The sequence below is a fragment of the Thalassophryne amazonica genome, chromosome 2 (assembly GCF_902500255.1).
Source record: "Thalassophryne amazonica chromosome 2, fThaAma1.1, whole genome shotgun sequence".
Taxonomy (NCBI): domain Eukaryota; kingdom Metazoa; phylum Chordata; class Actinopteri; order Batrachoidiformes; family Batrachoididae; genus Thalassophryne; species Thalassophryne amazonica.
Window position 1 is genome coordinate 5,833,330 of NC_047104.1, and position 453,854 is coordinate 6,287,183.

General features: G+C 42.5%; 5 protein-coding genes and 1 pseudogene across 6 annotated transcripts; 4 read left to right on the forward strand and 2 right to left on the reverse strand.

Moving 5' to 3' along the window:
* Positions 1–1,626: 1,626 nt before the first annotated feature.
* dapk2a (death-associated protein kinase 2a) lies at positions 1,627–59,298 on the reverse strand. 2 transcript variants are annotated; one of them, XM_034183270.1, is made up of 9 exons: positions 57,344–57,487; positions 39,423–39,529; positions 19,926–20,147; positions 17,785–17,923; positions 15,863–15,992; positions 14,571–14,646; positions 14,335–14,487; positions 14,206–14,251; positions 1,627–2,315 (listed from the first exon to the last, which is right to left on the reverse strand). In XM_034183270.1, exons 2-9 carry the CDS (start codon positions 39,482–39,484, stop codon positions 1,668–1,670), a joined length of 1,476 nt encoding a protein of 491 aa, XP_034039161.1. In that variant the 5' UTR covers positions 39,485–39,529; positions 57,344–57,487; the 3' UTR covers positions 1,627–1,667. The 2 variants fall into 2 exon arrangements, with proteins under 2 accessions (XP_034039161.1, XP_034039152.1); XM_034183261.1 differs by lacking the exon at positions 57,344–57,487 and adding an exon at positions 59,171–59,298 and having other exon boundaries at positions 1,628–2,315.
* A 4,542-nt stretch (positions 59,299–63,840) lies between these two features.
* LOC117501506 lies at positions 63,841–74,411 on the forward strand. The gene is made up of 5 exons (XM_034160401.1): positions 63,841–63,992; positions 65,147–65,237; positions 65,285–65,449; positions 72,016–72,258; positions 73,590–74,411. The coding sequence occupies exons 1-5, from the start codon at positions 63,841–63,843 to the stop codon at positions 74,409–74,411; spliced, it is 1,473 nt and encodes a 490-aa protein (XP_034016292.1).
* Positions 74,412–78,051: 3,640 nt separating this feature from the next.
* Positions 78,052–78,858, forward strand: LOC117501517 (spore wall protein 2-like). The gene is given in 3 exon segments (XM_034160411.1): positions 78,052–78,197; positions 78,199–78,379; positions 78,412–78,858. Coding segments are annotated over 3 exon segments (774 nt in total).
* A 58-nt stretch (positions 78,859–78,916) lies between these two features.
* Positions 78,917–82,186, forward strand: LOC117501528 (annotated as a pseudogene).
* A 4,690-nt stretch (positions 82,187–86,876) lies between these two features.
* Positions 86,877–105,941, forward strand: LOC117521912 (ras-related protein Rab-11A). Its single transcript, XM_034183282.1, has 5 exons — positions 86,877–87,047; positions 94,522–94,717; positions 100,981–101,174; positions 101,351–101,431; positions 102,177–105,941. The coding sequence occupies exons 1-5, from the start codon at positions 87,008–87,010 to the stop codon at positions 102,311–102,313; spliced, it is 648 nt and encodes a 215-aa protein (XP_034039173.1). The 5' UTR covers positions 86,877–87,007; the 3' UTR covers positions 102,314–105,941.
* Positions 105,942–125,630: 19,689 nt separating this feature from the next.
* Positions 125,631–378,702, reverse strand: LOC117521924 (multiple epidermal growth factor-like domains protein 11). Its single transcript, XM_034183290.1, has 21 exons — positions 378,575–378,702; positions 375,757–375,858; positions 371,254–371,354; positions 332,596–332,688; positions 214,850–215,096; positions 211,370–211,490; positions 210,793–210,929; positions 207,291–207,503; positions 205,637–205,811; positions 193,885–194,005; positions 181,305–181,468; positions 181,063–181,165; positions 172,964–173,110; positions 171,186–171,320; positions 159,902–160,030; positions 155,684–155,812; positions 151,507–151,635; positions 148,419–148,547; positions 148,027–148,260; positions 127,827–128,054; positions 125,631–126,106 (listed from the first exon to the last, which is right to left on the reverse strand). The coding sequence occupies exons 1-21, from the start codon at positions 378,688–378,690 to the stop codon at positions 125,928–125,930; spliced, it is 3,132 nt and encodes a 1,043-aa protein (XP_034039181.1). The 5' UTR covers positions 378,691–378,702; the 3' UTR covers positions 125,631–125,927.
* Between the last annotated feature and the right edge of the window lie 75,152 nt (positions 378,703–453,854).

The following is a 453,854-nucleotide window of genomic DNA, read 5'->3' on the forward strand; positions in this document are numbered from 1 at the left end:
ATTATAGGCTGTTCATCTACAATGAACTCCAATGCTTTAAAATGGACCAAAAAAAACAGAGACGTGTGGAAGAAAACGGAAAACAACCATCAAAATGGATAGAAGAATAACCAGAATGGCAAAAGCTCACCCATTGATCAGCTCCAGGATGATCAAAGACAGTCTGGAGTTACCTGTAAGTGCTGTGACAGTTAGAAAACGCCTGTGTGAAGCTAATTTATTTGCAAGAATCCCCCCCAAAGTCCCTCTGTTAAATAAAAGACATGTGCAGAAGAGGTTACAATTTGCCAAAGAACACATCAACTGGCCTAAAGAGAAATGGAGGAATATTTTGTGGACTGATGAGAGTAAAATTGTTCTTTTTGGGTCCAAGGGCCGCAGACAGTTTGTGAGACGACCCCCCAAACTCTGAATTCAAGCCACAGTTCACAGTGAAGACAGTGAAGCATGGTGGTGCAAGCATCATGATATGGGCATGTTTCTCCTACTATGGTGTTGGGCCTATATATCACATACCAGGTATCATGGATCAGTTTGGATATGTCAAAATACTTGAAGAGGTCATGTTGTCTTATGCTGAAGAGGACATGCCCTTGAAATGGGTGTTTCAACAAGACAGTGACCCCAAGCACACTAGTAAACGAGCAAAATCTTGGTTCCAAACCAACAAAATTAATGCCTCGCAGATGTGAAGAAATCATGAAAAACTGTGGTTATACAACTAAATACTAGTTTAGTGATTCACAGGATTGCTAAAAAAGCAGTTTGAACATAACAGTTTTGTTTGTAGCATCAACAGCAGATGCTACTATTATTGTGAACACCCCCTTTTCTACTTTTTTTTTACTAATAGCCCAATTTCATAGCCTTAAGAGTGTGCATATCATGAATGCTTGGTCTTGTTGGATTTGTGAGAATCTACTGAATCTACTGGTACCTTGTTTCCCATGTAACAATAAGAAATATACTCAAAACCTGGATTAATCTTTTTAGTCACATAGCACTACTGTACATAAGACTTGAGTATGGTTGCCTCAGAGTATGTCTACATATCAGAAATCCCATTTAAAAATATATTAAATAAATAATACGGAAAAGAAAATAAATGCTTATCAATAAGGCACCTGTAGAAGAGGTTCAAAACGAACTAAAACAGAACAGTACAGTTCATCTTGTTATTAACATGTTCTTGCATTTTATGACTTAACAACGTATTTCTGGTGATATTGTTCATTAACAAAGTAACTATTTGCCATGTCAGCGTGACGCAAAGTGACCAGAAAAAGTTGGTCATCATCCACTAAAGGTGGCACCCATGTCTGTCCAATACCATATAAGCAAAACAAAGATAGTTTTTTTGGTTGATCTGATGTATCAAAGTTTTCCAGATTTTATGTGTTTGTGCTCATGGTCTGCCCATTTAATTTTGGTGAGTTAGAAGTCGACAGCGTTTCCTGTTTTTGAGTTATTGTATGGACAGGATGGACTCGCTCACTGCATTTTACAGGGAGCGTGTCTCGGGTTTCAAAAGCCCAGCAGCAGTTAATATTGTATAACCACACACCAAACAGGACTTGTGATTTAAAACTTTATTTCTCTTGCAGGTTCTCAAATGGGACAGAACTGGTCGGTGTTTTAAAGCATTTGTTAAAAATCATGTGTTTTGGTTATCTTTGCTGTCCGCTCTCAGGGTTAGGGTTAGGGTTAGGCTCTCCGCCGCAGGAACGATTCAGCAGCTCTTTCAGCGCCTCGTTCACATCATTGTTAAACACGGTGGTGAAGTTGCAGTTGGGGTATCCGCCACTGCCTCCGTCTGCGGGAAATGAACCCACCACCTCCTGCAGCCACTTCAGCTCATTGCTGAGCTCCAGACACAGTGCATCAAAGTGGTTCTGTCTCTCGTGGTAGCGGTTGCTGATGGCGCCGAGGTTGGCGCTGAACGCTTGCATGTCATCCTGCAGGCTCCTCTTCAAGGCCTCCACCTTCCGGAAGTCATAGCGGATTTGCGAGAGCTCGTGGCGCACGCTTTCACTTTCTTCCTTGTACCAGGCCTCCTTTTCGTTGTATATGGACACCATGGCGTCGATGTCCTCCTGAAGAGAGTCATGGGCTGCTGCCAGACTGACAAAGGAGCCCTCCATCTGTTCGATGTCCTCCACCACCTGAGCGAAGCGCTCAAAGTTTATGTAGGTGTTGTTGGGGGGCATGCTTGAGTGGGACTTGATGGTGTACTCTCTCAGACGCGTGGTCTTCAGCTGGCGCCGCTCCCGTTTGTTGGACTCCGGGGTTTTATTTTCCTCCTTGTGTTCATTGGACTTCAAGGTGAGAAAAAAGGAAAGTCAGTAACTATTTAAATGTCCACTACAAACCACAAAGACATTATTTCATCACCCTTGATGAACGTAGAATAATGATGACTTTCTTTATTTGTGAGTCTGTTCATTTTAACAGTTAATCAGTTGAAAAAAATGTTGCGCTGAGAGAGACTGAAGGAAGAAGTGTCTCCTTCAGCTACAGTCAGAGAAAATCCTCCCTGTGGGGTTTTGTGGAGGAACAACAGTTGAGTTTTATTATCAATAAATAACAGTCTTTTGATTTAGTATGTTTCTGTCCTGAAATGCTCTTAATCCATCATCAACCCAGCGTCCACTAACTGTGCATCAGGTGGCAGCCATGCCGACGGGACGTTACGTAGGCAAAACCAAGTTACTTTTTCAGTTGATCTGGTCACATTTCACCAAAAACTTGAACAACTTTGTCTTGAACTACTTGAAACTTGAACTACTATGTCATGAATAAGCTACTATGCCGTTGTTTGAGGCTCTATCGAAATTTCGTTATTTATAACTGTTGTTACTATGACAATGACAATAAAGTATAAGTAAGTAAGTAACTTTCTCATCGCTGTCTGGCCTTTAATCTGACGAGTTACAAGATGACAATGTTTATTGTTTTCGACAAACACGTGGGGTCATACTCATCCAGGTAGCTCGCTAGGTGCATTCCAAGGCACTCATAAGTTTTCTTTTAAAAACAACAACAAATAGATGCTTCAGAATTCAAAGATATTGAACTGTTTCTGCCCATCAGTCCAATTCTAAATCACCAGTTCAAATTTACAGCTAGTGAAATATCAGTTACAGCCAGATTCTACAATTTGTAGAGAAATTATTAAAAGAAATATTTTTTTTTTTTCTCTGTGTTTTTTCTTAAAAATTCTATACAGGCCCTGTGGTCCATCAGACTGATGCATATGTGATGAAGGCCAGCAGGAGTCGCTGTGCATGTGGTAGTCAGTAACCTTACTCTGCAACAGCTAATAGGTCTCTGGCCACAGGGCCAGAGGCCCAGTGTCGTGGTCTGGTCATTCCCCCCGTCTGATCATCACCCCCGTGTGATCAGTTCCGCCCATCTGATCGTCCCTTCTTTTGATCAGCCCCCCTCTCTGATTGTCCCTTCGTCTGATTGGTCACCCCATCTGATCATCCCTTCTTTTGATCAGTCCCCCTCTCTGATTGTCCCTTCGTCTGATTGGTCACCCCGTCTGATCATCCCTTGATTCTGATCAGTCCCTGCATCTGATCATCCCTTCTTTTGAACCATTCCCCCACTCTTATTGTCCCTTCAGATCTTAGAAACATGGTGTCTAACCAGATCCTTACTCTGGATGGCATTACCCTGACCTCCAGTAATACTGTGAGAAATCTTGGAGTCATTTTTGATCAGGATATGTCCTTCAATGCGCATATTAAGCAAATATGTAGGACTGCTTTTTAACATTTGCACAATATCTCTAAAATTAGAAAGGTCTTGTCTCAGAATGATGCTGAAAAACTAATTCATGCATTTATTTCCTCTAGGCTGGACTATTGTAATTCATTATTATCAGGTTGTCCTAAAAGTTCCCTGAAAAGCCTTCAGTTAATTCAAAATGCTGCAGCTAGAGTACTGACGGGGACTAGAAGGAGAGAGCATATCTCACCCATATTGGCCTCTCTTCATTGGCTTCCTGTTAATTCTAGAATAGAATTTAAAATTCTTCTTCTTACTTATAAGGTTTTGAATAATCAGGTCCCATCTTATCTTAGGGACCTCGTAGTACCATATCACCCCAATAGAGCGCTTCGCTCTCAGACTGCAGGCTTACTTGTAGTTCGTAGGGTTTGTAAGAGTAGAATGGGAGGCAGAGCCTTCAGCTTTCAGGCTCCTCTCCTGTGGAACCAGCTCCCAATTCAGATCAGGGAGACAGACACCCTCTCTACTTTTAAGATTAGGCTTAAAACTTTCCTTTTTGCTAAAGCTTATAGTTAGGGCTGGATCAGGTGACCCTGAACCATCCCTTAGTTATGCTGCTATAGACTTAGACTGCTGGGGGGTTCCCATGATGCACTGAGTGTTTCTTTCTCTTTTTGCTCTGTATGCACCACTCTGCATTTAATCATTAGTGATTGATCTCTGCTCCCCTCCACAGCATGTCTTTTTCCTGATTCTCTCCCCTCAGCCCCAACCAGTCCCAGCAGAAGACTGCCCCTCCCTGAGCCTGGTTCTGCTGGAGGTTTCTTCCTGTTAAAAGGGAGTTTTTCCTTCCCACTGTTGCCAAGTGCTTGCTCACAGGGGGTCGTTTTGACCGTTGGGGTTTTTCTGTAATTATTGTATGGCCTTGCCTTACAATATAAAGCGCCTTGGGGCAACTGTTTGTTGTGATTGGGTGCTATATAAATAAAATTGATTTTGATTTTTTTTTTCTTTCTTTTGATCGGTCCCCTGTCTGATCGTCCCTTTGTCTGATCAGTCCCCCTTCTTCTTCTTCTTCTTCTCGTGTGTGCGTTCCCAGGTCTCCTGGGGGCTCCCCTACCATTCTGAGGGGGGAGCAGCACATTAGTGTTTTAGCTTTTCCTCGATCCGTGTAAGAGCTTTTGCAGTTTCTCTTAATTTGGTTGTATCTTCTTCAAAGATATCCTCCGTTGTTATTTTCGGGCATTCTTGCCTATTGACTTGCTGGCATTCCTCTAGTATATGTTTTTGAGTTTCCTCCTCAGCATTGCAGAACCTACAGGATACATTAGCATATTTATTCCTTTAGTTGCATTTTACTGCCAGCATTCTTGTTCTTGCCATCATGATGCTATGTGCTTCCATCCTGTTTAGTTTGTCCAGGTAGGGTTTCCTTTTTCCTACTTCCAACGTTTTTACATTTTCAATGTAATGTTTTACCTTTGATTTGATCTCTCCTTGTTCTTTGATATTCTTCTTTAGCTGTTCGCCTATTTTCCTTTTTATATCTCCTTTGCTTGTTTGATCCGTTATCTGCAGTTTTTCCTTAATCCTGTTGACTTCCCTTTTCCATGGTTTACTATTGTTGTATTATTCTTTTCATTAGGTCTGATCCTACTGTATTTATCCTTTTTTGGAAGTTGATCTTGTTTTTTTGTATTATATGGTCTATATCCCAGAGCCCTGTTTCCGCATACATGATTTCTCTCGGTGTTGTTGTTGGTAGTATTAGGAGCCGTTTTAATATATTGTCCAAGATTTGGTTCCTCATTTTCCCCTCCTTTTTTGTTGTTACCACTGACTCTCCTGCATACACAATTATTGGGATTATGCATGATTCCACTAGTTGCCAGATAACTCTCATCTCTATTCCTCTTAGGTCCGGGCTTCCTGCTATTTGTAGGATGGTTTGTAAGGCTCCTTCTGCTTTTTTTTTTTTGCTTCTTCTATTTGGTCGGCCTGGTTGTAGTTATTGTTGATTATTTTCCCTAGGTATTTGTAATTTACACATTTTTCCAGTTTTTTGGGTCCTATAGAAATTTGTATCATCTTTTGGTTTCCCTATCATCATAACTTCACTTTTTTCTTCCCCAAATTCTATGTGGTACCTATTTGCCAGATCATTTGTTATATTTAGCATTATTTGCATTTCCTTGGCCGTCTCTGCTATGAGGGCTATGTCGTCCATCCATAGTAGGCATCCTATTTTTTTCCCTGTACCTGTCTCTATTCCAAGGTTGCTATTCAGGATCTCTTTGCCTATTTCGTCTATTAGTAGTGCGTACATTATGACTGACAGGACTCCTCCTTGTCTAATGCTGTCTTTGATCTGTATTTGTCTTGTAAGTCCATATCTGGTCATTATTGAGGCTTTCAGGTTTTCGTTGAGCTCCTTTATTTTTACCCATATTTTATCTCTTAGTCCATTTTTGTAGAGCGTGTACATCAGAGCATCTGCCCAGGCTTTATCATATGCTTTGGTCACATCCAGGAACGTTATGTATCTTGGTTTTTTGTTGTCAATCAGGTGGTTTAATAGTAAGATATGGTCTGCAGTTCCTATGTTTTCCTTACCACCTCCCTGTAGTTCACTAATTTGTATCAGGGGTTTTATTCTATGATGTAGGATTCTTTCATAAAATTTCCCTATGTTGCTGCTGAGGGTAATTCCCCATTCACTGGCACATTTGTCTTTTTTTCCTTTACCTTTGTATATACTTACAATGTGGCCGTTCCTCCATTCATCAGGGATTTTGTTTGTATGTGCCGTTTGATTAAACATTGTACAATATATTTTCATAGTGCCATTTGTTGCATTTATGAATATTTTGTTTGGTATGTTGTCTGGTCCCGTTGCCTTTTTCCGTTTTAGTTTCCTCTTTACCCGCAGCATCTCTTTGAGGTCTTAGTTGGTTTGTAACTCTCTCAACCTCTGCCGATATTCTATTGGTCCATGCCTCATACTCCGGTTTACCTTCTCTTGTTCGGTATAGGTCCTCATAGTAGTTTGCTATGTAGGATTTGATTTCTTCCTCATCAGTGATTTCTCTATTGTCCTGTGTGATGTAGTTGTATTCTGCCTGTCCCTTCTTGGCTAACTTTTTCCTCATTTTCCATATCTCATTTCTTGGGTCTCTGCTGGTAATAATTTTGTTCAGGTTCTCTTGAATTTCTTTTTTATATTTTTCATCCGTTGCCTTTCTTAATTTCCTTTGTGCCTCGTAGTAGCTCTCTAGAGCTTCCTTTTTTCCTCTTTGCCGGCCTTCTGGAAAATTTTCCTTTTCTCTCTCACTTTCTCCCGCAGGCCTTTTGTTTCTGGGTCTTTTCTTCTTTTCTGTTGGTTTATGCTTATTGTTCTCTGTCCTATTGTCTCTTTTAGGGCTTCCTTTATTACTGTTTCATATTCTTTGTATTCACTAGGTTTTTTATTTGTAATTTTTTTGGACAGTACTTTGTTGTATTCCTTCCAACCTTCTTCATTTTCTAGGTTCCATCTTTTAATTATTTTTGTTCTTCTGCTGGTCTCTGGTATTTGGATGCAAGCTGCTATCGTGTTGTGATCTGACTCCCCATGTTTACTTTTGGGTCTGAGGGTTCCTGCTTCATCAACCTCTACTCTTGTTATTCTTTGTTCCATTTCTTCACATGCTATTATGTAGTCTATTACAGATTTTTCATCGTTGTGTCTGTTCTCTCTTGTCCACAGGCCTGTTTCAGATTTGAGGTTAATTGCCTTGCAGTCTGCTTCTTTTAGTAGGTTTTTTTAGGATTCTCCCATTTCTACTTTCTTTTTGTTGGTATTGTCCTGCTCTAATTTCCAGTTTTGCATTGAAGTCTCCTGCTAGTAGTACATTTCCTTCCTGTTTGTAGCATTGGATTTGTGTTCTGATTATGGCGTACTGCCTTTCCACCTCATCCTTATAGCATGTCTCTTGTGGTCCGTAGTAGCATCCTATGAAGTCTGGTTTATGTTTTGGGTTTTCTATTTTTAGCCAGAGTATTTCCATTGTGCTGTCTTCTAGGTTTTCTTGGGCTGTTGTGTGCTTTGCTATTTCATTCGTTATAGCAATTGCTATGCCTCCTCCCGTTCTGTTTAGTCTTTGCTTGGAGTACCATGTGTAGTTGGGTATTATTGGTGGCTCTCCTTTTGTTTCTGTTACTATTACTATATATGTGTTGTTAGTTCGTATTATCTCAGATAAGCTGTGTATTTTCCCTCTAATGCCGTTGATGTTTGTGTATATGATGTTTACCTTCCCTTGGTTATGCTTTTTTTTTCCCCTCTTTTGTGTTTGGTTCTTTTCTCTGTTATTGTTCCTATCCATGGTATCGTATATTTTTGTACTTCATTATTGAATGTTACTTTCTTTTCGTATTTCTTTCTCCAAGTCTTTTTATTCTTTTTTCAGGGCTCTGGATGTTGTCCTATTTAATTTTTTTCGATGTTTATCCTGTTTGGTGTCCTTTCATTTTCCTCATATCTTGATGTGCCTCGTTGTCTGGTCATTTTCCTTGTCCATGTTTGTTCTTCTCTGTTTGGTGTTTGGTCTTGGACGTGTTTGTAGAAACATCTAGTGCCTTTGTTGCATATACCTTTTATGTAGTAGCGGCATACCACATCCTTTGCTTGCTCTCTTCTGTCTCTGTTTCTCTCCGTCGATTCATTTTTTTCTTCAATTATTGCCCTCAACTCTTTTTCTGCCTTTTCAGTGCTCCTTTGTTCTCCTCGGATTTTGTTTTTTCGTGATCTGCTATGATTTTGACTTTGTGTTTCTTTTCCATGTCTTGTATCCTCCATCCATTTTTCCCAATTATTTGCAGTACATCCTCGCTTTGGTTGGTTGTCAGCCTAATTGTACGTTCGCAATCCTCTCTTTTCTGCAGCTTCCTTCCTTGAGCAGCCTCTACACATTTGACTATGTGATTGGCGTATTCAGCTGCAACTTCTTTGGTCAGGTGGAGGTCATCGTCGAGTAGGTCCTCTGTAGGCGTTCTGCTTACCACCGCTGGTGTCCTTATTATATTCATGTCGCTTGGTATGTATCTTGTCAAGTGGGAATTGAACTTCTCTCGTTCAGATTTACCTGTCCTTCTCCCTATCGGGAGAATTTCTACAACATAAACGCAACACTTTTGTTTTTGCTCCCATTTTGTATGAGGTGAACTCAAAGATCTAAAACTTTTTCCATATACACAATATCACCATTTCCCTCAAATATTGTTCACAAACCAGTCTAAATCTGTGATAGTGAGCACTTCTCCTTTGCTGAGATAATCCATCCCACCTCACAGGTGTGCCATATCAAGATGCTGATTAGACACCATGATTAGTGCACAGGTGTGCCTTAGACTGCCCACAATAAAAGGCCACTCTGAAAGGTGCAGTTTTATCACACAGCACAATGCCACAGATGTTGCAAGATTTGAGGGAGCGTGCAATTGGCATGCTGACAGCAGGAATGTCAACCAGAGCTGTTGCTCGTGTATTGAATGTTCATTTTTCTACCATAAGCCGTCTCCAAAGGCGTTTCAGAGAATTTGGCAGTACATCCAACCAGCCTCACAACTGCAGACCACGTGTAACCACACCAGCCCAGGACCTCCACATCCAGCATGTTCACCTCCAAGACTGTCTGAGACCAGCCACTCGGACAGCTGCTGAAACAATCGGTTTGCATAACCAAAGAATTTCTGCACAAACTGTCAGAAACCGTCTCAGGGAAGCTCATCTGCATGCTCGTCGTCCTCATCGGGGTCTCGACCTGACTCCAGTTCGTCGTCGCAACTTCGCACAGCCATTGAAGAGGAGTGGACCAACATTCCACAGGCCACAATTGACAACCTGATCAACTCTATGCGAAGGAGATGTGTTGCACTGCATGAGGCATATGGTGGTCACACCAGATACTGACTGGTATCCCCCCACCAATAACACAAAACTGCACCTTTCAGAGTGGCCTTTTATTGTGGGCAGTCTAAGGCACACCTGTGCACTATTCATGGTGTCTAATCAGCATCTTGATATGGCACACCTGTGAGGTGGGATGGATTATCTCAGCAAAGGAGAAGTGCTCACTATCACAGATTTAGACTGGTTTGTGAACAATATTTGAGGGAAATGGTGATATTGTGTATGTGGAAAAAGTTTTAGATCTTTGAGTTCATCTCATACAAAATGGGAGCAAAACCAAAAGCGTTGCGTTTATGTTTTTGTTGAGTATATAATGCAGTTTCTTGGTTTGTCTTTCCTTTTAGTTCTTCCAGTAGGTGTATGTATTCTGTTGCTTCTCTTTTTCCATACAGTCCGTCCTTTATGTTGTTTGTTCCCAGGAGGACGACCAGTTTATCAAATTCCTCTATCTTTTCTCTGTATCCTCCTCAGATCCTCCGTTTTGTAAATGGTGGTTTCAGCATGCCATTCTTTGCAGTCTGCTTCTAACAGGTGCTGGACTATGTGCCTTCTGTTAGAGTCCGCTATCAAAAGTTTTTTTTTCCAGTTTCTTTGATGTTGTCTCTTGATCTGATGTTATTGCCGATTTCTTGTTAAATTGTTTTAACAGGTCTTTGTTAACTTCCTCAAGCTCATCGCAGTATTTTTCTAATCTCACTTTTTCCTTTTTATTCTCTTTTAGGTCTTTTTCTACCTGGTGGATGGTCCTCTCATTTTCTCTCAATTTATCTTTGAGGGTGGTGTTTTCTTACTGAGTAACGCGTTACTCTAATCTAACCACTTTTTTTGTAACGAGTAATCTAACGCGTTAATCTTTCCAAATGAGTAATCAGATTAAAGTTACTTCTCCAAGTCACTGTGCGTTACTATTATTTTTGCTTTGTGGGTCGACAGCAGCATTGAACTTGGTCCGTGGGCAGGAGGTCGGGGTTCGACTGAACTGCCCACTTTAAGCGAGCTGTGAGCTTTTCATCAGCTACGACTCGTCCTCACCTCTTAAAGTGCGGTGAAAACAGCACACCTGCACTGAGCTTTACAAAGTCATTTTTATACTTTTTTTTCCTCCTTTATTTAGAATTCTGAGCTGAGCCGCTCTGTATCGTCTCGTTAAAAACAGCTGATCCTCTGCGACGTGTCAACAACTAACACTATTTTCCACTCAAATGCACCTAAACTCTCTTTCTGAGGACCACATGATGTGAAAACACAATAAAACTTTCTGACCTGTAAATCTGGTCATGTTTTCTGCATAAATAAATGTTATCCATTCTTTGTGCTCAAACGCCAAAGCAGGGGCGAATCCAGATGGAATGGGGGCGTGGGGCAAGGATGTGCCCCCACAACACCCCTAGATTAAAGGTCCAGTTTTGAAGCCTTTTTTTACAACAACTACTAATACTACTTATAATAATAATAATTTTGACAAAGTAAAATGTTTAGAGAGAATTTAAATGTTAGAAAAATGATAGAAAGAATTTAGTAGTTACATTTATAAACAATGTAGGTTAGAAGTTTTACTGTTACAGTGCTGTCAACAGTTAAATATGAGGTCAAGAAAGAGGTCTTTATTTTACTTTTTATAAAATAAGTATTTATTTTCATTGAAGTCAAGAAAGGGTGACTATAAAGTGAGTTTTGGCAAAACAAGTATCATTGTCATGTTGAGGTGGCAGAGGGTTGTTGTTGGCAGCTGGGGAAAGTAACTAAAAAAGTAACTAGTAATCTAACTTAGTTACTTTTACAATTGAGTAATCAGTAAAGTAACTAAGTTACTTTTTCAAGGAGTAATCAGTAATCAGTAATTGGATTACATTTTCAAAGTAACTGTGGCAACACTGATCATTTCTTCTTGCTGTTTAAGTTGGTGTTCTTTGTCGCTTAACCTATTTTCCCACTCTATAAGTTTTGTTTCTTTGTGTAGCAGTGTTTCCATATTAGCCTGGGCTAGGTGTTGCCGCTGGTCTGTGTTTTTCCCTATCTTTTTTGCTTCCCTTTTTCTACCATCTTGTGTACTTCTCTCTTCTTTTTTCCTTCACTAAATGCTTTGTAGTCGAGGGTATGGTGTCTCCTTAGTTCTCTCCTGTTGAGGGAGGTTGTTGTTCCTATTTCTTCCTTGCTTATTCCCTCAGTGTCTACATCAGTGGTTTCTGTTGGCCCACTGTCATTGGCTATCTCGTCCTGGCTAAGCCCAGCCTCTTCATAATCCAAGTCTGTGTCTTCAAGTTCAGGTTCCGTATTTAGTTTGACTTTTTTGGCTGGTTGTTTGTCATTGTCTATATCCACGCTGTCCTCGTTTGATTTTTCCTGCATCAGATCTTCATATTTTTTTTTACTTGCTGCCATATTTGTTTGGAGGTCGCCGAGTCGTCTCCGTTCTTTGCCTTGTTTATCCGTTTTCTGTTCGTTGTCGGGGGGCTGTTCGTGGTCAGAATGGTCCAGTGGCTCTTGGTTTGTGTTGTATGATGGGTCTATGGTTGAAAAAGTTGGCTTGTCTGCTGTTTTTGGTGTTTTTCCGCAGTTGTCGTGAAGAATGCGTCATGTAACACCAGGGTCGTCTCCCAACCAGAGTTAGCATGCTACTGTTTCCTTTAATGCTGGTCAGCTGCAGTATCCGCTGCTAGTTGCAATTTGTAAGCACAGTCACCAAAAGCCAACAAAGAAAGCAAGCTGGCTGCTGGGCTCTTTCGAGCTAAATAAACACACAGTTTAGTAGTTAGGATCACTATCTTCCCTAACATTGCTAGCAATTTTTTTTTTTTTTTTACCCGAGTTAAGCTAACTAGCTCGAAGTGATAGCTGCTTGGCCTCACGCTGCTTCCAGCAGCACCCTGTAGAGGCAGCAGAAGGATTACCGATATCACTAAACAGCTGGATCATCCCTTCTTTTGACCGGTCCCCCCGTCTGATCATCCCTTCTTTTGACCGGTCCCCCCGTCTGATCATCCCTTCTTTTGACCGGTCCCCCCCGTCTGATCGTCCCTTCTTTTGATCGGTCCCCCCATCTGATCGTCCCTTCTTTTGATTGGTCCCCCGTCTGATTGGTCCCCCCATCTGATCATCCCTTCTTTTGATCGGTCCCCCATCTGATCGGTCCCCCATCTGATCATCCCTTCTTTTGATTGGTCACCCGTCTGATGAGTCCCCCGTCTGATGGGTCCCCTGTCTGAACATCCCTTCTTTTGATCGGTCCCCCGTCTGATCGTCCCTTCTTTTGATTGGTCCCCCGTCTGATCGGTCCCCCATCTGATTGTCCCTTCTTTTGATCGGTCCCCCATCTGATTGTCCCTTCTTTTGATCGGTCCCCCGTCTGATCGGCCCTTCTTTTGATCGGTCCCCCGTCTGATCGGTCCCCCATCTGATCGTGACTTCTTTTGATCGGTCCCCTGTCTGATCGTCCCTTCTTTTGGTCGGTCCCCGTCTGATCGTCCCTTCTTTTGATTGATCCCCCGTCTGATCTGTCCCCCGTCTGATCATCCCTTCTTTTCATTGGTCCCCCGTCTGATCTGTCCCCCGTCTGATCATCCCTTCTTTTCATTGGTCCCCCGTCTGATGGGTCCCCCGTCTGATCGTCCCTTCTTTTGATCGGTCCCCCCGTCTGATCGTCCCTTCTTTTGATTGGTCCCCCCGTCTGATCATCCCTTCTTTTCATTGATCCCCCGTCTGATCATCCCTTCTTTTGATTGGTCCCCCGTCTGATGGGTCCCCCGTCTGATCGTCCCCCCGTCTGATCGTCCCTTCTTTTGATCCGTCCCCCCGTCTGATCGTCCCTTCTTTTGATCGGCCCCCCCTGTCTGATCATCCCTTCTTTTGATTGGTCCCCCGTCTGATGGGTCCCCCATCTGATCATCCCTTCTTTTTATTGATCCCCCGTCTGATCATCCCTTCTTTTGATCGGCCCCCCGTCTGATCATCCCTTCGTTTGATCGGTCCCCCCGTCTGATTGTCCCTTCGTTTGATCAGTCCCCCGTCTGATTGTCCCTTCTTTTGATCGGTCCCCCCGTCTGATCGTCTCTTCTTTTGATTGGTCCCCCGTCTGATCGATCCCCTGTCTGATCATCCCTTCGTCTGATCAGTCCCCCTGTGTGATCGGTCCCCCTCTCTGATTGTTCCTTCGTCTGATCAGTCCCCCGTGTGATCGGTCCCCCTCTCTGATTGTCCCTTCGTCTGATCAGTCCCCCGTGTGATCGGTCCCCCTCTCTGATTGTCCCTTCGTCTGATCAGTCCCCCGTCTGATCAGTCCCCCTCTCTGATTGTCCCTTCGTCTGATCAGTCATTCTTTTGATCAGTCCCCGTGTCTGATTGTCCCTTCGTCTGATCAGTCATTCTTTTGATCAGTCCCCGTGTCTGATTGTCCCTTTGTCTGATCAGTCATTCTTTTGATCAGTCCCTGTGTCTGATTGTCCCCCCGTCTGATCATCCCTGTCTCGGGTCAACGTGTTCAGGCTTTATAAAAATTATGTTTGTTTGTTTTTTAACTATACCTTGATCCACGGATGATTAAGAGCATCTTGGATTGTTAATCTTTTCCTGTCAAAGAAAAAAGAAGAACAAATATGTTCTCATTAAAACAGACATGAATGTTGTTGTGAGGAACACGGCTGAGATCTTACTGCTTGTCCTTCTCCAGCAACTGGCGGATGAACTTCTTGGCCAGCTCGCTGGTATGACAAAAGAACTCCTCATCAAACTCATAATTTACAGCTGAAATGTTGGCCAGAGTGTCTTGCTTTGTCTCCCCCAAGAACGGCGAAGCACCACTGAGCCTGAAACACATCATGAAAGAAAAAGGCAGTTGGTCATCACCGTGTGAAGGGACGTAGCACAGCCGACAACCTGATTCACTTGCAGGATGTAGGTGATAACACCGATGCTCCACATGTCCGCTTCCAATCCCAGCGGCTCATAGTTAACAATCTCTGGAGCTAAAAAAAAAAGGCAAAGTACAAAAATTAAAGCAGATCTGAAAATATGTGTTTATGATGTCAAGCAGTACATTGGTTCTACAACGTCGTCTCAACCTCAACTCAGTGTAATCAACGTTTTTTCTACTGTTAGATGGATTTTAAAAGTTTTTCTGTTGACCGATATTTAAACTTCCTTTATACCTCATTTTTATCTTGTTACTGCTGGCATAAACACTTAAAGTGACGATCTCCGGTAAATGAAATCCCAAAATGAGCTGACTATTCTGAATAACTAAAGAATATTTATGTAATGTTTTTTTTTTTTTTTTGTTCCATATGTTCTGAGATATTAAATTTTAAACATGGGGAAATTAGCTTGATTTCACTTGCCGCTAATAAACCCTCAGAAATGTTCGCCTGTGAGAAACGTTGATTTTGGTGATGTCATCTTTGGGACCGCCCCCACAGAGCCATTTGTCATTTTCATTGAAACAAATGGGCTAAACTGAATTTTTTCAGCTTGAAATCTGTGATTTTTATGTTCTGCCTCTCCCAAAATGGTAGAACGGGATGTGGGTTTATTTTATTTATTTTTTTACCACTCTCACAGAGATGAAACGTCTCTCCCATGCTCCACAGAGAGACGGTGAGTCATGGAGAAAAAATAATTTTACCTGTGTGTTTATAAGTGTGACCATGAAGATTCTGAGAGAAAGTGGCGAGAGTGATGATGACTGTTGTAATCTCTTTTCAAACACTTATTATATTGTGCTTTTCTGGTGTCCCAACTCACTTTTTCAGGCCTGCTTTTGCAGACGGCTTGTTTTTCTTGTTCAATTTGGCAACACTGCTTGATACACAGTGTCACTGTGGGTTTTTTTTACATCACGTTATGTTTTATATCTGATTGTATCTGCATCTTAAAGCTGAGTGGCATCTCTGCAAACACCCACTGTTTAAAAAAAATCTAATGTGACGCAGAAATCAGAATACAGCAAACTGTCGAGATATTTAGACTTTTTGCTGGTGCACAAGTTGTGTTGTAATTGACTCTAGGAACTAAAACGGAGTCGGTCAGCTTTGTAGAGTTCACCTTTTTTTTTTTGTTTTAAAGGAGAGTGAATGCAATACGCTTCCGTAGAGAAGACATTTTTTTAAAGCTCATTTCAATGAGACTTCCACGATTAAAAAAAAATATAGTCAAAGCAGCTGAAAACTGTTAAAGTCATCTTACCTACAAACTCAGGAGTCCCAAAGATGTTTTTGAACTCAACCCCAGATTCAATCTTGTGAGCGAGACCGAAATCAATGAGTTTGATTCTGGGCAGCGGCACGTTCTTGTCCAGTAACATGATGTTTTCAGGCTGCAACAGGACACAAACATTTAATGACAACTGATTCATCCACGGGATGGAAAACGATGTCCCGTCTCATCTCATGAAATAATAATAATAATAAACCATTAAAAACACAATTTATCTGACATTAAAATAAGAGAAACCCACTGGGGTTTTTTTTACTATACAGTTATTGTCCCAGAGAACTGTATTTGAGAGCAGATATTATTTGAACTAAACATAGGCGCTGATCTTATCATGTTTGGGGAACAGCTCCCTAGAGACCAACCCCCCCCCAAAAAATAAAAACCCACACAGGCACAAACATTTCTGTATCGCTTTCCAAATTTTAGCCATTTAATCACTTATTTGACAAAGTGAAGGACAAGCAACAGAGAGGTCAGGGACACGCCACAAAGGTCGATCGGGTCAGACGCACAACAGACTCGTGAAATAAATAACAGACACTTTGGCTCTTCTAACAGCATGCTGAGGTGTTTGTCATTTCTGCCACAGGCACAAAAAAGAACATTATCATGTTGTGTGCACGTGTGTGTTTATGTTCATGAGAAGATCCGCCATCTTCAGACACTCAGGCATTTTAAGAGTCAAAAAGTACACGATGGCTTGTGCAACAACTCATAAGGAGGTGGATGATGCTGATGGGATGTTGTGCAGCACCTTCTGTGGGAAAGCCTGCCGAGCTAACATCGGACGCATCTGCCACGAGAGTCGCTGCTCAGCCAGGACCTGCCAGAGTAACTGACGAAAACTGCCAGACTACGAGACCACTGCTGTAGGACTGTCTCAAAGACCAAAAAAGCCAGAAGGAGACGAGGAAGGTGTACGAGTGTGACAGTTCAGGAAGGTTGATGATCGATCCTGAATTCAATGATGTAATGGATTCAGGATGATGGAGTTAAATGTAGTTAGTTTTAATTTAATTTTCTCCTTTTGCCATATTGATTTGTCTTTGTTTTTATTCTTTTCATACGTCAAGGTTGGCAGGCTTATTGGGTGATATAGATTTGGGTCCATAAGTATTCGGACATCCCCTGGCCCATCCTTGTATTCATAATGAATTGGCTGCAGTGGTTACTGTTTCTAAGCAACAGGCCAGTCACCTTTTGAGACAAGTGGACATGCATACCCACAAACAGGACACCTCATACATACATCGTCATTCTTCAACAGTTTATGTGGGATCGGGTCACGGGGCAGCACTTCATGAATCAAAAAACATTCCCACTATGCCAACATTTCTATTTAAATGAACAATTGCAAAGTATGGTGCTAAAAGATGCTAACACAGAGCCTGCTAAACCACTGCTTCTCACAAATTTCAAAACTGAATATACAGTAGTTTTTACAAAGCTACTGACAGATATTTTGCAGATCCACTCAGTGACTCAATTATGCCGAAAAGCAGGTAAAAAGATAAATGATGACATTATTTCAGTGCTGCAAATATGTTCACCACCATATCTATAAGAAATGACTTTTTTAGTTATAATTAATAGACTAAAACAATCACTTATTAATGGTTGGCTGCTGACCTCAGGTCCTATGTTCATTTATTTGCTATTTTTCATTGTTATCTCATGTCATTGAATGTTTGTTGGATGTGCAATAAAATACACAAAATTGCCAAATCTGGTGTCATTCATTGTTTTGTTGCATGATATTTTTTAAGAAAAAAAATACAATAGTTCTGCAGAATGACATGAGAGGAACAAAACGTGTGACTAAATCCGTACAGATTTACAATAAAAAAAAAACAAAAACAATACATGGAATATCGCATTTTGTGGGGGTTTACCTTGAGGTCAAAGTGGGCTATCTTTCTGGAGTGGAGGTAGTTCACCCCTTCAAGGATTTGTTTGATGAACTGAGTCGCCTCTTCTTCACTCAAAGACTCTTTTTGGGCCAGAAAATCAAACAGCTCACCCCCAGAAACCCTGTAACACAGAAACATATCAACCAGCTTCTTAATAATAATAAAAACTGAAGCCGTAAACTGGAAAATCCCCCAATGAGCTCAGAAATCCTGCACCACATGACCTCACGACCTAAACAGTGGCGTCATCCATTACCATGAGGACACTTGGAATCAGCTGGAGGTGGAATAAAACTTTTTTTAGGTGCCTTGTTCAAGTAACAGTCTCTGTGAGCCGAAATGTGGTTTTACACGTGCTGACCCCACAACGTAAATTAATATGCAAACAGGTTGCTGTTGCTATGGTGATTGTTACCCTCAATGGGAGTGTTGGCCAAAGGACCTTTGAGATATAGTGGCACAGGTTTGGATGGATGGACGGCACACTCGTCTATACTTTGGTCGGGTGGGAGATAAGAATCAGAGAAGCAGCCTGACATCAAAATGAGCCTTTACAGGTCATTAAACAAATATTTGCTTGAACTGTCAGAAATTCAGTTACAGTTGAATCAGATCTGATGTATGTTCCAAACTGGGCACCTCCAACAACCAGGAAGGGCTGCTAAAAGTCATGTGTGCAAAAATCCAGTAGAGGGCACCAAATGTCCACATCAAAATTTGTGCGATGAAATTTACATGTTTTATCGTATTAAATTGGCAGCGTGCTCATATTCAAAATAGCTATATTATGATGCTGATGTCAGCAGGGGCACCTTTGCTGCAGCTTAAGACAAGACAGTCTTTTTTAATGCCAGTTGGAATGAATTTAAGATTTTTAAAAAATGGCTGAGGGTTACTGACAAATTTGCCCAAGTATTTACTGTAACGTAGAATATGGTGGCTGGTTTAAGCCACGCTGCAAAAATCTTCCATGAAAAGCCAATTTTCTTGACATTCATACTTCCCCGTGTCATCACACGCCAAGCGAGATGAGAGGGTCTGTGCTCTCAGCGAAGCCGGAAAGAAACAAAGGAGGGTCGGTGCTTCTGCTGTCTTGTTTTGCAGTTTTATGAGCTGCTTTTACTGAATGATTTCCAAAAAAAAAAGATACTGCCATTCACCTTGATATTTTTAAGTGTAATGTCAGAAGAAAACGTGAATAACTACACTCTATGTCTTGGCATTTTTAAGACTGATTTTAGACATTTTAATTCCAATCAATCAATCAACTTTCAATCAACTTTTTTCTTATATAGCGCCAAATCACAACAAACAGTTGCCCCAAGGCGCTAATCAACCAATCAAGACCTTATTTTTACATGAACAAATTCAATGTCTTTTAAGACTTTGAAGAACTGGCAGGAACAATATTTTAACATCATAACAACTATGAAGGAAACCAAACAAACGCTCGCTCAAGAATTTGCTGCACAGCTGAAAAACATTCACTGTTTATCTGTAAAAAGCAGAATTCTATATCTCTCAACATTCTGCCAAACTCTCAGCACGAAGAAAGAACCGTGTGTGTTTTCTCACTTTCACAACAGACAAAAAGATCATTATTTACAGAAATAAAAGTTTTCTGGCCAGGATCTGATGACCTCTGTGTCATTTTGGGGAATTGTGCCTGCAACCACTCTGTTTTATCTGCGATCGTGTTCTGAAAGATGTCAAATAAAAATGTGTCCAAATTGAAGGACAGAGATCACGAGTCAAATTATGTCAAGACACCAGTAAAATTAATTTATATTACATTTTTTTTTCTTTATTATTGTTGTGAGTTTGCAGCCTGATCACCAATAAACAGTTGAAGTGAGTGAGTGAGTGAATGAGTGAATGAGTGAGTGAGTGAATGAGTGAGTGAGTGAGCGAGTGAATGAGTTGTTTTCATGATTTGTGACCTCTGGCTTGGGTGGCATCTCTGTAAGGAATTCCTCCTTTGTGAACACAAAGACTTGCATAGGAGAGCAGTTGGACCTTTGTGATGTCACAAGGCCAGATTGCTCACTGGCAAAGTGGCTTTGGCTGCGTTTTTACTCCGCCTACGTGTTTGAAGCGACAGCTGGTTCTCCAGCAGCACTCACAGCTCCAGGATGAGCACCACGTCCGTGCGGTTCTCGAAGACGTCGTGCAGCGTGACGATGTTCGGGTGCTGAACCTGCTGCAGGATGTTCACCTCCCGCTCGATCTCCTCGCGACGCACTCCACGGGAGCTGGCCATGCTCTGGCGCTTCTTGATGAATTTGGCAGCAAACTCCTGAGCTGTACTTTTCTCTCTGCACTGTTTGACGATGGCGAACTGCCCACTGCAGCAGAGAGGAGGAAGCACGTTTGAAGGAGGAGGTACGAGCGGTGCACCTTTACGTTAGGAACCAACACAACAAATACAAAAATATGGACGAGTTTCTGAAGATACAGAAAGAAGAACTTCATTTATATCTCACTTTCAATTCAAAGCACTTTATAATGATGTCTCACATTCATCCATTCCCCAACCCAGTCTCACAAGGTTTTTCGTGCTCCCGTCACGAAATGAGTTAAATTTTCATGATGGGTTTTTTTTAATTATTATCTTACGATTACTAACGCTAAAGCCCCCCCAGCACCTTTAATTTCCTGCACCCCTCACGGACATGCCGTGAGATATGGTAGACACTCACTCACACGCTGATGTTAACATGTTGTCATCTAAGGCGCACACCGGGAGCAACTCTGGGACGAAGGACCTTCCCCAAAGGACTTCAATGGTTTCCAATCTGGCGTGGATTCTAAGTCTGCTGGTCTAAGAGCCTTCTCTTATCGTGCACTGGCTCTATGGAACAGTCTCCCTGAGGCAGTCAGATTCCGTGCACATTTTTAAGTCAAGACTAAAAACGTATTTTTAGTCCCTTTCTTATGAATAGCTTTTATTTTTTATTTTTTAATCTGTTTTATTCTTTTACTTGTGTCTTTTAATCCAGGGGCGTAGCACAAAATTCTGGGCCCTAGGTACTAGGACCTCCCCCCCCCCCCCCCACACACACACACACTGTTATGTTCTTTTTTATTAACGCAAACACCAAATTTCTAATGCGTAGTCAAACCAGGTCTAAATCATGTATACGAGGTCTGTTAGAAAAGTATCAGACCTTTTTATTTTTTGCAAAAACCATATGGATTTGAATCACGTGTGATTGCATCAGCCAAGCTTGAACCTTCGTGCGCATGCATGAGTTTTTTCACGCCTGTCGGTTGCGTCATTCGCCTGTGAGCAGGCTTTGTGTGAGCACTGGTCCACCCCTCTCGTCAGATTTTTATTGCGAATAAATGTCTGAAGGATTTGGAGCTTTGCTGCATCAAATTTTTCCAGAAACTGTGAGAGACCTCCAGGTGGACACCATTCGGAAAATTTAGATGACTTTCAGCGACGATTTTATTGGGATTACACAGATTAAGGAGTGCTCCAGCCGGTTTAAAGACCGCCCACAGCGTCTCCGCTCCTCTTTCCTTGAAAAAACTCCTGTAACAGTGGAATGTGCCGTTCATTTCTAAACTGGACGCTGTGTTGATCCGGGACGTCGTCTGACTAGCACAGAAATTGCGGAAGACGTGGACATCAGCACTTTTTCGGCACATTGAGACAGACATGCGGAGGAATTCCGCGCGTCGGGACGTTTCCGCATGGCGCAAAGCAACGCCGTGATGAAGCCTCACAGGACATGTTCTGGCATGTCCAGCTCATGCACAATTTCTCGGATAGTCACACAACTGTCAACACACAAAGCCACCGAAAACCATCTGAGCCATCTGAAAGCCGTCCTGTGAGACCAACACAGAGGTGGTGTTGTGCCGCGCCATGAGCGGCATGGTGGTTCATCCCTCCCCTCCTCTTTCCATGAAAAAAACTCCTGTAACAGTGGAATGTGCCGAAAAAGTGCTGATGTCCACACCTTCTGCCTTTTTTTTGTGAAAGTCAGATGACGTCCCGGATCAACAAAGCCTTCACATTGGAAATGATCTGGTTGTTTGAGCGCAGTTTCAGCCTGTCAATCGGCGCTCGGAGTTCGCCACGCTCTCAGACGCTGTGGGCGGTCTTTAAACCGGCTGGAGCACTCCTTAATCTGTGTAATCCCCATAAAATCGTCGCTGAAAGTCATATGAATTTTCCGAATGGTGTCCACCTGGAGGTCTCTCACAGTTTCTGGAAAAATGGAAAAAAAATTTGATGCAGCAAAGCTCCAAATCGTTCAGACATTTATTCGCAATAAAAATCCGACGAGAGGGGTGGACCACTGCTCACACAAACCCTGCTCACAGGCGAATGACGCAACCGACAGGTGTGAAAAAACTCACGTATGCGCACGAAGGTTCAAGCTTGTCTGATGCAATCACACGTGATTCAAATCCATATGGTTTTTGCAAAAAATAAAAAGGTCCCATACTTTTCTAACAGACCTCGTATCTTAGATCACACCTGGGAGTCAGAACCCTTTTTAAAGTTGGGGGAGCAATATTGAGTTGGGGGGTCTGGGGGACCAAATTGCACCATTTTTCTAGAAAAATGGTGCAATTTGGTGCATTCCCGTCTGTTAAAATGCACAGGATCTGTGAATCACTGTTTCGATTGGTTCAAGGTTCAAAGCAAAGCCGCGATGCAGAAACGGTTGATTTATATGGAAGAAACGAAATATCTGCGGTAAAACAAAGTTAGTTGTCAACTAATTTAGTCATCAATTAGTTGTTAAATATTTTAATAATCGATTAGTTGTTTCAGCACTACTAAACACCTCCTCTTTCTGTCAGATCCCGTTTGAGATGTGTGTGTGTGTGGCATCGTGCAGGCCTGGACTAAACCATTGTACAACTGTACAGGGGTGGAAGGGCCCTCAGAGATCTTTCAATATTATTGTTAGAGCAGAATTATGTTTCGCAGCATTCATACATTCATTCTAATTATATTCTTTTAAACATGAATTGTATGGACATTAATAAAATGCAACACAAAAATGTATTTAATGCCATTTTTGTGCCCCCCCCCCCCCATGCTCTGGGTCCTGGGTACATGTGTGAGGTGGATTGAGGCAACTTTTGTTGTGATTTGACGTGTTATAAATTGAATAAATTGAAACTGAATGGCACAAGAGCAAGGACACAGTCTCCGGGACTAAACTCACAACTCAGCATGTCTGTCATATATCTGCTTCATTTTCTTCTGGGACAATTCCAATTTTTCCCTATGGCCATCTCACCAGCTCTGTACAACTTCAGCCTACCGTATTTTCCGGACTATAAGCCGTTACTTTTTTCCCACACTTTGAAACATGTGGCTTATATTGAGGTGAGGCTTTTCTGTGGTTTTTTCTTCACCAGCCAGGGGGCGCTTTAGCAGAAAGTAAAAAAAAACAAGAGGTGGGAAGTCAAAGTTGGAAATCAAAGAAGAAAGCGCTAATTTTCATTTAGCACATGCAAGCAGCAGGCACGACGAAGGTTTTTTTTTTCAAACCCACACTCCCTCATCATGGAAACCACATGAAGAAGTTCATATGATGCCGCATTTAAGCTGAAGGCCATCGATCTGGCAGTAAAGGAAAGAAATAGAGCTGCTGCACGTAAGCTTGGCGTGAATGAATTCATGGTTCGGCGCTGGAGACGGTAGCGGGAAGAACTCATTCAATGCCAAAAGACTAGAAAGGCTTTCAGAGGACATAAAAGCAGGTGGCCTGAACTTGAAAATGTTCTTGAGGACTGGGCTAACACTCAGAGAGCAGGTGGCCGAGGTGTATCCACTGTGCAAATCCGGCTGAAAGCCAAATCAATCGCCCGCGAAATGAATATTGATGATTTTAACGGAGAACCGTCCTGGTGTTTCAGATTCATGAGAAGAAAGAGCCTGTCCATCAGGGCGCGGACAACTCTCTGTCAGCAACTCCCCCCGGACTACCAGGAAAAAGTTGCAAATTTCCGACAGTTTGTTGAAGCAAAGATCGCGGAAAACGCCATAGGACCAGACAACATTAGAAATATGGATGAAGTGCCATTGACATTTGATCTGCCTCTGACCAGGACTGTAAACAAGACAGGTGCATCATCCATTATGGTGAAAACCACCGGACACGAGAGGAAATATTTCACCTGTCTCCTGGGCTGCACCGCATCTGGAAAGAAGCTTCCCCCAATGGTAATTTTTAAGTGCAAAACTCTGCCGAAAGACCAACTCCCGAAGGACATTGTGGTTAAAGTCAACCAGAAAGGATGGATGCTAGAAAGTCTAATGAAGGACTGGTTAACGGAGTGCTACGGAAAGCGCCCAGGAGGATTTTTTCACTGGAAAAAAGCGCTGCTTGTTTTGGACAGTATGAGGGCCCACATCACCGATTCAGTGAAAGCAGTCATCAAGAGAACCAACTCGATTCCTGCTGTGATTCCTGGAGGTACAACAAAGTTTTTGCAACCCCTGGACATCAGTGTGAATCGAGCATTTAAAGCAGCACTCCGTGGTGAACGGGAGGCTTGGATGACTTGCGGCGATAAATCCTTCACAAAAACTGGCCGCATGCGAAGGGCATCATTTTCTGATGTCTGTCAGTGGATCCTAACAGCGTGGAGCAGCGTGAAGGAATCTACCATCACCAATGGGTTCCGAAAGGCTGGACTGCTGCGTGAAGATGGCACCACAGCTTCAGAGCCAGCTTCACCCCGGGATGACAGTGACGCGGAGAGCAACACTGACATCGACACAGAAAAGGTGTGACGAAGCTCTTCTGAGGCTGTTCAACTCCGACACTGAAGAAGATGACTTCAGTGGTTTCAGTGCGGAGGAGGACGATGAATAAACCAATCAGTCATTTTTCTGTTTTGTTTGATCAGCACTTTTATGCTACAATCACCGTTTGGACAGTAATCAGTTCAGTTATGTTCAGTTAAACTACGTAATCAGTTCAGTAGATATCAGCGGCTTTTAGCCCGGTGCGGCTTATATATGTACATTTCCATTTTTTTTAAAAAACTATGTGGGTGCGGCTTATACTGAGGTGCGCTCTATAGTCCGGAAAATACGGTAAATCCATTCAGATAGTCAAGAATATTCTGGGGTGGTTCATCAGGTAAACAACCATCCTGTAACATTGCAAGTGGCCATCGGACTGTGACCAAACACTAAATCATTTGGGCTAAATCCTGTGCTTTCCTGCACGACCTCACTCCTCCCAACCTGCTGACAACTCCGTACAATATGCACGAAGCGAAACCTTTCAAGTGTGATGAAAACATTCCAAAGCTCCTCAGCTCTGGGCATGGAACACAGTAGATTTGTCATCTTTAAGCTGTTTCAGGACTTGAGCAAATTAGAACCCTGATCCAACTGGATAATTTTTGGAATACCAAATGTTGAAATAAATTGAGTCAATGCTTTTACAACTGATTTTGACGTTATCGTGTGAAGTGGAAACGCTGCAGGATATCTAGTTGTTTGGCACATTACAATCAATAGGTAACTATGACCTGATTTAGAGCGCGGCAAAGGTCCAACATAATCAATAATTAGATGCTCAAAAGACCTTCCTATAAATGGGATTGGCCACAAAGGTGCTGGGTTCACAATCTGGTCTGGCTTACTGGTGAGCTGACAAGTTCAACAAGTCCTAATAAACTGAGCTACACTTTTTTTAAGATGCAGCCAGAAATAATGACAGAGGACGTGATCATAAGTTTTATGAACCCCCAAATGATCTGCCACGCCACCGTGCACGTTCTACAAAACTTTATCTCACAGCGAAGTTGCCACAACAATTTGGAAAACTGGATTCCCCAGACCCTGGTCGCTCTATGGAACCCACTTCCTAACAAGAATTCCATCAAACAGGAAATAACAGAGAGCACCATCTGTCACCACTGACTCAGGCACAACTGTTATGTGGGCCGCTGAAGAGGAGGTACTGCTGGCCCACCACCAGATGGCGCCCTACCACACTGGCACTTTTTGGCCCTTAGAAGGCGCCCGGGCCGGTTGGCCTCTCTGACTTCACCAGGTGCGCTCATTGGCTGTCAGCTGATTGTTATCATTCATCACCACCATCCATAAAAGCCTGGGAGAGACACCATAACTCTGCCGAGTTATCAGCTTACCACACAGGTAAACCTACTCAGCCGTTTTGTGCCGTACACACATCCATTGTTACTAAAGTCTTTGCAGTTGTGACTTATACTTGCAGCTTGTAGCCGAGTTTGTGGGAAGTTTGGAGGAGTTGGCGTCTCCACTCCTCACTTCTGACTTACTGAGTATAACCATTGACACTGCACGTTCTCCAGTTTTCCTCTGCACTGTGGGAGTATCTGGATTTATTCCTTCAGGAGGATTTCTGTGATTTGCTGACTGTTTGCTGGGTGTACACACACCCACCTTAACCTGTTTTTGCTCCTGCCAGCAGTACGGGTCCGACAGCCTCGAGCGGTGGCCACCTGGGGGTACCAGGACTTGGCGGCTCTGGTGTACTGCAGGCCTCCAGCTGGCGGTGGGACTTCATGGGTTCCGGCTCTTCTCTGGCTAGGCATCTCCTACCCTCCGTCCTGCCCACGTGTCACCATTTTGTTATTAATTGGACTCAGCATATTCATAATCTGTTTGCACTTTTGCATAATAAATTGTTATTTATTGGAATTCCTATTGACCGCTCATTTACACCCCCTAACGTGGGTCCGTGCATTCACTTTCCCAACAACAACTCCACCAAACAAATCAGACAAAGTTATATCAGCGTTTTGCTCAACTACTAACACGTCTTTAGAGACTGACAACTGTTCTATATGAAGTTTGTCTGGCAGCTGAAGATCTTCCTGCTTAAGTTCACTCTCTCTAACTCCAGAAGCAGCACGGGTCACAACACCAACTGGAAACACATCAGAAGGGACACTGCTGCAGTCTGCAGACAGACCTGCAGGACCACCAAAGACTTTTTCAGAAAGATATTAGGTTCACTATCTGCTCACACTTTACTCCCCACAAGATCATTTCCTAAGATCATGTGTACCCCCTCTACTGTCCACCGGGGTCGCACACCCAGAGCTACATCACCTTTCACCAGGCCACAATCCAAAGTCACTTTGTGTAAAGGAGAAGAAAATGGAACTAAACCCATCCCTTGTCCCATACCACAAGCACGTGTGTCAGAAAGTTTAGAAAATGACAACACAGACTCCAAAATAAGAGAATCTAATGCTCCCGTATCTCTCAAAATTCTGACTGGAACCTGCTCGCCATCGCCAACTAAACACACCACACCATCAGAAATGAAAGCTGAAAAATCAGGAGGAGATTGAGAATCAACCTCAACTTGTACAAACTCACCCTGAATTTCAGAAACTGTCGTGGGCGCTGCCGTTACAGTAGGTCTAACTTTCTCTGACTAAAGGACACGCCCTCTTCCAATGACCCTCAACAAAACAGTAACGGCAGGTATTACTCTTAACACGTCCTTTAGACCCTCAATGACCAAATTCCTGCTGGGGCTTGTGATTGGAAGCTCCAGACAAAGACAAATGACCCCGTTTATAGTCAGATTCATCACGACTGCCAGTGTTTTCCTCAAAGTAACTTTTGTGTGTTGGCACACACTCATCTGCAAGAGCTGTTGCTTCAGACGGAGATGTAACCCCGCGCTCAGTAATATACCACCGCTTCAGGCACTGAATTTTTAAACTGCTCTAACACAATTAAGTCACAAAGACCCTCTGAAGCTGTAGACCAACGCGTAAACACAGATGTTAAATCACAAACAAACTCTGAATAAGTCTGTGAATTAAGCTTTTTCTTGAACCGGAAACAGTGGCAATACGCCTCAGGCACGAGCTCACACACTTTCAGTACTGTGGACTGAACTGTAGCAAACACTTTACCCTCAGCGCTGAAAGAGCTTCACGTGTTCTACCCATGAGAACACACTGCAACAACGTTGTTCTATCCAAATCCAACCAACCTCTTGAATCTGCAATTCGTTCAAACAGACTAAAATAAGTATCAACATCTGACTCCTCAAATTTAGGTAACGAACAAAGATTCTGAGAAACAACAAATTGTGGTGTGGGATCTGCTCCCGGTCTATCAGCACATTTCAACCATTCTAGCTCTCTAACTCCATCTATAACAGCTCCCCCTGCTGTTCAAACATCAGTGCAGTTGGACTACAGCAGTCGTGGGCAATCATGTGCCATGAAGGGCCGAGACACTGCAGGTTTTCCTTGCTACCAATCATCTCAGCAGGTGATTTCATTGATCATCAGGTGTTTATGTTCAGGGGAGAAGCTCATCATCAACCCAGTTGCTGAGGTGATTGGTTGCAAGGAAAACCTACAGTGTCTTCTTGGCCCTCGTTGCCCACCCCTGGACTAGACCGACCGCTAGCTCCCTGACCACCAAGAGCTCCAGCATCCACAAGCCCTTGTTTTAAACCAACCTTAACAGTCTCTTTTAGCTTCGTATCAAGTATGTCAGTGTCGTAGTGCTCAGCTATTTCCATTAACTGCTTCTCAGTACAAAGCTCTAAAGCTAAATCTGAAGGAGAACCAACAAAACTCTGCAAGATTGACATTTTAACAACCACGTACAAAAAAGTAGCTCACCTGCTGCTAATCTGGGTTTCGGACAGGAGACACTCCCCACTATTCTCAAAAACAGCTAACTGCTCCCTAGTCTTGGTGCAGTCACATAATGGGGTGGGGGGTGGGGTGGTGTTAGGCACACAAAACCAGTGGAGTGAAAAAGCACGCAAAACGTGTCCACCTTCAACAGCCACGGAGGTGCGTCCGAGTCGATGTTGGGGAAAAGCGACGGGGAAGCTCCACCCACAATCACTGCCTCCTAAAACAAAAACACCACGAGTCTCATATAGAAACTTGCTGATGAGCCTCAAAAGGGGACGAGTCCCACCTGGACACAAACTCAGGAAAAGGCGAGTCAAACAAAATGAGCAAAAAGCTAAACAAAAAAAGGAACAAATACTCTACTGCTGCTCACTGAAAACAACGGCCTATAACCAAACATCCCCTCAAAACAAAATTAGCAAACTCAACCAAACTTATCAACTAAACCAAAGAGACAACTTAAATTTAACAAGCCAATTAGGACGAGCCCCCATTTGTCACAGGTCGGCTCATAGCCCACAACAAAAACGAGGGGAGACAAGGTTTAGGCCAATCAAAAAGGATTTTATTGAAAATAATAATTTTAAACAAAAATAAGAACAATGAGGTGTGAAGTGTCACGTGTATGCAATCCATGGATGTATGGACATGTACGAGGGCTGTCAATAAAGTAACGGTCCTTTTTATTTTTTCAAAAACTATATGGATTTCATTCATATGTTTTTACGTCAGACATGCTTGAACCCTCGTGCGCATGCGTGAGTTTTTCCACGCCTGTCGGTGATGTCATTCGCCTGTGAGCACTCCTTGTGGGAGGAGTCGTCCAGCCCCTCGTCGGAATTCCTTTGTCTGAGAAGTTGCTGAGAGACTGGCGCTTTGTTTGATCAAAATTTTTTCTAAACCTGTGAGACACATCGAAGTGGACACGGTTCGAAAAATTAAGCTGGTTTTCGGTGAAAATTTTAACGGCTGATGAGAGAGTTTGAGGTGATACTGTCGCTTTAAGGACTTCCCACGGTGCGAGACGTCGTGCAGCGCTCCCAGGCGCCGTCGTCAGCCTGTTTCAAGCTGAAAACCTCCACATTTCAGGGCAAAGGCTCTCCAGGAACAGGGTTGGTGACCCCTGCTGGACTTTACCAGTAGAGGCTTGCCTCTACTGGTGGTTGGCTCTCACTGCAGTATTGTATCACTTCCTGTTCCGGAGCACAGCGGTGTTTTGCTGTATCTGTTAGCTGTTTAATCTGCGCAGTTAGATTGATCTAGTTAACTAGATAACGATTTGTTTCACAGTGTAATCTTCACGTGCCTTAACTAAAGCACTCCCTCTGCAGAATCACCTCTAAATTATTTACACATTATTCACTTTGTGTGTTTTTACGAATCCGCTAGCTTAGCGCAGCTAATAGCTCTTAGCCGATTTAGCATGGCGGCTTCTCCTGTCTCTCCTGCACTTTTCTGCTCTGGGTGTGAAATGTTTAGTTATTCCTCGGCCTCCTTTAGCAGTAATGGTACTTGTAATAAGTGTAGCTTATTCGTAGCTTTGGAGGCCAGGCTGGGCGAATTGGAGACTCGGCTCCGCACCGTGGAAAATTCTACAGCTAGCCAGGCCCCTGTAGTCGGTGCGGACCAAGGTAGCTTAGCCGCCGTTAGTTCCCTTCCAGCAGATCCCGAGCAGCCGGGAAAGCAGGCCGACTGGGTGACTGTGAGGAAGAAGCGTAGTTCTAAACAGAAGCCCCGTGTATACCGCCAACCCGTTCACATTTCTAACCGTTTTTCCCCACTCGACGACACACCCGCCGAGGATCAAACTCTGGTTATTGGCGACTCTGTTTTGAGAAATGTGAAGTTAGCGACACCAGCAACCATAGTCAATTGTCTTCCGGGGGCCAGAGCAGGCGACATTGAAGGAAATTTGAAACTGCTGGCTAAGGCTAAGCGTAAATTTGGTAAGATTGTAATTCACGTCGGCAGTAATGACACCCGGTTACGCCAATCGGAGGTCACTAAAATTAACATTGAATCGGTGTGTAACTTTGCAAAAACAATGTCGGACTCTGTAGTTTTCTCTGAGCCCCTCCCCAATCGGACCGGGAGTGACATGTTTAGCCGCATGTTCTTGAATTGCTGGCTGTCTGAGTGGTGTCCAAAAAATGAGGTGGGCTTCATAGATAATTGGCAAAGCTTCTGGGGAAAACCTGGTCTTGTTAGGAGAGACGGCATCCATCCCACTTTGGATGGAGCAGCTCTCATTTCTAGAAATCTGGCCAATTTTCTTAAATCCTCCAAACCGTGACTATCCAGGGTTGGGACCAGGAAGCAGAGTTGTAGTCTTACACACCTCTCTGCAGCTTCTCTCCCCCTGCCATCCCCTCATTACCCCATCCCCGTAGAGACGGTGCCTGCTCCCAGACCACCAACAACCAGTAAAAATCTATTTAAGCATAAAAATTCAAAAAGAAAAAATAATATAGCACCTTCAACTGCACCACAGACTAAAACAGTTAAATGTGGTCTATTAAACATTAGATCTCTCTCTTCTAAGTCCCTGTTAGTAAATGATATAATAATTGATCAACATATTGATTTATTCTGCCTTACAGAAACCTGGTTACAGCAGGATGAATATGTTAGTTTAAATGAGTCAACTCCACCGAGTCACACTAACTGCCAGAATGCTCGTAGCACGGGCCGAGGCGGAGGATTAGCAGCAATCTTCCATTCCAGCTTATTAATTAATCAAAAACCCAGACAGAGCTTTAATTCATTTGAAAGCTTGTCTCTTAGTCTTGTCCATCCAAATTGGAAGTCCCAAAAACCAGTTTTATTTGTTATTATCTATCGTCCACCTGGTCATTACTGTGAGTTTCTCTGTGAATTTTCAGACCTTTTGTCTGACTTAGTGCTTAGCTCAGATAAGATAATTATAGTGGGCGATTTTAACATCCACACAGATGCTGAGAATGACAGCCTCAACACTGCATTTAATCTATTATTAGACTCAATTGGCTTTGCTCAAAATGTAAATGAGTCCACCCACCACTTTAATCATATCTTAGATCTTGTTCTGACTTATGGTATGGAAATTGAAGACTTAACAGTATTCCCTGAAAACTCCCTTCTGTCTGATAATTTCTTAATAACATTTACATTTACTCTGATGGACTACCCAGCAGTGGGGAATAAGTTTCATTACACTAGAAGTCTTTCAGAAAGCGCTGTAACTAGGTTTAAGGATATGATTCCTTCTTTATGTTCTCTAATGCCATATACCAACACAGCGCAGAGTAGCTACCTAAACTCTGTAAGTGAGATAGAGTATCTCGTCAATAGTTTTACATCCTCATTGAAGACAACTTTGGATGCTGTAGCTCCTCTGAAAAAGAGAGCTTTAAATCAGAAGTGCCTGACTCCGTGGTATAACTCACAAACTCGCAGCTTAAAGCAGATAACCCGTAAGTTGGAGAGGAAATGGCGTCTCACTAATTTAGAAGATCTTCACTTAGCCTGGAAAAAGAGTCTGTTGCTCTATAAAAAAGCCCTCCGTAAAGCTAGGACATCTTACTACTCATCACTAATTGAAGAAAATAAGAACAACCCCAGGTTTCTTTTCAGCACTGTAGTCAGGCTGACAAAGAGTCAGAGCTCTATTGAGCCGAGTATTCCTTTAACTTTAACTAGTAATGACTTCATGACTTTCTTTGCTAATAAAATTTTAACTATTAGAGAAAAAATTACTCATAACCATCCCAAAGACGTATCGTTCTCTTTGGCTGCTTTCAGTAATGCTGGTATTTGGTTAGACTCTTTCTCTCCGATTGTTCTGTCTGAGTTATTTTCATTAGTTACTTCCTCCAAACCATCAACATGTCTATTAGACCCCATTCCTAACAGGCTGCTCAAGGAAGCCCTACCATTAATTAATGCTTCGATCTTAAATATGATCAATCTATCTTTATTAGTTGGCTATGTACCACAGGCTTTTAAGGTGGCAGTAATTAAACCATTACTTAATAAGCCATCACTTGACCCAGCTATCTTAGCTAATTATAGGCCAATCTCCAACCTTCTTCTTATGGCCTCGGACAGTGGACTCATCTCTGTGCAGTTTAAGTCAGGTTTTAGAATTCATCATAGTACAGAAACAGCATTAGTGAAGGTTACAAATGATCTTCTTATGGCCTCAGACAGTGGACTCATCTCTGTGCTTGTTCTGTTAGACCTCAGTGCTGCTTTTGATACTGTTGACCATAAAATTTTATTACAGAGATTAGAGTATGCCATAGGTATTAAAGGCACTGCGCTGCGGTGGTTTGAATCATATTTATCTAATAGATTACAATTTGTTCATGTAAATGGGGAATCTTCTTCACAGACTAAGGTTAATTATGGAGTTCCACAAGGTTCTGTGCTAGGACCAATTTTATTCACTTTATACATGCTTCCCTTAGGCAGTATTATTAGACGGCATTGCTTAAATTTTCATTGTTACGCAGATGATACCCAGCTTTATCTGCCCATGAAGCCAGAGGACACACACCAAATAGCTAAACTGCAGGATTGTCTTACAGACATAAAGACATGGATGACCTCTAATTTCCTGCTTTTAAACTCAGATAAAACTGAAGTTATTGTACTTGGCCCCACAAATCTTAGAAACATGGTGTCTAACCAGATCCTTACTCTGGATGGCATTACCCTGACCTCTAGTAATACTGTGAGAAATCTTGGAGTCATTTTTGATCAGGATATGTCATTCAATTAAACAAATATGTAGGACTGCTTTTTTGCATTTGCGCAATATCTCTAAAATTAGAAAGGTCTTGTCTCAGAGTGATGCTGAAAAACTAATTCATGCATTTATTTCCTCTAGGCTGGACTATTGTAATTCATTATTATCAGGTTGTCCTAAAAGTTCCCTGAAAAGCCTTCAGTTAATTCAAAATGCTGCAGCTAGAGTACTGACAGGGACTAGAAGGAGAGAGCATATCTCACCCATATTGGCCTCTCTTCATTGGCTTCCTGTTAATTCTAGAATAGAATTTAAAATTCTTCTTCTTACTTATAAGGTTTTGAATAATCAGGTCCCATCTTATCTTAGGGACCTCATAGTACCATATCACCCCAATAGAGGGCTTCACTCTCAGACTGCAGGCTTACTTGTAGTTCCTAGGGTTTGTAAGAGTAGAATGGGAGGCAGAGCCTTCAGCTTTCAGGCTCCTCTCCTGTGGAACCAGCTCCCAATTCAGATCAGGGAGACAGACACCCTCTCTGCTTTTAAGATTAGCCTTAAAACTTTCCTTTTTGCTAAAGCTTATAGTTAGGGCTGGATCAGGTGACCCTGAGCCATCCCTTAGTTATGCTGCTATAGACTTAGACTGCTGGGGGGTTCTTTCTCTTTTTGCTCTGTATGCACCACTCTGCATTTAATCATTAGTGATTGATCTCTGCTCCCCTCCACAGCATGTCTTTTTCCTGGTTCTCTCCCTCAGCCCCAACCAGTCCCAGCAGAGAACTACCCCTCCCTGAGCCTGGTTCTGCTGGAGGTTTCTTCCTGTTAAAAGGGAGTTTTTCCTTCCCACTGTTGCCAAGTGCTTGCTCACAGGGGGTCGTTTTGACCGTTGGGGTTTTTCCGTAATTATTGTATGGCCTTGCCTTACAATATAAGGCACCTTGGGGCAACTGTTTGTTGTGATTTGGCGCTATATAAATAAAATTGATTTGATTTGATATATATTTTGTGTTCTCCTAGCACAGGTGTCACAAGACAGTAGTGAGACCAGCTTTTGTTGTACTGCTTAGAGACAGTGGCACTAACAAAAAGACAGGAGGTAGAGCTGGAGGTGGCAGAGCTGAAGATGTTGTGATTCTCTTTGGGAGTGACGAGAATGGACAAGATTAGGAATGAACATATCAGAGAGACCGAGAGTCAGAGAGGTGAGATTGAGATGGTTTGGACATGTGCAGAGGACGGATGTATGTAGGGAAACCAATGTTGAGGATGGAGCCACCAAGCAGTAGGAGAAGAGGGAGGCCAAAGAGGAGGCTTATGGATGTGCTGAGGGAGGACATGCAGGTCATTGGTGAGACAGAGGAAGATACAGAGGACAGGGTGAGATGGAAACCACTGATCTGCTGTAGCACCTCGTAACGGGAGCAGCAGAAAGAAGAAGAAGTAACATACCGAAATTCGGGGTGTGTTAGTGCAGCTTAAGGCTAGCGGCCGGCAATCACCTTTTATTTTCTCTGCTTTCTTGTCGATTTACTGCTGATAAAGGTTACCTTAGGTGTGGTTTTACCGGCCAACTGATTCTGCTCTTTTTATCTCTGTCTGAGGTGTGGATAGCATTGTATGGGATTGGCGTCAGTGGACAACAGGATGTGGAACTGATGGCAAGATGCCATGCTTGAAGCTGATGCAGCAGATGTTTTGATTTCCTGTTTCTTGTTTCTTCAGCTTTGTAAAACTTTGTGAAAACCTTGTAACTGTTAGAATGACCGAAGCACTGGGTCACCCCTCTGAGTCTGGTCTACTTGAGATTTCTTCCTCAGTATCATCAGAGGGAGTTTTTCCTTACCACTGTCTCCTGTGTGCTTGCTCTGGGGGTTGCTAAGGTTAGACCTGACTCGTGTGACACGCCTTGAGGCAGCTTTGTTCTGATTTGGCGCTATATGAATGAAATAAATTGAAATTTGTAACTCTACTACATTTATATAGCACTTTTCTATCTGCATCAGAACCTCAAAGTGCTTTACCCAATCATACAGACACACAGACACACCCCAAGGGCCCTTAGTGATTTTCCCGTCAGGCTGGGCTTTGAACCGAAGATCCTCTGGTCTGAAGCCCAACACTTAACCACCACCATTGTCGTGATTGTTGTCGTGGTTGCTGCTGTGGTTATTGTAGTAGCTGTTGTGATTGTTGTCATGGTTGTTGTGGTTCTTGTAATGATTGTTGTCACGGTTGTTGTGGTTCTTGTTGTGATTGTTGTGATTGTTGTCATGGATGTTGTGGTTCTTGTCATGATTGTTGTGATTGTTGTCATGGTTGTTGTGGTTCTTGTCGTGATTGTTGTCATGGTTGATGTGGTTCTTGTTGTGATTGTTGTGATTGTTGTCATGGTTGTTGTGATTGTTGTCATGGTTGTTGTGGTTCTTGTCATGATTGTTGTCATGGTTGTTCTGGTTCTTGTCATGATTGTTGTGATTGTTGTCATGGTTGTTCTGGTTCTTGTCATGGTTGTTGTGATTGTTGTCATGGTTGTTGTGGTTCTTGTCATGGTTGTTGTGGTTCTTGTCATGGTTGTTGTGGTTCTTGTCGTGATTGTTGTCATGGTTGTTGTGGTTCTTGTCATGGTTGTTGTGATTGTTGTCATGGTTGTTGTGATTGTTGTCATGGTTGTTGTGGTTCTTGTCGTGATTGTTGTGATTGTTGTCATGGTTGTTGTGGTTCTTGTCATGATTGTTGTTATTGTTGTCATGGTTGTTGTGATTGTTGTTATTGTTGTCATGGTTGTTGTGATTGTTGTCATGGTTGTTGTGGTTCTTGTCATGGTTGTTGTGGTTCTTGTCATGATTGTTGTGATTGTTGTCATGGTTGTTGTCATGGTTGTTGTTCTTGTCGTGATTGTTATGATTGTTGTCATGGTTGTTGTGGTTCTTGTCATGATTGTTGTGATTGTTGTCATGGTTGTTGTGGTTCTTGTCATGATTGTTATGGTTGTTGTGATTGTTGTCATGGTTGTTGTGGTTCTTGTTGTGATTATTGTGATTGTTGTCATGGTTGTTGTGATTGTTGTCATGGTTGTTGTGGTTCTTGTCATCATTGTTGTGATTGTTGTCATGGTTGTTGTGGTTCTTGTCGTGATTGTTGTGATTGTTGTCATGGTTGTTGTGGTTCTTGTCATGATTGTTGTGATTGTTGTCATGGTTGTTGTGATTGTTGTCATGGTTGTTGTGGTTCTTGTCGTGATTGTTGTGATTGTTGTCATGGTTGCTGCTGTGGTTCTTGTCATAGATGTTGTGATTGTTGTCATGGTTGTTGTGATTGTTGTCATGGTTGTTGTGGTTCTTGTCGTGATTGTTGTCATGGTTGTTGTGGTTCTTGTCATGATTGTTGTGATTGTTGTCATGGTTGTTGTGGTTCTTGTCATGATTGTTGTGATTGTTGTCATGGTTGTTGTGGTTCTTGTCATGATTGTTGTGATTGTTGTCATGGTTGTTGTGGTTCTTGTCATGATTGTTGTGATTGTTGTCATGGTTGTGATTGTTGTCATGGTTGTTGTGGTTCTTGTTGTGATTGTTGTCATGGTTGTTGTGGTTCTTGTCGTGATTGTTGTCATGGTTGTTGTGATTGTTGTCATGGTTGTTGTCATGGTTCTTGTGGTTCTTGTCATGATTGTTGTGAATGTTATCATGGTACTTGTGATTGTTGTCATGGTTGCTGTGGTTCTTGTCGTGATTGTTGTGATTGTTGTCATGGTTGTTGTGATTGTTGTCATGGTTGTTGTGATTGTTGTTGTGATTGTTGTCATGGTTGTTGTGGTTCTTGTCATGATTGTGATTGTTGTCATGGTTGTTGTGGTTCTTGTCATGATTGTGTGATTGTTGTCATGGTTGTTGTGATTGTTGTCATGGTTGTTGTGGTTCTTGTGGTGATTGTTGTCATGGTTGTTGTGGTTCTTGTCATGATTGTTGTGATTGTTGTCATGGTTGTTGTGATTGTTGTCATGGTTGTTGTGGTTCTTGTCATGGTTGTTGTGATTGTTGTCATGGTTGTTGTGGTTCTTGTCATGATTGTTGTGATTGTTGTCATGGTTGTTGTGATTGTTGTCATGGTTGTTGTGGTTCTTGTCGTGATTGTTGTGATTGTTGTCATGGTTGTTGTGGTTCTTGTGATTGTTGTGATTGTTGTCATGGTTGCTGCTGTGGTTCTTGTCATGATTGTTGTGATTGTTGTCATGGTTGTTGTGATTGTTGTCATGGTTGTTGTGATTCTTGTCGTGATTGTTGTGATTGTTGTCATGGTTGCTGCTGTGGTTCTTGTCATAGATGTTGTGATTGTTGTCATGGGTGTTGTGATTGTTGTCATGGTTGTTGTGGTTCTTGTCGTGATTGTTGTGATTGTTGTCATGGTTGTTGTGGTTCTTGTCATGATTGTTGTGATTGTTGTCATGGTTGCTGTGATTGTTGTCATGGTTGTTGTGATTGTTGTCATGGTTGTTGTGGTTCTTGTTGTGATTGTTGTCATGGTTGTTGTGGTTCTTGTGATTGTCGTGATTGTTGTCATGGTTGTTGTGATTGTTGTCATGGTTGTTGTGGTTCTTGTCGTGATTGTTGTGATTGTTGTCATGGTTGTTGTGGTTCTTGTTGTGATTGTTGTCATGGTTGTTGTGGTTCTTGTCGTGATTGTTGTCATGGTTGTTGTGATTGTTGTTGTGATTGTTGTCATGGTTGTCATGGTTGTTGTGGTTCTTGTCATGATTGTGTGATTGTTGTCATGGTTGTTGTGATTGTTGTCATGGTTGTTGTGGTTCTTGTTGTGATTGTTGTCATGGTTGTTGTGGTTCTTGTCATGATTGTTGTCATGATTGTTGTGGTTCTTGTGATTGTTGTGATTGTTGTCATGGTTGCTGCTGTGGTTCTTGTCATAGATGTTGTGATTGTTGTCATGGTTGTTGTGGTTCTTGTCGTGATTGTTGTGATTGTTGTCATGGTTGCTGCGGTGGTTCTTGTCATAGATGTTGTGATTGTTGTCATGGTTGTTGTGGTTCTTGTCGTGATTGCTGTGATTGTTGTCATGGTTGTTGTGGTTCTTGTCATGATTGTTGTGATTGTTGTCATGGTTGTTGTGATTGTTGTCATGTTTGTTGTGGTTCTTGTCGTGATTGTTGTGATTGTTGTCATGGTTGTTGTGGTTCTTGTCGTGATTGTTGTGATTGTTGTCATGGTTGTTGTGGTGCTTGTCGTGATTGTTGTGATTGTTGTCATGGTTGTTGTGAATGTTGTCATGTTTGTTGTGGTTCTTGTCGTGATTGTTGTGATTGTTGTCATGGTTGTTGTGGTTCTTGTCATGATTGTTGTGATTGTTGTCATGGTTGTTGTGATTGTTGTCATGTTTGTTGTGGTGCTTGTCGTGATTGTGATTGTTGTCATGGTTGTTGTGGTGCTTGTCGTGATTGTTGTGATTGTTGTCATGGTTGTTGTGGTGCTTGTCGTGATTGTTGTGATTGTTGTCATGGTTGTTGTGGTTCTTGTCGTGATTGTTGTGATTGCTGTCATGGTTGCTGCTGTGGTTCTTGTCATAGATGTTGTTGCAGTTGTTGTCGTGGTTGTAGTGTGTCAGCGGCTGTGTGAAGCAGCATTCTATCTTTAGTGCGGCTCTGTCCGTTCACACAGGAGGATGGTGCAGCGTCGGTTTACTGACTGCGATGAACTTTAAATAGTTGTGATTTAAATACTCGTCCCTGTTATTTTTGCTCGTCACGTCCATATCAGACGTGTGAAGGCGTCGGTCTTATCGTGCAAACTGCCTCCTGTACATTATGCACCACACTATTAATAGACGGTGACAGCCAGCGGGGGGATATTTTAGTGACAAGCTTGAATTACAACGTGAGTTAGTGTCAGACTCACAAACACAACAATAAGACAGTAAATAAGTAAGCAGAAGGGCACTCGTGAGAACATGCAACGGCTCTGAAGAGCCTCATCTGACAGCGTCAAGTCTTTTAAATTATTTCTCAATCAAAAAATAATTTGAAAACAACATTGCTGCTGATTAACCAACCAGTCAGTTGAATAATAGTTTCAGCTCTTCCACAGTAACCTTTATGACATCAGGCATTCACTAAATTATGTGAAATACTCAAATGAAGTACAAATGTAGGTTATCTGGACTGTGATTTTTCAGTAGTTAACTGGACTGATGATGAAGATGAGAACCAACAAAACATTCATGTCTGTACCTTCCTAGTTCTTCACCAATGTCATAGAAATCCTCCACATTCTGTTGTTTGAATAAATCCATGGCTGCTGTTCACATTCTCTTCTCACCGTGTCCTTTTCCTCCCACCTGCAGTTAAAGAACACACACTAATTAATGATTTGCTGTCTTATAAGTACATTCAGAGCAGGTAGCTGAGTGGATAAGGAGTTGAAGCGGGTTTGTATCCTGCTCACGCTGCCTGTCTGTGCTCTTGGGCAAGACACTTAATCTGCATTGTCTCAGTCCACACAGCTGTCAATGGGCCCCGGCCTCAGCTGGGGAAGTAACCTGTGCCGGACTGGCGTCCCCTCTCAGGGGTGTCGCAGACTCTCAACCGCTTCATGCTGTGGAATCTGGACATAAGCACCAACAGGCCTCAGGGCCTATTTAGGACTTATAAATCCTGAATTTTACAAGTTATAAGGTTTGATTCAGGCAAAGATACAGATAGAAAATACAACATTTAAATGATGAAATAACGAAGATGTTTGTGCAGCTAACAGGGACCCCCCCCCCCCCCCCCCCCCCCACTGTTATGTTCTTTTTTATTAACGCAAACACCAAATTTCTAATGCATAGTCAAACCAGGTCTAAATCATGTATACCTTAGGTCACACCTGGGAGTCGAACCCTTTTTAAAGTTGGGGGAGCAATATTGAGTTGGGGGTCTGGGGGACCAAATTGCAAAATGCACAGGAATGCACCAAATTGCACCATTTTTTCTAGAAAATGGTGCAATTTGGTCCCCTAGACCCCCAACTCAATATAGCTCGCTTTCAAGCTCACCTCTCTTTTCAAATAATTTGGTTAGCAGCTGCTTTCCTTCATTTAGTTTTCTTTCCCTGTCCTTTTTTCTCTTCTTTTTTGAAATCCGGACTCTGATTTTTTTAGGAAAGACATATTTTATTTCAGCCTAAACACTGGGGCTGCAACTAACGATTATTTTACTAATCAGTTCATCGGTCGATTATTTTTTAATTAATTGTTTGTTTGTTTTTTACTTACATGGGACTTTGGCCATTATTTCTTTAAGTGAGTTATTATTAAAAGGCCTTTATCACGCAACATCAACGTTTGAACTTGTAACAAAGTTATTGTTGTGTGGGCCGCCAGAAGAGGAGGTACTGCTGGCCCACCACCAGAGGGCGCCCTGTCTGGAGTGCGGGCTCCAGGCACCAGAGGGCGCAGCCGCCTCACAGGAGCAGCCAGGGTGACAGCTGTCACGCATCACCTGCGACAGCTGTTACCAATCATCCGATCAGCAGGGATACATCAGCAGGACAACGTCTCCACCTCTTTGCCGACATATCGTTCTACCTGGAAGGTAACGTACTCAGCTGACTGTGTGACAGTAATCGTTTGTGACTTTTGTGAGTTGTTTAGCTGACTCCTTTTCCAACGAGAGGTGGAGGTAGTTTTCCTGCCGTGCGGATTGCTGGGTGCAAACGCGCCCACATTTAATTGTTTTTTGTTCCTCGCCAGCAGTACCAGGTCCGACACGCGGAGGCAGTGGCCACCTGGGAGTTCGGGACTTGGCGGCTCCAGTATTCCCGGGGTCTGGTGGCGGAGGAAATCGTGTGGTTCCGGTTCTGCTTTGGACAGACGTCTCCTATCTTCGAGCCTGCCCACACGACACCTTTTGTGATTTGGCTTTTTGTCTATTGTTGTAATCTGTTGTATTTGTTGTGCCCATTCACAACAGTAAAGTGTTGTTATTTGACCTCCTCCATTGTCCGTTCATTTGCGCCCCCTGTTGTGGGTCCGTGTACCTAAACTTTCCCAACAGGATATCTCAGCCAACGTCATGGACCCCGAGGGGCGTCAACCGGCTGTTGAACGGCCAATGGAAGAGCAGGGTGCACAGGCGTCTGCAGGAGGAATGGTCGGTGAGTTGCAGCGAATCCTCACCGCTTTTACGGCTCGGCTGGATCTGATGACCGAGCAGAACGTCCTCCTTAACCGCAGGGTGGAGGCTCTCGCCGCGCAGGTGGAGGTGCGCCCTCAGGGCGCTGCTGCGGCTCCCCCTCCTGTCGATCCTGTGCGCAACAGTGACGTTCCACAGGTCGGTCAACGACCCCTCCCACCTTCCCCTGAAGCATACATAAGCCCTCCGGAGCCGTACGGGGGTTGTGTGGAGACATGCGCGGACTTTCTTATGCAGTGTTCGCTCGTCTTCGCACAACGTCCCGTCATGTACGCGACTGATGCTAGTAAGATAGCTTATGTGATTAATCTGCTTCGTGGCAAGGCACGCGCTTGGGCTACAGCGCTCTGGGAGCAAAATTCACGGCTCCTTCTGACATATGATGGGTTTGTGAGGGAGTTCAGAACAGTGTTTGATCACCCAAATAGAGGAGAGACCGCTTCAGCCGTGCTGCTGTCAATGAGACAGGGGCGCCGGAGCGCAGCTGCTTATGCAGTCAACTTCCGCATCGCGGCTGCGAGGTCCGGCTGGAATAACACTGCCCTCCGCGCCGCCTTCGTAAACGGACTGTCGTTGGTCCTGAAGGAGCTCCTGGTGGCCAAGGATGAACCGTGGGATTTAGACGGGCTTATTGATCTCGTTATACGATTAGACAATCGGTTAGAAGAACGCCGTCGGGAACGAGACGAAGGGCGTGGCCGGGCACGCGCCGTCCCTCTCCCTTCTGGTTCCGACCAAGTTCCACCCTCCCCACGCTCCACGGCCTCTACGCTCCGTGTGGTGACAGCTCCCCCTGTTGACGAAGCTATGGACATGAGCAGGGCCACATTTAGGGCACCAGATAGACAGAGGAGGCTGGCCCGCGGAGCGTGCTTTGTTTGTGGCTCAATAGAGCATCAAGTAAGGGACTGCCCCGAGCGGTTAAAACACCAACGCCCGCCCCTAGACACTGGGTTAGGGGTGGGCCAAAACATTCACGTGGGACATACCCATATTGCCACACGACTCCCAGTGACAATCCTTTATGAGGATTTAACCCTGAAGGCCCCAGCACTGGTGGACACGTGCTCTGAAGGGAATCTGTTAGACAGCAGATGGGCCAGGGAGGTAGGGCTCCCTCTGGTGGCGCTTACCTCGCCTGTGCAGGTGCGGGCACTAGATGGCTCCCTACTCCCTCTAATCACACATAAGACACCACCAGTAACTCTGGTGGTGTCAGGAAATCACCGGAAGGAGATCGAGTTTTTTGTGACTCCTGCCACCTCCCGCATGATTCTAGGGTTCCCCTGGATGTTAAAACACAATCCCCGGATCGATTGGCCGTCCGGGGTAGTGGTTCAGTGGAGCGAGACCTGCCATCGGGTATGTTTAGGTTCCTCGGTTCCTCCCGGTTCCCAGGCTAAGGAGGAGGTCAGAGTCCCGCCCAATCTGGGGACGGTGCCGGTGGAGTACCATGACCTTGTGGATGTGTTCAGTAAGGATCTGGCGCTCACCCTTCCCCCCCACCGTCCGTACGATTGTGCCATTGATTTGGTTCCAGGCGTTGAGTTTCCGTCCAGCAGGCTGTACAACCTCTCACGACCTGAGTGTGAATCAATGGAGACCTACATCCGGGACTCTTTAGCCGCCGGGTTGATCCGGAATTCCACCTCCCCGATGGGTGCAGGTTTCTTTTTTGTGGGTAAAAAAGACGGCGGACTTCGTCCATGCATTGATTATAGGGGGCTGAACGAAATCACGGTTCGTAATCGATACCCGTTGCCCTTGTTGGATTCAGTGTTCACGCCCCTGCATGGAGCCCAAATATTCACGAAGCTAGATCTTAGAAATGCGTATCACCTGGTTCGGATCCGGAAGGGAGACGAGTGGAAGACGGCATTTAACACCCCCTTAGGTCACTTTGAGTACCTGGTCATGCCGTTCGGCCTCACAAACGCCCCCGCGACGTTCCAAGCATTGGTTAATGATGTCTTGCGGGATTTCCTGCACCGATTCGTCTTCGTATATCTAGACGATATACTCATCTTTTCTCCGGATCCTGAGACTCATGTCCGGCATGTACGTCAGGTCCTGCAGCGGTTGTTGGAGAACCGGCTGTTTGTGAAGGGCGAGAAGTGCGAGTTTCACCGCACTTCTTTGTCCTTCCTGGGGTTTATCATCTCCCCCAACTCCGTCGCTCCTGATGCGGCCAAGGTTGCGGCGGTGAGAGACTGGCCCCAACCCACTAGCCGTAGGAAGCTGCAACAGTTCCTCGGCTTTGCAAATTTCTACAGGAGGTTCATTAAGGGCTACAGTCAGGTAGTTAGCCCCCTGACAGCCCTGACCTCACCAAAAGTCCCCTTCACCTGGTCGGATCGTTGCGATGCCGCGTTCAAGGAGTTGAAACGACGCTTCTCGTCTGCACCTGTTCTGGTGCAGCCCGATCCTAGTCGCCAGTTAGTGGTTGAAGTGGACGCCTCGGACTCAGGGATAGGAGCTGTGCTTTCCCAGAGCGGGAGGACCGATAAGGTCCTTCACCCGTGTGCCTATTTTTCCCGCAGGTTGACCCCGGCCGAACGGAACTATGACGTCGGCAATCGAGAACTCCTTTCGGTGAAAGAGGCTCTTGAAGAGTGGAGACATCTGTTGGAGGGAACATCCGTGCCATTCACGGTTTTCACTGACCACCGGAACCTGGAGTATATCAGGACCGCCAAGCGGCTGAACCCCAGGCAAGCCCGCTGGTCACTGTTCTTCGGCCGTTTTGACTTCCGGATCACCTACCGTCCCGGGACCAAAAACCAGAGATCGGATGCCTTGTCCCGGGTACATGAAGATGAAGTCAAAGCGGAGTTGTCTGATCCACCGGAACCCATCATCCCGGAGTCCACTATCGTGGCCACCCTCACCTGGGACGTAGAGAGAACCGTCCGGGAGGCCCTGGCACGAAGCCCGGACCCCGGAACTGGGCCGAAGAACAAACTATACGTCCCACCAGAAGCTAGGGCTGCAGTCCTGGACTTCTGTCACGGCTCCAAGCTCTCCTGTCATCCAAGGGTGCGAAGAACCGTGGCAGTTGTCCGGCAGCGCTTCTGGTGGGCGTCCCTAGAGGCCGACGTCCGGGATTATATCCAGGCCTGCACCACCTGCGCCAGGGGCAAGGCTGACCATCGCAGGGCATCAGGACTACTCCAGCCGCTGCCTGTGCCTCATCGCCCCTGGTCCCACATCGGCCTGGATTTTGTCACGGGCCTCCCGCCGTCCCAGGGTAACACCACCATCCTCACGATAGTGGACCGATTCTCCAAGGCGGCCCACTTCGTGGCCCTCCCGAAGCTCCCAACAGCCCAGGAGACAGCGGACCTCCTGGTCCACCACGTCGTCCGGCTGCATGGGATTCCAACAGACATCGTCTCCGATCGCGGTCCCCAGTTCTCCTCGCAAGTCTGGAGGAGCTTCTGCCGGGAACTGGGGGCCACGGTGAGTCTCTCGTCCGGGTACCACCCTCAGACCAACGGGCAAGCAGAACGGGTAAACCAGGAGGTGGAACAGGCCTTGCGCTGCGTGACTGCCGTGCACCCGGCGGCCTGGAGTACCCATTTGGCCTGGATCGAGTATGCCCATAACAGCCAGGTGTCTTCAGCCACCGGCCTCTCCCCTTTTGAGGTGTGTCTGGGGTATCAGCCCCCGTTGTTTCCGGTGGTTGAGGGAGAGGTCGGTGTGCCCTCGATCCAGGCCCACCTACGGAAGTGCCGTCGGGTGTGGCGTGCCGCCCGTTCTGCTTTGCTAAAGGCCCGGACGAGGGCAAAAGCCCATGCAGACCGTCGGCGGACCCCGGCCCCTGCGTATCGGCCAGGGCAGGAGGTGTGGTTATCCACAAAGGACATTCCCCTCAAAGTGGACTCCCCCAAGCTACAGGACCGTTACATCGGCCCTTTCAAGATCCTTAAGGTCATCAGTCCAGCCGCAATGAGGCTTCAGCTTCCGACCTCACTGCGGATCCATCCTGTGTTTCATGTGTCCTGAATCAAACCGCATCACACCTCACCCCTCTGTACTCCGGGTCCGGCGCCGCCTCCTGCCCGGATCATCGATGGCGAGCCGGCTTGGACTGTACGCCGGCTCTTGGATGTCCGTAGGATGGGCCGGAGCTTCCAGTATTTGGTGGACTGGGAGGGGTACGGTCCCGAAGAACGCTCCTGGGTGAAGAGGAGCTTCATCCTGGACCCGGCCCTCCTGGCCGATTTCTACCGCCGCCACCCGGACAAGCCTGGTCGGGCGCCAGGAGGCGCCCGTTGAGGGGGGGGTCCTGTTGTGTGGGCCGCCAGAAGAGGAGGCACTGCTGGCCCACCACCAGAGGGCGCCCTGTCTGGAGTGCGGGCTCCAGGCACCAGAGGGCGCAGCCGCCTCACAGGAGCAGCCAGGGTGACAGCTGTCACGCATCACCTGCAACAGCTGTTACCAATCATCCGATCAGCAGGGGTACATCAGCAGGACGACGTCTCCACCTCTTTGCCGAGATATCGTTCTACCTGGAAGGTAACGTACTCAGCTGACTGTGTGACAGTAATCGTTTGTGACTTTTGTGAGTTGTTTAGCTGACTCCTTTTCCAACGAGAGGTGGAGGTAGATTTCCTCCTGTGCGGATTGCTGGGTGCAAACGCGCCCACATTTAATTGTTTTTTGTTCCTCGCCAGCAGTACCAGGTCCGACACGCGGAGGCAGTGGCCACCTGGGAGTTCGGGACTTGGCGGCTCCAGTATTCCCGGGGTCTGGTGGCGGAGGAAATCGTGTGGTTCCGGTTCTGCTTTGGACAGACGTCTCCTATCTTCGAGCCTGCCCACACGACACCTTTTGTGATTTGGCTTTTTGTCTATTGTTGTAATCTGTTGTATTTGTTGTGCCCATTCACAACAGTAAAGTGTTATTTGACCTCCTCCATTGTCCGTTCATTTGCGCCCCCTGTTGTGGGTCCGTGTACCTACACTTTCCCAACAGTTATGTTATATTCTCATCAAAAACATACCTGGAGTAGTGTTTTGTCTTATTTTGCACATACACTCTGCATTTAATCATTAGTGATTGATCTCTGCTCCCCTCCACAGCATGTCTTTTTCCTGGTTCTCTCCCTCAGCCCCAACCAGTCCCAGCAGAAGACTGCCCCTCCCTGAGCCTGGTTCTGCTGGAGGTTTCTTCCTGTTAAAAGGGAGTTTTTCCTTCCCACTGTTGCCAAGTGCTTGCTCACAGGGGGTCGTTTTGACCGTTGGGGTTTTTTCGTAATTATTGTATGGCCTTGCCTTACAATATAAGGCGCCTTGGGGCAACTGTTTGTTGTGATTTGGCGCTATATAAATAAAATTCATTTGATTTGATTTGATACATACATCACCGACACACCACAGAGAGATTTCTATCAGGTTTAGATGCCTACAGCAACTATCTCAACCACTGACAACATATTACAGCAAGAGTCCACAAAAGTATTTTAAAGGCCTGACTAAAGTGTAATATGTGATCTTTAAAAACATATTTTCATGAAAAAAGACACAAATGTGCAGTTTACTGCATTTTAATTTTTTCTTGTGTAAAAACACAGCCTAGATGTGGTTTGACCGAAACAAATTGTCATTAAACGTAATAAAACAGGGATGAAGTGGAGGATTCAGAGTCACTAGGTGTTCACAGGAAACAGTTATTTCTATATTTATTTATCAATCAATCAATCAATCAACTTTTTTCTTGTATAGCGCCAAATCACAACAAACAGTTGCCCCAAGGCGCTCCACATTGCAAGGCAAGGCCATACAATAATTATGAAACACAGTCTACGTCTAAAGCAACATAACCAAGGGATGGTCCAGGGTCACCCGATCCAGCCCTAACTATAAGCCTTAGCGAAAAGGAAAGTTTTAAGCCTAATCTTAAAAGTAGAGAGGGTATCTGTCTCCCTGATCTGAATTGGGAGCTGGTTCCACAGGAGAGGAGCCTGAAAGCTGAAGGCTCTGCCTCCCATTCTACTCTTACAAACCCTAGGAACTACAAGTAAGCCCGCAGTCTGAGAGCGAAGCGCTCTAATGGGGTAATATGGTACTACGAGGTCCCTAAGATAAGATGGGACCTGATTATTCAAAACCTTATAAGTAAGAAGAAGAATTTTAAATTCTATTCTAGCATTAACAGGAAGCCAATGAAGGGAGGCCAACACGGGTGAGATATGCTCTCTCCTGCTAGTCCCCGTCAGTACTCTAGCTGCAGCATTCTGAACCAACTGAAGGCTTTTTAGGGAACTTTTAGGACAACCTGATAATAATGAATTACAATAGTCCAGCCTAGAGGAAACAAATGCATGAATTAGTTTTTCAGCATCACTCTGAGACAAGACCTTTCTGATTTTAGAGATATTGCGTAAATGCAAAAAGGCAGTCCTACATATTTGTTTAATATGCGCTTTGAATGACATATCCTGATCAAAAATAACTCCAAGATTTCTCACAGTATTACTAGAGATCAGGGAAATGCCATCCAGAGTAACGATCTGGTTAGACACCATGCTTCTAAGATTTGTGGGGCCAAGTACAATAACTTCAGTTTTATCTGAGTTTAAAAGCAGGAAATTAGAGGTCATCCATGTCTTTATGTCTGTAAGACAATCCTGCAGTTTAGCTAATTGGTGCGTATCCTCTGGCTTCATGGATAGATAAAGCTGGGTATCATCTGCGTAACAATGAAAATTTAAGCAATACCGTCTAATAATACTGCCCAAGGGAAGCATGTATAAAGTGAATAAAATTGGTCCTAGCACAGAACCTTGTGGAACTCCATAATTAACTTTAGTCTGTGAAGAAGATTCCCCATTTACATGAACAAACTGTAATCTATTAGACAGATATGATTCAAACCACCGCAGCGCAATGCCTTTAATACCTATGACATGCTCTAATCTCTGTAATAAAATTTTATGGTCAACAGTATCAAAAGCAGCACTGAGGTCCAACAGAACAAGCACAGAGATAAGTCCACTGTCCGAAGCCATAAGAAGATCATTTGTAACCTTCACTAATGCTGTTTCTGTACTATGATGAATTCTAAAACCTGACTGAAACTCTTCAAATAGACCATTCCTCTGCAGGTGATCAGTTAGCTGTTTTACAACTACCCTCTCAAGAATCTTTGAGAGAAAAGGAAGGTTGGAGATTGGCCTATAATTAGCTAAGATAGCTGGGTCAAGTGATGGCTTTTTAAGTAATGGTTTAATTACTGCCACCTTAAAGGCCTGTGGTACATAACCAACTAACAAAGATAGATTGATCATATTTAAGATTGAAGCATTAAATAATGGTAGGACTTCCTTGAGCAGCCTGGCAGGAATGGGGTCTAATAAGCATGTTGATGGTTTGGATGAAGTAACTAATGAAAATAACTCAGACAGAACAATCGGAGAGAAAGAGTCTAACAAAATACCGGCATCACTGAAAGCAGCCAAAGATAACGATACATCTTTGGGATGGTTATGAGTAATTTTTTCTCTAATAGTCAAAATTTTGTTAGCAAAGAAAGTCATGAAGTCATTACTAGTTAAAGTTAATGGAATACTCAGCTCAATAGAGCTCTGACTCTTTGTCAGCCTGGCTACAGTGCTGAAAAGAAACCTGGGGTTGTTCTTATTTTCTTCAATTAGTGATGAGTAGAAAGATGTCCTAGCTTCACGAAGGGCTTTCTTATAGAGCAACAAACTCTTTTTCCAGGCTAAGTGAAGATCTTCTAAATTAGTGAGACGCCATTTCCTCTCCAACTTACGGGTTATCTGCTTTAAGCTACGAGTTTGTGAGTTATACCACGGAGTCAGACACTTCTGATTTAAAGCTCTCTTTTTCAGAGGAGCTACAGCATCCAAAGTTGTCTTCAATGAGGATGTAAAACTATTGACAAGATACTCTAACTCCCTTACAGAGTTTAGGTAGCTACTCTGCTCTGTGTTGGTATATGACATTAGAGAACATAAAGAAGGAATCATATCCTTAAACCTAGTTACAGCGCTTTCTGAAAGACTTCTAGTGTAATGAAACTTATTCCCCACTGCAGGGTAGTCCATCAGGGTAAATGTAAATGTTATTAAAAAATGATCAGACAGAAGGGAGTTTTCAGGGAATACTGTTAAGTCTTCTATTTCCATACCATAAGTCAGAACAAGATCTAAAATATGATTAAAGTGGTGGGTGGACTCATTTACTTTTTGAGCAAAGCCGATAGAGTCTAATAATAGATTAAATGCAGTGTTGAGGCTGTCATTCTCAGCATCTGTGTGGATGTTAAAATCGCCCACTATAATTATCTTATCTGAGCTAAGCACTAAGTCAGACAAAAGGTCTGAAAATTCACAGAGAAACTCACAGTAACGACCAGGTGGACGATAGATAATAACAAATAAAACTGGTTTTTGGGACTTCCAATTTGGATGGACAAGACTAAGAGACAAGCTTTCAAATGAATTAAAGCTCTGTCTAGGTTTTTGATTAATTAATAAGCTGGAATGGAAGATTGCTGACAATCCTCCGCCCCGGCCCGTGCTACGAGCATTCTGACAGTTAGTGTGACTCGGGGGTGTTGACTCATTTAAACTAACATATTCATCCTGCTGTAACCAAGTTTCTGTTAGGCAGAATAAATCAATATGTTGATCAATTATTATATCATTTACCAACAGGGACTTAGAAGAAAGAGACCTAATGTTTAATAGACCACATTTAACTGTTTTAGTCTGTGGTGCAATTGAAGGTGCTATATTATTTTTTCTTTTTGAATTTTTATGCTTAAATAGATTTTTGCTAGTTATTGGTGGTCTGGGAGCAGGCACCGTCTCTACGGGGATGGGGTAATAGGGGGATGGCAGGGGGAGAGAAGCTGCAGAGAGGTGTATAAGACCACAACTCTGCCTCCTGGTCCCAACGCTAGACAGTCACAGTTTGGAGGATCCAAGAAAATTGGCCAGATTTCTAGAAATGAGAGCTGCTCCCTCTAAAGTGGGATGGATGCCGTCTCTCCTAACAAGACCAGGTTTTCCCCAGAAGCTTTGCCAATTATCAATGAAGCCCACCTCATTTTTTGGACACCACTCAGACAGCCAGCAATTCAAGGAGAACATGCGGCTAAACATGTCACTCCCGGTCTGATTGGGGAGGGGCCCAGAGAAAACTACAGAGTCCGACATTGTTTTTGCAAAGTTACACACCGATTCAATGTTAATTTTAGTGACCTCCGATTGGCGTAACCGAGTGTCATTACTGCCGACGTGAATTACAATCTTACCAAATTTACGCTTAGCCTTAGCCAGCAATTTCAAATGTCCTTCGATGTCGCCTGCTCTGGCCCCCGGAAGACAATTGACAATGGTTGCTGGTGTCGCTAACTTCACATTTCTCAAAACAGAGTCGCCATGTTCATTGTTAGTTGGTTTAATCTTTTCTGTTTTGTTTTATCAGATTCTTTTTGTCTGTTTCTCTAAAATTGTATTGTGGCAGTATTAGTTATTATTACTATTATTGTTGTTTCTATTATTATTATTATTGCTATATAAATAAAAATAAATGAAATATTACAATATGTAATACATTTGACTCTTTTCCGACAACAAACGCTGAGCCATGAATTATTATACAGAAAACAAATGTGCTGACAGCTGCAACAGCTTAATGCTAACTTCAACATTGAAAACGCCATAGACATGCTAACGCGTTAGCATCTGTCCTGTTTTTAAGTTATAAAATACATCTATCAACTGTTTCAGAAGACCATAACAGGTCAGATTAACAAAAAAAAAAGGTAAATATTACTCACAGACATATGCTCTTTGGGGTTTTAGTGGGGAAAATTAAGATTAAGTGAAATAAATCACTGAATCAACAAAGCACCAGATCGATGATCTGTGAATCACTGCTTCGATTGGTTCAAGGTTCAAAGCAAAGCCGCGCTACAGAAATGGTTGATTTATATGGAAGAAACGAAACATGTGCAGTAAAACAAAGTTATTTAACAACTAATTGATGACTAAATTCGTTAACTATTTTAATAATCGATTAGTTGTTTCAGCACTACTAAACACCTCTTTCTGTGAGATCCCCTTTGGGATATGTGTGTGTGTGTGTGTGTGTGTGTGTGTGTGTGTGTGTGTGTGTGTGTGTGTGTGTGTGTGTGTGTGTGTGTGTGTGTGTGTGTGTGTGTGTGTGGCAGCGTGCGGGCCTGGACTAAACCATTGTACAACTGTGCAGGGGTGGAAGGGCCCTCAGAAATCTTTCAATTTTATTGTTAGAGCAGAATTATGTTTTGCAACATTTCTACATTCATTCTAATTATATTCTTTTAATCAAATCAAATCAATTTTATTTATATAGCGCCAAATCACAACAAACAGTTGCCCCAAGGCACTTTATATTGTAAGGCAAGGCCATACAATAATTACGTAAAAACCCCAACGGTCAAAATGACCCCCTGTGAGCAAGCACTTGGCTACAGTGGGAAGGAAAAACTCCCTTTTAACAGGAAGAAACCTCCAGCAGAACCAGGCTCAGGGAGGGGCAGTCTTCTGTTGGGACTGGTTGGGACTGAGGGAGAGAACCAGGAAAAAGACATGCTGTGGAGGGGAGCAGAGATCGATCACTAATGATTAAATGCAGAGTGGTGCATACAGAGCAAAAAGAGAAAGAAACACTCAGTGCATCATGGGAACCCCCCAGCAGTCTAAGTCTATAGCAGCATAACTAAGGGATGGTTCAGGGTCACCTGATCCAGCCCTAACTATAAGCTTTAGCAAAAAGGAAAGTTTTAAGCCTAATCTTAAAAATGGAGAGGGTGTCTGTCTCCCTGATCCAAATTGGGAGCTGGTTCCACAGGAGAGGAGCCTGAAAGCTGAAGGCTCTGCCTCCCATTCTACTCTTACAAACCCTAGGAACTACAAGTAGTAGTCTTGCTTGCCTCTACTGGTGGTTGGCTCTCACTGCGGTATTGTATCACTTCCTGTTCCGGAGCACAGCGGTGTTTTTCTGTATCTGTTAGCTGTTTAATCTGCGCAGTTAGATTGATCTAGTTAACTAGATAACGATTTGTTTCACAATGTAATCTTCACGTGCCTTAACTAAAGCACTCCCTCTGCTGAATCACCTCTAAATTATTTACACATTATTCACTTTGTGTGTTTTTAGGAATCCGCTAGCTTAGCGCAGCTACTAGCTCTTAGCCGGTTTAGCATGGCGGCTTCTCCTGTCTCTCCCGCACTTTTCTGCTCTGGGTGTGAAATGTTTAGTTATTCCTCGGCCTCCTTTAGCAGTAATGGTACTTGTAATAAGTGTAGCTTATTCGTAGCTTTGGAGGCCAGGCTGGGCGAATTGGAGACTCGGCTCCGCACCGTGGAAAATTCTACAGCTAGCCAGGCCCCTGTAGTCGGTGCGGACCAAGGTAGCTTAGCCGCCGTTAGTTTCCCTCTGGCAGATCCCGAGCAGCCGGGAAAGCAGGCTGACTGGGTGACTGTGAGGAGGAAGCGTAGCCCTAAACAGAAGCCCAGTGTACACCGCCAACCCGTTCACATTTCTAACTGTTTTTCCCACTCGGCGACACACCCGCCGAGGATCAAACTCTGGTTATTGGCGACTCTGTTCTGAGAAATGTGAAGTTAGCGACACCAGCAACCATAGTCAATTGTCTTCTGGGGGCCAGAGCAGGCGACATTGAAGGAAATTTGAAACTGCTGGCTAAGGCTAAGCATAAATTTGGTAAGATTGTAATTCACGTCGGCAGTAATGACACCCGGTTACGCCAATCGGAGGTCACTAAAATTAACATTGAATCGGTGTGTAACTTTGCAAAAACAATGTCGGACTCTGTAGTTTTCTCTGGGCCCCTCCCCAATCGGACCGGGAGTGACATGTTTAGCCGCATGTTCTCCTTGAATTGCTGGCTGTCTGAGTGGTGTCCAAAAAATGAGGTGGGCTTCATAGATAATTGGCAAAGCTTCTGGGGAAAACCTGGTCTTGTTAGGAGAGACGGCATCCATCCCACTTTGGATGGAGCAGCTCTCATTTCTAGAAATCTGGCCAATTTTCTTAAATCCTCCAAACCGTGACTATCCAGGGTTGGGACCAGGAAGCAGAGTTGTAGTCTTACACACCTCTCTGCAGCTTCTCTCCCCCTGCCATCCCTCATTACCCCATCCCCGTAGAGACGGTGCCTGCTCCCAGACCACCAATAACCAGTAAAAATCTATTTAAGCATAAAAATTCAAAAAGAAAAAATAATATAGCACCTTCAACTGCACCACAGACTAAAACAGTTAAATGTGGTCTATTAAACATTAGGTCTCTCTCTTCTAAGTCCCTGTTAGTAAATGATATAATAATTGATCAACATATTGATTTATTCTGCCTTACAGAAACCTGGTTACAGCAGGATGAATATGTTAGTTTAAATGAGTCAACACCCCCGAGTCACACTAACTGCCAGAATGCTCGTAGCATGGGCCGAGGCGGAGGATTAGCAGCAATCTTCCATTCCAGTTTATTAATTAATCAAAAACCCAGACAATTCATTTGAAAGCTTGTCTCTTAGTCTTGTCCATCCAAATTGGAAGTCCCAAAAACCAGTTTTATTTGTTATTATCTATCGTCCACCTGGTCGTTACTGTGAGTTTCTCTGTGAATTTTCAGACCTTTTGTCTGACTTAGTGCTTAGCTCAGATAAGATAATTATAGTGGGCGATTTTAACATCCACACAGATGCTGAGAATGACAGCCTCAACACTGCATTTAATCTATTATTAGACTCAATTGGCTTTGCTCAAAATGTAAATGAGTCCACCCACCACTTTAATCATATCTTAGATCTTGTTCTGACTTATGGGATGGAAAATGAAGACTTAACAGTATTCCCTGAAAACTCCCTTCTGTCTGATAATTTCTTAATAACATTTACATTTACTCTGATGGACTACCCAGCAGTGGGGAATAAGTTTCATTACACTAGAAGTCTTTCAGAAAGCGCTGTAACTAGGTTTAAGGATATGATTCCTTCTTTATGTTCTCTAATGCCATATAACAACACAGTGCAGAGTAGCTACCTAAACTCTGTAAGTGAGATAGAGTATCTCGTCAATAGTTTTACATCCTCATTGAAGACAACTTTGGATGCTGTAGCTCCTCTGAAAAAGAGAGCTTTAAATCAGAAGTGCCTGACTCCGTGGTATAACTCACAAACTCGCAGCTTAAAGCAGAAAACCCGTAAGTTGGAGGAAATGGCGTCTCACTAATTTAGAAGATCTTCACTTAGCCTGGAAAAAGAGTCTGTTGCTCTATAAAAAAAGCCCTCCGTAAAGCTAGGACATCTTACTACTCATCACTAATTGAAGAAAATAAGAACAACCCCAGGTTTCTTTTCAGCACTGTAGCCAGGCTGACAAAGAGTCAGAGCTCTATTGAGCCGAGTAGTCCTTTAACTTTAACTAGTAATGACTTCATGACTTTCTTTGCTAATAAAATTTTAACTATTAGAGAAAAAATTACTCATAACCATCCCAAAGACGTATCGTTATCTTTGGCTGCTTTCTGTGATGCCAGTATTTGGTTAGACTCTTTCTCTCCGATTGTTCTGTCTGAGTTATTTTCATTAGTTACTTCATCCAAACCATCAACATGTCTATTAGACCCCATTCCTACCAGGCTGCTCAAGGAAGCCCTACCATTATTTAATGCTTCGATCTTAAATATGATCAATCTATCGTTATTAGTTGCCTATGTACCACAGGCTTTTAAGGTGGCAGTAATTAAACCATTACTTAAAAAGCCATCACTTGACCCAGCTATCTTAGCTAATTATAGGCCAATCTCCAACCTTCCTTTTCTCTCAAAAAGTCTTGAAAGGGTAGTTGTAAAACAGCTAACTGATCATCTGCAGAGGAATGGTCTATTTGAAGAGTTTCAATCAGGTTTTAGAATTCATCATAGTACAGAAACAGCATTAGTGAAGGTTACAAATGATCTTCTTATGGCCTCAGACAGTGGACTCATCTCTGTGCTTGTTCTGTTAGACCTCAGTGCTGCTTTTGATACTGTTGACCATAAAATTTTATTACAGAGATTAGAGCATGCCATAGGTATTAAAGGCACTGCGCTGCGGTGGTTTGAATCATATTTATCTAATAGATTACAATTTGTTCATGTAAATGGGGAATCTTCTTCACAGACTAAGGTTAATTATGCAGTTCCACAAGGTTCTGTGCTAGGACCAGTTTTATTCACTTTATACATGCTTCCCTTAGGCAGTATTATTAGACGTCATTGCTTAAATTTTCATTGTTACATATGTCATTCAATGCGCATATTAAACAAATATGTAGGACTGCTTTTTTGCATTTACGCAATATCTCTAAAATTAGAAAGGTCTTGTCTCAGAGTGATGCTGAAAAACTAATTCATGCATTTATTTCCTCTAGGCTGGACTATTGTAATTCATTATTATCAGGTTGTCCTAAAAGTTCCCTGAAAAGCCTTCAGTTAATTCAAAATGCTGCAGCTAGAGTACTGACGGGGACTAGAAGGAGAGAGCATATCTCACCCATATTGGCCTCTCTTCATTGGCTTCCTGTTAATTCTAGAATAGAATTTAAAATTCTTCTTCTTACTTATAAGGTTTTGAATAATCAGGTCCCATCTTATCTTAGGGACCTCATAGTACCATATCACCCCAATAGAGCGCTTCGCTCTCAGACTGCAGGCTTACTTGTAGTTCCTAGGGTTTGTAAGAGTAGAATGGGAGGAGGAGCCTTCAGCTTTCAGGCTCCTCTCCTGTGGAACCAGCTCCCAATTCAGATCAGGGAGACAGACACCCTCTCTACTTTTAAGATTAGGCTTAAAACTTTCCTTTTTGCTAAAGCTTATAGTTAGGGCTGGATCAGGTGACCCTGAACCATCCCTTAGTAATGCTGCTATAGACGTAGACTGCTGGGGGGTTCCCATGATGCACTGAGTGTTTCTTTCTCTTTTTGCTCTGTATGCACCACTCTGCATTTAATCATTAGTGATTGATCTCTGCTCCCCTCCACAGCATGTCTTTTTCCTGATTCTCTCCCTCAGCCCCAACCAGTCCCAGCAGAAGACTGCCCCTCCCTGAGCCTGGTTCTGCTGGAGGTTTCTTCCTGTTAAAAGGGAGTTTTTCCTTCCCACTGTCGCCAAGTGCTTGCTCACAGGGGGTCGTTTTGACCGTTGGGGTTTTTACGTAATTATTGTATGGCCTTGCCTTACAATATAAAGCGCCTTGGGGCAACTGTTTGTTGTGATTTGGCGCTATATAAATAAAATTGATTGATTGATTGAAGATCAGGAAACCGCCTAAGCAAGAACGGGACAACACCCCACCCCACAGAAACTGCGGCCCCTAAACCCACAGCAGCTGTCCGCCCCCTGTGCCAGACTCCCGCGCCCCACTGCCACCACCCACCCCCCCAATGAACCGCAGGACCCCGGGACCCACGAGTTCCAGAGCAGGGCCCCGAGACCACGGCTGAACCGGTGAGGCAGACCCCCCCATCCCAGGCCCCAGACATCCACAGCCATCCAGGGCCAACCACACATGCCACAATCACCCTACCTACCAAGCCCACCATAATTATTACGGTTAACTCCCCCTAAGTGAGATAGTAAAAATAGTGTTGCATTAAAAGCAGGGCAGGAGATGGCCGGTGGCGGACCACCGTGGGAGGCTGCGGTACACTGCTGGTGATTACTGATTTTTCATTCAGAGTTCAATAACTGACAAATTCATAAAATGATTACTTGTGTGTTCTACAGCACAGAGTAGCACATGTTGAAGTATGGACAGGAATTACTTGAATAAATATTAAATCGAGTTTAAACAAAAGTGTGGCACATGACAATAACATTCAAAATTCATTGAAACTGTATTGTAATTTTGAAGCCACGTTGCTGCTCTGAACATCGTGTTGGTCAATTCATACTCACAGGATCCTCTTCTGGCCTCAGGCCTCTACTCTTGTACGCTGCTCAGAGATTTGTGTTCAATCTCTATAGTTGTACTTCCTTGGGTGGTTTCCCCAGAATTTGTTGAGACGTTCTTCAAATGCTTTTGTTGCCTCTGCATTAGTAACTTCCTCCGGCAAATTGTTCATCTGTGGTTTGTAAGAAGAAGGAGGTTTTTTTTTTCTCAAATTAATTCTTGGTCTTTCCTTAAAGATTTGGTGTCCTCTGGTGTGGGAACTGCTCCTGAAGTTTAATCCTTCCTCACTGACTTCCTCACGACTCAGTCTTCTGTATGTGAGAGACGGTAGTACCAAATTCTTTAATCACGCTCCGTAACTTAATCATCCTGGTAAAACGACGCTGTACATTTTCAATGGACATTGACAAGATAGGGAGCCCATACTTGGTTAGCATGTTCTAGGTGCGGTCTTATTATTGATTTATATAGAGATATCAAAGTATTCCTGTCTTTATATGTAAAAGATCTATGCACAAATCCACACAGCATGTTTGCTTTATTGACTTTCTGTGCTACATGTTTTTCAAAGTAAAGTTTCCTTCAGTTATCACTGCTTTGTCTTTCTCATCCTGGGACTTAACTTGTGGGATTCCAGTTTCTCCCAAACTATATGTCCATTCTGGTGCTTCATGCATGGACTTACACTTGTCTGGATGGAAGTACAGTAAGTTTTCTTCAGACCACTTGTAGACTCGTTAGCAGACTTTTAATGAGCCTTTCATTGGATTCAGGTGTGTTAGAGCAGGGAGACAACTAAGAGTGTCAGGAATGTGGCTCTCGAGTACCAAACTTGGCCACCCCTGCATTGTATACATAAAAATTAAATAATTTTGATACATTTTTATCATAGTGCTTTTTTTGATAAAATGGGCAAAATTCTTTGTAATCCTTTGGTCTTTTTTATTTTTTTGTCTTATAGATCTACTCATGGAAAAAAAGTTTCTAAAAAAATCTGCACTGAACAAAATACTGCGCATAATTCACATTCTCTATGTAACAAAAATGTGTTTAGCACTGTCTCAAAAAAAATAATAATTACAATTTGCAATGATAAAAACCCCCTTTAAAACATGAAAACTTCCAATGGTGTGAACATTTTTTGAAGGCACTTCAAAAACATTAAAATATCTAATATTGTTTGTAACAATAGTAATTTTTCATACAATTCTTATACACACACACACACATATATGTGTGTGTGTGTGTGTGTGTATAAGAATTGTATGAAAATGACTATTACTATTATTACAAACAATATATATATGTATATATGTGTGTGTAATAGTGTGTATTATAATAATAATAATTTTTCATACAATTCTTATATATACATACACACACGTGTATATATAAGAATTGTATGAAAAATTATTACTATTATTGCAAGCAATATTAGATATTTTAACATTTTAGTGCTTAATAATTACGTAGTTGCAAATAAGTGTTAAAGGAACATATGAAGTATTTCTGAAAACAACAATTATTAGGGTGCCCATGATTAAAGCCTCCCCCAAACAAACACAAAATAATTACGCCCTTGAAAAGTAATGAAATATTTGTGTACATTTTATTTGTTCGTCAATATTTACGAGGCCTGCATTATTTCCCAGTGGGACTCATTATTTAAATAAAAGGCTTCGTTTTGAACAGAGACTTTTTTGGAATAAGCCGTAAAGTCACTCGTTGACGGACTAAAATGATCATCGGCCGCACGTGGTTTCAAACTTGAGTTCTAAATGTCGCCGCCTTGACACTGTATATGTCGATAATAGGTACAGAAGCGGTCTTACCGCGTTAAATCATCGTTTTCCTCCCGTGTCCTCCTCACGGAGACTTTTCTTGTCCAGATTTTGTCCGCAGCAGCAGCTGACAGAACTCCATTCAAAAAACAACAACTTTAACGTGACGCTGCTCGTCGCTAAACGTTTAATAAAAATATAACCGCGGCGCACGATGGCTAATTAATGAACTAGATACAGCACAGAGTACTTCGTTTTAAATCATATGTCACCTTTTGTACAGATATATGGTTCTTTGCATGTGAAATTAGGCAAAACGCGGCATTTTATTTTGTTTAAAGGCAGCATCCAGATTCTAAGTGCGCCGAATAAAACGCAAGACATATTAATTCACAAAGTTATTCAAACATTATGTCTCTATCTGTTGTTTTGTTGAAAAGCGAGGCAGATTTTACTCTGACATTTTCTCAACGAGGTTCTCCACAGAAGGTCGTTTTCACTGCGCGTGCTGTGACACCTGTCATCACGTTGCCATGCCCCCACCCCCACCCCCCCCCCCCCCCCCCCCCCCCCCCCCCCCCCCCCCCCCCCCCCCCCCACACACACACACACACACACACACACACACACACACACACACACACACACACAATACAAGGGCGGGGCTGAGGCTCCCCCACCCCAGCCCTTTTTTCTAACTCCGCCCTCTTTGGATTGTAGCAGTGAAGAGTTCAATAGTTTCTTATGTACATCGGCTGCTGATTCCTGACAACTCCAGCGTCACAGTCGTGACAGATGTTGCAAAGCCGGACAACATTGGACATGAAAATTATAAGTAAGACTCCATCACCAAGTATGATACAATTTAACGCAAAAAACAACTTGAATAGTTATAGTCATGCAATAACTGTGTCACTATTTCCACAGCGCCCTCTAATGGTCAGAATCCAAAGGCACAGTTGTGTCTTGCAGATTAGGGGTACGGTCTAGAAAGACACTGCAAAGGGGCTACCTAGCTGAACACTGCAGTTCTTCCTTTCTGTCCTCCGGCATTGCAACATTACCTACAAGAGCTTTGATCCTGATTGCTGGACTTTGATGTTCATTGCTGACCTTTGATCCTAATCATTGAACACTGAATCTGATAATAAATCCTGCAGAAAATACCTCAACCAAAACCCTGGGGAAACTGTGATGTAAGGGCCAAGCTACAGTACGTGCACACTCCGCTGTATTTGTCTCAGGCACTCCTGAGGACGACAAAAAGGCCAGATATGACCTGAGCTGAGCCGACAGAGAGGCCAAGAGACAATACAGACTGAAGTTGGAGGGTCACGACTCCACTTCTGACCCTAGACGCACGTGGGAAGGACTCCAACACATCACAGACTTCCGTCAGAGGAGCAGCGCAGTCACATCCAACCAAGCCACACTGCCAGATGAGCTGAACGAGTTCCACGCCCGCTTTGAGGCCGAAGACACTGATCAGCAGGGAAGGATGTTGGGCAAGAAGAGCTGACAGGACTCATCACTCATAGTGACATCAGCAGACATGTGCAGTGTTCAGAGCAAAACAAATCCACAGAAACAGCTGGCCCAGATAACATCCCCAGCCACACACTTGGGGTTTGCTCATCAGAACTAGCTGATGCGTTTGCTGACATATTCAATCTGTCCCTTGCACAAACCTCTGTACCCTCCTGATTGAGGTCCACCACCATAGAGCCCATCCCCAGGAGAAACACTGTCACCTGCCTAAATGACTATTGTCCCATAGCACTCACTCCAACCGTAATGAAGGATAGTCATGACCCACATTAAAAGACCATCCCAGACACCGTAGACCCCCTACAGTTTGCATATCACCGCAACTGATCCACTAATGATGCAGTTAACACTGCTAGCCACACAGTCTGTCAGAATGCTGTTCATCAACCACAGCTCAGCATTCAAAACAGTCACAGATAAGCTCCTCCCACTCAGACTGACACCCTCCCTCTGTAACTGGGTGCTGATTTTTCTAACAGGCAGATCCCAGTCAGTTAGAGTTCACAACTGCAGATCCAGCATAACAACTGTGAGCACAGGGACACCCCAGGGCTGTGTGCTGAGCCCCCTGCTCTACACACTCTTCATGTATGACTGTGTAGCCTCCTGGAACAACACCAGCATCAGTAAATTGTCTGATGACTGAGCGGATGAGACAGCATACAGAAGAGAGGTGGCAGATCTGGTAGAATGGTGTCACAACAACAATCTTTACCTCAACGCAGACAAGACCAAAGAGATGGTTATTGATCCAAGAAGGAGTGGGGCGCTGCACACACCACTATACACTGATGAGACAGAGATGGAGAGGGTGAAAACCTTTAAATTCCTCAGTGATGATCTCACCTGGTCTTACAACACCTGACAGATCATAGACCTCCCAGCAGAGAATGGACTTTCTGAGAAGATTAAGAAAATTTGGTATGTCAGCCAAAATTCACAGCAGCTTTTACAGGTGTATGATTAAGAGGGTCCTCACCACTGTCATCACAGTCTGGTACGGTAACTGCACAGTCCAAGACAGGAAGGCTCTCCGACGTGTGATTAAGACCTCACAGTACATCTCTGGGGCAGCCTTCCCCTCACTGCAGGACATTTACCAAACCAGAGTCCGGGACAGTACAAACCCCCAACACTCACTCTTCACACTCTGACCATCAGGCAGACGCTACAGGAGTCTGAAGTCCAGGACTACTAGGCTGGGGAACAGGTTCTACCCACAGGCCATCAGGCTTCTCAGTAACTCTCTGACACACTGACCCCTCCACCACCTGACTCACTCTTATTTCACTGTCATTCTTCTCCTCATCATTATTACTATCATCCTCTAAGTATTTATTATAACAGCTCTGTTCACCGTTTATGCTCCTTACGACTCCTGCACACCAGGAATGCTGCTTAAAACTACACAACACTGCACAAAATTACCAATACTGCATAAACTGCACATCTACACATCCTCTAAACTGCACATCCTTTAAATAGTCTATATAATACATTCTTCAGTCTAATAATGTCTCTTTTATAATGTGTTTTCTTTTTTAAATCATCTGACGTGAACTTTCTACACGCAGATTTTCTTGGGAGAATGAACAGAGTAAGAATTTCATTTTGAAGTATAACTGCCTGTTTTTACTGTGAACATGACAATGAAAAAACTCAACTCTTAAATCATCTTTGATCTCGCTCCAGGTCTTTGGTTCTGGTCACTGAACTTAGAATCTGATTGATCCTCTGCTTTGATTCTGGGGACTCGGTGACTCTGTCTGTGAGGAACAGTTTACTGACCTTGTCTTCACTGACGATGTAGATCTTTGCAGTATCAAGAATCAGACCCAGGTTTTCTTTGTCTGTATGCAGTGAAAGCGTCAAACTGGCCAAGAGACTCACTTGTCTCAGCACTGACGCTCATAGAGTCACGAGGTCCCTGGATAGAGACATTTAATGATCATTGCAGGAGCATGAATATCCAGGTCTTTAGGATCCGGGGGCTACCTGTCTTCCTGTAAGGTTGTGAGACTTGGACTCTGACCAGTGACTGAAGCTAACAGTTGAATGTCTCTGGTACGAGGTCTTTTCTGAGGATGGTTGCGTACTGCAGGAGTGACTTTGTTTTAAAGGAACTGTTGCATGGGGAGACTCAGATGAGGCATATTATAATGTCAGCTACAACATCTTGGCCATGTGGTGTGTTTCTCTGACCTTCACCCAGCGCTCAAGTGTTTCAGTGTTGAGGAACCCTGGAACTGGAAAAGGCCTAGAGGATATCCATGTTTCACCTGGCTGTACATTTTTGAGAGGTGGGGATGGATTGACCATCTGCCTGACTGGTTTTTGTTCAGGATCCAAGGCAGTTCCATAGCAATGCACTGATGCGCCACACCAGACCTGAGACCCGCTTATCTGTGATCCTGAACTGTAATCCTGATCATTTATCTTTGGTAATGCCCCTGACTTTTGATCCTCCTCACTGAGCTTGGATCCTTATTACAGAGCTTTGATCTTGAGCACTGAGCTTTGATCCTGATTGTAGAGCTATGATCCTGATTGTGGAGCTTTAATCTGAGCACTGAGTTTTGATCTTAAGCACTGAGCTTTGATCCTGAACACTGAGCATTGATAATGAGCACTGAGCTTTGATCTTGAGCACTGAGCTTTGATTCTGATTTCAGAGCTCTGATCCTGAGCACAGAGCTTTGATCTTAATTGCTGAACTTTGGTCCTGAACACTGTGTTTTGATCATGATCACTGAGGTTTGATCTTGAGGACTGACCTTTGATATTGAACACTGAGCTTTGAACCTAATTATGGAGCTTTGATCCTGAGCACTGAGCTTTGATCTTGAGCATGTTCTTAGGGTTAGGGTTAGGGTTAGGGTCTGTGAGCTTTGATCCTTATTTGTGAAACACTTGAGTTTTTAAATTCTGTTGGTCTTGTGCTATGCCCTCCAGAGTTACCAAAACGTTCTGCAGGAGTAACTTTTTATGTTTAGGAGTGCAACAATGCAAACAAACCTATGAGATAGTAAAATCAGAGGGAGATAAAGCAACACAAAGGCTCCCATTCACACGAGAGACATACCGGCCAGAAACAGTCAAATGAGGCACCTCATTATATCTCAAAGTTCACATGCTCCTCTACCATTTCACCAGCTGGTGTTAAAAGTGTGAGGATGGAGACGACATCGATCTTTGACGTGCAGACGGAGGTTTCAGAAGGAGGCCTGAAGGAACTGGTGCTGAGATGGTTCAATGAAACTCAAGCTCAGTTCCTCCTGGACAATGGAATCTTCCCCAGCTGGTTTCAAGGTTTTGCTACAAGAAAGTAAGGATGGTAGAAAATTATGCATCAAGAACTGTGAAGGACTGCTTGGATATTTAAATGGTCTTTTGAAAGCAAAATGCAAAGAGCAATTTTAATCAAACTTGATGGACAAAGTCGGTGGACTATCCTCTTACAACACAGGTCATTTCAAGATCAGAGGTCAAAGGCTGAGATCAAATCAGAGGTCACTGGCTTACAATAAAAAACATATCTCAGGAAATATATATTGATATATCGGGTTTTCTGCTCTCCTGGAGTCAACCGACATATCAGAGCTCTGAAGTCAGTAACACCACAAACTGACGTCAAGAAAATTAGAAAAAATGAGCTTTTAGCTGTGAGACGCTGCAGTTGTGTGGATGTCTTGTCTTCAGCTGGAATTCTATTTTTGCATCTCATTGCAACATATTGTGTATTTTGATCGTAGGATATTTAAAACTGGATTTGGGAACATAGCAACTGTAAACAAAAGATCCAGATAGCATCCGCACCTGCTTGGACTTTGGTTGACGTCATTACATGACATCATTGATGACAGACGGGAGCAGACGTCTATGCAGAAAACTGCCTTTTAATATCTCATCTAGTTCCTGGGATATAGTTATGTATTTGGTTATGTATGGTTATCTACGTATTTTAGAGATTGACCTCTACTTTGACCTTGACCTTAGGTCCATGACCTTGATATGATCTGTGTAATGATGGGATGGAGCACTGAGTTTATCAACTGAGTTTTAATGAAATTGCTCTTTGTGCTTTGAAGATACAGTTGCAGATGGTAGATGATGACCTCTGATTTGACCTTGAATTTTAAACAAATGACTTTGACATGACATGGTGCAAGAGAACATTCCACTAGGAGTTTATCTACCACATTTGACTGAAACTGTTCTTTACATTTTAATGGTATCAGCACAGACAGACAGACAGATGTGGTCATTGCCACAGCTCCTCTCCAGTTTGCAGCGAGTCCAACTCGGGTAAACACTTGAAAATCTCATGAATTCTGAGGTCTCAGATTTCCAAAATAAATATTTATAAATTTGCATTATAATGAAATGAAGCTGACATCAAGTTGACAGACGTGTCGAACACGCTGTCGTATTGTTTTTTAAATTCTAATGAGCCTTTAACTGATTCTGGTTGTGTTTTAGGGACGTGGAGGACCTGCTGAGAAATGAAGCTCTGGGCAGTTTTCTCGTCCGCCTCAGTGAGAAAGCTGTCGGCTACATCCTGTCCTACAAGTGAGGCTAATCGATTCCACTGTCAGTCATTTCTTTGCTGTTTATTGCTCGTCTGACAGATGTCGACACTTTGTCATTACCCAGAACCGAGCCGGACTGTTCAGCCTATCAGGAGACAGTCAGACTTACTCCAGTCTCACACAGCTGATTGAACACTATAAGGTCCGGCCCATCCTGCCCTTTGGAGAGTACCTGACCTCCAGCTGCCACCAGGTGGGTAAAGACAGAACGAATAATATCAAAACCTTTGATATGTGACTGATAGTATCAATAAAATACACGTGGAATAGACATGAGCGCACCATAACGTGGTCCTGTTCCTTCACCAAGGCTTCTGTTATGTGTCGACGCGGGTTGAGGAGCGGACCTGCGTCTGACGGAACCCAGCGCTAAAATAACCAGAAAGCGGTTCCAATAACAAAACAATTTATTTTTTCCACCCTTTGGTGCATAACAACGTGTACAAACTAAAACAGCGTCAGTCTGGTGGAGTGAAGGCTGGCACGCTCTCCAGCGCCTTAAAGGATCGAAGCCCGGCGCTTCTGGACCCACATTTACCGCCAAACACCCCCCAGGTGGACACGACAAACCGACTCTCTGCGAAGGATAGAAAAGGTGAGATAAGTCAGCAGCTACAATCAATATCCTTCAAAAGGCACACACTATCAGCAACACATTCAGGTCTGTATTTAAGCTTTATGTAAATGAGCAGCTTCTCACAACAGGTGGAGGATCACCAGTCCGCACGCCACGGCAGTGAGAAGCGAGCTGCACAATTCTCATCACAATTCAAATATACTGCGTAACAAAATACCAAGTTACTATCAACAATTAGTCAAACAATTAATCACCTCTGATGTGTGCTGACAGCATGTGTCCCTCACCCTTCCTCCTTCACAGGCACGATGTGTCAAACCCAGACGCGGTCCTCAGCATCTCACAAACGAACATCACAAGGTCGAGTTCCCGGCAATTCTGCTTGAATCACACATGGCTTAAATGCAGAACGCCATCTCATTATCTGCTTCAGCTGAAAGTCTTTAAGGTTGCACGTGAGCACCATCCACAGGTGCTGCACATAACGTTGATGAGGGTGAAGGACTCTTCTGTCAGCACCTTATCCACAGACAATAAATCAGTTTGCATACCACCTGGAGAGCAAAGAAAAGAAAAGAACACCAAAATGTCCAGCCACACCCCCCCAACACACAACAGCTTCAAATGAATCCTGTCCAGTGTTAGTCAACCTCATGAGATTTTAGATCAAGTAGTAAATACATGTATTGTTGGAAAGGTTATTCCATGGGGAATGTGAATATCAATGTATCAGTATGCATGTAGACAATAAGGGCAACAGCAATCTGATCATTACTTATAATGACCTTGACCTTCATTCAAATGATTGGCCTCTGGCTGACCTTTCCAGGGCAATTCTGGAATCCACCTGACAGTGGGACACATTTCGTCCACACCGTGTTGAAAAAAACAAATTCCTTGAACTTGACCTTTGCCAAAATCGATTCTTCAAGGTGAGTTTTGAGGTCAGCCAAGTTTGGTAGAAATCAGCTTTGTACAAACTCATCTCTTCAGCCACACCTGCTCCTAATTTCTGTCAGGCATCTGATGATAAGATTACTCTCAGTGTAACAGTGTCCATCTGGACGCTGCGCAGCGTGAAGGTCTCTCACCAACATGACAAAAAGAAGCTCCAGCAGCAGGTACCAGAGCCAAACATCTTAGAGTTTTCCTCTCCTGTGCCAGAGATGAAGTCCTCCAAGGTTACTCCTGCAACAATTCCACACATGTCCAGCAGATGACGGTGTTCAGCATGTGGATTTAAATGTTATGTGTGATGACCAGACTAAAAACATTGACTAAATCTCATCAGATCCTGGTCAAGCATTTTAAATGAATTCAATCCTTCATATTCCATAACCTTTTACTGTATATTGGCCCTGCTACAGACTGGCGTCCTGTCCTGGGTGTACCCCGCCTCACGCTCTATGACTGCTGGGATAGGCTCCTTGATTGGACTAAGCGGTTCAAGATGAGTGTGTGTGTGTGTGTGTGTGTGTGTGTGTGTGTGTGTGTGTGTGTGTGTGTGTGTGTGTGTGTGTGTATACGAGGTCTATTAGAAAAGTATCCGACCTTATTATTTTTTTCAAAAACCATATGGATTTGAATCACGTGTGATTACATCAGACATGCTTGAACCCTCGTGGGCATGCGAGAGTTTTTTCACGCCTGTCGGTTACGTCATTCGCCTGTGGGCAGTCTTTGAGTGAGGAGTCGCCCACCCTCTCGTCGATTTTTTCATTGTTTAGGAATGGCTCAGAGACTGCTGCTTTGTTTGATCAAAATTTTTTCAAAACTGTAAGGCACAACTGAGTGGACACCATTCAATAAATTCAGCTGGTTTTCGGTAAAAATTTTAACGGCTGATGAGAGATTTTGGTCTGTAAGTGTCGCTTTAAGGACGGCCCACGGCGCCTGACGGCGATCTGCGCTCCGAGGCAGCGTCGTCTCGCTGTTTCAAGCTGAAAACTTCCACATTTTAGGCTCTGTTCACCCAGGTCGTCGTCAGAGAACAGAGAAGTTTCAGAAGAAGTCGGCATGAGGAGTTTATGCGGACATTCCACTGTTAAAGGAGATTTTGTAATGAAAGAACATGCGGGCAGATTCGCATGTCAGGCCGGACCCGACCGCGGGGGGTTGCGACAGGAAAAACACCCCCATTGGAAACCTTAACGGACAAGTTGGAACATGCCCAGCTGTTAAACAATTTCTCAGATACTCACTTGTTGAAAGCCATCAAAAACTGCCTGAATTTTACAAATGGTTTTCAACACGGAGGTGTTTTTCCTGTCGCGGCGCAGACGGATTTGCGTCGTCGTCACAGAACCGACTCGGTGAATTTGCCCGCACGTTCTTTCATTACAAAATCTCCTTTAACAGTGGAATGTCCGCATAAACTCCTCATGCCGACTTCTTCTGAAACTTCTCTGTTCTCTGACGACGTCCTGGGTGAACAGAGCCTTAAATTAGGATGTTTCAGCTCGCAACAGCCAGACGGACGCCACCTCCGACCGCGCTGCGCCGATCCACTTTGTGAGCTGTCCTTAAAGCGAAAGAAACTCCACAATCTCTCATCAGCCGTTAAACTTTTCACCGAGAACCAGAAGAATTTCTTGAATAGTGTCCACTTGGATATCCTTCACAGGTCCTGAAAAAATTTTGATTTAGCAATGTGCGCCGTCTCCAGCAGCGTCGCAGACAAAGGATTTCAGCCGAGAGGGCTGGACCAGTGCTCACTCAAAGCCTGCCCACAGGCGGATGACGTCACCGACACGCATGAAAAAACTCACGCATGCGCACGAGGGTTCAAGCATGTCTGGTGTAATCGCACGTGATTCAAATCCATATAGTTTTTTTTTTTATAAAACTGCCGGTTAGTTTTCTAATAAACCTCGTACGAGGGCTGTCAATAAAGTAACGGTCCTTTTTATTTTTTTCAAAAACTATATGGATTTCATTCATATGTTTCTACGTCAGACATGCTTGAACCCTCGTGCGCATGCGTGAGTTTTTCCACGCCTGTCGGTGACGTCATTCGCCTGTGAGCACTCCTTGTGGGAGGAGTCGTCCAGCCCTTCATCGGAATTCCTTTGTCTGAGAAGTTGCTGAGAGACTGGCGCTTTGTTTGATCAAAATTTTTTCTAAACCTGTGAGACACATCGAAGTGGACACGGTTCGAAAATTAAGCTGGTTTTCAGTGAAAATTTTAACGGCTGATGAGAGATTTTGAGGTGATTCTGTCGCTTTACGGACTTCCCACGGTGTGAGACGTCGCTCAGCGCTCTCAGCCGCCGTCGTCAGCCTGTTCAAGCTGAAAACCTCCACATTTCAGGTTCTATTGATCCAGGACGTCGTGAGAGAACAGAGAAGTTTCAGAAGAAGTTGGTTTCAGCATTTTATCCGGATATTCCACTGTTAAAGGAGATTTTTTTAATGAAAGAGGTGCGGACGGGTCCGCGCGTCGGGACGCAGCCGCCGCGACGCTCCGCCACAGGAAAAACACCTCTGTTGAAAGCCTTAAGGACAAGTTTGAACAGGTCCTGCCTGTTAAACAATTTCTCATATACTCACTCCACTGAAAGCCATCAAAAGCCGCCTGGATTTTACAAATGGTTATCAACACGGAGGTGTTTTTCCTGTGCCGCCGCACCGCGTCGGCTGCGTCCCGACGCGCGGATCCGTCCGCACGTCTTCCATTAAAAAAAATCTCCTTTAACAGTGGAATATCCGGATAAAATGCTGAAACCGACTTCTTCTGAAACTTCTCTGTTCTCTCACGACGTCCTGGATCAATAGAACCTGAAATGTGGAGGTTTTCAGCTTGAACAGGCTGACGACGGCGGCTGAGAGCGCTGAGCGACGTCTCGCACCGTGGGAAGTCCTTAAAGCGACAGAATCACCTCAAAATCTCTCATCAGCCGTTAAAATTTTCACTGAAAACCAGCTTAATTTTTCGAACCGTGTCCACTTCGATGTGTCTCACAGGTTTAGAAAAAATTTTGATCAAACAACGCGCCAGTCTCTCAGCAACTTCTCAGACAAAGGAATTCCGACGAGGGGCTGGACGACTCCTCCCCCAAGGAGTGCTCACAGGCGAATGACGTCACCGACAGGCGTGGAAAAACTCACGCATGCGCACGAGGGTTCAAGCATGTCTGACGTAAAAACATATGAATGAAATCCATATAGTTTTTGAAAAAAATAAAAAGGACCCTTACTTTATTGACAGCCCTCGTATATATATATATATATACGTAAAGGGCTACGTCTGTCTGTCTGTCCAGGATAAACTCCCAAACTATAATATGTAGCCCTAAAAACTATATATATTCTGAATCCTCATGACATGGGGAACAAACTGGTACCATTTTTTTAAAAAGTTGAACTGAAAATTACCCCCAAAATAGCCGGCTGTGGGTATGACCAGGCAGATTCAAATTTCCAGCCCTGTATATGTGTTGGCCATCTCTGTTTATTTAATCCCTTTCCACAGCACACTCAGCACAGCAGAGCCACAGCACACTCAGCAAAACAACAACATGCTTAGGCTGAGGCTGTGGGTATGACCAGGCAGGTTCAAATTTCCAGCCCTGTATATGTGTTGGCCATCTCTGTCTATTTAATCCCTTTCTTCAGCTACTTTATGTTCTCAGCTGTTAAGCACCTGACTGTCCTGTACAACCCAGTTTGCCTTGCTGTCTGAATATATTCATTTTATGTTTGTAAAAAAATTGTAAAAACAGTGAAATACACCACTACCTCAATTTTGATCATTGACATTTACATTTACTGTTACCTACCTTATGTGTGTAATTTTGTTATAAATTTGATTGCAAAACAAAATCTGCATGAAGGACTTCAAATGTGTTTGTCTTTTAACCAAGTATTTCCACTTAGTTTGGGGAGTCCACCTCTTATAGTTCTGCTGGACAAACTTCAGCCCATTAACTATTAGATTTATAAGACATCAGCATTACAAAAACAAATGTTGGGCAATTGTTTTGATTAAAATGATTGGCATTTTGCTTATGTCTAAAACAGGTTAACCTGGGGAGCGCCGGGTACCCCAGCTAGTATATACTGTGTGTGTGTATATATATATATATAGGGTTTGTAAGAGTAGAATGGGAGGCAGAGCCTTCAGCTTTCAGGCTCCTCTCCTGTGGAACCAGCTCCCACTTCAGATCAGGGAGACAGACACCCTCTCTACTTTTAAGATTAGGCTTAAAACTTTCCTTTTTGCTAAAGCTTATAGTTAGGGCTGGATCAGGTGACCCTGAACCATTCCTTAGTTATGCTGCTATAGGCGTAGACTGTTGGGGGGTTCCCATGATGCACTGAGTGTTTCTTTCTCTTTTTGCTCTGTATGCACCACTCTGCATTTAATCATTAGTGATCGATCTCTGCTCCCCTCCACAGCATGTCTTTTTCCTGGTTCTCTCCCCTCAGCCCCAACCAGTCCCAGCAGAAGACTGCCCCTCCCTGTGCCTGGTTCTGCTGGAGGTTTCTTCCTGTTAAAAGGGAGTTTTTCCTTCCCACTGTAGCCAAGTGCTTGCTCACAGGGGGTCGTTTTGACCGTTGGGGTTTTTCCGTAATTATTGTATAGCTTTTGCCTTACAATATAAAGCGCCTTGGGCCAACTGTTTGTTGTGATTTGACGCTATATAAATAAAATTGATTTGATTTGATATATGTATATATATATATATATATATATATATATATATATATATATATATATATATATATATATATATATATATATATATATATACACACACACACATATAGATACAAAAAGAAAGATCAAATCAAATCTTCACAAAATGTTTCAGACTGACTGAAGAGTTTAACACTAAAACTTCACTCAAATTAAATGAGTCACATCACATTTAAATGTAAAACAAATCATGCTGACGTGAACGCGTCTGGTGGCGTAGGTGTCTGGTAGGGGAGGTGATTGTCTAGTGGTTAAGGTGTTGGGCTTTAGTCCAGAAGATCATGGGTTCAAATCCCCGCCTGACTGGAAAATCACTAAGGGCCCTTGGGCAAGGTCTTTAATCCCCTATTGCTCCCGGTGTGTAGTGAGCGCCTTGTATGGCAGCACCCTGACATCGGGGTGAATGTGAGGCATAATTGTAGATGGAGATGCAGATAGAAAAGTGCTATATAAATGCAGTCCATTTACCATTTGTCATTTTTAGGAAAACGCTGGTGATTTCTATGATGCGGTCAACTTCGAGGCTGAAGGGAAATCAGGGGTGAGTGTTAAAGCTCTGCAGGCTCTGTGGGACCAGAGGAGCAAAAATCCCCATCTCCCAGGCAACAGCCCCAGGATGCAGCAGCAGAGTGACAACCCCACAGCCTCATCACCGGCACTGCCAACCAAATCCAAAACCTGGAGACTGACAGGAACCTTGTCTGCAGATGCAGTGACATACTCACAGGTAAAGTCTCCAGATTCTGACCGGACAATATTTATTTCAGGGTTTTTTTTAACATAACTTTTTTTGCAGAACAGCGCCCCCTACCTGTTCTTCACCTTAGTTTGGGCACACACACACAAACACACACACTCGACTGAGTGCAACTCTCACATATACAGTCTGTCAGTGACAGAATACAGCAGATCACAGTTTTATGTCACTTTCAGGACTCATAATGAAATTAATATAATAAATTAAAGAAGAACAATTAACATGAATTAATAAGGACAAACAGCAGAATAATAGAGCAGATTAAATAAAGTGGAGCTGTTGACTGGCTGGTTTCATTTGCATGGATCTGGACGCGATGTTCAACCATCACAGGTTAATCCCATTTCTAATCATCAGAGCTGAAGACAATCCAGATACGGAGTCTTGGCTAAACGAGGGACGGGAAAAGTAGGGTATGTGCAGCCCACGACTTTTGCCAGAAGCAACTTTATAACGGCAGTTCTGAGGTTGCCGTTCAAATTTGGTAGAAATAGACCAAAGGGTCTGGTAGAACCAACAAACCAACATGACTTGGACTCAAAAATAATTGACCTCTGGCAAATTTGTCCTTTACTGGGAAACTCAGAGTGTATGTGTCATGTTTGATCCAAATTGTAGTGAAAAATGTCAAATTCTACATTTGACCAGAATGATTTTCAACTTTGCAAAAAATAAAAAGTCTTTTAAGACCAATTTCAAGGTCAGCCAGCCCCCAAGTTTGGTGGCAATTGGCCACAGGACCTGGGAGGATGTTGCCAACAAATGGTGAAACTGAAAAGCTGTGTGAAGTCCCAGTGGCCCAACGGATAAGGTATCAGCTTCTGGAGCTGGGAACTGTGGGTTCAAGTTCCACCTGGGTTGTTCTATCTTACACTGGTAATATATATAAGGATTATTAGAACAACGATAAAAAACTACACAGCTGCTCTCCTGCAGATGGCGCTGTTCTCTGTCATGCTTTCTGAACGTTGGACTGGGTGGAGCTGTTTGACAACAGCAATCATAAGAACATTATATCTATAAATGACACAGAATATTCTTTCATATCAGAATCACTGATATTGTCATTTCACAATTAATCAGCAAAACAATATTTACTGGTACATCCTCACAAACACTGCTCGCACTCACACATAACTTACCCACACACACCCTCACATGCACACGTGAGGCTGTGTGTTATTTTTTAACACATCTGTGTTAAAAATAACACACAGCCTCACCACACAGCCATCTGTGTTAAAAATAACAAAAATGTTTGAAAAAATGTTTTATGGACACTCATCTATTATATGTTTCAGGCTGCAGCACCAAAGGGAGAGGATCCTCTGGGCTTGTCTCTAAGTCAACCTTTGTCTGAGAGACAGACTCTGACAGACTCAAATCGAGTGGTGAGACTCAGAGGAAGTACAAACCCAGAGCCGGCCAGAGCTGAAGGCTCAGTATCATTTAATTGTCCAAAAACAAGTCGTCCTGGGGATAATTGGACAACAGACATGACCCTAAAACAGTTACAGATCAGGAGTCAGTCTCTACCCAAACTGGACAACACCATGGAGGAGGACAACCACTCCAATGGGACTTCCTTCACAATGTCAACATCTAATTCACCCACATCACTGAAGAAGGTCACCTCCTATACCCAGGAAACGAGATCTCCGAGGTCCCTCCACAATCCCAGGCTGAGCAATACCACCCAAGAACAAGATGAAGTCCATGAAACGTCGAGGTCTAACCTGCAGTACCAGACATGCTCATCTCAACAGAAAGTCAACATGTATGCTGAGGTTTCCCAGGAAACAAGATCTCCCAGGTCCCTCCACAATCCCAGGCTGAGCAATACCAACCAAGAACAAAATGAAGCCCATGAAACATGGAGGTCTAACCCACTGTACCAGACCTCCTCATCTCAACAGAAAGTCCACATGTATGCTGAGGTTTCCCAGGAAACAAGATCTCAAAGATGCGCTCTTCATGATGACACCTACGAGCAGATCCCAGGAGAAGATGCCATGTATGAGACACTGGAAGACATCAAGATCACAAAATCCAAGTCCAGCTGTGAGAAAAAATGTTACTCAGATGTGATTGGTCAGTTTGTAACGTTAAGAAACATGTTTTAACGAGCTTTCTGATCTTCTTTTTGCAGAATATTTAATGGATGAAATACCTACCAGAGCGCAAGAAGAAATAAGTCTGACAAACACACACAAAATGATTCTTTCTGCTTTTTATTAATGAAACATTAAACTGACCAAGAAAATATAAACAAAATGTATCATCAGGGATGTTTCATAAATGTATATTTAATAAGTATGAAGCCTATTTAAATACTCACATTTTGACACAAGGTAAATCCAGTCGGCACGTCAATGTACTCGTATCCATGACATATCTTTAGATTATATCATGTTTTGATGCCAGTCTTCATTAGTTACTTCATCCAAACCATCAACATGCTTATTAGACCCCATTCCTGCCAGGCTGCTCAAGGAAGTCCTACCATTATTTAATGCTTCAATCTTAAATATGATCAATCTATCTTTGTTAGTTGGTTATGTACCACAGGCCTTTAAGGTGGCAGTAATTAAACCATTACTTAAAAAGCCATCACTTGACCCAGCTATCTTAGCTAATTATAGGCCAATCTCCAACCTTCCTTTTCTCTCAAAGATTCTTGAGAGGGTAGCTGTAAAACAGCTAACTGATCACCTGCAGAGGAATGGTCTATTTGAAGAGTTTCAGTCAGGTTTTAGAATTCATCATAGTACAGAAACAGCATTAGTGAAGGTTACAAATGATCTTCTTATGGCTTCGGACAGTGGACTTATCTCTGTGCTTGTTCTGTTGGACCTCAGTGCTGCTTTTGATACTGTTGACCATAAAATTTTATTACAGAGATTAGAGCATGTCATAGGTATTAAAGGCATTGCGCTGCGGTGGTTTGAATCATATTTGTCTAATAGATTACAGTTTGTTCATGTAAATGGGGAATCTTCTTCACAGACTAAAGTTAATTATGGAGTTCCACAAGGTTCTGTGCTAGGACCAATTTTATTCACTTTGTACATGCTTCCCTTGGGCAGTGTTATTAGACGGTATTGCTTAAATTTTCATTGTTACGCAGATGATACCCAGCTTTATCTATCCATGAAGCCAGAGGATACACACCAATTAGCTAAACTGCAGGATTGTCTTGCAGACATAAAGACATGGATGACCTCTAATTTCCTGCTTTTAAACTCAGATAAAACTGAAGTTGTTGTACTTGGCCCCACAAATCTTAGAAGCATGGTGTCTAACCAGATCCTTACTCTGGATGGCATTTCCCTGATCTCTAGTAATACTGTGAGAAATCTTGGAGTTATTTTTGATCAGGATATGTCATTCAAAGCGCATATTAAACAAATATGTAGGACTGCCTTTTTGCATTTACGCAATATCTCTAAAATCAGAAAGGTCTTGTCTCAGAGTGATGCTGAAAAACTAATTCATGCATTTATTTCCTCTAGGCTGGACTATTGTAATTCATTATTATCAGGTTGTCCTAAAAGTTCCCTAAAAAGCCTTCAGTTGGTTCAGAATGCTGCAGCTAGAGTACTGACGGGGACTAGCAGGAGAGAGCATATCTCACCCGTGTTGGCCTCCCTTCATTGGCTTCCTGTTAATGCTAGAATAGAATTTAAAATTCTTCTTCTTACTTATAAGGTTTTGAATAATCAGGTCCCATCTTATCTTAGGGACCTCGTAGTACCATATTACCCCATTAGAGCGCTTCGCTCTCAGACTGCGGGCTTACTTGTGGTTCCTAGGGTTTGTAGGAGTGGAATGGGAGGCAGAGCCTTCAGCTTTCAGGCTCCTCTCCTGTGGAACCAGCTCCCAATTCAGATCAGGGAGACAGATACCCTCTCTACTTTTAAGATTAGGCTTAAAACTTTCCTTTTCGCTAAGGCTTATAGTTAGGGCTGGATCGGGTGACCCTGGACCATCCCTTGGTTATGTTGCTTTAGACGTAGACTGTGGGGGGGGTTCCCATGATGCACTGTTTCTTTCTCTTTTTGCTCCGTATGCATCACTCTGCATTTAATCATTAGTGATCGATCTCTTTTTCCTGGTTCTTTCCCTCAGCCCCAACCAGTCTCAGCAGAAGACTGCCCCTCCCTGAGCCTGGTTCTGCTGGAGGTTTCTTCCTGTTAAAAGGGAGTTTTTCCTTCCCACTGTGGCCAAGTGCTTGCTCATAGGGGGTCGTTTTGACCGTTGGGGTTTTTCATAATTATTGTATGGCCTTGCCGTGCAATATGGAGCGCCTTGGGGCAACTGTTTGTTGTGATTTGGCGCTATATAAGAAAAAAGTTGATTGATTGATTGATTGATAATATCAACATCACTCCAACGCCGATCTCTCAATGTTGTAACATCAGAATATAACATTGACATGATGTTGAAATGTGGTTCAATTCTTGACCTGTTTTGTGATTTTGATCTGTATTCTGAAGAAGAATTGAGCCAAACTTGGCACACATATACTTTGACATATGGGGAGTAACATAGGCTATTGAGCACCTCAGTAGTAGTAGTAGTAGTAGTAGTCGTCGTCGTCGTCATCGTAGTAGTAGTAGTTAATGGGGAGAGACACTTTTGTGCTGCATAATTGAGCCAAACTTGGCACACATATACTTTGACATATTGGGGGGGAGACAGGCTATTGACCATGTAGTAGTAGTAGTAGTGGTGGTGGTGGTGGTAGCAGCTGACTCTTCTTGAGGCAACTTTAGTTGTACCCTAACAGTTTTCTGGAATCCGTGATAGGTGGGAGGTGATATATATATATATATATATATATATACATACGTATATATATATAAAGTCCATCTCTATGGGCCAGACCTGCAGCTGCGCGGCAAGATGCTGCCTAGTTATTTTTCTTGCCTCTTTATTTCTATATATTTTTCTGTAATTTTCTTTTTTTTCTTTTTCAGTTTAATGTTTTTTGTGAGCATATTTTTGTTCACTCCAATGTAAATATATCTGCTGTACATTTGCACTGACTTGTTTGGTGAAAAATAAGAAAATAAATTGTTTCAACAACATGCGTATCTGCAAATATTTCTGTGCATGTGAACAATCTGAAGAATTTCCTACAATTTGAACAATTTTAGTATGATAAAGAGCACAAATGGTGAGAGCGCTTTTCATGATGTCCAATAGTGTTGTAGCTGGTTGGACAAAACTCTGGTGAATGAAATGTGCGCCATTTGGTGCAAAAGTTTGATTTTGATCATGCTACATGTAGTTTTACAGTTTTTCACAATTGCTAAAACACAAAACCCACTGACTCGTCCCCTAAAAACATTTAGTAAAAATAGCCCCCACTTGTCAAAACCATAAACACATTTCAAGGATAGCGAGGAGGAGAGCAAGGATGGAGAGGGAGCAAGGAGGGAGAGGAGGAGAGCAAGGATGGAGAAGAGGGGAGCAAGGATGGAGAGGGAGAGGAGGGGGGCAAGGAGGGAGAGGGAGAGGAGGGGAGCAAGCAGGGAGAGGAAGAGGAGGGAGCAAGGAGGGAGAGGAGGAGAGCAAGGATGGAGAGGGAGAGGAGGGGGGCAAGGAGGGAGAGGGAGAGGAGGAGAGCAAGGAAGGAAAGGGAGAGGAGGGAGCAAGGAGGGAGAGGAAGAGGAGGGGAGCAAGGAGGGAGAGGGAGAGGAGGGGAGCAAACAGGGAGAGGAAGAGGAGGGAGCAAGGATGGAGAGGAATAGAGCAAGGATGGAAAGGGAGAGGAGGGGCAAGGATGAAGAGGAGGGGAGCAAGGATAGAGAGGAGGAGAGCAAGGATGGAGAGGAGGAGAGCAAGGAGGGAGAGGAGGGGGCAAGGAGAGAGAGGGAGAGGAGGGGAGCAAGGATGGAAATGGAGAGGAGGGGGCAAGGAGAGAGGGAGAGGAGGAGAGCAAGGAAGGAAAGGGAGAGGCGGGAGCAAGGAGGGAGAGGAAGAGGAGGGGAGCAAGGAGGGAAAGGGAGAGGAGGGGAGCAAGCAGGGAGAGGAAGAGGAGGGAGCAAGGAGGGAGAGGAGGAGAGCAAGGATGGAGAAGAGGGGAGCAAGGATGGAGAGGGAGAGGAGGGGGGCAAGGAGGGAGAGGGAGAGGAGGGGATCAAGCAGGGAGAGGAAGAGGAGGGAGCAAGGAGGGAGAGGAGGGGAGCAAGGATGGAAAGGGAGAGGAGGGGCAAGGATGAAGAGGAGGTGAGCAAGGATAGAGAGGAGGAGAGCAAGGAGGGAGAGGAGGAGAGCAAGGATGGAGAGGGAGAGGAGAGGAGCAAGGAGGGAGAGGAGGAGAGCAAGGATGGAGAGGGAGAGGAGAGGAGCAAGGAGGGAGAGGAGGAGAGCAAGGATGGAGAGAAGGGGAGCAAGGATGGTAAGGAGGAAAGCAAGGATGGAGAGGGAGAGGAGGGCAGTAAGCAGGGAGAGGAAGAGGAGGGAGCAAGTAGGGAGAGGAGCAAGGATGGAGAGGGAGAGGAGGGGAGCAAGGATGGAGAGGAGGAGAGCAAGGATGGAAAGGGAGAGGGGGGGCAAGGATGAAGATGAGGGGAGCAAGGATAGAGAGAAGGAGAGCAAGGATGGAGAGGAGGGGGCAAGGATGGAGAGGAGGGGAGCAAGGATGGTGAGGAGGGAAGCAAGGATGGAGAGGGAGAGGAGGGAGCAAGGAGGGAGAGGCAGAGAGCAAGGATGGAGAGGAGGGGAGCAAGGATGGAGAGGAGGAGAGCAAGGAGGGAGAGAAGGGGGCAAGGAGGGAGAGGGAGAGGAGGAGAGCAAGGAAGGAAAGGGAGAGGAGGGAGCAAGGAGGGAGAGGAAGAGGAGGGGAGCAAGGAGGGAGAGGGAGAGGAGGGGAGCAAGCAGGGAGAGGAAGAGGAGGGAGCAAGGAGGGAGAGGAGGAGAGCAAGGATGGAGAGGAAGAGGAGCAAGGATTGAGAGGGAGAGGAGGGGGGCAAGGAGGGAGAGGGAGAGGAGGAGAGCAAGGAAGGAAAGGGAGAGGAGGGAGCAATGAGGGAGAGGCAGAGAGCAAGGATGGAGAGGAGGTGAGCAAGGATGGAGAGAAGGAGAGCAAGGAGGGAGAGGAGGGGCAAGGAGGGAGAGGGAGAGGAGAGGAGCAAGGATGGAAAGGGAGAGGAGGGGGGCAAGGAGGGAGAGGAAGAGGAGGGGAGCAAGGAGGGAGAGGGAGAGGGGGGCGCAAGCAGGGAGAGGAAGAGGAGGGAGCAAGGAGGGAGAGGAGGAGAGCAAGGATGGAGAAGAGGGGAGCAAGGAGGGAGGGGGAGCAAGGAGGGAGAGGGAGAGGAGGGGAGCAAGGATGGAGAGAAGGGGAGCAAGGATGGTGAGGAGGGAAGCAAGGATGGAGAGGGAGAGGAGGGAAACAAGGATGGAGAGGAGGAGAGCAAGGATGGAAAGGGAGAGGGGGGGCAAGGATGAAGAGGAGGGGAGCAAGGATAGAGAGGAGGAGAGCAAGGATGGAGAGGAGGGGAGAAGGATGGTGAGGATGGAAGCAAGGATGGAGAGGGAGAGGAGAGGAGCAAGGAGGGAGAGGAGGAGAGCAAGGATGAGAGAAGGGGAGCAAGGATGATGAGGAGGGAAGCAAGGATGGAGAGGAGGGAGCCAAGGATGGAGAGGAGGGGAGCAAGGATGGAGAGGGAGAGGAGGGGGCAAGGAGGGAGAGGGAGAGGAGGAGAGCAAGGAGGGAAAGGGAGCAGAGGGAGCATTGAGGCAGAGGAATAGGATGGAAGCAAGGAGGGAGAGGAGGAGAGCAAGGATCGAGAGGAGGGGAGCAAGGATGGTGAGGAGGGAAGCAAGGATGGAGAGGGAGAGGAGAGGAGCAAGTATGGAGAGGAGGGGGCAAGGATGGTGAGGAGGGGAAGCAAGGATGGAGAAGGATAGGAGGGGGGCAAGGAGGGAGAGGGAGAGGAGGAGAGCAAGGAGGTAAGGGAGAGGAGGGAGCAAGGAGGGAGAGGAAGAGGAGGATAGCAAGGATGGAGAGGAGGGGAGCAAGGATGGTGAGGAGGGAAGCAAGGATGGGGGGAGGAGAGCAAGGATGGAAAAAGAGAGAGGAGAGGCAAGGATGGTGAGGAGGGAAGCAAGGATGGGAAGGAGAGGAGAGGAACAAGGACGGAGAGGAGGGGGGCAAGGATGGAGAGGAGGGGAGCAAGGATGGAGAGGGAGAGGAGGGGAGCAAGGATGGAGAGGGAGAGGAGGAGAGCAAGGATGGAAAGGGAGAGGAGGGCAAGGATGAAGAGGTGGGGAGCAAGGATAGAGAGGAGGAGAGCAAGGATGGAGAGGAGGGGAGCAAGGATGGAGAGGAGGGGAGCAAGGAAGGAGAGGGAGAGGAGGAGGACAAGGAGGGAGAGGAGGAGGCAAGGATGGAGAGGAGGGGAGCAAGGAAGGAGAGGGGAGAGGAGCAAGGAGGGAGAGGAGGGGGGCAAGGATGGAGAGGGAGATGAGGGGAGCAAGGAGGGAGAGGAGGGGGCAAGGATGAGAGGAGGGGAGCAAGGAGGGAGCAGGGGGCAAGGATGGAGAGGAGGGGAGCAAGGAGGAAGAGGAGGGGACCAAGGGTTTAGAGGGAGAGGAAGGGGCAAGGAGGGAGAGGAGGAGAGCAAGGATGGAGAGGAGAGCAAAGATGGAGAGGAGGGGAGAAGGATGGTGAGGAGGGAAGCAAGGATGGAGAGGGAGAGGAGAGGAGCAAGGAGGGAGAGGAGGAGAGCAAGGATGAGAGAAGGGGAGCAAGGATGATGAGGAGGGAAGCAAGGATGGAGAGGAGGGAGCCAAGGATGGAGAGGAGGGGAGCAAGGATGGAGAGGGAGAGGAGGGGGCAAGGAGGGAGAGGGAGAGGAGGAGAGCAAGGAGGGAAAGGGAGCGGAGGGAGCATTGAGGCAGAGGAATAGGATGGGAGCAAGGAGGGAGAGGAGGAGAGCAAGGATCGAGAGGAGGGGAGCAAGGATGGTGAGGAGGGAAGCAAGGATGGAGAGGGAGAGGAGAGGAGCAAGGATGGAGAGGAGGGGGCAAGGATGGTGAGGAGGGGAAGCAAGGATGGAGAAGGAGAGGAGGGGGGCAAGGAGGGAGAGGGAGAGGAGGAGAGCAAGGAGGTAAGGGAGAGGAGGGAGCAAGGAGGGAGAGGAAGAGGAGGATAGCAAGGATGGAGAGGAGGGGAGCAAGGATGGTGAGGAGGGAAGCAAGGATGGGGGGAGGAGAGCAAGGATGGAAAAAGAGAGAGGAGAGGCAAGGATGGTGAGGAGGGAAGCAAGGATGGGAGGGAGAGGAGAGTAACAAGGAGGGAGAGGAGGGGGGCAAGGATGGAGAGGAGGGGAGCAAGGATGGTGAGGAGGGAAGCAAGGATGGAGAGGGAGAGGAGGGGAGCAAGGATGGAGAGGGAGAGGAGGAGAGCAAGGATGGAAAGGGAGAGGAGGGCAAGGATGAAGAGGTGGGGAGCAAGGATAGAGAGGAGGAGAGCAAGGATGGAGAGGAGGGGAGCAAGGATGGAGAGGAGGGGAGCAAGGAAGGAGAGGGAGAGGAGGAGGACAAGGAGGGAGAGGAGGAGGCAAGGATGGAGAGGAGGGGAGCAAGGAAGGAGAGGGAGAGGAGCAAGGAGGGAGAGGAGAGGGGCAAGGATGGAGAGGGAGATGAGGGGAGCAAGGAGGGAGAGGAGGGGGCAAGGATGAGAGGAGGGGAGCAAGGAGGGAGCAGGGGGCAAGGATGGAGAGGAGGGGAGCAAGGAGGAAGAGGAGGGGACCAAGGGTTTAGAGGGAGAGGAAGGGGCAAGGAGGGAGAGGAGGGGAGCAAGGATGGAGAGGGAGAGGAAAGGAGCAAGGATGGAGAGGGAGAGGAGGGGGGAGCCAACGTGGTGGTGCCGTTTGTGCTGCCATGAGTTCTGAGGGGCACCGGCATGCTGTCCTTGGCTCATTCAATACTCCTCACCTCTGCTCACCTTCCTGGGAGAGCTTATGCTGCATTTACACATAATGAGGACAGGTCACGAATGCCGCGAAGTACACATTCTTGACTTCTGATCATGAATGTGATGATTTGGTGCAGAAGTGTCAGGTGTCCTCAGGAACTGCTGCAACCTGTTACCACATGTTACGATTAATGGCAGGTGTTGCTGGAGAATTATCAGGAACCATTACGCACGGTCAAGAATAATGTTCTGCATTGTTCCGCGCAATTGCCCATAACAGCACATCATTACATTCTGTCACGTTTGTGAATGAGGTGAATTTTGTCCACACACACACCCATATTCATCCATCAGCTGCTGAACAATTCAGATCGCTCCAGTTTGCGCCTCAAAATCCACAGCAGAAAAACTTTGTGACTGCATGCTAAGTTGGGCTCTGTGCCATGAAGTGACGCAGAGAGGAGGAGGAGGTGGAGAGAGCCAGATGTGTGGGTCCACACGGCTCTTGTCTTGTGCGTTTTCCCAAACATCAACATGCTTATTAGACCCCATTCCTGCCAGGCTGCTCAAGGAAGTCCTACCATTATTTAATGCTTCAATCTTAAATATGATCAATCTATCTTTGTTAGTTGGTTATGTACCACAGGCCTTTAAGGTGGCAGTAATTAAACCATTACTTAAAAAGCCATCACTTGACCCAGCTATCTTAGCTAATTATAGGCCAATCTCCAACCTTCCTTTTCTCTCAAAGATTCTTGAGAGGGTAGTTGTAAAACAGCTAACTGATCACCTGCAGAGGAATGGTCTATTTGAAGAGTTTCAGTCAGGTTTTAGAATTCATCATAGTACAGAAACAGCATTAGTGAAGGTTACAAATGATCTTCTTATGGTTTCGGACAGTGGACTTATCTCTGTGCTTGTTCTGTTGGACCTCAGTGCTGCTTTTGATACTGTTGACCATAAAATTTTATTACAGAGATTAGAGCATGTCATAGGTATTAAAGGCATTGCGCTGCGGTGGTTTGAATCATATTTGTCTAATAGATTACAGTTTGTTCATGTAAATGGGGAATCTTCTTCACAGACTAAAGTTAATTATGGAGTTCCACAAGGTTCTGTGCTAGGACCAATTTTATTCACTTTATACATGCTTCCCTTGGGCAGTATTATTAGACGGTATTGCTTAAATTTTCATTGTTACGCAGATGATACCCAGCTTTATCTATCCATGAAGCCAGAGGATACACACCAATTAGCTAAACTGCAGGATTGTCTTACAGACATAAAGACATGGATGACCTCTAATTTCCTGCTTTTAAACTCAGATAAAACTGAAGTTATTGTACTTGGCCCCACAAATCTTAGAAGCATGGTGTCTAACCAGATCGTTACTCTGGATGGCATTTCCCTGATCTCTAGTAATACTGTGAGAAATCTTGGAGTTATTTTTGATCAGGATATGTCATTCAAAGCGCATATTAAACAAATATGTAGGACTGCCTTTTTGCATTTACGCAATATTTCTAAAATAAGAAAGGTCTTGTCTCAGAGTGATGCTGAAAAACTAATTCATGCATTTGTTTCCTCTAGGCTGGACTATTGTAATTCATTATTATCAGGTTGTCCTAAAAGTTCCCTAAAAAGCCTTCAGTTGGTTCAGAATGCTGCAGCTAGAGTACTGACGGGGACTAGCAGGAGAGAGCATATCTCACCCGTGTTGGCCTCTCTTCATTGGCTTCCTGTTAATTCTAGAATAGAATTTAAAATTATTCTTCTTACTTATAAGGTTTTGAATAATCAGGTCCCATCTTATCTTAGGGACCTCGTAGTACCATATTACCCCAATAGAGCGCTTCGCTCTCAGACTGCGGGCTTACTTGTGGTTCCTAGGGTTTGTAAGAGTAGAATGGGAGGCAGAGCCTTCAGCTTTCAGGCTCCTCTCCTGTGGAACCAGCTCCCAATTCAGATCAGGGAGACAGACACCCTCTCTACTTTTAAGATTAGGCTTAAAACTTTCCTTTTTGCTAAGGCTTATAGTTAGGGCTGGATCGGGTGACCCTGGACCATCCCTTGGTTATGTTGCTTTAGACGTAGACTGCTGGGGGGTTCCCATGATGCACTGTTTCTTTCTTTTTTTTGCTCCGTATGCATCACTCTGCATTTAATCATTAGTGATCGATCTCTGCCCCCCTTCTCGGCATGTCTTTTTCCTGGTTCTTTCCCTCAGCCCCAACCAGTCTCAGCAGAAGACTGCCCCTCCCTGAGCCTGGTTCTGCTGGAGGTTTCTTCCTGTTAAAAGGGAGTTTTTCCTTCCCACTGTGGCCAAGTGCTTGCTCATAGGGGGTCGTTTTGACCGTTGGGGTTTTTCATGGTTATTGTATGGCCTTGCCTTGCAATATGGAGCGCCTTGGGGCAACTGTTTGTTGTGATTTGGCGCTATATAAGAAAAAAGTTGATTGATTGATTGATTGATCAGGAACAGCAGCAGCAGGTGGAACACCTTCAGTAGCGTGCTGAGGAGCATCATAACAAAACTTTTAGCCGACTTGCCATCGCTGTCCTTCTTCAGCATACTGCAGGAATGAAATTGAACACAGTGCAGCAGGGTTTAATTGTGTGCGCGTCAGAGAAGAACGCTGTCATGTTCTATTATGAATCACCACTAATCAAGACGGATTAACACGCTCAGTTGCGACCTCAGATGCGTTAAGTCGCTTTAAGAATGTCAGGAATGTGCCAAGCATGACGCAAATATGACATTCGTAATGTGTAAACGCAGCTTAAGAGACATCCCCATGACCTGCAGATCTTCCCACAAATGTTATCATTTAGGACAATGTTAGTTTCCATCGTACCAGTCAGATCAGAGAGTGGTTCAGTATCAACCAGCAATTTCTGAATGTCCGTCTGCCACCCCACTCACCTTTCCTAAACCCCAAAGAGGAGCCAACATACACCAGAGAGAACCGAACCTTTTCAGGGCTGTGGACCTGGCCTGTGATGATGCGGCTATGGAGGTGTTCCACACCTGGATCCAGCATGCCAGGAGATTATTGAGGTTTCAAATCTCACAAAATCTCAGAGAGGTGGCAGCACAACGAAATGTCAACAACATTGAGAACTCCATTGAGACACTCTGATAATGCTGCAATTTAACCAATGCCCACGGGCAAGGAATCGCTGTGAGTGGCGATCGCTTCCTGTTCTTGTTGTCGTGGTCGAAAGTGGAGTTTGCTCTTTAACGTCCTGCTTATTGTCCTTTACAACATTGTTTGTGCCGTTTGTTCCAGAGTAATATATATCTAAGATGTCTGAAATTCAGTTTGTGTTTCTGAAGTTCCACGCAGGTTAAACATAGCAGACACTGAATACTGGTCTCACTGAATAAAGGTCTCATGCATGCAGTCTCTAATAAATGTGCTGAAAGGCATAAAAATGTACATTTTGGTCATGTAATGTTCATTTGGAAGTGTCGTTGTGGTTCTCCATGTTGTTTTGACTGCAACACAAGGGATTATGGGATATCTCAATAGGGCGAATTGCCTGTGATGTTGACGAGGTCCTGTGGCCTGATCCCGATCCCGACCCGGCTCGATGACGTGATGCCACCCAATGATTGTGGTGTAGTTCCATAAAAAAAAAAAAAAAAAAATCACACCCTGAAGATTGTGTTTACAGTTTGTATTGTTGTGTGTTAGAGTTCCTCTGTAGTGTTTGTTGTGACACAATACAGTTGCGTACTGTGTTGTGACACAGTATTTACTGTGTCATTCAGTAAATACTGTTCATATGAAGCACACAGATCTATGGACACCCAACACTCAACAGTAATACATTCTGAGAACAGATAAGAAGGTTTCTAAATGTGTGCTCTGGCAGTTGTGAAATAATTGTCAAAAGAACATTGCCACACCCTGAACACTGTCTTTTTGGTTTTTGCTGGAGTGTTTGCAGCATATGAGCAACTATTTTGGTGGGAATGTCTGGGTTTTAAAGAGAGAATTTGAAGTTGTGTGTATGTAGCTTGAGAAAAGTGTTTTGGGAAAACTAAGGAATGTTTCATGATATGTGTTTTAACAGTAGTGAAATCAGAATCAGAATCAAATTTATTGCCATGTAAGTTCTCACATACAAGCAAATTGATCTGGTGTCATTGGTGCATAAACAACAGTAAAGGAGCCAAATAGACAAATGGGCAAAGCTACGTTTACTGTCAAATAGATACAGTAGAATGGTGGAATAGGAGCACAAGACTAGCACAGGATGGAAAGAAGTTGTTTTTGTGTCTTGAGGTTTTAGTTCAGATGGACCTCAGCCATCTGCCAGAGAGGAGGATGACAAAGAGTTTGTGTCCTGTGTGCGAGGGATCGGCCACTTTTCTTCCTTGCTTGCATCAGGGCCCTGGAGGTGTACAGGTCGTGAAGGGATGGCAGATTGCACTGCAATTACAGAAAAAAAAATTGTTGCAGTGCTTCATTTTGCAGGATAGATGAGATATTTTGCGATTTGGGTGTGTGATTTTTGTGAATTATTAAGTATTTTGATTGGAAAAAAAACTGTAATCCACAAATCATTTTGGGAGTGGTGGATTTTATCGCAGTTACATTCTGCATCCAGTAGATGTCGCCTTTCTCTGCGTATGTATTCCACCATTAAGAAGCCACAGAAGAAGAACTAGTAGTGGAAGTAGGGCGTCCAAACAGATTGCTGTTGGAAGGATAAAGCTCAGCAGATTACGTTATTTTAAACATTATACATTGATTGTGAGGCTCGCAGTTGTTTTGTGTGACGATGGGCACTAGAGATGACGAATATGATTATTTGTTCAAAGGTAAGACTAACTTTTTACGATATTGTTTCAGCTTTGTGCCTGTGAGCCTACAGGCCGGTTGTTTAGCTCAGAAGCTAATGCTAACCTTTGTGCCCTGAGTGCATTTCATCCAAATATCTGTTAAAAAAAAAGCAGTCAACGAGCCTGTTTACTTTACACGGACAGAAAAGTCTCTCGTCAGCGGATATGTGTTCAATAATCGCCTAATCTTAGCGGATGTTATATGTTAAAGTGAGCTAGCTTGTGTTAGCTGGCGTTAGCTAGCTGTCAGTGGGTGCGGACCAGCTGACTGGACACACCTAATGTTAATGTTCACCCGTAACATCCACTTTCACAAGCAACATTGTTCGTTTTAATGAGGACAACGGTTAAAAAAAAAATCGCTACTTTAGTCACTCAACCTGCTATTTAGCTCGGTGTGGAATTTCTGTAAATAAAAGAAAAGCGTAGCTGTGACATAAAGGCTAACATTAGCTTTCATGATAAGCATACTGCATTTAATGTAGTTTAGACAATCAGTTTGACACCTACTAGGTGAAAAATATCGATTAAACTTATCAGAACACGTCATTGTTACGTTATAGCATCGAAATCAGCAGGCTAAGAAGCTGAAATAATTCTGACATGAAGCTAAAACTACAAATTCTGTAAAATCTGGTACAGCACTCAATGTCGTCAAAATTGTAATTCAATTTTTCTGAAACATTTCACTTTGGATGATGGTTTAAATTGCACAAATTTCTCACCTTTGAACCACCAAGTTTCATTAAAAAAAATCTGTTAATGGTCAGATTCACAGCATCTCTGTCATAAAACCATTTTAGAATGATTCAGTGTTAGATCACCAATATGATCAAAATTCACCTTGTCTGGAAACAATTTAGGGTTTTGGCTTCCACAGAACTAAGTCCCTTTAGCATCTCCCTTGTTTAACTTGGAGTCACCACAGCAGATCTGAGGTGGTTTGGCACAAGTTTTAAGCCGGATGCCCTCTCTGAAGCAACTCCATATGACACTGAGAATGGCCTGGGCTGGCCTTGAACCGGGAACCTTCCGCACTGGAAACAAATGCACTTATCTGCTTGACCACTGCCGTATTATCATATCTTGAATTAGGGATTTTTGTGCATTGTTGTAGTGTATGTTTTCTTATAACATTCTAACATTCTGTTGAAGAACAAATGGTATCAAACCCTACAACCCGACCAAACAAAACAATATCAGACCCCACAACCCGACCAAACAGAAAACAACAACAACCACGAAATTAGTTGTACGCCCATTCTAAATTAAATAATTTTGTGAACCCACTCCATCTTAAAAAGCAAAAATGAGTTTTCACTGTTTTTTCTAGTCTCTTCCGTGTCTTACCTGTGGCAGCAGCATCATTGTGCGCTGGTAGTGGAATCAAAGCAAAATGTGCTTATTTTGAAAAACTTTTGCAAGAAAACAGGAAGGTTCTGGGACAATGGTTAGCTTTGTGAAGATTAAAATGGAATTCTGCTGCCAACGTGACTGGATGTCCACTGGTAAATACGAGCAAGGACAAGACAAAACAAACGTGCAGTCATCACAAATTTCCGACGGACTCTCCAGACGTGAGCTGACAAGGAACACATTTACTGGTAATGAATGAAGCAGCAAAACAAAAAAAGGATTTGTACAGCACAAAATATAACATGAATGGTGTTATTTATGGTGAAAACAGCCATTTTATTGAAATAAATGTTCTGACTCATGTAATATCTGTGTTCATGCATCAGCCCACCCCTTCTTTCATGCAGTATGCCCTCTGTATGCACAAACGTGGTAGGTCACACCGGAGTATACAGTTGTGCTCAAACATTTACATACCCTGGCAGATTTTTTTTTTTTTTGACCATTTTTCAGAGAATATGAATGATAACGCAAAAACCTTTTTCCCCTCATGGTTAGTGGTTGGGTGATGCCATTTATTGTCAGAGAATTGTGTTTTCTCTTTTTAAATCATAATGACAACAGAAACGACAAATGACCCTGATCCAGATTCTAACACCCCCCCCTTAATACTGTGTGTTGCCCCCTTTAACATTAGTGACAGCTTGGAGTCTTTTGTGGTCGTCGTGGACGAGGCTCTGTGATGGTGAAGCTGCCACTGAATATGTCTTGGACTTTATTTACATCAGTTATGAAGAAATATAAACAGTTTGGCACTCTATGGTAAATCTATGTGGAGTAGACAGTTCTGAAAAACTGAGTGACTGTGCAAGAAGGAGAAGAGTGAGGAAAGCCACCCAGGCAACCCCAAAAAAGGTATAGGCTTCTGTGGCTGTGATTGGAGAAATTGTGCACAGTGCATGTTTTGCATTTTGTATCACCAGTTACACAGCTTCATGATGAAGTGGTACAGAAGAGGATTTTCTTAAAAAGAAAAGCTGAAAGTTTAGCTAACAATTGATAGAAGGTACATCTGCGGTGCAAGTCTGGATTTGATCTGTTTTGGTGAAACAAAATCCTTGTCCACTCTACTCCGCTATGAAGCTAAGAGTGGTGATGCAAAATGCAGAAAATCAGTATTTGCATAGCTGTCATTTCTGGACAGAGTCATCTGCCAGAACATTCTCAATACAACACTGGTCTGTACAGAAAGTTGTGCTCAAAAATCATACAGGAAGTAGTAAAACCTACAACCCCTGGCAATAATTATGGAATCACCGGCCTCGGAGGATGTTCATTCAGTTGTTTAATTTTGTAGAAAAAAAGCAGATCACAGACATGACACAAAACTAAAGTCATTTCAAATGGCAACTTTCTGGCTTTAAGAAACACTATAAGAAATCAGGAAAAATAATTGTGGCAGTCAGTAACGGTTACTTTTTTAGACCAAGCAGAGGGAAAAAAATATGGACTCACTCAATTCTGAGGAAAAAATTATGGAATCACCCTGTAAATTTTCATCCCCAAAACTAACACCTGCATCAAATCAGATCTGCTCGTTAGTCTGCATCTAAAAAGGAGTGATCACACCTTGGAGAGCTGTTGCACCAAGTGGACTGACATGAATTATGGCTCCAACATGAGAGATGTCAATTGAAACAAAGGAGAGGATTATCAAACTCTTCAAAGAGGGTAAATCATCACGCAATGTTGCAAAAGATGTTGGTTGTTCACAGTCAGCTGTGTCTAAACTCTGGACCAAATACAAACAACATGGGAAGGTTGTTAAAGGCAAACATACTGGTAGACCAAGGAAGACATCAAAGCGTCAAGACAGAAAACTTAAAGCAGCATGTCTCAAAAATCAAAAATGCACAACAAAACAAATGAGGAACGAATGGGAGGAAACTGGAGTCAACGTCTGTGACCGAACTGTAAGAAACCACCTAAAGGAAATGGGATTTACATACAGAAAAGCTAAACGAAAGCCATCATTAACACCTAAACAGAAAAAAACAAGGTTACAATGGGCTAAGGAAAAGCAATCATCGACTGTGGATGACTGGATGAAAGTCATATTCAGTGATGAATCTCAAATCTGCATTGGGCACGGTGATGATGCTGGAACTTTTGTTTGGTGCCGTTCCAATGAGATTTATAAAGATGACTGCCTGAAGAGAACATGTAAATTTCCACAGTCATTGATGATATGGGGCTGCATGTCAGGTAAAGGCACTGGGGAGATGGCTGTCATTACATCATCAATAAATGCACAAGTTTACGTTGATATTTTGGACACTTTTCTTATCCCATCAATTGAAAGGATGTTTGGGGATGATGAAATCATTTTTTCAAGATGATAATGCATCTTGCCATAGAGCAAAAACTGTAAAAACATTCCTTGCAGAAAGACACATAGGATCAATGTCATGGCCTGCAAATAGTCCGGATCTTAATCCAATTGAAAATCTTTGGAAGTTGAAGAAAATGGTCCATGACAAGGCTCCAACCTGCAAAGCTGATCTGGCAACAGCAATCAGAGAAAGGTGGAGCCAGATTGATGAAGAGTACTGTTTGTCACTCATTAAGTCCATGCCTCAGAGACTGCAAGCTGTTAAAAAAGCCAGAGGTGGTGCAACAAAATACTAGTGATGTGTTGAAGCGTTCTTTTGTTTTTCATGATTCCATAATTTTTTCCTCAGAATTGAGTGATTCCATATTTTTTTTTCCCTCTGCTTTGTCTAAAAAAGTAACCGTTACTGACTGCCACAATTTTTTTTCCTGATTTCTTATAGTGTTTCTTAAAGCCAGAAAGTTGCCATTTGAAATGACTTTAGTTTTGTGTCATGTCTGTGATCTGCTTTTTTTCTACAAAATTAAACAACTGAATGAACATCCTCCGAGGCCAGTGATTCCATCATTTTTGCCAGGGGTTGTATACAGCCTGGGCTGTTGCTGCGACTGAGAGTCTGTCTACCCCTGCACGGGATGCCACTCCTCCTCAGGTTACTTCCTCAGTCACAGGCTGGTTTCCATTTTACAGCTGGATGTACTGAGATGGCACACATTAAGTGTGTGTATGTTGTTGTTGGTGGTGGTGTTTTTTTTTGTGTGTTTTGTTTTTTAACATCTGTATTTCAGTGCCCACAATCCCTCAAATAGGTGATATTTTTAGCCAAACCTGAATGAAAAACATCTGTAATACCTACTCAGGTCCCATATTACGGGACATTTTACTGAGTACATTCATACAGCTTTAAGCCTGTTGGGTTGAAAACATGTATTTGACAGCAGAATGATTCCTGTTCCAGTCTTCAGAATCACTACACAAGTTGTTTTATTTTTAATTACTAAATGGTATTAAAACTTTCATTTTTCTTTCTGGAGCTTCATTCCATAGTGTTTAGTGTTCTTTACTATGTTCTCAAAGTGCCACAAACAAGAATCCACTAGTAGCTGTTTATTTTTAATACACTGAAATTTTAACCCAGTAATATAGAACAAACCTTTAATTTGCACTTTTTGTTGTGTTGCTGTATAATTTTGACAGCAGAGTTTCTGTTTTGAGTCACATTTCCTCAGAGTGTGTACATTTTTGTGTTGGTCAAATTCTTGTTTCTTTTCCTTTTCCCACTGTTTCCATTCATGGTGGATGAAGAGGTTTCAAATCCACAGAATACACGCTGATGAATGTGAAAGGAAACATGCACAAAGAACAAGAAAATTCAATTTCTTTCATCAAAGATTCTAGTCAGGAATCTTCAAACTGCTCGTAGCACGGTAATTTATTTATTTTTAGTCTGATGCAAAATTTTAACCATGGGTCCTGGGTGACTCTGACTTCACCCAGGACCTTTTAATATCACTTCATAAAACCGGGCCCAACTCCAAGCCCACAGAGCCACCTGCTCTGAAAATCCCACCCTAAAAAAGTCATAAGCAAACTAAACTTAGAATTTATTTTAGAAATGTGAATCAGGCTGTGTAACAGGGTATGAATGCAGCCATTGTATTGACACGACATTATCACAACTGAGCAAATGCTTTGCAGAGAAGTCAAAGTTCCTCATATTGGAGACTAAAAATGATCTTGTGTTGCACTTCATTTCAGAAATTTATTTTTATTTTATTTAACCAGGTAAGTTATTAAGAAAAAAAAATCTTTACAATAATGACCTGGTGGATAGGGGAACACAGAGGTAAATCACAAATGTGGATCAAACAACACATTTTACAGTATATACAACAGGCTAGAATTAGTAAGAGACAATAACATAAGAATAACAACAACAGAAATGTTATATTGTTTAAAAACATATACATACAAATCTTGTGTGAGCAATCTGCTTCTTCTTTGACAGTGTTTCTGTATTTGCACAATAATCCCAGAACTTGCAGTCAGCTGGTGCGTTATGAACAGAGTAACCAAATGTAGGTCGGGTCACTTCAAACCTTGTCCAAGCACATATGGGCTTCGTCTGTCCTGTCATTTGCAAGATCTCACAGAGTGAACTTGCTGTATTTGCCAAGACATCTGCAGAAATAAATACTTTACCAGGAATAAAATTCACTATAACCCTGTAATACGCTGCAGAAGTGAAGATACTTTACAATAACCAGCAATGAAAGTGAGTTAAGGAAACAAAACATGAACTTCTTTGTGCCAATTATGTAGGAACAGAGTGACACTTAAAACTCAATAAAATGTAAAACTCAATAAAATGTTATTGACATAGAAAACCTGTAAAGCCTACTTTTAGTACACAGAAAATTCACAGGAGGTATTGATAAGGGAATCGATAATGGCATTGATATCGATAATATCTTATCAATACCCATCCCTGTTAAATATTATGTATGTTAAAGTGTGTTAGTTATGCCAAAGACATTAAAAACACAGATGTTTAAATGTTGTAAAAATGATGTTTAAAATAGAAGAATAGAAAGTTCTTTGAAAAGACGTTTAAAGTGTTTGAAAAGGGTGTAAAATGTGTGAAAGAATAGAAAGTTCTTTTAAAAACATGTTTAACATGTTTGAAAAGGGTGTAAAATGTGTGAAAGAATAGAAAGTTCTTTAAAAACATGTTTAACATGTTTGAAAAGGGTGTAAAATGTGTGAAAGAATAGAAAGTTCTTTTAAAAACATGTTTAACATGTTTGAAAAGGGTGTAAAATGTGTGAAAGAATAGAAAGTTCTTTAAAAATATTTTTTAAATGTTTACAAAGGCTGTAAAAAATGTAAATGCAGAGACAGTTCCTTTTAAAAACTCACACAGCTATTAATTTGTTCTCTGAGGGAGGGGGGTCACTCTCCCACACTTTGAAAACCCCTGTTCTAAGGTGTATCCTGGTGCACCCGAACAATCAAATCCAGTCTGGTTTATGATGAACGCAACGCCAACAATGATACCAGAAGTCATTTAACAAGAAACATTGACATCATCAATATAGAACTGCATTCACATTTCATAGCATCACTTAACACACTGAAGTGAAAAACGCCAAAGCATCATTTGGAGGAAAAAAAAGTGCAAGAATCAGAAATGTGATATATTGTTGTTCTGAAAAGGACCATAAGGAGGACCTTTAGTTTTTGCTGTCAGTCTGCTGCTACACACTCCTGTCCAGTTGATGGCAGTGATGGGTTGACAGGTTGGCTAACCACCATTAAATTGCAGCGCTAATGTCAGGCTAACATGGCTTTGATAACTTCTGCAGTAACTTTGTCTGTTTGCTGTTGTACATTGGCAATGATAAAAATGTTTGGATTTTTTGCTTCAGATGATGAGCTCAAAACATCTTAATGTTGACTGCAGCAGCTACAAGATTAGCTTAGCCAACAGGACACAATGAGTGAGTTTTAAAACTTGGTGAAAACTCCACAAGAGAACACAGACACTCTGATATCAGGGTCAAGAGACATTTATTCTACTTAATGGTAGTAGTACAGTATGAATGCATTTCCTGACAAATTGGCTGCCTTTTGTGTCAAAAACTGCCACAGTCGCATCATCAGTCTGATGTATTTATGCCTCTCATCCTCAACGCTGTCTTTCAGTTGTACTGATTGGTGATTCGGGTGTGGGAAAGAGTAACCTGCTGTCCCGTTTCACCCGCAATGAGTTCAACTTGGAGAGTAAGAGCACAATCGGGGTGGAGTTTGCCACGCGCAGCATCCAGGTGGACGGGAAGACGGTGAAGGCACAAATCTGGGATACAGCTGGTCAGGAGCGCTACCGTGCCATCACGTCAGCGTGAGTACAGAAACAACACTCAACACAATCACAGAAACAACCGTGACAAACAGAAAGACGTGTTATCCTAAACCTAACAGTCCTAAACAGTCTGCAGACACAGCAGGCTGTTTAGGACTTCTGGTGTGATGGAGTGCTGCAGTCGTGATTATTTTCCATATCAGGATATTAATTTGACGTGACATCCGCATAGCGTGTGTGTGTGTTCGTTCACACGTGTGCGCGAACACCTGCGTATCTGGTTGTTAAGCGCTGACGTAACGCATCACGTGATAAATCTGTTTCCGGGTCCAAAGACCTCCAAGTTTACAATTAGTTATGTCTGTTTAATCCTTTTAAGGATTTGCAGTTTAAGTTTAGTTTGTGTTTACACTGTGCGCAAACCTCCACCTCCACCTCCGTTAACCGCCTTTGTCTGGTTCTATGGTTAAAGCACTTAATAAAACTTTTTTTCTTTTACTTTATATATTATGCACAGGTAAAATATACATGTCTGTTAATAAAAAAATTATTTATTACAATAAACAGGACGTTAAAGTGCAAACTTCACTTTCTCCTCAAAGGACATGAACAGGAAGCGATCGCAGCTCGCAGTAACTCCCACTGAAAATAACGGAGAAACGACCTGAGCGTCTGACATTTTTACATAAAACAAACGCAGTAACAACGTCTAAAAACCCAGTTAATATATCCAGGAGAGTTTTAGGCACAATATACAAAGAGTTTCATGTTGCGATGTTAATGCTGTTGTCCGTGTGCAGCGGTTTAAGTGCATTCTGATCAGAGCGTCTCAGTGTAGTTCTCAATGTTAATGACAGCGCGCCTTTTTTGTTTGGAGCCAGAAGTTGAAAATCACATGATGCGTTACGTCACACTTAACAACCGGATACTCAGAAAACTCTGGCTTATGTTTGGAGCACTAATCTCTTTGATAAGATTGGCAGAGGTTTAACATTTTTCACCAAGCTGGCACAATGTACAGTATCCAAGGCCAAATCAGTTTTAAATGACGTACACGTCCAGTGTTAAAGGCCTCACACACCACGTGCGCCATCATTCTGACACATCCGCTCACATTTCTTGCAAAAGTGGACATGGCAACAAAGCGTCTGGACATGTTGAGGGGGTGGAGATTCCTACGTTACTGTCTGGCTTTTCCTAGCGTCTGGTGAACAACGCCAGCAGTCGCCATCATGGATTTGCAACAGGAAAAAACGGAAGTCTGTGAGTCCTAACCACAACATGAGGTGCAAAAAGCAAAAGAACGAGTGACACATGGCACTTTTCTTCAGCAACTGTTTGGAGTGAGGCTGGGCAGAGCTGAAGCAGCCGGCTCGGCCAGAGACCCACAGACCCGTTCAGAGAGGGAGACAGCAGCAGACACGTTCAGTCCGAAATTCTTCACTTCTTGACATATATACATACCCAGTTTGAGTAACGGAGCTTCTGCAAATCTGTCTGAGGCGTGTGAGTAATTTGAAAATAAAACATGTTAGTTTTTATCAGCTAACGTTAGCTTAACCTTTAGCTGCAGAATCAATCACTCAGTCAAGCTGAGGGTCCAGCTCACCTGTCCTCTCTGAAAACTCACACCTGCTGCTACACTTCATAATAAAACAGAATCTTTAAATATCAACTATTTAATTATTTGAAACAGCTGTTTCCTTTTATATTTTAACATGAAATGAATGAATCGTTAAACATGTCCATAGTTCAGTCAATAAGACATTTGCACAGGTAGAAGAAGCCCCGCCCCTATTGTGCATAATTTCAAAGCATTCACAGTCACGAGAAGAGTCAGTTCACATTTTAATAATTACTCTGCTCCAATTACAACATTAAAATCAATCACATAGTCGATGATGACATAATTACATGTCAAAAAATATTCATCATGAGATTTATATCACATTGAGAAGTCCTAATTTAACAGACACACTGCAGCCATTGTTACATCATCTTCTATTGTGTTTATAACAAATATTTATTTATGGTGTCTTTTTCCTGGTTGAAATGCAGATATGAATGAAGGAATCTGCCAGACTTAAAAATGTACACATTACTTTTCGTGCTGTTTTATTTGTCTAAAAATACATCCAAGGTTCCTTATAATGTTAAACAAGAAATCCTCTCATCTGAAACAACAACAGACAACTTGTGGTTTTAATTTGCAGACAAACATCAAAGATTTCTAAAGAATTTTGTTTAACTTAAAGCGATTTTTAATTACAAGTTTTATAATGTAAAATGTTTTAAGGTCATTGTACAGTAATCAAATTAATCTTGAGGTAAAAACATTTGGCAGGATTTTCTTCAGAAAACTGCATTGTTGACACATTTCTACATTCTGTTGTCTTTTCTGAAAGTTGGACTTTGTCCGCGGGGATTTTGAGGTCAAGTGGTGGTGTGCGCTCTTTGCAGAGCATCGCGTAAGCTCGATTTTTGCTCATCGTGCCAAGACACTTCTTATTGAAAATAATGGGTTGTAGACCAATGCACACTGCGTTTGTGTACTTGGTGTAAAAGACCCTTTACTTAGTAAAAATAAAAAATAAAATAAAATCAAGAAATGCATGTTGCATAAGATGTGAAACCCAGTTTTGTTTTGAGATATATATGAATGAATGAATTTATTTATTCGGCTCACAGATCAACAATAACAAAAACTCAAAAAGAACAACTTGACAGCGTACCCTTGTAGCCGAAAAGGGTGTCGGCAGAAGCAAAGCTTATATGTACTCATCCCTTATACTATAAAAAGTGTGTCATATATATATATATATATATATATATATATATATATATATATATAAACAAATACCAAAGAAGCATGCATGAACAATATAAATTAATCAATTAATTAAAATTTCTAAACACAGCCAGACAAACAATAGTGCACAACACACAAACCCCAAAACAATAACATTTGTGAACCTAATTCTTCAAAGTGTAACAAATAATTTTTTAAAGCAAGCTGAGGTACCAAGTAATTTAATGTTATCAGGACAATTATTCCAAATGTTGACACCTTTAAAGGAAACACAATGACTTTTTACAGTACAACCCCAATTCCAATGAAGTTGGGACGTTGTGTGAAATGTAAATATAAACAGAATACAATGATTTGCAAATCCTCTTCAACCTATATTCAATTGAATACACCACAAAGACAAGATATTTAATGTTCAGACTGATAGACTTTGTTTTTGTGCAAATATTTGCTCATTTTGAAATGGATGCCTGCAACACGTTTTAAAAAAGCTGGGACAGTGGTATGTTTCCCACTGTGTTACATCACCTTTCCTTCTAACAACACTCAATAAGTGTTTGGGAACTGAGGACACTAATTGTAAGTGTCATGATTAGGTATAAAAGGAGCATCCCCAAAAGGCTCAGCCATTCACAAGCATAGATGGGGCGAGGATCACCACTTTGTGAACAACTGCGTGAAAAAATAGTCCAACAGTTTAAGAACAATGTTTCTCAATGCTCAACTACAAGGAATTTAGGGATTCCATCATCTACAGTCCATGATATAATCAGAAGATTCAGAGAATCTGGAGAACTTTCTACATGTAAGCGGCAAGGCCGAAAACCAACATTGAATACCCATGACCTTCGATCCCTCAGGCGGCACTGCATTAAAAACCGACATCATTGTGTAAAGGATCTTACCGTGTGGGCTCAGGAACACTTCAGAAAACCATTGTCAGTTAACACAGTTTGAACTCATTTGAAATGGACAGATGCAAAGTGGAAAGGTGTGCTGTGGTCTGATGAGTCCACATTTCAAATTATTTTTGGAAATCATGGACGTCGTGTCCTCCAGACAAACAAAGACCATCCAGATTGTTACCAGTGCAAAGTTCAAAAGCCAGTATCTGTGATGGTATGGGGGTGTGTTAGTGCCCATGGCATGGACAATTTACATATCTGTGATGGCACCATTAATGCTGAAAGGTACAGCCAGGTTTTGGAGCAACACATGCTGCCATCCAAGCAACGTCTTTTTCAGCAAGACAATGCCAAGCCACATTCTGCACATGTTACAACAGAGTGGCTTCGTAGTAAAAGAGTGCGGGTACTAGACTGGCCTGTCTGCAGTCCAGACCTGTCGCCCGTTTAAAATGTGTGGCGCATTATGAAGCACAAAATACGACAACGGAGACCCCCGACTGTTGAACAACTGAAGTCGTACATCAAGCAAGAATGGGAAAGAATTCCATCTACAAAGCTTCAACAATTAGTGTCCTCAGTTCCCAAACGCTTATTGAGTGTTGTTAGAAGGAAAGGTGATGTAACACAGTGGGAAACATACCACTGTCCCAGCTTTTTGAAATGTGTTGCAGGCATCCATTTCAAAATGAGCAAATATTTGCACAAAAACAATAGTCATTGTATTCTGTTTTATTTACATTTTACACAACATCCCAACGTCATTGGAATTGGGGTTGTAATAAAAATAACATTAATGTATGTATATGATAATAAGAACTTAAAAAAATTTATAAATACATTAAGACAGTAAATTAACATAAAATAATTATGTAGATCAAGCTGGTATTGTTACTGACTCACTGTTATCCTACATACGGAGAATATCTCCACTTCTGCTCCATCTTGTCCGCTAACGACACTCTTAGGCTTCTTAAAAGTCCTCCTCCCTCCTCTTACCAGTTTGGCATCTTAGGAGCTCTCTTAATAGTGCAGCAAATAACTGAAACAATACTTCACATGGTGATACAAGCACAAAATCCAACACAAATTCTCCTTAGACATTGCTCTTTTGAAAAAAACGACAGGCCACTTGATTTTCAATAGGCGGCCATGTAGGGGTCAGTTGAAGAATTACACAGGGGTTAAAATATAAAAATGCACCAATCATATTGAAAACTATACCATATTAGTTGTCTGATCATAATGATTCCAAAAATTGTTGATTGAGCTACTTGGATTAATAAATGGAATAGTTTTGACTGTGTTGAGTGCTTGGTCTCTAAACTAATGGTCAAATAATGTTGATGTCCATTGAATTCTGTGACATGTGACATATGTTACCCCGTAACGTGATAACTAAGCATGATACATGGTGCAAACTATTCCTTTCTGAAACCCTATTAACTCAACCATTGTATTGTGATGCAATCAACCAAGTCCCAGAATTTTAAAATATGTAAACATGAAAATCGTGGATTTGTTGGCTCACGATATGGTCTGTTACTGAGATATATATATATATATATATATATATATATATATATATATATATATATATATATATATATATATATATATATATATATATATATATATATATATATATATATATATATATATATATATATATATATATATATATATATACACACATATATATATATATATATATATACACACATATATATATATATATATATATACACACATATATATATATATATATACACATATATATATATATATATATATATATATATATATATATATATATATATATATATATATATATATATATATATATATATATATATATATATATATATATATATATATATATATATATATATATATATATATATATATATATACACATATTGGGATCACTTCCGGCCTGGTTCTTTGTTGTCCCCATGTTCATGTGGGTTCCTCTGGTGTCTCCGGCTTCCTCCCACTTCCAAAGACATGCAGATCGGTGGATTGGTCATAGGTGTCAAACAGATTCCAGAAAGAACCAAGAGGGGCCAGGCTTTCTTTGTAACCACCAGCTCCAGCAGGTGATTTCACTGATTAGCATCACTTTGATCAGACGCGATAAGTTCATGAGTGAAATCACCGCATTTACTTGCGTGGAAAAAGTTTTGTTTTGGAACCAGCTACATGCTAATTTGCTAATCAAGCAGGTTTGGCAGGTTCCTGTCAGCTGGCTTCTGCTAATTAGTCATCTGTTTTTGTTGCTGTCTAAGACAGTAATTGCGGTGAAGGATTGTATCTCTTTTATTTCACTGCTGTGTATTTACAGCATATTATTATTTGGAGTAGAATGCTTGAAGGTCATGTGACGTAATGAGTTGTCTGAACTGCTGCAGACACGGTTTATGTCCATCACTTCAAAGCTTCTGTATCAAAGCAGGTTGTTTGTCCTGGGTGCAGTTTTTTAATGTCTCAAAAGTCAAATGTATTTATTTATTTTGTCAGAAAAATAAAAGAATTTCTAAATTGTTCGGGCCTTATGTGATGCTAACTCTGCCTGCTGCCTCCTGCAGTTACTACCGCGGGGCGGTGGGGGCTCTGCTGGTCTATGACATCGCTAAGCATCTAACGTACGAGAACGTGGAGCGCTGGCTGAAAGAGCTGCGAGATCACGCCGACAGCAACATCGTCATCATGCTGGTGGGCAACAAGAGTGACCTGCGCCACCTGCGTGCCGTCCCCACAGATGAGGCGCGGGCGTTCGCTGGTATGTTTCTCTGGAAGTCTCCAGAATTCCTCTGTGATGAGATTTTTGTTATTGGTATTTGTAATGCAGCAGAGACGTCACGTGCTGTTGTGAGTGGCACGTTTTGGGTCTCTATCTGTGGAATGTGACTCATTTGATAAACTCTTAACTTTCCCGTTGCTCCTTTTCCTCTGCAGAGAAAAACGGCTTATCTTTCCTCGAGACGTCAGCCCTGGATTCTACCAACGTTGAGACGGCCTTCCAGACGATTCTGACAGGTTTGTGCGCTCTGCGGACCTTCAGCCACATCGGTGTGAACATGGCGACACGCTCATACCTGCATCATCCTCAGAAAACACCTCAGCACTAAAACACTGACTGATATGCCAAGTCAACGTTTACTCAGGAAATGCAGCACAGTTCAGTGACTTTTTGTTCCAGCTGGCTTATCAGCAGTGTTCAGAATAGTTTATTGTTTTTTTTTGTTTTGTTTTGTTTTTGTTAAAGGGGGAAGTCAGGTGTCTAATGAGCATCTGTTGCCAGGCAGGAAATCCAAACTGAATGTAAAGCCAGCTCAACTAACGAAGTGTGACGGCTTGTTTTAAGTGTGTCACAAAAAACACACAAAAATAATAGTAACAGGCTAATGTGTTAGCTCCTCTCTGAGATCTGCACCATGTGCTCACATTCAGGATTCTGACTGCCGTCACATTAGCTTCAAGCGACGGAGGCTAAGCGACAACTTTTAATGGGAGGTGTTTTGCAGCAGTAAGAGACAGCTGTCACTCTGCTGCCAGCGAGGCCAAAACAGAGATCTGTTTTATAAAAATGCTGAGCGACGCACTGACGGTCAGCCTGTGAGTGGGCAGCGTGACTTCAGCTGGTCGTGACGTAACTATTGTTGCTCTTGACTTCCTCTTCAAGTATCCTCTGATGTTTTTTTAATTTGATGTGTACTGAAGCCATACATAACATTGTCCTTCTGACACCCCCCCCCCCCCCCCCCCCCCCCACTGCCTTCAGAGATCTACCGTATCGTTTCCCAGAAGCAGATGTCAGAGCGCCAGGAGAGCGACATGTCGCCCAGCAACAACGTGGTCAACATCCAGGTGCAGCCCACCGAGAACAAACCAAAGATGCAGTGCTGTCAGAACATCTAGCCTACCCTGTGGATCTGCCGCCACTCCAGCCTGCTTCTTTTTTCCTCTCCTCCTCCTCCTCACATTTCCTCCTCGCTCGTCCCCGTGCCGCCCTGTCTCTCAACTCTCCAGGCCCCGCCCTCAGAAAACAGACTGCCTTGGTGCACTGTGTGGTGTGGACAGGAGGAGCTGTAGCTGCACCTGCCTGTATCTGCCCACCCAGAACACCCCCCACCCCCAGGTAAATATACCTCCCCAGTACAAGAGGTTGGTGTATGGGGTGGCCTCCCGCCCCCCATGCACAGAGCAGAGCCCCCGTGTCTTTAGGCGACTGTGGGACAGCAGGCATTTCATATCACGTTAGATTTCATTACTGTAGATGCGCTGACATGTCACAAAATGTCTTAATATATGAATGTGATTTCTTTTTTCTCTCTTCATTTTGTGCCCCTGTTGATTTTCCACCTTTTTTTTTATTATCTATCGTTCTCTGTATTGTATCACATCTATTATTAGGTATCTAAGAATTAAAGGATTGAAGTGTATTCCTACATACGAGCTTCTCTTCTGTCGTTTTTAGGTTAGCTCCTCCTCCTCAGTACCACCTGCTGTTTGGGGGTGAAACCGTCTGGATGTACCGAGCACAGTGTAGCCACATGCTCCGCCTGCCCGTTTGCTGTGAATATGGCGCTCGTGTAATGCAGGAGCTTGGAACTGCTGAGTTTGTGGTGGGCGTCGGTTATTTTTAATGTGCTCAGGTGACATCGCGCGCTGTGACGCTGTGCGGGTTTTTAGCTTCGGGCTAATCAAAGCTGAACGCTGCGTTCATCCTCCGTGTGGCACCGTGGGCCTGGTTGTGCTTATTGTCAAAAGAACTTTGTAATTGGAGACATTTCAGTCCAATGTTGGGAAGAACAGTTTGCATAGATTTCCCGTCGCGGAGGGCGATGGTGTTTGGAAAGGTGAAGAGGTTTTCTGTGCGGTTTGTGGAGACTGTGCAGGCTGCTGCCCTCTGACATGCTAACGCTTTAGCACTCGCTGCAGACTTCACCAGGATCACCAGAGAGGCGGGGACTGAACAAGTCTCCACTGTGATCAGAATCTGGCCCTGGTTCCACTGGTGGAACCATGTAGTTCCCCTTGAGATCAGACACTAGCTCTTGTGGTGGAAAAGCTTTTGCATATTTGACTACAGCTATGCAGAAAAAACGCCACTAAGCTGATGAACTTCAAACTACAGAAACATTCCTGATCACATGATGACCAGAAGTCTGTGCATGAATCCACATAAATTCAGCTCCTGCTGCTCCTGAAGGCAAATCGACGAGTCGGGTATCATGTGCAGAATTAATCGAGGTGTTTCCCTGAGCCTTGATTTTGTTAAATGTCTCAGATGAGGTTCAAAGGCACGCTGAGAATCTGGACCTCTGATTGAAGGAGGCCTGAGGGCGGTTTTTATCCAACACTTCCTGTCTGAATTGGTCAGAAGTCTTTTTTTGAAATCCTCTACAATTTAAAGGCATCAAAATGCCGCTTCAGCGAAACGTTTTGAGCTCGACTGTGAAGTCATGATGTCAGATCAGTTAAACCTGATGTGTGTTTAAAGTTTGCTGAATGTTTTCAGGTCTCAGCATTTCTGGGCTTTGGTGAAAGAATGAAACCTAAGAACAGTCTCTGAATCCAAAAGACTCTCAGGGAAATCCACGTTGACGTGGTCGTACATAAAGACGCTGCATCCATTCCTACAGTGGGCGGCTGAGTTCAATAGGGGACGACAGAGTGCTGAGTTTGGCAGCTGATGGCCTGGTGGTGATTGGGTGATTTCGTGTTTGTTCTCTTCCACCCATTACTTAAACATTCCGGCAGAATCATTTGGTTTGCGCTGGGTGCGCACCACACACTCCCAATCCTGATTAGAAGACCTGATTAATCACGCCATCGTTTTTGAATCCAATCCGGCTCCTTTCAGATATTAAGTGAACAACAGGAAACCTGAAGCAGCTTCAGAAATTGCTGAGAAATTATGATGGGGTGGTATTTTTTGGGGTGTGGGGGCAGGTTATTTGTGGACTATGTTCTCTCAGTTTATGATCTGACCTATAAAACAATCCAGACTTTTTAAAGCGGCTGTAAAGGCAAACTCGCCGGCAAAGTTAATGTTTCATCAGGTTTAAGGCCTCTCCTCGTACGGGTCGTCATCATGGTTACTGTGGCTTTGACCATCCTTACTGTCCAGCGGTGACGCCAGTGAACTGATGACCAATCAGATGTTTAGGTTGACGTCATGTCCCGGCATGTCGACCACCAGAGGGCGCTGTGTTTGAAGAACAACAAAAGCGTCTCATTCCAGAATGATCTCACAGTGGAGCTCACAATTTTCATCTGGGAGTTAGTTTTATGCCACTTCATGCCACTAGGGGGCGCATGTTGTCCATGATGTTCCTCTGAGTGACTTTCAGATCCTCACTCAGGTTTATTTTCATTCAGCTTTAGCACATTTATATGGACGGCACTGTCGCACAAATTAGACTCCTAACAAATGTTCACTAGTGAAAAAAACACAAGAAAAGACAAAATTCTGTTTGGTAAAAAGGCAAATCAGTGGATTTAGTCAGCTTTGTGAAATAAACTCACTCTCTCTCTCTCGCTTTTGGGGACATAACCGCAGTTGTTAGCACTGTTAGCTCACAGTGAGAAGGTCCCGGGGTCGCTTCCTGACTGGTCTTTTCTGTGTGGCGTATTCCCACTGTGTGCGCCAGCCTCGTCCCATGTCCAAACACCTGCAGGTTCGGTGAATTGGTGACTCTAAATTGACTGTAGGTGCGAGTGTGAATGTTTGTCTGTGTGTGGCCCTGCGACATACTGGCGTCCTGTCCAGGGTGACGCTGCCTCTCACCCAGTGCCCTCCACGTGACCCTTAATTGGAATAAGTGGATTTAGTAAATGGGCACACCTGGTCACAGTGCCTCCCCCTGCTGCCCTCGTTAACCATCACCCGCTCACCAGCTAACATCATACCCGTGTCCTCCTCGCCCGTCTGCATGGACAGATGGGTGTCACGTGAAGCCTATGCACACCGAGCTGCCTCTTACTCAACACATGGCTTTTTGTAGGACGGAGTCCACGACGTGTTGCCTTATGTCGCTAACATTACCGTTAGGGTTTGAGGGTTAGGTCTGACTAGTTCGCGTGACACGCTCAGTTTCCATGTGGTCGGTCCTGTAATTGAGAGACGTCTCGCTGGCGCCCCCGTGTGTGTCTGCGGTTCGAGGTGAGGGATGGATGGGTAGCTCTGGAGTGTGTGAGCCTGGCTGGCAGCGCCAATGGCGTTTGTTTAAACAGACGGCACTGCCAGCCGCGCTTCTCCAGACAGTTGCTGGTGATCTGTGGACAAAACTGAATCTTCTTCTGAAAACATGATTTCTGATCCTGTTTCCTCGACCTCTATTGTGTTTTTTTTTTTTTTTTTTTTTTTTTTTTTTTTGTTTCAGTAACGTGTTCAGTGAAATTGTCATTTCAGATGTGGAGGGCTGATTGTTGGGGGGGGGGTCAAAATGAATGCTTTTATGTTTTGTACAGATTGAGAAATTGTATAATTGTGTCAATATAAGTTATCAGCTCATCATAATAAAGCGCACCAGTCAAACACTTTTAGGGCTCTTAATTTCAGTTCCAACAACATCCTGAAACTTTATAACGTCTTGAGCCCAATTCACACTCCTCTGTCGCCACGCAGACGCCTCTGCTACATCGTTTCTGGTTTCTGTGACTTTCAGTTGGGCAGTCTTCATGAAAAACGTCACACCCCCTGCTGTTCTGGTGGTGAATTGCATTGCGACACCGACCAACACGTTAACCCCGATGGAGAACATTGAAAGTGACTACGTGACCATGGAGTTATGGACTAGAAGAAGCATAAAAATGCCTTTTGAGTGCAACTTTAATTACTGATTCTGTCAAGTACTTTTTGCAAAAAAAAAGTGTTCCATCGCGTTTTATGATTTACTGTGTGATTGCTGGTCCAAGACAAGAAGGCACAAATGAATCTAGAAATGGCGCTGAGAATATTTGACATCTCCATGTTAGCTTCCTATTCTTTTTTTCCTTTCTTTTTTTTTCTTATCAGTGTGAACACGAGAGCAGATTTTGCGTTGACTGAACATCTTTGACCTTTTTCATAGTTCTCATCGATTCCTTTTATGCGCCATGTATTAAAACACTCATACGCTGAGAATACTGTCAATGGTTTTTATCGCAGCATTCAGTTGGCTTCGTGTTGACTTGATGACTTTGATAAGTTGGCTGATATTCACTGAAACCTTTAGTGTCTGGATGCTGTATTATTATTTTTAATGCAGCCAACTAGCTGTGTTGCTAAACTAGCTGTGCTAGCACGCCAGGATTAGGTGGTCCTGGAGGTGCTGCCAGTGTTCCACAGGCACACGTGTTCGGAGAATCCAACCTGGTGAATGCTTCAGTCCATCAAGTCCAATCTGATACTGAAGCCATTTGTTTGCAAAACTGAAGAGTTTCCGTGTTTAAAAGCAGAAGTGAAATCCAGAACCAGCTCTCACCTGGGATAATGTGGATAATGACCAAAACCAGTTCCCCTCAGGGATGCGAGACTCAACCTTCGAGAAGGGGTAGGACATACAAACGGACAACAGAACCAGCTGAGGTGGGTCATGGTTCTGATCAGGGTTCCAGGCAGAGCTGGGTTGGATGTAATCAGTTATTGAATAATAATGAGTGAAGCGTCAGCAGCGCAACGCTTACTCATGGTACAGGAAAATTGGCACAATTTTCAAATCCACAGTAAAACAGGAAATGTTCATATGTCAAACACTTCCTGGATTGACAGATGAAATCCCATGGAATCTTGCAGGACCTTGTGGCAAGCTCACACTCAAACAGGAAGTGCCAACTTTTCAGTCACAGTGAAACAGGAAATGTTGAACACTTCCTGGCATGGGTGGAGCTAGAGCGAAGGCCGGGGTTTCACTGGACTTCCCTGAAATCTGATTGGACGCAGATGATTGACATGTCACAGCACCATACATCTGGTTGAAAGAGCTGCATTTTGAAATTAGTCACATTGACTGCTAGGTTCCTCCTGTCCAGTAGATGGTGCTGTGTATCACAAAAAGTTCTAATCCACCGTAGTAGAAGAATGTTTGCTTCAGATTTTAACTGAACATGTAATTTGAACTATGGACTTCTCATGACACCAAAGTTACATTGGTGAGTAAACGACCGTATTTTATGCCAGTAATGAGGTCCAGGTTGTTAAAATCAGCGTTTCACCTTTAATTCAGGTTGTCTGAATATATACACGTTTAAGCTAACAGACAGCAGCTGGTTCATGCTCTACTGGCTTAGTGCAGCAGATAATCTTTGAAATGGTGATACAAGCATCAAATTCAGCACAAATATAGCTGGAGCAACTTTAACTTTTGTCCCCTGTACAAACAGAAACTGACCTTTGTCACCATTCTTGCTGCTTTTACCTCATAACTTCATAACATTCAGTCACAGATTGTCCAAACTATACCTTTTTGGAATCTTTAAGATAAAAGACAATGTGGTGTAGTTTTCTATATGATTGGAGCATCTTTTAATTTTGACCCCTGTGTAATTCTTCAGTTGACCCCTACATGGCTGCCTATTGAAAATTCAAGTGGTCAATCAGTTTTTTAAAAGAGTTCATGTCTATGGAGTATTTGTGCCAAATTTGATGGTTGTATCACCATTTGCAGGATTCCACTATAAATATTATCTTATCTGCTGCACTATATATGAGATTATATGAGATGTAAGATGTTTCTCAGTTGCCCTCAAAAGTATTGGAACACTTGGCATTTCACACATTTTAATTTGTTTATTCCATTACAAATTTGTTTTTCTAAAATTATCTTCCTTAACTCAATCTGAAAGCAAATCTCTACAACTTGATATGAATTAATTAAAAATCTAAAATCCATCTTCGTGATGAAGTGGTGTAGAGGATTTTCTTCAAAAGAAGACCTGAAAGTTCAGCTACAATTTGACAGAAAGTACATTTGAGATGAAAGACTAGATTTGATGTTTTGGTGAAAGAAACTTGTATTTCTTCATAATTGATGTAAATAAAGTCCAAGACACATTCAGTGACTTGGAAATGTTTGTTTCCATCCCCTGACTTGTCTAAAGAAAACTGGCAATAAAACGGATTATTATTTACAGGTTTTTACCAAGTTTTAGAGATTTACTTTGAGTTTGAGGAAGATAATTTTAGGAATTTACATTTATTTATTTATTTATTGGTATTTCTTGTATTTAAAATGGCATAAACAAATTAAAATGTGTGAAATTCCAAGTGTTCCAATACTTTTGGAGGGCACAGTATCCTAACCTTATGATGAGTGCAGAATGAGTGTGGTATTATTACTGTTTTGTTTAAGGAGGTTTACTTTTCACTGTTGCTGCAGTTTGTGTCAAATCATTTGTCCATATTGTTCAGCCCTACTGTCAACTATCTGAAAACTTTGAATATTAATTTACAAATGCTTAAACTGGCAGGGGTTAAAAGGGCTGTAAATGGGGAGTTCTGAGGGGCTTTCCCCACAGAAGCTGCAGGTTTTTAGCCATGCTAATGCTCCTCAGAAGCAGTTGCTGAAAATAGTGTCAAGGACCTAAATGAGATGGTGAAATGCTCAAGAGCTGCATTCGTTCATATACATATTAAGTTCAAACGTTTCAAGAGCAGGATTGTGAATGACAATCAGTACACAATCTGCCTGATGAGAACTTTCTGGAATCCTCTGAAGCCTATGTGTACGTGACCAGAAACCATATTGAACCTCTGGTGCCAGTCGCAGACTGAACAGTCCCCCCCCCCCTAAATATTGGTCCACCCTGCCTTCACTGCGTACGTGTCATTTCTGAGCGTCACCAGCAATTCACTGATTAACACCTCGTTTCTGCTTCAAACTGCCTCCAGTCATCTATCTCAGCGACAGATATCTAAAGTTTTTGTACAACAATAATTTCCACACAAATTCAGCATTATTTGCCTCTAATCACTTTTGGAATCACAGAGGACTGTTTCATCTGTACCCTTTTTTCCTCTCGGAGGTGGAGAGCATATTTGGAACAGGTTAATAGGTAATTATTACCTCCGCCAAGGAGGTTATGTTTTCGGTAGCGTTTGTTTGTTTGTCTGTCAGCAGGATAACTCAAAATGTTTTGAACAGATGTTGATGAAATTTTGACATTCTAGTTTCTAACTCCACAAAAACAAGGCAGAAAGGCTTGAAAAAAAATTAGGGTGTAACATAGTCAAATGGTCTATCAAACAACGTTTGGTGATGATCGGATTCTGGATCTGGTGATCCAGAATATGCAAAAATATAGGGAAAATAGAAAATGTGTCAGTGTGAGGTGACAAATGAAGCTAGAGATGCACAACTAACCCCAAATTGTAGCTGAATCTGTACTGATTCAGTAAGGTGTCATCAGATTTGATGTAGCTTAAAATATTATGGAGCTAGATCCAGAAGAAAACCGCCATTACCGAAAAATCGTTTTTATACAATAACTTTTTAACTAATAAAGACATAAAAGTGATTCCAAGTTCTAGTGGTATGTTTTCATGGTCAAGGATGTCAAATATAAAGGAAAGAAAAGTGTATGTATCATAGTTTTGGTTGTAACACCGAATTGTTGAATAGATCACTGTGCCAAGGAGGGAATCTCTTTAGGGTCAGTGACCCTATGGCCTTGTTTAGAGAAGCGTTTCATAAATGTTAAAAAATTCATATATTTGCAGTTTAGTTGAATAATAAATTGAACTTTGTCTCATTTGTTTTTGTCTATAAGCACATGCAATATCAATATCAGTGCTCAGATGACAGTAGCTTCTGGGAAAGGTGCAAGTTGCAATAAACTGTGATGCCAAGCGCTAAGGATACATGCTATCCAGTCACAGCAGATGAAACTTTTTTTTTTTTACTACTGAGCAAACATTGTTAGACTTTTTTAGATTCAATGATTCCACGGCGTGTAGATGTTATGGCATCAGTGACCCCATGGCCTTGGCGGAGGTTTGCAATCTGAGTGCTTCTAGTTTGTAATGTTTATATTGTAATAGCTTGGTAAAACAGTTGCATGTTGACTCCTTCTATATAAGCAGCTGTAAAAGAATGTTTATGATAAATTTAACATGTTGTTATGCAGCTCAATCAATTTTATTTATATAGCGCCAAATCACAAACAGTTGCCCCAAGGCACTTTATATTGTAAGGCAAGGCCATACAATAATTACGTAAAAACCCCAATGGTCAAAACGACCCCCTGTGAGCAAGCACTTGGCGACAGTGGGAAGGAAAAACTCCCTTTTAACAGGAAGAAACCTCCAGCAGAACCAGGCTCAGGGAGGGGCAGTCTTCTGCTGGGACTGGTTGGGGCTGAGGGAGAGAACCAGGAAAAAGACATGCTGTGGAGGGGAGCAGAGATCAATCACTAATGATTAAATGCAGAGTGGTGCATACAGAGCAAAAAGAGAAAGAAACACTCAGTGCATCATGGGAACCCCCCAGCAGTCTAAGTCTATAGCAGCATAACTAAGGGATGGTTCAGGGTCACCTGATCCAGCCCTAACTATAAGCTGTAGCAAAAAGGAAAGTTTTAAGCCTAATCTTAAAAGTAGAGAGGGTGTCTGTCTCCCTGATCTGAATTGGGAGCTGGTTCCACAGGAGAGGAGCCTGAAAGCTGAAGGCTCTGCCTCCCATTCTACTCTTACAAACCCTAGGAACTACAAGTAAGCCTGCAGTCTGAGAGCGAAACGCTCTATTGGGGTGATATGGTACTATGAGGTCCCTAAGATAAGATGGGACCTGATTATTCAAAACCTTATAAGAAGAAGAATTTTAAATTCTATTCTAGAATTAACAGGAAGCCAATGAAGAGAGGCCAATATGGGTGAGATATGCTCTCTCCTTCTAGTCCCCGTTAGTACTCTAGCTGCAGCATTTTGAATTAACTGAAGGCTTTTCAGGGAACTTTTAGGACAACCTGATAATAATGAATTACAATAGTCCATCCTAGAGGAAATAAATGCACGAATTAGCTTTTCAGCATCACTCTGAGACAAGACCTTTCTAATTTTACAGATATTGCGCAAATGCAAAAAAGCAGTCCTACATATTTGCTTAATATGCACATTGAATGACATATCCTGATCAAAAATGACTCCAAGATTTCTCACAGTATTACTAGAGGTCAGGGTAATGCCATCCAGAGTAAGGATCTGGTTAGACACCATGTTTCTAAGATTTGTGGGGCCAAGTACAATAACTTCAGTTTTATCTGAGTTTAAAAGCAGGAAATTAGAGGTCATCCATGTCTTTATGTCTGCAGTTTAGCTAATTGGTGTGTGTCCTCTGGCTTCATGGATAGATAAAGCTGGGTATCATCTGCGTAACAATGAAAATTTAAGCAATGCCGTCTAATAATACTGCCTAAGGGAAGCATGTATAAAGTGAATAAAATTGGTCCTAGCACAGAACCTTGTGGAACTCCATAATTAACCTTAGTCTGTGAAGAAGATTCCCCATTTACATGAACAAATTGTAATCTATTAGATAAATATGATTCAAACCACCGCAGCGCAGTGCCTTTAATACCTATGGCATGCTCTAATCTCTGTAATAAAATTTTATGGTCAACAGTATCAAAAGCAGCACTGAGGTCTAACAGAACAAACACAGAGATGAGTCCACTGTCTGAGGCCATAAGATCATTTGTAACCTTCACTAATGCTGTTTCTGTACTATGATGAATTCTAAAACCTGACTGAAACTCTTCAAATAGACCATTCCTCTGCAGATGATCAGTTAGGTGTTTTACAACTACCCTTTCAAGAATTTTTGAGAGAAAAGGAAGGTTGGAGATTGGTCTATAATTAGCTAAGATAGCTGGGTCAAGTGATGGCTTTTTAAGTAATGGTTTAATTACTGCCACCTTAAAAGCCTGTGGTACATAGCCAACTAATAAAGATAGATTGATCATATTTAAGATCGAAGCATTAAATAATGGTAGGGCTTCCTTGAGCAGCTTGGTAGGAATGGGGTCTAATAGACATGTTGATGGTTTGGATGAAGTAACTAATGAAAATAACTCAGAACAATCTGAGAGAAAGAGTCTAACCAAATACCGGCATCACTGAAAGCAGCCAAAGATAACGATACGTCTTTGGGATGGTTATGAGTAATTTTTTCTCTAATAGTTAAAATTTTATTAGCAAAGAAAGTCATGAAGTCATTACTAGTTAAAGTTAAAGGAATACTTGGCTCAATAGAGCTCTGACTCTTTGTCAGCCTGGCTACAGTGCTGAAAAGAAACCTGGGGTTGTTCTTATTTTCTTCAATTAGTGATGAGTAGTAAGATGTCCTAGCTTTACGGAGGGCTTTTTTATAGAGCAACAGACTCGTTTTCCAGGCTAAGTGAAGATCTTCTAAATTAGTGAGACGCCATTTCGTCTCCAACTTACGGGTTATCTGCTTTAAGCTGCGAGTTTGTGAGTTATACCACGGAGTCAGGCACTTCTGATTTAAAGCTCTCTTTTTCGGAGGAGCTACAGCATCCAAAGTTGTCTTCAATGAGGATGTAAAACTATTGACGAGATACTCTATCTCACTTACAGAGTTTAGGTAGCTACTCTGCACTGTGTTGGTATATGGTGTTGGTATATGGCGCAGCCTTGGGCTCTTGCTTGCCTCTACTGGTGGTTGGCTCTCACTGCGGTATTGTATCACTTCCTGTTCCGGAGCACAGCGGTGTTTTTCTGTATCTGTTAGCTGTTTAATCTGCGCAGTTAGATTGATCTAGTTATCTAGATTACGATTTGTTTCCCAGTGTAATCTTTACGTGCCTTAACTAAAGCACTCATTCTGCTGAATCACCTCTAAATTATTTACACATTATTCACTTTGCGTGTTTTTAGGAATCCGCTAGCTTAGCGTAGCTACTAGCTCTTAGCCGATTTAGCATGGCGGCTTCTCCTGTCTCTCCCGCACTTTTCTGCTCTGGGTGTGAAATGTTTAGTTATTCCTCGGCCTCCTTTAGCAGTAATGGTACTTGTAATAAGTGTAGCTTATTCGTAGCTTTGGAGGCCAGGCTGGGCGAATTGGAGACTCGGCTCCGCACCGTGGAAAATTCTACAGCTAGCCAGGCCCCTGTAGTCGGTGCGGACCAAGGTAGCTTAGCCGCCGTTAGTTCCCCCCTGGCAGATCCCGAGCAGCCGGGAAAAGGCCGACTGGGTGACTGTGAGGAGGAAGCGTAGCCCTAAACAGAAGCCCCGTGTACACCGCCAACCCATTCACATTTCTAACCGTTTTTCCCCACTCGACGACACACCCGCCGAGGATCAAACTCTGGTTATTGGCGACTCTGTTTTGAGAAATGTGAAGTTAGCGACACCAGCAACCATAGTCAATTGTCTTCCGGGGGCCAGAGCAGGCGACATTGAAGGAAATTTGAAACTGCTGGTTAAGGCTAAGCGTAAATTTGGTAAGATTGTAATTCACGTCGGCAGTAATGACACTCGGTTACGCCAATCGGAGGTCACTAAAATTAACATTAAATCGGTGTGTAACTTTGCAAAAACAATGTCGGACTCTGTAGTTTTCTCTGGGCCCCTCCCCAATCGGACCGGGAGTGACATGTTTAGCCGCATGTTCTCCTTGAATTGCTGGCTGTCTGAGTGGTGTCCAAAAAATGAGGTGGGCTTCATAGATAATTGGCAAAGCTTCTGGGGAAAACCTGGTCTTGTTAGGAGAGACGGCATCCATCCCACTTTGGATGGAGCAGCTCTCATTTCTAGAAATCTGGCTAATTTTCTTAAATCCTCCAAACCGTGACTATCCAGGGTTGGGACCAGGAAGCAGAGTTGTAGTCTTACACACCTCTCTGCAGCTTCTCTCCCCCTGCCATCCCCTCATTACCCCATCCCCGTAGAGACGGTGCCTGCTCCCAGACTACCAATAACCAGCAAAAATCTATTTAAGCATAAAAATTCAAAAGAAAAATAATATAGCACCTTCAACTGCACCACAGACTAAAACAGTTAAATGTGGTCTATTAAACATTAGGTCTCTCTCTTCTAAGTCCCTGTTGGTAAATGATATAATAATTGATCAACATATTGATTTATTCTGCCTAACAGAAACCTGGTTACAGCAGGATGAATATGTTAGTTTAAATGAGTCAACACCCCCGAGTCACACTAACTGTCAGAATGCTCGTAGCACGGGCCGTGGCGGTGGATTAGCAGCAATCTTCCATTCCAGCTTATTAATTAATCAAAAACCCAGACAGAGCTTAATTCATTTGAAAGCTTGTCTCTTAGTCTTGTCCATCCAAATTGGAAGTCCCAAAAACCAGTTTTATTTGTTATTATCTATCGTCCACCTGGTCGTTACTGTGAGTTTCTCTGTGAATTTTCAGACCTTTTGTCTGACTTAGTGCTTAGCTCAGATAAGATAATTATAGTGGGCGATTTTAACATCCACACAGATGCTGAGAATGACAGCCTCAACACTGCATTTAATCTATTATTAGACTCTATTGGCTTTGCTCAAAAAGTAAATGAGTCCACCCACCACTTTAATCATATCTTAGATCTTGTTCTGACTTATGGTATGGAAATAGAAGACTTAACAGTATTCCCTGAAAACTCCCTTCTGTCTGATCATTTTTTAATAACATTTACATTTACTCTGATGGACTACCCAGCAGTAGGGAATAAGTTTCATTACACTAGAAGTCTTTCAGAAAGCGCTGTAACTAGGTTTAAGGATATGATTCCTTCTTTGTGTTCTCTAATGCCATGTGGCAACACGGTGCAGAGTGGCTACCTAGGCTCTGTAAGGGAGATAGAGTATCTCGTCAATAGTTTTACATCCTCATTGAAGACAACTTTGGATGCTGTAGCTCCTCTGAAAAAGAGAGCTTTAAATCAGAAGTGTCTGACTCCATGGTATAACTCTCAAACTCGTAGCTTAAAGCAGATAACCCGTAAGTTGGAGAGGAAATGGCGTCTCACTAATTTAGAAGATCTTCACTTAGCCTGGAAAAAGAGTCTGTTGCTCTATAAAAAAGCCCTCCGTAAAGCTAGGACATCTTTCTACTCATCACTAATTGAAGAAAATAAGAACAACCCCAGGTTTCTTTTCAGCACTGTAGCCAGGCTGACAAAGAGTCAGAGCTCTATTGAGCTGAGTATTCCATTATCTTTAACTAGTAATGAGTTCATGACTTTCTTTGCTAACAAAATTTTAACTATTAGAGAAAAAATTACTCATAACCATCCCAAAGACGTATCGTTATCTTTGGCTGCTTTCAGTGATGCCGGTATTTGGTTAGACTCTTTCTCTCCGATTGTTCTGTCTGAGTTATTTCATTAGTTACTTCATCCAAACCATCAACATGTTTATTAGACCCCATTCCTACCAGGCTGCCTCAAGGAAGCCCTACCATTATTTAATGCTTCGATCTTAAATATGATCAATCTATCTTTGTTAGTTGGCTATGTACCACAGGCTTTTAAGGTGGCAGTAATTAAACCATTACTTAAAAAGCCATCACTTGACCCAGCTATCTTAGCTAATTATAGGCCAATCTCCAACCTTCCTTTTCTCCTCAAAAATTCTTGAAAGGGTAGTTGTAAAACAGCTAACTGATCATCTGCAGAGGAATGGTCTATTTGAAGAGTTTCAGTCAGGTTTTAGAATTCATCATAGTACAGAAACAGCATTAGTGAAGGTTACAAATGATCTTCTTATGGCCTCGGACAGTGGACTCATCTCTGTGCTTGTTCTGTTAGACCTCAGTGCTGCTTTTGATACTGTTGACCATAAAATTTTATTACAGAGATTAGAGCATGCCATAGGTATTAAAGGCACTGCGCTGCGGTGGTTTGAATCATATTTGTCTAATAGATTACAATTTGTTCATGTAAATGGGGAATCTTCTTCACAGACTAAAGTTAATTATGGAGTTCCACAAGGTTCTGTGCTAGGACCAATTTTATTCACTTTATATATGCTTCCCTTAGGCAGTATTATTAGACGGTATTGCTTAAATTTTCATTGTTACGCAGATGATACCCAGCTTTATCTATCCATGAAGCCAGAGGACACACACCAATTAGCTAAACTGCAGGATTGTCTTACAGACATAAAGACATGGATGACCTCTAATTTCCTGCTTTTAAACTCAGATAAACTGAAGTTATTGTTCTTGGCCCCACAAATCTTAGAAACATGGTGTCTAACCAGATCCTTACTCTGGATGGCATTACCCTGACCTCTAGTAATACTGTGAGAAATCTTGGAGTCATTTTTTGATCAGGATATGTCATTCAAAGCGCATATTAAACAAATATGTAGGACTGCTTTTTTGCATTTACGCAATATCTCTAAAATCAGAAAGGTCTTGTCTCAGAGTGATGCTGAAAAACTAATTCATGCATTTATTTCCTCTAGGCTGGACTATTGTAATTCATTATTATCAGGTTGTCCTAAAAGTTCCCTAAAAAGCCTTCAGTTAATTCAAAATGCTGCAGCTAGAGTGCTGACGGGGACTAGAAGGAGAGAGCATATCTCACCCATATTGGCCTCTCTTCATTGGCTTCCTGTTAATTCTAGAATAGAATTTAAAATTCTTCTTCTTACTTATAAGGTTTTGAATAATCAGGTCCCATCTTATCTTAGGGACCTCGTAGTACCATATCACCCCAATAGAGCACTTCGCTCTCAGACTGCAGGCTTACTTGTAGTTCCTAGGGTTTGTAAGAGTAGAATGGGAGGCAGAGCCTTCAGCTTTCAGGCTCCTCTCCTGTGGAACCAGCTCCCAATTCAGATCAGGGAGACAGACACCCTCTCTACTTTTAAGATTAGGCTTAAAACTTTCCTTTTTGCTAAAGCTTATAGTTAGGGCTGGATCAGGTGACCCTGAACCATCCCTTAGTTATGCTGCTATAGACGTAGACTGCTGGGGGGTTCCCATGATGCACTGTTTCTTTCTCTTTTGCTCTGTATGCACCACTCTGCATTTAATCATTAGTGATCGATCTCTGCTCCCCTCCACAGCATGTCTTTTTCCTGGTTCTCTCCCTCAGCCCCAACCAGTCCCAGCAGAAGACTGCCCCTCCCTGAGCCTGGTTCTGCTGGAGGTTTCTTCCTGTTAAAAGGGAGTTTTTTCCTTCCCACTGTAGCCAAGTGCTTGCTCACAGGGGGTCGTTTTGACCGTTGGGGTTTTACATCATTATTGTATGGCCTTGCCTTACAATATAAAGCGCCTTGGGGCAACTGTTTGTTGTGATTTGGCGCTATATAAAAAAAAAATTGATTGATTGATTGATAAAGAAGGAATCATATCCTTAAACCTAGTTACAGCGCTTTCTGAAAGACTTCTAGTGTAATGAAACTTATTCCCCACTGCTGGGTAGTCCATCAGAGTAAATGTAAATGTTATTAAGAAATGATCAGACAGAAGGGAGTTTTCAGGGAATACTGTTAAGTCTTCTATTTCCATACCATAAGTCAGAACAAGATCTAACATATGATTAAAGTGGTGGGTGGACTCATTTACATTTTGAGCAAAGTCAATTGAGTCTAATAATAGATTAAATGCAGTGTTGAGGCTGTCATTCTCAGCATCTGTGTGGATGTTACAATCACCCACTATAATTATCTTATCTGAGCTAAGCACCAAGTCAGACAAAAGGTCTGAAAATTCACAGAGAAACTCACAGTAACGACCAGGTGGACGATAGATAATAACAAATAAAACTGGTTTTTGGGACTTCCAATTTGGATGGACAAGACTAAGAGTCAAGCTTTCAAATGAATTAAAGCTCTGTCTGGGTTTTTGATTAATTAATAAGCTGGAATGGAAGATTGCTGCTAATCTTCCGCCTCGGCCCGTGCTACGAGCATTCTGGCAGTTAGTGTGACTCGGGGGTGTTGACTCATTTAAACTAACATATTCATCCTGCTGTAACCAGGTTTCTGTAAGGCAGAATAAATCAATATGTTGATCAATTATTATATCATTTACTAACAGGGACTTAGAAGAGAGACACCTAATGTTTAATAGACCACATTTAACTGTTTTAGTCTGTGGTGCAGTTGAAGGTGCTATATTTTTTCTTTTTTGAATTTTTATGCTTAAATAGATTTTTACTGGTTATTGGTGGTCTGGGAGCAGGCACCGTCTCTACAGGGATGGGGTAATGAGGGGATGGCAGGGGGAGAGAAGCTGCAGAGAGGTGTGTAAGACTACAACTCTGCTTCCTGGTCCCAACCCTGGATAGTCACGGTTTGGAGGATTTAAGAAAATTGGCCAGATTTCTAGAAATGAGAGCTGCTCCATCCAAAGTGGGATGGATGCCGTCTCTCCTAACAGACCAGGTTTTCCCCAGAAGCTTTGCCAATTATCTATGAAGCCCACCTCATTTTTTGGACACCACTCAGACAGCCAGCAATTCAAGGAGAACATGCGGCTAAACATGTCACTCCCGGTCCGATTGGGGAGGGGCCCAGAGAAAACTACAGAGTCCGACATTGTTTTTGCAAAGTTACACACCGATTCAATGTTAATTTTAGTGACCTCCGATTGGCGTAATTGTTTTTGCAAAGTTACACACCGATTCAATGTTAATTTTAGTGACCTCCGATTGGCGTAACCGGGTGTCATTACTGCCGACGTGAATTACAATCTTACCAAATTTACGCTTAGCCTTAGCCAGCAGTTTCAAATTTCCTTCAATGTCGCCTGCTCTGGCCCCCGGAAGACAATTGACAATGGTTGCTGGTGTCGCTAACTTCACATTTCTCAAAACAGAGTCGCCAATAACCAGAGTTTGATCCTCGGTGGGTGTGTCGTCGAGTGGGGAAAAACGGTTAGAGATGTGAACGGGTTGGCGGTGTACACGGGGCTTCTGTTTAGGGCTACGCTTCCTCCTCACAGTCACCCAGTCGGCCTGCTTTCCCGGCTGCTCGGGATCTGCCAGAGGGAAACTAACGGCGGCTAAGCTACCTTGGTCCGCACCTACTACAGGGGCCTGGCTAGCTGTAGAATTTTCCACGGTGCGGAGCCGAGTCTCCAATTCGCCCAGCCTGGCCTCCAAAGCTACGAATAAGCTACACTTATTACAAGTACCATTACTGCAAAGGAAGCCGAGGAATAACTAAACATTTCACACCCAGAGCAGAAAAGTGCAGGAGAGACAGGAGAAGCCGTCATGCTAAACCAGCTAAGAGCTAGTAGCTGCGCAGATGAGCTCTGCTGTGTGGGCACACTGGCGCAATGACTCACACTCAATACGAGCATTTACGCAGAACGCCAGCTCGCAAAAGAGCAATTTTGCAGACAATAACGGACTAACACAAAGTTAAAAGTTGGATCATGGTGTCAAAATGAGCTGCGGAAGAAATAAAGCCAGCGAGATGAAGCGCAGAGGTGACCGTCCATGAACCTGTGGTTCAGTTCCAGCTGGTCTGGTTATGGATAGGTTTTGTGTTTGTGGATTGTGTTTTGGGTGGTGGGGTGGGGGGTGAACAGGTGCGGGTGTACGTAATTAATTGTGGTGTCTTTTTCTTTTTGGTCACAGAGAGCTGGGTGCACACGCTGCATTTAATGACTCTGGACCACAGGTGAACTGCAGCCTGACACACAGATGCGCACACCAGCCAAACTGTACAGGAGAGTCTTTTTTTTTTTTGGACTGTTTAAAAAAAAAAAAAAAGACATCTTGAATGGATGCTGTGAATTGAAAACCCACAATTTAAAGGGACAAGTGTGGGAGGGGTGGACAAGTGTGCCTAAACGTGCACCAACGTTGCATTACATGGATCATATGTGGCTTGGTGTGGATCATATGCTGTGACATGAGTCACTCGAGGCTGGACGGGGCTCAAATGACAGGTCAGTCGTGGCTCATTAGAGGCTGATACCTGGCACGTGAGGTACTAAGAGGCACATAGAGGCTTCTTAGTCGCGGATACGTGATAATTAAATTAATTAACGTGGATCATTCTTTCAATAATCGCTGACACACCCATGCGTGGCTCATTATTCATGGCTCATGGTCTGGCTGTTTATATTCCAGTATATGGTGAAAATAAGTTTCTACGGGGCTTTCCCAGGAAACAAAGCAAAATAAACTAATTATAAAAGTACACAAAAGTACAAAACAACAAACCTCAAATTAAAGCACTACTAATTAATACAGGAATAAAAGGTGCAATGTTTTTTTTCTGTCTTCCAGAGGATTTTTGTGACAGGTTTAGACTTATCTGGAAAATGTATATCTGCTGAAACATGAAATAAATACGTCCTCAAATCAAATTCTGAGAACTTGGACACTTTGGACAAACCTTCAGTCAGCGACGAAGCGGAACAAAACCGCTTTTCGTCTGTACGCCATGTTGGTTCGTGTGCGTCTCGTAGTAAAACCTGAAGGGCTCAAACAAAGCTCTCGACTTTAATTCAGACTTTTTGGGGAGTTTGAGCACCTTGTAAATACTGCTGAGTTTAAAAAATAAAGACATGACATTACTCCCCTGAGCTATGACGACTTTATTACATTTATGGTGGGAAACGAAGTGAGCATCATAAAAAATGTGAAATTTAGGGACATGAACACAAAGAAAGAATAATTAGTGAACGTTGGGAAAATGGGAGAATTGTTCTGGAAAACTGGCTGATTGTCATTAATTAAACTTTTTAAAGTAAATTTAGCTGTTTCTGCTGAACGCCATATTTAAGCCTTTAAAGGGAGCCGGCTGACTGTCTATTCCAGGTGATGTCACTGATGACATCATCACCCATGTCAACCATCGAGTGACATTATTGATAATTATAAGCTTTGTGATTGGCAGTATATTATTCTAATACCCAAATATAGAATTGAGTTTATTTATGTGGCACCAGATCATAAATCATCCAGATGCAAGTCTCCACTTGTTTTTTTGTTTTTTTTTTGGGGGGGGGTACAATCACATCCTATTTTTCACAATTTAACCAAATATTTTTGTAAAATTACCTGGTTCTGCCTCTTTAATAGGATATGTTCCAAACTTTAATGCCACCTATTTGAGAAGGGGATCCACTTTTACGCTATGTTCCATAGAACTTGGGCTTGTATGAATAATTCACATCCTGTAAAACACCCCCAGGAAAAAGGTCAAGTCACATTTTGCAAAAACGGGCCCATCGTGTTTGGGTGATTCTTTAACTACGGGCACTATTGGCCTTGTAAATGTAATTTCCACCACACCATTGCCTTACAATATAAAGCGCCTTGGGGCAACTGTTTGTTGTGATTTGGCGCTATATACATGTGCTCTGATGTCACTGTTTATCTCCATAGAAACTACCCAAACAATCTTTCATACAAACTGTTTAAAGGGACATTACATTGTTATGGTGGAATTAATGGCAATAGTGTGGGACAACTACATTTTGTTTAAAAAAAATCACAACAGTTGTATGACATTGAATACCCCAATTATGTTTTGATTATTTTACTGATATTTTATTCAGAGATATTTTAAAACATTAGAAAAAACGTCTCTTTACCATTCATTTTTATCATTGAAGATCAAAAGTCTGGGTGTGGGACAAGCACAAAACGGCAATATTTGCATATAATGATGCTGAAAAAAGGTGAAAAAGTCATCATAGACTACTAGAACAAATTTCTTAACACACTTTCATTGTAAAGATAACTATAAAAGTGTGAAATTTCCCCTTTTTTGTGTTTTTCATACAATATGATCAAAGGTCATAAGTGCCCGTAGTCTAAGAATCACCCGTTTGTGGAATGCAGCTAACACCAACAGGTGAAAATATGGTTTCCATGGCAACATTTAAATAATAATAAAAATGACCTCAACAATATTTACTTGATTTTCAGTCAAAGTCTCCCGTCTGATTACAATTCTTCAGAAATTTACAATTTTGTTCACAATTTCATTACCGTCTGCACTGACCAGTCAGGATCTACCATCCACATGACGGCCCGGTGTCGCCGACCGAACGGTCGCCCCCTAAAAATCGGCCCCCCCTGCCTTCACTGCGCATGCGTAATTTCTGAGTGTCACCAGCAATTCACTGATTATCAGCTCGTTTCTGCTTCAAACTGCCTCCAGTCATCATCTGTCTCAGCCACAGACATCTGAATCATTTCCACATAAATTCAGCATTATTTCATCATAAAAGACGTCTTCACAGTGTCAATAACGACTCACCAATTATCACCTCATTTCTGCTGAAAATGGCCTCATTTCTGCTTAAAACTGACTTTAAAAATTATTTTAGAGGTTTTACTTTGATGGTTAATAATCCCATTATTCCCTTTGATCGCTTTGGGTGTAGAGAGTCAGACTCAGACGAGCTGCTGTGGTCCCAAATGACACATGCACAATGGAGGCGGAGGGACCGTTCAGGCTGCGACACCGGTTTTGTACTGTAGCATAAATGACCACTGGAAAAACAGATGCTCAACAAAATGATAAACACAACACACTTGTTATCCCTCACTTTTTTATGAGTAAAAGCAACATTTAATATTTTCTCTCTGCACATAAAAGACATCTCAAATTTTGTGAACAAAGTTGTTAAAATCTGTGTTGTCGAGCACCACAGTAGCCTTTTCAATCAGACACAGGTGATAAAACCAACCAACTCAACCAGCAATATTTCTGTCCGTAGATGAGCATTTTGTTTTTCTTTTTCCCACGTTGTGATAGTGTGTGTGTGTGTGTACAGGGGTGAGTGGGTGACTAACCAGAAATTGCGATTGTACCTCTGAAATATCATAAAAAAAATCCCTAATCCCTATAATCATGTCTAATTTGCAGATAACAGGAAGGTGAACAACATACTGTTCTCATTTTGTTTGCTTTTTTGTTTTTTGGTTTTTTTTAGTGGAGTGGGAAAGACGAATAGGGAGTATACTGGAAAAATACATACAGCTTTTTGCCAAATTTGCAGGAGTGAAGGAGAAAGTTTACAAGACAGTAGTGAGACCAACTATGTTGGACGGCTTAGAGACGGTGGCACTAACAAAAAGACAGGAGGTCTTTTTGTTAGGTCTTCTCTTCAGGAGTGACAAGGATGGATAGGATTAGGAATTAACATAGAGGGACAACTCAGGTGGGACAGTTTGGAGACAAAGTCAGAGAGGTGAGATTGAGATGGTTTGGACATGTGCAGAGGAGGGACCCAGGGTATATAGGGAGAAGGATGCTGAGGATGGAGCCACCAGGCAGGAGGAGAAGAGGGAGGACAAAGAGGAGGACATGCAGGTGGTTGGTGAGACAGAGGAAGACACAGAGGACAGGGTGAGATGGAGACGATTGATCTGTTGTAGCGCCCCCTAACGGGAACAGTTGAAAGACGTAGTTAAAGCCAATTTTACTGCTGGATCGAGTGCAGATTTGATGTCATCCCAAAAGAAAAGAAGTTTTTCAGTAAACTCAGATGTCCACTGGGTGGCGATGTTCTCCACTTCCTGTTTATTTTGGGGGTATTTCTTGGTGCGGGTGTTGTCCTTCTGTCCCGTCACTGAAGTCCTCATTATATTTCAAGGACCTGTTCTGAGGTTCATGCTGCATTACAAGGGCTGGTTCAGGGTCTTTTCTGAGGGCATCTTTCATGTCCTTAATGCAGTTAACTTGTCCTTCCACTCCATGAGTACCTTGGAGGTGAAAGGTGACGGATCTCTGTCCAATCTGTCCCTCTAAATGTGGTTTAAAACAACAAAAAACAACCCCAATTCAAAAACTGTCATTGGGTACTTTTTAAAAAGACGATCTGGTTTTTACAGAATTAAGAGCGATCTGGTCTGAATCGCAGTTTCAAAGTCACGGTGCGGTTCAGCTCTTTTTCATACAGATATCGAACAAAAGACTTAAAAAAAAATAAGATTGAATATAATATCACCTGAAATGAACAGTTAACTGAAGAACCCACAACCTGAACATCCTGAAGGTTTTAATGTTGGATTTTGTGTAATCACATGAACAAACATCTGAACAGGACAATATTTATATGTAGTTGACCTCACTTTTTATTTTTATTTTTTATGTGTACACAACACGCAGTTTGGAATGCATAAAATATTGCAGTTTTAACCCTTTTTTGCGTTGCACCACTCGTCAGATTGCTGCTTCATGTCGATTATAAGATGCTAACATTAGCATTTGGGTTAGCGTTAGTCATGTTATTTCAGGTGCGCTTAACCATTGTCAGCTTCAGATAGTTTTTAAAAATGTATTTATCTTTCAAGTCCATAACTGCGTGTCCTTTGTCTCACTTCCACATGTCAAATTAAACAGTGTAATCTTCTTCAGTTAGCTCATGAGTTAGCGCACTCTTAGCGCCAAGTCAGGAGAGAAGCTGATTGGTCAGGACACCGGTAACCTCAGACATTTTTACTGGAAAGGTCCAAATTTATAATATATGTTACAAGCATAATAAAATTGTACATTATTTGTAAAATTATTCTGAAAAATAACCGTTGTGCTTCATTGACCGTTTACAGTTTTTTGGCAGCTCGATCCAATCAGGCAGGTGACTGATTTGCACAACAATTATTTCAATTATATCACCATCAATAAATACAACAGAATCTGATTCACTGTGTCCACATCAACACTTTTTTGCGTGTGTTTTTGATGATGGCTGCTGGCTGCTTCATCTGTGTTTAGTTTGGTGATGTTTGTTCTTGATTGTTGAGTTTCAGACCTTCTGGAAGGTATTCTTGATTTTGCCAACTGTAACTACAAGGTGTGTCCACCAGGTTAAGAACTCTTAACTCACATTTTTGTCCAGTTTTCAGACTTTTGCTGCTCCTGATCTCACCAGTTGTATACATTTTTTCAAAGAATTTACCAAATAATTTTTGTACCTATACATTTTTAAAAATCACAGATGAACGTGTTATGTTGTTATTCAGACTAATGACAGCTTACTTGACTGACCATGATGACTATCTACAACTATAAGCAACAGGTTGGTTGTCATCGTGTCCTGAGGTTTTTTGAAATGGAGCAATATCTCCACCTAGTGGACATTGACCATTAATACAGTACAGCAGAATTTTGCCAAGAACTCTAGTTTAAAAATACTAACAAATCAGTTACCGGTATATCTCCTTTGAATGACATGAGTGAATATCTCACGCCAGTTGCCAGAAGTCCAGTTACTTTTGATTCCTTAAGAAAACACCGTTAACACTGGTTTCTGTAGGTCAACTCAATTTGTTGATTGTGTTTGCCATTCTTCAGTCTGGTCTTCAATAAATTTCCCATGCAGACGACGTCCCACAAAATGTATCAAAAATAACAATGACATCAAAACACTGAAGAAAATGTAAAGTCACAGTTTGACGAAGCGGTGCGGTCGGGCACGGAACAGCTCAAAGAGTTCAGTTATAATACGGCGATATCAAACAATTTCTGGTGTTGTCTTTTTGACAAACTGACAAAAAGTCTTTGTACATCACATCCCAGGTCACAGCTTCCTGGTGCAGGAAGTGGCTGCAGCTCCTCCCCAAAGAGTACGGTTTGGGTTCCGGCCGGCGGGTTTAGAGCAGTGAGCTGGTTGGACTGCCTGGCAGTGGGGGCGTGTGGCTGTGGGAGGGGCTGGGCCGCACAGGAAGCAGGTCGTAGTGTCCGGGGACGTGGCTGTTCCTGGGCAGGTCGTAGGGGTTCTGAGGGTAACCATGGACCACTGAGCCGGGCTGCAAGATGCTGATGGTTGGTTCTGACAGAGCAAAGAGTCAAATTAGTTATTTTATGATAAATAAAGCAAGAAGGAAATTTAAGAGCTGAAATTTTCCTTCCCACTGTCGCCAAGTGCTTGCTCATAGGGGGTCATTTTGACTGTTGGGGTTTTTCTGTAATTATTGTATGGCTTCTGCCTTACAATATAAAGTGCCTCAGGGCAACTGTTTGTTGTGATTTGTTGCTATATAAATAAAATTGATTTGATCTGAATTATAGCCGGGCCACTGCAGCCATTTTGACCCACAGTCTGTGAACACACCGACCACAACCAAACCAACCCTGAATGCTGCACAGGTTCTGCCCCTCTGGGTTATGGATCCAAATGGGTTTTAACGATTTCATTTTTTAATATGTGCATGTCGCAGACCTGAACGAGCGAAGCTGTTCAGCATCTCACCATGTCATTTACGTCCTTCAGACTTTTTTTGAGCAAATGCTTCAGGGGAGCATTAGCATGACTAAAATCTTTCAGTTTTTTTTGGGGGGGGGGGGGTAGCCCTGCCCTGCCCTGCCCCAGACCCCCTGCCTTTTTAAGCATTTTGCTTTTGTGGCCTTTCAGCTGAATTACAGCCCTCTTAACCCCCTGCCATTTTGAGCATTTTTTAATGTAGATGTAAATTAATATTCAAGGTTATGCTGCTTAACTAGTTATGCTGCTATAGACTTAGACTGCTGGGGGGTTCCCATGATGCACTGAGTGTTTCTTTCTCTTTTTGCTCTGTATGCACCACTCTGCATTTAATCATTAGTGATTGATCTCTGCTCCCCTCCACAGCATGTCTTTTTCCTGGTTCTCTCCTTTCAGCCCCAACCAGTCCCAGCAGAAGACTGCCCCTCCCTGAGCCTGGTTCTGCTGGAGGTTTCCTCCTGTTAAAAGGGAGTTTTTCCTTCCCACTGTCGCCAAGTGCTTGCTCACAGGGGGTCGTTTTGACCGTTGGGGTTTTTAACGTAATTATTATATGGCTTTGCCTTACAATATAAAGCGCCTTGGGGCAACTGTTTGTTGTGATTTGGCGCTATATAAATAAAATTGATTTGATTTGATTTACACACATACATACACACACACACACGAGATCTGTTAGAAAAGTATCTGACCTTTTTATTTTTTTCAAAAACCTGATGGATTTGAATCACGTGTGCTTGATGTTGAGATTAATTGTTGTATTTTGTCTGAGGTAATTGGAGAGTAAACGTAATTTCGTTGTTGTTGCATTTGTGATGACAATGACAAATCTCTCATTCATTCATATAAGACAACCCAAATTAAAGGAGAAATGCCGCTTTTAACAACCTGGACCTCATTTTGGGCATAAACTACGGTCGTTTACTCACCAATATATCTCTGGTGTCATTAGGAGTTTGTGGTTCAAATGACGTGTTCACTTCAAATCTGAGTCGAAACATTTTTCTTCTTCTACTTAAGTGGATTAGAACCTTTTGTGGTACACAGCACCAACTACTGTACAGGAGGAGCCGAGCAGTCAATATGTGTCATTGATTTCAAAATGCAGCTCTTTTCAATCAGACGTGTGGTGCTGTGACATGTCAATCATCTGTGTCCAATCAAATTTCAAGTGAGTCCAGAGAGACCACAGTGACGCCATGATGTGTTGAATGTGATGTCATGTCTCACACACACCCGTCACAGTGTGTGTGTTATTCTGAAGGAGACTCTTACAGGTGCTCAGACATACCCATGTCGTAGACGTTCTTGGAGGGCACGGCGGTGGTGTTGGTGATCGTGATGACAGCGGCGGCGGTGGAGCAGCAGTGTGTCACGTGTTCCTGATGAGTCGGTGATTTCATCTCCACGTAGCTGCTCTCCGAGTGTTTACACGCCAGAGCTGGCGGCTCGTTGATGGTGGCATACGGGTTCTCACTGCTGAGGGAGCAGGTGCTGGACAATGAACCCTTCATGTAATCTGCAGTCAGAGTGAGCACAGAGAGACAGCGCACGTCATCCTAACTGCTAACATGCAGCCATTCACGGAGCGTATGTGAGAGGGTGAAATCAGGACACTGCTGGGAAAAAAATATCAATAAATAAATAAATTCTGTGTATGAGAAAGAATCAAGTCTGTACAAAGATATGCCTCACATAAGTGGGTTTACAACACACGTACACCACGTTTGCCTGCACGTATCATCAACAGTTACCTGTAATGGGGCGAATCCTTCAAAGGACATGGACAAAGAAAATAATATTTTTTTTAATATGGAGGCTATTTAATGGGTGTAAAAACATTTTAAGAGTTAGTGGAACTGATAGAACTGATCCCAAAGTCCTCTCGTAGTTTTCATGTGGCGTGCACAAATACGTATTTATCATTTAAACGTCATCACAAACAATGAAATCTCATTTTTGCAAAATTCCTTCATAACACACAAACTTGCCTTCAGTGAAAAATTCTGCTGTATATTTGTGATTGCACAACATTCAGAACTCTGACACTGTCCTCACTGACCACAGCAGAAACGCAGAGAGGAGACTATCTGTCTATTGACTATTGTCCTCCATGTTGAAGTCTCACAGGACATGTTGTGACATGCCCAGCTCGTCCACAATTTATTGTCAGCGGACAAGTTGGAACATCATTTACAATTACTAGAAAAATAAAGAATATTCTTGTGTTTATTAGTGAGATGTCTTGAAAGTGGATTAAAGAGAGTTTTTTTTAACTTGTAGTTTGAAGACAATTCTGGATCAAAGATTGTTTTTGTTTTTTTGCATGTCTAAATTTGTTATGTCATTATGTCAGTCACACGCCAAACTTCCACTACAGCACAAAAAAGCAATGCTGCCATGTCAAGCAAAGGCCAAGTGTAGCAATGCATGAAACCTGAAACCTGATCATTAATACAACTGCAGCTGTGCAATAATTTATGTCACAAAACCCTCAAAATTCACCCAATGGTGTGTTAGCATGATGGCATATTATGGCTACTGCAGGGTGGAAATGTCTCACACACAATCACAAATCTACGTGTTCAAGTAACTCATAATAATTAATGTGGCAATATTAAAATGAAGCCGTGCTCAAAACTGTTGCACCTCACTGGCGTGTGCATTTATTGTCAGCGTCTGTGACGCCAGACTGTAACATGAAGTTCATGACAGAGACACGCCCACCGTAACCCTCACTGAGATGAAGTGAGGCAGAATGCACGATGATGGAAGCAAACAAAAACCACGAAATGAAGTAAGAGTGAACCCTCAAACACACAAAATCTGCTGCACTGCTTCACCTCAGGGAGCCTTGGCGGCCACTGTGACACCTTGATGCAAATAGAAATCCATTTCTTTCTGCAATGCAATTTCAGATATGTTGGACTTTATCGATTTCTGTCAAACGTGAGCTGTTGCTGGTCTAAAGTTTGCTTATAGCAGGTGAAATTCTGCATGTTTGGTCAAAGAAATGTAGGATGTTTAACACGAAACTAAAATGTAGATCACAAATAACTCTACACAATATGACCATTACTGCTGCGTGTATCCCAGGGTTGTTTCAGTTAGAATCTCATTTAGTGCTGGTTTTAAAAACACCAACTGGTCTTACTGCTGCTTCTGCTTGACATAGAAAACTTCATAAAATATCTTTAAATTCATCTTCAAATACGTTAAAGCCATCAAGAACACGGAGAGGAACAGTTCAGGTTAACAACACAGACAAACTGTGGAGCTGCAGTTCATGAAAAAGTGAAGGAAAAGCACACAATGTTGCTCTTGTGACTTTGGGGAGTGACTGAAGGAGGAGGAGCCCAGCAGAGAGGGGAAACACACCGAGGACTCGGACACGTCCTGCAGAAAGACAAACACACCGTTAAGCACAGATTCACTTCAATTAATGGACAAAACACGTCTTTTCTGAGGATTTGTGTGGCCGGGTTTTTTTTAGATTCTGCTCTTCTTTTCTATCTTCTTTTCTTTTCTATCTTCATCCACACATCTTTAAAACGACCTCCTGGAGGAGCTGAGCCCGATAAGATCAGGGTCCCTCAGATATCACCGGAATTTAAGACACTTTTTGTCCACGGACTTTATCCACTACATCAGCATTTCCCAGAATGCACTGTGATCATCTCAGGTGGGTTCGCCATGCAAGTGGACCAAAAAAAGTTAAGATATTAACGTCCAGGAGCATCAGAACGTCAGATTCATCCGTTTAGCTGAACATCGGAAATGTGTTCTGCACTGAATTTTTATTGTTATAGTTGAAAATGAATAACTTAAGATGTTTTTCAAACTAAGCTCCTCAAAGTTTTCTGGAGCTACATTTGCATTTTAAATCACTATGAATTTAAAATATTTTAATGCTGAACTGTTGATTGGACAAAACAGGACATCACTGATAAACAGATCACCCAAACACGAGATGATCAGTTTTTTAATGAATCGATCGACTAATTATGTCAGATTTCATATATTTGCACTCTACACTTAATGGCAGGTCAATAAAATCTAATATGTTGATGTCTTAGGACTTTCAGCACAGGACACACAGACACACACACAGAGGCTGTCTGTTGGAGCAGAAGGATTGGTTGGGGGACTCAGAGGTGATGAGGTCGTGCCTCACACTGTACCTCTGTAGCGCGGCTCCACGTGGTAGCTGTAGCGCCGGTCCCAAACAGTAAACACCTGCACAGGTAATCCAGAATGAAAATATCCTTAAAGAACAACGAAGAAAAACAAATATACCACAACAACATTGAAGTATCTCGAAGCTTCACATTCAGTACATTTGAAAATGAGATTTTTATTATTAACTTTATATTATCAGACATTTTCCACCCTTCATCCTCTTATTAATTGCCCTCATTTCATCCTCACTAATTCTTTGTGCTATCTGATTTGCTCTCTTCACATCATCCAGCCTTCTTCATTCATCAGCTCCTCAAAATATTCCCTCCACCTTCTCAACACGCTTTCCTCCCTTGTCAGCACGTTACCATCTGCATCCTTTATCACCCAAACCCGCTGTACATCTTTTCCAGCTTGGTCCCTATGTCTGGCCAATCAGTACAAATCCTTTTATCCTTCCTTAGGGCCCTGTCCCACTGGGGAGAGGATCAATTGCACATGAATTGAGTACACAAATTACGGGCATTTGTTGTCGTCCGCAACAAAAATGGCCAAAAATGACATATGTCCCAGTATGAACTGCGGATATATTAATATTATACATTAATAATATAAATTATAAATTATAATTAATATATACAGCGAATATATCAATCAATCAATCAATTTTTTTATATAGCGCCAAATCACAACAAACAGTTGCCCAAGGCGCTTTATATTGTAAGGCAAGGCCATACAATAATTATGTAAAACCCCAACGGTCAAAACGACCCCCTGTGAGCAAGCACTTGGCTACAGTGGGAAGGAAAAACTCCCTTTTAACAGGAAGAAAACTCCAGCAGAACCAGGCTCAGGGAGGGGCAGTCTTCTGCTGGGACTAGTTGGGACTGAGGGAGAGAACCAGGAAAAAGACATGCTGTGGAGGGGAGCAGAGATCGATCACTAATGATTAAATGCAGAGTGGTGCATACAGAGCAAAAAGAGAAAGAAAACAGTGCATCATGGGAACCCCCCAGCAGTCTACGTCTATAGCAGCATAACTAAGGGATGGTTCAGGGTCACCTGATCCAGCCCTAACTATAAGCTTTAGCACAAAGGAAAGTTTTATGCCTAATCTTAAAAGTAGAGAGGGTGTCTGTCTCCCTGATCTGAATTGGGAGCTGGTTCCACAGGAGAGGAGCCTGAAAGCTGAAGGCTCTGCCTCCCATTCTACTCTTACAAACCCTAGGAACTACAAGTAAGCCTGCAATCTTAGATCGAAGCGCTCTATTGGGGTGATATGGTACTACGAGGTCCCTAAGATAAGATGGGACCTGATTATTCAAAACCTTATAAGTAAGAAGAAGAATTTTAAATTCTATTCTAGAATTAACAGGAAGCCAATGAAGAGAGGCCAATATGGGTGAGATATGCTCTCTCCTTCTAGTCCCCGTCAGTACTCTAGCTGCAGCATTTTGAATTAACTGAAGGCTTTTTAGGGAACTTTTAGGACAACCTGATAATAATGAATTACAATAGTCCAGTTTCAGCATCACTCTGAGACAAGACCTTTCTGATTTTAGAGATATTGCGTAAATGCAAAAAAGCAGTCCTACATATTTGTTTAATATGCGCTTTGAATGACATATCCTGATCAAAAATGACTCCAAGATTTCTCACAGTATTACTAGAGGTCAGGGTAATGCCATCCAGAGTAAGGATCTGGTTAGACACCATGTTTCTAAGATTTGTGGGGCCAAGTACAATAACTTCAGTTTTATCTGAGTTTAAAAGCAGGAAAATAGAGGTCATCCATGTCTTTATGTCTGTAAGACAATCCTGCAGTTTAGCTAATTGGTGTGTGTCCTCTGGCTTCATGGATAGATAAAGCTGGGTATCATCTGCGTAACAATGAAAATTTAAGCAATACTGTCTAATAATACTGCCTAAGGGAAGCATGTATAAAGTGAATAAAATTGGTCCTAGCACAGAACCTTGTGGAACTCCATAATTAACTTTAGTCTGTGAAGAAGATTCCCCATTTACATGAACAAATTGTAATCTATTAGACAAATATGATTCAAACCACCGCAGCACAGTGCCTTTAATACCTATGGCATGCTCTAATCTCTGTAATAAAATTTTATGGTCAACAGTATCAAAAGCAGCACTGAGGTCTAACAGAACAAGCACAGAGATGAGTCCACTGTCCGAGGCCATAAGAAGATCATTTGTAACCTTCACTAATGCTGTTTCTGTACTATGATGAATTCTAAAACCTGACTGAAACTCTTCAAATAGACCATTCCTCTGCAGATGATCAGTTAGCTGTTTTACAACTACCCTTTCAAGAATTTTGAGAGAAAAGGAAGGTTGGAGATTGGCCTATAATTAGCTAAGATAGCTGGGTCAAGTGATGGCTTTTTAAGTAATGGTTTAATTACTGCCACCTTAAAAGCCTGTGGTACATAGCCAACTAACAAAGATAGATTGATCATATTTAAGATCGAAGCATTAAATAATGGGTAGGGCTTCCTTGAGCAGCCTGGTAGGAATGGGGTCTAATAAACATGCTGATGGTTTGGATGAAGTAACTAATGAAAATAACTCAGACAGAACAATCGGAGAGAAAGAGTCTAACCAAATACCGGCATCACTGAAAGCAGCCAAAGATAACGATACGTCTTTGGGATGGTTATGAGTAATTTTTTCTCTAATAGTTAAAATTTTGTTAGCAAAGAAAGTCATGAAGTCATTACTAGTTAAAGTTAATGGAATACTCAGCTCAATAGAGCTCTGACTCTTTGTCAGCCTGGCTACAGTGCTGAAAAGAAACCTGTGGTTGTTCTTATTTTCTTCAATTAGTGATGAGTAGAAAGATGTCCTAGCTTTACGGACATCATTTACGGCTTTATATGATGAACAATCACGGTTATATAACGCATGTAGTGAGGAAACAGGTCAGACATATTGCGATCATCACAGCAGTATTACGGGTGTATTATGAATGCATCGCGCATGTGTTGCACGTGTACGGCAACTGCATTGCGGTCATAAAATAAGCGCACTCGGGCCTTTCGGCATCACTATTCACACCAACAATACAGCCTCTGGAGCATTTGCTGGACTTGGACAAGTTGATCACAGAGTTAATGTTCATGTTGTCATGTGAGGGTTAACTGTTCATGAGTTTGGGGAGCGGGAGGGGGGGAAGCCGCTTGGGGTGTGAGACGGTGTTTTTTTTTATTTTTGAGAGTGTCACAAAAAACAGACTTCAGTGTGAGTTGTGGCTAAACAGCAACTCTTCCTTTTGTTGGTGTCAAATAAAAGTCCTGGAGGAGACCCGATTGCAGCAGCTACGTCTTTGTGGATTTACACAGCCAGACCGGCACTGACTGGCAGGTTATGTCGCTTTTTGCCACATATACAGTAGTGTTCAGAATAATAGTAGTGCTATGTGACTAAAAAGATTAATCCAGGTTTTGAGTATATTTCTTATTGTTACATGGGAAACAAGGTACCAATCAATCAATCAATCAATTTTATTTATATAGCGCCAAATCACAACAAACAGTTGCCCCAAGGCACTTTAAAAACCCCAACTGTCAAAACGACCCCCTGTGAGCAAGCACTTGGCGACAGTGGGAAGGAAAAACTCCCTTTTAACAGGAAGAAACCTCCAGCAGAACCAGGCTCAGGGAGGGGCAGTCTTCTGCTGGGACTGGTTGGGGCTGAGGGAGAGAACCAGGAAAAAGACATGCTGTGGAGGGGAGCAGAGATCAATCACTAATGATTAAATGCAGAGTGGTGCATACAGAGCAAAAAGAGAAAGAAACACTCAGTGCATCATGGGAACCCCCCAGCAGTCTAAGTCTATAGCAGCATAACTAAGGGATGGTTCAGGGTCACCTGATCCAGCCCTAACTATAAGCTTTAGCAAAAAGGAAAGTTTTAAGCCTAATCTTAAAAGTAGAGAGGGTGATTCAGTAGATTCTCACAAATCCAACAAGACCAAGCATTCATGATATGCACACTCTTAAGGCTATGAAATTGGGCTATTAGTAAAAGAAAAAGTAGAAAAGGGGGTGTTCACAATAACAGTAGCATCTGCTGTTGACGCTACGCTCCTGTGAATCACTAAACTAGTATTTAGTTGTATAACCACAGTTTTTCATGATTTCTTCACATCTGCGAGGCATGGAGTCAACCAACTTGTGGCACCTTTCAGCTGTTATTCCACTCCAAGATTCTTTAACAACATTCCACAATTCATTCACATTTCTTGGTTTTGCTTCTGAAACAGCTTTTTTGATGTCACCCCACAAGTTCTCAATTGGATTTAGGTCCAGAGATGGGCAGGCCACTCCAAAACATTAATTTTGTTGGTTTGGAACCAAGATTTTGCTGGTTTACTAGTGTGCTTGGGGTCATTGTCTTGTTGAAACACCCATTTCAAGGGCATGTCCTCTTCAGCATAAGGCAACATGACCTCTTCAAGTATTTTGACATATCCAAACTGATCCATGATACCTGGTATGCGATATATAGGCCCAACACCATAGTAGGAGAAACATGCCCATATCATGATGCTTGCACCACCATGCTTCACTGTCTTCACTGTGAACTGTGGTTTGAATTCAGAGTTTGGGGGTCGTCTCACAAATTGTCTGCGGCCCTTGGACCCAAAAAGAACAATTTTACTCTCATCAGTCCACAAAATATTCCTCCATTTCTCTTTAGGCCAGTTGATGTGTTCTTCGGCAAATTGTAACCTCTTCTGCACATCTTTTATTTAACCGAGGGACTTTGGGGGGGATTCTTGCAAATAAATTAGCTTCACACAGGGGTTTTCTAACTGTCACAGCACTTACAGGTAACTCCAGACTGTCTTTGATCATCCTGGAGTTGATCAATGGGTGAGCCTTTGCCATTCTGGTTATTCTTCTATCCATTTTGATGGTTGTTTTCTGTTTTCTTCCACATGTCTGTTTTTTTTTTTGGTCCATTTTAAAGCATTGGAGATCATTGTAGATGAACAGCCTATAATTTTTTGCACCTGCGTATAAGTTTTCCCCTCGCCAATCAACTTTTTAATCAAACTACGCTGTTCTTCTGAACAATGTCTTGAATGTCCCATTTTCCTCAGGCTTTCAAAGAGAAAAGCATGTTCAACAGGTGCTGGCTTCATCCTTAAATAGGGGACACCTGATTCACACCTGTTTGTTCCACAAAATTGATAAACTCACTGACTGAATGCCACACTACTATTATTGTGAACACCCCCTTTTCTACTTTTTTTTTTTTTACTAATAGCCCAATTTCATAGCCTTCAGAGTGTGCATATCATGAATGCTTGGTCTTGTTGGATTTGTGAGAATCTACTGAATCTACTGGTACCTTGTTTCCCATGTAACAATAAGAAATATACTCAAAACCTGGATTAATCTTTTTAGTCACATAGCACTACTATTATTCTGAACACTACTGTAGTAATTTGGGTTTATGTGACGTGTTTGTTATGCATTCACAGATTGTAAAGCAGATGTAATACAAATGCTTTATTCGTGGCCAATTTGTACGCATTCGCTACAACATATTTTAGTTTGTGATGTGGACATGATGGGCACGCATTATATCTGTTTTACACACTGTCCCAGTCCGCTGCCAAGCTGCAAATCCCCGTCAGTTGCGGATATCAGCGGTTAACGGCAGATATACAGCCCATAGAGTCAGTATGTATTGTGTATGAATTGAGTATATATGGAGTATGTAAGGCAGATGTTATCCGCAGCCAGGATTTTTGAGCTGCTCAAAAATCCTGGCTGCGGACATGCGTGCCTCTGCGGACGATCACAGACGTGTTTGGACGATGGACGACTCATACAGGCATGTTACATGGATATTGCGGATGTTTGGCGAATATGGGCCAATTTTGTATGCAATCCATACGCAAATCCTCCTAAACGCCAGTGGGACAGGGCCATTACTGTTTATCTTCATGCACAGCTCGATTCATCCTCTTTACTTCATCTGTATCTCCTTATATTTCTTCTTTCTCTCTCTTAGTCAAATTGGAAGTCTCAAAACGAGTTTTATTTATCTATCGTCCACCTGCTCGTTACTGTGAGTTTCTCTTTGAATTTTCAGACCTTTTGTCTGACTTAGTGCTTAGCTCAGATAAGATAATTATAGTGGGTGATTTTAACATCAACTTAGATGCTGAGAATGACAGCCTCAACACTGCATTTAATCTATTATTAGATTCAGTTGGCTTCGCTCAAAATGTAAATGAGTCCACTCACCATTTTAACCGCACTTTAGATCTTGTTCTGACATATGGCATATAAATTGAAGACTTAACAGTATTCCCTGAAAACCCCCTGTTGTCTGATCATTTCTTAATAACATCTACATTTACTTTAATGGACTACCCAGCAGTGGGGAATAAGTTTCATTACAGTAGAAGTCTTTCTGAAAGCACTGTAGCTAGGTTTAAGGATATGATTCCTTCTTTGTTATGTTCTTCAATGCCATATACCAACACAGTACAGAGTAGCTACCTAAACTCTGTCAGTGAGATAGATTATCTAGTCAATAGTTTTACATCCTCATTGAGCACAACTTTGGATGCTGTAGCTCCTCTGAAAAGAGAGCCTTAAATCAGAAATGCTTGACTCCGTGGTATAACTCACAGACTCGCAGCTTAAAGCAGATACCCGGAAACTGAAGAGGAAATGGCGGTCTCACTAATTTAGAAGATCTTCATTTAGCCTGGAAAAAGAGTCTGTTGCTCTATAAAAAAGCCCTCCGTAAAGCTAGGACATCTTACTACTCATCACTAATTGAAGAAAATAAGAACCACCCCAGGTTTCTTTTCAGCACTGTAGCCAGGCTGACAAAGAGTCAGAGCTCTAGTGAGCCGAGTATTCCTTTAACTTAACTAGTAATGACTTCATGACTTTCTTTGCTAATAAAATTTTAACTATTAGAGAAAAAAATATTCATAACCATCCCAAAGACATATCTTTATGTTCGGCTGCCTTCAGTAATGCTGGTATTTGGCTAGACTCTTTCTCTCTGATTGTTCTGAGTTATTTTCATTAGTTACTTCCTCCAAACCATCAACATGTCTATTAGACCCCATTCCTACCAGGCTGCTCAAGGAAGCCCTACCATTATTTAATGCTTCGATCTTAAATATGATCAATCTATCTTTATTAGTTGGCTATGTACCACAGGCTTTTAAGGTGGCAGTAATTAAACCATTACTTTAAAAGCCATCACTTGACCCAGCTATCTTAGCTAATTATAGGCCAATCTCCAACCTTCCTTTCCCCCCAAAAATTCTTGAAAGGGTAGTTGTAAAACAGCTAACTGATCATCTGCAGAGGAATGGTCTATTTGAAGAGTTTCAGTCAGGTTTCAGAATTCATCACAGTACAGAAACAGCATTAGTGAAGGTTACAAATGATCTTCTTATGGCCTCAGACAGTGGACTCATCTCTGTGCTTGTCTTGTTAGACCTCAGTCTAATGACTTTTGATACTGTTGACCATAAAATTTTATTACAGAGATTAGAGCATGCCATAGGTATTAAAGGCAATGCGCTGCGTTGGTTTGAATCATATTTATCTAATAGATTACAATTTGTTCATGTAAATGGGGAGTCTTTTTCACAGTCTAAGTGTAATTATGGAGTTCCACAAGGTTCTGTGCTAGGACCAATTTTATTCACTTTATACATGCTTCCCTTAGGCAATGTTATTAATCAATCAATCAATCAACTTTTTTCTTATATAGCGCCAAATCACAACAGTTGCCCCAAGGCGCTCCATATTGTAAGGCAAGGCCATACAATAATTATGAAAAACCCCAACGGTCAAAACGACCCCCTATTAGAAAGCATTGCTTAAATTTTCATTGTTACGCAGATGATACCCAGCTTTATCTATCCATGAAGCCAGAGGACACACACCAATTAGTTAAACTGCAGGAATGTCTTTCAGACATAAAGACCTCTAATTTCCTGCTTTTAAATTCAGATAAAACTGAAGTTATTGTACTTGGCCCCACAAATCTTAGAAACATGGTGTCTAACCAGATCCTTACTCTGGATGGCATTACCCTGAGCTCCAGTAATACTGTGAGAAATCTTGGAGTCATTTTTGATCAGGATATGTCATTCAATGTGCATATTAAGCAAATATGTAGGACTGCTTTTTTGCATTTGCGCAATATCTGTAAAATTAGAAAGGTCTTGTCTCAGAGTGATGCTGAAAAGCTATTCGGTGCATTTATTTCCTCTAGGCTGGACTATTGTAATTCATTATTATCAGTTGTCGTAAAAGATCCCTGAAAAGCCTTCAGTTAACTCCAATGCTGAGCTAGAGTACTGACGGACTAGAAGGAGAGAGCATATCTCACCCATATTGGCTTCTCTTCATTGGCTTCCTGTAATTCTAGAATAGAATTTAAAATTCTTCTTCTTACTTATAAGGTTTTGAATATCAGGTCCCATCTTATCTTAGGGACCTCTTAGTACCATATCACCCACAATAGAGCGCTTCGCTCTCAGACTGCAGGCTTACTTGTAGTTCCTTAGGGTTTGTAAGAGTAGAATGGGAGGCAGAGCCTTCAGCTTTCAGGCTCCTCTCCTGTGGAACCAGCTCCCAATTCAGATCAGGGAGACAGACACCCTCTCTACTTTTAAGATTAGGCTTAAAACTTTCCTTTTTGAAAAAAGCTTATAGTTAGGGCTGGATAGGTGACCCTGAACCATCCCTTAGTTATGCTGCTATAGACTTAGACTGCTGGGGTTTCCCATGATGCACTGAGTGTTTCTTTCTCTTTTTGCTCTGTATGCACCACTCTGCATTTAATCATTAGTGATTGATCTCTGCTCCCCTCCACAGCATGTCTTTTTCCTGATTCTCTCCCCTCAGCCCCAACCAGTCCCATCAGAAGACTGCCCCTCCCTGGGCCTGGTTCTGCTGGAGGTTTCTTCCTGTTAAAAGGGAGTTTTAAATTCCCACTGTCGCCAAGTGCTTGCTCATAGGAGGTCGTTTTGACCGTTGGGGTTTTTCTGTAATTATTGTATGGCTTTTGCCTTACAATATAAAGCGCCTTGGGGCGACTGTTGTTGTGATTTGGCGCTATATAAATAAAATTATTTGATTTGATTTTCTTTCTTCAGCCATCTATCCCAGCAGTTATAGGGCATGAGGCGGGTGGTCTACAAACCATCATCCTCTCACCTGCCACCATCTCACAGTCTCCAGTTCCTGCACAGGACACAGTCCACCTGCATGCACCTTCATTCTCTCCCACATCTCACCCGTCTCCTTCTTACGATATTGATTCAATTTTTTTTACAGTAGTATATGAACATAAAAAAAAAAAAAAAAAGATTCCTAACTTTTTGTGAGCAGGCCAACAGTGTATCTTTAAAAAAACATAAACCCGCTGTGCTGTATTTTAATCACTGTTGGACTACAAAATGAGAAATAATCTAGTAAATGCTGTTGTATGAGGATGCGATGCCAAAGAACAAATGAGGACCAACCCAGCTCGCTGAGGTTACAGTAGGTGCCCCAGTCCGGAGCGCTGTTCTTCTCTCGCTTCTTGATCTGGAAAACATGCAGAGAATCATCGACACAATGAAAACATTCATAAAATCCATCATATTAAAAAATTAAAGTCTTCAGGAGGCTCGGTGTTTTTGTTCTTTTACTGAAATGTTAGAAGTACTAGTTCAGACTCCGCTGAATACAATTCAAAGTACTACATGGAATTCACTTTAGTAAGGCCAGACTCGCCTAGCTCAACCATGGCAAACAAGACGAGGGATGCTCTTGATGTTCTAGGAGCCCCTGTGACTGTCCGGTATACCTTTTTTGATATAATGTCAAAGATTTTGAATTTGAAATTCTATCCTTCCTCCCACATAGCTAATTTTGACTGCAGATGATATTAACGTGTTGGTGATTCAACAGGTGTGCTCGCTCACTGGAGAATTTTGCTTTTTTGGAAGTCGCCTTTACCACCTTCAATTAAGGCGTTTCTTGCATGCTGTTTCTTTCAAAATGGGAAAAAATTAAGCCCATAGTCAGGTGCTCCTCCTATAGGTTCCATCACTACTAGAAGCCATGCGAAATCTCCCCATCAACAGAGTGAAATGAGGATAATCTCACTCTTGGTCGTGCTTTGGCGTCTGTCTGTCTAACACTCCCACAGTCGCAAGGTCTACTTTTTTTGTCCACTCTTTTTTCTTGAAATACTCATCGGTCTTCTGTGTGTTTGTTTTTTGTGTCTTTTATTTTTTCCTTTGTACTGTTTTTGGGGTTAGTTTTTTTTGTAAAGTTCTTTTTATTATTTATACTATTCAATTAAATATATGTACTGGAGGAGAAGTTCGACTTCAAGAGCAAAATAACTTTAAACAAACTTGGTAAGAAGGCTGGACCACAGCATTATGATCTGGGTAAAGGGGTGGAGCCAGGACATTAAAAACAAACATTTAATAATGAACTCATTTCACAACTGCATATGTCACGGACATGAACGAGCAAAGCTCGTCAGCATCTCACCATGTCATTTATTTTGAGTAAATGCCCCCCCCCCCACCTTTTAAGCATTTTCTTTTATTTGCCTCTCACATACTTGGAAAAGCTCTTCGCCATCTAACCATGTCCTTTAGGTCCTTCAAACTTTTTTCAGTAAAATGGTTCTTTCACTGATTAATATCAGTGAAATCACCTGCTGGAGTCAGTGGCTGCAAAGAAAACTTACACCCCCTTGGCCCTGGTCTAAATTAAAAGATGCTCCAATCATATTTGCCTGATCATAAAGATTCCAGGTCAGTTTCAGTTTGTAGAGGGGTCAAAAGTTAAAGGTGCTCCATTCATTTTGCTCCAGCTGTATTTGTGCTGAATTTGATGCTTGTATCACCATTTGAAGGATTGTTTCAGTTATCTGCTGCACTAATAAGCCAACAGAGCATGAACCAGCTGCTGTCTGTTAGCTTAAACATGTGTATATAAGACAACCAGAATTAAAAGGAAAAATTCTGCTTTTAATAACTTGGACCTCATTTCTGGCAGAAAATATGGTCGTTTACCTACCAATATAAGTTTGGTGTCATTAGAAGTCCACAGTTCAAACGACATGTTCAGTTCAAATCTGAAGCAAACATTTTTCTTCTTCTACTAAGGTGGATTAGAACTTTTTGTGGTATACAGCACAGACTACTGGACAGGAGGAACCTACCAGTCAGTGTGACTCACTGATTTGAAAATGCAGCTCTTTCAACCAGACGTGTGGTGCCGTGACATGTCAATCATCTGTGTCCAATCAGATTTCAGGGGAGTCCAGTGAAACCCCGGCCTCCGCTCTAGCTCCACAAATGCCAAGAAGTGTTTGACATTTGAACATTTCCTGTTTCACTGTGACTGATAAATTGGCGCTTCCTGTTTGAGTGTGAGCTTGCCACTGAGCTCCCGCGAGATTCCATGGGATCTCGTCTGTCAATCCAGGAAGTGTTTGACATTTGAACATTTCCTGTTTTACTGTGGATTTGAAAATTGGCACTTCCTGTTTAGGACGCCCTGTACCATGAGTGAGCTTCATGGCGCTGCGCGACGCTTCGCTCATATAATTTGGAGCAGTAACTTTAAAATTTTTGGGAAAAGAGTTCTGTAACATAATTATTTTTTACTTTTTAAAGATTTATTGGAAACAAGTCTGTTTACAGGTTGAAGGTGTGTCAACAAACTGTAAGATTTTCATTTGATTTAATGATAATATGTAACATGAGCTCAACGAAACACTGAAGGTTTACTGGAGCTACAAACAACTGATTGTTTTAGAAAAGCCCAGACATGCAGCCTGTAAACTGCAATGAGCAAATGAACGGAGAGGCAGAGGAATCCGAATCAGACTCAGGAATCAGACTCTTGAAATTCACAGGGAACATTCTTGGGACACAGACCTTGGACAGTTCAAAGATGGTGAACCTTGACCTATTCTAACTCAACTCAACTTTATTTATATAACACTTTAAAACAACTGCAGCTGTCAAAAAGTGTCGTACATGACACATAAAATACTAATAATAACAAAAATTATGAGACAATAAAGCTGCTCCTGGAGGTGTCGAGCAGGAGCATAAGGGTGGAGGCGGGTCGAGATCATCAAGAGCTTTAAACGCAATAAATGAATCTTAAAATGAACTCCAAAGTGCACAGGCAGCCACTCGAGAGAGGCCAGAATGGGAGTGAGGTGCTCCCTATTACGCGCTCGACTAAGGGGTCAAAAGGTCATATTCTTTCCACACACTCTTTGATTGATTACATGCTCACATGGCCATGTTTATTTTACCATTGCGTTATATTTTATTATGCTTTAATTTACCGCAGTGTCTGGATTGATTTTGGCTCTTTGGAAGGAACACAGTTCATCCAGAAAGTATTCACAGCACTTCACTTTTTCCACATTGTGTTATGTTACAGCCTTATTCCAACATGGAATAAATTCATTCATCCCTTCAAAATTCTACTCACAACACCCCATAACGACAACATGAAAAAAGTGTTTTTGTTTTTAATTTTTGCAAATTTATTAAAAATAAAAAAACTAAGAAATCACGCATAAATAAGTATTCACAGCCTTTGCTCAATACTTTGTTGATGCTTCTTTGGCAGCAATTCCAGCCTGAAGACTTCTTGAATGTGATGCCACAAGTTTGGTGCACCTATCTTTGGGCAGTTTGGTCCATTCTTCTTTGCAGCACCTCTCAAGCTCCATCAGGTTGGATGTGGAGCGTCAGTGCACAGACATTTTCAGATCTTTCCAGAGATGTTCAGTTGGATTCAGGTCTGGGTTCTGGCTGGGCCACTCACGGACATTCACAGAGTTGTCCTGAAGCCACTCTTTTGATATCTTGACTGTGTGCTTAGGGTCACTGTCCTTCTGAAAGATGAGCTGTCGCTGCAGTCTGAGGCCAAGAGCGCTCTGGAGCAGGTTTTCATCCAGGATGTCTCTGTACATTGCTGCATTCATCTTTCTCTCAATCCTGACTAGTCTCCCAGTTCCTGCTGCTGAAAAACATCCCTTAGTTCTCCTCCAAACATGACACCTGGCATTCATGCTTGGTTTGTGCTCTGACTGTCAACTGTGGGATCTTACATGTAGACAGGTGTGTGTCTTTCCAAATCATGTCCAATCAACTGAATTTACCCCAGGTGGACTCCAGTGAAGCTGTAGAAACATCTCAAGTATGATCAGTGGAAACAGGAGGCACCTGAGTTCAATTTGAGCTTCATGGCAAAGACTGTGAATACTTATGGACATATGATTTCTTAGTTGTTGTTTTTTTATTTTTAATAAATTTGTAAAGAAAAATAAACTTTTTCACTTTGTCATTATGGGGTATTGTGTGTAGAATTTGAAAAAAAAAAAAAGAATTTCATCCATTTTGGAATAAGGCTGTAAAAGGCTGGGAAAAGGTATACAGTGAAAGTGATGTTGATAGTGCATATGAAACTTTTTTACAAATATTTACATCATTATATGATAAAAATTGTCCAATTAAACAAGACTACAGAAAACAAAAAATCCAAGCTCGACCATGGATGACGAAAGGGTTACGAAATGCATGTAATAAGAAAAATACACTGTATAGAGAATTCATAAAACTAAAGACTAAAGAGGCAGAAATAGATATAAGAAATACAAAAATAGATTAACTAATATTATACGGGTATGTAGGAAGGAATATTATAGTAACATATTATATAATAACAAAAACAATATTAAAGGAATATGGGATATATTAAATAGCATTATCAAAAATGGTAATAAAAAACAGAGTTACCCTCAGTATTTCATTGATAATAATGTCAAGAAGGAAAATAAGGATGAGGTAGTCAACGGTTTTAATAATTTTTTTGTAAATATTGGACCAAGCTTGGCAGAAAAAATTCCCGATTCCCAACCTGAGGATTGGGATAATAATCTCATAGAAAGAAATCCCTGTTCAATGTTCCTCACAGCAGTGGATGGAAATGAAATTATAGACATTGTGAATAATTGTAAATATAAAACATCTACCGATTTAAATGAAATTGATATGGTGGTGGTAAAACAGGTCATTGAATGGATTGTAGAACCATTAACATACATCTGTAACTTATCATTTCAAACCGGTAAATTTCCCAATCAAATGAAAATAGCTAAGGTTGTGCCGCTGTATAAGACTGGGGATAGACACCACTTCACAAATTATAGACCTGTTTCTTTGCTTCCACAATTTTCCAAATTATTAGAAAAGTTATTCAATAATAGATTAGACAAATTCATAAATAAACATAAATTACTTACTGATAGTCAATATGGATTCAGAGCACATAGTTCAACATCACTTGCATTAATAGAATCAGTTGAGGAGATTACAAACGCCATAGACCACAAATTACATTCAGTTGGAATATTTATAGACCTTAAAAGGCTTTTGATACAATTAATCATGACATATTAATCAATAAACTTGAACAGTATGGATTAGGGGGTTGGTGTTGCACTGGGTGAGAAGCTACTTAAGTAACAGAAAACAGTTTGTGAAGTTGGGGGAATATACATCATCATGCTTGGACAATGCTTGTGGCGTCCCACAGGGGTCAGTATTGGGTCCAAAACTGTTTCTAATTTATATAAATGATATTGTCAATGTTTCCAAAATATTAAATTAGTATTATTTGCAGATGACACAAGCATTTTTGTTCAGGGGGGGATTTGCAGGAGTTACTGAGGAGGATCAGTATAGAAATGGGAAAATTGAAAATATGGTTTGACAGAAACAAATTATCATTAAACTTAAGTAAAACAAAATACATGTTATTTGGCTATTGTAATACAGACATACAGGTTCAGTTACAAGTCGAGGGGGTAGATATTGAAAGGGTACATGAAAATAAGTTTCTGGGGGTGATAATAGATGATAAGATAAACTGGAAGACTCATATAAAACATATACAAAGTAAACTGTCAAGAAGCATTTCAGTTCTAAACAAAGCGAAACATATTCTGGACCACAACTCACTCCGCATTCTTTACTGCTCACTGGTTTTACCATATTTACAGTACTGTGCAGAGGTATGGGGTAATACTTATAAAGGTACAACACAATCACTATCAGTAATGCAGAAAAGAGCTATAAGAATTATTCATAATACTGGCTATAGAGATCATACAAATCCACTATTTTTACAATCCAAATTCTTAAAATTCACAGACGTGGTTCATTTTCAAACAGTACAAATTGTGTATAAAGCAATAAACAATTTACTTCCAGCAAATATTAAAAATATGTTTTTTAACAGATCAGGGGATTACAGTCTGAGGGGGAAATTTAATTTAAAGCATCAGTGGGCACGAACAACATTAAAAGGTTTCTGTATTTCTGTCTGTGGGGTGAGGATGTGGAACAGATTGGGAGTGGGGCTCAAGCAATGTCCAAGCATGAACCAGTTCAAACAGCGGTACAAAAATATGTTTTTTTCTGGGTATAGGGAGGAGGAAGGGTAATGAGGGTTAGGGTGTTTTGTTTTTGCTTCGGCTTGTAAATATATAGTATTTTGTATGTAAGTAGGTATGTGTAGGTGTATATTTATGTTTGTGTATATATATGTGTATATATGTATATGTGTATATATGTGTATGTATATGTGTATGTATGTTGATGTGTATATGTATGTGTATATATATGTATATATATATATATATTGATATCGGTTTAGGTGTGTAGGAATCTATGTGTATATGTGGCAAAGGGTATTACTGGTTGTGGGGAAGAAGGGGTAGGGATAAATAAGCTGATGCTTCACCCTACCCCTTTTCGGACATGTTGGGTACACAGTAGGAACTTTTTTGTTGTTGTCTTTACTGATCTATCTTGTAATTGTTGTTGTATCACATGTTTGAAATAAACAGTTTTCATTCATTCATTCATTCATTCATTCATTCATTCATTCATGTGGAAGAAGTGAAGCACTGTCAATACTTTCTGGATGCACCGTAACTATCTGGTTGATGTCTCATGATCTCTGCCTCAAGTGGTGCGTATATATATATATATATGTGTGTGTGTGTGTCTTGGAATTTTTAAATGTCAATTTTTTTAAAAGCAAAAATTAAAATTTTTTGCCCTTGTGTTCGACAAATATTTTACATGAACACAAGTGCTGCTGCTGCAGCAGAGCGGAGGCTGTGAAGCCGGTCTGGCTGACCTTGGCAGGTCTCCTCTTGTCTGGTTTGGCGTAGTGTGCGGTGCAGCTGCAGGGACCCAGAGTCCGGTAGCTGGGATTGGAGAAGCACTGGGCTGTGGAGCCGTTACTGGGAGACGAGCCTGCAGAGGGCAGCAGGCCTGCACACTGCAACCCTGCTGTCACAACACACCCGTGACTGGTGGGCGTGGACAAACACAGCATCTTCTTAACCACACCCACCCATTAACACGCACGCACTCACGCACACAAGTTGCAGAAGTAAAGTGAAAACCATCTGTCTGAGTCTAAAAACAGTCAGTGAACCAGCCTGTTCCTGAGTGCTGAAGGTTTGACTGGTGCTGAAAAGAGAAATCAGTCAGTAAATCAACAGACATTCACTAATTATTTCACTCAATTAAAAAGAAAACATACAAAAAATTCCCCCATATGCAGATTTCTAGTTTTCTTTCTCCACTATCTATAAAATGTCATGTTTGACCTTAGAGGTTGATCGTGTTCATTTCAGCAGAGACATTTTGGGCTAAATTTCATTTTGCTATAATCACAGGATTCAGCTGGATTCATTTAAAATATTTCCCAAAGTCTGCACGGAGAATGTTAACATGTCTGACCTCTGACACACCAACGTCCAATCACAAACCATCTCTGACAAACAACTTCAACTGCTTTTCTACTTTTCCCCTATTGATGTTAGCTTATATGATGGAAGTCAGCAGGGGGCGCTGTGTGTGTGGTTGTCAATTGGCCTCACTCTGCTGACTGAGTGGACAGAGTGCCCGCCTCCGATGCTGCAGTGGGAGGAGTCAACAATCACAACACAATGCAGAGCAAGCCGCTACACTTAGAACAAATATTAGCAGCTAACATAAGCGGTTAGCGAGCTAAAACATGCCCCCCCCCCCCCCCCCCCAACAGTCATGAGTGAGAGGTGCAGATGAAGACTGTGGTCATCAATATATTGATTAATATCAGATATCAGCTTCAAAGTCTTTCACTGGAAGGACAACGTGCTACTGAGCCGTCCAATCAAACAGCTTTGGAGGCGTGTCTTACCAGAGAGGGAGTAGTCGGTGGTGTTGATGTGGAGGGCCGGTGTGTATGTGACATTTGGCGCGTGTTGACCTTTGACTCGCTGCCGGTAACGGAACCAGATGGCCAGAGCCAGCATGGCCACGGCGAGTAGCAGCAGGAAGATGATTCCCAGGATGGCGCCAGTCGAGTGGCGCGCCGACGCCAAGGCGGGGCTGATCTTTGTGTACGGGTTCAGCTCCTCCATCATCAGGGCCGCTGTGAAAACAGACCAGAAACTGGAGTCGCATCAGGGGGTTCAACTCCACGCTGAGCTCCATGAAGCTGGCCGGGCGCACGGCACAGCCGCAGGCGGGCAAGAAGTGACCAGACGCCATGCTGGCGAGTAAAAGCAGCACTGATGCCTTCATTCTCACCCTGGTCACAGCGGATGCCTTTGAAGCCAATGCTGCAGTAGCAGGTTCCCGTCACGTAGTCGCAGGTGGCGTTATTCAGACACTCGCACAGCTGCTGGCAGCCGTAACCAAACGTCCCTGCAGGACACTCTGGACACACAAAGATCATCACAGACGCCTTCAGGTTCACCGCAAACTCTAACAGGCCACTTGTCTCATCTCGAGTCAGGAGTCATCTCGAGTTATCTACACTTAAAGCTCTACAGCCTCTCAAATGTCACAAAACTGACCAAATTTAATTTCTACTGAAATCCAAGAATTATAATGTCGGTTTATTTTTTTATTTTTTAAACAATGTTTTTATTGAACATGTTATAATTTAAACACAATAGGAACATAAGACCAACATACATATTTAAAAAAAAAAAAAAAAGGGGGCCATCTAGAAAGTTGTAAAAGTATAACATCAGACAGTCAAAGTCAAAACAAAATTTCCAAGCCATTCGGATTAAGGTCACACTTTTTGCTCTTTTCCTTCCTTTTTTCCTCCCTCTTTTCCCTTTTTTTCTCTTCCCTATTTTTCTTTTTTTTTCCTTTTTCCCTTTCACTTCCTTTTCCCCCCTTTCTCTTTTCCTTTTTCCCTCCCCTTTTTCTCCTTTTCTTCCTTTTCCCCCCTTTCTTTTTCCTTCTTTCCCCCTTTTTTTCTCTTCTTTTTTTTTCTTTTCTCCCTTTCTTACTTTTATATAGTTATTTATTTTTCTTCCCTCTCCCATGTTTTACGACAAAAGGTATAATTTAATTTTGTTCAGATAAAAGGTTCCATTTCTTCCAATATTGTTTACATTTATCAGAGGAATGTCTGATGGAAAAGGTTAGTCGCTCCATTACATAAAGCTCGTGTATTATGTCCATCCAGTCCTTGGTGGTTGGTGGTTCCTCTTTCAACCATTTCTGAGTTATAGACTTTTTACTGGCTGGCTGTAATATTTGTACCGGTCCTGTTTTCTCAGAGAGGTTGGAATGTTGCCCAAATCAAATGTACAAATACTCTTCCCTATTTGTAGTCCCATGATCAATTGTGTAATCTTAGCCACCTCTGTCCAATAAGGTGAGATTTTAGGGCATTCCCAGAAGATATGAAAATGACCAACATAAAAATGTCCACATTTCCACCAACATTTGCCATGTTCAACATTTTTGGTTTGCAGTTCTTTAACCCAAGGTGTAAAAAAAACAAAAACAAAAAAAAAAACACACTACATTCTTCCAAGAGAACTCCCTCCACAGATCAGAGCTTGAGATGGTTTGCCCATTCTTCATCAGAAATTTTTATTTTAACATCTTTTTCCCATCTGAGCTTAATATAATTTGTAGATTTTTTCTTTCTCATCTGCAAAATTGAGCAAGTTCTAGATATCTGTTTTTTTGTCAGTTACCCTTTGCATGCATCTATAAAAATGTCAGTTAGTGGCTGTCTATCCTGCTTGTTGGCAATATCTGCATTGAAATGGTGTCGTAACAGCAAATACCTAAAAAAATTATCCTTTTCCAGATAATAATTATAATGTTGGTTTATTTTTGCAATGTGTTGTTTTAACGAAGAGAACATATTTATCCGGGGGGGGTCCCATGGTGAATATTGTCTTGCATGAGGTTTTTAGATGACCTTTGACCTGACCCACGTGTATGTTCCCAGGGACGTGCACGCGAACATCTGTAACATGTCTGTAAATCGCTTCAGAATGTTATCTGGCTTCAAAAACAGGGTTTTTGATTTAGGAGTGTTTATTTCTCATTAACATTTACAAAATATATGAGAAAAACATTAGATTTATACAGAAATAAGCTGTTTAGGCATGTTTTCCACCATCTTTTGTTCATTTTATTCGAGCAAGCAGCCAGCTGATGCCATGCTGTCTTTCTTTACTCTGATTGGCTGCTGCCATGTCCTTCCCAGCATCCCTCACTTAGCTCGGTGGAGTCCCCACGTGATCTACAACATTAGTACCAAATGTAGTTCATGGCGTCTGATTGCTTGAATTTCTGCTCTTCAAGGGTCAGAATTCTAAATTATTCCCAGACAGCGTGAATTTGGATCAGATTAGCAAATTCCCTTATTTAAATGCTAAGGAATAAAATTCTAGTGGTGCTAAAGAAAATTTTTTTATGACTTCAATCTTAAAAAACCCACAGGCCGTACAGCTTTAACACAAGACACAATCAATTAACAAATAAAACTTCAGAACAATTTAAGGACCTGCTTTTAGATAATAGACCTCAAAAACTTTATGTCTGTTAATAATCTGATAAACCAGCATCTTATAGCGTGCTGTCAACTGCTGAGCGACTGAGACACTTGACCCCAGAAATGACCTGGTTGATGCGCTGAACAGTTATTCAACTGCAACTTCACCATACAGTGTTTGATGTGCTGAAAATGTGGTAATAACATGAAATAGAAGGTGGTGCTAACAAACAGACGAGGGACTGACGAGGATGGACAGGATTAGGAATGAACATATCAGAGGAACAGCTCAGGTGGGACAGTTTGGAGACAAAGTCAGTGAGGTGAGACTGAGATGGTTTGGACATGTGCAGAGGAGGGACCCAGAGTATATAGGGAGAAGGATGCTGAGGATGGAGCCACCAGGCAGGAGGAGAAGAGGGAGACCAAAGAGGAGGTTTATGGATGTGCTGAGAGAGGACATGCAGGTGGTTGGTGAGACAGAGGAAGACACAGAGGACAGGGTGAGATGGAGACCACTGATCTGCTGTGGCGCCCCCTAATGGGAGCAGCTAAAAGAAGAAGACAACAAAGTTGCTCAAACAGTGACAAACATAACTTTGTGCCACAGCAATAAAGCAGTCAAAACAGTTGTTGCTTTTCTGGAGTCAACACCGAACCACAACATCTGGTTTTCTACCGACACGTCTGACGAATACCTTCACCTGGAAACAGCACCATTCAGTGTAGAAGGACAACATTACATTTTGGCTGCTACATTGCTTATTCCAGTTAAGGGTCCCGGGGAGCTGTCGCCTGGGCGTGGCTCTGGAGGTGGGGGGATGATCTATTTATTTATTTTAGTTTTTTGGTGAAGGTACTGACTGAGGTGGCAGCTTTGTCCGATGAAGCCCGTCCTGCAGGAGCACTCCCCGCTGATGTGGTCACAGTCAGCCCCGTTCTGGCAGCGACACACCTCGGCGCACTCTGAGCCGTAGAAACCGGTTGGACATCCTGCAGATAAACAACACCAAAAAGTCCAAAAGCTGCAGACAGAGATGATGTGTGAACAGACAGATGGAAACACCTGCTGACAAACTCCACATCTGCTACTTCCTGTTGTACTGTGCACCAGCATTCAAGAACAACTGCAGTTATGATGCTCAGTTAGCAGCAGGGGGCGCTGTTGTGGAGATTCTTCACCATTTAAAACAGGTTCAGACATGACAGAAGGTTACAACAATATTACACGTGTCCCCGAGTGCTCAGCCACGACGTGGTTGCCCCGCCCCTTTCTGAAGATCTGTCCACACTTAGTCGCCAATCAATGTTCCAGAACGCTCCTACACGGCTTGGACCTGCTGCTCGAGAGAGGAAGTCGTTCTCATTTCTCAATGTTACCAGGTGGTGTGAGCCGAGAACAAGAGACTCGCAGGGTCTCAACGTCGTACGAGGTCTGTGATAAAAGTAACGGACCTTATTATTTTTTTCAAAAACCATATGGATTTGAATCACTTGTGATTACATCAGACATGATTGAACCCTCGTGGGCATGCGAGAGTTTTTTTCACGCCTGTCGGTTTCGTCATTCGCCTGTGGGCAGTCTTTGAGTGAGGAGTAGACCACCCTCTCGTCGATTTTTTCATTGTTTAGGAATGGCTCAGAGACTGCTGCTTTGTTTGATAAAAATTTTTTCAAAAACTGTAAGGCACAACTGAGTGGACACCATTCGATAAATTCAGCTGGTTTTCGGTAAAAATTTTAACGGCTGATGAGAGATTTTGGTCTGGTAGTGTCACCGTAAGGATGGCCCACGGTGCCTGACGGCAATCTGCGCTTCGAGGCGGCAGCGTCTCGCCGTTTCAAGTTGAAAACTTCCACATTTCAGGCTCTGTTGACCCAGTAAGTCGTCAGAGAACAGAGAACTTTCAGAAGAAGTCGGCATGAGGAGTTTATTCGGACATTCCATTGTTAACAGACATTTTGTAATGAAAGAACGTGCGGGCAGAGTCGCATGTCGGGCATATCGGGGGTCGCGACAGGAAAAACACCTCCGTTGGAAACCTTAACGGGCAAGTTGGAACATGCCCAAGCTGTTAAACAATTTCTCAGTTACTCGCTTGTTGAAAGCCATCAAAAGCCGCCTGAATTTTACAAATGGTTTTCAACACGGAGGTGTTTTTCCTGTTGCGGCGCACACAGATTCGCCGAGTCGTCACGGAAACGACTCGGCGAATTTGCGCGCACGTCTTTCATTACAAACTGTCCTTAAACAGTGGAATGTCCGCATAAAGTCCTCATGCCGGCCTCTTCTGAATCTTCTCTGTTCTCTCACGACGTCCTGGGTGAATTAAGCCTTAAATTAGGATGTTTTCAGGTCGAAACAGGCCGACGACAGCGCCTGGAAGCGCTGCGCGACGTCCCGCTCCGTGGGAAGTCCTTACACCGACAGAAACACCCCATAATCTCATCAGCCGTTAAAGTTTTCACCGAAAACCAACTTAATTTCTCGAATAGTGTCCACTCGGATATCCCTCACAGATCCAGAAAAAATGTTGATAAAGCAACGCGCGCCGTCCGCAGCGGCTATTCAGACAAAGAGATTCCGACGGGCGGGGTGGAGCACTCCTCACTCAAGCCCTGCCCACAGGCGAATGACGTCACCGACACACGTGAAAAAACTCACGCATGCGCACGAGGGTTCAACCTTGTCTGACGTAAAAACATATGAATCAAATCCATTTATTTTTTGAAATAAAATAAAAAGGACCGCTTTTTTCATCACAGACCTCGTACATCAGAAATTCACAAAAACAGAGTGCAAACAAAATCAGAAGGAAACCAAACAGATAAAGTCACAGTTATCAGTGTTTAAAACAGACTTTTCTGAAAACTACACATTTCTACAAATCTCAGACCCAACAGAAAACCCTCCTGAGATATCAGGAGTCTGATCCATCACAGTGACATGTGTAACCATGGCGACTGTGATACATATGGATCACAGACAATCCAAAGGACATGTTTAAAATTAACAGCCAGCAGGTGGCAAACAAATCCCAAATTACAACAGTCTCAGTCAACAAAAAGCACAATAAGAACCAGAGCAGAGGTGGGCGGATCGATCCTAATATCGATACCAACGCTGGTATTTATACTGAACGATTCATGTAAAAAGATCGATACTCAAGCTTTTTTTCTCTCCCGCATGCACTGACTGCTGCACACGCAGATTCATCAAAGTCTGCTCTCTGTCTGTAAGAGCAGTGCTGCGCTGTGTCACACAACATGGAGCAGCGCACCTTTGTATTGTGGTTTGTCAGCCCTCTACCTCAGGAGATTTTGTTTTAAGTTGTGTTGAGTGATATTTTTTTAAACAAAAATGTTGATTGTGATAATAAAGTATTTTGTTGTCACGTACAACGTTTGGCGAAATTCTATCCTAGGTCTTTTGGATCCTTTGGATCTATGAAGCTTAAATATGAAAAAGTATCGGTATCGATATCGGCGGTACTGGGCCTGTATTTACTTGGTATCGGATCAATACCTAAATTCCCGGTATCGCCCACCTCTAAACCAGAGTGTCCATCCGCGTTTATTCTCCAAACTATAGCTGAAGAACTGAAGAAAACCACGACATCCTGCGTCCTGTCAGTAAACGTCTTCACCAACAGCCGTTAATTTTTTAAAGTCATTTTATCATTATTGTGTAAAAACACTTTTGTATGAGAACTGAAGAACCAGCTGAAATGTCCATAGCAGCGTGTCGCTGCTGGACAGAAACTTGGTTCTCCTCCAAAATCCCAACAATGAGTCATCCTTGAGACGTGTCTGATTTGGGTGAATCTTTCTCAGATGCTCCATTTTGTTCACCACCAAAATATATGTTCTAAAATTGAAACCATTCAAACGCTGTGAGGAAGAATTCTGAACGGTGCTTAGAAGACGCCAACATAACCATCAGAATCAGAATCCATCAAGAATGGAAGGAGAAGAAGAAGCATTTTCTATGAACTGTGGATGGATGACAGACGGACGGACAGACGGACACTTCGCTGTGACATCATGGGACCTTTGGTTAAGATGAGCAATAATAATAATGATTCTTATAACACAAAACATCAGATTCACACTCAGCTGTGACGGCAATAACTAATATTTTTGTTTAATTACTTTCAGTCCCTCCAGAAATTTGTGATGCCACGATCTGAGCAATTAATTCAACAAATAACTAATATTTCGATATATCTCTATATAGATCAAGATGTGGAGGTATATCTGTCTGTCTCTCAAAATGTTCATGTATTGTGGTTGAATTCTTTGTTCTTGATATTCTTCTGGAGGGTCTAACTTTCTCGAAATTAAAGTTGTTATTTTTTAAATGTAAACAGCCTTTGTGATTGGCTGCTCTGCTGAAGTTTCAGTTCTCAAAGTAATAAAAACACTTACAGACTGTGAACCTGTAGGTTTATAGGGAATATGTTTAAATGCATTTTGTAGATTTTTTTTTTGTTAATTATGTCTGATATTTAACTTTATCCTTTTAAGTCTGCAATATTTTGTGAAATTTTCCAAAAACCTGCTTCCAGTCTGTCACGGAGACAGAGGACAACACTCACAACTAGTTTCCTCTGATGAGATTTCTGTGATGTCTTAAAGTAGTTATAATAAATAATTAAAAGTAAACATTTTCTGACCTCAGTGGCATTCAATGAAGACATTTCAAGACCTACAACAACATTTTCTGTGCATGTTTTGTGTGTCTGTTTCGTTTCTTTCTCTGGGAATGAGGAAGGAAAAAGGAAACAATCCAAAGGTAAACAATCAAAACTGTGATTAAGACAAAAAAATGTTTGTTTTCTTACAAGATATGTTTACATGTTTCTGACAATCTGCAGCTTTAACTCTCCTCTTTCTCCTATGTGCACGTTAATAACTTTGAACAGTTTCAGCTTGCAGTACTACTACTGGCCACTTGATGCAAAGTGGATTTGAGGTCATGGACAACAGCTTGTAATGAACACGACGTCGGAGAATCTGTGTGTCACAGATGCAAACGTACGCTGAGTGCAGTAGAGTCCCGTCCATCCAGGGCTGCAGTTACACTCGCCGTCTGTAGGGGCGCACTTGGCTCCATTGTGACAGTTACATGTGTGGATGCAGTCTGGACCCCACGACCCCTGAGGGCACGCTGTCAACAAAGATTAACACACAGTCAGATGGCTCAAGTTGAAAACAAACATACAAAGACTATCGAGCACTAACGTCAAACTCAACGCGAGGACTCAAACCATCAGATCAGGACTCAGTAGTAAAAGCCTGAATGGGACAATCCCCAGAAATGGATAAAGAAAATAATCTTTTGAACAGTTCAGCTTCAAAGTCCAACCAGATGGTTCTCTGTACAACACCGAGGTTCGGTGCATTTACTGTTGATGTGAGTTGAATAACCACTGAAATATGTTGAATCTCAAATACAGCGGTGGGCACAGTTCCATTAATCCACCAACCGCTAATTATCGAAGCTAAAGTTTTCATTATTAGATTAGCTTTTCAGATAACTTTGAAAACCATCAGCGGACCAATTAGTGTCTGATAAATTTAGGTCCAATCATTTTTAGACCGCTAACATATTTTTGCAGGCAGAGTGAATAAAGCTCAACAGTTAAAAACATCTGAAATCAGAGATTTTAGTACCTACCTGTTAAATGTTTTGAAGCAGACAGACAGCTCTATCCTCTGCAGACAAAGGAGAACTGGTTACAGAAGAGAAAGGAATAAAGAGAGAGGAAAAAGATCATTTCTCTTTACAGCATACAGACTCTCCGGCATATCACACAAGTCATCAACAGGCATACAGTTTTAACTTATGGTTAAAATTTGAACCAAACCAATTCCAGACAAGTCATTTAAATTTATGTCACGTCTGGTGTTTTAGAAAGTGAAAATATCAGCTATATGTTTTAGTTTTAAAGTAATGCACTAATTTTGAAGGTTTTAGTGTTTGGACAGACACACATGCTGCAGAACATTATGAGTAAAGCCTCACGACAGGAGAAATGCATTGAGACGCTCTGAATAGGCTACACTTAAACTGCTGTAGTCTAAACAGCACAGAGAATCCACATGACGCCAATTGTAAATGAACATTATACAACCAAAATGTACATTTATATGCTTTTCATCACATTAATAAGAGGCTGCAGCAACTCTCTGGTGCACAAAGGATTATGGGATATCTCAATAGGGCGAATGAACACTGGCCATCTACTGGCCAGTAGACAAAGAGCTAACTTCACTTTCCCCCAGAATGACATGAACAGGAAACGATCGCAGCTCACACAACTTGAGTTTCTGGCATGTTTACATAAAACAAACACAATAACAATGTCTATAAACCCAGAGAACAGATTCACAAGAGTTTTAGGCACAATATGTAAAGAGTTTAATACTGTTGTCCGTGTGCAGCGGTTAAAGTGCAGCCTGATCAGAGCATCTCAATGCATTTCTCCTGTCATAAAACTTTACCCACAATGCACTGCAACATGTGTGGTCCAAACACTAAAACCTTCAAAATTAGTGAATTACTTTAAAACTAAAACATACAGATGATATTTTCACTTTATAAAACACCAGATGTGATGTTAATTTAAATAACTTGTCTGGAATTAGTTTGGTTAAAATTTTAACCATAAGATAAACTGTATGCTTGTTGATGACTTGCGTGATATGCCGGCGAGTTTGTATGGTGTAAAGAGAAATTGTCTTTATTATCCCTCCTCTTTTTCCTCGGTCACCAGGTCTCATTTGCTGACAGAAAGCTAGTCTGTGTCTTGTGTGTGCTTTTTATATGTGTTCATGCTTTTTATATGTGTGTCGTCTGTCGTCATGAGGCCGGTCATGGTTTGCTCAGCCCTGCTGTTGACCTAAGGCAGGATATACATCTGTAGCTGGTCCCCGGGCGCCTAAAGGCGACTTCTGCTCCTAACTGGCAATTAGGATGGGTTAAATGCAGTAAACACATTTCATTGTGCAGGGAACATGTTCCTTTGTGCATATGACAATAAAATTCTTTTGAATCCTTTGAATCCTTTGAATTTGAATCCAGTAGTTGCTAGTGTACTGACGGCCCTCATCTACTACAAGTAACAGGTTCGTGGTCCACCTGGTGGACATTTACTATAAATTCAAGTACAATAGAATTTTGTCAAGAACTGCAGTGTGTGAATTCTGTTCATCCTCTTAATATCTGCTGAATTAAACATCATTTAAATCATACGCACACAATATAATCATTATTATTTTGTTAACTACTTTACCTTTATGAACTCTTTTGTGTGTGGAAAATTCTGCAACACTTGCACATAACATTTCAAGAGGAAATATTCTGGGTCTTAACTGAAGAAGGCAATTTACTGACCATGACTTTGGATGCTTTTAGTTTTTGTTTCACTGGTGGTTATCTCTGACTGCACCAATATCAGCCAACTCAATTTCAATTTATTTTCACTTATATGGTGCCAAATCACAACAAAGTTGCCTCAAGGTGCTTCACACAAGTAAGGCCAAACCTTACCAACCCCCAGAGCAAGAACACAGGTGACAGTGGTAAGGAAAAACTTCCTCTGATGATTTGAGGAAGAAACCTCAAGCAGACCAGACTCAAAGAGGTGACTCTGCTTGGGCCATGCTACAGACACAATTTACAAAACAATTCACAAAACGAATATACGGGAAATTCTGCCGGTGCACAGGACAGGAGGGTTACAGTAACAGACACCACACCCATCTCTGGATGGAGCTGCACCTCAAACAGAGAGACAGAAAAAAAAAACAATCAAGCATCAGAAAGATAAATACAGTATAATTCGTCAGCATTAAAGGACATGTCGCACCAAAATCATAACAATTTAGATTTAGTCCGTTAGTGACCATCCGATGATCCACTGGGATTACTTTGTGCACTTCCATGACCGGTTTCAAATGATATGGCATTCGCAGCAAACGGTTATGGAGACATCCAAAAACAAAGTACTCGTCAGTACTTGGATGTTTCCAACAGGTGACGTCTCTACTAGAAGTGTCCCAGCGTGTGCTTCAATGGAATGCAGCTGCTAACGTTAAGAACGGAGGCACAGATTAATTCCAAAGTTTACGTAAGTGTGATGTCGTGCTATGACGACTCGTTTTTAAGTGATAACTGTTCATTTTGATGCAGTCACGGTAAAAGTTGCAGCTTTGAGAAGGTTTCTGTGCACCTGCACGGCCACGAGTCATAAACGCAGCCTGTCACTAACCATCTCTGCTCCAGGTTCAGCTTTGAGCATGATTAATTACAAGTGATGCTATCAATAAAATCTAAAAAAAAAAAATCTATTATCAAATACTCCACACGAACAAAGAAGCACACGTGTGTGTTTGAAACTGGCTCCAGCTTCACCTCTCTCATGATCGTGTAACGTTAAATAACATCCATTAACTCCTGGAAATAATGTATTCTGACTTTTTCCAATGTAACAAATCCAACAATCTCAAGGCAGTCTGTTAAACACAGTGTCAGATGTCCCGCGTCCATGTCCACAGATTCAGTAAACCAGCATCCACACAAACAGTGCCACCACACTTTAGGTTCCAAAATCCGACACTCTGACAAAGTTAAGAGTTTCGGGGTGAAGCGTGTCGTCTCCTCTCTGTAAATCCGAGCCATCACTTTTGAACAGCAGCTCAGAAGCTTCGTTTTTGGACGGAGCAGGTTTGTTTCCCTCTGTCTGTCAGTCACTGAGATGTTTCTGTTTTCCTAATAAGGACGTCACACACTGAAAAATGCAGAAAACTGCCAAGTGAAACGTGCTCCGGAAATGAACCTGATAACGCTCAGAGTGAGAGGAATAAAATACATCAGAGATCATTAATTATTAGTACATGTGTGCAGAGACACTTACAATCATGAGTACTTTTATGTTGTCTTACTAACTGGGATGTTAAAAAAATATGTGAGATATGTCCTTTAAGCAACAAGAAAAACAGAAGAAATACTAAGGTGATTGCCCCCACTAGCCCTAAGCTTCACTAAAAGACCTACACACACACACACACACACACACACACACACACACACACACACACACACACACACACACACACACACACACACACACACACACACACACACACACAAGTGAATAACACAGTGCCATTAATTTCTGTCAGTTCTTTGGTGAAAAGCAAAGAAATGAGGTCGATAAGTGCTGAGGAGAGAAGAAAGAGATTTGTAGCTTACGTTTGGAGCAGTCCTCGCCGATCCATCCAGGGAAGCACTGACAGGAGCCGTCGATGGGATTACAGGTACCGTTGTTGGTGCACGTGCACGTGTTGGCGCAGCCTTTCCCGTACTTCCCCCTGGGACACACTGTCACCACGCACGTACACACACACACACACACACACACACACAAAGAAGGGATCAGTGTGAGGACAATAACAGAATCTTCATGTCACAAGACACCATCCATGAGGATGAACCGTAACCTGGACGCACGATGACTGACAGACGATTTAACTCCAGCATGCCACAGGAAACTACCGCAATGGTTTAACGTGTTCGTAAGAGCTGGCTGCTTTGTGTTCCCGAGGTTAAACTTCCATGTTGTCCCAGACATTTTTCAGAAATCCCGGACTCACCTTCATAAGATGTGATTTTCAGCTACAGTTTGCCAGAAGACACATGGGAGACTCGAGCCAAGATTTAATCTGTTTTCTTGCAACAGATTTCTTCTTGGTTCCACTGTCATAGACTCATGATCAGAAGATGAACCTTCAGCCAGATGCCAAAACAGAAGGTTCCTGGTTTCAGACCCCCGTGTCCATTCTCCATGTAATGTGGAGTCCATGCAGCGTAAAACCAACATGTGGATCCACACTGGATCTGCTGTGGCGACCCCGAATGAAACAGAGAAGCTGGAAGAACTTTTTATGTGAAGTTTATCATGTTTTACAGCTTTATGTTCACTATGAGTTTAAAGGTCATAACGTTCATATACATTAATATATGTTGAAATATTTTAAAATTGAAATGTGTAAAAGCTGAAGAGTTCCTAGAATTTTGTATTTATTTATACAACTTGTACAATTCCAGCTAAGTATTAGGTTAAACCTCCGAAAGTGTGACTGAGAGAGACTGTGTCTGTCTGTTTGTCTGTGTGTGTGTCTGTGTGCATGTCTGTTTGTCTGTGTGTGTGTCTGTCTGTGTGCATGTGTCTGTCTGTGTGTCTGTTTGTGTGTCTGTCTATCTGTGTGCATGTCTGTCTGTGTGTGTGTCAGTTTGTCTGTGTGTCTGTTTGTGTGTGTGTGTCAGTTTGTCTGTGTGTCTGTCTGTGTGAGTCTGTCTGTGTGCATGTCTGTCTCTGTGTGTGTCTGTGTGTGTGTGTGTCTGTCTGTGTGTGCAGACCAGTCTGTGTCCAGCAGAAGACTGCCCCTCCCTGAGCCTGGTTCTGCTGGAGGTTTCTTCCTGTTAAAAGGGAGTATTTCCTTCCCACTGTCCCCAAGTGCTTGCTCACAGGGGGTCGTTTTGACCGTTGGGGTTTTTCCGTAATTATTGTATGGCTTTTGCCTTACAATATAAGGCGCCTTGGGGCAACTGTTTGTTGTGATTTGGCGCTATATAAATAAAATTGATTTGATTTGATTTTGTGTGTGTCTGTGTGCATGTCTGTGTGTTTGCCTGTGTGCATGTCTGTGTGTGTGTGTGTGTTTCTGTGTGTGTCTCTTTGTTTGTCTATGTGTCTGTCTGTTTGTCTGAGTGTGTCTGTCTGTTACTCTGTGTCTGTCTGTCTGTGTGTCTGTCTGTCTCTGTGTGTCTGTTTGTCTGTCTGGGTGCGTCTCTGTGTGTGTCTGTCTGTATGTGTGTATATGTGTCTGTCGGTGTGTGTGTGTTTGTGTGTTTGCCTGTTTTTCTGTCTGTTCGTCTGTGTGTGTGTCTGTGTGTCTCTGTGTGTGTCTGTCAACAGACACACACAGAGACAAACACAAGTACTTAAAAAAAAAAAAAAAAAAAAAATCATTCTGCGATTGAGGAACTGGCAAACTGATGTCCCAAAGCTGCAAGCAGGTGCCTCTACATGCACAGAACAGAACTTGTGACAGAAGTTGGGTGGTTGTCTGTCTGTCTGTGTGTCTGTTTGTCTGAGTCTGTCTGTTCGTCTGTCTGTTTGTCTGAGTGTGTCTGTCTGTTACTCTGTGTCTGTCTGTTTGTCTGTGTGTGTGTCTGTTACTTTGTGGCTGTCTGTCTGTGTGTGTCTGTCTGTTTGTCTGAGTGTGTCTGTCTGTTACTCTGTGTGTGTGTCTGTCTGTGTGTGTGTCTGTTACTTTGTGGCTGTCTGTCTGTGTGTGTCTGTCTGTTTGTCTGAGTGTGTCTGTCTGTTACTCTGTGTGTGTGTCTGTTTGTCTGTGTGTGTGTCTGTTACTTTGTGGCTGTCTGTTTGTCTGTGTGTGTCTGTCTGTTTGTCTGAGTGTGTCTGTCTGTTACTCTGTGTCTGTGTGTCTGTCTGTGTGTGTCTGTATGTTTGTCTGTGTGTGTGTCTGTCTGTTTGTCTGTTTGTGTCTGTGTGTTTGTCTGTTACTCTGTGTCTGTGTGTTTCTGTCAGTGTGTCTGTCTGTCTGTCAGTGTGTCTGTGTCTGTGTGTTTCTGTCAGTTTGTCTGTGTGTGTCTGTCTGTTTGTCTGTGTGTGTCTGTCTGTTTGTCTGAGTGTGTCTTTCTGTTACTCTGTGTCTGTGTGTTTCTGTCAGTGTGTGTCTGTTTGTCTGAGTGTCTTTCTGTTACTCTGTGTCTGTGTGTTTCTGTCAGTGTGTCTGTCTGTGTCTGTCTGTCTGTCTGTTACTCTGTGTGTCTGTATGTTTGTCTGTGTGTGTGTCTGTTACTTTGTGGCTGTCTGTGTGTGTCTGTTTGTCTGAGTGTGTCTGTCTGTTTGTGTCTGTGTGTTTGTCTGTTACTCTGTGTCTGTGTGTTTCTGTCAGTGTGTGTCTGTCTGTTTGTCTGAGTGTGTCTGTCTGTTACTCTGTGTGTCTGTCTGTCTGTTACTCTGTGTCTGTGTGTCTGTCTGTTTGTGTCTGTGTGTTTGTCTGTTACTCTGTGTCTGTGTGTTTCTGTCAGTGTGTCTGTCTGTCTGTCAGTGTGTCTGTGTCTGTGTGTCTTTCTGTTACTCTGTGTCTGTGTGTTTCTGTCAGTGTGTGTCTGTTTGTCTGAGTGTGTCTTTCTGTTACTCTGTGTCTGTTACTTTGTGGCTGTCTGTGTGTGTCTGTCTGTTTGTCTGAGTGTGTCTGTCTGTTTGTGTCTGTGTGTTTGTCTGTTACTCTGTGTCTGTGTGTTTCTGTCAGTGTGTGTCTGTCTGTTTGTCTGTGTGTCTGTCTGTTTGTCTGTGTGTCTTTCTGTTACTGTGTCTGTGTGTTTCTGTCAGTGTGTGTCTGTCTGTTTGTCTGAGTGTGTCTTTCTGTTACTCTGTGTCTGTGTGTTTCTGTCAGTGTGTGTCTGTCTGTTTGAGTGTGTCTTTCTGTTACTCTGTGTCTGTGTGTTTCTGTCAGTGTGTGTCTGTCTGTTTGAGTGTGTCTTTCTGTTACTCTGTGTCTGTGTGTTTCTGTCAGTGTGTGTCTGTCTGAGTGTGTCTTTCTGTTACTCTGTGTCTGTGTGTTTCTGTCAGTGTGTCTGTCTGTTTGTCTGTGTGTGTGTCTGTCAGTGTGTGTCTGTCTGTTTGTCTGAGTGTGTCTTTCTGTTACTCTGTGTCTGTGTGTGTCTGTCTGTGTGTCTGTCTGTTCGTCTGAGTGTGTCTTTCTGTTACTCTGTGTCTGTGTGTTTCTGTCAGTGTGTGTCTGTCTGTTTGTCTGAGTGTGTCTTTCTGTTACTCTGTGTCTGTGTGTTTCTGTCTGTTTGTCTGTGTGTGTGTCTGTCTGTGTGTCTGTCTGTTCGTCTGAGTGTGTCTTTGTTACTCTGTGTCTGTGTGTTTCTGTCAGTGTGTCTGTCTGTTTGTCTGTGTGTGTGTCTGTCTGTTTGTCTGTGTGTGTGTCTGTCTGTTTGTCTGTGTGTGTCTGTCTGTTTGTCTGAGTGTGTCTGTCTGTTTGTCTGAGTGTGTCTGTCTGTCTGTTACTCTGTGTCTGTGTGTTTCTGTCTGTGTGTGATTTTGCAGGTATAACCACAAAAAAAAACAAATAAATGCAGACTGTGTTTAATGTATTTGCATCAGGACAGTGACATCTACTGACAAAACTACGGTGGCTGATCGGGGCCACAACCCTTCCAAATAATAATAATAATAAAACCAGAGCTAATGTAAGAAACACAAATACAAAAACAAATGCACCAATAAATACAACGTGCAGCACGTCACGCGATCACATCACATGATCTCAACACACCTCAAACCCCTCCCCTTCGTCACTTATCCAGATATGTTAACTCTGTTACTCTGTGTGTCTGTCTGTGTCTAAGTCGGTAAACCCTGATATTCAGTTCCACAAAACACCAGGCTTGGTTAGTAACCATGGCAACACATGCTCTGAACATGTTCAGGTTCCACATGAAGCCAAAGCTGCTGCTGTGTCACAGTGACCTCATGACCTCTGATGGAGACGCCTCGCCTGCATCCTGTTATCAGTCTGAATCATCGTGTTGCTGCAGGTCACATGCTGACGGAGGTTTTACAGAACGCATGACTCCACTAAAAAACAAAAACAAAAAATAAGAGAACAATTTGTTTGGTCTTTATAAATTAAGCTCAGCTCCGCCGGAGATGTTTATCATCAGATTAACTTGGTTCAGTTCAACCTGACTGTCTCCCATCCATACTGAAGAACTGTCCCCCGTGTTCACACACATCTTCAACACCTCACTGGAGACATGCCAGGTGTAAGCATGCTTCAAGGCCTCCACCATCATCCCCATCCCCCAAAAAAAAGAACTACAGGTCTTAATGACTACAGACCCCTGACCTCTGTAGTGATGAAGACCTTCGAGCACCTTGTACTCACAAACCTCACGGCCATCTCTGACTCTCACCTGGATCCCCTGCAGTTCTCCAACAGAGCCAACAGGTCGGTAGATGATGCTGTCAACACAGCCCTCCACTTCATCCTCCAGCATCTGGACTTTCCAGGAACCTACACCAGGATTCTGTTTGTGGACTTCAGCTGTGCTTCAATACCATCATCCCGACCCTGCTGCAGGACAAGCTCTCTCAGGTTGACGTGCCCGACTCCACCTGCAGGTGGATCACTGACTTCCTGTCTAACAGGAGGTAGCATGTGAAGCTGAAGGTGCATGTCTCCAAAACATGGTCCATCAGTACCGGATCCCCCAAGGCTGCCTTCTTTCTCCTCTACTCTTCTCCCTGTGCACCAACAGCTGCACATCCAGTCACCAGTCTGTAAAGCTCCTGAAGTTCACAGATGATACAACGCTCACTGGACTCAGAACCTGGAGGTGTACAGGACCTGTACACCTCCAGGGCCCTCTGGCAAGAGGCTGAGGTCCATCAGAACCAAAACCTCAAGATGCAAAAACAGCTTCTTTCCATCCACAGCTAGACTAATAAATAATGCCAGAGACCCCCCCACGTACCCTGCCCCCCCACTACCATAAAGTACAGATTGGTCATCCCTGCACTGAAAAGTTCTGTACATCTGCACTCCAATCACCTTTTTTTGCACAGCCCCATTCCACTACATTATATTCATTTAACATTGAACATAGTTTTCAAATTACCTTTATAAAGTGTCAAAACAGTTGTTTATTATAGTTTTCTGTGTGTTTTGAATAAATGTGTGTGGAAAATTATTTTCCGCTTTACTTTTTCCTTTCTTATTTCTGATTGTAAACCTTTATTACACTTATAAAACACAACAAAGGTATATATATTATGAAAGCACAGGTTGTCCTGAAAAAAAGAGAGACATAAAACTTGAGTGTGGGATGCAGGGAGAGCTGTTAACAGCAATAATAAAACATTTATGCCAGGTGAGTGAACTGTCCAAAAAAATCCCCTCGGACCCCAGAGGGTTACGTACTGTGACAACTGACCCCAGTCTCCCCTACTGTAACATGCTGATCCAGATGAAACACAGTCCGTCAAACTCAGCCTTCTTCTAATCTTCATAAGTAGATTATGTTTTTTATTTTTTGTTAAAGCTGCACTTTGGCCCCACCTCTCACAACAAATAATATTATAGTAATAAATGGATAATTTACACTCACTGATTGATGCCGTTGGCAGTTCTCTGCCCGGCGCGCTCATTTCTCGGTTGACAGGTTTGTAGAAGTAATTTTTTTAAGGAGGATTTTTACTCTTAGACTCAGGGCAGTTCAGAACCGACAGTGAGAACTGGAGGGGTGTGATCGGGAAGCACGGCCTCCCCGATCTGAACCCGGTTGGTGTTCAGTTGTTGGACTTCTGTGCTACTCATAGTTTGTCCATCACGAACACCATGTTCAAGCACAAGGGTGTCCATAAGTGCACGTGGCACCAGGACACCCTGAGCCGGAGGTCGATGATCAACTTTGTAGTCATATCATCTGACCTTCGGCCATGTGTCTCGGACACTCGAGTGAAGAGAGGGGCAGAGCTGTTGACCGATCACCACCTGGTGGTGAGTTGGATCCGCTGGGAGAGGAGGAAGCCGGTCAGACCTGGCAGGCCCAAGCGTATCATGAGGGTCTGCCAGGAACAACTGGCGGAACCCTCTGTCAGCGAGGTCTTCAATTCCCACCTCCGGGAGAGCTTCTCCCAGATCCCGGGGGAGGTTGGAGACATGGAGTCCGAGTGGACCATGTTCTCCACCTCCATTGTTGATGCGGCCTCTTGTAGCTGTGGTCACAAGGTCTCTGGTGCCTGTCGCGGCGGCAATCCCCGAACCCGGTGGTGGACGCCGGAAGTAAGGGATGCCGTCAAGTTGAAGAAGGAGTCCTACTTATCTTTGTTAGTAGGTGGGACCCCGGAGGCAGCTGACAGGTACCGGCAGACCAAGCGTGCCACAGCCCGTGCCGTCGCAGAGGCAAAAACTCGGGTCTGGGAGGAGTTCGGGGAGGCCATGGAGGAGGACTATCGGTCGGCCTCGAAGAGATTCTGGCAAACCGTCCGGCACCTCAGGAGGGGGAAGCAGCTCTCCACCAGCACTGTTTATGGGGCGGGTAGGGAGCTGTTGACCCTGACTGGGGATGTTGTCGGGCGGTGGAAGGAATACTTCGAGGATCTCCTCAATCCCATCGTCACATCTTCCGAAGAGGAAGCAGAGACTGGGGACTCAGAGGCGGACTCATCCATTACCCAGGCCGAAGTCACCGAGGTGGTTAGAAAGCTCTCTGTGGCAAGGCTCCTGGGGTGGACGAAATCCGTCCTGAGTACCTTAAGTCTCTGGATGTTGTGGGACTGTCTTGGCTGACATGGCTCTGCAACATCGCGTGGCGATCAGGGACAGTGCCTCTGGATTGGCAGACCGGGGTGGTGGTCCCTCTGTTTAAGAAGGGGGACCGGAGGGTGTGTTCCAACTATAGGGGGATCACACTCATCAGCCTCCCCGGTAAGGTCTATTCCAGAGTATTGGAGAGGAGAATTCGACCAGTGGTCGAACCTCGGATTCAGGAGGAGCAGTGTGGTTTTCGTCCTGGTCGTGGCACACTGGACCAGCTCTACATGCTCCATCAGGTGCTCAAGGGTTCATGGGAGTTCACCCAACCAGTCCACATGTGTTTTGTGGATCTGGAGAAGGCGTTTGACCGTGTCCCTCAGCGCACCCTGTGGGGGGTGATCCGGGAGTACGGGGTCCTTTGCTAAGGGCTATCCGGTCCCTGTACAACCGCAGCAGGAGCTTGGTTTGCATTGCCGGTAGTAAGTCAAACCTGTTTCCAGTGCACGTTGGCCTCCGCCAGGGCTGCCCTTTGTCACCGGTTCTGTTCATTATTTTTATGGACAGAATTTCTAGGCGCAGCCAGGGTGTAGAGGGGATCTGGTTTGGGAACCACAGAATCTCGTCTCTGCTGTTTGCGGACATGTGGTTCTGTTGGCGTCGTCAAATCAGGACCTTCAGCGTGCACTGGGGTGGTTTGCAGCCGAGTGTGAAGCGTCCGGGATGAGAATCAGCACCTCCAAAGGTGCTTTGCCCTCTTCAGGTCAGTGGAGTGTCCTTGCCTCAAGTGGAGGAGTTTAAGTATCTCGGGGTCTTGTTCACGAGTGAGGGACGGATGGAGCGTGAGATCGATAGATGGATTGGTGCAGCATCTGCAGTGATGCGGTCGCTGTATCAGACCGTCGTGGTGAAGAGAGAGCTGAGTACAATCGCGAGTACAAGTGGCCGAGATGAGTTTCCTCCGCAGGGTGGCTGGGCGCTCCCTTAGAGATAGGGTGAGGAGCTCGGTCACTTGAGAGGAGCTCGGAGTCGAGCCGCTGCTCCTCCAAATCGAAAGGAGTCAGTTGAGGTGGCTCGGGCATCTTTTCCGGATGCCCCCTGGATGCCTCGCTGGAGAGGTGTTCCGGGCACGTCCCACTGGGAGGAGGCCCCGGGGAAGACCCAGGACACACTGGAGGGACTGCATCTCTCGGCTGGCTTGGGAACGCCTTGGGGTTCCCCCAGAGGAGCTGGGGGAGGTGTGTGTGGATCGGGAGGTCTGGGCGGCTTTGCTTGAGCTGCTGCCCCCGCGACCCGACTCCGGATGAAGCGGAAGAAAATGGATGGATGGATTTTTACTCTCATGCGCCTCGAGGAGGATTACACACTTTTCCCTCGTGGTTTCGATGCTCAGTTGATGATGTCGTTCCAGGTTGGTCGTGAACGTGCACAACTCACGGACACAGACACGGAGTTGACTGAGCTCAGGATACATGGCGTCAGGTTCATTCAACTTCAGGTTTGGGGTTTATGCCAGAAGGACCTTTACTTGGACTTTAGTTCAGTGCTCGTGGTGATCTTCATCCTCTGAGGACACTCATTTATTGACTTTCCTGATGATTTTACGCCCTGATTCATAAAGCCCTGAACAGAAGTCAGAAACATGTTTTTGTGTTGATAATACTTGTGTTGTGTTGTGGAGCCTCTCTGTGTTTTTGGGTGTGTTGTGTGAGCTTTGCAGCAGACATGTCATCACATTAAATAGTTGTCTGTGGTGTAGCTTATATTTGTGTTCGCAAACTTTTTTTTTGGTCAAATTGCAATAATTTTTTAATGCAACAATTAGTCGCAGAATTTTTGCAGTTGAGTTTTCTGTATTTGTTACTGTTCTTAATCTGGAAATGAAGCCACCATCAAAAACAAACAAAATAATGATGATGATGATAATAATAATAATGATAAAAAACTGGCTGTGAACAGCACACTGGGCAACATAAATAAAACCAGCCAATGGGGTTTTTTGTTGTGTACAGTTCTTTTACTAACCGCGGCGGGGTTTGATCTCTTCATTACGGTGGTGAAAAGCTTCAGTCTCAGTTGAATCCAAGACACAACAGACCCTCAGAGTTTCCTCATCAATAAGATCGTTAGTTTGCAGAAAATCCAACAGTACTGAGAAAACGGTGATGGAGCCGGAGTTAAAAGCTCCCCTGCTGGATTTGTAATTTATTGAGTCCTGGCTCCTTAGAGATGCAGCAGCCAGCAGAATGGCTAATGTAGGACAAGACACACAGTGCATCCAGAAAGTACTCACAGCACTTCACTTTATCCACATTTTGTTAAGTTACAGCCTTATTCCAAAACAGAGCAAATTCATTTTTCTCCTGGTCTGAGAGTCCTTCTGTCAAACTCCAGGTGGGCTGCCATGTGCCTTTTACTAAGGAGTGGCTTCCATCTGGACACTCTACCATACAGGCCTGATTGGTGGATTGCTGCAGAGATGGTTGTCCTTCTTGAAGGTTCTCCTCTCTCCACAGAGGATTGATGGAGCTCTGACAGAGTGACCATCAGGTTCTTGGTCACCTCCCTGACTAAGGTCCTTCTCCCCCGATCGCTCAGTTTAGACGGGTATCCAGCTCTAGGAAGAGTCCTGGTGGATCTGAACTTCTTCCATTTACAGATGATGGAGGCCACTGTGCTCATTGGGACCTTCAAAGTAGCAGAAATTTTTCTGTTCCCTTCCCCAGATTTGTGCCTGGAGACAATCCTGTCTCTGAGGTCTACAGACAATTCCTTTGACTTCATGCTTGGTTTGTGCTCTGACTGTCAACTGTGGGACCTTATATGTAGACAGGTGTATGTCTTTCCAAATCATGTCCAATCAACTGAATTTAATCCAGGTGGACACCAATTAAGATGTAGAAACATCTCAATGGTGATCAGTGGAAACTGGAGGCACCTGAGCTCAGTTTTGAGCTTCATGACAAAGACTGAATACTTATGGACATGTGATTTATTTTATTTTATTTTTTTCATTTTGAATAAATTTGGAAAAATCTCAACAAAATGTTTTTCACTTTGTCATTATGGAGTATTGTGTGTATAATTTTGAGGGAAAAAATTATTGAATCCATTTTTTAATAAATAAAATGTGTAAAAAGTGAAGGGCTGTGAATACTTTCTGGGTGCTCTGTAACTGAGGCCATTTTCAAATTTAATGATAATAAATATTTCACACCATCCTCCTCCACAGTCTGTTTAAAATTCCACTTGGCAATGGACTCTAGGCTGACTGTCTGTATGTGACTTAACAGCTGTTTAACCTGCAGAGGATCTGAACCATGTAGAAGAAGAACAGAGCAAAAAGCAGGAACTGAATAATAAATAAAACAAGCTCAATTCTATGATTTATTGTAATTTACTGGGAATTTATGGGTTTCACATAAAGATTATTAGACTGGAAGAATCTTGCTGGTCAATGTGTGGAAGTGAAAGGATCAAGAGGCCCCTTTTAACGGTGAAAGTGTTTTGACCAGTACAAAGGATGAGGTCAAAGCTGCTGCACGTGAGCTGCTGAAACGAGAACACAAATGTGTCACAACTTGTCTTGAAGTCCATGCAAATTAGGACTGTGCAAAAAAGAAAAGAAAAAAAATCACAATATTTTATTGCTCATTATACTGAATGGATCTTCCTCATATTGCTACATTAAACAGATTCAAATATCCCCCAAACCCCCATAATCACTATGACCTCCACTCCTGTAGATGTCACTGTAGGATTTAATATCAGACGACACAGTTGGACCACAACAAGGTATATTCTCAGCACTGTTTGTAAATGTTGGGTAAATTATATGTCGAGTATTGCAATGTGTCACAACATGTCATACTAGACCTCTGAGAGAAACTCTTTTGTACCTGCACTCATGATAAGTGTCTACCAGATGGCAATGTTGCTCCATTTCAACATCCTTGAGTACAGGCTGCTGTGGGACACGACGGCCACCCTGTTTATAGTCGTAGATATCTCAGTGGAGTCGTATTGTATCCCATGTACTGCAACACGTTTCGTATTGTGAGGTCCTTGCAAACACTCACCCAAACGCTAACGTGTTGCAGTGGAACATGATGAACATATTCCAGCAAATACACAAATCCCTCACGTGACCACTTTCTGTTCAGAAAACTGTAACTGACCTTGGTTGCAGAGGGATCCGAAGTAGCCAGAGAGACATTCACAGTGTCCAGTGACGTGGTGACACACGCCGTCACTGTGGACACACTGAGGACACGACTGGCTGCAACGATGGCCGTAGAATCCAGATAAACATGCTGCAAAACACACAATGTGCATAGTCTGTGTATTTAATTGTTATAAAGGTCAAATGACACAAAGTTCATTATTCTAATTTCTTCTTTGTGAGAGTTTGCACACGGACATGTGTGGTGCGGTCTCCTCGCCCACCATCTCATCGAGGCTCGATAAGCGCCGTGTTGTTTTCCTCCCACCGCAGATCTTGCTCTCATACATCTTCGTAAGGCTTTTAATTAGTTTTAATTGATGTTGCTCTAAGTGGCCGGACAGGTTTGTGTGGGCGGGTCCACCATTTCCTTCGTGCTACGGGATTTTCTTCATTAAGATAATTGGATACACTGTGATGGCCTTTAATTTATCACTCTCTAATGCAAAGATGGGTGTAAGACCCGCGTGTCCAATGCACATCCTAACGCAACTCCAGTAGCACCAGTAGATTTGGGCCCAAAAGTGCCACAGCGCCGCCATCACGCATGTAATTGTAATGGCAATGTCATTTCAATAATTATTTTTGTTCATGGCTCTAAATCCAGATTAATTTATGGGGCCCTGTGGTCTAAAGAGATGGAGCTGGACATCCAGAAGTAAGACAATGGATTCAGGCAACTTCATTAATTCGTCAATACAAATGTTGAGATCGTTGATTATCATCACGCTCAGAAAGTGTGCCGTAATACCACCACACTGACGTTATCTCATCATGTGAGTTATACGTTACTACAACTCATCTGAATCTACCTCGTAACTGCTGACTGGACACAAAGTCCTTCCAGTAGTACGCGAGGAACCTCTGAAGAGACCTGGTGCCAAAGACATCCAGTCCTCACCTTCTGTCACTGGTTTGTGTCCAAGTCATAAAACCATACACAGTAAGACAGGAAGCACCAGGACCCTAAAGACCAGGACCTGATTACCCACAGACACTGCAGTGGACACGAGAGATCTGACAGCAAATGACCCCCACCCACCCCAACATATTGGTGGAAGTAAACCATTTGTGACAAAATACCTCGATAATTAACTTGCTGACCTCAGTATCACTGAGTCCAGTGGGTTGTGCTTCTACACAAACTCAAAAGATTATATATTAAAAAAAACACCAACAAAGGTCTGATGATGCCCCAACCAGTCCCAGCAGAAGACTGCCCCTCCCTGAGCCTGGTTCTGCTGGAGGTTTCTTCCTGTTAAAAGGGAGTTTTTCCTTCCCACTGTCGCCAAGTGCTTGCTCACAGGGGGTCGTTTTTGACCGTTGGGGTTTTTCTGTAATTACTGTATGGCTTTTGCCTTACAATATAAAGCGCCTTGGGGCAACTGTTTGTTGTGATTTGGTGCTATATAAATAAAATTGATTTGATTTGATTTGATGATGTCCTGCTGATGCTGCTGGACTGGAATTATTTTCCTTCATGTCCATCTTTATAGGACACATAGCAAAATCACCAGTCTTAATTTAACATGACAAAACGTCTTGGTCTTTTCAGTGTTAAATTTACACTTTTCTCGAGAGTGTTAAAGTTCTAAGTAGAGAACCTGTGTGTTGCTGTGTGTGTGAAGTCTGACTGAAATCCATAAACCTGTTAAGGACAAACTGTTTTAGCCGTGACCAGTTGACTCTGCAGTCGGTCAGTTTGCGATGGGAGTACTGAGGTCGTGTCTTTACTTCGTCTGCAATTGGTGCCGCGGTATCCGGGGGCGCACGCGCAGGTGCCGTCCTCTGGAGAGCAGGAGCCTCTGTTCTCACAGGTGCAGCTGTAGGAGCAGTCGGGTCCCCAGCGGCCGTCCGTGCACCCGCTGTCACAGTGGACACCTGCAGAGGACACAAACGTGCGTGTTAGTGCACGCTAAAGCAGAAGGTCTCATGCTTAATGACGGGTTTCTACGTGAAGTCAAAGCTCCGCTCAAAGAGTGTTTTCCATGTGTCACATTTACTTTGAAATAGGGATTATGAGCAGAACGCAGAGTCGGCACCTACAGAGCAGCTGGGAGCGCTGCAGAGGGGAGTGACACGTCAGAGACACAACACACAGGCTGTCGGCTCACGTCTCATTCTGCAGCTTCTCTCTACTAAAGTGTGCGATTAAAAAAACTAAACAAAACCTGAAGCCAGCTGCAGGCAGGAGACGACGAAAACTCCCAGCGACCAAGGATTGACCCCAAAATCATCCAGAAAACTGATTCATCACTGAATTGTTTGTAATCAGTTTATTTTGTATGTGTACACACACACACACACACACACACACACACACACACACACACACACACACACACACACACACACACACACACACACACACACACACACACACACACACACACAGACTTTGTGTCCGTCAGTCTGTGTCCAGTCTTGTTACTGCCAGAGTCTTCAAATTCACAGGGAACATTCTTGGACCTTGGACAAGTTCAAAGATGGCTAACCTTGACCTATATTAAGGGGTCAAAAGGTCACATTCTGTTCCCCATTGTTATGCTCATATGGCCGAGGGGATTTTAGTATTGTGTTATGTTTATCTTTGGGAACATCCTGGTTGTGCTTTGAGTTTGTCTTAAGACACCTAAAAAGCAGCTTTGGTTTAGCTCTTGCCACAGACCAGGCTGTGTGGGACGCCCTCACTGAGCGATGTTAATCAGTGTTTACTGTGGATTTACTGCGGCTAACCTAGGACATACACAACCAACGCTCCGCATATCCCCTGTCATCTGCTGATATCCGCAACCGACGGGTTGGCGCGGCTTGGCGGCGGACCGGGACAGCGTGCAAAACAGATATGACGCGTGCCCAGCACGGCCACATCACGGTCCCAAATGGTATGTCGCGCATGCAGACAGAGTGGGCACAGATGGAGCGAGTGCATCACGGCCGCTGTGCCCCTCATGGGGGCGCCTCCGCGGTCGCCTTCGCTTCTGTTCCCTGTTATATCCGCTTTTCTTCCTCATGTATTCACTGATCCACCCCGGGCCATTTGTCATTTCCACCCACCTTTGTTGTGGACGCTCAGCTTTTGTCTCCTCATTTCATGCGCAAATCCTCCTAAACGCCAGTGGGACAGGGCCCTTAGCCAAATATCCACATTTCCCAGAGCGTGCCGGAGACGTTCTGGCCTTGAAGGGTTTGTTGAGGTGTGTCTCCAGCTTTCATCAGTCTTGCGTTTGTGTGGCGGGAGTTCATCAACACAAAAGCTGGTGTGCAGAACGGATCAGAGCGCTCGCGGCTCACAGGGGACGCCGCGGAGACGGCGGCGCACAAGAGACTGGCAGTACATGAATACTTAGTTACACTCAACACAAACTTACTGTCACATCTAAATATAGCCGCAGACAGACGGAGGGATGGAGTCGCTAACTCGCTCGGCAGCCTCATTAGAAACTTTCTTTGACGTGGAATATGAGAGAATATGAGAGTGGATCATGGACAGACATTATAACTTGATTAATAAAGACAAACTCTGAGCCACAAAGTGGCTGAAACTCAGACGGCCCGATCGTTACGCTGCAAAGCAGGAAGAGAGGAGGAAGTCAAGCATACGGAGCAGGAGGAGACCAGAAGATTTTTAAAGCAGCAGTCAAAGAAAAACACACAAATCATTTGAGCACAAAACCATTTTCCATTTAAAGACACGAGCGTCGTCTTTGTTGGACACTAGCAACAACGTCATGATGCACTAGATGCCGCTTTGGCCGTCACTGCTTACACACCACTGTGCATGCCGCTTTGCATCCTCATAAAGGTTGTTAGCAGATGGAAGCATGAAGTGCTCCACAATGTGGTAGACGGCTGTGTTGACGTAGGACTTGAACACACACAGTGGACCGACACCAGCAGAGGACAGGTTGCCCCAAATCATCATCGACTGTGGAATCTTCACATTGGATTTGAAGTCGTTGGATTCTGTATCTCTCCCCTCTTTTCCAGACTCTGGGACCTTAATTTCCAAATGAAATGCAAAATGTATTTTCATCTGCAAAGAGGACTTTGGACCTCTGAGCACCGGTCCAGTTCTTTGTCTCGTTGGCCCAGGTAAGTCTCTTCTGACATTGTCTCTGTCACTTCCCTATCCTCAGCCAAGTCCTTTAAACACATTTCCAAGCCAGCTGGGAAACATAATCCCTCCCGTGTACATGAACCACCTCAGCTGGTTCCTTTCAATGCAGTGAAGCAGCGGCTCTACTCAGAGTCCCTCCTGGATATTTATGCTCTCCTGCTGTCCAGGACTGTAAGCCCTCATACTCAATGGAGGAATCTCATTTCTGCCACTTGTTTTTTTCAGTCATGACCCAAAGTTCATGACCATAAGTGAGGACAGCCGTGTAAATCAACTGATAAATCAAGAAGCTCTCCTTCTGGATCAGCTCCTTCTTCAGCTCGATCTGGTACAGTGTCCGTAAAACATCAGGCGCTGCCCCAAGCTGTTTATTGATCTCACGCTCCAACTTAGCTCCACTCATAAACAAGTCGCCCAGATACTTGAACTCCTCCATTTGGGACAGTAACTCTCCCCTGACCCAAAGGGGACAGTCCACCCTGTTTGTCTCAGATTTGGAGGTGCTGAGCCTCATCCCCTCATCCCCATTCACCCTCAGCCAGAAACCTGCTCACTCCACATTGGAGGTCCCTACCTGATGAAGATAACAGACCCACATCATCCACAAAAAGCAGAGATGCAACTCTGAGGACACCAAACTGGACACCCTCCAGTCCCCGACCGTGTCTTCAAATCATGCCCATGAACATCAGGAGCAGGATCAGTGACACGGGGCAGTCCTGGAGAAGACCAACACCCACCAGGAACAGGTCTGAAGTGATGCTGAGAATGCATGTAGAGCCGCTGTAAAAGGATCCGGATCATTCCGATTGGGGTTAACAGACTCTTTCAGTCGGAGAAAACCATCCTGTCCATCAGTACAACAGAGTTAAAGTAGTGCTGAAAGGCAGAAAATGAATAATAACAAATTTTCTATAAAAATGATTAAAACATTTTACCACCCGTATTTCTATTTTCAGCCTTTGTGAAAATGAGATTATTAGTCTTTGAGGAATCCTGGCAACAAACCAATAAAAGAACCAACAGAAAAGAATAAACTGTAATACCTAAACGTGAAGTCTGACCTGCTGCAGTTATTACGTTTGTCTGTTTGGAGGTACAACACGACTGTTTTCAGCACTCAGTGAAAGTTCTTGATATTTTTGGGGAAATTGTTCTCTCGGTACATCAATATTAAAAACCAATTACAGTGAGCAAACGGCTGAACGCAGCCTTATTCAGAGTTCTCACCCAAAGGGAACATAACTGAGCAGACTGTGAACGCTCGAGAGTTTGAAGAGACAAAAACGTTTCGATTTATACAGTTGTAAAATAAAATGCCATGTTTGTTTACTGTGGATAACAACTATTTTAAAATAGAAATCATCATTTATGGAAACAAAATGTGCTGATTTACTTCTTTCTCTATCAGCCACAGCATGTCGGGAGAGTTCAGGTACCATCTGGTTCTGGTCCATTCAAGTCACAAGAAAGTATTCTGTCTAAGATATGTTCACATTAACAGCAACCTGTTTCTGTTCCATTTGTAATCAAGAGTACTGACTTTGATGTCATCTTATGGTCACCAAACACCTTGTCAAAACAATGCCAAGTGAAATTTAAACAGGACAATGTTGTGCCTCATTATGGGGAACATCTGACACGGTCGAGTTGGAAAAAAAAAAATCTACTCATACAATCAAGCGAAAAAAAAATGCAATCAAATTTTACATTTGGGATATTTGCACTGAACCAAAATCATTATCATATTTTTGACCCCCCAAAAAACCCTTGACATTTCTGAGTGTTGTGTTGGAAGTTTGGGTCTGTGTATGTTCAATTTGTTACTTCAAATTGTGCCGTATGGAGGGTAATGGAATGACCTCTACTGGTGGTTGGCTCTCACTGCGGTATTATATCACTTCCTGTTCCGGAGCACAGCGGTGTTTTTCTGTATCTGTTAGCTGTTTAATCTGCGCAGTTAGATTGATCTAGATAACTAGATAACGATTTGTTTCACAGTGTAATCTCTCTGCTGAATCACCTCTAAATTATTTACACATTATTCACTTTGTGTGTTTTTAGGAATCCGCTAGCTTAGCGCAGCTACTAGCTCTTAGCCGGTTTAGCATGGCGGCTTCTCCTGTCTCTCCCGCACTTTTCTGCTCTGGGTGTTAAATGTTTAGTTATTCCTCGGCCTCCTTTAGCAGTAATGGTACTTGTAATAAGTGCAGCTTATTCGTAGCTTTGGAGGCCAGGCTGGGCGAATTGGAGACTCGGCTCCGCACCGTGGAAAATTCTACAGCTAGCCAGGCCCCTGTAGTCGGTGCGGACCAAGGTAGCTTAGCCGCCATTAGTTCCCTTCCAGCAGATCCCAAGCAGCTGGGAAAGCAGGCCGACTGGGTGACTGTGAGGAGGAAGCGTAGTCCTAAACAGAAGCCCCGTGTACACCGCCAACCCGTTCACATTTCTAACCGTTTTTCCCCACTCGGCGACACACCCGCCGAGGATCAAACTCTGGTTATTGGCGACTCTGTTTTGAGAAATGTGAAGTTAGCAACACCAGCAACCATAGTCAATTGTCTTCCGGGGGCCAGAGCAGGCGACATTGAAGGAAATTTGAAACTGCTGGCTAAGGCTAAGAGTAAATTTGGTAAGATTGTAATTCACATCGGCAGTAATGACACCCGGTTATGCCAATCGGAGGTCACTAAAATTAACATTGAATCGGTGTGTAACTTTGCAAAAACAATGTCGGACTCTGTAGTTTTCTCTGGGCCCCTCCCCAATCGGACCGGGAGTGACATGTTTAGCCGCATGTTCTCCTTGAATTGCTGTCTGTCTGAGTGGTGTCCAAAAAATGAGGTGGGCTTCACAGATAATTGGCAAAGCTTCTGGGGAAAACCTGGTCTTGTTAGGAGAGACGGCATCCATCCCACTTTGGATGGAGCAGCTATCATTTCTAGAAATTTGGCCAATTTTCTTAAATCCTCCAAACCGTGACTATCCAGGGTTGGGACCAGGAAGCAGAGTTGTAGTCTTACACACCTCTCTGCAGCTTCTCTCCCCTGCCATCCCTCATTACCCCATCCCCGTAGAGACGGTGCCTGCTCCCAGACTACCAATAACCAGCAAAAATCTATTTAAGCATAAAATTCAAAAACAAAAAATATATAGCACCTTCAACTGCACCACAGACTAAAACAGTTAAATGTGGTCTATTAAACATTAGATCTCTCTCTTCTAAGTCCCTGTTAGTAATGATATAATAATTGATCAACATATTGATTTATTCTGCCTTACAGAAACCTGGTTACAGCAGGATGAATATGTTAGTTTAAATGAGTCAACACCCCCCGAGTCACACTAACTGTCAGAATGCTCGTAGCACGGGCTGAGGGGGAGGATTAGCAGCAATCTTCCACTCCAGCTTATTAATTAATCAAAAACCCAGACAGAGCTTTAATTCATTTGAAAGCTTGACTCTTAGTCTTGTCCATCCAAATTGGAAGTCCCAAAAACCAGTTTTATTTGTTATTATCTATCGTCCTCCTGGTCGTTACTGTGAGTTTCTCTGTGAATTTTCAGACCTTTTGTCTGACTTAGTGCTTAGCTCAGATAAGATAATTATAGTGGGCGATTTTAACATCCACACAGATGCTGAGAATGACAGCCTCAACACTGCATTTAATCTATTGTTAGACTCAACTGGCTTTGCTCAAAATGTAAATGAGTCCACCCACCACTTTAATCATATCTTAGCTCTTGTTCTGACTTATGGTATGGAAATTGAAGACTTATTGTACTTAGCCCCACAAATCTTAGAAACATGGTGTCTAACCAGATCCTTACTCTGGATGGCATTACCCTGACCTCTAGTAATACTGTGAGAAATCTTGGAGTCATTTTTGATCAGGATATGTCATTCAATGTGCATATTAAACAAATATGTAGGACTGCTTTTTTGCATTTGCGCAATATCTCTAAAATTAGAAAGGTCTTGTCTCAGAGTGATGCTGAAAAACTAATTCATGCATTTATTTCCTCTAGGCTGGACTATTGGTAATTCATTATTATCAGGTTGTCCTAAAAGTTCCCTGAAAAGCCTTCAGTTAATTCAAAATGCTGCAGCTAGAGTACTAACGGGGACTAGAAGGAGAGAGCATATCTCACCCATATTGGCCTCTCTTCATTGGCTTCCTGTTAATTCTAGAATAGAATTTAAAATTCTTCTTCTTACTTATAAGGTTTGAATAATCAGGTCCCATCTTATCTTAGGGACCTCATAGTACCATATCACCCCAATAGAGCGCTTCGTTCTCAGACTGCAGGCTTACTTGTAGTTCCTAGGGTTTGTAAGAGTAGAATGGGAGGCAGAGCCTTCAGCTTTCAGGCTCCTCTCCTGTGGAACCAGCTCCCAATTCAGATCAGGGAGACAGACACCCTCTCTACTTTTAAGATTAGGCTTAAAACTTTCCTTTTTGCTAAAGCTTATAGTTAGGGCTGGATCAGGTGACCCTGAACCATCCCTTAGTTATGCTGCTATAGACGTAGACTGCTGGGGGGTTCCCATGATGCACTGAGTGTTTCTTTCTCTTTTTGCTCTGTATGCTCCACTCTGCATTTAATCATTAGTGATTGATCTCTGCTCTCTTCCACAGCATGTCTTTTTCCTGGTCTCTCCCTCAGCCCCAACCAGTCCCAGCAGAAGACTGCCCCTCCCTGAGCCTGGTTCTGCTGGAGGTTTCTTCCTGTTAAAAGGGAGTTTTTCCTTCCCACTGTCGCCAAGTGCTTGCTCATAGGAGGTCGCTTTGACCATTGGGGTTTTTCCGTAATTATTGTATGGCCTTGCCTTACAATATAAAGCGCCTTGGGGCAACTGTTTGTTGTGATTTGGCGCTATATAAATAAAATTGATTTGATTTGATTTAATGAAACCCAGCTCATGACACGCTCTGACGTTTCTTGTCCATCACGTTGGCGTGTTGTGTCATGATGTAGTGGTGTGTTTTGGTGGTTTTGCGACAGCATGTTACTGAAACGTGAGTCTTCCTGGTGATCCACGAGGAGAAAAAAGTGGCCATGACAGCAAGCTAAAGTTCACCAGACGTCGCCCAGAAACCACCAAGACATCGTCGTGGATCAGGTGGCAGCCGGTGCAGCAGCAGGTTTTCTAATAACGGTATTAAAAGGAGATGTTGGTGCACTTGGTATGTTGTAATGTCACCATAACATATCTGTGACATTTGGTGTCGATGTGGGGATCAGTGCTGTCGTTTTGTGAGGTCTAGAAGAGGTCACGGCCATGTCTAGAGACCCCACTGCGGTGTTACTCATGATATCGTGGTCATGTTATGACATCGTGGCACCTGAGGCACTTTTCATGATAAAAAAAACAAAAAACACCGTGAACCTCAGCTCACATCAATAAAAAAAGCATGTTATTGTCCACACGTATATTTGGCACAACTTTGATGCCTGACGTAACTTCAAATGCACAAGAATGGGCAAGTTTGGCCTCAAGGAGGGGACTTTTTTTTTAATCAAACGTAGTAACCGCAGGTACCACAGGGCACAGCATCCTCACCAAACATGTGACATGACATGAAACGGTTTTATTTCAAACAGTGACCTGCTGCCACGTATCAACTTGTTTATTTGACCTCTGAACTTATTTTCATACTTGAGGTTGTGTTTGTAATCTGAATGTTTGCCATCAGTAAAGTTCACTCACCTGTCCAACCAGCGAGACAGCGACACATCCCCGTCACCGGATCACAGCCATCAGCGTTCACACAGTCACATCGCTCGTTGCAGTCTGGCCCAAACACTCCCTCCTAACAACAACAACAACAACAACAACGTCATTCATTCTTTCATATTGTAACTGCGCTTGTAATCGTAACAATAATAAAGCCGAATGAACTGATCGTACGTCCAAGTGTGAACAACTGATCTGGCCACCGTTCCACTCACCGGACAGGGAACGTTGCAGTACTCATCCCTCCAGCCGGGGGAACAGGAACAGGTTCCGTTGACCGGGTCACAGGCGGCGCCGTTGGCACACTGGCACGTCTGGTTGCAGCCGAACCCCCATGTTCCACTGGGACACGGGATGGAACAGTCCACGCCCTGCCAACCTGCACCGCCAAAACACCACACCCACACACAGTGACATCATCAACACGTCCATCATGTGGGCAGAATGACTTAATAAAAACTTACTCTGTGCTACAGATGTACACTACAGCGGCCCATGCGCCTTTGAGCAAACACAAGCTTACATTTCATGGTTCAAGTCCTTCTGTGTTACAACCCCAATTCCAATGAAGTTTAGGAACATTACACAAAAAGATGCACTGTGCACAGCTTCTGCAGTAACAGCCACTGACGCTGGAAGCTCCTTCAGGGTTGTCTCTGGGTATCTTGGTGGCTTCCCTCACGCTAAGGGTTTTATCTCACTGGGCTGCGACAGCCTGCGAACAGCAATTCTGATGGAAATTGCTCTACTTTGGGCGATGTTCGCTGGGCGGCACTCTTCACTCACTTGACTCGCAGGGCATCACACACGAGCTGCCCAGGGAGCATGCTAAAACAGTTGAGATGATCAGAGAAAGACAGCACTTCTGGAAGCAGCCAAGGGAATGCAGCAGTCATAGCTCAACTGCTGACCCATGTGTGGGCTAGACAAACCTGTCCACAGTAGCTGGGATTATCTTTAATTTTTATATAGAGGATACTGTTGGGCTTCAGCGCAGCACTGGATGAATACTGGCCATTCCAGAGAACCGAGGAGGACATCTGTTCACAAGAGGCCATCGTGCTCAATCCTTGTTTGACATTGTCAACCAAGAGCTTTCCAATGCGTTGGACTGATGGACATTGCATATTTCATCCTGCAGGAAATCATTCTACAAGTGGGCAAGTGCCTTGCTCACAGGTTTCTTCTTGTATTTTTTCTCCTCCGTGGAGCCAACAGGCCTCGTTATTATTACTATTTATTAATTATTATTTCATTCTTTATTATTTACAGGGCTGTTCCTTACTGAGTACAGCTGGGGGGATTTCCACAGCCTCTAATCACATAATGGGAGGATAATATTAGCTGAACACTTTGTGTGCAAACGTGTCATCATTTCAGCCGAGAGTGGCATTAGACATCCCTAAGAGCGCAACACGGCATTCGCATGTAAATCAGCGGATGCGTGCATCTGCAAAGGCTGTGCTCAACATATGTATCGCAACATGTTCACCGCGAGTCTGTGTGGCATTTGGCTGATATTCAAATGACATGCGCTGACGTGTCGATTGTACCACTTCACTGAGATATCAAATGTGAATTAGCCGCTCATTTGCATGATTGCTCCATAATTTACAACTACACTCTGCCAGCCACTGCCCAGTGAAATAGGACCCTAAGTCTGTTTTTTGAGGATGAGCTGGTCGACACAGTTACTGTACTACATATATCATAATCTTTACAATTGTTAACAAGTGATATAACTGAACATTAAAATGTTTGGTAACTTGGAAATGTTTCATCCCCAGTTTTTTTTTCTTTTATTAAAGATTAGGTCTTTAAACCATAGTCATACTAAAACAATGTAGCCTCTGATTGCTCTTCTCACATTTAAAAATTACTTAATTTGTGAGAAATCCTCTTTTGGGCAGCACAAATGGATTAGTGGTTAGCACTGTTGCCTCACAACGAGAAGGTCATGGGTTCAATTCCTGCCTGTGGCCTTTCTGTGTGGAGTTTGCATGTTCTCCCCGTGTCTGTGAGTGTTTCCTCCAGGTGCTCCGGCTTCCCATGACATCCAAAGACATGCAGGTGAGACTGATTTGAATCCTTAAATTGTCCGTAGGTGTGAATGTGTTTGTTTGTCTGTTTGTGACCCTGCGACAGACTGGCGTCCTGTCCAGGTGAACCCCGCCTCACACCCTATGACTGCTGGTATAGGCAGAGATAGGCTCCATCCCCCATTCCCCCGTGGTCCTTAATGGAGTAAGCGGGTGAAGATGAGTGAAGATCCAGCAGTTACAAAAATCTACTGTACATTCAAAATTACCTTCAAATAACTCAAAAATACATTTTTTAAAGAAAATAAAGTCATACCAAACAGCTAGCTGAGCACATTTCTTCAAATAGTCACATTTTAATAATTAAAAGGTAAAGCACAGTAAAAATAAAAAAAAATAAATAGCCAATATTAATTTAATAATATCACCAGAAATAACTGCTAACTCAAACTAGGTCAGATAAATGATGAACAACATATTTAAAATCCTCTGGTTTTGCTATTTCTAACGGACCCGGCGCCACGAGGGGGCGTTTGGGGGCAACGCCCCCTCACGTCATTAACCTCGCCCCCTCGGATGTGAGAGTTATCAAAAATAAAAATAAAAAAGAAAGAAAAAGAAATACTGGAAAATATAGCGCCTTGCAGTTTTGCGGATTTTTTTAGTCCAATTTTGCATGCTTTTTTTTTTTTTTTTTTTTTTTAATATAGCGCATTGTGCTCTGCGTCCTCATCAAGCAGGCCAGTATTCTGTTGAGATGACGGGACAGCTGTTGCGGCACTGCGAAGGGAGAGTACGCGCATTGTGTTCTGCGTGTCTGTTTATAAGAATCTTCTCGCCCAGAAGAAAAAAAGAGCACCAACAACTACCCATAACTGTGTTCTTCACTCGGAAAAAGACACCTGCAGAGAGGTCTTCAGCGGAGTGGCGCCGCGACGAAGAGGCGCGACCAGAGGAACTGTGAAATACTGGTCAGTCACTATTAATAATTTCTTATGTGTCCAACCTCGTAGGTTGATTGTTAAAATTAAATTCATTAGTTCTAAAAGACAAACAAATGTTTGGGCCTGAGAAAAAGTGAGAAAATGTTAATGCCTGTTTGAGAAAAGTGTATAAAATGTGTAGTGAGGGGTTTTACAGCCTTAAAACATCTATAATAATAGTAAAAAATAACGATGTCTACTTCGTGGATTTCGCTTATTGCGGGCTATTTTTAGAACATAACTCCCGCGGTTAATCTACTGTCTCGTGTCGTTTCTCAGATCAGTTGTTGGTTTGGTTTTGTGGTATGCAGGAGATCACTTGACCGAGGGTAAATATGTTCAAATAATAATTAAAAAAGTCTCTTACAACGGTGTAGCCTAAATACACAAGCTTTCTAGGAGCGCACCCAATTCATTACGCACACTCAGAGGCAGGTACCCTCCGGTGCGCACTTTTTTTTGAGGGGGGGGCGACCCCACCCCCTGTGATCAACTCCCTTAATATTTTTTTTCTGGCGCCGGGCCTGATTTGTAATAAATAAATACACAGAATATTTTAGGGCAATTTCAAACTTTTTTTTTTAAACAAAACTCAAAATGAAAGATGCTTTGCAGCACGTTTATGAACTTTGAGGGGACTGCGGCCCACATGTTGAAAATCACTGTTGTATGTTATAAAGAGAAGTGAACCTGTGAGTTAGCTCTGGCAGACTCACAGAACTACCACATACTAAAAGACCACGTCATTTAACATTCCCTCTAAACTGGGCGGGCTATTTAAGTCACAATTTTCCCAGCTGCTGTTACTCCTTCTCCACCCCGTCATGCACCCGTGGGCTCCGATCGGGGAGAAAATGTGTAGATCATCGGCCCCTTCATCGCAAGCAAACATCTATAGGGATGTGATGTGTTCGGAGCCGAACTCTGAGCAATGTGCGAGTTAATGTTGCACCGTGTTAGGGCTGCAGCTATCGATTATTTTAGTAATCGAGTATTCTATTGATTATTCTGGCGATTAATGGAGTAACTGTTTAAAAACTACTTTTGCATTTTTAAACAACATCAATAGTGCAGGTCTCTCCCAAAGCAATGGCACAATGTCGCTGCGCCATCACAGATTGTCAAATTTAGTGTATCCCTTTATGGGTAATCATTCAGCACTCCCCTGACACCGGACCGTAAGTGCAGGTGGTCGGTGTCATCCTCAGTCAGTCAGGCTGCACCTGACCGTGAGCACAGCGGTGCGACGATTTACCCAAACTGACTAAATCAAGTACTTTTATTTATTTTCGGAAATGCATTCCGTTCTCAAAGCAGAACATAAAGTGCTCTTTCTCCCTCCCTCCATCTCGCTGTCTTTTTAGAATGCTGAAACAATAAACAAGGGATGTGTAAGTACGTTTGTGTGTACAGTGGTCCCTCGTTTATCGCAGGAGTTACGTTCTAAAAATTACCTGCGATAAGCAAAATCCGCGAAGTAGTCAGCGCTATTTTTTGCAATTATTAGAGATGTTTTAAGGCTGTAAACCCCCTCACTACACACTTTATACACTTTTCTCAAACAGGCATTAACATTTTCTCACTTTTCTCTCCTGTGTAAACACTCTCTTTTTTCTTCTGTGCGAGAAGATTATAAACAGACACACGCAGAACACAATGCGTGTGCTTTCCCTTCGCTCACTGCCTCCAGAGGTACGGATGCGGGACCCACAAAGAATCCAAGTCATTAAAAAGAAACAAACATCTCTCAGTGGCCACGGAGCTCTGCGGCTGCGGTTAGCGAGACCATGCAGCGCTGCTGAATTCTATCCTTGCGGGCTGCTGGAGTGCTCTGCATCAAAACAGCGAGCGTAGTCTCTGGACCTGTTGCCAGATTTGGTGCAGCTCCGCACAGCAGACAGGAGGGCGGTGTGAGTGGCCCGCTGCTGCATTTACCGAGCCCACAGAAAGCACATCAGAAGCAGTGAGAGCAATTGTGGTGATGCCGACGGGTGCCGCGACCGGCCCGCCTGATAAGGACGCAGAACACAATGCGCTGTTTAAAAAAAAGCATGCAAAATTGCACTAAAAAAATCCGCAAAACGGTGAGGCCGCGAAAGGTGAACCGCGTTATAGCGAGGGACCACTGTACTCACATTTTTTTTTGGGGGGGGGGGGGTGGGGGGGGGGGGGGGGGGGGGGGGGGGGGGAGACATACAATGGACTGTGAACTTTATATAGAGGACCACTGAGCTGAGCGCCGGCCGCCATTTTGAATGTGTGTAACTGGGTGTTGCTATAGACGCACAATGACAGTCTTTGTGTCACTCTAGAGTCGTATTAGAGACAAAGTTTCTGTTTATGTGCATTTTTCATGACCATGGATCATAACTATCATACCAGCAACATCAAGATCTAAAGGAACTGAGTGTTCAGCTATCAATTGCACCAAGTACACTAAAACAAACAAGGAAGTGGCATTCTACTCCTTTCCAAAGGACAAAACGAGGTGAGCCATGTGCTTGTTTAGTATTGACTACTAATCAGTGCTATTCAGTACTCGGGAAGGGTATCGAGAACCAGTTCCTTTCGGGTATCATTAAGAAATGATTCGATCCACCAACATCAATAACCTTTTTGCTGAACGATTCCCTTATCAGTCCTTCAGAGTTGTTTTGGGGGTGTTTGATTACAGACCCTGCAGCGGGTCTGTAATCAACTTTCCTGCAGCGCGGCTTTGCTTTGAACCTTGAACCAATCGAAACAGTGATTCACAGATCGAAGCAGTGCTTTGATCTACTGCTTTGTTGAGTCATTGTTTTATTTCGCTTTATCTTAATTTTCCCCCGCTAAAACCCTAAAGAGCATATGTCTGTGAGTAATACTTACCTTTTTTATGTTAAACCGACCTGTTATGGTCTTCTGAAACAGTTGAGAGATGTATTTTATAACTTAAATACGGGACGGATGCTAATGCGTTAGCATGTCTATGGCGTTTTCAATGTAAAGCATTAAGCTGTTGCAGCTGTCAGCACGTCTGTGTGCATTTGTTTTCTGTATAATAATTAATGGCTCAGCGTTTGTTGTTGTAAAAGAGTCAAATGTATTACAAATTAATATTTAAAATAGATTTTTGTTTATATATTAACAATAATAATAGCAACAACAACAATAATAATGCTACAATAAAATTTTAGAGAAAGAGACAAAAAGAAGCTGATTAAAAACACAACAGAAAAGATAAAACCAACTAACAATGAACATAGATAAATACAGTATATAAACAGTAGCTTGTCATCCACTCAAGAGAAGTTGTTTACAAAACGTCACTCCACTGCAGCAGCCAAGTAGAGGATGACATTTTTCGGGAATTCCCGTGGGTCACGTGATTCCTGCGGGATTCCCGCGGGATGGGAGTCAAAACTTTATCAATCCCGTGATTGGGATGGGATGGGAATAAAAGTGAACGGGAGAAGGCAGGAGTGGGAATGCCAACAATAGATGATGATTTTCATCTATTTAAAACAACCAAAATTACACCCGTCCATTGTTATGCCGCGTTCACACCGGGCACGATCAGACGCAACAAATTCGCAGGGGTCGAGTGGCGACGGACGCACCTCCTTCGCCCGGTGTGTCACTCTGCTTTTGCTGCGAAAATTCGCCCCGGTGTGTCATCAAATAGGAGGAGCTTCCATTCTGCTTGCCAACTCCGGTTGTCAGTCAAGTTAACATGATGGACCTGATCACACGGAGCGAGTTGTTGTGGAAAGCTCCCGATACAAGGAGTATCATTATTTGCTGCAGGAGCTGTGTCTGGGTGACGGCCGCTTTCAGCGGTCCTTCCACCTCTGCAGGACCCAGTTTGAGGACCTCCTGTCCCGTTCACGCGCGCACATGTAAACAATAAAAAAAAAAAAAAAAAAAGAAACTCTGCTGCCTGCTGTGGGACTGTAGCTTGCTCCTCCCCCAAAAACTCTGTCATAATTGTGTTTAGAAACCAGTCACCATTTGTTTTATTATACATCTGTGTAGTTAATAAGTAAAATAATCTCTCCATGGAGGATTTGCTCACGCGTGTGCACGTAAAATAAAAATAAAAAGAAACTGCTGCTTGCTCCAGGGCTGCTCCTCGCTCTTTCCCAAAAACTCTGTCATAATTGTGTTTAGAAACCATTTGTTTTATTATACATCTGTGTAGTTAATAAGTAAAATAATCTCCATGGACAATTCGCTCGCGCTCGCACGTAAAATAATAATAAAAATAAACTCCGCTCCCCTGCTGCTGCAGGACTGCTTGCTCGCTCCATGCGTTTACCACAGATCTGTGGTTAGAAGAGAGAACCAACACAAATTACATAATGGTCACCGCACACTACATCCACAATTGGGAGATGTCAAACCGCATTCTAGCCACGAAGACATACAGGAGTGGGATGGGAGTGGGACTGATTTTGAGTGGGAGCGGGATGGGATTGGGAATCATCTTTACAGGAGTGGGACGGGATGGGATTTATTTTTTTACTCCAGTCCAGGATTGGGACAAGATGGGATTTTTTTTCTGGGAGCGGGATGGGACAGGAGTGAAAATCCACTCCCGTGTCATGCTCTACAGCCAAGCTGCCCCAGTTACACACAATCAAAATGGCGTCCAGATGACATCATTTTGTGGGAGTCGGCCCTCTCTATGTTCTTTATGTTTAAGATTTGATGTTATGAGCCCTGATGAGGCAGCACAGTGTCCCACTGTATGTCTGCAAAGGCGAGTGCTGTTTAAACAACAGACTGCGGGTCGTTTTAAATGCGCACTTGGTATTTAAAACGAACCGCAGTCAGTCTATTTCAGATGATCAGTGTTGACCGTCTTTGTCTTTAAAGGCTTTATTTTACTCTGTGTGTCGTGTTGGAAAGCTGTAGCTTTCAGTGCTACATTGATTGCACAGCTTATGCGCATGATCTAGTCTTCTTCTGTTGTTTTCTGGGGATGTTACAGCGCCACACACAGGCTTGGTATATGTACTACAGAGCTTCGAGGCAGAGAATTTGCCTCAAACATTCTTTGTAATTGAATTATTCGAGTTACTCGACTGATCGTTCCAGCCCTACACCGTGTCCAAAAAAAGAAAAAGTGGTTCTGAATTAATTTTGAGCTCTGCTGCAGGTGACCTATTGACCGGCGTATAATTCCTTTTCAAAATCTTTGCGAAAATGGAATTTCTCTCTTAAACTAAGTGTCAGAGATGAACAGAGTGCTCAGAGGGCAAACTGGCAACATGACTAATGTAAAAAAAACAAAAACAATCCCTTTAAAGGGGGTCGAGTAATTAAGCAATCCATCATTTGTATTTACATTTAAATTTAATTTAGATCGTGTACAGATTTGTTCCCCCTGAGATTAAAAAGCATATATATAACAATAAAAACGAGTACTTTTAACAGAGGATGCACTGATAACTGTAGACAAGCCTAAAGTTTTTGAACTGTACAGTAAGTTTTCCTCTCAGGAGCTTAAAAAGAAAAATAAATAAGGGTTTAAAGGGTGATGACACACACCCACAGGCTTTAGCCAAAGCTCTCAGGCCCCTGGCGCCGCTTCAGATGTTCCTCCACTTTAATTATCCATGTGCCCCACGAGGTTCAGTGGCGCATAAATATTTAAAAATGCTGATATTGAGAGATAATAGGGAGCAAAGCCGAGAAACAAAATACGAAACAAGGAAAAGTTGTGGAGATGGTGGCGTGTGGAGGGTCGGGAGCTTTGCAGGTGAGTTTGGTTTTCTGGCTGAAGATGTCAACAAAACAAGCTTCATCGAGATTTATGAAGTGGAACAAATTCGCAATTTGTCGGAGAGTTGCTCAAATTAAAAGGGGTTAATAAAAGGAAATTGTACATGAACCTACCATACCTGTTTCTCAAGACCAGGCACCTGAGTGGCTCTGTGTTCTGGCATTGAGCTACACCGTGTCGGTACTAGGTAGTATCCACGTGGCATCATCATCACGCCGCACGACGCAACTCAAAGTGGGCCCGGCATGAAAGGGGCTTAAGCAATTTTTCACTCTCCATCGGCAGACAATGAGCTAATCATCAGCGTGCGAACAAGCCATTAGCTTACACAGAGCGCCGCTAATGTCAGCACTAATTACGCACAAAAAAGAAAAAAGAGAAAATGGATCAAAATGCATCACGGAATGTACGGAATTCTGTAAAAGTTGTTAGGAAACAACCAACTGAAGTTTATTCAATTTCAATTTATTTTCATTTATATAGCACCAAATCACAACAGAGTTGCCTCAAGGCGCTTCACACAAGTAAGGTCTAACCTTACCAACCCCCAGAGCAACAGTGGTAAGGAAAAACTCCCTCTGAGGAAGAAACCTCAAGCAGATCAGACTCAAAGGGGTCTGATCTGCTTGACCCTCTGCTTGGGCCATGATACAGACATAAATTACAGAACAATTCACAAAACGAATATACAGGAAATGCTGTTGGCGCACAGGACAGGAGGGTCGCCAACACAAATACAATACCCATCTCTGGATGGAGCTGCACCTTAAACAGAGAGAAAAAACAGAACCAGGCATCAGAAAGACAAGAATTACAGTATAATTTGTCAGCATTAAACAACAAGAAAAAAACAAAAAATACTAAGATGATCGCCGGCCGCTAGCCCTAAACTTCACTAAAAGACACAGTATTTAGGTAAAACTGAGGCTGCGGCACGCTCCAATTACTAATAAAATGAATTAAAAGGGTAAAAAATGTAAAACAAAACTATATCAATATGCTAGCCATATGAAATGGAAAATAAGTGCATCTTAAGTCTGGACTTGAAAGTCTCTACAGAATCGGACTGTTTTATTGACGCAGGGAGATCATTCCACAGAACAGGGGCACGATAAGAGAAAGCTCTGTGACCCGCAGACTTCTTATTCACCTTAGGGACACAAAGTAGTCCTGCACCCTGAGAACGTAAAGCCTGGGCCGGTACGTAAGGTTTATTTAGGTCAGCTAGGTAGGGAGGTACCAGTCCGTGAACAATCTTATAGACTAGCAGCAGAACCTTAAAATCTGATCTCACTGGGACAGGAAGCCAGTGAAGAGACGCCAACATGGGTGTAATGTGGTCGAACTTTCTGCTTTGTGTCAAAAGTCTGGCAGCAGCATTTTGAACCAATTGGAGACCCCTAATGCTGGACTGCGGTAAACCAGAAAATAGAACATTGCAGTAGTCCAATCTAGAAGAGACAAATGCATGGATCAGGGTCTCAGCATCAGCCATAGACAGGATGGGACAAATCTTCCCTATATTTCGCAGGTGGAAAAAAGCAGTCTTCGTAATATTTCTAATGTGGAGGTCAAAGGACAACGTAGGATCAAAAATTACCCCAAGGTTCCTCAGTTTGTCAATGTGATGCAAGACACGCGAGCCGAGGCTGAGCGTTAACTGGTCAAATTGATGCCGATGTCTCACTGGACCAAGAACCATCATTTTAGTCTTATCAGAGTTTAAAAGTAGGAAGTTTCTAGAAATCCAACTTCTCACTGCTGCAAGGCAATCTTCTAAGGATTTTATGTGATCAAGATTACCAGCAGTTATCAGCATGTATAACTGAGTATCATCAGCATAGCAATGAAAGGTAATCCCAAAATGCCGCAATATGTGCCCAAGGGGTGCTACATAAAGGGAGAAAAGCAGGGGGCCTAAGATGGACCCCTGTGGAACCCCAAATTTCATGTCACTAAGGTTAGAGGTAGTGTTACTGTACAAAATACAGTGAGAACGACTGGTCAAGTATGACGTCAGCCATGCAAGGGCACTCCCAGTAATCTCAAAATGATTTTCCAGCCTATCAAGTAGAATATGATGATACATGGTATCAAATGCAGCACTGAGATCTAACAGCAACAGAACCGTAGTGGTGTCCGAATCCATTGTAAGCAGAAGATCATTCACCACTATAGTGAGAGCTGTCTCTGTGGAATGATATTTTCTAAAAGCAGACTGCAGTGGCTCAAAGAGATTATTCTCAGTAAGATAGTCTACAAGCTGCCGTGACACCACTTTTTCCAGAATTTTAGAGCAAAATGATAGATTTGATATCGGCCGATAGTTTTTCAATACACTACGGTCAAGATTAGGTTTCGTAAGTAATGGTTTAATCACTGAAGAATTTGAAACATTTAGGAACAGATCCAGAAGTTAATGAGAGATTAATCATTTCCAGCACAGTCGGCCCAAGAGTGGGCCACAGATCCTTAAACGGTTTTGTTGGTATAGGATCAAATAAACAGGTTGTGCTTTTTGTTGATGTTACGAGTTTTGTCAGCACGCCTAGTGAGATACTATCAAATTCTGTAAATCTAGGTAATACCTCAGTAATGGCATCCACCTCAATAGCAGGGTGTAGTGGCTGGGTTAAGGCATGCTGGGATATGTTTAACCTAATGTCTCAAAGTAATCCAGGAAATCTTGTGCTGTAAAAGGAGAGCGAGCTGCAGGTGGTTGGTTGTCCATGCAAAAGTGTTGCCACCGTGTCGAACAAGAACTTTGAGTTATGCTTGTTTTTGTTGATCAAATCAGAGTAGTAAGTCTGCTTTGTAGCCAATAATGCATGCTTATAGTCTAAGATAGCATCAAATCAAATCAAAATCAATTTTATTTATATAGCGCCAAATCACAACAAACAGTTGCCCCAAGGCGCTTTATATTGTAAGGCAAAAGCCATACAATAATTACAGAAAAACCCCAACGGTCAAAACGACCTCCTATGAGCAAGCACTTGGCTACAGTGGGAAGGAAAAACTCCCTTTTAACAGGAAGAAACCTCCAGCAGAACCAGGCTCAGGGAGGGGCAGTCTTCTGCTGGGACTGGTTGGGGCTGAGGGAGAGAACCAGGAAAAAGACATGCTGTGGAGGGGAGCAGAGATCAATCACTAATGATTAAATGCAGAGTGGTGCATAGAGAGCAAAAAGAGAAAGAAACACTCAGTGCATCATGGGAACCCCCCAGCAGTCTACGTCTATAGCAGCATAACTAAGGGATGGTTCAGGGTCACCTGATCCAGCCCTAACTATAAGCTTTAGCAAAAAGGAAAGTTTTAAGCCTAATCTTAAAAGTAGAGAGGGTGTCTGTCTCCCTGATCTGAATTGGGAGCTGGTTCCACAGGAGAGGAGCCTGAAAGCTGAAGGCTCTGCCTCCCATTCTACTCTTACAAACCCTAGGAACTACAAGTAAGCCTGCAGTCTGAGAGCGAAGCGCTCTATTGGGGTGATATGGTACTATGAGGTCCCTAAGATAAGATGGGACCTGATTATTCAAAACCTTATAAGTAAGAAGACAAATTTTAAATTCTATTCTAGAATTAACAGGAAGCCAATGAAGAGAGCATCACGCCACACAAGGTGAAATACTTCTAATTTTGAACTATACCATTTCCGTTGTAGATCTCTTGCCTTATGCTTGAGGTCACGCAGATAATCATTGAACCAAGGTGACTGTGATTTGGGGGAGCGCCGTTTTAACACAGGTGGTGCAATCATGTCGAGTGTAGTTTTGAGCACTGAGTTTAAACTATCCACAAGTCTGTCTACTGACTGGGTATTTGCCAAATGTGAGGCTAAGACATCAGGCAGTCTAGCTTCAAATTCAGTCTTAGTTGAGGAGTTGATGTGTTGCCATAGTGATAAATAAGGTTGTTGTTCCACTAATCAGTGGTCAGTTAAACCAATAAATTTTAAGCCACGGTCACAGACAACAGTGGCGTGCAGGCAGGATGAATGCTGGTGAACCTTCTTTGCAGCTACAGGCGCCGTCGACGTGGCTGCAGGAGATCTCGTTGTGGCAGGAACAGGACAGGGTGCAGTTGGTGCCAAATAATCCTGCAGGACAGCTGATGGAGCAGTCGTCACCCTGAAGACATGGGACAGCCCAAAGACATCCATCAAATTCCGCCCACAAGAATTTCACAGCAAAGTGTTTGTGTTATTACCGATTTCAATGCCAAATCACGGCACGCGGCTGTGAGGTGCCACACACCACTACTACAAAAACAACAGAGGACGTCATGAACTCACTGTGTCTGTCAGCAGGATTCCTCAAAATGACGTGAAGAAATTTGTGTGTGGGTCAGATCGGCTCCTTTATAACCTTAAACTAAAAGACTGAAGGCAGCTTTAGAAGTCAGCAGTTGTAGTTAACGTGGCATAATAACTGTCCTCTGACAGAGCACCTGTAGTAATAAAAAAAAAACTCCTTTGCTCTGACTTGATAAAGGCTTCTGCAGAACAACATCATAAAGGAAAACTCTATGATTTTGCACCATGACATCTTACTCCAGTGACATTAAGTAAACTCACTATTTTTGCATCGTGACATCATAATACATCATTTTATTGCCCAAACAGATGAAATTAAGCCTAAGGTTTTGACCCCTGACATCACAAAGTAAAAATCTAATATTTTATGCTGATGACATCATGAAGAAAACGTCATACCAATAACCAGCAAAAATCTATTTAAGCATAAAAATTCAAAAAGAAAAAATAATATAGCACCTTCAACTGCACCACAGACTAAAACAGTTAAATGTGGTCTATTAAACATTAGGTCTCTCTCTTCTAAGTCCCTGTTGGTAAATGATATAATAATTGATCAACATATTGATTTATTCTGCCTTACAGAAACCTGGTTACAGCAGGATGAATATGTTAGTTTAAATGAGTCAACACCCCCGAGTCACATTAACTGTCAGAATGCTCGTAGCACGGGCCGAGGCGGAGGATTGGCAGCAATCTTCCATTCCAGCTTATTAATTAATCAAAAACCCAGACAGAGCTTTAATTCATTTGAAAGCTTGACTCTTAGTCTTGTCCATCCAAATTGGAAGACCCAAAAACCAGTTTTATTTGTTGTTATCTATCGTCCACCTGGTCGTTACTGTGAGTTTCTCTTTTGTCTGACTTAGTGCTTAGCTCAGATAAGATAATTATAGTGGGCGATTTTAACATCCACACAGATGCTGAGAATGACAGCCTCAACACTGCATTTAATCTATTATTAGACTCAAATGGCTTTGCTCAAAAAGTAAATGAGTCCACCCACCACTTTAATCATATCTTAGATCTTGTTCTGACTTATGGTATGGAAATAGAAGACTTAACAGTATTCCCTGAAAACTCCCTTCTGTCTGATCATTTCTTAATAACATTTACATTTACTCTGATGGACTACCCAGCAGTGGGGAATAAGTTTCATTACACTAGAAGTCTTTCAGAAAGCGCTGTAACTAGGTTTAAGGATATGATTTCTTCTTTATGTTCTCTAATGCCATATACCAACACAGTGCAGAGTAGCTACCTAAACTCTGTAAGTGAGATAGAGTATCTCGTCAATAGTTTTACATCCTCATTGAAGACAACTTTGGATGCTGTAGCTCCTCTGAAAAACAGAGCTTTATATCAGAAGTGCCTGACTCTGTGGTATAACTCACAAACTCGCAGCTTAAAGCAGATAACCCGTAAGCTGGAGAGGAAATGGCATCTCACTAATTTAGAAGATCTTCACTTAGCCTGGAAAAAGAGTCTGTTGCTCTATAAAAAAGCCCTCCATAAAGCTAGGACATCTTTCTACTCATCACTAATTGAAGAAAATAAGAACAACCCCAGGTTTCTTTTCAGCACTGTAGCCAGGCTGACAAAGAGTCAGAGCTCTATTGAGCTGAGTATTCCATTAACTTTAACTAGTAATGACTTCATGACTTTCTTTGCTAACAAAATTTTAACTATTAGAGAAAAAATTACTCATAACCATCCCAAAGACGTATCGTTATCTTTGGCTGCTTTCAGTGATGCCGGTATTTGGTTAGACTCTTTCTCTCCGATTGTTCTGTCTGAGTTATTTTCATTAGTTACTTCATCCAAACCATCAACATGTTTATTAGACCCCATTCCTACCAGGCTGCTCAAGGAAGCCCTACCATTATTTAATGCTTCGATCTTACATATGATCAATCTATCTTTGTTAGTTGGCTATGTACCACAGGCTTTTAAGGTGGCAGTAATTAAACCATTACTTAAAAAGCCATCACTTGACCCAGCTATCTTAGCTAATTATAGGCCAATCTCCAACCTTCCTTTTCTCTCAAAAATTCTTGAAAGGGTAGTTGTAAAACAGCTAACTGATCATCTGCAGAGGAATGGTCTATTTGAAGAGTTTCAGTCAGGGTTTAGAATTCATCATAGTACAGAAACAGCATTAGTGAAGGTTACAAATGATCTTCTTATGGCCTCGGACAGTGGACTCATCTCTGTGCTTGTTCTGTTAGACCTCAGTGCTGCTTTTGATACTGTTGACCATAAAATTTTATTACAGAGATTAGAGCATGCCATAGGTATTAAAGGCACTGCGCTGCGGTGGTTTGAATCATATTTGTCTAATAGATTACAATTTGTTCATGTAAATGGGGAATCTTCTTCACAGACTAAAGTTAATTATGGAGTTCCACAAGGTTCTGTGCTAGGACCAATTTTATTCACTTTATACATGCTTCCCTTAGGCAGTATTATTAGACGGTATTGCTTAAATTTTCATTGTTACGCAGATGATACCCAGCTTTATCTATCCATGAAGCCAGAGGACACACACCAATTAGCTAAACTGCAGGATTGCCTTACAGACATAAAGACATGGATGACCTCTAATTTCCTGCTTTTAAACTCAGATAAAACTGAAGTTATTGTACTTGGCCCCACAAATCTTAGAAACATGGTGTCTAACCAGATCCTTACTCTGGATGGCATTACCCTGACCTCTAGTAATACTGTGAGAAATCTTGGAGTCATTTTTGATCAGAATATGTCATTCAAAGCGCATATTAAACAAATATGTAGGACTGCTTTTTTGCATTTACGCAATATCTCTAAAATCAGAAAGGTCTTGTCTCAGAGTGATGCTGAAAAACTAATTCATGCATTTATTTCCTCTAGGCTGGACTATTGTAATTCATTATTATCAGGTTGTCCTAAAAGTTCCCTAAAAAGCCTAATTCAAAGCCTAGTTCCCTAATTCAAAATGCTGCAGCTAGAGTACTGACGGGGACTAGAAGGAGAGAGCATATCTCACCCATATTGGCCTCTCTTCATTGGCTTCCTGTTAATTCTAGAATAGAATTTAAAATTCTTCTTCTTACTTATAAGGTTTTGAATAATCAGGTCCCATCTTATCTTAGGGACCTCGTAGTACCATATCACCCCAATAGAGCGCTTCGCTCTCAGACTGCAGGCTTACTTGTAGTTCCTAGGGTTTGTAAGAGTAGAATGGGAGGCAGAGCCTTCAGCTTTCAGGCTCCTCTCCTGTGGAACCAGCTCCCAATTCAGATCAGGGAGACAGACACCCTCTCTACTTTTAAGATTAGGCTTAAAACTTTCCTTTTTGCTAAAGCTTATAGTTAGGGCTGGATCAGGTGACCCTGAACCATCCCTTAGTTATGCTGCTATAGACGTAGACTGCTGGGGGGTTCCCATGATGCACTGTTTCTTTCTCTTTTTGCTCTGTATGCACCACTCTGCATTTAATCATTAGTGATTGATCTCTGCTCCCCTCCACAGCATGTCTTTTTCCTGGTTCTCTCCCTCAGCCCCAACCAGTCCCAGCAGAAGACTGCCCCTCCCTGAGCCTGGTTCTGCTCGAGGTTTCTTCCTGTTAAAAGGGAGTTTTTCCTTCCCACTGTAGCCAAGTGCTTGCTCACAGGGGGTCGTTTTGACCGTTGGGGTTTTACATAATTATTATATGGCCTTGCCTTACAATATAAAGCGCCTTGGGGCAACTGTTTGTTGTGATTTGGCGCTATATAAATAAAATTGATTGATTGATTGATATTTTTCTTTTATGGTACCATAAAGGAAAACCTGACATTCTGCCTCAATGACATCATCACAAAACAAAAACCTAAATAATTCATTCTTGCAATGTAAGGGCTAGTGATCAGGGCTTAAATTAAAGGGGGTTCTGGAGCCTTGGATAATTATAGTGGGTGATTTTAACATCCACACAGATGCTGAGAATGACAGCCTCAACACTGCATTTAATCTATTATTAGACTCAATTGGCTTTGCTCAAAATGTAAATGAGTCCACCCACCACTTTAATCATACCTTAGATCTTGTTCTGACTTATGGTATGGAAATTGAAGACTTAACAGTATTCCCTGAAAACCCCCTTCTGTCTGATCATTTCTTAATAACATTTACATTTACTCTGATGGACTACCCAGCAGTGGGGAATAAGTTTCATTACACTAGAAGTCTTTCAGAAAGTGCTGTAACTAGGTTTAAGGATATGATCCCTTTTTTATGTTCTCCAATGCCATATACCAACAAAGGGCAAAGTAGCTACCTAAACTCTGTGAGTGAGATAGATTATCTCGTCAATAGTTTTATATCCTCATTGAGGACAACTTTGGATGCTGTAGCTCCTCTGAAAAAGAGAGCCTTAAATCAGAAGTGCCTGACTCCGTGGTATAACTCACATACTCGCAGTTTAAAGCAGATAACCCGTAAGTTGGAGAGGAAATGGCGTCTCACTAATTTAGAAGATCTTCACTTAGCCTGAAAAAAGAGTCTGTTGCCCTATAAAAAAAGCCCTCCATAAAGCTAGGACATCTTACTACTCATCACTAATTGAAGAAAATAAGAACAACCCCAGGTTTCTTTTCAGCACTGTAGCCAGGCTGACAAAGAGTCAAAGCTCTATTGAGCCGAGTATTCCTTTAACTTTAACTAGTAATGACTTCATGATTTTCTTTGCTAATAAAATTTTAACTATTAGAGAAAAAATTACTCATAACCATCCCAAAGACATATCGTTCTCTTTGGCTGCTTTCAGTGATGCCGGTATTTGGTTAGACTCTTTCTCTCCGATTGTTCTGAGTTATTTTCATTAGTTACTTCATCCAAACCATCAACATGTCTATTAGACCCCATTCCTACCAGGCTGCTCAAGGAAGCCCTACCATTAATTAATGCTTCAATCTTAAATATGATCAATCTGTCTTTATTAGTTGGCTATGTACCACAGGCTTTTAAGGTGGCAGTAATTAAACCATTACTTAAAAAGCCATCACTTGACCCAGCTATCTTAGCTAATTATAGGCCAATCTCCAACCTTCCTTTTCTCTCAAAATTCTTGAAAGGGTAGTTGTAAAACAGCTAACTGATCATCTGCAGAGGAATGGTCTATTTGAAGAGTTTCAGTCAGGGTTTAGAATTCATCATAGTACAGAAACAGCATTAGTGAAGGTTACAAATGATCTTCTTATGGCCTCAGACAGTGGACTCATCTCTGTGCTTGTTCTGTTAGACCTCAGTGCTGCTTTTGATACTGTTGACCATAAAAGTTTATTACAGAGATTAGAGCATGCCATAGGTATTAAAGGCAATGCACTGCGGTGGTTTGAATCATATTTATCTAATAGATAAATCTAATCTAATAGATCCCAATTCGGATCAGGGAGACAGACACCCTCTCTACTTTTAAGATTAGGCTTAAAACTTTCCTTTTTGCTAAAGCTTATAGTTAGGGCTGGATCAGGTGACCCTGAACCATCCCTTAGTTATGCTGCTATAGACTTAGACTGCTGGGGGGTTCCCATAATGCATTGAGTGTTTCTTTCTCTTTTTACTCTGTATGCACCACTCTGCATTTAATCATTAGTGATTGATCTCTGCTCCCCTCCACAGCATGTCTTTTTCCTGGTTCTCTCCCTCAGCCCCAACCAGTCCCAGCAGAAGACTGCCCCTCCCTGAGCCTGGTTCTGCTGGAGGTTTCTTCCTGTTAAAAGGGAGTTTTTCCTTCCCACTGTTGCCAAGTGCTTGCTCACAGGGGGTCGTTTTGACCGTTGGGGTTTTTCCGTAATTACTGTATGGCTTTGCCTTACAATATAAAGCGCCTTGGGGCAACTGTTTGTTGTGATTTGGCGCAATATAAATAAAATTGATTTGAAATTGAATTGATTTGATTTAGATTACAATTTGTTCATGTAAATGGGGAATCTTCTTCACAGACTAAGGTTAATTATGGAGTTCCACAAGGTTCTGTGCTAGGACCAATTTTATTCACTTTATACATGCTTCCCTTAGGCAGTATTATTAGACAGCATTGCTTAAATTTTCATTGTTACGCAGATGATACTCAGCTTTATCTATCCATGAAGCCAGAGGATACACACCAATTAGCTAAACTGCAGGATTGTCTTACAGACATAAAGACATGGATGACCTCTAATTTCCTGCTTTTAAACTCAGATAAAACTGAAGTTATTGTACTTGGCCCCACAAATCTTAGAAACATGGTGTCTAACCAGATCCTTACTCTGGATGGCATTACCCTGACCTCTAGTAATACTGTGAGAAATCTTGGAGTCATTTTTGATCAGGATATGTCCTTCAATGCACATATTAAACAAATATGTAGGACTGCTTTTTTGCATTTGCGCAATATCTCCCGAGTGACCGAGCTCCTCACCCTATCTCTAAGGGAGCGCCCAGCCACCCTGCGGAGGAAACTCATCTCGGCCGCTTGTACTCGCAATCTCATTCTTTCGGTCATGAGCCAAATCTCATGACCATAGGTGAGGATCGGAATGTAGATCGATCAGTAAATCGAGAGATTTGACCCCCTACTCAGCTCTCTCTTCACCACGATGGTCTGATACAGCGACCGCATCACTGCAGATGTTGCACTGATCCGTCTATTGATCTCACGCTCCATCCGTCCGTCCGTCACTCGTGAACAAGACCCCGAGATACTTAAACTCCTCCACTTGAGGCAAGGACACTCCACTGACCTGAAGAGGGCAAAGCACTTTTTTCTGGTTGAGAACCATGGCCTCGGATTTGGAGGTCCTGATTTTCATCCCGAACGCTTCACACTCGGCTGCAAACCGCCCCAGTGCACGCTGAAGGGCCTGATTTGACGAAGCCAACAGACCCACATCGTCCGCAAACAGAAGAGATGACATTCTGTGGTTCCCAAACCAGATCACCTCTACATCCTGGCTGCGCCTAGAAATTTTGTCCATAAAGATAATGAACAGAACCGGTGACAAAGGGCAGCCCTGGCGGAGGCCAACGTGCACTGGAAACAGGTTTGACTTACTACCGGCAATGCGAACCAAGCTCCTGCTGTGGTCGTACAGGGACCGGATAGCCCTTAGCAAAGGACCCCAGACCCCGTACTCCCGGAGCACCCCCCACAGGGTGCCCCGAGGGACATGGTCGAACACCTTCTCCAGATCCACAAAGCCCATGAGGACTGGTTGGGCGAACACATCTGTTACTTCAAATCCACACAAAAATCCACGCCCAACCTTTCCCCAAGATAAATAAACATGAATTAGGTAGTATATCGCCGAGCACATGATGTGGGTAAGAGTCTGCGGTCACGTTGGTCTTGTAGCCTTCATGAGGACTGGCTCAAATACGCCCCCGATACAGATGAAGTGACGGACAGGAAGCGTTCTCGATCCTGCAGCTGCTTTTTAAATGAATTCAAGCCGTGTTAGATGTGAAGGTGGAGATGCAGCGAGCATCCTGCGTGACATTAAGGAAGGGAAAGCTGATGACGGCTGCTGGAGCTCCTGCAGAGAAACATGATGTCTGTGGGTGTCCAGTCGATAGAGGACACAGTGGGAACAGTGTGACATCCAGCCTGGCATTACCTCGAAGTGCTCGCATGCTGTGGGAGCCGCCGCCGCCGCCACCATACCTGAACCTGCTGCATTGATCAGGACCTTCAACATGTAAACTGTGCTAATTAAAGTGCCCTGCTTCCAACCTGCTGCCTTTAAATTGCTATTAATTTAATATTCACAAAGCGAGCCAAATGTGCAGAGAGAGGGGAAGAGAGGAGCCTTATTAAAAAGTTGGGGAATTAAGGACTTTGTTAATAAATAAAGAGTGCAGCAGTAAAGAAAAATCATCAGAATTTCGCAGTGGGAAACACAGTTCTACAAAGTCACATCAGAAATAACGAATCTCTGTGGATCAGCACAATCTGAAAGTTATCACACTATGTGGAACTTAAAATGAGAGGAAACTTTTTTATTTTTGATGTTTACCAAGAGGTCACATGATCAAACCTGCCAGGAATACACGTGTGTTGAAATGTTTCATTGCTTTCATTCTCTCCCTCCGTTAAAAGGAGGAGGGTCGAGGTTAAGTGAGTGTTTATGCGTTTGTTTGTCTCTCTGAAGCAGTGGGCCCTATCTGTCACCCGGCTCAAAGCGGTACACTGTGCAGCATGTGTCGCTGTTTCCAGCTGATGCAGATGCCATTTTCACACCCACCTGTGTGCATGTGGGCAGGTTGGGTATTAAAAAGAGGTGTGGTCTATGGTGAGGAAGCAGAAAGTGATTACACCTAACCAAAGAAAAACCCTGGCCTAACATGGAGCCAGAGCTGCTTCTGCTGCTTACAGTTTCTACACACCTTGATGATTAGTTAAGTCATTAAATACAACTCATACTTTGGATTTATATTACTTGCCGTGTAAATAGTAAAGTGAAGTTAGGACACGCCCAAAATGCACTTTCACTATGTGCTTTAGATCGTGTGCTGCAGGCCTTCAAAGCAGGCTCAAAAAGGTGTGAACAGATTGTGTGCAGAGATGGTTCATGGGACAGGGAAGCCTTGCTTAAAGCTGTATGGCCTCTGGGGTTTTTAAGATCTAAGTCATAAAATAATTTTCTTTGGCACCATTATAATTTAATAATTTTAATAATTATTAAATAATAATTTAATAATATTATTTTGCCAGTATGATCAAAATTCACACAGTCTGGAACCAATTTAGAATTTCAACCCCTCATGGGTAGAATTTCAAGTGATCAGATGCCATGACCTACGTACCTGGCGTCATAGAGCACGGGGGGCGGGGGTCCCCTAGGCTCCACGAGGGACATCAACTGGCTGCTTGCTTGAACAATATAAACCAAGATGGCGGAAAATGCTCTGAAACATCTTATTTCTGTATAAATCTCTTTCTCACATATTTTGCAAATATTAGCTTGAAATAAACACTTCAGAATCTGAAGATGCTGTTTTTAAAACATACAGCTTTAGGTTTGGGTGGTGAACTGGATCCATTTTATTCCCAGACCTGACCTGGATTTGCCTCAGAATGTGACTTTTTTTAACCTCTTTAACACTGTTGTAACATTTCCTTTATGACACCACAAAGATCTGTCCTCTTCTGTTGGTTGGTCATACTGACTGATTATTGTTAGCATTATGCATGATGTGACTTTGTCTCCAAAACAAAACAAAAAAGCTAATAACTAAAATGCACATGAGAAATCTTGTCGACAGCGTAACCACTAAACTAAAAATTAAACTGGAGAATTTGCCTCAAAGCAGAAATTTTGTCACAGCGTAACCGCTAAACTAAAAATTAAACTGCAGAATTTGCCTCAAAGCCGTGTCAAAAACATATGACATCATACCCATGTTAGCTACCTGCCGACCGACATTTATTTCAACTCAGAAATTAAACTCTCACGGGCTCTGTGTCACTGATGTACTGTAACGTGTTGTCCACAATGACCTCACGCTACAGAAACCTGCTCCCGCTGAAGCTCGCACGTTCTCCTTCAGCGTGACCTACATGACGAGCTGCACACCTGCAGCAGCAATGCTACGAGTCAACAGCACATGATGAATGAACTGCGCCACCTTATCTGCTGCAGAGCTCCAGCCGCACCTGCAGGAAGGCGTCACACTGGCGAGCAGCTGAGACGCATCAGCCTGTGTGTTTTTTTGGTGTTGTTGTTTTTGACAGAAAATCAAGAGGCTGTCTCACGAACACACTGCAGGACACGTTTAGCTGTCAAACCCACGACACGGAAAATAAAAATATCCATAAATTAAAACCTTTAAAACAAATAAATAAAAATAAAAACTGCTCGAAGGGGATCCTTGTCCATTTTTTTGGGTGATGTCGGACAGAGCGGATTTGATTTGTGCTGATTTCATTTATCTTTCAGCTCTATAGTTTTTGGACTTTAAACTTTGAGACGTTGTTTCCTGAATTTAACACAAGTGTCAGAAATTAAGAGACCGTATGAGCACACCCACACACACATATGCACACACATTCTAACATTCCTCATGCACATAACTGCCACAGGCCTCCTACTAAAACTCTGTTTAAATTATCCTCTAAAATACACCTTCTAAGTGGGCGGGTTATTTAAGAAGCAACAATTTCCCAGCAGTCCCTCTGTCTGTCAACGCTTCTGGCTGCCACGCCTCTGCATCGCCCCGCCTCCACCCCAGCATCGACCTCTGACCTCTGACTGGGTGAGAAAATGGTGCCTCATATCTCAAACAAGCATGGGACGGGAATGATGGCGATGGGATATTATTTTCTTTTAGAATGAACAAATATGCAGTTTTGGACCGTGCAGGTAAACACTTTGAGCAGGATGTGAAAATCACCTTTAAACTATTCACTCACGTCGTCTTCACGCAGGCTCGGCTTAGCCGACTCAGCAGCCTAACCAATGAACAGACCAATATTTATATAAAACTACGTCGCAGGAATCCCGATCAGCACTCTGACGTGTTGTCGTATTCCAGCCTTGTCCTTGTTTTGTGGCCGTTTTTGCTGCATTTTGTCTCAAGTCGCGCAGCCTGTAATTTAGCATCATCTTGGCCGTTAAAGTAACTGTGGCTCAACCTGAAGTTTTGTTTCAGGGGGATTATGATTGCCTGATCCCATCAGATCTCGGAAGCTAAGCGGTGCAGCATCTGGTTCGTACTTGGATGGGAGACCTCTTTGGCTGTGTGAGTTTCTTCAGGTGAAACTGAGTTGCGCCAGGAAGGGCATCCGGCGTAAAAATACCAATGCAGATCTGGCTGTATCCACTGTGGCGACCACAAACAATAATGGGAGCATCTGATCTGAAACAACGTCAAAATCTACTTACACAAACAACAGCAGCCTCTAGTGGTGAACAGGACAACTGCAATTAGCACCAAGGTTTCACGCGCCAACTTAACAGACCTGTCTGTATTTAATTTATTTTGTATTTTAGCTGACTGGTTGAATGTGCAGTAATTTTCTGACGGAGTTACCTGTGGAATTTTTGCAATTCCACTCACTGATTTGCAGACTAACTCCATCAATCCTACATGTGTCCTGCTAATCACAGGTAATACGTGTTACGCTTCAATGCAGGATTCAACGACAGTATTTTGTCACAGCTGCTGTCAACAGGAAGTGACAGTGCACGCCCCTCGCCAAAGGGCATGCTAACAGGCTAATCTGCTAGAATGCTAGCATCTCCACCACCATCACTGGATTCTTCTCCCAGATCAGCCAACATGTTATTTCGATACATCTAAGGGTTAATACACAAAACAAGTCTGACCATTTGGTTTTGTTGGCTCTAATGCCACCTGCTGGTAGAGTAGGGGACTGGGACAGGTTGTCCACTCGTGCAGTCAACATTCTGTGCTGATTTTATCTGAGTGTGTTCAGACTCACAATATATCCTGGTGCACACGTGCACGCGCCGTTGATGCTGTCACAATCGGCTCTGTTCGCGCAGACACACCGCTCTTTGCAGCCCTCGCCATGGTAACCCGGTGGGCACGTCTCATTGCAGTAAAGCCCCGCCCATCCTGCTGCACAGGCGCACTCCCCTGACAAAGGGTGACAGCTGAGAAGACAACGTGTAAAGTCTGAGGAATCAGTCTCACAGCTATAAAATCAAACTTACACAATAATTAATAGTAATAATAATAATTTATGTTTCACCACTTGTTTAAGTGACTTCAGTTCTAAAAAATAAGAAGAGCTTATTTCTCACGTACACTCTGAGGGGAAAGAGTCTACAATAAAACAAAGTCAATCAACTCTTCAAGACCAATCAAAACAGATCGTTATAATTACATCTGGAAAGTATTCACAGCACTTCACTTCTTCACATTTTGTTATGTTCCAGCCCTATTAATAAACTGAGAAAAAAAAAAAAAAAAAACTTTTTCCTTGTCATTATGGGGTGTTGTGAGTAGAATTTTGAGGAAAAAATAATAATTTCACCCATTTTGGAATAAGGCTGTAACATAAAAAGTGGGAAGAGTGAAGCGCTGTGAATACTTTCTGGGCACACAGGCTTTATCTGTCTGATATGGTACCGATACTGATCCCGATACCCGTTTTCACAGTTTTAAAACAAAACAAAACATCAACTCAAGCTGTCAAAGAAATATTCCACTCCCCCTCAAAGAGAACATCCAGAGCCCACAACTCGACTCAGACGTGCAACAGAAGACTGGGACTGGATTTTTATTTTTTATTTCTGAAATCCAAACCAATAAAAAGTTAATGGATCAAACCCCAAGTGTTCCTACATGTCAAAATGCCCTTGATAAAGAGTCTAAACCCCACATGTTTAAGTCCAAAACCCATCGACTGGCTGCGAGAACATTTGAATTTAGATGACAGGCTATGATGAACATGTGCAATATTGATGAAATATCACATCCCTTCAGCCTAAGTCAAGTTTATTCCAGAGGGCTGGTCTTTCCCGTTTAATCCTGCATAGCGTGTTGCAACATCACAGTAATTTCTTGATTCATCTTCGTCAAACTTGAACAAACTGGACATACGTAGTAGTTACAGCTGTCAGCGCCACCAGATTTGAAATCAGGATCCAATTTTTGAACTGCTGAAAAAAATGAATCCCGAGTAAATTGTTGAAAGTTTGCGGTAAGTTCTGGGTATTTGTAGTTTTAACGGCTTATGTTCGAATGTCTTTACACGGGGTATTCATAGTGACTACGGGTGGAAACATGTTTGTGCTCCATCAGGGTAAAAAATTGTTGCAGTTTCTGTTCAAACTTGAACTTCATGTCCGACCGAGGGCGGAGCTCCTTTCTTTCATTTTCAGGCGGGTTGCCAGGTCTGCACTTTATAAGCCAGCCTGTTAGGAGGCAAGCCAGATTAAGTCGTTTCATCTCGTTTTTGCCCTTTTTGGATCGTGGGTGATCACAGTAGAGCGGCGCCCTGTGGAACAGCCCTGATAAATAAAATAACTACTAATGCTTGAATTTTTTAAGTTTACTGAATGGATTTGTGATAATCAGTTCCATCAAAATGTTTGAGTCATAGACTCCTTGCTTGCTCAGTTGAGTACCTGAGTGTGTTTGAAGTGTTGCAGGGGCAGTATTTGTCACAGTTGAGACCGTACAGGCCGCTGGGGCAGAAGCGGTCTTGGCAGCTGGGGCCCTTGAATCCTTCGTTGCACAGACACGCCCCGTTGATGTGGTAGCATTTAGCGCCGTTCTGGCAGTCACATTTGTGAGCACACTGTGGCCCATAAGAGCCCACTGGACACTCCTCTTGGCATCTTGAGTTGGTATAAAGACAAAAACATAGAGGAAAAAAAAAGAAATATCAATGTAAGAAATGTGGATGGGTAAGAATCGTGGCTGAATGAGCTGGCCGATGGACAATAGCTAAAATCAATCCACAGGTATAATTTTAGCCTGTGATAAGTAGAGAGGCTCATTATGTAACTGGAGTATAAGAACTGTGTTGATGAACGGTGGCGCCGTATGCAGCCTGCGGGCCTCCAGTTGACCACACTTGGTTTCAGAGCACATTTTCAATTCATCGAGTGATTAACGACGGATTACAGAAAGACCTCGATGCCCCGCCTTCAATTAGGACAACAGAGCTTCAATTCTGAATCAACGAGAGGTTTTCAGGGTTAAACCATCCAAAGTGACCACACGGAGGAAAATAAGCACACGGGAACGAGGGGAAAGTGTTCGAGATGATTGAACATCTACGTTCGGCTGATGTCTGGCCGTCATTCCCAACACGTCCACAACTGAAAGCATTAAGAAACAGACAAATCACTCCATTAAAAATGGCTCAGTGAGGACTTCTGCTCAGTGTCACGTTTAAATCATCCAGACTTTGTCACCACTCATCTAATTCCATTAGAACTCCATCTCAGAATTATTCCGTGTAGTCTAATTCACCTGTCCGGAGCCAAAATGACTCGAAGTAATTTGGCCCAATTGAGAATAATGATGGGGAAAGAGAGGAGGGGGGTGAACTTTAACTTAAACATCAGCGGTGTACGAGTAACGCAACTATTATAAAGTCGCCGTGTGAATTGAGGATATTAATGTGTAGGATTTTATTCTAATGGTGCAAAAGTGCTACAAATGTTGCACCTATTATTTTGGTCTGACGACAGCGAGAATTTGACTACACCAAAAGCGAAGCAGCCTGAAACAGCAGGAAACCCGTCAATTCAGGACCGGTGTTTTGTTTTTGTTTTTTCCTTTAATTGTAAAGCTGCAGCTTCATTATGAACCTTATTAGTTCTGACTGAAAACTGCTTTTGGCAGCATTTTCATCTAATCTGACCTTCAGTGTGACAAACTTCAGGCTTGAATTATAGGGTGGAAAAAACCTATTTCACCACGTTTAAAGGTCAACGATAACATCAGCTCCGTTTCAATCTTCCATACAGTCTGCACTAGTTGTCAATAAATGTCAAAATTATAAGATGCCCATCTGATAGTTACAGCGAGGGTGTGAGTCCTACACAGGCCCAGAGGAGGTACAGTGGATTAGACTCTACAACTCCCCTGCTCGGGGAAAACCAGTCCGTGTGGGTCTATATTTGTACTCGGGGTCAGCACAGCAAATCCGAGGTGGATCTGCATGTTGAATTGGCACAAATTTTACACCAGAAGCTCTTCCTGACACAACTCCACAATACTTGGAGAAATGATACTGGGGTGGGGTTTGAACCAGGAAGCTTCCGCACGGAAACCAAGTGCACTAACCACTTGGCCACCACCCCTGCAATCATAACCTCAGTATGAACAGCATAAAATACAATTAAGAGATGCTTTCCTCTAAATCTGATCTTGACCGTGATGTCAGAGAAAGTAAGTTATTGTTTTTGTTAAACTTATAAAAAACAAAAAAAAAAAACATACTTTTCTCATTATGTTGTCTTCAAATGTTCTACACTGAAAAAAGAGAAAACTGGATGAAACTGCTTCAACTGGTAACATTAATTAATTAAGTTGCTCCAAACTCTTCATTGAATTTGGATCAACTTAACTCATTTGAGTGTTACCAATTGAACTTTCTTTTTTCAGGGTTGATCAATACGATTTATCACAGTTAAGGACATTTGTCACGACAGACAATAAAAGACTATTGCGGGTATTTGAATGAAAGAAATATCAAGACAAAAACCTGCAAAAAGGCAGAATTCATGGAATTAGCTAAGAAGGAGGATAAGTTTGGCCATGAGAAGGTGATAAATCCAAACAGTGGCGATAAATGAATTGCATTTATATCACGCTTTTCCATCTGCATCAGACGCTCAAAGTGCTTTACACATCAAATGCCTCACATTCACCCTGATGTCAGGCTGCACCCACTACACACCGGGAGAAACTAGGGGATTAAGGACCTTAGTGATTTTCTGGTCAGGCTGGGATTTGAACCGAGGATCCTCTGGTCTCGAGCCCAACGCTTAACCACGAGACCATCACCTCCCCGTGATCAGTTTTATGTGTTGGTAAGATTGTCCAGATTGTTTGGACAACTGATGTTTTGCTGAGAAGACCCGACTTCCCAGATGTATAACGGCAGTGAGCGACGTTCATTTCTGAAGATGGCAGTGTGCGTTCCTCAGGCGGTGAGCGTACGGGGTCAAGTGGTGCGAGCTATGAAACAACACTGTCAGAAGTGTTAATGATATGACTGCAAACACTGAAACTGAATCCAGGTGTCTCCAGACTAAAGGCCTTTTTATGTTCTACTGCTCCGTAACTCTGTGGCCACGCAATCACATTGACGCAGTCGTCAACCGTTCGATGTTCTCCATCGGGGCTCTTGGGTGTTGCAATGCAATTCACTGCCAGAACAGCAGGGGGCGTGATGCTTTTCGTGAGGACTGGTCTACTATCTCATGAACTCATGACACTCATTGATGATGAAACCAGAAAAGTGAAATGTCATTGTTAGTGGACCAATCACATCCCGTGTGGTCTCCCTCGTCTCGACGTCTAGTTATAGTTTTTGGAGATGTGCTCGGATGGGGTTACCCATGATGCAGAGGGCTCTGCGTGGCTACGGAGTAGCATAAACTGGGCTTAACGTGTTGTAATGCGAACCACGATAGGTGCCATTATGGACACAAAAACCAAAGATAAAAGTGACAAGTCAGATCTTTCTGGCACCTGAGACTAAAGTGTTCACATGATTTTCTTTGTTGATAACTTTCATAATTTCCTAAAAAAAAATCTGACCTCTGACCTCAGATTAAGTAGACTGGAAACATTTGCTTTGTGGTTTGGTTGCTGTCACTCAGAAGAAGTTGAAGTTAGAGGGTCTGTGATCAGTGACCTTCACCTTCGTCACATCAATCAGTTCTGTGCACACTTTTCTCTTAAACAATAGAAATGTATTTAGTGCTTTTAACATGCAGAAGCCAATAATGAGCTGAAACAAACCCCGTATTTGCGGTTTCTTAACGAGTCCGCAATGTTCTTATCTTTGTTTTTCTCCGTGTTGAACTGCATTAATATCCGCGGAAGCAGCGGCTAATTCCCTGCGCGTCACAGTCCAGCTCCAGATAATCACGCCGTGCACGTTACCTCTCTCCGATGTAGCCGGCGGTGCACTGGCACTGACCGCTGATGTGGTCGCACAGGCCTCCGTTACGACAGGTGCACTCCTGGGAGCAATTAATGCCGAAGGATCCAAACGGACACGGCTGTTCGCAGACCAGACCCTGAGGAGGAACCACACACACACACACACACACACACACACACACACACACAAAGGTCCCACAAACATCACATCAGAAAGACTCACAGAGCAGGTCCACCACTTGCACACAGGGACGCACAATCAGACAAAATGTGTGGACGCACAACCACACTGAACCAGCTGGACCTCGGTGGCAGCGGAGGCCACTGGTGTTATTCCAACAGTTATTACAGTTACGGTAACTTCCAGCGTTATGTCTCTTCTGCCAGCTGATTCCATTCTGATGCACTTTTTGTTCTGTTTTTTAGCAATGCACCAGGTTCCAGCTATTAATGGGAATGACAGGTGATAATATGATCTGCTGGAATTATTTTGCTCCCACAACACACCCATGATTTAATGTGGAGCACTAATCCACTCACTCTGTTCAGAGCGTGTGTGATGTCATGCAGAACGTACCACCCAGCCAGCGGGACACGAGCACTCGCCGGTGACATGATGACACGTTCCTCCGTTCTGACAGGGGCAGCGCTGTTCACACAGGGCGCCATATTTACCTGGAGGACAAGACTCCTCGCAGCTGCACAGAAAGAACAAAAAATAAATAAACACAAGAGGCCATTCGTGTTTCCTGCTCTCGCGACAAAAACCTATAGATTATATCATTTAAAATTCTTTAAAAAAAATTAATACTTATATGTTGACATCATATTTTCTTCTAAAAGTTGTCTTGCTACTGCCAGGTTTTAATCCAAAATAGTATTTCATAAGAGACACGATAGCTGCAAGGTGGATTAGTGGTTAGTACTGCTGATCTCACAGCAAGAAGGTCCTGGGTTCGCTTCCCACCTGGTCCTTTGTGTGTGTGTGTGTGTGTGTGTGTTTTCTCCCACTTCCAAAGACATGCAGGTTCGGAGAACTGGAAACTTTAAATTGACCACAGGGGCGTGTGTTTGTCTGTCCATCTCCAACAGACTGACATTCTGTCCAGTGTCAAGTTCTCGCCCAGTGGATTGGCTCCAGCCCCCCAGTGACCCTTAAATGGAAGAAACAGGTGTAGAAAATGAATGAAGACAGAATCTGGACATGATACAATTCATTCCCACATTCTGATTACTTAGTTCCCAGTTTTTCAATAATTTGTGGACACAGGATGCAATTTTTCCATGTACTGATGAATTCTTTTGCATATTATTATTATTATTCTTGTTATATACATATACATTCAAACACTGACTTAACAAGAGTGCTCTGACAGCACAATATTCCCCGCTAGCAAATGCTCATTTGGTGCTTGGTACATTCTGATAACATTGGAAGGTGTCTGAAGTTCATCCTGAATATGTGAGGAGTTGAGTTCAGAATGCAGGCACCCACTCGTGAAACTGACAGAGTCTAGATTTGTTAATCAAGGACCATAATTCTAGTAAAATAGGCCCAACTAAAATGATATTAAAATATGTGTATTACCAATCTATAACAAGGACTTGTACCAGATTTCATAATATTCCTACTACAAATGTGATTGGAGTTGCTTATACCATTTTTGGGATGAACAGACAGATGGATGGAAATCACCACGACATAATCCTCCTTCGGGCCTTTGGCCAGCAGGGGACAATAACAACAACAACAACAACAACAAAACCCTTTTCTTTGGAGATGAAACCTTTAAGGATTCCCGCACAGAGTGAGCCTGACTAATACCACAAGACACTTCAATCTGTTTTACTGCAGAATTTAAGAAACATTTCATTCAAAATTTCCCACAAAAATCAAGACATATCCTAACCCTTGTACACTTTGCATAGAGGAGGGTACATCTGGAGAAGGATGCTGAGGATGGAGTCACCAGGCAGGAGAAGAAGAAGGAGGCCAAAGAGAAGGTTTATGGATGTGGTGAGGGAGGACATGCAGGTGGTTGAGACAGAGGAAGATGCAGAAGACGGGATGAGATGGAGACAGATGATCTGCTGTGGCGCCCCCTATTGAGAGCATTCGGAAAGAAGAAGATAACTAACATTTGGATAATTTTCCTAATATTAAAAAAAAAAGCTTCACCATATGACATTCCAAGTAATTTGACTGAAGAAAAAGGTGTGAACATATTACTTTTTCATTCAGGTTTCATGAAACATGGCAAAAAAAAATTTCCACTACATTTTGGGACCTAAAATTTCAACATGGATCAACAAAAAAGGGGTGGGACAAAGTATTTTTTTTACAACCATTGAAGTTGGTACATTGTGTGAAATGTAAATAAAAACAGAATACAATTATTTGCAAATCCTCTTAAACCTATATTCAATTGAATACACCACAAAGACAAGATATTTAATGTTCAAACTGATAAACTTTATTGTTTTTGTGCAAATATTTGCTCATTTTGAAATGGATGCCTGCAACACATTTCAAAAAAGCTGGGACAGGGGCAACAAAAGACTGGGAAAGTTGATGAATGCTCAAAGAACACCTGTTTGGAACATTCCACAGGTGAACAGGTTAATTGGAAACAGGTGAGTGTCATGATTGGGTATAAAAGGAGCATCCCCAAAAGTCTCAGCCGTTCACAAGCAAAGATGGGGTGAGGGTCACCACTTTGTGAACAACTGCGTGAAAAAAATAGTCCAACAGTTTAAGAACAATGTTTCTCAATGTTCAATTGCAAGGAATTTGGGGATTCCATCATCTACAGTCCATAATATAATCAGAAGATTCAGAGAATCTGGAGAACTTTCTACACGTAAGCGGCAAGGCAAAAAACCATCGATCCCTCAGGTGGCACTGCATTAAAAACCAACGTCATTGTGTAAAGGAGCTTACCGCGTGGACTCAGGAACACTTCAGAAAACCATTGTCAGTTAACACAGGTCATCGCTACATCTACAAGTGCAAGTTAAAACTCTACCATGCAAAGTGAAAGCCAAACATCAACAACATCCAGAAACGCTGCCGCCTTCTCTGGGCCCGAGCTCGTTTGAAATGGACAGACACAAAGTGGAAAAGTGTGCTGTGGTCTGATGAGTCCACGTTTCAAATCATGGACGTTGTGTCCTCTGGACAAAAGAGGAAAAAGACCATCCAGATTGTTACCAGTGCAAAGTTCAAAAGCCAGCATCTGTGATGGTATGGGGGTGTGTTAGTGCCCATGGCATGGGTAACTTACACATCTGTGATGGCACCATCAATGCTGAAAGATACGTCCAGGTTTTGGAGCAACGCATGCTGCCATCCAAGCAACGTCTTTTTCAGGGACGTCCCTGCTTATTTCAGCAACACAATGTCAAGCCACATTCTGCACGTGTTACAACAGCGTGGCTTCATAGTAAAAGAGTGCAGGTACTAGACTGGCCTGCCTGCAGTCCAGACCTGTCGCCCATTGAAATTGTGTGGCGCATTATGAAGCACAAAATACGACAACAGAGACCCCGGACTGTTGAACAACTGAAGTCGTACATCAAGCAAGAATGGGAAAGAATTCCACCTACAAAGCTTCAACAATTAGTGTCCTCAGTTCCCCAACACTTATTGAGTGTTAGAAGGAAAGGTGATGTAACACAGTGGTAAACATATCACTGTCCCAGCTTTTTTGAAACGTGTTGCAGGCATCCATTTCAAAATGAGCAAATATTTGCACAAAAACAATAAAGTTTATCAGTTTGAACATTAAATATCTTGTCTTTGTGGTGCATTCAATTGAATATAGGTTGAAGAGGATTTGAAAATCATTGTATTCTGTTTTTATTTACATTTTACACAACGTCCCAACTTCATTGGAATTGAGGTTGTAGTAAAAAGAACTCTGAGAGACTGTTTTGAGCCTTGGCATACTGTAGGTCCCCATTTTAAATAATGCCTCTGCAGTTGATAAAATTCTGACATAAAATATATTTCTAATAACTTAATTTGGCAAATTGCTCCATCCATCCATCCACTTACAAGGTTCCGTGGTACCCGGGTGTACAGAGGCACTCGCCAGTCTGATGGTGGCACGTGGCACCATTGAAGCACTGGCACTCCAGCAGGCAGTCTTTGCCGTACAAATCTGGGTCACAGGTTTCCTCACAGCGCCAGCCCTGGAAGCCATCGGTGCAGACGCACGCTCCCGTTATCGGGTTGCATTTGGCCCCGTTCTGGCACTGACAGCGGTTCGTGCAGTGGGGTCCCCAGAAGTCACTTTCACAGCCTGAACCAAAAGACACAAAAAGGCAAGAACTGTTTTGACTGTGCGCACTGAACAACATCTGCAGGACTTCAAGGTCTGTGAATGATTCATGAACAGAACAAAGTAATACAGTCACTGAGGAGAGGAAGGGAGAACGAAGCAAAGAGTGAAGAAGGAAAGTTAATTTTCCTTCAGGGAAAATTCTTGGACTTGGCTGTTGTTTTTAAAAGAAACATTAAAGAGTCGTTAATAGATCCAGAAAAAAGAAAAACAGATTAGAAACAGACAGTGAAAAACTACAGTCAGCACACATAAAATACAAATAACTGAGGTGAGTGTGGACAACCGGCAACCCGTGGGCCAGAAAGGGCTCGAATTCAGCCCGTCTGAGACGCAGTTCAACACATTCATCTCTGTTTTGGTTTTGGTTAAGGTTATGGTTAGCGTTTCCCTACGTGCCACACAGCGATGCCACAGCAGACACTTCATATGTTGACGTTCGGACAAAACGAGCCACTTTACATCAAAATGTGACAACCTGGGTGTGAAACTGGATTTAACAAATGATTTTTTGATAAAGGCTGTATCATGTTTATGTGAATTAAATTACAGACTGTTCATTTTTTTAAAAACATTTCCCACCATGGACTGCACACATTTTAATCTATGCAGAAATGTATTTTTGTACTTTAAGATTCAAGATTTCTTTATTGTCATTTCACTTTGTAAAAGGCACAAAGTGGAACAAAATTTCGTCCACGCAAAAACAAAGATGTGCTGGTTCCCATTTTTAAGAACAAGGGTGATGTGCAGAGCTGCAGTAACTACAAGGCAAAAAGGTGATCAACCACAGCTTATAGGAAAGAGTAGTAGAAGCTAGGCTTAGAAAACAGGTGAAGATCTGTGAGTGAAAAATATGGTTTCCTGCTGAGAAAAAGCACCGTAGATACAATGTTTCATTTCATTTATATAACGCCAAATAAATAGACACATGCCAGACTCATATTCACAGACTTTTCCTCAGAATTTAATACCATCCAACCCTTTCTGCTTGCTGATGGGATCCTCCATCATTTTAAATGTGATCCTCACCTGATTAGTTGGATAACTGACTTTCTAACTCACAGGTCACAGTGTGTGAGAGTTAACAGTGTTCTTTCTCGTATGATCTCCTCTTCCACTGGCTCTCCTCACGGTTGCTGCTCTTTATTTTGTACACTAATGAGTGCCGTTGCAGTTTCAGTCACAGACACATCTTACAGTTTGCTGACGATACAATTATTGTTAGTCTTCTTCAGGGAGATGAGCAGGACCATGGGCCTGCTGTTGATGAGTTTGTTTCCTGGTGTGATGAGTCTTTTCTGGAGTTGAATGTGCCAAAAACTAAAGATATGAAATTGATTTTAGGAAGTCTACCTCTTTCCCATCACTAACTGTTATTAAAGGTGCTGATGTTGAGATGGTGGAGAGCTACAAATATCTGGGTGTGGTCCTTGATAATAAACTTTGCTTTGAACCTCATGTTGATGTTACTTCCAAAAAGGTTCAGCAAAGATTGTTCTTTTTGAGGAAGATAAGAACCTTCCATGTTTCTTCTGAGATGATGACTCTCTTTTATAGAAGTTTTAATGAATCTGTTTTAACTTTCTGTATTGTTGCATGGTTCGGAAACTTGAACTGCTAAAGTAAGCGTCGTCTCTGTAGTCGTGTCAAAACTGCTGGAAAAATCTCAGGAAGTCAGCAGGCCGGGGTAATGTCTATCTATAACAGACAGGTCCTGAGAAAGGCTAATGCTATTCTAGATTGTCCTAATCATCCACTGAAAAAAGAGTTTGAGCTTTTGCCCTCAGGCTGTCGTTTTAGGGCTCCTATGAGATTTAAGGTCTTGTTTATTCCCAGTGCAATTTTATGACTTAATGGCAATTAGCCCTTAGGTGTTCTTGTTTTTCTGCACTACTACTGCTTACTTGCACATCCACACATTGCACTTTTGCAATACTTCATAGTGTTCTGGCAAGAATTCTGGATTGATCATTTGACATTTGTATGTGTATGGTGCTTTTTAATATGGTTGTTTTTATTATGTCTGATTTTAGACTTTTAATTGGGTCTTATTTTCACTGTTAATATTGTTCTATTATTGTTTTTGTGTACCTCGTCTTTTGTGTGCTCCTGCTGCAACACTAATTTCCCTTTACGGGACAATAAAGAAATTCTTATTCTGATTCTACAGATACAATGTTTCATTTCATTTATACAATGCCAAATCACAACAAAGTTCTGTCAAGGCACTTCACAAAAGTAAGATCTAACCATATCAACCCCCAGAGCAAGAACACAGGCGACAGTGGTAAGAAAAAACTCCCTCTGATGATTTGAGGAAGAAACCTCAAGCAGACCAGACACAAATGGGTGAACCTCTGCTTGGGCCATGCTACAGACACAATTGACAAAACGAATATACAGGAAATGTTGCCGGTGCACAGGACAGGAGGGTTACAGAAACAGACACCACACCCATCTCTGGATGGAGCCGCACCTCAAACAGAGAGAAAAAAAACAGAATCAGGCATCAGAAAGACAACAAATACAGTATAATTTGTCAGCATTAAACAGAAGAAATACTAAGGTGATCACCGGCCACTAGCCCTAAGCTTCACTAAAAGACCCAGACTTTAGATAAAGTTGAGGCCGCAACACGCTCCGTTTACTAATAAAATGAATTAAAAGGGTAAAAAGCATAGTAACATACTATACCAGTATGCTAGCCATACGAAAGGGAAAATAAGTGCATCTTAAGTCTGGACTTGAAAGTCTCGACAGAATCTGACTGTTTTATTGATGCAGGGAGATCATTCCACAGAACAGGGGCACGATAAGAGAAAGCTCTGAGACCCACAGACTTCTTATTCACCTTTGGGACACAAAGTAGTCCTGCACCCTGAGAACGCAAAGCCCGGGCCGGTACGTAAGGTTTAATTAGATCAGCTAAGTAGGGAGGTGCCAGTCCGAGAACAATTTTCTAGGTTTGTAACAGAACCTTAAAATCTGATCTCACTGGGACAGGAAGCCAGTGAAGAGACACCAAAATGGGTGTAATGTCATCAAACTTTCTGCTTCGTGTCAAAAGTCTGGCTGCAGCATTTTGAACCAATTGGAGACCCCTAATGCTGGACTGCGGTAAAGCAGAAAATAAAACACTTCAGTAGTTCAATCTAGAAGAAAGAAATGCATGACTCAGGGTCTCAGCATCAGCCATAGACAGGATAGGACAAATCTTCGCTATATTTCACAGATGGAAGAAAGCAGTCCTTGCAATATCTCTAATCTGGAGGTCAAAAGGACAATGTAGGATCAAAAATTACCCCAAGGTTCCTCACTTTGTCAGTGTGATGTATGACATACAAGCCTAGGGTAAGCCTTAGCTGGTCAAATTGATGCCAATGTCTCACTGGACCAAGAACCATCATTTCAGTCTTATCAGAGTTTTAAAGTAAGTTGCTAGACATCCAGCTTCGCACTGATGCAAGGCAATCTTCTAAGGATTTTATGTGAATGAGATTACCAGCAGTTATCGGCATGTATAACTGAGTATCATCAGCATAGCAATGAAAGGTAACCCCAAAACGCCGCAATATTGTTGGGAAAGTGTAGTGACACGGACCCACAACAGGGGGCGTAAATGAACGGACAATGGATAAGCCAAAATATAACAATTTAATGTTGCGAATTGTGCACAATGGAATACAGACAAATGCAGTTTGAGAATGATAGTCAATTATACGAAAAGTGACGTGTGGGCAGGCTCGAGGATAGAAGATGTCCGTCCAGAGAAGAGCTGGGTCCCACACGGCTTCCACCGCCAACGGATCTGAAGAACACCGGAGCCGCCAAGTCCTGAATCTCCAGGTGGCCACCGTTTCCAGCTGTCAGACCTGGTACTACTGGCAGGAAGCAGAGACAGTTAATGGTGGGTGTGTGGATACACACCCAGTAAATCCTCACACACAGATACAGTTCCTCCGGGAGGGAGCACCTCCACCTCCGCAGTAGGAAACACAATAGCAGCTCCTGTTAAACCACTTATCTGGTTGGAGTGAGAGGCGAGGACGTCGGTTCTCTCACTGACCGCCAACCCAGCTGAAAGGGCACCACAGGACAACGGCTGCAAACAGATCAGACGTAAGTCACAGTTTAGATACTGCAGAGAATATTACCTAAGTGGTAGATGATATCTCGGCAGCGAGGTGGAGTTGCTGCCCGGCTTTTATGGTGATGTGGTGATGATGAGTGACAGCTGTCACTCCCAGTTGCTCCGACGCCCTCTCGTGCCTGAAGCCCGCACTTCAGGCAGGGCGCCCTCTGGTGGTGGGCCAGCAATACCTCCTCTTCAGCGGTCCACACAACAAATATGTCCCCAAGGGGTGGTATATAAAGGGAGAAAAGCAGGGGGCCTAAGACAGACTCCTGTGGAACCCCAAATTTCATGTCATTAAGGTTAGAAGTAGTGTTATTGTACAAAACACAGTGAGAACGACTGGTCAAGTATGACATCAGCCATGCAAGGGCACTCCCAGTAATCCCAAAATGAATCTCCAGCCTATCGAGTAGAATGTGATGATCCACGGTATCAAACGCAGCACTAAGATCTAACAGCACCAGAACTGTAGTGGTGTCTGAATCCATTGCAAGCAGAAGATCATTCACCACTTTAGTGAGAGTTGTCTCTGTGGAATGATATTTTCTAAAATGTTTGCTCTGAGAGTACTGATGGATATACTCGTATATACTATAGAGAAGGTCAGAAGGAGTTACATTGCATGTTTGTGGATTTAGAGAAAGCTGATGACAGGGTGCCAAGAGAAGAGCTGTAATATTGTATGAGGACGTTGGTAGTGGCAGAGAAGTATGTGAGGGTAGTGCAGGACATGTAGAAGGACAGTGTGACAGAGGTGAGATGCGCAGTATTAATGAAAGATTAATTCAAGTTTGAGGTGGGATTACACCAAGGATCAGCTCTGAGCCCTTTCTTGTTCACAGTGGTGATGGACAGGTTGACAGATGAGAGCAGACAGGAGTCCCCATGGACGATGATGTTTGCAGATGACACTGTGATCTGTAGTGAGAGTAGAGAGCAAGTTGAGTCTATCCTGGAGAGGTGGAGATATGCTCTGGAGAGCAGGAGAATGAAGGTCAGTCAGAGCAAGACTGAGTACATGTGTGAATGAGGAGGAGCACAGTGGAATAGTGCAGTTACAAGGAGCAGAAGTGGTGAAAGTAGATGAGTTTAAATACTTGGGGTCAACTGTCCAAAGTAATGGAGAGTGTGGTAGAGAGGTGAAGAAGAGAGTGAAGGCAGGGTGGAGTGGGTGGAGAAAGGTGGCAGGAGGGATTTGTGACTGAAGAATATCAGCAAGAGTGAAAAGGAAAGTTTACAAGACAGTAGTGAGACCAGCTATGTTGGACGACTTACAGACGGTAGCACTAACAAAAAGACAGGAGGCAGGGCTGAAGATGTTGTGATTGTCTTTGGAAGTGACGAGGATGGACAGGATTAGGAATGAACATAGAGGGACAGCTGAGGTGGGAAGGTTTGGAGACAAAGTCAGAGAGGTGAGACTGAGATGGTTTGGACATGTGCAGAGGAGGGACCCAGGGTATATAGGGAGAAGGATGCTGAGGATGGAGCCACCAGGCAGGAGGAGAAGAGGGAGAACAAAGAGGAGGTTTATGGATGTCCTGAGGGAGGACATGCAGGTGGTTGGTGTGACAGAGGAAGATACAGAGGACAGGGAGAGATGGAAAACATTGATCTGCTGTGGCGACCCCTAACGGGAACAGCTGAAAGAAGAAGAAGAAAAAGGAGGCGGTCACACAAGACCTGGTTGGTTTGTGATTTAAACATATAAAAAAAACGATCTACAGTGAGGAAAATAAGCATTTGATCCACTGTTGATTTTGGAGGTTTTCCCACCTACAAAGAATGTTGAGGTCTGTAATTTTTATCGTAGGTACACTTCAACTGTGAGAGACAGAATCTAAAAAAAAAAATCCAGTAAATCACATTGTATGATTTTTAAATAATTACTTTGCATTTTATTGCATAAAATAAGTATTTGGCCCCCTAGAAAAACAGAGCTTAACAATTGGTACAGAAACATTTGTCTGCCATTACAGAGGTCAGACGTTTCCTATAGTTCTTGACCAAGTTTGCACACTGGAACAGGGATTTTGGTCCACTCCTCCATACAGATCTTCTCTAGATCTTTCAAGTTTGGAGTTTCAGCTCCCTCCAAAGATTTTCTATTGAGTTCAGGTCTGGAGACTGGCCAGGCCACTCCAGGACCTTGAAATGCTTCTTACAGAGCCCCTCCTTAGTTGCCCTGGCTGTGTGTTTGGGGTCATTGTCATGCTGGAAGACCCAGCCATGACCCATCTTCAATGCTCTTACTGAGGGAAGGAGGTTGTTTACCAAAATCTCGCGATACATGACCCCATCCATCCTCCCTTCAATAAGGTGCAGTCGTCCTGTCCCCTTTGCAGAAGAGGACCCGCAGAGTATGATGTTTCCACCCCCATGTCTCATCTGACCACATGACCTTCTCCCATGCCTCCTCTGGATCATCCAGATGGTCACTGGTGAACTTCAAACGGGCCTGGACATGTGCTGGCTTGAGCAGGGGGACCTTGCTGCCCTGCAGGATTTTAAACCATGACAGCATCATGTGTTACTAATGTAATCTTTGTGACTGTGGTCCCAGCTGTCTTCAGGTCATTGACCAGGTCCTCCTGTGTAGTTCTGAGCTTTCTCAGAATCATCCTTACCCCACAAAGTGAGATCTTGCATGGAATCCCAGACTGAGGGAGATTGACAGTCATCTTGTGTTTCTTCCACTTTCTAATAAATAATCATAACAGTTGTTGTCTTCTACCAAGCTGCTTGCCTGTTGTCCTGTAGTCCATCCCAGCCTTGTGCAGGTCTACAGTTTTGTCCCTGGTGTCCTTAGACAGCTCTTTGGTCTTGGCTGTGGTGGACAGGTTGGAGTGTGATTGATTGAGTGTGTGAACAGGTGTCTTTTATACAGGTAACAAGTTCAAACAGGTGCAATTAATACAGGTAAAGAGTGCAGAATAAGAGGGCCTCTTAAAGAAAAATTAACAGGTCTGTAAATTCTTGCTGGTTGGTAGGTGATCAAATACTTGTTTCATGCAATAAAAGGCAAATTAATTATTTAAAAATCATACAATATGATTTTCTGGACTTTTTTTTTTTCGATTCTGTCTCTCTGAGTTGAAGTGTACCTACGATAAAAATTACAGACCTCTCCACTCTTTGTAAATGGTAAATGGACTGCATTTATTACGCGCTTTCCATCTGCATCAGACACTCAAAGCGCTTTACAAAATGCCTCACATCCAGCCTGATGTCAGGCTGCTGCCATACAAGGTGCCCACTACACACCGGGAGCAACTAGGGGATTAAGGACCTTGTCAGGCTTTGATTTGAACTGAGGATCCTCTGGTCTCAAGCCCAATGCTTTAACCACTAGACCATCACCTCCCCGTTTGTAGGTGGGAAAACTTGCAAACTTGACAGTGGATCAAATACTTATTTTCCCCACTAATGGTTTTCTCTGAAGCAGGTTCACTTCAGAGTGCCTTCACATAAACATTTCTAAAAGCATTTAGAGCTTCCATGAGCGTTTCTATAGTAACCCCAGTGCCCATGAGTCTCTAACAGGTTTACAGAAGTAAGAAATGAGGTTATTTTTCTCAAATGAGGAAAAAATTCAATTGAAAATGTGAATTCACAGCAAACTTATTACAAAATCATGTGTTCAAATTCTTTAATATTTTGCACACTTACAGTGAAGTTAACAGCCACGTGCATGTTTACCTGAAATAAAAAATTGTGGTTTTGCATCTAAACTCTTCAAATGAAAAGCTGGAATCAGATCAGGTGGTTGTGGAGGTGTCCACTCCACGGCCCTCACCGCTGGCTTAGTTTGTGGTCCGCTGCTCCTGCGGATGATGACTTTAGGGATTTTTGGCATTATCTGTCTTTGGGCAGATGTCGGCTGGATGATACTGATGTAGCAAGTGTTTTTGTCTCACACCACATGTACTACAATATAAATGCATAAGATTGAAGGTATCAATGCTGACATCTCTGCAAACATGAACATATGGGCGGGACTGCTAATTCCTGTCAACACTGGGCTAAAGGTTCAGACGGTTCAGTATCAACACGTCAAGATTCAGAAGTTAGCTTGGACAGAAACATACTGAAAAGACTGAACATTTAAAAATGCAGGATAGTGGTAAGACCAGGAAGTTGGGCTGCCAATATAGACCTGAGTTTGATTCCTGGTCACATGACCTGTCTGTGTCTTTGGACAAAACCCAGTCCACCCAGTTGTAAATCGTACTGTCCTTAGGTGGACTGGTGTCCCATCCAGGGGGAGTGGTAGACTTGAATCTGATTCGCGCTGTGGACTCCGGTGATAAGACCAATGGGCCTCATGGGTCATCTTAAGGACTCCTTTGAGTACAGAGACTGTGAAATGTCTGATTGAGCCCAAGTCTAAAGAGTGCGGGTCAATCCAAATCAATTTATTCAAACAGTGAAAAAATCAAACATAAATGGCTCCACACGAGTATGGTTTCAACTAGAGTCTTGCGCGGGTCTGTATTCTTTGTCCCGCTCTCGCTGAAATTTGGATCATTACCGCCTGCACCCGCAACATGTGTGTTATACTCCCACCCATTCCCGCAATGTGTACCATTTCCAGTCCCGACTGCACCCGCGAAACTCTGAGAATTTATGCCCACACAGTAACGCACATGCATTGATTTTGTGTCTCCTCCCGTCCCACTGGTGAAAAAACTACATTTAGGCTTTTAATAAAGAGATTCATGGGCTTATTTGTTGTGTTTCACTGGTCAGTATGTCTTTTGATGCACTGGTCAGGAATACTGCTCCTATTCCGTTGTTTACATTTAGTTTGAAGACGGTTTCATATATGTCTGCCATATATGGGCATGCAGTGTTGCTAAGGTAACTCTTGCTGTGTCTGTGTACCTGTGTTGCTGTTCCTGTTAAATTAAAGACATTCTATTTCTACTGAAAGTAGTGTGTGGACACCACATACTTTTACACTATTCTTCTTTGTTGACTGAGTGATCCTGTCACTTCCAAACCCGCAGTGTTTTTCTTTTAGCTGCCTGCTTCTGCACGCAGCAAAGTTCTAAACACCCGGTCCTGCCAGATTTGCATTGGGTCCCGTGGGACCCAATCCCAAGGCAGCCCTCTAGTTTCAACCTCCCCCAGCCCATGAGCAAAAACACTAGCAACAGTGGTAAACTACCTCAGGTGTTTTTGAACTATGGGAAGAAACATCAAGCAGATCAGATTTAGTTCGGTGACCATCTGCTTTGGTCATCCTAACAAAAACAAAACAATGAAATAAAACAAAGAAAAAAACAACAACAAAAGCACACCTGTAGCTAAGCAACTATAGCAAATGGCTCAAAAGACAACCAAGAGGTGAAGAGCAGAGTCCTAGGAAAATGGGCTACAATTGTTGAGTCATTGTTTTCAAGATATCCCCTTTTTTAAAAATTACATGGGAGGCCCCAACAGCTCCCACAGACCCCACACATCCTAGTCCTGGATGGAGTCTTGGGTGGATGGACGGACACTGGTTCATGGCTTCACAGACAGACAGCATGTGTGCAAATAATGTTTCTATAATGCAACTGGTGCAAAAGCGAGGGTGAAGAAGAAGAAGAAAGGCTTTTTACACAATGGTGCCAACAAAAAGGTCTAAATGGAGAGATGAAGAGATCTGGAAACCTCTGTTGATAAAGACAGACACCAAAACTCTCACAAATCCAATTAATGGCATCGTTTCCATGGGATAACCAGCAACTTTTCATGATTTGGTACCACTCGGGGACAAAGCATCATATGTTTTTTTTTTTTTCTGATAGATATAAGTCTGTAGATAATAAATTGGGGTGATAGCCCTGCATATTGAGTAGCTTTCTTCTATTTATACCCCAAAAACTATTTCATGGTCTGAAGAATTTCAGAACCCAATTTTAGGGGTGGGGAAAATTTAATGTGCAATAACTTCCCACAGAATAGTCCAATTATGACAATCTACCACTTAAAATGTGTGTCTTGAAGCCCTCTAGTGATTAGAAGTAGCCATAAGCCATCCACTGTCAAATGTAGGTCAGCAGAGGTCAAAAGGTTAAAAAAGGTCAATTTAGGTCTTGCCCTAAATTGATGGTTTTTAGCATTACTAATGTAATTTCATGGACCCATCAAGGCAAATACACTAACAAATGACACTACACTCTACCAGAATGCTTCTCCAACATTACCTTTGTTCAACAAATCTGAAAGATATGCAAATTAGAACAAGTACAACAAGAAGGGTTTTTCTGGACGTTGACATTTCTCATCAACATTTTGCTGCATCACCACTGTTATTATTCATTTGTATTCTACCTTTTCACTGAATGATTTCATATTTCAAAAGACTTGTAAAGTCGGGTATGTAATTCAATAGAAGCAATTAAAAAATGAATGCCCCCTTGGCCCACTTGCCAAAAGATGATACAAGTATTAGTTGACTTCCCACAGCAAGGCTGGCAAAGAGGAAGTACTGCAAAATATCTTAACTTCAAAGTATATTTGCAGCTTTTGCTGCATCTACCTTGTAGAGAGTAGAGAGCCCTTAAACACATCGATGATGCACATCGTAGATTCAAAGGCAAAAATTTGAGCTTAAAAGACCAACAGGAGACTAGTCCTCTTTGCTGGAAGTTCCAATTAGGCTGTCTATTGCTCCATTCAATATGTCCATGCCTATTGGTCTGGCCACTGGCATCATCCCAAGATAGAGCACCTGAAGCTTCTGGACCAGCTCAGTCTCTGGTGTGGGGAACTCTTGTAAAGGAAGATCTAGTCCTGCCTGCATCCTGTCCTGAAGAGGAGCAACCAGCCATCACCTTGCATTCTTTCCTCTCCATCATTATCTGGGAGCAGATCTCCTGCTAGGCTGGTGGTGACGGCTTTGGCCAGTGTGTCACAGCGGAACACATGACATTTCGAATCCTGGTGGTTTATCTTACACCAATATGTAAACTCCCCTGATATTGTCTCAGCCAACGACCCAGACCCGGATACTTGCTTGTTGGCTGAGAGTGAAGCACACTGTGATCCACTGGGTCGACAAGCTCAACATATTATTCCCAGCATAAGGTACATGTCCTTCCCCCCTCCCCAGATGCCCACAGTGTCTCTTTGCAGTAGGAAAGCAGTCGGATGCAGTCGTTCACAGCAATGCTACTCTTACCCGAAGCCGAGTCCTCCTCTGCATCTTTACCCATCCCAACAAGTGCACAGCAAAACACTTCACTTCTGGATCATTGTTAATACTGTTGGACTCCTCTTCTTCCACTACTGGATGGTTCCTCAGCTTGAGTGATGCTATAACAAGCGTAGCACCCTCAAACTCCTTCAGACTGGGGTCAGTGTTCACAGTGGCTGCCCTGCACCGTCCCTGTTCTCATTTCATGATGCCGAGAGTGCGCACTCTTGATCAGACATCCCCTGTAGAGATGTGGAACGAGGAAAGTAGCAGCTGTAGACAAATCACATGTGGGGAGTGGAGATTCATAAGAGGAGAGAGGTTCCACTGAGCTGTTGGGGTGGTGCTGCTAGAACGGGTCAAGGTCCTGTAAAAGACCTCTGCCTGGCACAACTCATGGTCAGGAGTAGTGATGGACTGAGTGAACCCAGGGAGTGTTGCGAGGTGGTGTCCTGTGTGGGCACCCAACATTTGGACTCTGTGTGTCCAGTGGCGTGCCGAGCAATTGGCTGGCCCTTTCCCACTGGGTGGTGCCTGTAGGAATGTGCTAAAGTAGATACCAGCCATGTCGTAATCTTCTTCCATCCTGGAGGCAGATCAGGATCTGTCTGGAATGACTGCTGATCCAGATCTCTGTCTCCTCTGAGGTGTTGCTCTCTGGGACAGAGTTGTCCAACTCAGCTCTTCATTACTTGGATTCAGACTTCTGGATATGGTTCAGAGCACAATTTGTCTTTGTGCCAGTTCTTCTGTCCCTTCATCTCTGGAGAGGAGGAAGAGCGGGATGCCACAGAGAGCAGAGGCGTGTCCCTGGGGCTGGTTTGCCCTGAAAGAGAGGGGGAGGTTGACTCCCAGCACTCTCCCTCCCATGTGAGGACAGTCTGAAAGAACACGTACATCGAGCTAATTACCAAGCAGGAGTGTGGAGCAGGGCACTGGAGCCTATGCCTGACATTCCCCCAGCAACTGGCAATTGCTGGGTTTTGACTGCTCGTGGAGCACTTGGGATTGACTGGATGCATGGACAGCTCGCACCCAATGCTGTCCTGGATCTTCTTGTGTGTCACTGCAAGAGGAAATGTGTACCAGAGGACTACCCTTGTCTGCAAAATGGCTTGCAGTGCACCTCCATGTGCCAGCTGCAGACTTGTGAGAACCAAAAACCACAAGAGGACAGTGAAACTGTTCTGATTGATTGAGACTGTTTGGATGTGAAATCCGGTGAGGAGGAATAGGTAGGGACAGACTAAAGGTATTAGATTTATGGATTAGATGACTATGCATCAGTGTTAATTCCTTATGGGAAAAATCCCCAAATTTAACCATAGGGTATAATCTGGAGGGGGTTAACGCCTCGGGAACTCTCTCTGCCAGCAGTCGTAGGTCCTGCCATATGGTATTTCCCATAATCCCTTAGTCCAATCAATACATCTTTGCTTTTAAAAGATTCTTTGACCCCAAAACCTCAGGAAAGACACCAAAGGTGTATCTGCAGCTGACCTGGTTGATGAGCTTTTTCACCCCCATCCTGCAGGGTTGAGGTTTTTCCCCTCTTTTTTTGGGTGTTTCTTGTAAAGGCCCATTTCCGTTAGTTGTCAGTCATTCAAAATTAGATGAAATGCCATAAGGTGGGGTTAAAATGATGTAGAAATGCCAGGACTATGGTTTCCAGTGGGGGGGTTAAAAAAAAAAAAAAAAAAAAATCGGTGTTTGGCCGACAATCAGCAGTTTCTGGCCTTTTAATGTTCATCTAGTCGGATTTCAAGCAAGCCAAAAAAAATGTGACCTTTTGACCCCTGATGCAGTAGATACTTAATCAATCAACATGCATTTGATAATATCTGCTAGACCTCCTTTCAATTAATATTCATCAAAATCCATCTATTTGTTGCAAAGTTATGGTCATTTTAGTTAACGCTACCCCCCAAAAAACGGTCTTCAAATTGACTGATGGTTCTCACGTTCCTTGGCTGAAAAATACCAGAAAGCTACTCATTTGTAAAGGTTGTCACCCATTTTCATTATCTATAGGCATCAGTCTATTAAAAAATATGTGAGGCTTCTCCCCCAGATGGTCCAATACCTGCTCTGTCCCATGGACTACATTGTTCTGCCCTCTTGCACACTTGTCAACCTGTCACGATCGCCCCGTGATGGTTCTATGATGACCCTGACTTCTAGCAGACCTCAGTGATTGTTTTATGAGGCCATCAGGGGAATAAATGACATCTAATCCAGCTTGTTTTCTCTGATTCTTCAAGCTGACCTCCTAGAAGTCCAGAACCTAGACCGCCGCTGCCGCCACGGAGTAAAACGTTCCACAGTAGAGCTCCTCCGACTCATGTTGGGGTCGATACTCGAGGAAATGAATGACACCGTAGATTTAACTTATAATGTCATCATCATCAGCGTCGGTGAACTCCTTCTAAAGGTTCGAACGTTTGCCACTCTGAAGCTCTAGTTCCCACATTACAGGTGCGACTCTTTTTACTGAGAGAGAGGAAAAGAAGAAAGAGTGAACCTCTTCAGGAAATTTTATTTTTGGCAAAGGCGCGGAGTGTGGCACAGACAAACTTGGAAATATTCTTTAAGGCGTTTAAGCCATGACAAAGTATATTATGCAGCACTTAATTTAGTGCAGGAAGGTTCGGCGGCGCGCCAGCGAGCTGCTCTTGATCAAAGTCATTAGTCACTTGATTTGGACTCTTTGCTGCTGCATAATTGAGGCTGTGAGAGGATAAAGGATTTGACTCACTAGTTAAGAGAAATAAAGAGAACTCCCCTCTCACGGAGAGGAGGAGGATGAGGAGGAGGAGATGAAGAATGAGTCGACGACCAGAAGTGAGGAACAGAGGCGCAGCCAGACAGTAAATGAGAGGATGAGTGTGTTCATGCTGATCAAACATTTAGCACTGTGATATCTGTGAAACCGCCGCCTACGTGAGCGGAGAGAACGCTCTCACGTCTGTCCTCCAGCCGTTCATCCAGAGCTCCCTGAGCCCCGGGGACTCCTGGGGACTCCGGAGGAGGGCGCGGCGGCGATGTCAGCATATATCAAAGCAATAACGTGCGCTGATTCCATGCTGTCTGAGGCGACGCACGGTGCAAAGAGACGCTCCCGCTTCACGTGATTTGTGAGAATGTGTGAGGCTTCTGATTTATACAAGCAGTCCCTTCACAAACAATGTGCTTTCTAAAGAGGAAGGAGGCAAGTTAAAGAAAGCAATTTTTATTTACACAATGCGTCAGCATTATGTGGTGGAGTTCCCATAAATCCACAGCAGCGCTCAGAGATGCTCATTTCCCGCAGTGCCACAAAAAAAAAAAAACATTACGTTTGAAGAACTGTTTTCTACAACAGCTTCATTAAAGGTGCATGTTAAAGATTTTGTATATATGTTATCACTGTTAAACATTTGTACATTTGTCTTCTTTCTCATGAGAACGGTGTTGTGCTGTTTTGCACTTCACCCTGAGAATGTACGTGTTATTCAACCTTGTTTTAGCTTTGTCTTCTTACTCATGAGAACGGTGTTGTGCTGTTTTGCACTTCACCCTGAGAATGTACGGTTATTCAACCTTGTTTTAGCTTTGTCTTCTTTCTCATGAGAACGGTGTTGTGCTGTTTTGCACCTGTCTTAACGCAATCCTGAGAATTAAATTTTGTTTAGCACTCTGGGTCAATCTGAGCTGGGAATGAAGGGCTGGATGTACTTATTATTATAATATAACTTTGTTTTCGCAGCCTCTAACGACTGGGAGTAAGAGAACGTTTGACTGTTGTGATGTGGTGCTTAGTGTGAAGGAGTGTGAAGGACAGGACACTTCAGGCAGATGCAGAACAGCTGATAACTGCAACAGACAAACGAGATGTGCTGACCTGTGTAAAGAAAGTGTTCTTCCTTACAGCTGCACTTATTGACGTATGCGTTATTGTTACGGGAAGAAACTTGTCTTGCGTCATCACCCCCACCCTTAGGACAAGTTTTTTGTTATGTGATGAGGGGCGTCTCTTAATAAAAAGAGCGGAAAAGCAGGCCAGACTTTAGTGTAGCCTTGGTGTACAGCCTGACTGCACTCCGCGCGTAAATTTGACTTTCTGTCTCACTGGTGTTTTCTTGACTCTGTTTGTCTTGTTAAAGGTTTTAAAAATGTTTGGAGGAGAAAATACCAACATTGACTGGGGGCTCGTCCGGGAGCTCAACAACACCGGAGGTGTCCGGCGGAGGTCGTCAAGTCCAGACGTAAATCCTTGGCCAAGGTCCGATCGATCGATTGATCGTGTCTGCAATTGTCGACCACCGTTGGCATCGTCTGGTTGACGAGATTTTCCCGAAGAAGACAGACAGGAAGTCGAGTCAGTGAGTAAAATTTCTTTGTAAACAGTACTGAGTGAGTGGTGATCAGATCGCATAAAACAGTAAATTCCGCAAGCGATGATACAGAATCGTCTGTTAATGCAAGCAGTTAAACTCTGTAAGGAGGGTGCGGACTCCTCTGTTTATATACGCGTACCGGGAGGGGGATAAAAGTGATCACATAAAACAGTTAAACTCCGTAAGCGATGATACAGAATCGTCTGTTAATGAAACACAGTTAAACTCTGTAAGGAGGGCGGACTCCTCTACGGTTGCGAGGGACGCACGTAGTTAAATTCCGGAAGGAGGATACGGACTCCTCTGTTTTAATACGTAAAGGAAATCCGGGTAGAAATACGTGCACTGGTAAAAAAGCAGTTAAATTTGGCAGGGACGGCGGAGTCCCCTAATGCAGGACATAGTTAAATTTCACGGGAGGGCGAGCTCCCTGCATAAGAATACCGCGTACGATTATTAAAAGTGTTTCTATGTGTACATAGTGTTTTGTGTAAGTGTAAATAACTGTGTGAAAGTGTAATACTTTGGACAACGTTAGTGACAACCGTGCGTGTGGAAGCAGAGGCAAGTGATTCCGCTTCCTACGGGGAGGTGAAAGGAATCAACCACACGACGGCAAATTAATTGTCACGTCCAAAGAAAGTGTGAAAACTTCAGATTTAGAACACCCTAGGTGTGCCCCCGTCTGAAGTCCAATTATAACAAGGGATAAAAAATATAATAAAAATGGGGGGTAAGACGTCTAAAAATAAGGAAAATTTATCAACTGACTGGAAATTTATGGAAGCAAAAAATCCAAAAGCAACAAAGAAATTGGAGACCTGGATAAATAAACATGACTTTGACGGACGACTGAACCTGATCAGCATACAAAAGCTGAAGAAGGAGTTAGAACGGAAACATAAAGGTGATGAGAAAAAGATGCAGAAAGTAGGGGCAGATTTAGTGGCATTTTGGGAGGAAGAAGCAGAGAACAGACAGAAAGGAGCAGAGAAGCGACGATTAGAGAAAGCAAGGAAAAAGAAAGCTGTAGGTAAGGCAGAAGAAGATGTGATAATTCAGCACAGAGAGCCAGAACAGCCTCAACAATCACCGCCGGCTGGATCGTCGGTGACAAAGAGACCTTTATCTCCTCTACCAGAGGATGACGATGTACCGCCACCACAGTATGATTTGGCAGTAAAACCTAAGGTAAAAAGAGAAAAACCAGAAAAACCACAAACACGCAGTCAAGCGAAAGTGCCTACAGCCCCTCCCATGGTGGAACATAGTGATCAGGGAGGTGCCTATCCTATGATAGAAGTACCAAATCCTCGTGCAGGAACAGCAGGACAGCTATCAACCATGCTCGTTTATCGGACATGGAATGCTGATGATATCAAAGCAGCAGTCGACATGATACCATCGCCACATGTCGATATCGAGGGCTTTATGCAGGATATAGAAAACATTAGAACATCTTACCACCTTAATGGACCTGAAGTCCAACAGGTGTGGATGAAAGCATGTGGCCCTAAATGGAGTCAGGTACGCGGAGACTGGAATCCTGCAGATCAACAAGGCGTACCACTGACACATGATGATCTAGTCTTAGAAACAAGAGTGGAAGCTATGATTACACGTGCAAAAGGATGTGTAGGACCAAAGATAAATTATACTGAAATTACCAGGACACTCAGAAAGAAGGAGAGCCATGGACAGAGTTTAGATGCAGATTTGAGAATGTATTTAGGGTCCATAGTGGCATATTGCCAGGAACACCTGTGTATGAACAACAATTGAAAAACGCTCTGATCCAACATTCCAATAAGGATATAAAAGCTTGGATACAGAAACATTGGATTGGATTGCCTACAGGCACATTGGAAGAAACACATACACACTGCTGTCATGCAGAAGAAGTCTTAAAGCAGAAAAAGACAAGAAACAGCGACAAAGGAGTGTATGTAGCACATGGAGATGATGAAATATATTACCAGCAGGGTAACTTAAGTATTACCAGCAGGGTAACTTAAGACAGCAGAAGCAGTGCAAACGCCCCAAAAAGCCATGGCAAAATAGACAAGGTGGACAGCCACAACATCAAGGACCCTGGCAACCACAACAGCAGCACAGACAGGGAGGGCCACCACGTGGTCCCCTGATTTGTTGGAACTGTGGAAGAGAGGGACATATGTATAGAAATTGTCCGAATCCACCTACTGATGGAGCAGCAGGGAGAATTCCACAACGGAATAATCCTCCGCAGCCACAGTATCCACAATGACTAGAATCCATAATCCATGATTCCACATCAGATAGGCAGTCTGATTGTGATATGGATCTGTGTGCCTTGCTGGGAAATCCGGTACCAAAACCAGAAGTGACTTTGTTGGTAAATGGACGACCAGTGACATTCCTTTGTGATACAGGAGCATGTAGAACCACATGTAATGACAACATACCTGTCCATCAATTAAGCAACGAAATCTTTAGGGTTCGCTCTGCAAATGGACAAACATCAGACGTCCCTATCACCAAACCCATAACGTTGACAGATCCATTTGGCCTGACGTGTACTATGTCAGTGTTGAGCATGCCACAATGTCCAGTTAACCTCCTAGGACGAGACGGATTGACTGCATTGGGCTTGTCCACAATTATGGACAAGGGAAATTAGTTGTTGAACGCACAGGAGGCGTTAACATGGTAAGAGAAGAAAGCGCTGACCCCACATTCCACTATTACTATACATTTGACATCTCAGAAGAAGATGCTGCAGGATGGGGTAAAGATGTCGTCTTGCAAGCGACAGCCTACTAAAAAATCCTGAACAACAGATGTCACCCACCTGACCTGCATGTCACAATGTGGCATAAAGATCCTCCAGGTCGGATGGTGACTATGAAACTAAATTGAAAATGTTTCACCTGTGAAGCTGACAATGACCGATTTGATTCATGATGGCAACTCAACAGCTGTCATAACAGTAACAGGCGCCACTGAGATGTATCAAAATTGAGATTTACAGGTATGCCATTACATATGTCACTTTGTAAGCCATATTTGACAGAATGGCAAGAATTGGGACTGACAGTCATAACAGCTTTGTCAGCCTCTGATTGGAGCAGAGTTGGACCCGAACGGAGTTCAGTCCATCAACCAAGTTGTATAAAGTGCCAGTTAATGTCTCATTGGTGCTGACAGCTGGAACACACATTGATGTGTCCACTTCACAATCCTGAGTGTTTCAGTTGAGTCCTGAAGAAGATGCTCTTCTCTCTTCAGTACCGTCAGGATTGTGGACAACAGGTCCTTCAGACGTAGGACTGATTAAAAATGCACAACCTGTAGTTATAAGACCAAAACAGATACAGACCATGTGCAAGACAGTATCCATTGAAACTGATGCAATTGACGGAATCAGGCCAGTATAGAGGATTTATTAACAGCAGGAGTAATAGTGCCATGTCCAGATTCACCATGTAACACACCCATATTTCCTGTAAAAAAGGCTCCGCCCTCAGTGGGGTGGAGAATGATTCAAGATCTGCAGGCAGTAAATGCTGCTGTGATTAAAAGAGCACCATGCGTCCCAGATCCACACACCTTGTTAAATTCGCTGAGACCAAATTCTAATAGTTTCTCAGTAATTGACATAAGTAATGCATTTTTCTCTGTGCCAGTACATCCAGATAGTCAATTCTGGTTTGCGTTTACCTTTAAAGGACAACAATATACATTCACCAGATTACCGCAGGGTTACGCAGAGAGCCCAACTATTTATTCTCAAGTCATGTCAGCATGTTTAGCCAATTTCGTTCCACCGGCAGATAGCCAACTATTAGTGTATGTTGATGACATTTTGATTGCCTCTGACACACGAGAAAACTGCATAACTGACACAGTAGCATTATTATGTTTCTTATTTGATAATGGCCACAGAGTGAGTAGAAACAAAGTTCAGTTGTGTAGGGATAAAGTAAAATATTTAGGACATGAATTATCAGCCACAGGGCGCACGATCCTGTCTGACAGGAAGGAAGCTATTTTGCACGCTCCAAAACCACAAACCAAAAAGCAGATGATGTCATTTCTTGGATGACAAATTACGCAGGGCATGGATTCCTTGCTATGCAGAGTTGACTAGTCCACTTTCTGATTTGATGTACAAGATGATATTCAATGTCAACCGTGTTGGAATGGAACAAAGATGCTGAGGAAGCCTTTGTAAAAGTAAAACAAACATTAGTGTCATCCACAGTTTTGGCACTACCAGATTATAGTAAACCATTCATTCAAACAGTTGATTGTAAGAATAAGTTCATGACTAGTGTTTTGGTTCAAGTGTATGGCTCAAAATTGAGGCAGTTGCCCTACTACTCATCTAAATTGGATGCAGTAGCAAGTGCTTTACCACCATGTGTACAGGCTGTTGTTGCAGCCTCTATGGCTGTTCAAAGTAGCAGTAATGTTGTTCTATTCCATCAGCTGACATTGAAAGTTCCACATGCAGTCTCTGCACTTCTGTTGCAGACAAACATGAGCCTTTTGTCCCCAGCAAGACATCTTTCGTGCATGTCCTTGCTATTATCACAGCCACACCTTACGGTAGAGCGATGTACAACATTGAATCCCTCCACATTGATACCTTTACCTGAGGATGGTGAGCCGCACAATTGTCTTGATGTAGCAACAGTCTGTACGAAAGCACGCCCAGACCTCCGGGACACACCCATCCCAAACAGTACAATCGTGTATGTGGATGGTTCTTCCACTAAAAATGCTTATGGACAAACGCAATCTGGATATGCTGTCGTCACAAATTCAGAAGTATTAGATTCTGCTTCATTGCCATCGTCATTTTCAGCACAAGCAGCTGAATTAGTTGCTTTAACTGCAGCTTGCTATCTGTTTCAAGGTACGGCTGTATCAATTTATACAGACAGCCAGTACGCTTTCAGCACAGTGCATGTGTTTGCAAAACTGTGGGAGGAGCGTGGAATGGTGACATCATCTGGAAAGCCAGTGACTCATGCCACTCTCCTAACTGCCCTACTGCAAGCTGTGAAGTTGCCTCAACAAATTGCTATATGCAAATGTGCGGCTCACACCAATGGCTCTGACAGTGTTTCAAAAGGAAATGATTTTGCTGACAGAGCAGCAAAAGAGGCAGCAGCAGCTTCTTCTATTTTTGTTGTACAGGAAACTACTCCAGATTTGCATTTAGGTCATACACTGCTTGCTGACATGCAACAGCAGGCAACTGACAGAGAAAAACAAATGTGGATAGCTAAAGGAGCTACGTATGCAAATGACTTGTACGTATGACCACAAAAGAAACCCATATTGCCAAAAAATATGTTTAAATGGGCAGCTATTATGAGCCATGGCATGACGCATGTCTCATCAGGGGGTATGATATCGCAATTGCAATCTATTTTTTGTCTTTATGGGTTCGATGCATATGCAAAACAGCATTGTAGAGCAGGCATGATATGTGCAAACACACACTCACAAGGCAATTTGAGACCCCAAAGAGGTAAATTTCCAACACCACAATATCCCTTTCAAGTGATTCATATGGATTATATACAGCTGAGTAAACATGAAGGGAAGGAATTTTGTTTAGTCATAATTGATGCCTTCTCAAAATGGGTAGAATTGTTCCCCACAAAACATGCAGATTCACTTACAGTGGCTAAAGCATTATGCAAAGACATCATCCCACGATTTGGAATACCAGAAACAGTCTATTCAGATAATGGAGCGCATTTGTTAATACAATAGTGCAATACGTAGGAGAAGCGCTACAGGTTAATCTCAAAAATCATTGTGCTTATCATCCACAAAGTGCCGGATTAGTGGAAAGGATGAATGGAACAGTAAAAAACAGACTTAGAAAGACAATGGAGGAAACAGGCAGACCATGGACGCATTGTGTAGATTTGGTAAAAATGTATATAAACATAACTAGTACCATGGGGTTGACACCGTATGAAACATTGTTTGGCAGAAAATATCGATTGCCATATTATGGACAATTTGGGATGTACCTGAGGAAGCCAATTTGGCGGATTACATGAGAAAAATGTTAGAAGGACAACGAGGGAGAGTTCCAAACACTGATGATCCCATTTCTCCACAGGAGGACCCTAAGTGGTACCTGGAGACTGGGTGTTGATAAGAAGCATCAAGAGAAAACACTGGCATTCACCTAAATGGGAAGGGCCCTATCAAGTACTACTCACAACACCCACAGCTTTGAAAATTGGGGAAAGAAGTACATGGATTCATTTAACTCACTGTAAGAAAGTCATTTCTGCAGACACAGACAAACAGTAAGAACAGTAGGACAAGACTAGTAATAGTGTGTGAGCTTGGTGTTAAGATCCAGGTTAGACACGAAAGCTAGCAGAAGACATTAAGAAGCCACTGTTCTGAACATAGGTGTGCTGTAGTGTGCAGAAATGGCGAAAGAAAAAAATAAAAAGAACGAGGGTTTCTGGACCCCACGGACAGTCCTTGTTATGCTACTTTTCTTTTTTGAATTGGGATTATTATTAAAAGCCATGAGCACGGGACATGATAATAAGGATCACATCCGCAGATTGCAGAGACCAAAAAGAAGTAATGAAGACCCCAGTCCGATAATAAATGCCACAGTACATAGCTGTGATGGGAATAATGCGTACCGATTTGGTGTACAAGCCTGCATTCCTAGAAATACTTCTGTGATCATCTCTGTACCATATAGTGCTCTTACCCATGGAATGCCGGATGGCGACAGAGGGACTAATTACGGAAATAGTTTCTCATGGTATATGACCAACGATCAACAAGATAGGAGATGGGAAACGTTGGTAGCCGATGAATGGAGTAGATGGACACCAAGATGGGCACAAACCGAGTGGGCTAAGTACCAGAGTCAAATTCTCAAAATGTATCAAACAGATGATAAGCTGTCTATAGTGGTGAATACCACAGAAAAAGGAACCATATTCCCACCTGATATAGAGGGAGACTGTTGGTTGTTCCTCCTTTGGGTATACAAACAAGGAAAAGATCCGTATTTCCATTTTTTCCTCTGTGAAACAAATAGAGTACAGCAACCAATATTGACCGAATTAAGTACGTCAAAGGGGGTGTCCATACAAGCAAAGGGGTGCCCATACAAGCAAAGGGGGTGTCCGTACAAGGCACAAAAGACATGAAGGCAGATGACTGGTTCCTAGTAACTACAGGAATTAGTGGACAAAATAACAATTGGCTTTTAATGGCAGAACAAGCAGGACTAGCAGCAAAGAAGGACTGTGTTGTATGTATGGGACCCAGACCTATATTACAGGTAATACCGGCAGCATTACCCAAAGACTGTCTACTGACTGCTATGACACAGACATACATTGCGGCAAACAACAATTGTTCTAAGTGGGACAAGATCTATCCAGTGACCAAATTGACTAAGATTAACCTTTATTCTCAAGCAAAGTTGGGCATGCTAACCATACATGTGTACACTTGACAGGGACAAGTAAGACTTTGGGTACTTAAACCACACCGCCTGTGTAAGAATGTGGTCCATAGTACTCCCACATTCAAACCTGTCGGGAGGAGTGACGTATGGTGGTGGTGTGGGGATAACAGAATCTTTGACAGACTGCCACGGAATGTGTCAGGTTATTGTGCATTAATATCATTATTGTTACCAGTTGAAGCCATACCCATGACCCCTGAAGACGTTACGACATATGCAGCCTCTCTTATTCCTGAAGATTGGCAGAAAGGCATAGCCAGACAGAGTAAAAAGAGATTGGAAAGGAGTGGGAAATCCAATACGCAATAGGAGTCCCCAGGGGAGTGCCTGACGAGTATAAACTGGTTGATCAAATAGCAGCTGGATTCGAATCTTCCATCTGTTGGTGGTGTTCAATTAATAAAAACGCGGACAGAATAAACTACATCCACTACAATGTACAGAAATTAGGAAATTGGACTGAGGAAGGATTTAAGGCTGTCCATTCACAGTTAGAAGCCACGTCCCTTATGGCCTTCCAGAATCGTATTACTCTGGATATGTTGTTGGCAGAGAAAGGAGGTGTTTGTGCCATGTTCGGAGAACAATGCTGCACATTCATTCCCAACAACACGGCTGCAGACGGCAGTCTCACTCAAGCCATTGACGGGCTGAGGACGTTGAACAGGAAGATGAAAGAGCACAGTGGAGTAAACACCGAAGGCTGGGATTGGTGGCTGGAAGGGATGGGAAAATGGAGGTCTTTGATTTCTTCACTATTAGTGTCTATAGCAGTATTTGCTGCAATTCTAACATTGTGTGGATGTTGTTGTATTCCATGTCTCCGAGGCCTTGTAAATAGAATGATAACCACAGCAATAAGTCCAGGACCAGGAGGGGGTCCGGCATCATATCCACTTCTGGGGACAGACGACGACGAGGAGGACGATGGCTCTCCTGACCTGTACCCAGACCAATGGAAGTATGATGACCCAGACACCGATGATGGTGACAATGATGACATCACCTCTGGGGTGTAAGCCTATAGAGAGAACATACCATGATGAACCTCTTAGTGAAAATCTCAAAAAGAAGTGCTAAGCTGAGTGATGCCTACTGTATGTTTAACAGGCGATAAACAGGAAGGGAATGTTAAAGATTTTGTATATATGTTATCACTGTTAAACATTTGTACATTTGCCTTCTTTCTCATGAGAACGGTGTTGTGCTGTTTTGCACTTCACCCTGAGAATGTACGTGTTATTCAACCTTGTTTTAGCTTTGTCTTCTTCCTCATGAGAACGGTGTTGTGCTGTTTTGCACTTCACCCTGAGAATGTACGTGTTATTCAACCTTGTTTTAGCTTTGTCTTCTTTCTCATGAGAACGGTGTTGTGCTGTTTTGCACCTGTCTTAACGCAATCCTGAGAATTCAATTTTGTTTTAGCACTCTGGGTCAATCTGAGCTGGGAATGAAGGGCTGGATGTACTTATTATTATAATATAACTTTGTTTTCGCAGCCTCTAACGACTGGGAGTAAGAGAACGTTTTGACTGTTGTGATGTGGTGCTTAGTGTGAAGGAGTGTGAAGGACAGGACACTTCAGGCAGATGCAGAACAGCTGATAACTGCAACAGACGAACGAGATGTGCTGACCTGTGTAAAAGAAAGTGTTCTTCCTTACAGCTGCACTTATTGACGTATGCGTTTATGTTACGGGAAGAAACTTGTCTTGCGTCATCACCCCCACCCTTAGGACAAGTTTTTTGTTTATGTGATGAGGGCGTCTCTTAATAAAAAGAGCGGAAAAGCAGGCCAGACTTTAGTGTAGCCTTGGTGTACAGCCTGACTGCACTCCGCGCGTAAAATTTGACTTTCTGTCTCACTGGTGTTTCTTGACTCTGTTTGTCTTGTTAAAGGTTTTAAAAATGTTTGGAGGAGAAAATACCCAACAGTGCACACTGACAGTTTGCTGTTGTTGAGATGTAGTTATTATAAAATACCTTTATTATGCTGCCGAGTTCACGGGTGGCATTTATTTGGGGGGATTCCGTGGCTCATACAGCGAGTTTGCTCCATGTGATTTTGCAGACGATATGAAGGAGGAAGTACATTTGTAAGGTCAAAGGTAGGGCTGCACAATATTGGAAAAAACTGAAACTGCGATTTTTTTCCCATAACCATATATACTGCGAGTCTGCGATACAAGAAAATCTTGCAGGATCAGTTTTTATGTATCAAAAAATGCTGTAGTACATATGCCAGGCCTGTATGTGGTGCTGTAATGCTTCCAAAAAAGGGAAGAAGAAGACATGTAAGGAGCTAATCAACGTAGCAGCAGAAGCTAGAACTTCAAAAAGTGGCACACTGGGTAAACTAAAGTCATTTAAAGTCCAACAAGAAGAAAATAAGATATTTTAAAAGCTGAAAGTCTTTTCTGCAGTTATTAGCGAAACAGCACTCCATTTATTCACAATCAGCGCTAGGGATGGGTATCGAGAACCGGTTCCTTTCGGGTATCGTTAAGAAATGATTCGATCCACAGACATCAATAACCTTTTTCCTTAACGATTCCGTTATCGGTCCTTCAAAGTGGCCGTTGTTTTTGGGGGTGTTTGTCAGGAAAATTATAATTTCTGTACATTGATTACAGACCCTGCAGCGGGTCTGTAATCAACTTTTCTGCAACGCAGCTTTGCTTTGAACCTTGAACCAATCGAAGCAGTGATTCGCAGATCAAAGCAGTGCTTTGATCATTGCTTTGTTGATTCATTTTTTGTTTTGCTTATCTTAATTTCTCCCCGCTAAAACCCTAAAGAGCATACGTCTGAGAGTATTATTTACCTTTTTATGTTAAACCAACCTGTTATGGTCTTCTGAAACAGTTGATAGATGTATTTTATAACTTAAAAACGTGACCGATACTAACACGTTAGCATGTCTAGGGCATTTTCAATGTTAAAATTAGCATTAAGCTGTTGCAGCTGTCAAGCGTTTGTTGTCGTAAAAGAGTCAAATGTATTACAAATTGTAATTATTTTTTTAAATTTATTTTTGTTTATATATTAATAATCTAATGATTAGTTATTATATACAATTTTAGAGAAATAGACAAAAAGAACCTGAATAGAAACACAACAGAAAATATAAAACCAACTAACAATGAACATACATAAATAAAAAAATACATAAATACATACACACCTCCACTTTATCCCTGTCTTATTTAAGTTTAATGACAGTTTGTTTCAGTCAAACCATATTTTCAATGTGTTAATTTCTTCAGTGATTTCCTCCAGAACTATCTGCCAAACTAGAAAACTGCTGCATCCTAGTAAGAGCAGAATACTACTGGAATGAATTTGAATAAGGAAAGTTGTTTTTTTTTCTCTCACTAAATGGATGCTGCACTCACTGCAGTTTATTGTCTGGAATAGTCCCAGATTACATTTCAGAGCTTCTAGAATTCAAACATTTCCGTGCAGGTGGTGTTGGGGGGTAATTTTGGGTTTCAGCTTTTTTTGTTTTTCATTACTTTCATCCCTGAATATGTCAATCGTGAGTCACTTTTGTGCGAATTAAAGTTACTAACTGGGACTCCTGTCTTGTTGGGAGAAAGAAACGAGAATCGTCCTCCATTCTGTTCACACAGCTCCAAACATTGCGCGGCTCTCTGACGAGTCAAGTTAGAACAATAGAATCCAGTCGGAATTAATAACTTCAAAGTGAAACACCGTTTGTTTATTTTTATTTATGTCCAGAGATCAAGGATACAGTGACCAATTTCATATTTATTTACTTTAAGACTCAATGAAATACATAGAAAACCTGTAAAGCCTACTTTTAGTACAAAATTCACAAGAGGTATCGATAAGAGCGCTTCACTCTCAGACTGCAGGCTTACTTGTAGTTCCTAGGGTTTGTAAGAGTAGAATGGGAGGCAGAGCCTTCAGCTTTCAGGCTCCTCTCCTGTGGAACCAGCTCCCAATTCAGATCAGGGAGACAGACACCCTCTCTACTTTTAAGATTAGGCTTAAAACTTTCCTTTTTGCTAAAGCTTATAGTTAGGGCTGGATCAGGTGACCCTGAACCATCCCTTAGTTATGCTGCTATAGACGTAGACTGCTGGGGGGTTCCCATGATGCACTGTTTCTTTCTCTTTTTGCTCTGTATGCACCACTCTGCATTTAATCATTAGTGATCGATCTCTGCTCCCCTCCACAGCATGTCTTTTTCCTGGTTCTCTCCCTCAGCCCCAACCAGTCCCAGCAGAAGACTGCCCCTCCCTGAGCCTGGTTCTGCTGGAGGTTTCTTCCTGTTAAAAGGGAGTTTTTCCTTCCCACTGTAGCCAAGTGCTTGCTCACAGGGGGTCGTTTTGACCGTTGGGGTTTTACATAATTATTGTATGGCCTTGCCTTACAATATAAAGCGCCTTGGGGCAAGTGTTTGTTGTGATTTGGCGCTATATAAAAAAAATTGATTGATTGATTGATAAGGGAATCGATAAGGAATCGGATTGATAAACAGAATCAATAATGGCATCGATATCGATAAAATCTTATCAATACCCATCCCTAGTCAGCGGTCACATCACACATCGTCTCTTCAGCTTTCTGCTTGTGATGAAAATAAAATGAAATAAAGATTAAAGTCTCCAACTCGGAGCTGCATGTAGATTTTCCACAGGTTTTACACCGGATGCCCTTCTGACCCATCTCCATATTACATGGAGAAATGGGGTTTGAACCAGAAACCTTCCGCACTGAAACCAAGCACGCTAACAAGTTGGCCACCAACCCCTAAGAAAATAAAATTAACAAATAAAAATAAATCCCACAAATGATCAACCAAGACAAAAACAAAAAGTATGTTAAATTACACTATTAACATCAACAACATGTCATTAATTATGAGCAGTTGAGGTTACAGAGGCAGGGCTATGACATCATCGTTTCAGAAATGTTCCGTATGGCTTGTCTGCATGGAGCCACAAATCCAGTGTTTTCAGATTCATCCACTTTGGGAGCCGTGTTCAAAGATTATGTTTTCCTCCACCGAACACAAGACAAAGTGTGAGGGAGCTGCCGGGTTTTTATTTTTACCCGAGGCCATCAAATATGGCCATCAGGTATTGCAAAGGCTTTGTGTCCATCCACCTGTCCGTCTGTGCTCAGCATAACTCCAGTCCGATTACTGCCAGAGTCTTCAAATTCACAGGGAGCATTCTTGGGACACAGACCTTGGACAAGTTCAGAGATGGCTAACCTGGACCTATTTTAAGAGGCAAAAAGTCACATTCTGTTTCAATCTGTTCTGTTTTGTTTTTGAGTGGCATGGGGTGACAGCCAAACAGAGTACAGCTGCACCGTGACGTCAGTAGCTGCTCTCCCCAAAACCGCTATGTTTTGTGTGTTTATATACATGTTTCTCATATATAACGTAAAAGCCAGAGAGAAATAAACACTTCTAAAACCGAAAAACACTGTTTTTGGAACCTGATAACACCTCTGAACTTATTTCGTGGGCGTTAGCATGGTGACGTCACAGGTTGGTAGCTAGCTGCAAATCTCTATCGTTTGTGTGTAAATATAAACGCTTTGTCCTACAAATCCAATTCCAATGAAGTTGGGACGTTGTGTAAAATGTAAATAAAACAGAATACACTGATTTTCAAATCCTCTTCAACATATATTCAATTGAATACACCACAAAGACAAGATATTCAATGTTCAAACTGATAAACTTTATTGTTTTTGTGCAAATATTTGCTCATTTTGAAATGGATGCCTGCAACATGTTTCAAAAAAGCTGGGACAGTGGTATGTTTACCACTGTGTTACATCACCTTTCCTTCTAACAACACTCAATAAGCATTTGGGAACTGAGGACACTATTTGTTGAAGCTTTGTAGGTGGAATTCTTTCCCATTCTTGCTTGATGTACGACTTCAGTTGTTCAACAGTCCGGGGTCTCCGTTGTCGTATTTTGTGCTTCATAATGCGCCACACATTTTCAATAGGCGACAGGTCTGGACTGCAGACAGGCCAGTCTAGTATCCGCACTCTTTTAGTATGAAGCCATGCTGTTGGAACACGTGCAGAATGTGGCTTGGCATTGTCTTGCTGAAATAAGCAGGGACATCCCTGAAAAAGACGTTGCTTGGATGGCAGCATCCAAAACCTAGATTGCGTGTGTGTTTGGATGTACCTTTCAGCATTGATGGTGCCATCACAGATGTGTAAGTTGCCCATGTCATGGGCACTAACACACCCCCATACCATCACAGATGCTGGCTTTTGAACTTTGCAACTGGTAACAATCTGGATGCTCTTTTTCCTCTTTTGTCCAGAGGACACGACGTCCATGATTTCCAAAAACGATTTGAAATGTGGACTCATCAGACCACAGCACACTTTTCCACTTTGCGTCTGTCCATTTCAAAATGAGCAAATATTTGCACAAAAACAATAAAGTTTATCAGTTTGAACATTAAATATCTTGTCTTTGCGGTGTATTCAGTTGAATATAGGTTGAAGAAGATTTGCAAGTCATTGTATTCTGTTTTTAGTTTACATTTCAAACAACGTCCCAACTTCATTGGAATTGGGGTTGTTGAGAAAAATACTTTGTCTCACCCATTTTTTTTTTATCCATGTTGAAATGTTAGGCCCCAAAATGTAGTGGAAAAACTTGACTTGATATAACCGACTCTGATTATTGACTGTGACTTGACATTCTGGCCACAAAAATCAGACAGAATCTGTGACAAGGGAGAAGCTTGATGATTTTACTGCCCTTTGAAGAAAAACCCCACCAAGACCACAAACTGCCAACAATGGCATGATGTTTTCTCACAGCACTTCCAAATCAGCAGGAATAATGGTCTGATTTTGGACAATGTGACAAAAAATATCCACAACAAACAAAATAGCTGCATTATGTTCCATTTTCCCTGGAACCCGCTGCCGAGTGCATCGCTGCACAGACACCGAGCACCTTATGCATAATTTGACTTCAACGAATGAGTCCTCTGAATGAGAACAGCAGGGACAAAGACCGAACGTCCAACGTCTACAATCAAAAACACATCTGGGCAGAGAGGAATGTAAAAGGACACTTCACAGTCAACTCAGGCTCACATCTTCTTTTCCCTACAAAACTGTAATAGTTGAAATATTAATAACATTTCATATTATATATATCGGTAGTTCTGTGCAAAGGTTTCAGACACAATTAACGCATCATAAAAGCATTAAAAAACATGAAAACCTGATAAATATTCATAAATAAATAAAATTTCAACTTTGGTAATCTATATGAAATTTGGGTTCTATTTACGTGTGATTTTTCAGTATATAAGTGATACCAGAGTAGAACTTGCAGGACATCAAAAACTGTTTAAGAAAAACACGACTTAAAGTTTGACAAACGGTGTTTAACAATCATTTGCACGATCATTTGTAACTGTGCTTGTGTGAAATTCAAATCTATAGTTCAAATATTCACTTTTTTGTTGACATGTTAATAACAGGGTAATTCCAGAGGGCGCTGTTCTACTACGATCACCGACGATCCAAAAAAGTGCAAAAACGTGACCAAACGGCTCAATCCGGCTTGGCTCCTTACAGGCTGGTTTATAAAAAACAGACCTGGAAAACGAAACAAAAGACAGGAGCAGCACATACGGCCAGACAAGATCAAAAACCACAACAAACACAGCTTCTAATTTTTACCCCGCTGGAGCATCAAACACGTTTCAAGCCGTAGTCACAATGAATAAAGACGTTCAAACATGACTGCAGCCATGAAGACCACGAACACCCCAAGTTACCACGTGCTGTCAACGATTTCAAGTTTTTGAACAGTTCAAAAACTGCATCCTGATTTTCAATCTGGTGTCACAGCCGGACGTAACTACTATGTAGAACATGTCTGTTCAAGATGGACAAAGATGGATCAAGACGCTGTTATAATGCTTCTAAACACACCCCGATTTGCTTTTTGGGATTAAACGGGATGGAACGGCGCTCTATGGAAGAGCCTCATAAAAAAAGGGGGGATCAAACACTACATTTATTATAAATCTGGGATGCCTAAAACTTTTGCACAGTAGAGTATATATCTAAAATACTGTGTGTTTGAGGAGCGTTTTTTTTTTTTCTTGCCGTTTGCCGTCCGGTACGTGCGAGCGGCTGGGGGTAACGTATGCACACACACTGGCTGACTGATGTGGTCATTAAAGCGTTTGCTGCAGCTCCTTTAAATGCTCTTCTTCTCTCTCATCTCTCCAGCCATTCGTAAAAGCCTTAAAGGTTGCACTGCAACAATTTTTCACAAGACCAGCAAAAAGTTATGCAAATGTAATAATCATTCATTAGTCATTATCAAACACAAGTCAGCCGGTTGAGCTGCTCTCACAAAAACGCTACGTGGCCTCAAAAAAAAAAAAAAAAAAAAAAAGGAAAGGAAATAAAAGAATGAATATTTGGAGTGTAGTGAAGCTGCTAAATGATTTGTATTCAGGAAGGTTTAATACAAAAAAAAAACAATCTGTTGTTTCTTAGAACAAACAAAGAGAAAAAGAAAAGTTGAATTTAATCTACATTTGCAGTGGAGAGGAGCGTCTCTCCCCAACACCGGAGGCAGTTCGACTTCGACTCCCCCCGTTAGATCTTAATGACATCATAAGGTGATACTGTTAAGAAAAGAGATCAAAGGAAAGAAAAGCGATCAAAGGAAAACAATCTGAGACATCAAAGAAAGAGATTAAAAAAGAGATTGTGAAGCAGATCCAGAGCACAAACACACTTAAATCCAGTCCTAATGGACCCGAGAACTGGAGCTGATTCCCAAAGCAGTTGAGCTGTTAAGCAATTTTTTTCTCTTTGCTGTTTTACTTCGGCGCATCGACACAATGGATCAGGATGTTCCTGTAGTGAAAACTTTCAGCCTGAATTCAATTGCTCATGTCTTTTTTTCTTGTTATTGATTTGTGTGTGACTCTAACTGGTCAAACTGTGCCCGTCTATCTGACGTGGCATCAGTGGGACGGCTTCACGGTGGAGAAATACAGGAAACATCAGCTACAATTTGCCAGAAGGCACATGGGAGACTCGAGCCTCGATTTGATCTGATCAATCTGGCTGCTGCTCTGCCATTAGGCTGGACAAACAGACAGACAAACAGGCAGACAAACAGGCAGACAGACAAACAGGCAGACAGGCAGACAAACGTGCAGACAGACAAACGTGCAGACAGACAGGCAGACAGACAGGCAGACAGACAGACAAACGTGCAGACAGACAGGCAGACAGACAGGCAGACAGACAGGCAGACAGACAGGCAGACAGACAGACAAACGTGCAGACAGACAGGCAGACAGACAGGCAGACAAACGTGCAGAGAGGCAGACAAACAGGCAGACAGACAGGCAGACAAACAGGCAGACAGACAGACAAACGTGCAGACAGACAGACAAACGTGCAGACAGACAGACAAACATGCAGACAGACAGGCAGACAGACAGGCAGACAAACGTGCAGACAAACAGGCAGACAGACAGACAAACAGGCAGACAGACAGGCAGACAAACAGGCAGACAGACAGACAAACAGGCAGACAGACAGACAAACAGGCAGAAAAATCAGATTCTAAACCACTGAATTCAAAAGAGAAGAAAAAAGTTGAAAATGAAAGAGTTGTTTTTGGGGCAGCACAGTGGCTTAGTTGTTAGTACTGTTGCCTCACAGCGAGAAGGTCATGGGTTCTATTCCCACCTGTGTCCTTTCTGTGTGGAGTTTGCGTGTTCTCCATGTGTTTGCGTGTTCTCCCCGTGTTTGCGTGTTCTCCCTCCGGGTGCTCCGGCTTCCTCCCACATCTAATTACATGCAGGTTAGATGGACTGGAAACTTTACATTGTCCGAAGGTGTGAATGTGTTTGTTTGTCTCTATGTGTCCCTGTGACAAACTGGCGTACAGTCCAGGGTGAACCCCGCCTCGCGCTCTATGACTGCTGGGATAGGCTCCACCCCCACGACCCTTAACTGGACTAAGCGGTTGAAGATGAGTGAGTGAGTTGTTTTTATTTCTGAATGAGTGAGTCAGAATAAAATGGAGGAAAAGTAAAACCTCACCACACAGTCCACCATAAAGAGCAACACGGGTCAGAATTCACACGTTCATCTTCATACACCCAATCAGCAGCCAATCAGAGAGAAGACGCCAGACAGCCAGCACCAAAAAGTGATGAGACGAAAAGAAGCAGCACCGAGACGACGCAGAAGGTTCAAGGACCCAACCCCCTCAACCCCCCCCCCCCCCAAAAAAACAACCAAAGCATCAATCAGATCAATACGTCATTGTAGTTCGCTCAGAAGAAATACTAAGGTGATCTCCGGCCACTAGCCCTAAGCTTCATTGAAAGACCCAGAATTTAGGTAAAGTTGAGGTCGCGCCCGCTCCGTTTACTAATAAAATGAATTAAAAGAGTAAAAAGCGTAGTAACATACTATACCAGTATGCTGCCATACGAAAGGGAAAATAAGTGCGTCTTAAGTCTGGACTTGAAAGTCTCCACAGAATCTGACTGTTTTATTGACACAGGGAGATCATTCCACAGAACAGGGACATGATAAGAGAAAGCTCTGTGACCCGCAGACTTCTTATTCACCTTTGGGACACAAAGTAGTCCTGCACCCTGAGAACGCAAAGCCCGGGCCGGTACGTAAGGTTTAATTTGGTCAGCTAAGTAGGGAGGTGCCAGTCTGAGAACAATTTTATAGGTTAGTAGCAGAACCTTAAAATCTGATCTCACTGGGACAGGAAGCCAGTGAAGAGACGCCAAAATGGGTGTAATGTGGTCGAACTTTCTGCTTCATGTCAAAAGTCTCGCTGCAGCATTTTGAACCAGTTGGAGAGCCCTAATGCTGGACTGCGGTAAACCAGAAAATAGAACATTGCAGTAGTCCAATCTAGAAGAGACAAATACATGAATCAGGGTCTCAGCATCAGCCATAGACAGGATGGGACAAATCTTAGCTATATTTCGCAGGTGGAAGAAAGCAGTCCTCATAATATCTCTAATGTGGAGGTCAAAGGACAACGTAGGATCAAAAATTACCCCAAGGTTCCTCACTTTGTCAATGTGATGTATGACACACGAGCCTATGCTAAGCATTAGCTGGTCAAATTGATGCCGATGTCTCACTGGACCAAGAACCATCATTTCAGTCTTATCAGAGTTTAAAAGTAAGTTGCTAGACATCCAGCTTCTCACTGACACAAGGCAATCTTCTAAGGATTTTATGTGAACGAGATTACAAGCAGTTATCAGCATGTATAATTGAGTATCATCAGCATAGCAGTGAAAGGTAACCCCAAAATGCCGCACAAGGGGTGTTATATAAAGGGAGAACAGCAGAGGGCCTAAGATGGACCCCTGTGGAATGCCAAATTTTATGTCACTCAGGTTAGCGGTAGTGATATTGTACAAAACACATTGAGAACGACAGCTCAGGTATGATGTCCACCATGCACTAGGGCAGGGGTGGCCAAGTTCGGTCCTCGAGAGCCACATTCCTGACACTCTTAGTTGTCTCAAAGCTCCAACACACCTGAATCCAATGAAAGACTCGTTAGCAGACTTTTAATGAGCCTTTGATTGGATTCAGGTGTGTTGGAGCAGGGAGACAACTAAGTGTCAGGAATGTGGCTCTCGAGGATCAAACTTGGCCACCCCTGCACTAGGGCACTCCCAGTAATCCCAAAATGATTTTCCAGCCTATCAAGTAGAATATGATGATCCACGGTATCAAATGCAGCACCGAGATCTAACAGCAACAGAACCATAGTGGTGTCCGAATCCATCGTAAGCAGAAGATCATTCACTACTTTAGTCAGAGTACTTTCCGCCTCTGTGGAATATATTTTCTAAAAGCAGACTGCAGTGACTCAAAAAGATTATTCTCAGTAAGGTGGTCCATAAGCTGCTGTAAAACCACTTTTACCAGAATTTTAGAGCAAAATGATAGATTTGATATCAGCCAATAGTTTTTTAACACACTAGGGTCAAGATTAGGTTTCTTAAGTAATGGTTTAATCACTGCAGATTTGAAACATTTAGGAACAGATCCAGAAGTTAAAGAAAGATTAATCATTTCCAGCACAGTCGGCCCAAGAGTGGGCCACAGGTCCTTAAACAGTTTTGTTGGTATAGGATCAAATAAACAGGTTGTGCTTTTTGTTTACATTACGAGTTTCGTCAGCACGCCTAGTGAGATACTACCAAATTCTGTAAATGTTGGTAATACCTCAGTAGTGGCATCCACCTCAATAGCAGGGTGTAGTGGCTGGGTGAAGGCATGCTGGGATATGTTTAACCTGATGTCTTCTATTTTCTTCTCAAAGTAATCCAAGAAATCTTGTGCTGTAAAAGGAGAGCGAACTACAGGTGGTTGTCCATGAATAAGTGTTGCCACCGTGTCGAACAAGAACTTTGAGTTATGTTTGTTTTTGTTGATCAAATCAGAGTAATAGGTCCACTTTGTAGCCAGTAATGCATGCTTATAGTTTAAGATAGCATCACGCCACGCAAGGTGGAATACTTCTAATTTTGAACTACGCCATTTCCGTTCTAGACCTCTAGCCTTAAGCTTGAGGTCACGCAAGTAATCATTGAACCAAGGTGACTGTGTTTTGGGTGTGTGTGGTTTTAATACAGATGGCACGATCATGTCGAGTGCAGTTTTAAGTTTAAACTATCCACAAGAGTGCCTACTGACAGAGTATTTTCCAAATGTGAAGCTAAGATATCAGGAAGTCTAGCGTCGAGTTCAGTCGTAGCTGAGGAGTTGATGTGTCGCCGCATTGATAAATAAGGTTGTTGTTCCACTAAACACAGCAGCAAAACTGTACACCTAATAAGTGAGTGATCAGAGACCACCGAAGCAAGACACATGATGTCAATATTCGTGACAGCAATATCACATGAACCAAGTCCAGGGCTGAAATCCTAATGCAACCACAATTTCCATAAATGATTTGCAGAGGGGATCAGAAGGCTTATTTATATGAATGTTAAAGTCACCAATAATCAGAATGTTATCTGCACTGGTTGACAAGTTACCAAATTCATCTAAGAACTCAGAGTATGGACCAGGGGGCTTATATACAGTGACAAAATAATACAGATGATTTTTATTCTTCTGATCTTGGCAATACGTAGCATTGTGGGCAGAGCGGAGAATCAGATGTTCAAATGAGTTATATTTGTGACCCCCAACAGCTGATAAGCTAAACTTAGATTTATAAATAAGAGCAACACCCCCGCCTTGCTTCGCATCACGAGGGATGTGACTAAATATTTATGCTGGTGGGCAGGCCTCATTTAAGGGGAGGACAGCTGTAGGTTAAAGCCAGGTTTCACATAACCCAATCATATCTAAGTGATGATCCATAATTAGATCATTAATCAACAATGATTTTAAGGATAGTGATATTATGTTCATGAGACCCAGACTAAGGACCTCAGTGCGGTTGACAGTTGGACTGTTTGGGCTTAGGGGTGGTTCCAGAGTAGCATATAGCAATTAATCTAATCAAATCAAATCAATTTTATTTATATAGCATCAAATCACAACAAACAGTTGCCCCAAGGCGCTTTATATTGTAAGGCAAAAGCCATACAATAATTACAGAAAAATCCCAACAGTCAAAACGACCCCCTGTGAGCAAGCACTTGGCGACAGTGGGAAGGAAAAACTCCCTTTTAACAGGAAGAAACCTCCAGCAGAACCAGGCTCAGGGAGGGGCAGTCTTCTGCTGGGACTGGTTGGGGCTGAGGGGAGAGAATCAGGAAAACGACATGCTGTGGAGGGGAGCAGAGATCAATCACTAATGATTAAATGCAGAGTGGTGTATACAGAGCAAAAAGAGAAAGAAACACTCAGTGCATCATGGGAACCCCCCAGCAGTCTAAGTCTATAGCAGCATAACTAAGGGATGGTTCAGGGTCACCTGATCCAGCCCTAACTATAAGCTTTAGCAAAAAGGAAAGTTTTAAGCCTAATCTTAAAAGTAGAGAGGGTGTTTGTCTCCCTGATCCGAATTGGGAGCTGGTTCCACAGGAGAGGAGCCTGAAAGCTGAAGGCTCTGCCTCCCATTCTACTCTTAAAAACCCTAGGAACTACAAGTAAGCCTGCAGTCTGAGAGCGAAGCGCTCTATTGGGGTGATATGGTACTATGAGGTCCCTAAGATAAGATGTGACCTGATTATTCAAAACCTTATAAGTAAGAAGAAGAATTTTAAATTCTATTCTAGAATTAACAGGAAGCCAATGAAGAGAGGCCAATATGGGTGAAATATGCTCTCTCCTTCTAGTCCCCGTCAGCACTCTAGCTGCAGCATTTTGAATTAACTGAAGGCTTTCAGGGAACTTTTAGGACAACCTGATAATAATGAATTACAATAGTCCAGCCTAGAGGAAATAAATGCATGAATTAGTTTTTCAGCATCACTCTGAGACAAGACCTTTCTAATTTTAGAGATATTGCGCAAATGCAAAAAAGCAGTCCTACATATTTGCTTAATATGCACATTGAAGGACATATCCTGATCAAAAATGACTCCAAGATTTCTCACAGTATTACTAGAGGTCAGGGTAATGCCATCCAGAGTAAGGATCTGGTTAGACACCATATTTCTAAGATTTGTGAGGGGCCAAGTACAATAACTTCAGTTTTATCTGAATTTAAAAGCAGGAAATTAGAGGTCATCCATGTCTTTATGTCTGTAAGACATTCCTGCAGTTTAACTAATTGGTGTGTGTCCTCTGGCTTCATGGATAGATAAAGCTGGGTATCATCTGCTTAACAATGAAAATTTAAGCAATGCTTTCTAATCATACTGCCTAAGGGAAGCATGTATAAAGTGAATAAAATTGGTCCTAGCACAGAACCTTGTGGAACTCCATAATTAACCTTAGTCTGTGAAGAAGATTCCCCATTTACATGAACAAATTGTAATCTATCTAATTAAAATCCTGCAGGGCAGCAAGGTCCCTCTGCTCATGCTAGTACATGTCCAGGCTGTTTGAAGTTCACCAGTGACTAGGGCTGAAACGATTGAGTAATTTGAATAATTTGATTACAAAAAATGTTTGAGGCAAATTCTTTGCCTCGAAGCTTCGTATAAAGCTGTAGTACATATGCCACGCCTGTAGGTGGCACTGTAACTCTTCCACAAAAAACCGAGAAGACCGTAGAGCATGCCCATAACTTATGTAAGCGCTAATCAATGTAGGAGGCGATGCTACAAGTTTACAAAGCCACATGCTGAGTAAAATAAAGCCTTTTAAGAGGGTCTGTGCTGATCATCTGAAACAGACTTATTATGCATTTAAAGTGAAGCAGTGTTTTATATATATATATATATATATTTTAAACGTGGTTTGGTCCACTGGCTGCTCTCCACCTCCGCAGATGAAGCGAAAGGAAGCGCACTTTAAATTAATCATGTTTAACTAGTTAACAAAATGCCTATATTAAGATTTGATAAGAGTTTTTATCAACAGGCTGTAGAGTTAATTTATCAGTGCAGCTGTTGTGGAAATGTTGCACTCCACAGTCGTTTTTTCAAACGCTTTGTTATTCACCAAGTATCCACAGAAAACAAGGAATTTGACTTTGGTTTGAGCTGCTCTGTATGGCATGTAGAAATATACACTAAACACTGAATAAATCACAGCAATAAAAAGTGCAAATGAAATGTGCAATAAGACAAAAAAGAGAATGTCCTGTCCGCAGACTGAAGATTTCAGAGTGCCTGGCCTTATGGTTTGGCAAAGCTCCAAAACTCTTAATAATGTGAAAAAATAAATAATTACCTAAACAGAGAGAGAGAGAACATCCGAAACTTAAAAAGCTGCATGATGGCACAGCGTTATTGTGCCACTGCTTAGGGAGAGCCCTGCCACTACTGATATTGTTTAAAAATACAAAAGTACTTTTTTATCCGATTACTCGATTAATCGATAAAATACTCGATTCCAAAATATTTGATAGCTGCAGCCCTACCAGTGACCATCTGGATGATCCAGAGGAGGCATGAGAGAAGGTCATGTGGTCAGATGAGACATGGAGTGGAAACATCATTTTGCAGGTGCTTTTCTGCAAAGGGGACAGGACAACTGCACCGTATTGAAGGGAGGATGCATGGGGTCATGTATCATGAGATTTTGGCAAACAACCTCCTTCCCTCAGTAAGAGCATTGAAGATGGGTCATGGCTGGGTCTTCCAGCATGACAATGACCCCAAACACACAGCCAGGGCAACTAAGGAGGGGCTCCGTAAGAAGCATTTCAAGGTCCTGGAGTGGCCTGGCCAGTCTCCAGACCTGAACTCAATAGAAAATCTTTGGAGGGAGCTGAAACTCCAAACCTGAAAGATTTGGAAAAGATCTGTATGGAGGAGTGGACCAAAATCCCTGCTGCAGTGTGTGAAAACCTGGTGAAAAACTACAGGAAACGTCTGACCTCTGTAACTGCAAACAAAGGTTTCTGTATCAATTGTTAAGCTCTGTTTTTCTAGGGGATCAAATACTTATTTCATGCAATAAAATGCAAATTAATTATTTAACAATCATACTATGTGATTTTCTGGATTTTTTTTTTTTGTTTGATTCTGCCTCTCATAGTTGAAGTGTCCCTACGATAAAAATGACAGACCTCTACATTCTTTGTAGATGGGAAAACCTGCAAAATTGACAGGGGATCAAATACTTATTTTGCCCACTGCAGTTTACATTCATTGCTTTTACTGTTCTTTATGTCTTTTATTCAGTCTTCTGAGTTACCGTGGTAACCTCAAGTATTTGTCTTGCTGTACCCTGAGTGTGAGCATTAGCACGCCTAGTGACCTTCAATCAGGACACATACAACATTAGTCTGTTTAACATTAAAGGTCTTGGTCTCAGGTCTGTGCGGTGTACATTAAAGGGTGTGGTCTCAGGGCCGTGCGGTGTACAATAAAGAGCGTGGTCTCGGGGCCGTGCGGTGTACATTAAAGGGCATGGTCTCAGGGCCGTGCGGTGTACAATAAAGAGCGTGGTCTCAGGGCCGTGCGGTGTACAATAAAGAGCGTGGTCTCAGGGCCGTGCGGTGTACAATAAAGGGCATGGTCTCAGGGCCGTGCGGTGTACAATAAAGAGCGTGGTCTCAGGGCCGTGCGGTGTACAATAAAGAGCGTGGTCTCAGGGCCGTGCGGTGTACATTAAAGGGCGTGGTCTCAGGGCCGTGCGGTGTACAATAAAGGGCGTGGTCTCAGGGCCGTGCGGTGTACAATAAAGAGCGTGGTCTCAGGGCCGTGCGGTGTACATTAAAGGGCGTGGTCTCAGGGCCGTGCGGTGTACATTAAAGGGTGTGGTCTCAGGGCCATGCGGTGTACATTAAGGAGCGTGGTCTCAGGGCCATGCGGTGTACATTAAAGGGCATGGTCTCAGGGCCGTGCGGTGTACATTAAAGGGCGTAGTCTCGGGGCCGTGCGGTGTACATTAAAGGGCGTAGTCTCGGGGCCGTGCGGTGTACATTAAAGGGCGTGGTCTCGGGGCCGTGAGGTGTACATTAAAGGGCATGGTTTCGGGCTGTGCCGTGTACATTAAAGGGCGTGGTCTCGGGGCCGTGCAGTGTTTGGGGGCACGGGAGCAGCCGTCATATTGAGGTCAGTTTGAGTTCTTGCCCTTGTAACGCACTCATCTGCTCCAGTAATGTCTATGTTTTGTTACTTCGTTCTGTCATTCATACTGTTGGTTAGGTTGGAGTGAACTAGCCAGCTAGCAAGGCCCACACATGATGACCGTCAATGCTAATATTGTTGATTTGATTTTGGCAAAGCTTGGAGTTAAACAGTAGATCAACACCTCAGACTGATTAGGTGCATAAAGTAGGGAACAGTAACAGCAACAGGTGTTCTCAGCTCTCCTGGTGTGACAAAGTTAGCTAGCAAAGAAAATGTGCCGTTGGCCTCTTGATGAAACCGTCTCAGGGTCGTCTTTTCTGGTCAAAACTGGGTTTTGGGGATCTGTCTAACTTTGACCGGGCATATAAAAGGCATGAAAAGAACAATGAACGTGTGAGTCCATGTGCCACTGAGAGGACACTGGTCAAGTCCCTGGTAAAGACGGTGACTTGGTACGACAGAGTCACAGACCATTCTCCTGAAAAGGAACAGAGGGCAGAATTTACGTATAAATAAATTGACAAATTGTCTGATGTAGGCCGACAGCGAGCTTCCCCTGTTTGAAGACCAGCAGCCGCCACTGCTTTGAACATAACTTTGTACCCGTGCTGTCACAGTTTTCCACATCACCTTCTGTGTGTCTCCACTTTGTCCACAGACACTATAAATACACATAATGCTCCGTACGGCACCTAAACATAACCACTGGGGCAGAATGTCCAGATCCGAGACTAATGAGTGTAGCTGCGGCTCCATAGATCAGCAGACAGGCTGCTGCCTTTGCAGCCACTCAGCACTATCCTCGGCTGCACTATTGGCAGGACGTTTCCCCGCCAGGCTGCCGTTGATCACTGTCTCAGGGGAACACATGCATCTTTTTTATTGGAAAGCTGTTTTCTCATCTTATTAGAGCTGATCGCTTCCACTTATTTTGTACAAATATGTTTACCAGAAGATTTTGAGGTCTGTGTTTAGACTTTTTGCAGTGTCCTTCTTGATCTACAGGGGCAGTTCCTGCTTTTTCCACAATAAATGCCCGTCAGCTGGAGCATGGGCCGACGTCACACACATCACATTTGAATTCTTATGTATATTTTATGAGGCTTTATAGTCGTACTCAAATGTTTAGAGGTTTCCTCTCGAGTCTGTGCAGGATATGAGTTTTGTGAAGGACAGTTGTCATATGAGGAATACGAGTTTCACTGATTTAGTTACCTCTGCCTGTGAGGTAATGTTTTCACTGGCATTTCTTTTGACTCTTTGCAGGATAACTTAAAAAGTGGATTTCAGTTAAATTTGGTGAGCTGACGGATAATGTTTTGGGAAATAAGTGAATCAATTTTGGAGATGATCTGGAAATACATTCTGGAATAGAGATCCAAAGAACTTTTAGCACGTAGCAACTTTTAACTCAAAAAGTTTGAGAAGTTGTTTCTAAAATTTGCTGAGCAGATGGATCACATCTTAGAAAACAAAGGATTTTATTTTGAAATTGATCTGCCACTTCTTTTGGATTCAGGATACAGAAATGTTTTGAAGCAAACAGAAACGCGTGGCCTTGGCAGAGTTATACGCTCTCTGACTGCCTGGTGATTTTTAATAAATTTATCAAACTGGACTGTTTGCTGTTGTGAAGCTCTTCTAATCTCTACATGGTTGTATTTGCTTATTTTATTTCTGTTTAACACTTCTTTTAGTTTTTAAGTGCATCTACAACCCCAATTCCAATGAAGTTGGGACGTTGTGTAAAATGTAAATAAAAACAGAATACAATGATTTTCAAATCCTCTTCAACCTATATTCAATTGAATACACCACAAAGACAAGATATTTAATGTTCAAACTGATAAACTTTATTGTTTTTGTGCAAATATTTGCTCATTTTTAAATGGATGCCTGCAACATGTTTCAAAAAAGCTGTGACAGTGGTATGTTTACCGCTGTGTTACGTCACCTTTCCTTCTAACAACACTCAATAAGCGTTTGGGAACTGAGGACACTAACTGTTGAAGCTTTGTAGGTGGAATTCTTTCCCATTCTTGCTTGAGGTACGACTTCAGTTCTTCAACAGTCCGGGGTCTCTGTTGTCGTATTTTGAGCTTTATAATGCGCCACACATTTTCAATGGGTGACAGGTCTGGACTGCAGGCAGGCCAGTCTAGTACCTGCACTCTTTTGCTACGGAGCCACGTTGTTGTAACACGTGCAGAATGTGGCTTGACATTGTCTTGCTGAAATAAGCAGGGACGTCCCTGAAAAAGACGTTGCTTGGACGGCAGCATGTGTTGCTCCAAAACCTGGATGTACCTTTCAGCATGGATGGTGTCATCACAGATGTGTAAGTTGCCCATGCCATGGGAACTAACAAAATCAATCTGGACTAATTGTGGTAACAATCTGGATGATCTTTTTCCTCTTTTGTCCAGAGGACACGACGTCCATGATTTCCAAAAACAATTTGAAATGTGGACTCATCAGACCACAGCACACTTTTCCACTTTGCGTCTGTCCATTTCAAATGAGCTCGGGCCCAGAGAAGGTGGCAGCATTTCTGGATGATGTTGATGTATGGCTTTCACTTTGCATGGTAGAGTTTTAACTTGCAGTTGTAGATGTAGCGACGAACTGTGTTAAATGACAATGGTTTTCTGAAGTGTTCCTGAGCCCACGCGTTAAGATCCTTTACACAATGATGTTGGTTTTTAATGCAGTGCTGCCTGAGGGATTGAAGGTCACAGGCATTCAATGGTGGTTTTTGGCCTTGCTGCTTACGTGCAGAAAGTTCTCCAGATTCTCTGAATCTTCTGATTATATTATGGACTGTAGATGATGGAATCCCTAAATTCCTTACAATTGAATGTTGAGAAACATTGTTCTTAAACTGTTGGACTATTTTTTCATGCAACTGTTCACAAAATAGTGATCCTCACCTCATCTTTGCTTGTGAACAGCTGAGTCTTTTGGAGATGCTCCTTTTATACCCAGTCACGACACTCACCTGTTTCCAATTAACCTGTTCACCTGTGGAATGTTCCAAACAGGTGTTCTTTGAGCATTCATCAACTTTTCCAGTCTTTTGTTGCCCCTGTCCCAGCTTTTTTGAAACATGTTGCAGGCATCCATTTCAAAATGAGCAAATATTTGCACAAAAACAATAACGTTTATCAGTTTGAACATTAAATATCTTGTCTTTGTAGTGTATTCAATTGAATATAGGTTGAAGTGGATTTGCAAATCATTGTAGTCTGTTTTTATTTGCATTTCACACAATGTCCCAACTTCATGGAATTGGGGATGTACTGTGAATCTTACTTAACTACATTCCTCCTGTTGTGAATCGCTAGCGGTTAGCTTTCGTTAGCAGTTAGCTTACGCTAGCTAGGTTGACACCCCCTGTTTCTTTCATTACTGTTTCTACTGTTTCTAATACTTCTGTTAGTTTTTCATTTTAACTGCTGTGAATTTTAGCCCATTATTTTACTCCAGTGTTAAATCTTAGGAGTGGTTAGCATTTTTGCTAGTGGTTAGCTTGCTTTAGCTAGGTTGACTTCCCCCATTTCTTTCATTACTGTTTAGGTAGGTTTTTTCTTCCTCCCCCCTCCCGTTTCTTTTATTACTGTTTCTACCAGTCTAACACTTCTGTTAGTTTTTCATTGTAACTGCTGTGAATTGTAGCTCATTATTTTACTCCAGTGTGAATCTTAGAAGTAGTTAGCTGTTAGCTCATGCTAGCATGGCTATACTCTTGAATTATCTGGTGCACAAAGTACACCACTTTACATTTTACATAAATCCTGTGTGATGATGGCAGATAGGGTGGCTCTTTTAGAGAGCTGTGTCCGTAAGCTAGAACAGCGCCTTCACATGGTGGAGACAGATGTTACGGGCACTCCAGGCAAGATTAGTGTTGGACCGACTAGCGTGCCCATTAGCATCAGCTTAGAAACACTGGCTGTGGATGACGGCTTTTGGACTGTGGTTAGGCGGAGGAAGTCACGTAGGGCTTGGTGCCCGGTTGCAGTACCCCGATCACACTCGCCACTGTGAACTGTGAACCAGTTTTCTCCCTGGGATATGCCTGAGGTGAGTTGTTTGAGCCCACAGGTGATTTCCACTCCCATCTCCAGCAGAAACGCCGGGCTTTATTGATAGGGGATTCTATCACCCGCCAAGTCAGGTTACAGACACTGGCTGAACTTAAATGTACAGTGGGGGAAATAAGTATTTGATCCACTGTCAATTTTGCAGGTTTTCCCACCTACAAAGAATATACAGGTCTGTAATTTTTTTACCGTAGGTGCACTTCAACTATGAGAAACAGAATCTAAGAAAAAATTCCAGGAAATCACATTGTATGATTTTTTAAAATCATTAATTTGCATTTTATTGCATGAAATAAGTATTTGATCCCCTAGAAAACCAGATCTTAACAACTGGTACAGAAACCTTTGTCTGCCATTACAGAAGTCAGACGTTTCCTGTAGTTCTTGACCAAGTTTGCACACTGCAACAGGGATTTTGGTCCACTCCTCCATACAGATCTTCTCCAGATCTTTCAAGTTTTGAGTATCAGCTCCCTCTAAAGATTTCCTATTGAGTTCAGGTCTGGAAACTGGCTCGGCCACTCCAGGACCTTAAAATGCTTCTTACGGAGCCCCTCCTTAGTTGCCCTGGTTGTGTGTTTGGGGTCATTGTCAAGCTGAAGACCCAGCCATGACCCATCTTCAATGCTCTTACTGAGGGAAGGAGGCTGTTTACCAAAATCTCATGATACATGACCCCATCCATCATCCCTTCAATACGGTACAGTTGTCCTGTCCCCTTTGCAGAAGAGCACCCCCAGAGTATGATGTTTCCACCCCCATGCTTCATGGTTGGGATGGTTTTCTTGGGGTTGTTCTCATCCTCTAAACATGGTAAGTGGAGTTGATTCCAAAAAGCTCTATTTTGGTCTCATCTGACCACGTGACCTTCTCCCATGCCTCCTCTGGATCATCCAGATGGTCACTGGTGAACTTCAAACGGGCCGGTGTCCTTAGACAGCTCTTTGGTCTTGGCCATGGTGGGCAGGTTGGATTGTGATTGATTGAGTGTGTGGACAGGTGTCTTTTATACAGGTAACAAGTTTAAACAGGTGCAATTAATACAGGTAAAGAGTGCAGAATAAGAGGGCTTCTTAAAGAAAAATTAACAGGTCTGTGAGAGACAGAATTCTTGCTGGTTGGTAGGTGATTAAATACTTATTTTATGCAATAAAATGCAAATTAATTATTTAAAAATCATACAATGTGATTTTGTTTTTTTGTTTTGTTTTTTTTTTAGATTCCTTCTCTCACAGTTGAAGTGTACCTGCGACAAAAAATACAGACCTCTCCATTCTTTGTAGGTGGGAGAACCTGCAAAATTGACAGTGGATCAAATACTTACTTCCCCCACTGTACATAACATGCGAGAAACGGCGTTAAGGGGTAGTTTTACCAGCGAACATGCTACCCAGTGCATGCTGGGAAAATCCAACTTCTGCTACCGCAACACACAACATTATTTTAAAATGAAACTGTTTTATTTACAGTGTAAGAAATGAACGATGGAAATGTCCAAGTCATTTTGCCAAGTAAATACCAAGAAATGGGATTCAGCCTACTGCTGCTCCAATCATCATGGGGAAGCTGAGTGCCCAGACCTGCCCACAGCTCCATTCAGCCTCAGAGACACTGAGCGTCCGGGGCCGGGATAAAATCATGGTGTTTATCCAAAGACCATCGAGTTTCGAGGCAATGAAACTGTTGTGTGGGCCGCTGAAGAGGAGGTACTGCTGGACCACCATTCAGAGGGCGCCCTGCCTGGAGTGCGGGCTTCAGGCACGAGAGGGCGCTGCCGCCTCACAGGACAGCCGAGAGTGACAGCTGTCACTCATTAACTCCTGACAGCTGTCACCAATCATCAACTCATCAACCACTCCATATAAGCTGGAAGACATCTCCACCCCGCTGCCGAGATATCGTTTGCCTTTGGAGGTATATTCTCAGCCGTATTCAGTAGGTGCTACTGTTACTTGTTATTGTGTTCCTGTTTTGGAGGTGGAGGTGTCTTACCCACCATTAAGGAACTGTCGCTACTTGTATTTGCTGGGTGTACACACACCCACACATAACTGTTTCTGCTTCCTGCCAGCAGTACCAGATCCGACAGCCGGAGACGGTGGCCACCTGGGGACTCGGAACTTGGCGGCTCCAGTATTCCCCGGGTTCGGTGGCAGTGGAAATCGTGTAGGATCCGGCTCTTCTCTGGACGGACGTCTTCTATCCTCGAGCCTGCCCACACGTCACCTTAGTACATCTGACTCTGTCCAAATTCTGTATTTGTCTATTTCATTGTGCACGCTTCACAACAGTAAAGTGTTGTATTTTTGGCTCATCTATTGTCCGTTCATTTACGCCCCCTGTTGTGGATCCGTATCACTACACTTTCACAACAGGATATCTCCGCCAACATCATGGATCCCGAGGGGCGTCAACCATCTGTTGGACAGCCAATGGAAGAGCAGGATGCACAGGCATGTGCAGGGGGCGTGATCAGTGAGTTGCAGCAAATCCTCTCCGCCTTTACTGCTCGGTTGGACTCATTAGCTGCCGGGCTGATCCGGAACTCTACCTCCCCGATGGGTGCTGGTTTCTTTTTTGTGGGCAAGAAAGACGGCGGACTCCGTCCATGCATTGATTACAGAGGGCTGAACGAGATCACGGTTCGCAACCGATACCCGTTACCTCTGTTGGATTCAGTGTTCACGCCCTTGCATGGAGCCCAAATTTTCACAAAACTTGATCTTAGGAATGCGTACCACCTGGTTCGGCTCCGGAAGGGAGACGAGTGGAAGACGGCATTTAACACCCCGTTAGGTCACTTTGAGTACCTGGTCATGCTGGTCGGCCTCACTAACGCCCCTGCGATGTTCCAAGCTTTGGTAAATGACATCTTGCGGGACTTCCTGCATCGATTTGTCTTTGTATATCTGGACGATATACTCATCTTCTCCCCGGACCCTGAGACTCATGTTACGCATGTACGTCAGGTCCTGCAGCAGTTGTTGGAGAACCGGCTGTTTGTGACGGGCGAGAAGTGTGAGTTCCACCGTACTTCTTTGTCCTTCCTAGGGTTTATTATCTCCTCCAACTCCGTCGCCCCTGATCCGGCCAAGGCTGTGGCAGTGAGAGACTGGCCCCAACCGACAAGCCGTAGGAAACTACAACAGTTCCTCGGTTTTGCAAATTTTTACCGGAGGTTCATTAAGGGCTACAGTCAGGTAGTTAGCCCCCTGACAGCCCTGACCTCCCCAAAAGTCCCCTTCACCTGGTCGGATTGGTGCGATTAGGGAGTTGAAACGTCGGTTCTCGACTGCACCAGTTCTGGTGCAGCCCGATCCTTGCCGCCAGTTTGTGGTTGAAGTGGACAACTCTGACTCAGGGATAGGAGCCGTGCTGTCCCAGAGCGGGGAGTCCGACAAGGTCCTCCACCCTTGTGCCTATTTTTCTCGCAGGTTGACCCCGGCAGAGCGGAACTATGACGTGGGCAATCGGGAACTTCTTGCAGTGAAGGAGGCTCTTGAGGAGTGGAGACATCTGTTGGAGGGAGCTTCGGAGCCGTTCACGGTTTTTACGGCCCATCAGAACCTGGAGTATATCAGGACCGCCAAGCGGCTGAACCCCAGGCAAGCCCGCTGGTCACTGTTCTTCGGGCGTTTTGACTTCCGGATCACCTATCGCCCCGGGACCAAGAATCAGAGGTCGGGCGCCTTGTCCCAGGTACACGAAGACCAAGTCAAAACAGAGCTGTCGGATCCACCGGAATCCATCATTCCTGAGTCCACTATCGTGGCCACCCTCACCTGGGACGTGGAGAAGACCATCCGGGAGGCCCTGGCATGAAGCCCGGACCCAGGCACAGGTCCGAAGAACCGCTTATACATCCCACCAGAGGCCAGAGCTGCAGTTCTGGACTTCTGTCACGGTTCCAAGCTCTCCTGTCACCCAGGGGTGCGAAGAACCGTGGCAGTGGTCCAGCAGCGCTTCTGGTGGGCGTCCATGGAAGCCGACGTCCAGGAGTATATCCAGGCCTGCACCACCTGCGCCAGGGGCAAGGCCGACCACTCGAAGGCCCAAGGTCTGTTGCTCCCGGTGCCTCATCGCCCCTGGTCCCACATCGGCCTGGATTTTGTCACGGGCCTCCCACCATCCCAGGGCATGACGACCATCTTAACGGTAGTGGACCGTTTCTCCAAGGGGGCCCACTTCGTGGCCCTTCCGAAGCTCCCGACAGCCCAGGAGACTGCGAACCTCCTGGTTCACCACGTCGCGCGTCTGCATGGGATACCAACAGACATTGTCTCGGATCGTGGTCCTCAGTTCTCCTCCCAGGTCTGGAGGAACTTCTGCAGAGAACTGGGGGCCACCGTGAGCCTCTCGTCCGGGTATCACCCACAGACGAACGGACAGGCAGAGCGGGCCAACCAGGAACTGGAACAGGTCCTCCGCTGTGTTACATCTGTGCACCCGATGGCCTGGAGCAACCACCTGGCCTGGATCGAGTACGCACATAACAGCCAGGTGTCCTCTGCCACCGGCCTCTCCCCGTTTGAGGTGTATCTGGGGTACCAGCCCCCATTGTTTCCCATGGTGGAGGGAGAGGTCGGTGTGCCCTTGGTCCAGGCCCACCTACGCAGATGCCGTCGGGTGTGGCGTTCCGCCCGTTCTGCCTTGTTGAAGGCCCGGACGAGGGCTAAGGCCCATGCAGACCGCCGGCGTTCCCCAGCCCCTGCATACAGCCTGGCAGGAGGTTGTGTTTATCCACAAAGGACATTCCTCTCCAAGTGGACTCCCCGAAACTGAAGGACAGGTACACAGGCCCTTTCACAATCCTCAAAGTCCTCAGTCCGGCCGCGGTGAAGCTCCGGCTCCCAGCTTCACTGCGGATCCAGCCCGTGTTTCATGTTTCCAGCATCAAACCGCACCACACCTCACCCCTCTGTGCTCCCGGACCGGCGCCGCCTCCTGCCCGGATCATTGACGGGGAGCCCACGTGGACAGTCCGCCGGCTCCTGGACGTCCGTCGGGGGCGGGGGTCCAGGAGCACTGTGCCCAGTTTCTCCAATCACAGCCACAGAAACATCACTCCTTTAGAGTTGTCATGGGTGTCTTTTGGTTTCCCTCACTTGTGTTCTTCTTACATAGCACCACAGTTTTTCAAAACTACCTACTCCAGACTGTAAGCAGGGGTGATGGCCAAGTGGTTACTGCACTTGGTGTCAGTGTGGAAGGTTCCCAGTTCAAACCCCACCCCTGTCACATTTCTCCGTGTAGTGTGGAGCTGCATCAGGAAGGGCTCCTGGCATCAAACTTGTGCCAAATTCAACATGCAGATCCACCTCGGATTTGCTGTGGTGACCCCAAGTACAAAACAAGGTAGCAGCCAAAGGGACTTACTTACCAAGTCCAGACTGTAGAACAAGAAGCTTAGTGCATAAGGAGCTAGCCTGGGTTTGAACACGGTTCAAGTGTCTGTGCCCTTGGACAAGACAATCTGCAGTTCCTCAGTTCAGCTGGCTGTAACTGGGTACAGGGATTGGCACGGGGCGTAACCTGCGTTGGAGCAGACACCATACAGCAGATAGGAGCCTATGACTCACATCTACAGTACTTCATGCTATGGAAGCTACAGATAAGCACTCGTACCAACAGGTCTCAGGCCAATATGGGACATAGGACAATTCCAGACAGATTTAAGGGGTAAACCAACCAACAGTACTCTATGAAACAAACCCCAACAGTTTCTTCCACAACACACACTGACATATTTGTGCCGCAGGTGCACTGACGTCACTCTCAAGACTATTCAGTTTAACAACTGCTACTAACAGTGTTATTATTACTTGGACAATACAGTCTTCAATTTCCTCACAGTAATTTTGGGTCTGGTTTCTCACCTAACTCATTAACATGAATCATGATCTGCATGCAAAGTTGCAGAATACTTCATTCTGCTTCCATGAAAATCTTGTCGGACATGTTTTATATTATATCTTCAGTAAAACTCTGGGCACAGCCACAGTGAAACAGCAACGTGGGGGGGGGGGGGGGGGGTTGTGGATGTGTCTGGAAGAAAAACCACCAACTGCCTCGACACATGCGAGGTTCTCCTGACACACCGTGGACATTTTGTGTCGCAATAGTGCTGATCTTGGTCGGTGGGTTATTATTATACAGTATCATACTGTGGACCAGGTGTCTGCCTGGGTAGTTGCCATCCAGGATACAACACAGTTCCATGGTGTCGTGGATGCAGCAAAGTGCAGTACCAGCGCACGCACCCCAGGCTTGACTCAATACTGTAGAGCAGATATTTCCAAATCTTGAAACATTTCTAACTGCACAAAATGTCAAACCAGGTTCGATAAACGAAGAACAAACAAAAAAAACAACAAAAAACAATCCTCTTTTTTTGTATTTTTTTAACAGCATAATTGACAAAGATATTTTTTTAATTTATTTTAATGCCCTTCAGGGGGCCACACTCCACACTTTGGGAATCACTGCTGTTGAAGGCCGTTTGGTTACGTTGAGGATTTTGTGTGATTCTTTATCGCTGAAGCTGGAGCAGGCTGAGCCCTGCTCGATCCATCAATATGATAAATTAACACGCTTGTGTGATTCATCAAAGGGGAAAATGTTACTGTGACCTTTGACCCCCACATTGCTACTTGATTCTCATATTAGACAACTGAACAAACATGGCCCGTTTTGTCTGCATAACACCGCCGATCCTGTCTAGTGACGGCTGCAGAGGGACACGGGTTCACGCGTTTGAACCTTCCAGGATTTGATGATGATCAGGCTTTGTTTTGTCTCCATAAGACGTTTTCAAATGGTTCAAAATGTAAAGGCTGTTTAAGGTTCTGACCAAGACGAGGAGATCTGTCCACATTACATCGATATCAGCCATGGTGTTTTAGTGTGTGGCTGATGTGCTGTTATCGTGTTACTGTGAACACAAAAGTTGTAGCGAGTCTGATTTCGCACAACACCTGAAACCTTTTAACAAATGGACTCAGTTTATAATCCATTATTTTAGTCTATTTTCATGGCGATGTAAGTAAGACTAGATTATTTACTCACTAACACCCTAAACTTTATTTTTTATGTTTCAGTTTGACTTTATTTATTGACGAGCTGATTCCCCGCCCCAGAAACTGAAATGAAAACTTCATCTTCAAAGCTATCACCTACCAACTATCCCGAATTCCAGAGAACTGTGAGGGCGCGGCAAATGGCCCAGTCACACGGCACATGACGATTCCTGAACGAAAGTAAAAAAGTAACAATTCATTGAGAAAAGGTGGAGGAAAAAGCTTTATCACCGAATAGCCTGCGAAGCAAGAGCGCAAAAGGGACGAAAGAGGAACTAAACAAAACCGAAGCTAACGATCTCAACACCTTAAACGAAACGCAGCTGGAGCAGTGCATCTCTGAGTTCCAGGACCTGGCACTGGGACGGAGCTCATAGCACCTCAGTCCTGGAGAAACTGCAAACAGAAGCTGTGGAGATCTGTGCACACGTCTGTGGACCCACCTGCTCTGGTTCCTCGTCCAGAACAAAAGAAGGATCATCTCTTTCATCATCAGAATCCACACTGTCTGACAACACGCTACGCGCTTCATCTTGCTCCAATTTTTAAAAAAAAACCTCTGGAGTGCCGTGGTCACTGCTGTATCACTGTATTACGTTACTAAGCCATATATATTGATTTATAACAGAAAACTGTCAAAAGGGGGAATAAATATGTGTAAAGATGACTGAATATCAGAGCAGTCTGTGTGAACGTCGTGCATTGACTCATGTGTGGTTATTTCAATCAGCTGCAGCTGATCCACAACGTGAATTCTTCCTTCCAGAACAGCTCTTTATATAATCATTTGAATTATCTACGTGTTGCCAAATGTACATAAGGGCTGGATTGTCATTCCTACACTCATATTGTTATATTTAATAAAAAATAAGCGCACGCAGCAGCTGCTGCTGCCACTGTGTTCAAGTACCGTCGAAAATTACACAAGGTTTTTGGTGTTTCAAATTGTAGCAAAATAATTAATTGTATCCACACAAAAGATTAATTCTGGCCTATATAAGGTGCCTGAGCCCATTAAAGCTAACCCCCCACCCAGATAAAAAAAATTCAAGCAAGCAGGCTGAGTTTGCTCTGTAATTTCCAATGGAACATGAATGCAGCATCAGCAGCAGCGCTCACAAATGGGCTTCTGCACTGTGTGAAAACATTCAGCCGGTCGAACGAAGTCAAATTAAACACTAACGTTACAAAAACTAAGCAAACATTTAAAAATGTCAAGAATGACAGCAAAACAAAACACAGACGAATTGAGGTTTTTGTTGCCGTTCATTCAAATTTTTCAACAGTTTAAAAATCCTGACGAAGTGCCCGCTGCAGGAATGAAGCTGAGTGAAGGTTAAATGATGCCAACGAAACTCCAGATTTCTTGTTTCGTTTGGGCTTTGTTGCCCTTCGTTAAGTGCAGTGTGACTGGGACACAAAGCTGCCTCAAGAAGGGACAGCTGCTATCACTACTACTACTACTAATACTACTACTAGTAATGCAGAGTTTAATAGCCTATGTTACTCCCTGTATGTCAAAATATGTGTGTGCCAAGTCTGGCTCAAGACAGAAACACACACACACACACACACACACACACACACACACACACACACACACACACACACACACACACACACACACACACACACACACACACACACACACACACTTGTCTCTTCATATATAGATGTGTGGTTTGTGACTGTGTTTTAATTTTTTTTTTGCTGTGAAGAACTTTGTAACAGTTGTTTATAAAGTGACGTACAAATGAAATATTATTCTAATTGTAGGTATTTGTATTTGGGGTTCAGCCCATCACTTTATTTACCAGTACAAAGCCTGGACGAGTAAACTTGTTTTTAATCAGCGAGCCGTGCGACAGCCTCCGTGCACGCCTTTGACAAATGAGCAAACAAAGTTTGATAAAAGACGCTGTGGCGGCGGCGGCGGGTGTTTTCCCGGAGTAAGCCACTTTCACCTCAAACCGATAACAGGAGTCTGGATGTATTGTGCTGGTAAATGTGCGTGCAAATGAAGTTTTCATACTTTCAAAGCCGCTGTCAGTAGATAACGACGTCAGACTGAATTACTCCGCCACCACTGACCTACATACAAACTCACAGGCTCGGCTTTAATTCACAGCCATTGATTTCCTATTTTCAATTAATAACTGTAATTAGTGGCAGCATATTTTAGGGTGTATGGGACGCGGGTCGATGAGCTGCAGCGGAGGACGAGCCAGATGGATGACACAGTTTACTGCTCACAGACCTGGAATCAAGCGTGGGTTTGTCTGAGAGTTGGTGGATCCATAGTCGCGCCTTTTACAGACTTTCTTTCAATGAGGCCGTTTTCAGATGGAGAAAGTCACCCGGAAGACTCGGCATGGTGCGTTCAATAACACAATCATTTTCATCTATGTATTTATTAAAAAAAACAAAACTTCCTCCACAACCTCTATGTGCTCATTCAGCAGCATTATGACCTAAAATTATGTTCTTACAAACAGTGAATAAATGTTCTGTTTGGATGAAACAGCACTTTTTTCTGGTTTTGTGAATTTCTTTTCTTGTTGTTCTTTCACACAAAACTAATTGCTGTTATTAGATGATGCCAAACTTGATGTGATCACTTGTTGTTGTTGTTTTAGTTCAATCTGTCTTCATCCTCCTCAGAGGTTTATTTGCTGTAATTGTATTTTAACGATCTTTTTTTTTTTCCCCCCCCACAATCTGGCCATAAATTTGAGCTCAGGTCTAATTGGCTCTTTGCAGACAGATGCCCTCCCACTAACCCACTGACAAATATCCACGGGGTCAGAGGTCATCCCTCCCTGGACTGACGGACGTCCTGTACGATCAACATCCAGCCTAATAATGAGGAGTCCCACTTACAAGAAACTGAGACTGTTTAAGGCTGCGAGTCCATTAAAGACGGATATGACCTCAACCTGATTTTTTTTTTTTTTTTTTTTTTGTCAGAGACATGAAAATTTTCTTCATGACCTTACAAGGTCCGCAGGGGTTCAGCACTTGGGGGGGTTCTGGGGGGCCTCCCCATACGTTTTTTTTTTTAAATATGACATGTAATTTGGTGCAATCAAGTGCTTTACAATGATGTCTCATAATCAAATCAAATCAATTTTATTTATATAGCGCCAAATCACAACAAACAGTTGCCCCAAGGCGCTTTATATTGTAAGGCAAAAGCCATACAATAATTACAGAAAAACCCCAACTGTCAAAACGACCCCCTGTGAGCAAGCACTTGGCGACAGTGGGAAAGAAAAACTCCCTTTTAACAGGAAGAAACCTCCAGCAGAACCAGGCTCAGGGCTGGGACTGGTTGGGGCTGAGGGAGAGAACCAGGAAAAGACATGCTGTGGAGGGGAGCAGAGATCAATCACTAATGATTAAATGCAGAGTGGTGCATACAGAGCAAAAAGAGAAAGAAACACTCAGTGCATCATGGGAACCCCCCAGCAGTCTAAGTCTATAGCAGCATAACTAAGGGATGGTTCAGGGTCACCTGATCCAGCCCTAACTATAAGCTTTAGCAAAAAGGAAAGTTTTAAGCCTAATCTTAAAAGTAGAGAGGGTGTCTGTCTCCCTGATCCAAATTGGGAGCTGGTTCCAGAGGAGAGGAGCCTGATAGCTGAAGGCTCTGCCTCCCATTCTACTCTTACAAACCCTAGGAACTACAAGTAAGCCTGCAGTCTGAGAGCGAAGCGCTCTATTGGGGTGATATGGTACTATGAGGTCCATAAGATAAGATGGGACCTGATTATTCAAAACCTTATAAGTAAGAAGAAGAATTTTAAATTCTATTCTAGAATTAACAGGAAGCCAATGAAGAGAGGCCAATATGGGTGAGATATGCTCTCTCCTTCTAGTCCCTGTCAGTACTCTAGCTGCAGCATTTTGAATTAACTGAAGGCTTTTCAGGGAACTTTTAGGACAACCTGCTAATAATGAATTACAATAGTCCATCCTAGAGGAAATAAATGCATGAATTAGTTTTTCAGGATCACTCTGAGACAAGACCTTTCTAATTTTAGAGATATTGTGCAACTGCAAAAAAGCAGTCCTACATATTTGTTTAATATGCGCTTTGAATGACATATCCTGATCAAAAATGACTCCAAGATTTCTCACAGTATTACTAGAGGTCAGGGTAATGCCATCCAGAGTAAGGATCTGGTTAAATACCATGTTTCTAAGATTTGTGGGGCCAAGTACAATAACTTCAGTTTTATCTGAGTTTAAAAGCAGGAAATTAGAGGTCATCCATGTCTTTATGTCTGTAAGACAATCCTGCAGTTTAGTTAATTGGTGTGTGTCCTCTGGCTTCATGGATAGATAAAGCTGGGTATCATCTGCGTAACAATGAAAATTTAAGCAATACCGTCTAATAATACTGCCTAAGGGAAGCATGTATAAAGTGAATAAAATTGGTCCTAGCACAGAACCTTGTGGAACTCCATAATTAACCTTAGTCTGTGAAGAAGGTTCCCCATTTACATGAACAAATTGTAATCTATTAGATAAATATGATTCAAACCACCGCAGCGCAGTGCCTTTAATACCTATGGCATGCTCTAATCTCTGTAATAAAATTTTATGGTCAACAGTATCAAAAGCAGCACTGAGGTCTAACAGGACAAGCACAGAGATGAGTCCACTGTCTGAGGCCATAAGAAGATCATTTGTAACCTTCACTAATGCTGTTTCTGTACTATGATGAATTCTAAAACCTGACTGAAACTCTTCAAATAGACCATTCCTCTGCAGATGATCAGTTAGCTGTTTTACAACTACCATTTCAAGAATTTTTGAGAGAAAAGGAAGGTTGGAGATTGGCCTATAATTAGCTAAGATAGCTGGGTCAAATGATGGCTTTTAAGTAATGGTTTAATTACTGCCACCTTAAAAGCCTGTGGTACATAGGCAACTAACAAAGATAGATTGATCATATTTAAGATCGAAGCATTAATTAATGGTAGGGCTTCCTTGAGCAGCCTGGTAGGAATGGGGTCTAATACAACCCCTGGCAAAAATTATGGAATCACCGGCCTCAGAGGATGTTCATTCAGTTGTTTAATTTTGTAGAAAAAAAGCAGATCACAGACATGACACAAAACTAAAGTCATTTCAAATGGCAACTTTCTGGCTTTAAGAAACACTATAAGAAATCAAGAAAAAAGACTGTGGCAGTCAGCAACGGTTACTTTTTTAAACCAAGCAGAGGAAAAAAATATGGAATCACTCAATTCTGAGGAAAAAATTATGGAATCACCCTGTAAATTTTCATCCCCAAAACTAACACCTGCATCAAATCACATCTGCTCGTTGACATTGACCCTGTGTCATGACATTGACCCTATGTGTCTTTTTGCAAGGAATGTTTTCACAGTTTTTGCTCTATGGCAAGATGCATTATCATCTTGAAAAATGATTTCATCATCCCCAAACATCCTTTCAATTGTCCAAAATATCAACGTAAACTTGTGCATTTATTGATGATGTAATGACAGCCATCTCCCCAGTGCCTTTACCTGACATGCAGCCCCATATCATCAATGACTGTGGAAATTTACATGTTCTCTTCAGGCAGTCATCTTTATTAATCTCATTGGAACGGCACCAAACAAAAGTTCCAGCATCATCACCTTGCCCAATGCAGATTCGAGATTCATCACTGAATATGACTTTCATCCAGTCATCCACAGTCCACGACTGCTTTTCCTTAGCCCATTGTAACCTTGTTTTTTCTGTTTAGGTGTTAATGATGGCTTTCGTTTAGCTTTTCTGTATGTAAATCCCATTTCCTTTAGGCGGTTTCTTACAGTTCGGTGACAGACGTTGACTCCAGTTTCCTCCCATTCATTCCTCATTTGTTTTGTTGTGCATTTTTGGATTTTTGAGACATATTGCTTTAAGTTTTCTGTCTTGACGCTTTGATGTCTTCCTTGGTCTACCAGTATGTTTGCCTTTAACAACCTTCCCATGTTGTTTGTATTTGGTCCAGAGTTTAGACACAACCAACATCTTTTGCAACACTGCGTGATGATTTACCCTCTTTTAAGAGTTTGATAATCCTCTCCTTTGTTTCAATTGACATCTCTTGTGTTGGAGCCATGATTCATGTCAGTCCACTTGGTGCTACAGCTCTCCAAGGTGTGATCACTCCTTTTTAGATGCAGACTAACGAGCAGATCTGATTTGATGCAGGTGTTAGTTTTGGGGATGAAAATTTACAGGGTGATTCCATAATTTATTCCTCAGAATTGAGTGATTCCATATTTTTTTCCTCTGCTTGGTCTAAAAAAGTAACCGTTACTGACTGCCACAATCTTTTTTCTTGATTTGTTACAGTGTTTCTTAAAGCCAGAAAGTTGCCATTTGAAATGACTTTAGTTTTGTGTCATGTCTGTGATCTGCTTTTTTTTTTTTTACAAAATTAAACAACTGAATGAACATCCTCTGAGGCCAGTGATTCCATAATTTTTGCCAGGGGTTGTAGACATGTTGATGGTTTGGAGGAAGTAACTAATGAAAATAACTCAGACAGAACAATCGGAGAGAAAGAGTCTAACCAAATACCGGCATCACTGAAAGCAGCCAAAGATAACGATATGTCTTTGGGATGGTTATGAGTAATTTTTTCTCTAATAGTTAAAATTTTATTAGCAAAGAATGTCATGAAGTCATTACTAGTTAAAGTTAAAGGAATACTCAGCTCAATAGAGCTTTGACTCTGTCAGCCTGGCTACAGTGCTGAAAAGAAACCTGAGGTTGTTCTTATTTTCTTCAATTAGTGATGAGTAGTAAGATGTCCTAGCTTTATGGTGGGCTTTTTTATAGAGCAACAGACTCTTTTTCCAGGCTAAGTGAAGATCTTCTAAATTAGTGAGATGCCATTTCCTCTCCAACTTATGGGTTATCTGCTTTAAGCTGCGAGTTTGTGAGTTATACCACGGAGTCAGGCACTTCTGATTTAAAGCTCTCTTTTTCAGAGGAGCTGCAGCATCCAAAGTTGTCTTCAATGAGGATGTAAAACTATTGACGAGATACTCTATCTCACTCACAGAGTTTAGGTAGCTACTCTGCACTGTGTTGGTATATGGCATTAGAGAACATAAAGAAGGAATCATATCCTTAAACCTAGTTACAGCGCTTTCTGAAAGACTTCTAGTGTAATGAAACTTATTCCCCACTGCTGGGTAGTCCATTAAAGTAAATGTAAATGTTATTAAGAAATGATCAGACAGAAGGGAGTTTTCAGGGAATACTGTTAAGTCTTCAATTTCCATACCATAAGTCAGAACAAGATCTAAGATATGATTAAAGTGGTGGGTGGACTCATTTACATTTTGAGCAAAGCCAATTGAGTCTAATAATAGATTAAATGCAGTGTTGAGGCTGTCATTCTCAGCATCTGTGTGGATGTTAAAGTCGCCCACTATAATTATCTTATCTGAGCTAAGCACTAAGTCAGACAAAAGGTCTGAAAATTCACAGAGAAACTCACAGTAACGACCAGGTGGACGATAGATAATAACAAATAAAACTGGTTTTTGGGACTTCCAATTTGGATGGACAAGACCAAGAGTCAAGCTTTCAAATGAATTAAAGCTCTGTCTGGGTTTTGAATTAATTAATAAGCTGGAATGGAAGATTGCTGCTAATCCTCCGCCTCGGCCCGTGCTACGAGTATTCTGGCAGTTAGTGTGACTCGGGGGTGTTGACTCATTTAAACTAACATATTCATCCTGCTGTAACCAGGTTTCTGTAAGGCAGAATAAATCAATATGTTGATCAATTATTATATAATTTACTAACAAGGACTTAGAAGAGAGAGACCTAATGTTTAATAGACCACATTTAACTGTTTTAGTCTGTGGTACAGTTGAAGGTGCTATATTATTTTTTCTTTTTGAATTTTTATGCTTAAATAGATTTTTGCTGGTTATTGGTGGTCTGGGAGCAGGCACCGTCTCTACGGGGATGGGGTAATGAGGGGATGGCAGGGGGAGAGAAGCTGCAGAGAGGTGTGTAAGACTACATCTCTGCTTCCTGGTCCCAACCCTGGATAGTCACGGTTTGGAGGATTTAAGAAAATTGGCCAGATTTCTAGAAATGAGAGCTGCTCCATCCAAAGTGGAATGGATGCCGTCTCTCCTAACAGGACCAGGTTTTCCCCAGAAGCTTTGTCAATTATCTATGAAGCCCACCTCATTTTTTGGACACCACTCAGACAGCCAGCAATTCAAGAACATGCGGCTAAACATGTCACTCCCGGTCCGATTGGGGAGGGGCCCACAGAAAACTACAGAGTCCGAAATTGTTTTTGCAAAGTTACACACCGATTCAATGTTAATTTTAGTGACCTCCGATTGGTGTAACCGGGTGTCATTACTGCCGACGTGAATTACAATCTTACCAAATTTACGCTTAGCCTTAGCCAGTAGTTTCAAATTTCCTTCAGTGTCGCCTGCTCTGGCCCCCGGAAGACATTTGACTATGGTTGCTGGTGTCGCTAACTTCACATTTCTCAAAACAGAGTTGCCAATAACCAGAGTTTGATCCTCGGCGGGTGTGTCGTGGAGTGGGGAAAAATGGTTAGAAATGTGAACGGGTTGGCGGTGCACACGGGGCTTCTGGTTAGGGCTACGCTTCCTCCTCACAGTCACCCTGTCGGCCTGCTTTCCCGGCTGCTCGGGATCTGCTGGAAGGGAACTAACGGCGGCTAAGTTACCTTGGTCCGCACCGACTACAAGGGCCTGGCTAGCTGTAGAATTTTCCACGGTGCGGAGCCGAGTCTCCAATTCGCCCAGCCTGGCCTCCAAAGCTACGAATAAGCTGCACTTATTACAAGTACCATTACTGCTAAAGGAGGCCGAGGAATAACTAAACATTTAACACCCAGAGCAGAAAAGTGCAGGAGAGACAGGAGAAGCTGCCATGCTAAACCGGCTAAGAGCTAGTAGCTGCGCTAAGCTAGCGGATTCCTAAAAACACACAACGTGAATAATGTGTAAATAATTTAGAGGTGATTCAGCAGAGAGAGTGCTTTAGTTAAGGCACGTGAAGATTACACTGTGAAACAAATCGTTATCTAGGTAACTAGATCAATCTAACTGCGCAGATTAAACAGCTAACAGATACAGCAAAACACCGCTGTGCTCCAGAACAGGAAGTGATACAATACCGCAGTGAGAGCCAACCACCAGTAGAGGCTAATATCACACATAATCACACACACACTGATGTCAGGTGCTCACTACACACCAGGAGCAACATGGGGATTAATTTTATTATTATACAAGAGACCTCAATTAAATTAAATTAAAAATTATGTTTTATCCATTATTTATACAGGTTGTCTCATTCTCAAAACAGACCTGGTTTAAGGACTTTGCCCAAGGCCCTTTAGTGGTTTTCCAGCCTGACAGGGGTTTGAACTGAGGACCCTCTGGTGTCAAGTCCACTGCTTAACCACCAGGCCATCACCTGCCACAAGCTAAATAAGAGCTACTTCTCAGACCCATTTTTGTCACAAAAAGCACATTTTCCCATATGGCTGAGATGATGGGCCTATAATCCATAGTTAGAATACGGTATTATTACTATTTAATAAAATCTCTTATTGGACTGTTTCTATTGATAGACTGATCCAAACATTTGAATTTTAAAAATAACATTTGAACCAACTGAAGCAGCACTTAAAATTCATTAGTAGTCACCAAAATCACTTTCAGTTCTCACCAACACAGATTTGAGTTTAAATTTTATTCTTATTCACTTATACACAGCTGGTAAAATAAGTATTCTAATCCAATTACATTTTTTACGCAAATCTGATTGGTTAATCGTATGACACAATCAGGCATATAATATCCGTGGAACGGAACAAAATACTAGATCGCAGCCAAGCGTATTACTCTGCAACCTGACAGGTGTTCTGACGAGATGTGATTACTGTTGAATGTCATTCCTGTAGTCCGCGTGCAACTGCGCATGTGCAGTATTATCAGGACACGAAGACTCACAACCTGCGTCAGAACACCACCTGCGCGCTCTGCTCTCTGTTAGCGCTGTTAGCTCCGAGTGACAGAAAGTCGCCTGCTGCCGCCGAAATGGGTGAATTTAAGATACTGTACAAAAGTATTGATGTGGATTCCGATACAGAAGTAGGGTTTCATGTTTGATGGATTTTCACATTTGATGGATTATTCCACACCGTGACCACTGTTGGAGAGACGGCTTGCTGCTTCACGGCAAGTCAACCCTCACCGGCCGAATTACCTACAGAAAAATAAACTGTGCAAATGATGGGATTGGATTAGAATTGGATTAGAATGGGAATAACCCCCTTGTGTCTGATGATGTGTCGGACATTCATGCTGTTATATACGGTCGAAAATATCAATTTAAAACTCCTTTTATCAACTCTGCTACGCGTTGCCGATAAAAGCAATATTTTCAACCGTATATTCCAGCATGAATGTCCGACACATCATGAGACCCAACAGGGTTATTCCCTAATTGAATACACCACCATTTTTCTCAGCAAATGTATTTCTAAAGGTGCTACTGCCATGAACTTTTCACCAGATGTTTGTAACAACCCAAATAATCCACACATACAAAGAAATCAAACCAAAGACACTCGTAAATTAAGTGTAATAATGTGAAATGACACAGGGAAAACCAGTGAACACCTGAAGAAACGGAGGTGCAAAAAGACATGGAAGCCAAGACCCCAGCTGAAATCTATCAGTAATTAGAAAGCAGTCCTGCCCCTTGTCAGTCTAAATTAATATCAGCTGGTTCAGTTCCAACTTATGGCCTATAAAGAGGTGTCTTGTTACTAAGGTGTCACACAAGAAACATCTCCTGATGGGTAAAAGCAAAGAGCTCTCTCTGTCATGCTCGGCCATGAGCGTGGTTATGGTTTTGTTTTTCCTCCTTTCTTCTACCCACCATCTGCCCCAGCTTGGTTTTTCCTAGTTATTTTATTTTGTGTTTATTCTGGTCCATGTTGCTTTGTCAGTTGGTTTATTTTCATACTTTAGCCATCATCCGGCTCCGTTCTAGTTTTGTTCTGCCAGATTATGTTTGCATTATTGATCATTGTTCATCTCTTTTTTATTTTTGCTTTACTTTTTGTGTTATTGGCTATGCTTTATGTCGGGTTTTGCTTTCTGTTTTCATGTAGTTTGTTTTTCTCTTATCTTGTGTACCACCTTGTTTCATCTTTTAGTTTTGCTGAAGTATATAGGTTCCATTTCCAGTTCATGCCGGGTTCTTGGGTATGTTTTTCTGTCCTCAGTTTTTATTTTACTCTTGTTCATAGTAACATTATATTTAGTGATAGTTCTGTTCATAGTTCTCTGTTTCACCCCACGTCCTGCACCTGCCTTCACGTCTTCGTCCCTCACTTATATCTGATTATGTTCACTTCATTGCACCTGCCCCATGTCTTTGCCTTTCTCTTTGTTTCTGTCTGCTTTGTGTTCACTCACGCTCTTGGCACCTGTTCACATATCTTTGTCTATTACATCACTCCACTTTGCGTACTCCCTACCTCACCATCTTGCCCCATCCATACTCTTTGTTCACCAGCCACGCCCCCTTTCTAGATCCTTCCTCTCATGTGCACCTTGTTAACACCTGCCTATTTATTCTCCTCTCAGCCACCACTCATTTGCCAGTTTGTTGTTGCTTCCAGCACACATTTCAGCCTTCTTGTATTCAGTCCTGATTTGTCTTGCCGTGTACCAGTATCTTGCTCTGTGTTTCTTGACTGTGCCTTTTGCCTCAACCCATATGCCAGTGTTTGCTCGTGCCTCAGACCCCTGCCTGGAGATGACTGCGTTTTTGCCTTATCCTGCTTGTGCCTCTGCTCCTTTGCCTGACAACCTGTGTACTGAACCTCAGCCTGAAATAAACATGACTACTTGTACCTCAAAGCCTGGTTTTAGAGTTTGTATTGTGGGTTCACCCTCTCCGGGTGCAGGGCTCCCGTCTGTTCTAACAGTCTCAAGATTTTTGTGAAGTTATTGTTGCAAAACATGCTGGTAATACTGCTTGCAGAAAGATTTTTAAACTTCTGAATGTTCCAGTGAGCACTGTGGGGCCATAATCTGAAAGTGGAAAGAACATCATTTCCCCATAAACCAGTCATGACCATGTGCTCCTCACAAGACAGATGAGTGAAAAGAAATATCAGAAGAGTTCTCCAAAAGCCAAGGGCCACTTCTAGAGAGCAAGTGAACAATTGTTTCAAAGAAAAAAAAAGTAATACACTCAGCCACCACGGCCAGTGGGCACGCTCACCACACAAGACTCCACTGCTGAAGAAAAAGCATGTTGATACTCCTTTAAAGTTTGCTGCACAACATTTAGACAAGCCTGTGAGATACTGGGAGAACAGTCTGGAGATCAAAACTGAACTCTTCGGATGCCACAATACACACCAGGTTTGGAGATCAAATGGCCCCAAAAACACCAGACCAACAATGAAGTTTGGAGGTAGAACATCATGGTGTGGGGCTCTTTTTCAGCAGACGACACTGACAAACTTCACATAATTGAAGGGAGGATGAATGGAAAAATGTACCAAGACATTCTTGATAAAAATCTGCTGCCATCTACCAGAATGATGAAACGAGGGTGGACATTTCAGCAAGACAGTGATCCCAAACACACAGACAAATAAAACTCTCAGCTGGTTTCAGAGAATGAAAATAAAGCCGCTGGAGTGGCCCAGCCAATCAGAAGACTGGAATCCAACAGAAAATCTACGGAAAGAACTAAAGGTCAGAGTTCATAGAAGAGGTCCACGGAACCTTCAAGATTTGAAGACTGTTTATGTGGAAGAATCGAACAAAATCACACCTGATCAACGCATGTGACTAGTTTGGGATTAAGATATGAAACCACGAGACAGACTTTATATCCACTATCTTGTTTCATCTCAGACACTTCCAATCGATTTTACAAACAATGCTCTGTTCCAGCAAATACGTACGGACCACTCCGGAAAACAAGGAAAAACAAAACAAAACCTGAAAATTCTGCCACGGACTTATGGTGACTTCACCTTAAAGTTTACTCACTTTACCAGCAAAAAAATGTTGGTGTTTTGAAAGTTAACAGAACTAAATTTAGCGGAAGCTAATTGGCCCACTGATGGTTTTCAAAGTTAGCTGAAAAGCTAATCCGCTAACGAAAGTTAGCTTCGCTTCTTTTACGTCTTCTGGACTTCAATTTGTAATGTCTTACAACGGGATTATTGAATACTTTTCTCCAACATTTTACTCATAGAACAGAGATGACAGCATTTATTATTTTTGAGTTATTGCCTACACAATCTAGCTAAACTGGACAAACCTAGTGAGTCCCAACGGTGGTGCTAGAGAACTTCTAACGTGCAAGATACCCCACACGTTGACGTGTGCTCAGCCAATCAAGAGCTACATGAATGAACTAATCAGCTTGCTGCAGAGTAAGGAGAAATGAAACATGCAGAATCTGAATCAGAATTGAATTTATTGCCAAGTAAGTTCTCACATATAAGGAATTTGATCTGGTGTCATTGGTGCATAAACAACAATAAAAGAAAATACTTCTGTAAGAAGTAGTAGGTACATTTGCCGGCTGAGGTGAGATCCCGGTCGGTGGGAGGGAGCCGTCTCACGACGGCGCCCCCATCTCGGCGACCACTGACCGGCCGCACCACCGGCATGCCTCGCCCGCGCCGTCAGGGAGGCGGAGCATGAGCGTGTGCGATAGGACCTGAAAGATGGTGAACTAAGCCTGAACACAGCAAAGCCAGAGGAAACTCTGGTGGAGGCCCGCATTGGACCTGATGTGCAAATCAGTCATCCGACTTGGGTGTAGGGCGAAAAACTAATCAAACCATCTAGTAGCTGGTTCCCTCTGATGTTTACCTCAGGATAACTGGCGCTCCCCGCTTCAAGTTTTATCTGGTAAAGCGAATGACTAGAGGCTTTGGGGCTGAAACGAACTCAACCTATTCTCGCAGCTTAAATGGGTAAGAAGCCCGGCTCACTGGCTTGAAGTGGAATGCGAGCCACCTAGTGGGCCACTATTGGTAGAACTGGCGTAGGTTAGAGTGATCTCCCTGAGGACCAGGGTTAGGAACCCTCAGACTAACTCACCCACACACTTATCTACATTTTTAATGTACAGCCCTTAATCTGTTCTAAATGCAGGGAATATGCTGGAATCTGTCTTTAAATCTCTGCTCCCCTCCACAGCATGTCTTTTTCCTGGTTCTCTCCCTCAGCCCCAACCAGTCCCAGCAGAAGACTGCCCCTCCCTGAGCCTGGTTCTGCTGGAGGTTTCTTCCTGTTAAAAGGGAGTTTTTCCTTCCCACTGTTGCCAAGTGCTTGCTCACAGGGGGTCGTTTTGACAGTTGGGGTTTTTCCGTAATTATTGTATGGCCTTGCCTTACAATATAAAGCGCCTTGGGGCAACTATTTGTTGTGATTTGGCGCTATATAAAAAAATTGATTGATTGATTGATTGATTGAAATCTCTGGTTGTAAGTCTACGTTTTGTTTTATAGACCAGAGTGGCTTTAAAAGATCTTTGAGGAATAGAAGCATAACCGTCCCTCTCACGTGGAGGACACATCAGCCCCTTCTTCTACACTCTGAGCCTCTCTGAAAAAGGTCAAGACAGCTTGAAGTGCAAGATGACCAAAAGAGAAGAGGAATAAGCAAAAAACCCAGCAGACTTCTTTCCTAGGCAAATCTGAAGAGGAGGACTATAGCCGATGAATAATTCCTGCCCATTTTCAAAGTTACGTCAGTCGTGTGAGGAGGAGAAGGATCCATTGTGCCAGCCACTTCAGATGAAAGGCGGTGGTGGACGATAAACAAGTTAGCTGGGAATTAATCAGAGTGCACGGAGAGCTGGTGACAAAAGGCATAGAAATGTTGAGGGCAGATGGAGTGGAGTCGTTATACTCCTTAATAGGCTGCCCGTCACGAGGTTTGGGCAGCGTGGGCTCACGTGGCATTACGAGGAAAATTGGTAATCAAAAGGTTGCAGAGGTGAGGTACCAGTCCATTTCCCCCTCACTCTGAGATGCAGAAGATTGATGGCTTATATACGGAGAACGAGGCAGACTCTCTGGATTTGATAGGAAAACAACACCCTGGAATTTGTTTACTTCATTGATGGAGTCTGTTTCCTCTAAATGTTTTAACTGAGCAGCTGAGGCACAAAATTTGATCTCTAACTATCTTGCCTGATGGCACCAACAGGATTACTCCTTTGATCACCAATATTTTTTGCCCTGTGACATCAAATAGTTTTGTTTTATTTCCATTTTCACAGGCTCAAGGGCCATTCTGCTGAGCTCTTCTGTAATATTTCTCATAGCATCAAACAGCTTCCTTTGATCTCTTTCTTTTCATTGTGAGAATATTATTCAGTTGATCTCTAATGTTCCTTCTGAGGACATCACACATTGTCCATTTATTTTCTTTTTCATTGTTAGACGGTTATTCCTTTGATGTCTTCTCTGACATTCTGCCTTATGACATCACACCTTTTCCTTTGATCACTTTTTCCATATGTGAGGGGGATATCCCTTTAGATCTTTTCTCTAGCATTCCTGAATTAAACATTTCCTTTCAACTTACTTTTTCATTGTTAGACGGTTATTCCTTTGATGTCTTCTCTGACATTCTGCCTTATGACATCACACCTTTTCCTTTGATCACTTTTTCCATATGTGAGGGGGATATCCCTTTAGATCTTTTCTCTAGCATTCCTGAATTAAACATTTCCTTTCAACTTACTTTTTCATTGTGAAATGGTTATTCCTTTGATCTCTAATGTTCTGCCTTATGACATCACACCTTTTCCTTTGATCACTTTTTCCATATGTGGGGGATATCCCTTTCGATCTTTTCTGTAGCATTCTTGAATTAAATATTTCCTTTCAACTTACTTTTTCATTGTGAAATGGTTATTCCTTTGATCTCTAATGTCCTGCTTTATGACATCACACCTTTTCCTTTAATCACTTTTTCCATATGTGAGGGGGATATCCCTTTAGATCAGGGGTGGGCAACGTGGGCCGAGACACTACAGGTTTTCCTTGCAACCAATCACCTCAGCAGGTGGGTTGCTGATGAGCTTCTCCCTTGAACATAACCACCTGGTTGTCAATGAAATCACCTGCTGAAACACCTGAACATTAATGAAATCACCTGCTGAGGTGATTGGTAGCAAGGAAAACCTGCAGTGCTTCGGCCCTTCATGGCACATGACTGCCCACCCCTGCTTTAGATCTTTTCTCTAGCATTCTTGAATTAAACATTTTCCTTTCAACTTACTTTTTCATTGAGAAATGGTTATTCCTTTTATCTCCAATGTTCTGCCTTATGACATCACACCTTTTCCTTTGATCACTTTCTTTTTCATACATCCCTTTCATCTTTTCTCTAGCATTTTTGGCTTATGCTAAACATTTTCTTTCCAATTCTTTCACATGTCAGAAAGTTATCCCTTTGATCTCTTCAAAAATCCTCATCATCATACAACATGTTTCCTTTGATCACTTCTATAACATTTAAAATGATTGTGGATCTACATCTAGTCCAAAATGTAAACTAACTCCCTTGACTCACGGACTACATCACCATCAAATTTCACTGCAATCCATTTAAGTCCTTTTGAGATGTCTTACACTAAATCAACTAAACTCAGACAGACAAACAGCAATCAAAATATAATTTAATCCAAAGAGGCAACAAGCGTGTGAAAATGGTCATAATATTCAAAAATGTGGGTTCATTGACAAAATGATGGGCCTGAAATCAAGACTCTGCCCCTCTGGCAGGAACACTGACAATAAAAGCCAATGATAGTGTGATATTGTGACTGGGGATACATGTATTAGGGTGTACAACTCCATCAAGAGTCAAACATCTGCAAGATGTGCAACTCTGGCACAATCCACAGTGACCAACATAAAAATTATGGTTTTTACATAGAGCAAACCAGGTCTTCAGGGTCCACTAAGACTTGTGGAAATCCCTCACTGGTGAGGAAGACGAATTGATTCCTAGACAGGACAGAAAATCTACATCCACGGTTGATCTCGAGACGCCTGTGCGTGGGTTTGTTTAACGTGGGAATGCCACTGTATGCCAAATAGAACATGGTCCTCGACAGATTCTTAGCCCGGTCCGATGGCTAGGAAATCCCAGATGATCAGGGTCGAAGGACCTGCTGCAGCCCTCATTTGCTTTCACAGCCGTTAGGTTACAATCCATCACCTGGTCTAACCCTAACCCGAACCCTAACCCTTAAGGCTTCAGTGTCACTGGGGTTTTTTTTTTAAGATTTGAATGAATGAATAAGTTTATTCAGCACACACACACACGCGCACACACACACTGAACAAAAAATGTCGTAAAACAAAAAAACCTCAAACAATTTCACAGTTTTGTGCAGCCGAAAGGGTGCTGGCAGAAGCAAAAGCTTATAAACACCCACCCCTTTTACCACTAATACATAAACACACTCATAACAACAAATACCAAAAAACAAACAAACAAACAAAAACAAGCAGAGACAATATAGAATAATCAGTGAACTAAAATACCTCAACACAACAGAACAAAACTAGTGCAATGCACAGTCAAAAAAACCCCCCCAAAAAAACAAACAAACAGTAAACTCAGTTAACCTAATTCTTCTTACTATAATAAGTAATTAGATTTTATAAAGTCTTTTTAAGCCAACTTCGGTACTAGATAATGTAATGCTATCAGAACAGTTTTTACAAATTTTACCAAAACACTGACTTTTTACAGTATTTCAAGTCTTTAATTTATCAAATACTCATGTTCCTCTGAAATTATAGCTGGACTCCCTCATTTTGAACAGATCCGGGACATGTTGAGGTAAAAGTTTATTTTTAACTTTATACATGATTTGTATTGTGGCTCATGATATGGTTTATTACTCATAACTCTTATAGCTTTCATTTATAATAAAAATATTGGATTTGGATTTGTTTTATGTGTTTCCCCAAACAATGCAATCGGTCATAAGAATTTTATTCCTTCGCATTTAGATAAGGGGTTCATAATATGATCAAAATTCATGCCGCCTGGAAACAATTTAGAATTTTGACCCCTGAGGGGGAGAAATTCAAGGGATTAGATGTTATGACTAACATTTGGTAGATTTGCCAGTGATTTACAGGAAATCTTATGGATGTTAATGCAAGATGGGTCACAGGTCATGTCAAAACCTTATGCATGCACACACACGCTTCCTCCTGTAGTTAGTCTGCATGATGGCAATGAAGGAAAAGAAAATATTGACTATGGAATTTCCCTCCAGACAAATATGTCCTCTTCATTACAATGAGCTGTAATTTTGCAACATGTTACAAAAATAAACCCACATTATAAAGCTTAGATTTTGGTAGAAACTAAATTTTCTCAGTTTTGTGAAATTTGAAAGGCCCAGCAGCTTTAAGGATTTCTTGTCTCACTAGAGCCCCGTAGCCCTCTAGTGGTCAGAAACCTTCATGGTTACTGTAGCGGCCACGGGGCCCACAAGGTCCAGACCATATTTCACCCCAAAAGGTTATCCCCTACTTGATCCATTGCCCAGGTGTCACATTGTGGACGAAGGGTTGGATTTGGACACCCCATGAACACTAATCCTCTTTGGGATTACAGACTTCCAGATACAAACCACAGCCACACAGTGAATTTCAGAAATTTCTAGACGTTCATCTTCTAAGTAACCATTTGCTTGATACAAAGGCATTCAAAGGGTTTATCGACACCTCAAAAATTGAAACGTACGGCGACCCTGCACCTGTTGCAGTGCACTCAGTGGTTACCTGCAACATACAACTTGTGCTTATTTAAGGTGTGTTTGTTCCAAACAGACACAAGCTTTTTGTCTCTTGTGTGAGACGACATGAGAAAAGCGTGTTTCTTATGCTCGAGGCATGTTGCTGAACAGAGACGTCTCAGCATCAAACAGTGGAGTACGTAGAAGCAATCACTCCTCGGGGGTTCAGTCAAATTTGATTAAACACTCAGTGAGTAAATGAATTTTGACTAAACATAAAGGACACGCTGATGTGGCTGCGGCCTGTAATTGTGCTTGGCGGTGGGGTGTGGTTCAGTGCATTTGCCGGCTTTGTGTTTACTCGTGGTCACACTGAGCAGGACAATCAGTGTCCCCCGAGACACCGTGTTATCACTGAGGACCTAATAAGAGCCAGAATAAACATTCAGATGAGCCACAAGCACACTTGAAAGGCTTTATGAGTGGAAGAAGAGATGACTGTGATAATGATCGGTCAATATATGCAGACACACACACACGCACGCACACACATGCACACAGAAAGCCTGTTTTTGTGTAACACAAATTTCCTCCCTTTTTTTCTCCACTTGAGTTACAGACAAAAATACACAAAAATGCCCAACTGCAAAACAGAAGAGGATTCACATCACACTAATCATCAAACACGTAACGCTCTGCAAGAACAAAACAGTTTTAACAAATTACCTTCTTGAGTACACTCATCGTGGGCACGAATGTCATGGTGATTTTGGGCTTTTAATGTCGTCTTTGGGCTGTTCTTTTGTCAGGGCGGAATTGTACAGCAAGCCTCATTAATGACTTAAAGAAAACAAAACAAGAATTGGGTGCAGAAATTCAAATTTATCGTGTATCTCCTCTAATCTTCACACAGTCACAATTATACATAGAGGCTCAAATATACACATACAGCCCCACTAATATATGGTTAAATGTCCCTTAGTAAGCTCTTTTGGTCACCACCAACAAGCTTCTGGAATAATTCTTCCTGGTTATTTCAAGCCTCTTCTTGGCAGAATTGGTAGTGTTCCTTTAAATTGGTTAGTTTCCAGGCACGGACCCAACCTTTAAACATACTCCAGAAGTTTTCAGTAAGATTGAGATCCAGGGGTTTGGGAAGGTCATTCCAGAAGCTTCATGTGAGTCTGTTTTATCCAACCCACAACCAGTTTTGATGTGTGTTTGGGATCATTGTCCTGTTGGAACACCCAATTGTGGTCACATTTCAACCATCTAGCTTTCCCATTGCTCTGGGTATTGGTCAGTCCAATGAGTGCCGTCAAACATCCTTTAAAACTTAGCAAAGAGGAGTTAACAGGCCTTGTCATGTTCAAAGATCAATCAATCAATCAACATTTATTTATAAAGCGCTTTACAGCACCGACTGGTGTCCAAAGTGCTTAACATTAAAAACACAAATTTACAAAATAAAACACATATAAAATAAAATTTTAAAACAACACATAAAAAGAACATAAAAATAACAGAACATGTCACCTCCCCACTAAGTGTTAAAAGCCAGTTTAAATAAATAAGTCTTTAACTTAGATTTAAAAAGTGCTAGGTCAGGAATAGTACGTAACTCAAGAGGTAGCTCATTCCACAGTCTGGGGCCAGCTACCGCGAAAGCATGATCACCCCAGCGTTTATATCTTGACCTTGGAACATCTAAGTAAAGCTGGCCAGACGCCCTTAACGTCCTACTGTAGGTGCGCAAAGTTAAAATTTCAGACAAGTAGGGAGGTGCAAGGCCATAAATAGCTTTAAAAACAAACATTAAAATTTTAAAATCAATTCTAAAACGAACTGGAAGCCAGTGGAGTGAGTATAGGATGGGCGCAATATGCTCACGTCTAGAAGTGTTTGTCAAAAGACGAGCAACAGCATTCTGCACCAACTGGAGACGCGCAAGAGACGACTGATTAATGCCCGCATAAAGTGCATTACAATAATCAAGTCTGGAGCTGATGAAAGCATGAATGGCCGTCTCAAGATCACGTCTACTGAGAAAGTGCTTTATTTTAGCCAAGAGGCGAAGTTGGAAAAAACTAGCTTTGACAACAGAATTTATCTGTTGATCGAACCTCAAGCAGCTGTCAAATATCACTCCCAAATTCTTGACAGCTGGTTTTACATAGTTAGCCAAAGCACCAAAATTTGGTGTTACCACATTTGGTATGCCAGTGCGCTCAAACACCATAATCTCAGTTTTACCATCATTCAGGTAAAGGAAGTTTCGGGACAGCCACTGCTTCACATCACGAATACAATTAAATAATGATGACAAAGCATCACTCCCATTAGTCCTCACAGGCAGATAGATTTGCAGATCACCTGCATAACAATGAAAGGACAAATTGTGCTGGGTTATAACTGACCCCAATGGCAGAATGTACAAAGAAAATAGAATCGGCCCAAGGACAGATCCCTGCGGCACTCCACAGCACAGAGGAGCAGTTGATGAGGAAAGGTCCCCAATCATGACAGAAAAGCTCCTTTCAGCCAAATATGATCTAAACCACTCAAGTGCAGTACCATGAATGCCAATAAAATGTTCCAACCGGGAAACAAGTACTGTGTGATCCACAGTATCAAAGGCTGCTGTGAGGTCCAACAGAACCAGCACAGCAGGATTCCCTGCATCCACCGACAGAGTAATATCATTATGAACTTTTAAAAGTGCTGACTCAGTGCTGTGTCGCGATCTAAACCCAGACTGGAATTTTTCAAGGATGAGATTGTCTTCTAAAAATGATTGTAACTGTAAAAAGACAACCTTTTCTAAAACCTTAGATAGAAATGGCAGATGAGACACAGGTCTAAAATTGGATAAAACTGATGAGTCCAGGTGAGGTTTTTTAAGAAGAGGTCGAACCACAGCATGTTTAAAAGCAGCTGGAACAGACCCTGATCTAAGACAAGCATTGATAAAAGTTAGGAGACCCGCCCCAACAGTATTAAAAGCCTCCTTCAGCACCTTAGCTGGAACAACATCAAAAGGACAACTTGTAGATTTTATGTGTTTTACAACATCAGCGAGAGATGCAAAAGAAATGGGCTCAAACTGTTCGAGCACAGCAGAATGTGCACGAGGAGCAGACAACTCAACATTACAGCTCTGATCAGCGTTCTGTTTGACTGATGAAACCTTATCAATAAAAAACTGAAGAAACTCCTCACAGGTTGTGGTTGTACCGTCCAACAAAACAGAGGTGTGTGGATTTACAACTGAGTTTATAGTCTAAATAACACACTGGGACGATGACAACTGCTTGAAATAATATGAGACAGATATTGTGCTTTTGCCTCCTTCACAGCCTTCTGATAGTCAGTTAGACTGTCCCTCAGAAAACCCAGAGACACCTGTAGTTTGTCCTTTTTCCATTTTCTCTCCGCCCATCTGCAGCGTTGCCTGAGGGCACGGGTCGTGGCATTTAACCAGGGGTCGGATTTTGATTTCCTGGATTTGCAGCGCATCGGTGCAACAGAGTCCAAAATGACTGTGCATGTAGAGTGGAAAGAAGAGAGGATGTTATCTGGGAGTAATGGAGAAACCAGTCCATTCATGGCATAAAACTGAGAGTCCATGAAGGCAGCAGCAAAGTCCCCCGCTGTCGAGGAGGTGACCAAACGGCGGCGAGAGACAGGAACAAGTGGCTTACTAGCAGATGGAGGAGCAATAAATTCAAAAATAACAGGAAAGTGATCTGAAATAGCAGCGTCTGATATGTCCTTAAGTGAAACTGAGAGCCCAAAAGAAATAACCAGGTCCAAGGTGTGTCCAAGATTATGTGTTGGTCCATCCACAACTTGTGTTAGACCAAAAGAGTTCAGGAGGCTTTTAAAATCATCAGCCAGCTGATTAGAAGGACAACAGATATGAATATTAAAATCACCACAGACCAAAAATTTGTCATATTTTGGGATAAAATCTGCCAGAAACTCAGAAAACTCCTGAATAAAATCCTTATTAAATTTTGGTGGACGATAAACAACAGCACAGAGCACAGGACAGTCAAACTCCATCACAAACAACTGAAGTTCAAAAGTGGAGTAGACATTAGAAGATAAAAATCGGCATTTAAAACTTTCTTTAAAAACCGTGGCCACACCCCCGCCTCGACCTGATGCTCGCGGGGAGCTGAAAAACGAGCAGCCGGGGGGGAGGAGCTCAGAAAAGGCGCTATTTTCACCTGGTTTCAACCAGGTCTCCGTTAACAGGAGAAAGTCCAGATCACGACTGGAGAAAGTCATTCAAAATGAAAGTCTTACTTGTGAGTGACCTTGTGTTGACGAGCGCCACACGGACTGAGCGCACGTCAGTCTGCTGGGAGACACGACCGAGCGGGCGCAGGTTCTCCCGCACGCAGCCACGACTGCAGCTCCTCACAGGACGGTGACGTGGAAGTGGAGACCCGGCACCCCGGACAACCGGCCGGAGCCACCGATAGCGAAAAGTCAGAGAACGCCGCACGTCGTAGCCGTCATATGGTGTGAAGAATCCGGCTATGAATTGTCGTGGAGCATGTTTGCAGGAAACAACCAGGCACACTCTGAGCCGAACACGGACTCCTCCTCTCTTCCCACGTCCTCTGCGACGCAGACGCCGAGGCAACACGCCAAGCGGCCGGCGTAGAAAGTCTGGTACGGACGCTAAGACAGGCGGCGGGGGCAGCCGCGTACCTGGCCGTCCGCCCGAGCCAGAAACAGCGAAATTCTCCAGCGAAGCCCGAACGCTGATAAGAGTCTGGCGATCATACACCAGGAGCGGTGACACATTCCATGCAACAAAGTGTAAAAACAATAAAAACGACACTAAAAGAAGCGAGTGCCGACGGCAGGCCACATACAACGGCGCCATCTTGAAACCCAGAGTAGGCCCATTGTAGAACCTTCAGCACCACTTATTAAAAGATTTATGTCACTGCATGTATATGGGTGTGGATGAGATGTCTCGTCAACATTGCGTTGAGGTCTGGGACAGTGCTTAAGGAGTGGCAAACTGGGGTGGTGGTCCCTATATATATAAAAGGGGACCAGAGAGTGTTTGTCAACTAAAGCGGCATCACACTACTCAGCCTCCATGATAAAGACTACTCCAAGGTGCTGGAAAGGAGGGTTCGGCCAATAGTTGAATCTCTGATTGAAGAGGACCAATGCAGGTTCCATCCTGGTCGTGGAACAACTGACCAGCTCTTCACTCTAACAAGGATCCTGGAGGGGGTCTGGGAGCATGTCCATCCAGGCTACATGTGTTTTGTGGACTTGGAGAAGGTGTATGATCGGGTACCCAGGGAGATACTGTGGGAGGTGCTGTGGGAGTATGGAGTGACGGGGTCCCTTCTCAGGGCCATCCAATCGCTGTACTCACAAACTGAGAGGTGGTGGGGGTTGGCCTCCACCAGGGCTGCACCTTGTCACCAATCCTGTTTGTGATATTCATGGACAGGATATCGAGGCGTAGTCGGGGGGAGGAGGGTTTCCAATTTGGTGGGCTCAGGGTCTCATCACTGCTTTTTGCAGATGATGTGGTCCTGTTGGCTTCATCGGCCTGTGACCTCCAACACTCACTGGATTGGTTCACAGCAGAGTGTGAAGCGGCTGGGATGAGAATCAGCACCTCTAAATCTGAGGCCATGGTTCTCAGCAGGAAACTGATGGATTGCCTACTCCGGGTAGGGAATGTGGTCTTGCCCCAAATTCAAGTACCTCAGGGTCTTGTTCATGAATGAGGGGACAATGGAGTGTGAGAACCGGTGCAGCAGGGGCGGTGTTGCATTCGTTCTACCGTACGGTTGTGATGAAAAGGGAGCTGAGCCAAAAGGTGAAGTTCTCAATCTACTGGTCAATCTTCATTCCTACTCTCACCAATGGTCATGAATGTTGGGTCAGGAATGAAAGAACTAGATCGCGGGTACAAGTGGCTGAAATGTGTTTCCTCAAGAGGGTGGCTAGTGTCTCCCTTAGAGATAGGGTGAGAAGTTCGGTCATCCTTGGGGAGCTCAGAGTAGAGTTGCCGCTCCTTTGTGTTGAAAGGAGCCAGCTGAGGTGGTTCAGGCATTTGGTAAGGATGCCCCCTGGGCGCCTCCCAAGGGAGGTGTTCCAGGCACGTCCATCTGGGAGGAGACCCTGGGGAAGACCCAGGACTAGGTGGAGAGATTATATCTCCATGCTGGTCTGGGAATGTCTCGGGATCCCCCAGTCAGAGGTGGTCAATGTAGCCCAGGAAAGGGGAGTCTGGGGTCCCCTGCTGGAGCTGTTGCACCTGTGACCTGATCCCGGATAAGCGGTTGAAGATGAGTGTATACATGTATATATTTGAGGCTGTATATATAATTCTGACCCTGTGTGGATGAAAGAAGCTCCAAATTAAATTCAAACTTGTGTATCCAGTTCTTGTTTTTATGCTGTACAATCATTCCACCCTGACAAAAGAACAGGTCCAAGACATCATTTAAAGCCCAACATTACCATGACATTCATGTCCACAGTGAGTGTATGTAAACCTCCGTCCACAACCATAACTCACAGTAATATGTCCTTAAGGAAGCTAATGATTATTCAAACAGCAAAGACATGAACAATAAAAAAATATTCTCCATATTCTCAGTACACATAAACACATGCAACCTAGTTAGTCGTGTTGCTGTTTTACACTGAATCAGGGCTGCAATCTATTACATTAACCAAATATTTTGGTAAACACATGACATCTATTTTTTTCCATAGCACGTTTTATCCGTGTTGCTCTTGTTAAAACAAACAAACAGAAAAACACATTAGAACACAACAATGGCCCCATTTAAAATCTAATGAATAATTAAATGCAATACAAATCCTTCCTAAATATCTAAAACAGTCCAAAAATGTCAGGTGCCTTGCATTTCTCTGTGCACCATTCAACATGCAGGTACCTCAGTGTTGAGGATTCCATCAACTGCAGACGTTCGTGGACACACATTTGTCCCCCGGCTGAGGCAGATCGATGGCTGTTTGAGAGGTGGGGCTGGAGCAGCTATCTGCCTGGGTGGTAGCCATCCAGGACCAAAGGCGGTCCTGTGGTGTGGAGGATGGGGTAACGCAGCACCAGTGCATGCCCCCAGACCTGACCTGACCTCAGAGATCAAACCAAGGCTTTCTGATATTTGGTCATGTAGTCACCTTCATTCTTCTCCTTCCGTCAGCTGCTCCTGTTAGGGGGCACCACAGCAGATTATCCACATCCACCCCACCTTCTCCTCTGCATTGCCCTGCCTGCTGGCTCCATCCTCAGCATCCTTCTCCCTATATACCCTGGGTACCTCCTCTGCACATGTCCAAACCATCTCAATCTCACCTCTCCTTCCTCATCCTGTCTGTCAAACAGATCAAGATGTCCCTTATCATGATTCATAGTGAACCATGACGGGTGTGTGTTGACATGTTATAGCTTATCATGGAGCTGGTGTGTATCATTCCACGTCTGCCCATGACATCATACAGCATTATCATGTCCCTCAGCAGAACTTCTCGGCATCGTTCCTGCAGAGCTGTTCTTAATGACTCGGTGAATTCTGTCTGTTGAGTCGTAAAATGTCAGTCTGCTCGTGGAAAAAGTTCAAAACAAGACAAAGCTCAGAGGACGGCCTGGCTAATGGCTAGTGACCCCTCAGTATCACCGCCCCCCAACACGGGCAACAGGTATTAGCAGCCTAATGAGCGCAGTGCTAATGAAGAGCAGGGGGGATTCAAAATCATCTATTAACGGTTGGACCTGAGACGAACTCGAGTCCTAAAGATTCTCATCTGGTCGTGTTTGTAGAGAGACATTCATGACGCTGTGCGACAGAGTCAAAGGTCAAACAGCCAAAAAATGAGGCGCATAAGCCTGCTCACGGAGGACTTCACTGAGGCGCCGTGAGATAACTACAACAAAAACAGACTGAATTCACTGTGGCTTTGTTTGACGTAAACAGTTAATGAATAACTTACAGGATGTTTTGTGTTACATCTCGACAAGAAAGAAAGGAAGGAGGAGCTGTTAAGGAATAATACTAGCAATAACCTAATTGATGAATTTATTAATTATGGTTCCCCACCTTGATATGAGGGACTAATAACAGCAATTGATAAACCAGCCTCAAAATGGGGCTCACAGAACTGTTACAGGATGTTGGATCAAAGCGCTACGTCGGCCTGTCTGTCTTCTCAAAGGGCACGCGGTCTGGCTTTTCTTCAAACCACATCACCTGTAATCCAGTCTGATGCAGGTTACTTCCCCGGCCAAGGCCAGTAACCACATACAGCTGCAGTGAGATGATGCATATGAGGTGTTTTTTCCAGGATACAGACAGGCAGCGTGACCAGGAATCAAATCCAGGTCTAGACATTGGTAACAGAACCAACTCCTTATTCCACTAAGGTACCAGTTCTGCAGTGATTTATGTGAATGGCATTAGGTCTTCCACCGTTCAGAAGATTCAGACGGCTTTCGGTGGCTTTTTAGTCGAGTGAGTATCCGAGAAATTGTGGCGAGCTGGGCATGTCACAACATGTCCCGTGAGACTTCCAACACGGACTTGCTTTTGTTCTCCGCCATTGCGGCTTCGTCCCGACGCGCGAATGCCTTCCGCACGTCTTTCATTACAAAATCTCCTGTAACAGTGGAATCTGACGAAAAATGGCTGATGTCCACCTTTTCTGCCATTTCTCTGGTAGTCAGACGACGTCCCGGATCAACACAGCGTTCACTTTGGAAATGATCTGGTCATTTCAGCCTGTCGATGGCAGCTTGAAGGGCGACGCACCCTCAGCCGCTGTGGGCCGGCTTTAATCCGGTTGTAATGCTCCTTAATCTGTGTGATGCCCATAGGATTTTCACCGAAAGCCATCTGAATTTTCCGAATGGTTTCCACCTGGCTGTCTCACACAGTTTCTTGAAAAATTTGATGCAGCACTGCTCCAGCCGTTCAGACATTTTCCTGACAATGAAAATCCGATGAGAAGGGTGGACCAGTGCTCACTCAAAGCCTGCTCGCAGGTGAATGACGCAACTGACAGGCGTGAAAAAAACTCACGCATGCGCATGAAGGTTCAAGCTTGGCTGATGCAATCACACGTGATTCAAATCCACACACAACCGTGAACATGCTGCGCTATGTTCACGGTTGTGTGTGGATTTGGGACACATCACCTTTTTAGGTACAGGTGTTAAACTTTACAATCTTGCATATTTTCCAGTTTTTAAACATCAAATATGACCAAGAGTGGTCTAGAATGACTGGTAATAGACATCTTTAGCATCACTTTATTTACAGGTATCAAGACAACAGTGGAGAGAAAGTGTTAAGTCATTATCTATCAAAGTACCCACGTTTCCTGAAAGCAACATCATGTGAGGACTGATTGCCCCTCTCAATCGAAGCCACGCCCTCCCACGCCAGAACGGGGCCAAAAGTTTGAAACTGAAAAAATAAGATCTGAAAGTGAAAAAAAGATCTGAAGGTGAAAAAAAGATGATCAAAAAAAATTACAGAGCTGAATCAAAAATTTATTTAAACTGAAAACTATATATCTTACACTTTTTATTTTGATAATACTTTTCAAATGATTATAAAATTCAAGAACAAACATTGAATTTTCAGTTTCAAAATTTTTTTTTTCAATCTTTTTTATTTTCAGATTACAAAACTTTAATTTTCAGTTTCAAAAATTATTTTTTCAATCTTGTTTTATTTTCAGATTACAAAACGTTCGGCCTTGATTTAGCTTCATAGAAATTTGGTTCCTTCTTAATTGTGCATCAAAGTGTCTAAGGTCTCCAAACAGACAAACACACATCTTTAATGACAAATACTGAACGCAGGGGGCCTGTTAAGAAGCTTCAGTTTCACAATCAAAAAAACAAACAAACAAAAAATAATCATAAAATACATATTTGAATGTTCACATAAAATGTGCCTGCACTGGTTTTCATTCAAAACAATTACATGAATAAATGACTTACTTGTCACACACGTGCCAGACGGGGGCACAAAATGATGGTAACACGAGGGGTGGGGGGTGCTACGGGGGGGTAATGGCTAGGATTAGGGGAAGGGAGACATTTAGGTTGTGGTTATGGGTTAGATATAGGGATGGAGGTAGTGTAGGAGTGAAAATGGGATATGTAAATCATAAACAAATATTTTGGGGTAAACATGGGCACAGTCATAGTTGGGACATATGTTTGCTATGATGTTGTGCAGACATGATTCTGATATGTTCTTGAATGGTTTCTGTGTTGTTTGCATGTGTAAGTTCACAGTAATGTTGATACTATTATCAGGTATTGTGCCTAGTGGGCGCTGTTGAGGTAACACCAGAGAGGGGGTAGGTAGAGAGAGAAGAAGAAGAAGAACAGCCAGATGAGTTGTCTGTGCTGTGTGTCGGAGCCATGGAAATAGCGACTGGAATGGACGTCATGTGACTAGCGGCGTGCCGCACGGCGGCCATTACTGAGGGTGGAGAGAGACCTTGAGCCAGTTAAACAGAAGCGAAATGAGGAGAAAAAAGGCAGCCAGTGCTCCACCATCAACTGCACCAACTACAAAAACAAATTCTCCAATACTAAAATTAACTGTACAAGAGCCTTAATGTAATTATGTAAAATAAATGTCTATTTTAAAGTCATTATGTTGCAGTTTAATATTGATATACTGAGGCTATAACTCAACGCCATAAGTTCTTTTCATTAAGCTGCGTTCACATGCATACAGATATGGAAACAAAAATATTTAAATTATGTCTATATATATATATATATTTGCAGTTGTTTAATATGATGTGTACATGGTGGTCACAGGAGGCATTTAAATTTTAACAGTGTAGTTGGAGGGGATGGAGGAGGTACTTTTTACCCTGACTGAGGGTCAAAAGTCAAATTCTGAATGGCTTTATATCGACTTGTAATAAAATGTTAGTAAAAATCATATATATATGTTGTTGTCATTAAAAGACTAGCAGTAATATTACAGAGGAAAAAGCAGCAAAGTAAATGAGCACAATGGCAAGGCATACTTCAGATTAATATTTTAATACATAAGGATTTTTTGTCCAGGCATGTATGGGTTCGTTAGAGCTTTTAATCAGCTTGAATACAACTTACAAGACTTCATTTATAAAAATCCATGGAGAATTATGATGACAGGAAAAAAAAACCATCACAGTAAATGAACAGAATGGAATATTTTCCCCAAATTTCCACACTTTACATAAAACATTTTTTTTCTACCTAGACATGTATGGGTTCATTAGAAAGAGCAATTAAAGGGCTTTAAAACATGCCTACTTTTATTAAAATCTGTTAACAAATAGCGACAATAGAGATAGAAAAGCAACATAGTTTGTCATAATTTCCCCAAATTTCTGCATTTTACATAAAAGTTTTTTTTTTTTCACCCACACATGGTTCATTGGAAAGAGCTTTCAAATGGCTTTAAAACAAGCCTACATTTATTAAAATCCGTTAAGAAATAGCGACGCTGGTGCAAAAAAAGCGGTCAGTTTATTACTGATGATCTGCACATCTCCACCCTTAGTAATGGTGTCTTCCTGTCCTGAGCGACACTAATAGATTGAGGCGCACATGTCCATTCCAGTCTATATTTCCATGGTGTGTTGGAGCCACTGATCTGAATAGAACCCTAGACAGCTCACTGGCCCACACACTCCGTACAAACCGCTGAGGCAAACTGGCCGCTGTCTTACCACTCGCACGTTATATGGACCGCACACAGACGGCTTATTAGAACGTCAAACATTTTTTGAGGAATAGCCGAGCTGATTCTCTCATTTCCTTCCTTTTGTTTTTCAGTTAATGTAACCTTCATCCCTCCTAATCTATGTCTGCCATCATTATGTCATCATGTCTGCTCTGCTCATCCTCTTTTTAGTGACTTTCAATATTTACCTTCTGGCTCACGGCTCAGGTTTCCCTCTGTGAAGGGTAACAGATTTAAGTTCTCTTTTGTTCCTGCAGCCATTACTGTTCTGAACACAGACAAAGGAAGGAGTTAAAACTGTGGAAGCACTTTAATGGACTGTATTTTTAATGTTTGGGCTGTGTAATTGTTTGTGATGCTGCACCATAGTACTGATATGTGTTCTGTGTGTCATGTGCTTTTAATGTATTCTCAAGCTGCAAAACTAATTGCCCCATGGGGGACACAAATAAAGTGAAGTGATTAGCTATTGATTTCCTTTCTTTCTTTTAGTACTTTGACACTTTCTTATGGGGCCATTACTGTAGCAAAAGTATTTGCAAATGTGTATTTTGATCTGTGTGTGTAAACACATCCACAAATGCATAAAAAAACTGTGTGTATCCATGTGTCTGTGAAAATCGGGCCACTCGATTGGATGTGTTCTTACACGTGACTTTTGCTACCGTTCTGCCGTGTTAGATGTGTAAATGCGTGCAGCGATTTGTGTGTGTGTGTGTGTGTGTGTGTGTGGAGAAGCTGCTTAAGTTATCCTTCAGAGGCTGATTTTCAAATTTCTAACCCTCTGAAACACTATTGCCTGCTTTTTGAGTGCCAAATTTTGTGAAGTAAAGTCATAGTTTTTTTTTTCTTAATCTTTGTTACAGCCTTACTTTAAAGCCAAAAGAAATGAGGCATCAGGCCAAAACACAGAACAGTGTAGACGTGTATCAGGAACATCAGAACTGCTAATTTATACACAGCAGTTTAATTAAGAAAATCCTTATGTGTTATTTCTTACATTACATAACTTGTAATTAAAATAGTTTTAAATAAAAAAAAAGAAGAAGATTCTTTAGAAATCTTTGATGTTTGTCTGTAAATTAAAACCATAACTCATTTGTTGTTGTTTCAGGTGAGACGATTTTATGATTAACATGATAATGAAGCTTGTACATTTATTTTTAGACAAATTAGCATGAAAAGTAATGTGTATATTTTAAGTCTAGTAGATTCATTAATTCACATCTGCATTTGAACCAGGAAAAAAGACACCGTAATTAAATATAAAAATTTTAATTATGTCCTCGTTGACCATGTGATTGCTTTTAATGTTGTAATTAGGACAGAGTAATTGGTAAAATATGAATTTCACTACTCTAGTGATTGTGAATGTTTTAAAACTATAGGCACAATAGAGGTGGGGCTTCTACCTGTGCAAATGTCTTTTTGACTGAAGTTTGACTTCATGGACATGTTTAATGATTCATGTAATGTTAAAATAAGAAAAAAGATTTTTCAAATAATAAAATAGTTACTGTTAAAAGAGCCTTTGTTTTATTTAGAAGTGTAGCAGCAGGTATGAGTTTGCAGAGATGACAGGTGAGCTGGACTCTCAGGACATTTAACCAGATGAAGGTCTCCTCTGCAGCTTCAACCTCAAATGGGAGTTTTTGGAGACATTTTCCTCATATTTTGAAGCGCAGAGATGTTTTCTTCTGTCTGGACTTCAGATTTTGGTATATTTCGACTAACAAAGGAGGCACATTTTAAGGCCATAATGCAAACACTTCGGGTGGGGGGGGGAGCATGAAGCCTAAGCATCCCCTGAACCCCTGGCTTTTTAAAGTCATTTTTAAATCTCATTACATTGAGAAAAAAAAATCCTGCTGAGAACCCTGATTTCACGTTTGATACATCTGAACATTGGCGTGGAGATGGATGCCACTTTGTACATGAGGCCCCAGGTGACTGTGATACAGAAGTTGGACTTCCAATATTTAGACCTGGGGTTGATTTCAGGTGATGCTACCTGTCTGTGTCCTCAGAGAGGACACTTCATCTGCATTGTTGATCCACCCAGCAGTAGATGAGCACCAGGATGGCAGAGGAGATCAAGCGAGAGTCTCCATGGACTGTGATACACTGAACTGACGTCCTGTCCAGGAGGTGTCGTAGACTCTCATGCGGGGATAAGTACTAATCTAAAGGGCTCGGGGCCTACACAGACCTCGAGGTCTGGACGGTGAACCGAGACCCTGATTGCTAGCCACGCCCCTTTCCCCGCCTTTGTGTGCTGCCAGACTCCTTCCTGACGTCTGAAAGGGTTTGAAGAATTCTGGACTGCTCAGCTGGCTCACCTAAGTGAACCTCTTAAATGGGTCCATTTTGGCACGTTTTAATGTAATAGCTTGTAAGTATTCATTCATACAATAGCTTGAAGAATGTTGGCACAGTGGGCACGTCTGGGTTTGTCCAGGCAGGCAGATGTAACGTAGGCCTTTTGCTTGCATGTGATTTATTGTTGCTAATCACAGGGTCCTGGCTGCCACTAAAGCCTCTGTTGCTTGTTGTTTTTAAACATACTGCATAACCCCAGTGGACTGTATTTCCAAATACATTGACAAGTAATTAAATTTCCAAAAAGTAATTGGCACATGGTGAACCTTCAGGGCCTCTGAGGGTCTGGGACCTGCTCTGCCTCATTGGCAGTTCAGCTCTGCTTCCCTGTATCATAATTAATGCCACAAACTGCATCTTATATTTGCTCACAGTGTTACTCACTGGAAGTTTATGCACTTTACTTCTACTGTATTCCTGCTTTCATGCATGTGAACTTTGACATACTTGTGGATCTATTTTTATCAGAGTTTCAGGTAAAATCCCCAAAGAGCCAAGATGAAGGAAACCTAAAGTTTCTAGAGAAGAAATGTTGTCTGAGTGTTCTCAGGAGAGTTTTTTTTTTGTGTTACTCAGCGAGTACTGGGAGCTTAGTTCTTGGTGAATTGCCTCCAGGCAGGCTTGATTTTGTTCCCTCTTGTCTCCCAAAGGAGGGATGACCTTCACATCCCAATCAGGACCGCAGAGCTACTGCCTAAGTACCTGTGGGAATTGAAAACTCCTCCATTCAACAAACCTGTCACGTTCCTCCAAGTCCAACCTTCCTCTCACTCACAGAAATCACAGCTCATCTTCCTCAAGAGTTTAACCTCCAACCCATCTGAGGTCCATGCCCGGTCCCAGGCGGTCTGCTATTTACCAGACACATCTCATAAAACAGTCCTGCAAACAACTGTACGGCAAACCGGTTTAGCTTTTACTGGATACATCAAATTTTAAAATAAGGTATCAGTTTGTTTTTATAGATGACAAACCAACAAAAACTTGTAACTTATAAGTTATTCCTTCATGCCAAACAACAGACTAAAACCCATCAGTTAGCGTATTTTTTCCAGAGTGTAACTTGTGGGGTTTTGTTTTTACTAGTTTGCGAGGCCCTGCAACTTATATTCAGGTGGATTCATCAATATCTCTAATTAATGAGCTGATAATACAGAAAAAAAGGTGCAACTTATATTCCAGTGCAACATATATATGGGTTTTTCCTCTTCAAGTAGGGAGGGATTTTATTTCAAAAAAATTTGTAAATCTATAAATGTTTGCATGGAATATGGAAATATACACGGAATTAACCATAGCAGGATACATTTTGGGTCATTTGGTTCCAAAAACCCATATGGACGGAGCCAGTGAAGATATCGGGTTCAAAAATCACCAAAAATATAGACAAGAATGTCATATCTTGAGAACCGCTGCACCTAGAGACTTGAAATTTGGCTCCAAACGTTGCTTGACCCCAAGTTTATATTCAACTTCTATAGTAACAATAAGCCTATCTGGTATTTTTTTAAGAGTAATTGACAAAAAAAACTAATTTCAGTACATATGTTACGATCAATTGTAACAAAACAAAATCTATGCAGTTTTTATTTCAGGAACATCAGTTGAGTATAATCATCACATGTAAAGAATGACATGGCTACAATGAAGTAATTATAAGCAACAGAGTGGTTTTCTACGTCAAAGTAAGTAAGTAAGTAAACTTTATTTATTAAACAGCACATATACGACACACGTGTTACTTGAAATTTTCAAACGCTCTGTCCATATGGGTTTTTGGAACCAAATGACCCAAAAATTTATCCCGCTATGGTTTATTCTGTGTATATTTCCATATTCCATGCAAACATTTATAGATTTCCACATTTTTTGAAATAACACCCCTCCTTACTTCAAGAGCCCTTTTTAACAGGTGTGACTTATACTCCAGAAAAAACAGTAAATATATTTTAAAACTCATCTCAGTGACCCGGCAGAAGGGTTCTTCATATAGTAACAGAAAAGTAGAAGTAAACAAACATGAAATTCCTGTTTGTTTTTCATAAATAACTCCAACAACTACGTTGAAAATCATATCATCTGAGCTATAAAACACACAAACACAACCTAAAGGCAGACGAGGCCGTGTGGAACTGAACTGGACTTTGGTCATTTTGAACATTCCAGCTGAAGAGGAGACGAGCGGCGAGTCAAAGGTGGACCAGTGGCTCGACAGGCTTTTCCAAACGCAGACGCCAGCAAGAAAACGTGAGTCTTGCGGAGATTTTGGCTGCAGGAAAGCAGCAGCAAAAACGTGTAAATCCATCACCTCAGGCAGAGACAGGAGTGTGTGTGTGTGTGTTTGGCCACCTGCCGCTCTGCTTGTTTGTGAATGTGGGAATATGATCCGTGTGTCGTTTCCGTCGGCATGAGTCCGGCTCTGATAAACGACGTGTCAGAGCCCAGTACTGAGCCCACGCTGGCCACTGACAGCCCTGCCGTCGCCTGAGCGAGTCACACTGCAACAATTCCACCTCGACATCCAGTCATATTTATAGAACCTTCATTTTATATTTAAAGAAAAACAGCTGGATAAAAATAAGTTAAAATACAAGTTAAAATATGACACAAACCCAACTTTTGCTAAGTCAAGATTTTTGGCAACTCTTAGATTTTGTATTTGCAAAAGAAATTCATATTAAATGATATTATTATTTATTCATATTTATACAAGCCGTTATTACTTTGTGTGGATGGAGATGTCACGAATGATTACAATTTTGGGATATTTAAAAGTTATAAACTAACAAGAAATCTTTCAGTCATACGCACCCAATGACAATGAGCTAATGAGAGCAGAAGTGATATCTGGGGTGTTTTACTGCTGCCTCCGAACCCAGACCCAGCTGAGCAGTGCATCATGGACAGACAGTTCTGTTCTGATAATTACGTCTTCCTTGATATCACACTGAAGAGCACTGCTATACATGTTGAAAAAAAAGCCTACTTTTAATCCAAGATGCTCCTTGATGATTTGTTTTTTACAAAATAACAAAAGCTGAACTGTTTTTTTTTTGTTTGTTTTTTTTTGTTTTTTAATAGGGATCTTGTCAATTCCACTTTGTGCTGCATTGTAATAGTAAAACTAGAACACTCAGAATAAAAGTACGTACCTTCAGCTGCTCCCTTGTTTGCAGTCGGGGTCGCCTAAGCAAATCCGAGGTGGATCTGCATGTTGAATTAGCACACGTTTTACACCGGATGCTCTTCCTGGTGCAACTCAATATTACAAGGAGAATGTTGTGAAGGTGTAGGAACACGGACCCACAACAGGGGGCGTTAAATGAACGGGCAATGGATAAGCCAAACAGTAACAATTTAATGTTGTAGTGCACAACGAAATACAGACAATCACAGTTTAGGTACCACCGAATTACAGATTTGAGTGACGTGTGGGCAGGCTTGAGGATAGGAGACATCCGTCCTGAGCCGAGCCGGATCCCACACGGCCTTCACCGCCAACGGACCTGAAGAATACCGGCGCCGCCAAGTCCTGGCTCCCCCAGGTGGTCACCGTCTCCAGCTGTCAGACCTGGTACTGCTGGCAGAGAACAGAAAAACTATTGATGAGTGTGAGTTCGCACACTCAGTAATTCCACAGTCTGTATACAGTTAGGAGGGAGAACCTCCACCTCCAATAACACACTCAGACAGCTCCTGAGACAACCACTTATCTGGGTGGGGTGGGAGGCGAAGCCGTCGCAGTCCACACCAAACGCCAACTCCGCAGACAAGGAATCCGTCCCAGGAAAACGGCTGCAAAAGAGATCAGACTAATGCTCGAATAAGGTTCAGCAGAGAAATTACCTCTTCTGATAGCTGATTTCTCGGCGGGGAGGTGGAGTTGCAGTCCGGCCTTTATGGTGGTGGTGATGTGGATGAGTGACAGCTGGTGCTGATAACGAGTGACAGCTGTCACTCCCGGTTGCTATGACGCCCTCTCATGCTCGAAGCCCGCACTTCAAGCAGGGCGCCATCTGGTGGTGGTGGGCCAGCAGTACCTCCTCTTCAGCGGCCCACACAACAGAACCCCCCCCTCAACGGGCGCCTCCTGGCGCCCGACCAGGCTTGTCCGGGTGCCGGGCATAGAAATTGGCCAGGAGGGCCGGGTCCAGGATGAAGCTCCTCTTCAGCCAGGAGCGTTCTTCGGGTCCGTAACCCTCCCAGTCCACCAAATACTGGAATCCCCGGCCCTTCCGACAAACGTCCAGGAGCCGGCGCACAGTCCAAGCCGGCTCCCCGTCGATGATCCGGGCAGGCGGCGGTGCCGGTCCAGGGGCACAGAGGGGAGAGGCGTGGCAGGGTTTGAGTCTGGAGACGTGGAATACCGGATGTATCCGCAGTGAAGCTGAAGCTGCCAGCTTCACTGCGGCTGGACTGAGGACCTTCACGATGGTCCTATAAATCTGTCCTTAAGTTTCTGGGATTCCGTGTGTAGAGGTATGTCTTTTGTAGATAGCCAAACCGCCTGCCCGGGCTGATACGTAGGGGCCGGGGCACGCCGGCGGTCCGCATGGGCCTTAGCCCTCGTCCGGGCCTTGAGCAGGGCAGAGCGGGCGGTACGCCACACCCGACGGCACCTCCTCAGATGGGCCTGGACCGAGGGCATCCCGACCTCTCCCTCCACTAGCGGGAATAATGGGGGCTGGTACCCCAAACATACCTCAAAAGGGGAGAGGCCAGTGGCAGATGACACTTGGCTATTATGAGCGTACTCGATCCAGGCCAGATGGTCACTCCAGGCCGACGGGTGCGCGGAGGTCACGCAGCGGAGGGCCTGCTCCAAATCCTGATTCGTCCGCTCTGCCTGCCCATTCGTCTGGGGGTGGTACCTGGACGAGAGGCTTACTGTGGCCCCCAGTTCCCTGCAGAAACTCCTCCAGACTTGGGAGGAGAACTGAGGGCCACGATCTGAGACAATGTCCGATGGAATCCCATGCAGACGCACGACGTGGTGGACCAGGAGATCTGCAGTCTCCTGGGCCGTCGGGAGCTTCGGGAGGGCCACGAAGTGGGCTGCCTTGGAGAACCGGTCCACTATCGTGAGGATGGCAGTCTTGCCCTGGGACGGCGGGAGGTCCGTGACGAAGTCCAGGCCGATGTGAGACCAGGGGCGATGAGGCACGGGCAAAGGCTGGAGGAGGCCTTGGGTCTTATGATGATCTGCCTTGCCCCTGGCGCAGGTGGTGCAGGCCTGGACGTACTCCCGGATGTCGGTTTCCAGAGACGCCCACCAGAAGTGCTGCCGAACGACTGCCACGGTTCTTCGTACCCCTGGGTGGCAGGAGATCTTGGAACCGTGACAGAAGTCCAGAACTGCAGCCCTGGCTTCTGGTGGGACGTACATTTTGTTTTTCGGGCCAGTTCCCGGATCCGGGTTCCGTGTCAGGGCCTCCCGGACGGTCTTCTCCACGTCCCAGGTGAGGGCGGCCACGACAGTGGACTCGGGAATGATGGTTTCCGTCGAGTCTGACAGCTCGGTCCTGACCTCCTCTTCAGACCGCGTCAGACCGTTGGTTCTTCGTCCTGGGGCGGTATGTAATCCGAAAGTCAAAACGCCCGAAGAACAGTGACCAGCGGGCTTGCCTGGGGTTCAGACGCTTGGCGGTCCGAATGTACTCCAGGTTCCGATGGTCTGTGAAAACCGTGAATGGCATAGAAGCTCCCTCCAACAGGTATCTCCACTCCTCCAGAGCCTCCTTCACCGCAAGAAGTTCCCGGTTGCTGACGTCATAATTCCTTTCTGCCGGGGTCAACCTGCGGGAAAAATAGGCACAAGGATGGAGAACCTTATTGGACTCCCCGCTCTGGGATAGCACGGCTCCTATCCCTGAGTCAGAGGCATCCACTTCAACTATAAATTGGCGAGTAGGATCGGGCTGCACCAGAACTGGTGCAGTCGAGAACCGACGTTTCAACTCCCTAAACGCGGCTTCGCACCGATCCGACCAAGTGAAGGGGACTTTAGTGGAGGTCAGGGCTGTCAGGGGGCTAACTACCTGACTATAGCCCTTGATGAACCTCCGGTAAAAATTAGCAAAACCGAGGAACTGCTGCAATTTCCTACGGTTTGTAGGTTGGGGCCAATCTCTCACCGCCGCTACCTTGGCCGGATCAGGGGCGACGGAGTTGGAGGAGATGATAAACCCCAGGAAGGACAAAGATGTGCGGTGGAACTCGCACTTCTCGCCCTTCACAAACAGCCGGTTCTCCAACAACTGCTGCAGGACCTGACGTACATGCGTAACATGAGTCTCAGGATCCGGGGAAAAGATGAGTATATCGTCCAGATATACGAAGACAAACAGATGCAGGAAGTCCCGCAAGACGTCATTTACCAAAGCTTGGAACGTCGCTGGGGCGTTAGTGAGGCCGAACGGCATGACCAGGTACTCAAAGTGACCTAATGGGGTGTTAAACGCCGTCTTCCATTCGTCTCCCTTCCGGATCCGAACCAGGTGGTACGCATTCCTAAGATCCAGTTTCGTGAATATTTGGGCTCCATGCAAGGGCGTGAACACTGAATCTAACAGGGGCAGAGGGTATCGGTTGCGAACCGTGATCTCGTTCAGCCCCCTGTAATCAATGCATGGACGGAGTCCGCCGTCTTTCTTGCCCACAAAAAAGAAACCAGCACCCATCGGGGAGGTGGAGTTCCAGATCAGCCCAGCAGCTAATGAGTCCCGGATGTAGGTCTCCATTGATTCTCGCTCCGGACGTGAGAGGTTGTACAGCCTACTGGACGGGTACTCAACGCCTGGGATCAAATCAATTGCACAATCGTACGGACGGTGCGGCGGAAGGGTGAGCACCAGATCTTTGCTGAAAACGTCAGCAAGATCGTGGTACTCACTTGGCACCGCCGTCAGATTGGGGGGGGACTTTAACCTCCTCGCTAGCTGTCACACCAGGCGGAACCGAGGATCCGAGACACTCCTGGTGGCAGGTTTCGCTCCACTGAGCCACAACCCCAGACGGCCAATCAATCCGGGGATTGCGTTTTCTCATCCAAGGATAACCCAAAATCACCCGGGAGGTGGAAGGTGTTATATAGAACACGGTCTCCTCCCTGTGATTACCAGACACCACCAATGTCACTGGTTGTGTCTGGTGTGTGATTAATGGAAGAAGGGTGCCATCTAGTGCCCGTACCTTCAAAGGTGAAGGTAGAGCCACTAGAGGGAGCCCGACCTCCCTTGCCCATCTGCTGTCCAGCAGATTCCCTTCCGACCCCGTGTCTACCAGTGCTGGGGCGTGAAGGGTCAGATCCCCACTCAGGATCGTGACTGGGATGCGTGCAGAATTACGGGGCATCCCCACGTGGGTATTATGACCCACCCTTAGCCCAGTCTCTAAGGACGAGTACTGCTGTTTTGACCGTTTGGGGCAGTTTTTCTGTGTGTGCTCGGTTGAGCTGCAGTGAAAACACTCCCCACGGACCAGCCTCCTTTGTCTCTGATCTGATCGCCTTTTGGCCCTGCTCGTTTCCATAGCAACATCAGCAGGGGGAGCTGTCGTCATGTGGAGTACCCTGGCTGTGGAGCGTGGGGAAGACGGCTCCCTTTCGGACCCGGGAGGAAGAGGGACGGTTTGTGCCTGACCACACCCTTCGTCTCGCTCCCGTCGGTGTTCTGTTAATCGGTTATCTAACCGTATAACTAGGTCGATAAGCCCGTCTAAATCCCGCGGCTCGTCCTTCGCCACCAGGTGCTCCTTAAGGACCAGAGACAGTCCATTTACAAAGGCGCCGCGGAGTGCAACAGCATTCCAGCCGGCTCGCGCTGCCGCGATGAGGAAGTCGACTACATACTTCGCCGCGCTCTGACACCCCTGTCTTATTGACAGCAGCACGCTTGAAGCGGTCTCGCCTCTATGAGGGTGGTCGAACACCTGTCTGAACTCCCTCACAAACCCAGCGTATGTCGTTAGGAGTCGTGAATTCTGCTCCCAGAGCGACATAGCCCAGGCGCGTGCCTCTCCTCGAAGCAGATTTATTACGTAAGCCACCCGGCTAGTGTCTGACGCGTACATGACGGGACGCTGTGAAAAGACGAGCGAGCACTGCATTAAGAAGTCCGCGCACATCTCGACACAACCTCCGTATGGCTCCGGAGGGCTTATGTATGCTTCAGGGGACGGTGGGGGGGTTCGTTGAACGACCAGCAGAATGTCTGTTTCAGGCCTCCGGTCAGCAGGGGGAGGTGCTGCAGCAGCGCCCTGGGCCTGCGCTTCCACCTTGGCGGTGAGAGCCTCCATCCTCCGATTGAGGATCACACTCTGCTCGGTGACTAAGTCCAGCCGAGCAGTGAAAGCGGTTAAGATTTGCTGCAGCTCACCTAACACGCCTCCTGCTGACGCCTGTGCACCTCGCTCTTCCATTGGCCGTTCAAGCGATGGTTGACGCCCCTCGGGATCCATGACGCTGGCCGAGAAATCCTGTTGTGAAGGTGTAGGAACACGGACCCACAACAGGGGGCGTTAAATGAATGGGCAATGGATAAGCCAAACAGTAACAATTTAATGTTGTAGTGCACAACGAAATACAGACAATCACAGTTTAGGTACCACCGAATTACAGATTTGAGTGACGTGTGGGCAGGCTTGAGGATAGGAGACATCCGTCCTGAGCCGAGCCGGATCCCACACGGCCTTCACCGCCAACGGACCTGAAGAACACCGGAGCCACCAAGTCCTGGCTCCCCCAGGTGGTCACCATCTCCAGCTGTCAGACCTGGTACTGCTGGCAGAGAACAGAAAAACTATTGATGAGTGTGAGTTCGCACACTCAGTAATTCCACGGTCTGTATACAGTTAGGAGGGAGAACCTCCACCTCCAATAACACACTCAGACATCGCCTGAGACAACCACTTATCTGGGTGGGGTGGGAGGCAAAGCCGTCGCAGTCCACACCAAACGCCAACTCCGCAGACAAGGAATCCGTCCCAGAAAAACGGCTGCAAAAGAGATCAGACTAATGCTCGAATAAGGTTCAGCAGAGAAATTACCTCTTCTGATAGCTGATTTCTCGGCGGGGAGGTGGAGTTGCAGTCCGGCCTTTATGGTGGTGGTGATGTGATGTGGATGAGTGACAGCTGGTGCTGATAACGAGTGACAGCTGTCACTCCCGGTTGCTATGACGCCCTCTCATGCTTGAAGCCCGCACTTCAAGCAGGGCGCCATCTGGTGGTGGTGGGCCAGCAGTACCTCCTCTTCAGCGGCCCACACAACAGAGAAATGTGGCAGAGGTGGGGTTTGAACCGGGAACCTTCCACACGGAAACCAAGTGCACTAACCACTTGGCCACCGCCAGTGCTAGAACACGCAGAATATTGACTGAATAACCTGGATGAGACTAGTGATTGTGTTTTTGTTGTTATAAATGCATACTTCCTTATTATAATCGATTACATTCCAAAATGTCTTCAACATAGAAACATGTTTTTAAATTGGATCTGTACCCACAATGTAGGGGTGGAAGTCTTCCAACTATGGGGTCTGACCAACCCCTATTTACAAGTGGAAAACACAGACAGGAGGGCGAGAAATCCCTGAATATTCATGCAGGAAGCGCTACTTGATTAGGAGGTAAGAAAAGCACCATATGTACCGTGTCTCAGAAACAGAGTTGGTGCACAACTGAAGCAAAGCGGAGCGTAAATATGCACCATGGCACTGACTGATCTGTGTCAGGCATGTTTAATAAATCTGATACGACCAATAAAATTAATACAATGATTCTTCTCGATATTAATCACTGCGATCAGATCAGGAAATTCCCAGCATTAACATTAGGTGGTGCTGTTGGACAAAACTATTCTGAAGCCTCGTGTACGAGGTCTTTTAGAAAACTATCCTACCTTTGTATTTTTTTAAAAAACTATATGGATTTGAATGACGTGCGATTACACCAATCATGCTTGAACCCTCGTGCGCATGTGTGAGTTTTTTCACACATGTCGGTGACGTCATTTCCCTGTGGGCAGGCCTTGAGTGAGATGTGGTCCCGCCCTCTCGGCTGAATTCCTTTGTTTCACACGCTGCTCGAGACGGCGCGCGTTGCTTTATCAAAAATTTTTCTGGACCTGTGAGGAATATCCAAGTGGACACTATTCGAGAAATTAAGCTGGTTTTCGGTGAAAAGTTTAACGGCTGATGAGAGATTATGGGGTGTTTCTGTCGCTGTAAGGACTTCCCACGCAGCGGGACGTCGTGCAGCGCTTCCAGGTGCCGTCGTCGGTCTGTTTCGATCTGAAAACATCCTAATTTAAGGCTTAATTCACCCAGGACGTCGTGAGAGAACAGAGAAGATTCAGAAGAAGCCGGCATGAGCACTTTATGCGGACATTCCACTGTTTAAGGACATTTTTTAATGAAAGACGTGCGCGCAAATTCGCCAAGTCGTTTCCGTGACGACTCGGCGAATCTGTGTGCGCCGCGACAGGGAAAAACACCTCCGTGTTGAAAACCATTTGTAAAATTCAGGCGGCTTTTGATGGCTTTCAACAAGTGAGTAACTGAGAAATTGTTTAACAGCTTGGGCATGTTCCAACTTGTCCGTTAAGGTTTCCAACGAAGGTGTTTTTCCTGTCGCGACCCCCCGCGGTCGGGTCCGGCCCGACATGCGACTCTGCCCGCACGTTCTTTCATTACAAAATGTCCGTTAACAATGGAATGTCCGAATAAACTCCTCATGCCGACTTCTGAAAGTTCTCTGTTCTCTGACGACTTCCTGGGTCAACAGAGCCTGAAATGTGGAAGTTTTCAACTTGAAACAGCGAGATGCTGCCGCCTCGAAGCGCAGATCGCCGTCAGGCACCGTGGGCCGTCCTTAAAGCGACAGTTACAGACCAAAATCTCTCATCAGCCGTTAAAATTTTTACCGAAAACCAGCTGAATTTATCGAATGGTGTCCACTCAGTTGTGCCTTACAGTTTTGAAACAATTTTGATCAAACAAAGCAGCAGTCTCTGAGCCATTCCTAAACAATGAAAAAATCGAGAGGGTGGGTGACTCCTCACTCAAAGCCTGCCCACAGGCGAATGACATAACCGACAGGCATGAAAAAAACTCTTGCATGCCCACGAGGGTTCAAGCATGTCTGATGTAATCACACGTGATTCAAATCCATATGGTTTTTGAAAAAAATAATAAGGTTGGATACTTTTCTAATAGACCTCGTACTTTTCCATTTCTTTTCTCAATTACTTCAAATGATTCAAAATGCTGCTGCTAGAGTTGTGACTAGCAGAAGAACATTTGCTTGCAATTACCCATATTTTGGCCTCCTATCTGTGTGAGGTTAGATTTGAAGGTTTTGTTATTAACATACGAAATCCTTCACAGATTTGCACCTTCCTGTCTGGCTGTCCTAATTAAGCCTCACCTACCATATTCTTGGCATGCAGGATTATGGTGCAGTCTACAGGTAATAAAGAAGTCAGCTGGTCACAGAGCTTTTCTTATCATGCTGCTGAGATAAAACAGTCTGTGGAGTCTTTCAAATCCAGACAAAAGACCCATGTGTTCTCTCTGTCATGTGAGCAATATAGTTTTGCTGCTTTAAACTACCCTCCCATCCTAAATTTATGTTTGTACTAATGGAGCTGGACTCAGCCTCACCATATCTAAATTCTGGGATTGTTCATGAGACGTAGGCCAGAGTTGCCGCTGATCCCGTTAACATCGTGTCCATTATTTTGCTGTTGTGAAATACGGCTCCCCTGAGTTGTTCGTTGCAGTCGATTGATTTCTGCTCTGTGTTCTTGTTTTGAGGTCCTCTGCTTGAAGAACTTGCTTGACAGGCATCACTACTGGCCACCAGAGGTGTCAAGTAACAAAGTACAAATACTTCGTTACTGTACTTAAGTACACTTTTTAGGTATCTATACTTTACTCCATTACTTATTTTTCTGCCTACTTCTGACTCCTACTCATTACATTTTCACACAAGTATCTGTACTTTCTATTCCTTACATTTTTTTAAAACAAACAGCCTCATTACTCTTGGCTTCAGTTTAATGTTTATATATATATATATATATATAATTATTATTTTTATTTTTTTTCACGTCATGTGCGCCTGTAATCAACTTTTCTGCAGCGTGGCTTTGCTTTGAACCGTGAACCAATCGAAGCAGTGGTTCGCAGATTGAAGCAATGCTTCGACCTATTGCTTCATTTATTCTTTGTTTCTTTCGCTTAATTTTCCCCCGCTAAAACCCTAAAGAGCATACGTCTGTGAGTATTATTTACCTTTTCTATGTTAAACCGACCTGTTATGGTCTTCTGAAACAGTTGATAGATGTATTTTATAACTTAAAAAACGGGAGCGACGCTAACGCGTTAGCATGTCTATGGCATTTTCAATGTTAAAACTTAGCATTAAGCAGTTGCAGCCGTCATCACGTTCGGGTGCATTTGTTTTCAAATTGTAATATTTCTTAAATTTATTTTTGTTTATATATTAATAATCTAATGATTATTATATACAATTTTAGAGAAAGAGACAAAAAGAACCTGAATAGAAACAACAGAAAATATAAAAGCAACTAACAACGAACATACATAAATAAATACATACATAAATAAACAAGTGTTTCCTGTGAACATCTAGTGATTCTTACACCTCCACTTCATCCCTGTCTTATTTAATGACAGTAGAGTGTATACTTCTACTTAAGTAACAAATGTGTGTACTTTTGACACCACTGCTGGCCACAAGCAGTAACAATGCAGAGCAGCTCCAAGTGGTCTCATCTACCCAAGTGTGGGGAGGAACTTGGGAGGATGGATGTTTGGATGTACTTCAACTGGAATGTGGCTGTTCAGGAGGAGGGTTGAAGGCTGGGGCCTATTACACATGGATGTGGACTCTAGCTGCTGCTGGCCTTCTATCACTCCTCAGTGGAGAGCGTACTGACATACTGTCTGGGTGTGTGGTACACAGGCTCCACAGACAGGAAGGCGGTGCAGAGGGTCATAAACACTGCCCCTAAAGATCATCAGCCGCCCTCTGCCCAGCCTAGAAAACATCACCACATACTACTGCCAGAGGAGACCCAAGGACATCACAGAAGACCCCTCACACCCTGCATATCCCATTTGACCTGTTGCCCATGCTACAGGTCAACAAAGACCCACACCAGCAGGCTGACAAACAGCTTCTTCCCATGGGCCATACGTACTGCAAACATCCATGGATAAACACACACACACACACACACACACACACACACACACACACACACACACACACACACACACACACACACACACACACACACACACACACACACACACACACACACACGCCTGCTGCCATGAACCCCCCCCGACAACAAAAAACCCAACTTGTCACTTTTGCAGGTTTTCCCACCTACAAAGAATGGAGAGGTCTGTAATTTTTATTGTAGGTTCACTTCAACTGTGAGAGACAGAATCTAAAAAGAAAATCCTGACAATCACATTGTATGATTTTTAAATAATTAATTTGCATTTTATTGCATAAAATAAGTATTTGAACACCTACCAACCAGCAAGAATTCTGTCGCTCACAGACCTGTTAATTTTTCTTTAAGAGGCCCTCTTATTCTGCACTCTTTACCTGTATTAATTGCACCTGTTTGAACTTGTTACATGTATAAAAGACACCTGTTCACATACTCAATCAATCACACCCAACCTGTCCACCATAGCCAAGACCAAAGAGCTGTCTAAGGACACCAGGGACAAAGCTGTAGACCTGCACAAGGCTGGGATGGACTACAGGACAACAGGCAAGCAGCTTGGTAGAAGACAACAACTGTTATGATTATTTATTAGAAAGTGGAAGAAACACAAGATGACTGTCAATCGACCTCGGTAGATCTCACTTTGTGGGGTAAGGATGATTCTGAGAAAGCTCAGAACTACACAGGAGGACCTGGTCAATGACCTGAAGAGAGCTGGGACCACAGTCACAAAGATTACATTAGTAACACATGATGCTGTCATGGTTTAAAATCCTGCAGGGCAGCAAGGTCCCCCTGCTCAAGCCAGCACATGTCCAGGCCTGATTGAAGTTCACCAGTGACCATCTGGATGATCCAGAGGAGGCATGGGAGAAGGTCACGTGGTCAGATGAGACCAGAATAGAGCTTTTTGGAATCAACTCCACTTACCATGTTTAGAGGATGAGAACAACCCCAAGAAAACCATCCCAACTGTGAAGCATGGGGGTGGAAACAACATACTCTGGGGGTGCTCTTCTGCAAAGGGACAGGACGACTGCACCGCATTGAAGGAAGGATGGATGGGGTCACGTATTTTGAGATTTTGGCAAACAACCTCCTTCCCTCCTTCCCTCATTGAAGATGGGTCATGGCTGGGTCTTCCAGCATGACAATGACCCCAAACACACAGCCAGGGCAACTAAGGAGGGGCTCCGTAAGAAGCATTTCAAGGTCCTAGAATGACCTGGCCAGTCTCCAGACCTGAACTCAATAGAAAATCTTTGGAGGGAGCTGAAACTCCAAACCTGAAAGATCTGGAGAAGATCTGTATGGAGGAGTGGACCAAAATCCCTGCTGCAGTGTGTGAAAACCTGGTGAAAAACTACAGGAAACGTTTGACCTCTGCAATTGTAAACAAAGGCTACTGTACCAAATATTAACATTGATTTTCACAGGTGTTCAAGTACTTATTTGCAGAAGTAACAAACAAATAAATTAATAAAAAAATCATACATTGTGATTTCCAGATTTTTTTAGATTATGTCTCACAGTGGACATGCACCTAAGATGAAAATTTCAGAACCCTCCATGATTTCTAAGTGGGAGAACTTGCAAAATCGCAGGGTGTTCAAATACTTATTTTCCTCACTATATATATATATATATATATATATATATATATATATATATATAGTCAGTATACAGTACATATCAGAAATATTTTTTATTGTGTATAAGATGTCTTTTTTCTTTGTTTGTGGGGCAAAGTAGCTCTGCAGGAGCACCCCCAATTTCGCTGTACCCCAACTCCTCCAGTACAATGACAAAGACTATTCTATTCTGTAGAATTTTTGGTTGTTCGTCCTTAACAGGCCCATGATCTTTACCACTTTATTACTAGGACTAATTTGTCAGGATGACTACAGGACTGAGCCTGGTTGCTTAGCTCTACCATCTTGTTTTGTTGTGCTTTGATTAGTTAATTTTTTTGTTATTGGTAGATTGGTAGAGCAGACAGTCACCCCTCCGAGTCTGGTTCACTTGATGTTTCTTGCACTGTTGCTGATGAGTTTGTTCAGAGAGGTGGGTAAGGTTAGACCTGAGCCCTTGTGAAATCCCTTGGGGCGAATTGTGTAGTGAGGTCACACGATATAAATAAATTGAACTGAAATTCAACTGTCAGCCAAAAAGTAAAAACCAGTCCTGCAAGCTGATACCTCTTCCCACCTCATCGCATTTATTCTTATAGGGGGAAACATTGACATGCGCTGCAACACTGCGATTTATTCCAGAGAATGAAATTATTCATCCGTATGGAATCACATGGTAGGAACAGTTTTCTTCACCTCAACCGTTACAAAAGCCACAAATGGTATGTCTACTTCAACACCTGGAAAAGCTAAAGAAAGCTCATCAAGCAACTGGCCATGGCATTGTCTGTTTCCATGGCAACAAATGGAAATTTGTGCAACACCTACCATTCTGGTGAAAGAAATATAAGACATACGGATGGAGGTTGGAGAATGAATGTTAAAATAATTGCAGTGTTCAGGGGTCTGGTGCTTTCTGGAGCCCAATGAGCATCGGAAGAAATATGAGTCATGAGCGAACTTACTGATACGCACTTAAGTTCTGATCAGCTCCCGTCTTTGACGTTACACTGTGACGTCAGTCAAACCCAAGCACAGGTCTCACTAAAGCCTTAGCTGAGGCAGACTGAGTGCAGCCTGAACAGAATCATCATTTCGCTGCCAAAATAAAATATTTAGACACTTCAAATTTAAAAATAAGATGCTCCACACATGCTCGCCCCAGTCCTTCCTTACTAATACAATATTTAATGAAATACTATGAAAAAATATGAGGTAAGGGTTATGGTTATCTTTGCTGATTTCAATCATGTTCTTCAGCACAAAGACACGTAGGTTTTGAAGATAAAGAGCTGTTGTACTTGAGCACATCATCTTTTAACACAAAGCACTCTGCGAAGGCTCGTGCAGGCAGGTTTGGGAAAAGTGGAACGTGAGACGGTGGAATCGCGTTAACGTCAGCAGTAATGCAGGTGCTGCTTTGGACTGCTGCAAACAAGGAACAGAGCCAAAGGATGTAAACTCGGTCAGCAAGACAGTTTATGATCAAACTGTCACCTGCGGTCATGAACGTTGTGTCGTGACTCATAAAATAATACGTCCCCACTCTGCCATACAAGTTGCCTGCATGTATTATATACAGATGGCAGCAAATCATTTGTGATGGAACATCGGAATAAATAATGTGGTCAACTCTGGACTGAGGAGCCCAACAGGTCATTTTAAACATGAATGATAAGTGACAAATATAATGCATTTAAAATATATACATATATATAAAACACATATATATATAAAAAAACGGCTCAGTAGATCCTTGTCATTTGATTGGTGCTTTGTATGCTACATGACATGGATTAAGTCATACTTGGCTTCACCTCGTTGAATGGTATGCTCCAGCTTTCACCTCATGAAATATTTGTACCATTGAACTCATATATACAACCCCTGGCAAAAATGATGGAATCACCGGCCTCGGAGGATGTTCATTCAGTTGTTTAATTTTGTAGAAAAAAAAAGCAGATCACAGATCACATGACACAAAACTAAAGTCATTTCAAATGGCAGCTTTCTGGCTTTAAGAAGCACTATAAGAAATCAGGAAAAAAAAATTGTGGCAGTCAGTAACGGTTACTTTTTTAGACTAAGCAGAGGGAAAAAAATATGGACTCACTCAATTCTGAGGAAAAAATTATGGAATCATGAAAAAAAAAAGAACACTCCAACACATCACTAGTATTTTGTTGCACCACCTCTGGCTTTTATAACAGCTTGCAGTCTCTGAGGCATGGACTTAATGAGTGACAAACAGTAGTACTCTTCATCAATCTGGCTCCAACTTTCTCTGATTGCTGTTGCCAGATCAGCTTTGCAGGTTGGAGCCTTGTCATGGACCCTTTTCTTCAACTTCCACCAAAGATTTTCATATGGATTAAGATCCGGACTATTTGCAGGCCATGACATTGACCCTATGTGTCTTTTTGCAAGGAATGTTTTCACAGTTTTTGCTCTATGGCAAGATGCATTATCATCTTGAGAAATGATTTCATCATCCCCAAACATCCTTTCAATTGATAGGATAAGAAAAGTGTCCAAAATATCAAGGTAAACATGTGCATTTATTGATGATGTAATGACAGCCATCTCCCCAGTGTCTTTACCTGACATGCAGCCCCATATCATCAATGACTGTGGAAATTTACATGTTCTCTTCAGGCAGTCATCTTTATAAATCTCACTGGAACAGCACCAAACAAAAGTTCCAGCATCATCACCTTGCCCAATGCAGATTCGAGATTCATCACTGAATATGACTTTCATCCAGTCATCCACAGTCCACGACTGCTTTTCTTTAGCCCATTGTAACCTTGATTTTTTCTGTTTAGGTGTTAATGATGGCTTTCGTTTAGCTTTTCTGTATGTAAATCCCATTTCCTTTAGGCGGTTTCTTACAGTTCGGTCACAGACGTTGACTCCAGTTTCCTCCCATTCGTTCCTCATTTGTTTTGTTGTGCATTTTCGATTTTTGAGACATATTGCTTTAAGTTTTCTGTCTTGACGCTTTGATGTCTTCCTTGGTCTACCAGTATGTTTGCCTTTAACAACCTTCCCATGTTGTTTGTATTTGGTCCAGAGTTTAGACACAGCTGACTGTGAACAACCAACATCTTTTGCAACATTGCGTGATGATTTACCCTCTTTTAAGAGTTTGATAATCCTCTCCTTTGTTTCAATTGACATCTCTCGTGTTGGAGCCATGATTCATGTCAGTCCACTTGGTGCAACAGCTCTCCAAGGTGTGATCACTCCTTTTTAGATGCAGACTAATGAGCAGATCTGATTTGATGCAGGTATTAGTTTTGGGGATGAAAATTTACAGGGTGATTCCATAATTTATTCCTCAGAATTCAGTGATTCCATATTTTTTTTCCCTCTGCTTGGTCTAAAAAAGTAACCGTTACTGACTGGCACATTTTTTTTTTCCTGATTTCTTATAGTGTTTCTTAAAGCCAGAAAGTTGCCATTTGAAATGACTTTAGTTTTCTGTCATGTCTGTGATCTGCTTTTTTTCTACAAAATTAAACAACTGAATGAACATCCTCTGAGGCCGGTGATTCCATAATTTTTGCCAGGGGTTGTATAATTATTTAGACATTAACTATTAAGATCTTACTGTCTTATGTACAGTTTGTACATGTTCAGTCAAGCCGCTCTATTTTGTCACGTGATAATTTCACAAGGACACAATGGACATAAGCGTTTATGTTTTATTATGTTATCCAGGTATCATTGATACTTTCACCTGTGTTTGTTTATATGGATGTTGCAGAATAAATTCAATCAATCATAAACAATATTTTATCTGTGTTTTAATGGAGAATGTAGAGGTCTGTAATTTTTATCGTAGGTACACTTCAACTGTGAGAGACAGAATCTCAATCAATCAATCAATCAATTTTTTTATATAGCGCCAAATCACAACAAACAGTTGCCCCAAGGCGCTTTATATTGTAAGGCAAGGCCATACAATAATTATGTAAAACCCCAACGGTCAAAACGACCCCCTGTGAGCAAGCACTTGGCTACAGTGGGAAGGAAAAACTCCCTTTTAACAGGAAGAAACCTCCAGCAGAACCAGGCTCAGGGAGGGGCAGTCTTCTGCTGGGACTGGTTGGGGCTGAGGGAGAGAACCAAGAAAAAGACATGCTGTGGAGGGGAGCAGAGATCGATCACTAATGATTAAATGCAGAGTGGTGCATACAGAGCAAAAAGAGAAAGAAACAGTGCATCATGGGAACCCCCCAGCAGTCTACGTCTATAGCAGCATAACTAAGGGATGGTCCAGCCCTAACTATAAGCTTTAGCAAAAAGGAAAGTTTTAAGCCTAATCTTAAAAGTAGAGAGGGTGTCTGTCTCCCTGATCTGAATTGGGAGCTGGTTCCACAGGAGAGGAGCCTGAAAGCTGAAGGCTCTGCCTCCCATTCTACTCTTACAAACCCTAGGAACTACAAGTAAGCCTGCAGTCTGAGAGCGAAGCGCTCTATTGGGGCGATATGGCACCACGAGGTCCCCAAGATAAGATGGGACCTGATTATTCAAAACCTTATAAGTAAGAAGAAGAATTTTAAATTCTATTCTAGAATTAACAGGAAGCCAATGAAGAGAGGCCAATATGGGTGAGATATGCTCTCTCCTTCTAAAAATAAGAATCTAAAAATAAAATTCAGAAAATAACATTATATGATTTTTAAATGATTTGCATTTTATTGCATGAAATAAGTATTTGAACACCTACCAACCAGCAAGAATTCTGTCTCACACAGACCTGTTAATTTTTCTTTAAGAGGCCCTCTTATTCTGCACTCTTTACCTGTATTAATTGCACCTGTTTGAACTTGTTACCTGTATAAAAGACACCTGTTCACACACTCAATCAATCACACTCCAACCTGTCCACCATAGCCAAGACCAAAGAGCTGTCTAAGGACACCAGGGACAAAACTGTAGACCTGCACAAGGCTGGGATGGACTACAGGACAAACAGGCAAGCAGCTTGGTAGAAGACAACAACTGTTATGATTATTTATTAGAAAGTGGAAGAAACACAAGATGACTGTCAATCTCCCTCGGTCTGGGATTCCATGCAAGATCTCACCTCGTGGGGTCAGGATGATTCTGAGAAAGCTCAGAACTACACAGGAGGACCTAGTCAATGACCTGAAGAGAGCTGGGACCACAGTCACAAAGATTACATTAGTAACACATGATGCTGTCATAGTTTAAAATCCTGCAGGGCAGCAAGGTCCCCCTGCTCAAGCCAGCACATGTCCAGGCCCGTTTGAAGTTCACCAGTGACCATCTGGATGATCCAGAGGAGGCATGGGAGAAGGTCACGTGGTCAGATGAGACCAAAATAAAACAGTCACCATGTTTACAGGATGAGAACAACCCCAAGAACACCGTCCTAAAGGGGACAGGACGACTGCACCGTATTGAAGGGAGGATGGATGGGGTCATGTATTGCGAGATTTTGGCAAACAACTTCCTTTCCTCAGTAAGAGCATTGAAGATGGGTCATGGCTGGGTCTTCCAGAATGACAATGACCCCAAACACACAGCCAGGGCAACTAAGGAGGGGCTCCATAAGAAGCATTTCAAGGTCCTGGAGTGGCCTGGCCAGTCTCCAGACCTGAACTCAATAGAAAATCTTTGGTGGGAGCTGAAACTCCAAACCTGAAAGATCCGGAGAAGATCTGTATGGAGGAGTGGACCACAATCCCTGCTGCTGTGTGCAAACTTGGTCAAGAACTACAGGAAATGTCTGACCTCTGTAACCGCAAACAAAGTTTTCTGTACCAAATATTAAGGTCTGTTTTTCTCTTGGATCAAATACTTATTTCATGTAATAAAATGTAAATTAATTAATTAAAAATCATACAATGCAATTTTGTGATTTTGTGGGAAAAGATTAGACAGAGAGACAGACAGACAGACAGATAGATAACAGTGGTTGAAGTCTGTTGAATTAATTGCTAAAATCCTGGCATCTCACATTTCTGGAGGGTCTGATAAAGAACAACAGACATTATTTATTAGTTTACAACGACAACCACGAAGTCGACTGCAAGCAACTCTAAGTGTGGAATTCCATCAGGACATTTGGTTGGTTCTTTTTTTTTTTTTTTTTTTTGACTCACAATGTTCTGGATGCTTGGAAAAAAAGCCTGTTTAGATGTATGCAGATGATATGACAATATACACGTATGTACCCACAGTTAATGAAGCCACTGTTACCCATAACCCTTAAGAGTTGCAAACACTGGTACAATGGGTTACTGCCAACAAACAACAAAACGTCCTTATGATATCGACATCAGTGGAATCTGGTGTTAAACAAAGCCTCTTTGTGATATTCTACATTGTAAACTGTCATGAAAAGTCACACAGCTTCTCCCATAAGAACAGTCTGCGACGGGTGATAGTTGGGATGCAGACAGCGTCACTTCTTGTTTTTGTCAGAAACAAACGCATTCAAATTTCTATAGCTCTCACTCTAAACTCGCACTATTATTTGATTTCTCATTTCAATATGGAATAAAATGTAAATTTTGGTACGTATGAATACAGTCTGAAGTAATTGCTGAACAAAACTATTCACTTCATAGATCGCTGATGTGGCAACTTGCTTTTCCTCCGTCTGATCCCTTTAATTATCTTTATCTTCACTGCTTCTTTGCTGTAAACTCACTCTTCATCTTATCAAGCCAGCTTGTGATAATCTTCTTCATATTAATCACCATCATTAAATGATAAATTTCATCTCAATTAGTGGTTATCTGCGATTTATCCACCGCATTTCCATCCTCTTCTTACGTTGGCTGCTTGGTCTTTTCCATCTCATCCTCGTCTCGCTCTTGCCACTCTGGGATATTTCTTACTGCTTTGCGAGGCAACAAAGTTCCTCAGATGGACAGCAGTTTGCAGAGTGAAGACAGTTGAGGCTCATAAACTACCTAATCTGGTTAGCTGAGAGAAGAAAGAACAATCCCACGGCCATCACCTGATTGCTTCAGCATCCTTTCTCAGATGCTTCACGAGCTACACACATGAAGTAGTCCTCAAGAGTGTTTTTCAGGGACTGACTGAAGGTTTTGTGGGGGAACATAAGAAAAACAGAGAAGAAAGAAGCCTACATACACTCATAACCACATTAAAACACGTTAAGTAATGGTTTACTGAAGGATAAGAAGTACTTTGGTGAAAAGGGGAAAGTGACAAAAGCTGTGCAGAAACCTTTACCCCCCCCAAAAAAACCTTCCATCATTTCAGCACCACGAGCTCCCTGAAATAAAAAGATAATGACGGTCTAATAAAGTAGTATTACATCACTTCAGCACGGCCTCCTGCACTGCACCACTTCAACACAGTTTTATTTAAATTTCAACACCAACTGACCTTTTTCTTTCAATGGTGGGTTTTCACAACCAGTGTGCTGGTTTTCAAATTCAAGTCTTTTGGTAGTTATTAAACTGAAGTGTTGCTGCAGCCACGACGTTTCTTCATTGTCATTGTCGACGTTTCTTCATTGAGCTGAGCTGAGAGGTCACGTGCAGTCTGATGTGATTTTTTGTGTGCGCATATTTCTGCATGTGGTGATTTTCTAAAAACCTCCAGAGGACTTTCTGATCTGCTTCCACAGACGTGTGCCACAACTTTTACTGGAATCAATCTCTGTGCAAACTGTTGCAAATAAAACACTTTAGTACCATCATGCAGTACACGGGTACTGCAAGTGAATACAGTAAAACTCACCAAAACAGTCCGGATAAACCGGATATTCGCACTCACCGGATAAAAGCAAAAGTCCCAATGTTTTTGTGTGGTTTTCCATGTAATAAACATCGTATTTTCTCACATTGGACAAAATGCCCCGTCTCATCCCATCGTAATGTATCTCCATTAAAAACCCCTCAAATGTACTGACAGAGCAGTCTGGACATGCCCAGTAACAGAGGTACAAAATGAAGTTTAGCACTGGCACTCGCCGATTTGAGGAAAGTGGGCACCGTATTTCCTTGATTAAAAGCCCGGCAGTTTATTTTTCTCAAACTGTGCTCAAACCAGGCGCCTAAATGAGGCAGGACATAATTCAAGGCCGGTGATTATCTCCTGGGATCTGAAGTGGACCTCCCGAATAGACTCCATCCGGAAAAAGGCACAGCAGAGGATGTACTTCCTCAGACAGCTCAGGAATTCAACCTGCCCCAGGAACTGCTCATCATCTTCTACACATCCATCATCCAGTCTGTCCTGTGCATCTCCATCTCTATCTCTGTCTGGTTTCCCTCTGCCTCCAAACATGACACACACAGACTTCAACCAACTGTCTGAGGAAAAAATGCTGGTAACATCTCTGCAGACCCCTCCCACCCTGGACACATGCTGTTTAAACTCCTCCCCTCTGGTCGACATTACAGAGCTCTGAACATCAAAACCACCAGACACAGGAACAGTTTCTTTCCACAGGCCATCACACTGATGAACAACTGAATCTGCCAAAAAACTCACTCATTCATATACCTCTTGTACAACTTCGATCTGTTTGTCCGTTTCTCCTTTGCACACATTTTTTTTACTGCACATTTTATGTGCAGATTTTTACTGTGAATTATTTAGTGTGTAGTTTATATTTATACATGCTCGTACAGAGAGTAAAGTTCAAACTGGAGTCAAATTGTATTTTTGTAGATACTTGGCAAAAAAAAAGCGATTCTGATTCTGATTCTTGCTGCCTGCACTGTAATATGGTGTTAACTTACCCACATATCCCTGGGTGTGATGAACCAAACCACTTCAGATCAAAGCCCTCTGCGTGGCTGAGAACCTGAACACCTGCTAAACAACAAAGACTGAAAAGGGCTGTGATATGTCACTTTTACATTTTCACTCCTCCTCTCCCATCATATTTTAAGTTTTTGCAGTGCGCACACTGATTACATTTCGATCACGGATAAAATTTATTTGGCAGAAACGTCCACAAATATGACCAACTTTACAACACAAAGTCAGAAAAAGACGCTCAAATGACCTGCAATTCATGGTGGGAAATTGTACATACCGTACCATTGGTTTGGAGGGTGATGATTGTATAAAGAAGTAGCGCTTGTTGAGGGACAAATTAATCCAGAAAAATCCGTTGCTCCTGTTGTAAATTGCATAAAGACTCGACGGAGAACTTTAAAAGGGTCACGCACACTTCAACGTCATTGCATGGCCACAGAGTTACAGAGCTGGAGAAGCATAAATCAGGCTTTAGGATTTTAAGTACCACTCTGCAGCGGACTTAGACAAAAAGAGTGACTCGGCCAAATGTAATCTTTTTAATGCACATAATGTCCGGCGCTTATTTAAGGCAGGCATTTACTTTTTAAGTTTTTAATCAAGGAAATACGTAAGACAAATTGGTGCTGGTGATTCCCCATAGATCGTTTGGCACCTCCTGACTGTAAGTAGTCTGTTATAAACATATAGCAGTTTTTGTCCATTTTATACATATAATGGATTCAGGTAGACCAGTGAATTTTGACCGTTATAATCGAAATCCACTATATGTATAAAATGGACAAAAACTGCTATATGTTTATAACAGACTACTTACAGTCAGGAGGTGCCGAACGATCTATGGGGAATCACCAGCACCGATTCGTCTTACGTATTTCCTCGATTAAAAAGAAGTAGAGTCTACCTGAATACATTATATACGAGTTTTACTGTGCTGGCATTCCGCCAGTACAGTACGTGTTCTGGTGCCAACTCTGGTCAGTGCTCTATGGACTGGGTTTTGGGTGGGGTTGTGGAAACCAGTGGCTTACTTGCCTTTGTTTTTTGAACCAATGCATACCCTGATTGCAGCACGTGAGAAGCTATGTGAAGAATTTGGGTATCAGGATTTCTGACTGTTCTAGATCCAGACTAAGATCCATCCTTTTCCTGGAAGCAACCATCAGTATCTGCGTGTTGTTACTGTAATGAATCTGAAGAGAAATTCTTGTCTCATCAATGATGTCTATGTCTCTGGGACTGAGACTGAAAGACACCTGGGAAAGCCTTATGAGGTCAGTGGACAGAGGTGTACCTTTACAGGAGAATGAAGGTTCAAGCCTTTAGGGTCCTTGTGTTCCCTATTTGAATCTATGTCAGAGCGACCTGGACACTAACCAGAGATCGCTTCCAGACATGAACAGACGATGAACAGATAACACATGGATAAAGATCTGGTTCATTGTTCATTGAGCAGCTACCACCAGGTACCACCAGGTCCAGGACTACAACAACTCAGCCAACACACAATGACTACTAATCAATACCAGCAGTAGCTAAAGGAGGTTAATCTGTTTGCAACATGCCTCCGAAAAGTAGGGTTGTCATTGATGATGAGGCGGATGACATCCAGTGCATCCGCAAACTATTCACAGCACTTCACTTTTTCCACATTTTGTTATGATACAGCCTTATTCCAACATGGACTAATTTTCATTTTTTCCCCTCAAAAATTCTACTCACAACACCCCATAATGACAAGATGGAAAAGGCTTTTTTTTAAATTGATGCACATTTAGTAAAAAAAAAACAAACAAACAAAAAAAAAACTAAGAACTCACAGGTACATAAGTATTCACAGCTTTTGTTCAATACTTTGTTGATGCACCTTTGGCAGCAATTATACAACCCCTGGCAAAAATTATGGAATCACCGGCCTCAGAGGATGTTCATTCAGTTGTTTAATTTTGTAGAAAAAAAGCAGATCACAGACATGACACAAAACTAAAGTAATTTCAAATGGCAACTTTCTGGCTTTAAGAAACACTATAAGAAATCAAGAAAAAAAGATTGTGGCAGTCAGTAATGGTTACTTTTTTAGACCAAGCAGAGGAAAAAAATATGGAATCACTCAATTCTGAGGAAAAAATTATGGAATCACCCTGTAAATTTTCATCCCCAAAACTAACACCTGCATCATATCAGACCTGCTCCTTAGTCTGCATCTAAAAAGGAGTGAATACACCTTGGAGAGCTGTTGCACCAAGTGGACTGACATGAATCATGGCTCCAACACGAAACTGAAACAAAGGAGAGGATTATCAAAACTCTTAAAAGAGGGTAAATCATCACGCAATGTTGCAAAAGATGTTGGTTGTTCACAGTCAGCTGTGTCTAAACTCTGGACCAAATACAAACAACATGAGAAGGTTGCTAAAGGCAAACATACTGGTAGACCAAGGAAGACATCAAAGCGTTAAGACAGAAAACTTAAAGCAATATGTCTCAAAAATCGAAAAATGCACAACAAAACAAATGAGGAACGAATGGGAGGAAACTGGAGTCAGCGTCTGTGACTGAACTGTAAGAAACCTCCTAAAGGAAATGGGATTTACATACAGAAAAGCTAAAGGAAAGCCATCATTAACACCTAAACAGAAAAAAAACAAGGTTACAATGGGCTAAGGAAAAGCAATCGTGGACTGTGGATGACTGGATGAAAGTCATATTCAGTGATGAATCTCGAATCTGCATTGGGCAAGGTGATGATGCTGGAACTTTTGTTTGGTGCCGTTCCAATGAGATTTATAAAGATGACTGCCTGAAGAGAACATGTAAATTTCCACAGTCATTGATGATATGGGGCTGCATGTCAGGTAAAGGCACTGGGGAGATGGCTGTCATTACATCATCAATAAACGCACAAGTTTACGTTGATATTTTGGACAATTGAAAGGATGTTTGGGGATGATGAAATCATTTTTCAAGATGATAATGCATCTTGCCATAGAGCAAAAACTGCGAAAACATTCCTTGCAAAAAGACACGTAGGGTCAATGTCATGGCACAGGGTCAATGTCAACGAGCAGATCTGATTTGATGCAGGTGTTAGTTTTGAGGATGAAAATTTACAGGGTGATTCCATAATTTTTTCCTCAGAATTGAGTGATTCCATATTTTTTTCCTCTGCTTGGTCTAAAAAAGTAACCGTTACTGACTGCCACAATCTTTTTTCTTGATTTGTTATAGTGTTTCTTAAAGCCAGAAAGTTGCCATTTGAAATGACTTTAGTTTTGTGTCATGTCTGTGATCTGCTTTTTTTCTACAAAATTAAACAACTGAATGAACATCCGACGAGGCCGGTGATTCCATAATTTTTGCCAGGGGTTGTAGCCTCAAATCTTCTTGAATATGATGCCACAAGCTTGGTGCACCTATCTTTGGCCAGTTTGGTCCATTCCTCTTTGCAGCACCTCTCAAGCTCCATCAGGTTGGATGGGGAGCGTCGTCCACAGCCATTTTCAGATCTCTCCACAGATGTTGAGTCGGATTCAGGTCTGGGCTCTGGCTGGGCCACTCAAGGACATTCACAGAGTTGTCCTGAAGGCACTCCTTTGATATCTTGGCTGTGTGCTTAGGGTCATTGTCCTGCTGAAAGATGAACCGTCACCCCAGTCTGAGGTCAAGAGCGCTCTGGAGCAGGTTTTCATCCAGGATGTCTCTGTACATTGCTGCATTCATCTTTCCCTCAATCCTGACTAATCTCCCAGTTCCTGCTGCTGGAAAAACATCCCCACAGCGTGATGCTGCCACCACTATGCTTCACTGCAGGGATGGCACCTGGTTTCCTCCAAACATGATGCCAAAGAGTTCAATCTTTGTCTCATCAGACCAAAGAATTTTGTTTTCCCTGGTCTGAGAGTCCTTCAAGTGTCTGGACACTCTACCATACAGACCTTACTGGTGGATTACTGCAGAGATGGTTGTCCTTCTGGAAGGTTCTTCTCTCTCCACAGAGGAATGTTGGAGCTCTGACAGAGTGACCATCAGGTTCTTGGACACCTCCCTGACTAAGGCCCAGGGCAGCCAGCTCTAGGAAGAGTCCTGGTGGATCTGAACTTCTTCCATTTATGATGGGACCTTCAAAGCAGCAGAAATGGTTCTGTACCCTTCGCCAGATTTGTGTCTCCAGACAATCCTGTCTCTGTCTACAGACAATTCCTTTGACTTCATGCTTGGTTTGTGCTCTGACTGTCAACTGTGGGACCTCATATGTAGACAGGTGTTTGTCTTTCCAAATCATGTCCAATCAATGAAGCTGTAGAAACATCTCAAGGATGATCATTATGCTGCTATAGACTTAGACTGCTGGGGGGTTCCCATGATGCACTGAGTGTTTCTTTCTCTTTTTGCTCTGTATGCACCACTCTGCTTTTAATCACTGGTGATTGATCTCTGCTGTCTTCCACAGCATGTCTTTTTCCTGATTCTCTCCCCTCAGCCCTAACCAGTCCCAGCAGAAGACTGCCCCTCCCTGAGCCTGGTTCTGCTGGAGGTTTCTTCCTGTTAAAAGGGAGTTTTTCCTTCCCACTGTCGCCAAGTGCTTGCTCACAGTGGGTCGTTTTGACCGTTGGGGTTTTTCTGTAATTACTGTATGGCTTTTGCCTTACAATATAAAGCGCCTTGGAGCAACTGTTTGTTGTGATTTGGCGCTATATAAATAAAATTGATTTGATTTGATGATCAGTGGAAACAAGAGGGACCTGAGCTCAATGATGAGCTTCATGGCAAAGACTGTACTCATGTACATGTGATTTCTCAGTTTGTTTGTTTTTTATTTTTAATAAATTAGCAAAAATCTCAAAAAGGCTGTAATATAAAAAATCAGAAAAAGTGCAGTGCTGTGAATACTTTCCAGGTGTGCTGTATGAAGAAAAGGAAGTTAACACAGCATATGAAACACGTCTAAAGACATTTAAAATATTATACTATGAAAACTGTCCAGCAGACAACATGACGCAAAACCACACAAAGTCTGTCGATGACTAAGGGACGACAAAACACCTGCAAAATAAAATAAAATAAAAAAATAATATCCTATATAGAAAATTCCTAAAAAAAACAAACAAAACAAAAACAAAAAAACAATTGAATTAGAAAATAAATATAAAAAGTGTTATAATAATAAGGTAACAATATAATGAGAACTTGGGAGAAAGGAATATTTTATTCAATTAGAATTCAATAAAATAACACAAAAGGTATATGGAGTGTTTTAAATAGTATAATTAGAAATGAAAATAGAAACAATTATCCTCAGTATTTTATAGAAAAAAGGAAACAACATTAGAAATATGAATGAAGTAGCTAATGAATTCAATGAATTATTTGCAACTGTTGGATCAAAACTGGCAGAGGCACTAAATGTTGATGGAACAGGAACAGATGTAGCAGATTAGGTTGAGAAAAACAACAGATCAATGTTTCTAAGAGCAGTAGAAGAAAAGGACATTTATGACATTGTGCGTGGTTTTAAGAATAAAAGCAGCACAGACTGGAGGGACACTGACATGGTAACAGTGAAAAGTGTTATTAAGGGTGCTGTAAAACCAGTAATATCTATATTTAACTTGTCTTTTCTAAATGGGATATTTCTGCACCAGATGAAAGTATCAAGAGTTGTTCCCATTTATAAAGCAGGAGACAGAAACCACTTTACAAATTATGTCAGTATCAATACTTTCCCAGTTTTTTAAAATATTGGAAAAACTATTCATAAACTGATCTGACAGTTTTGTAGAGACATATGAGTTGTCGACAGCCAGCCAGTATGTGTATGTACAGTATATTCCTGTTGTGCATTAAACTGCCCTTTGAGGGACAAATAATAAATTGAACTTGAACAAAATCGACAGCCTTGGCCTTGACTGCTTTAGTAGAGGAAGTAACAGGATGTATCGATAAAAAAAGGTATGCAGTTGGAGTGTTCTTTGATCTTAAGAAAGCATCTGACACTCTCAATCATGATATATTGATTAGAAAATGGAGAAGTACGGTTTACGAGGTATTGTTTTGAACTGGATACAGAGCTATTTACATAACAGACAACAACTTGTACAAATATGCCAATATAAATCTTGATTTATGAATATTACATGTGGGGTACCACAAGGGTAAGTCCGAGGGACAAAAAAGTTGATCACGTATATTAATAAAATATGTAGAATATCAAAGATAATAAATTTTGCATTATTTGTAAATGCTAAATATTTTCTGTTCTGAACAGAAAATGTTTATTGTCATTACATTCCTGCAATGAAATTCTGTTGGCACTTTCCACACAACTTTACAGAGAAAAAACGCAGTGCAACAGTGCAGTGATGGAAACAACTGATCATATTAACCAACTGTCCAAACAATCAAGCCGTAAACATAATGGACCCGTGCATCGGAACACAGGTGGGATCAGTCAGTCAGTTCACGGTTCTGAGCCACAGAACATCCCCCACCAATGATGATGGTTTGAACATTTACTTTCTCATAAAAAGTTAAGTTCAAGAGGTTGCAGTACATATGTGCAAAAATACTTTCATATCGACATGATTTCTAGCATAACCACGCAAAGATTACATTTTTTTTTTAACTAATCCTCTCAACAAAAAAATACCCTCATATATTAAAAGTGGTTGAAGATTTAAGGATGGGTAACCATGAACCAGTTACTCGACCATGTGCTCTGATAAACACTTTTAAAATCCACTGTCTAGACCCAAACTAACAGGTGAATTCTCCACAGGGTGCCTGTCTACTGCGATCGCCTACAATCCAAAAAAGTGCAAAAACGGGATGAAACGGCTTCATCTGGCTTGCAGCCGATCAGGCTGGCTTATAAAGTGCTGACCTGGCAACCCACCCAAAAATGAAAGAAAGAAGCTTGAGCTGTTCAACACTGAACAAAAACTGCAACAAATGCAGCTTCGGCTTGAAATATTTACTCCGATGGATCACAAACAAGTTGCAAATCATAGTCACTACGAATACCCCGCCAAATATGACTGAAGCCGTTAAGACTACAAACACCTGGAAGTTACCACGTGCTAGCAACGATTTTGAGAATCGGGATGAAATTTCAAAACTTGGATCCGGACCCGGCGCCACGAGGGGGCGTTTGGGGGCGACGCCCCATCACATCATCAACCTCGCCCCCTCGGATGTGAGCGTTATCAAAAATAAAAATAAAAAAGAAAGAAAAAGAAATACTGGAAAATATAATGCCTTGCAGTTTCGCAGATTTTTTAGTCCAATTTTGCATGCTTTTTTTTTATTTTTATTTTTTTATTACAGCGCATTGTGCTCTGCGTCCTCATCAAGCAGGCCAGTATTCTGTTGAGATGACGGGACACCTGTTGCGGCACCGCGAAGGGAGAGTACGCGCATTGTGTTCTGCATGTCTGTTTATAAGAATCTTCTCGCCCAGAAAAAAAAAGAGCACCAACAACTACCCATAACTGTGTTCTTCACTCGGAAAAAGACACCTGCAACGAGGTGTGACTCAGTGGAAAAAGGCGCGACAGTGGCGCGGCGCCAGGACGAAGAGGCGCGATCAGAGGAACTGTGAAATACTGGTCAGTCACTATTAATAATTTCTTATGTGTCCAACCTCGTAGGTTGATTGTTAAAATTAAATTCGTTAGTTCTAAAAGCCATCATAATTATTTATAGGAAAACGTTCTATTTTTATTTCTCAAACAAATGTTTGGGCCTGAAAACAGGTCGGTCTTATTTTTCTACTAAGGTTTGAACTTTGAGTGTTTACACACGAGAGAAAAGTGAGAAAATGTTAATGCCTGTTTGAGAAAAGTGTATAAAGTGTGTAGTGAGGGGTTTTACAGCCTTAAAACATCTATAATTGTAAAAAATAACGATGTCTATTTCGCGGATTTCGCCTATTGCGGGCTATTTTTAGAACATAACTCCCGTGATAAACGAGGGACCACTGTATATCTATATGAAAGGTTTATCTTTGACCCGTTGTGTGACTGTCGTGCCCAATTGTGCTGTGTTTGCGCTTGTGATGGAGGGCTGTATGTGGGGTTAATCTACTGTCTCGTGTCGTTTCTCAGATCAGTTGTTGGTTTGGTTTTGTGGTATGCAGGAGATCACTTGACCGAGGGTCTATACGTTCAAATAATAATTTAAAAAATACTGTCATCACTCTTTACTCTTAGTCAGTCTCTTACAATGTTGTAGCCTAAATACATGAGCTTTCTAGGAGCGCACCCAATTCATTCCGCACGCTCAGAGGCAGGTACCCTCCGGTGCGTACTCTTTTTTTTTTGGGGGGGGGGGGGGACCCCACCCCTGCAATAAATTCATAGCCCCCTTAATATTTTTTTCTGGCACCGGGCCTGCTTGGATCCCGATTTCAAATCTGGTGCCGATGTTGGTCAGAACTACTACGTACACCAAGTTTGTTCAAGACTGACAAAGATGGATCAAGAAGTTACTGTGATGCTTCAAAACACACCCCAAACTGGAAGGATCGGCACCCTGTGGAAGAGCCTCATAACGTAATGTGGCACATGGACAGTCCTAGTAGCTGATCACCATGGCAACTGTGACCCGAGATGCATATTCAATAGGTCACAGAGTCAGTTGTTTTACAGGTGTCTTTGGTTACTCACCCATGGAGCAGTCCAGTCCTCCCCAGCCCGGTTCACACTGGCACGTATCGGGGGAGACGCACTGTCCCTGGGCGCACTCTTCAGTACACAGAGCTGAAGAAAAGGGCACACTGTCAGTCGGAGAGCACTTACCGAGTGCATAATTCTGCTGAGATCCAACAGGCTGTCAGCAGGACATCTCTGGAACTTATCAAGAGATTTATGAATTCTATTTATAACCTTTTGAGATATTCTGCTGATGTGAGTGTAAAAAATAATGTCATCTCCTTGGTAACAACATCAACACTGGCGAATGATGAAATGATTATGCAGCTTTGTGGATTCCTTCACAGCTCTGATAAATTGCCGTGACCCCCATCAGGATACTTTCAGACGACTCCATCACTTCTGCTGTGTGCTGCGAGAACAAACTGCAAGATAAAGAGTGATCAGGCGTGATCTTCTTCCAACAAAACACCATGAAATTCAAGTGGAAACATGCTTATTTGTCACAATGTGTGTGTGTGAGATAGAGCGAGAGCGAGAGAGAGCGAGAGAGAGAGAGAGAGAATCATTAATAAGCAGAGTGAATAACTCGAGTTCTTAAATACACAAACACTAACTCCTCTGGAAGCTTCACTGAAGGTCCCCAGACAGCAGCTGACCTTGGACCACCTCCGTACCAGCAGATCCACATTATGGTCACATTTGTTTTTACAACCCCAATTCCAATGAAGTTGGGACGTTGTGTGAAATGTAAATAAAAACAGAATACAATGATTTGCAAATCCTCTTCAACCTATATTCAATTGAATACACCACAAAGACAAGATATTTAATGTTCAAACTGATAAACTTTGTTTTTGTGCAAATATTTGCTCATTTTGAAATGGATGCCTGCAAAATATTTAAAAAAAGTTTTGACGGGGCAACAAAAGACTGGGAAAGTTGATGAATGTTCAAAGAACACCTGTTTGGAAACAGGTGAGTGTCATGATTGGGTATAAAAGGAGCATCACCAAAAGTCTCAGCCGTTCACAAGCAAAGATGGGGCGAGGATCACCACTTTGTGAACAACTGCATGAAAAAGTAGTCCAACAGTTTCAGAATAATGTTTCTCAATGTTCTATTGCAAGGAATTTGGGGATTCCATCATCTACAGTCCATAATATAATCAGAAAATTCAGAGAATCTGGAGAACTTTCTACACGTAAGCAGCAAGGCTGAAAACCAACATTGAATGCCCGTGACCTTTGATCCCTCAGGCAGCACTGCATTAAAAACCGACATCATTGTGTAAAGGATCTTACCGTGTGGGCTCAGGAACACTTCAGAAAACCATTGTCAGTTAACAGTTCGTCACTACATCTACAAGTGCAAGTTAAAACTCTACCATGCAAAGTGAAAGCCAAACATCAACAACATCCAGAAACACCGCCGCCTTCTCTGGGCTCGAGCTCATTTGAAATGGACAGACACAAAGTGGAAATGTGTGCTGTGGTCTGATGAGTCCACATTTCAAATTGTTTTTGGAAATCATGGACATCGTGTCCTCTGGACAAAAGAGGAAAAACACCATCCAGATTGTTACCAGTGCAAAGTTCAAAAGCCAGCATCTGTGATGGTATGGAGGTGTGTTAGTGCCCATGGCATGGACAACTTACACATCTGTGATGGCACCATCAATGCTGAAAGGTACATCCAGGTTTTGGAGCAACACATGCTGCCATCCAAGCAACGTCTTTTTCAGGGACGTCCCTGATTATTTCAGCAAGACAATGCCAAGCCACATTCTGCACGTGTTACAACAGCGTGGCGTCGTAGTAAAAGAGTGCAGGTACTAGACTGGCCTGCCTGCAGTCCAGACCTGTCACCCATTGAAAATGTGTGTCGCATTATGAAACGCAAAATACGACAACGGAGACTGTTGAACAACTGAAGTCGTACATCAAGCAAGAATGGGAAAGAATTCCACCTACAAAGCTTCAACAATTAGTGTCCTCAGTTCCCAAACGCTTATTGAGTGTTGTTAGAAGGAAAGATGATGTAACAGTGGTAAACATACCACTGTCACAGCTTTTTTGAAACGTGTTGCAGGCATCCATTTCAAAATGAGCAAATATTTGCACAAAAACAATAAAGTTTATCAGTTTGAACATTGAATATCTTGTCTTTGTGGTGTATTCAATTGAATATAGGTTGAAGAGGATTTGAAAATCATTGTATTCTGTTTTATTTACATTTTACACAACGTCCCAACTTCATTGGAATTGGGGTTGTACTACACAGTGTGTGAAAACAAAAGAATGAGTGGCGTCACATTGAGATACATGTCAATCAGCAGAGTCAAAGAAGAAACGCATCACAGAAGAATTAAGCCCTAAATAGGCCACGAGGCGGCCCACTGGACCGGTGTGTTTTCCTGAATACCTTACCACAGTCCTCACCTGTCCTGCATATTTTCCATGTCTAACTGTTCTAGTCACGACTGGATAATTAATGTTGGTGATTGGCTGAGCACACCTGACTGAGCTAATTGGGCAGCACAGTCTCGTTTGAGGGCGGGCGCTAAAGGTGTAAAATATGACGCATCTGATTTAATTTCTCTACTTCCAGGGACAGACATATGGCACCTCCTCCTGAGTTTTTGGGCAAATTACACGCAAAGTGAAAATGCTACTCTGGTTAGCTGTGTAGGCTAACACTTACGGACACGGCCTCTCACATTTGCCTCGTCTTCCCTTCTCCATTGGGAAGTGAAAAAAATCTGCACTTTTCTCGACTGCTTTGGTTATTGCAGACGAAAACAAAACAGTCCAGCATTTTCCCGTTAGAATGTGCTGTTTGTGGGAAGAGACTAATCCCTGCGTGGAGTGTGGAAGTGTCCACTTGGAGGATGGAGTTTCAGTGGAAACCATTTCAAACCGGCACAACCGCTAGGTGACAGTGAGTATGCTCTTAAGTCTACCGAGCCGGGCTGAATGGTTTGTGCTGAAACTCCTAGACTCCGCCTGGGGAATCTTTGCTGTGTTCGTGTCGGCTCTCCCCACACGTGGTCAAATCCCGCGATATCATGTAGGGGTTCAAACTAGACTCCGTTGCCTATTAGCTGTGGGTAGCATAGAGAGAGTTCTAAAACATGCCAGGCAGGTGTCCTCCGGTTGATCTCTGGTGTGAAACAAGACCGCTCCTGTCACTGAGCTGCAAGTAACAAGTACTGAACCCTGTTCAGAATCATCCTTGCAAGCACCTTTCCCTGCACAGAGTGTGACAGTTCTTGTAATCCAGGTAGTGATCTGTTCCTTTCCAGAGTGGGACAACAAGTCCATTCTTCCTGCTGGCTTGGATTATACCCTTCTGACATATTGAAACAAACATTACTGCAATGGTGGGAGATCAGTTACAAGGTGCTGATTAATCCACACGCAGCACAAACCGCGACCTGATGTTCATATTTACCAACCTAACAAATTGTTGAACTTGGATACGGTAAGATGGTACAAACAAGTCATCCTTTATCTGAGTTGTACAGCAAACAGATAAGGCAGCACAGACATCTCCATTTTCACCTTCAGCTTCTTCAACTGGTGTAATATTTCATTATGACACAACTTTACATTTGAGAGCTGTCGCGCACTATCTGAAGGGCGGAAATAAATTACTCCATCGCGGCATAATAAATGAGGCCATGTTTCCACGGGGCCGCCGCGTCCGACTCCGTCGTTATCTCGTGCAGCGATTAGTTCACAGGCCAGCTGTGGTCAGCAGACACCGCGAGTCCGAGGAGGAAGAAAACTAAAGAGAAGAGAAAAACCCAGGCAGAAATAAACACTGAACTTTAAAAAAATAAAAAAGTAATGAAGTAAGAAGAATGGACGGACAAGGAAGAAGAGCCTGGGGTCGAGGACCAGTAAGGATTCAAACCTTCGAGGAGTAAAGTGAAAATCCACGTCAGTGAAGCTGAATATCCACAGAATTAAAACATTGCAGAGACGTTTTAGTCGGAGCGACCGCAATAACAAAAGTGGCTTATAACACAAAACCAGTGGAATACTGTGCCACACACCTCTGTCCACTGGAGCCAGAGACAAAACACTTTGTGTGTGTGTGTGTGTGTGTGTGTGTGTGTGTGTGTGTGTGGGGAGGAGTCCCATGACGGACATTAAAAAAATGGGAAGACAAAAAAAAAAAAAAAAAAAAAAAAAAAGCATAAATTACTCCAGCTTTTACCTTCTGATTAGAGCGCTAAAGTTGGAATATAACAATAGCTAGCAAGCAAACCTTTATAAAACTTTGTTTTGTTGCCAACACCAGCATTACACACACTCACTGGACACTTTAGCAGGTCCACCTTTGCTAGTATTGGGTTGGACCCCTTTTGCCTTCAGAACTGCCTTAATTCTTCATGTCATAGATTCAACAAGGTGTTGGAAACATTCCTCAGAGATGTTGGTCCATATTGACATGATGACATCACACAGTCGTCCATTCAACCTGTCTGTCCATCATCCTCTGACCTCTGACATCAACAAGACATTTTCATCCACACAACTGCCGCTCATTGGTAGCGTCTCCTTTTTGGAACATTCTCTGTAAAGATGATTGTGGGTGAAAATCCCAGTAGATCAGCACTTTGTGAAATACTCAGACCAGCCTGTTGAGCACCAACAACCAACCATGCCATGTTCAAAGTCACTTAAATCTTCTTTCTTCCCCATTCTGATGCTCAGTTTGAACTTCAGCAAGTCATCTTCACCACGTCTAGATGACTAAATGTGTTGAGTTCCTGCCATGTGATTAGCAGATTAGGTGTTTGTTCACAGGCAATTGAACAGGTGTACCTAATAAAGTGGCCAGTGAGTCTATACTTGCTGTCACTGTGAGTCCGGTGGCTCTTCACCGCAGTGGCAACAACAATTGAGAAAGCCAATTAACAGTCTGTTTCCGGACCTGTTCCTGAAATCTGGGGAGGAGGTTGAGTTCCTGAAGTGAAAAAGGGCCTTATGACTCCACCTGAAAAGGGACACCAGGCCGTCGCAGGTTACTTCCCCAGTCAAAGCTGGTGCTCAGTTACAGCTGGATGAACTGGAACGAATACAGATTATGCATCTTGTCCAAGGACACAGACATGTAGTGTGTAGTACAGGTCCTGGAAACTGACTGTGCTACCAGAGACCGGTCTGTTCTCTGGGAGCCCGACTTCAATCCTGTTTTGCACAATATTGTAAAAACAAAAGACAAAAAACGGTAACACAGGAGAAAAAGTAAAATAATTTTTTTTCTTGAATTCTTTCAGCTCTATTTAGAACAGATAAACAGAGTGTTCAAAACACACTTTTTTATTTGTTGGGAAGATGTAGCTAATTACTAAAATGGCACAAAATCACCGGTACATTAATTCTACGAAAGCACTGCATTAACAGACATTTTAACATTTACAGGAAAATGGATTTTGAATGGATATGGAAAAATAATACATGTAATTTAGAAAATTTTAACACAGAGAGACAGTAGTAGGAGTCCAGGAGGGTGGTGGCCAAGTGTGTTTGTTTCCAGTGCAGAAGGGTGTCAGTTCCAGGCCACCCTGCCCATTCTCCATGTCATGTGGAGCTGCATCAGGAAGGGCGTCCAGCATAACATACCCGCCAAATCAAAAAGCAGATCCATCTCAGATCTGCTGCGGTGACCCCGAGTGAAACAGGGGAGAAGACAACCAGACTTACGAGAGACAATTAGTGGTCGGCTGACGTGGATTGTTTTTAAAGATTCATAACAATGACAATTTTTAGAGAACTGAGCTGATACGGGCTTTGGGCAGGAGTGCATGCCACACAACGTAACAATTTAATAATAAGCAATGAGACAACATAAGATTACTTAAAAAAGCCAATTATGTATCTGCATTACAGTTTTCTGTGAGATAGTATAGTAAAAAAAAAAAAAAATGAGGTGGGCTTCATAGATAATTCAATCAATCAATCAATTTTTTTATATAGCGCCAAATCACAACAAACAGTTGCCCCAAGGCACTTTATATTGTAAGGCAAGGCCATACAATAATTATGTAAAACCCCAACGGTCAAAACGACCCCCTGTGAGCAAGCACTTGGATACAGTGGGAAGGAAAAACACACTTTTAACAGGAAGAAACCTCCAGCAGAACCAGGCTCAGGGAGGGGCAGTCTTCTGCTGGGACTGGTTGGGGCTGAGGGAGAGAACCAGGAAAAAGACATGCTGTGGAGGGGAGCAGAGATCGATCACTAATGATTAAATGCAGAGTGGTGCATACAGAGCAAAAAGAGAAAGAAACAGTGCATCATGGGAACCCCCCAGCAGTCTACGTCTATAGCAGCATAACTAAGGGATGGTTCAGGGTCACCTGATCCAGCCCTACCTATAAGCTTTAGCAAAAAGGAAAGTTTTAAGCCTAATCTTAAAAGTAGAGAGGGTGTCTGTCTCCCTGATCTGAATTGGGAGCTGGTTCCACAGGAGAGGAGCCTGAAAGCTGAAGGCTCTGCCTCCCATTCTACTCTTACAAACCCTAGGAACTATAAGTAAGCCTGCAGTCTGAGAGCGAAGCGCTCTATTGGGGTGATATGGTACTACGAGGTCCCTAAGATAAGATGGGACCTGATTATTCAAAACCTTATAAGTAAGAAGAAGAATTTTAAATTCTATTCTATAATTGGCAAAGCTTCTGGGGAAAACCTGGTCTTGTTAGGAGAGACGGCATCCATCCCACTTTGGATGGAGCAGCTCTCATTTCTAGAAATCTGGCCAATTTTCTTAAATCCTCCAAACCGTGACTATCCAGGGTTGGGACCAGGAAGCAGAGTTGTAGTCTTACACACCTCTCTGCAGCTTCTCTCCCCCTGCCATCCCCTCATTACCCCATACCCGTAGAGACGGTGCCTGCTCCCAGACCACCAATAACCAGCAAAAATCTATTTAAGCATAAAAATTCAAAAAGAAAAAATAATATAGCACCTTCAACTGCACCACAGACTAAAACAGTTAAATGTGGTCTATTAAACATTAGATCTCTCTCTTCTAAGTCCCTGTTAGTAAATGATATAATAATTGATCAACATATTGATTTATTCTGCCTTACAGAAACCTGGTTACAGCAGGATGAATATGTTAGTTTAAATAAGTCAACACCCCCGAGTCACACTAATTGCCAGAATGCTCGTAGCACGGGCCGAGGGGGAGGATTAGCAGCAATCTTCCATTCCAGCTTATTAATTAATCAAAAACCCAGACAGAGCTTTAATTCATTTGAAAGCTTGTCTCTTAGTCTTGTCCATCCAAATTGGAAGTCCCAAAAACCAGTTTTATTTGTTATCTATCGTCCACCTGGTTGTTACTGTGAGTTTCTCTGTGAATTTTCAGACCTTTTGTCTGACTTAGTGCTTAGCTCAGATAATTATAGTGGGCGATTTTAACATCCACACAGATGCTGAGAATGACAGCCTCAACACTGCATTTAATCTATTGTTAGACTCAATTGGGTTCGCTCAAAATGTAAATGAGTCCACCCACCACTTTAATCATACCTTAGATCTTGTTCTGACTTATGGTATGGAAATTGAAGACTTAACAGTATTCCCTGAAAACTCCCTTCTGTCTGATCATTTCTTAACATTTACATTTACTCTGATGGACTACCCAGCAGTGGGGAATAAGTTTCATTACAGTAGAAGTCTTTATGAAAGCACTGTAACTAGGTTTAAGGATATTGATTCCTTCTTTATGTTCTCTAATGCCATATACCAACACATTGCAGAGTAGCTACCTAAACTATGTGAGTGAGATAGATTATCTCGTCAATAGTTTTACATCCTCATTGAAGATAACTTTGGATGCTGTAGCTCCTCTGAAAAAGAGAGCCTTAAATCAGAAGTGCCTGACTCCGTGGTATAACTCACAAACTCGCAGCTTAAAGCAGATAACCCGTAAGTTGGAGAGGAAATGGCATCTCACTAATTTAGAAGATCTTCACTTAGCCTGGAAAAAGAGTCTGTTGCGCTATAAAAAAGCCCTCCGTAAAGCTAGGACATCTTACTACTCATCACTAATTGAAGAAAATAAGAACATCCCCAGGTTTCTTTTCAGCACTGTAGCCAGGCTGACAAAGAGTCAGAGCTCTACTGAGCCGAGTATTCCTTTAACTTTAACTAGTAATGACTTCATGACTTTCTTTGCTAATAAAATTTTAACTATTAGAGAAAAAATTACTTATAACCATCTCAAAGACATATTGTTATCTTTGGCTGCTTTCAGTAATGCTGGTATTTGGTTAGACTCTTTCTCTCCGATTGTTCTGTCTGAATTATTTTCATTAGTTACTTCCTCCAAACCATCAACATGTCTATTAGACCCCATTCCTACCAGGCTGCTCAAGGAAGCCCTACCATTAATTAATGCTTTGATCTTAAATATGATCGATCTATCTTTATTAGTTGGCTATGTACCACAGGCTTTTAAGGTGGCAGTAATTAAACCATTACTTAAAAAGCCATCACTTGACCCAGCTATCTTAGCTAATTATAGGCCAATCTCCAACCTTCCTTTTCTCTCAAAAATTCTTGAAAGGGTAGTTGTAAAACAGCTAACTGATCATCTGCAGAGGAATGGTCTATTTGAAGAGTTTCAGTCAGGTTTCAGAATTCATCATAGTACAGAAACAGCATTAGTGAAGGTTACAAATGATCTTCTTATGGCCTCAGACAGTGGACTCATCTCTGTGCTCGTCCTGTTAGACCTCAGTGCTGCTTTTGATACTGTTGACCATAACATTTTATTACAGAGATTAGAGCATGCCATAGGTATTAAAGGCACTGCGGTGGTTTGAATAATATTTATCTAAAAGATTACAATTTGTTCATGTAAATGGGGGAGTCTTCTTCACAGACTAAGGTTAATTATGGAGTTGCACAAGGTTCTGTGCTAGGACCAATTTTATTCACTTTATACATGGTTCCCTTAGGCAGTATTATTAGAAAGAATTGCTTAAATTTTCATTGTTACGCAGATGATACCCAGCTTTATCTACCCATGAAGCCAGAGGACACACACCAATTAGTTAAACTGCAGGAATGTCTTACAGACATAAAGACATGGATGACCTCTAATTTCCTGCTTTTAAATTAAGATAAAACTGAAGTTACTGTACTTGGCCCCACAAATCTTAGAAACATGGTGTGTAACCAGATCCTTACTCTGGATGGCATTACCCTGAACTCTAGTAATACTGTGAGAAATCTTGGAGTCATTTTTGATCAGGATATGTCCTTCGATGCGCATATTAAGCAAATATGTAGGACTGCTTTTTTGCATTTGCGCAATATCTCTAAAATTAGAAAGGTCTTGTCTCAGAGTGATGCTGAAAAACTAATTCATGCATTTATTTCCTCTAGACTGGACTATTGTAATTCATTATTATCAGGTTGTTCTAAAAGTTCCCTGAAAAGCCTTCAGTTAATTCAAAATGCTGCAGCTAGAGTACTGACGGGGACTAGAAGGAGAGAGCATATCTCACCCATATTGGCCTCTCTTCATTGGCTTCCTGTTAATTCTAGAATATAATTTAAAATTCTTCTTCTTATAAGGTTTTGAATAATCAGGTCCCATCGTATCTTAGGAACCTCATAGTACCATTATCACCCCAATAGAGTGCTTCGCTCTCAGACTGCAGGCTTACTTGTAGTTCCTAGGGTTTTTAAGAGTAGATTGGGAGGCAGAGCCTTCAGCTTTCAGGCTCCTCTCCTGTGGACCCAGCTCTCAATTCGGATCAGGGAGACAGACACCCTCTCTACTTTTAAGAGTAGGCTTAAAACTTTCCTTTTTGCTAAAGCTTATAGTTAGGGCTGGATCAGGTGACCCTAGTTATGCTGCTATAGACTTAGACTGATGGGGGGTTCCCATGATGCACTGAGTGTTTCTTTCTCTTTTTGCTCTGTATGCACCACTCTGCATTTAATCATTAGTGATTGATCTCTGCTCTCTTCCACAGCATGTCTTTTTCCTGGTTCTCTCCCTCAGCCCCAACCAGTCCCAGCAGAAGACTGCCCCTCCCTGAGCCTGGTTCTGCTGGAGGTTTCTTCCTGTTAAAGGGAGTTTTTCCTTCCCACTGTCGCCAAGTGCTTGCTCATAGGGGGTCGTTTTGACCGTTGGGGTTTTTCTGTAATTATTGTATGGCTTTTGCCTTGCAATATAAAGCGCCTTGGGGCGACTGTTTGTTGTGATTTGGTGCTATATAAATAAAATTGATTTGATTTGATTTAGTATCATATCCACATGTTGGAACACCCCCCCACCCAAGCATCTGCTCACCCCCCCCCCCCCCCCTTAATGAAAGTTATTGAAATGCCCACCCTAAATTAAATTAGTTTTGTGACCTGAACGCATTTTAAAAAGCAAAAAAACTAAAATTTTCACTTTTTTTTTTGCGGTTGTGTCTTGTGATGCCATCAGGGTGCTCTGGTCTTTTCCGAGTCTTGAAAAATGTAACAGGTAAACCACAATAACATTAAAAATAATGTAGCTCACCTGGATGATACAAGACATCATCGTTTCAGCTCGAAAAGTGGGCATGACCAAACTCCAAAGACTGTATCAAGGTAAAAAAAAAACATCAGATATGTTCTGGAGCTGCCCACTTACTCAATGTCTTGACTGAGACGTCTCTTCAACATTGCGTTGAGGTCTGGGACAGTGCCGAAGGAGTGGCAAACTGGGGTGGTGGTCCCCATACCTAAAAAAAAAAGGTGAAAGTGTGTGCCAACTACAGGGGCATCAGACTACTCAGCCTCCGTGGTAAAGTCTACTCCAGGGTGCTGGAAATGAGGTTCGGCTGATAGTCAAACCTCTGATTGAAAAGGAACAATGCGGGTTCCGTCTTTACTCTCACAAGGATCCTGGAGGGTGCCTGCGAGTATGCCCATCCAGTCTACAAGTGTTTTGTGGACTTGGAGAAGGCATCTGATCGGGTACCCTGAGAGATACTATGGGAGATGCTGCAGGAGTATGGAGTGAGGGGGTCTCTTCTCAGGGCCATCCAGTCTCTGTACTCACAAAGCAAGAGCTGTGTTCGGGTGTTTGGCAGTAAGTCGGACTCGTTTCCAGTGGAGGTTGGCCTCCATCAGGGCTGCGCCTTGTCACCACTACTGTTTGTGATATTCATGGACAGGATATCGAGGCGTAGTCGGGAGGAGGAGGCTTTCCAGTTTGGTGGGCTCAGGGCCTCATTACTGCTTTTTGCTGTTGATGTGGTCCTGTTGGCTTCATCGGCTGGTGACCTCCAACACTCAGTGGATCAGTTCACAGTCGAGTGTGAAGTGGCTGGGATGAGGATCAGCACCTCTAAATCTGAGGCCATGGTTCTCAGCAGGAAACCGATGGATTGCCTACTCCGGGTAGGGAATACAGCCTTGCCTCAAGTGAAGGAGTTCATGTACCTCGGGGTCTTGTTCATGAGTGAGGGGATGATGGAGTGTGAGATTGGCCGGACAGTTGGCGCAGCAGGGGCGGTATTGCATTCGCTCTACTGCACTGTTGTGACAAAAAGGGAGCTGACCCAAAAGGCAAAGCTCTCGATCTACTGGTGATTCGTCATTCCTCCTCTCACCTATGGTCACGAGAGTTGGGCTATGACCGAAAGAACTAGATTGCGAGTACAACTGTCTGAAATGGGCTTCCTTGGGAGGGTGGCTGGTGTCTCTCTTAGTGATAAGGTGAGAAGTTTGGTCATCCGTGGGGACCTCGGAGTAGAGCCGTTGCTCCTTTGCGTTGAAAGAAGCCAGCTGAGGTGGTTCAGGCATCTGGTAAGGATGCCCCCTGGGCACCTAGGGAGGTGTTCCAGTCACATCCAGCTGGGAGGAGACCCCGGGGAAGACCCAGGACTAGGTGGAGATATTATAGCTCCATACTGGCCTGGGAATGCCTCGGGATCCCCCAGACCTGGGAAAGGGACTTTTGGGGTTCCCTACTGGAGCTGTTGCCCTGCAACTCTGTCCAGGATAAGCAGTTGAAGATGACCTGATGATAATCTGATCTGATCCAATGGTTTCGGAGAACAAGATGGTTCTTTTTTCTCCACACTGTTTACTATTAACGGTTTCCACCTGCTCAAAGTGGTGTTAATCAGTGACGTCACCTGATGGAGTAGGTGGTTGCAAAGAAAACGTGCACCCTCTTGGCCCTTTCTGGAATCAGCTTGAGACCTCTGCTGTTGAGAGACGCCACCTCAGCCAGCTGGTTCTGGGATTCTCCCCACAAACACAGGCAGAGCCACCAAACACAAATCCTGTTAGACTAAACCAAATTATAAGAACATGAAAAGAAAACTATGTGACGCATTGGAATAAAGAAAAAAAAAAAAAACTCAACCAAAACGAAGAGTAAATTGCAATGCTATTTGCCCCTGAACAATTAAAATTTTTCAATTTTATTAATTTATATAGCACCAAGGCTCTTCACACAACACATAATTCATAGCAGCACAAAGTGAATTAAGATCGAAAAGGGCACAGTAAAAAGGTAAAAGCATAGTAGAATAAAAAGAAATTACAAACCAAACATAAAAACATGATAAATTAACGATAAGACAGTCTAAAAAAGTGGGTCTTCAATCTTGATTTAAAAGTCTCCACCGTGTCGGACTGCCTTATAGATGCAGATACATCGTTCCAGATAGCAGGGCCACGGTAAGAGAAAGCTCTATACCCCACAGACTTTTTATTCACCCTTGGAACACACAGAAGTCCTGTGCCTTGCAGGACAGAACTCCATGGAAGAATACCTGAGCACTGTGACCAACCCAAAGCTCCATTTACAGACTCGGTGATCACAGCCTGGCCGTGGAGAAAGGCCGTCACAGACAGACCTGGCTCCCCAGAGAAGACAGACTGTGACAGACCAACTGCTCACAACACCGGGTGGAGAGCGAGATGCACTTCCTGACCACCTGCCCGCTACCCCAAGACATCAGAGACACAGATCACAAACACACAACGGACTTTGAGAGCAACATCGACAAACTTCACTGTCTGTTGGCTGAAGTACAACAATGTGCAAATACAGCAGCAAGGTTTGTGAGCCACTGTGACAAGAAAAGAAGGAGCAACAGACATAAACAACTGTAAACCCAAAACAGGAGAATAAACTGCTACATCACTTTATGTATAATATAACTGTATGTACATCTTCTTGATTTTCATTTTTTGTTCTATGTAACACTTGCTTTAACAATGTAAATGCATGTTTCCCATGTCAATGTGTGTGAATTTTCTCACACACCCAGTTTGAGCAAAAGAGCTTCTGCAAATCTGTCTGAGGTGAGTGAGTAATCTGAAACTAAAACATGATGTTAGCGCACCGCTCAACACTGAAATTTTATCAGCTAGCGCTAGCTTAACCTTCAACTGCAGCATCACTCAGTCAAGCTGAGTGAACATTTTATATTTGTAAATGGTTTGATATATTTTTATTTTTACTAAATTAATCTGCACAATAGTTTGTTTTTTTTAATTGTGACTGTTCTGACTACAAGAACAGTCTCAACTTTATATAACTACATTTTTTTCAACCATCTAGTAATCAGACCTTCAAGAAAATAACATAGCACTGTTTCATGTGTAGCAAGGTGAAATCCGGATTGAAAAGATGTTTCTGCTAGCTTGGCGGCCGGGATGGCGGTGGGATCAAACCCCGGACTGCTCGAACTAAAGACCAGAACTCTACCAGGTCAGCCAAAGCGGAATTCCCCATTAGCCAAGCTAGCGGGATCATCTTTTCAATCCGGACTTCACCTTGCTACATGTTTCTTTATATTTTAAGAAATACATTTCTTCTGTTGTGCCACTGTTAGATAAATTATACTGTAAAAACAAGTTTAGCATTTATTATCATCTATTACTTCTGTTCATTTTAAATTCTGTTCTTTCTGTATCTTAAATGATCAGGAGCATTTCAACATTTGCTGTGCAGAGAACCTTGTGAAACCAGATGCACTTCAACACAAACACCAAAACCTGTAGCCTAGATGGAAGAAGAGAACATCTCTGCTCTTCAAAATGTGAAGAAAATGTCTCCAAAAACTCCACCAAGAGGTCGAAGCTGCAGAGGAGACCTTTGTTTGGTTAAATGTCCTGAGAGTCCAGCTCACCTGTCGTCTCTGAAAATTCACACCTACTGCTACACTTCTAAATAAAACAAAGGCTCTTTAAAGAGCAATTATTTTATTATTTGAAAAAACTGTTTCCTTTTATATTTTAACATTAAATGAATGAATCATTAAACAAGAGTCAAAGTTCAACTTTGCACTGGTAGAAGAAGCCCCGCCCCTATTGTACACAATTTCAAAGCGAGAATAGTCAAATTCATATTTTACTAATTACTCTGTCCTGATGACAGCATTAAAATCCATCACATAGTCAATAAGGACATAATTAAATGCTGAAATGACTAAATTAAAATATTTCATCATGAGGTTTATGTCATAACTACATGTGTAAATGAAATGTGACCGTAGAAAATACATACTAATTTTAACAGACACACTGCAGTCATCGTTACATCATCTCTTGTTGTGTTTATAATAAATATTTACATTTATTTACGATCTCTTATTTCCTGGTTGAAATGCAGATATGAATGAATGAATGAATCTACCAGACTTAAAATGTACACATTACTTTTCATGCTATTTTATTTGTCTAAACATAGATGTCCAAGCTTCATGATCATGTTAATCAAGAAATCGTCTCATCTGAAACAACAACAGATAAGTTATGGTTTTAATTTACAGACGAATGTCAAAGATTTCTAAAGATTCTTTGTTTTTTTTACTTCAATCTACATTAATTATGAGTTTTCTAATTTAAGAAACAATTAACTTCCAAATGTACACTAATCAGAAATTTACGAGGTTAAAAAAAAACATTTGTAAGGCTTTTCTTTCGTAAACTGCTATGTATAAATTAGCAGTTGTGATGTTCCTATGACACATGTTTATTAGATCCCATTCCTACCAGGCTGCTCAAGGAAGCCCTACCATAATTTAATGCTTCGATCTTAAATATGATCAATCTATCTTTGTTAGTTGGCTATGTACCACAGGCTTTTAAGGTGGCAGTAATTAAACCATTACTTAAAAAGCCATCACTTGACCCAGCTATCTTAGCTAATTATAGGCCAATCTCCAACCTTCCTTTTCTCTCAAAAATTCTTGAAAGGGTAGTTGTAAAACAGCTAACTGATCAGCTGCAGAGGAATGGTCTATTTGAAGAGTTTCAGTCAGGTTTTAGAATTCATCATAGTACAGAAACAGCATTAGTGAAGGTTACAAATGATCTTATGGCCTCGGACAGTGGACTCATCTCTGTGCTTGTTCTGTTAGACCTCAGTGCTGCTTTTGATACTGTTGACCATAAAATTTTATTACAGTCATTAGAGCATGCCATAGGTATTAAAGGCACTGTGCTGCGGTGGTTTGAATCATATTTGTCTAATAGATTACAATTTTGTTCATGTAAATGGGGATCTTCTTCACAGACTAAAGTTAATTATGGAGTTCCACAAGGTTCTGTGCTAGGACCAATTTATTCACTTTATACATGCTTCCCTTAGGCAGTATTATTAGACGGTATTGCTTAAATTTCATTGTACGCAGATGATACCCAGCTTTATCTATCCATGAAGCCAGAGGACACACACCAATTAGCTAAACTGCAGGATTGTCTTACAGACATAAAGACATGGATGACCTCTAATTTCCTGCTTTTAAACTCAGATAAAACTGAAGTTATTGTACTTGGCCCCACAAATCTTAGAAACATGGTGTCTAACCAGATCCTTACTGTGGATGGCATTATCCTGACCTCTAGTAATACTGTGAGAAATCTTGGAGTCATTTTGATCAGGATATGTCATTCAAAGCGCATATTAAACAAATATGTAGGACTGCTTTTTTGCATTTACGCAATATCTCTAAAATCAGAAAGGTCTTGTCTCAGAGTGATGCTGAAAAACTAATTCATGCATTTATTTCCTCTAGGCTGGACTATTGTAATTCATTATTATCGGTTGTCCTAAAAGTTCCTAAAAGCCTTCAGTAATTCAAAATGCTGCAGCTAGAGTACTGACGGGGACTAGAAGGAGAGAGCATATCTCACCCATATTGGCCTCTCTTCATTGGCTTCCTGTTAATTCTAGAATAGAAATTTAAAATTCTTCTTCTTACTTATAAGGTTTTGAATAGTCAGGTCCAATCTTATCTTAGGGACCTCATAGTACCATATCACCCCAATAGAGCGCTTCGCTCTCAGACTGCAGGCTTACTTGTAGTTCCTAGGGTTTGTAAGAGTAGAATGGGAGGCAGAGCCTTCAGCTTTCAGGCTCCTCTCCTGTGGAACCAGATCCCAATTCAGATCAGGGAGACAGACACCCTCTCTACTTTTAAGATTAGGCTTAAAGCTTTCCTTTTTGCTAAATCTTATAGTTAGGGCTGGATCAGGTGACCCTGAACCATCCCTTAGTTATGCTGCTATAGACTTAGACTGCTGGGGGGTTCCCATGATGCACTGAGTGTTTCTTTCTCTTTTTGCTCTGTATGCACCACTCTGCATTTAATCATTAGTGATTGATCTCTGCTCTCTTCCACAGCATGTCTTTTTCCTGGTTCTCTCCCTCAGCCCCAACCAGTCTCAGCAGAAGACTGCCCTTCCCTGAGCCTGGTTCTGCTGGAGGTTTCTTCCTGTTAAAAGGGAGTTTTTCCTTCCCACTGTAGCCAAGTGCTTGCTCACAGGGGGTCGTTTTGACCGTTGGGGTTTTACATAATTATTGTATGGCCTTGCCTTACAATATAAAGCGCCTTGGGGCAACTGTTTGTTGTGATTTGGCGCTATATAAAAAAATTGATTGATTGATACTCTGTTGTCTTCCGTGCTTTGGCCTGATGCCTCATTTCTAAATTGGACACGCAAAGCTACGTCACAGTTGGATTGAGATGAACTCTGACCACAGTGAGTATAATGTCAAGCGATGTGACGTTTGCACTTAGCTTCCCATGCTTCCCACGTGGTGCTCTGTGTGAAAGACCCTTTAGCGTGTGTCCTACTGTTTCAAAACACCTCTTTCCGCTGCTTTAAGGCACCCATTTGTGTATAAACTGACACAAAGGGGAGTGTCCTAGCATCATTCAACAGACGCCACACTGACAAGTCCACTTCTCAAACTTTTTTTTGCCTCAATGCGAGCATCATTCAAGGTCAGTGACTTCAAAATGCATTTCGTTGGCCCGATTAATCGTTCTGTCAGAAGACACAGGAACATGAATATATTGTTTTTTACCACGCTTTCATAAAACTTCAGTAAAGGTGTCTTTATCTCACATCCCCTCTGATTTTGTGAGATGGCTTGTATCAGTGTGAACGCTGCACCGTATGTCAGACGAGGACTGTGCTGGGATACGGCGCGCTGACAGCTTGGAGACTTTAGCTCCTCCATCACAGAGATATGATGCGCTGCAGTCCTCGCTTCATGTGTGCACCTGATGCCCCTCGAACACAAACCGCCAGCTTGCCTTGTTCAAATAACAAATACCTGCATGTGAACAAATTAATATCGTGTAAGAGTAACAGTTGCTCTGTAAAAACGTTCTTTCTTCTGCTATTTTCACGATGAAGACGGGGCTGCACATTCACTAGGCAAACCAATAAATAACCAGCCCTGTATCCTCTACATTTTCACATTATTTCAACAAACAAGGATGTTTTATGGCAGCGAAGTGTTTCTTAAGAATGAGCACAGCACACAGAAAATTAAGTGCCGAGTTTTAAAAAGACATATGTGAGGGGGCAAGAAACAGAGTAAAGCAGACACAGGAGCCAGACAAGCCTCGGTAAAACTCACTTTATGAGTCTTATGGTATTTAAACCTCAGAGGAGTCATTCTCTCTAAATTTATAGCGGCCGTTTGTGAACATTTTACAGCTTTTTTTGTGCATTGGATCGGGAATGCTACCAGCCACTTGTACTTGGCACCGCACACTGAGTAAAGATTTATATGGGTAGACGGGAGACCGGGGTCGAGATGCTGACTGAAACACACAATCTGGCAACTTCTCCCGGAGTGTGTGAAAAGGACTCATGTTTCAGTGTGAGCAAGGTGACCAGATGGTACATGGGATTTCTAATTTTGAAACAAAAATTGGAAAATTAGAAAAAGATACAATTCTGGGGTTGTTTTTTTGTTGGGGGGGGGGCATGTCTTTAGTTTCCTGGGGTGTCCGATAGAACTGAACATGCCTAATGTGAAGATATTCACTTATCTTGGACGTAGTATACATGTCTCTGGGTCCTGAGATTGAGGGGGCGCCTGGGAAGCTTAAGGAGTTATGAGCTTGAGGAAGGTCTTCCAGAAGAACAAAAGTCCAAGTCTTTTGGGTTAGGTGTAACATATAGTTGAGACCTGAGTACTGCTAGAATGACTTTGTGTCAAATGAACAGTTACTATAAGAGACTAACGTGTGGGTTTCATCCCAACATCAAATCCATAGACTGTACTGGACAAAGTCTGCATGACGTCACCCGTAGGTTCTCTAGAGACCCGGAACAGCTGATATGAAGCCTGTGTGGGTGTCACCATGATGGCAGCAGTGGTATGATGACCTCATTAATGCATAAAGTGACAGAGTGTGGGTGGCTCATTGTGTGATGAAAGAAGCCTGAACACACCCCTGTCTTCAAGTCTGAAGTCTAGGCTGATATGATGTAGAGGAGAAAGGTAGACATACTGTGTGTGCAAGAGACCAAGTGGAAGGGAAGTAAGAGCAGGAGCATTGGTGGGGGGTTTAAGTTGTTGTATCATGGTGAGGATAGAAAGAGTAGTGGTGGGGTCATTTTAAAGGAAGAGTATGAGTATGTTAAGAGTGTGTTGGAGGTTAAGTGAGTGTCTGACAGGGTGACGAGTGTGAAGTTGAAAATTGAAGGGTGATGATGAATATCATCAGTGCATATGGCCCACAGGTAGATTGTGAGATATACATCCTTTATTTAACCAGGGAAAAGCCTCACTGTGATTAAAATCTCTTTTCCAAAAGCAACCTAGCCAAGAAGGCAAGATACTGTAATGGCCCGGTCACACAATTCCTGAATGAAGGAAAAAAAGTAAAAAAGTCACAAATCATTGAGAAAAGGTGGATGAGTGAGCTTTTGACTTTTCCCATCACTGAACAGCCTGCGAATCAAGAGTGCAAAAGGAACGAAACTGAAGCTAACGTTTATCTCGATGCTTTAAACAAAACGCACCTGGAGCCACTGCTGGAGCAGTGTGTGTCCGCATCCTGTTCGGCATTCCAGGACTCAGAGCTGGGATGGAACTCTGTAGCGCCTGAGTCCTGGAGAAGCGGCAAACAGAAGCATGCAATCCGACCCAATGTGGAGATCTTTGCGCACATCGGTGGGTCCACCTGCTCTGGTTGCTCGTCCAGAACAAAAGAGAGATCATATCCTTCATCATCAGATTCCTCACTGTCTGGTTCAGACTGATGACACACTGTGCACTCCATCTTGCTCCAATTAAAAAAAAAAAAAAACTGAAGCACTTTGCTTGCAGCTGCATATGTTTGCTTTTAACGTATGCGTTCTGCCGTGTGTAGCCCTTGCCGCACTCCTGCCTTCATTTTTGTTTTTTTGCATTGTAGAAATGCGCTGAAGTCACAAGCAATCTTAAAACTTCCTGTCTCGTTTCAGCATTGAGAGTGAGACAGAGGGAAAAAGAGAGCGCGAGAGATAAGAGAGCGAAGAGAGAAGAGAGAGAGAGCGAGGGGGGGGAGAGAGAAAGCTTGCGCTGTTTCTGATCACTGATCAAAGCTGTTCACACGCGAATGTCTGCTGCTGCTGGAACTTCTTCACACTGATGTTCAAAGTCACACGTCTGCAGGAGGCAGAACAAATACGCCCCCAAACAAATATGCAGCTATTAAGGATCACCTCCTGACGTAATAATATTTTGTGTCATCTGCGGTGATCTATCAGAGTGAACTGTGTCTCGGTTTGTGTAAACCAGGCAGCAGTTTACAGACGCATGACTTTGAGCATCAGTGTGAAAAAGTTCCAGCAGCAAGAATACTGTTGTAAAAGTATAGAGAAGGTCAGTATGAGTTACACTGCGTGTTTGTTTATTTGGAGAAAGCTGATGACAGGGTGCCAAGAGAAGAGTTGTCGAATTGTATGAGAAAGTCTGGAGTGGCAGAGAAGTATGTGAGGGTGGTGCAGGACATGTACAAGGACAGTGTGACAGCGGTGAGATGTGCAGTAGGAATGACCGATTCATTCAAGGTGGAGGTGGGATTACACCAAGGATCAGCTCTGAGTCCTTTCTTGTTTGCAATGGTGATGGACAGGTTGAGGGACAAGCTCAAACAGGAGTCTCCATGGACTATGATGTTTCCATACGACACTGTGATCTGTAGTGAGAGTAGAGAGCAGGTTGAGTCTAGCCTGGAGAGGTGGAGATATGCTCTGGAGAGAAGGGGAATGAAAGTCAGCAGGAGCTAGACTGAGTCCGTGTGTGTGAATGAGAGGGAGCCCAGTGGAATAGTGCAGTTACAAGGAGTAGAAGTGATGAAAGTAGATGAGTTTAAATACTTGGGGTCAACTGTCCAAAGTAATAGAGAGTGTGAGAGATGAAGAAGAGAGTGCAGGCAGAGTGGAGTGGGTAGAGAAAGGTAGCAGGAGTGATTTGCGATTGAAAAATATCTGCAAGGGTGAAGGGGAAAGTTTACAAGACAGTAGTGAGACCAGCTATGTTGGACAGCTTAGAGATGGTGGCACTAACAAAAAGACAGGAGGCGGAGCTGAAGATGATGTGATTCTCTTTGGGAGTGACGAGGATGGACAGGATTAGGAAAGAACATAGAGGGACAGCTCAGGTGGGACGGTTTGGAGATAAAGTCAGAGAGGCGAGACTGAGATGGTTTGGACATGTGCAGAGGAGGGACCCAGGGTATATAGGGAGAAGGATGCTGAGGATGGAGCCACCAGGCAGGAGGAGAAGAGGGAGGACAACGAAGAGGTTTATGGATGTGCTGTGACGACCCCTAATGGGAGCAGCCTATCTTGGTCAAAAGTAACGGCACCCCTGATTTTCATGGACACAATTCAGAACATCTTCAAGAATAAATGCAAAAGAGCCAAACTTCACCACAATATGTCATAAAATGTCCAAATTTATTGAACAACAACAGCTTTTATTACGAACAGGTTGAAGTAAGTCCTGTGATGCAGGTTACTTCCCCAGAATGAACCCATTTACAACTGAGTGGACTCAGTTACTGCAAATAAAGTGTGTAGTCCAAGGACACCCAGGCCCAGTCAAACCCGGGTCTGTATACTGGCAGCCCCACTAAGTCATTTGCTGTACTCGCTCTGCTTTCAAAAAATTAAATAAAAAAAAATAGATACAAAATCTGTGCTCAAAGGCTGTCAAAGGTTCTCAAACAAAATATCAGTGCCAATAATTATGTCTGGGGCAGAGTTTGAGTTTCTGTGATTTCACTATTCTGCAGGTGTTGGATTGTTTTTTTTCTTCTTTTGCTTAGTAACCTTGGACATTTTATTCAATATTCTGATTCCACAAAAATGTCTCATTTTGCATTTCTTTCCAAAGTTATTTAAACTCATCTACCTGAACCTCAGGGGTATCAATAATCTTAGTTTATTAGTGGAGGAGTGTGCACGCCTGAAAAACACACAAACTCTGTGAGCTGGACCTTCTACATTTAATCTCATTAAATGTTTATTTTTTATGAAGGCATTAAAGGCACAGGCTGCCTGCCTGTGCCTTTAATGGACCCCTGGAATTGAACTCCAATACCTAGGTTTGTAGTTCAACTCCTATGCCACAGAGCCACCTGCTCAGCCAATGACAGATGGAGATGGGGGAGGGGTTAAAGCGGGATAGGTTACAAGAAAAAAAAAAAAAATAGAAAACTCACAAAGAAATCATTTTGTCAAGAAAGAAAACAGTTTGTAGAAGAAATAGAAAAATAACGACAGGATCACGGGGACGTCTCATATAACGACGCTTTAGCAAAGCCAACTGGCAACGGCAGACCTGGCAACGCTTTAGGAACGTTGAGGCAAAGAAAACATATGCAGATTCACTTGTCCTGCTGTTCTGACTGCAGGAACAGTTAGTTATTATTAGTCACATTAATTTCTGGCATTATGTAACAGCAACGGCAGTGACAAGATGTCAATTTGACTTGGACAAAAATCTAGAATTCTGGAAATCTGTAAAGTGCATTATCTCACAATATTAAACTTACAGCTCACTACATTTAGATTTTTTTTTAAGCAGAAATGGAATATAGCATTCAAAACCTTCTAAATGAACCAGGTCACTTGGTGTAAAATGCGATGCATTCGTAGGTGGTGACCATTATGGACGTAGCCTGGCATCTGAGGGCCACCGTAGTTGCACTCCACATTTGTGATGAGGGACAGAAGTCTCTGGTCGTTTGCAGTCTCCTCACCATTAGGTGCCACTGAATGCCAAACAAGTGTCTGCAATGCAGCTTTACAGAAATCAACAAAAGAGCTCATGAGACAGATGCAGATCTGATGACTGAAAAATAATCTCAATAAAATATCGTCCAGCCAGACAGAAAGACAAAAGTCACTGTTTCCTCACCCCTCCTTGACCTCGAGGTCACATCTGGATCTTGAACTACAACAGAGTTTCCAGATCTTGCCAACATCAACCATTCCAACAAGTTTGGAGTAGATGGACTGAAAACAATTAATTAAATCTGCTAACAGACAACTGCTGCTGAACAAATAACCTCCTGGTGGAGGTAATTACCTCCAGTCCCCTCATCATTATTTCTCTCCTGAGGAGGGAAACCTTTCATTGAGGTCATATGGCAACAAAAGGCCCGTCTTCAAACGCTGATGTCAGCAAACCAGTCAGGCATCTATATTATAATAGCCAAGTGGCCTGTGTGTGTGTGTGTGTGTGTGTGTGTGTGTGTGTGTGTGTGTGTGTGTGTGTGTGAGTGCATGGCTTCGATCACGCTGAAACCAGGGAGAGCTGACATTTGCCGTTAGGTGTCCTTATGTATTTTGGGTGAAGGATGAACACTGCAAAAACAGGACGTTTATAAGACAAATATGTTTGGATAAATTAGCAATTCTAGCTAACCAGTGAATGATGACCATTGTGCTGCAATGCACCATGGGAGTTTGGGTTTTGTGGTTTTACATGTTTTTATTGTTATGGATTTATTGTGGTTTTGTAGTTCAATTTGTTTAGTGAGTTAAGTGTCATGTTGCAGTTACCATGACTGAAAAGTACATTACGTCTGAGGTCATCCACCACCGTCTGTTTGCACGTGTAAAATTAGAAGCACCTGCTTGCGGCAGAATGTGGAAAAGACAAAAAGCTCTCGTGCACGTGTGTAACTTTGATCACATAGAAACTATAGACAGCTGACATTTGCCGTTTGGTATGTTTACGTATTTTGGGTCAAGGATGAACGTTACCAAAAGGGAACATTGATAGGACTAATATTTTTTGACGAAGCAACGGATATTAGCCAACAGCACTCAATGGATGTTAGTAAATAGATTCTGGACTCACATGCCATTCCAGCAGGGGGCGGAAAAATCATCTTTATATTATTATATTAAAAGTGTGAGTGCAGTGAGTGACTTGGGGGAGGGGATGGTCTAGTGGTTAAAGGCGTTGGGCTTGAGACCAGAAGATCCTTGGTTCAAATCCCAGCCTGACTGGAAAATCACTATCACCTTGGGCAAGATCTTTAATCCCCTATTGCTCCTGGTGTGTAGTGAGCGCCTTGTATGGCAGCATCCTCACATCGGGGTGAATGTGAGGCATTATTGTAAAGCGCTTTGAGCATCTGATACAGATGGAAAAGTGCTATATAAATGCAGTCCATTTACCATTTTACTTTATTTAGTAAGTTCAATGTAAGTACATAATATAATTGGAAATACATAAAAAATACATGGATGACACAAAAACACTTATTTCCGCTGTGGTCCATTTAAAAAATCAATTGACAAAATAGAAGTAATAAAATAATAATACTGATGATAATAATAATAATAACATTAATAATAATAATAATATGCGTGTACATCAAATCAAATCAATTTTATTTATATAGCGCCAAATCACAACAAACAGTTGCCCCAAGGAGCCTTATATTGTAAGGCAAGGCCATACAATAATTACGGAAAAACCCCAACGGTCAAAACGACCCCCTGTAAGCAAGCAAGACATGCTGTGGAGGGGAGCAGAGATCAATCACTAATGATTAAATGCAGAGTGGTGCATACAGAGCAAAAAGAGAAAGAAACACTCAGTGCATCATGGGAACCCCCCAGCAGTCTAAGTCTATAGCAGCATAACTAAGGGATGGTTCAGGGTCACCTGATCCAGCCCTAACTATAAGCTTTAGCAAAAAGGAAAGTTTTAAGCCTAATCTTAAAAGTAGAGAGGGTGTCTGTCTCCCTGATCTAAATTGGGAGCTGGTTCCACAGGAGAGGAGCCTGAAAGCTGAAGGCTCTGCCTCCCATTCTACTCTTACAAACCCTAGGAACTACAAGTAAGCCTGCAGTCTGAGAGCGAAGCGCTCTATTGGGATGATATGGTACTATGAGGTCCCTAAGATAAGATGGGACCTGATTATTCAAAACCTTATAAGTAAGAAGAAGAATTTTAAATTCTATTCTAGCATTAACAGGAAGCCAATGAAGAGAGGCCAATATGGGTGAGATATGCTCTCTCCTTCTAGTCCCTGTCAGTACTCTAGCTGCAGCATTTTGAATTAACTGAAGGCTTTTCAGAGAACTTTTAGGACAACCTGATAATAATGAATTACAATAGTCCAGCCTAGAGGAAATAAATGCATTAATTAGTTTTTCAGCATCACTCTGAGACAAGACCTTTCTAATTTTAGAGATATTACGCAAATGCAAAAAAAGCAGTCCTACATATTTGTTTAATATGCGAATTGAATTCTCACAGTATTACTAGAGGTCAGGGCAATGCCATCCAGAGTAAGGATCTGGTTAGACACCATGTTTCTAAGATTTGTGGGGCCAAGTACAATAACGTCAATTTTATCTGAGTTTAAAAGCAGGAAATTAGAGGTCATCCATGTCTTTATGTCTGTAAGACATTCCTGCAGTTTAGCTAATTGGTGTGTGTCCTCTGGCTTCATGGATAGATAAAGCTGGGTATCATCTGCGTAACAATGAAAATTTAAGCAATGCCGTCTAATAATACTGCCTAAGGGAAGCATGTATAAAGTGAATAAAATTGGTCCTAGAACCTTGTGGAACTCCATAATTAACGTTAGTCTGTTAAGAAGATTCCCCATTTACATGAACAAATTGTAATCTATTAGATAAATATGATTCAAACCACCGCAGCGCAGTGCCTTTAATACCTATGGCATGCTCTAATCTCTGTAATAAAATTTTATGGTCAACAGTATCAAAAGCAGCACTGAGATCTAACAGAACAAGCACAGAGATGAGTCCACTGTCTGAGGCCATAAGAAGATCATTTGTAACCTTCACTAATGCTGTTTCTGTACTATGATGAATTCTAACACCTGACTGAAACTCTTCAAATAGACCATTCCTCTGCAGATGATCAGTTAGCTGTTTTACAACTACCCTTTCAAGAATTTTTGAGAGAAAAGGAAGGTTGGAGATTGGCCTATAATTAGCTAAGATAGCCGGGTCAAGTGATGGCTTTTTAAGTAATGGTTTAATACTGCCACCTTAAAAGCCTGTGGTACATAGGCAACTAATAAAGATAGATTGATCATATTTAAGATCGAAGCATTAATTAATGGTAGGGCTTCCTTGAGCAGCCTGGTAGGAATGGGGTCTAATAGACATGTTGATGGTTTGGAGGAAGTAACTAATGAAAATAATTCAGAACAATCGGAGAGAAAGAGTCTAACCAAATACCGGCATCACTGAAAGCAGCCAAAGATAACGATACATCTTTGGGATGTTATGAGTAATTTTTTCTCTAATAGTTAAAATTTTATTAGCAAAGAAAGTCATGAAGTCATTACTAGTTAAAGTTAAAGGAATACTCGGCTCAATAGAGCTCTGACTCTGTCAGCCTGGCTACAGTGCTGAAAAGAAACCTGGGGTTGTTCTTATTTTCTTCAATAGTGATGAGTAGTAAGATGTCCTAGCTTTACGGAGGGCTTTTTATAGAGCAACAGACTCTTTTCCAGGCTAAGTTGAAGATCTTCTAATTAGTGAGACGCCATTTCCTCTCCAACTTAGGGTTATCTGCTTAAGCTGCGAGTTTGTGAGTTATACCACGGAGTCAGGCACTTCTGATTTAAAGCTCTCTTTTTCAGAGGAGCTACAGCATCCAAAGTTGTCTTCAAGAGATGTAAAACTATTGACGAGATTACTCTAGCTCACTTAACAGAGTTTAGGTAGCTACTCTGCACTTTGCTGGTATATGGCATTAGAGAACATAAAGAAGGAATCATATCCTTAAACCTAGTTACAGCGCTTTCTGAAAGACTTCTAGTGTAATGAAACTTATTCCCCACTGCTGGGTAGTCCATCAGAGTAAATGTAAATGTTATTAAGAAATGATCAGACAGAAGGGAGTTTTCAGGGAATACTGTTAAGTCTTCAATTTCCATACCATAAGTCAGAACAAGATCTAAGATATGATTAAAGTGGCGGGTGGACTCATTTACATTTTGAGCAAAGCCAATTGAGTCTAATAATAGATTAAATGCAGTGTTGAGGCTGTCATTCTCAGCATCTGTGTGGATGTTAAAATCGCCCAATATAATTATCTTATCTGAGCTAAGCACTAAGTCAGACAAAAGGTCTGAAAATTCACAGAGAAGCTCACAGTAAGGACCAGGTGGACGATAGATAATAAATAAAACTGGTTTTTGGGACTTCCAATTTGGATGGACAAGACTAAGAGTCAAGCTTTCAAATGAATTAAAGCTCTGTCTGGGTTTTTGATTAATTAATAAGCTGGAATGGAAGATTGCTGCTAATCCTCCGCCTCGGCCCGTGCTATGAGCATTCTGGCAGTTAGTGTGACTCTGGGGTGTTGACTTATTTAAACTAACATATTCATCCTGCTGTAACCAGGTTTCTGTAAGGCAGAATAAATCAATATGTTGATCAATTATTATATCATTTACTAACAGGGACTTAGAAGAGAGAGACCTAATGTTTAATAGACCACATTTAACTGTTTTAGTCTGTGGTGCAGTTGAAGGTGCTATATTATTTTTTCTTTTTGAATTTTTATGCTTAAATAGATTTTTACTGGTTATTGGTGGTCTGGGAGCAGGCACCGTCTCTACGGGGATGGGGTAATGAGGGGATGGCAGGGGGAGAGAAGCTGCAGAGAGGTGTGTAAGACTACAACTCTGCTTCCTGGTCCCAACCCTGGACAGTCACGGTTTGGAGGATTTAAGAAAATTGGCCAGATTTCTAGAAATGAGAGCTGCTCCATCCAAAGTGGGATGGATGCCGTCTCTCCTAACAAGACCAGGTTTTCCCCAGAAGCTTTGTCAATTATCTATGAAGCCCACCTCATTTTTTGGACACCACTCAGACAGCCAGCAATTCAAGGAGAACATGCGGCTAAACATGTCACTCCCGGTCCGATTGGGGAGGGGCCCAGAGAAAACTACAGAGTCCGACATTGTTTTTGCAAAGTTACACACCGATTCAATGTTAATTTTAGTGACCTCCAATTGGAGTAACAGGGTGTCATTACTGCTGACGTGAATTACAATCTTACCAAATTTACGCTTAGCCTTAGCCAGCAGTTTCAAATTTCCTTCAATGTCGCCTGCTCTGGCCCCTGGAAGACAATTGACTATGGTTGCTGGTGTCGCTAACTTCACATTTCTCAATACAGAGTCGCCAATAACCAGAGTTTGATCCTCGGCGGGTGTGTCGCCGAGTGGGGAAAAACGGTTAGAAATGTGAACGGGTTGGCGGTGTACACAGGGCTTCTGTTTAGGGCTACGCTTCCTCCTCACAGTCACCCAGTCAGCCTGCTTTCCCGGCTGCTCGGGATCTGCTGGAAGGGAACTAACGGTGGCTAAGCTACCTTGGTCCGCACCGACTACAGGGGCCTGGCTAGCTGTAGAATTTTCCACGGTGCGGAGCCGAGTCTCCAATTCGCCCAGCCTGGCCTCCAAAGCTACGAATAAGCTACACTTATTACAAGTACCATTACTGCTAAAGGAGGCCGAGGAATAACTAAACATTTCACACCCAGAGCAGAAAAGTGCAGGAGAGACAGGAGAAGCCGCCATGCTAAATCGGCTAAGAGCTAGTAGCTGCGCTAAGCTAGCGGATTCCTAAAAACACGCAAAGTGAATAATGTGTAAATAATTTAGAGGTGATTCAGCAGAGGGAGTGCTTTAGTTAAGGCACGCAAAGATTACACTGTGAAACAAATCCTTATCTAGTTAACTAGATCAATCTAACTGCGCAGATTAAACAGCTAACAGATACAGCAAAACACCGCTGTGCTCCGGAACAGGAAGTGATACAATACCGCAGTGAGAGCCAACCACCAGTAGAGGCAAGCAAGAGTAATGAGATAAATACTCATTACATGACAACAACAACCTAAACAATTTATAAATACATAAAAACGGTATATTGAGGTCTAAGGTTCTAAAAACATTCTGGACTCACACACCATTCCAACTCATTACAGAAACTTTGCATAATTTATTACCACCCTTGAAAAATGTCACCTACCTATTTATAAACACGACCCAATCTAGAACCCATGGATCCCCAAGGGCAACACGCTAGTTCTTTTGTAAGGGTAAGCAGCGGCTTTGTCTAGGGACGATGAATGCACACACACACACGCACACACACACACACGAGTCAGCGGCTGTTTGTTCAGGGCCACTGGGAGAACCTAATAGCTGTTTACAAGCAGATGTTGAATAAAGACACACAATACGCTTGTCACCCCTCCAGGCCGACCTATTCACCGCCGCTCGTCAGCAAGAAAAGGCAACGCTGTCCTTTAGACTTTGCCATCTAGGCCGGATAATTAACTTTTGAGCTGGATGTCTGCATCAAGGAGAAATATCATGAGCCAAAGACTGAGCAGAGAGACAGAGTCTTCTTTCCTGCAAAATGTTAAGATTGCTTTTATTAATGACATCTCATGACTTTAATATTCAGTGCTTTAAAGTATGCTTGCAGTAAATCTGTGTAATGTGCGTCTGCTAGTAACTGTACAGAAACATAGCACATACGGATGAAGATCGTTTTATGACTCTGGTTGAGGAAGTAATGTCTTCAGGACTCTGCTGGGCTCTTGGATAAATTGTGCAATTAATCAAATCAAATCAATTTTATTTATATAGCGCCAAATCACAACAAACAGTTGCCCCAAGGCGCTTTATATTGTAAGGCAAAAGCCATACAATAATTACAGAAAAACCCAACGGTCAAAACGACCCCCTTTGAGCAAGCACTTGGCGACAAGTGGGAAGGAAAAAACTCCCTTTTAACAGGAAGAAACCTCCAGCAGAACCAGGCTCAGGGAGGGGCAGTCTTCTGCTGGGACTGGTTGGGGCTGAGGGAGAGAACCAGGAAAAAGACATGCTGTGGAAGAGAGCAGAGATCAATCACTAATGATTAAATGCAGAGTGGAGCATACAGAGCAAGAAGAGAAAGAAACACTCAGTGCATCATGGGAACCCCCCAGCAGTCTAAGTCTATAGCAGCATAACTAAGGGATGGTTCAGGGTCACCTGATCCAGCCCTAACTATAAGCTTTAGCAAAAAGGAAAGTTTTACGCCTAATCTTAAAAGTAGAGAGGGTGTCTGTCTCCCTGATCTGAATTGGGAGCTGGTTCCACAGGAGAGGAGCCTGAAAGCTGAAGGCTCTGCCTCCCATTCTACTCTTACAAACCCTAGGAACTACAAGTAAGCCTGCAGTCTGAGAGCGAAGCGCTCGATTGGGGTAATATGGTACTAAGAGGTCCCTAAGATAAGATGGGACCTGATTATTCAAAACCTTATTAATGAGCCCACTTTGTAAAAAATGGTGCAAAGAATAGCAATTGTCTCATCAAGTAGTTATTAAAATTATTATTATTGGTTAAAAATAAATAAAAAAGTAAAAAAAGGAGTTATTAAAAGTTAATGGTAACTAAAGTGATAAATAGTTTTGTAAAACCGTTACCCATCCCTACTTTTGTCCACTAGCCACGCCCTCTTTCTAGTTCCTGCACCTTGTTAACACCTGCTTATTTAATCTCCTCCCAGCCACCACACCTTTGCCAGTTTATCGTTGCTTCTAGCACACATTCCAGCCTTTTTGTATTAATTCCTGATTTGTCTTGCCGTGTACCTGAATCTTGCTCTCTTTCATGACCGTGCCTTTTGCCTCAGCCTTTATGTCAGTGTTTGCTTGTGCCTCAGACCCCTGCCTGGATATGACTGCATTTTTGCCTTACCCTGTTTGTACCTCTGCTCCACTGCCTGACAACCTGTGTACCAAACCTTAGCCTGGAATAAACACGACAACTACTTTTACTCTAATGTCTGGTCTGGGAGTTTGTATTGTGGGTCCAACCTCTCCGGGCAACAGGCTCCCACCCAGTACAAGCGCTGTCGGATGAAGAGTGCAACAAATTTCTGATGCGATTTTTCACTGGACTGAGGAAAGCAGATAGCGGCCTGTACCCAAAGAAATCAATACATGGCATCAGGTACAGACTACATCGTCATTATAAGACCTTGAGAGATGTTGATCTTCTTGAAGCTGATAAGTTCCATCACAGTCACGAGGCAAACAAAGCAATGATGTGTAAACTGAAGCAGGCAGGAAAGGGACAGAAGTCCAATCAGTAAAGAAGACACGGCAAGATTTCTACTTCTGATGTGCTTGATATCACAACACCCCTGGGTTTGCAGAACCAGGTCTTCATGGACGTTATGATATACAGAGGATGTGAAAATCTGTGGGACATGAAAGCAGATGACTTTGATGTGCAAACAGATGAGCAGAATCTGACACGCTGACCAAGTCCAGAAGAGAAATGAGGACGAAGAACATAGTGGCTATGTGTACAAGAATCCAGGTTCATCCAGGTGCCCAGTCTCACATTTATAGTAGACAAAGCCACGTTAAATCCTGCACTGGACTGTTTCTGGCAGCGTCCTGAACCTACAGCGCCAGCAGAAGGTTCATGGCACTGCAACTCTCCATTAGGTGTCAACACTCGGAAACAAAATGAGAGAAATTGCCAAGGCAGCTGGATGCACAAAGAACTAGAAGCACTCAGAGTGCAAACCTCCACCAAGGCCACAGGGTCACTGACGCCATAACATCTACACGCCGTGGAATCACTGAACCTAAAAAAGTCTAACAATGATGTTTGCTGAGTAGTAAAAAAAGTTTCATCTGCTGTGACTGGACAGCATGTATCCTTAGCGCTTGGCATCACAGTTTATTGCAACTTGCACCTTTCCCAGAAGCTACTGTCATCTGAGCACTGATATTGATATTGCATGTACTTATAGACAAAAACAAATAAGAGACAAAATTCAATTTATTATTCAACTAAACTGCAAATATACACTCAACAAAAATACAACGCAACACTTTTGGTTTTGCTCCCATTTTGTATGAGATGAACTCAAAGATCTAAAACTTTTTTCCACATACACAATATCACCATTTCCCTCAAATATTGTTCACAAACCAGTCTAAATCTGTGAGAGTGAGCACTTCTCCTTTGCTGAGATAATCCATCCCACCTCACAGGTACAAAATGGGAGCAAAACCAAAAGTGTTACATTTATATTTTTGTTGAGTATATTAATTTTTTTTTTTTTAACATTTATGAAACACTTCTCTAAACAAGGCCATAGGGTCACTGACCCTAAAGAGATTCCCTCCTTGGCACAGTGATCTATTTCTTTTTGTCTCTTTCTCTAAAATTGTATATAATAATCATTAGATTATTAAACAAAAATAAATTTAAGAAATATTACAATTTGAAAACAAATGCACCCGAACGTGATGACAGCTGCAACTGCTTAATGCTAACTTTTAACATTAAAAATGCCATAGAAATGCTAACGCGTTAACATCGGGATCCGGATCGTGATACAGATCACCACTAAAATTTAATCACTTGTTCCTCTTGTCATTTCCAACCACTCCACAAAATTTCATCAAAATCTGTTCAAAACTTTTTCAGTTATCCTACTGACAAAGACAGACAAACAAACAAACGCGACCGAAAACATAACCCCTTGGTAATAACACAAACCACAGTCTGAGGGCCACAATGGTTACCATCCTAGATCATGCCAGTTTCACAAGCTGTGATATCATGTCTGTTACTGGTCATAGATCAGAATCTTCACTCAGGCACGATGATTCTACATGTGATGACAGGAAGAAGGAAATGAGTACAACCCCAATTACAATGAAGTTGGGATGTTGTGTAAACTGTAAATAAAAACAGAATAAAATGATTTGCAAATCCTCTTCAACCTATATTCAATTGAATACACCACAAAGACAAGATATTTAATGTTCAAACTGATAAACTTTATTGTTTTTGTGCAAATATTTGCTCATTTTGAAATGGATGCCTGCAACACGTTTCTAAAAAGCCGGGACAGTGGTATATAAATGTAAGTCCCTTTTCTCTTGCTTATAAGTTAATAAAATATCAAATGACAAGGATCTATTTTAGATGTTATATAAAACAAATAATGAATGTTTTTACATTTGTTCAGTGGAAAGAATATTTAATTTGGTGAGAGATGAAATGTTCCCTTCAATGAGGTGCAGCCGAGCTGAAGCGAACAGTTCTCTGTCGCTGTTTGTTGTGAATGCCGCATACTTTGAGACCAGTCACAGAAGTGCACAAAGTAATCCTGCTGCACCATCAGATGGTGACTAACAGCCTAAATTAACATGTCCTTTGACAGAAAAAAGGAGTCTAGTGTGAATTATTCTATGACCTTCTCAAAGCAGAAAGCACGTTTCTCTTCTTTATCTTCAGAATAAAACCACAGTTTAAAAAGATGTTTATTTTTGTCGTTAGCAGATGGTTTCTGCTTTCAGCCATTTCTTTTTCTCTTCTCCTGTTTACACTGATCTGAAAGCGGTCAAACTCTGAGCAGATCTCCACTTTGTAAGAGCGCTGCATTCAAGGGCGTAGGTTTGGTCTCAGCTTTGGTAGGGACAATACCCCCCCGCCCCCCTGCCCACCACCACCCCCTAACCCACTCACACCATTAGACGCACAAGTACAGCATAATACATAACATATGACGACACTTTATTAATATTTAACACTTTATTTACATTATTAAGTGTGTAGGCAAACAAACAAATAGCTTAAATAACAAAATTGCACCCAAAATCACTAATCTATTCTATAGGCCTACACCTGAGAGAACAAGACAACAAAAAAATACTTGTGGAGCTAACAAAAAAAAAAAGAAAAGTTTTTGCAACCAAGATGTATAATCTATTCTCTTCATCAATAATGCAGTTGTAGGTATCTAGCAACCTAATTTGCCAAAAAAAAAAACGATTTCCAATGATATATATGGTGTATTACGGTAAACGTAAGCCTGTGATGTCATAACGCAGAGGAAAAACACGGAAGTTTCACACTAGTGCGCCGCTGAGAGAAAAAAAAACAAACAAACAAACAAAAAAAAACTAGTGCGCCGCTGATTCTCATTACCATAAGTTCTCATATAAGCCCTCACTCTGAAAAATTTGACAGCAAGCCAAGAACCCATGCTTTCCAACAGTGCGTTCGGTGACTTTTGAAACGAGGGAAAGTATGAAAAAGAGCGCAAAAGTGACAGAAAAGTACAGAGACAGACAGCAAACATAAATGTAGTAATTTTTGTTAGTGTCATTTGTGAAGGTGTCCGTGCGTGTTTGTGTGGGTGTGCAGTTTATTTTAAGTGTGGCGCACAGCATTGTTCTCCAGCCCCCCCCCGCCCTTCTTGTTTTTCTGCACCGGAGCAGTGTTGCCAGATATGAAATATGAAACTTATCGTACCAAAACCTCAAAATGATCGTATTTTGGGAGAAATTATCGTACACAAACAAAACGCATACAACGTAGCTATTTTAGCGTTCTTTTTTTTAAATTACAAAGAATTTTATGTCACATTTTTAAACAGTAATTATAGTAATGGGGAAACTATGGCACAAAAAGAACGCAAATGCACAAGCAAATGCACTACCAGACTAGAAGATTTTTTTTTCTGTGAAGGGACACCAACGTGTTAATTACCAGACTAGAAAGAGTCTCATTCAACCTCGAGGTCGCTGTCGTCATCCGATGCCATGGACACTTGTGCAGATTTTGTTGAACACAGAAAAAATGTTGACACCTCCATAAGGAACCTTGACCTTTTTATTTTTCGTGTATATCTCTTTGTTCTTGTGTTTTGTTCGTTTGTTATTGCATTTGTTGAAATAAAGTTTCGAAAAAAAAAGTTGGTTGGGGAATCTTCCTGTCACGGCACAGATTGGATGGAACTCATTACTCTGTATGAGAGGGGGCGGGCTTTCAAATGATAGTCGCCCAAAGCCAGCAGCAGCCCTGTGTGTGGTGTGTCTTTGATGCTGCCTGAGTGCAACACCTGCAAAATGATTCTTGGGTGTCAGAGAGAGATGCGTGTTTGGGCAACCAACTGAAATTATCGTACATATTGGATTTTTTCCCATTATTGATCGTACATCGTACAGAGGGCACAACTATCGTACAAATACGATAATTATCGTACATCTGGCAACACTGCACCGGAGCCACCCATCCTCTGTGCTCCGGGACCTCCCACTTTACAAATGAAGCACTGCCTGCCACGAGATGCACTTTGTTTACGTCCATGTGAGAAGAACGTGAGCTAATGAAATTGCAACATGGGTAACCCTGTCACTCTGGCACGTCGAAAACACAAAACGTGACGACTAAAATTATAGTATCGAGTTCGCAGAAAAATAGTGAATGATTTTGTTATATAAACAAAAATGCTAAATATTGGTAGGGACTATTTTGCCATCCCAAAATATTGGTTGTGACTTGTCCCTATGGTCCATATGCAACCTACGCCCCCTGGCTGCATTGATCCGGCCTCTGACAGCGGTTACAGATAAACGTCCAATGCAAGTGAAAAGATAATGACCAGGACTGAATCGCAGCTCTGAGAAAAGACTGTAATTTTAACAAGCAGAGTGTAAAAAATGTGGGGAATATGTGGAGAGAAAAACACAGATGACAGGAAAATGATTGTTGCGAAAATTTTATGCAATGGACACTTTTCCTGTGCGGGTGGAAGCACCATATCATGCTGTTTTGTTGTTGTTTTTGTTAATATGTCAGAGCAACGCTGGTCTGGTTTTATGCCATTTAGTTACAGCCAGTGTGCACTGACAGCATTTTACAGGACACTGGTCCCTCCTGCCACTTCATTAGGTACACCCGGGTTGTCAAGTAGGTGCTAAAAACATTCCTCAGAGATGATGATGATGATGATTACTATTATTATTCGAGGGGGTTACTGCGTCACTGCGTACCCTCTCTGAGCGAGTCCCTCTCTGTACCCTGATGTGCACCTCCCAAAAACAGAAACTACATGTTGAAATGACGGAGAGTACAAGGGCTGCGATTGGTCACTTTTCCGGTTTCACTCCTTCCTCTCCCGTCACAGTTTAAAAGTTTTTACAGCACGGACACCGATTACATTTTGATCATGGTAAATGCTCTGCATTTATATAGCGCTTTTCCATCATTTGATCATGGATCAAACAAAGGAACATTTGGCACAGAACTCCCGCAAATATGACCAACATTACAACACAGAGGCGAAAAACTACAAAGACGCTCAAATGACCTGCAGTTCATGGAAGGAAACTACATGTACCGCTGGTTTGGAGGTTGATGATTGTATAAAGAAGTTGAGTTGGTTGAGTGACAAAAGGGTCTAGAAAAAAAAAAAAAGGGGGGGGGTGTTGACCAGGAACAGTGGTGGTGCAGGCGGAAAGAAGGTCCCTGCCTTGTTCTTCACATCATGCCTCCTATTATTCCAGTGGTAAATTGCATGCCGACAGCCACCAATGCAATGGAGAACTTTGAAAGGGTAACGCCCACGTCCACGTCATTGTGTGGTCAAGGAATTACAGAGTTGTAGAAGCATAAATTATGCTTAAGACATTTTGTAAATCACTTCAGAGATGTTATCTGGTTTCAAAAACAGGCCCATTTGTGCTAGAATGCTTTCATTTAGTTTTATTTATTTCTGCTGCGTTCTAACTGCTGTATTAATGTTCGTGGAGCAGAAAATGGAAATATCATGCATGCAGTGGTACAAGCACTAAATGTTACGTGGTCATTCTCATGATATTACTCAGCATATCTGGTTGACTGGCCATGTGAAAATTCAAGATAGCGACCATTTTCCAAGATGGCCACCAAAATAATATAACGAAAAATCTATTTTTGCATAGAAAATGCTTTATTAATGTGATACTGATGTCAAATTCCATGTTGTTACGTTGTATTTGCCAAATTAAAGTGAAGTTTATTACATTTAGTATTAATGGATTTGAAAGTGTTCATCTCCTGAAAATATTATATTGTAATTTTTAATATTTGCAGGCAACAAGTACAAATGGCAATTTATGCCGCTAAGAGTGCCACATTATTGTTGGAACATCAAACATTTCATCCAACATGCCTGAAAACTTACAATTTCACACCAAGATCACACTAATCAAGTAAGTAACAGCATTTTTGTGAAGAAAAAGTGATTTTAGTGTCGATTTGGCGGCCATCATTAAATCAGACGCCATCTTGGATTTCACTGATGCTGTAAAACAGATCCATAGTGATCGGAGCATTTCACTGCAAAATAATTTTCAGTACAATCATCTTGAAAAAAATGGAGGTCATCGTTGATTTTCAAGTGGAAACTCGACCAGATATGTTAAGTACTATCTTGGGAATCGTCACGCCACAGTTGGTGCTTGTACCAGAATTTGCACGGTTTTACTGTAAAAGTGGTGTTATCTGCTCCACTAAATCACCTTCCTTCCTCATTATGTTGAACTTCAGCGAATCATCTTCACCACGTCTACGTGTTTAAATGTGCTGAATTTATGCCATGCTCATTGGCTGATTAGTGTACCTAATGAAATGGCCGGAGAGTGTACTTCAAAAATGTAAGACAAAACCTGCGTACTGTATACACACCAGGATTAAACATGAACACCGCTCTGTTGATGTGACGGCATTTTGGTGGCACGACCAGTAAAAACGTTCAGACCTTTATGATGTTGGCTCACCCGAGACAGTTACATTCACAGGCCACTTTATTAGGTACACCTGTTCAATTGTGTGCTAACACAGATATTTAATCAGCCAATCACACGGCAGCAACTCAGTGCATTTAGACATCCAGACGTGGTGAAGACGAGTTGCTGAAGTTCAAACTGAACATCAGAATGGGGAAGAAAGAGGATTGAAGTGACTTTGAACGCTGCATGGTTGTTGGTGCCCGACGGGCTGGTCTGAGTGTTTCATAAACTGCTGATCTACTGGGATTTTCACCCACAACCATCTCTAGGGTTTACAGAGGATGGTCTGAAAAAGAGAAAATATCCAGTGAGCGGTAGTTTTGTGGACAAAAATGCCTTGAGGTCAGAGGATGATGGACAGACTGGTGAATGTGCGATCTGCGTGATGTCATCATGTCAATATGGACCAACATCTCTGAGGAATGTTTCCAACACCTTGTTGAATCTATGCCACAAAGAATTAAGGCAGTTCTGAAGGCAAAAGTGGACCCAACTCGGTACTAGCAAGGAGTACCTAAAAAAGTGAGTGTATATTCAACACATCCTGATGCAATGGCTGCCAGAGTGTCAAACTGAAGACCTAAAGAATTAAAGAATTAATTAGAATTAAAGTGACTCAATACCGTGGCTGCATACGGTCCCTTTCAAAATCGTACTAAATCAACTCCATAAAAGTGTTATAACAACTACCATAGAAATAATTAACTCTTTTAGAGTTGATCCATGTGATTTAACACTGTGATAGAGTTAATTTAACACATTGACTGCAGTCAAAATGCTGCAAGCTGAAGATGAGTGTCACACGTCACACATTTGAAAAATGTCTCAAAAAAAAAATCTCAAAAAACTTGAGAAACAAATTAAAACTACAAAAAAACACAAGCAAAGAAAAATAAAGAGGAAGTAGATAAAGAAGGAGAAACAAAAAAGATTGGAATATTAAAAATCATGTGTTCTATTTGACTGCATTAAGATGAACAAGAACAAACTACTTCCTGGATTAAATGACGCTCGAACTGAACCTCTCTGTGTGCCGAGTTTGTATTTTAAATCCCGGCTGCTGTGGTACAAACTAATACTCTAAATACTGAATGAGCTCAAGGTGTACGAAGAACAGAGAAACAACTCAAACCGCACGATGTAACTGCCTCATCCTTAGTTAACAGAAGAATCATTTTTAAATAAATTGAAAATGCATCAATTTAACCAAATGTTTCCAGAATCCAAAAAGGTACTTACGAGCACACAGGTCTCTGTTTTCGTAGAAGCCCGGGCAGCACTGTGAGCGGCGCCGGTACATGGTCCTCACGCCTCTCCTGTACGCCGTCTTGTAGCTGATCCTGAACACACAGAACAAAGTCTGCAGTGAATCCCGGCATCCACGGAGGACACCTCCTGACTTCGACTCTGTTGAAGACCTGCGTGCACTGGGTGCTGCAGAAGGTTTCAGAGATCTTTGAGGAATCAATGACTTCCCTGATTACAGCACTCGAATAGCTGAGTGAGGAACTCGTGGGGTTGGGGTTTGATCTGGATCAAGACTCAGATCCAGGTTTTCAATGACTTCCTGGACTCAGCCATCAGAAAATGTGGTAACCTTCGACTGTCCCAAATGAGGCAGACTCAGGACTATAAAAAGTTTCAGTTCCCTGAGTGGCCCTATGAGGTTGACTCCGAGAGTGAGCAGGGAAGCCCATGTTAAAATATCCAATTTAGAACAGAAATAAATACATTTACAGGCTTGTATTTAAAAAAACAAAGAAAAACAAGTTGCGTCTTTGGTGCCGAGGGTCTTCAGAGGATCAATGGGTCTTCCTGGAATGACTTCATATCAAATGAGTGGTTATGCGCACTGTGAACGAACGTCAGCTATGCCCGTTTTGCCATGTGGCACATTTCTCTGCTCATGATCCAGCACACAGATGCTTCAAAGTTGATCACCTCCGTAGGTGTAAAAGGTGGATGGGATGTCCACATAACACCTGGAGAAGTGATGGTCAAGTGGTTAAGTGGTGGGCTTGTAACCAGAGGATCCACCGCCATCCCTAGAAGTGGAGATGGACATAATGTCCATCATGTGGGCAATGACATGCGGCACCAATGTGTGCTCGCAAACCTGACCCCTTCCATTCTGTCCTTCCACATCCAATCTGGATCTATGCCCAAATTAGTTGGACTGGTCTTATATTATTATTATTATTGATTGGTGCAGTTTCCTGGAGATCAGCTGAATCACTTTCACATGGCGCCACCAGTAGCCAAACGAGAAAACAGAAAAATGCCCCTGAAAAGACAAACCTTCCCGACAGAAGACAAATACTGGACCGAATCTGCAATCATATAAACATGCTCATAATTATGGAGATGCAATTCTGCAGAGATGACTGAAGAGCAGCAGCGGGTGGGAGAGACGAGTCATCTCAAGACAACATCTGAAACCCATCCGTGTCCGCTGGATTTGAATGCAAACATTTAGCTTCACTGCACCAAGAATATCTGACAATTGCTTATGGAGATTATTTTGAAAAAAATATTTGCTTTAAATGAAACATTTGGAGCTCATGTGAAAACAGCCCAATAAAAACCTCAAGTCTTCACATTTTATCACCGATGACAAATATTCTGAGTGCGTTTACCTTAAACATTATGATATAATTTCCTGCAGGATGCCATTAAGAACAGAGTCGGGTAATATACTTTAAAGTGGTCCAAATCACTGCAGTTCCTCAAGATGCACTTAAACCTTTCAGGGATTTTCACCCACTAATTCAAGGACGCTGATGTTTTCTGACATTTCAGCATAAGATCAATGACTCAGCTCTTAGTTGGAGGAGCTAAACTGGTGGCTATAAAGCTTAATGTGGTCATTAAAGGCGATTCGCCAATGGTGGCTAATCAATAGGACCACAATGGAGCTCCATCTGAAGTGCCAACGCTGGGACACAAGGGGCGGGCCGACTGTGAGCCCACAGACCACAAACAGCCCCCCGACATCTTTCACATCAACCTTAATTCCACAACATGGCGTTCATGATGTTTTTCTCCTCTCTGTGGCGTCTTACCCATGACAACATCCTCAGTGTGTGCTGGCAGTGGAATCATTTTTGTTGAAGTGTGCTCTTATTTCGAAAAACTCACAGGAAGCGTTCTGGGACAATGGCTAACTTCTGCTGCCAACATGAGAAAGCATCTTAACATTGTCCACTTAGTGCAGCAGATAAGAGAATATTTAGAGCGGAATCCTGCAAATGGTGATAAAAGCATCAAATTCGGCAGAAATAGTCCTCAGACAATCCTCTTTTGAAAAAAACGATTGGCCACTTGAATTTGCAGTTGGCGTTCAGGTAGAGGTCAATTGAAGAATTACACAGGAGTCAAAATTAAAAGATGCTCCAATCATATTGAAACCTATGCCACATTATTTGTCTGATCATAAAGATTCCAAAAAGGTTTGGTTTGGACGGTCTGTAACTGAATTCTTTGGAGTTATGGGATAAAAACAGCAAGAATGGTGACAAAGGTCAGTGTTGGTTTGTACAGAGGTCAAATGTTAAAGTTGCTCCAATTCTGGTAAATAGTGATGCAGATTACTAGTCGAGTTAACACGGCTTTAAAAAGGAATAGTTTGGACCATGTATCATCCTTACTTATCACGTTACGGGGTAACATATGTCACATGTCATAGAATCCAATAGACGTAGACCTTGTTTGACCTTTACTTTGGAGACCAAGCATTCAACACTGTCAAAACTATTCCATTTATTAATTCTATTAGCTCAACCAATAATATGCATCACTTTTTTTTTTTTTTTTTTTACCAAAATTGGAGCAACTTTAACTTTTGACCCCTGTACAAAATGAAACTGACCTTTGTCACCATTCTTGCTGTTTTTATCCCTTAACTCCATAGAATTCAGTCACAGATAGTCCAAACTATACCTTTTTGGAATCTTTATGATCAGGCAAATAATGTGGAATATTTTTCAATATGGCTGGAGCATCTTTTAATTCTGACCTCTGTGTAATTCTTCAATTGACCCCTACCTGACCACCGATTGAAAAGTCAAGTGGCCAATTGGTTTTTTCAAAAGAGGAGTGTCTAAGGAGTATTTCTGCTGAATTTGATGCTTTTACCAACATTTGCATGATTGTTTCAGTTATCGGCTGCACTAACTGGCTACAAACAAGGACACGACAAAAACATCCATCTGGAAAAGTTCTCTGTCTGATGTCCAGTAAATGCTTTGAGGATGTTGGGACGAGCCAGACATCAGATGACATCAGCTGACAAGAAACATATTTAACGAATGAGAAAAGGTCAAAAACAGACACAAATGGGTGAGTTATTTTTTATTTGTAATAAGACACTGTATTGAAGTGGGAGTTCTGATGAACGTAATATTGGCCATGTTCGTGCATCGGCTCACCCCCTCTTCAGGCAGAATTTCGTGCGGAGTGTCCTGGGCCCCCCCGACAGATGAATACAATGAATAGGGGGAGGTGATGGTCTAGTGGTTAAGTGTTGTGCTTGAGACCAGAGGATCTTCGGTTCAAATCCCAGCCTGACTGGAAAATCACTAAGGGGTCTTGGGCAAGGTCCTTAATCCCAAAGTTGCTCCCGGTGTGTAGTGAGCGCCTTGTATGGCAGCAGCCTGACATCGGGGTGAATGTGAGGCATTATTGTAAAGCGCTTTGAGCGTCTGATGCAGATGGAAAAGTGCTACATAAATGCAGTCTACTTAAGACGGTAATTCTGACAGAACGCCACACAGTGACTCGACTGACCATGAGCTCCAAAAGGACGGCTTTCCATGAAACAGATTAGAAGATTTTTTTATTTAATTTAACCAGTTTAGTCCCATTGAGCTCGAGATCTCTTTTGCAAGGGAGACCTGGACACTTATAAAGTTTCCAGTCCATCTAACCTGCATGTCTTTAAATGTGGGAGGAAACTGAAGCACCTAGAGGAAACCCATGCAAACATGGGGAGAACATATAAATTCCACACAGAAAGGCCACAGCTGGGAATCGACCCCATGGCCTTCTTGCTGTGAGGCAACAGTGCTAACCACTAAGCCACTGTGCTGCTGATGATATATGTATTACCTCAAGGACACTTCAAGTATCAGCAAATCCACACATCTGCCTGCAGTCTGAGAATCCGGAGCTTTTTAAAATCACAGAAAATCGTTGTCAGTTATGGAACATGTGCTGGTACGTAAACTGCATCCACTGAAAACAACACAACAGTGTGGTTCTTTAAAGATCCAAGGACTGATCTGACTCCAGTACCTTAATATAACCGCGGTGCAATATAGAAATAACAGTATGCACCATGTCTACATTTATTGATCTCAGACAAATTGATTATTTATTACTGGAGCGGACTTTATACTGTACATACTGCATCTACTATTTATTATTATTAGAACCTCTGAGTTTAAGCACTTCACACAACTGTACTTGTGTACCCGGAGTAACAAACATCTTGATCCTTCAGCTTTCTCTGGAGAACGCTGGCAACCTGGAGCCGAATATTTTTCCATTTTCAGTTTTATTTTCAGCCTCCTTGGAAAGAACAAATTCACTCTCCCACAGAGCAACTTTAAGAAACAGAAATAATGACGCTGTCAGCTCAGAGCTAAAGGTTTTATACGAGGGCAGTTCTGCCAAATTACATCTGACCAAAATTACGTAGATGTCAAGCGGTAGAAGAGTTTATAGCTGGAGCCGCCTGGTTACCTGTGTCTGGTGCATTTGAACCAGTTGAGGATGTCGGTGCAGCGGGTGTAGTACACTTGGTCAAACGGATGAGCGTACGACTCCTGCACAGTCACTGCATAGCTACAGGAACAAAAAGAAAAAAGAAAAGGAAAACAACCACTTAGCAACAAAGACAAACGATTTCATCCAACTGTGGAACTGTGAAGATAAATCAATACTTCCTTGGATAAACCAAAATCATCACACCCACAGATATTAGTGTTTTCCAGAGTATAAGTCACTTTTTTCATTTTACTGGTTTGTGGGGTCCCTGGTGCACCGTATATACAGAAACATCACACATTCACTATTAACAATAATAATTGTATTGACTATTTATGTAAGACTTCATGGACTAGCACCTCCCCACCTGGTCGGCATAGATAAACCTTATGTACCGGCCCGTGTTCTGTGTTCTCAGGACACAGGTCTACAGTGTGTCCCCATGGTTATAAAGAAGTCAGCAGGCCACAGAGCGTGCTCTTGTTGTGCACCTGCTCTGTGGAATGATCTGCCTGCTGAGATAAAACAGTCTGATTCTCTGAAGTCATTCAAGTCCAGATTAAAGACTCATCTGTTTTCCATCTCGTATGGCTAGCATGCCTGCATAGCACTGCACCATTTTTCCTCTCCTTCTAAATTGTGTTATTAACAATGGAGCAGGTCTCAGCCTCATTATATCTAAATTCTGGGTCTGTTGCTGAAGAACTGGGTTAGCTCCCAGTGACCACATTAGTATCCTCTGTGCTTCTATGTTGGTTTACTTTTGGGAACTATTACTTTAGGTGCCGTTAGCTCAAGACGACTGATTCTGCTCTCTTTCTCTCTGTCCAAGGCGCTGTCTACCAAAACTTTACTTCAGACCAAGGTTTTTGTCACAATCTGGTGGGCCACTGAAGGGCCTCTTGCCTGCCAGACACAACGAGCCTGAACGATTTTGCTGAGCTACAACACTTCACATTGACTCAACATTGGGACTTAAGCATGAGATCTGTTCCGGACTCTGTTTGGCTGTCTTTTGTTCATTTTTGCTTTGCTTCATCCACTCTGTAACTGTTCGACTGGTCTAAGCAGTGTGTCACCCCTCTGAGTCTGGTCTGCTTGAGGTTTCTTTCTTTCTAAAAAAAACCCCAAACAAACAAAACACCAGAGGGATTTTGTCCTTTCCACTGTCGGCTGTGTGCTTGCTCAGGGGGTTGGTCAGGTTAGGCCTTACCCATGTGAAGCGCCTTCAGGTGATGTGATTTGACCAGTGGTGGGCACAGCTAACCAAAAGGTTAGCTTCGATAACCGTTAATCCACTAACTGAAAAGTTAATTTTTAAAGCTAAACTGATAAAACCCTATAAAAAATTTAGCGGCAGTTACAGCTAACCCATCAACGTTTAATACTGACTCCAGTACACTGGCAGCTACTGATACTTCTGAGTAAATTCAAAGGCCATCCAAACAACAGTGAGCCAGCGCTTCTGTCTACGATCAGCCTTCAAAATTAGTGCATTACTTTAAAACTAAAACATATAGCTCATATTTTCTCTTTGTAAAAACAACAGAGGTGGTGTTAATTTTGATAACCTGTCCGGAATTAGTTTGTTTAAAATTCCTCTCATAGCTGTTTGTCTGCTACAAAAAATGTAACAGGCAGGAACTAAAATGTATGATTTCAGGCTTTACAAATGTTAAGCTTTATTCAATATGCCCGCAAAAATATATTAGCGGTCTAAAAGTTATCAGAACTAAATTTAGTGGAAGTTAATTGGTCCGCTGATGGTTTTCAAAGTTAGATCAAAAACTAATGAGCTTCGCTAACCAGCAGAACTGTGCCCACCACTGGATTTGGCGCTATATAAATAAATGAAATTGAACTGACTTTCCCAGGAATCAAAGCACAAAATACAATACAATCTAATAATAAGAATATGTGCCAATAATAAAAAGAACATTGCAACAATCGACAAGAATCCCAAATTTAACAGCTAATAATACAGAAAAAAGGTGCAATTTATAGTCCAGAAAACACAGTATTTATCTATAACTCTTACCAAGCGGAAGCGCAGTTGTAACTGCTCTTGTAATAATTACAACAATAGAGTTTCTGTTCAATTTATTCCCATTATTGTAATAATTATGAGGGAGCGACTGTTATCTGACTGTGCAGAATGACTTATGTTCATGGAAAGGAGAATTAGTTACTGTATGAACATTTATTTGTGCTATTATAATTATAACAGTAACAGTTATTACAACAGATGTGATTGTCTATTCTTCTTAGCACTTAGGAGCACATAGGAGAACTGAAGCATTTTCTGAAGCTTTTTTCAAAAGAAATAAGCTTTTGTTAGTTTCTTTCATTTCCAAAGCCGCTGCTGCTTGTTCCGTCTTTTCCAAAAATACACGTACTACAAGTATTTTTTCTGTGAATTCATTTGTCTAATAAAGGACAGTGAACTGAATCTAACCTTTTAGATAAAAGTAAAAACCAGCTTAGTCGTCAGTGCTAATGCCCGTTTCCACGGTTCCTACTGATTAGTCGGAGCGATTATCGATCACGCCGCTGCCCTCACTGTTGCTGTCATAAAAAATGACATTGTGCTTTTACTCGGTGAAGTACTGAGTGGCGGCACCACTCAAGCAGTCACATTACCATCGCTGTGAATTTACCGCCTCAGCATGTCCTCGGGAGTAAACCTTTTCCCGTTTGCTTCTGATTATTGGCAAACCTGCAGCCTTGATTTGTGGGAAGTCCATTAGTTCACCGCAGCATTTTGAATGGTCTCATTTCATTTTGAAACACCAACCTCTCCCAGTGGCTGCACACGTTGGGGTCGTCCGGGTTCAGGGGCGAGACCACGGAGATCAGGCCGAAGAGGCGGAGCCACAGCAGGGACTGCGGGGAAACCCCACAGGTTCCCATGATCCTCCTCTGGCTGCTCTGAAGAGACACGAGAGACGAAGAGCAGAAGAACTCACCGTTGAAAAGGTTCCTTGTTATCACAGACAAAAAGGAAACAAAAGACTCCTGAGGCATTAAAAAAGATTAAACACAGTCTCATCCCGGGCACGAGCATGCCTGCTTTCACCTAATTACATGCGTGACATCACATCCTGTTCTGTTTGTTTCAAGCGTCATTTTTGCGTATCGTCCAAACACATCGACAACTTGCTGTACGTGATTCTGCAGGTGCAGCGTCCAAAACCAAAACCGCCAACATCAAAATGAAAACGGTAGAAACGTTTCATCAGAACCTCATCAGTAGTCATCAGTGAGAGATGCCAATCTGCCCCCTGGTGGATGAAGAGTTTGATTCACCAACTGCATGTAGGTACCTGGACTACAAGCACGTCAGCATCGTTTGTGTCTGAAACAGCAAAAAGAATTATGGGTAGTCAAGAGGCCTAAAGGCCTGTCTTGGCCTAAAAATTAATCCGTTTTAATCCTTTTAATGTTTTGTTTGTCACTTTTATCCATTTTATGTCTTTTGTTCATGTTTGTCCTTTGTTATTTTTCCAGTTTTTGTTTTTTGTCTTTTTGTCCATTTTTGTCAGGCCTTTTTGTCCATTTTTGTAGTTGTTCATGTGTGTCATTTTTGTCAGTTTCTGTTTTTGTATCTTTTTGTCCATTTGTTTGTTCATGTCCATTTGCTGTTTTTATGTCGTTTTTGTCCATTTTTGTAGTTTTATGTCATTTTTTTGTCGTTTTGTAGCTTTTTGTGCATTTGCCGGTGTCGCAGACTGAACGGTCCCCACCTAAAAATCAGTCCGCCTTGCTTCACTGCGCATGTGTCATTTTAGACCACAGCAGCTCAACTGAGACGGAGTCTTTTCACTCAAAGTGATCAAATGGATTAATGTAACCATCAAATGTCAAGGTAAAACCTCTTAAATCATTCTAAAGTCAGTTTTAAGCAATAATGAGGTGCTACTCTGTGACGTTTTGAAATGACCGATGCGCAGTGAATGCATCAGCTAGCCACTTGTGTAGCTGCAGTGCTCTGATCGCTTCCTCCGTCTTTTCTGATGAAATAATGCTGAATTTATGTGGAAATGATTGTTGTAGAAAAGTTTCAGATATCTGTGGCTGAGACAGATGATGACTGGAGGCAGTTTGAAGCAGAAATGAGGTGATAATCAGTGAACCGCGGCTAATGACAAATGTGCAGTGAAAGCAGGGCGGACTGATTTTTAGGGGGGACCGTTCAGTCAGTGACAACGGTTCTTGTCCATGAGTTGTTTTTAATGTTGTTTTTGTCCATTATTGTTTACACTGTTATCCTTTTTCTTGTTTTCTACGCCGTGATATGCCACTCTCCACTGTGGTGCAGTGGCACGGGGTGCTGGCCAGACACGTGAGTCAAGACCGCCGCGGCACATGGAGACACTGCAGTCTGTCCAGACCACTGGGTAGACTGACCACTGTGCAGTAGCATAGCATGGTGATGCAGGGTTTTGCGTTCGATTCCCAACCAAAGCCCAGTGTGCAGCATTAACATGTTCTTCTGGTGCCTCCAGGATGCACATCACAACATGCACGTCAGACCGATGCTTCGTCCACTGCCGCTGAGCAAGGTGGTGTTTGTAGATGTAGAGTTGATGTCTGAGTGCGCACGGCTATCTGTCCTTAGATTTCTTGCAATCAGGACGACTTCAAAGCAGAAGACAAATTTCCATGTGAGGATCAATAAAGTCGATTTTAATCTTGTGTTACTGAAAAATGTTTGAGTCAGTAAGAGATGACTAAAACTTCAACAAATCTCTAATTAAGACTTCTTTACATAATGTATGCTCACAAAAGAGAGTCCATATTTCAATATTTGGATGGACTACATCTGGACCTTAAGTGTGTATTTTCCAAAATTTACATTAATATAAATCCAAACCCCAAAACTTTTATATGTAGATACACAAATGTCATTTAGATAATTATCTAAATGACATTTGTGTATCTGCATATATGTTTGGAATTTGTTAAGCAATTGAATTGACCATATATTTAAAGTTTTACAGTCTGTTATTTAGAGTCTGTAGATGTCTTTGGCAACAAAGCAAAACTTACTTTCATATATATAAAATCACGTCAAGTCAACTTTGTCAATTCTGCAATGCACACACAGACATATTGAGAATTGAAAATTCTATTACTCTCAGTCTCCCAGACCATATAGAGTAATATATATATATATATATATATATATATATATATATACACACAGACAGACACACACACACACACACCTCATTATTAGATAAATAATAGTGAAAGTGTTTGTAAGAACCACAATGAAAGCTGGGAGGTTATTTTACGGTGTTAGAAAAAAATAGACAAGAAATGACTGGATCATCTTCTATTTATCGGATTACCATCAAAAGCCTGGAGGCTCAGGGACAACATCACTAGGGGTTAAAGGTCACCATGACCAGAGCAACACACGTTTCCTGATTTACTTAAAAATATTAAACATTTTAAACTCAAACATGTATATTTTTGCTCTAAATTTGGACAATTTAACATGGACTCCTATGGGAATGTGCTCTGTTTTGGAGCACACGTTTTGATGTTGTGCTTCATCTGAGACCATTGAAGTTTAGCGCTCTGTCTTTACTTGTTTCTACAATTTGCTTGTTGTCCCACTCAGGCAGTGATTATTAGTTTCAAGTCTAACACTATACTCCAGCCCTCCAAAGAGAGCATCAGTAAAATGGAAACAGTCTGGAAGCAGAAGGCCCAGACCCATCAGCTTCAGATCTGTTTGGGGTCGACAGCACGTCAGAACAGCAGCGCACAAAGCTGAAAACCTGCTGTACCTCACACCAGGCTGCACGTGCACGGCTGACAGCACCAATCAAAACCCACCGAGCTCACTGTGAGGTTCTGTGTCTGACAACCAATTTTGTTTTCACACAAATTACTGCTTTTAGATCAAGGTTAGCCCAAAGGTGAGCTACAGCACAAGAGGCGGCAAGGAGACATTAGCATTGAGTCAATGTAGACAGGAAACTAACAAAATTATCTTCAAGAAGCAACTAAAGACACGACTAATGACTTCTAGTATCAATTAACCTGACAATTAAACATTCGAGGTGTCACCTCGTACCCTTTGTAAAGTAGTGCTCAGTGCCGCGCAAGTGTCACTGGTTCTTCCCGGCCAGTAAATGGACCAGGAGTCAGACTACCAGTATAATCAAGTCTGGGAGCATGTGTTAGTGTCATGTGTCGGCTGAAGAGCTCAGCTCAGAGTCTATATGTATCGTATTGCTGGTAGCGTATCGAGGTGCGTATGGAATCATTGTCAGTGATGAGAGTCACATGCCTAAATGCAGAGAAACATGCAACATGGCCAAAATGTTGCACCTGATGCTCCCTCTTAATACCAGTGACACTCATCTTAATATCCCTAAGTAATTGCTCTTCTGACATCCAATCCACTCCTCATACCAGTCATCTTAGGTCACTGGGTAGTTGTCCAAATCTCACAACCAGTAAGAGAGGAAGAACCATAAACCTAAGGACTTGGACCTTTGTTCTCCTGCAAAGATATAAGGACCATGCAGTATATAGATCAGTGCTGAAGGCCAGGTCTGTGCTTCAGGCGACCTGTCCTTGTCCATTTACAGGTGGGTGAACTGGGTCCCAACATTGACTGGGAAAGAACCCTATGATGGAGTGGCATCCAATTTAGGGGGAATTTTAGATGCTCATCCTCATCACTATAAGCACCAGCCTGATGGGGTTCAGGTGTTATGATTTAGCAAATTCAGCACAGAACCCAAAATCAAGACATTCCTGCAGTTTAGCTAATTGGTGTGTGTCCTCTGGCTTCATGGATAGATAAAGCTGGGTATCATCTGCTTAACAATAAACATTTAAGCAATGCTGTCTAATAATACTGGAAACATGTATAAAGTGAATAAAATTGGTCCTAGCACAGAACCTTGTGGAACTCCATAATTAACCTTAGTCTGTGAAGAAGATTCCCCATTTACATGAACAAATTGTAATCTATTAGATAAATATGATTCAAACCACCGCAGCGCAGTGCCTTTAATACCTATGGCATGCTCTAATCTCTGTAATAAAATTTTATGGTCAACAGTATCAAAAGCAGCACTGAGGTCTAACAGAACAAGCACAGAGATGAGTCCACTGTCTGAGGCCATAAGAAGATCATTTGTAACCTTCACTAATGCTGTTTCTGTACTATGATGAATTCTAAAACCTGACTGAAACTCTTCAAATAGACCATTCCTCTGCAGATGATCAGTTAGCTGTTTTACAACTACTCTTTCAAGAATTTTTGAGAGAAAAGGAAGGCTGGAGATTGGCCTATAATTAGCTAAGATAGCTGGGTCAAGTGATGGCTTTTTAAGTAATGGTTTAATTACTGCCACCTTAAAAGCCTGTGGTACATAGCCAACTAATAAAGATAGATTGATCATATTTAAAATCGAAGCATTAAATAATGGTAGGGCTTCCTTGAGCAGCCTGGTAGGAATGGGGTCTAATAGACATGTTGATGGTTTGGAGGAAGTAACTAATGAAAATAACTCAGATGCAGGCAAATGCAGGCAGCAATCAAAACCGAGGTCAGGCGAAAACACAAGGTGATTTATTAATCCAAAAAGTGAGAGCCACACGGATACGAGAGGCCAAAATCATACGAACAAAGTAGAAAATCCAACATGAAGAGAATACGGACTGAACAAAAAAGTCAAAACTAAATAAAACAGTAACAAGAGGTCTCTGAGTACTCACACACAACAAATCACAGCAGGGACCAACACAAAGAAACCAGCAAGGAAAATACAAAACCAACTAATGAACGACAGGTGAGTGACAAGGTCAAATGTCAGGCAACAAAAGGGTGACGAGAAATTAAACAGACATCTAAGAGTAAGTAGAAACAAAACATAACCGTAACAAAATGTAACCTTAAAAAACTCAAAAGTGAACAAAGTGCAACAGGGGAAAACATTGAGAAAAAGACAAACACATATAAAAGGAGGTAAACAATACTCAAACTACAATAAGAACTGAACAAAACCCAAAAATCAAGGAACAAAAGCACAAAATCAGTGTGGAACAGAGTGCAAACACATGATTAGGGCTGCAGCTATCCATTATTTTAGTGATCGAGTATTCTATCGATTATGCTGGTGATTAATCGAGTAATCAGATAAAAAGTACTTTTGCATTTTTAATATTTTATTTTTAGTAGTTCAGGACTCTTCTTAAGCAATGGCACAATGTGGCTGTGCCAGTGTTGACATTTGGCTGTAATGGGGAAATTCAAATTTTTTTTTTTTTTTTTTTTTTTTTTTTTTTTTTTTTTTTACTTTTGGTGGACTGGGTCCCTGCATGATTTTGTTTTTTTTTTTTATCTCTCTTTCTCTGCAATTCAGCAGATGCAATTCAGCTGGAGGTTGAACATGCAGGCCGCACAGTCAGTTTTTTAAATTCTTATTCTTATTTTATTTAAGTTACCGTGTTTGTGGAGCTTTGTGTGTTGCCCCAAAAAAGCGAAAATTAAAACGTGAAACACTCAGTGCGAGTCTGAGCAAGACACAGAAGAAAGAGTGGACTTCTGCTGAGAGGATCTTCTTTCAGAGACTGTTTGTCAGTGTGGCCGGGGACGGAGCCGTGACTCGTCCGAGGTGAGGGGAGTGCTGAGAGCCCCTCACACTGGGCAGAGAGAGACAGCAGCCGGCCGCTGGGCGAATAGCCACTCCCCACGTAGAGCGGACCGTGTGTTTTTTAAAAATAGACACACACACTGCTTCACTTTAAATGCACAGTCAGTCTGTTTGGACCCACTTTCTCTTAACAGGCTTTATTTTACTCTGTGTGTCACGTTGGAAAGCGGTAGCTTTTAGATTAGCCTTGACACAGTTTATGGGCATGCTCTAATCATCTTTTGTTTTTTTTCTGGGGACATTACAGCACCTCACACAGGCCTGGCATATGTACTACAACGTTAAACAAAGCTTCAAGGCACAGAATTAGCCTCAAGCATTTTTTGTAATCAAATTATTCGAGTTACTCAACTAATCGTTTCCGCCCTACACATAAAAAACCGAATGAAACACAATGAAAACTGATGAGCAAGAAAACACAAAGACATGAGGAATGTGAGACTGATCACACAAACAAAGAACAGACTGAACACAGACACGGACAAACCACCAGGAGGAACCACACGAATGACTGACAGGGGAGACACACACACACACACACACAATCAGGGGTTATATAGGACTGAAGTCTTGATAAGACAAATCAGTTGAACATTTCTGAAGAGAAAATATTTAATTTACCTTGTTAACATACAAAGAAACAGGTCTAAATAAAATAAGCTAAAATCTGGTTTAAAGCCATTTTAAAAGCACATTAAGACGGTCTGATGTAGAACAGTATAAAACCTGACTATTAAAAATAAATAAAAATAAATTCAAGATATTTTATTGATGGTTTCGAGTAGAGTGAAGTCAAAGAAAAATCTGTTTTAACTCCATTTTAAAAACATGGTTCAAAAGCTCTACATCAACAGTTTACAGGAATTTTATTTTAAACAAGACCAATCATAGATTTTTGACATCTGCCAATCCGGATCACCTCCAAATTTCAGCGGAGTCTTCCATGGCCTAATATCTATCTGTGGTGCAAATTTGGTGAGAATCTATGAAGTAGTTTTGAAGTAATCCTTCAAAGCCAATATAAAGTGAATTTTGATCCAGAATCCAGATCTGGATCCAGATCACCTCCAAAATTTGATGGGTTCTTCTGTGACCGAATATCTATCTGTGGTGAAAATTGTCAAAATCAGTAGTTTTGACGTAATCTGCTAACACACAGACGGACAAATAAATAAATGCAGATGGTTTTATTAAATCCGCCAAGGACATAATAAAACAAACAAAAAATGGATCAAATAAGCAAAACCAAAATTTGGCATCTTTTCTTAATAAACGATTGGCGATGAATCAATTACAACTGTTGATTATTTTCCTGCTGAAAAAGGATTTGCCGAATGAGAGTCTGAATATTAAAGACGGTGACAGGCTGAACATCTCCGGCGAGGCAGCAACATGTTGCCGGTGTCTTGCCCAGCAGCTGTGTGCATGACAGTGACACGTGGCCGTTTCAGATTATTTGAGCGCCACACACCGACAGGCCCGGGGAATGTGTTCGTGATGAACACAGCTCTGAGTGACAGAGATGGTAAAAGCCAAATCCTTGCCGCCCCCGCTGTGTGCCGTAAAGGACTGACATTCTGATGTTCATTTGTGGACAACTGCTGAAGTTTTCTCATTAGCTGTAATATGAGCCAGGCCACGACAAGCTGGACCCGTTGTTTTTTTTTTCTCCTCACAATGTGGAGACAGGAGGAAGACAGAATGGCGAGTGGACAGTGACGATGACTTAAGTCTGGCACAAACAGCTGCATCACTGACAAACATGCACTAATGATAAGATGGTCCGGGGAGACAGAAACAGACGCGCGTCAGCGTGCAGCATCCATCTGGATCCATCTGGACCATGGAGCGTGAAACATGTCTGCACCCACAAACTGTCCATGAACTGTGGGCAGGATTATTAAAAATTCAACAGAGCTTTGGGAAAACGTGTTTGCACTTTGAAGAGAAAAGCGGCCGTGGCCTCGGTGGCTACCAGATTTACTTTTTCATAAATACAAGAAAGTGACAAATAAGCTCACATGAAGCCACCTGTAGCATCACCCACACCTGATCCTTACATCCATCATACAGTAGTGTTCAGAATAATAGTAGTGCTATGTGACTAAAAAGATTAAAAGTAGAAAAGGGGGTGTTCATAATAATAGTAGAATCTGCTGTTGACGCTACAAACTCAAAACTATTATGTTCAAACTGCTTTTTTAGCAATCCTGTGAATCACTAAACTAGTATTTAGTTGTATAACCACAGTTTTTCATGATTTCTTCACATCTGCGAGGCATTAATTTTGTTGGTTTGGAACCAAGATTTTGCTGGTTTACTAGTGTGCTTGGGGTCATTGTCTTATCGAAACACCCATTTCAAGGGCATGTCCTCTTCAGCATAAGGCAACATGACCTCTTCAAGTATTTTGACATATCCAAACTGATCCATGATACCTGGTATGTGATATATAGGCCCAACACCATAGTAGGAGAAACATGCCCATATCATGATGCTTGCACCACCATGCTTCACTGTCTTCACTGTGAACTGTGACTTGAATTCAGAGTTTGGGGGGTCGTCTCACAAACTGTCTGCGGCCCTTGGACCCAAAAAGAACAATTTTACTCTCATCAGTCCACAAAATATTCCTCCATTTCTCTTTAGGCCAGTTGATGTGTTCTTTGACAAATTGTAACGTCTTCTGCACGTCTTATTTAACAGAGGGACTTTGCGGGGGATTCTTGCAAATAAATTAGCTTCACACAGGCATTGATGGTTGTTTTCCGTTTTCTTCCTTGCATCTCTGTTTTTTTTTTGGTCCATTTTAAAGCATTGGAGATCATTGTAGATGAACAGCCTATAATTTTTTGCACCTGCATATAAGTTTTCCCCTCTCCAATCAACTTTTTAATCAAACTACGCTGTTCTTCTGAACAATGTCTTGAACGTCCCATTTTCCTCAGGCTTTCAAAGAGAAACGCATGTTCAATAGGTGCTGGCTTCATCCTTAAATAGGGGACACCTGATTCACACCTGTTTGCTCCACAAAACTGACAAACTCACTGACTGAATGCCACACTACTATTATTGTGAACACCCCTTTTTCTACTTTTTTTTTTTACTAATAGCCCAATTTCATAGCCTTAAGAGTGTGCATATCATGAATGCTTGGTCTTGTTGGATTTGTGATAATCTACTGAATCTACTGGTACCTTGTTTCCCATGTAACAATAAGAAATATACTCAAAACCTGGATTAATCTTTTTAGTCACATAGCACTACTATTATTCTGAACACTACTGTAGATGTGATGATGATAATGATGATTCGTCGTGGAGGCAGAGAGGACTGAACAGGTCCAGTCTCGAGGCGCACTGTGTCTTACTGATGCTGCATGCGGTTGCTGCGAGGAGCTTCTGCCAGTCAGCATCTTGCTCGCTCTCCTTCCTCTTTCTCCTCTGTGTTGTTTGTTCACATTTTGTCAAAGATTCCACTCATGTGTGGATCTTTGTTAGCCATCTGGCTCGGTCCCTTGTTCTCACCAGGTCTTTGGTTGATGGATTAGTTCTTGAGGTTGTGCTTCAGGAGGTCCTTGTAGGGTTTCTTCTGCCTTCCTTAATGAGTTAATATTTGAAATACAGATTTGGTTCATTCTGCCATCTATGAGGATGGTGATGGACAGCAGAGGTGCAGTGTTCCCCACGCATGCATTCACATAAATGATTCAACAGGCATTTGTCTACTGAAATGACGGCAGCACAGTGGCTTAGTGGTTAGCACTGCTGCCTCACAGCAAGAAGGTCATGGGATCGATTCCCACCCGTGTCCTTTCTGTGTGGACTTTACATGTTCTCCCTGTGTTTGTGTGGGTTTCCTCCGGGTGCTCCGGCTTCCTCCCACATTTAAAAGACATGCAGGTTAGATGAATTGGAAACTTTATAACTGTCCAGGTCTCCCTTGCAAAAGATCACAACGGGACTAACCTGGTTAAATAAAGGTTGAATTAAATTGTCAATTTCAGCCGCAGTGTGCCGGAAGGACGTGAGGAACTGTCAAGACTGAACTAGTGAGACAGAGATTGTGAGACAACTAAGGCTGCACTGTTTTCCTCATTTAATCGGTTATTTTCTAGATTAGTTAAGTCCATTAACTGTAAAAAAAAAAAAACTGATAAAAAATGCTGATCAGGCTCATCCACAGGCCGAGATGATGCCTTCAAGTGTCTTAATTTTTGTCCTCAGCTCAAAAATATTCAGTTTACTGCCAGACAGGAGTGAAGCAGCTCGTAAAATAAAACAGAAAAATTCACATATAACAAACTGAAACCATCTAATTTGGATTTTTTTAAATTACTTTAATTGATGATGAAAGCAGCACATGAGTTCCAAACACGCTCAACCTTCCTGTATGACAAACCGTCACAGACCGTTTGTGTCTCTACTCGACCGATGACATCACCTATCTGTTTCTCCACGTGCACGCTCCGTGCACTGCTTCTTACAAGCAGCAACTCAAAGTGACAGCAAATCGAAATAAAATGCTGTTATTGTTGGTAAAGCGATATTCTGCCGCTTTGAAAATCTCCTGAGTGTTCTGGTGCAGCTGTCAGAGGCACCGTTTAGACGGAGCGACCTGCGAGTGCTGCAGACGCTCTGCTCGCCACAAACCATTCAGGCCACCACACCATCGATCAGCTCGGAACACACGCACGATAAATTTCTGTTCAACTTCATCCCGATTTGCTCTGACACCACTGTGTCATCAACAAACATAAACCTGCAGTCGCTGCAGAGATGCACCTCAGTCTCTGCACAACCTCTGAGCATGATGGGAAATGCCGGCTCTCAACCACGGGAAGAACAGAGTGCTTTCATCAGCAACATCACATCTTTGAAAGAAAATAGAAAAAAAAAATGTTTTAAAGTGTCATTTTCATAATAAATTTTTATTTAGAGAAGAACTGTTTCTGAGGATGATCTGAACTTTTTTCTTTCCGGTAAAAAACACATTCCAAATGAGAGCTTCGCTTCAAAGCACAAAACACCCGTCAACCAGATTAACCCCAAACCTTATTCCCAACCCAGCTCTGCAAGAAAACTGGTGTTTCAAAACATTAAAATTCTGCATGCATTTTTTTTTTTTTTTCTGGCCCGATGAAATTTCCAATTTTGCAACTCTGACAGTAAAAAAACTTAATACGAGATCAAGACCCCAAATCCGGATCCACACCCAACATTTAATAGGTTCTGTTTGGCAGATCCACAAAGTTTGATGAAAACTGGACAATAAGATTTTCACTGATTCTAGTTAAGAAACAAATAACACAACCAACCACCCAGACAGTGAAGACACAAGTGCCATTAAAGACACTTACTGAAAGGTACAGGAGTCATAATGCCTTTGTTTCCAATGTGGGGTCCAACGATCACAGGTGGTGTGTGAAGTTTTGTCTGCTCTGTGGTTGTCATAATTAAAAGGCACATTAAATAACAACTTTCTTAATTTTCTTTGCGTGAACCAATGGAAAAGGAGATAAAAAAAACATTAAGGGGAATAGATCACTTTATTCTTTTGGTGTGTGTGTGTTCAGTCTTTGTTAGGTACAAGTGGTTCCAAAGGAAAAAACGTTGGGAATCACTTCCTTCCAATGAGTACTTAAAGTGATACAAATCTTCTAAGTAACAAGTTGGATTTTGATTCATTTAGTCTGTTTGTTAGGAAGATTTCTCAGAAGTTATTGTTCCATTTAAAAAAGAAATAAAGATAGAAATGTTTCTATTTTGACCCCAGATGGTAAATCTGAAGTTAATGATCACTTTCCTTTATATTAAGAAATGGCAATAACTGACTTTGTTAGGTACAGGTGGTTCCAAAGGGAAAAACGTTGGGAATCACTTCCTTCCAATGAGTACTTAAAGTGATACAAATCTTCTAAGTAACAAGTTGGATTTTGATTCATTTCATCTGTTTGTTAGGAAGATTTCTTAGAAGTTATTGTTCCATTTAAAAAGAAACAAAAAAGAATAAAGGTAGAAACCTTTTCTATTTTGACCCAGATCGTAAATCTGAAGTTAATGATCACTTTCCTTTATATTAAGAAATGGCAATAACTGAAAAACAAATATATACACATTTGATGAAAATTGGAAACTGTGAATACTGAATGACTGATTACACACAAATGCAGTTTGGGCCCAATCCAGATTAAGTTGCACATCTAGACTATTGGAGACCAGTTCACATACACCTCGTCCTAAAACCATCAAACTCCGTTTTCCCCAAAGTACACATCTTCAGTTTTATCCAACAATGTGTGTATGTCACTTACATTTTCTGCTTTATCGACACATAAACAATTTTGGATCCCCACAAGTCCACTTCCTCCTTAGGAACCATCTTTAAAGGATTTGTGCTAACATGACCAAAAATACAAGAAGCTTGACACCAGACAGACGAGGCCCAAATCAACACCTGGGAATTTACAAACTCTTGTTCCAAAGGCTCACCAGAACTTCAGGATCACAACTAAAGAATTTTAGAAGTTGTTGGAGACATCAGATAGCCGTGATATCATCGACCTTGAAGAGAATATTGCATCACCATGACCGCGGACTAAGCCATTACCCCAAAATGTAAATGAACAAGTCAGCCATAAGTTTACACGATATCCCAGGACAAAGCCGAGCCTTTATTTCACGCAAATTTGGATTATCAATTCTGGAAACATTCTCCTACCCTCCACTCAAACAAACAAGCAGTTCAACAAATCTCGACTTCACCGCCCTTTGTGTGAACCTTGAGCTTCAGGTTTCTGGCACCGGTACTATGATACCTCTGCTTGAAGAGTCGCAACTGCCAAAACTACTAAACCAATTAAAGAGTTGTTAACTGCTGCTAAATTTGTAATTGGTAGGATCAGACTGTTGTCTAAATGCAACAAGAACAGAAGAAATGAGATCCAACAATGTGTCCCTGAAATAATCATGAGACGAATATTATACCTCAGATCAAGAAACTACCATCTTCAAACACATTTTATAAATGAACTAAAACACTGTCAAAATATGCATTTTGCATGTTTTTCCTGACAGTTAGCTCGTGTGTCAGAATATCAGGTGTAGCAGTTTCATGATGTCAAACTGCATCAAGCAACCAGGTGAAAGGCAGTGATGTTCAAAGCTTCTGCAGACTTTCAACTTTTCCACACTGAAAACTGATCAGGAATTGGAAAAAAAAAAATAAAATAAAATTGCCCAATAGAATCACTAATGGTACTGAAATCAACAAAATCTTATTGTCTGATTCTGTTGAGTCTTTTAAATCCAGACTTAAGACACATTTCTTCTCTTTGATTTATAATTGATAAATTATGAGTTTGAGATCACAGTGTAAGGGTGCTACATTTAAAATTATTTACATACATTTTAAGTTCCATTGTGTGTCATCAAGGGCTTTATAATTTTGTACTGTGTTTAATTATGATATGTGTAACTGTTCATGTTAAAGCACTTTGCACTGTATAATTTGGTGGTAAAAAGTATTATAGCGTGATTATTATTTGACATGAGACTGACCCTGTGGGTAAATGCAGGCAATCGACAGCTCTGTAAAATTGTTCACAACTTTAAAGTAACAAACATACTTGTGAATAATTCTATTCCTATTATATCAAACAGTGTTCCTAACAGATGATATTTTGTGTACTACATTAGCGCCCACACAGATGGTTGCATTGATCCTATAAAATGTCTCTGCATCGCTTTGATCCAGAACACTTTAAAACTCTTGTATACCAGTTTTTATGCTTCCTGCCAAACGTGAACGTTTTTCCTCATATCTGCTCCATGACTTATTGGGAAATAAAAATCTCACAATAACGTGGCCAAAGTGTTTGTCGTTTATGCAGTAATAACATGAGAGCAGTACGGCCTCCACGAGCAGACCAGCCGACCGACCGACCCCGACCGCTCCCTCCTCGACTTAAAACATCGCTTTCTAACGAGCCTCTCACCAAACAAAGTGGTTTTTATTGGGGTGGTTTGTTCGTGGACAGTAACTCCAGTGACCCAAAACACATGAACGCTCTCATCACGTCTGTAAGAGCTACGCTCAAATGGCAAATCACCTACCTGTGAAATTGCCCTAATCCATCTATTCGCACTTGGTCTGATCAATGGTCACCTAAGAGCGAGTGAGGAACGACGGTGTGGTATTGATGTTCATGAAGCCTGCTCAATAAATCAACTGCTTTTAGTCCTTTCTATCCAATACATGCTACTTTTGTTGATTAAGGGATTCTTGCACTTCACTGCAGATAGGTTTCAAATACAAGCTCTTATTAAACTTGCAAAACAGGCTCAACGAGAGTCCAAAAACTGCCACAGGTCACAAAACTCAACAACTTAAGGGCAATGCTGCTCCTGCTGAAGCTATATTGAGCTCATACGGGCACTAAAGTCCTCTTTAATGGGGTTTAATACTTTATGACAGCAAAAGAGAAACTTATTTTTGAGTGCTCAACACAAAAGGTCTACTTGCAGTTCGGTGAACATGAACCAATGTACGTGTATATTTATCAACAAAGAACAAACCCAAACCACTCGGGGAGCTCCTCCACTCGACAGAAACAATAGCGTTATTCAAGTTACAGTGTGCAGGATTTAGTGCCACCTAGAGTTGAGATTACATTATGCTATCGCCGCTCAGGATTCAGTTTCCCTTACTGTTTTTATGTAAGTAATATGTATGATTCTCTTTTACAAAAAAGAAAAAAAAAAATGGCGATAAATCAGAATTTCTATTTTAGTCTCCAGATGTGCTGCTGTATGCAGATGTGAAACATAACGCAAACAAGCACAATCCAAGAACTCAGACCCGTCCAAAGCAGATCAGGATCGCTTTTCAAAAAAGAATCGTATGGCTAACTTAAGATGTAAAAACACCTACATATCATCTATAATAGCCAAGTGGCCTCTTGTGTGTGTGCGTGCAGTTCATGTTAGTTTAACAGTGTTTTTAGTGTTATTGATTTATTGTGTTTTTGTAGCTCATTTGGTTTAGTCAGTTTAGTTAATAATAATAATAGTGTGTATATGATAACAAGAACCTAAACCATTTACAAATACATTCAGACAACATAAAAAATTAAGTAATTAACAGGAAATAAAATGGTTGAGTTCTTCTAAAAACTGTTGAGGTCTAAGATCCTAAAACCATTCTGGACTCAAATGCCATTCCAACTCATTAAACAAGCTTTGCTTAATTTATTACCACCCTTGAAAAGTGTCAGCTACCTATTTTATAAACATGACCCATGCTAGAGCTGACGGGCAACATTTCCTTTGAAGTCATAGTTTGGTAATATGAGCACAGTTATGTAAACCGTGAGTACCGTACTCTTTTTACTGAGCTTCAGGGATGTGCTCGTCAGAATTACATGGGCAGAGCCACTCTGCATGATGGGGTAGGGTGGTCAGTTCCTTTCTTAGCCTCTTAGACCATTCCCAATGTGTAGTCAGGTACACCTTTTATTACTGGGTGGGCAGCAGGGGGCATCAGGTGCCAGTCCTACCCTGGACTTGAACCGGCGACTGTGACGGCCCCTGCCGTCTTGGTGTATTTGTGTGTTGTTTAATGTTCCTGTTGTGTGTCTTGAGGTCTCGGCCACCTGGGAGGTGCTGATTAGACTTCCTGTTAGGGGAGCTATAAAAGGAGGGAGTTCCTGCCTTTTCTCTCTCTCTCTTTCTGGCTCCTCCTCTCTGTCTCTCTCTCCTGGATTGCAGGTTGGGGAGCGACTGCATCTGATCCTGATCTTGGTCCTGGTTTTGGTTCTGGGGCTGGTCTGGGTTCGTCTCACCATGTCCATTCATTCTTTTCTTTTCTTTTATCTTCTTATTTTATAATAAAGTTCCTGTAAGGGTTTTAAAAAGACTGCACTTTTGTGTGGGCCTCAGTTTTTGTTGCGGCTTGTGAGCCGGGCCGTAACAAACGGGGGCTCGTCCAAACAGGTTTTGTGACGTTTAGTCTCCCTAGACTCGTTGTGCCGATGCGCGGTAAAAGTTTGGGGTAGTGGCGCATCTTATTGTTACAGCTGGTGCTTATTTGGCAGCGATCTGCTGTGGAGTGGAACAGGCTGCGTCGGTGTGCACGTGCGACTCGCGGCAGGGTGGCGGTGAGGGACGCATGAGAGTGTGTTGTTTTGTTTTTTTTCTTTGGACGGCGGGAGTGTTTGTTGGACATGGCCGAGAGAATATGTGAGTGGATGTGCGTGACTTGTGCACGAGTATCAAGCTCTGTTTTGTGGCTGTGTCTCCTGGTCAGGTAAGAGTCTTCCCTGTTTCACACGTGGCCTGCTTGTTTTTTTGATAGTGTCGTGGGGGTGCGGTTGGTGTTCACTGTGTGACAGTGTTCTCGGCAGTGGTGGGCACACTTCCGATAATCCGGTAACAGATAATTATCGAAGATAATTACTATTACTAATAATTAGTAATGAGATGATTACATCTCATTACTCTTGCTTGCCTCTACTGGTGGTTGGCTCTCACTGCGGTATTGTATCACTTCCTGTTCCGGAGCACAGCGGTGTTTTGCTGTATCTGTTAGCTGTTTAATCTGCGCAGTTAGATTGATCTAGATAACGATTTGTTTCACAGTGTAATCTTCACGTGCCTTAACTAAAGCACTCCCTCTGCTGAATCACCTCTAAATTATTTACACATTATTCACTTTGTGTGTTTTTAGGAATCCGCTAGCTTAGCACAGCTACTGGCTCTTAGCCGGTTTAGCATGGCGGCTTCTCCTGTCTCTCCTGCACTTTTCTGCTCTGGGTGTGAAATGTTTAGTTATTCCTCGGCCTCCTTTAGCAGTAATGGTACTTGTAATAAGTGTAGCTTATTCGTAGCTTTGGAGGCCCAGGCTGGGCAAATTGGAGGACTCGGCTCCGCACCGTGGAAAATTCTACAGCTAGCCAGGCCCTGTTAATCGGTGCGGACCAAGGTAGCTTAGCCGCGGTAGTTCCCTTCCAGCAGATCCCGAGCAGCCGGGAAAGCAGGCGACTGGATGTACTTGAGGAGGAAGCGTAGCCCTAAACAGAAGCCCCGCGTACACGCCAACGGTTCACATTTCTAACCGTTTTTCCCCACTCGCGACAACCCCACCGAGGATCAAACTGGGTTATTGGCGACCTCTGTTTTGAGAATGTGAAGTTAGCGACCACCAGAAACCATAGTCAATTGTCTCCGGGGTTCAGAGCCGGCGACACTGAAGGAAATTCGAAGCTGCTGGCTAAGGCTAAGGTTAAATTTGGTAAGATTGTAATTCACGTCGGCAGTAATGACACCCGGTTACGGCCCATCGGAGGTCACTAAAATTAACAGTGAATCGGTGTGTAACTTTGCAAAAACAATGTCGGACTCTGTAGTTTTCTCGGGCCCCTCCCCCAATCGGACCGGGGAGTGACATGTTCTAGCCGCAATGTTTCCCTTGAATTGCTGGCTGTCTGCGTGGTGTCCAAAAAATGAGGGGGCTTCATAGATAATTGGCAAAGCTTCTGGGGAAAACCTGGTCTTGTAGGAGAGACCGCATCCATCCCACTTTGGATGGAGCAGCTCTCATTTCTAGAAATCTGGCCCAATTTTCTTAAATCCTCCAAACCGTGACTATCCAGGGTTGGGCCAGGAAGCAGAGTTGTAGTCTTACACACCTCTCTGCCGTTCTCTCCCCCTGCCATCCCTCATTACCCCATCCCCGTAGAGACGGTGCTGCTCCCAGACCACCAACAACCAGTAAAAATCTATTAAGCATAAAAATTCAAAAAGAAATAATATAGCACCTTCAACTGCACCACAGACTAAAACAGTTAAATGTGGTCTATTAAACATTAGGTCTCTCTCTTCTAAATCCCTGTTAGTAAATGATATAATAATTGATCAACATATTGATTTATTCTGCCTTACAGAAGCCTGGTTACAGCAGGATGAATATGTTAGTTTAAATGAGTCAACACCCCCGAGTCACACTAACTGCCAGAATGCTCGTAGCACGGGCTGAGGGGGAGGATTAGCAGCAATCTTCCACTCCAGCTTATTAATTAATCAAAAACCCAGACAGAGCTTTAATTCATTTGAACGTTTGACTCTTCTTAGTCTTGTCCATCCAAATTGGAAGTCCAAAAACCAGTTTTATTTGTTATTATCTATCGTCCACCTGGTTGTTACTGTGAATTTCTCTGTGAATTTTCAGACCTTTTGTCTGACTTAGTGCTTAGCTCAGATAAGATAATTATAGTGGGCGATTTTAACATCCACACAGATGCTGAGAATGACAGCCTCAACACTGCATTTAATCTATTATTAGACTGAATTGGCTCTGCTCAAAATGTAAATGAGTCCACCCACCACTTTAATCATATCTTAGATCTTGTTCTGACTTATGGTATGGAAATTGAAGACTTAACAGTATTCCCTGAAAACTCCCTTCTGTCTGATCATTTCTTAATAACATTTACATTTACTCTGATGGACTACCCAGAAGTGGGGAATAAGTTTCATTACACTAGAAGTCTTTCAGAAAGCGCTGTAACTAGGTTTAAGGATATGATTCCTTCTTTATGTTCTCTAATGCCATATACCAACACAGTGCAGAGTAGCTACCTAAACTCTAAGTGAGCTAGAGTATCTCGTCAATAGTTTTACATCCTCATTGAAGACAACTTTGGATGCTGTAGCTCCTCTGAAAAAGAGAGCTTTAAATCAGAAGTGGCTGACTCTGTGGTATAACTCACAAACTCGCAGCTTAAAGCAGATAACCCGTAAGTTGGAGAGGAAATGGCGTCTCACTAATTTAGAAGATCTTCACTTAGCCTGGAAAAAGAGCCTGTTGCTCTATAAAAAAAAGCCCTCCGTAAAGCTAGAACATCTTACTACTCATCACTAATTGAAAAAAATAAGAACAACCCCAGGTTTCTTTTCAGCACTGTAGCCAGGCTGACACTCAGAGCTCTATTGAGCCGAGTATTCCTTTAACTTTAACTAGTAATGACTTCATGACTTTCTTTGCTAATAAAATTTTAACTATTAGAGAAAAAATTAGTCATAACCATCCCAAAGACGTATCGTTATCTTTGGCTGCTTTCAGTGATGCCGGTATTTGGTTAGACTCTTTCTCTCAGATTGTTCTGAGTTATTTTCATTAGTTACTTCCTCCAAACCATCAACATGTCTATTAGACCCCATTCCTACCAGGCTGCTCAAGGAAGCCCTACCATTAATTAATGCTTCGATCTTAAATATGATCAATCTATCTTTATTAGTTGGCTATGTACCACAGGCTTTTAAGGTGGCAGTAATTAAACCATTACTTAAAAAGCCATCACTTGACCCAGCTATCTTAGCTAATTATAGGCCAATCTCCAACCTTCCTTTTCTCTCAAAAATTCTTGAAAGGGTAGTTGTAAAACAGCTAACTGATCATCTGCAGAGGAATGGTCTATTTGAAGAGTTTCAGAATTCATCATACTACAGAAACAGCATTAGTGAAGGTTACAAATGATCTTCTTATGGCCTCAGACAGTGGACTCATCTCTGTGCTTGTTCTGTTAGACCTCATTGCTGCTTTTGATACTGTTGACCATAACATTTTATTACAGAGATTAGAGCATGCCATAGGTATTAAATGCACTGGTTTGAATCATATTTATCTAATAGATTACAATTTGTTAATGTAAATGGGGAATCTTCTTCACAGACTAAGGTTAATTATGGAGTTCCACAAGGTTCTGTGCTAGGACCAATTTTATTCACTTTATACATGCTTCCCTTAGGCAGTATTATTAGACGGCATTGCTTAAATTTTCATTGTTACGCAGATGATACCCAGCTTTATCTATCCATGAAGCCAGAGGACACACACCAATTAGCTAAACTGCAGGATTGTCTTACAGACATAAAGACATGGATGACCTCTAATTTCCTGCTTTTAAACTCAGATAAAACTGAAGTTGTTGTACTTGGCCCCACATATCTTAGAAACATGGTGTCTAACCAGATCCTTACTCTGGATGGCATTACCCTGACCTCTAGTAATACTGTGAGAAATCTTGGAGTCATTTTTGATCAGGATATGTCATTCAATGCGCATATTAAACAAATATGTAGGACTGCTTTTTTGCATTTGCGCAATATCTCTAAAATTAGAAAGGTCTTGTCTCACAGTGATGCTGAAAAACTAATTCATGCATTTATTTCCTCTAGGCTGGACTATTGTAATTCATTATTATCAGGTTGTCCTAAAAGTTCCCTGAAAAGCCTTCAGTTAATTCAAAATGCTGCAGCTAGAGTACTAACGGGGACTAGAAGGAGAGAGCATATCTCACCCATACTGGCCTCTCTTCATTGGCTTCCTGTTAATTCTAGAATAGAATTTAAAATTCTTCTTCTTACTTATAAAGGTTTTGAATAGTCAGGTCCAATCTTATCTTAGGGACCTCGTAGTACCATATCACCCCAATAGAGCACTTCGCTCTCAGACTGCAGGCTTACTTGTAGTTCCTAGGGTTTGTAAGAGTAGAATGGGAGGCAGAGCCTTCAGCTTTCAGGCTCCTCTCCTGTGGAACCAGCTCCCAATTCAGATCAGGGAGACAGACACCCTCTCTACTTTTAAGATTAGGCTTAAAACTTTCCTTTTTGCTAAAGCTTATAGTTAGGGCTGGATCAGGTGACCCTGAACCATCCCTTAGTTATGCTGCTATAGACTTAGACTGCTGGGGGGTTCCCATGATGCACTGAGTGTTTCTTTCTCTTTTTGCTCTGTATGCATCACTCTGCATTTAATCATTAGTGATCGATCTCTGCTCCCCTCCACAGCATGTCTTTTTCCTGGTTCTCTCCCTCAGCCCCAACCAGTCCCAGCAGAAGACTGCCCCTCCCTGAGCCTGGTTCTGCTGGAGGTTTCTTCCTGTTAAAAGGGAGTTTTTCCTTCCCACTGTAGCCAAGTGCTTGCTCACAGGGGTCATTTTGACCGTTGGGGTTTTACGTAATTATTGTATGGCCTTGCCTTACAATATAAAGCGCCTTGGAGCAACTGTTTGTTGTGATTTGGCGCTATATAAAAAAATTGATTGATTGATTGTAACTTACGATACATTTTTGGGTGGTTTATCAGTTTATCTTTATCAAAGAACTTTTCAGTTATCTGATTATCTGTTATCGAAGTTAAATTTTTGGTTATCTGTGCCCACCACTGGTTCTCGGGAGCAGTCCAGGAGAAATGTTTTCTCGCTGGTTGTGTGCTTAATCATCCCGCCGCCAAACCACCTAAAGAGTTAGGTAAGTTAATTAGGTGGAGCTTGTTAAGCAGTCTTAGAATAGAGGGGACATGGTTGCATTGAGCGTCATGCAGTGCACATGTGAGCACTTTAATTTGCAGTGTATTAACTCGGTCTGTGTGTGGTTACGTAGTACAGTGTGTATGCGTAATGTGGAGGTGGAGAGTTTTGTGGCTAATCCCATAATGGAGAAGCTTGATGTTTTGGTCAAAGATAATCTGCTGGTAATTGCGGCTCATTTTGACCTTCCAGTTACAAGCCAGGTTCAGAAAAAAAGCTATTAAACAACAAATTGATGATGCAATGGTTGCGAAGGGCGCATTCCCTCCTGTTGCGTCAGAGGTGGTCCAGGTGGCAGCTGACGCTGATTTGCGTAAATTAGAGCTGCAGCTGGAAATGAAGCATTTGGAGATCAATCTGCGAGAGCAGGAAATTCAGTTAGAACAACGTAAACTGGATTTGGAAGAAGCGCAGAGACGCTATGCGGGGCGTGTGTCTGGCGTGTGGACTGTTAATCCTGGTGAAGCAGACTTTGATGTGAACAAGTGCATTCGATTTGTCCCACCCTTCAGTGAAAAGGACGTGGATAAATATTTTGTTTTATTTGAGTGCGTGGCATCGATGTTAAAGTGGCCGAGGGAGGTTTGGCCGTTATGCTTCGTTGTCACTGAAAGATAGTTTGGTTCATGACAAAGTGAAAAGCGCCGTGGAGAGAGCGTATGAGCTTGTGCCAGAGGCTTATAGACAGAAATTTCAGCGTTATAAAAAATTTGACCATCAAAATTATGTGGAGTTTGGTCGTGACAAAACTGCGTTGTTTGATCATTGGTGCGCTGCACAAGATGTTAAAAATTTTGATCAGCTGCGAGAGCTAATTTTGATGGAGTTCAAGATTTGTGTACCAGAGAGGATTGCAACTTACATCAGTGAGCAAAAAGCTGTGAATGTCTCAGATGCTGCTGTGTTGGCGGATGAATATGTATTGACTCATAAGTCTTTTCACAAAATGTGACTTTGAGTCCTAGTTCCAGTGGGCTAAGAGAGAGGCATTCCGAGGGCTTTGGTCGGTCCAATTGGGTGAAACAGGGGGATGTAAAGAAGGGGAGCCTTTTCTCTCTCTCTGCTTCTTGGTTCCTCCACTCTCTCTCTCCTAGATTGCAGGGGAGCGGCTGCGTCTGATCCTGGTCTTGGTCCTGGGGCTGGTCTGGGTTCATCTTGCCACGTCCGTTCATTCTTTTCTTTTATCTTCTTATTTTATAATAAAGTTCCCGTAAAGGTTTTAAAAAGACTGCACTTCCGTGTGGGCCTCAGTTTTTGTTGCGGCTTGTGAGCTGGGCTGTAACAGCGACCTTCTGAATAGAACGCAAGTGATCTAGCCACGTGATGGCACACAGTCAAGTGTAGAAATGAAATTTAAGTAGAATTTAAGTCAATAACACTAAGATTTTGACAACTGTGTTTGAAATGGAAGATCCAACAGCCTTACCAACACATAGCATGTAGCACTGTTGATATGTCATTGTGTCATATTTTATTTCTGTGAGGACTTGACGTTTATCTTTTTGTCTTGTGAGTTTTAGGCTGGGCGTGGCTAGCCTGCTTGCCTCTCACACCTACAATCAATGATGTACTCAAGTGCATTTAGAAGACCGGCTCATTCATCCAATCTTTGCTAGTTTGTTTGCTCCTGTGCCGACCACACCCAGCCTCGCCACCTGTTCCACCTAAACCTGTGTTATACTTTGGTTTGTACAGATCCCTGGCTTTTAGACTGACTTTTCTCATGTGATAAAATAACTTATTTCACTTAGTTGGAGTGTGGCTGTCTGCATTTTGGGGTCCAATTTATTCATCTGCGTAACATTTTGTTGTATTGTAGCTTTACACTGTAGACTTTATACACTGGCAAGTCTATTTAAATAGGTTAAATATGACAATCAACCTTCTATACTTGGAGTGCAACACAAGATTCTCTCACAACTTGGTAAACTACATTATTAGGGCTGTGTACCGAACTTCGGTTCTTTTGTGGCACTGACCAAAATGCTTCAGTAGTACCGAGTACGAAACATGCTTCATCTTTTGGTGCCAAGTTTTGGTACCCAGAGGTTAATCACGTGCAAGAACAGCGGTCCGCAGCCGTCCTCCTTTCAACATTCAAGTCCACCTGTGGACATTACAGAGCACGAGCAGCCTGATTCAAAATCTCCACCCCCGGACTCCACTTCAACTGCAACTTAATACGTGCATTGTTTTGAATCCTGAAGCAATGAAGCACTGATCTGACCCGCTGCTTTGGTTCTTTGCTTCGCTGCCTTTCAGAAGCAGCAAATCTGCTTCTTAGCTCCTCTGATCCATTAAAATATGTCAATCATGAGTCACTTTTGTGTGGATTAAAGTCACTAACTGGGACTCCTGTCTTGTTGCGAGAAAGAAATGTTCCGTTCAAACAGCTCCAAACGCTGCGCGGCTCTCTGCCGAGCGAGTCATGTTAGAAAGTCCGGTCAGAATTAATAACTTCAAAGTGAATCACCATTTAAATCAAATGACACCTCTTTCCAAACGTGGAATACAAACAATAAACTGCAATCGATCTAAAGTTTTTTTGAGACGTTCTGTGCTGACGTGCCGCAGCCAGCTGAGTTCAGCTCAGATTCTATGGAGAGACATTCATGCCAAAATGTCTGAAAGGAAATGCTTTGGACAAAAACTACAGAGTGTTTTCAAGTGTTCTTTTGCAATGGAAATTATTTTTGTTGCTTATTTTTTCTGTAAAAAAAACTGCTTGGAGTGGAAAATTACCAAAGCTGTAAAATAAAACTCAAGATTTGTACTATGTGTAATGTAATTTTCTTTTTGTCAGAAAGTGAAGGTATCAAAAATGTTTGATTGATACCCAGCCATATACATTATTAATGTCAGCCTACGTTAATGCACAGAGAATACAATTTATAATCCAACAGAAGCAAACTTGTGACTATGAAAACTGGCTGTGCAACAATAACTTTACTATTCAGATCTCGACTGGCAGTAAACTGAAGTTTTACTAATATCTACTAACATCACATCCCTGAAATTTGTTCGGCGTAAATCCACATGAAGCCGCAAGTCAGCGGACAAACTCTGGACAACCCTCACTCCTTCAAAGACAGTCACAACTTGTGTGTGAGATCACAACAGAGGCTTTATCAGGAGAGACAGACGGAAGCATGAAATCCAGTGTAAAAAAAATATTCTTCACACTTCAAGATGTGACATTAAAGTCTTTCTGGAGGCAGAATGTAGTCCTGCCTTGCACTGCTAACGCCACACAGTCCAGAGTGTCTTCTGCTCCCGGGGCTATTTAACTTGAACTTAATATAAGCCTTGAGTAAAGCCAAGCTCTTCCTGTTTTGCAGCTCTTTGTCGGGAGCACAGACAATGAACTCAAAATTACTTTGGAGAAAGAGAGAGAGCTGAGAAAGCATTTCTGCCTCAGAGGACAGTGGGTGAGTGAAAACCATCCATCACCCATGTAAACATGTTGTACTACAAAACTGCGTAATCTTTTAAATGACAGCACAATCTAATCTCAAAGTGGAGACCCCCACTGCTGTGTGATCACGCCAAGCTGTCCAGTGGCACTGACGGAGTTCTGTCATCGCTTCAGTTTAGTCAAAGAAAGACACTCCACTGAGAAAGCAGCTGAAAGGAGGCACCAACTCGGCTGGCTGCTGAAGGGACCTGGCTGCACATCCACAATGCCATTTTTCACGCTCTTCTTCACGTAAACTCGAAGCGGAAAGCATTGCCTGCCCAAACACAGGATTTACCGTGTGACTCTTGTCCAACCCAATCCACCCAAAAAGATGTAGCACTTCAGGAAAAAGCTCAGGTTCTGTGTTACTCTACCAGTGTTCAAGGGGAAAAGTACATCATTTGACAACTGTTTCAATGACCATTTGCTGCTTAAATAACAGAACAACTAGACTGTTTTTGTCATGTTGGCACTGCGCCACGCCACAGTGGACTTGTACAATAAAATAATCAAGGTGTGGTTTTTAAGTGGAGACTTTCAGAATTACTTTCAGGTACTCTCTCCCAATCCTGGTCCTCAGGACCCAAAGTACTGCCCATTTTCCAACTGTCCTTGAGTTATTCAAACCTGGTCAGTTCAGTGAGGTGTGTTCAGCCACTAAACAGCTGGCTGAATAATGAAACACACCTACTTTGTCTTATTATGTGCAATTAGAACAGGGACAAGTTGAAAAATGTTCAGTACTTGGAGTCACGAAGACCACGATCGGGAAACAGTGATTTAAGGGTATCTTCATCTCAACTTGAGGAGTAGTTATTCAGTGGGTTACCATTACGTAGACCTGGATTTGATTTAAGGATGGGACCGATCCGATCCAGAATAGTTATCGGCTTCTGATATCAATGTAATTCAACGTAAATACAACCTGCAGTGTTTTCTGATACCAGAGAGAAGCTACGTCTATGAAACCTCTCAACTGCTGCTTGCTTTCTGCTCTGTTTACTGCTGAGCAGGAGGACGTGGAGGTTTCTGAGCTGAAGCAGAGGTGTTTGTTCCAAACCGCAGCTGAGGGTTTTAAGACATGTAATGACAAATTTCCACCCGGCTCTCAGGTTAAAAAATCAGCCGCTTCGGTGTCCCGAGGCTGTTAAATGCTATGAAACTGCAGCTCAGAGCAGACTACAAGAGCAGAGTTGAAGAGTTTGTTTCTGTACACTGAATGGGAAAAAAACTCCATCAGAATCCTTCAGTATTAATACAGAGTTCCTTGCAGGAGCCTCGCTGAGGATACATATAGAAATTTATGGCTTATTTTATAGTTGAAAGGCTTCGTGTTTCCAAAAAGTTCCAACTGCGAGAGAGAGCGGGACGGAGAAAGAACAAGACAAAGAGAGGGAGGGAAGCATGGAGAGAGAGGGAGGGAAGGAGAGAGAGAGAAGAGAGAGACAGAGTGAGCGAGCAAGAGAGAAAGAAAGCGAGCACAAGAGAGAGGGGACGTTTTTGCTGCAACACTTGCTTTGACAATGTAAACATATGTTTCCCATGTCAATAAAGCTCCACTGAAATTGAGAAGGAGAGAAAGACAGACACAGAGAGAGAGAATGCCCTCTTTTCTCTTTAAGTCTATAAATAAGTCTATAAAGTCAATCAATAAAAGTACTCAATTCTTTCACCAAAACATCAAATTGAGGCTTCCATCTTGGGTGTACCTTCTGCGTCTGGGCTTCTGGGTGTCTGGGCTCTAGATTGGGTCATGTTTATAAAATAGGTAGCTGACATATTTCAAGGGTGGTAATAAATTATGCAAAACCTGTATGATGAATCGAAATGGCGTGTGAGTCCAGAATGTTTGTAGAACCTCAGACCTCAACATTTTTTAGAAAAGGTACAATGCTAACTTACTGTCTTAAAATATTTATAAATTGTTTAGGTTCTTGTTATCATATACACACTATTATTGTTATTATCAATATCATTGCTACTACTTCTATTTTGTTATTTGATTTTTAAATGGACCACAATAAAAATAAGTGTTTTCAGTTGTTTGTGTCATCTGTGTATTTTTAATGTATTTACAATAGGACTGCAGCTATCGATTTGTTTTAGTAATCGAGTATTCTATCGATTAATCTGGTGATTAATCGAGTAAATTTATAGCACGCTGCAAGATGGCGCCATGTGAAGGCGCCCTGGTATTTTGGTGCTCCCTGTTTTGTCTGTTTTTGTGCGTAAATCGTGTGTCATTGTGCTCCTACACCCACGAGGAGCTTCTAAACATCAGATCATCAACACCCACGGACATTACGCCAGATTTTTTTAGTGCCTGCAGCTGAACTGGTTCACTTCTTGGCCAAAAGAGTGAGAAGCCGGCGGAGAGGAAAACGAGCTGGAGCTCTCGTGCGCCTCAGACAAAGGGGCACGCGCACGCCCCTACCTGGGATATTTCTCTCCAACGTCCGCTCATTCGCCAACAAGACGGATGAGCTTGCACTGCTGATGAAGAAGAATAGAGATTTCTCCTCATCTTGTGTACTGTGCTTCACGGAGACGTGGTTAAATGCACAGACACTGCACTGCGCGCTCCAACTAGAGGGATTCCAACTCCTCTGCGCAGACAGAGACCGAGCACTCTCCGGTGGAAAAACAAGAGGTGGAGGACTCTGCTTCTATATCAACAACGCCTGGTGCTCCGATGTGACTGTGATCTCCCAACACTGCTCTCCCTCTCTGGAATATCTCCTCATAAACTGCAGACCGTTCTACTCTCCACGTGAGTTTAACTCCTTCATTCTTTGCTCCATGTATATTCCACCGAGGGCGGACGTGCACGAGGCTGAGCGCGCACTCGCGGACCAGATTATGAGCGTGGAGAGAGACTTTCCGGACTCCCTTGTTATAACTCTCGGTGATTTTAACAAAGGGAATCTCAGTCAGGAATTACCAAAATACAGTTTGTTAAATGCCCGACCAGAGAAGGGAGCACGTTAGATCATTGTTACACGACAGTGAGTGGCGCCTACCGCGCGGTGGCCCGTGCAGTTTTGGGACTCTCAGATCACGTGATGGTCCACTTGATCCCCGCGTACAGACAGACTTAAACTCTCCAAACCTGTTGTGAGGACATCTAAAGTGTGGAGCAATGAAGCTGTACAGGAGCTACGCGCGTGCTTGGCCACCACGGTTTGGGATATGTTTGAGGCTTCAACAGACAGTCTAGATGACTACACAGACACTGTGACGTCATATATTCATTTCTGTGAAGACAGCATCATCCCACAGCGTACCAGGGTGAGATATAACAACGACAAGCCCTGGTTCACACCTAAACTCCAGCAGCTCCGTCAGCAGAAAGAGGTGGCTTTCAGAGAAGAAGACAGAGACAGCTATAGAGGTGCAAAGTACAGATTTAGCAAGGAGGTGGCAAAGGCTAAATCCATGTACAGTTCACGTCTGCAGCAAAGGTTCTCTGCCAACGACTCAGCCTCTGTGTGGAGGGAGTTGAAAGAGATCACCAACTACAAGCCCAAAGCACCTCGTTCTATTGACGACCTGAAGCTGGCCAACGACCTGAACGTCTTTGTTTTGAAGTCATGAACTCACACCTCCCCACCCCCCACACAACTGGATATTCAAACACTTTGGACCTCCCCCCTCTCACCACTGCACCCCCTCACCCCGCTGCCCTCTCGGTTCAAGAGGAGGATGTGAGAAGAGGCTTCATAAGGCTGAATCCACGTAAGGCCCCGGGCCCAGACTGTGTCTCTCCTGCCACCCTGAGACACTGCGCTGATGAGCTGGCCCCCGTCTTCACTGGGATCTTCAACACCTCCCTGGAGTCATGCCACGTTCCAGTCTGTTTCAAGTCCTCCATCATAGTTCCAGTCCCCAAGAAACCATGCGTCACTGGACTTAATGACTACAGGCCTGTGGCTCTCATGTCTGTAGTCATGAAGACCTTTGAACGCCTGGTTTTATCCCACCTGAAGTCCATCACCGACCCCCTCCTGGACCCCCTGCAGTTTGCCTACAGAGCCAACAGGTCTGTAGATGACGCCATAAACCTGGCCCTGCACTCCATCCTGCAGCAACTGGACTCCCCAGGAACCTACGCTAGGATCCTGTTTGTGGACTTCAGCTCTGCATTCAACACCATCCTTCCAGCTTTGCTCCAGGACAAGCTTTCTCTGCTCCACGTGCCCGACTCCACCTGCAGGTGGATCACAGACTTCCTGACGGACCGGAGTCAGCGTGTGAGGCTGGGAAAGAATGTCTCGAACACTCGGGCTCTCAGCACAGGATCTCCACAGGGCTGTGTCCTTTCCCCTCTGCTTTTCTCCCTGTACACTAACTGCTGCACCTCCAGCCATGACTCCGTAAAGCTCATCAAGTTTGCAAACGACACCACCCTCATCGGACTCATTTTGGATGGGGATGAGTCTGCCTACAGGAGGGAGGTGGACCGGCTGGTGACCTGGTGCAGCAGCAACAACTTGGAGCTCAATGCCCAGAAAACAGTGGAGATGATCGTGGACTTCAGGAAAGCCACAGCCCCCACCGCCCTCCCTCGCCGTCACCAGCAGCCCCATCACCACTGTGGACTGTCACCACTTCCTCGGCACCACCGTCAATCAGGACATCAAGTGGGAGTCAACCATCAGCTCCCTCATCAAGAAGGCCCAGCAGAGGATGTACTTCCTGCGGCAGCTGAAGAAGGCCAAGCTGCCTGCCCAGCTGATGGTGCAGTTCTACACGGCCATCATCGAGTCCATCCTCTGCTCCTCCATCACGGTGTGGTATGCCGGGGCCACAGCCAGGGACAGACAGACTGCAGCGCATTGTGGCCTCTGCTGAGAAGGTGATCGGCTGTAGCCTTCCATCTCTCCACGACCTGCACGTCTCCAGGACTCTGGGCCGAGCAGGTCGGATCACAGCTGACCCTTCTCACCCTGCACACGGTTTATTCGAACCACTCCCCTCGGGCAGGGGGCTACAGTCCATCCGGACCAGAACCTCCCACCATAAGAAGAGTTTCTTCCCCTCTGCCGTTAGACTCATGAACACCTCATAACTCAGTCACCTTAAGCTTAACTCTGTCACTTTATCATTTTATCACAGGTCACTTTAGACAAATGTACTTTGGTTTTTAATTGCACTCCTCCCACTGCACTGTTGTTCTGTTTGTGTCGTTGTACATAGCCTTTCATATTTCATATTTTATCTTATTTTAGCACATATTTTATCTTAGCATTTTATATTGCTCTCTGTTTAATGTTGCACCATCATACCAAAGCAAATTCCTAGTCTATGAATCCTGTTCATTGGCAATGGCAATAAACGTCTTCTGAGTTCTGAGTAAAAGGATAAAAAGTACTTTTGCGTTTTTAAACATCAATAGTCCAGGGCTCTCCCTAAGCAATGGCACAATGTGGCTGCACCAAAGTCTTGACATTTTCCTGAAATGGTGATGGGATGTGGCTTTCTGTTCTGTTCCCCCCATCCCAAAACTAAGCATTTTTAAGTTTTTTGTTTTTTTTTTTAAGGTTGGTGGACTGGGTCCCTGCGTGATTTTTTTTATCCCTCTTTCTCTGCAATTCAGCAGATGCATTTTAGCTAGAAGTTGAACATGCAGCCTCACAGTCACTGTTTTTTATTTAAGTTAAATCATTGTGTGTTGCCCAAAAAGGCGAAAATTAAAAAGTGAAACACTCAGTGCGAGTCTGAGCAAAACAAGGAAGAAAGAGTGGACTTCTGCTGAGAGGATCTTCTTTCAGAGACTGCTCGTCAGTGTGTCCGGGGAAGGAGCTATGACTCGCCCGGGGTGAGGGGAGTGCTGAGAGCCCCTCACACTGGGCAGAGAGAGACAGCAGCTGGCCACCGGGTGAATAGCCACTCCCCACGTAGAGCGGACCGTGTTTTTTTAAAAATAGACAAACACACTGCTTCACTTTAAATGCACGGTCAGTCTACTTCAGATGATCAGTGTGGACCCTCTTTCTCTTAAAAGGCTTTATTTTACTCTGTGTGTCGCGTTGGAAAGTTGTAGCTTTTGGTGTTAAATTGATTAATGTTTACACGGCTTCTGCGCATGCTCTAGTCTTGTTTTTTTTCTGGTGATGTTACATCGCCACACACAGGCCTGGCATATGTACAATGTTAAACAGAGCTTCAAGGCACAGAATTTGCCTCGAACATTTTTTGTAATAGAATTATTCGAGTACCTCAACTAATCATTTCAGCCCTAATTTAAAATTATATTACATTGAACTTACTAAATAAAATCATGCACGCACGTTTTTAATATAAAGATGATTTACCGCTCCCTGCTGGAATGGCATGTGAGTCCAGAAAGCAATTAGCAATGTCAATTGTTCAGTGTTGTTGGCTAATATCCATAGCTTCTTCAAAAATATTTGTCCTATCAACATTCTGTTTTGATGGTGTTCATCCTTGATCCAAAATACATAAGCATACCAAACGGCAAATTTCAGCTCACTCCGGTTTTCTGCGTGATCGAAGTTACACACACGCACACACACAGAGGCCACTTGGCTATTATAATATAGACACACTTTTCAGTCATGGTAAAGGCAACATGACACTTAACCAGTTGAACTACAAAAACACAATAAATCAATACACTAACACCATTGCAAAACTAACATGAACCACAACATTTAAACCCCAAAACCCCAAACTCCCATGGTTCCCTGCAGCACAATGTCAATTGTTTACTGGTAGCTAAAATTGCTAATTTCTCCAAAAGGTTTGTCATTTCAACTTTCCATTTTTGCAGCATCATCCTTGACCCAAATTACATAAGCACACCAAACGGCAAATGTCAGCTCTCCCTCGTTTCTGTGTAATAGATAACACACGCATGCGCGTGCGCACACACACACACACACACACACACACACACACACACACACACCACTTGGCTATTATAATATAGATAATAAAAATACTATAACAATGCCCAAAAACACACTAATTAAAGCACTGATAAACACAGAAAAAAAGGGTGCGACTTATACTCCAGTGCAACTTACATATGGGTTTTTCCTCTTCTAGAGGCCTTTTTTAAACAGGTGCAGCATTCTCTAGTGCAACTTGTTCTCTGGAAAAGAATCTGCTCACATTCGGCCAAATGCTTCCAAATTCAGTGTGCACGACGCAAAATAAAACATTGTGAAGTGAATGAAGTGCACCTCTGCAATGACCTGAACGAACATGTAGCCTATTCCTCTCATTAAACGTAAACATGAAACCAGAGTGCCTTAAAAACAAGCAAGACTTAAAGACTGCTGGAGTGACGCGCTGCCCGGCGCATCACCAGGGACAAGAAGCAATTCTGGTTCTAAACATTAAAGGATTTGCAACACAATATTAAAAATTATTCTATTCCATTTGTTCCATTATCCTAAAGCTATAAAACTGAGGATCCTGCAATAAAATATCTGCAAGCAGAACAGTTTTTACACACTCTGAATATAAATATAACATGAAATTAAAGTGGAAAGTCTTCAATTAAATCAGGTTTATTTCAAATCCACTGTGGAAGTGCACAGAGCCCCAATAAAATTGGTGCTGCTGACCAATTATGTGCCAAACTGCACATGGTGAGAAATGATTTGGTGCACTCATCTCCACGGCTTCATTTCTTGTCAGAACTCCCCTTCTCACACGCCTTCAGACCTTGTTGAACTCTGGATGAAGTGGGAACCTGCAGCTCACATTCATCTCCTGTGAGGATGATTGATGTGGCAGAACAATAAAGTGCACCATTTACAATCAATAACAGTCAAGGACTTTAGAGTTGAAGATTGTTCAAGTAAAACACCAACTACAATAACAGTACTGTTTAATGAAAAACAGAAATTTAAACTTGGAAATACATTTAATGCTTTGTTGTGTTATCCACTGCAATTTTATATACTGATAATTGTGCACAGTGCATGTTGCACAGTTTTTATCCTCAGTTGTACAGCTTCATGATGAAGTGTTTAGAGGAGGATTTTCTTAAAAAGAACACCTGAAAGTTCAGCTACAATGTGCCAGAAGGTACATCTGAGATGTATGTAAATGTTTGGGCCACCCCTGATGATTTCCATGATTTTCCTTTATAAATCACTGGTTGTTTGGATCAGAAATTTCAGTTAAATATATCATATAGCAGACAAACACAGTGATATTTCAGAAGGATTTACAGAAAATGTGCAATAATTATTTAATCAAAATTAGGTAGGTGTATAAATTTAGGCACCCCAACACAAAAAATTTATCATCAATATTTAGCAGATCGTCCTTTTGCAGAAATAACAGCCTCTAAATGCTTCCTATAGCTTCCAGTGAGAGTCTGGATTGTAGTTGAAGGTATTTTGGACCATTCTTCTTTACAAAACATCTCAGGTTGTTGGTTTCTGAGCATTGACAGCCCGATTAAAATCACACAACAGATTTTCAATAATATTCAGGTCTGGGGACTGAGATGGTTATTCCAGAACGTTGTACTTGTTCCTCTGCATGAATGCCTTAGTAGATTTTGAGCTGTGTTTAGGGTCGTTGTCTTGTTCAAAGATCCAGCCCCGGCTCAACTTCAACTATGTCACTGATTCATGAAATTATTCGTGCGCGCGCGCTCCCTCGCTGCAGTCCATTGACAGGCTGCCCCAGGCTAAAATGGACCATCAGATCGGAACACACAGCAGTCGATCTGACTCTCACCTCACCCCGTGAGCTCTATTCCATATGACGCGGTGACAGTTTTGGCGTGCCATCCACAAAACACACACCAGCAGATGTGGACATGAGAAGAGTGAACTACTTCTCATTCATGTCTCTTCATGACTGTATGTCTGTGGCCATGGGTCATCTACAGAGGAACAGACGGGTCATATTTGCATTTCCTGCTTGATAAGAGGGATTCAATATAAAATGCTGTGTTTTTTTTTTTAATGGTGTGTGGGGTTTGTTTTTTTTTTTGTTTTTTTTTTTGTCCATCTCATTGTTGATTTCAGGCATTTCCCCACACTCAAAAATTCTTGAAAGGGTACTTATAAAACAGCTAACTGATCATCTGCAGAGGAATGGTCTATTTGAAGAGTTTCAGGTCAGGTTTTAGTCATGCCATAGGTATTAAAGGCCTGCGCTGCGGTGGTTTGAATCATATTTATCTAATAGATTACAATTTGTTCATGTAAATGGGGAATCTTCTTCACAGACTAAGGTTAATTATGGAGTTCCACAAGGTCTGTGCTAGGACCAATTTATTCACTTTATACATGCTTCCCTTAGGCAGTATGATTAGAAAGCATTGCTTAAATTTTCATTGTTACGCAGATGATACCCAGCTTTATTTATCCATGAAGCCAAAGGACACACACCAATTAGTTAAACTGCAGGAATGTCTTACAGACATAAAGACATGGATGACCTCTAATTTTCTGCTTTTAAATTCAGATAAAACTGAAGTTATTGTACTTGGCCCCACAAATCTTAGAAACATGGTGTCTAACCAGATCCTTACTCTGGATGGTATTACCCTGACCTCTAGTAATACTGTGAGAAATCGTGGAGTCATTTTTGATCAGGATATGTCCTTCAATGCACATATTAAGCAAATATGTAGGACTGCTTTTTTGCATTTGCACAATATCTCTAAAATTGTCTCAGACTGATGCTGAAAAACTAATTCGTTGTAATGTGTTAGTACTCTTGGATTTGTCCTCTGCCTTTGATACTGTTGACCACCAGGTCCTGCGGAGTAGATTGAGGGATCATGTTGGACTGTCGGGGTCAGTTCTGTCCGGGCATAGCTTTAGCGTTTCTGCTAACTAGATAAGGTTAGAGTCTGCGGACCTGTTATGTGGAGTCCCTTAAGGTTCTGTTGTGGGCCCCCCTTTTGTTTTTATTGTATTTGATCCCTTTAGGTAAGATCATTCAAAGATTCACTGATGTTTCTTACCAATTATATGGGGATGACATCCAGCTTTACTGCTCCTTTAAGCCATCTGAGATTAAGAAACTCGATTCCTTCCTCCATTGTTTAGTGGAAATAAAACAATGGCTAAGGAATAACTTTCTTCAGCTCAATGCAGACAAAACAGAAACATTGGTTATTGCCCCTGATGTCCATATTCCAGTTATTCAACAGTACATGGTGACCTGTGCCAGTCTGCAAATCAAGTCTTCGAAACTTGGGTGTCATCTTTGACAAAGATATGTCTTTAGTACAGCACTGTAAACAACTGACGAGGAACTGCTTCTTTCAACTAAGAAACATCTCTAAGCTCAGGAAATGGTGTCACGAAATTATTTAGAGCTTATTATTCATGCTTTTGTATCAACACGTTAGATTATTGTAACAGTTTTGTTTCATGTCTAAACAAGGAGGAGTTGCGTCGACTTGCAGTGGTACAGAACTCTGCAGCGAGAATTCTGACACAAGCTAACAGGAGGACTCACATTTCCAAAATTTTAAAGGAGCTTCATTGGCTACCAGTGTCCTACAGGATCAATTTTAAATTTTGGTTTTAACCTTAGAGCTCTACATAGTCAGGCACCTTCCTATATCTGTGACCTCATCCAGCCTTATGCCCCTGCCAGGGCGCTGAGGTCTGTGGATCATAATTTGTTGATGGTTCCACGCACCCGTTTTTCAGCCAGAGGAGAGCGATCCTTTCAGGCTGTTGATCCCAGGCTTTGGAATGGTCTCCCACTCTCTCTGCTCTCACTGGACTCTGTTGACACTTTTAAAAGCCAACTTAAGACCTTCTTTTTTACAAAAGCTTTTGCTTAGGTTTTGGGCTGCTATGCTATGTTTTTAAATGTCTTGGCCACTGTGTGGTGTATTGTGTGGTGTATTGTGCTTTTTATGTTGTGAAGCACCTTGTGGCTCTTGTCTGTGAAAGGTGCTATACAAATAAAATTACTTACTTACTAATTCATGCATTTATTTCCTCTAGGCTGGACTACTGTAATTCATTATTATCAGGTTGTCCTAAAAGTTCCCTGAAAAGCCTTCAGTTAATTAGAAATGCTGCAGCTAGAGTACTGACGGGGACTAGAAGGAGAGAGCATATTTCACCCATATTGGCCTCTCTTCATTGCTTCCTGTTAATTCTAGAATAGAATTTAAAATTCTTCTTCTTACTTATAAGGTTTGAATAATCAGGTCCCATCTTATCTTAGGGACCTCATAGTACCATATCACCCCAACAGAGCGCTTCGCTCTCAGACTGCAGGCTTACTTGTAGTTCCTAGGGTTTTTAAGAGTAGAATGGAGGCAGAGCCTTCAGTTTTCAGGCTTCTCGCCTGTGGAACCAGCTCCCAATTCAGATCAGGGAGACAGACACCCTCTCTACTTTTAAGATTAGGCTTAAAACTTTCTTTTTGCTAAAGCTTATAGTTAGGGCTGGATCAGGTGACCCTGAACCATCCCTTAGTTATGCTGCTATAGACTTAGACTGCTGGGGGGTTCCCATGATGCACTAAGTGTTTCTTTCTCTTTTTGCTCTGTATGCACCACTCTGCATTTAATCATTAGTGATTGATCTCTGCTCTCTTCCACAGCATGTATTTTTCCTGATTCTCCTCCCCTCAGCCGTAACCAGTCCAGCAGAAGACTGTCCCTCCCTGAGCCTGGTTATGCTGGAGGTTTCTCTTCCTGTTAAAAGGGAGTTTTTTCCCTTCCCGCTGTCGCCAGTGCTATCTAAATAAAATTTATTTGATTTGATTTGACTGTTTACAGGCTAGTGGCGGTAGCTCAGTGGTAAAGTTTCGGGCTCACAATCAGTAAAGTGCAGGTATGAATCCTGTGTCTGGTATGTTTTTTTTTTTTTATTATTCCACATAAGCGTGCGAAGTGGTTCCACAGGGTACCAGAATTTTTTTGTTGTTTGTTTTCTTTATTCCACATAAGCAGCGCGATGTGGTTCTACAGGTAACAGCTGGTTTTTATGTTTTATTTATTCCACATAAGCGGTGAGACTATGGCAGTTTAAGTGTCTTGGTCCAAGATAAAACAGGTAGCATGAGTGAGATTTGAACCCAGCTCTACATATGGGTAGGTCACCTCTTTATTCACGCAGACTAGGTTGCTCTGCAAATGCAATAAACTGTATGCTAATACAACCCAATTCCAATGAAGGTTGGGACGTTGTGTAAAATGTAAATAAGAACAGAATACAATGATTTTCAAATCCTCTTCAACCTATATTCAATTGAATACACCACAAAGACAAGATATTTAATGTTCAAACTGATAAACTTTATTGTTTTTGTGCAAATATTGCTCATTTTGAAATGGATGCCTGCAATACGTTTCAAAAAAGCTGGGACAGTGGTATGTTTACCACTGTGTTACATCACCTTTCCTTCTAACAACACTCAATAAGCATTTGGGAACTGAGGACACTAATTGTTGAAGCTTTGTAGGTGGAATTCTTTCCCATTCTTGCTTGATGTACGACTTCAGTTGTTCAACAGTCCGGGGTCTCCATTGTATTTTGCACTACATAATGCACCACACATTTTCAATGGGCGACAAGTCTGGACTGCGGGCAGGCCAGTCTAGTACCCGCACTCTTTTACTACGAAGCCACGCTGTTGTAACATGTGCAGAATGTGGCTTGGCATTGTCTTGCTGAAATAAGCAGGGACGTCCCTGAAAAAGACATTGCTTGGATGGCAGCATGTGTTGCTCCAAAACCTGGATGTACCTTTCAGCCTTGATGGTGCCATCACAGATGTGTAAGTTGTCCATGCCATGGGCACTAACACACCCCCATACCATCACAGATGCTGGCTTTTGAACTTTGCACTGGTAACAATCTGGATGGTCTTTTTCCTCTTTTGTCCAGAGGACACGACATCCATGATTTCCAAAAACAATTTGAAATGTGGACTCATCAGACCACAGCACACTTTTCCACTTTGTGTCTGTCCATTTCAAATGAGCTCGGGCCCAGAGAAGGCGGCGGTGTTTCTGGATGTTGTTGATGTTTGGCTTTCACTTTGCATGGTAGTTTTAACTTGCACTTGTAGATGTAGCGACGAACTGTGTTAACTGACAATGGTTTTCTGAAGTGTTCCTGAACCCACGCGGTAAGATCCTTTACAAAATGTCGATTTTTAATGCAGTGCCGCCTGAGGGATCGAAGGTCACGGCCATTCAGTCTTGGTTTTCGGCCTTGGTGCTTCCACGACTGCACACCTACAGCCAGTTCCAACCTCTTCATCAAGTTCGCAGATGACACGACTGTGGTGGGTCTCATCAACAACAATGATGAGACAAGCTACAGGAGTGAGGAGGGCCACCTGGCCACGTGATGCATGGACAACAATCTCCACCTGAACGTGGAGAAGATGAAGGAGATTGTTGTGGGCTTCAGGAGAGAGCCCGCTCAGCATGCTCCACTAACCATCAATGGTGAAGTGGTGCGGGTGAGCGGCACAAAGTTCCTGGGTGTATTCTGTTTGGTAGCATGGTGGATTAGTGGTTAGCACTGTTGCCTCACAGCGAGAAGGTCGTGGGTTCAATTCCCGTGGCTTTTCTGTGTGGAGTTTGCATGTTCTCCCCGTGGTTGCGTGGGTTTCCTCCGGGTGCTCCAGTTTCCTCCCACATCCAAAGACATGCGGGTTAGGTGGATTGGAATCTTTAAAATTGTCCATAGGTGTGTCTGTATTTGTTTGTCTATTTGTGGCCCTGTGACAGACTAGCGTCCTGTCCTGGGTGTACCCCGCCTCGTGCTCTATGACTGCTGGGATAGGCTCCAGCCCCCCGTGGCTCTTAATTGGATTAAGCGATAGAAAATGAATGAATGAATCTATTCTGTTTTTATTTACATTTCACACAACGTCCCAACTTCATTGTAATTGGGGTTGTAATAATTACTTCTATAGGGCTTTCCCAGGAATTAAAGCACTACACAAAATAAAACTGAAATACTATAAAAGATCCCAATTTAAATTAATAAGAAAAAAATACAGAAAAAAAGGTGCAACTTGTATTTTAGTACGACTTACACTCTGGAAAATGCAGTCCATAGAAAAGTCCCCCCCAACACACACACACACACACACACACACACGTCCAAGCACTGGGGATGCATCAGATATTGAGGCACATTTACCAGGTCATGGCATAAAAGGGGGGGGCAGTTCCTTTCCTCACCATTTTTGTTCCCTCCCACTGTAACCAGGAGGTGGGAGGCACCAGATGTTAATCCCAGCTGGGACTCAAACCTTCTTCACAAAAGGTGCAGCGCTCTAATCACCATACCTCCACACCGTTCTCATAATGAAAAGCTGCAGGATCGATGCATAATAGAAATCTGCAAGTTAAGTGTTGGTGCAGTATTACAGCATTTAGTTCACAATGTCCAAGACAGCAGGACCTGTGCAGAATAAAGCAGCAAGCAGAAAACGGCAAATGAATTCGAAGTCCAAAGTCATACAGCGGGATGGCTGCCGGGAGCAGCGAGCGGTCTGCTGCCGTGTCTGTTGTGTTTTAGAGAGCGGGTGGCAGAGGTTGATCCTGATGGCTCATACCTCTGCCACCGTCTCTTCTTGTTCAGTCTACTGGTATCTTTCGCTGACTAACTGATGATTCAGTCGTCTAACAGTTTCATTCGTAAATCACACAAATCTGATAGGACAAGTAGCAGAAATAACCAATTAATCTTTTTTTAAATGACCAAATTAACAATTATCAAAGTAACTGCTCGTGATTTTTCTGCCAACTGAATAGAAAAATTGTTTTTTTTGTTTTGTTTTTGAGGAACAACATCCATCTAATTTCTAAACCCATTTACTCCAATTAAGGGTCATGCCATAGGGCGTGAGGCGGGGTTCACACTGGACAGGACGCCAGTCTGTCATGGCTTTGAGGAACAAGATCTCAGGTTTATTTTTTAATTATTATTAAATCCAGAACACTCCCTCCCAATGACCAATCACTTTAGCTCTGTGGTGTTCACATCTCAAGTGTTTTTAGGGATATAAACATCACAGCCATGTGTTTGGCTCCACTTCTGTTGGGCTTTCCTGGATGATTTTTAAAGACATTCTGTAATTTCTGGTCATTTGTTATTTTAATATTTACTATTTTCCTCGTGTGGTTTTTGTCACTGCAGAGTCTGCAGGACACTGCGCTGGTCAACACTAAATACCTTTTCACTGTCCGTCAGCAAATGCCGGGCTAATTGTCAGAGAGTCAATAGCCCATGAGAGTTGTCAGAGCAGGTAGTCCAGTAGGACAGGAGTTCAGCTACCAGTATGTGACCCCCGGTTAGATTCCTGGTCACGCTATCTGTCTCTGCCATTGGACATGACCCTTTGTCTGCTTTGTACCAGTCCATCCAGCTGCCAATGGGTACCAACCTTGGCTGCAGAAGTACCCTATGTTAGATTGGCATCCCATCCAGGGATAATCATTAACGTCATATAGTCCATGGGCCAGAGGGGCCCACTGCGCACCCCCTTCTAGTTGACGAAACCACATATTTCTTGTAGCTTAGTATCTATGCTTCATTTTAAGACCTGTTAATGTGAAATAAACTGGAACTCACAACTTAATTCAATTATGTGCAAGATTTCCATCTACAAAATATATGTAGCCCCAACTAGGGTTGGGTATCGAGAACTGGTTATTTTTGGGTATCGTTAAGAAATGATTTGATCCACCGACATCAATAGCCTTTTTGCTTAATGATTTCCTTATCAGTCCTTCAAAGCAGCTGTTGTTTTTGAGTGTGTTTGTCGGGAAAATGATCATTCCTCTACATTGATTACAGACCCTGCAGCGGCTCTGTAATCAACCGCTTCTGCAGCACGACTCCACTTTGAAGCATGAACCAATGAAGCAGTGCTTTGATCCATTAGCTTGCTGCTTCTTTGATTCGCTGCTCTTCAGAAGGGGAGAGTCCGCTTCTTAACCCCTCTCAAAGCCATTAAAATGTGTCAATTGTGAATCACTTTTATGTGGATTAAAGTCACTAACTGGGACTCTTGTCTTGTTGCAGTCAAGAAATGAGAATCGTTCTCCATTCTGTTGGCACAGCTCCAAATGCTGCGAGTCCGGTCGGAATCAATAACGTCAAAGCAAACTGCCTCTTTAAATAAAATGACACCTCTTTCTAACTGTAATACAGACAAGAAACTACAATCGACTAAAACTTTTTTTTTCCTCAAAAAATGAGACGTCCTGCATTCTTTATGAATTGCATCCTGACGTGCAGCACAGCCAGCTGCAAGAGCTCAGCTCAAATGTATGGAAAGACATTCATACCAATAATGTCTGAAAGGAAATGCTTTTGACAAAAACTACAGATTTTGTTTATTCTTATTTATGTCCAGAGATCAATGATCCACCATGTAGAGGTTATTTATGTCCAGAGTTTAAGATCCAGTGACCAATTTCATATTATTTGAGACTCAATAAAATGTTGTTGACATAGAAAACCTGTAAAGCTGACTTTTAGTACACAGAAAATTCACAAGAGGTATCGATAAGGCAATCGATAAGGAATCGCATTGATAAGCGGAATTGATATCAATAAAATCTTATCAATACCCATCCAAAGCCGCAACTCAAAAAAGCACATCCATGCAAGATAATGTAATTTAAGTTATTTGAGAGTACATATATTTATTAGATGGAAAGCCAATCCAATGAATCAGTTTTTTGAGTGTGTCCCCAAATTTTGACAGCTATTTTAGTGGTACAGAAAATTCAAATGTCTGTAGCTCTGTGAATAATTAAGTTAGAGTTACAAACTACCACCCAAAGTCTGAGTCTGGGTGTGTGCTATAGAGTGGCACATGATTTATGCAAATTCATTTAATTAGTGGGTCATCAGAGGTCAAAAGGTCAGGTTTTGATATTTGAGCTTACAGATATTTGAATTTCCCGTACCACTAAAACAGCTGTGAAAATTTGCAGTCATGTGGGTTAGTTTAAGGTCCAAAACCAGGTAGTGAGGCCCCGTTTATTTCACATTAACAGGTCTTAAAATGAAGCACAGATACTAAACTACATAACAAGAAATATGTGGTTTCATTAATTTTTTTTTGGGGGGGGGGGTGGACTGTAGGTGATGATCATTGTAAATTTGTTGGTGATTTTTAATTTTAAACTGAGTAGAAGTGACCATATTAAAAATGTGTCTTTTTTTTAATCTACCCACAGCCCTGATTTACTTAAAATAAGCAGATAAACTGGACTTAAAGGTATTACACACATGGATCAAACAGCACAGACACGTTCTGTCCACTACAGGCTGATCTGAATTTCTTCGAGAAGCAAAACTAAAATTTGAACCCATATAAGCAGACAGCTCGCTTAATTCCAGTTTATCCCAGAAATCTATCAGTTATAATTTAAGAAATATCCTTTTCTCAAACTGACCTGCTTCCATAAACACGCACAGCGGAACGCGCTGCTAAAAACCCCTGATCCCTCAAAGTATCGTGCAGCGTGAACGAAGAAGCAAACGAGCACACATCCTGAAAATCAAAGCTGGAGCGTCAGTGAACAATAAGGAGTCGGAGCTGCATAATGACCGCTGCTGACGCTCCGTTTAACCGTAAGGCTGAATGAGGCTGCAGGACATGAATAATTAATGTGGCCCGAGTCTCCCGCGTAATACATCACCACAGGGTTCATCCAACGTGGGTGCCCCACTTACTACTTTGCTCTGTGGATCTTCTCAGAAAACAAATACACTGAAGTGGACTTCAGGAGGAGCAGGAGGGCAAAACGACAGGCTGACACCCATCGTCTTCTTCAAACACGGAACATCAGGACCAACACCACAAAAATGGAATGCTCCCCAGACTCCGGCGCGTTTACGTCTGACACTGCAGATGCAGGAAAGCAGGTGAAGACAAAGAGCTTCAGCAAGGTCTGCAAGAACAAACAACTGATGCAAACTCCAGACAACCGGGCAGGAACTTTCCCTTTTCCCAAGAGCGCACCGATGTCAACTGCGTAATTCATGAGTGAAGCCTGGGCAGCAGCTGAAATAAGTGATTCTGAAGCTCATCGTGTAATCTGTTAGGCGACACCCCCCCGCCGCCCACCTTTACATTGATTCGAAGCCTACGTACGGTGCTGATAAAGCACGAGGCTTTAACAGTTCAATCAGGAAGGTAACCGGCTGCATAGATTTTGTGTAAACTCATTTGGTACGTTCTGAAACAATCTGACTTTGATGGAATACGCCACATTTAGGACTTTTTACACCTATCAATACTGAACAACAGTGATGGTTCTAACCCATCATTTGTCAGAGACACTGTACTTGTTCAGGACACTGCAAATTATTTCCAGGTCAAGTCTGAGAACATACGCTGGTGCCATGTGACCACACCATGGAACCACCTTGGGTCTTGGATAACATCCGCCAAGCAGACAACCATTCCATCCTGACTTCTTAAAAGTAACCATCTTTCTGCCACAGCCAAAAGAAACACGGGTGTCTTCTCGGTCTTTTCACAGCCGCCGGGGTCCTCAACACCGGGCCAAATGAAATACACAACACAACACACACACTCATTCATCTACAACCGCTTATGATGAAATGTTGATATTTTATAAAATCCTGAACAACAAAATTCGACGGTAAGTGTGGGAGAAGGATAAGCACAGCTGTTTAAGTCTACGCTCTATTTCAGCCCTCAGCTGCGGCCATGTTGTTGCTACGTCATCACCAGAACGGTACCTGCAGATTCAAGCTCAAATCAACTGTAAACAGCGGAGGTTGAGCTGTTTTCGGATTTTTTTATTTATTTTATTTTTTTTAAGTCCAGTCTGAAGGTAACTCTGAAGAAGCTGTGGAGGACACAGCCTTATGGTTTTGAGCCTTATTTAGGCCACAATGACACAAACCTTCAGTCTGACAGTGACGATATTTATTGGCAGAGTTCAGAACACAGAATGGTGATAATATAAATAAATAATGCAGGCGATTTCGGCATGCAGCAGATGATAAACGTCTCCCCCCCCCCTCCAGCTCTGTGGTCATAATTGGCTAATACATTTTTTTCAAAGCTTGTTTTATTGTCCTTGACATCAGAAAAATGTGACAAGGAAGTGTGGATTTTTTATTTATTTATTTTTCCTTAGAAAAAGGTACATACATTTCAAACCTGAAAAATTACACAAGGGACTGAAAACATCAGCTATTTTTAAAATAAATATTGTTTCCTTTATGAATACAGTTAATGTATTGTACGTTAGTAGCGTAACACATTATTAAATATTAAAACCATTCCCAGAAGGAGTAAATAATATAGTCTTACCTGTCCGTTTCAGTGAGATCATATGAAAACGTATCCACCTTTACAAAACAACATCTGGGGAAAAAAAATTTAATTCCTTCTGTCTTGGTTGAAGAAAAGTCCATTTGTCACACAGGAGTTTGGTGCTAGGTTCCAGCGCTGGCTGTAATCCGTTATTGCGGCTGATGGATCAAGTCTTTGCTCTTAACAAGCCGCTTTGCGCTGCAAGTTAAAAGACTCCCAGAGTCCCTCTTCAGCTCATAACATCTCACGCGGAAAAATTATACCATGATCCACAAAACAATAATCTGAAAATACTCAGTTTTGCCTCTGTTTCGAGTGGAGAAGCCATGCAAGTGTGTTTCCACCAGCCAATCAAAAGGATTCTGCCGGCGGGAATTAACCGTTCTCACACCAAAAATACAGTGCAGCACCGACTCGAACCAGTCGGTGAAAACGGGGCTGTGGGTACACTGTAAAAAATTTGGAGTAATATTTACTTGAAAAAACCTAGGAAAGTTTTTTCACTTAGAAATTCCAAGTAAATTTTACTTGGATGTATTAGTTTTTCTAAAAGAATAACTCAAGTAACATTTCCAAGAATTTATGAATTCAGTATTTTCATTGAATTTTACTCTGTCTTTATTCATAAAAAGTAAAACTTTTCAGCTGTTCCCCTTGTTTTCACTCAAGGTTGCCACAGCAGATCCACTTTGGATCTGCATGTTGATTTGGCACAAATTTTACACTGGATGCCCTTCCCAACGCACCTCCACATTACATGGAGAAATGTGGTGCAGGAGTGGAGTTTCAACCGGGAACCTTTTGCACTGAAACCAAGTGCAGTAACCACTTGAGCACCACCCCTGCACTGAGTCCCTTTGGCTCCTCCCTTGTTTTCACTCGGAGTCGCCACAGCAGATCTTGGATCATTAGTTCATGAATGTGTTCATTATAAAACAACCCTCCATGCATCTTTTTTCTAAACAGAATTTATTTTGTCTCACTGTCTGACAAATTTAAGTATTTTTAATCATCCATAGTAGGCAGAGGTGTGGCCAAGTGGTTTCTGCACTTGGTGTCAGTGCAAAAGGTTCCCGGTTCAAACCCCACCCTTGCTGCATTTCTCCATATAATGTGGAGGCACATCAGGAAGAGCATCCAGTGTAGAATTTGTGCCAAATCAACAAACAGATCCAAACTGGATTTGTTGTCACAACCTTGAGTGAAAACAAGGGGAACAGCTGAAAAGTTTTACTTCTTATGAATAAAGACAGAGTAAAATTCAATGAAAATATTCAACTGATAATTGCTAGTAAATGTTACTTGAGTTATTCTTTTAGAAAAACTAATATATGCAAGTAAAATTTACTTAAGAATTCTCCTTGTAAAGTTTACTTAGAATTTCTGAGTGAAAAAAACTTTCCTAGGTTTTGTCAAGTAAATATCACTCCAATTTTTTTTCATTGTAGCCTTAAAAAATCCATAAATTAATCCATAGATTAATGGGGCTATTAAGACAATGGTTCTTGTTCTGATGTCACCTCCTCTTTCTTCTCCAGTGTTGTGACTGGTCCAGAAGTTCCTGGTTTCTAGTGGCGCGCGGTTCAAAATCCGAATATTTATCGCTTCAACAAATGCGCACCAGGAAAGGATAAATTTCAGACTGTTTAATTTTAGTCTCAAATATTCAATAAAACATGGCATTATGTGTCACCTACACTTTAAATACCTTCACACTGCAATAAAGTGGACAAACAAACAGTTTGAATCCATCCATTCACAGACGTCATCCTGGAGACGACACTTGCCTCGATTTGTGGAAGCCTAGGAGTGGAACTGCAGCCGAGTCTTTACTCTGAATATTACATTAATAAGCAGAAGGTGAAGTGGGCATAATGTTCATCTTCACATAAAGTCTGTGGACATGAAACACATTGCCTGAGCTGACCCACTGTAAATAATAAACTGTCAAAACTCACTTAAATTTTTTTTTCCTTTCTGTGGGTTCATTTTTTATTCCTGGCCAGAGGGAATCTGCAGTGCAAAAGGGCTGCATTATCTGCAAGTGACTGATGCAGACGGTGCTTTTGTGGGTTAACACACAGCAGGGTGGGTCAGTGTGTGTGTGTGTGTGGGTGTGTGCATGTGTGTGGTCACAGTCAACACTGATTTAAATTAAAGAAGAGGAGAGAACGCAGCCATGGTATAGTGGAAATTATTTCTCCATATGCCTTGTGGATCAGGTTATTATTCCTCCTTAAACTGTTCATCTTATATTTTCCCAGAGAAAAGCCAATTCACAAAACATGTTAACATTAAATTTGTCTTATACATTGAGGCATCAAACATGATATCCCCAAACAAATTATTACTAATTGAAAATCAATGCAGGTATATATGAGCAGTGAGACTCCTTCCAGCATTGAGAAAGTTACTATAAACCAATTTGTTTAATTACAAAATCCACCTGGGACAAACTGGAATAACAGGTAAAACTTGTACTATGTTCTTGTTCTATTACACTAGTATTTGGACTGACTATACCACACACACACAGACAGACATACACACTACTGTGTTGCTTGTGTGGAGAAATTTTTTCGTTTTTCCTGCATGGACTTTGAGAACTGACTTAGGGTAATTTTGGGGTGTTGCCGATCGAATGGTCCCCCCTAAAAATCAGCCCCCCCTGCCTTCACTGCGCATGCGTCATTCGCCACAGTTCACTGATTATCACCTCGTTGCTTCTTCAACCTGCCTCCAGTCATCATCTATCTCAGCAACAGATATCTGAAGCTTTTGAACAGCAATCATTTCCACATAAACGCAGCATTATTTCATCATAAAAGGCAGAGGACGCGATCAGAGCGTGACAGCTACACAAGCTGCTAGCTGCTGCGTTCATTGTGCGTCGTCATTTCAAAGCGTCACAGAGTATCGCCTCATTTCTGCTTAAAACTGACTTTAGAATGATTTAAGGGGTTTTACTTTGTCATCTGATGGTTAATAATCCTATTAATCCCATGTAATCTGTTATTGCGACTGATGGATCAAGTCTTTGCTCTTAACAAGCTGCTTTGCGCTGCAAGTTGAAAGACTCCCAGAGTTCCTTATCTGCTCATGAAGTCTCATACGATGAAATTATACCATGATCCACAAAACAACAAAATAAAAAAATCTGAAAATACTCAGTTTTGCCTCCGTGTCAAGTGTTAATCCCATTAATCCATTTCATCTCTTTGGGTGAAGACACTGCCTCAGAGGTCCAAAATGACGCATGCGCAGTGGAGGCGCATGCGTCATTGAATGAATGAATCCGGCCGTCGCTGGATTCATTTGTGATGCAGATGAGGTCGACTACCACGGCCAGGTCGACGAGTTGGTGAGGTGGAGTGCCAAGAACAACCTCGAGCTGAATGTCGCAAAGACAAAGGAGATTGTGGTCGATTTTCGTAGGTATAAGACTTCAATTTCACCTCTGGTGATAAATGGCTCTGAGGTAGAGATTGTAGATACATTCAAGTTTATCGGCGTCCACATCTCCAGCGACTTGACCTGATCGGCGAATGTCGGGCACTGCGTTGCGAGGGCCCGACGCCGGTTGTTTTTTCTTGCGGCGGTTGAGGGGATTTGCTGTTGACAGTGGTCTTCTCCTGAAATTTTATCACTCTGTCATCAAGAGCGTCCTGGCGCTCTCGATTACAGTGTGGTACGGAGGAGCTACTGTTGAAAACCGTAGTCTTTTGGATGCCGTGGTTTCCACGGCGTCAAAAATTGTGGGAGTGGAGCTTCCTCAGCTGAATGATTTATATTTGCAATGCATGGAGAGGCTAGCTAGAAAGATCCAGGCTGATAAGTCTCATCCCGCTAATGAACTTTTCAAGCTACTTCCATCAGGTAGAAGATATCGGTCATTGGCAACCACTTCAACCAAATCTTATTCTGGATTTTTCCCCTCGGCCGTCCGCCTGTTAAGCAAATTGTAGTAGAGTATTTATATATGATTTTTATTTATTGTAAAATTGTTTCGTGTTAACGTGGTGAATGTATTTATTATGAATTTTATTTTATTTTTTTAAGAACGCATAGGACTAAAATGATTTCCACATTGCATGTATTTGTATATGCGATGAGGCGAATAAAAGAACTTTAATGAACTTGAACTTGAGGCAGGGCGGACCAATGTTTTGGGGGGACCGTTCAGTCTGTGACAGGGGTGCTGAATCTGAAGTCTCAGATTTCCTCAATCACATCCATTTTTTTGGATTCTGCATGTTCCCTATTGATGGATTACGCAAAAGTTGCTCATTCACTTGCGAGTTTGACACCACTAATCGCACAAAAGCAGCTTCAAAATCAGTTTTTAAACCAGGTTCGCAAAATGTCAACAAGAGCCATAATATCAATCATGGTGCTGACGAGGTGTGCCTGACTGCAGCTTTTGCTGCAATGCTTGGTACGAGTAATATGTTTTCATATCTGAAAAACGAGATTCGGATTCAGTGCCACCAGTAGATGGCAGTGTTCTATGCATTTTGACCCAAACCATAAGTCAAACCTGCTTTTCTTTTCATGACTTCTGCCTCACATCTGGAGCATTGTATGTTGAATGTTATGACTTTTTATTTTATTTTATTCATTTTTTTGTAGAAGCCTGGCAGCCAGGTCCTTTCTGCTGGTGTAGAGTTGAGCTCAGCTCCTCACAGCTGCCTGACTGCTGCAAACACGTAACAGACAGGAACACAGGAAGGTTTATGATTTTAGGGTTTACAAATGTTCCACGCACACACAGAGGCCACTTGGCTATTATAATATAGACACACTTTTCAGTCATGGTAAAGGCAACATGACACTTAACCAGTTGAACTACAAAAACACAATAAATCAATACACTAACACCATTGCAAAACTAACATGAACCACAACATTTAAACCCCAAAACCCCAAACTCCCATGGTTCCCTGCAGCACAATGTCAATTGTTTACTGGTTAGCTAAAATTGCTAATTTCTCCAAAAATGTTTGTCATTTCAACTTTCCATTTTTGCAGCATCATCCTTGACCCAAATTACATAAGCACACCAAACGGCAAATGTCAGCTCTCCCTCGTTTCTGTGTAATAGATAACACACGCATGCGCGTGCGCACACACACACACACACACACACACACACACACCACACACACACACACCACTTGGCTATTATAATATAGATAATAAAAATACTATAACAATGCCCAAAAACACACTAATTAAAGCACTGATAACACAGAAAAAAGGTGCGACTTATACTCCAGTGCAACTTACATATGGGTTTTTCCTCTTCTAGAGGCCTTTTTTAAACAGGTGCAGCATTCTCTAGTGCAACTTGTTCTCTGGAAAAGAATCTGCTCACATTCGGCCAAATGCTTCCAAATTCAGTGTGCACGACGCAAAATAAAACATTGTGAAGTGAATGAAGTGCACCTCTGCAATGACCTGAAACGAACATGTAGCCTATTCCTCTCATTAAACGTAAACATGAAACCAGAGTGCCTTAAAAACAAGCAAGACTTAAAGACTGCTGGAGTGACGCGCTGCCGGCGCATCACCAGGGACAAGAAGCAATTCTGGTTCTAAACATTAAAGGATTTGCAACACAATATTAAAAATTATTCTATTCCATTTGTTCCATTATCCTAAAGCTATAAAACTGAGGATCTCTGCATAAAATATCTGCAAGCAGAACAGTTTTTACACACTCTGAATATAAATATAACATGAAATTAAAGTGGAAAGTCTTCAATTAAATCAGGTTTATTTCAAATCCACTGTGGAAGTGCACAGAGCCCCAATAAAATTGGTGCTGCTGACCAATTATGTGCCAAACTGCACATGGTGAGAAATGATTTGTGCACTCATCTCCACGGCTTCATTTCTTGTCAGAACTCCCCTTCTCACACGCCTTCAGACCTTGTTGAACTCTGGATGAAGTGGGAACCTGCAGCTCACATTCATCTCCTGTGAGATGATTGATGTGGCAGAACAATAAAGTGCACCATTTACAATCAATAACAGTCAAGGACTTTAGAGTTGAAGATTTTCAAGTAAAACACCAACTACAATAACAGTACTGTTTAATGAAAAACAGAAATTTAAACTTGGAAATACATTTAATGCTTTGTTGTGTTATCCACTGCAATTTTATATACTGATAAATTGTGCACAGTGCATGTTGCACAGTTTGTATCCTCAGTTGTACAGCTTCATGATGAAGTGTTTAGAGGAGGATTTTCTTAAAAAGAACACCTGAAAGTTCAGCTACAATGTGCCAGAAGGTACATCTGAGATGTATGTAAATGTTTGGGCCACCCCTGATGATTTCCATGATTTTCCTTTATAAATCACTGGTTGTTTGGATCAGAAATTTCAGTTAAATATATCATATAGCAGACAAACACAGTGATATTTCAGAAGGATTTACAGAAAATGTGCAATAATTATTTAATCAAAATTAGGTAGGTGTATAAATTTAGGCACCCCAACACAAAAAATTTATCAATCAATATTTAGCAGATCGTCCTTTTGCAGAAATAACAGCCTCTAAATGCTTCCTATAGCTTCCAGTGAGAGTCTGGATTGTAGTTGAAGGTATTTTGGACCATTCTTCTTTACAAAACATCTCAGGTTTGTTGGTTTCTGAGCATTGACAGCCCGATTAAAATCACACCACAGATTTTCAATAATATTCAGGTCTGGGGACTGAGATGGTTATTCCAGAACGTTGTACTTGTTCCTCTGCATGAATGCCTTAGTAGATTTTGAGCTGTGTTTAGGGTCGTTGTCTTGTTCAAAGATCCAGCCCCGGCTCAACTTCAACTATGTCACTGATTCATGAAATTATTCGTGCGCGCGCGCTCCCTCGCTGCAGTCCATTGACAGGCTGCCCCCAGGCTAAAATGGACCATCAGATCGGAACACACAGCAGGCGATCTGACTCTCACCTCACCCACGTGAGCTCTATTCCATATGACGCGGTGACAGTTTTGGCGTGCCATCCACAAAACACACACCAGCAGATGTGGACATGAGAAGAGTGAACTACTTCTCATTCATGTCTCTTCATGACTGTATGTCTGTGGCCATGGGTCATCTACAGAGGAACAGACGGGTCATATTTGCATTTCCTGCTTGATAAGAGGGATTCAATATAAAATGCTGTGTTTTTTTTTTAATGGTGTGTGGGTTTGTTTTTTTTTTTTTTTTTTTTTGTCCATCTCATTGTTGATTTCAGGCATTTTCCCCACACTCAAAAATTCTTGAAAGGGTACTTATAAAACAGCTAACTGATCATCTGCAGAGGAATGGTCTATTTGAAGAGTTTCAGTCAGGTTTTAGTCATGCCATAGGTATTAAAGGCACTGCGCTGCGGTGGTTTGAATCATATTTATCTAATAGATTACAATTTGTTCATGTAAATGGGGAATCTTCTTCACAGACTAAGGTTAATTATGGAGTTCCACAAGGTTCTGTGCTAGGACCAATTTTATTCACTTTATACATGCTTCCCTTAGGCAGTATGATTAGAAAGCATTGCTTAAATTTTCATTGTTACGCAGATGATACCCAGCTTTATTTATCCATGAAGCCAAAGGACACACACCAATTAGTTAAACTGCAGGAATGTCTTACAGACATAAAGACATGGATGACCTCTAATTTTCTGCTTTTAAATTCAGATAAAACTGAAGTTATTGTACTTGGCCCCACAAATCTTAGAAACATGGTGTCTAACCAGATCCTTACTCTGGATGGTATTACCCTGACCTCTAGTAATACTGTGAGAAATCGTGGAGTCATTTTTGATCAGGATATGTCCTTCAATGCACATATTAAGCAAATATGTAGGACTGCTTTTTTGCATTTGCACAATATCTCTAAAATTGTCTCAGACTGATGCTGAAAAACTAATTCGTTGTAATGTGTTAGTACTCTTGGATTTGTCCTCTGCCTTTGATACTGTTGACCACCAGGTCCTGCGGAGTAGATTGAGGGATCATGTTGGACTGTCGGGGTCAGTTCTGTCCGGGCATAGCTTTAGCGTTTCTGCTAACTAGATAAGGTTAGAGTCTGCGGACCTGTTATGTGGAGTCCCTTAAGGTTCTGTTGTGGGCCCCCTTTTGTTTTATTGTATTTGATCCCTTTAGGTAAGATCATTCAAAGATTCACTGATGTTTCTTACCAATTATATGGGGATGACATCCAGCTTTACTGCTCCTTTAAGCCATCTGAGATTAAGAAACTCGATTCCTTCCTCCATTGTTTAGTGGAAATAAAACAATGGCTAAGGAATAACTTTCTTCAGCTCAATGCAGACAAAACAGAAACATTGGTTATTGCCCCTGATGTCCATATTCCAGGTATTCAACAGTACATGGGTGACCTGTGCCAGTCTGCAAAATCAAGTCTTCGAAACTTGGGTGTCATCTTTGACAAAGATATGTCTTTAGTACAGCACTGTAAACAACTGACGAGGAACTGCTTCTTTCAACTAAGAAACATCTCTAAGCTCAGGAAAATGGTGTCACGAAATTATTTAGAGCTTATTATTCATGCTTTTGTATCAACACGTTTAGATTATTGTAACAGTTTGTTTTCATGTCTAAACAAGGAGGAGTTGCGTCGACTGCAGTTGGTACAGAACTCTGCAGCGAGAATTCTGACACAAGCTAACAGGAGGACTCACATTTCCAATTTTAAAGGAGCTTCATTGGCTACCAGTGTCCTACAGGATCAATTTTAAATTTTGGTTTTAACCTTTAGAGCTCTACATAGTCAGGCACCTTCCTATATCTGTGACCTCATCCAGCCTTATGCCCCTGCCAGGGGCTGAGGTCTGTGGATCAAATTTGTTGATGGTTCCACGCACCCGTTTTTCACCAGAGGAGAGCGATCCTTTCAGGCTGTTGATCCCAGGCTTTGGAATGGTCTCCCACTCTCTCTGCTCTCACTGGACTCTGTTGACACTTTTAAAAGCCAACTTAAGACCTTCTTTTTTACAAAGCTTTTGCTTAGGTTTTGGGCTGCTATGCTATGTTTTTAATGTCTTGCCACTGTGTGGTGTATTGTGTGGTGTATTGTGCTTTTTATGTTGTGAAGCACCTTGTGGCTCTTGTCTGTGAAAGGTGCTATACAAATAAAATTTACTTACTTACTAATTCATGCATTTATTTCCTCTAGGCTGGACTACTGTAATTCATTATTATCAGGTTGTCCTAAAAGTTCCCTGAAAAGCCTTCAGTTAATTAGAAATGCTGCAGCTAGAGTACTGACGGGGACTAGAAGGAGAGAGCATATTTCACCCATATTGGCCTCTCTTCATTGGCTTCCTGTTAATTCTAGAATAGAATTTAAAATTCTTCTTCTTACTTATAAGGTTTTGAATAATCAGGTCCCATCTTATCTTAGGGACCTCATAGTACCATATCACCCCAACAGAGCGCTTCGCTCTCAGACTGCAGGCTTACTTGTAGTTCCTAGGGTTTTTAAGAGTAGAATGGGAGGCAGAGCCTTCAGTTTTCAGGCTTCTCTCCTGTGGAACCAGCTCCCAATTCAGATCAGGGAGACAGACACCCTCTCTACTTTTAAGATTAGGCTTAAAACTTTCCTTTTTGCTAAAGCTTATAGTTAGGGCTGGATCAGGTGACCCTGAACCATCCCTTAGTTATGCTGCTATAGACTTAGACTGCTGGGGGGTTCCCATGATGCACTAAGTGTTTCTTTCTCTTTTTGCTCTGTATGCACCACTCTGCATTTAATCATTAGTGATTGATCTCTGCTCTCTTCCACAGCATGTATTTTTCCTGATTCTCTCCCCTCAGCCGTAACCAGTCCCAGCAGAAGACTGTCCCTCCCTGAGCCTGGTTATGCTGGAGGTTTCTTCCTGTTAAAAGGGAGTTTTTCCCTTCCCGCTGTCGCCAAGTGCTATCTAAATAAAATTTATTTGATTTGATTTGACTGTTTACAGGCTAGTGGCGGTAGCTCAGTGGTAAAGTTTCGGGCTCACAATCAGTAAAGTGCAGGTATGAATCCTGTGTCTGGTATGTTTTTTTTTTTTTTATTATTCCACATAAGCGGTGCGAAGTGGTTCCACAGGTACCAGAATTTTTTTTGTTTTGTTTTCTTTATTCCACATAAGCAGCGCGATGTGGTTCTACAGGTAACAGCTGGTTTTTATGTTTTATTTATTCCACATAAGCGGTGAGACTATGCAGTTTAAGTGTCTTGTCCAAGAATACAAACAGGTAGCATGAGTGAGATTTGAACCCAGCTCTACATATGGGTAGGTCACCTCTTTATTCACTCAGCTAGTTGCTCTGCAAATGCAATAAACTGTATGCTAATACAACCCCAATTCCAATGAAGTTGGGACGTTGTGTAAAATGTAAATAAAAACAGAATACAATGATTTTCAAATCCTCTTCAACCTATATTCAATTGAATACACCACAAAGACAAGATATTTAATGTTCAAACTGATAAACTTTATTGTTTTTGTGCAAATATTTGCTCATTTTGAAATGGATGCCTGCAATACGTTTCAAAAAAGCTGGGACAGTGGTATGTTTACCACTGTGTTACATCACCTTTCCTTCTAACAACACTCAATAAGCATTTGGGAACTGAGGACACTAATTGTTGAAGCTTTGTAGGTGGAATTCTTTCCCATTCTTGCTTGATGTACGACTTCAGTTGTTCAACAGTCCGGGGTCTCCATTGTATTTTGCACTACATAATGCACCACACATTTTCAATGGGCGACAAGTCTGGACTGCGGGCAGGCCAGTCTAGTACCCGCACTCTTTTACTACGAAGCCACGCTGTTGTAACATGTGCAGAATGTGGCTTGGCATTGTCTTGCTGAAATAAGCAGGGACGTCCCTGAAAAAGACATTGCTTGGATGGCAGCATGTGTTGCTCCAAAACCTGGATGTACCTTTCAGCCTTGATGGTGCCATCACAGAGTGTAAGTTGTCCATGCCATGGGCACTAACACACACCCATACCATCACAGATGCGGCTTTTGAACTTTGCACTGGTAACAATCTGGATGGTCTTTTTTCCTCTTTTGTCCGAGGACACGACATCCATGTTTCCAAAAACAATTTGGAAATGTGGACTCATCAGACCACAGCACACTTTTCCACTTTGTGTCTGTCCATTTCAAATGAGCTCGGGCCCAGAGAAGGCGGCGGTGTTTCTGGATGTGTTGATGTTTGGCTTTCACTTTGCATGGTAGTTTAACTTGCACTTGTAGAGTAGCGACGAACTGTGTTAACTGACAATGGTTTTCTGAAGTGTTCCTGAACCCACGCGGTAAGATCCTTTACAAAATGCGATTTTAATGCAGTGCCGCCTGAGGGATCGAAGGTCACGGCCATTCAGTCTTGGTTTTCGGCCTTGGTGGCTTCCACGACTGCACACCTACAGCCAGTTCCAACCTCTTCATCAAGTTCGCAGATGACACGACTGTGGTGGGTCTCATCAACAACAATGATGAGACAAGCTACAGGAGTGAGGAGGGCCACCTGGCCACGTGATGCATGGACAACAATCTCCACCTGAACGTGGAGAAGATGAAGGAGATTGTTGTGGGCTTCAGGAGAGAGCCCGCTCAGCATGCTCCACTAACCATCAATGGTTGAAGTGGTGCGGGTGAGCGGCACAAAGTTCCTGGTGTATTCTGTTTGGTAGCATGGTGGATTAGTGGTTAGCAATGTTGCCTCACAGCGAGAAGGTCGTGGGTTCAATTCCCGTGGCTTTTCTGTGTGGAGTTTGCATGTTCTCCCGTGGTTGCGTGGGTTTCCTCCGGGTGCTCCAGTTTCCTCCCACATCCAAAGACATGCGGGTTAGGTGGATTGGAATCTTTAAAATTGGTCCATAGGTGTGTCTGTATTTGTTTGTCTATTTGTGGGCCCTGTGACAGGACTAGCGTCCTGTCCTGGGTGTACCCCGCCTCGTGCTCTATGACTGCTGGGATAGGCTCCAGCCCCCCGTGGCTCTTAATTGGATTAAGCGATAGAAAATGAATGAATGAAATCTATTCTGTTTTTATTTACATTTCACACAACGTCCCAACTTCATTGTAATTGGGGTTGTAATAATTACTTCTATAGGGCTTTCCCAGGAATTAAAGCACTACACAAAATAAAACTGAAATACTATAAAAGATCCCAATTTAAATTAATAAGAAAAAAATACAGAAAAAAAGGTGCAACTTGTATTTTAGTACGACTTACACTCTGGAAAATGCAGTCCATAGAAAAGTCCCCCCCAACACACACACACACACACACACACACACGTCCAAGCACTGGGGATGCATCAGATATTGAGGCACATTTACCAGGTCATGGCATAAAAGGGGGGGGCAGTTCCTTTCCTCACCATTTTTGTTCCCTCCCACTGTAACCAGGAGGTGGGAGGCACCAGATGTTAATCCCAGCTGGGACTCAAACCTTCTTCACAAAGGTTTGCAGCGCTCTAATCACCATACCTCCACACCGTTCTCATAATGAAAAGCTGCAGGATCGATGCATAATAGAAATCTGCAAGTTAAGTGTTGGTGCAGTATTACAGCATTTAGTTCACAATGTCCAAGACAGCAGGACCTGTGCAGAATAAAGCAGCAAGCAGAAAACGGCAAATGAATTCGAAGTCCAAAGTCATACAGCGGATGGCTGCCGGGAGCAGCGAGCGGTTCTGCTGCCGTGTCTGTTGTGTTTTAGAGAGCGGGTGGCAGAGGTTGATCCTGATGGCTCATACCTCTGCCACCGTCTCTTCTTGTTCAGTCTACTGGTATCTTTCGCTGACTAACTGATGATTCAGTCGTCTAACAGTTTCATTCGTAAATCACACAAATCTGATAGGACAAGTAGCAGAAATAAACCAATTAATCTTTTTTTAAATGACCAAATTAACAATTATCAAAGTAACTGCTCGTGATTTTTTCTGCCAACTGAATAATGAAAATTGTTTTATTTTGTTTTGTTTTTGAGGAACAACATCCATCTAATTTCTAAACCCATTTACTCCAATTAAGGGTCATGCCATAGGGCGTGAGGCGGGGTTCACACTGGACAGGACGCCAGTCTGTCATGGCTTTGAGGAACAAGATCTCAGGTTTATTTTTTAATTATTATTAAATCCAGAACACTCCCTCCCAATGACCAATCACTTTAGCTCTGTGTGTTCACATCTCAAGTGTTTTTAGGGATATAAACATCACAGCCATGTGTTTGGCTCCACTTCTGTTGGGCTTTCCTGGATGATTTTTAAAGACATTCTGTAATTTCTGGTCATTTGTTATTTTAATATTTACTATTTTCCTCGTGTGGTTTTTGTCACTGCAGAGTCTGCAGGACACTGCGCTGGTCAACACTAAATACCTTTTCACTGTCCGTCAGCAAATGCCGGGCTAATTGTCAGAGAGTCAATAGCCCATGAGAGTTGTCAGAGCAGGTAGTCCAGTAGGACAGGAGTTCAGCTACCAGTATGTGACCCCCGGTTAGATTCCTGGTCACGCTATCTGTCTCTGCCATTGGACATGACCCTTTGTCTGCTTTGTACCAGTCCATCCAGCTGCCAATGGGTACCAACCTTGGCTGCAGAAGTACCCTATGTTAGATTGGCATCCCATCCAGGGATAATCATTAACGTCATATAGTCCATGGGCCAGAGGGGCCCACTGCGCACCCCCTTCTAGTTGACGAAACCACATATTTCTTGTAGCTTAGTATCTATGCTTCATTTTAAGACCTGTTAATGTGAAATAACTGGAACTCACAACTTAATTCAATTATGTGCAAGATTTCCATCTACAAAATATATGTAGCCCCAACTAGGGTTGGGTATCGAGAACTGGTTATTTTTGGGTATCGTTAAGAAATGATTTGATCCACCGACATCAATAGCCTTTTTGCTTAATGATTTCCTTATCAGTCCTTCAAGCAGCTGTTGTTTTTGAGGTGTGTTTGTCGGGAAAATGATCATTCCTCTACATTGATTACAGGACCCTGCAGCGGCTCTGTAATCAAACCGCTTCTGCAGCACGACTCCACTTTGAAGCATGAACCAATGAAGCAGTGCTTTGATCCATTAGCTTGCTGCTTCTTTGATTCGCTGCTCTCAGAAGGGGAGAGTCCGCTTCTTAACCCTCTCAAAGCCATTAAAATGTGTCAATTGTGAATCACTTTTATGTGGATTAAAGTCACTAACTGGGACTCTTGTCTTGTTGCAGTCAAGAAATGAGAATCGTTCTCCATTCTGTTGGCACAGCTCCAAATGCTGCGAGTCCGGTCGGAATCAATAACGTCAAAGCAAACTGCCTCTTTAAATAAAATGACAACTCTTTCTAACTGTAATACAGACAAGAAACTACAATCGACTAAAACTTTTTTTTTCCTCAAAAATGAGACGTCCTGCATTCTTTATGAATTGCATCCTGACGTGCAGCACAGCCAGCTGCAAGAGCTCAGCTCAAATGGATGGAAAGACATTCATACCAATAATGTCTGAAAGGAAATGCTTTGACAAAAACTACAGATTTTGTTTATTCTTATTTATGTCCAGAGATCAATGATCCACCATGTAGAGGTTATTTATGTCCAGAGTTTAAGATCCAGTGACCAATTTCATATTATTTGAGACTCAATAAAATGTTGTTGACATAGAAAACCTGTAAAGCTGACTTTTAGTACACAGAAAATTCACAAGAGGTATCGATAAGGCAATCGATAAGGAATCGCATTGATAAGCGGAATTGATATCAATAAAATCTTATCAATACCCATCCAAAGCCGCCAACTCAAAAAAGCACATCCATGCAAGATAATGTAATTTAAGTTATTTGAGAGTACATATATTTATTAGATGGAAAGCCAATCCAATGAATCAGTTTTTTGAGTGTGTCCCCAAATTTTGACAGCTATTTTAGTGGTACAGAAAATTCAAATGTCTGTAGCTCTGTGAATAATTAAGTTAGAGTTACAAACTACCACCCAAAGTCTGAGTCTGGGTGTGTGCTATAGAGTGGCACATGATTTAGTGCAAATTCATTTAATTAGTGGGTCATCAGAGGTCAAAAGGTCAGGTTTTGATATTTGAGCTTACAGATATTTGAATTTCCCGTACCACTAAAACAGCTGTGAAAATTGCAGTCATGTGGGTTAGTTTAAGGTCCAAAACCAGGTAGTGAGGCCCCGTTTATTTCACATTAACAGGTCTTAAAATGAGCACAGATACTAAACTACATAACAAGAAATATGTGGTTTCATTAATTTTTTTTGGGGGGGGGGGGTGGACTGTAGGTGATGATCATTGTAAATTTGTTGGTGATTTTAATTTTAAACTGAGTAGAAGTGACCATATTAAAATGTGTCTTTTTTTTAATCTACCCACAGCCCTGATTTACTTAAAATAAGCAGATAAACTGGACTTAAAGGTATTACACACATGGATCAAACAGCACAGACACGTTCTGTCCACTACAGGCTGATCTGAGTTTCTTCGAGAAGCAAAACTAAAATTTGAACCCATATAAGCAGACAGCTCGCTTAATTCCAGTTTATCCCAGAAATCTATCAGTTATAATTTAAGAAATATCCTTTTCTCAAACTGACCTGCTTCCATAAACACGCACAGCGGAACGCGCTGCTAAAACCCCTGATCCCTCAAAGTATCGTGCAGCGTGAACGAAGAAGCAAACGAGCACACATCCTGAAAATCAAAGCTGGAGCGTCAGTGAACAATAAGGAGTCGGAGCTGCATATGACCGCTGCTGACGCTCCGTTTAACCGTAAGGCTGAATGAGGCTGCAGGACATGAATAATTAATGTGGCCCGAGTCTCCCGCGTAATACATCACCACAGGGTTCATCCAACGTGGGTGCCCCACTTACTACTTGCTCTGTGGATCTTCTCAGAAAACAAATACACTGAAGTGGAATTCAGGAGGAGCAGGAGGGCAAAACGACAGGCTGACACCCATCGTCTTCTTCAAACACGGAACATCAGGACCAACACCACAAAAATGGAATGCTCCCAGACTCCGGCGCGTTTACGTCTGACACTGCAGATGCAGGAAAGCAGGTGAAGACAAAGAGCTTCAGCAAGGTCTGCAAGAACAAACAACTGATGCAAACTCCAGACAACCGGGCAGGAACTTTCCCTTTTCCCAAGAGCGCACCGATGTCAACTGCGTAATTCATGAGTGAAGCCTGGGCAGCAGCTGAAATAAGTGATTCTGAAGCTCATCGTGTAATCTGTTAGGCGACACCCCCCCGCCGCCCACCTTTACATTGATTCGAAGCCTACGTACGGTGCTGATAAAGCACGAGGCTTTAACAGGTTCAATCAGGAGGTAACCGGCTGCATAGATTTTGTGTAAACTCATTTGGTACGTTCTGAAACAATCTGACTTTGATGGAATACGCCACATTTAGGACTTTTTACAACCTATCAATACTGAACAACAGTGATGGTTCTAACCCATCATTGTCAGAGACACTGTACTTGTTCAGGACACTGCAAATTATTTCCAGGTCAAGTCTGAGAACATACGCTGGTGCCATGTGACCACACCATGGAACCACCTTGGGTCTTGGATAACATCCGCCAAGCAGACAACCATTCCATCCTGACTTCTTAAAAGTAACCATCTTTCTGCCACAGCCAAAGAAACACGGGTGTCTTCTCGGTCTTTTCACAGCCGCCGGGTCCTCAACACCGGGCCAAATGAAATACACAACACAACACACACACTCATTCATCTACAACCGCTATGATGAATGTTGATATTTTATAAAATCCTGAACAACAAAATTCGACGGTAAGTGTGGGAGAAGGATAAGCAGCAGCTGTTTGAAGTCTACGCTCTATTTCAGCCCTCAGCTGCGGCCATGTTGTTGCTACGTCATCACCAGAACGGTACCTGCAGATTCAAGCTCAAATCAACTGTAAACACAGCGGAGGTTGAGCTGTTTTCGGATTTTTTTATTTATTTTATTTTTTTTAAGTCCAGTCTGAAGGTAACTCTGAAGAAGCTGTGGAGGACACAGCCTTATGGTTTTGAGCCTTATTTAGGCCACAATGACACAACCTTCAGTCTGACAGTGACGATATTTATTGCAGAGTTCAGAACACAGAATGGTGATAATATAAATAAATAATGCAGGCGATTTCGGCATGCAGCAGATGATAAACGTCTCCCCCCCCCCCTCCAGCTCTGTGGTCATAATTGGCTAATACATTTTTTTCAAAGCTTGTTTTATTGTCCTTGACATCAGAAAAATGTGACAAGGAAGTGTGGATTTTTTATTTATTTATTTTTCCTTAGAAAAAGGTACATACATTTCAAACCTGAAAAATTACACAAGGGACTGAAAACATCAGCTATTTTTAAAATAAATATTGTTTCCTTTATGAATACAGTTAATGTATTGTACGTTAGTAGCGTAACACATTATTAAATATTAAAACCATTCCCAGAAGGAGTAAATAATATAGTCTTACCTGTCCGTTTCAGTGAGATCATATGAAAACGTATCCACCTTTACAAAACAACATCTGGGGAAAAAAAATTTAATTCCTTCTGTCTTGGTTGAAGAAAAGTCCATTTGTCACACAGGAGTTTGGTGCTAGGTTCCAGCGCTGGCTGTAATCCGTTATTGCGGCTGATGGATCAAGTCTTTGCTCTTAACAAGCCGCTTTGCGCTGCAAGTTAAAAGACTCCCAGAGTCCCTCTTCAGCTCATAACATCTCACGCGGAAAAAATTATACCATGATCCACAAAACAATAATCTGAAAATACTCAGTTTTGCCTCTGTTCGAGTGGAGAAGCCATGCAAGTGTGTTTCCACCAGCCAATCAAAAGGATTCTGCCGGCGGGAATTAACCGTTCTCACACCAAAAATACAGTGCAGCACCGACTCGAACCAGTCGGTGAAAACGGGGCTGTGGGTACACTGTAAAAAATTTGGAGTAATATTTACTTGAAAAAACCTAGGAAAGTTTTTTCACTTAGAAATTCCAAGTAAATTTTACTTGGATGTATTAGTTTTTCTAAAAGAATAACTCAAGTAACATTTCCAAGAATTTATGAATTCAGTATTTTCATTGAATTTTACTCTGTCTTTATTCATAAAAAGTAAAACTTTTCAGCTGTTCCCCTTGTTTTCACTCAAGGTTGCCACAGCAGATCCACTTTGGATCTGCATGTTGATTTGGCACAAATTTTACACTGGATGCCCTTCCCAACGCACCTCCACATTACATGGAGAAATGTGGTGCAGGAGTGGAGTTTCAACCGGGAACCTTTTGCACTGAAACCAAGTGCAGTAACCACTTGAGCACCACCCCTGCACTGAGTCCCTTTGGCTCCTCCCTTGTTTTCACTCGGAGTCGCCACAGCAGATCTTGGATCATTAGTTCATGAATGTGTTCATTATAAAACAACCCTCCATGCATCTTTTTTCTAAACAGAATTTATTTTGTCTCACTGTCTGACAAATTTAAGTATTTTTAATCATCCATAGTAGGCAGAGGTGTGGCCAAGTGGTTTCTGCACTTGGTGTCAGTGCAAAAGGTTCCCGGTTCAAACCCCACCCTTGCTGCATTTCTCCATATAATGTGGAGGCACATCAGGAAGAGCATCCAGTGTAGAATTTGTGCCAAATCAACAAACAGATCCAAACTGGATTTGTTGTCACAACCTTGAGTGAAAACAAGGGGAACAGCTGAAAAGTTTTACTTCTTATGAATAAAGACAGAGTAAAATTCAATGAAAATATTCAACTGATAATTGCTAGTAAATGTTACTTGAGTTATTCTTTTAGAAAAACTAATATATGCAAGTAAAATTTACTTAAGAATTCTCCTTGTAAAGTTTACTTAGAATTTCTGAGTGAAAAAAACTTTCCTAGGTTTTGTCAAGTAAATATCACTCCAATTTTTTTTTCATTGTAGCCTTAAAAAATCCATAAATTAATCCATAGATTAATGGGGCTATTAAGACAATGGTTCTTGTTCTGATGTCACCTCCTCTTTCTTCTCCAGTGTTGTGACTGGTCCAGAAGTTCCTGGTTTCTAGTGGCGCGCGGTTCAAAATCCGAATATTTATCGCTTCAACAAATGCGCACCAGGAAAGGATAAATTTCAGACTGTTTAATTTTAGTCTCAAATATTCAATAAAACATGGCATTATGTGTCACCTACACTTTAAATACCTTCACACTGCAATAAAGTGGACAAACAAACAGTTTGAATCCATCCATTCACAGACGTCATCCTGGAGACGACACTTGCCTCGATTTGTGGAAGCCTAGGAGTGGAACTGCAGCCGAGTCTTTACTCTGAAATATTACATTAATAAGCAGAAGGTGAAGTGGGCATAATGTTCATCTTCACATAAAGTCTGTGGACATGAAACACATTGCCTGAGCTGACCCACTGTAAATAATAAACTGTCAAAACTCACTTAAATTTTTTTTTTCCTTTCTGTGGGTTCATTTTTTATTCCTGGCCAGAGGGAATCTGCAGTGCAAAAGGGCTGCATTATCTGCAAGTGACTGATGCAGACGGTGCTTTTGTGGGTTAACACACAGCAGGGTGGGTCAGTGTGTGTGTGTGTGTGTGTGTGTGCATGTGTGTGGTCACAGTCAACACTGATTTAAATTAAAGAAGAGGAGAGAACGCAGCCATGGTATAGTGGAAATTATTTCTCCATATGCCTTGTGGATCAGGTTATTATTCCTCCTTAAACTGTTCATCTTATATTTTCCCAGAGAAAAGCCAATTCACAAAACATGTTAACATTAAATTTGTCTTATACATTGAGGCATCAAACATGATATCCCCAAACAAATTATTACTAATTGAAAATCAATGCAGGTATATATGAGCAGTGAGACTCCTTCCAGCATTGAGAAAGTTACTATAAACCAATTTGTTTAATTACAAAATCCACCTGGGACAAACTGGAATAACAGGTAAAACTTGTACTATGTTCTTGTTCTATTACACTAGTATTTGGACTGACTATACCACACACACACAGACAGACATACACACTACTGTGTTGCTTGTGTGGAGAAATTTTTTCGTTTTTCCTGCATGGACTTTGAGAACTGACTTAGGGTAATTTTGGGGTGTTGCCGATCGAATGGTCCCCCCTAAAAATCAGCCCCCCCTGCCTTCACTGCGCATGCGTCATTCGCCACAGTTCACTGATTATCACCTCGTTGCTTCTTCAACCTGCCTCCAGTCATCATCTATCTCAGCAACAGATATCTGAAGCTTTTGAACAGCAATCATTTCCACATAAACGCAGCATTATTTCATCATAAAAGGCAGAGGACGCGATCAGAGCGTGACAGCTACACAAGCTGCTAGCTGCTGCGTTCATTGTGCGTCGTCATTTCAAAGCGTCACAGAGTATCGCCTCATTTCTGCTTAAAACTGACTTTAGAATGATTTAAGGGGTTTTACTTTGTCATCTGATGGTTAATAATCCTATTAATCCCATGTAATCTGTTATTGCGACTGATGGATCAAGTCTTTGCTCTTAACAAGCTGCTTTGCGCTGCAAGTTGAAAGACTCCCAGAGTTCCTTATCTGCTCATGAAGTCTCATACGATGAAATTATACCATGATCCACAAAACAACAAAATAAAAAAATCTGAAAATACTCAGTTTTGCCTCCGTGTCAAGTGTTAATCCCATTAATCCATTTCATCTCTTTGGGTGAAGACACTGCCTCAGAGGTCCAAAATGACGCATGCGCAGTGGAGGCGCATGCGTCATTGAATGAATGAATCCGGCCGTCGCTGGATTCATTTGTGATGCAGATGAGGTCGACTACCACGGCCAGGTCGACGAGTTGGTGAGGTGGAGTGCCAAGAACAACCTCGAGCTGAATGTCGCAAAGACAAAGGAGATTGTGGTCGATTTTCGTAGGTATAAGACTTCAATTTCACCTCTGGTGATAAATGGCTCTGAGGTAGAGATTGTAGATACATTCAAGTTTATCGGCGTCCACATCTCCAGCGACTTGACCTGATCGGCGAATGTCGGGCACTGCGTTGCGAGGGCCCGACGCCGGTTGTTTTTTCTTGCGGCGGTTGAGGGGATTTGCTGTTGACAGTGGTCTTCTCCTGAAATTTTATCACTCTGTCATCAAGAGCGTCCTGGCGCTCTCGATTACAGTGTGGTACGGAGGAGCTACTGTTGAAAACCGTAGTCTTTTGGATGCCGTGGTTTCCACGGCGTCAAAAATTGTGGGAGTGGAGCTTCCTCAGCTGAATGATTTATATTTGCAATGCATGGAGAGGCTAGCTAGAAAGATCCAGGCTGATAAGTCTCATCCCGCTAATGAACTTTTCAAGCTACTTCCATCAGGTAGAAGATATCGGTCATTGGCAACCACTTCAACCAAATCTTATTCTGGATTTTTCCCCGCGGCCGTCCGCCTGTTAAGCAAATTGTAGTAGAGTATTTATATATGATTTTATTTATTGTAAAATTGTTTCGTGTTAACGTGGTGAATGTATTTATTATGAATTTTATTTTATTTTTTTAAGAACGCATAGGACTAAAATGATTTCCACATTGCATGTATTTGTATATGCGATGAGGCGAATAAAAGAACTTTAATGAACTTGAACTTGAGGCAGGGCGGACCAATGTTTTGGGGGGACCGTTCAGTCTGTGACAGGGGTGCTGAATCTGAAGTCTCAGATTTCCTCAATCACATCCATTTTTTTGGATTCTGCATGTTCCCTATTGATGGATTACGCAAAAGTTGCTCATTCACTTGCGAGTTTGACACCACTAATCGCACAAAAGCAGCTTCAAAATCAGTTTTTAAACCAGGTTCGCAAAATGTCAACAAGAGCCATAATATCAATCATGGTGCTGACGAGGTGTGCCTGACTGCAGCTTTTGCTGCAATGCTTGGTACGAGTAATATGTTTTCATATCTGAAAAACGAGATTCGGATTCAGTGCCACCAGTAGATGGCAGTGTTCTATGCATTTTGACCCAAAACCATAAGTCAAACCTGCTTTTCTTTTCATGACTTCTGCCTCACATCTGGAGCATTGTATGTTGAATGTTATGACTTTTTATTTTATTTTATTCATTTTTTTGTAGAAGCCTGGCAGCCAGGTCCTTTCTGCTGGTGTAGAGTTGAGCTCAGCTCCTCACAGCTGCCTGACTGCTGCAAAACACGTAACAGACAGGAACACAGGAAGGTTTATGATTTTAGGGTTTACAAATGTTTTTGACTGTTACTAACTATGCCAGCAAAAAACAAAACAAAAAAACATTATTTTCATTATATAAATGAGAATAAATTGAAATTGAAAATAGTGGACTAAAGATTAGCGGAGCTAAATTTAGCTAACTGGTCACCTGATGGTTTTTAAAGTTAGCTGAAAAGCTAATTCCTTACAAAAGAGTTAGCTTCGCTAATTAGCAGTTAGCGGATTAGGGGAACTGTGCCCACCACTGTTGAGGTGTCATCACCATCATCAATTTGGGGGTGTTTCTGTAGCAGATCTTGGAAGGGTTTTGAAAGTTCAAGGTAACATGAAAGTACAATAACATAGAAAAAAAAAATACTGCAATACAACTGACTTGGAGGAAGATTTACAGTATGTGTCTCAGTCCGGAAAATCCCCAAACATGGGGGAAAAAACCTTTAAAACATCATTATTGTGCAGGAGGTGCAAAAATACTAATTACAGGCAGTTTGACAAATTATGGTGATATTATCCAAGTACTTTTGGTTGCATTAAAAGCTTAGCTCACATTAAAAAATGCTGTCATTATTATTACACAAGCAATTAAGCTGGATGTAAAGCCTATTCAAGCTCATAATCATGATTTTTTGTGTGTGTGTGTGTGTGTGTGTGTGTGTGTGTGCGTTCCTCCAGAGCGATTCCTGCTTTACCTGCCCCTAGTTGATGACCAACCACTACTGCTCGTAAAAAATAAAAAGATAGCTGTACTGAGCATCACATCTGATTATGATACAAACAAATCTGCATGTTAAATGGTCTGAAGTTCTGCAGTGATTTTCCCTCTGAAGCTTCACAGTGATGCTTCACACACACCCTGATGTCAAAGCAGCTCAACTGTACACTGCATTAACTGACAAGCGCCTCGTTTAATCAAAGAGCCTGCAGTCACAAACCCAAACACTTTAACCACGCGACCATCACCTCCCCACTTGGTCCCTTGCATATGGGTTCGGTGATCATGGTAACACTTTGGCCACAAGGAGAGCAGACTGGAAGGAGGTCAAAAACAATCACAGGAAACCTATTAAATGAATGCAAACACTCTATATAGAAAATGGACTGATTTATGCAGACAGGTTTTAGAGCAACATACGCTGTCTTCAAGATGACATCTTCTCCAGGGATGTCCATGCATTTTTCAGTAAGACAATGCAAAACCACATTCTGCACACATAAAAACTGCATGGCTGCTGAAGAAGAGGAGATGGATACAGGTCTGGCCTGCTTGTAGTCCTGACCTGACCTCAGTAGAGAATGTGTGGAGAATCTTGAAACAAAAGTGCAACAGCCACTACACACTACTGTATTTTTGCACACACCTTAAGACATGTTTACAGGATGAATGGGACAAAACAACTGCTGAGACATTTCCTTGCTTGGTGTCTTCAATGTCTAAATGTCTTTCAAGTCTTGTGAGAAGGAATGCAACATGAGAAAGTGGTAAAGCTTCAATGTCCCACCTTTTATTTGGAATGTGTTGCAGGAATGGATGCATATTGGGGCCCTTTCACACATAGTGCGACGTTTGGTCAAATATGGTGAAACAGCACTAAACAGTTCAAATTAGCACACCACGAAACATCGATGAGAGAGTTTGTGCATGCGACGGTGTCTTTCAAGCAGGCACACAGATAATGCTGCTTATGTGGAATAAATAAAAAATAAAAACGAGCTGGTACCTGTGGAACCACATTACGCCGCTTATGTGGAATAAATAAAAATAAAAACCAGCTGGTACCTGTGGGACCACACTGCACTGCTTATATGGGGGGAAAAAAAAAAAAACTACATAGATTTTGTTTGTTACAATTGATCATAACATATGTACTGAAATTAGGTTTTCTGTCAGTTACTCTTAAAAAACACCAGATAGGCTTATTGTTACTATAGAAGCTGAATATAAACTTGGGGTCAAGCAACATTTGGAGCCAAAGATATGACATTTTCGTCGATATTTCTGGCGATATCTTCATTGGTTTATTCCGTGTATATTTCCATATTCCATGCAGACATTTATAGATTTCCAAATTTTTTGAAATAACACCCCTCCCTACTCATATCAGGAAGGACATGGAAGTATTACCAAAAAAAAAAAAAAAATTAAAATCACACACCATATAAAAACACCGCATTTATCAAGCGAACAATATAAATATGATCCATCTGTTCCTCTGGTGATGACTCATGGTCACAGATGCACAGTCATGAAATTACATGAATGAGAAGCAGTGTGCTCTGATCATGTCCACATCTACTGGTCTGGTGCATCCAGTTGCCCTGCGTGCATGTCCTGCCCAACACGCATGTCTTGTGGACGGCATGCTGCAGCACAGACACCACGTTATGTGGAACAGAGCTCACGTGGGTGATATGACAGTCAGATCGCCCCCTGTGTGTTATGATCTGACAGTCTGTTTCAAACTGGGGGGTAGCCTGTCAGTGCTGCGGCCTGTCGCCACGGCAATATATGTTTTTATTCATGTCCACTTAAGGGCAGCAAACAGACACACACGTGTCACAGTGGGCAGTTGTTAGTTCATGTCTGTCTAAACACAGTACGTGTTGTCCAGCTGGGATGTCCAGATCCACAGATCCCCACAGCTGCTTCTGTCGGCGGCCACACCTCCTGTCAGTTTAGCACACACACCAAGGCCACACTTGTGGGGAACTTAGACAAATTCCACTGCCAGCACGACAGTGATCGTGAGCAAACTGTTGTCGTGTTAATGCTGTGAATGGCCACACATTTTCTAAGTGCCATGCGAGCGGTGTTAGATGATCGTGCGTCACCTGAAATTTGGCCGACACCTGTCTAAACAGGTTGCGATGGGTTTGCACAGTGCACACTCTGTCTTTTAGCTGCTGGTGCATGCAAATAGTTGTAGCAACAGGTGTACGAGGCGGTCTAGGCAGGGACGATTTTACACGTTTTGCACACGATTCCTGCATCATGCGCACTTCGACCAAACTTTGCACTATGTGTGAAGGGGCCCTTACGAAATGAAATGAAGCTGACCAAACAAAATGTAAAATACTTTGGGTTCCTACCATCTGCAATGACCTAAAAGTTAATAAATCACTGTGAGAGGTGTATATCTGCATTTTCCACAACGTCCCTACGTTTAGCTGCAACTAATGTTTAGTTACATTCATTTATTCATTCATCTTCAACCGCTTATCCGGGATCGGGTCATGGGAGCAACAGCTCCAGCATCAAGTTCACTATCACGTTCACTATGCAACAAAACGCAGTTATCCTAATATATTGGGGGAGGGGGGAGCTTTGAGTGACAGCTCTTACGTTGTCGCTGCGGGCGGTCAGAGGGCTTTTTGAGCATTTTATTCCAAATATCTGAAATAATATGGCTTGTTGTGTGATTAATTTAGCACATGGTTTATCTATGACGTGTGTATGTGTGTGCCAGTGCTGCGTTAAATCTTTATTATGTAATTTTTTTATGCCAACAGCATTAGCATTTTTACCAGCTATCAATAGCAGGTAAAAATCCATGATGTCCATGATTACTGGGGAAATAAGCCTGTCATCATTTTTAATGGCCGCACAAACCTACAGGGTTATCAGAGCTCAGCCCCTGAAAACACGATTTAATGAGCACCCGATCTGAGTTCAGCCTGTTAGCTGAGCTTCTCTGTAATCGTTACAAACTGACAGAAATCAATCTGTATCGGGTGGTGTGGTTCTGGGATGCCCCCTTTTGTGGGCCTCGCTAGCGTCCTGTGTGCTTCCCCTGGTGTGTGGGGTTGTTTCCTGTGCCTCCGTGGGGGTGGGGGGGGGTGGTGGGGGGGCTTGCATTCTGGCGTCACCTAGGCCGTTCCCCTGGCGGTTCGTTGTGCTGCCGCGGTGGTCCTGGTGGGTGTCCTTCCTGGCCCCTGTGCCATTCTACTGTCCTTCTTGTTTCTCCTGGACCCCTTTCCATCGAGGTCCATGCAATCACCTGTGCGGCTCCTGGCATGCCGGAGTGGTCCACGTCATATGGTAAGGTTCTGTACTTTTGTCTTGGCCCAATACACTAGTCACAGTAGTGATCGGATGTAGTGATCAGATGTTTAGCTGTGATCTGGGTCTCTGTGTGTGGGTGGTCAGGTGTTTGTGGCCGCCACCACAATTCGGTTTTGGGTGTTCTCAAGGAGATCAAGACTCTGGTGTCCTAGATTAGGGTATGGAGGCTAGACAACAGACTGTTGCTGTCACTGTTTGTTCATGTGTGGTTGTTTGTCCTGGTGTGTTGTGTGGTTGGGGTTCCTCCTCTTTGGTGTCTCAGTTTTCATCACGTCACAGTTATTGCCTTCACCACTTGTGTGTCATTCTTGTCTGTCTTCATGTTTTGGTGGTCGGCCCTTCCTGACAGAAGTTGTCTGTTAGCTTTAAATAAACTGTTATGGGCTGACCAGGAAAGGCAGGTGAAGGTCTCACACACATGACTACATTCTAACAGTCTTGCAAGAACAAACTGCATATATGTGTACATATGTATATAAATGGTTCTGCCAGTTTGGCATTTACCATCACTAAATATGCAGACAGGGAAAAAAGAAATCAATCTGTAAACAGAAATCTTGCAACCATAATGTGTGGTCATTTTTGAACGGTCTGTAGGTCATTCCGTCTGCCCGTGGATTCACTGAACGCCGACGCTGTTCATAAGTCTTGAACCTCGAGTCAAAGGTCTCAAGTCTTTGAGGTTGAGTTTCAAGTCTAGAATCAGTATTTGTGCGACTGAATTGCAACTTGAGGCCAAGCCTCAAACTCGAGTCCCCATTTCTCAAACACACACACAGTTGTCATGGTGCGGTTATGAAAGGCGCTCAGCTGTACACTGGTATTAAGGATTTTGCCCAGTGGACTAAAGAGATTTTCCTGCCTGACCAGGATTCAAATGAAGAACCCTCTGCTCACAAACCCTCCACACGCCAAATTATGTCATATAGATTTGTTGTCGTGTGACATCTTAATACTGCAATATCACCTTGATTGGTGCATTTCAGTTTAATTTGCATATAGCAGAAAACACCCCATCAATCATAATCTGGAGGTCTGTGAGAAATGTCATAATTAACAGCATTTTTAAAAATTATTATTTTGAAGATTTTGTGCAAATTCAGATACATTTTCAAAGATGGCTTCTTATCTCTCGGGGATTGGGGGGGGTATCCATACCCAACCCTGGGAAAACGCTGAATATTTATCAGGCTCGATCGCTCGTCTTCTGAAGGAAAGCACGCTCATTGACATTTCCAATCCATAAACGTCCAAAAGCTCAGAGGATTGTCAGTCATAATTAATATGTTGACACAGTCGTTCTGCTGACATGAAAGCAAAAGGAATAAATTTTTATCTTTAAGGTTGCTTTTGATATTCATTTTAGCATTCACATCAGAGCAAATTAAGGTGTTTCCGATTCACGGCGGCGCACGGCGATCAGCGCTTTCCTTCATTAGCAAACTGAAGGTCATCTGTAATATCTCAGCAGACATAAAAAAGCTCCTGCAGACGCTCACAGCTTCAGGAGACAACGTTTCTGCCAATTACAGTTTATGTTGAAAGAGTTCTCAGTGAACTTCAACCCCACCAGGTACTGCTGAAGTGTTGTTGCCAAACCTGGCAACACCCCCCCCATGCCACGGTCACATTAGGGATGTGCAACTGTAATTTTAACTGTATAATTTTGTGGAAAAAGATGGCAGGTTGTGACAACAGTGACTTCTTTTAGGAAAATCTGACAGTGCTGTTGTGTCTGTGGATCTCATCTTCAAATATAACCTGCAGAATTAAATCTGAATAAATAAAATAGTTTACAGCTATGAGCCAGCCACGGACAGGCTAATTCTCCTGACTGCAGATCTGTACTTACATATCACCATAGGGGGCGCACTATTTTTTTTTTCTAAGGTTTGCCGACCAACTTATTTCGAGCTCTGACTCCTTTGTAACCACAGTGTATTCAGGGAAAAAAAAAGGCATCAAATACGTCTAAGTAACCACATACAAAGTACCGAAGCTACTCCACAGAGTGTAGTTCTTTCCCGTTTAATCCAGAACAAATCGGAGCATGTTTTGAAGCATCATAGTAACTTCTTGATCCATCATTGTCAATCTTGAACAATCTCGGTATATATCGTAGTTACGACCGTCATCCGCGCCAGATATGAAATGGACATCCAATTTTTGAACTGTTCAAACATATCATCCCGATTCTCAAAATCGTTGACAATGCAGTAACTTCAGGATGTTCATAGTCTTAATGGCTTCAATCATGTTTGAACTCCTTTAAACAGGTATTTGTAGTGACTACGGCTTGAAACTTGTTTGACTGTGCTCCATCGAGGTAAAAATGTGAAGCTGAAGCAGCGTTGGCTGCTGTTTCTGATCATGTCTGGCTGAAGGTGTTGGGATGTGAATATGTCACATGTCCCTGACTCTACTGTTTCTGACCAAAGGACCATGATGTGATCACGGAACGAATGACGCCAGTTTGTGACCATCACAAATGCTTCTGTGAGTGTATCAGCAGTTTGGTGACAACATGCATCGCTGGTCCCGTAGGAGCAAGGTCCCACTTTCCTATGAACACTAGGGTATGTTATCACTCGGGGTCTTCATTTTGTACCTCTGGGGAGCAGACATGGGGCCAAATACAAAACTATTTGTATTTGAAAATACTTAAATACATTTTTCGGAGTATTTGTATTTTCTGATTTTGAATTAAAAGTACAAGTATTTGTATTTCAAATACATCGCTGATCCCAAGTATTTCCAAATACTTTTACAAATACTTTTCAAACTTGGGAATCTCTGTGACACCATGTTGAATATAGATTGTGATAGTTTGATTATTGCCTGTGATATTATAATAGTGAAAATGTGATAAAACATTCAATCCTTTACTTATCAATAGTATTTGGTCATGCTATTTTCATAATAACCTGTCACCAGTTTATCAGTTTTTGTGTTGATTTGTTTATAGTTCATAGAAAGTATTTGTATTTGTATTTGAAATACTCAAAATATAAAGTATTTGTATTTGAAAAAGTACAAAGTATTTGTATTTGGAATTCGAAAATCTAAAGTATTTGTATTTAAATACAATGCAAAGTATTTGACCCCGTGTCTGCTGGGGGGCTCATGACTCTCTCAGATTAAACTGACAGCTCATTCTGTGTCTCATGACCTGTTATTTAACCACAATAAGGGTGCAGCTCCTTTCTTTTGTTGCCAGGTCTGCACTTTATAAGCCAGCCTGTTAGGGGGTGAGAAGAATTAAGCAGTTTCATCCCATTTTTGCACTTTTTATTTTGGATCGTTGCCGATCATAGTAGAAAGGCACCCTGTGGAACAACCTTGTAATAAACACAAACCCTGAAACACAACCGCATCTCACTGGTTTTACTAATCCCGTGTTAGCACACAGCAGTCGTGTAGAATATCCTTCTGCTGTCCGGTGCTGCTCCGGTTTCCAGCTTTGAATAAGTAAACAAAGTCGTTACCTCCTTTTGATGCTTCAAATTCTACAAGTTAAGGGCCTTTCACGTTGAATACGTCAGGCAAATCCGTCAACGCTTCCCAATCCATCGGATGCGTTTCCAACGTGACGTCAGAAGTGGCAAGGGGGCGGAGATTGCACGTCACACTCTGGCTGTTTCCACAACCAGAAAAAAGTTCAGCGTTTACGAGGAGTTTACGAGGTCTGTTAGAAAAGTATCTGACCTTATTATTTTTTTCAAAAACCATATGGATTTGAATCACGTGTGATTACATCAGACATGCTTGAACCCTCGTGGGCATGCAAGAGTTTTTTCACGCCTGTCGGTTACGTCATTCGCCTGTGGGCAGTCTTTGAGTGAGGAGTCGCCCACCCTCTCATCGATTTTTCATTGTTTAGGAATGGCTCAGAGACTGCTGCTTTGTTTGATAAAAATCTTTTCAAAAGCTGTAAGGCACAACTGAGTGGACACCATTCGATAAATTCTGCTGGTTTTCGGTAAAAATTGTAACGGCTGATGAGAGATTTTGGTCTGGTAGTGTCGCCGTAAGGACGGCCCACGGTGACTGACGGCAATCTGCGCTTCGAGGCGGCAGCGTCTCGCCGTTTCAAGCTGAAAACTTCCACATTTCAGGCTCTGTTGACCCAGGAAGTCGTCAGAGAACAGAGAACTTTCAGAAGAAGTCGGCATGAGGAGTTTATTCGGACATTCCATTGTTAACGGATATTTTGTAATGAAAGAACGTGCGGGCAGAGTCGCATGTCGGGCCGGACCCGACCGCGGGGGGTCGCGACAGGTAAAACACCTCCGTTGGAAACCTTAACGGGCAAGTTGGAACATGCCCAAGCTGTTAAACAATTTCTCAGTTACTCACTTGTTGAAAGCCATCAAAAGCCGCCTGAATTTTACAAACGGTTTTCAACACGGAGGTGTTTTTCCTGTCGCGGCGCACACAGACATTACAAAATGTCCTTAAACAGTGGAATGTCCGCATAAAGTCCTCATGCCGGCCTGTTCTGAATCTTCTCTGTTCTCTCAGGACATCCTGGGTGAATTAAGCCTTAAATTAGGATGTTTTCAGCTTGAAACAGGCCGGCGACGGCGCCTGGAAGTGCTGCGCGATGTCCTGCTCCGTGGGAAGTCCTTACAGCGACAGAAACACCCCATAATCTCTCATCAGCCGTTAAACTTTTCACCGAAAACCAGCTAAATTTCTCAAATAGTGTCCACTCGGATATTCCTCACAGGTCCACAAAAAATTTTGATAAAGCAACGCGCGCCATCTCGAGCAGCGTGTGAAACAAAGGAATTCAGCCGAGAGGGCTGGACCACATCTCACTCAAGGCCTGCCCACAGGGAAATGACGTTACAGACACGCGTGAAAAAACTCACGCATGCGCACGAGGGTTCAAGCATGATTGGTGTAATCGCACGTCATTCAAA

Excerpts from the sequence above, each read along its gene's own strand:
- dapk2a (XM_034183270.1), bottom strand. The coding sequence starts at position 39,484 with ATGGATTTATTCAAACAACAGAATGTGGAGGATTTCTATGACATTGGT. Across the intron at positions 15,993-17,784 it reads TAGCCCACTTTGACCTCAAG|CCTGAAAACATCATGTTACT; the intron begins GTAAACCCCCAC and ends GTCCTGTTGCAG. Across the intron at positions 2,316-14,205 it reads TTAATCATCCGTGGATCAAG|TCCAATGAACACAAGGAGGA; the intron begins GTATAGTTAAAA and ends CTCACCTTGAAG.
- LOC117501506 (XM_034160401.1), top strand. The coding sequence starts at position 63,841 with ATGGAGACGACATCGATCTTTGACGTGCAGACGGAGGTTTCAGAAGGA. Across the intron at positions 63,993-65,146 it reads CAAGGTTTTGCTACAAGAAA|GGACGTGGAGGACCTGCTGA; the intron begins GTAAGGATGGTA and ends GTTGTGTTTTAG. Across the intron at positions 72,259-73,589 it reads ATGCAGTGACATACTCACAG|GCTGCAGCACCAAAGGGAGA; the intron begins GTAAAGTCTCCA and ends TATATGTTTCAG.
- LOC117521912 (XM_034183282.1), top strand. The coding sequence starts at position 87,008 with ATGGGCACTAGAGATGACGAATATGATTATTTGTTCAAAG. Across the intron at positions 94,718-100,980 it reads TACCGTGCCATCACGTCAGC|TTACTACCGCGGGGCGGTGG; the intron begins GTGAGTACAGAA and ends TGCCTCCTGCAG. Across the intron at positions 101,175-101,350 it reads TGAGGCGCGGGCGTTCGCTG|AGAAAAACGGCTTATCTTTC; the intron begins GTATGTTTCTCT and ends TTTCCTCTGCAG.
- LOC117521924 (XM_034183290.1), bottom strand. The coding sequence starts at position 378,690 with ATGGGAACCTGTGGGGTTTCCCCGCAGTCCCTGCTGTGGCTCCGCCTC. Across the intron at positions 332,689-371,253 it reads AAACAGAGACCTGTGTGCTC|CTCTGTGTACTGAAGAGTGC; the intron begins GTAAGTACCTTT and ends CCTTTTCTTCAG. Across the intron at positions 181,469-193,884 it reads CGCCTGTAGCTGCAAAGAAG|GTTGGCAGGGCGTGGACTGT; the intron begins GTTCACCAGCAT and ends TTGGCGGTGCAG.